The 522,773-nt window shown below is 40.1% G+C and overlaps 6 protein-coding genes across 9 annotated transcripts in view; 2 read left to right on the forward strand and 4 right to left on the reverse strand.

The window, feature by feature from the left end:
- plekhd1 (pleckstrin homology domain containing, family D (with coiled-coil domains) member 1) overlaps window positions 1-14,918 on the forward strand; it is an 84,596-nt gene extending 69,678 nt beyond the window's left edge. The window contains exons 10-13 of the mRNA XM_028822005.2: window positions 357-489; window positions 3,442-3,586; window positions 9,786-9,935; window positions 13,743-14,918. Of these exons, the coding sequence (XP_028677838.1) occupies window positions 357-489; window positions 3,442-3,586; window positions 9,786-9,935; window positions 13,743-13,903 (589 nt within the window). The 3' untranslated portion in view covers window positions 13,904-14,918. The remainder of the gene's footprint in view (window positions 1-356; window positions 490-3,441; window positions 3,587-9,785; window positions 9,936-13,742) is intronic.
- A 3,380-nt stretch (window positions 14,919-18,298) lies between these two features.
- Window positions 18,299-70,124, reverse strand: ccdc177 (coiled-coil domain containing 177). The gene is made up of 3 exons (XM_028821965.2): window positions 69,836-70,124; window positions 66,865-69,497; window positions 18,299-19,558 (listed from the first exon to the last, which is right to left on the reverse strand). The coding sequence occupies exon 2, from the start codon at window positions 69,489-69,491 to the stop codon at window positions 67,401-67,403; it is 2,091 nt and encodes a 696-aa protein (XP_028677798.1). The 5' UTR covers window positions 69,492-69,497; window positions 69,836-70,124; the 3' UTR covers window positions 18,299-19,558; window positions 66,865-67,400.
- A 35,523-nt stretch (window positions 70,125-105,647) lies between these two features.
- LOC127526021 (uncharacterized) lies at window positions 105,648-123,055 on the reverse strand. 3 transcript variants are annotated; one of them, XM_051919854.1, is made up of 7 exons: window positions 122,899-123,055; window positions 119,555-119,648; window positions 118,336-118,443; window positions 117,156-117,400; window positions 114,758-114,851; window positions 109,366-109,473; window positions 105,648-107,478 (listed from the first exon to the last, which is right to left on the reverse strand). In XM_051919854.1, the coding sequence occupies exons 1-7, from the start codon at window positions 122,937-122,939 to the stop codon at window positions 107,428-107,430; spliced, it is 741 nt and encodes a 246-aa protein (XP_051775814.1). In that variant the 5' UTR covers window positions 122,940-123,055; the 3' UTR covers window positions 105,648-107,427. The 3 variants fall into 3 exon arrangements, with proteins under 3 accessions (XP_051775814.1, XP_051775815.1, XP_051775816.1); XM_051919855.1 differs by lacking the exon at window positions 122,899-123,055 and adding an exon at window positions 120,393-120,454; XM_051919856.1 differs by lacking the exon at window positions 118,336-118,443 and having other exon boundaries at window positions 122,899-123,054.
- A 7,685-nt stretch (window positions 123,056-130,740) lies between these two features.
- On the forward strand, window positions 130,741-303,480 carry eif2ak4 (eukaryotic translation initiation factor 2 alpha kinase 4). The gene is made up of 39 exons (XM_028822333.2): window positions 130,741-131,095; window positions 144,984-145,099; window positions 147,169-147,271; window positions 150,564-150,737; window positions 155,125-155,205; window positions 171,718-171,863; window positions 172,204-172,319; window positions 178,101-178,258; window positions 180,495-181,030; window positions 185,281-185,396; window positions 186,500-186,654; window positions 190,045-190,460; window positions 191,542-191,614; window positions 196,701-196,793; window positions 199,809-199,931; window positions 207,063-207,161; window positions 208,872-208,932; window positions 210,066-210,145; window positions 211,189-211,290; window positions 213,260-213,310; window positions 217,673-217,909; window positions 219,121-219,196; window positions 228,499-228,620; window positions 239,729-239,778; window positions 241,373-241,541; window positions 242,337-242,453; window positions 251,873-251,938; window positions 252,705-252,875; window positions 253,689-253,823; window positions 254,049-254,156; window positions 256,553-256,681; window positions 277,624-277,710; window positions 280,684-280,796; window positions 286,650-286,708; window positions 293,702-293,799; window positions 295,359-295,418; window positions 298,864-298,908; window positions 301,988-302,106; window positions 303,111-303,480. The coding sequence occupies exons 1-39, from the start codon at window positions 130,967-130,969 to the stop codon at window positions 303,166-303,168; spliced, it is 4,947 nt and encodes a 1,648-aa protein (XP_028678166.1). The 5' UTR covers window positions 130,741-130,966; the 3' UTR covers window positions 303,169-303,480.
- Window positions 303,481-305,653: 2,173 nt separating this feature from the next.
- Window positions 305,654-486,589, reverse strand: LOC114666789 (cysteine-rich motor neuron 1 protein-like). 2 transcript variants are annotated; one of them, XM_028821788.2, is made up of 13 exons: window positions 485,856-486,589; window positions 387,666-387,908; window positions 359,009-359,188; window positions 356,392-356,595; window positions 352,731-352,859; window positions 340,875-341,028; window positions 337,400-337,521; window positions 334,601-334,822; window positions 331,315-331,530; window positions 330,710-330,931; window positions 325,303-325,428; window positions 323,559-323,737; window positions 305,654-313,152 (listed from the first exon to the last, which is right to left on the reverse strand). In XM_028821788.2, exons 1-13 carry the CDS (start codon window positions 486,157-486,159, stop codon window positions 312,982-312,984), a joined length of 2,472 nt encoding a protein of 823 aa, XP_028677621.1. In that variant the 5' UTR covers window positions 486,160-486,589; the 3' UTR covers window positions 305,654-312,981. The 2 variants fall into 2 exon arrangements, with proteins under 2 accessions (XP_028677621.1, XP_051775809.1); XM_051919849.1 differs by lacking the exon at window positions 352,731-352,859.
- A 25,531-nt stretch (window positions 486,590-512,120) lies between these two features.
- LOC114666658 (uncharacterized) lies at window positions 512,121-520,169 on the reverse strand. The gene is made up of 2 exons (XM_028821595.2): window positions 519,837-520,169; window positions 512,121-516,460 (listed from the first exon to the last, which is right to left on the reverse strand). Exons 1-2 carry the CDS (start codon window positions 520,119-520,121, stop codon window positions 514,997-514,999), a joined length of 1,749 nt encoding a protein of 582 aa, XP_028677428.1. The 5' UTR covers window positions 520,122-520,169; the 3' UTR covers window positions 512,121-514,996.
- Window positions 520,170-522,773: the final 2,604 nt, after the last annotated feature.

The raw sequence follows: 522,773 nt of genomic DNA on the forward strand, positions 1-522,773 counted from the left end.
GGATGGACAAGCTTGTTGGACTGAATGGCTTGATCTTGTCTCACTGTTCAAATACTCTCATGTTCTTGTCTCCAGTTTTCATCATTTTCCATTTAATTTGTTTGTTTCACATCCAATCCCTTTGTTATTTGTGTCTCTTTAAGATGAGGATACTGGCAGACAATTTATTTCTTTCAGTCCCAGCACCTGTCACACACCCCATTGTGTCTCTTGACCCTCACTGACAATGGAATGAGAGTGTTGGTGCTGTGACTATTGTCAAGCAGGTGATGCAAAATTAATTTTTGACCTTGCTTGCTTCCTCATATGGTCTCCATGTTTTTTTTTTCTTCATTAATGTTTCTTTCATTTTGCAGGCTAAAGGAAAACGAGGAGTGTGCCCGAGCTTTGCAGGCAGAGCGAGAGTTTTATTCCTCGCAGTCCCGAGCCCTGCAGCTCTCCTTATCTGAACTGACAGTAGAGAAGCGAAAGACTGAGGCAGAACTCAAGGTGGGTGAACGTCATTGGACTTTGGTGTCATCCTATGTGTGTGAGAGTCCAGATTATGGATGCCCTGCATTTGCAGTCAGTACTGCTCTTGTTGATACATTTTACAGGAAGCGAGAGGAAAAAAAACAACACGGCTGAAATGTTGTATGAAATCTTAAGGAGTCCACGGTATGCATGTCATGAGTGGTCGTTGTTTACCAGTTTGGCCTGCACTCTGTCTGCTCTCCCACTCTGTTCTTCTTTGACACAGCACTTGTCCTATCCTGAGTGGTCTGTGACTTTGCCACATCCAGATGATCCTGCCATCCTCAGCTCAAACACTTCTCATGCTACGCCATGGCCTCTGGCAGCACTTGGATCAGGACAACATATTCCTGAAAAAGTTTTTTTTTTGTTACTTTAAAAAATAAAAATACAAAAGAAATGAAAGTTAAATATGAACCAGAAGATACATACCTCATTTTTACGTACCTCATTTATAAATTGCCTTTAAATATTGTAAGAAATATTTTCATTTTATAAGTTTCAAATGTCTCTGAAGTGAAAATTTGCATCACTTCCCCGTATCCGAGTATCACTACATGAGCATTTCGAAGCCACATGTCAATAGCTCATATGGATGTTTATTTTCTGATTTTTTCAGATATCCATCCATCCATCCATTTTCCAACCCACTATATTCCTAACTACAGGGTCACGGGGGTCTGCTGGAGCCAATCCCCGGCAGGGTGCCAACCCACCGCAGGACACACACAAACACACCCACACACCAAGCACACACTAGGGCCAATGTAGAATGGCCAATCCACCTAAGGTGAGCTTTGCCTTCTGTCTACCGACTCTGAGTCACTGGAGGAGGCTGAACGGCTCACTTTTACGTCAGACCTGCGAGTATTTTGAGTAGTGGAGCGCAGCCTGACAGAAGCACTTCTGGGTCAGACAGGAGCCTCCTGAAACAGGGAGTCCCACTCCCTGCAGCACCCCCTGGTGGCACCCTAGGACCCCAGCAGGATTGTCCCTCAGAACTACAACTCCCATATGTCTCTCGGGGCGTCCATACCAGCAGAGCATTGCCGTCTATTAGACTGCGGGAGAAACAGCCCTGAATGCACCGACTCCTCCTCATTATCCATTAATTCATCCCTTTGTAAGGGATGTTGCCTCAGTCCCATCCTGGCCAGGAAAGGGTGCAATACATCATTCAATATATATATATATATATATATATATATATATATATATATATATATATATATATACAGTGATCCCTCGCTATATCGCGCTTCGCCTTTTGCGGCTTCACTCCATCGCGGATTTTATATGTAAGCATATTTAAATATATATCACGGATTTTTTGCTGGTTCGCGGATTTCTGCGGACAATGGGTCTTTTAATTTCTGGTACATGCTTCCTCAGTTGGTTTGCCCAGTTGATTTCATACAAGGGACGCTATTGGCAGATGGCTGAGAAGCTACCCAACTTACTTTTCTTTCTCTCTCTCTTGCGCTGACTATCTGTGATCCTGACGTAGGGGGTGTGAGCAGGGGGGCTGTTCGCACACCTAGACGATACGGACGCTCGTCTAAAAATGCTGAAAGATTATCTTCACGTTGCTACCTTCTGTGTGCAGCTTTTAAGTATGCTGCACGGTGCTTCGCATACTTAAAAGCTCAAAGGGCACGTATTGATTTTTGACTTTGTTTTTCTCTCTCTCTCTGCTCCTGACCGAGGGGGTGTGAGCTGCCGCCTTCAACAGCTTTGTGCCGCGGTGCTTCGCATACTTACAAGCCAAACAGCCCTATTGATTTGTTTGCTTCTTTGAAGAGGAAGATATGTTTGCATTCTTTTAATTGTGAGACAGAACTGTCATCTCTGTCTTGTCATGGAGCACAGTTTAAACTTTTGAAAAAGAGACAAATGTTTGTTTGCAGTGTTTGAATAACGTTCCTGTCTCTCTACAACCTCCTGTGTTTCTGCGCAAATCTGTGACCCAAGCATGACAATATAAAAATAACCATATAAACATATGGTTTCTACTTCGCGGATTTTTTTATTTCGCGGGTGGCTCTGGAAAGCAACCCCCGCGATGGAGGAGGGATTACTGTATATATATATATATATATATATATATATATATATATATATATATATATATATATATATATATATATATTTGTTTTTCTAATGTCATAAAGAGACTGCTGAATTCAACTAAACAAGCAGAATGTTCCAGGGAGATGGTTTAAGAAACTGGCTGATGTCATGTTCTTTCATGCACCTAGTAAGACTTGCTACTTGGCACATATACAGTTTACATAACAGAATAAGGGCTGAATTCAAGAGATATAATGGAGAACGACTTATTTTAGGCTGGTTGTGCTCCTCATGTCTTTTAACCAATCAGAGTATAATATGTAAGCATTTATTCAGCACTGTTATGCAAATTCAGTTGTCTCTAAATATAACCCTCTACCTGTACTGCATTTTAACAGACTGCTGTAAGAGATCATTAAAGACGCAATCGACAGCTTTTCTCATGCTTGGTTTCTGTCTCGAAGAGGTTTTATCAAACTTGTCCCAGTAGAGGATAAGTTTCTTTCTTTAATTATTATGTTTATTATGTTGATTAATCCACCTTATAACCACAAACAGTACTACCAGACCTCAATCCTTCTCAGTTTGCTGGAATAAGGATTTAAAGATCTCACAAGAATAAAAGACATCAGAGTGAAGCATGCCCCCTTGAGAAGCATTATGTGGATTGTGGTAATGAAACTCAAAAGCTTAGGGTTGGCATTGGGTTTGGCAATAGCTTTAGAAAGTAACAAGGGAAATGCCTTCCCACATTGTAACATGTTTTACTTCTCTGATAAGTTTTAAAGTGACTTTTGTTTTTTTTAAATCAATTGTAATTTGTAAGTTGCTTTCCTCATTACTTTTTATCTTCTTAAGGCAGAGATCGAGGCCCGTGTTAAACTTGAACAGAGGCTGAAGCAGGCAGAGGAAGCCCTCCAGAGTCTGGAACAAGGCCTGAACTCACACGAGAGATCTCAGGAGAAAGACGAGCAGATGAAAGGCGACGTGAGCCAGCTAAAAAGTGAGAGCAGAATACTGAATTGCCATTCAGTTAAATGTGGGTTGGAGAAAGCAGGCGAAGTAGGTGGATGGATGTCTGTGTTGTGTGCACTGACTTACCTCCGATAACAGTGTCTGTGGTTGGAAATATAAAAATGTGTCAGCTGGAGGCGCTAGTCATTGCAGGGAATGAACAAATTCCATCCATTTTCCAACCCGCTGAATCCGAGCACAGGGTCATGGGGGTCTGCTGGAGCCAATCCCAGCCAACACAGGACGTAAGGCAGGAACCAATCCTGGGCAGGGCGATGAACAAATTAAGACTCAAATATTTCAAAAGAAAAAATATTGAACTACCTTTTGGAAGTTTTTTAAGGCACTCTGCTGGGATTGCCTCCAGCCCCTGCGACCCTGTTTGGATTAATTAAGCAGGTCTGAGAATTGAGGGGTCACAATTTAAAGCCAAATATTTTATACATAAAAGTAGTTATATTTCAAAGAAGTGAGGTGTTAACTAATGGAGAATGTAAGATAACAATGAAAAGCAATGTCAAATGAAAATATAATGCACTAATAACAAATAAGACTGCAATTACAAATTGAGTGGCTGGTCCACATCCAAAGAACACTCTGTACTTACCTCTCGATTGTGCGTCTCCTTCTTGATAAACAGGCCTTCCTTCCTTGTTCCCACCACCTGAGCTCTTGCTGCTGATTCACTTCCCAGTTCAAAGATTAGTTGCTTTATGGTCAGAATGAACTTTTAAGCTTGGTCTAGTGATTACTTCCAGTACGACATGCTAACTACTTCTGCATTCCTGACAACTGTGGAGAGGCTCTAGGGCTGCGGTTTTTAAAGTTCCCTCTAGTGCAGCGGTTCTGAAAGTGTTTTGGACTGACGGCCACTTGTCAAAGTCAAGGATATGGAGGACCACCTATGGCCAAAGCTGCTTTTTAACTATAAAATTTTGTATGACAATAATCACATTCTTTTTTTCTACAGGTACTCATGTGAAAAATAATATAATAATCTGAGGGACAAAGAGTTAGCATACAAACTCAAATAATGAGTAAGTAGGCCTGAACAGGGACTTGTATTGGAAAGGGTCTCCATAGCTTAAGTACCTCCACTACTCCTGCTGTTATGCCCTTGGAATATACCCTAAGAAAGACAACAAAATACCTAGGCCAAACAGAACCCTCTTAAACTCACAGAGTGCTGACATTTACGTGATTATATGGACAATGTCTGATCTCCTGGTCCTTTTCTATTTAAATCTGCCCTCTGCTATTTATGGCAGGACATAATGAAATCAACAAGGCTTAAAGAACAATATTGATAGAAAACAAACAGCAGCTGACTTCAAAAGTAATAAAGGGAAGGTTCTGCACTAAGTAGGCAGGTGGCCAGTGTTAGGCTGAACTGGCACAAGGGCTGTAGAGCAGATAAGACGGTAAGACATTAACTAGCAATGTACGTATATTCAGTAAGTGAGTTTTTCTAGATTGAACAGTTCTTAGCGGTCAGGAAAGCAGAGCAGTTAAGAAGGCGACAGCATAAGGATTCATTAATACGCAGGAGTACAAACAGTGCGAGTGGTGAACTTCTAAGTAAGGATTAAGAGGAGAGCAAAGTCAGGAGAACAGAGAGAGACAAGTAAAGTTAAGTTACCCTCAAAGAAGCACAAACCGCAGGCAGTAGAGAGGGAGAAGATAACAGGAGTTTAAGGGGCCAGAAGATGTGAAATACTTGTAGCAGTTCTAAGTACTGAGAAAAGCGCTATATAAATGTAATGAATTATTATTATTATAATCTAATTTCTGTGGATAACATTTTTTCTTAAGTTAAATCATTTAATTTTAATAAAACATGAAGGTAGTTTTAGTAATCCTAACTCAAATTTTAATAATGAGGCCAGTGCAATGCAAGTCCTGTTGGATGTTGGACTTTTTAGATGATGGCCTGTAGTAGCCAGTCTTCTTATGAGGGCTACATCTGCAGGAGATTCCAGCTGATCCAACACCTAAAGCTCTGGGTTACTGAACTGGAGGAGGAGTTGTCTGGCCTGCATTGTAGTAAAGAATTTGGTGGACCTGGCCCAGGTGTCCTTTAGAGGGGCAGGGGGGATTCGCCCCCTGCTCAGTTCTCTTGTCAACTCCCAATCCCTATCCTCCCCCTCAGGCCTGTGCTATGCACCAGCCACTTTGCGTTTTTGCCGTTCGCGTTGTGAAGAGGGATGCTGAACGCACCACAAGGAGACGCAGTCGCTCCTCTGACACCCCCTCTATTAAACGTTGATACAATGGGAAACGCATACAGTTTTTTTTTTTACCTCCTCTTTGCTCGGTCAGCTGCTGGCTTGCTGCTGCTGCTGTGCTGCATGATCTGCATCTCACGCGGCATACTTCTGTCATATCACCTACTGTATGTCCATATATTCGATTGCTTTTTGCTTTTACCTTTTCATCAATGTCGCATTGAATTTTGATTCCGTGTTTGGAATTACATCGTGACAAAGCAACATATAACTGCCTGTGAATGAATATCGTTTCTTTCTCTCTACAAGAAATGTGTCTGACAATAGCATTCACACAACTGAGAAATGATTGAACCGTGTGCGTGGTTATGTTGGAAGGACTTTTCAAATCCCTTTGCATAAGCTCTTGTCTCACAGGGCTTCCGGCCCTGGGCGTGATTACATCTCTTGTGTGTCTCTGTGACAATCACGTCTCTTCTCCTTCCAAGATTTTTTTTTATAATAGAGAGATAGTGTGCACCCCTGAGGTGATGCTGGAGAGATAGTTGGATCATGGTCACAAGGTATAAGGTAAAGGGTGCACACTGTCCGGGGCATTAGCCACATAATTGGAAGATTCAAACCATTTTTAGGTCCATGCGGAGCTGGATGGTATCTGTGAAGATTCTTAGATGGTAGACAGTCATGAGGAGCCCCAACCGGCCACCTCAAAAACAATTCCCAAACAGAGAAAGACAGTGATAGTTGGGGGACTCAATCATTAGGTGTATTGAATTACAGGTTTGATCCAGAGACAGAGAATCTCGCATGGTGTGTTGCTTTTCTGGTGCACGGTGGGAGATCTCCCTGAAAGGGTGGACAGGCTCTTGGCCTTAGGGGGGTTAGATCCAGTTCTCATTGTCCATGTCCAAATGACATACATAAGGGTAATCTGTCAGTTCTGTGATCCAAATTCAGAGTTAGGTGCCAGGCTGATGAGCAGAACTGACAAGGTGGTCTTTTCTGAAATTCTGTCTGTGCCATGTGCCAGTCCATGTAAGACTGAGGAGATTAGAAGGCTTAACGCGTGGCTCAAATCTTGGTGCATGATAGAAGAGTATAGGTTTATAGGGCATTGGGTGTCCTTTTGGAACAGATGGGACCTATTCCACCTCAATGGGTTACATCAGAACTGAACACACCAATGTGTTGGAGAGGCATATGAGTAGGTTAGATGAGGATTATTGAAACTAGGGAATGGGGGACATGGAGTTTAGGAAAGGCTAGGCTTAGATCTGCACATGGAGGAACAAACAATAGTGTAAAAATAAAAATACATCCATCCATCCATTTTCCAACCCGCTGAATCCAAACACAGGGTCACGGGGGTCTGCTGGAGCCAATCCCAGCCAACACAGGGCACAAGGCAGGAACCAATCCCGGGCAGGGTGCCAACCCACCGCAGATAAAAATACACAGTAATGTAAATTCTAACCCAACATTTAAATGTAAACATAATAAGTAACACATTAAAAATAGCTTCCCTTAATGCTAGAAGTATCAAAAATAAAATAAGAGTTAGATTTGTAGGTAGAGGAGCATAATTATGATTTTATAGCAATAACAGAAACCTGGCTAAATAACAGTGATAGTGATGAGTGTAACATAGAGGGATACACATTTTTTAGGAAAGACAGACAGAACAGAAAAGGAGGTGGGGTTGCTGTTTATCATATTATTAGAGAACTAGCTGCGCTACTTCTCTTAAATGGGTTAAAATCCAAGTAAACAACGTAGACCTCCGTGTATTCAGTGTTAATGTTGGCAGCGCACCATCTAATGAAATTTATTTTGTAGTGCATGTAGTAATAAACTGCGGTGGGTTGGCACCCTGCCCAGGATTGGTTCCTGTCTTGTGCCCTGTGTTGGCTGGGATTGGCCCCAGCAGACCCCTGTGACCCTGTGTTCGGATTCAGCGGGTTGGAAAATGGCTGGATGGATGGATGGATGTAATAATAAAATGCATTACTGCAAAAGTTTTTGTTGTGCCATCTTTTGTAATGACAGAGACATTGCAACCAGACGGTACACAGAAATCTCTCCTTTTATTAAAGTGGATGTCATGATTTTTGCATTTGAAAATTATTTTTTACATTAATAGATTATAAGAAAGATAACTAAATTGAAGAGATTATCTAAAAGAATTTTCATATAAAAGTAATGGTCTGTTAACAAAGGCAAAAATAATCACTAACTATAAAAGGGAGAAGTAGAAGTCAAAATGAGACTGAAATTAAAACCAGAAGAATCTTTTAAAACTTGCCGAAGAGTGAATCTCTCTCCACCAACAATCTTGACTTTGCTGACGATGCTGTGATCTTCGCGGAATCAATGGAGGCTCTGATCGGGGCTCTGGAGAGACTGAGGGAGCAGTCTGAGTGTCTGGGCTTGTGAGTGTCCTGATGAAAACCAACAGCCAGGCCTTTAATGACCTCTTGACAGTGTGTCTGTCTGCGGAGAGAGTGTCGACTGCGTCGAGAGGTTTACTTACCTCGAATGGGACATTCATGTCTCTGGTGACTCTTCCGATGAAGTCAGTAGACGGATTGGGAGAGAAAGGGGGGGGTCACTGGAAAGAGATGCGTGACGCTCCTGACATCTGTGCAAAAGAATGAAGGTCTATGTACCAAGGCTCCTTTGGTACTGTGTCTCTTTGGGTACCGCTGGTTTGATTTTGTGTTGCTCATGGAGCCCTGAATGAAGCACATTACCCGCATTGTGAGGGAGTGTCAGTTACGGCACTATGGCCATGTGGCGCGATTCCCCGAGGGTGATCTGGCTGAGGACCCGAGCAGCTGGACCAGGCCAAGAGGACACCCACATAACACCTGGCTGCGGCAGATAGAGGGTCATTTCCGGATGGTGGGACTAGACCGTGTGTCTGCCTGGGGGGTTGCCAACCAGGACCCCAAGCTTGTTTCGTCGTGTGGTGGGTGCAGCAATGCATCGTAGCAGTGCATGCGCCTTAACCTTGTCAAAGAGTACCAAACAGACTTTTCTGTGAATTCACTCAACCCCTGTGACAGTCACATTCTCACACCATACCTGTTATATTATCGATGCCGTGATGGCAGGGCTCATTTGGCATGTGAACCATGCAGCAGTGTTGTAGCCAGGTAAGTTAGATGGCAGCACTCATGAAAAAGCAAACCATCAAAATGACTAAGTGATATTATCATAAAAATAAATGCCATATTGGCCATCATAACTATATGGAACAATAGACATTACTGGCTAAATGAGTCTGGAGTTGAATCCAGTGAAGTTTGCACCTTGCCCTGGCATCCTTCTGTTTTTCCTTTAGGCCTTCACATGCATCAGGGTAGCTGCCAGTGTGGACGTTGCCCTGTGAATGTATAAGGCCTCATAATGCCCATCTACGTTTGTCTTCTGCCACCAGGATATCACCAGGATAGACAAAGCCCCTACAATAAAGTATTACAGTTGTCCACCCCAGATTTTAAAATAATTAATAATTAGCCATGCTACCCACCTAAGATGGATTTAAATGTAAATTATCAATGTAGTTCTCAGCATTAACGTTTGCAGTACATCTTCTGTTGGAATGTATTTTGTAATGCATGTAGGACTATAATACACTGTACTGTATTTGTCATTCCAACAGATGGCATATCACAATCATTTATAGCAATAAAATGCATTACTACTGTACAAATGTTTGTGATGCACCATCTGTTGGAATAATTGAGACATGGTAACTGGATGGACACACAAACACTTATCCTTTTATTAAGTTGGACAGTCACAGCTTTTCTCTTAGGGTGGCATTGATCAAATGATGATTAATTTCAACAGTTTGTTCTTAATGCTAAATGACAACAGGCCATATTCAAATTTCTATTTATCTGAACTCTAAGATAAACCAACTTTCAAATTCTAATGCTGTGTTCTTCTGCTCTGCAGGTTTCTTTGAGGAGTGCATCAGAAGTGCTGAAATTGAAGCAAAGCTGCCTGTCATCATGAAAAACTCTGTGTACATCCATAAAGCAACTGCCCGCCGAATCAAGAGTTGTCGCATTCAGAGGAAAGCATCAGGCAGTAACTGGGGCCTTTGTAAGTCGGACATAAGAGTTCAATGTTCATTTCTGACCTTAATACTAAACAATTCTTCTTTGAAGGATCCTCGACTATCCCATGTGAGGACCTCAAGGTGTTCCCTGTGTTGTTTATGCATGATGTTGTGGTGTGAGGCTCATCTGAGTGTCCATTGTGTATGAAGGGCCCTCAAAGCTGAGAGGACGATTAGCAGATCTGACATTATGGTTGCTGAGTGACTTGGTGTCTACAGGTGAGGGGTGAACAGCAGCCCCAAGCCATGGAGTTCTGCTTCCTCAGTGTCTGATTTACATGTAGGTGAGGCCTGCTCATTGCTGCAATAATGGCAGAGCTGAGACCGTAGTGGTCAACACGCCAGACCCCTGATTTATTGCTCATCCTGCATCCTTAATGGATGTGTGGGTCTGAAACGAGGCTTCTACACAGGGCTGCTTCACTTACTCAGCCACAAGGTGAAGGGTGGATGAGACCTTGGATTAGAGCTCTTGCTGCTGCTCTGGTCTGAGAGAATGACTCTAGCTGAGATGCTTTAGCCATCTAGTGAGGGGGTCCCCAGTACCTCCTGTGGGTATGGTCATTAGGAGGAGACCTGTGGCGGAGCTGTGGTTGGGATTTGTTAAAATTCTGTTTCAGGTTTCCTGTTGGTCATTCTGGGACTTTTTGATTTTTTTCTGGTTTTTTTTAGATCTGAGACTGAATTTCTGTCATTTTATTTTGGTTTCAGAACTTTTGTTGTAAAATAGTTTCAATTATTTTTCATTCTTCTGCAGTGCCACATAGGCAGCACCATTTGTGTAAGCTGTTTTGTTTGCAGTTGTTGTGCAGGGATGCCGAGGAGTGTGAGATGCGAGATATTAATATTTTCACACTGTGTCAACATTATGCACTTCCTAGCTGTCCAAGGTTACGGATTCTCTGAAACCTTCTAGCATACTTTCAACTTTAATTTAGTGTTCTTGGTTTTTAATCTTTATTCTCTGAATAATGAGTATAGTTTAGTTTTGTTCTCTGGCTGAGTTGTATTGATTTAACAAACTTCCTGGTAACGAACTTTAGCCTGTTTTTTTTTTACCCTCTTTCGTCTCAGAGTGGTTACAACACAGTCATTTGAAAAAGTAAGTACGCTGAATGGAAACTGCTGACTGTTTCAACATATTTGAACAGGCAAACCTTAGATCCTCATGGAAACAGGGTCTATAGATAGAGCTGATAGACTTGAATAAGTTACCCATCAAACTGAGCTGGTGTATTCATTCTCGTCATCTAAATGAACAAAAATGCAGTTTTGTTACATGGAAAAGTAAGGGCACCTTTATATTTATCCACTATTCAAATCCACCACATCAGATATTAGGCGTTCCAGATTAGGTTCCATTAATCGGAACCTCCTTAGAGAGTTGGCGGGTGGACCCTTCTTATTTAAAGCGCAGATACCGAGGGTCTGGTGTTCTCTTTGCTATTGACGTGTGTGGTGTCATTCTGCCAAGATCTAAAGGGCTGTCTAAGGCCATCAGAAAGAAGTTTGCGGATGCCTGGAAATCTGGCAAGGGATTCAAAAAGATCAATAAAAATATTTGAAATCAAACATTCAACTTGTAAGGAAATCATCCACAAGCGACATGGACTTGAAATAATTGCTAATTTGTCGAGGACTGTCCAGCCCAGAAAATTCAGCCCAAGAGCTGACTGTTTGATACTAAAGGAAGTCTCCAAGAACCCCAGAATTTCACTTTGGGATACGCAGGTAGCTCTTGCAACAGCTGGTGTCAAAGTGCAGGCATCTGCAATCAGAAAGAGATTTGGTAATTTTAACAAGCATACACGGTGTACTAGCAAAAAGCCTTTGCTGTAAAAAAAAAGGGCATCAGAGCAAGACTACAGGCAAAGACCAGGCCTTCTGGAACATTGTGCTGTGGACAGACGGATCAAAGATAGAGTTGTATGGCCACAGTAACAGCAGACATGTTTGACAGCATTTCAGGAGAGGAACCTCATACCAACTGTGAAGCATAGTGGTGGAAAATGTGCTGGTTTGGGGTTGCTTTGCTGTCTCAGGGCCTGGGCAGCTTGCAGTCATCTAGTCCGCCCTGAATTCTGCATCACATCAAAATATGCTTGACGAGAATGTGAGGCCGTGCGTTTGAAAGCTGAAGTTGAACCAGAAATTGACCCTTTAACACAATAATGGACTAAAGCACATCCACCAAAGAATGGCTCAAAAAGAAGAAATGGAGGGATTTGGACAGGCCTAGTCAGAGCACTGATTTGAATCCCATCTGAAATGTTGTGGGGGGATTTGAAAAGGGCAGGACATGCAAGAAAACCCACCAATGTCTTGCCACTGAATGAGTTTAGCATAGAGGATTGCTTCAAACGGGCACAGAATCGATGTCAGTGACTGGTGGGCAGTTATGCAAATTGCTTACGAGAAATCATTTCTGCTAAAGAAGATAATACCTGCTTCTGAGGCCAAGGGTGGACTTACTGTTTCCCCAGTAGACCATTACATCTGCTGATATTTTGGTTGAAAAAATGATTGAAAAGGCAGATTTTCTTTGCGATTTTATTCAAGTTTATCACTTTTATCTGTTGGCACTGCTTGTCGTTTTAAATATGTTGAAAATGTCCACGGTTTCCAGGGGGTGTACTTATTTTTTCACAAGACTGTATATACGAGGACAATCCCAAAAGTAAGTTCTCCAAAGCGGTGGGGACGTCGAGAAACTGTTTGTACGGCTGTTGGCCACACTGTTGTGATTGGTGCTTCCTCCACTCCCAAACCTGCATGTGAGGCTTTGCTGGGATGCTCAATCTTGGCTTGGCAGCCCTTGAAAATGGAGCTCCCGTTGAACACTACTGCCAAGTGCAAAGTTCGCGCAGTTATTTGATTTTTGAACGCAAAAGGCGTTAAACCAGTTGAAATTCATCGCCAATTGATGGAAGTGTATGGACAGTCGTGCATGGATGTCAAAAACTTTCGCAAGTGGTGTAGAGAATTTACAGCCGGTCGTACTGAAATTCACGACGAACAAAGGAGTGGGAGACCGTCAATTTCCGACGAGACAGTCGCGAAGGTTGACAAAAACATGCGTAAAGATCGGCGGATCACGCTGGATGCTCTCTGCACCCAGTGACTACCACCTGTTCCCTAAGTTGAAAGAACATTTGTCCGGAAGGCGATTCTGCTCTGACGAAGAGGTGAAAGATGAGGTTCAACGCTTCCTGAAGGACATGGTAGCGAGCTGGTATGACATGGGCATTCTAAAACTACCACAGCGTCTACAAAAATGCATCGACCGAAATGGCGTTTATGTAGAAAAATAAATAATTCTTTAACCTTTAAAATGATGTAAATATTATAGAAAATAAACGGTTGTTTGTATTTCTAAAAAAATAGGAGACCTTACTTTTGGGATTGCCCTCGTATCTCTCAGATAGCTGAGAAGAGTTGAAGGCTTTTGGTCAGGTGACAGACCTGCTGTAGCCATCCTGCTGCTATTATCTGACTGGGTGCCCATCTGACGGTACCTTGAAGCTGCTCGTGTGCGTGGTAGCGGTCAGATTTGTCTCAAAGTGCTAAGAAGCTGCAGCTGAGCAAGTCTTTGTAAGTCAAACGTCACGAGTTCACCACCGATGAATGCTGAATTGGAACCTCTGTGTTATCACTGTGGCCTTCAGCAGAGTAGGTAGTTGTGATCAAGCAATTTGCCGCTCCTTCTTTACTTGGCAATGCTCTTGTGTTGTTACTTTCTGTGAAAGGTGTTACGTAATTAAAGGTCACTGACAAATTGCTTGTTATTGCAGTGAGACATTCACAGTCCTTCATCATTTCTCCCGGTGAAGATGACGGTCTACAGGACTTGAGGGAAACAGCTCGTCGACTGACTCACGATCACCTTTTCAGAGAAAGCGTTTATCAGATCATGTCACGTAAGGACTCTTCTCGCAGAGAGAAGCAGGACTGAGCCTAATCAGGTGAAGTCTGCAGAGGTAACTTTATTCTGAGATTTTCACAGCCCAAAGTCTGCTGTTGTCTAACGTTGCGGGTGTAGTCAGTGTTCTGCGGACTGGTCACCTGAGGGTCTGGTGAAGTTTTCTTCATTCTGTTTCAAACCACAGGCTCATCTAGCTTTGTGTGAAGCTTCAGTCTGTCTTAGAGATTGAGCCTGTGTCCTTACACTTCCAAGATCAGAGCACCTGCATAAATGTTCTTTTAAGGCATCAATTAGTTATCATTTATTCTCCTTTGTATAGCAGCTTCTATGAACTTACTTTGCAGAAAAAAAGACCAAACAACTTCCAGATGCTTTACACGACCGGACTCTCGGAAGGCCAGCAGCTTAATCTGTAAGCCTGTGGTTTTAGGAGCAGCTCGTCGCTCAATTGGCTATACTGACGTGCTGGACATTCATCAATGACAATCACTGGGCACAAAGAAGATACCAGTGGGCAAAAACCATGGCCTACGGGCCAGTTGTGACTGGACAGTGGCTTACACAGAATGACTGCTATCTTCTCACGCGAGGCACACACTTGTTCAGTGAGCGAGATAACAAAATACCCCACACACCATGGCTTGAACCCAAAAGGGACTGTGAAAGCACATGTGAGGCCTCCATCGGTGAGACCATGATGGATTATTTTTCTTTTGGAATGTTGGGGGGGTGCAATGGCTTTTGTTGTTTCCACCTCGTTGGCTCCGTACTTGTATGTGTGTACCGTATAAGTGAAATAAGCTTTGTTTTCTTTGACTTTTTTCAGAATATGCACAGGCAGCCATTCTTTTCATTTCCTTTTTCTCCTTCAAGGACTGCATCAGCAATACATGAGAAGAACAGGATCTACCACGGGTTTGCACTACTCGTTGTTCCCATCAGCCTATCTACTGGGTTGAAGCCTTGGTGTGTAAATATGCCACTGTTTAAGCCAGTAATGGTCGCAAAGTCACACTGTAAAATAAATATTGGAAACTGAAAATTGCTTTGACATGGCCTGTTGCTTTCTTTTGGGTGGATGAAAATTCATTCTTACTGCTTTGGTAGGTGGTGGCAGTACTCAATATCCAGACACAGAAAATGGTGCTTTTAATATACGAGTAAACTGTAGGGTGGTATAAACATATGGAAAAAAAACAGAACAAAACATAAAACACCTTCTGTTCATCTGTGCCTAAATGAATGTACCCTGTCTGCCCTATGGGGTCATTCACCACATTATTTGGCGACACAATATGTATGGATATGGATTATTGTGAATGTCAAAAGATCAGGAAATGAATTACAAATGGGAGAGCAAAGGGTCAAAACCAAGAAATCAAGAACATATCAACACATAGTCAGGAATCCAACGGCAGTACGATAATCTGGAGCTGAAGACACAGCGAATGTCGATAACCAGAACGAAATCCTAACACTTGGGCCTCCTTGAAAACTAAAACAAAAGATTCTTAAGATTGTTTTTATCCCCGAGCGATAGCGCACAATGCGATCACCACCATATTGATACTGTTGTTACAGTGATGACCTGAGGTCATGTGACGACTTCCAAACAGCATCGCATAAACAAACTAAAACACAATGATAACAAAAAACAACTTTGCTAATGCAATTCCAATCATGAAATACTTGTCAGAAATGGAATCCTCAAATATCAAACCCCAAAGCAGACAAAAATACACATACAAGACTAACACATTAGACCTCTACCTTGTAACCTCCTTTTTTGTCACTGTCTCTGGATGCCAGTATTTGAAAGTGACCCAGAAAGAAACACACAAATACAGGCAAGGGGTCAAAAACAGGAAAGATCAGAAAGTGCTGCGCATCAGCCCAAAATGAAAAACTATCTCAAGAGTCAAAATATTATAGCAGAGGTCGATACTCGAGAGATTTAACATTTTCTGTAGCGTGATTCGAAAACGGTTGTATCCACAGCTTGGATAGAGAAGGATCGTCCCAGAAGACCTTACTTGCCATCACTGCGAAAATTGGGTTCATGACCTTTTAAGGACACACCTACGTCAAATACATGGGTCCAATCGACGGGTGCCCAGAATGACATCAAACATACACAACCCTAATATGTGGTTAAAATGGCCTGAAAATAATAAATGATTACAAATATCAACATAAAATATCTGAACAATTATCAGAAGTAAGAATACTTCTAATGCCCAGCCTCTCTTCCTCCCACCAGTTGAGTGTGCCCCCCGTCTCCTCCTGATCACACTCAGTACACCTCTGGGCCTGAGTTTGCTTTAAACATCATGACGTCATGTCACTTCTGGGGTCATGGTGGATCTGCATTTTCTCCAGGGCGCTCTTGTGATCAGAATGCTTGTCTATTTTATTTAGGTGAAATATTTTAGTTGTAGATTCAAAGGGTCTTTTTATTTGTTTGCTTTGTGAGCATCACTATTTTGTATTTTGGCCTGGCTACAGTCAAGCTGTTGTTATAATTTAAGTTTGTAATTTAATACAAAACCATTTTATTTAAGTTGCGTTGTCTGTTGCTAAAGTAAATTACCATATATACTTGTGTTTAAGTTCTCCCACGGATAAGTCAGGACTTGATTTTACTGTATAATTTCTGGTATTTTATAATGTCGCTCATATAAGTCGAATGTGGAAAACTCCCGCTATTGGTCCAAGAGATTACGATATGCTAACACCCACCTGAGAGAGAAACCACGGAGCACACGGCCTTTATTTTCTATGTGGGTGAGGCAATGCACTGTGTCAGCGCGTGCTGCTAACTGCTCTCTCTGTCTCTCTATTGTGCCTACGTGACCACACGGTGATACCCAAACTATTCCGAAGCAACATTTGCACTGATTTATGTTCTTCGTATCTCACATCCTCATACACCTTTATCGTAAGAGCATCCCTTATCTACGATGGAGCGTTCGATCAGAAGAAAATATGAAGCTGGTTTTAAATTAAACGTCATTGAAGTAGTGAAAGAAATTGGTAACTGCGCTGCTGCAACAGAATTTGATGCATCTGAGAAACTGATGAGAGATTGGAGGAGGCAAGAAGATGTAAAAAAAACATTGGGGTTTGATTTTATGATCAATTTTTCGGGTTTCAAGACCTGACATATGTGAGTATATACGGTATTTATTGACTTTTGTTGCACTGCACGTTTTTGGACACTTGGATTTATGATTGATTTTAATGAAGCGCTAATCAGTTTGCTCCTACCCCTTGCTATGTTTCTGTGTTGTGTCCTCATCCACTGGCCTATCCCATGATTACATTACAGAGAGTGGCGAGTCAAGAGCCCCCCATTAAAGGACCTGGAAACGTGGGGCAGATCTGCACCGTCACATTTGGTGGCAGTGGTGGGATGAGCCAAGCCAAGGCGATGAGGAATGAAGACCTGAAGAGGAAGCAGCAAGCGGGTTAGGTGCCCACAAACTCAAGCCTGAGGAGGACATTTTACAATTTGAAAGTTTAATGTACTGATTATTTATTTATTAATGGTTTTAAAGTCTGTTTTTATTCATTCACATGTCCTGAGTTTAAGGAAAGGCTTGGGTTTTGTTTTAGAAATGGGGTTTTAGTGCTGTTTTTAGTGCAGTGGTAAGGCCAAGCCACAGACCTGGGCCACCGGTTGCACTGGGTTGATTGAGGCATGGAGCCTTCCCATGCCACTGGCAGCTTAAGGGGGGAGATATGTGGTGTAGTGGGTCCATGGCTTAACGATAAAGTGGCCCGTTTTTAAATAAAAAAGTTAATAGCCAGCTCGACCTCCGTGGGTGTGCACGCTTACACAGCTGCAGGAGGTTTGTGAGGTAATTGAGGTGAGTATTCGGTCCATGTTATTTTGGGTTGTCCATTTTCACTGAAAAGCTATTTATTTCTAAACTTAATGAGTTTCTGTTTCCATTTCCAGTTCCATAATTCCAGTTAATTTAAGGTTTAAACCCCTATGGCTGTGTTTTGTCAGAAGTTGACTATGTCAGAGGGTATCACGATTATCTTACGCCAGTCAAGACACACAAGGTGCCCATTGTTTGACTTTTTTTGACATGAATGGTGTGTGCACTTGCATTAATAATTGGCAAAAGACAAAAGGACAGACAGGATTAGCGAGGCAAGCGAATGTTTAAATTAGAGGAAGAGGTAGAAGAACATTCTGGGATGACCCCACCAGAACTGCTGGTGACTGATGTAAAATCTGACATTGTGGAAAATGAGGATAAACCGTAGTATGCCCAGATCCAAATCCCTTTATCGTGAATGAACGGCTCATCTCATTTGGTGTTCAACCAAACACGTTACACAAACTGGTTGTTATTGATTGTGGAGTAACGTCAAGCCTCAGCATGCACATGCAACCGTCACACGTGTCAACAATGAATTTCATTGCTTTTATTGTACATTCACTTTCTACAACAGGGCAGTTAAGGCAAGTTTTCTGAAAGGTCTCTCCAATTATTCTTTCAATCTGATTTCACTGCTCATGTGGGAAACAGAAAATAATTGTTTGTGAATCTCATTCCCTGTTGCCATCTTCTGTTAAAATCACTCAGATCCATAAGATGCAACCTGAATGACAGCCTTTAATGCAAACCCATGTCTTCAAGGCTTTATGGAGTTTACCACAGGATGACTAAGATAGATGCTGCTATCCAAGATTTACAAAAAAGGCAAAGTTACCAGATGAGGGCAAACGTGTTATGATCTACAATGTCGTGATGTCCCTTTTGAGGAAGATGTTCACCTAATTCCAGACGTTTTGCTCTGATTTCATCCAAACACATTTACTGCTGATTGGTTGATTGACTTCAGCTTAGAGCACAAAGCTTTGTCTCCCAGCAATATTGTACGAGAGCTTCAAGGTGGACAATTATTTTGCTAAAAATATGTCAAACTGGAAGACAGACACGGACATCAAGGCATCCTCCGGTTTACTGAAAACAGCCAACCGACTCCTTTTCAGCAGTTTCTTGACCCCTAGACTTGTGGAATGATTTGGGGGATGACAGATGGAGCAAACTTGTATGCTTGAACCTCAGCTGAGGGGCAGGAGAAGCGTCAACCATCATTTCTTTAGCACAAGTTCAGTGTGTATCATGTTGTCCTCTGAATTTAGACTGCGATCTTCAGAGGGTGGGTGATTGAGGTTTGGTCACAGAGACAGTATGGGGTATAGCTGGGCAAAGTTGAGGATTTGTGGATCCAGTCTCCTCTACACCTAGGCATGATTCTGTTCAGGGTGTTTTATCCAGTGACACAAGGCCGCTGTCTTCTTCTCCAAATGGAATGATAGACCAGTCCCAAGATGCCTAGTCAATTCAGGTACATGTCCAAACTATCTAGGTCATTCAGAAAAAGAGAATGCTTTGGCTTACACCCTGTTAGGACTGTTCTTTCTAGATGAAGCCTTCATTGGACACTAAACTTCTTGTTAAGGAACTTTCCCATCAATATCTTGTTGACTGCATTCCCTGATATTGCATGGCTTTCGATCTGTGCTTCACTTTGCCATCTTCAGATTGAATTCTTTACATTGTAATATGTTGTCTTCAGCAAATCATCTCACAAGAAACAGAGGCAGTGGGGCAGCAGGATTCTTCTGTGTAAGATCCAATGTCTTCTCCTTGAGGTAGTCCTCTGAAATAATAAAAAAAGAAAAATGTTACTTGGTAAAAGCTGGTCTGTCACATGAGGACAAGGAGAGGAAGATGAAACCTAAAGACAAGTAGCAGGGGTCCTGACTAGATGACTGACTAAACACGCGTCAAGCCCAATATGTAGTCAAGAAATCAGAGTCTCGGCAACCGCACCAGAAAATGGAAAGCCCAAAGAATTAACAATAAGCACATGCACACGTTTTTACTCCACTCGGTTGGCGATTCCCAATGCACTGCCAGTGCGTTTATGCCATCATATCGGGTGACCTTCAGGGTATGCCCCGACAACGGGACATCTTGTCATACCAATGATGGCACAAAATGGCATTGTGGATCATTTCAACGTATAACAAGGCAGAGAAAGGTATCTTGAGATTCTCTGAAGTAAAAAAAAAAAAAATAAATAAATATTGTCTGGAAAAACCTTATCCTTGGGAAGAAAAATGAAGACAACTGCAAACAAAGGCAGTAAACAGCATCCTATTCTTAGGATACGCAGGTCTTGGCTTCTTCTTTCTTATTATAGTAGATTTTTTCTAGTCATCTCGTCATTTTTTTCCAGATTTCCTAAATTATTCCGGATTTAGTTTCACTTTTGTTTTGAGTTTCATTTTGTTAATTAAATATATATTTGCCGTTATGTTTTTCTTATTATATGCTGCCATTTTGAATTCTTGCCCATGAAATGGTTTCCAGGATGCTGGTGCCCACCGTTGCCACCATTTTGTTTCCTGGAAGTTGTGACATGTGTCGCCAGTAGCACGACGCTGTTTAACCCTGCTGGGCCGATCATGCTTTTGCTTTTGTTTTATTTATGATATCTCCTCATCTCAAGGGTTTTAAAGGTCAAAGAATCTTGTGGTTACATTTCTTTTTGTGCCCAATTCATTTTAATGATGTCCAAAATGAACAGCATTCTCTAATGACGCCATGTAGTTTATCTTATGGGTGCCGTCATTCTGAAAGTTCCTTGTTGGCAGTTGCTATACCATTGCCAAGGAAGCTCAACTGGCATGTGACACCACCAAGTCGAAGAACCAGCAGTCCTGGTTGTCCAAGATATTAGATTCTCTCCCAAATGGCTGCTGCATTCATTTTTTGTTGTTTTTTGAATCGATTGGTACAAATATTTTTTCACTGCTTTTTACAATTTGGCCCTAGTTACATGTTCCCTTTTTTTTTGGATTATTAGACTTTTCCCCACCGTTTCCCGACTTGTTATTCTTGATACACGTCCTGTGCGCTGTTTGCTTAACTTTTTGTCTTTCTGGTTCTTACTCTGAGATTGAAAGTTTTGACTTGGCCACATCTCCTGATTTTACTTTGTAAGGGATGGCCGGTAGCTCATCCCTGCCGGGACGCCCAGACACTAGAAGGATGGGAGAAAGCAGCTACTTTGGGACACTGCCTCCCCCAAAACGCTAGATGGCAGCTTCCCTGGACTTTAGCGGTGACCTGGATTCCCGCAGGGCATCATGGGACATTGAGTTCGCTATCACAGCCCTCCTGGGTACCGTGGGTGCAACCAGGGGATGTTGTTGGAAGACTTTGGGAGACAAGTTTCTCACCTAGCCCAGAAGTACTAGCATATCACGAGGATGGAAGCCCTGAAGTATTTCTGGGCTGATCAATAACTTGAATTCTCCATCTGACCCAGAAGTGGACAGAAGAGCAGAAGCACTTCTGGGTCGGGGACTATATAAAGGACAGCTGAAAACACAGCAAGGGAGTCAGAGTTGGGTGGATGGTGGACGTAGGTGGGGGGTGCGGAGGGGAAAGAGAAAGAGAAAGAATTGTGTATATTGTGCTTTGTGCTTGTTTACTTGTCGGTTTATCTGTGGCCTTAGTGCTCAGAGGGCACTGTTTAAAGAAGGACTAGGACAGCATCTTTCCACTTAAAAAATATAGCAAAAGTTAGACCTCTTATAACATTGGAAGATGCTGAAAAATTAATCCACGCTTTTGTTTTCAGTCGACTACATTACTGTAATGCACTCCCCTCAGGACCTCCCAAAAAAGACATCAATCGATTGCAATGAGTGCAGAATGCAGCTGCTAGAATCTTAACTAGGAAAAGAAAATCCGAGCACATTTCTCCAGTTTTGATGTCACTACATTGGTTACCTGTGTCATTTAGAATTGACTTTAAAATACTGATTATGGTTTACAAAGCCTTAAATAATCTCACTCCATCTTATGTTTCGGAATGTCTTACACTTTACACTCCAAATCGTAACCTTAGATCTTCAAATGAGTGTCTACTTAGAATTCCAAGACCTAAACTTAAAAGAAGTGGTGAGGTGGCCTTCTACTGTTATGCACCTAAAATCTGGAATAGCTTACTGATAGAAATTCGCCAGGCTAATAGGGTGGAGCACTTTAAAACACTGCTGAAAACACATTACTTTAACATGGGTTTCTCATAACTTCATCTTAGTTTAATCCTGATACTCTGTATATTCAATTAATTATCGTTATCATTCCTGGTGGCTCTGCAATCCATACTAACCCCTACTTTCTCTTCTGTTCTTTTTCTGGTTTTTGTGGTGGCGATCTGCTTCAGTGCCACCTGATCAAAGCACCGTGATGTCCCCACATTGATGGATTAAAGGCCAGAGGTTCACATGACTGTCATCATCAAGTCCTTCCATGAGAACCCTGAATACAATGAGGACTGATTGAGGTCATTTATGTTAGGTAGAATGCCTACAGGGGGCTGGGTGGTCTCATGGCCAGGAACCCCTGCAGATTTTATTTTTTTCTCCAGCTGTCTGGAGTTTTTTTTGTTTTTTCTGTCCTTCCTGGCCATCGGACCATACTTTTATTCTATGTTAATTAGTGTTCCCTTATTTTAATTCTTACTTTGTCTTTTTTTCTCTTTCTTCATCATGTAAAGCACTTTGAGCTACATTATTTGTATGAAAACGTGCTATAGAAATACATGTTGTTGTTGCTTTTACTTTGTGTCCTGCGTATTTGTCTGTTGGGTTTAAGGGGCAACAGTGACCCCTAGCGTCCACAACTCCCACTCAAAACTACGCAACCAATACACCAGTGTCTAGGATTGGGGAAAACTCTCAAAATAGTTTTGGTAGATTATTAGTGACTTCTGTATCGATACCAGGCTGTGGATGTTACCACAAGTACCAAGACAATTCCTAAGCAAATAACAGATAACTCCAAACCCCCCTAACCCCCAACCACCATCTTACTCCTGTCTCCCTCGTGTGCTGCACAATTGCTTGGTTACAGAAATTTAAGCAACAATATTTTGGCTCTGTGTTTCTTTAGTGATTTGGCTGTGACGAAAAATGCCATTGGCTCAGGGTCTTGACCTTAGCTCGTTTTGTGACTTATGTTTCATCTCCTGATCTCAGTTAAAAAAACTAAGAAATAAAATTCATCAAACTTCTCCTCAGAAACAGCTACCATTTTGTGCTTTACATTAAGAAATCTGAATCTTGGCTTTAACTATTTTGCAATGGCTAACATGGTCCGGGATTCTTCAGGTAAGGAAGCAAGAAGTTTTAAGGTGAGATGGTCCTCTCCACTAATCAAAGCATTAGAATGTGATGACATGTTGGATGTGGATTACAACATACTAGTCGGAATTGCAGTGGACCCATGACCTTATTTATATACAGTAAAGGTACTGACTTATTTGCCAATTATAGGGTGAATTTCTTGTATGTCTTGTAGATTTCAGTCGGTCCTCGAGAGTGGAGACAGTAGCCAAATATTAACTCTGGTTTACCCAGACATTCGCCCTCTTCCATATACTGATCCCTAATCCCCTTCTCTGGCCAAATCACTCACTTTGTCTCTTCCTCCAGACTTCTTTCCTCCAACCAGTGGATCCAAACGGAGTGGATCCCCCAAACCTTTTTCCTCCTCTTGTCTTATATATATATATATATATATATATATATATATATATATATATATATATATATATATACACACACACACAGTGGACCCCTGCAAAGTCGAGGTTCAGAGGTCGCAGCCTCAGTTGTTCGCGGATTTTTCCTTCGAACCTAACTAATAATTGTTAGCGGAAAGCGCAAATATCCTCCTCAATTTTTTATGTCTTTTTTTCATGGCAGTACTGTACTGTAGAGAGAACACAAAGCAACCATCGTGGAAAACGTGGCTTGGGATGGTGAAAGTAGCCAATCCAAGAGCGTTATTCATTTCTCCTTGCTGCTGATTGGCTGCTGCCCTGCGACGCATCTCTGGCAGATGCAGCCCAGCATTCCCGTATCATAACAGTTTAGCTCGTGTAGCTACAGTACCTCGAATGTTTCACTGAGCATTCTCGTGTTTTTCGTTTTGTTCTTCTTAAAGCCCTAAGATGCCTCCCAAATGCCTTGCACCTTCTAAGGCTTCTGGCAATGAACCTAAGCGCCAGAAAAAGTTTAAAACACTCCAGGAGAAGGATGAACTACTGGATTTGCTCCTGGAACTAAAAAGTTATGCCGCAACTTCCCATCACAATGCTCCTCAAACCTATCAAGAAAAGCCAGAACGAAACCCCACCAGAAGAAGACCCGTCAGAAGATACGACTCCTCCTGAATTGCCTGAAGATGAGGCACCACCCTAGAAGCTGTAAATCCTCTGCTTTGCTGTGCAGTCATTATCTTCATTACATACCTTCATCGTACTGCACAGGTAATTCATCACCATCATCATCATCTTTAATCAATATCATTCATTATTGGTGAGTACCCGTACATTTTACTGTATTTTTATTAAATTAAATTATTACGTATTTACCATACTTATACCAAAGAAAACACGCTTGCATGAATTACAGTACATTTAGGGGTAACATAGGTATTTTACATTCTAGCACTGTGGGTGACATGTCAGTACAGTACTGTGCAGTAGACGGGTTTACCTTCACATTCTTTTTTTAGGGTAATGCATTAAGCTGAGTTTGAAATGAAATTAAAGTGTTTTGGGGGCATATTTAGGGTTTAAACTATAAAAATAAGCATTTATAGGCATTTTTTTGACCACATCCAAAATTTGCGGTTTTTCACAATTTACGGGTGCTCTAGGAACGTAACCCCCATGAATTCCAGGGGTCGTCTGTATACTGTACACACAAACACTGATCAGCCACAACATTCAAACCACCTGCCTAATATAGTGTAGGCCCCCTCATGCCAGCCAAAACAACTTTGACCCATCAAGGCGTGGACTTCACAAGACCTTAGAAGGTGTCCTGTGGTATCTGCACCGAGACGTTGGCACCAAAGTCCTGTAAATAATAAGGTGGGACCTCTATGGATCGGATGTGTTTTTCCAGCACATCCCACAGATACTCAATCTGGGGAATTTGGAGGCCTAGTCGACACCTTGAACTCTGCCATGTTCCTGAACAACTTTTGTAGAGTGCAGAGTATTATCCTGCTGAAAGAGGCCAGAGCCATCAGGGCATACCACTGTCAAATACGGCAAGTATAAAAGCGGACAGGAGGCAAACAATGCACCATGTAGTGACAAGAACCTAAGAAGTGGGCTTTATTGGAATGTGTCACAGAGGGGGCGCTAATAAAGAGAGGGGCTACACAGACGAGGGTAGGCACTGAAGGTACACATAGGGCAAGAGTTATCAAATAATTTAAAATGCATTCTATTACCTCTCTTCAATGTGTGTGTGTATATACAGTATATACGGTGGATCCTCCCTACATAGTAGTGAAACAAGACAAACTTTAAAAATCAATAATAAAAATGTAATTCTGGTCAAGCGGAAGGAAGGTGCTCCCTAACATCAAACGCTGGCACTGTATGTGAGCGTGTTCAGCTCTGACGGGAGAGCGTCCCCCGTGTGGAGAGAAAAGCACATGGCTGTGATATCTCTGGCAATCGGCAGCTATCCTCTAAAACACACGGAGCTCTGATCTCTCTCTCAAAAACATCAGACGTTACTCCTTATCAATCTGTACATGATAATATCTGCTGAACAAACAGGTATCGCTAGCTAAGCGCAGGCAACACGTGGCGAGAGGTTGAGTGACTCGAACGGAGGCTGGCATGTGTGTGAGTGAGGAGGCACATGCCTGACTCCCCACTCCTGACATCACGCATCCCCCTCCCCTCGGGCTGCAGCCTGTATCTCGGATTCACATGAATAAATCTGTGCAGCAAGCGAACTATCTTATGATACTTACCGAGATGAGAGAAGTCGCAAAATCAACCGGAATGTTCAAGTAAATTATAGAAAAAACCCAATCTAAATCTGTGAAGTAGTTCTATTGTGAAAAGTGGACAGACAGACAGACGTTGGATTTTATATGTACAGATGCCAGTAACGGTGCACATCATGATAACATGCAGTGAATACACTTGACTTGAGCATTCCTAGTTTTCCTCCTCTTTCTCTGTACGTTTTGCATTCGTTTGCTCAAAGGTTGATGTGCTTGCTGCTTCCAGAGCAGCTCTTCTGTTCTCCACCCTAGCGTTCTGCACCTTCTCTTCTTTCGTCTGCATCTTTTCGTGTTAAAACTGATTAAGTCAGTGTTTGTGTTACAATTACTTAGTATGTTTTTCTTAATTTTTCACTTAAGCTGGCACTTAAGTCTTCAATCTGCCTCAAGAATGATTTAAGATATGAAGAGGTAGGGGAAGTGACGGCGAAGGTGGTAGGGATGAGAACGGCGCTAGTATGCATGCGCCACACAGCCACCCTGCAATCCGCTGCCGAGAATTGATTCCACAATAAAATAAAAATAAAAAGAGCAATAAAAATCATCACCCCAAAAGTGGACAGTAGATGTCACGTAGTATATGTGTACCAAATTTCAGGTCAATCGTTCAAACGGTTTGTGAGCTGCAGGTGATTTAAAATCCTGGCCAGACAAATGGACGGCCATGGTAGCGTATTATATATAAAGATATATAGTGAGCACAAGAGGGTGCCAGAGAACCCCAAACTACAGACACAGTAATACAGCACACACTATACAAATAAATATAAAGGAGTTTTATTCTCTTCAGACACTTCTTTATACACCTCACACCAATAATCAGCCACAATAATACAATAAAGCACAATAAACCAACAATTCTTCATTCTCCACCTCCGCTGAGTTTTGCCACACATGGACAAGTCAGAGTCGGGAGGCAGCAGGCTTCGTTTTATGCTGGACCCTGGAATGCTTCCGCTGCCATTCTGTCTCCTCTAGGAAGCACTTCCAGGCCATAGATAAAGTAGGGTGCACCCCCCTCCCCCCACCTTCCCCCCCTCCCCGATCCTGAGGGACCCCTACAGGGCTGCACATCCGGACTCCATCTCCCTAGGACCTGCAGGTGACTCGACTGGGTTGTCATACCTTCCACTGTTCCTCTTGGGCCTCCTGTCCAGGTAATACTCCATACTCCTCCCTGGCCGAGATGCCCGTTCTCCTCCTACAATATATATGTATGTGTGTGTTTCCCCTGCCTTTGATGATGGAGGTAAAGTCATTGCAGCATCTAATCTTGAAGTGAATTAATTTATTAAATTGGTGTAGTACTAGGGTGTTGTACCGTGTTAGCCATTATGAATGTAGAGAAAAGCCAAGCAAAATGACACCTTTTATTGGCTAACTAGAAAGATTACAATATGCAAGCTTTCGAGGCAACTCAGGCCCCTTCTTCAGGCAAGATGTAATACAGAAACTGAAGTTTCCTATGTTTATATACACACTCTAGGACAAGAAACAGCATTGGTAAATCTTTAAATGAGAGATTTTGTATGTAAAAAATTAATAGATTCATTCAGGCTAGGGTTAATTTAGCAAGAGAGAAAAGAACAATGTATTGTCAAGATCTCTGGATAAGATAACTGTCCAACAAAGTCTTTTGAAGTTTGTAATGAGTTTTTCAAAACAATGTGGGTCTGTAGACAGGTTGTCTGTCATTCTGAGAGATGTAAACAATCCTCATATCTGGCCATAAAACTCTTGTCTTTATTCAATCCATGTTGTAAACTATTAAATTTTAGCATGAGTTTAACTTCCCATTCTTTTCTCTCTTGCTGTGTTTTGAAGTTGCCCATAAGCACTGTGACCTTAAAGTCCTTCTCACAGTGTCCATGGCTGTTGAAGTGGGCCGCCACAGGAACATCTGTGTTGCCATGTTTAATGTGGAACCTGTGTAAGTTCATTCTCTGGCGGAGTGTTTGTCCAGTTTCTCCCACATAGAGTGCAGTGTCAGGACATTTCATGCAGAAAATTAGGTAGACTACATTAGATGATCTGCAGGAAAATGATCCCTTGATGTGATGTTCGAGTCGGCAGTGTGGTATAACTATACGGTCTGTATCATAGATGTGGGCACATGTTTTGCATCTTTTCTGTAGGCATGGAGATGTGCCATTTTCTGTTGGTTCACTTAGGGAGCCTCGGACAATTAATTGTTGAAGGTTTGGTGGTTGTCTGTATGCCAGGAGGGGAGGTTCAGGAAATACATTTTTCAGTGTTTGGTCATTGTTTAGTATTGGCTGAAGTTCTTTTATAATTTTTCGAAGTGTTTCAAGATGTGGGTTGTAGGTGACAACAAGGGGGATGCGATCCTTGTTGTCTTTGTTTTTATATTCCAGAAGGTTGTCTCTGGGTATGGCAGTAGCTCTTCTTATTTGAGTGTCTGTTGTTTTCGGGGTGTAACCTTGTTTGATGAAATCTTGTCTGAGCTCCTGCAGTTGTTGATCCCGGTCTGTTGGGTCTGAGCAAATACGATTGTACCGTATTGCTTGGCTGAAAATAATGGAGCGCCTTATATGCTTGGGGTGGAAGCTATCATTTTTCAGGTAGGTCCGTCTGTCTGTCGGTTTGTGAAAAATAGAAGTTACAAGGGTGTTGTCTTTCAGTTGAACGGTGGTGTCAAGGAAGCTGACTTCTGTTTTTGAGTAATTCAGCTTCAGCTTTATGTTGGGGTGAAAACAATTATATTCATTATGAAAATGGAGGAGGTCCTTTTCACTGGCAGTCCAGATTATGAAGATGTCATCTATGTAACGGAGATACAACATTGGTTTTACGATGCACATTGACATGAAATCTTCCTCCAATTTTGCCATAAACTCCTTATTGTTAACAAAAAGAAAAAGCTGCATAGACTACGAGAGAAAGCTGGACACTTAATAGCAAAAAACAAAGAGCAACAGACCTGCATTGTTAATCTCTCCTCATACACACCAAATGAAGCAGAGATGTCGGTACTTACAAAGGGACTCTCATATTGTCCTGCAAAGCCCATTGACAACATCAGACTCTGCAGTGATATGGAAGAATTCTTCAGAAAACTCAGACTAAAAGAATTTTTCCACAAGAAAGAAAACAGTAACACACAGGAACCAACAACAAGCAGTTACAACAACCCCACCAATAAATCCACATGGACACCAGAAGCTGGCAGAAACTCTACCCTGGATAATTATATAGACTGCTTCCGACAGAGAGTGAAAACAGGAATCTTAAACAGGCAACAAAATCGGATAGAAAACATTACTAGGGATGAGCGGAGAGCCATACATTCACTAAGGGAAAATACAGAAATCATTATCAAACCAGCAGACAAAGGAGGTGCTTTAGTCATCATGAACACGTCAGATTACATACAGGAGGCACAAAGACAATTGTCCAATACTATGCATTATCACAAACTGCAAGAAGACCCAACAGATCTCTACAAAAAGGAACTAAAAAAAATAGTAAGTAGCTTTCCTCTTGACATCAGGGATCATGTAAACAGTTTAATTCCTGAGAACCCCAAAATGGGTTACTTCTACATGCTTCCTAAAATCCACAAAGAAGGGAACCCAGGAAGACCTATAATCTCAGGAATTGGCTCCCTTACAGAAAATGTTTCAGGTTGGGTGGAGCACATCCTTAAACCCCTCACCCGTAACACAACCAGCTACATCCAGGACACCACTGACTTCTTAAAAAAACTGTCTGCTTTAGGCCCCTTACCTGAGGGAACCTTACTGGCCACAATGGATGTTGAGGCACTTTACACTAACATCCCCCATGATGATGGCATATTGGCATGTGAAATGTACCTCAAACAACATGATTTACCCACAAAGTCAGTAATAGAAATGATAAAATTCACTCTGACACATAATCTATTCTCTTTTGGACAGGATTGCTACTTACAACAAATGGGGACTGCAATGGGATGTCGGTTTGCACCTCACTATGCAAATCTTTTTATGGCAAAATTGGAGGAAGATTTCATGTCAATGTGCATCGTAAAACCAATGTTGTATCTCCGTTACATAGATGACATCTTCATAATCTGGACTGCCAGTGAAAAGGACCTCCTCCATTTTCATAATGAATATAATTGTTTTCACCCCAACATAAAGCTGAAGCTGAATTACTCAAAAACAGAAGTCAGCTTCCTTGACACCACCGTTCAACTGAAAGACAACACCCTTGTAACTTCTATTTTTCACAAACCGACAGACAGACGGACCTACCTGAAAAATGATAGCTTCCACCCCAAGCATATAAGGCGCTCCATTATTTTCAGCCAAGCAATACGGTACAATCGTATTTGCTCAGACCCAACAGACCGGGATCAACAACTGCAGGAGCTCAGACAAGATTTCATCAAACAAGGTTACACCCCGAAAACAACAGACACTCAAATAAGAAGAGCTACTGCCATACCCAGAGACAACCTTCTGGAATATAAAAACAAAGACAACAAGGATCGCATCCCCCTTGTTGTCACCTACAACCCACATCTTGAAACACTTCGAAAAATTATAAAAGAACTTCAGCCAATACTAAACAATGACCAAACACTGAAAAATGTATTTCCTGAACCTCCCCTCCTGGCATACAGACAACCACCAAACCTTCAACAATTAATTGTCCGAGGCTCCCTAAGTGAACCAACAGAAAATGGCACATCTCCATGCCTACAGAAAAGATGCAAAACATGTGCCCACATCTATGATACAGACCGTATAGTTATACCACACTGCCGACTCGAACATCACATCAAGGGATCATTTTCCTGCAGATCATCTAATGTAGTCTACCTAATTTTCTGCATGAAATGTCCTGACACTGCACTCTATGTGGGAGAAACTGGACAAACACTCCGCCAGAGAATGAACTTACACAGGTTCCACATTAAACATGGCAACACAGATGTTCCTGTGGCGGCCCACTTCAACAGCCATGGACACTGTGAGAAGGACTTTAAGGTCACAGTGCTTATGGGCAACTTCAAAACACAGCAAGAGAGAAAAGAATGGGAAGTTAAACTCATGCTAAAATTTAATAGTTTACAACATGGATTGAATAAAGACAAGAGTTTTATGGCCAGATATGAGGATTGTTTACATCTCTCAGAATGACAGACAACCTGTCTACAGACCCACATTGTTTTGAAAAACTCATTACAAACTTCAAAAGACTTTGTTGGACAGTTATCTTATCCAGAGATCTTGACAATACATTGTTCTTTTCTCTCTTGCTAAATTAACCCTAGCCTGAATGAATCTATTAATTTTTTACATACAAAATCTCTCATTTAAAGATTTACCAATGCTGTTTCTTGTCCTAGAGTGTGTATATAAACATAGGAAACTTCAGTTTCTGTATTACATCTTGCCTGAAGAAGGGGCCTGAGTTGCCTCGAAAGCTTGCATATTGTAATCTTTCTAGTTAGCCAATAAAAGGTGTCATTTTGCTTGGCTTTTCTTTAAATTGGTGTGAAATTTCAAGCAGGGCACATTACAGCTGATTTGTTACACTTTGTTTACTTTCTCACAGGGTTCCTGCTTCCTGTTTCATCAGGAAGTTTCATAGTTTTTTTACATGTGTGACGGAGTGTGTGACTTTCAATCAGTTTGCAGACTCTGAGACCATCTTGTAATAAGGCACACAATCTGTGATGAGAGCTCCAGCACCTGAAGAGTGGCAGGATTTGAGCAACTGCAGTCTTTAAATGTGACCTTCCTGACGTGTAAAACTCATTGCAGGTTGTTTTGAAATGTAAATCTGATACGGCGTTTAGGTAGTAATGTCATCGCCACCTCCTCCTCAGTTCAAAATGCATTTCAGCAATTCTGACAGCCTTCAATAATTTAACTAAGTATAATACAAAGCCAACAACAGCGTTGTGACCTTCTACCTATTGCCACAAGCTAGAAAATGGAATTCTGCTAAAAATGTTTACACTCTTGTTTGAGGGTACCTTTTGTGAATGTCATTCGTGTGTTTTTTTTCACGCTTTGCCCCTCAGGGCCACCGTACCTTTGCATTATTTATTGGCAGACCTTCGTGACCCTGTGTTATGATATAGCGGGTTGGACAGTGCCTGACTGACTGACTCTCTCATCTTGGTAAACATCTAAGTCTACCCACAATTCTCCATCTCAGTTCTACCACTGATCCTTGATATTTAAATGTGCCAACTGTACTCAGTGGCTCCCCCTGCAGGCTAACGTCTGAATTCTGATCATCATTACACCGCCTATCTTCTGTCATCTCTTCCTGTTTATCTTCAATCTTCCGTCTTCCAAGTCCCTTCTCCATTCACACAACTTCCTCTCTTCCTCCCTTCTAGTGTCACACAACACAAATTGATTAATTTCTCTAAGTATTATTGGTAGGTAGGCTAGTATGTTGGCACGCCACTGTCCTAAACCCGCACGGATGCCAGGGTAACCAATAGGGTCCTGGTTGCTTGGTTATAATTTTGTTTTTTTATACATCCTTTTCTTTGCCTATCATTGTTTAATATGTGTATCATTCATGTTTTGGTAACAACAGTCTTGCTGTCTTAGCTGTTAATTTGCGCCTTCACACGTTAAGTCTTAGGCTATTGCTTTGTTAAGGCTTTTCAGCTTCATTTAATTTAAAACGTCTATTGTATTGTTCACTTCCTTATGTTTTTCTTTATTCTTTGTTCAAAATATTAGTATATCCATGTTATACAGTTTTGAATGTACAAAGTATTCAATTAAATTCATTTTTGGGAAAAAAAGTTAAGTCTAGGTTTACGTTGTTGCTGGCGCAAATCTACCTGTGAAATGTGGTCTTTGCGTCACTTGTGACTTGGACGCGGTGAAGTTACTTGTCCTCGTGTCAACTGGGAATTGTAGTTTTTATGACGAAGATGAGCTATGCGCAGGCGTGATGCGTTTGGTCGGCAGGTGTCTATGGGTGTCCGTGAGTGAGTGGAGGTTCGTGTTGCTTTGTTTTTCCCACGTAGCATCGGCTTCTTCTATCAAAGGTGTGTGTCATTATTTTGTTTTTGATAAAATTATTGTTAAGGAATGTTTTTTCGACTATAAACTATGTAGGGTTGCATTAATAATGCTTGTTATTTCAAATTTTTAACTTTGCCTCGCATACTCCGAGATTTGAGGAGGCGTGGTGTTTACTTAACTTTTAATGCCAGTTTGGTGCTTTTCAAAATGTCGTCGAAACTCTGGTTATCAAATATGTGGTAGCCATTAATATAGATATATATGTGTGTGTGTGCATGTGTATATATTTATATAAAGGTTTTTCTGTCAAACAGTTAGTGTCTTGTTAACATCCGAGCTCTGTCGCCACAGTTTCCAAACTGCATCAGATTAATTTGACACCACTGGCAGGATATTTCAATGAAATTAAACTTCACTCTCGTCGAAGCTTAGCAGGACGTGTTGGTCGCTCGTTGTGGGTTTTTGGTAATTGCAGGCATCTGGCTGGGGAGTTAATTGGAGTGTCGGGCGTACGGTGCCCCCCGACGGCCTGCCACTCTGGATACGCCTCGACGCGGTTTAATGCCAGCTTGTCCAAGTTCGTTTATTGCACATTAAAATGTTCGAGTGTTGGGCTCTCAATAATAAAGCTGGTTTGTATTTAACGTTGCACGGCTGCACTTGGGTCCTGATTTGGGATTCTGAGGTGGTCCGTTGTGTTGTGTGTGCGGCAGTGTGCTGTGTAAGGGCTCATTTATACTTCATGCTCAGAATGCGTACGTGCCCGTATCATAGCCGCCACGTGTTCTGAGCGTTCATTTGATGTGTCCTCTGAGCAGGTCCTCAGAAATTAGCGCGCCGCCTGCGCGAGTTGCAGTACCAGCAAAAAGTCGGGGGGCGCAGTGTGCTAAAAGTTGGAATGTGACGTCAGAGTCTCTGTTTACTATCTACATGTGACAGAAAGCCGCTTTGCGGATCCTACGAGATCGGTGTGCGCGCTTCAATATTTGATAAATGGTTCGATGTGGTGAAGCAAAATGCCGATATACAGATGTATTCATGGTGCTTTTATATTCAAGCGTCACATATTCCCGATCGTAATGACACAATAAGTTTTAAAATTCTCACATACCGTCTTCTGTGCCATCTTTTTTTCTAGGGCTTGCTCTGCTCCTGACAGCAGCGAATTGCCAGCAATAGATCGCCACACTGAGCACATTAAATGTATGATATTCCAACTCTCTGCACATTTAGAATCCTTAGATTTATACTTGATATCACTTTCATGATGAAAAGCATTATATGTATATTACATTTTACAGATAAATCGGTAATTTCGTTTAAATAATGAATACTGTTAATAATTACACACATGGGGTGACACAGTGGCGGAGCGTTAGCGCTGCTGTCTTGCAGGGAGTCACATCGCTGATATTCCCTGCCTGGAGCTTACATGTTTTCCAGCTGGGTTTCCTCAGTGTGCTTCAGTTTCCTTCCAAAGATATGCAGATTTGGAGATTTGGTGCCGCTAAAATGATGCTAGTGTAGGTGTGTGCTTGTATTCACCTTGCGATGAGCCGTGGCCTCGTCCAGGGATTGTTTCTCACTCGTGCCCAATGCTTGCTGGAATGGACACATCCCTGGATTTAATCAATAAACATCCTTTTCAGAGATATTGCGGTAAGGTGTCATCGGAATTTAATGGGTGTTCTACGCAATTCACAACACAGAGAAGCCGAACATGTTCTCACCGTGATAATATCTCGCACTGCCACCTGGCGGATTCCTCCAGATTTACGTAAAGTACGCGCGCAAGTATAAACACTTCAATGCTTGTGTAGCAGGAGCGTCCGCTGCAGCATGCGTCGCATCGCGTGAAGTATAACTCCGGCCTTAGTGTCTGCTCCCGACTTGGGTACAGTATTTAACAGAGACGTGTTAACCTTGATGCCAGGACGTCAGCCACATCATTTGATAATGTAAGTATTAAGCAGAAGTGTTTTCAGCGTCATCTTCATTTTTATAGTTGAATAACACAGTTTTGTGTGCAGTTGTTTTGGATGATTGTATTTGATGTTAAATTGCGCTAAAGATGTCAGCCATGTAGAAATATAAAGCATCACAATGCATCTCACTGCCGTCTGCAGCCAAGTTAGTAAAAAAGGTAGAAACTGCAAAAAGTGTTCAGTGAGTAGTGTGTGTTTCAGTACAAAACAGTGTGGGCACGTACTTGCTGTAACCAGATAAACCAGTTCCACTTCACTGTCCAGAGCACATTAATTGGAAACTGAGATGAGAGTTGGAACACCTATAGTGTGTGCTCCGCAGCGCCACGTTCTTCTTTTGGCTTCCATCACTCTTGATGGTCTTTTCTTTTCGAACCTACTTATTAAAATCAATTAAATTGTCTTGGCTAAGAAACTGTGGCAGCCTGATTTCCTTTTCTGTAATACATCCCATGGTGTCAAGGCTGTATTTTCAGAATATCCCTTGCTACTTTAGTGCTTTTAATTTTCAGTATGCCTGGTTTTAATTTATGCAGCTGTCACAAAAAAGGACATTGCTAAGCCCATTTTGCAGTATTTGAACACACAAGGTTGTTGGTTCTTTCTGCACTTATTTATTTATATGTACTGTATATGTATATATAATTATATTTGTGTGTGTGTGTATATATAATTTTTTTTTTAACTTAGCTACCAGGTACAGATGAGACACCACCCAAATCAAAGGGTGTAATGCATTCACTCATACAAGATCAGGAGGTCAGTGCAGACTTAAGTCAGTTAACTGAGGGGCATCGGGGTACTGTGTCGATTTGACAGATTATCTTAACTTGAACTTCTTTGGTATGTTGGGAGAATACTCAGAAAAAAATTCGGACAATTCAGTTCAGTTATTTAATTATCTGTTGAGGGGTCCAATGTCTTACATGTACTTGATGATCAAGGTAGTCAGAACAAGGGAGGATATCAAAATAATATCAGGGCTCCAGACTGCAACAAAAAGTCATAATTTATGAAAATAATTTAAAGATTAGACACCATTACCCACTGACATCACGACTTTCTCTTCTGGTTTGTTTTTTTTTTTTAGTCATATTTTATCTGCTGTTATTTAACTCAGTAATCCCTTTACTTCTATTCCCTTGTACCACTAGTTGCAGCACAGAGTTCATTCCTCTTGGAGGTATGGCACACATCATACCCAGTTTTTTGTCACTTTCTGAACAACAGCAGTTTTATTGGTTGATAGGTGACTATTAGAGCAGCATTTGCAGCCATGGGGAGTACAAAGCAATTTAACATGTGATAGCGGCAGTGAAATAGATTCTATTTGTAGTGATGCTGAAGAATACAGTGCACACAAAGGTGGCAATAGTGCTCAGATTGTAGGCTTATGCGGCTACCTCTGAATGTATGTGCTGTGAAAAGTGTTTCTGATGTTCAGAGTCTCCAGGGAGCAAAGCAGATTTACTGGATTCACCGGATCCCTTACAGTATTTTAAATTCATATGGTAGTCTACTGGGCTACCACCAGCTTCATCTATAGAGTGGAGAGTTATCTGCAACTTTTTATAGCAGTGTTTAGTTTTAAAAGTATTTTTGTATGAGTGCATAAAATTCCACCTTCTACCTCAATACAAACACAATCTGTATCTTGGAAGAGAACATTCCAGTAAATGTGTGGTCATTTCCAATGTAGTCAAGTTTTTAATTAATATTTGAAAAACTGCATTAATGTATTCTCAAATTTTGTTCTCAGGCTTCCCCACCATCTCTGTCAAAAGCATCATCAATTTGACTTTTAGGGTTATTCTGAGGTGGACTATGTGTTACACAGTTTAGTTGACCCCAGTCAGTAATCACTACATACAGCTGCATAAAAATTTGGCACACTTGGAATATTAAACAGGTACTCATGTTAGTAAAGATGAAGTTTAGGCCCTGAAAAAGCATGTTTACACTCTGTAGTGTTTGGGCTAATAGTGAGGAGCATTTTCACAATCTCCAGTAAGGAGCACAGACTACATATTAGTTTACAGTAAACATCTGTTGTTTTTTGAGATTCTCCTCTGCGACCACTTAACTATAGATTTGCTTCTAATGGAGTATAGGCCTCTGATTTCCAAAGGTTAATGTCCATTCCCTAAGGCTGAACACTTGAAAGTTTCTGGTGGGAGCATTGCTGGAACAATCAAGCCATCACACGTGTGATCAACAAACTGCTGAATGTGGTACAAAGCCTTGTCAGTTGAAAATACTTGCTTGCGGCATCAGTGTACATTTTTGTTTTTAAGTTGTACACTTCATGAAATGACTCAGCACTGCATCAGCGTTAGATCTTGCAGGCTGATCAATGAACTTTCTCACTTTTTCAAATCAAAAATGAGTTTGTCCTTAAAAGATCTCTGTGTCTGGAGTTTCTTGATGCCCTCAACATACAGTGTTCATTTATTAGTGCTCATAATTGGCGACTCCATAGTGTGGAATGTTAGAATTCCAAACTATGTTAAACCAGCAGTCAATGTTAAATGCCTCGCAGGGGCCAAGATTTCTGGGATAGAGTCCGCATTGGAACGTGTCGCCGACGATGAAGTATCTACCTTATTGCTGCATGTCTGCACTAATGATATTTATTCACAGCAATCTGAGGTATTAAAGAGGAACTTCATCTCTCTATGCATCAAAGCTAAAAGAAAATGTCAGAATTTAGTTGTATCTGGCCCCTTACCAAGATTATATACAGGGGATGTGATTTATACACATAGTATAAAATAGTGCTGATTGCATTCCCTTCACTGCTGGCTAGAAAGCTGGTGTGCAAACAAAAGCATAGCGTTTGTGAACATTTGGGATGATTTTTGAGAAAGGACTGGATTTTTCAAAAGAGATGGTCTTCATCCTAACTGGAGGGGATCTTATGTATTATTCCAAAATATGGCAGAAAAACTGCCTTGTTGACTGATTAGAGCACCATTCAGGCTGTAGTCATGTGATCTTAAATCACAGGCTGTTGTTTATCCCACCTGTTACTTTTCTGAAGATGTTACCCAAAATCCTTGTCGTGGGGCATCCAGTAAATTTGGTCTTGATACAAACCTTAAATTAATTGATAACAAAAAAATAAGGTGTATAATTAGACCAAGGGATAAAACCAGACCCTCCACCAGGGGCATCTGTAATAGAAATTTACTTCAAATTAAAACAAAAAATATATCACCAGTTCAGAAAGAACCATGCAGTTTTATATGCTGCTTATTGAACATTCGCCCTCTTGGCACTAAAGCTTTTTTGGTAAATGATATTATATTAAGTACAAAATCTGATCTGTGTCTCTCACTGAAACCTGGATTAGTAAATGTGACACTGTCCCCCTAGCTGAGGCATCACCAGATGGCTACTCGTTCCTTCATAAGTCTAGAGATTCTGGTCGAGGAGGAGGACTTGGAATAATTCACTGTAGCAAAATGCAAATCACTTCTAAAAATTTAGGCAACTTTAAATCCTTTGAGGCATTCATTTTAAATATTATAACAGATTTCCAACACGATTATAGTGCTAGTCTACAGACCACCAGGGCCATATTCATTGTTCATGACTGAATTTAGCAACCTTCTATCTGATTTGGCTATAAATTATGATCACATAGTACTGATGGGAGATTTTAATGTACACATTGATGTGGAAACTGACACTTTTAGCAAATGTTTTACTTATTTGTTAAATTCAGTAGGATTTTGTCAGATTGTCAAAGGTCCAACTCATAATCATAACCACACATTAGATTTAATTATAACTTAAACAAAGTTGAAATTCAAAATTTAAATATTACTCCATTAAATGAAGTTATTTCCAATTACTACTTAATTACATTTGATTTAGTCCTGCCCTTACCAACACACTCCCAGATTAAAACAAAGACAGTGCGACATCTAGATTGTAATTCTGCTTCAAAATTTATGGATACTTTGAGTAAGTCGAGTGTAATTGTGGAAAACCATTTAGATCAGTTAACATCAAATGTAAACGTGGAAAACAATTTAGATCAGCTAACATCACATTATAATGTTACCTTGAGAAATGCTCTGGACACAGTGGCTCCCCTTAAAACAAAAGTGATCAAAGCACATAGAAACTCTCCCTGGTTTAATGAAAACACTTGAGTTCTTAAATTAGAGTGTTGAAAACTGGAGCGCAGATGGAGAACAACAAAGCTACATGTCTTTCAAATTGCATGGACAGAGAGTGTTAATAAATATAAAAAAGCCCTCTTTAAAGCTCGCTCAGAATACTATTCTACAATAATAGATAGATAGAATAGATAGCAATAATAAAAATCCTCGGGTACTGTTTAGAACAGTGGCTAAATTAACAAATGGAAATTCAGATCAATAGTGCAAAATACCAACAGATATTAGCAGTACAGACTTTATCAACTTCTTCAATGAGAAAATTAAAAATATAAGATCCCAGATCTCTGCATCACAGTACAAACCAAATACTAGCTTAGCAGACCCTGTCTCACATTGCATTCAGCACTTTAATAATTTTAATCCTGTAACTGAGCAGGAAGTCTTACCTTTAATTTCTAAAATGAAGCCCACTACTTGTTCCCTAGATCCAGTGCCAACAAAACTAGTAAAAAGTGCAATGGATGTTCTTGCAGCGCCTATTCTAAACATTATCAATAGTTCATTATTGCATGGCACAGTACCTGATGCACTAAAAGTGTCAGTCATTAAACCATTACTTAAAAAGTCAGACCTAGACCCACACATACTAAATAATTATAGGCCTATTTCAAATTGACCATTTCTCTCTAAAATACTAGAAAATGTAGTCACCAGTCAGCTTCAGTCACACCTTACGCATTACAATTTATTTGAGAAATTCCAGTCTGGTTTTTGCACTGGTCATAGTACAGAAACGGCACTAACACGGGTTGTAAACGACATTCTTATATACTTTGATGAAGGAAACTCCACTGTAATTATGTTGTTGGACTTAAGTGCAGCATTTGACACCATCAACCATTCTATTTTACTGCACATGCTAGAAAATGATGTTGGGCTTACAGGCACCGTGCTCGCTTGGTTTAGTTCTTATTTATCAAATCAATTCCAATATGTACAGAAATGTGCTGACAGTACTCCATCATTATACACAGAAGTTCAATATGGTGTCCTGCAGGGCTCAGTACTGGGACCTTTATTGTTTTCACTTTATGTGCTTCCACTGGGATCTCTCATTAGGAAATATAATGTTAATTTTCACTCATATGCAGATGACACCCAGTTATACCTTTCATTTAAATCAAATGAAATTTTAACCAATGTTGTATTTAATTAGTTGTGTTAGTGAATTAAAGGAGTGGATGAATGAGAACTACTTGTCTTTAAACACAGATAAAACAGAGATACTAATTGTTGGAGGGAATGACGCTGATCATAACAATATTTTGTCATCATTTAACTCAGTTGGAATCCCCATTAATTTTACTGAATCAGCCCACAATCTAGGAGTTATCTTTGACACTAGCATGTCATCCATCCATCCATCCATTTTCCAACCCGCTGAATCCGAACACAGGGTCACGGGGGTCTGCTGGAGCCAATCCCGGCCAACACAGGGCACAAGGCAGGAACCAATCCCAGGCAGGGTGCCAACCCACCGCAGACTAGCATGTCATTTAAAGCGCATATTACAAAGTTGTCCAAAACATGTTTCTTCCATCTTAAAAATGTTATGAAATTAAGGCGCTTTCTAAATAAACAGGATTCTGAGAAAATAATTCATGCATTTATCTCTAGTAGGATTGACTACTGCAATGTGGTGTTCACTGGATGTTCAAACTGTTCTCTATACAGCCTCCAGTTAATCAAAAATGCGGCTGCAAGAATTATTACAAGAACAAGAAAATACGAACACATAACTCCAGTTCTTAAATCCTTGCACTGGCTCCCGGTTAAGTTTAGGGCAGATTTCAAAATCCTCCTTTTAACATATAAAGCATTAAATGGCCAAGGTCCGGCTTACTTGTCGGAACTTATCATGACTTACAAACCAGAGCGCACATTAAGATCTCAAGATGCCGGTCTGCTTATGATTATAAGGATTAATAAAATAACAGTGGGAGGTCGAGCTTTTAGTAACAGGGCCCCTAAACTGTGGAATGGTCTGCCAGCTACTATAAGAGATGCCCCTTCGGTCTCAGCTTTTAAATCCTGGCTGAAGACTCACTACTTCAGTTTAGCATATCCTGACTAGAGCCGCTGATTAACTGTACATACTGCATCTCTGTTGTTAGTCATTAGCACTAAAACATAAGTAACATGATAGTTAGAATTGGATACTAACCCTCACCTATTCTGTTTCTCTTCTCGGTACTCAAATGTGGCACTTGGTGCCACGGCCCACATGTCAAGTTGTTTTGCCCGCCTAAGTTAAAGTCATCCCTGATGGAGGATCGCAGGAATCGTGGGAAGGAGGGGTCCTTTCATCGGATTGGCTGGCCCAGCGCTGTTTCAGCCATGGAATGGCCAAATGGGGGAAGCAGCTTGATGGATGAGGTCTCCAGGACTCTAAATATATCCAAATCTTCTTATGTGATATCATCTACTGTTAAATTCTGCTCTGTACTTCTAAAATTTTTATTTTTATATTGTATTGAGGATTTGTTCTGTTCTGTGTATTGTATTGTATTGACCCCCTTCTTTTACACCCACTGCATACCCAACCTACCTGGAAAGGGGTCTCTCTTTGAACTGCCTTTCCCAAGGTTTCTTCCATTTTTCCCTACAAGGGTTTTTTTTTTGGGAGTTTTTCCTTGTCTTCTTAGAGAGTCAAGGCTGGGGGGCTGTCAAGAGGCAGGGCCTGTTAAAGCCCATTGCGGAACTTCTTGTGTGATTTTGGGCTATACAAAAATAAACTGTATTGTAAAAATTGTATACAGCACAGTACATTTTCTGACATACCTGTAGTTGTGATGCTGTTCCCTCCTTGCAATTATCACTACTGTGGAATATCCTCCAGTATTTGAAAAAATATTTTTTCATTTATTTTTGTTACAGTGCTACCTGTAATTACAATTCTTTTCATTTGTAATGAGTATTGAAGCAGTAGTAGAAAAGTTAATTTTGCTATCTTTTTTTTTTTAATCCAAAGCAAAGTATGAGTTAATTGCCTTATTTTATGTTGTGATAAACGAGGAGAGGGTACAATTAACTTTTGCTATTCTTGCCCTCCCTGCCCCAGTTGCTTTACAGCTAATGCTATTATTTCTGTTGCTTTCTTTCTAGACTTGCGGCACAATTCCACTGTATTGATGGCTACTGTCTGACATGTTCATAACTAACGACGTTAGATGCAAAATTAACAGACGCTGAAACACCCAATTGCAAGTTGAATACAGTGATGGATGCCAGTCGTAATAAGCTGCTGTTTTTTACATGTATCACATATTTTGGCATGATTAATAACATTAAAAGTATTTTTTCTTGGATAGATAAAAAGAAAATATTATGGTATTATGGTTTTACCTATGGTAAAGTGGTTAAAGTGCAAATGCCTTCATCACTGCATGTGACAGGGACTATTGGCAAATAAATCAAGTTTGGAGGCAACACATTATATAGTAGAGGTTTCTGTAAACCTTTTAAGCACTAGCTGATGCATAACGGCTAAGAGTATCATCTCCTAGTAGTCTTTTGCTACTGTTATTAATTCTCAAAATTCACTTACAATTGAATGTGAGTATTGAAAGCAGTTCATCTAGACAACCATCTAAATAAAGTGATTAAATTAAAGATGGTATTGCGACTTTTGTTGTAAAGCTAACCAAGAGATTTAATGGAAAAGTTGAGTTTTTCAAGGAGACAAATTATTTCATAAAGGAAACTGTAAATAAAAAAAAAAATATGGAGCCACAAGCGTAACAACGCTTAGGACTGTGTAATTGTAAAGTTTGTCCCCAAGGAGACACCTTTTGTCCAGGCTTTATCTCTCCAGTGAAAAATACAGAGAAGAATGACTTTAAAGAACTGAAAATGTATATTGCCTTACATGATCACGTGCAAGGAATTACAAAATATATGTTAAATTGTAATTGTAATGTGCTGAATTTATTGGGTTTATTGCAGACAAGCTTAAAGTGCCAATGTGGTGGGGGTGCAAAGAGCGATGACATCTTGATCATTATAAGCTGTGGCACTGATGTGTCGGGTGGAATAATGGGATTGTACACTGCTAGCAGACTTCTTCTGGTGAACGGTCCTGTTGTATTTGCTGAGCTTAAACATGGCCTTGCACAGGAATACTAAACACAATAAAATCTACTGTATATTTAATAATGCAGACATGCCTAACTGTTAGCAAGATAAACCTGTGCAATTTGGGGTAGATGGAGCCAGCATTAACTTGGGTGCATCATGTGGAATAGTGCACTCCTAACAGGAGAGATAGGAGTTTCATTTACCTTTGTGATGTAGAAGTTGTACAAATTAAGTAGAGTGCTCAAATTGTTCATCAGTGGCCAGTTTGAAGACATGTCAAAGTAGTTTGTGGCGGGGTCATCCTGACAAAAGGGCTTTACCGTACTGATTTCAGGTATGTTTTGTATTTAGTTTAGAAGATCCTTGTGCTACCCTTAGCAGCTGTGCAGTGTGAACAAGGCTTTTTTGCACAAAATGGCTCAAATCACAGTTAATGTGTTGTCTCGGGGTAGGAGGTTTTTTTCAGGATCACAACAGAAAGCTCTTCAATTAAACAGTTTGTTACAGTAAATTGTGTATGTGGCACTGGCTCAGCTCAACAAGAGAAAGACAAGGTCTTCATATACATACATGAGATGTCTCAGAATCTGAAAAATAGTCACTTAATTTGTGACTGTATATAGTTTTGATATTCTAACAAAGTACATATTTTAAAGATTGAGCAAAAGGCCAATCAGTTGTTAAAGGATCGCTCCCATGTAGTAGTGCAAGAATCAGGCAATGAAAGAAGCAAACACACCTATAGACACAATGCACATTTTGTATGTTAATATGAATTACTTTGTTTCTGTAATTTGGCTCCCAAATATTGAAATTTTGGAACTGTTTGCTCCCAAGTTTTGTTTTGTTTTGTTTTTTTTTTTTAGTCTGGAGCCCTGTATGTTCTTCGATAGCAAATTATTTTTATATCAGAGCAGAAGGACATTCCTTAATCTTTGAAATTGGTGTATCGCAACCTTGCATTTCCTAGCTAAAACTGGTGGCTGTTCAAGATTAAATACATAATAAAAGCTGTTAGATGGCAAGTTGGTGATAGCAGGTTGGCACTTTCTGACAGCTTTAATGGTTTTGAAAATAGTGCTTTTACAAGAGCATCAAATTTAAAGACACTTGCAGTGCTTATATCCAAACGCTTTAGCAGCTGTACTTTCAAACAAAAAAAATATCAAACTTCCATACAATACTAAGAAAACTTTATAATTTCAATGCCATTTTTGATACCCAAAACAGTATATGATGTAACTCAATACATATGTATTTAAATAAGTTGCATTTCTTTATGCATTAAAATCTTAAAATTTATGAAAACAAATAATATAAATTGTGTTTATTAAATGCAAATAATTGAAATAGGTGCAGTCTTTTGTACTGTTTAAGAGTAAAGTACACTGCTCAAGAAAATTAAGGGAACACTTAATCTTCAAATTCTAGCACCAAGTCAGTTAAGCTAAAAGGGGTATCAGTCTTGTCTTCTGGTGTCTCCTCATGCTCTTGACACTATGCTTGAAGACGCAGCACACCTTCTTGCGATGGCACGTGTGGATGTGTCATCCTGGTGGAGCTGGACTACTTGTGTAAACTGAATCGGCTGCAGGTACCGCTTGGTGATACCAGTAGGGACATGGACACTAGCAAAACTAGAGACGAAATAGTCGGGAAGGATAAGGAGAGAGCAATTGTCTGTGGCCACCACCTGCACAACTGTTCCCTTTTTGAGGGGTGTCTTTGCTGTTGCATCTCCAGTGCCTCTATCGTCACTTTCATTCGCACCAAAGCAGGTGAAGTTGATTCACAATCGCTTATGATTTCTATTTTGGATAAACTGATATCCCTGAAGCTTGGTGTTAGACTGGGCTGATTAAGTGCTCCCTTAATTTTTTTGAACAGTGTGTTTGTGTGTATATTTTTACATTGATGAAAATAAAAAACTTTCTTGAGGTAGAATGATAAAATGTTTACTAAGTATGTATTGTAACGTTTAGTAAACAATTTACATAAAATATAAAAAAATCAACATTAAATAAACATTTAATTAAATGAACTATTTTTTTTGTTGTCTGAACAATTGTTCAGAAAAGTAACACACAAACATATCACTAACACACTTGCATAAATGCCAACAGTGCACATTGCACTTCTGTTTAAGTAAACTACGATGTCTTTGAAGTTTTTTGCAAGAAAGGCCGTCATGTTGACATGCTCTTCTGTGAAGTGTGCTTTTGTTGTGTTGCAAATGAACCCTTCTGTACTAAACACACACTCTAAAGTAGTGAGGGCGGAATGACCAAAATTCCATATCACAGTATTTTTCAAAATTATACCTGTTCAACGGTATGTTTTTCCCATGCATGAGTGGATGTTAAGCACATTTTCCACTGTAATTACTGCAGTAGTCAGGCTAAGAATAACGTATTCCACTGTCATGAGAATTGTACATTGTACAAAAAATTTTAATGTGCGCACAAGTATTAATACAGGTTTGCATGGCCCCATAAAGTGATAGTTTTCAAAGGGGTGGCACTAGTAAAGAGAAGGAATCACATTGCATGACAGTTCAGTCAAAATATAGAACCTTTTTAGTGAACAAATTTTGCAAACAACTTAAACTATAATTTTGACAACATATTTTCAACCATCCAAAGAAGCATTTAGACTTAGTAAAATATCCAGAGGTGCTTGTCAAAAGTTGCATTGCACTGAACCTGTCTTAGAAAAGGAATAAATAGTCAATATTTTTTGGTAAACCAACTACACTTTCTGTTAATGTTAACAATCTCTGACCACTGACACATTAAAGTGACTTTTTAAACAACTTTACCATCATTAAACTGCATAATATTTAAACTAATAAATAATAACAATAATATACATAATAGTGCAACTTCCAGTAATAATACTATTACTTCAAGCCCAGATACATTACACAGTATTCACCAAATAAAAATAAAATAAAACAAGTGCAACTTGGTTATGACATCTTTACCAAATGATCCATCATATTGCAAATTGCATTAATATGGACCTTGCTTCAAGCTAAGCTATATACATAATAAAACTGCAACTTGCATTTATAATGCTATTTGTGGTATAGCGGTCCGCGGCTTCAAAAAAAAAATATGGCCAGCTTTTAAATCCATAAAGCTGTCTCCGTGGATGTGATTGCATGATCGCGGGGAGTTGAAGAGGTAATTGGGGCGAGTCGCACCTGCACGTGCGGGTGCGTTCATTCTCAATTGCTTCATCGGCTTCCTAAGGCGTGTGATTAAGGCCTATATTTATGGGCCGGCAGGATAGGGGGAAGGAAAAAAGAAAAGATGTTCAAGAAGGGAAAAGGCAGTCATGGGAGATGAACCAGCCACCAGGAAGGAGAAGGCAGCACGAGCTGAGGCGCTCTAGGGGTTGGTTCGCCCCACTGACTAAGATTGTAGAGTGGGGCGAGTGAGATGTAAGGCAATAATAATAATAATAATAATTCATTTTATTTATAAGGCACTTTACATTAATAGTAAATCTCAAAGTGCTACATAAAAATATTTAACAAAGACAAAACAAGATAAAAACAGAGATAAAACAACAACAAATAGTGGCATTCTTGTTAATATGCTTTCCTAAATAAAAAAAAAAGTTTTCAGCTGTTTTTTTAAAACAGCCCACAATCTTCTGTGTTCTCAAGTTCTCTGGTAGGGCATTCCAGAGCCATGGAGCAGTGACTGCAAAGGCCTCCCAATGGATCCGAGGAGCGACTGAGTGAGCGCAAATGAAGACGGGAGGTGTACCAACCTCGGACAATCTGGCCGCGCAGTGAGGCGGAAGCCAAGCTGGGGGTCGGCAGAAAGGAGTTTGAGCTGCAGAGGCTCTGCCAGCAACACCAGTGATGGGTGAGCCGGGGAGAGAGAAGGTGGTGGGCTGCGATCGGGTGAGGAGAGAAACTGCATTTTAATGTCTATTTTAATGGATTTACTTATTATGGATTTTATCCCCACGTTTCACTGGTTTTATGGATTTGCTATTTATTTGGGTACTGTATTTTTTAACACTGCACAATGGACACTTGGTTTTACTTTTGACTGTTTTTAATAAAAGCACTTGAGCACTTTCCACCATCCCCTGGCTTCAATGAGATTTGTCCGCTCATCTCGGTCATAACTATCGACGGTGCTGGTTCAACAGACTCCCATGTGGGAACAGGGAGTCTGTAGGGGACTGGCATCGTCACACTATTACACAGAATTTGGGGGTGGGCTGTGTAGTGCTACTTGGCTTGTAGTATAGGAACAGCAGTCACACATTTTAAAATAATAATGGTCCACATCCGACCTTTTAAAACCAAAGTATCTCCAGACAACAGACATGACTTCCTTTTTCTGCAAAAGTTCTTCTGTGTCATCATGTTCAACTTTATTGTCTGCTACAGCTTCAGTTTCAGAATGTTCTTTGTCTATTTTCCCAATGCAATATCTCCACTAACAGATGTACTCCGCTGCATGCGTGTTTAGCGGTCCAGCAGTGAAAAAGGTCCCCACTTAAACAGTTTCCCACTGCACCACGTTCCGAATGTTGTTTAGGCTATTTAAACCAGTGCTGCGGTATAAGAAAAATCTATATCATAACAAAAATAAAAAAATGGTATACCGCCCAGCACTACTCTAAAGCACGGCTGAAAGTGTATGAGCACATGTTGGAGTAACACTACTGTTTATGCATTAAGCACTGAATAAAATTAAAGTGCCTTGCATTTAGGGCTGCAACGATTAGTCGATGTAATCGTCAATGCGGATTTTTTATTGTCGACGCGTCATAAACAGAACCTTCAATAGAGGCTCCAGTCACAAAGAACCACATTGGTTTTTGTAACTGCAATGCACTACATGAACGTCTGGGGGCAGTATCATTTGTTATTGTTTGTCAAGACTGCACACAGTCCTACCAACGAAGAAGAAACGTCTGAGGAGAAAAAGAATGTGGTTACAATGGCAAGTTGGATAGAGATGGAAAAAAATTGAAACAGAAACTTTTTAAAGAGAGGCAACACTTCACCGAAAAAGAAAAATAAGTTGAATGCAGATTATGTAAAGCAGAGCTTTCTTTTCATGGCAGCACCACCATGATGCATGAGCATCTGAAACGAAAGCATCCTGGAGATGTGATGCCGCCGTCTCTTGAGAATTTATGCTGGCGCTGTTAGTGTCAGATCAGGAGGGGAGGGAGAGCGTGAACGAGACTGAGAAAATAAAAGTAAAAAAAAGCTAACTTTTACAAGTAACAAATTTACACCTGATCTGTTCGTTTTCAAATAATATTGAATTAGTGCGATGATGTTTTCTGATTGGTACTACTCAGGTCATACAACGATTTCTTCAAAATGTCACATATATTTGTCTCTCATACACCCCCCCCCCCCGGTGCTGCGCGTGGACACCAGAAGGCGGTCCTGTGCAGACTGGGCAAGATGGGGGGGGGGGGAGGGGGGAGGAAACACGGTAATTGATTACAACCGCAAGAAGGTACGCGAATGAATATGAATACTGTTGCATCCGTGCCATAATGTTTTCCGAAATGTACTATAAGGTCATAAAATGAATAATTCCAAATATCATATATACCTATGTCTCTGTTTTTTTTTGTCATTGCGGCTTTGACATCACGGGTCTTAAGGCGCATACTAATTCAGCGTAAGCAGGAACACTCAATAAAATTGAATAAAAAAAATCAAGTGACAATGAGATACCAGTAAGGCAGATTTGCCATTGTCTGCGTGTCAGCTTTTCTCCATCCAGATCAGAGAATTTCCAGTTCGATTGTCTCAAAACACCACTCACATTTACAGTTATTCCCAGTTGCAGATAAAAAGTAACAGCGTCAGATCACTGGGGGGGCGGTAGTATGTATCGTGATCGTGACTGAGAGAATAAAAGTGGAAAAAAAAGATAACTTTTACAAGTACTATACATTTAATACAGCGGCTGTTACAGACACAAATCAAATGCATGTGTTTATTGTATAATATTAACAATAAGAGCAACTCACTACTCAAAATGGTAAATATACGAGGCAGTCAGGATCGAACCGGGGACTCTTGATTATAAGTCAGCAATTCCTACCGCTGCACCATGGAAGCTATTGTATCATCCTTGAACCTTTTGTGAAAGTGTTTATTTGATCTTTGCACTTCAGGCTTTACACATTATATAGTTTATGTCTACATTTTGTCATTTATTACTAAAATATAAAAATGTTTCAGTTTTAACAGTGTAGGGTGGCACAGTGGGTAGCGCTGCTGCCTCGCAGTTGGGAGACCCGGGTTCGCTTCCCGGGTCCTCCCTGCATGGAGTTTGCATGTTCTCCCCGTGTCTGCGTGGGTTTCCTCCCACACTCCACAGACATGCAGGTTAGGTGGATTGGCGATTCTAAATTGGCCCTAGTGTGTGCTTGGTGTGTGGGTGTGTGTCCTGTGGTGGGTTGGTACCCTGCCCGGGATTGGTTCCTGCCTTGTGCCCTGTGTTGGCTGGGATTGGCTCCAGCAGACCCCTGTGACCCTGTGTTCGGATTCAGCGGGTTGGAAAATGGATGGATGGATGGATTTAACAGTGTATTTTTTGGTTAAAATTGCACTTTTAACTTAAACTAGCCAACCCGCGGCGTAGCATACGGCGCATAATTATGTATTGATGGGTGACCACTTCCTGAACGACACAGTTGTCAGTACTTGTAGTCACAGTTGAGAAACACTTTTTTAATGTCTTTTAAGCACAGGGGAAACAATGTACATGTGAAACATCCGTAATGTAATAAGCCACCAAGAAAAGTAACATGCTATGCTATGCTATGCACAGAAGTGAAAACAAATTCAAGCCCGGTGAATTTTTTAACTGCCTTGTGGGGCTGTAGTAGTGTTGTTGGTTTGCAGTAAGGAGACTCTGGAAGATTGTGTGTTCGCTTCCCAGTTCTTTCCTGTGTGGATAGCGCTTTGAATACTGACAATCAGTATCGGTATATCAATGTAACGAAGTATTATTATTCCTATGTGTCTCTCTCTCCCACGTGCCTATATGTGTGTGTGTGTCACACGCTGTCGCTGTCTCTCTCGCTCGCTCGCTGCACGTGGTCCTACAGGCAAACGCCGCAAAAATAATATATTGATTGCTGAACACTTCCGGAAAGACACAGTTGTCTAAAAGGAGGGAAAAAAATGAACATTTGAAAAATCCGTAACGCTCCTTTCAGTAAGTATAATGCACACGCTTTTGTCGGCCAGTTTTTGCCAGCTGACCGTCGTCGCACGGCCATTCAGTGATTCAGTTCCGCGACAAACATGCCTCTTCTTACCTGGTCCTCCCCCCTCGTTCTCTAAGCTTACACATTCCCTGGTCATGTGCCCGCTCGCAAGAGCAACTCACGGAGCCCCGGCCACCAACTTTAAGACCATTGGATGAAGCAGGTGAGACGCTAATGAAACAGAGGCACAGGGCTTATTGATTTTTAAAGACTGCTTCATTCATTGTGTTTTGAGAGGGAAACATACAATTGTCCGTGACTTACAATTAGAGGACAGCCGACGCTAATGAAACAGAGGCACAGGGCGTATTGGTTTTTAAAGACTGCTTACTTCATTGTGTTTTAACCTCAGTTGTAAAGGATTGTTTTAAGGATCACATGGGATACCCCTCGCAAACCGTTTTACACGCTGCATATGGCGATTCACCTCCGCGAGAAACATGCCTCTATGAACAGTCAACGTGGCTCGGAGGTGCATGTGGCCTCTACGACAAACGAATAGAAATGACGCCGTTTTTTCTGTGTCGTCGCGTCCGAGTTGGTGGGCGTGGCTCTGCGAGTTGTCGTCGCATCCAATAGTCTTAGAGTTGGTGGGCGTGGCTCCTTCCTGCGTGCGCCATGGGTGTCTTACTTGTCGGCGGCTTAGTGAATCCACGCCCCTTCCGGCGTGCTTTCCATGGTTGGCTACTTGTCTTCTGGCTTAGTGAATTATATATATAGATGTTTTGGTTTAAATGACACTTTTTTTGTTTAAAGATTATGTACACTTTAGTTTGTATTGTTTAATGTATTTCTTTTTTATTGTGATGGTCACACTAATATAAAACCATCTGATTATTTTCAAATTCATATGTTTCACTGGTTATTTTAATTTGATTATTATTCATTTTAATCGTGTTAATGCAGACATACCAGGGTGACATTCACAGGTGGACAGACGTGAGCAGATGAGGTAAGACATGCACTGGAGCCCAGAACAGGATGTGCAACCACAGGTCGCAGGCATCAAAATAGTCAGGCATGAAATAATCGTGACTAATCAAAAAAAAAATTGAACGATTAGTCGACTACCAAAATAATCATTAGTTACAACCCTAGCAGATAGGCAGCATCATATCCTCCATGCTGATCCTCAACACAGACACTGCACAGACTTGTGTGCTGAGCCCCCTGCTTTGACTGTGTGACCAACCACAGCACCAGCTCTATCACTGAATATACGGATGATATCATAGAGCTGTTCATCAACAATGACGAGACAATGTAACAGAGAATAGTCTACCTGCTGACTCAATGGTGCCACACAACAATCTGATTCTTAATGTCTGCTAAACCAAAAAGCTGGCATAGAAGTCTGAAAGTAGAAGACAGACCACACTGTCACCTGCTGCATCAGAAGAGACGCAGTTAAGACTGAGTAGCTTTGACATTTATTGAAGTGTCCATCACTGGTAAACAGATGTGGGCACCAAAGGACCCTCCAGCGTCTCTACTTCCTCAGACATCTGAGGGCAGCTCCATCTGTTTTTACTAGCTTCTACAAGTATGTGGTGCAGTCCATCCTCACCATCACATCGTGGTATGGCACATGCATGGCAGAAGGTTATGAAGTTGTCACAGTGCATGACAATCACTGAACCACCTTCTGTTAAGGACAAGTACAAGGAAAAGACCAACAGGATTATTGAAGAGGTTGGCTATCTACACAGTTATTTTTCTCACTTCTATCTTATGGCCATTGGTACTTGAAGCAGTAGATTCATGGACAGTGTCTACCCATAGGATTTAAGGTTACTGAACAGCTAAAAGTAAGAAGTAAAATACTGTAACATAACCAACAGTGTGGATATGCATATCACAAATCTACTATCTGCTGTATGTCATGTACAATTGTGCCTGTGAGTATTTGCATGGTGTATTTTTATCCATTTTGTGTGTTTGTTGCTTTCGTTAGAATGTCATTGTATTGGGGAAACGTCAATGGTAAAGCTGAACTGGTCACAATGCATCTCCTTCTAGTTATGATTACCCACTGAGATCTTTAATGACAAGATTGCTACAGAAGTGCAGTGAAGGCCCCTCCACTCCTAGGGTGATTTTGGACTGCTGAGTACCGTAAAAATAAATTTATATAGCACCTTTCCCCTGCTCAAAGCATCAATAAGCAGGATAGCCCGATGGGTCACTCTCCTTGTGTTCATGTTACAAACATCTACTTTATTTCAGGTTCTGCTTGGTACCTCTCAAAGATGAGCAGATTAGACTAAATTGTGAATGTAAATCGGCCCAGCATTAGTTTGGCCTGCCACGTTCATTGCTATTTGGTACCCACTTTTGCTGGCACCAGCTCCGGCATCATATTTATATATGAAATTAATTTCCTTGGTGTTTTTAACAGATATAATATTTTGCCACTCCACAAGTGGTTTAATCAACAGTCCAGGTTTACTGAGGCTATGTCCACACTACTACATTTTCATTCAGAAATGTTGTTTTTAAATGAAAATGATCCTCATCCACACTAGGATTTTTATATTGTTTGTGAATGTATTTTGTCCAGACTAAAATGACTGAAAACGCAGATGAAGAAGTTAGTTAATGCTGGTCTTGTGTACAGCATAGATGCCTTAAACTGGGCATACATTGTGCGATTTGTGGCACAACTCTAAGCCCGTTTTGCCATTGCTGAATGAATTTTTTTTTTTGAATTTCCACGTAATAGGCTGCCATTTCATGTGCAGTATGTGAGGGGTTGTGGCATCATACGATTGGGCCGTTGCACGATCAGAGCAATTTCTGTCATGTTAGATTTTTCAGTCTCACAAGCTGATTTTCTGATGTTGCCTTCATATTTTATTATGGGTGACCACAGTGAGTGTCCATTGTGCACGTATAGTCTCTAAACCCACATCATGGCATGTCAGTCGGACTGAATGTGCTGTTGTGTGGACTGAGCACATGTACGAATGGCAAGTCCAGCATGCAGTGAGTGGTCCCTTGACCACAATATCTAAAAATTGCACAAAATGCAATTTAGATGCATACAAGCAAGCAGCATCACAAGCACCATGGCAGGCAACTCCTCTGTGTCCAGCATGTTGAAATGTGGTTTTCTTCCTCTAGGGGTGACCAGCCAGGGAATGAGACGATGTAATGAGCAGGATGCAGTCAGGGAAGGCCCTTGTAATATGCATTTTTTCTGAAATCTTTATTTTTGCCTGTCCACAATGAAATGCTGTGCCAGTGTTTAACAGTATCTGGCACTTGGAGAGTGTTTTCAGAAGTATTTTATGGGTTAAAAAGCCTTTTTTTAATCGAGAACATAATTGTATGAATGGAGCTTTGAGACTGAAACCCATGGGCAGGTCAATATGTGGACATGTTCATTAGTGGTGGTGTTTATTGCACACACACTTGAGTTCTGTTGGATTTGTCACATGTGCCGTTCCCTATGATAACACTTGGTGAGTTTGTTGTGGTGAACACTGCAGGAGCAGTAGGGTGACAGCAGTGTGTTGGAAGGGATGAGCCTGGAGGGCTTTAGTCCACTGTACATGGGTCCCTGACTACCTCATTTGCCTGCCTGCTCTTTTTCCTTTCACACCATCAGACTAAGATGAGGTTGGCAGTCTTGGCGACTTTCAGTGTCTGCAAATAATAATGTCAGTCATTTAGAATCATGAAGACATTTTGGTGCATGTTATTCTTCAGTTATTTTAGGGGCTTGTGTGGTGTCTGAAGAGAGACATGTTTGAGGAAGCAGTGGCTGTGACTCAGCAGGTCCTGATCAAACCATAGTGGACTTGTTTAAAAATGTAGCACAGCTTGCACAATATACGATGCCAGGAATTAGAAAGTGACATCCGAGTCTATGGAAGGCATCTGTTGTATTGGGAATTTGGTTAATCCGCCCAGCATTTTTAGAAAAAGCTAAACTGTAGGAAATGGGAAAAGATGATGGGGACAAACAGACGGCCATTGTTGGTGTCCCAATTATTTTCTTACTAGGGGGCTCCGCCCCCTGCTCGCTTCGCTCGCCAACCCCTGGTGTTGGGAATGACAAAGAGCGTGATGTATGAATGAGATATAGAATAGTGTGACGGTGTAGATGATGCAAATAGAAAGCAAACAATAAAGTGTGTGGCACAGTGTAAAGGTTTATTGGAAAATTTCTTTGTACACGCCGTTTAAGTGTAAAAGGTAATTCCAGGTCAGAACTTGTAAGGTCAATGAAGATGGTCATTATCGTGATCAGAGTCAACTTTGTCAGAGCTTAGAAAGAGTTGTGTCTCTCCAGGAAGTAATGGAATGACTTGGGTATTTATGTTTTCCACATTAATATTTTTTGGACATAATATAGTGCGTTGTGTTAAAAGGGGCATTTGGTCTAATGAGATTGCTGTTCCAAATCTCTCTGGAACTAAGTCGTCGCAGATAAAGGCTTGAGGAATTGTAATAATATGTGGCTGAAGTCCAGCTGTATTGGTGAGTGTACCATCTCTCAGTTGTAATAAGCAATTGTTATGATCTGGTTCTGGACATCGTATCTTTTTTACTAACTGTATCTTTTGAAAGCAATGCCAATTGTCTGCGTATTTTAAGGTGCACTGAACAATAGCTGAGTGCATGGCATCTGGAAGAATAGCTAATCACTGTTTAAAATCTCCTCCTAATAAAAGTACCTTTCCTCCAAATCGAATATTATTATTCATAAACGTTTGTAGAAGTTTATGAATGGTGTTGAGTAAGTGACTTCATGCCATTGTACATTCATCAATAAACAACATTTTTTGAAGACGGATGTCACGTGCAGTGCCACCGTTAATGTTCATAGTGGATACCGATTTGTAGGATCTAATGTAGTTGATAAAGATTTCACTTTCAGGTACATCGTCAGTTAGAATCTTCTGTAGATATTCAGTATATGAATGTAAAGAAGGCAGTCTAATTTGACCCTTTTGACAACAACGTGTAAATGTATTACTTGTATTGCCAGTTGTTTCTTCAGGGAAGTGAACTGAATGACAATGATTGCAAATGACATTTATTAATCCGAATGAATTTTCCCGGTGTATGTTTTGCTTGTGCCGTTTGAGAGGCGCGTTGTTGCATATGTAGTATTTGGGACGTGTTGTTTTGGAGCTGTAATCGATTTGCCTGTGCTGTGTGAGACGCCCGTTGTAGCCTTCCTTGCCGTTAACGTATGTCTGAGACGGGAGGTGTTTCGTTTTGAATCCGTGCCTGTTGCGATGCAGCACTTTGATTGATAGTTTGCGTCATGTGGATCCAGGATGTAGATTTGTGCATATTTGCGTTGTTGATTTGTTTCAGGGTGCACTGTTCCAATGCGATGCAGTATTTGTGCACATATGGGAAAGCAGTATGGGCCATTGCCTTTTGGTGGCCTGATATTTACTAAAAGCAAATGAACTATTGTAGGATCTAACGCAGTTCATAAAGTTTTTACTTTTAGGTACATCGTTAGTTAGAAGCTTTAGTTGAGGTTTGCGTTTTTGGAGTCGAGACATTTTTTCTTTTAGAAATATGGATAAGTAATAAGGAGTATTGCACTCACTGTTAATATGGAGACTTTTCTGCGGTTGAACGGTTAATAGTGTCTTATTGTAATGAGATCCACCTATGCTGCATAGCCGTCTATTTTGTTGTTTCTTTCGTGTTCGCGTGTTTGTTCCTGTTATCCTTTCCTTTTCGTTTTGTACCCGTGACCGTGTATTCATGACTTGTTTCTTTCTCAGCATCCGAAATATGGATAAGTGATAAGGAGGGTCGCAGTCACTGTTAATATGTTTCCTTTTCTGCAGTTGAAAGGTTAATAGTGCTTTATTGTAAGGAGATCCACCAATGCTGACACCTATAAGATTGGTGACAGCTGCATCATGTGCCAAGGTGAGTGCCCTTTCCAGGTTACCATCTGTGAATCTACACATCTTTGTGTCTAGTACACAGAGTCAGAAAGTTTAGGGCTGGTGGGCCCCAGTCAACGCTTGTTCAATGCACTGAGGCTGGCACATACAAAATGAACATGTGGGTGTGTGCTAATCTAGTTATTGTCTGCCAGTGGTACCATCTGCACCAATGAGTACACTGTGTATTTTACTGAAACATTTACAGGTAGCATGGATGGAAATGACTGAGTACATTTGTCCATATGCTGTCCCTGTAATGCTGGACGTTTGTGCTCAGCCATTTTGGCCAGGTCCATGCATGTACTCGCTCCCCTTTGTTTTTCCTTTTGCAGGACTGTGGACTGTCCTCAATGATCATCATAGTGACAGTTGGCACATTGACCCTTAGGATCAAGACAGAGTCAAAGTATTTACAGTATGTGCAAACTGAGACTATTAATGAAACTGGAGGTCTTGGTGTTTGTGTTTGACTTCTGCTATGTTGTAATACAACCGTTTCAGGGAGGGTGTGGGTAACAACCGAGGATAAGGATGGCCATCTGAAGGGAAGGGACACGATAGGAAAGGCAATGGAGAGAGTGGACCACCACTCATAGATGGAGAGAGAAGGGCAACTGTGTGTGCTGTCTGTCATGAACTGGAGGACACATTGCAAGTCTCAGTAATGAATGATAATTTGAGTTAAAGGTACACTAGGGAATAGTTGGTGATGTAACATTCTGTGTTTGTGTTGTTTTTTTTTTTATTCACTTTTTTTATTTTTCAGCAGACTGAAGGCTTTTGGCACATCATTGGACGAGTTAAAGCCCAGAGTTGGCAGGTGGGTTCACTTCTCAGTTGCTGATATCCACATTGTGGTTTGTCACATTTCACTCGTTTCTAAAGCCATCTCAGGTCCCTGAGTCTGAATGTCGTACTGTCCATGTAGAGAGTAGGTCTTACCTGCAAGTGTCACCGACAGGCAATGCGTTTCCCTTCACCAGCATCAACTGAATGAAAGGAACACCTGACAGGCCAAAGAGTCAGAAGCCTATCAAGTCGTACTTGAGTTGACATTTTTGTCTTCCACTTTACGTTTAGCTGTCACTGGCAGTCACTCCTTGTCTTGTTCTTTTTATGTCCTCAGACCAAGAGGTCCCTCACCGTTTTCTATGCCAGATCTGGGAGGGCACTGAACAACATTGCGGCCTCGCTCTGCTCACAGCTCCTGCCAAACTTGGTGCTTACCGCACATTGTTAAAACATTGTGTTTCTTTCACCGTCTTTCTTTCGTTTTATCCGTCACTGTTGGTACAGTTGAGCCCTCTGTAACTTTTTTGTTTTAATTTTTTGACCCTCCTCTTCTGTTTATTCTTCTGGCGCTACACCCTGACTTTCTCCTGCTCTGTGCCCAGTTCGGCTGGGTTAAGCTTCATGCCTCAGTGACCCTGAACTGGATTTAGTTTGTCATCAGTCTTCATAGTGCAGGCTCTCCATCGGTTTAAAAGTTGTACATTTGAGGAGGTGACCATTTGGATTTCGACAACAGTCCAGACAAGATTTAAAAGTTATTTGAAACGATTCCATATTTTCATCGGTTATGCTGTTTGCTGAAGCCTTCCGAGAATAGAAATGACACCTCCTGTAGCTATAGAACGTTAAATATGCTGTCTGTGAATGAAATGGTTGACGTCAGCCATTTGTTTCATGATGGTTTCCCACTTTCCAGTAGCAGTGACGTGTTAGGTGTGCTTGATGTGCGCCCCTGTAAGAGCAGACCCCCTGACCGAGCTCCAGCCCGTTCTGTATTGGTTTGCAGAATGATAGGAAAAGATTGCCGGGTTTGACATTTCTCTAACAAACACACAGTTCTGAAAGTTTCTTAAGTGGCATGAAGTCTAAGTAAGAAATGAAAATGTGATGGTGACCCATCCAGAGCTTGCAAGCTGAGTGTCTGCCACTTGTCCTGCTGGGTTTAGGCTGAGAAACAAGCGACACATTGTGCTGGATTGACAGACTTCCAGTACCTCACTGGTTAGGGTGGCTACAGAGAGCCAAGTTCAATTCCTCTGTGGATGGGGAGTAGCCTGTGACCACACGTCCTTTAGTGGAGTTGACCTCCTTTGTGAATGGGTTTAATCTGAAATTGGGTCTGGTGCATGTGCAATAATGTAGTTGTCTCAATGTTTTAAAACTGGCTACGAGTGGTGCCATCTGAGCTCAGGCCCAGGCTTCAGATGGAGTTGTGTGGATGTGTATGATTGGCTCACACTGTGCCAGTTTTGCAGCACCACTTGTAGCTTCAGCTTTGCTGTCCCTTGGTCTTGTTGGTGGGTGAAGCCAACTGTTTCTTTAAATGCTGCTGTCAGTCTGTAGCTGGACCTCCATCAGTACTTACTGGGCCCTTTGTTTTGTTTGCAGGCAGATGGGATCCCTCCATACGGGTTTACAGTGTATTTTGAAATGATTAATAAACATCAAGTTGTGTGTGCACTTTTACTGAGTTCTGCACAGCTGAAGCTATCTATCTTTATGGCTGATGGGCTCAGTCCACTGTTGTGCTCACTGCTCCCCCCTTTTTTTTTTGGTAACACTGCACAGTCCTGCAGAGTCTCAATGCTAGAAGATGACAGAAGCAGTTGGCCCAAAGACTGGTTGGACGAGGAGAGGAAAAAAAGGATGTAGTTCTGTGGAAACAGATTGTTAATAAAGAATACAAGTGGTCTCAGTGTTTGTATTTGGGTGGGGGCAGAGCTGGAGACACATGAGGGAGGTGAGCTTTTATGAACTTGGCTCTCACTGTGCCAAGGGGGACAAGTTATAAGTCCAAACAAGAAGGAGAAAGTCGAGACTTTGTGAATTTTTGGCACTCATACGGCCAGGGTTATAATTGGGCAAAAGTTGAGACTTGAATGAAATTACATTGACCATTTATTAAAAGAAGCAAAAAAGTTGAGCCAGCAAACACACTAAAGTCTGAACTTATTTGTTTTGCTTTCAGCATCCCGCAAAGACAAAAAAAAAATAACCTGGACCTCTACCAAACTGAATAAGCCACAGAGCTGAGCCTTTAACGCCTCTGTTGGTTAAGAAAAAATTCAACAAAAGCCGCAACGTCCTAACATCAGAAACACGCGAACGTCCAAGTCCACGATACCGCAACAAAAATACGGAAAACTCGCCACAGAGTAACGGACAAGCCGCTAGCCCGTTTAACAAGAGCAGATTCCCATTCTAGAAAAGCCCCAAGCATTCCACAAGCCAACATGGCAAACGCACTGACACTGAACCTTCAAACTCCAAAACTAGCCAGAGGAACGCACAGCTCCTGTAACCTGCGAGGAATTAGAAACCCAAGTGCTGTTTAAAATATCAAAATGTAGCCGAGCCTCACACCACCGCACTAACATTGCAAAAAAAAAAAGCGTCGAACAAAAACTACGACGCAACCAACCGCTAAAACGAAATTACAGAAAAAACTGCTTCTCTTCGCGGTCTACCGCCTCCACTTAAAGACAAGTCAGTCAGCACGGCCAGCTGCTCACTTCGACGCCAAACCCCAATCACGAAAAAGAAAGAGCGAAAAGAGACGAGCAGCTCAACGGTAAAAACTCAAATAAAAAACCAGAAGGGCCACCGCGTGGCCTTAAGTGCGAAACGCCTCCAGCACACCTGACACAGGTGTGCACTGATTGTTGGAAACGTCAGCGGGGGAGGAGCAGGAGGACACGCCTCCACAATGACTAACCAATACAATTCAGAGTCGGAAAGATGAACCCACCTCTTGTTTTAAAAAAAGGAACTGGTAAACAAACAGGAGCTGTCAAAATTAGATCTGCAAAGACAAAAGACGTATGAGGCGTTACCGGGGGGGGGGGGAGTTAGGGGACCGACTAGAAAAGGAAAATGGTAACGTACGCCCGAGAGCACCTCCAACTCAATAATCTATATATATATATATATATATATATATAATTCTCTAAGCCGCCGCCAGAGCGGGCAAGACACCCATGAAAGCACGCAGGTAGGAGCCACGCCCACCAACTCTAAGACCATTGGATTCGACGAAAACTCGCAGAGCCACACCCACCAACTCGAACGCGACGCCTCGGAAAACACACCGTCATTTCTGTTTGTGCTACAGTCCACATGCAGCTCTGAACCATGTTGACTTTTCAGTTACGACACACGACCGCGTGCCACATCACAAACTGTTTTACAAGCTACATACAGCAATTCGCATACACGACAAACATGCGTCTTCTTAGATGGTCCTGCAGGAACATGGAAAATGTTTCCCCGCCCACCAACACTCCTTATTCCCCGGCCCGCGTCCACTCTCGCTCTCTAGGCATTCCCACTGCCTGCTCATGTGCCCGGATGCAACAACTCACCGACCACCCCGTAAGTCACTTTCGTCTGTGCTAGGAGTTCACATGCACCTCTGAGCCACGTTGACTTTTCATTATTCTTTTCGGTTTTGACGCACGCACCACCATCGCAAACCGTTTTACACGCCATGGTCTTAGAGTTGGTGGGCGGGTCTCCGTGAGTTGCTCTTGCTAGCGGGAACATGACCAGGCGGTGTGTATACTTTGAGAACGAGGGTGGACGTGGCAGGACCATGTAAGAAGAGGCATGTTTGTCGCGGATGTGAATTGCTGAATGCAGCGTCTAAAACAGTTTGCAAGGGGTATCCCATGGGATCCTTAAAACAATCCTTTAAAACTGAGGTTAAAACACAATGAAGGAAGCAGTCTTTAAAAACCAATAAGCCCTGTGCCTCTGTTTCATTAGCGTCTCACCTGCTTCACCGATGCCGGCCCTGCAACAGTCGAGGCGCTCTCTCAGCAGCTGACCTTCTCTGTGCCTGACTCCACTATAAGCTGCAACAAAATTATGAAAGTACGGGCGCATTTGTTTCACACAAGCTGTGTGTGTGGGTGGGTTGGTGTTAGTTAGTTAATTAGTTACTCAAAGGATTTCAAGATTTAATATGCACAAGCGGTAACACTGCAAAAGCAGCCCAAACCAGAAAACACGGCTGGCAAAAAGTGGCCGACAAATTAAACGCATGTGCATTGTACTTACTGAAGGCAGCGTTACGGATTTTGCAAATGTGCATTTTTTTTCCCTCTGCTTAAAAAACATTTAAAAAGTGCCGAGATTATGCGGCGTATACTACACTGCGAGTTGGTATGCAGCATGTAAAACAGTTTGTTTGTCGTGGATAATTTGCCTTTTACTATTACACGAAGACAATTTCCTATTAATACTTCGTTACATTGATATAGTGGTGTTCTCAGTATTCAAAGCGCTATCCACACAGGGAGGAACCCGGGAAGCGAACCCACAATCTTCCACAGTCTCCTTACTGCAAAGCAGCAGCACTACTACAGCGCCACAAGGCAGTTAAAGAATACACCGGGCTTGATTTTGTTTTCACTTCTCTTTACAGCGATCGGGTCGTAGATAGCATTGTTGCAATGTTACTTTCTTGGTGGCTTATTACATTACGGATGTTTCACATGTTCATTTTTTCCCCTGTGCTTAAAAGACATTAAAAAAGTGTTTCTCAACTGTGACTCCGGAACATCTCAGTACGCAAGCTATATTAAGCGTCAACAACGTAGATTAAGGTGTAGCGAGTCTTCAAGTACCGACACTTATCCCTACCGACGAAGTAACTTTCACCAGCGTGGCCTTCTTCGACACAGACGAACCCGCTTTCAGTCAGGGACAATTGTATGTTGCTCTCTCCAGAGGTCTATCTTTTTATTCACTCACAGTGGTATCCACAAACCCACCCCATTTGGACAACTGAGTCGTTCAGAAAGTGTTCACCCATCAATACATAATTATGCGGCGTAGCGGGTTGGCTAATACAACAAAATAAAACGCCAACAAGTAACCTGACTACTTACTGTATGCAAACTGGAGAAATCGTCAGTGACCACCTGAAATTCGCAGTCCCGTTATGTTTCCTGACTAATGAAACCTCTCTGCACTTCTGGCCGCACCTGTCATTCGGCTTTTACAAGTCAAGCTCATTCCCCTTCCCCACGAATACCGAATCTTTACTAAGAGCCACAGAAGCGCCGAGGAAATGTGGGCCCCCTACCCACCCACCGGTTCAGCATCGGCTACGCGCTGCTGTCTCTTTGGGCAGCACGATGGTTCGGCGGGAAGCGTCGAGGCCACACGGCCCCGGGCGCTATGGGATAGAATCCAGCGCGCGACCCCCGTGCGAAGTCAGCATGTTCCTCCCCGTGATTGCGTGGGGTTTCCTTCGGATAGTCCGGTCCCCCCACCCACAAGCCCAAAGCCATGCGGTCTGGTCAATTGAAGACGCTAAAGTGACACCCCCCCCCGGTCCGTGTGTGATCTCAAATGAACAAGACCGCACCTCGAACGAATTCCGGCCTTGTGCTAATAAGTGTAATCCCCACTTATTGGCATAAGTCAGGAAGTGACCCGACATCTGGAGAGAAATCCCCCCCTCTGCTCAAAGAGAGCGGCTTTTACAGCAGATGACAGGCGCGTTCACCAGAGGACTGATTAACATTAATTAACACACGATTTATTGTCAGTTTTGCACGATCACAATAAAGCCTTTTAAAAGTACCCGTTTTACTTTAAATCGGCATGCAGTCGGAAAAACGCCGTCGTCCTGCACATCATTTTTAGACTTCAATCAACACCAACAGAAACGACAACTGGCCATGAACGCCCAAAACAGAAAACTCACCTAAAAGCAGAGTCATGCCGGCTCAGACATTTTCAGTCCCTGCTGTTTTGGTGTATTTAATCAAAGGAAAAACCGACAATGGCGAACTAACCCTACAGCTCTGTCCGGCGCTCCATGCTGAAAAGGCGCGTGTGCCGCAGGTGACGACACTCAACAACGATTACCAAACACGTCCAATCGGAGCGAAGTATTGGAGATGAAGTCGGAGCAGTAACGCCCTTTTCCTCGAGTATCTCCATTAGGAGATAAGAAACTCGTACATAGAACCATCCCTAAACTCGCCGCCGCTGAGTTATCAGGTTACTCATTCATATAGACGTAAAATGACAGACAACGGTGGTAACAACGGGAGATCGTGGACGTCTTGCATTATGAAGTGCATCTGTCATTCTACGATCCCGTCAAACTGCCTCACGCAGACGACAGAATCGCACATTAGGTGTTATAATACGTGACACCTAAACCAGCAGCCGACTGTGGCACAGTATGATGCACAGGTGCGTTTCACCCTAACCCCGGTGGTTTCGAGCCCAAGCAGGACTCGATATAACTTCACCTGCGTACTTGCAACACATTAAGACAAGAATGTCACTTAGTCACCGGTGAAGATGAAAGAAAAGACCGATGTCGTCTGGAGAGGCTCTTTAAGGCTTTTCGATTGTCGATATTCCGCGAACTGCTCAATGATTACATAACGGGTTTAGCCGCATGCCACCACCGAATACGAAGCTCCTGTGTACGTCACACTGCCTTACACTTCATTCTTTGGAATATTGAAAATTTCAAAGGAAAGCATCTGAATGCAATGAACGAATAAGTCATCTAGCCAATCCATCTTTCAAAAAGAAAAAAGCTGTAATGAAGTGAATCTACCGCCGCGTTAAGCAGCAAGAATTTTTGCCTCCAAGAAAGAGGTCAGTCGCTATAAAGAGCAATAACGAGTCAGGTTTAGGTCACAAGCCTTAGATTGTTATGTTCAGTTACATTCATCTAAACCTTCAAATAAAAGAAACATGCCTAACCTAAATTGAAACGAAGACTTCGGCTCTTTAGTACTGGGAAAAAAAATCTCCTTCAGAGAGGAAATTACCCGCAGTTCAAATTATTGACAGTAGAGGGCCGCGATTCTTGGACACGTAAAAGAAACAAGGCGTTATAATGAGCAAGCCGTGTCATGCAAGCGCACTATTATTAGACCGATATGTATTTGTTTCCAGGGGGAAATTTGACTAATTACAGAAGTTAAATACATACATAAAATAAATAAAATATGATATTCGGACAAAGAGCGGAGCCCTTTCACTTCACATTGACTAATACGAATGAAAACGTCTGGCTTGGCAGTCACAGTGAGGCGTTACAAAGACCAGTGGCTGTTGGTATAAAAGAGCCCCACTGGCGTTTCTCGACACTCTTCTACTGTATTTGATAAGTTCAACCCAAATGTCACTTTATATCTCACTGCAGCTTACCACATTATCAATGGCACTTAAACCGCTTTCGTTTGCAATCTTTTAAAGGGTAACATGAGATGCATCAACACAGCAAACAGCGCGGACAGACTGGTGTGGTGGTTAGGGCTTTAATCTGCCAGTCTCGAGGATGTAGGTTCCAATTCCCCGTGTGACCGTGAAAAGAAGTGGAAACAACTGTACCTCAAGATATCACACCTGTTCCTGCTGCTTTTATTTCATCCCAACGTTTAACTGCACCACAATTGTTAGTGTACATTACACACAATAAAACTGTCGATGTGCCTAAGTGCTTAGCTACATAATGAGGGTTTTTTGTACAGTGTGTGATTGTTGAATTGACATTTAAATGCATTTATTATATATAATGTATCAAGCTCAGGGCCTGGACCCGCCAGGATCACGCTCCAAAAGCAACCCGTGAATCGCCGCTGAGAGGGGCTCGCCAAAAATGGTTGTTGTCATTGGAGAAATTGAGAAGAATTCCTCACAGATTTAAAAAAAATAAAGGCATGAGAGAGGCATTGCCTCGGTCCTCCAGGAGAGACGAAAGGCTCCAGTGCAGGTAAAGGGGGGTTGGGGGTCGCAGATGAGACCCTAAGTGCTCCCAGTACCAGCGAGGCACTGAGCACGGGAGTTTGCACCCTGCTTGGGTACGATGAGGTCACTTCAGTCAGGTCAAGTGCGACAAGGAGAGGTGACAAGTTGGGCTCAGGTGCTCCGCCATCAAAGATGCAGAAATCGGAAGGTCATATCCCAGTCCAGTAACTGATCGTATGTGGTGCCCCTTCAACCGAATAAAACTAAACTGCAAATCCAGAAAAAAAACAAGTCATGGCAACAGCTTGGCCCTCCCGTAATTATGATGTCAAGTCGCAGACTACATACGAGCTCAGCAAGTCTGTTTATCCCGTTTTCGTTGTCCAACGCCGCTCACCAACACTTCAGTAAACCACCTGGTGGTGGCATTGGGCTCTGACGGGGACACTCCCTGGATGAGAAGACATGAGTGATGCGACACACCGAGTCTGTCACCCCGGAGCAGCGGAAGCACAAGGCAGCCTGTCCAGACTTCATTTTAAAATGAACTAACTGTTCGGAGGAGGCGCAAGACAGGAACCCACCCTAGACTGGTACTGATGCTCTGTGTAAGAAAGGACAGAGCCGGTTATACTACCTTAGAAGGCTGGCGTCCTTCAACATCTGCAATAAGATGCTGCAGATGTTCTATCAGACAGTTGTGGCGAGCGCCCTCTTCTACGCAGTGGTGTGCTGGGGAGGCAGCATTAAGAGGAAAGACGCCTCACGCCTGGACAAACTGGTGAGGAAGGCAGGCTCTATTGTTGGCATGGAGTTGGACAGTTTAACATCTGTGGCAGAGCGAAGGGCGCTCAGCAGGCTCCTATCAATTATGGAGAATCCACTGCATCCACTAAATAGTATCATCTCCAGACAGAGGAGCAGCTTCAGCGACAGACTGCTGTCACTGTCCTGCTCCACAGACAGATTGAGGAGATCGTTCCTCCCCCAAACTATGCGACTCTTTAATTCCATCCGAGGGGGTAAACGTTAACATTTAACATTATACAAAGTTATTGTCCGTTTTTCACCTGCATTATTATCATTCTTTAATATTATTTATTGTATCAGTATGCTGCTGCTGAAGAATGTGAATTTCCCATTGGGATTAATAAAGTATCTATCTATCTATCTATCTATCTATCTATCTATCTATCTATCTATCTATCTATCTATCTAGACGGGATGCCAGCCTTTCATGGTGCGTTTCAAATTCGATATCAGCCTGTCTTCAGATAGTTAACATAAAGAAATCAAACCCAAAAACTTGCGGCAAAATAAAAAAGACAGAGAGCAAAGGAGAAACAAACAGGCTGGAATTCAAACTGTACAGCACACACACATTTACAGCTGGACTTGGACCCAGGTCAGTTGAACAGCTAACCACTGCGCCACCCAGTAACAACAAAAGTAAGAAAAACAAAAGCTCCAGTCCAATAGATAGGACACTTGGCACTGCCATTAAGTTGGTTATAAGGACTGGAGGGTCTCGATTTCCCTTCAAGTCTTCATTAGCTGCAGGAAGTGAAAACCACAAATACAACACCGTGGCCAGCAGGGGGCAGCACTGCCTACCAATTCTGCTTATTCGTCATTATGGTGTTAGCGTCTCAATGGGTCACCTGAAAATAACTGCAACTAAATAAACTGGACATGAGCCCTGAGAGGTGGCACACTAATCTGGGGTGCCCCTTGATCAGACCCTGCAGCACTCATGCACATAGTGGCACATCTCTGAAAAAGCTCAGCCAGGGTGAGGGTGCGGGCACATCCTAAACCAACCCAATACCCATAATGATAAGAATGTTAGTGAAATGGCACCAACCTCATATCAGTCGCGCCAGTGAATCCTCCCAAGGGTCAGTAATCCACTACCTGTCAATGTGGCTCAAAGGAAGACATGAGATGCAAGCAGTCGGTCTCCAGAAGCCCCGTGCCACTCGCTGACGGTGATGAGCCACTCTAGATTTAAGAAGCCCTCATCCCCCTCCTTCTCCCCTGTCCACATCCGTCTGATGGCCAGGATGAGTGTGGCTTGTGACCCCTTAAAGCCAACTCCAGTCTGCGGTGCTTTGGCATAGTGGCTGGTGGTCCTTTGCAAGTCTGTCAAGCCGTCTGGCATCAAAAAACTGTGGAAGACGAGTGTTGTACCCTGGTGTGAAGGAACTGCAGCTGTCGGCTTGAGGAATTTTAAGAGTAGACCTCCGAGTGGAAGAACGGCAATCATTGTCCAAGTGCAGCTCATACCAGAAGACAAGACTACTGCTAAGTGGGGTTTGTTATTGTATGGTGCTTTCTGCCAACTTCACCTGACAGAGAAGAGGCATTTGGGCTTGAGCACTCTGCTGAAAAGTCGTCATTTTACTTTTCATCTAGGCTGGCTTGTAATTGGGCCTCCAGCACCATTTTATCGAAGGTCCGCACGTTGGTTTCTTCTCGCACCTTGTCTCTCACATGGAAAGAGGCGCGGGCCACGGAGCGTGCACTCTCCAGTATGGCTCGCTTCTCCCGAAAAATCTGCTCGCTCTTCTCCAACTTCTTTTCAATGGACAAGAGCAGCTCCTGGCGCCGCTGATGCTCCTCCATTTCCACCTTCTGCCTGTTCAGCTTCAGGATCTTCTCCTTCTCCAGACGGCTTTGCACCACTTTGAGGGCCTTCTGTTGGGCCTTCTCCTCGGCCAGCTGAGCTGCCTGCTGTGCCCTCTGCTCGGTCCTCTGTGCCAGGGCCTCCAGATAATCTCTCTGCTCCTTCTCCTTTATTTCGGCTGACTTGCGCGCCTTCTGGATCTGCTGCTCTTCTTTCTTGGACTTCTCCTTCAGCTCCTGGTTTCTTCGCTCCTGGATCTGCTCGTAATTCTCTGTGGAGCGGCTCAGCTTCTGTTCCATGAGACGCCGGGCGAGCTTCTTCTCCTCGGACTGTCTGCGCGCAATCTCATGGAGCAGAGCTTTGTGCCTCAGCTTTTCAGCCTTGTTGAGACCCCGCCGCTCTTTCTGTATTTGGTGCTCCTTCTCCTGCCTCTTCAGTTCGGCCATGCTGAGCTTTTCATGAAGGAGCTGCTGCTCTTGCTCCAGCATGGTCTGCCGCTCCTCTTCGATGGACCTGAGGTTCTTCTCCTGGTGAATCTTCTTCTGCTTCTCTTCCAGGGCCACCTGCCTCAGCCTCTCCTGCCTGGCACGCTCTTGCTTCTCAGCGAGCTCCTTCCAGTGCTCCTCACTCTCCGACGCCTGCCTCTGCCTGAGGGTGGCACTGTCCTTCTGCTCCTGGCTGAGACGCTGCTGCCGACTGCTCATCTGGCTGTGCCACATCTTCTGGCACTCCAGGATGGCCCTTTGTTTCTCCCTCTCTTCCCTTCCCCTGCGCATTTCCTCCAGGCGTCTCTCGCTGTCCCACTGCATGTGGGCCACCAGGCGTGTCTGACGGTTGATGTGCTCTTCCTGGTGTTTGGCCAGCATCAGCGCTGCTATCTTGCGATCTCTCTCGGGCACTTCTCTCATTCCTCTCCGTTTGACCTCTGTCACAATTTTTTCAACCTTTTTGGTGGTCTGTGGAGAGTGGCTAAGGTCACCAAGACTCAAGCTGCGGCCCATCAGGGAATTCAGAGTAGCCACTGTCCGAGCCTGGGGACTGCCTGCCTTGGGTGCACCCCAGCTGTAGGATGAGGATGCTCCAGACTCGGAGGAGGGATGATTGGTTGTGGTGGACACCTCATGCTTTTTCTGTAAGGATTCCAGGGAGTGGCTTTTGCCTTTCCCCTTGGTCTCAGACACATCGCCACCTGTCTTCTCATCTGGAACTGGCGATGTGGAACTCTTGACACTTGGGGCTGCTGTGACACCATTATGTGATGTTTGTCTCCGTGCTGGCGGTCCAGCAGCCAAGGGTTTGGCAGTGGAAGTTACCCTTCCTGAAGAAGGTGGCTTTGAGGCACGGTCAGACGTCCCATTGACAGAGGATGTCCTGCTTGCTGGGGAGGAGGATACGCTACTGGACGTGCCATTAAGAGTGGTGGAGACCCGACTGCTGACCACATTAAACGGGCACCGCTTTTCCTCACGGACGATCCTTTCCCGTTCGTCTCGGCAATGCTTCAGCTTCAGCAGCCTTTCTCGCTCGTAGATTTCAAAAAGGCCATCGGCCACCCTCATGGAGTGACCGGGGGCCTCCTTCACAAATTCATTAATGGAACGTGGCAACAGCTCCACGGGTTTGACGCCGCAGCGAGCGCAGGCCTCGAGAGATCGGGGGCTGGTGAGCACATAACGGCTGCCGTCCGCCTCTGGGGAGTCGAAATTGTAAAGGTCCAGATGCAGCTTGGGCGACTGCTCCCTCTGCCGGCAAGGGGCGGTAGTGTCGGTGCCAGGGAGACTCGAGCCGCCTGTGGCTCCGGCAGGTACCTCGGGCCCTCCATCGCCGCCTTGGCTGTCACTCGTACCTTCTGAGGGATCCACCATGACACACTGGAAACGACACGTAGGAGATTTAATTAAAAAGGGGGGCATACAAGGCTTGATAAGAAGGCCACTTATTCATCTGAATCGCGCCCATTGTGACCCAAACGACAAATCAACGGCGCGTCACACGACCCGAACCGGCTAGTAAGACCCTTAAACAGGACATGCACGCCCATCTAATCACTGATTTCACGCGCTTGGGCGCTACGACTGGCATAGCTCCTTAAAGCCCCAGTCGGCTTGGCTATTGATTATAATAACAATAAATAAGGCGGCTGTCACACGTACCATGACACAGCAACCGATGTCAGCGTTCTCGGGGGCAAAAGGCATCGTATACTCACCTTGCTGGTGGGCTGGCTTCAGCATCTGGCTTTGTTACACGTCTGTCGCCGTCTGCTGTCACCGCTGCCTCCCTGCACCTCACACAGGACTTGGAGCGGGGGCGCGCGCTCACGAGGTGACTTCTTCAGCACGGACCCGCAGTGAAGGAGGCGCGCTTCCATGGTATGAAACCCAAGGTCCGCTGCTGCGTCATTCTCGTGTCCCCACCAACCTCACCAACAGAGGAGCTGCACATCGCTCCGTACGGCGCTGCGCGCTCTCGCTCTGATCCATTCCGCTCGGGTGCTGCAGTGCTCCTGCTATGTATCGGCTATTCCGTTAGAGGCTGCGCAGTGCCGATGTGACCCCCAGGGCGCCCCCATTTTGCGTGGCGATGGTGACGCACCGTAAACGCTGGAAGACACGAGACCCCTTCGTCGCCCACCTGCCAGTCCTTTTATATTGTCTCCTCTATCTATTTGCTTCCCCGAGTGCCGGACGGGACACTTCTTTCTGTCGCTACAACTCCAATAGCGGACTCCGCTGTGAACAGTTACGTAACGAATCGGACCCCGCCAGATGTGCGGCTGCTTGCGACTCAAGCCTGTTAAGTCTGTTGGTGCCGAAGGTCAACAAATCCTTCGAGATTTCTTTTTTTTCTGTCCGACAGCTGTGTGTTTTAAATTCCTGCCGTTCGGCGCAGTTTAAGGGTCCGAGTGCCATAAGGGCAGGCTGAGCGGTTTACATCCCATTGTACTACTGGGCGTCTTCATATTGCAGATTTATTTGTTATTTTAAAGGCATAACCGTCAGACAACATTTAAGAATCACACAAACGATGTTGAGACGAAGAGAAGGACCTACTGGCCAGCTGGAGCTACTGCGGCCTACCCACACCCCAGTGATGGCTTAACAGTTGGCTGTTTGTGGCCACTGCCTTCCTGTCCAAAGTTGGGTCACACCTTCTGCTGAGGAAACAGGGATACAAGCTCCTGGTCTAGATGTTGTCACCACTATGATCTCTTCTGAATTCTTAATTGCTGTGCACAGCTGCTTTCCGTGTTCTCTCTTTCTGGTTTTATCGCTCATCTTTCTGTTTTTGTGTTCTACCTGATAATGCTGACCCTGCCTGCCGTTACAATTGCTGTCAATCTGTGTTGTCCATTCACCTGTTTAGCGGTTCTTGCCCACTGCCCAGTCATATTTGTACTAAGATAACCTGCAGCGGAACCAGGAGCCAACCCTGACACTCATTCACAAAATGCCAGTTTACAGTTGCCTACAATACAAATCTTTTAAAGACACCCAATAACTTGGGGAAACCCAAGCAGAGAGACTGCAAACTGGAAAGTGAACATGAAAGGCCTTGAACCCAAGTCCTGGATGTAGAAACAGCAGTGCTCAGTATTGTGACACTTCATTTCCCAAATTCACATATATTAAAAAACACATCATTTACAAACCCATACCATCATCTAGGCCTGACTAATCCTGAGCAGGGTCACTGGGGATGGAGCCTATCCCAGCAGGCACAGGGTGCAAGGCAGGAACGATATCTAGACATGGAACCAGTCCATCGTTTGTTCACCCACATACAAATTTTGATTCTGATTTAACACCAGAATATACAAGAGTCTCACTTTGACTCGAGTCTTTGCTTTGATTCATGTGTGCCACATCATTGATGCCCCAATAATCTGTAAAGCTTCCTGGGTTTGGTGTTACTGAAACAAGGAGCTATACAGTGCATACTGTATGTATTATATGTGTTTATACAGTATAAGCCAGTTGGACTGGTGAGCATTGTTAGGCTGAGTGGCCTGTTCTTGTCTACATTTTTTTTTAATGTTCACATGTGCTGTGTGTATATGTATATTATATATATTTATATATTAAACACACACACATACACACCTTGTTTAGCATGTGCCTTCAAAGTCAGAGATAAGGAACTCGTTTGAAGAACCCGAGGTTGCTTGGTTGTTTACATCTTCTCTGCTTTCCTCCATAGAGAAAATGATGAGGAACAGGAGGAACAGAAGCCAACCCAATAATATCAAGAGTCAAACCTGGAAGGAGGACTGGCTCTGGAGGGGACAAGAACCATCACCTCTGTTTGCTCTCTGGTTTATTACAACTTCTTTTTGTGGAAGTAATGAAATGAAGTGCCTAGGGGACCCCCACTCTTATCCTGTTCTTCATTTCCCCTTTCACAATATAAGAGTGGTTTCAGAAACTGTTTAGCCTCTTCACTTTCTGCACACTTTAATATGTTGTAGATTTAATTTTAAACAGATGAATCTGCCATTTTTGCACATTTACACTCAATAACTCATAACAACAACAAAGTGAAGACGTGTTTTCAGAAAGGATATCAAATTTATTGAAAACCAAAAACTGAAATCTTTCATTCCTTGAAGTATTCAGACCCTTTGCTGTGGTGCCCAAATTGTGCTCAGGTTTATCCTGTTCACTTTACTTCTTCTTGAGATGTGCACAGAACTTGAGTGGAGGCCAACTGTGACAAACTCAGCTGATTGGACAGTTTAGTAAGGCACACTTGTGCCTGCGTATAGAAGGTCTCACAAATCAGACTGCATGTCAGGACAAACACCAAGCCATGAAGTCCAAAGAACTCTCTGTAGATAATGAGGCACAGATCAGGACAATGGGAGTAGCTATTTGCAAAGCTTCAAGTGTTCCCAGGAGCAAAGTGGCCTCAAATAACTGTTAAAGGAAGGAGGAAGTTTGGAACTACCAGGACTCTTCCTAGGGTTGGCTATCTGGCTAAACTGAGTAACAAGGCAAGAATGGCCTTATTCAAGAAGACCAAGAACTCAATGGTCACTCTAACAGGATAAACATGTTGGAAGGACAACCACCTCAGCAGCACTTCATCAATTAGGTGTTCATGGCAGAGTGGATAACCAGAAACCACTTTCAAATAAAAGGCATAGGACACTTTAAAGGACTCAGAGCACAAGGAGAAAGTCTCTGTGATCTTAGGAGCAAAGAATCGAAGTCTTTGGGCAAAACTCCAAGCACTGTGTCTGGCAAAGTCCTGCCTCATGTCTGCTCATCACCTGCCTCATACCAACCCTTTGGTGAAGCATGGTGGTGGCAGCATCATGTTATCAGAGTGCAGGGAGAGGGAGACTGGTCAGAATTGAGTGTAGGATGAAGAACACAAAATACAGAGAGGCCCTTAAAGAAAACCTGTTCCATAGCTTCAGACTGGGACGACAGTTCAAAGACCCAAAGCATACAGCCAAGGCAGCAGTAAGCAGAGTGGCCCGCCAAAGGCCAGAGTTTAACCCTAAAGAACATGTGTTAGAGGCCTGAAGATGGCCATTCATCAATGCTTCCTATCCAATGTAATGGAACTTGAGAGGATCTGCCAGGAAGAATGGGATAAACAGCCCAAACCCAGGTGTGCAAAGCTTGTAGAGACCTCCCAAAAAAGACTCAGAACTGGAATTGGTGCCAAAGGGACTTTTAAAAATGACCAAATTAAGGGTCGGAATGCTTCTAGGAATGAGAGATTTCAATTTTTGATTTTTAAAATATTTTCAAAGCTTCATGAAAACATGTCTTCACTTTGGCTTTATGAATTATTGAGTGTAGACTGATGGGTAGAAATGTCAGATTTATCATGTAAAATTAAATCTATAACACAATACAGTGTGCAGAAAGTTATGAAGTCTGAATATGTTCTCAATCTTTTATATATTTACAGTATATGGTGTGTATATATAAGCCTATATGTACACACCCATTTAGTATAAATAAATAAATTAAATAAATATACATGTATACATCATACACAGCATATTTATATAATATATACTAAATATATTTATATCTATATATACTGACATACAAGATTCAGTATACTGTAAATATAAATACTGTATTATTGCACATAGTTACTCTTATACAGTATATATTAAATATTTCCTTACAGTCCTATTACTTCTTTTTACAGGGCATATTCGTATGGGGATAGTTTGGAATATATCAAATAGTAAAATAAAATCTAAACAATAAAAATGTCACATACTGTATAAAACGAACTTGATTGCTTACCAAATCTCCTGGACTTTCCCATTTCGATTGTCCAGTGACATGTACAATATTTACAAATGAACTACAAGATGGGCGCCACTCACCGACGACTGTAAAGGACTGAATGTTCCACATGGGCACTGCTGTACTGCGATTTCCTTGCACATCTCAAACCACACAGGTAGACGGACAGGCCGCAGTGTGAGTGAGTGTGCCCTATGTTGTGCCGAGACATCTTGAACTGGAAGGAAATTATGCAGGTTTGTACAAAATATTCTAATGAATGATTGGATGGATAGATGTTAGTACATTTTTGTCTTCATTTTAAGAATTGTAATGACTTGGAAGTGGGATAGATGGAGGAATGGACTTTGCACAAATCTGGTGGCCCCAGATCTTGCCAGGTGCTCCTCAACCCCAATTATGTCTTCTGCTGCTCCACGCTCTCCTGACCACTGTGTCTTGGTGCCTGTGTACTTTGACCTTTTCAACTGGCAGACCACATGTCTAGCTAAACAGGGGTGCAGCACATTCTGGGGAAGCTGAAAGGCAAAGAAGGAGTTAAAAGTATGTTGTGTAGTTAGGAAGTGCAGGTTTTGACCCAAACAGGAATCAGTCTTGACTTTGTGACGATGCTATTGTAACATACTGTGTGTTTTGAGAAACTGTAAGCGTAAGAACAAGTGCAGCATTTTTTTTGTGTGCGAGAATGGAGGAGGAGAGCGGTTGCCATTTTAATAGACATTTTTCAAAAACAGCTTTCTCAGTTGGTGGTTGTTGCAAAAATGAAGGTTTCTCTCAATTCATTTGATGCTTTTCTGACACTTTCGTAAAGAGTTCAACTTCATTGCTGTTAGGTACAAAAATGGATACCTGCAAGGAGCCTTCCTCTAATTGAAATGAACACATAAATGGAGTTTTGTGTTGTAGCTGCTGGGCGCTTAGAGAAGAGTGCTCTCTGTCTCTCTCTAGTAAGAAAACTGCTTCTTTGCAATCTTCGATTAAAGATATGTAGCTTGCAACTAAAGTAAAGAAGCCACCTGGGATTGCACCCAGGTTTGCTGCTATTGATTATAAGGCAAATAAATTATGATGCAAAGAAAAAGTTTAAAAGGTGGGTCATACTTTATCTAACTGCAGTCCCATGAGGGCTCACAAGGATGAGACGCTGATCAGAAGTACTCTATTAGTGGGAAACTGGCTTGAAGTGAAGGTTTAGAAGTAAAGCCAATCCTATTCAGCGAGCAGCCTGTCATTTGAGGTGGCAAGGGTTGAATATGTGGGGTACAAGACAGACTGTCAGACATGGAAGAAGTTACCGGTAAGTTGTGTAGCTGGTTTTCATGTTTCTAGTAGCTGGCACTTTTTGTGTTAGGTGATCTGATAACACAATAACACAGCCCACATATTCATGCCACCAGTCGCACTTTATTCTGCTCACACAGTGCCAGAGCAAACCCGTTTGCCACACTTTCCTGCAGGGTCCAAACCTCAGGCTCTCTGGCGACCACATACCCAGTCTAATAGACCTTAGCACGAGGAGAAGCGTTCTAAGTGTTTCTCTATGTGTCCTGTTTGCACCCTTCCTCTTTAAACCTCACAGGAGATGTTTTTTGTGGATGTCTTCTCCAAGTCACCCTGCATCTTTTGAAAGTTCTTAGCCACCTGAGGAGCATGTCCCTCTCAGGTCTGGAGCCAGGATGTTACATCTTCTCTATGGCACTTTGTTATAGAGCCCATTCACAGAGGCACTACATAAAATAAAGGGCTGCTGACCTGCAATGGACCAACTGATGCCCCATTCAGCATTGTGCCATGGCCTGCACCTTATACAGTTGCCATGTGCGACCCAGGGCTGGCTTAAAAAGATTTCAAAATGAATGGATGGATGATTTCTTTTAAATCTCTAATCAGAAGGTCATTTCCATCAAATGCTTTTCCATCAATCAAATGTAAGTTCAAGAAATTTTTAAAATAACCAGTCTATGACAAGAGGATTTCAGAAAACCCACCGATACCCCAAGAAAGCCTCCACAAACTTTGGTGTGATGGGGTTTTCATTTTTTAGTTTAAGCTTGAGAATTGACAAAGTCACACACAAAGGAAGCACTTCCTAAAACTTTGTTATCAATCCTGGCCACGATGTGCCGAGTGTCAGAAACAGTCAGAGGAATTTGACAACACAAGATGTGGTGTTCTAATGTTCTGTGGGAAACCAAAGTAACAACAAACAAAAAATGGACTTAACCTGAACAGGAGGTCATCAGGGTTTTCACAAATGGACACTTCATTTTTGTTGCGACAATGAAAAAAGATAAATGTCAGGCCACAAGTGGAAGAATAAGACCAGAACTAGACCAGTGGGGGATTTGCTTTGGTGGGGAGGGTACACTGAAAATCAGAGTGCTGCTGGGAATAGCAGGCTGGGTGAGAGCCAGAAACACTGGATGAGTTGTGGGAAGTCAAGAAGGGCGCGGAGTTTACTGCCCCTAATGTATATTGGCACAAGTCCCACAACTTGTCTAAAATAAGTCGCTTACATTTTTCACCTCTTTTGTTGGATGAATGTTCTTGTTGTCGGCTGTCACCACGAGAGACTGCCCTGTTTTATTTCAGAGGATTGTTTTGCCATCCTTTGGTGGTCATGGAGAGTACAGAGGATCAGTGGAGCTGCATTTCTGCCTTTACCATACATGGAAGGACTAAATAACAGAAATATTCGCTCAGTGAAACATTCCGTGAAGGTGTTGAGACGAGATCTGGCCTCCACATTGTAAAAAATCAGCTGCCCTTCATCATGGTACAAGAGCAGCCCCACTACACAGGGCCTCACCCTCAGCTGTATGATAGTAGGGGGATTTGTTAGTGCCGTGTACACACTCCCATTCCAAAGCCCCATAGCCACACTGGGGGGTCCTTGCTACCTCCACTTTCACGTCAAAAGACTCCCTAGTGATCCCTAAATTCTAGAAAGTCCCATTTCCACCTCCCAGTAGCATCTTCCTGATGTGAAGCTCTCTTTAATCAGCACATTAATGTAGTTCTGGAGACCTGTGGGGGTTATCTGGAACATTCAACCAAGTCTTATTGTATCGCATCTGTTTTCAGTCTTCAGTCACCACGAGCCACAGGGTCTGGGTCCAGTGTCAAGTCAGCTGAATGGGCGAGACAACAAGAAATATTTAAATGGCACACGGCCCACTCAGCCTCCCACCACCAGGCATACAGCATATCTAGAATGTGAGTTTCTCAACGAAACTGAAGCTTTAAGAAGGAAAACAAAACAGATGAGGATGGGCTATGGATATCCTCTAAAGACTCGACCTGACATAAAATAAGTGAGGTCACAAAGGAGTCTGGGCATGTTTATCATAAAGACATGAATCTGTTACAAATCTCAGGAGGGCTACACCCTCCACCATGATGGGCATGATGGTTGTGTTGTACTGGAGATTATATACAGCAGGGGAAATGGGAAAGGCCAATAAGAGGAGATATGGTCAACAAACAAAGCTTAGCCATAACTGTAAGAAAATTAAAGATAACTGATGCTGAAACCAAAATGTGAATCAGAAAACTGAAGGCAAAGAAACCAACAAACTTAAAGATAATTACTCAGGAAAGAATACAATGGAGAGTTTAGGTTCTTATCCACAACGTTGGCTAGAGAAGAGACGACAGTGCTGACGTTTTCATCTTTTGTGTCAATGATGTTACATGCTGCACTTGTTTAATCTGCTTTCTTGGAAACATTAACATAACTGCTCAATCTGTAGTGCACACAGAAAAACAAAACGGCACCAAAAATGGTACAAATTAAATTTAATATAATTAAATACATTTTTAATCTACAAATCACCACAAAATTAGAATTTTCCATGAGTGAAATGGGTGTAAAAATCCACAACAAAAAACTCTGAAAAATTTGTAATTAACCAGATCCTAAAGTTTGTGACTTAATTTTATTTACAATAAAAGCTGACTAATAGTCAATGTAATCAGATGTAGAAGAGAAAGAAAAGAATATCAGGACAAGCCTCACAAGTTCACTTTTGACATTCTCTCCTTTTTTAACTCTACATTAATATTTTTGTTTCTTGTTATGTACAGCTCCTTGATCAGAGATTCTATAATAAATTAGATTTACACGGACAAAAAACTCTTCAGTATGATATAAACGCCATGTGTGTAAAATGTAGCACGGCACTGTATCCCGAAATGCATTTCAATCTTCTCATCACATCCCTCACACTCCTGCAAAAATGAGGAAGTCTTTGTACAAAAAAGCGAATTCAATGAATTTTAATTGTCATAGAGTGTAAGATAGCCAATTACAAAATATAAAAGTATTTCATTGATTGCCAAGTGCATTTTCTTGCACTAAGGAGGGAGAAACCCAGAGACACGGGTGTACCGATGGTGTCACACAATGGACACTGCTGGACGCAGCCCTGCAATCACAAGATCGTTTACACACTCCATTTGAGTGGTTACGTCTGTTATATTTTTAATGACCAAGTTATCTATTTTTATTAAGAACTCTTTGTAAACTAAAGGCCTTTTCTCGCTGGTTTGTATGTTTGAAATACTGCTGATGTCAGTCATGTCATTTGCTTCAGTTCACATTCAGTGTTATTGGTTACTTTTGGCAGAATGCATATTTTAAAACAAAAACAGTTAAATGTATTTTTAGTAAGGTGAACGTTAAGCAGATGAGACAAAGCCTCATTACGATAAGTTGAGATAAGTATGGAATCAGCTGAGAAGATGTGGAGCAGATTTAATTTTACATTTGATGCTGGACAAGTTCATCTCAAAATTTGGAAGCAGCAAGAAATGAAATGAAACAGTGATATGAATAAATAATGAGTTTAAAAGAAAATTACAAAGGAAAACACAGATGTATAAGGAGCATAAGACTAATCCAGTGCCAACGGTAGGGCATATGAGAGCAACTGTTACAAAGGATATTGAGAAAACTAAAAGACAATGATAGAGAAATATTACAGAAATAGTGAAAGATAACCCAAAAAGAATCTTTCAATACTTTAGTAGAAAAAGAACAGCCAAGGAGGAGGTAAAGCTTATTATGAATGGTAAAGGTCAGCTAGAATATACAGACAGTGAAATAATAAATGATTTGAACTTACAATTTATTATAATTTATAAATTTGAACAGCAGATAACATCCCAAAAGTAACAGGGACTATTAAGGAGGTACTTAGTGACTTTATTATTATAAAGGAAGTAGCATTGTTTGGATTAAATAGGCTGAAATCAAACACATCACCAGGACAAGACAACAATTATTAAAAAGTGTGGAAGGAAGTTAACGAGTACACATATAAACTCTCGGCACGTTTTTTTGAAAAATCACTCTCCACTGGGGAAATGAATAAAGACTGGAGTCTAGCAAATATTATTCATATTGAAATGAATTAGTAATTATTACATTAATGGAAGCAATTACTGAGGAAAAGATTGAGTAACATATCTAGAACAGGAGTGTTAGTGAGCAGTCAGCATGGTTTCAGCCAAGAAAGGTCATGTTTCACTAATATGTTGGAATTCTTTAAGTAAGCAATAAAAGCAGACAATCAGAGAGATGCATATGCTATTATTTATCTTGATTTTCAGAAGGTTTTGGACAAGGTATCACATGAAAAGAAGTGGGAATATTGGGCAGGGACTGTAGGTAGGTGCAAAATTGTCTCAAACACAGGAGGCAAAGGGTTTTTGTGAAAGGAACTTTTTCAGTACTAGGTGAAGTTAAAAGTGTTGTCCAGCAGGGGTCAGTCCTCTGGGCCCACTGTTCTTTTTAATATAATGATCTGGACGGGAATATAGTCAATAAACTGACTAAGCTTACAGATGATGCAGGATTAGCAAAATTGTTACAGAGAGACTTTGACAGCATACAGAACTGAGCAGATTTGTGGTAGATGAAATTTGATGTAAGTAAAAGTAAAGTATTACATGCAAGAGTAAAAATGTTCGATCTGAATACATAATGGTAGGTCTGAACCTTGAAAGTACACATTAGGAGGAGGACCAAGGAGTCATAGTGGACTGATCACTATTAACCTCTGGGCAGCATACAGAAGGGACCAAGAAAGCTAATTGAATGTTAAATGTTGTGAGTATATATCAAGGGAGATTACGTTTAAGTTATACAACACACTAGTGAGTCAGCCTTACCTGAAGTGCTGTGTTCAGTTTTGGTCTCCATGTTACAAAAAGACAAAGCAGCACCACAGAAAGTCTAGAGAAGAGAGGCTATGTTGGTTTCAGGACTAAGAGTTATAAGCTGTGAGGAGAGACTGAAATACTCAAACCTTTCATTTTAAGCAAATGCAGGTTAGGAGGTGACATGACTGAAGTGTTTAAAAATATGAAAAATATGAAAGGAATTAGTAGAGTTATTTTCCACACAAATAACCATAGCTACGTGGACTAAATCACAAAGTAGTGTAGTGGAGAACAGGGACCTTCAAATCCTGACTTGATGTCATTTTGGACAATCGAATGAATAGAATGGATGAGGTTGTTGGACTGAATGGCCTGTTCTCGTCACAATTTAATGATGTCCTGATGTTCAAATTCCCTTCTTATTACAATAACGTGTGTTGTCCTTGGATTGTCCAGTTGGTAGTTGTACAGGCAGTAATGGCATGAGTGTAGAGAGAAATGTAAATGTAAACTAGTAAAGTAATTAATTTTTACAGGAAGCAATGAGTAAAATAATCCTTCTACAATATGAGATAGAATTAGTAGTTTGTAATGAATTATTTTCTTTAGGTAACAACCCCAACTCTGATAAGTAGAGTGTCCTAACTTACCTTGTGCTGTATGTGAGGATGGCCAACACCCCCTTTTGCATTCTTCTTCTCTTGGGGATACAGTAATGTGTGCCCACCCTCTTAGCATCTCTGTAACGAGGGCTGACCAGCCTCATGCTATATAAGATGAGTTTTGGGTGCCACATGCTACCACCCCTTTGACTGCTTACTGACCTGCACTTTCTTGCACAGAGTGGCAGTGAATAATCTCACCCACTTATATTAGGGGTACTGTCCACCATGCACTGTTCTCCTCAGTTGTGTAAACCCATAAGTGTGTGTTCACTATCCAGGTCTCGATATAAAATATTTAGCAAGTGACCAGTGCCATTCTGAATGTGATTGGTATTGACTACCATGCTTGATTTACCTCTGTCGCATATACCCATGTGCTCTGTCTGTACACTGAGTAACCAACCTGATGACTTAACAAAACATTTCCTGAAGGCGTATATGCTTTATTATTGTTAACTGTGGGGGTGCCAGGAAGACAGTGATATCCACCCCACAGAGTCCACCCCTGTGAGGTGAACAGTGGCAACAGGTTTGTGTTTCTGTGCAGTGTAATGTGAGATCATGTAAATCTGAAATCTTACCAATTTCCTTGTGAGGACAGTAGAAAGGAAGGATCCTCACTGAAGATAAAAAGAAAAACCTTTTTTTTAGTGCAAACTAAAGTCTTTAATAAAAGCACACAGTATGTTACGTTCTGTAGGACTGGACAGAGTTTAGTGGACTCTGATGACTAATCATGATAACATTTTACAGAAAATTTAGTCTAATGCAATGGTACACCAAGTGTTTTGGACCAAGGACCACTTTTCTGAAGTCAAATCTAACAAAGGACTACTTAAATCTGACTGACACCTGTTAGCATAATTCCATGTTACATTTCTCAAATTTAGTTTAGGAGTTATTGTGAAAAATACTAAGATGTAAATAAATATGCATTTCAAAGTTCCAGAATATAGGCAGTGATCCAAAATAACCCCTTAGCCATGAAGATCGACTAAAAGCAGCAAGCCTGTCAGCCCTGATGAGCATGTCACCGGCAACATGAAATTAAAGGACAGCCTTGAACATCAAAATGAGTTTAGAAGAAAAACCTGTACTGTGACCGAGATCGGCTAAATGGAAGACAGAGAGATTAAGGCTTAAAAAATGTTTAATGTAAGAGAGGGAGAACGCAAAAGACTGCAGCAAGTAACAGGAGTGGACCAGGAAGGTGTGTAACTAAAGCAAAAGTTGTTATCATCAAGCAAGAATGTTAGTCATTTTCGAGCCATTTGTCATGAATCTAATTGTATTGATTAAGTATGACCAATGTCAGCTAGCAACCTCGATTGTTAGATATTGTGATGGACACCAGACCGTCAGCACGCCCCAAACCCCCAAACGCAATCACACACAGTGTCCTGGATTTAAATAAAGGATAGTTTGTAGCAGTGCTACTATTAGTTAGAACTGCATCTCCCAGCAGTCCCTGCAGGGGCTGTTGGGGTCAAAGGTGATCAGAGGAGTTTAAAAGGAGGGCAGATGGCCAAGGGAAAGAAAAAGTGTTTTTTGTTGTTGTATTTTCTGTTGACTTTACCTGTCGGACTGCCTTCTGTTAAGCCATATTTAGTCGCTGTGTCCTGGATTGTATTCGTTGTTGGGGTCTAGATTGTGTGTCTACACAGTAGTGCCGTATGTAGCACCATTGTCCAGGGTTTGGTTGCTGTCTGTGTGCAGCTTGAATATTCTCAGTGTGTCTAAATGCGTTCTTCGTTGCCTTGTGCACTTTTCCTCCCACATGTCTGAAGAGACACTGGTTAGGTTAATGTTGCTCTCCATCACAAACAAGATTAAACTCTGTATGAGACCCAGTAACAAAAGTGAAGTAATAATCTAAGGAGTCACCCTATGCAAGGAGAGGAATGGCAGACAAAAATGCCAGTCTGCTGAATTGTGGAAGTGGAAGAAATGGTACCCCACTAACAGAGACGTGTCTTAATTAGAAATGAGAGGAGCTGCTTTAATGTGTTAAGACCTCTCAATTTTGCACTTGAATTAAAAAGAAAATAAAAAGGGTACTCCATGCACAAGTGTGGACAGGAGAGTAGAGGAATTAGGAGTGGAACCAACTGTCCAGACCTACACAGGAGGTCAGTTGAATTGAGCTCAGTTTATTTTTGTATAGTGTCCTTCAACTGAGTGCAGGCGGAGAGAACTGTGACAACCTTACAGGTAGATGGAAATCAGTACACAGAAAGACACAAAGTTTTTTAAATAGACTAAAAAACTTTTGAAACTGATTAACATAAATGGAGCTCAGCAATGTCCATTAATTAATGAACTATGGAGAAACCTGGGTGGTACTGTGGTAGTGGTGCTGTGTTGCAATGAGAAAATTAGGCTTCAACTCCCAGGTACTCCCTGTATGGAGTGTACATATTCTCCTCTGGTGTTTCTGGTTTCCTCCCATAGTCCATAGACATGCTGGTTAGGTAGACTGTCACTGATGAACTGGCCTGTCTGTGTGTCCACCCCGTGACAGGCTGGTGCACTGTGTCCAGAGCTTCTTCCCGTCTTGTGTCCATTGCTCATTTTGATAGGTTCCAGCTGCTCTGCGACCCAGCCATGGATAAACATTTTAAGAAATGGATAGATAGAGGAATGGAATAAGTGATTTTAGAACCTATGCAAATTAGACTACTGCCAAAAACCTTTGTAAAAATATTTAATTTTTGTTCAACTTTAACACTGCTTGCCAATTCATTTCCTTTAATAGTTTTATATTTTCTGAACCTCCAATCCTTCACATCTTCAGGGTCATAGGAAACCTAAGCATGGAACTTCATACAGTAAATCGATTGATTAACTTAATTAATGTGCTTATTTCAGTATGGTGTCACAGGGAGCCAGGGTCTTCTATGTCACAGTTATAAGGTATACCATATCTGTCTATCTACTTATCTATCTCTTATATAGTCTTTTCCTATGTATAATCTCTCTTATAAACAGTGTGGGAGCCACAATTAAGGTGAATTAGGCATTTTCCAAAGGCGCAGATCATAAGGGTGGGGGGAACCCAGCCGCATAGGTTAGCTACAAAACAGTCAGTTGGTTCACTAATAAGCTTCATCTAGGGCGCAAAATAACTTAGCACTGGCATCGCTTATAAAGTAACTTTCCTATCTATCTATCTATCTATCTATCTATCTATCTATCTATCTATCTATCTATCTATCTATCTATCTATCTATCTATCTATCTATCTATCTATCTATCTATCTATCTATCTATCTATCTATCTATCTATCACTTCCTGCTTGTTAGAGTGATTCCCTTCAGACCAGCTTGTTAATCTGTGTGCATTATGATCTTTCAGAAACTCTTAAATTTTAGTCGATTTTAAAATAACCTGTTTTTGAATGTTACCATTAGAGCAAATGTATTACACTGTCAAACAGAGAATGGAACTCAATGACCACTAATGTGCTATTGATGTTTCCTGATCGCTACCTTTGAATGAGCTCAACTTACAATGAATCACTCAAACAAGTACAACTTGATGTTACATTTGTTGCTTGGACAGACAATATCAATATACAAGCCAAGTATCAGTGACATAATAATCAAACTTTAATTTAATCTTTACAAAGTCAAAAATGCAGGCATGAGACAAAAACCAGTACGGACTTTTAAGAATGTGAAAATTCTTTGAAAAGAAACTAAAAGCAAAGGGTTTTGACTTCGCAGGTTTGGAAAGGCAAGTGATCTCAGGGATGACTTTTTGATCCTGCTCCTAATAGTGTAAGGGCTACCCTAGCGACAGAAAGGTGAACATTGAGTAGAATTTACGTTACTGTGCATATTTATTTCTACACTATTGTTAGTCCCTTCATCTACAAATCTAAACCATAGCCTATCCTAAATTCCCTGACCTCCCATTTTCTAGTTTAAACAATCCTCAACTAACCTACTCATACGCCTCCCCAACATATTGGTGCCCCTCCTGGGGAGAACATGTCCCATCTGTTCCAGGAGAAGTCCCAATGCCCCATAAACTATCCTGCACCAAGATTTGAGCTGCACATTAAGCCTTCTAATCTCCGCAGTCTTACCTGGAATAGCGTGTAGCATATACAGAACTTGTCTTATACATAAGGGCAGGCTGTCAGTTCTGCTCCTCAGTCTGTAACCTAACTCTTTAAATGTGAATTGAAGAACTGACAGCCTGCCCTTATGTATATCATGTTTTACTACATGGACAATGCCAACTGGATAAGCCCCTGCTCTGGCCAAGAGCCTATCATCCCTTTCAGGGAGGTCTCCTGCCTGTGTACCCGGAAGGCAATATACCATCAGAGATTCTGTGTTTCTGGAGCAAACTTGTGCTTTAATTCCCCTAATGATTGAGTCCCCCACTATCATAACCTCTCTCTTTCTGGGGACTGATTTTGAGCAGGAATGCCTACCACCTTACAATCTTCAGAGACATCATCCAGCTCTGCAAGGACCTGAAAATGCTTTGGCACTTCCAGTTCTGGGGTTGATGCCCCTGGACAGTGTGCATCCTTTGCCTTTCACCTTGTGACCGTGACCCACTTAGCTCTACCTGCCTGGTCTGGAGTCTCTTCCTGCACCACCTCAGGTGTGCACAATACCTACTGAAAGTCACCTGGGCCAGGTTTCTACCAAAACACAGGCCAGACAAGTCCTCCTCCAGTTCAGTGACCCTGATCTTGAGGTGCTGGGCCAGCTGGCATCTCCTGCAGATGTAGTCTTCAAGGAAGACCGGCTCCTCTAAGCCGTCCTTCAGAAAGTCCAACACTCAACATCAAACATGTGAGAAGTTTTTCACCGGGCTTTTTTGAGAGTTTTGGTATCCACAGATCAGAATAGGAAGCCACTTCCCAGCTGCCCTTTTATCCAGTCGCACTGACTGAGCAAAGGTCATGAGCTAACAGACCTAACAACAGGAATATAAAAAGATTGTGGACCAAAAAATGATGTCCAAGATGTTGCAAAACAAAACACATCTGAATGACTGCAAAATTCAGGCAAATAATAAAAGTAACAGAATCCTCAACCTCAATGACCCTTAAATACGAGTACTAAAGTATACTAAATAAATTACCCAATTATGATAGGTGTAGTGACTGCAAAAGAGGCAGACAGTCCAAAAAGGAAGAAAACAAGACCATAAGAGAAAACAAAGACATCAAAGCCGAAATCCAGGAGACCCTTTTTCTGGTGAGAGGTCTTAGTTCTGTATGTTTTTCCTGACAGCTCTCACACGTGCACCTACACTCACAACAAGTGCATAATTTGATTTTTCAAACAACTAAACATTCATCTTTGGGATAGGAAGGAAAAACCTACTTAAGGTCATGAAAACACTAAGAGCAAAAGAAAAGTTAAAACAGAAAAAAAGATGCTGAATTATTATTTACAAAGCCCACTGAGCACAACACATGGGAATTGTCAAACAGACTACAGCACAGAACTGACCTTAGACAATGAGCTTTACAGGAGCCATTTTAGCCCACTGGTTAGATCCGACGAAACAGGTGTACTCACCATCATCAGCGAGCCCCACAGTTTCTTTGTGTAGAGACAGGTTGCCTCTGTCAATCTCTTTTTGAAATAGCTTTGTTCGATTTCAGAGGGGTGCCAACTGCCTATGTTTCTGCTCCTTTCTTTCTGAGGGTGGTCTCTCACCAGGCCACATTTCTAGGGCCGGAAGAGAAAGAGTCGGTGAGGTTAAAGAATGTAATCTGCACAGCTAAGCATTCTGTATAATCAAAATTGCAGTGATGTATTGTTTGAAAATGTTATCTGTTTCTTGAGTGAATTTGAATTTGCTAACTTCCTTCATTTTTAAATCTCGATGCCTTTTGGCAATTTTTGCACATAGAAACGATAGAGAGTAAGCTTCTCAACATGACAAAAGCAAAATGGTGCCATGTGAGACCATAACTAATTTTCAACATTAAGAAAAAAAAAAACATAATGAAGGATAAAATAAATGTGACCACTGGATTCGCTGGTCTCTAAAACCCTGCATTAATACATTTTTAGATACCAAGAACATATGTGAAAATTAAAAACGCAGGCTAGATGTTATGAAGTGAATGTTTAGTCAATTGTTACTAATTTTTTGTTGTGGACTTGTGTATCTTGAAACTCCACTACGGTTTTTTGACATTTATTCATTGATACAACCTGTAGTTTAGGTTTTGCAATTTTTTTTCAGGCCGTTTCAGCTGTCATTTTGCACACCTGTCGCTAAGATGCTGTTGTGGTTTCCAGGTACGGAGTCATGCGGGGTTAGGCCCTTAAAGCTAACTAAGCAACAGTTAAAGGGTCTTACCATCGACACACTTTTTTATTTAAATTTGCAGATATATACCAACATTTACAGGCTTCTTCTATTAGAATCTTTAACCCATTTAAGGTTTTGACTAAGATTTTTGGTTTTGTCACTAGTTTTTCAGTCACCTTGTATTGACATTGATTTTTCTTTGACAGAGTCTCTTCTCATGATCTGTCTCAAAAAATACCTCTTAACTATTCTCAATGGCATAACACCAGATCATGCCACAGTGGACACTGGCCACACTGGAACATCCCAGCTGCTGACCTGGTCAACCCTGGACCTTTTGAATTGTGGCCTTCCTTAACCTTCCACCCTCCCCACTCCTGCATTTTTTGACAGCATCTGGAGAAGTCCAGGGCCAGAGCAGCTCAGCTAACTGCCGTGATCATCTCTGTTACGTTTTATCAGCAGTCTCCCAACAGTGCCCAAATGTGTATTTGTATCCCAAGTATAAACTTGTTTATGTCATGATTGATTTACATTATTTTGCTCATTTTACGGCTGAGGCGGCACTGCAACCAGAATGGCTTTTCCAAAGAGTGACTTCTTGGAGCTAACACTCCCTTCTATTCCTGATCAATGTTAATTCCACATATTGAAGTTTTCATATTATTCTTATTATTTGAAATGAATAAAGTTTATTTAGAACATATTATTAAACAAAGTGCTCTTTAATTGTTTTATTTTCTTGGCAGACCAAGTAATAGACAGTGACCTCATGTTTCTCCTAAAAAAACCAACCAGAAATTCACATGAATGCACTAGAGTGGGAAACTGTTCAAAATAGGCTGTAAAAACTCAGAAATTGTGAATGCAGCAATATAGTCAGAAGCAAAGATGGAAGATGGATGTCATAAATTTTACAGTGGACTCCCAGAAACAAGAAACAACTAAGAAAGCATCCAAATGGAAGATGAGTGGATGAGAAAAAAGCATTTGAAGGTATGATTGGTGTGACACAGTCGTTAAATTCCTTATCCTTCTGTAAACCTAGAGTGGAGAAAGACAACTAGGAGGACCCCAGAAATCATTTCCTCTGGGACTCCAGATGTCCCACTCCTTCTGCTATTTGAGAAACAAATGGACTGTAAGTTGGTGTTCATTTAGGGAGCAGCAACTGAAAGAGGTGGTTCCTCACTCCCAGTGGCTTCTTTTGTGGACTAGAAAAGCCACTAGATGGACCAGGTGGTCACGTTATTGGTTATTTATACAATTAAATATATCATTGATTAAATTGGGAATCATCAGTGAACCCACAAACTCTTCATCTGTGTGCCTTTCTATTTTTACAACATACACATATAAAGTATATAGACCTAAATATTTGCTGTTCTTCAATGTCTTAACTAGTATAAAAAGTGTTATAAAATAGCCACAAAAAACATAGTAAAAAGGGTGCAGGCCTCAAAATACCACAAACCAGATCAGTACTCCCCTGATCTGAAAACTCACATCAGGCCTCACTCCAGGCAGCTGTAATGAACTAGAAGATCCCAAAGCAAAAGGTTGCAAAAATATTCCACTGCCCACTGGGTGGGGAAATTCTGTCAAAACCCTGGCAGTAACACAGAAAGAGCAACATAGAATCTATATAATGTGGCCACCTGGGGGCGAACCTGTGCCCCAAAAACCAAACACAACAGACACAGGGCACAAGACCAGCACAACACCTGTTTGCTTTGTCTCTTCTCTTTCTCTCTTCTCTCTCTGTTCTCTCTGTCTGTGTCCTTCTGCCTGCACTCCTCCTCCAGCAAGCTTTGTCCTCTTCCTCCTCACTGAGGCGGCCCCTTTTTATTCTGCACCAGGGAGCACTTCAGGTGTTCCATCATCATTATCTGGAAGTACTCCCAGGCTCTGCAGCTCCCCCTGGCAGCCCCCATGGAAGCCAACAGGGCTGTGCCAAACTCCAACTCCCATGGAGCCCGGCAGGAATCCGAGGCACTGCTGCAACCCAGGGGGGCTGCCATCTAGTGCTCTGGGGGAGGCAGTGTCCTGTGCACATCTGCTCCCCTGGTCCTTCCAGTATATCGGCCTGCTAGCTGGGAAGGGGTCCCATAAGTCACAATAAATAAAAAAATATTTAATAAAAAATGCTCTGTAAAAAAATAATGCTCCAAAGAGCACAAGACGCAAAAGAGGCCACCTGAAAAGGCAAAGACAACCCAAGGCAAACAACTCCCAATCATAAGTCCAGCAAACAAAGTCAAAACAGAAAGCATAGGTCACAAAATACATCCATCCATCCATCCATTTTCCAACCCGTTGAAACCGAACACAGGGTCACGGGGGTCTGCTGGAGCCAATCCCAGCCAACACAGGGCACAACGCAGGAACCAATCCTGGGTAGGGTGCCAACCCACAGCAGGACACACACAAACACACCAAGCACACACTAGGGACAATTTAGAATTGCCAGTCCACCTAACCTGCATGTCTTTGGACTGTGGGAGGAAACCGGAGCGCCCGGAGGAAACCCACGCAGACACGGGGAGAACATGCAAACTCCATGCAGGGAGGACCCGGGAAGTGAACCCAGGTCCTCAGGTCTCCCAACTGCGAGGCAGCAGCGCTACCCACTGCGCCACCATGCCGCCCTCACAAAATACAGTGAATCACAAAATAATAAAATAGCAAAATAAGCAAGTGAACTCAACACAAGTGCATTCAGAAATAAACACATGGCAGATAATAAAGGACAGTTAAAAATAAAGAAACTAAATAATCACCAATCTAAACATAACACACAGACACAACTCCTTATGTAACCCCATTTCCAAATGTCCCTGTGGTTAGATTTTTGTATATTAAGTTCCACAGTTCCACAATTGACTGGACTGCACACAGAATTCAGACTCCATCTCTAAAGGTGCAAGTACAGTAAATGAAGCAGGTGTGTCTACCTGAGAGGATCCCGCACACCTCCATGAGGAACATCACAAAAGCAGGCTTGCATCGCTCTGAATGATGGATCTTCATTTCTGCTAACAAAAATCCAAAGAATCAGTGCAGCTACACCACACAGTTGACTCTAAGAATTTGTTTGACCTAACAACATACTCTTAATATTACATAACTGTGATTTTAATAAACCAGAACATTCAGTCACTTAGCTGCTTTCTGTGTTCCTTCGCTGCTGCCTAATGTCTCCTGATACAGAAGGTACACTATATACAGGTAACAATCAGATGGTTGCCCTTAACAAGCCCATTGTGGATGCCTTGAGAAATTCATGGCAGTAGACTGAGCTCACATAATAGAACTGTTGAACAGACGGCACTGAATCTGCAAAGAGCACACTGTGATGATGCTAACTGTTGTTTGTCTGGGGTATACGGCTCTCCCAGGTCTAAAGGTGAACACTTGTACTACACGTTTACTTTAGTTCTCCAACTGCCCACTTTTCAAATGGACGTGACCAGATTTTTACAGGCCTGCTCACCTTCACTATTGTAAGACTTCAATGAAAACACAATGGAAAACGTTGAACAAAACAAAAGGAAAATAAATACAATAAATTAATTTCACTTTCCCTTTTTTGCAGCCATCAAATACACTGAACACACCTTGGACCATGATTTAGCACTTGAAGTACATGGGCCTGACAGAAAACAAGTACTTGGATCAAGATGGAGCCAACCAGGCTGGCTGCCAAGTATTGATGAAACTAAAAGAGCCGAAGGCCAATTAAAGCCTGGAAATGATCCACCATATCCTGCTGCAGGGCAAACTTACTGTACAGCAGAGTAACAGGGCTGTGGAAATTTATAAACCAGTCAGACAATCTCAATTGATCATCAGCTTACATTAAAACATATCCATAGGATGTGACTTGCCAAAGTTATAACATAACATTTTCTAAGTCCACTTACTCCTGAGCAGGGTCATGTGGAGATGGAGCCTGACACAGCAAGCACAGGGCCCAAGGCCAGAATATCGCAGTTTATTCAAATAAAGAGCACCTATGGCTGTTTAATGCTAACATCTAACAGTGTGTTGTTTCTTGTCATCACGCTCTTGTCAGAGCAGCAGTTAATAAAATTTGACATCTTACTGTGAAATGGATCCTAGGATGAACTTGAAGACTCATTTTAAATACATTGTACACCACTGGGAGAGGGCACCGCCTAAAGGGGAGTCTGTGCTGGAACCTGGCACTGTGGAGGTAAACTTCAATTACAGTATGACGAAATGTTGGAATTAATCCAAGTTGTATCAAGTTCTCAGTGAAGTTATTTGAACAAAACCTTGATTAGCTTTGGGACCTGGGTGAGACCTCCAAAGACTAGCAACTCACCCACTACAGTCTTTACTGGTTTGGAGAGAAGCATGTCAAGGTACTTCAGTTTAAATGTACCGATCTGATACATCTGACTGGTCACAGGTTCGGTCTCCACACTGAAACCCTGTACGACCCGTGGCAGTGATATCACTGATGAAATACACAAACAGCCATAACATGTAAAGTGCTTTCAAGAAAAAAGGCACTATATAAAATCACATTCCTGCCAATGACTCGATGAGGCACATCACCTGTTAGGCCTCACGTGCTGAAATATACAATTCACTGCCTCATTATAATTTGCTCACCTAAGTAAAAATAATTCAATTATGCTTTTTATTAAAAGAATGAATAATTTCATGAGACAATAGTGTGCCTTCATTTTGTGTGCTTGCTTAAATCCAGTTTTCATATTGTGAAGAGCCGCTGCTAGCAGTATGCACTTAGAATCCCGGCTGTGAGCAAAGTACCAGTCCATCACAGGGCAGAGTCACAGAGAATCATTAGAGAGACGCCACCCTGCCTTAAGTGTTGGCACCACTGATGCTTCATTTATCCACATTTTCCTGCTACTGGTCGTTTATGAAGCAGCACCCATTTTTTCTGAATCAGGCACACAGCAAGAACCAATAAATGATCTGCACACGGCCACAATGGAGCAGTTTAGAGCCAGCAGCAAAAGTAAACTGACACCTTAGTAATTTTTAAAATTATTATTTGTATATTTGCATGAGTTGTGAATTGTCCATGCAACAAATGTAATGTTTATCAGTTGCAAAGGCGGCTCCTTATGACACAGTGCATGACATTCGAAGTGGAAGCCTGCTGAATTGTACAACAGCACATTTGAAGGGTCAAAAATGAAGCTGCAGTGACACCTAGTGAAGATTTATAATATTGCACCTATCTAAAGGTAGGCATCAGATAGGCACAGCAGCTGGTGGTCTCCACATTGGCCGAGGGCTTCCCATATGCATCCTGCTGGGAGAAAAGCCTGAGGCAGGCATTGGCCATATTGGAAGAAATCTCTCCAATGCATGCCTGAGAATCATAGAAAAAGTAGCAGGTTGTTGTGCATAATCTAGTTTGCGCTCGGCTACTTAGCTTGAATGAAGGCACAAATTTTGGGAATTTACTTTGCTGCCATGTTCATTGACAGGCCTATGTGCTTACACATTTAAGTACAAATGCACTGTTCTAGTCTTGACATTTTCATATTCTTTCATGAATTTTCCTTACTTACACAAGTAAGTTAGTCAACCTTAATACTTTCAGTTTCTAAATACAAGTGTGGAAAGATCTAGAAAGGCCTAAAAACAAGATTAAGAGATTCACAAAAGCTTAAAGCACGTATTGAGTTGTCACATCAGCCTGTCTCCTAATCTCATTCATCCATCTAGTTTGAAATGGTGTGAATTTAATCTTAAGGCTGAAAAGAGTCAAATCTACCGAGGCAGGAACCAATGCAGGGGGGAATAAGAGACCAAATTACAGGGTAGACAATTGGACTTAAGGGGTCTTTAAAGCTTGACTTGATACAATTTTGGATTAGCCAGCTTGTTGGGCTGAATAGCCTGTTCTCACCTGTGCTCATCATGGCAGCGTCACCGTTTGCCCTAACCTGCACAAACCAGAATATCTGGAGGAAATTGTGGAGTACAGGCAAACACAACACCATCAACAAGCAGGTCTAGACAAGAACCAAGTGTTAGGCAGAAGCTCCAGTCTCCTACACTTTCTTCACACATATACATTATGCTTATACACTCAATGACCACTTGATTGAGTCCACCTGTTCCTCCAAACAGTCAATCAATTGAGGATAAATGACAACTCGGTATATGTAGCACACAATCACTGTTACTGTTGTTTGTCCAAACATTAGAAAGAGCAACAACGTGTAAGCCACTCTCTGTCATTGAGTCTGTTGGCTTTACACAGAAGGGGGCCAAATCATTGACCAGAGGTCAGAAACAAATGAACAGACTCCTTTCTAGTTAACACACTTGGGCATAGAGAATGGTATCTCTAAACACGCCACAAATCAGACATTGAAAAGGACAGAATACAGCAGCAGAGGACCATGTCAGCAGAATGCCTGTCAATCAGGCTAAAGTGTGTATGTAGTCCACAAACATTGAAAAAACTTTGAAAAATGTCATCTTATCTGATGAATCTCAATTTCTGCCACACCATGAAAATAGTGGGGTCAGCATTTGGTGCAAACTTCATCAATCCATGGGCTCATCCAGTCTTGTGTCAATAGTGCTGGCAGAATATTGTAGCATGAATGTTTTCTGAGCACACATTAGGCTTCTTAATCCCAACTGAGTGTCATTTGAATGTCACAATGTCCCTACTTTAGTGCCAGAGAATGGAGCTTAGCAAGTCACTTGGGCAATGTGTCATGAACGTGGGAGTACCCTAGCATCAATGTCCTGAAAACTGCAGCAAAAACAGACAAAGAGGAAGGGGCCATCAACCTTTAGTTTATAACAGAGGGGGAACAAAAAATCTTTATACATAAAATAAGAGCTCGCCTAGAACCACCAAGTGCATTCAAATGAACTGCAAGGGGCAGCTTTTTTTTTTCATCCTTTATAGGGTTGAGTGCAGTCCCTTGGTGGTCATACACAGGTGGTCCCAACTCTAGAAGAACTACCCACAAAATACAAGAAACAGCAGAACAAACATAGACACACAGAAACAAAATGAGCAACAATAATAATACATTTTATTTATATAGCGCCTTTCCCATGCTCAAGGCACTTGACAATAGTGACAAACAATACATAATCTCTCTATTATAAAAAAAAAACACTTGGAATGAGACTGCGACGAGATGTGATCATTTGAAGAGAGACATTTTCACGTCCCACGAGACGGGCAGGTCATATCATGCTTACAACCTTTGGAAGCAAGTCCCGTGATGCACATGCAGAGCAGGTTAGAGATAATAGAAGTAGGAAAATTCGAAAGTCTCAAAAAAATGAGGGTAAAGGTCACATTAGCCCAAACAAATGAGTAAAATATTACTTGGTGAAATAACGGAACAGCGAAAAGAGATTGAATGGTGTTTGAGGATGTTTGGGGGAGAAGAGAGACAAGGCAGTGACTTTAAAACGTTCGAAGTACTGCACGAAATGCAGATCACGCAGCATGGGAGCAGCAGCAAGCCAGCATCTTATCGAGCAAAGAGGAGGTTAAAAAATAAAAAAAAAGGAATTTGTTTCCCATTGTATCACCGTTTAAGAGGGGTGTCAAGTTAAGCGGCCGTGTCTTCTTGGGGTGCGTTAAACCCCCCTCTTCACAATGGTGTGTAGCGCTTGGCGGGGGGGGGGGGGGGGGGGTGAAAGGGGTTGGCAAGCGAAGCGAGCAGGGGGTAAAGTCCCTAGTTACATACAATAAACATGCACGACAATATTAACATAAACAAAAGAATCAAAAATGAACAAAAAAGACAATAAATAGATAGATAGATAGATAGATAGATAGATAGATAGATAGATAGATAGATAGATAGATAGATAGATAGATAGATAGATAGATAGATAAATAAACCCCAGCCAGTGGAACCCTGGATGAAACATAACACAATGGAAACTGCAGACCAGGAGATGAATGTTATTCAGGATATGGACAACAGTCAAAACCAGCAGGAAACATCTTTAACATTGAGACCAAAACACCAGTGAAATGCCAAAATCAAAATACATGTGTTAATCAATAGTTCACACAATAAAGAAGTACGCAGAATCACAAAAGCTGTTTGTAAATGGTGATGGCATTTAAAGTGCAATGGCTATAACATCACACACATGACTTCTGGGAACATACGCTTAGCAATCGACTATCACGTCACAGCAACTGAGCCACAAAATGGTCATACCCTCTAAAAACAAAATGTTGATTTGGCAAACATTAAGTTAACAAAAAAGTAACTTTGTGCCAGAGACTTTACACAAAGGGAATAACTGTCAGGTTGGATTCCCTGAGGCCCACAGGCCCTAGAAAACAATTTTAGAAAGTTAGGAGTACCTAGGGTGTCATACCGTGTTAGCCATTATGAATGTAGTGAAAAGTCAAGCAAAATGACACCTTTTATTGGCTAACTAAAAAAGATTACAATATGCAATCTTTCGGGGCAACTCAGACCCCTTCTTCAGGCAAGATGTAATCAAAGAAAAGTTAGGAAAGTTAGGAAAAATTTGATGAAGGCAGAAAAAAATTTCAAAGTAAGCAAGTCACAGCATATTGTTGTTGACCATCTCCTGATAGTCACAATCTTCCCTTTTTGAAATGGCTAATGTGCCTTTGCCGTGTTCAGGACCTTGACAGCTGCTCCAGTAACTCCAATGGGCTGCACAGTCCTCAGATCTCAATCCAACAGAATGACATTGGGATGAGTTGCAAACAGGGGCATAACCTATATTAACCATATTGAGACAAATCAATAAAGCATGTTTACAATACTTCATCATATCTAGGGTGAAGAAGAAAAGTGAAAAAGTCCAAGACTAGCGTACCTAATTGAATATAACATTGATGGGGAAAAAACTATAAGAAGTGATAAAAAGCAAACTAAGGAACTTTAGACAATTTTGCAAGAAAGCAGAACCCTTATCAATGAGTACCGTTAGCACACTTACATGTCATTGTAGCTTAGTAGGTTGTTCTAACAGTGGCTCTAAAGTGCGGCCCAGAGATATACACTAATCTATTGGCTAGACCCAACTGAAACAACAACGTATTGCAGTTATCTAATATGAATTAAAGCCCGAAAGATATCATACACACATGACCTTTACAGGTATTTACAAAGACTGGAACTGCACTCTGTGCTTGTATAGTGCCTCACTGTGATTATAACTGACAAGTTACAAGATTTCTTCCTCGTTAGTCATTTTGGTGTAATTTGAGAGGGATTTGTTGCTATTATTTATGTATTACTGGGCTTCTGAAAAAAGGCAAATTTACACCAGGGGAAAAAACAAAGTTCTATTTGTGTATCTATTTAAAATTCAGTATGTCTCAGGTTAGAGTATCAAATTAAAAGAAGCAAACATGGATCATCTGTGGTGGGCTGGCGCCCTGCCCGTGGTTTGTTTCCTGCCTTGCGCCCTGTGTTGGCTGGGATTGGCTCCAGCAGACCCCTGTGACCCTGTAGTTAGGATATAGCGGGTTGGATAATGGATGGATGGATGGAAACATGGATCATTTAGAGTTTCTTTTTATGTCAGCACTAGTAGCAGCTACTGTATTACAGGCTGATGGGTACAACTCTGACAAGACTTTAGAAAGGAGCACTAAAGTGATAATTTCAGTGTGGTGTTCCTTTTCTGGCAATCACATCACATGTATAAACTGTATTATAAAATTACTTGTTTATTAAAGTTTCTTGTTTTTTTTCCAAAGATTTAATTATCTTGGATTTCAAATAAAAGGTTTTTGAGGTGAAAGAATTCACATTAGATTTGGGAATCATTTTGGCCTGTTTTTGCAGTCGTTTATTATGATCGCTGCCATTTTATTTCAAATTTTTGTTAGGGGGCATGTCCTCAGAGGTTGTGAATGAATTGTTAAGGCACAATGGGTTAAAAGGTCAGCTTTTAGTTGTTATTTCCTTATTCGATATTGAGGAATTCCAAAACCCTTTTTTCCTTATGCCTCTTTCATATAAACAAAACAGTTTGGCTGTTACTCAAGCTTGTTTTTTATTTGATTGCAATTCTTGGTTTTGTTTTAACAACATATCTCTAGTTCTTTGTTTTGATGTTGGCTCTCGCTTTGTTTATGTCTCTTCTCCCAATTCTTCTCATTCCCTCCTGCTACTTCTTGCAGCACAAAGTATAGTAGATCTACTACATGATAAAACACTAAGGTGTGTGTGTCCATTACCTCTGAGCAGTCTGATTGGTCAGTTTGGCAAAGGTGATTTGTTGAAAGAGGAAGTGCAAGTGTGAGATACACATGGAGGAGAAACGGCTTGGGAGGAATGTGGAGAGTAACCTTCAAAGACAACAAGTATAAAAGGAGGCAAGCAAGGCATCTTGAAAATAAAGACAATGTGTCTGTAACATGTGTGAAGTATGTGAAGAAATGTTAACACTTCTTCTTTCGGCTGCTCCCGTTAGGAGTTGCCACAGCGGATCATCTTCTTCCATATCTTTCTGTCCTCTACATCTTGTTCTGTTACACCCATCACCTGCATGTCCTCTCCCACCACATCCATAAACCTTCGCTTAGGCCTTCCTATTTTCCTCTTCCCTGGCAGCTCTATCCTTAGCATCCCTCTCCCAATATACTCAGCATCTCTCCTCTGCACATGTCCAAACCAACGCAATCTCGCCTCTCTGACTTTGTCTCCCAAACGTCCAACTTGAGCTGACCCTCTAATGTCCTCATTTCTAATCCTATCCATCCTCGTCACACCCAGTGCAAATCTTAGCATCTTTAACTCTGCTACCTCCAGCTCTGTCTCCTGCTTTCTGGTCAGTGCCACCGTCTCCAACCCATACAACATAGCTGGTCTCACTACCGTCCTGTAGAATTCCCTTTCACTCTTGCTGATACCCGTCTGTCACAAATTACTCCTGACTCTCTTCTCCACCCATTCCACCCTGCCTACACTCTTTTTCTCCTCTCTTACACAATCCCCATTACTCTGTACTGTTGATCCCAAATATATAAACTCATCCACCTTCGCCAACTCTACTCCCTGCATCCTCACCATTCCACTGACCTTCCTCTCATTTACACACATGTATTCTGTCTTGTTCCTACTGACCTTCATTCCTCTCCTCTCTACAGCATATCTCCACCTCTCCAGGGTCTCCTCAACCTGCTCCCTAATATCGCTACAGATCACAATGTCATCAGCAAACAACATAGTCCATGGGGACTCCTGTCTAATCTCGTCTGTCAACCTGTCCATCACCATTGCAAATAAGAAAGGGCTCGGAGCCGATCCCTGATATAATCCCACCTCCACCTTGAATGCATTCGTCACTCCTACCGCAGACCTCACCACTGTCACACTTCCCTCGTACATATCCTGTACAACTCTTACGTACTTCAATGCCACTCCTCACTTCTTCATACAATATCACAGCTCCTCTCGAGGCACCCTCTCATATGCTTTCTCCAGGTCCACAAAGACGCAATGCAACTCCTTCTGGCCTTCTCTATACTTCTCCATCAACACCCTCAGAGCAAACATCGCATCTGTGGTGCTCTTTCTTGGCATGAAACCATATTGCTGCCCACTAATCATCACCTCACTTCTTAACCTAGCTTCCACTACTCTTTCCCATAACTTCATGCTGTGGCTCATCAATTTTATTCCCCTGTAGTTACTGCAGTCCTGCACATCCCCCGTATTCTTAAATATCGGCACCAGTACTCTTCTTCTCCACTCCTCAGGCATCTTCTCACTTTCCAAGATTCCATTAAACAATCTGGTTAAAAACTCCACTGCCATCTCTCCTAAACACCTCCATGCTTCCATAGGTATGTCATCTGGACCAACGGCCTTTCCATTCTTCATTCTCTTCATAGCTGTCCTTACGTCCTCCTTGCTAATCAGTTGCACTTCCCGATTCACTATCTCCACATCATCCAACCTCTTCTCTCTCTCGTTCTCTTCATTCATCAGCCTCTCAACGTACTCTTTTCATCTGCTCAACACACTCTCCTCGTTTGTGAGTACGTTTCCATCTTTATCCTTTATCACCCTAACCTGCTGCACATCTTTCCCAGCTCGGTCCATCTGTCTAGCCAATCAGTACAGGTCCTTTTCTCCCTCCTTAGTGTCCAACCTCTCATACAACTCATCATATGCTTTTTTTTTAGCCTTCACCACCTCTCTCTTCACCTTGTGCCTTATCTCCTTGTACTCTTGACTACTTTCTGCATCTCTCTGACTATCCCACTTCTTCTTTGCCATCCTCTCCCTCTGTATACTCTCCTGTATTTCCTCATTCCACACCAGGTTTCCTTTTCCTCCTTCCACTTTCCAGATGTCACACCAAGCACCCTTCTTGCTGTCACCCTTACTACATCTGCTGTAGTTTTCCCAGCTGTCTGGTAACTCTTCACTGCCACCCAGTGCCTGTCTCACCTCCTCCCTAAACTCAACCTTGCAGTCTTCCTTTTTCAACTTCCACCATTTGATCCTTGGCTCTGCCTTCACTCTCTTCCTTTTCTTGATCTCCAACGTCATCCTACCATCCTATCACCATCCTAGGCTGCTTAACTAAACTTTCCCCTGCCACCACTTTGCAGTCTTCAATCTCCTTCAGATCAACTCTTCTGCATAGGATGTAATCTACCTGTGTGCATCTTCTTCCACTCTTGTACGTAACCCAATGTTCCTCCCTCTTCTTAAAATACGTACTCACCACAGCCATGTCCATCCTTTTGGCAAAATCCACTATCCTCTGACCTTCTTCATTCCTCTCCTTGACACCATACCTACCCATCACCTCCTCATCTTCCCTGTTCCCTTCACCAACATGCCCATTGAAATCCACTTCAATCACCACTTTCTGTCTCTTGGGTACACTGTTCAACACTTCATCCAACTCACTCCAAAAATCTTCTTTCTCACCCATTGCACACCTAACTTGCGGTGCATATGCACTAACAACATTCATCATCACACCTCCAATTTCCAGCTTCATAATCATTACTCTGCCTGACACTCTTTTCACCTCCAAAACACTCTGGACATACTGTTCCTTCAGAATAACTCCTACCCCATTTCTCCTCCCATCCACACCATGATAGAACAATTTGAATCCACCTCCAATCCACCTGGCCTTACTCCCCTTCCATTTAGTCTCTTGCACGCACAATATATCAACCTTCCTTCTCTCCATCATATCTTCTAACTCTCTCCCCTTACCAGTCATACTGCCAACATTCAAAGTTCCTACCCTCAGTTCCACTCTCTTTACTTTCCTCCTCTCCTCCTGCCTCCGGACACGTCTCCCCCCTCTTCTTCTCCTTCGGCCAACAGTAGCTCAATTTCCGCCAGCACCCTGGTGGCGGTCGTTGTTAACCCGGGGCTCGACCGGTCCGGTATGGAAATTTGTATTTTTGTCCGCATATTGATTTGGCAAAATTTTACACCGGATGCCCTTCCTGATGTAACCCTTTCTATTTATCCGGGCTTGGGACCGGCACAAAGAAACACACTGGTTTGTGCATCCATCCATCCATCCATTTTCCAACCCACTGAATCCGAACACAGGGTCACGGGGGTCTGCTGGAGCCAATCCCAGCCAACACAGGGTACAAGGCAGGAACCAATCCCGGGCAGGGTGCCAACCCACCGCAGGACACACACAAACACACCCACACACCAAGCACACACTAGGGCCAATTTAGAATCGCCAATCCACCTAACCAGCATGTCTTTGGACTGTGGGAGGAAACCGGAGTGCCCGGAGGAAACCCACGCAGACACGGGGAGAACATGCAAACTCCACGCAGGGAGGACCCGGGAAGCGAACCCGGGTCCCCAGGTCTCCCAACTGCGAGGCAGCAGCGCTACCCACTGCGCCACCGTGCCGCCGGTTTGTGCATCCACATGCAAATATTGAGAAAAGGCGCTGAAGGTAAATGTAGGGCAAAAGATTGCAAATATTTGTTCTATTACCTGTCTTTGACAGGTAGCATAGCTAGTGTATCTAATAATTGCCATAGTATTGTGCCTCTTGGTACCTAGAATAATGTCATTAAACTTCAAAACCACAAAAATAACATATTTAACCCAGACACACATTAAAGAAGGCTAAGATTACAGGGAAAACACAGATTAGTAAATAGCAAATGGAATGACTAAACAAGAAAAACCTATTGCCCCACTGGGCCTTACTAAGCAGGCATCGTACTGATGTCACACAAGCGGGACTTTTCCACTCCCCCACCTTACAAAATCACAATAAAGCCCTCACACCTTCTGCCTCTCCCTTGTTCTTTGTTTTCAGGTTGTAATTTCTCTTACCATTATGATCATAAAATTTTTTGTTTTTTGTGGACTTAACAAACCTTTGTTTGTAACTTCATTTTTGAGTGCTTCAAAAGCAGTTTAAAATAGTTTTTATCATATTGTAGTTGCAGGATGTATCCTCCATAAAAGTATAACACATGCACTCTCTTTTTTGTTTACTGGCTAGATTGAAATGACACCTTTTATCAGCTAACTAAAAAGATTACAATATGCAAACTTTCGAGGCAACTCAGGCCCCTTCTTCTGGCAAGATGCAACAAATTGAACATGTATTGGGATGCCGCACAAAAATCAGTCTGCTTGACAAGCGAACAGTGCAGTGCACAATACCTACGCAATCATGATGAACACTGTCCCCCTTTCGTGGTTGCACTGCCATGTGCCACACTCTGTCTAGTAGAAATTGTTGAAGTTTTGAGTTATGTAGTCTGAGGTTTTGTGTCATGCCATCTTTAATTTTATTCTCCTTTTATTCTGAGGCTGTGTATTTCATTTTAATGTTACATTTGTTGTTACAGTATGACTATTCTACACTGATACCAACATTTTTTTACACTTAAGACTAACAAAGCAGAAGAGAGACATCATTTATTTTGCTTAATTTACAATGGCAGCATCTGCCACCTGTTGGGTCAAAGACTTCAAAAGAATTTCAGTATTGGCAGTTCCTAAAAAGATTTAGACAATTATAGTTGATTTTGCCCTTTTCCAGGATCTCCCATTTTTTTCTTTTTCTCACATTAATTATTGGTCATTTAAAACATTGTCCAGAAGATTTGCTCCCTGCTTATGAGCCTTTTGCTCAATTCACCTTCTAACTCTATACCCAAGTTGTCACTGACAACTGCAGCATTTCAACTTGTGCCAAAAAGACAAAATTGCAATGTTCTTACTGTGGATATTTTGTTGAAAAATCTCAGCAGACTGTGCTGCAAGGTGTTCAGACAATCTTCAGTGAGGGTGTTTTGAGCTGTAGACCAGGGGTCCTCAATCATAGTCCTGGAGGGCTGCAGTGGCTGCAGGTTTTTGTTCTAACCCGGTTGCTTAATTAGAAAGCAATTCTTGCCAATAATTTAATTTCATAGCTTGTTAGTGCTTTAACACTGCTATGTCAGGTAATTCTCATACCTTAGATTTTCTTCCCCTTTCTAAGGATATCATCCAAATGATTTGAAGGCTCAAATGGATGAGTAATTCTCAGTCCTTCACTTTCCTTCCAAGTATTTAATTAAACCCAATAATGCATGATAAATACACACAGGTGTAAATGGTAACAAGTTATATGGAGAAATGCTGGTCATTTGCATGTTATTGCTAATTAGGAGCCATTAAAAACCAAGAAAACAGCCGTTTAAGACTAAAATAAGCAATAAGGATTCAAAATCTTAATGAGAAAGACAACTAAAGTGAAGCAGAATTGTTACTTGAACAATAAGTGCTTCTTATTAAACAATTGGGTTGGAGCAAAAACCTGCAGCCACTGCGGCCCTCCAGGACTGTGATTGAGGACCCCTGCTATAGACCATTTAAGAAGAAAAGGTCTACAGCTCAAAATCAGTTTACTGAAGCTTGTCTTAACAGCTTTCTGTGTAAAGTTCAGACATATTTTCTTTTTGTCTCATAGTATAATGCATTATAATCTTGGGTGAGTATGACTAGCTAGTTTGTAAATCAGAAGCTCCAAACATGGTGAAAGGCCTCCACAATGAACCACAAAAGCAGGATATAACCTTCACTGATCTTCTTCTTGACAAGCAATCCCCAAACAGATACCTGCAGGCTGCATCCTAAGACGACTTAATAATGGGGAGCTTTAAAAGTTCAAAAATGCAACCAAGTCCTAGATGAGGACAGTAAAACTCTTGCTTGCTAACAAAAGGCAACAATTGAAAGTTTATTACCAAGACAAGAGAGAAATAGAAAAATTTTCAAAATATCAAAAAGGATGCGTCTAAAAGGCAATCCATGGCAAGCAAATTCCAAAATCACAATCCAAAAAGCAGCATCCAAAGACAGAAGCAATTAAACCCAAAAAACCAGAGACATCAAGAAAAAAAAAACTGCTTGCTAGAGACTCCTTTCCACAGTCAAAGAACCACTTCAGGATCCTTCTTTCTGAGCAACGTTTAAAGCCAGAAGGAGGGGCCAGCAGCAGTGATGTCAGGGTGCACCCGGCTCTAGGGGTTCTATCAGTGCTGAAATGTTTGTACTCTGGGTCTTGTATGTGTGTGTGCATGACTTTAGCTTAAAGGTGCATAAGAGTAAATCAGTCCATGAATCTACTGACCCCCCCCCCCGCCCCCCTTACCCCACAGTAATACACAATTCCACCCAGGGCTGCTTCATAGCTGGGTCACCATGTTACACCATCCTCTAGATGCGTTTGGTGACTTTTCTTCCCTGAAAGGCCTTTGAAATGAACAGTATGTAGCAAATTTCTGGACACCTATCAGTTTGGGAATACTGTATGCTGTTCTCCAGTCATTCCAGTTTCTTGTTTAGAGGGTCAGGCACCATTAGCTTGAGGTGGGTGGCATGCTCTAAACTGTGCTGAAGGAACTTTGCAGTCTTCCTGCTATTGTCTCACACTTGGGACACACAGTGGATTTAATACACGGGGCCATTTGCAGTAACAAGGTACACCACTCAGTGTTGGCTACTGCCATGCACACTTGTGTGCACAGGGTATCTCAGTGTTATGGTATGGATTTCTCTTTCTCAGTGAGGACATTGACAGGCTTAACCCCCGTCTTTGCCTCTGATGCTTCTGCTCTGGACAACAACATAAAACATGAAATTACCATACTACAGTGGACATTGGAATTAATAAAACCACAGTATCTGACACCCTGCCAAATACTTTTACTTTATTCTCGACACATCTAATCTTCAGATATTTGACGGATTTACACACACACAGAGAATTCGGAAAATAACTTTATTATTCACAATGTAATATACAAACAAAAAGACAAAAACTCAACTGACAGGTCAGTTATGGGGCCCCAATATGACCCTGAAATTCAATTCATGCAGATGCATAGCTTAATCTAAGAAAGATTCTCTGATGGTTCAGTATTTGAAATCTGACAGGTACACAGTCAAACACGTACACAGCATTTTTAAAAGATTCAGTGATTTATGTCTGTACTTAAGAAGAAATAATGCTGGAAAAATGTTCCGTTTTCGACAGCACACACTGAGGACAGCAGGTCTTTCAATAGTGACATCCAGTGACTGGCCAGCTCTTACCAATCACATCCACACATGACACCTGACTGTCAAAAAATCAAGTAGGCTGTTTTCAGACAGGTGCCCTCCAAATGGAAAATGGAGTTGCAATGGTGTTAGCAGACAGTAGGCAAAGCAGCAAACTCACTGAGGTAATTATATGATGTACCTCAGTAAATCAATCTCAAAAGCAACACAAACAGTACATGTTGCAAGAGCCAATCTTAGAAAGTTAATGTTAATTTTAAATTCATTTAAGTATTACCTTGATTTGAATAGTATCAAGGTTTAGCATAGCTAAAAATTCAAGTTTATTCTCTGTAAGCTAACTTGTCAATGGAATATTCTTAATACTCTGCTATATTTCTGGTGTGTCAATAGAATGATCTCAGATTGTTAGAAAGACAGTTAGATTGGAAGATGAAGTGTTGGACAGATTAGATTTACAGTTATAGAGGCATATAAGTTTCTGACTGTATGTCCTGTGTGGCGGACGGCTGGGGCTCATGCCCAGTTGGGGCACCTGGAAGATAGAAGGACCAGGAGAGGAGCAGTACCTCCCATGGAACACGAGAAGGCAGCCACCCTGGTGGGTGTTAGGGCCACAGGAACAGCACTTGGAAGCTCAACCTTTTGGGGACCCAAGACCAAGACCAGGGGGTGCCTGGATGGCTCAGAAGTCATGGTATGCAGCACTTCCGCCACACCAGGAGTGCTTCCAGGTGCCCAGGCAGCACTTCCGCCACACCAGGAATTGCTGCAGTAAGGTCATCAGGGAGCACCTGGAGCACATCCGGGTGCATTATAAAAGGGGCCACCTCACTGAGTCGGGTGGAAGAGGACGGAGCTTGCAAAGAGTGGAGTAGAGGCGGCAATAAAGAGAAAAAGAGAAAGGACTGTGAGTTATTTGTGGTGATTTGTGCATGGTGTGTGAAGTGCAAAGGACTGTAATGAACTGAAAATAAAAAGTGTGAATTCGTGTAAGTGTGTCTGTCTGTGCTGGGTTAAGCGCTGGTATAGCGTCATCTACTGTCACACCTGATATATGTCATAATGTATATTTGGTACACTATATTAATGATAACATAAAGAAACTTAAGGAGAAGTAATTAAGATACTCAATCCTTAAACAGAAACATCATAGACAATGATTTTTTTGTGTGCATTATCAATTTTTGTATTAATGGTTTGCTTTGATTTTCACTAACACCTTTAAAACAAAGACACTTAAGACCATGTGACTTTTTTTGTATACATGTCCCACTAAATTCACAACACTTTCTATTAGCTGCCTTTGGAACTATTTTGGAAACCCTTAACAAACACAGCTACACACATATACACACTTACTTGAGCAAATAACACCGTTAACGGAAGTCCAGTTTATAAACCAATCGCCTAAAAGTTGGTGCTTTTTGAATTTTTTCTTGCTTACAAAAAAAGGGCATAACATGTAAACCAGATGAATTCAAAATTAGGAAAATTAATCGCAATGGACAGGACAGTGCCAGTGCTTGTCTCTGGGGATGGGTAAACGTGGTAGACTCTTTATCAGTGACCAATTTCTAGAATAGACCAGTTTTACAGGAAAACACCAGAGAGGACGTCTTGACTGAACAGAGCAAGAAAGGAAATTGTTTTTACTGTTTAGACTCTTTTATTAAAGTGGGCTCTAGGTTGCTCTCTCAAAGTTATAGGATACAATTTCAAGACGTCATTGCTGGAACTTTCATGAATTCAGTCCTGAGCCATAACATACCAATGATTATCTCCAGTCAAGGTGCTCACTAAACATCCTCCTGGTGGGCTATTGCTTGTGTCCTCTCAGGTTCCAACAAGTTTGTAACTTCTGTAAGTTTACATGCTGCCTCCCAATATGAGTCAGCTGACCAGTTGTATGATCCCCTTTAGAGGTAAGTGGTTCATATATTAATGCGTATTTCCTGAGCATCGCTAGTTGAAAATAAACTCTTGAGCAGATCTGACCTTGCTTGATTCCAGTGCTTCGTCATCGGTACCAGCCCAAGAGACTAACGAACACGTTCAATTCAGTACCCCTCTTGTGACCTCTTACTGGTTACACTGACTCTGGGAGGTTTTTTTATTCTAACATCTCTCTAATCGCAGCATTCCTCCACAGGATTATAATTCCTTATTGATTAGTCCACAGATGTTTGCATTCTCCAAAAGGTAATTAGCATGCAAAGCACAACACTTTTAAAAAGGAACCATGCTCCTCTAATGTTAACAACCCCAAGATGTCATCTAGCATTATGAAATCTCCTCTTGTATACATACAGTGGGATTTTTTTCTGCAATTAATTGACAAAAGACACATACAGGTTTTCAGCCTTGGTACTTGTTATGCCTTGTGAAACTGCCAATCTACTATGCCAATATATAAATTGCCAATATAAAATTTAATAAACACTTTGTAGGTTTCACTTCAGCTCTATTATGCAAAAAAGACACTTTTAATAAATATGTAAATCACAGTGCCCTTAAATTCAGAGGTCAAATTGTCTGCTATTTGAATATTATGTCTAGTCCTGAATTAGTCTGTGTAAGTATTGTCTCAGTAATTCTTATTACTGCATGTTCACCAATCATACGGTTTATATCAGCAATCACATGGCTAGTGAAAGTCTTCCAATGAGTGGAAAGACCCTGAAATGTGCAGGCCCCTCCAGGAGAACCAATGCCACAACTGAGGTGTTTCATATTCATAGTAAGTGTCCTCATTTGAGAAGTGGACGAATGAGTGAAAGTCAAGCATGCACGGTAATTGGAACAGAAGCACAAGGGCAGCTCCATCTTCTTCAGTCAGAAATGTTCGCATTGCTTGACTCAGGATCTTCTCCATCTCTTTCCTAGTGAAAACAGTTAAGACTGTTAGAGAATAATAAAAACTTTAATAGAAAGGTAGGGGTCATACCACATTTTATTTTATGCTGAGCCAAAAGATTATATTAACTTAGAGCTTGTTATTTATCTAATTATGGCACATAATCCTGTTATTTAAAGAAAGAAAGTATCCATACAGTATGTGTTTTTCTCATTTCAAAATCTGTTGAAGACACGCAGAATTTGAAGCAGATGTGGGTTCTCTAGAAACTATATGTAGTTTACATTTGATTAAATAATATCTGAGTCAGAATTTGAAATTGAAAAATCATGGTTTGAATATAGCAAAACCTGGAATTAAAAGTATTCAAGATGAGAGGTTCAAATCCTTCTGCTTCATCACTTGACCTGCATGTGCTGTTGAATTGTATAGATCATGTACACTTAGCATTACAATGAAGTCATACTTGACTGATAAGCTTCTATATAAAAAGGAGGTGGAGGAGGTGGTTGGGAACATGCAGACTGTTCCAAAATGCCACTCCTAAAAAATGAATTGCTGTTTGCACTTCATTATTTTACACTTTGTATTTTTTATAAGATTGTAATTTAATTTTACATTTTATTGTTAAGATGCATATAATCAGGGTGGAATTATGTCATAATGGTAAGAAATGCTTCTTCAATTACTGAATGCGACAAACAGTATGGACTGAAGCATATTTTTCAAAATCCCTTTGGCATAATTGTAATAGACCGGGCTTTTGGAACCCAAACGCTTTTTAAGTTTCTAATTGCATGTCACTTTTCAATTTACAACTAATTTTCCAGCATGAAGTTTATCTTAAAAAGATGTAATTAAGCAAGACATCATCTTCCTTTGCATGTTGTTTTGGTTCTGATTTCTGTTATTAAATTATAAATAGTATTTAAATTAAAAATCTAAAATCACAAATTCGGGTTTCTGTTCCTTTAATACTTTTTTTTTTAAACTTGATTTTTCCCATTACCAGGTGCCATGAAGCCAGAATCAATTTTGACAACTTTAGGCAGACTGAACTTGTTTTGTATTTTTGTATAGAACAATTTTAGGCCTCATTAAACCAAGTTCTGAACTAAACAATATTCTGCTAGTGGACACTGTCATGATTTGCTTAAGTTAATTACATTTTTGGTCAAATTATTGAAGTTTCTCTTAGGGATTAACAAAGTATTTCTAAATCTAATCTAAATTTGACAAATGAGAGGAGACCATTAGGTCCATTTGTTGCTCATTTGTTCAGCTAAAAGTTGTCCCAATATTTTATCTAGATTCTTCTTAAAGGTTGTCAATGTTTCTGCTTCAACTTCATGCCTCAGTTGTTTGTTTCAGATTCCCTCAATTATGTATAAAGAAGTGCTTCTCGGCTTCAGTCCTAAATGCACTTCCCCTTAATTTCTATTGATGTCCTCCAGTATGTGATTCCCCCTTAAGCTGAATGAATTCTGCTGGCTCTAATTTATCAACTTCTTTGAGGATTTTGAAGATCTGGAATAGATCTCCATGCAGCAACCTCTACTCAGGACTAAACACGTTTAATTTTCTGAGAATCTCGGACTGCAACATGTCCTTAAGTCCAGGGGGTGTATCTGGAACATATATGTTCATGTACAGTATGTAGACAATATGATTGAACTTCTTCTATTGCTGTTTCAGAACTTGTTCTATATAAAAATAAATTAGTTAAAAACTATGACGGTCACTGCAGACACAAAACCCCTAATACACCCTTTTGTTGTATAGATCAATGTTCATTGCCAAGTATTGTGAATTAACTTACACATTTGAAAATGAAACCAGTAAATACATTACAATAAAATGTATTGAGTGCACCATTAAGCCTGTGAATAATGCCACTTTATTTGCCACTTACGTCCCTTCCCGTTTGCTGATCCTTCTTTAACAGAGTGTGAAATTCCTCTTGGATACATTCTGTGAGATGTTTTAATCTGTGAAATTCTCTCTCCCGCTTTTTCTTTTCCTTATAAAAAGAAAACACACAAAGTAACTTGTTCACTACCTGCATTGCTTCTTAAAAGGCTGGATCAAATCATGCTTTTCATTTTTTATTTTTGACTAAAATCACATCCACAAAAAAAAAATATTTACAGTTGACAGTCTGGTGGGAAAAATTATCAAAAGGAAATCATATAAAGTCACAACAGCAGATGCTAATATCAATGTGTAAATATGCACCTTACTCTATAATACACCAAAGCTACAAGAGGAACAAATATTTGATGGAGTTTCAACAAAACTAAAGCTGAGAGGAACGTGGATGGAAAACTCACTTAAAGCAAAATACACCTTCACAAATCAGTCACTGTTACTTTTTAAACAGTACATCAGATGTCATAAAGCAGCAGATGGCCAGAGGAAGTTCAGATAAAATGAAATTAGTAAAACAGTGAAAACATAAGCTGTAGGGTGGCAACATGATGTATATTGATTAGCACATATGAGTAAGAATTTCATTGTACTTTATCCATGTAACAATAATAATAAACAAGTATACAAAACTCATCTTTCAATAACAAATCAAACAGACAACTCCCCAAGTGCATGTGAGGTCTAATGGAGACCTTTGTTTCAAATTAAATTAATCATATAAAGTGCATATCAATTATCCTCTGCTTGTTTCAGATGGACAACACAACAAAGATAAACAATTCATAAAAACGCAAGTGTAAATCATCTTAATGTACTGTATGCTTATTGATTTGAAAGGAAGATTGCAGTGGAGCTCAGCAAGACTTGGCATTATGTTTCTTTTCTCCTCGAGTTTGTTTATTTCTAGTTCTATCACACACTGAGTATCAATGCAGCAAAATGTTACATAAATACAAATACACACATATATTGAGAAAATTCACATATACCAAACAACATTACAAGCTGTTGAACTTTGAGAAGGAACTTGATTTTTCAAATGTATAGCTTTAAAGCACAGACAGGCTTAATATTTTAAGACTCTTTGGGGACTGGGGAAGACTGACAAACCAGGCCACAAGGATACTTTGTTACCTAGTGATCCTTGGACTTTGCAGCTCCTCTCAATACTGCTAATTCTGCATCCCATACTCATAATCAATAAGGTGACATTATTACTACTAATACCTCTCTGCTCTGTGGTGTTCTTCACTTTGCTGTATTTTATAGCAAAAAACAATGGATACATTCTAATGAAGGAATGATTTTAAGTTTGTCCCTGTGAATTTACAGTACGTAATATATAACCCGCTTAATTCAATTTAAGGTACATTTTAGAAACTTTTGTCATGCTTCTGATATGTTTTTTTTTTAAATGCTAGAAATTTTTTCTTGTGGTCGGTTAATATTTTATTATGATTTTTAATAACAGAGGACTCAAATATATTGTGTTCTTTAACATTTTTGTTTGAGCTTTGCTGATTTTACTATCGCTATATTTTGAATTTCACATCAATTTTTTTTTATTAAAGCTGTTATTTTGCCACAATATAATGTAATGATAGATAGATCAAACTTTATTTGTCCAGAGGGGAAAGTCTAGTTATGTGTTGATGTGTTGCTAGCTATTGTGGTCACCAGAAGTGATGGCTGGTGATGTTATTAACTCAATAATATAAAGGTCAGAATGGCATGTGGCACACTGTCCAAGAGTGTGGATAAAAAATTTCAGTTAGTCAGTGATTTATTGACTGTTTCTCTGATAAATCTGATTACATACATTTCAACTCTCTTTTTCCAACTATCAATATTGAATTTTGTAGAGGACTTTATTTAAGAGAGATCCTCTGGCTTTCAGCACATACTTGCTCTTGGTTTTGGTTGCATATGCATCTCCTGGTTCCTAATAACTTCTAAAAAAATTGCTGCATTGTTTTATATCTAAACACTTTTCAAATGACAGAAAAAAAAACTAAGGAAAATAAGAATCAGGCAGTGCTTCCCAAACTCGGTCCTGAGGACCCCCTGTGGCTGCAGGTTTTTGTTCCAACCTGCTTATTTTTTTAATTGAACTCCTAGACTAATTAAGTGAACTGATATTTCCCAAGTTCTGTGTTTAGGGAAAAATATAGAAATTGGAAAACTAAGTTTGCTATATATATATATATATATATATATATATATATATATATATATATATATATATATATATATATATATATATATATAAAAATGTAAAAAGCAGCTTTATAGGAATAATGTATTTTTTTTCTTTTGAACAGTATTTTCATCTTGATTTTCATTTTACTTTTCTAGGTCTTCTAATTGTTTAATTAATCCATTATTTACTAATTAGTAGGTCTGACTCTAAAGTAGTTGCAGCCTTTGATTATTGAGTGTTGTTTGCCAGCGTGTCTGATCTGCTCATTTTAAATTGTCATTATTAAGATACAACGAAGGGGGAAAAATTGCACAGAGAAAGGGCAAAGTATAATGAAATCAACAAAACAGATTTAAGCATTTAAATCTATAGCAAAAGAAGAAATATTTCTAAATGTCCTATAAAAGTAAAAATCACGCTGCTATGCTTTTCTGAATGTCGAATAAAAGAAAGAAAAAAACCAGCTAATTAAATGAGATCAGTGCTGTCAGGTGTTGTCACTGATTAGGAATCTGGTTAGAACAAAAACCTGCAGACACAGGGGGTCCCCTAGGACCGTGTTTGGGAAACACTGGTTTATACTATTAAGTTTGATTAGTTTGACCCCAAAAATAAAAACACATTTTTATTTAAGTTTCAGTTATAGTGTTTATCTCTGTTTATCACTAATATCCAGGGAATAAACATTTTGTTTAATACTGCTTTTTTCATTGTGTGTGGTCTCCTTTTAAGCAATGTAATTAACTTGTGTATATTTAATGCAGTGTAACAGTATTTTTATTCAGGATACTCAGTGATGTTTGACAGATGATGACATCCTAATATTTATTTAAGAAACTAGGGGGCTTTGCCCCCTGCTCACTTCGCTCACCAACCCCCGTGTTTGGTTTTCTGGATACAAACTTCTAAGATTTTTTTTTTTTTCTTTGAATTGTTGCTATTTCATTAGTTTCACTTTTATTTCAGAACTTCTGTAAAAACAATATTTGTAATCTTGTGAGTCCCAATATGCTGAATCTTTTTAATGAGGTCAGGACAGGTTTCTCTGTTTGGAATTTCAGCACAGACAAAACGATCTACATCATCAGCAGTTAATAATTTTTTTTTACAAAGTAAAAAAGTAAGTAGAGTTCTGCATTGGACTCCTGTCTGTAAAGTTGTGCTATTTTCCTCTCACAGTTCCAAAAGTACATGGGGTTACCAAGGTGATACCCCAGCTTTTGTCTAGGTTTTTGTACAAGGGCTAGACAGAACGTTTTTGACTCCTGGGGTAAATGTAGCTTTTTAAATAAGCAGACAGATAAATATATATACATGAACAAAGTAACCAATAAATGCATGTGCGGTAAACTCTGTTTTTTTTTTAAATTCTCAAGATTCTTTATTTGCCACATGCATAGTTATACAGACGGATAAGCGGAAGACGATGGATGGATGGATGGATAGTTATACAGAACATCCATCCATCCATTTTCCAACCCGCTGAATACGAACACAGGGTCACGGGGGTCTGCTGGAGCCAATCCCAGCCAACATAGGGCACAAGGCAGGGAACCAATCCCGGGCAGGGTGCCAACCCACCGCAGGACACACACAAACACACCCACACACCAAGCACACACTAGGGCCAATTTAGAATCACCAATCCACCTAACCTGCATGTCTTTGGACTGTGGGAGGAAACCGGACAACACACCGTGAAATGCATCCTGATCCGCTTATCAAAAACTGTGCAAAGTTAGAAGAATATCAGTTAGATTAACAAAAAGTCATAGATTGAAAGGTAATAGTATAGTAGAACATAATAAATAAGTACAATTATGTGAATAAAGTAGAATTAAGTGTTAAGGTGCAATAATAGTAATTATTGTGCAAAACCAAAGTTAGACTGGTAGATAGATAGATAGATAGATAGATAGATAGATACTTGCATAGTTAAATGAGGCAGTTTGTTTGTTTGCGCTACTGCGATCTTTACTTTCTTTTTTTATATTTTCTAATTTTCCTACTTTCATATCCTTTAACTTTCTCCACATGTGTATAGCGCCGTTTTTTTTTTTTTTTGAGCCTTTCTAACTTCCCTGGTTTCATAGTCTCTGACCTGCTCTGCATGTGTTTAGCGCCAACGTTTGTAAACGTCTTTAAAAGTTCTACTTTCTTTTACTTATTGTCTTTTAATTCTGACCCGGATTGGACGTGCTTTTTTTTAATTCCACTTGTTCCGGGCTGATAATTACTTTCCTTATTTTCTGAATTTGCACCTCGATCATTCTTTTTTGCTCTTTTTTCTGTCCAACACATTTGAGTCTCTTTTCTACGCGCTGCTCTCTTCTTCGTTTAGATGTCGACATTTAATTTATAACGTACTGCCCTTATACGCTTTATATGTGTTGAGGGCCCTGGATCTGTGTGTGCTCAAATCCTTCACAAGACTGAATGTTTTGCTGCCTATTGTCCTATTTGATAGATTGTAAGTAGGGCGTGTCTTTGCTCTCGCGGGTCTTTAAAATGTCTTACGAGATTATCACGTATCGTAGCCTTGCATTTGCTTTCCATTCCAGGATTTTCTTTTATATATAGAGAGACAAAAATGTGCACCGAATATAAACTTTCTCATAACCTGAACATTCACAATTCAGTGTCTAAAGAAATGAATGCAGACTGCAGACAAAAGCAAAATCATATATATTTGTACTTTCAGTCAGTGCCGAAGAAAGCAGCGACAACAGAAGCAATAGAGCAATATCTACCGACTGCAGAATGTCGGTTGGCTGAAAGAGTCCAGAACTTCTGCAATGCTTTACCAGATAGCCCTATCCATTAATAAGAGTTTCAGGTTTGAAAGTGAAGAGCTAGGCTTCAGGATCAAATGTGATATTTTATGAAGTGTTAGAGTGAGAGAGAACAGAATTGCACATTTCATAAAAAGTCAGAAAGCAATGACAGGCTGGGAATTGCTAACTAAGCTGTGATTGCCATTTAAAGTGCATTGAAAAATCCATGTGGAGGCATTGTTTATTTTGCATTAAAAAGGACCTGAGAGCAAAGAAATTAAAAATTAGCTCATTCTTTGAGTTGAAAACAATAAGAACAAAGAAGCTGTTAAACAAAATTGGAAAATCAGCCTAAATCAAAAGCTGTTTTTTATTAACATTTTGGTGTAAGAGAGACTTACCAATGTTATCACCTCCAGTTCTTCATTAAGGTCCCTTATCACATTGCCCTGTTTAAGAACTTGATGCTTTAAGTTGACATAAATGTCATCAAGCCTGACAAAAAATGAAAATTACAGAAATCAATATAATTAGTTCCCACTCAGTTCCCGCCACGTAAAAGTATACTTAACATGTTTTTCATATCAATTCTAAGTGTGTGTTTTTTCTCCCTTATATATGATGCCATTTTTGCAAATGTATTGCCTTATGTTTTCAGATCTTTTTTGGTTTTATACAACAAATGCTGTACATACAAGAAAATATGTACATATTAGATTGCCTAGAACTTAGAAAATTATTTATCTATTTATTTAAGTTAGCCACTGAAGAAAGCTTTGTCACTGCACTAAGAAATACACAAGCTTGAAAAAAAGGCAATATAAAGTAGGTAGTGATCAAAAATGATCAGCAAAAAGAAAACACATGCTATATAATACTTAAAGAACACATTTGTCTAGATCACTTTATTGCATTTTGAGAAAATGACTTTGATAAGCAGAGTTCAGGATGACTATGAAAGTTTAACACAACTAAATACACATTTACTGAGTTCATTTGGTGTTTCAAGCTTCAGAAGATGACTAATACTTTGCCCTCTTGTGTCTTATTTCTTAATGCAGGTGATAAGTCCTTTGACACAGTCCCTGGCATATCTCATGCTGGTGCTAGTGGAAAGACTTTCAGAAAATGAAAAAAGAATGGAGCAAAGAGGCAATGCTAAAGTTCATTTTTGGGATGTAATTGGTCAAGTAACTGATGTTCATTGGAGAAATATGCAGTAATGATATAACTCAAGTTTTATATAGACAATTTACTGCAGCATTATTTTTTGATAAAACGTTTATCTTTTGGATTAAAATGACTGAACATAAGGTGTTTCTTGAATTCATTAACACGGTTTCAATAATAATACACTTTTATCAAATACTCATTTTTGTAGTCTGAAAAGAACACTTCATTGCCTGTTCTATGGCCTTCTTGGGATGCAAAACTAACTCTCGGGTATCTCAGTCTCTCGTATGTCAGTTCCAATGTCACTAAGACTTTGGGAAGAGAAACTGTCTTCAAAAACATAAAACATGTGATTCTCATCTTATCTTATGCTTTGACTGATGTTAGGCAACCAGAAGCCACATTAGATTCATATTGTAAAAGAAAGCAACAAAATTTTAAAAGCGGTTTCTAGCACCACCAACCTATTTTCTGCACAGATCTTAAGACTATAGAGCCGTTAGGAAGGAGTGCTAACTACTGTGCTATTGCCAGCACCAAAAAGCTCTTCTATTTCTACCATTTGTTGCATGTCTGCCTAACATTCTGTATGCCAAGAACCATGCAGAAATGTCTCCTCCTTTCTGTGATTTTCCTGCCAATTAACTTTGGGTTCTGACTACATAATGGGAAATGTGGACTATAAAAAAATGAATGGATGGCCTTAAGAGTATATTGCCAGTCTTATACTCTGTAATGTCATCTCACTGGAGAGTGGCACCATTATGGATGTTGGCCCCACATTCAAGTAAGAACTCCAGTGTATTGTGCATGCATGACAATGCTACTACTACTACAAAAATACTTGTTTTGTCTTTGATTAGCACGCACTCAGAATTCTAAATCTGCTGCTTCAAGAAAAGTTTAGTGAATTTAAGTTTACATTTCAACTCTGGGGCGGCACGGTGGCGAAGTGGTAGCGCTGCTGCCTCACAGTAAAGAGACCTGGGTTCGCATCCCGGGTCCTCCCTGTGTAGAGTTTGCATGTTCTCCCCGTGTTTGCGTGGGTTTTCCCTGGGTGCTCAGATTTCCGCCCACAGTCCAAAGGCATGCAGGTTAGGTGCATTGGCGATCCTAAAATTGTCCTTGGTGTGTGTGTGTGTGTGTGACCTGCGGTGGGCTGGCGCCCTGCCCAGGGATTTGTTCCTGCCTTGCGCCATGTGCTGGCTGGGATTGGATCCGGCAGACCCCCGTGACCCTGTGTTAGGATATAGTGGGTTGGAGACTGACTGATTTCAGCTCTGAATGAGCCCACTGTATGCTGTCTGTTCAGTTTTACACAAAGGGTGTTCAGCCATTCTAATTAAAAAAAGAATGAAGGGGAAAGCACTTTAGGACAATAACTATAAAATACTGATGAGTTGTTCTGAAACCGAGTAAATGAATATTAATAAATGACTACACTAAGCTTATTCAATTACTGAACATAAAGAAACAAAAAAAAAAAACATGTCAAACAAGTTGTCAGAATCAGAAACGAAATAAAAACCTGCAGTCCCTGATTCTGCAGTTTGCCTTAACATGACATGTGCTAAATCTGCATTTTCTGTGCAGGATTCAAAACAAAAGTAGAAATAAATAACATACAGTATGGCCTCATCCATTTTTTGCTGCAGTATAATTTTCATTTGCTCCAGACTCATATTCTCATAGATGGCCTCTTGCATATTCACATTCTTCTGTTCACTTAGCCTTTCACACTGTTTTCTAGAGCTTGATTCTGTGAAAGAATGCTGCTCGAGATGCTCAGCCTGGCCACTTGAACCAACTTGCTCATTGCCTGCCTGTTTGCTTTGGCTTTCTTCCAGTAGCCTGTCAGGGTCAGCTGACTCCTACAACAGAGTGTTTGTTCAATTTCAAAAATTTACCTGAATGTAACAATTAAATTAAAACTAATGGTACGAGATCCTTTTAACACAAGTACATGTAAAATTATAAAGAACAAAACTGTCACTCTCTATATTTATATAACAGTTACATCCTTTGAACAACAGTACATTTCATCAAATTTGAAACTAGATCAAGTTTTTAAATCTTTTAAATTATCTACCATAGAGGTTATACTTTACAGTTATGATAAAGATATAGGGAGTATTAACAGACTCCCAGTTTTTAGAAATGTATTTTACATAATCTGAGACAGCACTGGAAGCAAGAACTTTCTGTTAGAGGGTGAATAGAAGCCAGCTCTACATAAAATATTCTCTCTCAATCTCTCAGACACATGGTCTAATTTAACTCATAAATGTGTATATCGCATTCATCTCTTGACTCAGGGGAATGCACTGAGAGCCACATAGAGTTCGACTATTTTCACTTTCATCCTTGATCAAGAAGACTGCAGCCAATAAAGGAAACTGTGAGGTCTCCTCAGCCCTACCTCCTCACTAGCCTCTTTTAGTCCACCCACTACATTAATGGTCTAGCATTAGCCATTTGTCATCAGCTGTTGACCAGCCCAGAGACCAGGAGCATCCCAGTTGTCACTGCCTGCTCTATTCTTTCTAAACCATACCGAACATCAATAAATTAGGTAGCCTGTGGCACCCCAAACCTACTCAACATTGTCTTGGTTTGCTTCCCAGATATATACAGCCTTTATTTAAAGAGCACTTTTCTATATAAAACTTTACATGTACAGAATGCGCTGTCATTTTCTTCCTTGAAGGTCATACAGTGTGTCAGACATAGGCACAGATGTTGCTGCTTAGCATAGTGAATGAATATCCTTTTAAAAAAATGAAGATCCATTAGGTGGCTTGCTTACTTCATTTTCCATTTCCTGACGTTTCTGTACCAGATCTGGAAATTCTTCGAGGATGCACTCTGTGAGGTGTTTTAAGTTTTGAGTTTTCATTTCTAACATTCTTGTTTCCTGATCAAAAACAAGGACACACACAGCAACACATGTAGTGAGTTATTTAGATCTTCTGTCTGTTCCCTAAAATTCACGAACCATAAAAACATTTTAGCATTGCATTACTTACCTCCTCACATGAAAAAATTATTTTTGTTCAGTTGTCTTTGTATCTATTATATCTAACAGGTTTATCAAACCATAATAATTTCAATATTTCTTCTCCTAGGCTATATACATTTCTCTGCATTGGTTTACTACCACAGAATATAAAGTTTGGCGATTTCCCGCAAATAGCAACACTCAGGTAAAGCCTTCAATGCCACATGCATTCCCTTTCAATACTCACACTCAGGCGTGCTTATGATTGTGCTTGGGGTTTGCCATTTTGGTGTTATCTGAAGCTTTACTAAGCTATAATAAATTCCAACCTTAATACACTCTTGGATTTCCAGTAGTGATTAGTAACTAAGCCAGCCAACTTTGTCCTCTAGTTTGTAGTTTTTACTTGAATCTTTGTCATGCCATTTTTGCTCTGGTTTGCTACAGTCATATTTAGGCACTTTATATGTAACTGTGTGATTGCTTGTTCTTATTTTTGTTTTTTTAAGCATTTGGTCACTATTTTTACAGCCATATTGCCTTATCCTCCATCTTAGTCCGACAGCAAAAATTCATCTGATGGCATTGTCTTTATTTTAGAGTGCAGAAAGGTGATAAACATCTGTCAGGGAGCAGGCTAGGTATGTGCCAACAAGACACTTCCAACTTCCAGACATTTCCAAAGCAGCATATAAAAGATATTACGGAACAAGTAAGTGGTGTGAGGTACAGGAAAGGTCAAAACACTGATGCCTACAAATCTGTAACTATAGTGGAGAAAACAATGATGGTCACGTAACCACTGAGAATTTAAACAGACCAAAGGAATTACAACATATTAGGTTGACTTGTAGGATAAGCAAAATCTCACATTCAGGTAACTGCAACGAACTTGAAGTGAGATGTTGCATAGAGCACAGCAAAAGTTCAAATGGGAAATTACTTCTAAGCAAACAGCAAATTCACATACACATTCAATTGAGAATTACACATTTAAAGAAATCAGTATAAAGTGTAAGAATTCTACCTCCATATTCCTTGATATTGTGTCTCTGAGTTGCTTCATTTCCTTCTCCTGCTTACTGAGTTCAGACTCGATACAAACATATGAGTCCTGAAGTCTGTAAAGAACAGAGAGAATAAGGAAGTTGATCATCACCAGGACATTCACATTTGAATATACAATCCTGCTCTGCTTTCTTTGATTTATGTTTATTTTTGCTCTAATGTAATATCTCTGTCATAATGTGGTTAATGTAACAGGCATTCGTGTTTGTGCACTCCCAATATGTTGTGCAATGGTTACCACAGCCCTTATAGCATGGGCATATTTATTTGGTCATCTCTTGAGGTATGAAACTGTACTCCTGACCTGTGATTTCAAAATTTTGCTGCTCCCTCTGCCTATTCAGTACCCTAGGTCAGTGATTAAATACTTTTTTTAATCTATATTTTTTTTTACTTGAAAGGTATACAAAAGTATCAATTGTTGAAAGACATAAAAGAAGTAACAGGATTTAGAAAGAGATAAACCAGATAAACAGAATTATAACCTGCCAGCGCCCTCCCATCTCTTCTCCTTCCGTCTGACCTTTTACCATACCAAATTGGAACAAAACTAAAAGGTAACATAAGGCATCACTGTGCCTCCCTGTTAAAGCACCCTCGCTCCAGAAAACAGACAGAAGAACAAAATACAAGAATATCAGAGGGCACCCAGCAGGTATTATAGCTTTATACCAATGAAGCAATATACTCCCAATGTAAGAGGGTCTTATCAAAACAACCATTTATGTGTGCTGCTAACAGCTCTAGCATACTTAAATTGATAAAGGGAGACTACTAAGCATTAAACGTGGACCTACCTTGATTCTTCCACCTAGACACCAGCAAGATTTGGCAGCAACTTAACATAAAGTATCTATCTATCTATCTATCTATCTATCTATCTATCTATCTATCTATCTATCTATCTATCTATCTATCTATCTATCTATCTATCTATCTATCTATCTATCTAAAGTAATAACTTGCTGATGAAAAATAGGCAAAAAGAGGGCAGAGAAAAGTAAAAAAAAAAAAAAAAACAACAAAAAAAAAACAACAGTGGCAGCATAAAAGGAGAACAATTACTGGAGACCAACTACAGGAAGACAGTCCCAGGACGTGTGGAAGAAAGTTCCCAAAGTGTTAAGAGAACAAAGTTTACAGAGCGGGTCAGAATCTAGGCCAAGTAAAGAACATAATCTAGGAATAAAATAAGAATTGTGAATAAAATGCTTATTTTATTAAAAAAATAGAGTTGGGGTAGTACATCTGCACAAAGAATCAGATGAAGGAAGCTTAAAAGCCCATTTCAACATTATAGGGACCGCACAAAGCCGGTACCATGCAGAAAGACATTCATAGAAGAAACTGACTTAACAGGACAGACCGAAGAGGCAGGAAAGTTGTACAGAGGATGCACAGGTAACAGAGAAAAAAGACAAATTTCCAAACGTCCTGAGGACAAATCTGAGCTGTAGATAAAAGACAAATGAGAAAGATGAAATGAAAAATTTTAAGCAAAGAAACTGGAATGTAATAAACCCAGACTCATCATACATGTCCCTCAACATTTGAATTCCCAGGGAGATGCAGCTCAGAGACAACACTGGATGACCTCCAAAAAGTGGTGCTTTATTAAAAAATATCAGCACGCTGAAATACTAACATGGAGCTGTCCAAATTCATTTTTCAGTACTCCAAAATATCTGAAGGGCATATGAAACTATCGGGCCAAATATATTCAGTAATGAAATACTTTATAATCATGATGTCTGCTTTTTAATTACTTCTCCTGGAAACCAAGCTGTACTGCTGCTGAAAGAATTCTAATCAAGTCACACAACATGCTTAATAAATAGACTGTATGGACACAGTTTATGTCTGTCTATCTATCACAGAATATAACCAGTCAGGTAATGTCTAGAATTTACATTATATGTCCAAAATTATTCAGACACCTGTTTGTCCAACATTACTAGTAAAAGCAAAGGTAGTAACAATATTTCCTTAGTCAAACTCTTTGCAACTGTAAAAACTTCTAGGAAAACTTTCCACTATTGGAACATTGCTGCAATGATTTAATTCCATTCAGCCCCAAGAGCATTTAGTGAGGCCAAGCACTAATGTTGGGCACTTAAGTCTGGCTCACAAGCAGCACTTCACTTCATCCCATGGGTGTTTCCAATTCACACTTACCAAACAATTTCTGCATGGTCCTTACTTTTGCACAGTGCATTATCATGCTACCACAGTAAAAGACATTCAGTCAGTCATTGTCCAAACCGCTATATCATAACACAGGGTCACGGGGGTCTGCTGGAGCCAATCATTCCCACAAATTTTTGCTACAAAGTAGGAAACACAGAATTGTCTGGAATGTTCTTGTATGGTTTAGTGTTACATTTTGACACCACTAGAACAAGCGGGCCTAGCCTTAACCAATACAATCATCCCCAGACTATGCTGCCTCCTCCACCATACTTTACAGCTGACATTAGGCATTGAGATATTTGCCGTTCTCCAGGCTTTTTGCCAAATCCAGGCTCACCCATAAGATGACCAACAAATAAAGCATGTTCCATCACTCCAGACCACGCATTTTCACTACTCCAGTGTACAACAGTGGTGAGCTTTACACCACTCTACCAAAGCTTGGCATTGTGCATGGCAATGTTAAGCTTGACTATAGCTGTTTGGCCATGGAAACCAATGCTATTTAAATCAAGATGAACAGCTTTTGTGCTGACGTTGCTTTCCGATGCAGTTGTGAGTTCCATAGTGATGAATTGCACACCCAAACAGGCCCGTCACTTTGAGGATGAGCTGTTACAGCTCCCAAACATGTTTGCTTCACAAAAATGTCACTTACATTTGATAGGGTATCTGTAGCAGTGCCATGCCATGTTGAAAGTGAATCGAGCCCTTCATAATGACCTTGTCTACTGCTAGTATTGTTATGCTGTGGTAAATACACAGTTGTGCATGCAACTCAACACTTGTGCCAGCAGAAGGTGTTCTTTATATTACTAAATACAGATGGTTTTGGCAATATAGTGTAGTCAATCTCTATTACAGGAGGCTGTAAGACATTTTTTTTTGACATTTCAAAAAAATGTATAATTGGTTGCATTTCAGTAATTTTATTTGTAAATGATGTTATTTTCAGGGCACATTCTATTGAAATAATGATTGTTTTGGACTGCTTTGGCGTTGCTACCAGTTTTGGTTCCAGCTAGAATATGGAGCATGTTCTCCCCATTTTCAGGGTATTTCATTTTGTACACACTCACAAAAACACAGTTCTAGGATAAACAGATTACATACATTAAATTGTTTTCATCTGCTGCTGCAAGTAAAATCCTCATCTCCTCTATGCTCTGGTGGCAACTCACATCTTCCGCTTGGGTGTTCTCATGCTCATTCTATTCAAATGAAAAACATATTTTGGAAAAATTGAGAACATAAAATTGAAGCAGAGTAATCTACAAACATTTTTTTTCGAAACATTCTAAATTCAATTAAATTCTAATTCAAAGATTCACATTTTACTCCATTGCTCCAAAAGCTGAAAACATATCTAATGTTTGGAACTAACCCAGAGTAGAAACAGGCCTCACACATTTTTTCAAGAATATTCTAGTGAAAGCCTGCTACATGGAGACCATGGACTGTGTAAAGCCCAAAAACAGACTTGCAGACCTCACTGTAAGGAAATGTATGGGTCAACCATGAGGCCTGACGATCCTTAGCCTATCCCAGAAATGTCAGTCACATAGCAGTTTATGACTCAGAACCTCTCACACATAACAAGCTAGTCACCACATCATTGGGATAGAAAAGGGTAACCTGACTATGTGGAAACAAACTGTGCAGAAACACAGGAGATATGAAGACTGTACACAGAGGAATGAAAAATTTAGGGGTTGGCTTTTAATATAATGAAAAAATTATTCACCGATGATGCCATGCCAGTTAGCACAAAATGTAGTGTTTTTGCCTAGTCATGCATTCAGTTTCTTCAGATTGTCTAGGAACTCCTTACGAATAGCAGACACTTGTGAAAAGCACCTTGTTTATTTGGAGAAACTATATGAGACTGGGTAGGTACCACTTGAGCAACCAAGGGTTCAGACAGGCATCTTTCCAAATTGTCTGCCCAGGCCTAATCCACTTAATATTTTTCCTTAAATATTTATGACATAAAATAAATTTTAATTGAAAAGTATATTATTTCTTGGCCTTCCATTACATATTTGTAATATTAAAGTGGATATATTTTAAATTCACCCACTGCATTAGAAACTAATGCCAAGAACCTTTGGTCATGATAATCCTGTTAACTCTTTTATAACTGCAGGATATCAACATAATAAAATGTGATGAAGATGGTTGATTGTTTATGTGTGAACATAAACAGGCACCAGATGCCTTGCAACCCTGTTCAGGATAAATGGGTCTGGAAAATGGATGGAAAGCATGAAAAAGATGCAACACTGAGCCACTACTGACATGGAAGTTCTCTGAAAGAACACCTTAAAACTCATCATACCATTGTCAAGAAGGCAGAATCCAGTGCCCCATGCCATATTTCAGAAAGATCTCCAAAACGCTTTCTCTCTAGCACCATGATTAGAAAGTAGAACTAACTGACCTCAAAACTTCTGTCTTACTTACCTGCAAAATCCCAAAACACACTTGTAGCAACTTAGCAGCATTGCAAAACCCAGTCCAATTCCTCAAACACTTAAAATATGTCTGGCTTTTAAGTATATTAGCGTACCAACATGAAGGTACAGCTGACAAATGTGCAGAAATTGTGTGATGCTTGTTATGTTTGCAATATGTACATTTTACGACAGTGTGTTCTTGTTGGCCGTAAAGTGTTTGAGGTTAGAGGGTGAGTGTCTAATGGGGTTGGTGGATCGGAAATAAACGCCTTTCTGAGACAAAATGCACCTGTACGCTCTCGCATTGTATGCAGCATTTTGGCGACGAGGATGGCTGAATTTTCACTTCTGCCACCTTATCCATTCCTTTCCCTGCCTGGAGAGCCTCCAGTGCCTTGGTCCCGCTGGCTGGAGTCTTTTGAAACTTACCTCTTGGCTCTTGATTTGCAAAATGTAAGTGATGCGCGCAAAAGAGCTTTGCTCCTACACTGTCTAAGAACGGAGGGACAGCGAATGTTTAAGACTTTGGGGAACGCAGCCACATACTCCGCTGCTCTGACTCTCCTGGAGACGCACTTCTCCTGCTCGCAAAGTGTTATCCTCCGCCGAATCCTATTTCGTAAACGGCGACAGCAGGCAGGCGAATCGGTTCACCAATACGTGGCCAACTTAAGGGGTTTAGCCAGTTTATGCAAGTTCGGAGACATGCAAGATGAATTTATTAGGGATCAATTGGCTGAGCACACTAACAATCCAAAAGTCCGTGAAAAGCTCTTGCTAGAATCAGATGATTTAAGTCTATCACGGGCAATCCACATTGCATTTCAGATCGAGTCTGCCACGGAGTTCGCCACCAAACTCAACACATCTTCTGCTTCCTCAGCAGTGACAGGAGACGCGGCTCAAGCGCTGCAATGCACAGAAGACTCGGACAACGGCAACGAGAATCCCAGCGTGCAGCTTACGCGACAGCTTCCTTCAAGACCCCAACATTTTTGCGGAAATTGTGGCTCTAAATCACACTCTACAAGAGCGCAGAGCTGCCCTGCCAGGGGTCAGATATGCCAGCGCTGCAATAAAACCAATCACTTCGCGAAAGTTTGCCGTTCCACTCCGGCATCGTCAAAGATAGTGTCAACAAGGGTAAAACCAAGGCTGTTAAAAATATCCAGGCCCAAGAGGTTGGCACCACGGCGGGAGACATGGAATGTGAATTGAGGAAGAAATTTAGAACCATAGCCTACTGACAGCTCAACTGAACCCACAATGTCAATCTTAGAGCTGGCATAGCCACAGAGAGTGGTGACTGGAGCAGATAGCTGGAGATCTGGGAAAAACTGCTTCTTAGTCTTTAGATTTAACAGAGACACTGTTGCCCCTGTATCTAGCAAAAGCGGAAGGCATATGTTGTCTAGTTCTACTGTGCAGGTTTTAAAAGATGTATGCCTAGATGTCACATTATGAATTGTCTAGTGGATCTGCAATTCTTAATGTCTGCTCCCCTTGGCAACAGAAGTGGGCATCACTTTTCGATGGACTTGGCTGTCTCTCTGCCTTTCATCACCAGCCTTTGCTAGATCCCACTGTGCCTCCTGTGATCCAGCCACCACGCTGCATCCCACTGGCTTTCCATGACTGGGTATCTGCTGAGCTGCAATGCCTCCTAGAGGCTGGAATTATAGAACCAATTAATGCTGCCCTATGGATTTCCAATTTGGTTGTTGCAAAAAAAAAAAGTCAGGGGAACTACGAATCTGTGTCGATCTAAGAGCAGTAAACAAGGCAGTCATTCCTGACAAATACCCTCTGCCAACATCAGAGAAGCTAACTACATAATTTTATGGATCTCATTTCTTTTATAGATCTCCATCAAGGATATCTGCAGATGGTTTAACTCCACTCCAGTCTAACACGGAGGCAATTCAGAGAATTCCAGAGCCAACATCAGTAGCACAAGTTGCTTCATTTTTGGGTATGACTGCATACTATCTACGTTTTCTGCCGCAATACTCCTCCACTACTGCACCCTTACGTCAACTTTTGAAGAAAGATGTTCCCTGGGCATGGACTTACTTCAGCCTGCACAGAGGTGTTTCAGTTACTAAACACTCAGCTTGTTTCACCGCCTGTGCTGGCACACTTTGACCTCAATAGTCCCACCTTAGTCACTTGTGATGCATCTGGAGCTGCTCTTGGGGCAGTACTGTCTCAGATTCAGGAGGGGACTGAGAAACCTGTTGCATTTGCTTCTAGAGCTCTTAGTCCAGGTGAACAGAAATACTCAGTCAGTGAGGGAGAAGCACTGGCATGTATCTGGGCTTGAAAACGGTGGCACATGTATCTGTATGGCCGTGCATTTACACTCCAAACTGACCACCAAGCTCTCACTGCACTGCTTTCTATGTCTGGTTCTGGTCACAGGCCGCTAAGACTGCACCGCTGGTCAGAGTGTCTCCAGCAGTAAAATTTTAAACTTCAGTATACTCCCGGGCGCCACAATGTGGTGGCTGACCTACTGTCTCAGTTTTCAGCTCATCCAGCCATGACTCCCTGCCCTGATTCTGCTGAGCCTGAACTTGTTCAGCTTCTTCACACACCTCTAGAGGCCACGGTGCCACTCCAGGAGCTGCAGCAGGCCTCAGAGCAAGACCCTTAGCTCACTCAGCTTCGTACTTTTATCAGGCAGGGGTGGCCTACTCAAGTACCGGCTGAGGTGACACTATTCCATCGTATCAAGTGTAGAAAAGGCGCTATATAGGCGCCTGACCCGGCACAGAACGACACAGAGGCACGTATAAAACACAAGGGCTTTTATTTTTCTTCACCTGTGGGAGCATGTCTTCCCCGTGACCCACAGGCAATACACAGTCCCAAAAGCACTCCTTTTCTACACAACAACAATAGCACAATTCTCTTTCTCTCTCCCACCACTCCTCCACAAGCGTAGTCCTCCTGCTCCCGACCCTGGCTCCTCGAGTGGTGGTGGCTGGCCCTTTTTATACCCCACCCGGAAGCGTTCCAGGTGCTTGACCACCTGGTCCTAATTGCATTTCCGGGTGGTGCTGAAGATTCGACCAGCCAGGCTGCAAACTCCATGCAGCTCCCCCTAGCGGCCATCCGAGCCCCCAACCAGGCTGTGGAGGACTCCATCTCCCATGGAGCCATGCGCCAGGTTGGGGAATCATCGTCCGCCAGGGAGGCTGCCACCAAGCGTCCCGGGGGAGGTATTGAAGTGTCCATGGCTGCTCCCCCGGAACAGATGCAGCAGGGGTGTCCCTGCCGGGCATGGGACCCGGCTGTCCTTTACACAAGGATGAACTCACTTACTGGAATGAAAGCTGTGTTGCTTGTGGTCTCTGCACAGTAGTTCCAAGGTCTCTCCAAGCACGTGTCCTGGCTATGGCACGTGAGGGCCATTTGGGTATTGTCCGTGTTAAGCAACGATGTCGCAACCTTGTGTGGTGGCAAGGGATTGATGCTGATATTGAAGCTCTGGTCAAGGAATGCCCTGCTTACCTTGTTAGCGGTAAAATGGGTCCTCCACCCACACCCCCATTGCAGCCAGTTCAGTGGCCTGTTAAGACTTGGGAACACATACAGCTAGACATCTGCGGCGAGTTACATGGCGTTCCACATCATCAGCATTTTCTTATTGTGGCATACGACCTACACTCTAAGTGGCCAGAAGTAGCCTCAGTTGGATCAGTTACAACCAGAGTTGTGATCGAGTTTTTGGAGTCCATTTTTGCTCGCTGGGGGTTGCCAGTGGCTGTTTCAACAGATAATGGTCCACAATTTACTTCTGTTGAATTTACAAGCTTTTTGATGAGCAAAGGAATTCGACACCACCGCACAGTATTCTACCACCCTCAGGCCAATGGGGATTGGGGTAGAGCGTCTAAATAAAACTTTAAAGAATGGCATTAGAGCATATTTGGCAGATGGATGCACATTTCTTCCAGCACTTCTCCAGACACTTCATCACTACAGAGCTGCACAGCACTCAATCACTGGCAGCTCTTATGATTAGTCGTGAACTTTAGCTTCCACTGGATCATCTGCGTGCCCAACCAGCTTTGCCCACTGCAATGCATACACACAACAATGTGTCCAAGAGCCAGAATAAAATGAAGCAATATTTTGACAGGTCACACTGGGTGAAAATGCCAGACATAACTGTATCAGATTGGGTCAGGGTCTGGAGGCCACATCGAGAACAAAAGTTGAAATCTTTTTGGTCTTCTCCTTTAAAAGTAATAAGCCAACTAGGACCTGCCACATTTTGTCTGGCTGATGGTTCCTGATGGCATGCAAGCCGCCTCCGCAAGGTACCTGCACCACCAGTGCCAAACTGTGACTCTTCAGGTTTTTGAGCAGAGTGGCTCGATTCAGCTGCAAGATCATCGGTCCCTATGCAGACTGAGGATCCTGAGGTGTTGCAATCTCTGACTGAAACCATCTCCAGACCTGAACGCGTCAGAACTCGGCCAGCCAGATTCAAAGATTTCCTTACTGATCTTCACAGTTAGGCAGACTTTAGCATGACATTTGGGTTTTGGAAGAAGGACACAAAAGAGAAAAAAAAAAAGACTTCAGTACAATTTCAAAAAGCATTATGCTATGTTTTTCTGGGAGTCACTGTATTTGGTGGGGGAGGTGGGAAATGTTATATTTGCAATATGTACATTTTACGACAGTGTGTTCTTGTTGGCCGTAAAGTGTTTGAGGTTGGAGGGTGAGTGTCTGGCAGGATTGGGGGTTCGGAAATAAACGCCTTTCTGAGACAAACTGCACCTGTACGCTCTCGCATTGTATGCAACAATGCTATCATGTAAATGTGGACCAGAATCTCAAAGGAACGTTTCCAACATCTTGTGGATTCCATGCCACAAAGAACAGGCTGTTTTGAGAACAAAAATAGGCCTGACTCAGTATTAGTAGAGTGGGCCCAAAATTTGCTCAATGAGTGTATATATGCACACAGGGGCACAGACTGCACCACAAGATCAAATGTCGTGCAGCTTGCATATAGTGGCCATACCTTACAACATCTGTTTTACATAGAGTATCGTGTGATCATTTAACCTGTCATATTCTTTTAAGAAATTACCAAAGCAAAGATGTTTTGACTGCGGTGGGTTGGCACCCTGCCCGGGATTGGTTCCTGCCTTGCGCCCTGTGTTGGCTGGGATGGGCTCCAGGAGACCCCCGTGACCCTGTGTTCGGAATCAGCGGGTTGGAAAATGGATGGATGGATGGAAGATGTTTTGAATTATCTCCCACACAACAGAATTCAATTACATAATTGTGCTAAAAGTATACTTTGTTTATTCATATGTGGCATAAATTTAATTAAAATGAAAAATTCATAAATGCTCTGAATAGCGCCCCACTTTGTCGCTCAACAACGCTTTAACTAGACGCTTCTTATAATGGAAACGGGGGGGGGGGGGGGGGGGGGGGCTTTAGAGTTTGAAAATCACAATGAAATGGCAGTTTGCTGTGGCAACAAAATCAGCGTTTTAAAAGTCTAAACCAAACACTTGGGGTTAAACCAAGGTATTTTTCACAGGATTAAATAAATAGGCTTGAGACATCAAATCTTTGAAGCGACTTTGCACTTTCAATACCCTTTGTGTCTCGTTACAAGTGATTGTTGCTCTTTGACGGTCAAGTGCACCCACATGTCCATAGCCTTCACACCTGCTTCTTCCTGTGACCTTCTTGTATAGAAATGCCATCTCACCGTCACTTTGGCAGGGAGTAATGGAATGGTCCATAAAATCAATTCTTTTATGTGTAAATGGACATTACTGGAATAAAACAGTGTAGCGTCGGCGCTAAACGCCACAATGGATGGATTCTCTGCTCTTTACATGGCTCTTTGAAGTGATTCGCTATTCTTAAAAGGACTGCTTGCCTTTTGCCGCACTAGTTGGAAAATGTATGTGCGACTGTGATGGGCTGCCGTTTTTATAAGCTCTGCTGCTATAGATGATGTAGTGCCAATTCGCATTCTTTTGGTGATTCATCCCTGGCTGATATAACTTGTCCAGCGCCACTGCAATATAACTTCATGCATAGCTAAAATGATCATAAAACTGAAATTCATGATCCACCAATACATCCTTTTCCAACCCACATAACAATTATCATTTTTGTGCTGCTATCCTAATTGCACACATGCATTCCACCTGCTTTCGGTACCATAACGCCCAACACAAGTTGACGACATTCCTTTTCAGTGCCATCCTGTCACCAGAATGTGTTTTGTTAATAATCGTTAAATTCTTTGCCTGACAAATAAGTGCTATCCGGCAAATGGGCTCAATTTGGCACTACCACTGATCTCCTGGATCTCTACTAAAGCTGTAATAATAGTCAATAAAAATACAGATATACTCATCGCCTCTCTATGGAACACCGTTTAGACCAAAAAGGTCTCGCTGTAGGCTGCGGTCACGTGACGTCACGCAGACACGTTTACATTGCGACCGAGTGATGTGATGAAATGCGCCAACGCAGCTCGAATGTTTGGCTGCGCATGCTGCAGTCCCCCAGTAACTTTGCACATTTCTTGGGTGGAGTTTATTTTTTGTGCATTATAAAAATCTTAGATTGGGCTGCGTTCATGGAAAACAATTGCCGATTAACAGCTCCTTATAGCTGTGAAATTTTCTCATTGCAATCGAGCTTGTAGTCCTGTAATGAGCGCTTAGCATAACATGAGCTCCGGTAGAAGCGACGCCGATCCACTCGATGACTACCGGGACCGACAGGAGAATGAAGTGGAGGCGTTGGCGTCCATCTACGGGGATGATTTTACGGATCTCAGGCAGAATCACCCTTGGAAGGTAGGAATCATCAGGGTCTTCGTTGAAAGAAAGATAGTTTTCTGTTTAACGATCGCCGTAAAAGCAAAAGATTGGGGAATTTTTAAACGTCAATGCCTACCCGGCGAGCACTGGAACAATATTTATTACTCGAGTGTCTTCCTTGAGGTTTGAAGTGATCTACTTAGAGTCCTGATTGGCGTACACTGGGGTACAATAACCTAAGGGGTCCTGATTTTTTTTTCATCCCCGAGGCTGCTTTAGTTTAAGTATTGCCTTAACCAATAGCACATCATCTTACTGTTATTTAATACTGTGTAATCGCATCTATATGGAAATGCCGATTTTGGAATTCAGTTTTGCACTCGGATGCCACAATTACTGTCTGCATTTTAAAAATATTTTGTTATTATTTAGTTGTTGGGTTGACGTCTTTAACCCAATTACTGCTTAGGAGATCAATTTGGTTACATTTCTTTTTGTCAGTGTCCGTAGCAGGATTTGAACCCACAACCTTAGTGTTTGAAGTTCAAAGCCTTAACCACGACGTCATACTGCCTGTATATTTCATACAGAAGTGAATCGTTTTTGTCCACTTTACATGCTAAAATTCCTATAACAAAGTTTTAAACACGTATGTTTAATAAATAAGTAAATATATTTTGACGTGAAAATAAGCCAATAAAACATAATGATATGTGAGCATGAATAATTAAATATTTGATGAGTTATATCTTTGTATTTATTTCAGTAATCCCGCATGTGGTATGAAATACATCTTCAAATTAAAACTAATTTTCACTGGTCAAAGTCGTGAGGGTGGGCTGTAGCGAGTGTAATTTTTTGACAGGTGAATCATTAGTTAAGAGCACGCTCAAAGTTGTGACTGTGCAAGTCTGTGACGGATATGACTGCAAAAAAGTGCACCAGAGTTACTGTGTGAAATCACGTCTTTAATTGAAGGAGTCTGTATCAGAAAGCTGTGCTTTAAATGTGGCACTTGATAGCTAAAGGTTTACATCCTTCCTACCGAAGGTTCACCAATCAAAATACAACACTGGCTAGAGCCCACTTTCTTGACTTTGATGCGTGAAAATGACAGTTCACTGAAATAATCGAATAAATTATATAAAGAAATAAGGAACAAAACTCACTATTTAATGACACATTTAAATATTTATGCTCACATATCATTCTGCTTTTATCTATGATTACATTTCACAATACATTTATTTGCATGTTTATTTGTTTCATTTTATCCACAATATTCCTCTATAAAATAAGGCTGGAATATACAAATACCATGCACTGCAGTGGCTAAAAAATAACATCCCAGCCTTAAAGTATCTCATTTGGTTCGATAGTCTGAGCAACTGATATGCATTTTGATTGCTAATAAATTGGTGGTAGTGTTAGAGAGAGGTTAGCATTTTTTTCTATGGTTAACCAAGCAGATGCTGCGCTTCTTTTTTTCCATCTAATTTCTTCAAATGTCTTAAGTTTCAAATTTTTGTGAACTAGTAGTAAAAGTGCAAGTTAGGTAATGCCATCACACCCTGTTATTGAGAACTTTGCAGAGTTCTCTCTTTAATTTGTGACCTTTCTTCAATTTCATCTGAATAAAATTACAGTTTGATTAAACTTTTTTAACATGGTTTATTAAAATTCCCTAATGGAAAAATGACACACAATGTTTTCTAGAATGAAAAAACAAATAGTTTTAGCGTAATATACTTTTACTAAAAGCTAGCAATACATTTTTACCCCCCCGACCAGAAATTTGCTTATGCAGTGAGGCATTGAAGCTCATCAAACACATGAAAGTTTGGTAAGTACACTTTGACTCAATGAGTTTCTGGTGGATGTAGGCCTGATCAGGTCTCCTAGGGTCACAGCCAGACAAAGCCATGTATTCCCTAATCCCTCAAATGTCAGCACAGCACAGGGAACTGATAATGTTTGGAGTCTTCTACATGTATTAGATGTTGCCCCATCTCTGTTCTATCTGGCTGAGCCTTTGGCTTTGGATGCAGAAAAGCCCTTCAACTAGATGTACTGTGGATTTCTGTGGCAGGTAATGCACTCAGTGGGATTATGCAGGGATGCCCCCTTTTCCCATTGAACTTTAATCTTTCCTTCAAGCCCTTATCAAGTGCCTTGAGAACTCATCAGTTAATTACCCCAATTTCAATGAATGACTTCAACCATAAAATATCACTGTATGCAGATAATATTCTTCTTGTCTACTCCTAGTAATCTTTCACATATTCTAATATCATTTCATTCCGACATGTCTTTCAGGTTACAAGATAAACTTTTACCTGTAAATTTGCTTTGTAAAGTTGCATTCCCTGTACATCCTTACAGCCACCTTAATTAGGTACTTAGGCACAGACTTCTTCCTTTTGCTGCAAGACACCACAACCCTTACTCAATAATGTGAGAGTCTCTGACTTTATGGTTATCCATGCCCTTATCTTTGAGGTCTAGTTCTGCTATTATTACATTGTCAATATAATTCCCTACATGCTGTGCTTCCACCTCCTCTGCCTCATTAAGTACTGGTCCAGTGTAAGGTCAACTTCTATCGACCTTCCCGTGGAACATAACAAGACCGGTCATTAAACATCTATACTGATTCAAGGCAGTCATAATGGTGACATTTATTTGTAGGATCTTGAGTTACGCTACTGGGCTTTTACAGTGTACCCAGTCTAGTAATGAACATCTTCCTCTGCTGAGCCTTCCTCATGGCTACTCATAAAGTCGAATAGGTTATCTCCAAGTTGCATTCCTAACCTTCCCTTCTATGGTGATAAACACATGGTCTGATCTTCAAAGATGGGTCATGTCACTTATGCTCCAGGAATATGATGTAACATGGAGAGGCATCTTGGCCATTGTCTTGATTGGCACGCGCACACACACACACACTAAAACCTGGCCCTTCTTATTAGAGGTGGTCCCATTGCGTTCCAACCTAGGTGTTCATGCACTGGGTGATATATTTGGTGATTAGGCCTTCAAACATTCCAGCCTCTAAAATATTCCTCTTATATCCCCTCACTTTCAATTTCTTTTAATTACAGCTAAGATCTAGATCAGTGTTTCCCAACCTGTGGTCCCCCTGTGGCTGCCGGTGTTTGTTCGAACCAGCTTCTGTTTATAATTGTACTCCTGGGCTAATTAAGTGATGTGTTATTTCCCAAATTCTGTGTTTAAGGAACAATAAAGAAATTAGAAAACTAAGTTTGGTTAAAAAAAAAAAAAAAAAAAAAAAAAAAATATATATATATATATGTATATATATATATATATATATATATATATATATATATAATATACACACTGTATATACACACACATACATACATACAGGGTGGTCCAGATCTAATTATGCAATTATTGCATTGCATTAAAAGTTGCATAGTTAGATGTGGACCACCCTGTATGTGTGTATTATATATATTATATACAATATACAGTGCATCCAGAAAGTATTCACAGCGCATCACTTTTTCCACCTTTTGTTATGTTACAGCCTTATTCCAAAATGGATTAAATTCATTTTTTTCCTCAGCATTCTGCACACAACACCCCATAATGACAACGTGAAAAAAGTTTACTTGAGGTTTTTGCAAATTTATTAAAAATAAAAAAACTGAAAAAATCACATGTACATAAGTATTCACAGCCTTTGCTCAATACTTTGTCGATGCATCTTTGGCAGCAATTACAGCCTCAAGTCTTTTTGAATATGATGCCACAAGCTTGGCACACCGATCCTTGGCCAGTTTCGCCCATTCCTCTTTGCAGCACCTCTCAAGCTCCATCAGGTTGGATGTGAAGCGTCGGTGCACGCAGCAATTACAGCCTCAAGTCTTTTTGAATATGATGCCACAAGCTTGGCACACCGATCCTTGGCCAGTTTCGCCCATTCCTCTTTGCAGCACCTCTCAAGCTCTATCAGGTTGGATGTGAAGCGTCGGTGCACAGCCATTTTAAGATCTCTCCAGAGATGTTCAATCGGATTCAAGTCTGGGCTCTGGCTGGTCCACTCAAGGACATTCACAGAGTTGTCCTGAAGCCACTCCTTTGATATCTTGGCTGTGTGCTTAGGGTCATTGTCCTGCTGAAAGATGAACCGTCACCTCAGTCTGAGGTCAAGAGCGCTCTGGAGCAGGTTTTCATCCAGGATGTCTCTGTACATTACTGCAGTCATCTTTCCCTTTATCCTGACTAGTCTCCCAGTCCCTGCTGCTGAAAAACATCCCCACAGCATGATGCTGCCACCACCATGCTTTACTGTAGGGATGGTGCCAGGTTTCCTCCAAATGTGACGCCTGGCATTCACACCAAAGAGTTCAATCTTTGTCTCATCAGACCAGAGAATTTTCTCTCTCATGGTCTGAGAGTCCTTCAGGTGCCTTTTGGCAAACTCCAGCCGGGCTGCCATGTGCCTTTTACTAAGGAGTGGCTTCCGTCTGGCCACTCTACCATACAGGCCTGATTGGTGGATTGCTGCAGAGATGGTTGTCCTTCTGGAAGGTTCTCCTCTCTCCACAGAGGACCTCTGGAGCTTTGACAGAGTGACCATCGGGTTCTTGGTCACCTCCCTGACTAAGGCCCGTCTCCCCTGATCGCTCAGTTTAGATGGCCGGCCAGCTCTAGGAAGAGTCCTGGTGGTTTCGAACTTCTTCCACTTACGGATGATGGAGGCCACTGTGCTCATTGGGACCTTCAAAGCAGCAGAAATTTTTCTGTAACCTTCCCCAGATATGTGCCTCGAGACAATTCCTTTGACTTCATGCTTGGTTTGTGCTCTGACATGAACTGTCAACTGTGGGACCTTATATAGACAGGTGTGTGCCTTTCCAAATCATGTCTAATCAACTGAATTTACCACAGGTGGACTCCAATTAAGCTGCAGAAACATCACAAGGATGATCAGGGGAAACAGGATGCACCTGAGCTCAATTTTGAACTTCATGGCAAAGGCTGTGAATACTTATGTACATGTGCTTTCTCAATTTTTTTTATTTTTAATAAATTTGCAAAAACCTCAAAGTAAACTTTTTTCATGTTGTCATTATGGGGTGTTGTGTGTAGAATTCTGAGGGAAAAAAATGAATTTAATCCATTTTGGAATAAGGCTGTAACATAACAAAATGTGGAAAAAGTGAATACTTTCCGGATGCACTGTATAAATTTACCAAGCAGTTATAAGGGAATAATGTATTTTTTTTTTTTTTTTTTACAATATTTTCATCTTGATTTTCATTCTACTTTTCTAGGTGTTCTAATTGTTTAATTCATCCATTATTTACTAATTAGTGGTTCTAATGCTAAAGTACTTGCAGCCTTTGATTATATTCAGTGTTGTTTGCCAGTGTGTCTGCTCTGCTCGTTTTTAATTGACATTAATAAGATACAACAAAGGGGAAATACTGCACAGAGAAAGGGCAAAATATAATGTAATTAACAAAAGAGAGTTAATCATTTAAATCTATAGCAAAAGCAGAAATATTTCTAAATGTCTTATAAATGTAAAAATCATGCTGCTGTGCTTTTCTGAATGTACAATATAAGAAAAATAATACCAGCTAATTAAATGAGATCAGGTGTTGTCACCGATTTAGGAATCTGGTTGAAACAAAAACCAGCAGCCACAGGGGGGCCACGGGACAGAGGTTGGGAAACACTGCTCTAGATATCTTTAAAGCTCGAGTGGTTCTAATCTCTTCTGCCCTTAACTTCCCTTTCTTTGTATAGTTTCTCACCTACTCTTCAGTGATATTTCAGTTCTGATATTAATTGTAGTTTTAGTTTTGTTTTTATTTTATAAAATTAAATTTTATTTTTATTTCGTTCTAGTTTTCAGTGGAGTCAACAATTTTTATTTTTATTTAGTTTTGTGTTTAAAATTTTAGTTTTTATTTTATTTAGTTCTGGCTTTTTAACATAATATTAGTACAATTTTAGTTTTTTTTCTGTTGCAAGAGCACAAATGCTGGCCTACACATATTTCAATGCCAGTTATGCTTCAGTCAACAAAATACACTCACAGTTCATAATGCCATTAAACACTGCTTGACTATCAATGATCAAACAGATTAAGTGGCCTAATGAGTACAGTCAGCAAGATCAAATGTTTCAACCCAAGAAACCAGTCTGTGCAAGCACGTTACTGGTAAGCTGTAAACAAGCACACATTTCGAGAGATTTTTTCATGTTGCAACGACGTCCATTGCGCAGATAGCCACACAGTGAAAATATTCGCTTGACAAGCGTCTCTAATGTAGGTGCACAGACAAGGTCCTCTGCCATTGGTGCCAGCAGATTGTAAGTTGACGGTTTCTGCTGCCAGTACTGAAGCACTGACGTGCGGTGACGTTCATGGCTGGTGAGGCACGGACTCCTTCAGAGTCAGATTTACAAATATATGAACCCAAAAGAGTAGCTTATTAACTATTCAGTTGGCAGCCAGCATGCACATTGACTACTGGTTATGTTTCATATCTCATCAGCATTCTTTACACACACATAGGTAAGGTACATATTTGGCTAAGAAAGAACGTTACATTGAGAGCAGCATGCCTCTGCACCCTCCATGTGTTCTAAATTTGTTGTTGCAATTTCACAATTCAAACTCATTCGATACAAGTGAAAGTATAGAGTGATGTGCAAAAATTGAATTTCAATTTTGACCTTGACATTTTAAAGTTTTTTTAATCAATTTTAATGCAGACTGTTCAACAAAAGGAAGAGGTTAGGAGCACGCACTGATACAGTGCATTGCTGCACCCACCACACAACAAACCAACTCAGGATCCAGATTAGAATCCGAGTACAGCCATGCAATGGGTGGATAACAAGAAAAACAAAAGAATATTTTATTTAAGGTCAAACTTTTTAGTTTTTAAATATTGGATTTTTTTTCTTAGTCTGATCCCATTTTTTATAAAATTGAAAACCATTTATGGTCGTACCTTTATTTGTAAATGAAGACCATGCACCTATCCGTCTCCACGAAAATCTCCGTCACTTTTTTGTAAAAGTCCTCCTTATTTTCCTTTAGTTTTAAAAGTTTTAATCTTCCATTTTGGCAGTCAGTCAAAGTAAAAAATAAACGGACTGCTGCAGTGCACTTGACTTGCTGATATCGCTAACTTATTGGCGCAGAGAGTCTCTGCGTTGAACAGTAGCAACAAGCACCTTTTGGGCTTCAGTGTGGCACAGTATTGTCTGTCTCAACTTGTGCATTTTCACTATGGTTTTATGTCCTATCAACAAGACTAAATATGTCACACACATTCATTAAAGGTATTAGCCAGACTGTGGAAAGTCAGGTGTATAATAAATGTGTGTGCAAACATTATATTGCCAACATACAGAGAGACGGCAACAGGCACGCGGTAATTGCATGCATCAACCCAGCATTGAGGGATAGCGCTGTCCGAGATGAGGCTCGGCTTGTCTCGTTGCTGCTGTACCTTGCATTTCTTCTCTGTATTTGATCAAGAAATGCGCAAATTCAACGATTTTGACTATAAACATCATCATAATTATTAGAATCAAACAGCCCAGTGGACAAATTTATTTTATGTTATCATTATTAGTTTTTTTTTTTTTTTTTTTTTTTTTTTTACTTTCCATGATGACAGGTGTGACCACACACCCCTGTATGAAGTGCAGTCATGGCACCAGAGAAGTGCCAGACTTCCACTAAGCACTGATCCAGCTGGCCCTGCACTGAAATGCAGAGACTCTTTTCTTCTTCTCGCGCGCTACATTTGCTTTTATTATCATCTGCGCTGTAATTAAATTATTTCCACATGTTACTTTTTTGCTTTCTACCCACAAACACTTGTGCAAATCTCGCCATCGTCACCCACAATTGCTTACTCCTTCAAGCCAATGAACCAAATGAGCGCAAGAAACAAACAACAGTCTTTTACGGAAGTTGCGCCACGTGACTATAGTAAGCCTAAGGTACAAGATCACCGCATAGTGAACAGCGCAACGTAACTGAAGCCTCAAGACAACCTACAAACAACCCCTCTGCAAGACTGAACTGGATTGAACGAAAATGCTATCGCTATTTTTTTCGTTTTACTCCATTTTTGTTCTCATTTTAGTTCGTTCACATATCACTAATTTTTATTTAGTTTTAGTGTCTCTACTTGCCTTAATTTCAGTTCTCGTTCTTGTTTTTGTTATGAAAATATCACTGCTACTCTTTTCCCTTGCTGCAAACCAATACCAGATTTATGTGCAATGCTTATTAAGGCATCGCATTGCTCTTAATCAATTAAATCTTTTTGGCACTGACAACTTTCCACTACTCCTATTTCATGGAATTTACTTTTAAAAATGTCTCTTTGGTATCCTGGAATCCCAACTATCAATAAACCCAATTTAAATTTCTTATTTCTTTGATTATATTCCACTACCTTTGAACGATACGCCTGAGGACTGTCCTCTGACCCCAGCTTTCACTTCTGTGTTCATCTTTTGGTCTGGTATCTTTGATCTTCTTACTTCATTTCTCACTACTAACATTCCTTTGCTTTCTCACATTTATCTACTTTAAATTCTTCTCTGTTTCATTTATCTGATATTAAGGGGTCGTGATTGCTTAGCATTGGGTTTTAATTTTAATTCTTGTTAAAATGGCTGCGTGCTTAGTCCATAAGCTGCGTGCTTCGCAATTTCGTTTATCTGTATACTTGTATATGGTTGAGATGACAATAAAGTTCACTTTGACTTTGTTTTTCTCAGTTTTTTTTCCTAAATACAGGATAAAAAGGAAGGGAGAGGACTACTAACACACTGCAGGCAGGCATTACTAGACATTACATTCTAAGATGCATTGCCTTGTCCCCACTGTGGGCTAGGCTTCAGCAGAATAGATAACCGTCAAAGATCAGTTCATTCCTTTGTGACTACACCAGCGCAGGACCTACACATCTAACTGGTCCACCTGAGAGACAAATTCAGTTCTACCACTCAAACTTCTGCTGAACCTTCCTGCAGAAACAGTGAATGACATGTTCTACACTGCAACCATTAAGAGGCTTTCTACTCACACCTCCTACATAGCTGATCCTACAGCAGGACACTGCTTTGGCCTGCCTTCTCTCCTGATCTTAACCCCACACAGCACTTTTGGGATGCTCAGTTGGGTTCACTGGTCACACTGAAAGTTTCTTTTTTGTATGTGGCTTGCTTGTGTAACGTACCCTAGATGAGCATAATGATCAACGAAATTATATTTGATAATTGATTGATAGCTAGTGCCACTAGCTATCAATCTGTGAAAAGACACTGTGATATAATATAAAGTGTACACACTTAGGACAGTGGGACTACATAAATAGTAACTATCTGCTTTTGCTAACTGAAATTATTTTGTCCGGTAATTCACACAAGGGATTTCTGTACAACACTAATACTCTTTCGCACGAAAGAGAACAATCTGCAAAATATTCAAGTAAATAATCAATTGGAAATCTCCACAAGATATGACTTGTTGCATGTGGGAAACAAAACAGAGTTAGGACTGCTAATGCTTGTTTCTCATTAAAATAAGAAACGCATTTATGAAACAGTTTATAGGACATACTGAGAGTGGCACCAGCATCCACTCAGGCTACCTCTGTAAAACAATTTAAGATGAACTCATAAATTCTGTAAGTGAGAAGGTAATTGAGCATATAGTGAGTGACATCAAGCAGTCTAAATATTACTCCGATGTATTATTCTGAATTGCACACCTGATGTTAACCATAAGGAGAAAACAATTCTAATTATAAAAATTGTCACACTGGAGGAAGTATCCATGATTAAAGAGAACTTTATGGGATTCCTGTGAGCAAGCCTGTATTTATAGTAGAAAGAAGAAGCTGTCAGGTATGCTATTCAAGTTTAACTGAATTTTTTGAAGCAAAAATAAGGAAAGTAAGTCATGAAGGATGTATAGGAGAGAGTGGTGAATAAAATAAAATGGTCTCTGTGAGAAACAATAAGAAAACTTTTTTTTTTTTTTCCTTGAAACAAAGTTTAGCTTACAGAGCACACAAGCCAACTTCTTCATTCTGCTAGAACTACAGGTCTTCTGGAATGCCCGCCTATAGAGGACTCCCTTCCTCCAAGTGTGCTCTGATAGTCCTCTGACTGCCCCTTTATAGACCGCGCACTTGCTCTTCTTACCCACCATAGTCTAGCCCAGGCCTGGAGTGCCGCAGTGGCTACAGGTTTTCATTCTAACCCTTTTCCTAATCAGTGACCAGTTTTCACTGCTAATTAACTTTTTCCCCATCACTTTAACATCCCTGTTAGAAGAGTTCAGCCCTCTGAATTGATTCCTTTCTTCATTAAATGACAGCCAAGCAGAAATGAGATATGAAATGAGCTAACAGATGACCAGCTAAACTGGGGCTTCAAACTCCAACCAATTTCACTCCAATCACTTTCTTAATGAGAAGTCAATTCTTGCTCTTAATTAAACCCATTATTTAATTCCATGGCTTGTTGCTGCTCTCATTCTGCCACAGCACACATTTCGAATACTGTTGTTTTTCTGTTCTTTCTAAGAGCACCGTCAAAATGTTTTGGTGACCTGAGAGATCAACCTTACCAAGACCATCACCTCTCTTTAATTTCAGATATTGTGTAATGGGCACAGGGGAGCTGGTTATGTGGTGGCTTGTTTTGTGTCTCATTATTGTTTGGCTGCTAATTAAAGAAAAAGAACCAACTATGGGGCCTGAGTCAAGTTAATTAAAAGAAGTAATCAGCAGCCAAAACTGGTCTCTAATTAAGAAGATGGTAAGAATGAAAACCTGCAGCCACTGTGGCACTCGAGGCCTAGAGTTCGCCACCCTTGGTCTTGCCCTTGTTACAGGGTAGGAAGGTGTGATGGACAGGTCCGGCATATTCCTCCCTGGTCCAAGCAAGGCCCGCACGGCTCTTAAAGTAATCGTACTGTCTCATGGGATATCAAACAGGGAGTGCACCTTGTGTGGTCCATGCTGAAGCAGGGCAAAGAACACTGCAGAGCTGTCAGGTTGTGGGCAGGCTTTATCTTTGTCCCATGTTTTTTCGCATCTGTTCCATTCTGCTGTTTCTGTATTAAGTGCTGAAATAAATTGAATGTGCTGACATTTTTAACTGCCACTGTATTTTTGCATTTCACTTCAGTTTGTTCAACATCCAGTATTTCATATCTAAACCAATTTCAGACAACTGACTTAATGTTACAGAATTTCTCTGGAACGAGCTCACTTGTGAGAGGAGCACTGTTCATCCTATTCTTAGCATTAATATTGTATTGCCCCTTCTTGGGCGAAAGGAGCAAAACCGCACTGACACTTTGCTGTGCAGAAATCATATAGGTTTATTTCTATCAATAAAAACACTCAAAACAATAATGCAATCAGTAGCTATTTACAACTCTTCCATTGTTAAGTCTAATGTGAGACACCATCACTTCAGCCCTTACCCTTACCCTTATTTTTTATTTTTTAAAACAACTTACACTTTCAGCCTCCTGTTTCAAAGTTATGACTGCCTGCCTGAACATTAGGTGTTGATATTTCACGAGGTCCCGTTCAGCTCTAGCACAGAGAGAAAGAAGTTGGGAGAGCATGCGCTGATAGCGTGTTGCTGCATCCACCACACGACACAGACAAATTTATCATCTCTCACATAGCCGAGCTTATGGCACTATCGCCATCCAAACTGAGAAGTGCACCAGGTACCCATGGTGCCTCTTTTTCATCTCTAAATTCCGTCCCTTGGCACTATGGTTGCTGCTTTCAACACATCTCTGAGCCAGTCATCAGTCCCAGCATGCTTCAAGTCGACCACCATCATACCAGTGCCGAAGAAGTCATCAGTGACATGCCTGAATGACTACCGACCAGTTGCACTCACGCCAATCATAATGAAGTGCTTCGAAAGGTTAGTCATGTCACACATAAAGACTAATCTCCCTGCCTCCCTTGACCGTCTTCAGTTTGTCTACCGCTCAAACAGTTCAACTGAGGATGCCATATGCTCTGCTCTTCACCTCTCCCTGACACATCTGGATAAAAAAGACACATACAGTATGTCAGGATGCTATTCATAGATTTTAGCTCCGCCTTCAACACAATCATCCCTCAAAAGCTGGTTGTAAAACTGAGCAGGTTGGGCCTGAACACCACCCTCTGCAATTGGAACCTGGACTTCTTGACAGAGAGGCCCCAGTCAGTTCGGATAGACTGCAACACTTCCAGCATCATCACACTGAGCACTGGAGCGCTGCAGGGCTGCGTGCTTAGTCCACTGCTGTTCACCCTGCTGACTCACGACTGCACAGCCACGCACAACACCAACCACATCATCAAGTTTGCGGATGATACAACGGTGCTGGGACTGATAAGAAGGGACGATGAAACAGCGTACAGAGATGCGGTGGAATGGCTGTCTGCATGGTGTGAAGACGACTATCTCTCAATGTCGACAAGACAAAAGAGATAATCGTGGACTTCAGGAAATCACGTCCTGCCCACATCCCACTCAGCATCAACGGTTTAGATGTGGAGACTGTTAGGAGTACCAAAGTTCCTCGGTGTGCACATAACTGAGGAACTTATGTGGACACATAACACCTCATCACTAATCAAGAAAGCCCGGCAGAGACTACACTTCCTGAGGCGACTGAAGCGAGCAAGTCTTTCCCCTTCCATCCTCACCATGTTCTACAGAGGCACCATTGAGAGTGTTCTGACCAGCTGCATCACGGTCTGGTATGGCAACTGCAACATATCCGACCGCAAGCGCCTGCAAAGGATAGTGAAGACAGCAGAGAACATTATTGGGGTGCCTCTCCCTTCACTACAGGACATATTTTACAAATGCAGTGTCCGCAAGGCCTGCAGCATTGTGCAGGACCCCTTACACCCCTCACACTTCTGCCATCCAAGAGAAGATACTGTAGCATCAAAGCCAGATCTGCCATGTTGCAGGAGAGTTTTTACCCCCAAGCTGTTAGACTCCTTAACACCAGGCTGCCCCCTGGGATCTTCCACACGGCCTCAACCACCTCTAAAAACAGAATTTTTATACATGCGAGCCACTTTCCTGCAAAGACGAGTGTGCAGGTAGAAAAGAACTGAAAATCTCATACTGACCTTTAAGTATTTTGGCACTCTTGTTATCCTTCTGCTGTGAAACATTCTGACCTGTCATTGTTTACACACGTCTTAAACAACTATTATCATACACTGATAATTTCTGTATTATCTATATCTATTATTTTTTATTTATTATATTACATATCTTACACATCAATATTGCTGCTACTTCTTTGTCTTGTCTTTGCACAAGGTATTGTCTTGTTAGTGTTTTAATTTTAAATTTAAATTTTAATACTATTTTTAATTTATTATTTGCACGTCATGTTGTTACACTGTGGACCCTGAGCTTCACAATTTCGTCTATCTGTATACTTGTATATGGCTGAGATGACAATAAAGTTCACTTTGACTTTGCTTTGCATTGAGACTGGGTTGATAGATCTCCTCTGTGTCTGCCACCTCCATGGTGCACTCAGTAGCCTTATTTGCATGCCCCTTGTCAGAACTCGTCTCGACGCACCCTGCTTCATAGAGATTTTTGACCAGATTGTTACAATATGTTTTGACTGTACATATGTGAACAGTTTATTAAACTAAGGTGTTAACTAGACTGTTTAATTGTACCATTTAGTAATAAAATTGCAACTTTCGTGTTTGAATATTGCTTTAAAACATTTATTTGATTTAAACGATTTAATAAAAAAAAAATCACTCAGTCCTACCTTGAACTAAATTTGTCTTGTTTTGCACAATTGATTTTCTTATTATGCTTTTTCAATGAACAGGTCAAACGTCCACCCGAGTTTGTTTTGACTTTGAGACCACAAGGTTTAACTAGCCAACAGGAGATCTATGTCCTAGTGGATCTAGGAGTAAGGTGCCCTCCTACATATCCAGATGTGTAAGTACAGTTCCAGTTATCTCTGTGCATAAATGTTTTTAGAAGGTTGTGGTAATAGAAAGGAAGTATGACTGAATATATGCTAACAAGGAGTATATGTAAGACACCATATTAGCTTGGTTTAGTACATTAATATTGTTCTCGTCATGGTCCACATGAGGGGAATATATATATATATATATATATATATATATATATATATATATATATAAAGAAACAAATAACGATCAATAAACAAGCGGGCAGGCAAAATCAGGCAAGAGAATAGAAAAAAATCCAGATATATCAACAAACAAATAATAAATGAAGTTAAAATTGACAAGAATCTGTGGAAAAATGGCATAGTCGTGCCCTTTTCTATTTTTTCAGCCTTACTGTTATATGACAGCTACAAAGATTGTGTTTCCTAACAATGGAAATTGAAGGTCAGAGATGACATGACGAGCAGCATGTAAATGCCAGGATAATATCGTATCTGGCACACAAAATGTTAAAAACTGTAGTGTATGTTTTAAAATCACACAGGATAATCACTGCTGGCTTTGCAAACTAATCATAACCATCCTGTCAGGCAGATTAACTTACTACTTTTAAATTTCCACATAACAAGAACTTAAATATATATTCATGTGGACCATGGCAAGAACAACATTAATATACTAAACCTTCTGTTGCTGCTCTGTGGAAAGCATATTTGCCTGTGGCATGCTGGTATGGTATGCTGGCTTCTCTGTGGCTGACCAGAAGGCTTTTCAGAGAGTCATCAAAACAGCACAAAAAATTACCAACATCCAATTACCTTCACTAGAGAACATATACAGAACACAATATTTATAAAGGGACAAAAAAATCATTAGGGACCCTTCTCACCCAGGCCACCACCTTTTTAATCTGCTACCTTCTGGAAGGAGTTAGAGTTCTATTTAGACACACTCTCCCAGACTACTGAAAAGCTTCTACCTGAGTACTATTAGAGAAGTACATTTTTGTTAAATAACTGTTTACTGCTTCTAAGTGCTTTTGATCTTCTGTCTTTCACTGTCACCCATGAAATCAATGGGACAAGAGTGCAATATCTCAGAGACTCAGTGTAATCACTGTAAAATGGAACTACTCCACTATTTACTATTTATATTTTTCCACCTTCAATGTTTTATCAGTTGCTATTAATGCCCATTTGTAGTTTAAAATATGGAGCATATGCTGAATCTGTTCTGTTCTGTACTGTACAGAATCTGTTCTGTACTATTCATGCACCAAAATGTTGTTGTACATCTGTGCAATGGCAATTAAAGGCATTCTGTTCTATTCTACTTGTGACAAACCATGTACTGCTAATACTGGTCCAGAACATCTCTCTGTGTGGCCAGTGTGTATAAAATAAAAAAAAAAGGATTTTAGGGCATTAAAAAAATAACCTGTAAATTCAGACAAAAATTATTTCCAAGTTTAGTTTTTACTTGTTCCCAGTGCTGCTGAGATGGGCACCTGCTCTCTGTGAATTGGATGCTGTTCAGGCATGTAGCTAAGAATTTCATTGTACTTTATACATGAGAATATTTTAACTTCTACTACTGCAAACCAGTTAAAAGATGGATTATTGTTGAATATACATACAAGTGTAGACTTGTGCAATACATTTGGAGAGTGATTGTGAATTTATTTATTGTTTGTATCATCTCTAGCTTCCTCATTCAAATGCATGACGCAACAATTAAAATGCCTTTAACTTACTGCTGGCTGGTCACATCATGAATGCATAGACAAATCATATATTTTTATTTATTTATGATCTAAATATATATATAAATGGCCATAACAAGTCATTTTTTGTTTAAAATAATATGCAGCATTTTTAAATAATAGACACAAAAATCGCATGCAGAAATTCTAGCCTTGGTTTGACTTTTGAAATTTAAACAGATTTTGATGTAGTCTGCGTGACTCTGTTTTGTACATTTTTCTTGATTTTTTTTCAAGATGAGGTCTGATTTTGAGTAACACTTGTCTAAACAAAAGTTGTTGCTTTTTTGTAAACTTGAATTTATTTATTTTATTTTCTATGGCAGGCCTGCAGAACTTCAGCTGAAAAATGCCAAAGGACTTTCCAATGACAGTCTTCGACAGTTGCAGTCTGACCTAGAAAGGTTTGCTGCTGAATTGTGTGGAGAGGTAATTTCAGAATCTGTTTGTGAGAATTTAAATAAGTAGAAGTAGCTGGAATGACATCCATCCACCCCTTAATCCATGGATAGGGTTGTGTGGGCCAGAGTTTATCATGATAGCATGGGGCACAAGATAGTATTAAACTTGTACTGGACACAATTCATTGGAGGTCACAATGTCACACACAAATGTTAGGCTTAATGTGCTATCCATTTTGGATGCAGAAACAAACTGCACTACCGACAAAAGCATGTTGACCCACCCAGAGAATCTCATAAGACAAAGTTTAAATTGGAGGTTTGGGGCAGTAGAAGAAATGGTTCTTCTTACTGTACTGAAAGCTTACAAAATATTTTTGGCATTCTTTTCTGGATTTGACACAAAGCTGGCTTGAGGGCAACATAGTGGATTTGCATCTTTTCAGGCAGCAAGGGTAACACTGAAGGAAATCACTTTCTTTAATATTCCACTTATCAATTACTAATGTTTTAAATTTGAGGCATACTGAGGGATTTACTTAAGTTTTTGGTTTTATAGACGTATCTAAAATATTTAGTTTAAAAATTTATATAAAAAATATATATTATAAAAAACAACAATAAATGTAATTTGTTTCCAAAGAGACTCAGTATTATTAAATCATTAACTTTTTAATCCAATGCTAGTTACATGAAATAAGCAGTCAAGTTTTCCATAACAAACCAAACTACCAATTTTACAATTTCATAATTATAATGCATGTTAGTGGTTATCTGCAACAGTTGAGAAGCAATAACACAATTAGGGCAGGATGATAGCAAGGCACAGTGATCAAGAGCACAGATCCACAATGCTGAGATCAAATGCCATCCAACTGGTATCTGAGCTCAGTTTACACATTTCCTAAGTGTGTGTTAGTTTTTCTCCTGGTACCTTGATTTTTCTGCTCACACACTTAAGCCGAATATGTCAGGTAAATACAGTGATACATTTTTTCTTTCATTTTGAAGGGGACACACACTGTGTGAAGACAGGTTATTAAATTCCATGCCTAATGCTACCACAAAAACACAAGGCACAAAACCACAGCAGTTTGTAGAAACTTTTTATCATGTAATTTAAATATTGCTTACATTTGCCCAATAATCAGTACATTCCAAATATGCCATTTCTCCCAAAGCTTTCCACCTAAAACCAGAAATTTTGATAATGTATACCAGGTATTCAGTTGTAATATTTTTTTGTAATTGTTTATATTTCAAAAGGCATTCTGCTGCAGCTCATATAGTGTGTCACATTGCTGACACACTTTAAAATACTTTTATATGTGTAACTGAATTCAGGCTAAACCTATTTGGTAAAAAAGGAAATATAGCCAACAAAATCACATAAATCTGCCTAACTATGGAAAGCAGAAATTTATAGTGTCATATCATTTTTTAATTATACTGGCTAAAAATGGTATTAATGGAAATGAGCATACCTGATTTTTACTAGAGCACGTGGTACATAGATGTTTTGATGGATTTAATTTACATTGTTAATGACAAATGTGTTCTGCAAGAGAGACTGAGGTTCCGAGATAAGGTAATTCTCATTATTCATGATGATGGAGAGTTGGGACATGTTACATGTTGATTTACATATGCAAACAAGAATTTCACTGTATGCATGGCAATAAGCATCCTATAAACTTAGTTGCTGCACATTATAGGCCCACAGAGGAAGTGTGAATGTGTGCTTCTTTGTCCCTTGAATAAAACGGCACTCTGTCCATCTCTGCTTTCTGTTTTTTGGATAATTACGTTGAGATGCTGACCAACACCCCTGGCACACTGAATGAGTTGCTAAAGAAGGGACTAGATTATCAACTTTGAGTATAATCAACTGCATTTGCCACCTTGTTGGATTAAAAATGTATGGCTAAAATTATACAAAAAGTATGAGTGATCTGGATTGAGTATGACTGGAATTCTATTCTTTAGGCCATGTTTCATTACTCTGCTCCCTAGTTGATTTGTTGGTGTCATTTGAAGATGGCAATATTTGAAAGCTGCCGTACCCCACTAGAAAACATTTGCAAGTGGTTATGCTTCTCTGTCACAAGTGTTGTATGGTATCTTATGTTAGCGATTGTTAAGCAGGCTTTTTCTCTTCCTCTAATGACCTCTCACATGAACTGGTTCTTTTCAGTAGACTCCACATTTATTTTCTGTGCCATTTTCTTTATACACTTTGTCTTCATGCTTATATCCAAGACTTATCAATCATGTTCTGTTGCTAGTCACTTAGATTGAATTGTTTGCGTCTTTACCAGAATAGGTTAATGGACTATGTCCAGCAATTTCTCTACAGGATTTGTATAATTTGACTGTCATTGTCCATTTTATTGGCTTAACAGTTAAATGTCTCTTTTTATGTTATGTAATATTGTTTCTTAGTTTGCTTACTTGTTGGTCTACTGTTATGCATGGATTAATCATTTTAAAGTGCATCTTACTTAGAGCTCTGTTTTAAACTGGGAAAAGTGGAGGGAGGAAGTCAAATAGGATTTAATATTTAGGGACACTTTGTCCATTGCTCTTTAGAAGGTAGATTATTATCCTAGCTTGTAAAAATAGTTATTTTCTTTTGAGTGATCTAGTGTCTTTCTGCCTGAGTTTGCTTTATTTTAAGAGTAAAAAGGTACGAGTTTCCAGCTTATTCACTAGAGCATTTTACGTAGCACAACATCACAAGACACCGAGTTATACAGCTTAAGGAACAATCTAACAAATAAAAATACAAAATAGCACCCTTTATGATCTTGTATAAAAACCTCTAATGTAGATGGAACATCATTTGGAGAGCAAACGGCTACCTAGTTAATGTAGATAAAAGCCCTTCAGTGACAAGAAAACATAAGAAATTTGACAAACGAGTGAAGACCATCCACTCAGTCCATCAATGCTGTTTGTTTAGCTAATAGCTAAGCTGTCCTGATATCTTATTCAGATTCTTCTTAAAGGTTGTCAAGGTTTCTGATTTAACCCCATGTCTAAGTTGTTTGCTCCAGAGTCCCACATCTCTTTGCATAAAGGAGTGCCTCCTAGCTTCAGTCTTAAATATACTTCCTCTTAATTTCCACTGTTGTCCTTGAGTATGTGATTCACCCTTAAGTTGAAAGAACTTTGATGGAAAAAGCCATGGGGACAGTTATAAGGATATGATTATCACAGAATATTTTCTTTCATAAATATGTATTTGGAATAAATGCAGAACTTGTAAATATTAAGTGGATACATCAAAAACATTTTCTTTGTTCATCATTTTTTGATAGGTAATGATTTTTCAGCTTGCTGAACATGTACAATCTTTTTTGAGCGAACGCAACATTCCACCACCAAAGTCTTTTCATGAGGAAATGCTGAAGAACCAGCGAAGACAGCAGGAAAGGATAGCACAAGAGGAGCAGCAGAGAATTGACCAACAAAAGAAACATGAGGCACAAATGGTAAAATCTCACTGTTTCAGTTCTAACTGCAGTGCGACACAGAAAGTATGACTGCAACAGAGCCCGAGTGGGCAGTTTCTGACAGATACTCTGGCATTGAAAGGTTTTTCTATTGTTTGAAGTTTCTTTTGATTTCATTGATTTTGTAATTGTACCTTCTTATTTTTGATTAAGTGAAATCAGCTGTGGATTTCCTTTGGGTCTCCTTAGATCACATTCTTTACTACACATTGCTTTAACTCTTTGAGGGCTGAATATTTTTTCCAAAAAGCAATGGTTTCACTCAGAAGTCAACATTAAACGTCTGTTGCTGCATGCTGTGGCTGTCAGTTTGCCAAGAATGTGCGGCTTGCTTGCTACCAGGCTGTCTTTGCATGGCTGGGACATGGTGGCAGTGCATTACAATCTGGTTTCTACCTCTTATCATTGTTAAGTGGCAGTCCTCCCTGGCGAACATTCTGTACCATGACTAGCTGGGGACCGATCAGCTGAAGCTGGAACCTCACATTCATCTTCAATCGCTTGTATCAAAAACTTGAGTCCTACAAGTCATAGTTCAGTTCAGAGATAATAGGCAACAACGTCATCCACGGAGTATTTTGATTTACACATTCGCTTTGACCTCTCGCCAGATGTCAGTGCCATTTTTGCCATTGTGTGCACCTTGCTACTCACAAGAGTGCAGGGAATCTCGGTCAAACCAATGAATCTAACTTTCCTTCTAGCCACGAGAGTCCAGCTAAAATGTAATGGTGGGTTTTGTCACAGTTTACAGTTGATACCATCGTCAGCTCCTACTTTTGACAAAAGTCAACATCAGCCCTGAAAGAGTTAAAGTTGATTTTCTTTTTGGCATGACATTTGTTGTTCTAGTCCTTTGAGTATAAATGTATCAATCCCTGTGCTTTCTTGTATCCTCATTTCTTTCTACATCATACATCCAATTAGATTATTACATCATGGTGGACATCTGTTGAGTCAGTCACCCTGCATAACAGGCACTTTTCCTTTATAACCTAATCCATGTAGAGCTCTCCGCAGCAAGAGTACACAGGATACTTTGATCAACACTAGGAAAGAGGCACTTTGGAAGGGGGTTTGTCACCTTGCCATTCTAATGCTACTAAATTTTTAGGGAGCTTCATTCAGTCTGATTTATTTTCAAGTTTTATTGTTTGCTTGCTGTTATCTTATAACATGACAGAAAATATGTTCAATAGTTAAAATGACTGCATTCACAATATATACAGTTAGGTCCATAAATATTTGGACGAGACAACTTTTTTCTAATTTTGGTTCTGTACATTACCACAATGAATTTTAAATGAAACAACTCAGATGCAGTTGAAGTGCAGACTTTCAGCTTTAATTCAGTGGGGTGAACAAAACGATTGCATTAAAATGTAAGGCAACTAAAGCATTTTTTTAACACATTTTTATGCAATCGTTTTGTTCACCCCACTGAATTAAAGCTGAAAGTCTGCACTTCAACTGCATCTGAGTTGTTTCATTTAAAATTCATTGTGGTGACAACACGCAATCTAATGCATTTCTGGATAATTTACAAATACCACAAATAGATGCTTTAAGTGCTGAGGAACTGGATAAACCTCTAACGCTAACAGAATTACTAGACGCTATAAAGTCACTACAAAGCGGGAAATCATCAGGCCCTGATGGTTACCCCGTAGAGTTTTATAAGAAATTCTCCACTCAGCTAGCTCCACTCTTATTGGTAACATTTACAGAAGCTAAAGACCACCAAATACTACCTCAAACATTTCGACAAGCATTAATCACCGTCTTTCCTAAACAAAATAAGGACTTGTTACAATGCGCATCATATAGACCAATTTCACTCCTGAATAATGATGTTAAGATACTCTCAAAAATCCTAGCTAGAAGGATGGAGAAAGTGCTGCCCTCGGTAATATCACAAGATCAAACTGGATTTATTAAAGGCCGACATCTATCTTCAAATCTCCGACGCTTGTTTAATGTTATATATTCACCAGCAAAATCAAACACCCCAGAGATATTACTATCATTAGACGCAGAAAAGGCATTTGACATGATCGAATGGAATTACCTTTTCACTGCACTGGAGAAATTTGGGTTTGGCCCGAATATTTGTGCTTGGATCAAACTACTGTATAACCAGTCCAGAAGCTTCAGTTTGTATTAATAAAATTTGCTCAGACTACTTTAAACTAGAACGTGGTACCAGACAAGGATGTCCCTTGTCGCCACTGTTGTTTGCAATCGCTATTGAACCACTGGCGGTCTGCTGCCGAAATTCTTATCAGATAAAGGGGATTGTCAGAGAAGGACTGGAACAGAAAATTTCTCTATATGCAGATGATATGGTCTTATATATATCGGACCCAGAAAACACTGTCCCTGCTGTTTTAACAGCACTAACAGAATTTCAAAAGATATCTGGTCTTAGAATTAATCTGAATAAAAGTATACTCTTTCCAGTGAACTCACAAGCATATAATATTAGATTAGACACCCTACCTTTTACCATAGCAGATCAGTTTAAATACCTAGGGGTAAATATCACAAGTAAACATAAAGCTCTTTATCAACAAAATTTTGGCGTCTGTATGGAAAAAATTAAGCAAGACTTGCATAGATGGTCAACCCTTCATCTCACTCTAGCCGGAAGAATTAACATTGTTAAGATGAATATCCTTCCTAAACTTCTCTTTTTATTTCAAAACATTTCAATATATATCAATAAATCGTTTTTTAAACAGTTAGATTCAATAATAACCTCATTCATTTGGAACTCAAAACACCCACGTATCCGAAGAGCGACCCTACAAAGACCTCAGGCAGAAGGTGGCATGGCTTTACCTAATTTTCAGTTTTATTACTGGGCAGCAAACATACAAGCCATAAAAACCTGGACACAAATAAATGCACATACCCAGGCTTGGTCTGCAATAGAAGTAAAATCCTGTAGTACTTCTTTATATTCCCTGCTCTGCTCTCCAATAAATGAAAGTTATCGCAAATATACTAATAACCCAATTGTGCTTTACTCACTCAGAACATGGAACCAAATTAGGAAGCATTTTAAGATGGAAAATCTTTTATCAGTGGCACCTCTGCAAGGGAACCACCTCTTTCAACCTTCGCAAGTATATCCAGTTTTTAATACCTGGAAAAGTTTTGGGATTAAAATGCTCAGAGATCTTTATATAGACAACATATTTACATCTTTTGAACAATTACGTTCAAAATTTAACCTCCCAGCTACACATTTCTTTTACTATCTTCAAATTAGAAATTTTGTTAAACAGAAATTGCCCGATTTCCCCCACCTTGCACCCTCCACAATGCTGGAAAAAATACTGCTCAATTCCGAGGAAACAAACACTATTTCCGCAATATATAAAATCTTATTAGAGTCCCTACCTTTCAAAGACCCAAGAGGACATTGGGAAGAAGATCTCTTAATCAATATATCAGAAAAGGAGTGGAAGGTAGCAAAGCAGAGAATTCACTCGAGTTCTATATGCGCAAAGCATAGAATTATTCAACTAAAAATTATATATCGAGCTCATCTGTCTCGCTTAAAACTGTCCAAAATGTTTCCAGGCCAGGATCCAACCTGCGAGCGCTGCAACCAAGCTCCTGCCTCACTGGGTCACATGTTCTGGGCCTGCACCAAACTAACATCATTTTGGACAAAAATTTTTAAGTGCCTCTCTGACAGCCTTAGTATCACAATCCCTCCTAACCCACTAACAGCTGTGTTTGGTGTCCTTCCAGATGGACTGGAATTGGAGAAGGACAAGCAAACGGTGATTGCATTCACTACACTCTTGGCACGCAGACTTATTTTGTTAAATTGGAAGAATCCTAACTCTCCTCTGATAAGTCAGTGGGAAACCGATGTTTTATATTATTTGAAATTGGAAAAAATCAAATTTTCAGTTAGAGGATCTGTACAAAATTTTTTCAAAACATGGCAGGATTTAATCAATATTATTTTAGAATAAGAGAAATAACTATTATTGCATTTAACTCCCTTCTCCATCTCTTATTTATATTGATATTTACTTCTCCCCTTCTTTTGTCTAATGTTGCCTTATTAAAAAGCTTAAAGAAATTTTCCTTTAGCTAAGCTCTCCTTCTCAGGGGTGGGGTTTGATTTGTTTTCAAATTTGTTGGGTTATAAATTGATCAGTTTGTATGGAATGATTACAATGAAAATTAATAAAATAAAAATATTAAAAAAAAAAAAAAAAAAAAAAAATTTCATTGTGGTAATGTACAGAACCAAAATTAGAAAAAAGTTGTCTTTGTCCAAATATTTATGGACCTAACTGTACCTGTACCAGCCATCATCATTGTTATTTATTTTTTCATATAGGAAAAGGAAATTTTGGCAGCAATACAGAAGAGAGAGGAAGAAAAGAGAGAAGAGAAGAAAAGGAAAGAAATTGCAAAGCAGGTATTGGTGCTAACTGGTCCTTACTTATTTGAAAGTGAATTTTGACAAACGCTAATCTAAAGCAATTTTTGATATTTGTCCAATATTTGCATTTAAATGTATACACATCGCAGGGCGGCACGGTGGCGCAGTGGTAGCGCTGCTGCCTCGCAGTTAGGAGACCTGGGTTCGCTTCCCGGGTCCACCCTGCGTGGAGTTTGCATGTTCTCCCCGTGTCTGCGTGGGTTTCCTCCGGGCGCTCCGGTTTCCTCCCACAGTCCAAAGACATGCAGGTTAGGTGGATTGGTGGTTCTAAATTGGCCCTAGTGTGTGCTGGGTGTGTTTGTGTGTGTCCTGCGGTGGGTTGGCACCCTGCCCAGGATTGGTTCCCTGCCTTGTGCCCTGTGTTGGCTGGGATTGGCTCCAGCAGACCCCCGTGACCCTGTGTTCGGATTCAGCGGGTTGGAAAATGGATGGATGGATGTATACACATCTCTTTTATCGTGAAAGTGTCCACAAAAGACACTTGGAAGGCAAAAGGTTATTTTTTTATTGCTTTGCTAGACAAGTTAATCCTGGAAATGTCTAAATTTTTAACCTTGTTTTACTTGTACACCCTGAGTACTTGTCTCTGGAATCATTAATGGCTGGATACATCTTTAAAGAATTCAACACTAAACCTCTAAAATACCTTCACAATGGTTCAGACCCACCATGTTCTCACTTCTCCCAATTGCAAAGGTTGGACCTCTGAATACTGTAGCAAAGGGCAGGAGCCTGTTTCCGTCAGGGCCACAGATCACAGCCTGCTCCCAGTTTGCTACCTGTGAAAGGATTTAACTTGGATACGCACAGCTTCTTCTTTTAACACTTATGACTTTGGTTAAATTTGGTAGTGTCAGTGAACAACCATACAGTTCCAGTGAGGTAATATCCAGACATTATTTCAATCTACACTTAGACTTACATGCAGAGAAATCAGGCATATCAAGTTTGGGAAGCAAAACAATGGATGAAAACAAACAACCTGAGCGATTCAAATTAATGTCCACAAATCAAGTATAACATCCATAAAGCAAAAAAAAAAATGAATGTACAGTATTGTGCAAAAGTTTTAGGCAGGTGTGAAAAAATGCTGTAAACAAAGAATGCTTTCAGAAATATAAATAATGATTGTTTATTGTTGTCAATTTACAAAATGCAAAGTTAGCGAACAAAAGAAAAATCTAAATCAAATCAATATTTGGTGTTACTACCTTTTGCCTTCAAACCAGCATCAATTCTTATAGGTACATTTGCACAAAGTCAGGGATTTTGTAGGATTCTAGTCAGGTGTATGACCAACCAATTATACCAAAGAGGTGCTAATGATCATCAATGTCACACGTAGGTTGAAACATAGTCATTAACTGAAACAGAAACAGCTGTGTAGGAGGCTTAAAACTGGGTGAGGAACAGCCAAACTCTGCTACCAAGGTGAGGTTGTGGAAGACAGTTTCATGTCATGGCAAGATTGTGCACAGCAACAAGACACAAGGTAGTTATACTGCATCAGCACGGTCTCTCCCAGACAAAGATTTCAAAGCAGACTGGGGTTTCAAGATGTGTTGTTCAAGCTCTTTTGATGAAGCACAAAGAAACGGGCAACGTTGAGGATCGTAGACGCAGTGGTCGACCAAGGAAACTTAGTGCAGCAGATGAAAGACACATCAAGCTTATTACCCTTCGAAATCGGAAGATGTCCAGCAGTGCCATCAGCTCAGAACTGGCAGAAACCAGTGCGACCCAGGTACACCCATCTACTGTCCGGAGAAGTCTGGCCAGAAGTGGTCTTCATGGAAGAGTTGCAGCCAAAAAGCCATATCTCCGACATGGAAACAAGGCCAAGCGACTCAAGTATGCATGAAAACATAGGAACTGAGGTGCAGAAAAATGGCAGCAGATGCTCTGGACTGATGAGTCAAAATTTGAAATATTTGGCTGTAGCAGAAGGCAGTTTGTTCATCGAAGGGCTAGAGAGCAGTACAATAATGAGTGTCTGCAGGCAACAGTGAAGCATGGTGGAGGTTTCTTGAACGTTTGGGGATACATTTCTGCAAATGGAGTTGGAGATTTGGTCAGGATTAATGGTGTTCTCAATGCTGAGAAATACAGGCAGATACATATCCATCATGCAATACCATCAGGGAGGCGTATGATTGGCCCCAAATTTATTCTGCAGCAGGACAACGACCCCAAACACACAGCCAAAGTCATTAAGAACTATCTTCAGCGTAAAGAAGAGCAAGAAGTCCGAGAAGTGATGGTATGGCCCCCACAGTGGCGTGATCTCAACATCATCGAGTGTGTCTGAGATTACATGAAGAGATGGAAGGATGTGAGGAAACCTACATCCACAGAAGATCTGTGGTTAGTTCTCCAAGATGTTTGGAACAACCTACCAGCCGAGTTCCTTCAAAAACTGTGTGCATGTGTACCTAGAAGAATTGATGCTGTTTTGAAGGCAAAGGGAGGTCACACCAAATATTGATTTGATTTAGATTTCTATTTTGTTCATTCACTGCATTTTGTTGATTGATGTAAATGAATGATTAACACTTCTATTTTTGAAAGAGTTCTTTGTTTACAGCATTTTTTCACACCTGCCTAAAACTTTTGCACAGTACTGTATATATACTGTATATATAAATTGAGAGCTCTTAGTCCTTTCTTATTAATCAAGGTAACACGGTCTTTTAAAAAAACACATCATTGTGCATTCACTTAATACTTTGTCTCACTTACCAAACAATGTTTTGTAATGTATGCTCAGGTAGCTGATTATGTAAGATTTTGTGTAGTTACAGCAGTCGAAATTGGACAGCTGATAATTTCCCATGTTTTTGTTACATGACAGTTAGGTTAGTTTTACCTAAACATGAGAACATGTTAACTGCAAAGTTCCTAGCACCTATTTCACATCTTCTTACAAGCATTTACACACTGGTTTGTTTAGCTGTGTTTAAATTTATACATTCTATTAGTAATAACACTTTCTTAGTATTTGCTTTTACATTTGCAAAATGTCCACTATTCATCCATCCATCCATTTTCCAACCCGCTGAATCCGAACACAGGGCCACGGGGGTCTGCTGGAGCCAATCCCAGCCAACACAGGGCACAAGGCAGGAAACAATCCTGGGCAGGGTGCCAACCCACTGCAGCCCACTATTCATATTCTTAAATTTATTTGCATGCATCCCAGTATTCTTTTGTCTCTGTTATCATGCAAGTCACTTATATGTTATCAGCCTGCTTAACTCCTGTTTAAATACATTACTATCAGAAATAATGTTCGCTCTCCCACTGTATTCAGTTTAAAAGCTACCTATTTACCTATATAATCCTATATTAATAATCCTAATATCCACAACAAAATAAATATTACGAATCTTATTTAATAAACTGTAAAAATCACAATATTTTTCAACTCATTACACCATCTTTGTTCTCAACGCACCTACAGGTCAGGTGGCAATTTCTTTTTGGTTTTGGATTCTCTGAAGTTCTATGAATTATCCATAAAGCAAGCACAGGCTTCACAAACGGAGAGCAGGCAATTCATAAATGCTAACCATTTGCAAATTCAATGTATCGGTATGAACCCACTTTTTGGTTTGTAGTTTGGTTCATATCCTTCATTGAATGGAAGAGAACTGTTTACATTTCAAATTACAACTAGTAAATCAGGACAATACTGTGGGGAAAATGCTAAAAACTACCTGCATTTATAATTTATTTTAACAAGAAAATGGTATTTCTTTCTTGACATTTATAAACTGATTATTTTTGTGGTACATTGAAAGTGATTATAATTAATAAAAAAAAAATGGGAATATTATCATTATTTTTAGTTTATATTAAGATTTTACTATGGTCTTTAGCTACAATATCAGGATGGGTGGAGATTGTTCCCATTGAAATCAAAACACATTGACAAAGGCTTTGTGATTCCATACTGTAATACAATACAATGGGAAAAGGAGCTATATAGGCTGATTGCATTTCACTTGCATTTGTCCACTGATGTATATGTAGTAGTTTCTTAGTACTTGCTGAAGCAGTTTTAAAAATAGTTTTTTCAGTGTATAAAGCTATTGCCAATTTAAAAAAAATCATGTAGTTTTAAAAGTCAGTCAGTCAGTCATTATCCAACCTGCTATATCCTAACACAGGGTCACGGGGGTCTGTTGGAGCCAATCCCAGCCAGCACAGGGCACAAGGCAGGAACAAATCCCCGGGCAGGGCGCCAGCCCACCGCAGGTAGTCTTTAAAAGTCTAAAACATAAATAGCAAGTTAAACTTTTATTTATTTATTTTTTAAAAACACCTACTGTATGTTCATTCATTAATTTTAGAATTATACAATCCACCAGTGGCCACTGTAACTGTAGTCTGCATATGAGTGGTCAGTCTTGTAAAAGGAAAAGTGCAAAGACTACTGGGGCCATCAGAGAACCCCGTTTACATCGGGCATGAACATGCTGTCTGTATCTGGACTGTATCCAGATATCATTTGGCTTATGTAAATTTACACCTTGCATTAAAGTGAGTCTCCTGTGTCTGCAAAGAGGTTGACTGGTGAGAACATGTCTTTCCTTACACATGATGCAAATCCTATTTATCTGTGAAGCACAACACACCGCAACTACTAACCTTGGCTTAGCATGGAAGCCAGCAGCCTGTAGCGACCCAGCCAAAAAAAAAAAAAAAAAAAGTGAAAAGAGTACCTGCCACAGAGAATTGCAGTGTTTTCTCATGGTGCCAAAGAGATGTCAGATTCTTGAAGCCATCACTTGGTAGAGGCATATAATTATTATAGAATTAATAATTGACAATTACTGTATTTGATGTTATAATTGAGAAAATTCATTTAAATTAACAGTACAGTCAAATGTGCATATTGTCTTCTCAACTGTATATGTTGTGTTCTGTTTACACACAGTACAGTAGAACCTCTATTTTACAGGGAACAACTTAAAAAGTTAATATGAAATTGTAAAATTCTGGATAAGTTGAAAAATTAAAACAAAAAAAACAGTTGAATGATTTTTTTTTTACAATAATAATATAGTACATTATTAGAAAATTTGTGTCAGTTTTTAAATACATTAAATACCACTAGATTACTGATATACATATCTCTCTATTATGTAAAAAAATATTGGGGCGAGACAAGACGTGACTTTAACAGAAAGACACTTTTATGTCCCGCAAGATGAGACTTTGTGCCAAGAGATTTAACTAGGCCCAGGGCCAGAAAAAGACAAAGAGTAGATGACAAAAATTCAAAATTCGTAAAAATTAAAAAATGTCGGTGTGATATACATGCAGAGCAGATTAGAGATAATGCAACAATAGGCTAAAATGCAATAGCTCATGGGGAATTTTGAAATTAAGATTAAAACTGCCTCACTACCAGTTAAGACTATAAAATGACATTAAAAACTCAGAATCAATGTCTCCATGATGGGACAGTTAACTTTGTGAGCTGGAATGTTAAAGGCCTGAATCACGAATTAAAGAGAAAGAAAGTATGCTCTCACCTAACAGGCTTAAACGCTAAAATAGTATTTTTATAGGCGACCCACTTACTAAGCAAGGATCAGTTCAGGCTACAAAAAGACTGGACTGGCCAAATGTTCCATTCTAGATTTATAAAGAAAACGAGGGGTGGGAATTCTCATACACAGAACAGTTCCATTTGTAGCATCAGATGTAGTATCGGACCCTGAAGGGAGATATGTGATGGTCATGGGCAACTTATTTAATAGTAAAATGATTTTGATAAATGTTTATGCACCCAATGTCGATGATAAGGAATTCATGCAAAATCTATTTGCATCCATTCCCAATGTGAACACTCATAAAATTATAATGGCTGGGGACTTTAATTGTGTTTTAAATCCACTCTTAGGTAGGACTCCTGTGACAGGGGGGACGACATCTAACACTGCAAAGACAATTACACAGTTTTTAAATGACCACAACTTATCAGACCCCTGGAGGTTTCTTAACCCAAACTCAAGAACATATTCGTTCTACTCACCAGTGCATTATAGCTACTCAAGAATTGATTATTTTTTTATAGATAATAATTTCCTGCCTACGATTAAATCGTGCAAATATGACACAATTGTTATCTCCGACCATACCCCTCTAGTCTTGGAGCTAAAATCATTAAGCCCCTCACACTCACCTTGCAGATGGCGTCTTAACCCTCTTTTATTGGCAGACGAGAACTGCACAGAATTTATATCTAAACAAATCAGCTTCTTCCTAGAGACAAACACGCCCACAGAAGTTTCTGCAGGAACACTGTGGGAAACTCTAAAGGCCTTCTTAAGAGGACAGATTATTTCATATCTTTCCCACAGAAATAAATTAGAAACCAAGAAAGTGTCAGAGCTAAGAAGCGAAATTACTAGAATAGTTGAAGAACAAGCTAGGTGTCCAAGTGAAGCTCTTCACAGGAAAAGGCAGGCCCTGCATACAGAACTTAACATCTTAACAACTAAAGAAACTGAACAACTTATTTATAAGTCAAGACATCATTACTATGAACACGGAGAAAAAGCTAATAAGCTTTTAGCTCAACAAATTCACAAACAAGAAGTTCGCAATGCAATACCAGTAATCACCAACACGAATGGAGAAGAAATCATTGACCATAAAAATATAATGCACGCATTTAGAGATTATTATAAATCCTTATATTCTGCTGAGCTCAAAGAAGACAACACACAATCTAATGCATTTCTGGATACATTACAGACACCCCAAATAGAAGCTTTAAGTGCTGAGGAACTGGATAAACCTCTGACGCTAACAGAATTACTAGATGCTATAAAGTCACTTCAAAGCGGGAAATCAGCAGGCCCTGATGGCTACCCCGTAGAATTTTATAAGAAATTCTCCACTCGGCTAGCACCCCTCTTATTGGCAACATTTTCAGAAGCTAGAGACAACCAAATACTACCTCAAACATTTCATCAAGCTTTAATCACCGTCTTTCCTAAACAAAATAAGGACTTGTTACAATGTGCATCATACAGACCAATTTCACTCCTGAATAATGATGTTAAGATACTCTCAAAAATTCTAGCTAGAAGGATGGAGAAAGTGCTGCCCTCGGTAATATCACAGGATCAAACTGGATTTATTAAAGGCCGACACCTATCTTCCAATCTCTGACGCTTGTTTAATGTTATATATTCACCAGCAAAATCAAACACTCCAGAAATATTACTATCATTAGACGCAGAAAAAGCATTTGATATGATTGAATGGAACTACCTTTTCACTGCACTGGAGAAATTTGGGTTTGGCCTGAATATTTGTGCATGGATCAAACTACTGTATACCAATCCAGAAGCTTCAGTTTGTATTAACAACATTTGTTCAGACTACTTTAAGCTAGAACGTGGTACCAGACAAGGATGTCCCTTGTCACCACTGCTGTTTGCAATCGCCATTGAACCACTGGCAGTTCACTGTCGAAATTCTTATCAGATTAAGGGGATTATCAGAGAAGGACTGGAACAGAAAATTTCTCTATATGCAGATGATATGGTTTTATATATATATCAGACCCAGAAAACACTGTGCCTGCAGTTTTAACATCAGTAACAGAATTTCAAAAGATATCTGGTCTTAGAATTAATCTGAATAAAAGTATACTCTTTCCAGTGAATTCATAAGCATATAATATTAGATTAGACACCCTACCTTTTACCATAGCAGATCAGTTTAAATACCTAGGGGTAAATATCACAAGTAAACATAAAGCTCTTTATCAACAAAATTTTGGCGTCTGTATGGCAAAAATTAAGCAAGACTTGCATAGATGGTCAACACTTCATCTCACTCTAGCCGGAAGAATTAACGTTGTTAAGATGAATATCCTTCCTAAATTTCTTTTTTTATTTCAAAACATTCCAATATATATTAATAAATCATTTTTTAAGCATTTAGATTCAACAATAACCTCATTCATTTGGAACTCAAAACACCCACATATCCGAAGAGTGACCCCACAAAGACCTCAAGCAGAAGGTGGCATGGCTTTACCTAATTTTCAGTTTTATTACTGGACAACAAACATACAAGCCATAAAAACCTGGACACAAAAAAATGAACATACACAGGCTTGGCTCGCAATAGAAGTAAAATCCTGTAGTACTTCTTTATACTCCCTGCTCTGCGCTCCAATAAATGCAAGTTATCGCAAATATACTAATAACCCAATTGTGCTTTACTCACTCAGAATATGGAACCAACTTAGAAAGCATTTTAAGATGGAAAATCTTTTATCCGCGACACCTCTGCAAGAGAACCACCTCTTTCAACCCTCGCAAACATATCCAGTTTTTAATACCTGGAAAAGTTTTGGGATTAAAATGCTCAGAGATCTTTATATAGACAACATATTTGCATCTTTTGAACAATTACGTTCCAAATTCAACCTCCCAGCTACACATTTCTTTCACTATCTTCAAATTAGAAATTTTGTTAAACAGAAACTGCCCGATTTTCCTCACCTCGTACCCTCCACCATGCTGGAAAAAATACTGCTCAGTTTCGAGGAATTAAACACCATTTCCGCATTATATAAAATCTTATTAGAGTCCCTACCTTTCAAAGACCCAAGATGACATTGGGAAGAAATCTCTTAATCAATATATTAGAAAAGGAGTGGAAGGTAGCAAAGCAGAGATTTCACTCAAGCTCCATATGCGCAAAGCATAGAATTATTCAACTAAAAGTTATAGATCGAGCTCATCTGTCTCGCTTAAAACTGTCCAAAATGTTTCCAGGGCAAGATCCAACCTGCGAACGCTGCAACCAAGCTCCTGCCTCACTGGGTCACATGTTTTGGGCCTGCACCAAACTAACATCATTTTGGACCAAAATTTTTAAGCGCCTTTCAGACAGCCTTGGGGTCACAATCCCTCCTAACCCATTAACAGCTGTGTTTGGTGTTCTTCCAGACGGACTTGAAGTGGAGAAGGACAAGCAAACGGTGATTGCATTCACTACACTTTTGGCACGCAGACTTATTTTGTTAAATTGGAAGAATCCTAATTCTCCTCTGATAAGTCAGTGGGAAACCGATGTTTTATATTATTTGAAATTGGAAAAAATCAAATTCTCAGTTAGAGGATCTGTACAGAATTTTTTCAAAACCTGACAGGATCTAATCAATATTATTTTAGAATAAGAGAAATAACTATTACCGCATTTATTTCCCTTCTCCATTTTTTATTTACCTACAGTGCATCCGGAAAGTATTCACAGCGCATCACTTTTTCCACATTTTGTTATGTTACAGCCTTATTCCAAAATGGATTAAATTCATTTTTTTCCTCAGAATTCTACACACAACACCCCATAATGACAAGGTGAAAAAAGTTTACTTGAGATTTTTGCAAATTTATTAAAAATAAAAAAATTGAGAAAGCACATGTACATAAGTATTCGCATCCTTTGCCATGAAGCTCAAAATTGAGCTCAGGTGCATCCTGTTTCCCCTCTTCATCCTTGAGATGTTTCTGCAGCTTCATTGGAGTCCACCTGTGGTAAATTCAGTTGACTGGACATAATTTGGAAAGGCACACACCTGTCTATATAAGGTCCCAAAGTTGACAGTTCATGTCAGAGCACAAACCAAGCATAAAGTCAAAGGAATTGTCTGTAGACCTCCGAGACAGGATTGTCTCTAGGCACAAATCTGGGGAAGGTTACAGAAAAATGTCCACTGCTTTGAAGGTCCCAATGAGCACAGTTGCCTCCATCATCCGTAAGTGGAAGAAGTTCAAATCCACCAAGACTCTTCCTAGAGCTGGCCGGCCATCTAAACTGAGCGATCGGGGGAGAAGGGCCTTAGTCAGGGAGGTGACCAAGAACCCGATGGTCACTCTGTCAGAGCTCCAGAGGTCCTCTGTGGAGAGAGTAGAACCTTCTAGAAGGACAACCATCTCTATAGCAATCCACCAATCAGGCCTGTATGGTAGAGTGGCCAGACGGAAGCCACTCCTTAGTAAAAGGCACATGGCAGCCAGCCTGGAGTTTGCCAAAAGGCACCTGAAGGACTCTCAGACCACGAGAAAGAAAATTCTCTGGTCTGATGAGACAAAGATTGAACTCTTTGGTGTGAATGCCAGGTGTCATGTTTGGAGGAAACCAGGCACCGCTCATCACCAGGCCAATACCATCCCTACAGTGAAGCATGGTGGTGGCAGCATTATGCTGTGGGGATGTTTTTCAGCGGCAGGAACTGGGAGACTAATCAGGATAAAGGGAAAGATGACTGCAGCAATGTACAGAGACATCCTGGATGAAAACCTGCTCCAGAGCGCTCTCAGTTTTTTTATTTTTAATAAATTTGCAAAAATCTCAAGTAAACTTTGTTCACGTTGTCATTATGGGGTGTTGTGTGTAGTATTCTGAGGAAAAAAATGAATTTAATCCATTTTGGAATAAGGCTGTAACATAACAAAATGTGGAAAAAGTGATGCTTTGTGAATACTTTCTGGATGCACTGTATATATATTTCTTCCTTTCTTTTGTTTATTGTTGCCTTATTAAAAAGCCCTAAGCAATTCTCCTTTGGCTTAGCTCTTCTTCTCAGGGGTGGGGTTTGATTTGTCTTCAATTTATTTGTCTATTTGTATGGAATGATTACAATAAAATTAATAAATAAAATAAAAAAAAAAGATTAGAGATAATGGAAGTAGGAAAATTCAAAAGTCTCAAAAAAAAAATGATAGTAATGATCGCATTAGCGCAAACAAACGGAAATTATTACTTGGTGAAATAACTGAACAGCAAAAAGAGATTGAATATATTGTTCGGATTTAAATTTTAAGTTGGAGACTTATAGATCATGTAATTCGTGTTGCCATCAAGGAAAAGTAGTGTTTCTTCCCAATGAAGAGGCTTATCCGTGAGAATTAAAAGTCTCTTTCAGGAGTGAATTGAACTCTTTGTGTAGCCAGAGGGTACAGTTCCGTCTCTCAATTAAAAGAATAGAAAGTCTTCCTCTTCATAGGGTCGCGCCTCGAGAGCGGGACCCCCAACAGGAGCAGAGGATGTCTGGGGAAGAAGAGAGACAAGGCAGTGAGACAAAAGGACAGCTGCTGTACAGGCATTTAAATGTTCAAAGTGCTGCACGAGATGCAGATCACCTGGCACAGCAGCAGCAACAAGCCAACAGCTGATCGAGCAAAGAGGAGGTTAAAAAAAAAAAAAAAAAAACTATTTCCCATTGTATTACCATGTAAGAGGGCGTTTTGGAGAAACGACTGTGTCTCCTTGGGGTGTGTTCAGCCCTCCTCTTCACAATGCAAGCGGCAGAGACGTGAATTGGCTGGCGCGTAGCACAGGCCCGGGTGGGGATTGGCGAGCGAAGCGAGCAGGGGTCAAAGCCCTATAGTTTATAAAATAAAATTTAAGTATAACACAAATATTCATCCTTTTTTTAATGGTACTTCAAAAATATTAAACATGGGGAAATTTTAAAATGGGGTTCTGCTGTACTAAGGAAGAAAATGCTGCTTGTGAATACAAAATCAAAGCAGGTAATAAGATCTTAAATGACAGTAATGTGATTAAGAACTTATTGTAATATAAACACAGCCTGGTAGTTCTGGAATACATGTACTGTATGTAAATGCATTAAATGCAACAATGTGAATACATAGCAAGCTGCAGAAGTATTTAGATAGTAACACATTATTACATGCTGCTACCAGACTCTTTACACAGGTATTGTAACGAAAGGCACACTTATTTAAAGAAACAGAATTGCATACATGTGCTTTTTAGAGTATACATTAATATGATGAACCATTATGCTCAGGCATGCTTCATTAATTCTGTTCAACTATGAATCTATCATAACTACATCAAGTGCCACTTGTTTCAGATTAATTTTAATCTTTTTACGACATTTGGAATACAGTAAAACAATTTAACTAGAGACGAATCTTTCAGGAGGGAATGACTTCTTTTACCCTGAGTGGACATTTTCTAAAACCTTCATTGCACAATATTTTAACTGGAGCCTTGTCTTTTTATAAAGAAAACTTGATGATTGTTTTTACCTGATTTTGCTTTCTATGGGCTGCTGTATATGGGCTTATATTAGTGTTAAACAGATAATGGTTATCCTTGTCGATGACCTAACATTACTGGAACTTACTGCTGCTTGCTTAACTTTCATGCGTTCTTAATACTGGACTATGAGTTTGAATTTATAATGGCTGCAATAATGTGCAGTGCTTTATTAATTTGCATAGTACACTTCACAATCACAGACGATTTTCTTCATTTTGGTTGTTAAACATGTAAGTTTCATGTGATTTATTTTCAATAGTAATTATACTTCAGTTTTTCTGGTGTATATTTATTTAGACTTTAAAAGATGTTATTTGGGATTAGACCCCTAATAATGTGTTTATCACCTAGTGCATAGTTAGTCCTATGATGTGAATGCTTGTTATTCACCAGTGCACTCGTGTTAACGTGTCTGTGATTGATTACAACACTCATTTGTTGTTTTGAGCAGTATAACTGGGAAACCTTGATTACTTACAGAGCGGGAGTACTAATGTATAATGGAGTAATCGAGTACTAATGTATAATGGAGTAATCGTCACTTTCCATGATTAGTCCATCAAGGTAGTCATAATTGTTGTTGGGATTAATACATTATTACTTGTGCAGCCCTACTACTTGGCACACTTTTCAAACCTGCACCTGTCAGCGCTGGCTGCCCATCCACAACTCACCTGTCTGCTGTCACCTCTCCATGCAATTCCTTTATTTGTATGCTGATAGATAACAGATTTGCAATTCAAGATGTGTTAAATCTGGTTGCTAACAGTTTCTGACTACCTCCAAATGCAGTCTGAATAATCCAATTATAAGTAAATGAATGTCTGGTTTTTCATAGTTATCAATTCATCTCCAAAAATGCAAGCTTGTGCCAAATGTAAATGATTGACTTTTCTGTGGAACATTTATTAGGTTAAGCCAGCCTTTTATAAGATGACTACAGCTATGCATAGTCATTTGAAAGCATGACCTCCAGTAGAAGTCTCTCCTTCTTCTAGTTGTTAGCAATGCCATCACATCACATGTAATGGCAGCATTTATCACAGAGGTGACTGTGAAAGACACACTGCACGCTTTTAATTAACTTCAACATCATGTGAACTAGAAGTGTAGATTATTTGGCTCGGGAAGTATGAGGCATCCTATAAGACTTAATTCATTCTTAACAGTACACACACTTTATACTGGAACTTGTTCTTGCTGTAATGAAATGTTTACACCATGTACCGAAAGCCATTCATTATATAGTGAGATATTATATGATGAAATGCATACAAGGTTTCTCTTCATAACCCAATTTGTTCATTGTTACTTTTCAGATGGATTCCATGAAATAAATTGACTTACATTCCATTGTTTTTCCATTTAATTCCATTCTCAAAATGGGGAAAAAAGAATGGGTGGAGGCGCAACCTGTCATGATAGTACTGGGTACAAGGCAAGGCAAGGCAGGAATTTACATAAGCATTCCTTGAAAACACATTCATTTAATTTCACTCTGCTTGCATTTAGTATGAATGACATATGCTCCAAGATGGAGTGTTTCATTATGCACTGCATACCTTTCACTTTCATCTTGCATTTTAGCATATGGGTTTTCTGTTTGAGAGTTTAAGAATAAATTGTAAAATCTTCACTATACAGTGTGAGAATTTTAGTATACAGTGCATGTGTGTCACTACAGAGTGTATTAATATAAAGTGTATGTGTCTCAGTATATAGTGTATGAGTTTCAGTGTACAGTGTAAACGTTATACTATACATTGTATGCATTTCTAAACAGAGTGTGTGTGCAGGTAAGAATAACCCCTCATAGAGAAGAGGTTGTTGTTTTATTCAGTCCAGTCACTGCCAATATTTTATAGTGGGTGAAGTAATTGCAGAGTGTAATTAGTTTTATTGACATAAATCACTGACGTTTTTATCTTGTGTAACATCAGCTGTAGCATGTTAGTCATGCATATTCAATTAAATAGTTCTTACTTTTATTACCATGTGGTCTTTTAACACTTTGTCAAACAAAAAAAGATTAAATGTCATAGTCATGTTGGGTGAGGTGGAGTGGTGAATGTTTTTTAAATATTGTCTTGAAATCTATATATATAAAATCCCTGTGTGCGTCCAGGTGTCTGTGTGTGGGTGTCTACTGGTGAAGTGCACATGCGCGGGGCACGGTGCGATGCGCGATATTACTGTCAGAGAAAGTTAGAGGCGTTTTACGGAAATACAAACCAGTAATACTGCGAGAGGAAATTAAAGGTACACAATACAGTGATGCATATTACAGCCACATACAAGCCAGTCTTCCTGTCAGAGGAGATTAAAGGCATATTACCGACACGCATGCCTGTATTACCGCCAGAGAAAATTAAAGGTATATTACGGACATACAAGCCAGCGGACGTACAAGACGGTATCCTTCAATAAGGGCGCGCACAGGCATCGTTCAATAAGGGCGCGCACAAAAAGGCGAGCCTCAAAAGGGCGACCTCAATTGGGCGCAGCGAATAAAGGTGCGCGTAAATAAAGATTTGCACCTTTGTTGCTCTTCACATATTCCAGAGCCATTTGAACTAAATTATCTACGAACGCCTTTATTTGCCGCGCTCAATTGAGGTCGCCCTTTTGAAGCTCGCCTTTTTGTGCGCGCCCTTATTGAATAGAGCCATACAAGACAGTATTACTGTCACAGAAAATTAAAGACACACAGTACATGGCGGCAGCCCATGAAGAACAGTCAGCTCAGCAAGTAAACATCAACAAAAGAAAGGCTGAAAGAAAGAAAAATACGACCAGCAAAAAGAATGAGGTCAAAGTCCCTTGCCATTTAATATAGACTGTTCCTACTAATGTTTATGCACTACTGTTCTAGCGCCCGTTATTGTAACGGGCTAAATGACTAGTTTTTAATAATTGGATAATTATGATATTGAAGGATATTCTACAAATGCGGTGTTCTTATGTTAATTTCAATTTATCCACCTATGGCATTCCTGCACATTTGCCTGCAATTACAATATATTAACTGGATAGTCATTTTTAGTGAATATACAACAAACATATTCTTTAAAAGATGATGGACATATTGGAAAGCTGACAGTATGGTTCTTTGTATGCTCTGCAGCTCAGACAAATATCTCTTAATTGTAATAAAACTAACAGCATTATTTTATTTAGCTAAATTATTTTCAAAGCATATGACTGTAGATAAGTGTGCCTTGGAGACATTCCTGAACCCAGCATGAATGCCAAGGAGGTTTGTTTATATGTGTGTATAATATCTATGTACTGTATATCTATATACTATATTCAGCATATGATGTGTGTATGTGTATATAAATAATAAAAGGGAATTAACACAAGGATAATACTCAAACCCCTGTGGTGGGCTGGCGCCATGCCCGGGGTTTGTTCCTGCCTTGCGCCCTGTGCTGTCTGGGATTGGCTCCAGCAGACCCCTGAGACCCTGTGTTAGGATATAGCGGGTTGGGTAATGGATGGATGGATAATACTCAAAAGGGAAAGCAACAACTCCTAATGCCCTACTGGCCTTCCTAATGGTAGATCCTTTTCTCTGTCTGTGTTTTGGTCTGGCTGCTCCACTTATGATTCAACCTAAAACAGATGGTGCCTTGCATTAAGTGCATCAACTTGACCTGAGTTCACTCACTTCACAATGTGTACCTGTACATGAAAGGTTACAAACATAAATTGATTTTTTGCTTTATTCACTGTAAGGTAATATGATAATACAAGGATATCTCCACAGCATATTGTAAGGCAAGATTAAGTCCAGGACAGGCTCTCTGTCCACTTAGTATTCTCTGTTGCACACACTTCTGTGTGTTTACATGAGAGATACATTTAAAGTCACCATTAAATTAAGACCCTTGTCTTTGGGATATAAGAAGGAACCAAAGCAACTACCCAGACATGGGTAGAAATGTCACGTAAAAGTGGTGGCAAGAATGCATATAATACAAAAGATACATTTTGTTACTCTGAAGGTACTAGAAAAATAAAAAGTTATGGAAAGTTGTATGCTTGTTGTTGCTGGAATTAAGCAGTATGCCAGCCCCCAAACACTACAAGCTGAAAACCAGTGTGTTTAGTAAATAGATGGATTGTACAGGATCAAAAGTCCACGCCAGCCCAAGCCTAAATGTCATATGGTAGGTGTATATTGAGTTACTGCTGGAGTTTGTCATTAGAGGGTCAGATTTTAGGACATTTTACAAAATTACTCTTACACCAACAATAAAGACATCTAAGTTTGTATTAATAAGGTAGATAGAACTTTATTTGTCCACATAGGAAAATTTGGCAAGGATTTGTCTTTTTTTATTTTCATTTTTTTTTTTAACCCTTCTTTTTTAGGAACGTTTGGATAATGTTATCTCCACCAGCCCTGATAACACAGTTTTGGGGAAACATCTGTTCTTTAAAGGGAATGTAAGTGACCAGCAAGAGCCCAAAAAAGGAGGGACCAGTCGAAGGCGAACTCAGTCCAATGGACGCACTAGGTGTGAATTTATATTTGACCTATTTTTAATTCTATTATGAGGCAAATTAAGTATAAGAATGTACAGTAGTAATGAACATTTTTATATGATCAACAGTGCAAGTACAATACGTCACATATGTGATTATCAGAAGACTTTCCAGTGCACCCGTCATTATGGCTACTCAGCAAAATGGAGGCATCTCTGGATTTTTTTTTTTTTAATACACATACATTCTATAATTTATTTCAGTTATGCAATATTTGACATGCTTCCCTAAGCTTGTTTAATCGGCTTTTCCATTATACAGAGAAATTTTACAGCTGTAAAAGATAATTAGTGCTTTTTTTATGGTTTACAGGCGAGATCGACATTATTCAGTGTCCAGTAATGATGAAAGCTTTAAACCACTTGAAGTTTTACGCTTTTCTGCAGGATGTCAGGGTGACATTGTGGTTCATCGTGGAAAATGCATTGGTAAGATAAAGGCTCAAATTTTTACAAATACCCTTTCTTTAAATATAAAAAATTAAGCCTTTAAGAGTGTAAATGAGAAAAAGCCCCAAGAAACTGATACTATTTATTGTGACGTTTCATATAATGTGTAATCATCTTATGATTTGCAAGTCCTGACTAACCTTATTGAATATAACTTTGTGACATTATTACTAACTTTATAACTGAGTGTAAATGAATCAAAAAATTCCTTATGTTGTTTTAAAAAATGTTTGACTATGATGGTGAGACATGGAAATTGGCCTTGCTATACTGCAATATATGCGACATCCGGCCATGGGCCGTGGAAGCAAAAGACGTACTGCGCAGGCGCCCCAAGAAATACATACTGCGCAGGCGCCCCAAGAAATGAGGCGCCGCGACCACAGAAAAAAGGAGTCAGCACAGAAAAAAGGAGTCAAACGCCAGCGACGCACACAGCGCCGCACGAAACCCATTGCACACGAAACTAGCACACAAAAAAAAGAAGCCGCTCACGCCCCACAAATCCCACACCCACCTCCAAGCACCCCCCCCCCCCCCCCACAAGCAACGGACGGGACACACACAAAGAGGAGGATTCAACAAGCCCCTGGTACACAAAAAAAAAGAAGCCGCTCGCGCCCCACCAATCCCACCACCCCCCCCAAGCAACCTCCCCCCCCCCCCCAGACGCCGGCAAAGCACACAGCGCCGCACGAATCCCATTGCACACGAAACAGGATGCACACAAAGAGGAGAATTCAACAAGCTCCTAGCACACCAAAAAAAAGAAGCCGTAACCGCCACACAAAGCCCATTAGACACGAAACGGGACAGACTACGGACATTGCACACGAAACGTTCACAGAAACAACGATTCAGACCCACAAACACACTAACATCAATAAGAAGTGACACCCAAAGCCCCATTTCTGAAGGAACCGTCTGTATTAAACATACGTCATCTCAACACCTTCACACTATGCAGCATAGGTGGATCTCCTTACACTGAAGCACTATTAACCGTTCAACTGCAGAAAAGGCTCCATATTAACAGTGAGTGCGATCCTCCTTATTACTTATCCATATTTCTCACGCTGAAGAACAAACAAGTCATGAATACACGATCACAGGTACAAAACGATACGGCTCGGATAACGGGACCAAACACACGAACCCGCATGAAAAAACAAAATACACGGCGGCGCATACAACGCGCTTCTGAACCTCCGGAAGAAAAAATGTCTCGGCTCCAAAAACGCAAAGGTCAACTAACACATTAATAGAAACGCGCGCATATGGACAGACACAATGAACGTACACGCATACAGCACGCGTCTCAAAGTGCTGCATCGAAACAGGCACGGATTCAAAACGAAACACCTCCCGTCTCAGACATACAGAAACAGCAGCGAAGGGACAAAATAAATAAACGCAGACGTCTACACCGCGCATCTGGAATGCCGAAAAACAAGCAGGCAAGTCTCCAAAAAGAGAAAGCTCAACTGACCGACATACAAAAACGAGCAACACTCAATACAAACAATGCACGCAGTAGACTACAACGGGCTTCTCACACAGCACAGGGAAATCGATTACAGCTCAAAAACAACACGTCCCAAGTACTACACATACAACAACGCACCTCTCAAACGGCACAAGCAAAAGATACACGTCACGGACATCAACGACAGACACCTGCTAAACACTTGCGCCAGTTAGCTGACAACGCGTTCAATAATGAGTCCACTATTCAGGAAAATTCATTGGGATTAATGAATGTCATTTGCAATCATTGTCATTCACTTAACTTCCCTGAAGAAACAACTGACAATACAAGTAATGAATTTACACGTTGTTGTCAAAAGGGTCAAATTAGACTGCCTCCTTTACATTCATATCCTGCATATCTACAGAACCTTCTAACTAACGATGTACCTGAAAGTGAAAACTTTATGAACTGCATTACATCCTACAAATCGGTATCCACTATGAACATGAACAGTGGCACTGCACATGACATCCGTCTTGCAAAACTGTTAATTATTGATGAATGTACAATGGCATCCAGTTACTTACTCAACACCATTCATAAACTTCTACAAACGTTGATGAATAATAATATTCCCTTTGGAGGTAAGGTACTTTTATTAGGAGGAGATTTTAGACAGTGCTTAGCTATTGTTCCACATGCCATGCGCTCAGCTATTGTTCAGTGCACCTTAAAATACGCAGACAATTGATATTGCTTTCAAAAGATACAGTTAGTACAAAACATGCGATGTCCAGATCCAGATCATAACAATTGGTTATTACATCTGGGAGATGGTACACTCACCAATACAGATAGACTTCACCCAGATATTAGTACAATTCCTCAAGCCTTTATCTGCGACGACTTAGTTACAGAGATATTTGGAACAGCAATCTCATTAGACCAAATGCCCCTTTTAACACAACACGCTATATTATGTCCAAACAATATTAATGTAGAAAACATAAATACCCAAGTCATTGCATTACTTCCTGGAGAGACACAACTCTTTCTAAGCTCTGACAAAGTTGACTCTGATCACGACAATAACCATCTTCATTGACATTACAAGTTCTGACCTGAAATTACCTTTTACAGTTAAAAGGCGTGTACAAAGAAATTTTCCAATAACCCTTTACACTGTGCCACACACTTTATTTTTGCTTTCTATTTGCATCATCTACACTTTCACACTATTCTATATCTCATTCATACATCACGCTCTTTGTCATTTCCCAACACCAGGGGTTGGCGAGCGAAGCGAGCAGGGGGCGGAGCCCCCTAGTATATGCAGAAACATGTGGATATTTTTTATTGCATTTTATTTTTATGTTGATGTGCATTTCTAGTTTCTGAAATGCAGAATACTACATTTCATCACTTCTGCAATTTAAAATATTATCATCCATTTTCCCATTTTGCTATTCCCATTTATTATCCGTCCCCTTCCCTCCAATAATTGACAACAGGGGGAATGCTCCGGACTGGACTCCATTCACCAAATGTGTCATCTAATTGCAGGTTTCAAGTTTTAGATTTAGATTTCAAGTTAAAGTCCCAGGTCCCATACATTCAGCGACCAGGAATATCTTACGTGTACTAGAGAAGCTATTGTTCTGTCCTTTCTCTCTGAATTCCCTGAAACATTGTGGCACTGCATAAGTAGTAGCAGTGCCAAAAAACAAAACCAAAAGAGCACATCCAGGCTACGATAATTTGCCTATTCTTATCTTAAAGACTATGACACTGAGTAAAAAAAATATCAGTAATAGTAGTAGTATTATTTTCTATGACACTACTCACATCTAAGCATTTTAGGTGTGCAGTTTTAAAAAAATTCCTGTATGCAGCACTGTTTGAGAGTTTTCAGCCAAACACATGCTCCATTGAAATCAATGGTAATACTCGTAATATGCTGGTAAAAGAAAACAAAACAACATATTGGAAGCGTTTTTACACGAAGTCCATGCCTCTTTCTGGATTAAACAGCTCACTGAAAGTAGTAAAATAAAAAAAAAAAAAAAGTGTTGATGTCATCATGGGCCTACATCGGTCTTCTAGTGACGAACATTGAGGGACAGGTTAAGGTCTGTAGCTTGCATACAAGAATTAAACAAAGTTACAGATATGCATTTAGTTTTAATCAAGTTAAACTTTAGAACAGAGGTTTTAACAAATGTGCAGAGTGGTAATGCAAAACTGGCATTCTGTCCTTACAGCTCATTATGGTATTTGGATGTGCCCAGTTTAAAACTGAATTAAAAATAGACAATTAATATGTTTCTGTTGCTAGATTGCACACAGCACACTCTTTTCTGCTTGGCTATACAACTGAGCCCTGAAAATGATCGGTGCACCATCTAACATGGGTGCTTTTTGCTTTCCACCCAGTGCTGCTGTAATAATCACTGGCTGTCAGTGACCATAACCTGGATATATTAAATTTAGGCCTCTGCTCATGCATTATTATGAATGTATATGAATACAACATATGATGTCAATCAAGTTTCCCTGCAAAATGCTTCTTTGAAAATGTTGGAAAAATTCTTGATAACCAACTGCCTGAAGAAGAGACCTGAGCTGCCTTGAAAGATTGCATATTGTAATCTTTTTAGTTAGCCAATAAAAGGTGACATTTTGCTTGACTTCTCATTGCATCCATAATGGCTAACACAGTGCAACACCTTATCACTAAAGAATGCTTGAAAAACCACTGAAAACTGCCCAAAAACCACGAAAAAAGCTTAAAAAAAGTTGCAAAACAACATTAAAGCACTTGAAAAAAGCCAAACATGCTGGAAATGTACAATATTCAAGTGTGAATCGGCTTTAAAGAATAGGAATAGTCCTGCTCTGGGTGTGTTGTGAAAAAGAGGAATGTATTGCCAACTGTATTGTTTTTTTCCCCTTTTAATTTTTGTTATTTTAAGAGTCTGTTTAGGCTGCTATTCCCAGTTCAAGAGGGGGAATAAGGATGCGGTTAGAACCAGGATGGAAGTTTTTGCAGAAACAGGAGTGACCAGGTGGAAACAAGATAGAATTTTGTCAGAAGCAGAATCAATAAATCAGTACTACAGAGATCTCTGTGTGGAACAACTTCATTTCCAATATACTTTGTTTATCAAAATGATTATTCTCCTACATGGTCATTTATAGTTAGTTTTCCAAACTATAATAGGATTTTCAAATGAGTGAACTGCTAGAAAATGGCAATAGAACCTTTTAGATAACATTTTGCATAATAAGTAGAAGACAATCCCTAATAAAAGATTCCTTTATTCATTCAATTTCTTCAAAACAAGATCTAATTTAGCTTTTCTGTGTATATTACATGCATTTTTCTTCAATTAAACTTTCCAAAATATATCCACATCAAGTCCCCATTTGAGAGTAATTTCACTATGAACCTGCTTTACAGGGTTAATTGTTCTATGAAGGTTCCAAGTTTAGACTTTTTTGGAATTAAATATGTATTTATTTGTCAGACGTTTGTTATCTTGGGAGCAAAATAATCATTTGTTTACTGTTTGGAGTGTTGACTGCTTATTGAACAATCTATCTCCACACAAGTAGCATTCCGTCTTATTTTACTCAATGAGAAGAATATGTTAATTCTCTGTGATCACGCAATAGTGAACATTTACATAGTGTTTGTCTTTAGCTGATTGAACTCGTTGAACTGTATACATGAGTAAACACAATATTTTCTTTCCCTTCTGCATGGTGCTTTATAATGAAACTGTGCAGTTATTAATATAAAACCATTCAAGTAGAAATTAAAGAAGGTGAAAAATATATGCTGTTATCTGGCAAAAAAAATACCCACTAACTTTATCAGTACTATGTAACGCATATTTAGAAAGTACTTGGAAACCTCAGTCTAGGCTGGTCTCCCTTTGAGCAGGGATCTGTCTTGGTATTTTAGTAAGTATTTCTATTTGTTTACTCATTTTTAATTTTTTTCTTAAATGTTTTCTTCCAGCCAGTTTATTTAATAGTGCCACACCTCTGTAATAGACTCGACCTCCCTGTTGCTTGCTACTAAACATCCAAAGTTTAGTTGATTTACTGAAGTTTTAGACTCTCTGGAAGCCTGAGCTTATGCTTGCAACTTTGGGGTCTACTTACGTAACAGCACACTTCTGAACATACCAAAGCTCTCTGATATTTTGGTATATTTACAGTCATGGAACAGGCTCTTAAAAATGTTTGTTTTTCTAAAATTCTGATTATTTACTTCATCACAGGAGAAAGTGAAAGGCTCGGTCGCAGTGTCTACAATGCTTTAGATGCATCTTCAGGAGACTTTATGATTGTCTATCAATGGATATTGCACTGGAATAAGAAAATTGGGAAGTTTTTCACAAGCCAAGAAAAAGAGAAAATTGAAAAATGTAAAAAGCAGGTAAATGTGAGCTATAATGAAATATTACTTCATATTTTTAATTTTATTTGTAAATTTTATTCTTGGCTTTTTTGTCTTTTATAGCTTTGCAAATTTAGAGATTCTACTTTATTTTGTGCTTGTTATTGATCATAAGCAGAAGTGTACTTAGTAAGACTAATTTATTTTTTTAAACCTTCAAGCCCTTTTTTTTAATCACAAACTAAGGAATACAACTAAGAAGACATAATGTAGCACCCTGTGTTCTGTCAGACACCTTCGTAGTGGCCAGAAATGTTGTAAAAATTAAAAAGTAATTTACATATTTACTAGTGATAAGTCCGTGATTTGCACAAAACAACACCTGGTACATTCTTCCATTGCGACTGTAGCATGCATATTATCAGCCTTCTCTGCAGGAAATGAGAAACATGAACAGGTAACGGCAAAGTGCAGATTCCTGTGTAGTGCATTTTCACCTAGAGAAAACACAGCAAGGTGAACCTGTCTGCAGGCATGTCCTTTCCCCACAAGATTTCAAAATGCACATAAAGGGAACATTTTACAAGATATTATCACTGATGCTAAAAGCTTATAAATTAGTTGCAATTCAAAATTGGTTTTCATTATTTCTTTTAAAACTATTGTCTGCTGCCTCACAGTTAGGAGACCCGGGTTCGCTTCTCGGATCCTCCCTGGGTGGAGTTTGCATGTTCTCCCCGTGTCTGCGTGGATTTACTCCGGGTACTCCGGTTTCCTCCCACAGTCCAAAGACATGCAGGTTAGGTGCATTGGCGATTCTAAATTGTCCCTAGTGTGTGCTTGTTGTGTGTGTGTGTGTGTGTGTGTGTGTCTGTGTCTGTGTGCCTTGTGGTGGGCTGGCGCCCTGCCCGGGGTTTGTTTCCTGCCTTGCTCCCTGTGTTAGCTGGGATTGGCTCCAGCAGACCCCTGTGACCCTGTAGTTAGGATAAAGCGGGTTTGATAATGGATGAATGGATGGATGAAAACCATTGTGATTAAATATTTTGAATTACATGATACTTTTCAATAGTATTTAGGAGACAAATAATACAGGTCTCCAAGTGAGGTATATTTCAAGGATGTTATGCTCTGTAAGAAAAACAATGGTAAAACCCCGGGTGATATCAAAGTAAAATACCAAAAACTGTGGATATAATATGTATAATCTGTGGAACTCTCTGACAACACTTTGGACACATCAGTGCTCTTTGTTTGATTGCAGCCGTAAAGTGGGTGACTAACCGCTACATATGTTGAGATGTGTGCTTAGTATTTCCATCCTCAGCTCAGAAGACAATTGCAACTTTGCTTTAGATTCCATTTAGTATCATGACATTTTAATGTAAAAAAATTAGCAAACATAATATAATGTTCTTATGATTGTTTCAGATGAACCAATGTGGAAGTGTCCTGTGTAACACTGTTAAGTTCTTGTATGCAGGACACAATAGTTTTGCAGCTTTATTTATACATAAGCATGCCTGATACATTCCAATAAATTATGCTGTCAAACCGAGAAATGGCTACTTCAAGGTATCCAGTATATGCTCCATGGATTTCTTTTCCTGTATTGTATTAAGCATTTTTTTCAGGAAGTTCCTGGAATAACATGTGTAAAACATTACATAATGACTGATCCCAGGGACATGGTTTGAAATACTTTATTTTCTTTTATGTTATGGTTTTATAAGCCGAAATAATTCCTTACCTTTAAAATTCTCTCACCTTTTTATAATGATCAGTTTTATTTGGGAGTTGCAATCTGCATTCAAGATGTATTTCATTAGATTTGTTTCATATTTACACATAGTTGTACAACCATCAAGAGAAACCAAACCAACCTGTCAGATATTTAGTTTAAAAAAAAAATAATAAGGGTGGCGGATGTGTCATGTTAAAACAGCTGACCAAGGTAAAACCAATACTTACGAAGTTTCACTTTTTAATATGTATATCATCATATATTTATGGCATACTGTTATTCTGAATATTTTAAAGAAAACATCTTTTTTTTAAGATATGTATTAATATAATGATTGAGCAATAGTTCTGTTTAAAATATAACGTGAATTAACAGCTTAAAAATATTATTGAAATGTTTTTTTGATTTACACTGTTTCATATATATTTACTAAAAATTAATCTCTGGAGTAATTTCAAGGATTTAGGTTTGGTTTTGAAAAAAAATATACCTTTTAAAATGTATTATTTTTTTGTTTTTTTTGCAACCCACTAGATCCAAGGGGCTGAGAGTGAAGTAAACTCTTTGCTAAAACTGGAACATCCCAATCTTGTCCATTATGCTGGAGCAAGTAACAGAGAGCAGGAGGATTCTCTGATTGTTGATTTATTAGCCGAACATATCAATGGATCAAGCCTCTCAAGTGGTCTCAGTAAGGGCGCCACCTTACCTTTGGAAAGGATACGTCATTATGCTTTGCAACTTCTCAATGCCCTTGACTACCTCCACAACAATTCCGTAGTTCACAAAATGCTGTCTGCTTCAAGTGTTTTGGTGGACAGCGAGGGCACAATCAAACTGACCGATTACAGTATTTCTAAACGCTTGGCTGACATTTGTAAAGAAGATGTTTTTGAGCAAACCAGAGTGAGATTTTGTGAAGACTCTCTTCCAAATAAGACAGGCAAAAAAGGAGATGTGTGGAACTTGGGCCTCCTGCTCCTTGCACTTAGCCAGGGCAGAGAAGTGAAAGAGTATCCAGTTGTTATCCCAACAGGGCTGCCAAGTGAGTTCCAAGATTTCTTAAATAGGTATGTGCTGTTTATCTGTTTTCCATATTAAATATGAACAAAACCAAAGAATTTGATTGTTTGTTACATATTTCCCATCATCAGTACAAACTGGCAGTGATGTAACGATACCAGAATATTTATATTCAATAACAATACTAGTAAAACTTTACTATACTTGATATCCTTCTATACCACAGCAAAAGCAGAAATCCCAATTAACTGCTTTTTATTAAATGTACCTCCATTACTGAAGTGAATGTTAATGTGCCCTTTTTCTGTAATGCAATATGAAATATATAAATACTAACATTGTAAAGAGCTGTAAAGTACTGGTATACTCAATAAGTAGTTGCCTAACTATCATTTAAGTAAACAAGCATTGTCATTCATAAATAGGTGAGGATCACCTCAGCGGAACAACAAATGGGAGTGGTGGTTTGTAATCTTAGGGGGATTTCAGCATAGTGTTCATAAAGAGTGATATATCATGAACTACCTGATTTATCTTGGCCTGTGTACATTTTACATTTTATTCTCTGACTGACTGATTTTCTGTCCAGTAATTGAAGTATACCGCTTAAAACTCATAACACAAAAAATTCAATCATTATTGAATTGTCCCTGTGGGACACCCTGAGGGTTCGCGGGATCCCCTCAAGGTTGCTGGATATCATGGCCAGCCTGTACACTGGTATTCCAAGTACTCTGCAGAGTGAAGCCTCTGTGTTTTTCCCAGTTGATTCTGGGGTTCGTCAGAGGTGTGTTCTTGCTCCTACTCTGTTCAATGCTTGTATGGACTGGGTGTTTGGAAAGGTTGTGGGGTCCAGTGGCTGTGGGGCATTTGTTGGTGAAGAAAGGTTCACAGATCTTGACTTTGCTGATGATGCTGTGATCTTCACAAAGTCAGTGGAGGCTCTGATCGGGGCACTGGGGAGACTGAGCGAGGAGTCTGAGTGTCTGGGCTTGTGAATGTCCTGGATGAAAACCAAGATCCAGGCCTTTAATGACCAATTGGGCACAGCCATCACCAGTGTGTCTGTCTGCGGAGAGAGTGTCGACCTTGTTGAAAGGTTTACTTATTTTGGCAGTGACATTCATGTCTCTGGTGACTCTTCCTATGAAGTCAGTAGACTGATTGGGAGAGCATGGGGGTCATGAGGTCACTGGAAAGAGGTGTGTGGCTCTCCCGATATCTCTGCACAAGGATGAAGGTCCAAGTCTTTAGGGTCCTGGTGCTATATGGTTGCAAGACATGGACGCTATCCAGTGACCTGAGACGAAGACTGGACTCCTTTGGTACTGTGTCTCTCCGGAAAATCCTTGGGTACCGTTGGTTCGACTTTGTGTCGAATGAGCAGTTGCTAATGGAGTCCCGAATAAGGCATATTACCTGCATTGTGAGGTAGAGTCAGTTACGGCACTACAGCCATGTGGCGCGTTTCCCTGATGGTGATCCAGATCGTAAGATCCTCATTGTTGGGGTCCTGAGTGGGTGGAACAGGCAAAGGGGTCGCCCACGAAACACCTGGCTGCGGCAGATAGAGGGTCGCTTCTGGAGGGTGGGACTGGACCACGTGTCTGCCTGGGGTGTTGCCAACCGGGATCCCGAGTTGTTTCGTCGTGTGGTGGGTGTGGCAACACACTGTACCAGTGCATGCTTCCCGACTTTACTTGAATCAATATTACAAATGTACTGTTGAATGCATGAATTTCAAGATCATTCAGGATATTTCCATTTAAACAAACTCTTTAAAGCTGTTTTTTGTAACAACATGCTTTTAAAGTCTGATTTGTCTGTTAAGTTGGTAACATTTACTATTGTAGGATTTTATATTGTCATCATTAGCTGGTTAAAAAATATTACTAGAAAGTAATATTTAAAAGAGAAGTCAAATTCATTCAAATTTCAAATGTCAAAAAGCCAGGCTACTTCAATTGTCCAAATCTGTCCCTCCTTTTTTGTTTTAAGTTTTCCCAACTCTTCCTGTGTAGAACCAAACTTGTCATTTTTGCATAAATTATTTCAAAACTCCTGTTACACATCGTTTGTCTTGCTCTTTTCAAGGTTTATGTGAGTGATCACATTTTTTTTAATGGCTTACGCCTGTGTACAAATCCGGAATTAGAAAATAACTTTGGGTGTCATTAACTGTACAGAAAAAAATGCATAACGGAGTCAGCATTACCTTCTTTAACATACCATTCAAATATACAGTATAACATGCTTTCACTTATGGGTTTGAACGGTAGGTTGCCTTCAAAAGCCAAATGAATGACACAAATTCAGTGTTTTTAGATTCGAATTTAATAATGAAGTATGTTGTTTTATCAGTCCAACTAGCTGTGTGTTTCAGCGATTACAAATCTTTGTTAACATGGTACACTGTATTACCCTAAGTTCTTGTCTATAAGCCGCGGCTTATCTAAGGAAAAAAGTTGTGAAAATGAAAAAATAGAATATCGGCTTATACATAAGTCCGGCTTATACAGTAATCCCTCCTCCATCGCGGGGGTTGCGTTCCAGAGCCACCCGCGAAATAAGAAAATCCGCGAAGTAGAAACCATATGTTTATATGGTTATTTTAATATTGTCATGCTTGGGTCACAGATTTGCGCAGAAACACTGGAGGTTGTAGAGAGACAGGAACGTTATTCAAACACTGCAAACAAACATTTGTCTCTTTTTCAAAAGTTTAAACTGTGCTCCATGACAAGACAGAGATGACAGTTCTGTCTCACAATTAAAAGAATGCAAACATATCTTCCTCTTCAAAGGAGTGCGTGTCAGGAGCACAGAATGTCACATAGATAGAGAAAACAATCTCTAGCAAACAAATCAATGGTGCTGTTTGGCTTTTAAGTATGCGAAGCACCGCGGCACAAAGCTGTTGAAGGCAGCAGCTCACACCCCCTCCGTCAGGAGCAGGGAGAGAGAGAGAGACAGAGACAGAGTTTGTTTTTCAGTCAAAAATCAATACGTGCCCTTCGAGCTTTCAAGTATGCGAAGCACTGTGCAGCATGTCGTTTCAGGAAGCAGCTGCACAAAAGAATAGCAACGTGAAGATAATCTTTCAGCATTTTTAGACGAGCGTCCGTATCGTCTAGGTGTGCGAACAGCCCCCCTGCTCAATCCCCATACGTCAGGATCACAGATAGTCAGCACAAGAGAGAGAGAAAAGTAAGCAATCTAGCTTCTCGGCCATCTGGGGAGTGAGAGAGACGCCAATATCTCACACTCTCTCCCCCCTTAAAGAAATTAAATGGGTGCGAGTGAGACCACTGACCTCCCTCCCTTCTATTAGTTATAGGTTATAGTACGTTCGGCTTATCCATGAGTCCGGCTTATCTATGATAAGATTTTATTTTAAAAATTCGTATGATTTTTGGTCTCCGGCTTATACATGAGTCCGGCTTATAGACAAGAACCTAGGGTAATAGGGAGATATTTCAATGCTTCAAGGGGCAAGGGATAAATAAGTTTTATTTTAGTATTAACTAATGGAGCAACTTGTGCCATCACCAGTGTAGACAAGCAAAATATCCATTTTGTCTTAATCATGCCTCAATGTTTACTGCAGTCCTCCACATGTAACTGTGGATGCATGTGAGGTCTACCTTTCAATCCATAACATTGAACTGCATGCAGATTGGTCAGATGTTTAGGCTGATGGACGTCTGTGACAGTGCTCATTACAGTAAGAGAATGAATGCAAAGCTCCTGTTCATTTATAGAGGCTGTGTGGGACACTGTTAAAAGCAATTAATCTCCTTATCTTTTCACGTCCTCTTATAAATGCTTGACAATACAAGTTAAACGATTATGCCTCATTTGATGTCGGTAATGTCGTTTCGCCTTCAAATCACACACAGATATGTTTCTGAACTAATTCCATAATGGAGTAATAGAGTCAATAATGCAAGCCTTTGTGTGTTTTGCTCTTTTTTTTTTCTTTTTTTTTTATAACACTCCCATGCTAAAATTTTACTGTGCAAATACAAAACATTTTCAGATATATTTTTCTTTTTTGACATGTGTGGATGCAATGTTTAGCCTCACCATTGTGATCCATGTTTATATGTAGTTTTTATTCATGTATTTCTCATGTATTATGGTGCCTTCCAAACAGATCTGTTTACTTGCAATCACGATTGAATAAATTGTTTCCAAAATATGAAATCTGTATCATTTAATTATTACTAGCTCAGTTGTAATGTGTTTTTTTTTTTTGTTTATTTCACATTTCTAATTTACTGTCTTTGGACATAAGGTGTGTCTGTCTGGGTGATTTGGAGCGCTGGACCACTCAGCAACTGCTTGGTCATTCCTTCATCAATCCTCCTGTGTTGAAAAGTCCACTGCAGGGCAATGAGGACAGTCCTGAAGGTAAGTTTTGTTGTGTTTAAATGTAATATTCTAACATTAGTTTGCTTAACTTTTTAATTAATTAAACAACTACAAATCAGTAAAGAACTAAAGCAACTTTAAGCAATATTATTTTAAGCAATATAAGATAAACAGTAAGCATATTTTGTACTGTGCTATCGTTCAAAGAAACTTAAGAACAGATGCATCACTGGATTACATGATTCCCTCCTACGTCAGACTACTGTACCAAAAGGTAAAAGGCCTCAGTATATGCCGTGAATGTAATTACCCCGATCTACATGCTGTCAAATAAACGAACCACACGCCGTGGCGCAACGTTAGGGGCTTCGCCTCTAGCGCTGACGTCCGAGGTTCGATTCCCCGAGAGGGGGGTGCAGTGAGTGTGTACGCCTGATGAGCCCAGAATTAGGGCAAAACACGTGTCGCATACTCTTTGCATTATTTGACAGTAAACTATTTCAACCATTCTATGATCTGCTTCTCGCAACTGAAAGAGGGCATCGTGGCGGATGTTAGCCGACTTGCTGACCAACCACAAGCGTTACCTGGTAGGTAACCACCCATACAATCAGATTGTGATTCAGACTACGAATGCCATGAATATATATATATATATATATATATATATATATATATATATATATATATATATATATATATATATATATATATATATTTAGGTGCTTACATGGCTTACTGTAGTTGAAGATACATTAAACCTCTCCATGAGACTGTACTGTGTCCCATATTCATTTCTGGATGTGACTGTGCTATAATATGTGATCTCTCATCAAATAAACTTAATATGTTTAAGTTTATTATAACTTTTGGATTAATTTACATTGTTTACAAGATGACTAAATTATATTGGGCAGTATTGGCTCAATGACAATGGCATTAGAAATCACAAGGTCCTTGAAATAATTCCTGCTTCTGCTTGACTTCGTGACCCTGATCAAGTCAATGATTGTCTCTGCTCCAACTGTAAAATATATTTGTATTTAAATATAATATATTTGTTCTGTAAACCACTTTGGGTAAAGTTATCTGCCAAATACAAAATAATGATATTCATGGAAAGTATTTTATTGTTCCTAAAGACACTGGAGTGGACTTTGTAACTACTGTCATACCCCACGGCCACATGATGAATGCATCATTCAGTACTGTAATACCAAAGCAGTTTTCACGTTACTACAATGAGTTTGAAGAGTTGCAGCTTTTGGGGAAAGGTGCATTTGGAGCAGTAATTAAGGTGAGTCATAAGGAATTTGTAATCTGTGCCTTCAAATTCTGTAAACACTCTTCATATTTTCCCTGTTGTGCTTTATGTTACATACTGTATTTGCTAATATATTTTTTGCATTATGTGTGTTGTTAGTGTGTAAATGTGTCTTGCCTGTGTTGATTCCTGTCTTATACTATGAGGATGGGTGCCCTGAACAAAGTGGATATACATAAAGGGCATAGAAGAAAGACCAAATATAGAATAGACTCTATAGAAATGCACAGAAAGGTGATGAATGAGAGCTGGGAATGACTCTATAGCACATGCAGAATTACTCCTTTTTGTTGAGTGGTTTTCTTTTCTTACTCTGTTTCAGCTTAAAACAACTTCTGGACATGCTATATAGTGCATTGAGGCTTGTTAAAAAGCATTGTTATATTAAAAAATTGTCAAATATAAGTAAGTTCTTTTATTTTCAAAGACTGATTCAAATGCATTTATGGGTCCTTTATTGGCTTATTCTTATTCAGACCCCTCACTTTTTTTTTGTTATGCTGTGTCCTTATGCTAAAATTAGAGCAGCAGTTTTCTGTAGCCTTTCTGAGATCTGTGCTTCGACACAATCCTGTCTCTAATTTCTGCAAGCAATTCCTTTATTCTCATGGCTTGGTTTATTCTCATCTTTGGAACCTTGTTCCTAATCAGTTCAGTCAATTGAATTAACCCTATGTGGACTCCAAACAAGGTACAGAAACACCTCATTGATGAGCAATAGAACACGATGTGTCTGAGACACGATTCAAGTGTCATAGCAAAGGGTCTGAATACTTGTGTCAAATGGATATTACAGTTTTTTAATTTAAATAAGTCTGCAAAATTTTATGAAGTCCTTTTTCTGCTTTGTCTTTCATTCTTGGGGTACTAAGTGTTGTTTGATGAGAAAAAAATCTATACATTATTTTAGCACAAGTCTGCGATATACAAAAATGTATAAAAAGTGAAAGGGTCTGAATACTTTCTGAAGTACTGTATTTACTTACATTAAATGAAAAGAAGTACAGTGGGAAAATAGGCTTTTTATTGTGCCATACAAAAAACAGTTGAGAAACTGAGTTTTATATCACCAGCACCATTGGCTATCAGAGCTTTAAAATAAGAATTCTGCAGTTTGTAATTGTGCCGACTCTGTGACTGACCTCTCCTTTATGGTGAAAGCATAGTACAAAACAGAAATCTTTTATGTGTTGACATTCCAAAATGCATTTTTGACTTGAAGTACTCACACAGCCTATTTATATCGCTCATTTTATCTATCTTGGTTATTTATTAATAAAATTTCTACTTTACCATTGTTAAGAGACTGCCTCAATGTCATCTAGATATAATGGACAATACTTAAAATAAAAAAAAAAATGTATTAAACAACAGACCAGAATAGTATAAAATGGTATCATTCAAATTAGCAAATCAGTCAGCAAAAAGAAACAAAGCATAGCTAAACAGGGTCGAGCCCCTTTCTACCCTTTGGTTTGCATCATCCACTTACCCACTAACACTAGGACCACGAAAGCTAAATCACTGTCCTACCTGTATATCCCTTTCTCAAACGTTTACCACACTACCTCACCGGTGTAACATGCTTACCAACTCGAAGGTACCTTTATACCGGACTGAGGCTGCTTTGAGAGCAATCCCCTGAACCATTCCCACTGTCTCCCCAAATTTCCTCTTTGTGACTCTATGTACTTTTGCATTTCTAATCCTTTACCTTCTCACTGCAAATATTAGCATCATACCTTTACTTTAGGCTGCTGGTCCGTGAAGACATTCTTGTCGTTGCACTTATCCTCCATAAACGCTGTATACTCAGGCATTGTTTACTTTTTTGTTGATATTTAAGCTTACAGTAAATGTAGACATTTACCAGCTGTGCACTCACTTGTGGCCTCTTCAGACACTGCATTCAGGACTAAGACATCCTAGTGGTGGTCAGTACATCTTTCTGCAACCATGGGTCCTCATATTAAGATGCAAACTATCCCTGCACGCCTTGTTGTCATTTCTTCTTCTTTTCTTTTTTTTTTTCCCATTACATTTATATGGCACTTTTCTAACTACTCAAAGCACTTTGCTTAGTGAGTGGGGAGCCACTTCAACAACAACTAATGTGTAACATCCACCTAGATGATGAGACTTCACCCATTTTTGCGCCAGTATGCTCACCACACATTATTAGGTGGTAGAATGGTGAGATAGTTAGCCAGTTAAAGAAAGGGGATGATTAGGGGGCCAGAATGACTAAGCTGAGGTGGGCAATTTAGCCAGGACTTGGGGATAAATCCTACTCTTTACGAAGCATGCCCAGAGATCTTTTATGACCACAGAGTGTCAGAACCTTGATTTTACGTCTCATCCAAAGGATGGTGCCATTTTTACAGCATTTATAGCATTTTAGCCTCTGTTCACCCTGAATCTTCCTTACTCAAGTGCCACCTTGTCAAACATACAAATAATTACTTTTTAATAATTGTGATAATTATCAGTCATTTGAAAGCACATCCTTTTGTATAAACATCACAGATAAGAAATTAGGATATTTCTTTAGCATCTTGAACAGAAAAATACTAATTTAATTCGAAATTAATGTTTACCAAACAGTACCACAATCATCAATTTGTTTGCATTAAGTGCTACTTTGCAACTTGTACTGGACTGAAAGGAGTCCTAATGAACATTAACAGTTGCTTCATTGTTAAGAGTGCTTAGGGGGCTAATGTCTTTCTTGTCCTTCCTTCTTGCCATGCACCTACTTGAACTACCAGGTGACCAAATTCAACAGCTGGCATCCGTTTCACTATCCATGTTAACATCTAATGACCAATTCATACAGCTTCTGGTTTACACACCATTGTGTTTTTGTTGAAGGCTCCACCCCACTCATGAATTTTAATGAATCACCATCGAGTGGCAAAATGCATAAAGATATTCATGAGTTCTTTACAGCAGAATGTCATTTTATCCACTAGATAGCAGCAGAATGTTGTCCCCACGGTTATTTGGGTTTAACATGCTATGTTGGACTATTAACAGCTTAATCCCGAGAGACATTCAGGGTTAACTGTATATAATTTCAAGCCTGAGAGAATCTCAGGGTTAACACCTAATAGATTAAACATACAGTAAAACAAAACAGTTCTAAACTTATTAACATATATAGCTCTTAACAAAATGTATATTATTGTTACCAAAGAGCTATTATCAGTTGCCAACAGAGGAGATCATCATCTTTTTATGTTGACTGCCAGCCACCCACTTATTTTTGAATATATCATAAACTTTCCTTCCCAATGAATTGATAAGTTGTAAAATTAAGAAAATGTTGGGTGATACTTATTTTATTTGATTTTGTATTTGCAGGTCCAGAATAAACTGGATGGTTGTTGTTATGCTGTCAAACGCATTCAGGTGAATCCCACAAGTAAGCAGTTCCGTCGTATAAAGGGTGAAGTTACTTTACTTTCTCGCCTGAACCATGAAAATATTGTTCGGTACTACAATGCATGGATTGAAAGGCATGAGATTCCCTCAACTGGGGTACTCAGCTCTGAGAGTTCAGAACAAAACAATCTTCCAGCTAAGACGCTAGAGGACAAAATGAATGAGCTGGGCTTGGTGGATGATGTGGAGGATAATGCGCCTCCTCCGGCTTTGGCAAGCTCCGTGGAGTGGAGCACATCTATAGAAAAATCATCAAGTGCCAAATGTAATGCTGGAGACCAAGAATCCAGTGATGAAGATGATGATGAAGAAGATGTGTTCTGCTTGTCATTCATGTAAGTGCCCCTTATAAAACTCAAAACATTTGTATTTATGTACCCTTTTACAGTAAATACTTTTAACCTGCTATTTAACAAACCATTACGAAAAGATTTACAAACAGGTGAGATCACTAACACGCAACACATTAATCATTTTTCCTACTTTATAAATAATGTGTGGGTCATATCCAGTAGAGAAAAGTGACACTGCCTTGACATTTGTGTTGTTGTGAGACATAATTGCTGTGAAAGGAGAACTGTTTAATACTGTCTTCTTCTTCACTCTTCAGGCTGTCCTAATTCCTGGTAATATACAAGCAGTGTGTTTTCTTTTGGCATTGAGAAATTTCAAATTGTTGCTATGAATAATATCACTGACAAAATAATAAGTAAGGTTTCTGGACCATTTGTAATTTTTTATGCAATAGAGAGTCAAGCATGGATCAAGTCATTTATATCAAACACTTGCTATAACCAGTGGGGTGGGTGAGGGGGACTTTTCATTTTGAGATTAACAGCTTCAAGTTAAAATACTGAATCTCTTGTATTGAGATCATTAACTGAAAAGTCTCCAGTATCCATCTTTCATATGTCTGTTTAGTTAGAAAAACACCTTTGCTCCACTGACCAAGTCACTTGAACATTTTCAGCATGTTAATACATCTAATAGGGAAAGAGGCACATATGAACACACCCAGGCACCCCTAAGCATGAGTTGGGATATATTCCTGTCTGTAAAGGTACTTTGAAAACATTTGTAACAAGTGAGTTCACTCTGAGTCAGATTAACAGGATTCCACAGTCAAATTGAGTTTAATTTGATTTAAACACATTACCTCGGATATCTGTACATGCTAGGTTTCTATCAAACTGAGATATTCTGGGAGCAGTACATAGATGTGTAGTGGATAATCAAAAAGATTAAGACATCTATTTATAAAAATTAGTCTAAAATAAAAATAAATTGCATTTTACCTTCTGATCTGCTTGGCTCATGTCTTTACTATTTTGATGCTCACTAGGATAGCCAAAGGGAAAATGAGAATAAATAAGTTTCTTGGCTGTTCTCAAAGTATCACCTTATCTTTTATTTCAGTGCACCAAAGAGTGATTCAGAAAGTGATATAATATTTGAAAATGGGGAAGGAAGTGAAGACAGTCTGTCACAGGTATGTGTCCTGATTAAAATATTTTAGAGTTTAATGCCTCAGTTAAAATCATACATAAGTGGAATGTCCTGTAATATGGTTAGAAAATAGGGTGACAGATAAATGAGTGCTACCAAGTATATTGATTTAGGTCATGTAAAAACTCCCAGATTTATTATACAGGGCAAGTTTTGTTTAAATAATTACATAACAGATGTTCAATAATAGACATATATTGTTGGATTCTATTTATTTTGAATCAGTTTTTACCTTGTACTCAGTGTGTTTTAGCAATTAGTACAATCAATAATTGTATTTTACCCCTCCTTTAACCGTCACCTTATCGTGGTGGAAGGATTTGCGTGTCCCAATGATCCTAGGAGCTCTGTTGTCCGGGGCTTTATGCCCCTGGTAGGGCCACCCAAGGCAATCTGGTCCTAGGTGAGGGATGAGACAAAGAGCGGTTAAACAAACCTCCTATGAAGAAAAACAATTTTGGACGGCGTTTTCCCTTGCCCGGACGCGGGTCACCGGGGCCCCACTCTGGAGCCAGGCCTGGAGGTGGGGCTCGATGGCGAGCGCCTGGTGGCCGGGCCTGCACCCATGGGGCTCGGCCGGGCACAGCCCGAAGAGGCAACGTGGGTCCCCCTTCCCATGGGCTCACCACCTATGGGAGGGGCCAAGGAGGTCGGGTGCAGTGTGAGTTGGGTGGTGGCCGAAGGCGGGGACCTTGGCGGTCCGATCCTCGGCTACAGAAACTGGCTCTTGGGACGTGGAATGTCACCTCTCTGAAGGGGAAGGAGCCTGAGCTAGTGCGCGAAGTTGAGAGGTTCCGGCTAGATATAGTCGGACTCACCTCGACGCACAGCTTGGACTCTGGAACCAATCTCCTTGAGAGGGGCTGGACTCTCTACCACTCTGGAGTTGCCCCCGGTGAGAGGCGCCGAGCAGGTGTGGGTATACTTATTGCCCCCCAACTTGGAGCCTGTACATTGGGGTTTACCCCGGTGGACGAGAGGGTAGCCTCCCTCCGCCTTCGGGTGGGGGGACGGGTCCTAACTGTTGTTTGTGCGTATGCAGTTCGGAGTACTCACCCTTTTTGGAGTCCCTGGAGGGAGTGCTAGAGGGCATACCTTCTGGGGACTCCCTCGTTCTGCTGGGAGACTTCAATGCTCACGTGGGCAATGACAGTGAGACCTGGGAGGGCGTGATTGGAAGGAATGGCCCCCCTGATCTGAACCCGAGCGGTGTTTTGTTATTGGACTTATGTGCTCGTCACGGATTGTCCATAATGAACACCATGTTCAAGCATAGGGGTGTTCATATGTGCACTTGGCACTAGGACACCCTAGGCCTCAGTTCGATGAGCGACTTTGTGGTCGTGTCGTCGGACTTGCGGCCACATGTCTTGGACACTCGGGTGAAGAGAGGGGCGGAGCTGTCAACTGATCACCACCTGGTGGTGAGTTGGCTTCGATGGTGGGGGAGGGTGCCGGTCAGGCGTGGTAGGCCCAAACGTGTTGTGAGGGTCTGCTGGGAACGTCTGGCAGAGCCCCCTGTCAGAAGTAGCTTCAACTCCCACCTCCGGCAGAACTTCGACCACATCCCGAGGGAGGTGGGGGACATTGAGTCTGAATGGGCCATGTTCCGTGCCTCTATTGTTGAGGCAGCTGACCGGAGCTGTGGCCGTAAGGTGGTCGGTGCCTGTCGTGGCGGCAATCCCCGAACCCGCTGGTGGACACCGGCGGTGAAGGATGCCGTCAAGCTGAAGAAGGAGTCCTACAGGACCCTTTTGTCCTGTGGGACCCCGGAGGCAGCTGATAGGTACTGGCAGGCCAAGCGGAATGCGGCTTTGGTGGTTGCTGAGGCAAAAACTCGGGCGTGGGAGGAGTTTGGGGAGGCCATGGAGAATGACTTTCGGACGGCTTCGAGGAGATTCTGGTCCACCATCCGGCGTCTCAGGAAGGGGAAGCAGTGCAGTGTCAACACTGTATATGGTGGGGATGGTGCGCTGCTGACCTCGACTCGGGACGTTGTGGGTCGGTGGGGGGAATACTTCGAAGACCTCCTCAATCCCATTAACATGCCTTCCAATGAGGAAGCAGAGCCTGGGGACTCAGAGGTGGGCTCCCCCATCTCTGGGACTGAGGTCACCGAGGTGGTCAAAAAACTCCTTGGTGGCAGGGCCCCGGGGGTGGATGAGATACGCCCGGAGTTCCTCAAGGCTCTGGATGTTGTAGGACTGTCTTGGCTGACACGCCTCTGCAACATCGCATGGACATCAGGGACAGTGCCTCTGGATTGGCAGACCGGGGTGGTGGTCCCCCTCTTTAAGAAGGGGGATCGGAGGGTGTGTTCCAACTACAGAGGGATCACACTCCTCAGCCTCCCTGGAAAAGTCTATTCAGGGGTCCTGGAGAGGAGGGTCCGTCGGATAGTCGAGCCTCGGATTCAGGAGGAACAGTGTGGTTTTCGTCCTGGTCGCGGAACAGTGGACCAGCTCTATACCCTTAGCAGGGTCCTGGAGGGTGCATGGGAGTTTGCCCAACCAGTCTACATGTGTTTTGTGGACTTAGAAAAGGCATTCGACCGTGTCCCTCGGGGAATCCTGTGGGGGGTACTCCGAGAGTATGGGGTACCGGCCCCCCTGATAAGGGCTGTTCAGTCCCTGTACGATCGGTGCCAGAGCTTGGTCCGCATTGCCGGCAGTAAGTCGAACCCGTTTCCAGTGAGAGTTGGACTCCGCCAGGGCTGCCCTTTGTCACCGATTCTGTTCATAACTTTTATGGACAGAATTTCTAGGCGCAGCCAGGGTGTTGAGGGGGTCCGGTTTGGTGGGCTCAGGATTGGGTCACTGCTTTTTGCAGATGATGTTGTCCTGTTTGCTTCATCAAGCCGTGATCTTCAGCTCTCTCTGGATCGGTTCGCAGCCGAGTGTGAAGCGGCTGGGATGAGAATCAGCACCTCCAAATCCGAGACCATGGTCCTCAGCCGGAAAAGGGTGGAGTGCCCTCTCAGGGTTGGTAGCGAGATCCTGCCCCAAGTGGAGGAGTTCAAGTATCTCGGGGTCTTGTTCACGAATGAGGGAAGAATGGAACGTGAGATCGACAGGCGGATCGGTGCGGCATCCGCAGTAATGCGGGCATTGCATCGGTCTGTCGTGGTGAAAAAGGAGCTGAGCCGCAAGGCGAAGCTCTCAATTTACCAGTTGATCTATGTTCCTACCCTCACCTATGGTCATGAGCTATGGGTAGTGACCGAAAGAACGAGATCGCGAATACAAGCGGCTGAAATGAGTTTCCTCCGCAGGGTGTCTGGGCTTTCCCTTAAAGATAGGGTGAGAAGCTCAGTCATCCGGGAGGGGCTCAGAGTAGAGCCGCTGCTCCTCCGCATCGAGAGGAGTCAGATGAGGTGGCTCGGGCATCTGATCAGGATGCCTCCTGGACGCCTCCCTGGTGAGGTGTTCCGGGCACGTCCAACCGGGAGGAGGCCCCGGGGAAGACCCAGGACACGCTGGAGGGACTATGTCTCTCGACTGGCCTGGGAACGCCTTGGGATTCTCCCGGAAGAGCTAGAAGAAGTGGCCGGGGAGAGGGAAGTCTGGGCATCTCTGCTCAAGCTGCTGCCCCCGCGACCCGACCTCGGATAAGCGGGAGACAATGGATGGATGGATGGAATAATTGTATTTTAACTGAGAATTGCTCACAGCATTTTACTCCTGTACTTTATGAAGAGCACTATGCAAAAATTAGTTGTACTGTGTTGTGTTATATTACAGCAGTAATGTTATAGGGATAGCTTAACTCTTTGAGGGCTGAATATTTCTTCCAAAAAACTCAGTTTTCTGAAAAGCACACAATCCACTGGTTTCATACATAAATCAACATAAAATGTCTGCTGCTACATGCTGTGGCTGCTGTTGGCACCTGTTTGGCATCTCTGACAGCAGTGGCTCTGCAGGGGCGGCTCGATGGCCAGCAGTAATGCACGGCGGGCCGGCTACCTCTCTCTCTTTGCACAGCAGGTGGGCAATGGTGGCAGTTGCAGTGTGACACAATATGGTTTGTTTTCTCAGTTTACAGCCGATTACCGTCCTCTACCCATGAATTTTGACAAAAGTCAACATCAGCCGTTAAAGAGTTAAAGATACACAGATCACATGATTATATTGTTTTGTGATCTCATTTTCAGTTTGCAATATAGCATAACAGGTTATTTATTTGAGTTCCTTTTTATTTACACCATGTGCTTCTTGTTGGCACTGCACAACTAGTCAGGTACAAATCACTGCTGAGATAACTATTCAATAAAAAGTGAAACAGAAAATAATTATTTTGCCAGATATGTGCAGTTAATATCTGAGACAAGAAAGTGCCTGCAGGAGACACTCCACCTTGCAATAATTTCACAACAAGATATGTTCCTTACAGTTTACAAGCTCGGGGTGATTACAGGGACACCACAAAAATAGCCAAAACAAAAATTTGGCCAGAGTAAATGTTCCTGTTAAGCTTTGGGTTCCTAACATTCTCACTACCATTTTTTTTATTCTTTCCCTCTAATTCCTGGGCTTTTTTCCTTCCTTCATTGCCTTTGTAGTATTCTAGAGGCTATAACCCTGACTCAAAGACAATTGACATTGCAAAAGGAAGGTCATATGATAAGCTCATGGGAGAAGTGTAACACCATGCCCTTAGTAGGCTCTGTATATGACAGGTGTATGCCAAGATTGCCAGCTGTTTGTCTTGAAAGACCTGCCTTGAAAGCCCTGCCTGATTTGAGTATTTGTTCTATATATCTTGAGTCACAGAGGAGCAACAATTAGCTTTGTCTGTGATATGTAAGCTGTGAGATCCCAAATGGTTTACAGTGAGAGGAAACCTATAGGAGACCAATTTTCTTCAGAGAGGGAACAAAAAAACAATGCTATGATGACTGAAGAAGGTGGTGTCTTTATAATATAGTCACTTATAACGTCATCAACCATATCCAAATGGATTATCTTCTCTTGGAAAAAGTTTAATATATACTCTGACAGTTTTGTGTGTGTGTGTGTCTCTCTTCATCCTAGTAAACCACTAATCATTATGGTGATTTTTTTCCATAGGAGGAAGCAAGGAAAAGAAATGTCCCTGAGCCTCCAGAAAGCAGTGAGGAGGAGAGAACAGACACGTTAATTGCACATTATCTGTATATTCAGGTGAAGACAACAATAATTCATAGATTCTTACTGGCTGTACTAATACTAAGTCAGGACATAAGCCAGGCATACAATATTGTTGCATTCTATTCTGTTTCTGTGCAGCCTCAGTGGTTGGAAGGACACTGAATGTGAAACATTTCTCCTTGTTGGGCTGTGTTTGTCCAATTTTATGTTGCTTTAATACTTTAACAGGGTGGAGTGGTAGCTTTATCTGCCCTGGTATTTGAAAGGTGGCTGGTTCAAATCATGTTACTGCCAGAAGTGATCATGCTCCATTGGGCCTTAGAACAAGGCCCTTAATCTGAAAATTGCTCCATGGACACTGAACAATGGTTGGCCCTGTGCTCTGACCTCTAAAGGTTATGTGAAAAGACGGTTTCCCCTCAGGGATTAATAAAGTATATCAAATCAAAATATAAAAGAAAAACAAAAATCAAAAGCTGCATTGGCATGTTCTTCACTTATAGTCCCCTTCATCTATTAAAACTCTGCACCACAAAAATTCAATCAAAAGCTTCAGGACCCAGGACCTTTTATGGTTAACTTGTGTGCACCATTTGCTAATGTTCACTCCACTTGTGTTTCAAAATTGGCATTTTCATAAAATAAAGCGTGGCAGAGTTTAGATCATTAGCTGCAATAAACTATATATGATGAAATCAATGGGAAGTTTTTTAACTGTGACATTCTCTTGTTTAACACTGGAAGGTAATGTAATGTTTCTGAAATTTCAACTTATCCTTCTCCACAGTGTTTGTTACTTGTATTACACATGAGTATTCTGATGAATTAACTAGGTTTGTACATAACCATAAGCACTTGTAGTGAACAGTGTGACTTTATTGCTGTCCCTCGCCAAAAAAAATTCTGTCCCTGTTCGAGTGACTTAAAATATTTTCCAGGTGTTTTCATCAACTTCCCTTTCATTTTTGTGTTTTTTGTTTTTGTTTCATTTAGTTTAGGGTAGTGGGAATGACCTGGAAAATAGTATAATCACAAGATTGAAAGTGTACACTAAGGATGCAGTGAGGGCCATTCACATCACATCTTTCTCCGTCTGTCTCTTGGTATTTCAGTCTTACATTTTGTGGCCCACTTACACAGCAGTTCAGAGAGTTGTAGTGTTTACATTTTCATTCTCTATGTAAATTGTCACAGGAGGTATTGATTGTTCACTAGGCACGTTTGTACTACTGCAGCCTATTTTTGGCTTTAATGGCTTCTGAGTGGCCAGACTGCAATGGCATATGAATACGGAATGTTGTACTATTAATGAAAAAAATGTGTTCAATTTATTTTTATATATATATATATATAATATATATATATATATATATATATATACACAGTCATATGAAAACGTTTGGGAACCCCTCTCAGCATGCATAATAATTTACTTTCAACAAAAAAGATAACAGTGGTATGTCTTTAATTTCCTAGGAACATCTGAGTACTGGGGTGTTTTTCAAACAAAGATTTTTAGCGAAGCAGTATTTAGTTGTATGAAATTAAATCAAATGTGAAAAACTGGCTGTGCAAAAATGTGGGTCCCCTTGTAATTTTGCTGATTTGAATGCATGTAACTGCTCAATACTGATTACTTACAACAACAAATTGGTTGGATTAGCTCGTTAAGCCTTGAACTTCATAGACAGGTGTGTCCAATCATGAGAAAAGGTATTTAAGGTGGGCAATTGCAAGTTGTGCTTCCCTTTGACTCTCTTCTGAAGAGTGACAGCATAGGATCCTCAAAGCAACTCTCAAAAGATCTGAAAACAAAGATTGTTCAGTATCATGGTTTAGGGGAAGGCTACAAAAAGCTATCTCAGAGGTTTATACTGTCAGTTTCAACTGTAAGGAATGTAATCAGGAAATGGAAGGCCACAGGCACAGTTGCTGTTAAACCCAGGTCTGGCAGGCCAAGAAAAATACAGGAGCGGCATATGCACAGGATTGTGAGAATGGTTACATCTTGCTGCAGATGGTGTATCTGTACATCGTTCTACAATTCAGCGCAATTTGCACAAAGAACATTTATATGGCAGGGTGATGAGAAAGAAGCCCTTTCTGCTCTCACACCACAAACATAGTCTCTTGTTGTATGCAAATGCTCATTTAGGCAAGCCAGATTCATTTTGGAAGAAAGTGCTTTGGACTCATGAGACAAAAATTGAGTTATTTGGTCATAACAAAAAGTGTTTTGCATGGCGGAAGAACACCTGCTACCTACTGTGAAATTTGGTGGAGGTTCCATCATGCTGTGGGGCTGTGTGGCTAGTTCAGGGACTGGGGCTCTTGTTAAAGTCGAGGGTCAGATGAATTCAACCCAATATCAATAAATTCTTCAGGATAATGTTCAAGCATCAGTCACAAAGTTGAAGTTACGCCAGGGCTGGATATTCCAACAAGACAATGACCCAAAACACAGTTCAAAATCTACAAAGGCATTCATGCAGAGGGAGAAGTACAATGTTCTGGAATGGCCATCACAGTCCCCTGACTGACTATGGAATGATTTAAAGCAGCCTGTCCATGCTTGGCAGCCATCAAATTTAACTGAACTGGAGAGATTTTGTATGGAAGAATGGTCAAAAATACCTCCATCCAAAATCCAGACACTCCTCAAAGGCTATATAGGAGGCATCTAGAGGCTGTTATATTTTCAAAAGGAGGCTCAACTAAGTATTGATGTAATATCTCTGTTGGGGTGCCAAAATTTATGAACCTGTGTAATTTTGTTATGATGCATATTACATATTTTCTGTTAATCCAATAAACTTAATGTCACTGCTGAAATACTGCTGTTTCCATAAGGCATGTCATATATTAAAAGGAAGTTGCTACTTTGAAAGAAAGCTCAGCCAATGATAAACAAAAATCCAAAGAATTAAGAGGGGTTCCCAAACTTTTTCATATGACTGTATATATAATGAGCAATCTGTATTAGTAATTAAAAATATAGTAATTTCAGATTAATTAAATGTTTCACAATTTTTATTTTAACTGTTATAGATGGAATACTGTGAAAAAAGCACTTTAAGAGACACTATTGACCAAGGTTTATACAAAGATGTGAACCGTTTATGGAGACTCTTTAGGGAAATCCTTGATGGCTTGGCCTATATCCATGAAAAGGTCAGTAAGTGATCCAGTTAAATGCAGTTGTGGTTTTTTTTTTTCTTTGCTAAACCAAGTTCCTACTTTAACATACCCAGGATACACTAAAAGTAACGCATATCTAACTCATAGTTTAGTGATGATTGTTTTTCCCATTACTTGTTATAATGTACTCCATAGCTAATGTAAATTGCTTGGCCAACAGCTGAGGTTAGTCTCAGGAGAGAGCGAGAAAAGAATGACAAGATGAAAAAGTTTAAAGTCAATAAATATGACTATGATAATAGATAAAGTCGAGGCATAAATTAATTGTAATTTTAAAAAGAGATCTAAATAAGATTTGAATATAAATATGAAGATAAAGACATTACTTATCCACAGCAGCAGCATCATGGTGTGTTATGTTGAGGTAAGTTGTCTTGTTTGTTCTTTAAAATACTGTGATACAGTATAAGAGTCATCAGTCACAGTTCATTGACAAACTGATGAAGGCTCTAAAGCTCTTGTTACTAAAGTTCTTCTTTACCGTTACTATTAAGATTCTGAAATGGCTAGAAGATTGTATGGCAGCAGAGCTGATAGTTCTAAGCCACTATCCTGATTTAAGTCATATTTAGAGCCTGTTCTTTGTGTGTTCTTGTGCATTCCCTCGCTCAGTTGTAGGACAAAGTATGCATTGTCCATTCTGCTGTGCTTTTGTGGTCCACCAGGCCTGTTAAGAAAGCAGATTTAACAGAGGTTCAGGCATGCCATTTGCACAAAACCCCCACTAGCATTCTAAACTAAGTAACTGAACTCCAGCTTGTACCAGAATCTGCCTGGACTTCCTCTGATAATAAAGTGTAAATCAGAGTTGTACTGACATCTCTCCAGAAAGCGCAAAATGGACTCAAGCAAGGACAAAGCTCTATAATTCAAGGAATGACAACTCAGATGGACAGAAGAACCCACCTATTAGAAGACTGTTTTTTAACTGGAAGTGACTTTAATCCAATCAGGAGAAGGTCCGACCATCCTTTAAAACTGTCTGCACCATCCAAAAGAAGAGTCTCTGTGTCTCTGTAGGATATTTGCTGGGCAATCATTGAATTCCCTGGGGATTCTCTTAAGGAGGGGTAACTCTCCAAAATGACTGAAAACATCTGAATTTGATCTCTGAACCAAACAATTATTAGCCTCTTGCTTGGGGGGCTGAATTTGACAAACTCTTATGTTGACCAGAAGCTGAGACACAGTCTGTCAAGCCAAAGCTGAGTGCCAGTAGTCTGAAGGCTGAGAAGCAGATGTTTTCAAGAAGGGAACTATAGTATGTACATTCTTGTGCCAGAAATAGTAATTATTTTCACTGAGATGCAGATGGCACAGCAAAGGTCCTAACAACAGAAAGCAAGCTGAGGAAGTAGCAGTGCAGCACTGACAAGGATCATGCAGCAAAGAGAAAGAGTGCATCCAATGCATGAAGAATCTTCTACTTGAACCAAGAGCAACAACACCTTACATCATCAGACATCCTCCATAAAGACTTGGAATCGTAAATATGTTTATCTATGCCAAGATAAAGTAGAACTCTAAATAAAAGTAAACAGTCAGCCTATATGTTATTTGTTTGTCTGTCTAGTCTGTCTGCGCCCAGTCTTTTATTTATATAATATAATATAATATAATATCTCTCTATTATAAAAAGAAATCCTGTCCCCTGTCCCGATAGTCTACGATACGTGATCTTCTCGAAAGATAATTTAAAGACCCGTGAGACAAAAGAGACCTGCCACGGTGTGTCTCACGGGAACATAGAATGAGCGTCTTGCAAGACACACCCTACTTACAAACAATATCAAAAAAAACAAATCAGTAGTGTAAAGGCAGTCACGCAGCACACACAGCTCCAGGGCTCTCAGTGCATATAAAGTGTATAGGGTCAATACGGTAGAAATGAATAGGGTAGAAATAAAACGTTGATGATTAAACGAAGAAGAAAGAAAAGCACGGAGAACAGAGACCCAAAAGCAATGGAGAGAAAAAAATGCTAAAAAGAAGAACAATAATCTAGGTGCAAATTTAGAAAATAAGGAACGTGATGATCAGCCTGGAACAAGTCAAATGGAAAAAAAAGCATGTCCAATCGGGCGCGGAGAAAAGAGACTCAAATGCGTTGGACAGAAAAAAGAGCAAAAAAGAATAATCGAGGTGCAAATTCAGAAAATAAGGAAAGTAATTATCAGCCCGGAACAAGTGGAATTGAAAAAAAGCATGTCCAATCCGGCTCAGAATTAAAAGACAATGAGTAAAAGAAAGTGGAACTTCATAAAGACGTTTACAAACGTTGACGCTAAACACGTGCAGAGCAGGTTAGAGACTATGAAACCAGGGAAATTAGAAAGGCTCAAAAAAAAAACCAAAAAAAAAAACGGCGCTACCCCAACTGAACGCAAGCAGCGTTATACATCCTGCAAGAAAGAATTCAAACACGCCCATGGCCAGAAATAAAAGACAGGTATTGCTTTTACAACGTCTTGCGAGACCAGGCAGTGAGCTATCATTTAAAACAAGTCAACAGACCTCTATGCTAGCAGTTGTTGGATTGCTTTTGGCAGGCAAACATCGTGTGCTCGGAGCTCTTAAAACAACGACATGCGACAGGCAGAAGAGGCAGCTAGCAAGCAGCAAAAAGACAGTAGATGATCGAAAGGCATATCCTTAGCGTTCGTTCAGCCGCAACACCCTTCACAACACGAGCAGTATTATACGTCCCGGAAGAAAGAGATGTATCCTCGCGCAGGGCTTGAAAGGAACAAGTATTTTTTTTACAAAAGTTTTTAAAGTAAAAGTGAAAATAATGCATATGTAACAATTCACAAGAAAATAACAATCTCTTTAAATTGTAGATTGCCTGCCTAAGTTAAAGTCATCCCTGATGAATGGGGACGTGGGAATGAGGGGTCCTTTCATCGGATTAGCGCTATTTCAGATGTGGAATGGCAAAATGGGGGAGGCAGCTTGATGAATAAGGTCTCCAGGATTTAAAACAAATCCAAATCATATTTTGTGATATCATCTAATGTGAAATTCTACTCCGTACTTCTAGAATTTTTATTTTTATACTGTATTGAGGATTTATTCTGTTCTATGTATTGTACTGTACGGCTCAGAATTAAAAGACAATGAGTAAAATGACAAAGTAGAACTTCATAATGATGTTTATAAACGTTGGCGCTAAACACATGCAGAGCAGGTTAGAGACTATGAAACCAGTGAAATTAGAAAGGCTCAAAAAAAAAAACGGCGCTATACACATGTGGAGAAAATTAAAGGATATGAAAGTAGGAAAATTAGAAAATATAAAAAAAGAAAGTAAAGATCGCAGTGGCACAAACAAACAAACTGCCTCATTTAACTATGCACCAGTCTACCTTTGGTTTTGCACAATAATTACTACACTATTGCACCTTAACAATTAATTCTACATTACTCACATAATTTTACTTATTTATTATGTTCTACTATACTGTTATCTTTCAATCTATGACTTTTGGTTAATTTAACTGATATTCTTCTAACTTTGCACAGTTTTTGATAAGCAGATCAGGATGCATTTCACTGTGTGTTGTCCTGTATAACTACGCATGTGACAAATAAAGAATCTTGAGAATTTTAAAAACGGAGTTTACCGCACATGCATTTATTGGTTACTTTGTTAGTGTATATATATTTATCTTTTGCTTATTTAAAAAGCTACATTTACTCTAGGAATCAAAAACGTTCTGTCTAGCCCTTGTACAAAAACCTAGACAAAAGCTGGGGTATCACCTTGGTAACCCCATGTACTTTTGAAACTGAGAGGAAAATAGCACGACTTTACAGACAGGAGTCCAATGCAGAACTCTACTTACTTTTTTACTTTGTAAAAAAAAATTATTAACTGCTGATGATGTAGATCGTTTTGTCTGCGCTGAAATTCCAAACAGAGAAACCTATCCTGACCTCATTAAAAAGATACAGCATATTGGGACTCGCAAGATTACAAATATTGTTTTTACAGAAGTTCTGAAATAAAAGTGAAACTAATGAAATAGCAACAATTCAAAGAAAACAAAATCTTAAAAGTGTATATATTGGAAAACCAAACATTGGGGTTGGCGAGCGAAGCGAGCAGGGGGCGAAGCCCCCTAGTGTGTATATATATATATGTATGTATATATATATATGTATGTATATATATATATATATATGTATGTATATATATATATGTATATATATATATATATATATATATATATGTATGTATATATATATGTATATATATATATATATATATATATATATGTATGTATATATATATATATGTATATATATATATATATATATGTATGTATATATATATGTATGTATATATATATGTATGTATATATATATGTATGTATATATATATGTATATATATATATGTATGTATGTATATATATATGTATGTATATATATATGTATGTATATATATATGTATGTATATATATATGTATGTATATATATATGTATATATATATATATATATATATGTATGTATATATATATGTATATATATATATATATGTATGTATGTATATATATATGTATATGTATATATATGTATGTATATATATATGTATATGTATATATATGTATGTATATATATATGTATATATATATATATGTATATATATATATATGTATATATATATATATGTATGTATATATATATGTATATGTATATATATGTATGTATATATATATATGTATATGTATATATATGTATGTATATATATATATGTATATATATGTATGTATATATATATGTATATGTATATATATGTATGTATATATATATGTATATGTATATATATGTATGTATATATATATGTATATGTATATATATGTATGTATATATATGTATGTATATATATATGTATATGTATGTATATGTATGTATGTATATATATATGTATATGTATGTATATGTATGTATGTATATATGTATGTATATGTATGTATATGTATGTATGTATATATATATATGTATATGTATGTATATGTATGTATGTATATATATATATGTATATGTATGTATATGTATGTATGTATATATATATGTATATGTATGTATATGTATGTATGTATATATATATGTATATGTATGTATATGTATGTATGTATATATATATGTATATGTATGTATATGTATGTATGTATATGTATGTATATGTATGTATGTATATGTATGTATATGTATGTATATGTATGTATGTATATATATATGTATATGTATGTATATGTATGTATGTATATATATATGTATATGTATGTATATGTATGTATGTATATATATATATGTATATGTATATATATATATATATATATATATATATATATATATATATATATATATATATACACACAGTGGAACCTCGAGATACGATCACCTCTGTATACGAGAAATTCAAGATACGAGGAAAGTATGAGCGAAAAATTCAGATCTAAATACGAGCATTGGCTCGCGTAACGAGCCATGAGCCAGGCTGTGGGTATAGCTCGCGGCTTAGCGAGGGGACGTGGTAGCTGTAGCGAGCCGCAGGGCGATCTGCAGTGTGGTCATTTCTCACCTAAGTGCACAGGTGGGAAACTGCCCACATCCATGATTGTTCCTGTGGCTGATGGGCTGCAGCTGCCATGTCCTCCCCGCATATATAGAGAAGTGCGAGCCGGTTAAGGGGGAGAAGAAGTAAAAGAAAAGAAAAGAGAGGAGAGAGAACGGAGGTTGCAGGAGGAGGCAGGAAGCAGCAGCAGCAGTAGCAAGTCGGTGCGGGAGAGCGAGCGAGTGCAGGCTCACGTGTAGCTGAACAGGCGAGCCAAACAGCTGAAGCAGGACGGTGTAGAGAAGGTCAACTGCATTAAGAGTGTCTCGCCTGTTGCAGAGCCCGCATGGGAGAAGCAGGTGAGACGCTGACGCTAACAGAGAAGAAGCACCGGGGATTGTCATCTGTTTTTTAAAGACTGCTTCCTGTTGACGTTTTAACCTCGTGTTAAAGGATTATTATTCTTGTGTATTTTAAACCTCCACTTCACAACTGTTTTAAGGATTATTTATTTAAAGATTTATTGAATGCTCTACTGCACTTTGGACACCTGTTTTGATTCTTTTAATAATCAGTTATATTATTTACCAGTGTTATTTATTAAAGGTAGACTGCAGTATATATTATTTATCAGTGTTATTTGTTAGGAAAATTGATTTTATGTTAATATTTTTGGGGTGCGGAATGGATTAACTGGATATCCATTATTTTCAATGGGGAAGTTTGTGCTAGATACGAGAAATTCGCTATACAAGCTCACTGCTGGAACGAATTAAAGTCGTATCTAGAGGTTCCACTGTGTGTATATATATATATATATATATATATATATATATATATATATATATATATATATATATATATATATATATATATATATGATTATATCTTGCCCGAAGAAGGGGCCTGAGTTGCCTCGAAAGTTTGCATATTGTAATCTTTTTAGTTAGCCAGTAAAAGGTGTCATTTTTCTTGGTTTTTATATATATATATATATATATATATATATATATATATATATATATATAATATAATATGTAGTTATCATACTTCTATACTCCTTATGTTTATCAATAAATTGCATTGTTCTGTGTCTTAAAATGAGTGTGCCTCAATTAACTTGATACAAGTCTAAGGAGCCTTGCCAAATTATTGGATTAATCTCACATTATTATGGCATCCTCCTGTGTGCCCGTCTTATTGATCAGTAATCAATCTAAATTCCTATACAGTCCAAACATGTACAGTTAGGGTTGCTCATTTGTGCACCAAAATGAGTGGCAGTCCTTACCAGACCTGGTTATTGTTTTGTCTCCATTAGTATTTCAATTTCTATCAAATGTAAGGAATACATGGACCTGGATTACTAATTAAAACCAGCATAGTTATGGTTCCACATATCCAGGCCTCATTTGAGTTTTTTTATATAAACCAAAATCTTTTAAATTGTTTAATTAAGTAAAATCATTTTTATTTTAAGATGGCCATACTATTCTTTATGTTAAAAATGAGATTTAGCCACTGTTCTTTCCTTTCATCTCCTAGGGCATGATTCACAGAGACTTGAAGCCTGTTAATATTTTCTTGGACTCTAAAGACCACGTGAAAATAGGGGACTTTGGCTTGGCTACAGATCACCCAGTGGTGAGTGGCTACATTTCTTTCACCTAATGTTGTCTGCTAGTGTATGTGAGGATGAAGAGAGCTCCATATCTGAAAGTCACATTAAGATTTAAATGTGTGGTATTTACTTTGATTATGTAAAATTGGGACTAAAATGCAATTTATTAAGTTAAAAATTAATTAAATAAATGGTCCAATACCCAATGGGGTTACTTTTTGTTGAATGTTAACTGAAAACCTGAAACTAAACATATAGTATCAATTCAGGTGACTGTTGTTAACACTGAACAACAGGCTGATTTTACAAGAATTCTGGACCTGATACTTGAGTATCTGCATTTAGCCACATTTACAGGACTCCCAAAGACCCAACTGACCTTGACAGGGAAAAAGCAGTTTGCTTCCCAATGTAACATGGGCGTAACTCTAATTTCAATTTTTGGGAGTAGTGTTGCAGGGTATAAATGGTACTGGAAGGATACAGAAAAACCCAAGTGAAATTACTCTCCAGCATTACACTAATTCTGTTACTGGACGTAAAAGCTATTTTACATGCTCCTCATACTCGTTTATCATTGTGTTTGGAACTCCAAGGGGACACCCATCCAGACTAATCTCCCACCCCTCTCTTTGAATAAAAAAAAAAAAATTATTTCATTGGGCTTGAACCACAAAGTGGGACCCCTAAACTGTTCGGTATAATATGCATATTTTAACAGGCTTGAAACACCAAGAGGGGGACTGCCTTTGCAATGTTAAGCAATTTGTGTTGGAACAAGGCGGCGCGCATGTGTGCGGGCTGGGGGAAACAAACACAGCCGCTGGGAAAGGAAGGAGGAGTTATCTTTTATTAGCTTAAGTATCATTTTGTTACCAGTATTGAGGTGTGAAATCTGGTATCAGTACCCAAGTCAAAAGTTTTAGTATCAATCCAACGTTATTGGGGAGTGAAACCAATATGACTTTGGTTTTTGGAGAGAATAAAATGGTGAATTCTGCTGATTAAATACTCATTGTTTGTTTTTAACAGAAAACTGGACATGACCAAAGAACATGGTAATGATATTGGCCTATGGAAATGAATGTCTTTGTGCTAACTAGCATTACTCACAACTAAAAAAAAAAAAAAAAAAAAAAAAAAAACAAGGCCTTGCTACAATTTTCTTTTATGTAATATAAAATGTAAATTGACTGTTTAGTGTTATTGTATCCACATGAACGTCAACTTCTTTCTCTAAGTTTAGAGTCCTAACTGAAATTTGGAAATGCTAAGTACAAATATGTCTGATACCAGAAGGAAAGCTGAAGTAAAGGGTATTGTGTGTTTGTAAAAAGGGATGAAGAAAAACAGTTAATCATGGGGAGAGCAAGTCTCACGCTGACATTCACTTGAATTGCATTCTAGTAATGATGATGACGACAACTGACTGAATTTTTGTTGAGCCTGCTTTAGCTACTAAGCTGAACAGCTAACATTTTAATTTAAGGTAAATTGGCTGGGGACTGTCCAGTAGATGAATTGAATTATCTGCAGCTATCTTTCTGAGTATGTTACTTCATTTTTTGTAGCCATCAGTATTGTCAGTGGATATTCATCCATTGCAAATCACCTTTTTAATTCTGCTGGAATTGTAATGCTAAATAAACTAAAAGACAAAAGAACATGGAAGTTGCATGGCACAAAACTGGCCAGCATTTCTTTGACATCTGTTTGTGTATTTCTTCATGCAGACAGACAAGCTTGAAGTAGAAGATGGAGGCTCTGCACCCACGAACAAACAGGATCCAACAGGTTCTTCACATACTTATTCTAAAATTAGTAACGACTTTAAACACATGCATAGTGGAAATAAAGGGATACGACTTGTAGATGTTAATATCTGCAATGATGTAGACTTTATCAAAACTCTGTCTCTGCTACATGTTATACACCCACAAGTCTGCTTATTTGGGCCCTGCTTCTCTTATGTATTGAAAATCCTTTCTACTGCTAACACACCTATTATTTGTTTGCCCCCAATGCAATCTGCAGGCACAATTTGGAAAACTTTTGTTCTCTGTTTTAAGGGATGAATGCCCAACACGGCTAGAAAGCAGCTTCTTGTGCCATTATTGCTGTAGTTTATTTTTACCTTAAAGGATAAATACAGTATTTGTTCAGTCATGGTATATATAAATTTGCCACATGAAGTTGCATTCTAAAGTAAAACCTATTTTATAAATTAAAACGATAAAATAAAACTAGCCTGCTCTTGTGTTTTATAAGGGAGCTGGGGGGGGGGGGGGGTGCATTAAAAAATTTCTGAATACTTTAGTGTGCACTTTCGTTTAGCAAACCAATATACAGTATACCATGATTCTGAAGAAATAATTTTGACTTGACAAATACAGAATTATTCTTTAACATGGGTGTTAACCAGAACACCGAAAATTGACCCATAACCTGTAGACACTAGGGCTGTGTGGTATACAGTTACTGGAAAAGATACAGAAAAAAACTTATTTTTAAAAAGTATGGTACCAGCATCTTTGGATTTTTTGGTAAAAAAAGTAAACATCATACTTTACGCTCAACCCAACCGAGACTTCACGGGGAAACAACTCCCAAATCCCCCTGTTGCATTGATGTGATCGAGGCATTATGGGAGACAACTGCGTAATGCTTCAACGCACATTTTATGCTGTCAAAAGGAAACCGAAGTAAGATGGGGGGTGGGTTTGGAGTTTTCTGTTATTTGCTTTGAAACTTTTTGGTACTGAGGTCCTAACGCTGGTATTGATACCAGCAGTACCGATCCAACATTAGTAGACACTGAGTAAAGGAAGAATGGTTTCAGTTAACAATTATACCTTTATCATTAACCTTTGGAATTTAAATGTTTTTCTGCAAATTGTTTTTCATCATTTTTTTTATTTTTTTATCAGATAATATGACTGGGATGGTTGGAACTGCTCTGTATGTGAGTCCAGAAGTTCAAAGAAACACCAAAGCTACATACAATCAGGTATTACATGTTTAGGTTTGAAAAACTAAAGAACTGACTAACCACTGAAATGATAAATTCATATCTTAAGATTGTTTGCGTTTTGAACAAATACAATTGATTTCTGTAACACTGCAACAGACATAAATATACACAAAACATTTTAATTGGAATGTGTGTATTTAATATGTTACACTCTATAACAGTGTTTTTCTACCACTGGGTCGCGACCCACTTTAGGGTCGCTGGCTGCCACACTTGATTGTCGTGCTGAAATTGGCGCTCAATTCACCAGAGACACCAAATTGGCAGGTTGTGTATACATTTACATGGGGAAAAAGTGGTTTGTGACACTAGAAAGATTGAGAAACAGTATTGATCATATGCTTAATCATTGGGTTGTCATAAAGCCTAAAAGACCAATTTCTTTTTTCCTTTTCAGCTCTTAAATGCTTGCATGCACAATATGTTTTGCTTCAGCAGTACAGCAACAATAGCAACAAACACCTGTTGTGGATGCTATTAGTAAGTGTGCTCAGGTTGGCAGTGCCTCCTGAGTCCCCTACATCACTTCAGCATCACTAATTTTGTATGTAATGGAGGAGAGTGTTAAGTGTAACAAATCATTTCTGATATGAAGAAATATGAGCCACTTACTATGGATTCTACTTTATTTATATTTAGTGGAATTTTTAAAAATCATAACATTTCATAAAAATAGATGTCAAAAATAACATTTTACCTTTGAACAGGTTACTGTAAAATTCTGTAATTATGTTTAGGTATTTATTATAGAGATATGTTCTAATAACTGTAAAAATGGCACCACTTCTCTTATCATTGGGTTTTACAGAAGCACCTTAGAAATAAATGACTAAGACAATGATCATTTCTTGGGACTTTCCCTTCCTTTATGCCATGAACTGTGAGAGACTGCTTTAAAAATAACCTTAAAGAGGCTAGATTGCCTGGGAAACACAGTATCTCATTTGTTTCTACCTGAATGACCCAAAACAGATTTTCCTTATATCAAGCAGACTTGTCTGTTGCTTTTTCCCCTTTAGAAAGTGGACTTGTACAGTCTGGGCATAATATTTTTTGAAATGTGTTACCGACCTATGGACACTGCTTCAGAGAGGATATCTGTTCTCATGAAGCTGCGTCAGGTAAGTATATTCAGAATAATGAGTAGCTACCTTTTAATTAGTTTTATTTGTAGCACTGAATTAGCATTATAAACAAGATTAATATTATTTTAGGTTAGTATATTGTTGTAGTGGATAGAAATGCTGCCAAACATGCTTCCAAATCTCAGCCCTGGCAGTACTTGTATAGAGTTTACATGTTTGTGTTTGATTTTTCTTCCCATATCCCAAAGATGTGAGTGTTAGTTTAATTTGAGACTCGAAATTGGCCCAATATCAGCTATTCTTGTGGTATGTATGCAAATGAGCCCTTCAGTGGACTAGAACCCAGTGCAGGATTGTTTTCCACTTTACACTCAGTTTAGATAGATATTCTCCTGACATGCTTCATGTTCATGAACTAAGTTGACTGTGTTATATAATACACATATAGCATTATAATTCATCCTTACTTGCTCTGAAAAAAATCACAGCTGAGTCAAGTGGAGGGAAAGAAAAAACAAAAACTATAACCATAGTGAGTGTGCTCAGGCCTCGCTGCCCAGGGTAGTCTCAAGCCTGGAGTATAAAAATGAATTAAGTGGTGCTTACTTCTATCGTAACACCTGCATCTTTAGGCAAACTATTAAAAAATGATCCTGAAAAGTGAAAGTTTGTCATGTAGCATGAATATATAATAGGAATGTCTGATTTAAATTTCAATTCCAAACTTCATATCAGTCAATCAATATTTTATGTAGCTCCATTTATGATATTCATAATTTCAGCTCTTCTTATAGAGCAAATAAAACTAAATCATCACATTGTGCAATTCATGAGTTGACAACATATATTCTGTTTCAAATGTGACTCGTACAGAATATATGCAGACAGATCATTGCTCAGGAAAGATAAACCAAATAATTTTTGTCCGCTTTGATGAGCTGAAGTTAAAAACTCTATAAAGGTAACTTGAACATAATTATGGTAGAAAAACATTAATCATTTTGTGTGTTTTTTTTTTTTTTGTTCATTCCAGTGCACTTTCAAAACTAATCTTTTCATGTTTCATTTCACCATGTCTGTTATGCACTCAGCTCTTCTTCTACTTTTATATACTGCTATATGCAGGTTTGTATCCCCTAAAGAGATTCACTGTAACTGGGTGCCAGATTTCCACTACTCACTCATGTTGTGCTTCACCCGTCTGACTGTTAATGTGTATAGTGTCGTTATAATGCATTTGGCACAGATCTCCCTTGCTGAAATGTAATTCCCATTAATATAAGATACCTATCCAGGAGAAATTTAGGCTAGTGCACTCCCTTTGCATCTTTCTCTGATCCATGGTGATTTATGATCAGTTTTTATCATATGTGACAGATAGAGGCTTTGTCCACCTCTTGAACCCTCAGGTACCACTCTGATGACCAGGTGAAAGTATAAATATTCTTTATTTTATAAAAATACCATGCACAAAGCACTCTCCACACCACACTCATAAACACAATAATTATCAATAATCCAATCCTCCTCGCCCAGACACTTTGCCACCTTTCCTCCCAGCTCAGCTCAGTGTACTGGGCTTCCCAGAGTCCTTTTATACACCCTGACCTGGAGGTGTTCCCATTCAACAGTCCACAGTTCCTTTTCCCTTCCGGGTCAGGGTAAACAGTCCTTTTCTTCAACCCGGGAGCACATCGTTTCTTCCTGTCACGTGACCGTGACGTACTCCCGGGTTATAGGGCACATGCGAGCCTATGAGCCCCCCTACAGCGACGCCTGGTGGCCCCCAAAGTATCCAGCAGGGCTGTGTATAAAAACTACATAGTCCATGAGGCCCTGCTGGAACTCTGGGCATGTCCACGCTGCTGGGAGAGCTCCTCCTGGCGGCCTGGGGGTGAGGGCCGGAGAAAGAAGCCGGCAATCCACCACACATAATATAGTTAATAATAATGTTACACACTTAGTGTATGTGTGGTTATTTGTTTTTTTTTTCCTTTCCTTTCAGCTTTCAATCGTATTTCCTGAAGACTTTGAGGACATTAATCATGGAAGCCAGGTAATTATATACAAAAATAATGCCCAAGTTACACAGCTGACATCTTACGGTAGGCAAATTATAGTACAATTATTATGTATGTATTTGGGTAAGTGGGGAGCACCATGTATAGGCAGACTAGAAGAAACCTCAAAAATATTATGTGCATCTAACACCTGATAGCATAGTTGCTTATAAAAACCCTTTTAAGAGCACGAACAGTGGAGTACACAGAATTGGAGAAATAAGCTGAGCTCCCTATACATAGATGAATTGGGATATCTTTTGCTGACATAATCTCAGAAGACAAGGGGGATGTGATATGGAGACTTTATCTTTAAGAATGTTCATAGAGTTTTAGTTTTCAACAGTATTGACACTAACAATACTAGACATTCTGTGCAATTTGCATTTGTTTTGGATCCCAGTAATTTAGGTATGACCTTTGACATGAAGGTGTGGGACAACAGACTTACATAAATCATTTCAAATGCAAGAAGACCTTGTACCTCTTGCATATGGCAGCTCAATCCAGGATTAATACTGTACATCTGCCCATCCATTCATTATCAGATTTACAAATTAAAAAATATTTCAGCTACTTCCACTTCTCTTTATCAGCTACAAAATACAGTAACTTTGCAAGATTCATATTCTGTTTTTCTGAATTGTAAAAATCATTTTAAGATTAATACTCAGTACAAAAAAAGGTAAGGAAAACAGAGGTTTTAAGGTAAAGTAGTATAGTTATGCGGTGATTTACGGCTGACTGAAATGAGGTAATTCGTACTTATGGCCGAGGGCCATAGGAAAACAATAGGGTCATAATGTTCTAAAAATTGCCAAAACCAACTGTTAGAGGCCATAGGCCTTTTGTTTTTCACATACTTGTGGCAATGCTACCAGTCATTGAATGATACTCTTCCCAGAAGCAGTAACAGAAGCTATGGTGGAGATGCAGAGGTAGCAGTCTCTTAGATAGATAGATAGATACTTTATTAATCCCAAGGGGAAATTCACATACTCCAACAGCAACATACTGATACAAAAAACAATATTAAATTAAAGAGTAATAAAAATGCAGGTAAAAACAAGACAATAACTTTGAATAATGTTAACGTTTACCCCTCCGGGTGGAATTGAAGAGTCGCTTAGTTTGGGGGAGGAACGATCTCCTCAGTCTGTCAGTGGAGCAGGACAGTAACAGCAGTCTGTCGCTGAAGCTGCTCCTCTGTCTGGAGATGATACTGTTTAGTGGATGCAGTGGATTCTCCGTAATTGATAGGAGCCTGCTGAGCGCCCGTCGCTCCGACACAGATGTCAAACTGTCCAGCTCCATGCCTACAATAGAGCCTGCCTTCCTCACCAGTTTGTCCAGGCGTGAGGCGTCCTTCTTAATGCTGCCTTCCCAGCACACCACCACGTAGAAGAGGGCGCTCGCCACAACCGTCTGATAGAACATCAGCAGCATCTTATTGCAGATGTTGAAGGATGCCAGTCTTCTAAGGAAGTATAGCCAGCTCTGTCCTCTCTTGCACAGAAAATCAGTGTTGGCAGTCCAGTCTAATTTATCATCCAGCTGCACTCCCAGGTATTTATAGGTCTGCACCCTCTGCACACAGTCAGCTCTGATGATCACGGGGTCCATGAGGGGTCTGGGCCTCCTAAAATCCACCACCAGCTCCTTGGTTTTGCTGGTGTTCAGGTGTAGGTGATTTGAGTAGCACCATTTTACAAAGTCCTTGATGAGGATCCTATACTCCTCCTCCTGCCCACTCCTGATGCAGCCCACGATAGCAGTGTCGTCAGCAAACTTTTGCACATGGCAGGACTCCGAGTTGTATTAGAAGTCCAATGTATATAGGCTGAATAGGACCGGAGAAAGTACAGTCCCCTGCGGCGCTCCTGTGTTGCTGACCACAATGTCAGACCTGCAGTTCCCGAGACGCACATACTGAGGTCTGTTGTAAGATAGTCCACGATCCATGCCACTAGGTATGAATCTACCCCCATCTCTGTCAGCTTGTCCCTAAGGAGCAGAGGTTGGATGGTGTTGAAGGCTTGGCTTCATATGTTATGAATATTATGATGAATATTCTTGGCTGCCTTTCTTCCTGTACTGATGCAGTAACCAACAAATGGCCACAAACTAGCAATAAGTAAAATAAAATATTAATAAACTAATAAAAATATTGTGCTCCATGAGTTTCAGTCTTTGGAGCTGTGATTGAAGTCACTCTTCACATAGCTAGCACATGATTTTTTGTTTCCCATCTGTACAGGTACTTCAAATTTTTTTCTTCCTTTAAGAAGATAGAAATGCCTTGTAAATAGTAATCAACTTTTTGTTATGAGACCTTGTGTAATGCCCTTTAAGGTTTGTTTAGATCAACACTGCTTCATGTGGATAACTTTTATGTATTCTGTATACTGGTGACCCATTCCTGACTCACAGAGCCTCAGTTGCAGTGACCTGTACACTTTGTAACCAACATATAACATTTGAACATTTGACAATACACCCTATAAAAGAAATGTTTAATTAAACAACAATAAATTGTTAATTTCTTTCCTCAAGATGTCTCTTTTTCTGTGTGAGGCTGTACTTAGCTTTTTATTTTGCAGATTGACCTTGAAAGATCTGTAAATTTGCAGATTGATTGTGGTACTGTACCACTAATCTACTTGTGTCCAGGGAGCTATTGTATGTTAGGAAAATGCACCATATACTGCTTTACCTACTCTGCCAAGCGACAATGCATGACTGATCAATGGAGACATGGAGATTACCATATATTGGTTGTACCAGCAACATGGTTTGCTAGGAGCGCAAATTCATTAGACAAGGCAATGATTTTTGAGTCCTCCAACAACCAGTATCATTTTAAACTTGCCTTCTTTTTTGCTGAAGGAAGTGGACCAGATTTTTGGTTGATTGAGCAATGTATACTATTACTGCTTTGGTATGACATGTTGTGTGCTTTAATTTTACATATTTCAGTACAGCTACTGAGGTTCAGCTGTCAGTAAAGATAGCTCATTTGTTTCATTGGGAAGCCCCCTTTCTTAATGATCAGTTTCTAATTACCATCACAACATTAATGTTTTTTGTATAGTGTCCTATTCTCAGTATATCTGTCACCCTGTCATGTGAGAACACCCAGCAGAGTTTTGTTTGTAGTAAACTTATTATGGTGGGTGCAGTTCCCATGGATATGGTGGGTTCAAAATTATGTAAACTTTTAGCCTTACACACACATCTAACACATCTAACACCATAAGGTGCACACTAATTCAGCATGAGCAGGAACACTCAATAAAACTGAATAAAAATAAATCAAGTGACGGTGAGATACGAATCAGGTAGATTCACCAGTGTTTGTGTGTCAGCTTTTATCCCTCCAGATGAGAGAATGTCCAGTTCCATTGTCTCAAAACACCACTCACATGTCCAGTTATTCCGTTTCAAATAAAAAATAAAAGCATCAGATCCCTGGGGTTTGGGAGGTAGTATGTATCGTGATCGTGATTTAGAGAGAATAAAAGTAAAAAAAAAAAAACGGTAACTTTTACAAGTCCTATAAATGCACACCGTGTATTACAGATGCAAGCCAAATGTATGTGTGTACTGTATAATATTAACAAAAGGAGCAGCTCACTACTGAAAATGGCAAATATAGGAGTGAGTGGGGATTGAACCGGGGACTCTTGATTATAAGTCAGCAAATCTTACCACTACGCCACGGAAGCTGTTGTATTGCTCTTGAACCTTTTGTGAAAGTGTTTACTTGATCTTTGGAATTCAGGCTTCATACATTATATAGTTTATGCCTACATTTTGTCATTTACTACTAAAATATGAAAAACGTTTCGGTTTTAAAAATGTGTTTACACAGATTACTGTAGAAACGGAACACACATGAACTACATGTGTTCCAAATAGCAATCTATTATTTCCACTCTAAAACTCCAGCACTTCAGTCACTCCCAGATAATCAAACAAGGCATGAGCTGGGAAAACTTAATGAACATTCTGTGGCGGTGGGGGATGGAATAGCCGGCTGCTTGCTGCTCGTGTTAATGGGCACATTTAGAAGACAAAAGAGAAGTGAGAACGGTTTTAAGGTGGGCCGGATCTACGAGTTTTTTTGTAGACTCTGGTAATTCTAGTGTTAAAAAAAAGAGGACACACAAGGTGTCAAAACAGTCTGATATTTCAAGCAAGAAAGGACAGCAAGGAAATAATTACTGTAATTGAATTTGTACCGTAAATGTAAAATGTGTGATGAAAAGTAGCTAAATAATTTTTAGCAAATAAATGTCAGTTTAAGTTTACTTAATAATGGAGGTCTAAATTTAATACCATTTTAACATTTTTGACAGAGACTTGTTATTAGCTGGCTTTTAAATCACGACCCTGCTTTAAGGCCCACTGCCCTGGAGGTGTTAAAGAGTGAGCACCTGCCACCCTCTCAGATGGAAGAGTCAGAACTGCACGGCGTTTTACATCATACCTTGGCTAACATTGATGGCAAGGCTTACCGTACCATGGTCAACCAACTCCACTCGCAAAGCATCTCTCCTGTGATGGACTTTACTTATGACATTGACCTTTATAAGGTAATATACCAAGTGTTTGAAAAGAAAACAAATCAGTCTGTTTCTTATTACCTCTGTTTATTAGAGGTGGAGCTGAGCCATATGGGCAAAAAAAAAAACCTCAGCTTTTTATGTTTATGGATGATTTATGATTTATTTATATATTTTAACGCAGAAATCACATTAAACTAATAAAAATAAACACAATACCAGAAGGTTGTCCTGATTTTGAAAACTGAAAATACAACTGCATTATTCCTAGAAATGCAAAAACACATATTTCTATTGTCAATGAGAAAAAGTGCAAAATAAGAAAATTTATTTTTTTTGTAATTTGTTGCAGCCTTTATTCTCTCCTGTGTCCTCAATATTCCTTTCACGTCACTTATTGGGATATTTCCTTACATTTTCTGCAGTTTTCTTTAGTTTCTCTTTTTTTAGTAGCGCTTTCTACTCTTCCCTATACCTACCTTTACCACAGGTGACTTTTTTCTTTTTTTGTTCTTTCCTTAAACAAGCAGTTTAGCTTGTAGAAGATACCAGTTACCTTCTTTCCTCTACTCTAACTACTGGTCTCCAAAGTGCCTGGCTATGGAGGAGTCTTTCCCTCCAAATGCTCTCTGATAGCCCTCGGACCACCCATTCCAGGCCATTTTCTCATTCTTGCCCATTGTAGCCTAGCCACCATTGCACGTTAAGAAGGTGTGATGGACAACTCTGGTATTTTCTTCCCCCGGCCACAGACAAGGCACATTCTACTCCTAATGTAATCATGTTTTCTAATGGAAAATATAATGGGGAGCATGCCTTGTGTGATCCATGCTGAAGCACGGTGAAGAATACTTGGGAGTTGTACATACAATATATAGTTTTGAAGATCAATAACTGGTAAGTTTTACACTGTGGAGCTAGAAGTTTAAATTATCAACATTTCTCCAGGTAATATGTAATAATGATAATATTTTCCTATAAAGCTTTAAAATTTGATTTAAATGACAAATGTTTGCAGTCTGTGTGCCGTCACATTGAATGATTCTCTACAGAATACATGCAGATTAATACAAGTAATACCTTCTCAAAATACAGTCTAGAAATATTTATTGTAGTTTCTTCTGTAAATTGCTCAAACAACAGTTACTTTACCTCCGAGTTACCATAAAGATTTCTGTTGTCTTATATTTAAGTATATCTGATTTATTCATCCTACCTGTTCCATTTTTTCTCTTGAACAGGGAAATTTCTCAGCCAGCAGTGCCAGATTACATCAACATGTATATGAAGTTGTACGCTGGGTCTTTAAAAAACATGGTGAGTAGTTATATGTGATTATATTTCTTTGAAATAAATGTCTCATCAATTATTAAACCAGGCAATTTTTTACTTTGAACCCCATCATCATGATAGAGTGGAAATGAGCGCTATTGAGAAGTGGCCACATGGGCATGCTGTGTGCTAGGATGCTGTGTGATGATCTCATTCCTTCCATACACCAGACACTCGGTACACACAAATCCTAAACTGTGGTGGGCTAGATTGAAATTATCCACTTGGTGGACCAGTGGGAACTTGTTTGATCAGTTAAATGCCTGTGATGAAATGTCTTGACCCTTATTATTAGACAGAAACTAACTGTACTTGTTAACATCAAAAAACAGAATTATCACATTATGGCTCAGGTCATAGTAGGACACAAAGTACAGAACATACATCACTTTAATATTTCTACAAAAAATGTAAAGCCTGTTGCATCATAGTCTTCCACTTAATTAATGTACTGCTATTGAATGTAATACAGGCATTTTGCCTTTAAATCTTAAAAACAAATTAGTGTCCACAGTTGATATCAAGAATAGAAATCATCAGCAGAGGAGAGCATTCTCTTATAATTATAACTACCAACGTAACAATAGGCTGCATGGCAATAACTCATGGGGAAATAGGAAATTAAGGTTAACGCTGTCTTACTTCCAGTTAAGACTATAAAGTGACATCAAAAACTCAGAATCAATATCTCCATGATGGGACAGTTAACTTTATGAGCTGGAATGTTAAAGGCCTGAATCACGAATTAAAGAGAAAGAAAGTACTCTCTCACCTAACAGGTTTAAACGATAAAATAGTATTTTTACAGGAGACCCACTTACTAAACAAGGATCAGTTCCATCTGCAAAAGGACTGGGCTGGCCAAATGTTCCATTCTAGCGATACAAAGAAAACTAGAGGTGTGGGAATTCTCAAACATAAAACAGTCTCATTTGTAGCATCAGATGTAGTATCTGATCGGGAAGGGAGATATGTGATGGTCATGGGCAACTTATTTAACTGTAAAATGATTTTGATAAATGTTTATGCACCCAATGTCGATGATAAGGAATTCATACAAAACGTATTTGCATCCATTCCCATTGTGAACACTCATAAAATTATAATGGCCGGGGACTTTAATTGTGTTTTAAATCCACTCTTAGATAGGACTCCTGTCACAGGGGGGATGACATCTAACACTGCAAAGATAATTACACAGTTTGTAACTGACCATAACTTATCAGACCCCTGGAGGTTTCTAAACCAAAACTCAAGAACATATTCTTTCTACTCACCAGTACATCATTGCTACTCAAGAACAGATTATTTCTTTATAGATAATAATTTCTTGCCTACGATTAAATCTTGCAAGTACGATGCTATTGTTATTTCCGACCATGCACCCCTGATCTTGGAGCTAAAGTCACTATGCCCCACACACTCATCTCGTAGATGGCGTCTTAACCCGCTTCTATTAGCAGACGAGAACTGTACAGAATTTATATCCAAAGAAATCAGTTTCTTCCTAGAGACAAATACTTCCTCAGAGGTTTCTGCAGGAATACTCTGGGAAACCCTAAAGGCCTTAAGAGGACAGATTATTTCATATCTTTCCCACAGGAATAAATTAGAAACCAAGAAAGTATCAGAACTAAAAAGCAAAATTACTGAATAGATGAAGAACATGCCAGGCTTCCAAGTGAGGCTCTACATAGGAAAAGGCAGGCTCTGCATTCAGAACTTAACCTCTTGACAACTACAGAAACTGAACAACTAATTTATAATCCAGACATCATTACAGTGAACAGGAAGAGAAAGCTAATAAGCTTTTATCTCAACAAAATCACAAGCAAGAATTTCGCAATGCAATCCCAGTAATCACCAACATGAACGGAGACGAAATCATTGACCATAAAAATATAATGCACACATTTAGAGACTACTATAAATCCTTATATTCTACTGAGTTTAAAGAAGACAATGCACTTTTGGATACATTACAGTTACCACAAATAGATTCTTTTAGTGCGGAGGAACTGGATAAACCTCTGGCGCTATCAGAATTACTAGATGCTATAAAGTCACTTCAAGGCGGGAAAGCAGCAGGCCCTGATGGCTACCCTGCAAAATTTTATAAGAAATTCTCCGCTCAGCCAGCTCCCCTCCTATTAGCAACGTTTACAGAAGCTAGAGACAATCAAATTCTACCGCAAACTTTTCGCCAAGCATTAATCACCGTCTTTCCTAAACAAAATAAGGACTTTTACAATGTGCATCATACAGACCAATTTCACTTCTGACTAATGATGTTAAGATACTCTCAAAAATCATAGCTAGAAGGATGGAGAAAGTGCTGCCTTTGGTAATATCACAAGATCAAACTGTATTTATCAAGGGTTGACACTTATCCTCCAATCTCCGACGCCTGTTTAATGTAATATACTCACCAACAAAGTCAAACACCCCAGAAATATTATTATCATTGGATGCAGAAAAAGCATTTGACATGATTGAATGGAAATACCTTTTCACTACATTAGAGAAATTTGGGTTTGGCCCGAACATTTGTGCATGGATCAAACTACTGTATACCAATCCAGAAGCTTCAGTTTGTATTAACAACATTTGTTCAGACTACTTTAAACTAGAACCAAACAAGGATGCCCCTTGTCACCACTGCTATTTGCAATCGCCATTGAACCACTGGCGGTTCACTGTTGAAATGCTGATCAGATAAATGGGATTATCAGAGAAGGACTGGAACAGAAAATTTCTCTATATGCAGATGATATGGTACTGTATATATCAGACCCACAAAAATCTGTGCCTGCAGTCTTAACGGCACTTACAGAATTTCAAAAAATCTCTGGTCTCAGAATTAATCTGAATAAAAATGTACTCTTTCCAGTGAATTCTCAAGCATAAAATATCATATTGGACACCTTTCCTTTTATTATTGCAGATCAGTTTAAATACCAAGGGGTAAACATCACAAGTAAACATAAAGCTGTTTATCAACAAAATTTCGCCGTCTGTATGGAAAAAATTAAGCAAGACTTGCATAGATGGTCAACCCTTCATCTCACTCTAGCTGGAAGAATTAACATTGTTAAGATGAATATTCTTCCTAAGCTTCTTTTTTTATTTCTAAACATTCCAATATACATCAATAAATCATTTTTTAAGCAATTAGATTAAAAAATAACCTAATTTATTTGGAACTCAAAACATCCATGTATCCAAAGAGCGACCCTACAAAGACCTAAGGCAGAAGGTGACATGGCTCTACCTAACTTTCAGTTTTATTACTGGGCAGCAAACATACAAGCTATAAAAACCTGGACACATATAGATGAACATACACAGGCCTGGTCCGCAATAGAAGTAAAATCCTGCAGTACTTCTTTATATTCCCTGCTTTGTGCCCCAATAAATGCAAGGTATCGGCAATATACTAATAACCCAATTGTGCTTCACTCACTCAGAATATGGAACCAATGTAGAAAGCGTTTTAAGATGGAGAATCTTTTATTTGTGGCACCTCTGCAAGAGAACCACCTCTTTCAACCCTCGCAAACATATGCAGTTTTTAATATCTGGAAAACATTTGGGATTAAATTGCTCAGAGATCTTTATATAGACAACATCTGCATCCTATGAACAATTACATTCCAAATTTAACTTTACAGCTACACATTTCTTTCACTATCTTCAAATTAGGAAATTTGTTAAACAGAGCATGCCTGATTTTCCTAATCTTGCATCCTCGTCCATGCTGGAAAAAATATTGCTCAATTTCAAGGAGTTAGACACCATCTCTGCAATATATAAAATTATTTTACAGTCCCTCCCTTTCAAAGATCCAAGAGGACAATGGGAAAAAGATATATCACTCAATATATCAGAAAGGGAGTGGAAAGTAGCAATGCAGAGAATTCACTTAAGTTCCATATGCTCAAGGCATGCAATTATTCAACTCAAAATTATATATTGAGCACATCTGTCTCGCCTAAAACTGTCCAAAATGTTTCCAGGGCAAGATCCAACCTGCCAACGCTGCAATCAAGTCCCAGCCTCACTGGGTCACATGTTTTGGGCCTGCACCAAATTAACATCATTTTGGACCAGAATTTTTAAATGCCTTTCAGACAGCCTTGGTGTCACAATACCTCCTAATCCATTAACAGCTGTGTTTAGTGTTCTTCCAGATGGGCTTAAATTAGAGAAGGACAACTGTGATTGCATCCACTACACTTTTGGCACGTAGACTTATTTTGCTAAACTGGAAGAATCCTAACTCTCCTGTTTTAAGTCAGTGGGTAACTGATGTTTTATAGTATTTGAAATTGGAAAAAATCAAATATTCAGTTATAGGATCTGTACAGAATTTTTTAAAAACCTGGTAGGATATAATCAATAAAATTTTAGAATAAGCTCTTAAAGCACCGAGGAAGTAATTATCTCCGCATTTCTTTTTCCTCTCCATTCATCTCTACTGGCCTATTAAACTCATCAATTTAGGTATGTTTACAAGCCTTAAGTTTTACCCCGTTGGCCGTGCTGTCTCTCTCAGGGGTGGGGGTTGACTTGTTTTTCAATCCTATTTTTTGTAAAAATTGATAGATTTGTATGAATGATTACAATAAAATTAATAAAATAAAAATAAATAAATCTTAAAAACAAATTAGTGTCCATAGTTGATATCAAGAATAGAAATCATCAGCAGAGGAGAGCATTCTCTTTGATTCGTTTATTTTTGTCCTTTTCACTATTCTTTCAGTTTTCCACTGTCCTCACAGTAATGTTTGGTTAGGGAGTGCCAGCTTCTCTGGCTTATGGAGCCTTATACCTGTGGCCAAGTCATCTGTAAACAGGCTAAAGGTGGAGATTGTGTATACAGTCCTCTAAGTGAAGATGATGCTTTTGTTTAGTACTGTGCAGACTGAGAAAAGCTTTATTGTCATTTAATGATTTCTTTGCATTTTGAATTTGCTCGTGTAAATGATTAATTCATCTGCACACACAATGAAACTGCAAATTCAAATGTTATGGCTGTGGGGAATTATAGCCTATTACCACAGCACTGGGTAAAAGTGAGGAGCATCCAAACTGTGCCAGCCTTCCACAGGATTTACTCACTCACCAATTAAGAAAGCCTGCTTGTTTTTGAGATATGGGATGAACACTTGAGTGTCTAGTGAAAGGAAAAATTAGCTAAATGTTAATTAAAAGTGATTGTGACTAATCTTCTAGAGCAGTGTTTCCCAAACTCGGTCCTGGGGACCCTGTGTGGCTGCAGGTTTTTGTTCCAACCAGCTTTTGTTTTTAATTGGACTCCTGGGCTAATTAAGTGATGTGTTATTTCCCATGTTCTGTATTTTGGGAACAATATGGAAATTAGAAAACTAAGTTTGGTTAAAAAAAAAAAATATATCTCTTTATTATAAAAAAAATCCTGGGAGAGATAGACTAGGGAGACAAGACATGATGCTTCACGTGAAGATCACGGAAGACACTTAAAAGACCCATGAGACGAAAGAGATTGGCCATGGTGCGTCTCGTGGAGACCTTAAACATGAGACTTTGTGCCAAGAGATTGACCCAGGACCGTCTCGTGGGGACGTAGAACATGGGATTCTTGCAAGACTCGCCTTACTTACAACCAATATCAAATAAGACCATGGGCAGCAAAACACTTGGTCGTGTCAAGGCTTTGAGCACACACAGATCCAGGGCTCTCCGCACATATAAAGTGTATAAGGACAATACATTATAGATAAAATGTTGACGACTAAGTGAAGAAGAAAGAGCAGCACGAAGAAAAGAGACTCAAAAGCGTTGCAGAGAAAAAAATGCAAAAAAGAAAAAGAATAATCTAGGTGCAAATTCAGAAAATAAGGAAAGTAATAATCAGCCCGGAACAAGTGGAATTGAGAAGAAAAGCATGTCCAATCAGGCTCAGAATTAAAAGACAAAGAGTAAAAGACAAAGTAGAACTTCATAAAGACGTTCAAAAACGTTGGCACTATACACATGCAGAGAAAGGTAAAGAATATGAAAGCAGTAAAATTCGAAAGTATTGTAATGTCCCTTCCAGGTTGAAGCCTTTTTTTTTTGGAGTGACTGTTAGGTTCGATTGAGGGAGGGCGTAATACAGCACAGAAGACTGACAGCGGGGTATTGATTGATGCGGTAAGGGGTTCTGGGACAGAAATAGGGGGTTGGAGAGGGTGCTAGAAGGTTGTGTTTGGGGTTACGAAGTCGGCGTTCTTTTTCTTGATTGTTCAAGTAAAACTTTTGTGAGACTTTACTACGTCTGTCTGTCTTTTTTTTTTTTTTTTTTTTTTTACTACTTCACTTTTCGAGCTGGACACGGAGGTCGCTACAGTATCAAAAAAAGGTAGTAAAGATCGCATTAGCACAAACAAAAGGAAATTATTACTCGAAAAAAGTTAAAATAATCATCACGGATAAGGTGTAATTGAAAAAATAGCAGGACAAATCGAGGTCAGAAATAGAAGACAAAGAGTAGAAAACAAGGTAAAACGTCATAAAGAGATTAAAAAACAAGGGGGCCAAACACATGCAGAGCAGGTTATAGATAATGAAAACAGTGGAATTCAAAAGACTCTGAGCAAGATACAGAATATGAAAGCAGAAAAAAACGAAAGTGTCAAAATAAAGAAAGTAAACATCACATTAGTGCAAACAAAGAGAAATTATTACTCGGAGAAATAACGAAAAGGCGAATAGAGATCGAATACATGGACATAGGTGATATGTCTGAAGTATGTAAATATTGTAAGGCTTTGAAGTTTAAGTCAGAGAATTTCAAAAATGGGGTTTACCTCACATGCATTTATTGGTTACTTTGCAAAAACGATTATTAATTGCTGATGATGTAGACCGCTTTGTCTGTACTGAAATTCCAAACAGAGAAACCTATCCTGAATTATGGTACAAAGTCATTAAACACATGTATCATGGACCTCATTTAAAAGATTCAGCATGTTGGGACTCGAAAGATTCCAAATATTGTTTTTACCAAAGTTCTGAAATAAAAGTGAAACTAATGAAATAGCAACAATTCAAAGAAAAAAAAAATCTTAAAAGTGTGCATCTGGAAAACCAAACACGGGGGTTGGCGAGCGAAGTGAGCAGGGGGCGAAGCCCCCTAGTATATATTAAAATGTACCAAGCAGTTATATAGGAATGTATTTTTTTCTTTTTAACAATATTTTCATCTTGATTTTTATCTACTTTTCAAGACGTTCTAATTGTTTAATTAATCCATTATTTACTAATCAGTGGGTCTAACGCTAAAGTAGCAGCATTTGATTATTCAGTGTTGTTTGCCTGCATGTCTGCTCTGCTAGTTTTTAATTGTTGTTAATAAGATACAACAAAGGGATAAAACTGCACAGAGAAAGGGAAAAATATAATGAAATCAACAAAAGAGAGTTAAGCATTTAAATCTATAGAAAAAGCAGAAATATTTTTAAATGTCTTATAAATGTAAAAATCACACTGCTGTGCTATTCTGAATGTAGAATAAGAGAAAAAAAATACCAGCTAATTAAATGAGATCAATGCTATCAGGTGTCAGTGATTAAGAATCTGGTTGGAACAAAAACCTGCAGCCACAGGGGGTCCCTAGGACCGAGTTTAGGAAACACTGTTCTAGAGACTTCAAGAAGTTTGACCAGTCACTGTACTCTCTGTACTTTGAAGAGTTAGTGAAATATAAACGATGTGTACAAAAATGTGGGACAAATCATGTCACTTATTTATTCAATACTGTATGCAGCATTTTATGTTCCAGTATGGAACGATTATGTATTATAAGGGATGGGTAGCAACTCTACTAATGTGTGTGAATGAAATTCATTATCAAGAAATAACACAGGACACGACCAAGCGGAGGCAACCCACTACTACTCTTAACAGATTTGAATTCACATTTGATACTGCTTCATTAAGTGTGAAGTGTGGTCAAGTTGACCAGATTAAATTAGTGCATTTAGGGGTTGCGTTAAACAATATAATCGCAGAAATTTTTAAATTGTTAATCACACACTTAACGACAATCAGCAGCTCAAATATATCCATCTATCTATCCATCCACCCATCTAAAAAGCCTCTGTAAAGAAAAACAGATTTCCTGTTTCACTGGTAAAGTTCAACTGTTTATTAGTCTAATTGGGAACATGTTGGTAAAGCCAGGAAAACTTGTATGGCCTGAAAGGTACTGGCATGGGAAAGGTTTTAATTGTTAAAATGTATAATATAGTTGACAAGTGAACATAAAATGCTTTAGTTCATGATCAAAAATTTTGAATAGTATAAGGAGTACTTTATCACAAATGAATGTATTTCAAAATCTGTGCTACTGATGTCCATACAAAAAAAAAATAATTCTTAAAAGTTCTTGGTATTGACGAAGAAAGAGGGAAGTTTCAAGAGATGAAATCTCCATTTGCAACTCAGCATTCCTATTTCTAGAAATTTAATAGAAACACTGAAATACCAGCTACAATAAAGGAATTAAGTATTCTAAAAGCATGTAACACACTGATGTAAGATGTAATGGTTTAAGACTTTAAAAATCACCTCAAGAGTATCACTGGACTATTTTGCTATTTCATAAACTGACAAATCAGTCATGTGCCAAAAGTTTCTATTTTCACGAAAAGTGATTTTTCCTGACATGAACAGTTATCAGAAATGGCTGCATTGAAGTGCCACTGCAAGAGTTTGCATATGCAATAGATGGGCTCACAAAAATGGCCTATGGTACTCAGACATGTTGAAATGAGTATCGGCAAAGTACACATTTGCTCAGTGTCACCAGAATTATGCAGAGCTTTTGTCAATATAATGCAATTAAAAATGTTTGAGTGGCAGAAATATACTCATATAGTTTAAAGAGAGAAAAAACACTTCAAAAACTAGGCTAAAAGGAAGTAATTGGCCATCTGGTAGTTGTATTCAGAACTGCAAGGTCCATAAAAAAACTATTTAAAAACTAAGACCACAATCACTTTGTGGCATTATGGTAAGATGCAGCAAGAAGCAACAGAATTGCGGTGGGGAGGTGTAACTTTCTTATGTACGTATCACGCACACTGAGGGTTTACAAATAAGATTCAGTTACACTAATTACAGCTAATTACTATGAAAAGTGATTAGCATAACTGTAAACTGTTTTGCTTTGTATGGTTATCAAATTATCTTTGCATTTCATAAAGTCCAGCTATGACAGACAGCTCTGTCTGTGGTTTAATTTAATTAAATTTTTTTTTCAGGAGCAGTGAGGCTTCAGACACCTCTTTTAATGCCAAAAAACAAAAAGCTCTATGAGGGAAATGACATTGCTTGTTTTATGGATCATAGTGGAATGTTGGTGAATCTGCCTTATGATCTCAGGGTAAGTTCATGTAAATAAAATTGCTCTGCAAAGTTTTGGATTTAGATTCAGGAGGTTATATTAAGTATGTTAGCCAGGTGCCTTATTGTAAGATAGTGTAATGTAGTTATATGCCCAAAACCAATAATTCAAATGGAAAAAAAATTCTCGAATAGTTTGATGTAAAACCTTCACAAACAAAATTCAATAACATCAACTGCATTAAACAACTTGCCACATTATGTTGTTGTGTGTCACCAAGTGTAGACCTCTTACTCAAATATAGTTTTATATAGATTTTGAGGCCTCGAATACAGCTTATGAAGTCATAAGTTTTGAAATAAACGGTACATTTATTTAACAAACAGTAAAGCAGTTAGTTCCAAAAATAAAATAAACCAATGTTTACTAAAATATCTAAACATATTTGAGTCTCTAATGCCAAAAAGAAAGAAACCAACAGTATTTTTTTTTTCTTTAATTTGCTAGTGATTTTGACTCTGAGCCTTGTTTTGGGCAAATACATTTCCCAGCTTCTTATAAAAGCTGAGAAGCACTGCTAAATGTGACAAAAAATTCTCTCAGATTATCCTCTTTTCTACTTATGTGAGACAAGTTACCTTTCATAAATTGGTCAGAATTAATGGCCAAACTTTTGTTCATTAACACCAGGGAATGGTCATTAGATGAATTATGACTTACCAAGGTAACCTACCACATGTCTTTGGGATGTGGAGCAAAATCCATTTAGAAACGTGGAAAATGTGGAAGCTCCACACAGATAATGACTGGGCCAACAATGAACTTCGTTCTATAAACCACTGTGCCACCAGTGCCCAGTATTTGAATCAATTGGTTTAGAAAGTAAACATGTAATTGAATGAACTGTTGCCTGATATACCTAATGCAAATGAACCATAGTACAAAAACTCTGTTTTGCAATCGATGTTCTGTCAACAGCAGGATAATAACCCCTGTCCCTCCATTAACACTAGAATTACCAGAGCCAACAAAAAAAACTCATAAATCTGGCCCACCCTAAATCCCTTCGCACCTCTCCGTCAGCCTCTTTTGTCTTCTAAATGTGTTGATAAGCCCATGCAGCAAGCAGCCTGCTATACCATCCCCCCACTGCCTCAGAACAGGCAGAAAGTTCTCCCAGTTCCTGCCTTGATTGATTTATCTGGGAGTGAGCTTCCCAGAATTGTAATGGGAAATAATTTGATGTGTGTTTTGTGTCTACAATCTATGTAAACACATCATTAAAACAGAAACGTTTTTTCACGTTTTAGCAATAACTAACAAAATGTAGACATGAACTGCATAGTGTGTGAAGGCTGATGGCCAAATATCAAATAAACACTTTCACAAAAGGTGCAAGTACAATACGACAGCTTCTGTGGTGCAGTGGTTAGAACTGCTGACTTCTAAACCTAAGGTCGTGAGTTCGAAACCATCTACCCCACAAATTTACTGTTTTCAGTAGTGAGCTGCTCTTATTGTTAATATTATACAATAAAAACATACATTTGATTTGTGTCTGTAACAGCCGGTGTAAATTTATAGGACTTGTAAATTTTAGCGTTTTTTTTTTCACTTTTATTCTCTCGGTCACGATCACGATACAACAAGCACCCCAATGCCCAAAAGATCTGATGCGGTTACTTTTTATCTGAAACTGGGAATTACTGTAGATGTGAGTGGTGTTTTGAAACAATGGAACTAGAAATTCTCTGATCTGGAGGGATAAAAGCTGACACACAAACACTGGTGAATCTGCCTTCTTCGTATCTCACCGTCATTTGAATTTTTTTATCCAGTTTTATTGAGTGTTCCTGCTCACGTTGAATTAGTATGCACCTTATGGTCCATAATCTCAAAGCCGCACTGACAAAATACAGTCATAGGTATCTATACTAATAAAAGGCAAAGCCCTCACTGACTCACTCACTCACTGACTGACTGACTCACTCACTCACTCACTCATCACTAATTCTCCAACTTCCCGTGTAGGTGGAAGGCTGAAATTTGGCAGGCTCATTCCTTACAGCTTACTTACAAAAGTTAGGCAGGTTTCATTTCGAAATTCTACGCGTAATGGTCATAACTGGAACCTATTTTTTGTCCATATACTATAATGGACTGTAGCTCGCTGGCCGTGGGAGGCGGGGTTGCGTATCGCGTCATCACACCTCCCACGTAATCATGTGAACTGACTGTGAAGGAGAAAGGACGGCCTTATATAGCGTTCGTTTATAAAACAGCGGCTTCACAAAAAAACAGATCCTTAACAAATTGTTATTAGTATATTTTCCCTCAATTTAAAAAGGTTTTCTTTTCTTCTTAATTAAAATTTAAAACCAATACTTAGAGATTACTATAAGTCTTTATATTCCACTGAGCCCAAAGAAGACAACACACAATCTAATGCATTTCTGGATACTTCACAGATACCACAAATAGATGCTTTAAGTGCTGAGGAACTGAATAAACCTCTAACGCTAACAGAATTACTAGACGCTATAAAGTCACTACAAAGCGGGAAATCATCAGGCCCTGATGGTTACCCCGTAGAATTTTATAAGAAATTCTCCACTCAGCTAGCTCCCCTCTTATTGGTAACATTTACAGAAGCTAAAGACCACCAAATACTACCTCAAACATTTCGACAAGCATTAATTACCGTCTTTCCTAAACAAAATAAGGACTTGTTACAATGTGCATCATATAGACCAATTTCACTCCTGAATAATGATGTTAAGATACTCTCAAAAATCCTAGCTAGAAGGATGGAGAAAGTGCTGCCCTCGGTAATATCACAAGATCAAACTGGATTTATTAAAGGCCGACATCTATCTTCAAATCTCCGACGCTTGTTTAATGTTATATATTCACCAGCAAAATCAAACACCCCAGAGATATTACTATCATTAGACGCAGAAAAGGCATTTGACATGATCGAATGGAATTACCTTTTCACTGCATTGGAGAAATTTGGGTTTGGCCCGAATATTTGTGCTTGGATCAAACTACTGTATACCAGTCCAGAAGCTTCAGTTTGTATTAATAAAATTTGCTCAGACTACTTTAAACTAGAACGTTGTACCAGACAAGGATGTCCCTTGTCGCCACTGTTGTTTGCAATCGCTATTGAACCACTGGCGGTTCACTGCCGAAATTCTTATCAGATAAAGGGGATTGTCAGAGAAGGACTGGAACAGAAAATTTCTCTATATGCAGATGATATGGTCTTATATATATCGGACCCAGAAAACACTGTCCCTGCTGTTTTAACAGCACTAACAGAATTTCAAAAGATATCTGGTCTTAGAATTAATCTGAATAAAAGTATACTCTTTCCAGTGAACTCACAAGCATATAATATTAAATTAGACACCCTACCTTTTAACATAGCAGATCAGTTTAAATACCTAGGGGTAAATATCACAAGTAAACATAAAGCTCTTTATCAACAAAATTTTGGCGTCTGTATGGAAAAAATTAAGCAAGACTTGCATAGATGGTCAACCCTTCATCTCACTCTAGCCGGAAGAATTAACACTGTTAAGATGAATATCCTTCCTAAACTTCTCTTTTTATTTCAAAACATTTCAATATATATCAATAAATCGTTTTTTAAACAGTTAGATTCAATAATAACCTCATTCATTTGGAACTCAAAACACCCACGTATCTGAAGAGCGACCCTACAAAGACCTCAGGCAGAAGGTGGCATGGCTTTACCTAATTTTCAGTTTTATTACTGGGCAGCAAACATACAAGCCATAAAAACCTGGACACAAATAAATGCACATACACAGGCTTGGTCTGCAATAGAAGTAAAATCCTGTAGTACTTCTTTATATTCCCTGCTCTGCTCTCCAATAAATGAAAGTTATCGCAAATATACTAATAACCCAATTGTGCTTTACTCACTCAGAATATGGAACCAAATTAGGAAGCATTTTAAGATGGAAAATCTTTTATCAGTGGCACCTCTGCAAGGGAACCACCTCTTTCAACCTTCGCAAGTATATCCAGTTTTTAATACCTGGAAAAGTTTTGGGATTAAAATGCTCAGAGATCTTTATATAGACAACATATTTACATCTTTTGAACAATTATGTTCAAAATTTAACCTCCCAGCTACACATTTCTTTTACTATCTTCAAATTAGAAATTTTGTTAAACAGAAATTGCCCGATTTCCCCCACCTTGCACCCTCCACAATGCTGGAAAAAATACTGCTCAATTCCGAGGAAACAAACACTATTTCCGCAATATATAAAATCTTATTAGAGTCCCTACCTTTCAAAGACCCAAGAGGACATTGGGAAGAAGATCTCTTAATCAATATATCAGAAAAGGAGTGGAAGGTAGCAAAGCAGAGAATTCACTCGAGTTCTATATGCGCAAAGCATAGAATTATTCAACTAAAAATTATATATCGAGCTCATCTGTCTCGCTTAAAACTGTCCAAAATGTTTCCAGGCCAGGATCCAACCTGCGAGCGCTGCAACCAAGCTCCTGCCTCACTGGGTCACATGTTCTGGGCCTGCACCAAACTAACATCATTTTGGACAAAAATTTTTAAGTGCCTCTCAGACAGCCTTAGTATCACAATCCCTCCTAACCCACTAACAGCTGTGTTTGGTGTCCTTCCAGATGGACTGGAATTGGAGAAGGACAAGCAAACGGTGATTGCATTCACTACACTCTTGGCACACAGACTTATTTTGTTAAATTGGAAGAATCCTAATTCTCCTCTTATAAGTCAGTGGGAAACCGATGTTTTATATTATTTGAAATTGGAAAAAATCAAATTTTCAGTTAGAGGATCTGTACAAAATTTTTTCAAAACATGGCAGGATTTAATCAACATTATTTCAGAATAAGAGAAATAACTATTATTGCATTTAACTCCCTTCTCCATCTCTTATTTATATTGATATTTACTTCTCCCCTTCTTTTGTCTAATGTTGCCTTATTAAAAAGCTTAAAGAAATTTTCCTTTAGCTAAGCTCTCCTTCTCAGGGGTGGGGTTTGATTTGTTTTCAAATTTGTTGGGTTATAAATTGATCTGTTTGTATGGAATGATTACAATGAAAATTAATAAAATAAAAATATTAAAAAAAAAACAAAAAAAAAAAAACAATACTTCACCGCTGCGAAGCCCCTCTAGCACTGACGTCCGAGGTTCGATTCCCGTAAGCGAGTCAGTGAGTGTGTACGCCTAATGAGCCAAGAATTAGGGCAAAACACGTGTCGCGTACTCTTTGCATTATTTGACAGTAAACTATTTTCAACCATTCTGTGATCTGCTTCTCACAACTGAAGGCACCGTGGCTGATGTTAGCTGACTTGCTGGCCAACCATAAGCGTTACCTGGTAGGTAACCACCCATACAATCAGATTGTGATTCAGACTACAAATGCCGTGAATGTAATTACCCCGATCTACATGCTGTCAAATAAATGAACCACACGCCGTGGCGCAATGTTAGGGGCTTCGCCTCTACCGCCGAGGTTCGATTCCCGTAAGGGAGTGCAGTGAGTGGGTGGTTACCTACCAGGTAACGCTTATGGTTGGCCAGCTAACATCAGCCACGGTGCCTTCATTTGTGAGAAGCAGATCATACGACCCAAACATACATTATGAGTCTGACAAAACAGTACACATTGGATCCATGGATGTTCACTGTGACTATTGTCAAGCTCAGAAGTGGAAATGCGAGTCTCCTGGTTTGTGCTGTAACGGTGGTAAAGTCTCTGTCACTCTTTTACGTAAGCTTCCTGGCCTAATTACGTTCACTTAAAAGATGCTATTGACAAAAACAACACTGATTTAATAGAACTTGGTCAAGCTGTGATATTACCATCTTCCTTCACTGGAGGATCTCGCTATATGCACGACCGTACACGAGACACAATGACATACGTACGTCATTATGGCCACCCTGACTTATTCATCACATTTACTTGCAATCCTAAATGGCCTGACATCACTGAAATTCTCCTTCCACGTCAAAAACCTCACGATCGCCACGACCTTATCAGTCGTGTATTTCATCTCAAGATTCGGTAAATGATAGACTTGCTCACGAAGAGTAACATTTTCGGCTGTACAAATTGCTACATGTACACCATAGAGTGGCAAAAGCGAGGTATTCCCCATGCACACATTCTATTGTGGCTAAAGGATAGGATTAAACCAGCTCTCATCGATCAAGTCATCCGTGTGGAAATTCCTGATCCACAGACTGACCCTGCCCTACACAAGATAGTAAAATCCACCATGATATTCGTTTGTTCAAAACCTTAAATCTCCGAAAGTTCTTCACCGATTGCTTTGAAATTTTGACACAACGTTGCATTCGAATACGCGCGTGTTTTTATATACATATTATATAGATGTCACACCTGTGACAGGTAAAAACATGCTTTTTTAAAAAATCACAGCGCCATCTGTTGGACGTAAAGGCAACACACGCCATACTAAATATTTTACGATTCTATTTCAATGTTTCGATCAAATACATTTGTAAGTACGTGAATAAAGGCAGCGACATGGCAGTTTTTGGCGTGCAACCAGAAAGAAATGATAGGAATGCGGTCATACATATCGATTAAATCGCACAGTATTAGGCTGGAAGATACATAAGCAGCAATGAAGCTGTATGGCGAATTCTTTCATTTCCCATACATGAACGAAGTCCAGATGTTGTTCACTTAGCAGTACATTTAGAAAATGGACAACGCGTTTATTTCACAGCTGCAAATGTGCAACAAATAGCCCTGAATCCACCGGCTACAATGTTAACTGCTTTCTTTACGTTATGTCAAAATGACGCGTTTGCGAAAACACTGCTGTATTCGGAAGTGCCTACGTATTACACATGGAATGCGAGTAGAAAATCATTTGAACAACGCAAACAAGGAGAGCGAGTCAACGGACAACCTGGCATATTCAAAGAAACTACGATAAGCAGACTGTACACTGTGCATCCCAATCAAGATGAATGCTTCTTTGTTCACATGCTGTTGGTAAATGTGCCCGGTCCAACGTCTTTCCAGCAATTGAGAATTGTCAACGGCGTTACACATGCCACTTTCCGAAGTAAATGTCAAGCTCTGAATTTATTGGAGAACCACCGATACTGGAATGTATACATTAATGACGCGTGCAACACGTCACATCCAAATCAAATTCCTGCGTTGTTTGCAATCATATTGACCGCCTGCTCTCATTCTCCAATGCAGTTATGGGAGAAATATAAATCGCACATAGCTGAAGATATTTTCCGTCGAATACGCAAGTAAAATTCAAATATTAACATGGATGTCACAGCAGACATCTACAACTAAGCGTTGATAATGATTGAAGATTTGTGCTTAGAAATCGCGAACAAAGTTCTCAATCAATTGGGAATGCCATCACCGAATCGATCTGCTGCTGCTTCGTACAATGTAGAATTGCGTCGTGGACAAAATTACAACACGGGTGATCTTTTGTCGTATGTGCAATCAAATATTCCTAAGCTAACGCTTCAGCAAAAAGGCATTTATAGTCAAATAATGCAAACTGTCAATAACGGGGTTGGAGAAATCTGGAAATTGGGAACGGAAAGGTGCCGGTTGATCTGACCTCAGGACGAATTTCATTGCCTCATAACTTCTGCAATTTAGTGATGTCAAAAGAAGAATTGGTTGAAAAAGTATTTCCCAATATTCAAACCAATTATAAGAATCACGATTGGCTGAGTGAACGAGCTATTCTTGCGGCCAAAAACAAAGACGTCTATGAACTTAACAATATTATTCAGTGTAACATTCTGCACAGACAATGGAACAACAAAAAATATTGTATACCCACAAGCATTGTGAAATTAAGCATATTAGAAACGTGCGCTTTCTGTTTTCTTTCTTTTCCATTTAACCAGACTGAGCCACAACAACGTGTGGCCGGGTACAGCTATATATATAATATATATCTCATATCATATCATATCATATCCATACACACATAAACAGTATACATATACATATATATACATACACACATAAACAGTATACATATACATATACATATATATACATACACACATAAACAGTATACATATACATATACATATATATATATATATATATATACATACACACACACACACGTAAACAGTATACATATACATATACATATACATATATATACATACACACACACACATAAACAGTATAACATATACATATAAAAAGCGGCTCATATGAAAACAACATGTTTGGCTCAAAAAAGCCGATTGTGGATTTGCGTACAGCCACAGAAACTTTGTAACGGCACGAGACTTCAGGTCACATCTCTGCAAAAGAACCTAATTGAGGCATCTATTTTTACTGGCAGTGGCTCAGGGGAGAGAGTTTTTATTCCTCGCATCCCCGTTATACCCTCTGATCTCAATTTCAATTTTTGATGTCTTGATTTCAATTCAAACGCCTCAAATTTCCAGTAAGGCTCTGCTTCACAATGGCAATTAATAAGTCTCAGGGACAGACCCTACAAAAGGTTGGCATTGATTTGAGGCAAGATTGCTTTTCACATGGCCAACTATACGTTGCATGCTCAAGAGTAAGCTCAGCGCACAGCTTGGTCATATTACAACCGGAGGGCCGAACTGACAACGTGGTATACAAACAGATCCTTAACAAATAATTATTTGTATATTTTCCCTCAGTTTAAAAATGTTTACTTTTCTTCTTAATAACAATTTTAAGGCAGTACTTCGCCGCTGCGAAGCGCGGGTATTTTGCTAGTATATGATATTTGGAATTATTCATTTTATGACCTGTATAGTACATTGCGGCATGGATGCAACATTATTCATATTCTTTCACATGCCTTCTTGCGCTTGTAATAAGTGACCGTGTTTTTTTTTTTTTTTCAATCTTGCCCATGCAGTCTCCACATTTTGGTGAACAGTGCGGTTTCTTTTGGACTCGAGGACATGCAGAGAAAAGAATAGTACAGAGAGGCCAGTTACGCGCTATATGCAATCATCAGATTCAAACAGTTCACACACACCCATGGACCGTCCTTTCTATATTTACGACATGTGCACCTGTTGCAGTGTACACACTTCTCCCTGTGCTGTGTTACTATTACAATGAAGGGGCTGGGAAAGTGGCGGTTTTGAAACAGAAGCTTATCGATGTTGCATCCTTCTATGTTTTATCCATCGCCTTTTCTTGTAAGAAGCGACGAAGAAGCTCCTCTGCAAGGTGAGCCATGAACACTCTTCTTTTCTCAGTGGACCCCGTGCATGCCTTGTACAGTACATGCGTGTTGATCGCCGCCAAGTCAAGCTTGTTATAGTACAAGCAACCAGTCACCTGCGTGCTCCTTCTCGCACTAAGCTCACGTCTTCTGGTGCATGATGTCAATGCAGCACCAGGCAAAAAAGAAAGAGACAAATATATGTGACATTTTGAAGAAATCATTTTATGACCTGAATAGTACCAATCAGAAAACATCGTCGCACTAATGCAATATTATTTGAAAACGAACAGAGTCAGATCGGGTGTGAATTTATACTGGCGCTGTTAGTTAGAGTCAGATCAGTAGGGGCAGGGGGGTTTGGGGGGCGAGGGAGAGCGTCAACGTAAAACTGAAAAAAGCTAACTTTTACAAATACCATACATTTACAGCTGATCTGACGCTGTTCGTTTTCAAATAATATTGCATTAGTGCGATGATGTTTTCTGATTGGTACTATTCAGGTTATAATATGATTTCTTCAAAATGTCACGTATCTTGTCTCTTTCTTTCAGGTATGTAATAGAAACCACAGCATAGAGAGAAGTGTGTACATTGCAATAGATACACATGTCGTTAATGTAGGAAGGACGGTCCTTGCGTGTGTGTGAACTGTTAACATTTGAATTTGATGATTGCATATAGCACAGAACTGACCTCTCTGTACTATTCTTTCCTCTGCGTGTCCTGGAGTACAAAAAAGAAACACCACCATACAGCAATATGTGGGGACTGGCAAGATCGGGGGGAAAAAAAAAACACGCAGTCACTTTAAACAAATGCAAGATGTTATGCAAATGAATATGAATAATATGAATAATGTTGCATCAATGCCACAATGTTTTCCAAAATGTACTATACAGGTCATGAAATGAATAATTCTAAATATCATATATACCTATGTCTCTGTTTTGTTTTGTTTTTTTTGTCAGTGCAGCTTTGACATCATGGACCATAAGGTGCATACTAATTCAGCGTGAGCAGGAACACTCAATAAAACAGCTACAGTTATTCCCAGTTTCAAATAAAAACTAACATCGTCAGACCCCTGGGGTGGGGTAGTATGTATCATGATTGTGACTGAAAGAATAAAAGTGAAGAAAAAAAAAAAACCGCTAACTTTTACAAGTACTATAAATGTACACTGGCTGTTACAGATGCAGACCAAATGTATATGTTTACTGTGTAATATTAACAATAAGAGCAGCTCACTACTGAAAACGGTAAATACAGGAGGCAGTCAGGATCGAACTGGGGGACTTTTGATTACAAGTCAGCAATTCTTACCGCTACGCCACGGAAGCTGTTGTATCATCCTTGAACCTTTTTGAAAGTGTTTATTTGATCTTTGGTCTTCAGGCTTCACACATTATATAGTTTATGCCTACATTTTGTCATTTATTACTAGAATATGAAAAATGTTTGTTTTAACAATGTGTTTACACAGATTATTGTAGAAACGGAAAATTCATGAAATGCATGTGTTCCAAATAACGATCTATTATTTCCACTCTAAAACTCCAGCACTTCACTCCCAGATACTCAAGGCATGAGCTGGGAGAGCTTTGTGCATGTTCTGGGGGGATGGAATAGTAGGCTGCTTGCCTTGATTGGCACATTTACAGGACAAAAGACACTGACGGAGAGGTGTGACGGGATTTAAGGTGGGCCAGATTTACAAGTTTTTTCGTAGGCTTTGGTAATTCTAGTGTTAATGTTATTGATATTGAGCTGGTTGTCTGTGTTCCTCGTGGCGGCCCCTGCTGTTCACTATGTTTCATTTTTTGCAGTTTTCATCCTATACAATATTGATGTCTTTATTTCAGATCCCTTTTGCAAGATTTGTTGCAAGAAATCATATTACAAACATCAAGAGGTACTGCCTTCTCTTGTCTTTTAAGTCTTACACTGGGGAAGCTACAGTGTATATTGCTTTATAAAAGGTTTTACATTTGTGAATTCAGGCATTCGTACAGTTATCATAGTATGTTGTGCAGAAACACAGAGAATAGTGAGAATGTTTTTTTGGTCATAGTGTTTCCTTGAACATTCAGGTCTAAGTCATTTAGGCCAGACCTGTCATGACGATCGTGCAGCAGATTCCTGGGGTCTGCTGTTGATGTCTGAGAGGGAAACATTTTTCTGAAACGTGTTCGTCTAAAGTAATGTTTGTACAACACACATTACATATTTTTAATGTAATTGGGTTAATACTTGAACTTAGCAGACAGGTCTATTAGGAGTTTCAGAAGATGTAAACTCCCAGAAATATATATATTTTTTCCTTCAGTCTCACAGACTGCTAATTGCTTTGCTGCAAGCTTTTCATACACAGCCTTCTCAAAACTGGCAATGGAAGAACTCTTGGATAAGAGAGAAGACGACTCATGTAAATGTGAACATGGGCAGGTCACTTATCTTTGGCTGAGCTCTTGATTCTTTAGCTCTATCCAGGTGACTTGATGTAGAGAAAAGGAAAAAGAAGGGCAGATAGTTTGATGAATTCCAACAAGACAACATTGAGAAGTTAACCACTTTAGTATACAGACAGTCATGTATGGTAGCTGCTGTTTTTATCACCATCACCTTTAAAAGTTATACAAAGATTATAATCAATGAGCCAGTTACTGCAAGCACCTATTATTTTCCTTTCTTCCTGGGACTAGAAAATTCTTGCAAGTTCTTGGTTTTTATAAAATAATCTTGTACCTGATCTTGCTCTTTATCTCTTGAAAAGGTCATTGACTTACAGCTTAAACATCATTCTCATATAGAATTTGCCTTTAGTATGATTTTTATATCAAAACCTCATTACTTTCATATGTGGACATAATTCTGAGTATACAGTGAAAACATAGCATTTACTACCAATATGTGCCCGCAAAGCCACTTAAAGCATAAATCACAGGGACATGCCGATTACTCATTATCTCATTATATTTACTGCTTAGTACATGGATTATGTGTTTAACTTGTTAAGTTACTGCATAGTATTAATTATAATAATTTATTTGAGATCTACCAATCTGGCTTTAGGCGTGTCTATGTGACCACACGGTAATACCCAAAAAAAAACATTTTTGAATGGGCATATGAGTCGGCGTCTGATTTTATGATCGATTTTTCGGGTTTCAAGACCCGACTTATACGTGAATATACAGTATACTGAAGTTTTCATAGGCAGGAGTCATTTGTAAGTTTGCTTTGTATAATAAGACACATGAGAGAACCTTTCCAAGTTTGTGTTATTTTTCTTTTTGATTTGTTATTGTGTGCAAATATTTGTAGACAGTAAGGACTAAAATCCTTAATTTGTTTATTACATCACAAAGTATGTTCCATTCTGCTGAATATACTGCCACATAAGCACCAACTTTGACTAAATTTAAGTTTATTGCAGTGGCTGATTTTTAACAGGCTGTATTTAATCTTTTTCTGCTTTGATTCAACTTTAATGTTTTCCTCAACAGATACTGTATAGAGAGAGTGTTCCGTCCAAGAAAGATAGACCGCTCTCACCCCAGAGAACTACTGGAATGTGCCTTTGATATTGTTACATCAACCACAAACAGCCTTCTACCAGACGCAGAGACAATATATACCATTTCAGAAATCATTCAGGAGTTTCCTATACTACAGGTAGTAAACAATTTAATTTAACTAGCTGTGCTACCCGTCTGAGACAGGTTGAACTCTAGGTAATCAACATAGATGTTGGCATTAATGTTTGCAGTGCACCATGCAATGAACATGTCTCTGTTAGATGCCATTTGGTATGGGATTTGTGAAAGCAGTGTTAATGTCAGTGATGCACCATTTATTGAAATGACAGATACATATCAACTGGGGGGGGGGCGGGGGGCACAGAAAGATGCACAAATACTTATCCTTTTATTAAGGAAGACACCATAACATAGTTTTTAAGTAAATGGTTTAATTGCCTTATCTTATCAAATTTTTATAAAAAGAGTAGCTCATTCAAATTTTGAATGTATCCACACTAAATTATTTTTCTCTTATTTTCCAGGCTAATAATGTCTCTCTTAGATTAGGACATAATACTCCTAGGTTAGCATGCTGAAACCTGGTAGTGAGCTATTTATAAATGTAATTGACTAGTTTTACAAATTTAAATAAATGTGGCAGTTGACACTCCTTTGAATTAGAAAATACTTTTGTGCTGCTGTTATTCCTTGAGTGGCATCACTAGCCTAAAAAGAGGATTAGATGTCTAAAAAACACACACACAGTGCTCTTCAGGAAAATCAAATTTGTGTATTTGAGGAAACATCCTGCACACAGAAAAGCAACTGTTCTAAGGGTCATCTTAATAGAATTTGATTTGTTAAATCTTCACAAACCATAAAAATTAAGTAGTTTCTTTAGTATTTCCAAAGCCGATGTCTACTTCACTAATGTATCTTGTTTTACCAGGAAAGAAACTACAGTATTTACCTGAACCACACTAGCTTGCTTAAAGCTATAATGCTGCACAGTGGAATCCCTGAAGACAAACTAGGCCAGTCTTCAACCATTCTTTGTGATGCCATGGTATGGATTCTTTTTACTTCCTAGTTTCTTAAGGGTTTTCTCATAGAGCAAATTAATGTATCTAGTTATGTTCATGGCATATTTTCTACTTCTAAAACAGCATTAATTTTTTTAATTATACAAGGAGTTGAAAAAAAGCAATTTCTATAGTTCATAATGACTCTTCATTAAGCGAGAGATGTAATCCATCTCGTCAATACATTGTTCTCCATAATTGTCCGTTTTGTTATGCTTATACTGTACTGTTGTATGGTATATGGTACCATATACCATACCATGTTGTACTGTTGTATGGTATGAATGACAATAAAGTTCACTTACTTACTTACAAAAGTGAACCAAAGCAGGATAACCTGTGATAAATTGACATTGAATCGCTTAGGGAGAGATGGGTAGCTCATCTGGTCCAATCCCACAGAAAAGGTACTGTAGCCCAAATTGCTGACTATGACAGAAAAGTTGTTGGAACACACAGTGCATTGTGGCTTTCTGCGTAGCCGCAGATTGGTCAGAGTGCCCATCAATTTCCATCGCTGAAAGCATCTACAGTGGGCATGTGAACCTCAGAATTGGACCATGAAGCAATGGAAGAAGGTGGGCTGGTCTGATGAATTATATTTTCTTTTAGATAATGTGAATGTTCAAATGCATATGTGTCATTTATCTGGGAAAGAGATGGCAGCAGGATGCACTATGTGAAAAAGGCAAGCCGGCTGAAGGCAAGATGATGCTCTAAGCCATGGACACCCCTCAATGGTAACAGTATTCTCTGATGGCAGTGGCCTCCCTAATTCCCCAGATCTCAATCCAGTTGAGCATCTGTGGGATGTGCTAAAAAAAAATTCCAATCCAGGACTTAAAGGGTCTGCTGCTAATGTCCTAGTGCCAGATGCTACAGGACCTCATCAAAGGTCTTTTGGAGTTCATGCCGTGACGAGTCAGCTGTTTTGGCAGCATGAGGAGGACCTACACAATATGAGGCAGGTGGTTTTAATGTTGTGTCTGATCAGTGTGTTTACTGAAATCTTATTCTAAATCGTAAGAAATTTTGTCAGTGGTGACGGCCAGTTGTTACCCACATGATAGTAACACAATGCCTTATCCACGACGTTTGAGTTGAGTCCTGTGGAATCCCTGTCCTGATACAAACACTTTAAACACAACTTTATTCACACAACTTCATTCACTAGCACTGTCATTCACTGTATGCTATACAATTTGAGATGAGTGTGTACATTGTGATTTATATTTGTGTACATTAATAATTATCAAGCAATAAGAACAATAATGCCTCCTATAAAAGTTATGGTTTAAACAATGGGGTCTCAGTCAGTGTCACACTTTTATATGCTGTCTGTATTCAGAATGTTGGAAGATTTTTTTTTCAGTTACTTCAACAATCCCTTATATGTAGCAAACATTTAAATATAAAAAATACTCTATAAATATAATTTCAGTTAGAATGAAAGCCACTTGTGAAAGATGGTCACATTTATTGGAAAGAAATTATTTTTTTACAAAAATGATGCAAATGAAACAGAAAATGTGGCAGAACAAAGCATGTAATGCAGGGAGAAAAGCTAAATGGAGAGAAAACACAAAACCATGTAAATAAAAGGGCAACTTTACTGTGCAATTTATTGGGCCACATTATGTGCAATCCCCCAGAAAATGTCTAAATGTGGCATCCTTCTACACGTTGGTATTGCAGGCGGCAATTAAGGTGGACATTTCTTAATCTGTTTGCCTGTAGTTTGGGAGGGAAAGTGTCAGAAAGTCCTTTGTCAGGTTGAATTTGAACCTCTAATGGCAGAATATTAAAAATCACTTGTGGCGCCTTTCCTACATATTTCCGGGTGAAAGTTCATGCTTCGCACGTCTTTCGTCCCTTTGTTTGCTTGCTGCACGTTGTGGGAATAGTTTGTCCTTTTCTCTTATCACTTGAGCCATGCTGTGCGTCCTTGCGGAAAAACCACAGCCACAGGAATTAAAGTACTTTCAGACTTCAGATTGTGCTTGCAATTAATCTTTACCTCGATATTGGAAAGGGGAGTTTACAAACAAAGTTGTACCACCGTGGAGTTAATAGCGACACCTCCCGTGACCAGACATCTGATCGTGTCTAAGGTCGTTTGGACTTTATCTCACCCGCATCTATTACACCAGCCTGTTGTACCGAGATCAGTTCTCATTTTTATGGTCCTTCGAGCCGGATTTTTCTTTACAAGGATAAAGTTCAAAGGCAAATGGATAAAGAGCAAAACGCTGATGAGCTGAGCCCAGCTCTTCAAAGTAACACTTCAGATAAAGCTGACCTGATTAATACGGCAGGAAATGTTAACCCTTCAGTAGCTGGTCAGGTCAGTCCTTCTGTTTTATGTACTGAGACGAGTTACCCTCCTGAATGCACAGTGAGCACAACTTGCCAAACAAGTTCTGCCGCAGATGCACGCAGTCAGCAGTCAGTTCACCTCCACCGGGAGACTCGCGCTCCACCCCAGCTAGAAGCCTATGAGGTGGGATATTACCCATCAAGACAAAAGGCACGCTCTGTTACAAGCTGCTCAATATCCCAACCGACTATTCCTCAGACGGCTTTGGGTTCCCATGTAGGTCACAGCGAGCGGTCACATCGCACTGTAAGTTCACAGCATAGTAATGTTACGCATTTGTCATTAAGCGATTCACAGTCTGCCTTTCTTAGAGAAAAAAGGAAACTTGTGGAACTGCAAGAACTCAGAAAACAAATAGAGGAAGACCTTAAAATAGATGAGCAATGTAGACTACTAGACACTCAGGCTAGAGAAGCATTGAAGGAAAGAGAGGCTATAGCCCAGCAGTTGTCCCAGCAGCGACGTCTCCGAAGGGCTGAGCAGGACTTAGAAGAAGCACAAATGATTTCTTCATTTGTTATGGAAAATGAACGCAAAGGGATTGTGACCCCTACTGTTTCCCAGATCCCAAAGCACTTCTCAAATCTGTCAGCACCAACTAAAGATTTGCTTAATGTGAATGCAGAGCCCTTCACCATGTCCTATCCATTAGACCTGAGTGGCAGAAATAAGGATGACAGTGCCAGGGTCCCTACTGCAACAATAATGTCCCAAGACCACCAGGATTTTAGTTTTCCTATAATCAATACACCAATCCAACATGTAACAAATAATATGCAGAGTGGAAACGCCAGGCACCAACTGCCTGGGGGTCCACGACTTGTACATCAGCCTTTCCAGCTGGTGAATGTCCCTCCTACGATTTCTAACATGCCTACAGAATCACCCTTCCTGTCAAAGCCATCTGCCTATGCCCCTTCAGTACAAGTCGCACCCGATATGATGGACTTGCTTATTGCTTCATCATGTGGGATTCCTAAGCCGAAACTGCCATGCTTTGAGAGTGGCAAAGAGAGTGAATTTGCTCTCTTCAAAATGGGACTAGACAGTCTTTTAAATGGCCATCCCCATCTCACTGAACAGTACAAATACCAAGTGCTGCTTGGATGTTTGAAATTTCCTGGTGCACACAAATTGGCCAAAGCATATATGCATTGCCCAAATCCATATTCGATTTCCCTGCAAGCGCTGAAAGAGAAATATGGTCAACCAAGGCAGCTAGTACAGAGTGAAATAGGAACAATACTTAATGCTTCACCTATAAAATTTGGGGATGCTGAAGCATTTGAGGACTTTGCCCTTTCAGTACATGCATTGGTTGGTATGCTTCAGGCTTTGGAAGGAGAAGGTGGTTACGAATTGAGGTGTGGATCACATGTGGATCGGCTTTTGAGCAAGTTGCCCCCTAGTTATCGTGATGGATTTGTGGAATATTGCTTTGCTCAAGGAATATTACAGTCCAATGCAGACTGTACCTACACACTGCAGGACCTTTCAGTCTGGCTACAAACCAAGTCCCGTGCTAAACGCATTTCGGAGCAAGCTGCTGCCCTGTATCGGGGGGAGACATTGAAGCATGGCAGAAAGGAAAATACAATTTCAGTCCGGAGAACAGAGCCAACCAACACAATTTACTATAATGCTGAGCCAGTTGCATTTCAACCGAATCCTCACTCCTCTCCTTCACTTAAAACGTCCAATGAAAAGCTCAAACCTTATTGCCCATTCTGCAATAACAAGGAGCACTATCTGAATGCCTGCACAGACTTTAAGAAATTAAGTGCTGAACAGGTTGCCAACTGGATAAGAGATAACGAGCGTTGTTGGAAATGTGGCCGTACACACACCCCTGACTCGTGTACGTTGAAGAAGCCATGCAACACATGCAAGGAGCTCCACCTTACAATTCTGCATGATACTGTTATGCAGAGAAGAGGGCAGAGTGTACTCATGACCGTAGTCAAGTCTGATGCCATATACATTGACCGGAACAGACGTCCACATCAAGTGTTACTTAAAGTTGTGAAGATTCTAGTACACTATGCTGGGCGTTCAGTTGAGACCTTTGCTGTCCTAGATGATGGATCGGAAAGGACCATTATCATGACTGCGGCAGTCAGCACACTAAAGTTACCCCAAACCCCAGAGGTAATGACTCTTAGAACAGTCCGACAGGATATTGTCCGGATTCCTGGTAATGCGGTGAACTTTGAAGTCTCTTCGGTGAATGAACCCAACAAGAAATATACCATTCAACGGGCCTTCTCTGCAAACAGTCTGTGCTTGTCAGAATACTCATACCCTATTAATGAGTTAAAGAAGCGTTACCTGCATCTACGCAATGTACCATTACCTCAGATAGACCGGGCCTGTCCTTTGCTTCTGATAGGCTCAGATTTTCCCCAACTGGTGATGCCGATTCAACCAGTAAATTTTGGTCCACCGAATGCACCTGTTGCAGTCCACACTGCTTTGGGATGGACACTACAAGGGCCTGCAGGTCTAATCCAAGGACAGGGACAAGATGAAAGATGTATACTGATGAATGTCTCATCCCCCTCAACTGAACTAATAAGAAATGTAGAGCGGCTTTGGCAGACCGACACTTTACCCTATCTGAACCTGCAGCAGGTGACCCAGTCCAAGCAAGACCAACAAGCCCTGGACTTGCTTGAAACAAGGACTGTGAGAGTTGAGGTCCATGGGGTCAAAAGATATGCCACCCCATTATTGAGACGTTCCAGAAGTCCATGCTTCCTTGCTTCTCCAGAAGCTATGCTTCCCCACCTTAGACGTGTAGAAAGGTGTCTTATGAAAGATCAATATTTGGCTGACTTACATACACTGCACATCCAGAAGCTTGTGGATGCAGGCCATGTCAGAATTCTGACTGAAAAGGAAATAAAATCACATGAAGAGGCTTGGTATATACCACATCATATGGTGCAGCATAATGGTAAATACAGGCTTGTATTCAACTGCTCCTATCAGAGGGACGGACTTGCCTTAAATGATCATTTGTTTGCAGGTCCAACTTTGGGACCCTCATTACTGGGTGTTCTTCTTCGATTTCACCAGCATATAGTTGCCATATCTGGTGACATCAAGGCTATGTTTCATCAAATACGTTTGCTACCTTCTGACAGGTCAATACTGAGGTTTATATGGAGGAATATGGACCGTGATAAGTTACCAAGTGTTTATGAATGGCAAGTCTTACCTTTCGGCACAACCTGTAGCCCTTGTTGTGCAACATATGCATTGAGAAAACATGCTCAGGACAATCAGGAAGGCTTTGAAGAGGTGTGGAATTGTGTTAATAAAGCTTTTTATGTGGATAACTGTCTGTATAGCTTACCGTGTATAGAAAGTGCCAAGCAGCTAGTAGATAAATTGTGTCAACATCTTTCTGAAGGTGGCTTTGAAATTAGGCAGTGGGCCAGCAATTTCACATCAGTCATTCAACATCTCCCAGATGAGGCCAGATCAGAGAATTCTGTATTGTGGCTTTCACAGCATGGCGAAGAGCCACTAGAGCCAACACTAGGTCTCCACTGGAACTGTACCATGGACAGTCTTGGTTACAGATGTTGCCCAATTGAATGCATTGAGCCAACTAAGCGGAACATTTATAAGGTACTTGCCAGCCAGTATGACCCACTGGGGTTTCTCACTCCCTTTACAGCACGAGCCAAGGTTCTGGTACAAGACCTTTGGAAGACTGAAAGTGGTTGGGATGATCACATTACCCCTGACACCCTTGTGCAACGATGGCTTACCTGGGTAGAGGAGCTAGGCAGTATAAAGCATGTAATCTTGCCTCGCTGCTACATCCCACCATGTGCTGATACTCCCGGGGCTAAGAGAGACTTGCATGTATTCTGTGATGCCTCCGAGCGATTATATGGGTCTGTTGCTTATCTACGTACTGAAGATGAAAAGGGGGGAATACATGTTAGCTTTGTGATGGCTAGGTCCAGGGTAGCCCCCAAACGGCAAATCTCAATGCCTCGTCTAGAGCTTTGTGCTGCTTTAACTGGTGCTCAGTTAGCGCATCTACTTACCACAGAGCTGAGCTTGCCTATAGGGCAGGTACTCTTGTGGAGTGATTCCACTACAGTCTTGACCTGGCTGAAATCCGAATCCTGTCGGTATAAAGTGTTTGTAGGCACCAGAGTAGCGGAAATACAGAACTTAACCAATTTAGACAACTGGAATTACATAGCAACCAAAGATAATCCAGCTGATGACATTACCCGGGGAAAGACCCTAAAGGAGCTTAGTGAGTTAAACAGATGGAGGAATGGACCTTCCTTTCTCAAACAGCCTATTAACGAATGGCCATGTTCCTTGATTACTGGCCCACCTGAGGACTCCACTGAAATGAAGAATGCTACCTTTTGTGGAAGTCTTGTAATGGAGCAGCACACTAGATATCCAGATCCCAGTCTTTTCCAGTCTTGGAATGATTTAGTTAAGGCTACCATTCAGGATCTTCATGGGGCGGCTGATGGGAATTCAAGTGCTTATTCCTCAGCAGAAACCTGGAGGGAGACGGAAGTTGAACTCCTAAGAAGAGCTCAACAGAGCAGTTTCCCTGTAGAAGTCAAGAATCTTCAATCAGGAGTGGAAATACCTCTAAGTAGTCGCTTGAGGACATTATCACCAGAATTTGACCATACTGTGGGTCTCATTCGAGTCGGTGGCCGACTAAGAAGAATAGAGGGTTTTAATGAGGAAGGCATCCATCCTATTGTACTGGACCCATGTCACCCAATAACTAAACTGCTCATTCAGAACTATGATGAAAAACTTCTGCACCCAGGCCCAGAGCGTGTGTTTGCAGAGGTAAGAAGAAAATATTGGATATTAAGGGGTCGTGAGGCTATCAGACGACATCAGCACCAATGTAGGGAATGCCAGCATTGGCGTGCCACCACTCGGGCTCCAAAGATGGCGGATCTACCTCCAGCACGACTACGGCTATTTAAGCCACCCTTTTGGTCCACAGGGGTTGATTGCTTTGGTCCCTTTACGGTAAAAATTGGCCGGAGGACGGAAAAACGTTGGGGAATTATATTCAAATGTATGACTACTCGTTGTGTTCATTTAGATTTAATTGAAAATTTAGATACTGATGCATTTCTCATGGCTTTCCGTCGGTTTGTGTCAAGAAGAGGCCAGCCTTCTGAACTTCTGTCTGACAGAGGTACAAATTTCCGAGGAGGAGAAGCTGAGTTAAAGGAAGCTATTACTGCCATGACACCTTCCTTGCAGGAGCAACTCGCTAAGCAGCAAGTGAAATTTCAGTTCAACCCACCAAGTAGTCCACATTTTGGAGGGACCTGGGAACGGGAAATCAGGTCAGTGAAGAGTGCCTTACGAGTAGTTCTTGGAACCAATGTTGTGACTGAGGCCGTATTAGCTACCGTTCTTATAGAAGTTGAAGGTATTTTGAACTCCAAACCCCTGGGATATGTATCCTCAGATGTGGCAGATCCTGACCCGATAACTCCGAATCTGTTGCTCATGGGGCGGCGAGATGCTTCACTACCACAGGTAGTTTACCCTCCAGATGATTTGCTGGGACGACGGCGATGGCGTCACAGTCAGATTTTAGCTGATCATTTTTGGAGTAATTTTGTCAAGAATTACTTACCTGGTCTCCAGCTCCGTCAGAAATGGCAGACTGACTGTGATGAGTTGAAGGTTGGAGAGGTAGTCATGATTATTGATGCGCAACTCCCAAGAGCATCATGGCCAAGCGGTAAAATCATTGAAACCTACCCAGGACCTGATGGTCGCATACGCACAGTGAAGATTCAGGTAAAGGATCGAGTGTATATCCGACCCACAGTCAAATTAGTCAGGCTTCCAGCTGTTGAAGACTGTGATGGATATAGACCAGATGGGTGATGAGGACTTTCTTCTTGAAGTACAAATTTGTGCTAACAAATTTGGGGGCGGCTATGTCAGAAAGTCCTTTGTCAGGTTGAATTTGAACCTCTAATGGCAGAATATTAAAAATCACTTGTGGCGCCTTTCCTACATATTTCCGGGTGAAAGTTCATGCTTCGCACGTCTTTCGTCCCTTTGTTTGCTTGCTGCACGTTGTGGGAATAGTTTGTCCTTTTCTCTTATCACTTGAGCCATGCTGTGCGTCCTTGCGGAAAAACCACAGCCACAGGAATTAAAGTACTTTCAGACTTCAGATTGTGCTTGCAATTAATCTTTACCTCGATATTGGAAAGGGGAGTTTACAAACAAAGTTGTACCACCGTGGAGTTAATAGCGACACCTCCCGTGACCAGACATCTGATCGTGTCTAAGGTCGTTTGGACTTTATCTCACCCGCATCTATTACACCAGCCTGTTGTACCGAGATCAGTTCTCATTTTTAGAAAGCGTGTACAAGCTCTTATGTGGTGCAAAAATTAAAGCTAATAATATTTTAAAATGCACTGTTTTCAACTCTTTCATAAGAATCCACCAAATTAACTTTAATTAGCTGCATGCATTAGCCACCTTGCTTATTTTTCCTGTGTATAACTGTTTCCACACCATGTTGTCCCATTTTGTTGGTGCACCAAAAGATTAGAATCAGATCAGCAAGTTTACAAAATATGAAAGCCTGTTTTTTTTTGTCTTCCAGCAACCTCAGACTGTAAATTTTATATTGTGTAATAATAAATGCTATTGTATTACATTCAAATTCCATAAAAGATTACAAGAATGAAAAGAATATAAAGAAAGAACAGAACAGAACTTTCAAAAAAGCAGACATGACTCAAGAGCTTATCAGGAGGCATTAGTAAAATGCTGTCTAATGGAAAGAATAAAAAAACTAGAGAAATGGAAACCCACCCCACTTGTTTCCGTAAAACATTCTTCCTGTAAACAGCCATTTATAAGACAGGTTTGTCATTAAAAGATAGAGATGGTTTGGATCACCAAAATGGTCTACTGTTGCATTTCTTACATGTGATTTTTCAGTTGCTAACACTACATCTATCTGTCTATCTGCAGAGTGAGAAGCTGACAAGACAAGAAGTGGAAGCCAAATTTTACAACTTGTCACTTTCAACAAGAAGTGTAAGTTTTCATCCATGCTATAATGGTTTTAATTTAGGTTATGTCTGTGGTTTGTTATTTTCTAAGCTTTTGTTGGTGTCCCCAGGCTCTTGCTGTTTACCCGCCTCAGTGCAGCTGTCTTAAATGTTATTTGCTACTTTTCTTTAATTTGTATGATTAAAAAAAAATCTATGGCATTATGAAAAATTGCCTTGTTATATTAAGTCATGTTTTGCCTCTTAAATACTGCATTGGGCAACAGATTCTCATGGAGTTGTAAGAAAGTAAATATAAGAATATTCATATTAAAGAATATAAATAATCACCCTTTAGGTGTTTAAGATCCAAAAATAATTCCTATCCTGTCAGTGGTGTTTCCCAGCATTTTCAAATAAAGCTCGCTGTCTTGCCCCAAACATGGCATCATTACACGCCTAACAGTCTATAAGGATGCTACCCTCAGTATTACAAGTTGTGATAATTTAAACTTTGGGTGTCCACATCCTTTTCTGAAGTGCTTGCCCTAACTTAAACTATACTCGCCACCCTAAATCACTTACTTTCTTGGATAATAGTGATACCCAGTGAAAAGTATAAGGACCCTGCAGACCCCTGGGACAGAAGTAGTACTATGAAGGTGGTACAAGGATGGCAAAAAGTCATGGACCTGGAAGAATCTACTATGGAAATAAACAGAGATCAGCTTCTATTTATTCCAGAAATTCTTACTAGTTGATTTAGATGTGCTGGACTCTTTCAGCGTGCTCATTAACATGTGATGTTTCAGTTGCAGACACTGTACAAATACATAGAACAGAAAGGGGATCTCCAGGAGCTAAGCCCCTTAATAAACACCTTAACAAAACAGAAGACTGCTGTTTCTCAACTGGCAAAGCAGGGCCTCAAAGATCTAGAAGAGCTCACAGGACTTCTGAAAAAACTGGGCATAAAGCAGCAGGTTGTTAAAAACTTTTTCTTGATTCTTCTTTACATTGCTGTTGTACATGTATTTAGATCATTCAACTTTTTTTAAACGTTTAATAGATGATTAGTAAAAAAAATAATACCATTAATTTACAATTATAAAGCAAATTTTAATTATCTTAATTAAGATACAATGGCACTTGGAATTAACACTGCATACTGGTATTATAATTAACTTTATTTTTTTTAGGACATTTCCTTATCATGTGGTACTGTACATTCCACATGGACAACTTCTTGTCTTGATGTCTAGCAATGCCTGGAGTAATCGTTTATCACACTGCATTGTCATGTATTTGTAATACCAATAACCAAAGCAGTGATTTCAACAAAGCATATAAGGGTTGGCCATTCACTGCTTCATGAAACATATTTCTTATAGTTATCTGATGAAAATATAATTAATAATATATGTTCTGTGACATCTAAAAACCACAGTTTGAAAATTCTACTGCTTAATCATTAGTATTTGAAACATGTTGTTTTAATACTCCTTTTTGTGATAATATTTAGAGATTGACGCCAGTCACCTTTTGTATTCATACCATGATGGACAAACCTTTTTCTTCATATCAGGCTTTGTAAAGGAAATACTGACCACTGTCCCAATGGAGTATTGACAGCACAGACTTTTAGTTAAGGTGCATGAATGCATAACTGACTTGGTACCTGTCTATAACATTTACAAAAAAAAAAAAAAAACACGCACCCCTGTCCTGCAATGAAATCATGAATTAGAGGGGAATGCGTTTAGCCATTGCCTTACACTTTTATTTTGCCCTTGCAGGTGGTCATTAATCTTGGTCTGGTCTACAAAGTACAGCATCACTGTGGGGTGATCTTTCAATTTGTAGCTTTTGTCAAGCGAAGACACAGGATTGTACCAGATATTGTGGCAGCTGGAGGAAGATATGACCATTTGGTAATCTTCTTTATAAATTGCATATGACCAAATTTAGAGTGTTGAATAAGTTTTTAAAGTACATTATTTTTTCACTTAGCTGACAACATACTTTTTTTGACAATTTGTACTTATAATGTGAATCTTTCCATGTTACTTGGTTAGGAGAGTCTAATGATTGTTTGTTTTGTTTTTTTTTTTTAGTAAGGTCATTCATTAATGTATATGTCATATGACTTTTCTAAGCTTTTGCAGTTCAGAGGACCTGAGGCACCAGGACCAATTCCTTCGGCTGTCGGAGCAAGCCTGGCTCTAGATAAGATCTGTGCTGCTGTTGCCTGTATGGAGGAATCAGTAAGATCTTTTTAAAGTTCACCCTTCCTTAGTTTTGGTATTTTTTCAGAAGGTGGTAACACTATCTTCTGAAAAAACTTTCTGAAGCATTTGAATGCTAAAGTAAAAATTACTATTTTATTTTATTAAAAAAAGCATTTTGAATTTTAAATTAACAATAAGCAAGCATACAGAATGCCATCTGGTTTTTGGGTATTTGAAAGAATAATATTTATTGTCAAATACATTGCATGGAATATAATTGAAACACATAATTGCAGTCATGAAATTGTGAGCTGTTAAAATGACCACATACCTTACTGGTCAGTGTCAGTAATATTTAAATGAAAAGCGACGTCAAAGAAAAAGCTGCACAAGCGTAAAAGAGGGAAAAGAAAAAACACTTGGCTTAGGAAACATCAGGAAGCTGGCAAAGCTCTTTTAAGTTTGGACTGTTTACAGAAGCAGTGGCACCGTGTTACAAAGTAATCACTGTTTTTATAAATTCCATGCTATATATACAGTAGTAAGTATATGTTGATATTCAATAACTTCTTTCATCACATAATGTAAACTTTTAACCCCAGAACACCACACTAAACCCCCAGTAAGTATTGCCTCTTACCGTCTATGTTGTTGCGCTAGGGCTAACGTTTGTCCTGAACACCATTCAAGTTCACAGCTAAAGCCTGCATAGCAATCTCACAGCTGGTGAATGGGATCTTAATGCTACTTTGATTTCTGCACCTAAATAAAAGTTAAATGAACACTGTCAAAAGATTTATGTTTACACTTGTAATGATTTTTTCCACTACACTTCACTAAGTTTACACTGAAAAATTATACTGATGATTGCAGGTCAACCTCAAACTGCCTTCAACCCCTTCCCACAGCGCCGAAAGATGATTTATAATAATAAAAGCGATATTAACTAAAGCTCACAGAGAAAAAAAATGCAACAACAAAAAAACTATAATTAATACATTTTTACAACACCCCCACTTCCAATATATATAATGAACGCAAAGCATAAAATTATATATCCAAGAATTTTCCCCTCCGTCCTTTCGATTTAGTCTTTTTTCCATTTTCCTATTTCCCCATAGTTCAGTTCCTTAGACATGCCAATCCCAGAATAAAAGATTTATGGCTCACACTGCTTTCGATCCCTTTCACGGTAACCTCAGCATATCCGGAATCTTCGAGGTGGCCACACCAGACTGCGATGGACTTGTGGAGCTCCCCAAAAACCAATCTTTCTCCTGGACTCAGATGGGTCGTGTCCTATCCTCCTTCACCATAAAAACTTGGGCTGTCTTTTCTTCCTTCTCTTCCTGCCTTTTCGCGCCCCTGGCACTCCTGGAAATCGCAATGACAGCCCTGTACCTCCCAAAACGTCCTCTCTATCCTACCCGCCTATCTTATCTTCCGTATTTTTAAATGACAATGTGATTTTACATAGAGAGGAAAAAAAAACATATACATTTTTATGTGGCAATGCTACACACATTTTGTAAATGTTTAAAAATAACAGCCTAAGGCTGAACAGAACAAAAAACAGTATAAATTCTGGCTTTGTTTTACCTTGAATTAGAATTAAAAGTGCCAGATGTTTTCAGGTAGCAGAACAGAAATCTAAAAAGGGCTGAGGGTACACTGTAAATGGTTAACCCTGGGTATAGTGTTTGTGCATGTGTATCAACCCCGCTATAAAGACCTATTCAAGAGGTGCAGAACACTCAAGAATCTGTCACTCACTTCATACTAGTACAAAAATAAGAAATCAATCTATTTGTAATTAATTATAGGCAGAAGGCACTGTTTAGGAGTAACTGAACTCTCAGACGAAGCTCATGAGAGTATTAATACTTAGATCATTCCTGCTCGTATATGAGAGTTAATTTCTTGTTGGTGGCATCAGTGTGGCCAAGTTGAAGATATAAGCTTAAAGTATAGTAAAAGTTTAAGTGGCACTGTAGTGAGCATGTTTCCCTGTCCCAAATATTAAATGGTTACAGTACTTGATGTTTTCACACAAGAGAAATCAGGAAGATCAGAACATTTAATGATTAGTGTAAAAATAATAAACATTCATCTGCAAGTGACTTGAATCACCTGTCTTTACACCTCTACCTGTCACCTCTCTTTTGTCTTTTTTTATGATTATTTTTTTTTTTTTAAAGTGCGGTCCCTTAAACAAATGATAATTTGACATGTTTTTTAAACTGCAGATGTTTAGGTTACATTGCACCTGAAAGGTAGTTGTGTGTAAGATGCAGAGGTATTTTGTTTTGTTGTTGTTGTTTACTGCCTTATGTTCAAAGTGAAATACATTTTTGATGGTGTACTTGTGAGCCATATGGCATTGTGTTTTGGGTTAAGTGTTGAATAATTTAGTTTTTATATTTTTTCCTCAGCCTTCAGGGAATTGCTGTGATATCTTGGTGGTGGCAGTGGGCTACTCATCAATGGGAAGAGCCACTAGCATCATCCAAAAATTATGGACAATAGGCGTGTCAGCTGAAATAATGTATGATGCGTCACAGGTAAGTCATTGGTAATAACTGCTCTTCCATGTCAACAAATCATGATGATGTACTGTAGTTTTAAAAGAAAGCAAAGTAATTAAGATTCTGCATGTTCCGCTGCATACCTTAGCACCTCTACATTGGCTGCTCTGTCTTTATAGTCCTGTATGTCTAATTCTCTATCAAATTTAATAATAATTTTTTAAATTAAACAAATTGAACTGGTATTGTGAAATTGGCGTGTGTGTGTGTGTGTGTGTGTGTGTGTTGGTGTGCGTGAGTGTGTGTGTGTGGGGGTGTGTGTGTGTGTGGTGGGGTGGGGGTGGGGGCAGAGTGTTCACTCTGTAATGGACTGGTGCCCTGTCTATGGGTGATTCCTGGGATGGGCTCCAGCTGCACTGTGACAATGCCCTGGATAAGTGAATCATAAAGATGGATGGATTTATACATGTAATGTTTATTTTCTGTTTTCTGCACAATGCATAGGTCCTTTGGCTTGATAATTCTGTGATATAAGGCCTTATTAATTACTTTAGTTTAACATGTCAATGATCTGCAAGTTATACCACAAATGGAAGGAAAAGGTGGCAAGTATAGTATACATTCCTTCTTTCTGCACACTACTTGTATTAGATACCAATACATTCATTTAAATTACTTTTCTTTTTATTTATGGCACTTGCCAAAGCGTACGTTTTGACTGCTGCAAATACTTATAATGTCATGTCAGTCATTGTCCAACCTGCTATATGCTAACACAGGGTCACGGGGGGTCTGCTGGAGCCAATCCCAGCCAACACAGGACCCAAGGCAAGAACAAACCCCGGGCAGGGCACCAGCCCACCGCAGGGCACACACACACACACACGCACACACACACGCACACACACGCACACACACACACACACACACACACACACACCAAGCCTTTCCACCATCCAGAGTTGGCTCTTGGTGTGCACATAATGCTGCAGGGATGGGCTTCAGATCCTTTAACCGTGGATTGGGTTGAGAGGTTCAAATAATGAATGGTTGGCTCAGTTTTTCTGGATCTTATTGCTCCTAAAGGTATCGAGATAAAAACAGGAACACAAATAGTGCTTTTGATACACATCCTACATAAAATCAACCTCTGTGAAGCTGCTGTCCTAGAGAAAAGGTACAGAAAAAAGCAAAGCATTATGCTTCAGGGTGGTGATCACAACTGTGGTGGAATAATATGATGATGGTATGACTTAGGGGTCTGTCATTTATTGGGTAAGAAAAGATCATAATGGAATATGTACAAGATGTAAATGCCTGGTTTGAAATACTAGGACTGGGGATATCTTGGGATATTTTTCTTGTATGGGCTGGTAGATCATTTGAGATCCTGGGAAAGCTGTAGATAAAGACTCTGCCTCTAGCAGAACTTTGAACTTTAAAAAGAAGTACATTGTATGAGTGTGATACACAGTAACACGTGTAGACTTAATATATTTTGTTACGCCATTTACCCATGTCAAAAGGTGGATTTTAAAATCAGATAAAAGATAATTGGAATGGTATGGTTATGCTTATCCTTGCTGCTAGCTGCTGAATTAACTGTCAGGTGGAAAAAAAATGATTTTACCAGTCTGATAGGAAAGGCAAACGAATAAACAATTTTTTTAGCTTTTTGCAAATTCCTACATTTCAAGGATGGACTTTTGTGCTGCAGTGCACAACCATAAAGACTGATCAGTGTTGAGAGTTTAAAATTAGATTCTGAGTGAATATAGCAAATCTGAATTTCAAGCACTTGGAGTGAACAATATTAGTCCTGCTATATGCAGATTTTCCGTTCTTTTAACATGTGGTCATCCATCAAACTGGCCCAACAACCAAGGACTAATGACAAGCAATTTTTCACAGATTGACCGTTTTAAAGCACTTGATTAATAATGACTGAGTAGGAGGAAACAGAAAATGAATGGTATGTTTGCATACGACAATTATAATAGCACTGGTGGCAGCACTGGAGTCTGAAGGACACCATATCTAAATGCAGACAAGAATGCTGGAACACTGTCATGAGACACTATGGACAACATGTTAAACTGACAGCCCAACGTAACTCTTAAGGCTGTGGTCACTTATGTCAAAAGGAGTGGTTAACTCAACAGCAGAGAGTAAAACCACATTACTCATAGCCATTATGAGCTCTGCAGATACTGTGTGTTATTTTCAAACTGTCCATAGGGCAGTGGATTTAAGGGACATGTGTTTTATTTTATTTAATAAACTTGAGGTACAATGTTTTGCTCATTTATGAATTTAGTGTAGTTAATTATGTAACAAGTGTAACAGGAACCTGCTATCCACAAATATATGTCTCACTTAGAGATTATCTAAACTTTCACCAACTAATGTATGCCTTTCTTTTTAAAACCATTTTCTCTTTTCTGTTACAAAGTCATGTACCACAGAAAAACTACAACCTGACAGTGAGATGGGAGTTTCATACACTCCATGCTTATGGTGCTGTAAAAAACAAAAAACAACCTGTAACATTCATCTAGATATCTAAGCTACCCCTTATAATGACATGTAAAAAATGCTTCTTTATTTTTTAACATACTGTATGGGGATATATCAAGATTTGGTCTACATTTATACAGTATCTTTAGATATGGGTGATATAACTGGCAAAAACAACAATGAAAACCTGACTCTGCAATAATTATATCAATGAAAAATGAATAGATACGCCATTTACAGTGGGGCAAAAAAGTATTTAGTCAGCCACCAATTGTGCAAGTTCTCCCACTTAAAAAGATGAGAGAGGCCTGTAATTTTCATCATAGGTATACCTCAACTATGAGAGACAAAATGAGAAAAAAAATCCAGAAAATCACATTGTCTGATTTTTGAAGAATTTATTTGCAAATTATGGTGGAAAAAAAGTATTTGGTCAATAACACAAGTTTATCTCAATACTTTGTTATATACCCTTTGTTGGCAATGACAGAGGTCAAACGTTTTCTGTAAGTCTTCACAAGGTTTTCACACACTGTTGCTGGTATTTTGGCCCATTCCTCCATGCAGATCTCCTCTGGAGCAGTGATGTTTTGGGGCTGTCGCTGGGCAACACTGACTTTCAACTCCCTCCAAAGATTTTCTATGGGGTTGAGATCTGGAGACTGGCTAGGCCACTCCAGGACCTTGAAATGCTTCTTACGAAGCCACTCCTTCGTTACCTGGGCGGTGTCTTTGGGATCATTGTCATGCTGAAAGACCCAGCCATGTTTCATCTTCAATGCCCTTGCTGATGGAAGGAGGTTTTCACTCAAAATCTGACGATACATGGCCCCATTCATTCTTTCCTTTACTCGGATCAGTCGTCCTGGTCCCTTTGCAGAAAAACAGCCCCAAAGCATGATGTTTCCACCCCCATGCTTTACAGTAGGTATGGTGTTCTTTGGATGCAACTCAGCATTCTTTCTCCTCCAAACACGACGAGTAGAGTTTTTACCAAAAAGTTCTATTTTGGTTTCATTCCTCTTCTGGATCATCCAAATGCTCTCTAGCAAACTTCAGACGGGCCTGCACATGTACTGGCTTAAGCAGGGGGACACGTCTGGCACTGCAGGATTTGAGTCCCTGGCGGCGTAGTGTGTTACTGATGGTAGCCTTTGTTACTTTGGTCCCAGCTCTCTGCAGGTCATTCACTAGGTCCCCCGTGTGATTCAGGGATTTTTGCTCACGGTTCTTGTGATCATTTTGAACCCACGGGGTGAGATCTTGCGTGGAGCCCCAGATCGAGGGAGATTATCAGTGGTCTTGTATGTCTTCCATTTTCTAATAATTGCTCCCACAGTTGATTTCTTCACACCAAGCTGCTTACCTATTGCAGATTCAGTCTTCCCAGCCTGGTGCAGGTCTACAATTTTGTTTCTGGTGTCCTTTGACAGCTCTTTGGTCTTGGCCATAGTGGAGTTTGGAGTGTGACTGTTTGAGGTTGTGGACAGGTGTCTTTTATATTGATAACGAGTTCAAACAGGTGCCATTAATACAGGTAACAAGTGGAGGACAGAGGAGCCTCTTACAGAAGAAGTTACAGGTCTGTGAGAGCCAGAAATCTTGCTTGTTTGTAGGTGACCAAATACTTATTTTCCACCATAATTTGCAAATAAATTCTTTAAAAATTAGACAATGTGATTTTCTGGATTTTTTTTTTCTCATTTTGTCTCTCATAGTTGAGGTATACCTATGATGAAAATTACAGGCCTCTCTCATCTTTTTAAGTGGGAGAACTTGCACAATTGGTGGCTGACTAAATACTTTTTTGCCCCACTGTATGTCTGAGGAAAAACTAAGCACCCCCTTAGCTCAAATTGCTGGTATTGCCCCCTCAAGTCAACATTCCCTAGAACTGTTTAGCAGTTTGACATTTACTGGGTGAAAATGTTTCCCACTCCTCCATACAGAATTCTTCCAGCTATGTGATGTTTGAGGGGTGTCCTGCATGCACAGCCCATTTCAAGTCCACCTATAGTATCTCAATGGGATTAGGATCTGAGCTTTGATTTAGCCATTCCAGAGCCATCCATTTCTTTCTTTTCAGCCATTCCTTTGTGGGTTTACATGTGTGTTTAGGGTCATTGTCATGTTGAGCTTCAATCTTTACATTATCCTTCAACCTTCACATTATCCTCAAGCATTATTTTGTACAATGAAGAATTCCTAGAGGTTTATTGGATGGTGAACTGTACAGGCCCCGATGCAGCAAATCATATCATTTACACCACCATGCTTGACAGCTAATATCAGATTTCTCTGGTCAAGTGCTGTCTTTGGGTTTTGCCAAATATGTCTTCTGATTCAGTGGCCAACCAACTCTATCTATGCCTTGACTGCCCACAGCACATTGTTCCAGAGGTCCTGGGGCCTCATGTATAAATGGTGTGAGTTTCCACGCTCACTTCAAGATGTATAAAAACTAAACTTGCTGTAAACTATGCACATTTTCACGGCAGGGTCCCCCATTGCAAATGCACGTTTCTGCTCAGTTTTGCAAACTGCTGACACCCAGCGTCAAAGTAGTGCTACTGTTTCTGTGTCATTTACCGTTCTTTTTCATATTTGCATCCATGACATGGATTTTATCAAATACACTGAAATTAGTTGTATATAGTTTACAAATTTAATTCACTTGATTATAATCAATCTGTAACAATATAATGGTGCATGTAATGGCCAAACTATTCCAATTACCATAACTGTTTTAGCATTGCAAGTGGAAGAATTAGAAGAGACTGCATATTTATAGATGATGATGATGACTGGCTTCTAAGTCGATTTTGATTTCCAAGAGTTCTCCACTTAGAGCTGTGTGCTGAACTGGTTCCAGCTTTACAAAGGCAGACTTTAAGGAATTGTGCTCTACCTGCTCCTTTGCAAGTTCTGTTGTTTTTAGACGCAGAAGCTTTACAATGTGAACTTGCTGACTGATCGGGTATTTCACAAACTTCACCGAGTCACACCATGCCAGCTGTATAGGGTGGTATTATCCGCTTGTCATCCAGATAGATAAGATATCCTTTCACTGTGGTTGAACCGGAAAGCATGAAAACGCAATTCACAGCAACATCCAGTTTTCCAAATGTAATTGGAGTGGTCAGCTGCACGCACATTGGTTTTGTAACAGCCGGACAAGTTACATCAGCCTGGGATGAATCACCAAAAGAATGACCTGGCATTACATCATCTATAGCTGGAGAGGCTATAAAAACTACAGCTCTGCAGAGTTGCAGGTGCTTTTTCTGACTAGTGTGGTAAAAGGCAAACAGTACTTTTAAGGATAGCGAGTCACCTCAAAGTAAAGAGCAGAGAATCATTCCTTTGTGGCACTCATTGCCATCGCTACTCGATAAAGGAACCTTCAGAGAATTAATTTGCTTATGTAAATAGAAAGCATTTCCACTCTATTAATGTGCTGCTCTGTAGTGCTCAAAAAGTGTGTTGCATTGTACAATCATGTAGCGTGCTGCATATGTAATATGGCACACAATCGTAGCTTGCCATTAGCTGAAGGGATGCGGTATGATGAACCTGACCCACCACATATTCAGCCAAATCGGACAGTGTTACAACTTTATTTGAATGTAATTAGCAGAATATAAAAACAGGTAATCAGATGCAACATTTATTTTTTAACCAGTTCATTTAATATGAGGTCAGTATCACTTAGTACAGCCCTTATATTCCTAAGTTCATTGGCCACATCTCTTACAGCATCACTATTGCATTTTGTGACTCCAGAACAGTCTGTCAGCACACAGCCACATGGCCTCCCAGCGGTTTCCAAGGCAGAGGTGTGTGTGCTGCCAGTGCCTGAAGACAAGCTTGGCACAGCAGCACCATCATGTCATTGGCACGGGGATCAGCTTTTGCAATATTGTCTGAAACAGAAAAAACTGACGGTGGGCTGCAACTCGCTTTTCACATCCGACTACTTCTTTTTTTTATTTCGACACTGTGCGACTTTCTGAACTTGAACTTTCGGGCGTCTCCACCACACTTTTGTTGCTTGTGCCACTGAGTAAGCAAACAAAGAGCATGTTTTTCCTTGCCTAAACTTTGCATTCGCTGAAATTCTTCTATTATCTCCTTTAACTATAAATACTATTTAAATAAAGATCAAATATTTATGTCCACATATTGTTAAAAAAGAAAAAAAAAACATTTCATGGGATGCACTTTCTTTTTTACTTTACTATTCATGGTGTGCACATGGGATAGAGCCATTGTAAAATAATAATGAATTCATATTACTAAAAATAACCTTAAAGTACCTGAAATTAAAGAACCATTCTTGTATGAAACGTTGCCCCTCAATGAAATATCACAAAATGTCTGGAAACAGTTATCACGCAACTAAGATAAAGGTGCGTCTTTGCAAACGCTTCTGGAAGCGGACTTTTTATTTTAGTGATTTTTTTTTTTATCTGTTTTGTACATACTTTGATCTACTTTTTCAATAGCACATAATGAAGATAATAAAATAAATAAACAGGAACCTTACTGCAGTGCATTCATGTTTCCTCCTTCTCTGCATGCACTGTTGGCTTGGTAAGCAATGTTGAGGCAGTAAATCTGTATCCAGCAGGCAGACATGACTTTAATCAGTGCCTCCTTGTTTATTATAACCAAAAGACTTTCTCCGTTTCTGAGAACCTTTATGATTCATACTGTTCAGCAAATACTCCTGTAATAAATCTAGCTGATCTGAATCAATAAAAATCTTAACTGAACATTTGATACCAACACACGTGTTGCTAAGGCTTTATGCTTTAATGACCTGATTATGTTGCGTCATAGTAGAATTAATTTTTTAGCAAAACATGTTTTAAATGAACTATTTTTGCATTAACTAACAGAGTAATGAAATCTGTATAACATCACATTTGCCATTTAAATATTCACCAGGATGGGAGTGGTGAATAATTGAATGTTCAGAGTCCATAGTAATTTAAACAATAAATAATTAAAATGTGCAATCCTCATCTATCATCATTGTCAGATCGATTACTTCTGTAAAGTCTGTGGCTCTGTTTCTCGTTGCCGAGTTACTAATTTTTAATCAGTTGACATCCCCAGAAATGTAAATCCTTCTCATTTGTGTGCAAGTTAACTGATTGTCCCAAATATCCTGAAGAAGTTTTAAATCCATGTGGTTTGTCACTGAACACGTTAACACCTAAAACCAGCAACTTGGGAATTAGAACATAGTAAAACACCTGGACTCAATACTACTTTAAAGCCGAAGCATTTTCCAAACTAAATGATTCTAATAGGCTCAAATTGTGACACCAGGGCTTACATTATATGAGGCAGTCATTAAAGATACAACACTTGTCCAGTCAGGGTTACTTTAGAGATACCACTTCATTTGATGCAGGGCCAGACACTACAAAGAGATGGAAATTAAAGGCATCTACCCTAATCTTTTCACATGGCCTACGTTTTCTCAAGCCTTCTCAATTGTTATAATGAACATTAGAGAAGAAACACAGTAACAGATCTGTACCGGTTTACATTTGATGGAAAATAAGTTATTAGGTTGGATGAGTGTAGTGGAAAAAGAAGAATGTGATGCATCTAAAATGAGATTATTTCACTGCCCAATGATATGTCAGAAATAAAAGGAAAAAAAAAAAGTCTTGATATTCAACATAAGTGATGAGTACCTGTGGCAATGTTCAGTTAATGGTGGATACAGATTCACCAAGTCATACAAATGATTAAAAATTAGATGAGGTGTTAGTGTAATCAAACAATATTCAATAGGACATAAATTACATATGCTGTACTCTTTTTCATTTCAATTATGGTTCTCCCTCCAGCACCTTACGTACTTCTTTTGACACACGCACCCATTATTACACGTATAGGACACCAACCTGCTGTTATACATGTTGTTTTGTTCTACAATATTCATTTATGACATAGCCTAAAATGGTACAAAATATAAATCTCATCAATTTACTGTTCTATGAACAGCATATACAATGTACACATTACATTTACTTTTTAAAGTCAACTTTAATACATATAAAAAATAAACTTCTTACAACTACAAATATATCTTTCTGCACTCATTTATTTTCTGGTTATTTCAGACATTTTGAAATATAACCAACTAGTAGGGCATAACACTCATGTAGTAAAACTATTTATGAAGGATACATCTCAGTTCTTTCTTGCCTATGGCTGCCACTAATCTGGCATTGCACTCGGCCCTCAATCTTCATTTTGGCTGACTGTGGTGAAGAGGGGATTGCTGTCTCCAGTTGATGGGTGTGTGTGTGAACTGCCCTTAGTAGACAAGAGAAAGTATCTTGAGTTCTTGTTCAAAAGTGATGGAAGAAATGGTTTGGAGTGGCCTTATTTGTTGTGTGGGCTTTGTACTGGTCCCTGGTGGAAAAGTAGTGGTGGAACCTGAAGACAAAGCTCTTGGTTTACCAGTTGACCTACATCCCTATCCTCACTTAAGGTCTTACATTGTGGGTAATGACCAGAAGAAAGAGATCATGAGTACAAGCAGCAGAAATGCAGTTTTCTTTGCTGGGACACTGGGCTGACGCTCACTGATAATGTGAAAAGCCTGGCATTTTAGGAGAGACTCAGAATAGAGTCATTGCTACTCCAGATAGAGAGGAGACAGTTGAGGTGGCTTGTGCATTTCATAATTGTGCAAGGCATGTCCCATAGGGTGGAAACTTTGGAGCACACCCAGGACATGTTGGAGGAATTATATTTCTTGATTGGCTTTAGAAGGCCTGGAAATTCCATAGGAAGCTGGGAATTGTAAAGTCTGGGCTGACCTGCTGCCACAACTATTACCAGGAAAAGCAGTGTGAGAAGATGAGGTAAAATGCCAATTCTTTATAAATTGAATAATAGGGCTAGCTTTATGTTATCAGCTCTGTATTGAAAATCAACATGTAAAACCTTTACAAACACACTCAATACCTGCTCACTGCCTGCTAGGCCCCTTAATTGAAAGTGAGGATGGGTGTACACATGCACTGTGTATTTGTTTTCAATCCTAGGTTGTGACTATTTCAATTGCACACATGAATCTGATACACAGTGCATGTTACTTGTCAAGTATACTGCCCTGTAATATTAAGTGTGTCATTATGCAGCCTCAACTAAACCCATTTCTGAATCACTCTCTATACATATATTAAAAAAAGACCTGTACCGCATTGTGTACTCAATCTGTCTGATGCAAATCATAAAATAAGGCACAACACAATACTGTAGGTACCATAATGTTCCTTTAAAAGGAGCTTAACAAGCAACCAATATGTTCATGTTATGTTTGTTGGTCTAAACTCCCTTTAACGTTGTGCATTATGTCAAGGTATTATGGAGCAATTATGGTTACTTATAGATGTGTAACATCTGTGCAGAATTTGGGTTTCTCTTCATCTTCAGATTTATTTCTTCTGATGGAGAACATCCTGCTTTCTCTAACTACACCACATTGTGGGTACAGCACACTTCCACTAACTGTGCCTGCTGTTACAAATTTTTCTTTATGTCTATTTGACTTATCATTAGATTAAGGGAATATGAAAGTGGATGCATGCATTTCAAAGCTTTGAGCAGCCCAACTTAAACCATCCTAAAAGAAATACTGTATCCGAGCTGACCATGATCTACTGACGTTGTAGGTGTTTAAGACTGTTTGGACTTGGGCCAGATTGTGCCGTAGTAAAGCAGTTAGTATTTGGTTTGCTAATGTTTAGTCAAAATTAAAGACCATCTTTACAGGGGCCAGTATTAAATATTTTTGTGATTTATTGCTCTTACACAAACATTCACTAAAACAAAATAAATTGAAATTCTACTAGTTATTTAATAATGAAAATAAATCATTTTTATTGCCAAATCTGATTATTGTTAATGCTGAAACCTGATTGTCTACATAGATGTACGAGTCAGGAGCACTGCAGTTTAGCTAACTTAACGTAATGAAAGGTTGTATCACATGATGCAACTCCACTCCAAATTTTTTTTTTTTTTATTCTGACATGGGCACAATATGAAAATGGTGCCAAATATTGAAAGCCCACTATATTGGTGGTTAACATTCATCCATGTCACTCGCCAGCAGATGGCAGCAGTTCATTATTGACAGTCACTGAATTACTGCACACAGATAACCGGCCTGGCCCATCTCCAGTCCAGAAAGGGTCATTTCTGACCTGGTGCTAATGTCTATAGTTCTGCACTGGTTTGCCTTATTACCAGATGCAACTGGTAAATTGTACCTAAAGGAAAATTATTGATTTGATGCCTTTAATGACTAAATTCAATAGCTTAAACATCACAGCATCATTCCAATACTGAGTCAAAGGGGGCGAGAGCCTATCCTGGTAGCCTCAAGCACAAGACAGAAACCAATCTTGGATGGAGCTAATGCTTTGTAATTTCCTGTATCAATTTTCTATTCATGTACAGTATGTATACTAAATAATACAAAATCAACTTATGTTGCCATACAGTAACAATACTTATGATATTCTAAGAGGCCGATGGGAATACACAAATGTCTAACCTGTCTGTGAGCAGCACACAAACAACAAAGTTCACACAGTGTTTAGCCTTGGCTTACAGCAGCTAACATTTTGCCTATTCCAAAGAGTCCAAGTTCATGTTCACCAGCACAAATTTGTAGCAGCAGCTTTGTGAGTCGGTGAAGTTATGGTGCAGCAACATCATCGCTGGCTGGCAGTGAAGTTATGATGAGGTGGTGAGTGTGTTTCAGGCAATGTGAAGATGAAAGGGTATGGAATTTGTGGGAGGTGATGATTGCTACGAGATGAACAGAGATAACAGTAGGGTGTATTCAGTCTGAATCACCCCAAGATGCTACTTAGAATAGGGGCTTTGCTGGGGTCTCAACACACATCTAATAAATTGTCCACACTAATGTCCTCCAGAAGCACCGTTTTAAGTTTCCTTTTTCGCCAGATATAAAGACTTACTTGTCAGTTTTAGAATTTTACAAAAGTAGCCTTATTCATTGAAAAGCTGCACTCTTTTTAAGACTTTAGAAATGCAAGTCAGCCTTTATTTACTGCATTCATTGTTTTTCATAAAGATTACTTGGAAAGAAATTACTGTATATACTTGCGTTTAAGTTCTCCCACGGATAAGTCGGGACTTGATTTTGCCTTATAATTTCCTGGATTTTATAATGTCAGTTGTATAAATTGAACGTGTAAAACTCCCGCTATTGGTTCAAGAGATTATGATATACTAACACCCACCTGAGTGAGTAACCACAGAGCACACTGCCTTTTTTTTTCTATTTATTATGCCTACGTGACCACACAGTAATACCCAAACTATTCCGAAGCGATGTTTGCACTGATTTGTGTTTTTTGTATCTCACACCCTCATACACCTTTATCGTAAGAGCATCCCTTACCTACGATGGAGCATTCGATCAGAAGAAAATATGAAGCTGGTTTTATATTAAAAGTCGTTGAAGTGGCTAAAGAAATTGTAACTTCACTGCTGCAACAAAATTCGAGGTGTCTGAGAAACTGATATGAGATTGGAGGAAGCAAGAAGATGTAAAAAATAAAATAAAAATTAAGTGTCATATTTTTGAACTGGCATGCAAGTTGTGGTCTGATTTTATGATTGATTTTTCGGGTTTCAAGATTACGGTAAATCATTTAGAAACACAGTAGCCTTCCTGTCATTTTTAAATGATACTGTTGTTGTTCTGTGTATGACAAGAAACTATTTTTCCCGTCTAATTGATTTATGAAATGAAACAGACTCACCCATCACTTACAAACTGATTCCAGACGAGCTGCTCTATGCGTACCTGTCCTTTTAATTGATGGGGGTGTGTGAGGCTGCTTTCTTTTAAATAATGGCTCACCTCTCAAAACCTTTATTTAATATCAAGTCCCTGCATGGAGCTGTCATGAAATCCAGATGTTATTCATGTTTTCCAGAAATACTACAGATACTGTGGTGCCCATGTGCAACATGGCTCTCTTATTTCTGGCCCCTTTGCTCAATGCCTTCTCTAAATTGGCAAGAATCCCACACTACTTAGGGGACGCCTTAACCTTCAGATCTCCAGCGACTACCAGTGAATAATAGTAGTCAAGGCATGAAAGAACAAAAAAATGATTGCTAAAAGTTACACGGTTTAATTTTCCACATGTGCCTTTAATTAAAGCTGCTGCCTGTGGAGGTACAGTTGTGTATAATTTATAATTAGCATGCTCTACCTACTGAATGAGTTCTGTGATTTATTTCCTGCTTGTGCTGGACTACCCATTATAATAAGTGAGACCATATAAGATGAAATGCAAGTCGCAGAGAATATCAGGAAAAATGGTGATAACTCAAGCTTATGGTGTCCGTCCAACCTGTTGACCTGGTGCTTGATGTAAATATGAGCTTACAGGTCCCTTTTGATTGGCTTCCTTCCACATTACAAAGATGTTTGTGTAAGGCTGACTGGTGACTTTATACTGTCACGCTATTAATGATTGTAGGTTTGCATGTGTGCTTCTTCCTGCCTTGTTATGATTACTGCTAGGGTAGGCTATAGATCCCTTAACAAGTGAATTTACAAGCTGTGTTTAAACTGGGGTGCTAACAAGTATCCTGTGATCTGTGTGACTTACTAGCACATACACAGCTATTCTAAGCAGACCAAGGCAAGGCCTAGACATTAAAGGTAATAAATGTCATTTTCCAATCTCTAGTGTTAACAGTCCATGCTTTGATCTCCCTGAGCTTTTCGAATGTGATGAACAGACTGTAGTACAATTTGAGATTACTGTCAATAACTACCTAAAGAATCATCACTTTGAGAAGATGAGAGCAAAAAGTCATCTTTCAACTTCTTGTTGTGTCACAAAGCTACAGAGGTGTGTTTTGTATGTGTATTTGAGGACAGATCAGGGTGAAAAATGATGAAGTCATACTCATGGTTTGGTCATTTATCACACACATTTTTTCCAGTGGAATAATAAGCTGTGTTTTAAAAAGGACTAAGCAGTAGGAGACTGTATGTCATTCTGGGTTGTAACCCCTAGCAGCACACTAAGCCACCTGTCTATGGCTACTTAGCTGTACAATTTCTGAATTTCATTTCATCACAGATGATGACAAGTGCAAGAGATGACCACACAGCCCTATTATTTCATGTGCCAACAGCCAGTTTATTATGTATTCCCCTTTATAACCTTTTCCTGTCGTACCTTTTTATTCAGGCACCATCAATGCTGGGAAGAGTCTGATAATTTATTCCAACTATAATGGCTTTGATTCACTTAAGTGAATAAAATGTAGCATTATTAGTTCTTGCCTTGCCAATGACTGAGTCTCTGTTTAGAAAATGCTAAAGCATTACATTCACACAGCAGAGCTGTTTCTTAAATCAGTGTTATGCACAATGCAATTTAAAGGATAACACTGCTTTCATAGAGCTGTTAGTGCAATAAGTCATGTTGTTTTTTTTTTTTTAAGTATCAAGGAAGCAGCTGAGTTAATCGCTAACCAACATGTCTGCCTAAGAACACCTGACCAAAATGAGTCCTTTCTTTTAGACTCCTGCCACAAATGTGACATAATACGAGGCAGTACTTCCCCACAAAACAAGACCACTATCATTAACTGTCAAAAGTAGCTAAAAGCTTCACTTGGATATTTGCTCTTTTATCAAAGTACATTTAGTTTCAAGTGGCCGTCTGAAATGATTAATAAAAGTAGTCAGTCAAGTCTTACTCTGTTAATAGTTGTTTATTTGCTCATAATCCTATCTCTGCATATAAGGCCTGACAACTAAGAGCTGCCTTTATCATTACCATCTGCCTGCACATTTTGTGTCCTATAACATAGTCAGTCAGTGAGGCTGAAAGTGGCTTTACCTTTTGTTCTTTTGGATGGTGGCCAGTTCAGATGGCACGATTACAGTGTTCCTCAGTGCACACTCAATAAGAGGCACAGGCCTAGTGAGGTTTCAGTGCCGTACCTTAACTGAGGCACACAGTGGGTGCCCCACAGAAGGCTTCCTTGTTGGCATATTTGTTTTATATTCCAAAGCCAACACTCCTAGGGAGCAGAGAGGCACAAACCCATGTTGTCATTAGTTAAAGATTAATTATTTAAATATTATCAGATGCTGTCTGCTAACATTTTTCTTAAACCATTTCACTCTAAGAATGTTAACTCGTTTGTTTGTTTGTTTGGTTCACATACAACACACAGAGTTTGGTATGCTCACAGAATTTTAACTCAACGTGTATAGAAATCATTAACCAAAAATCAGAGGCTCATATTCCAGAGTATTTCAGGTAATTGTCTTACTTTTTTAAATAATAAGAAAATATCTTACACAATTGTCTAATTGTCATTTATTGTTAAATTATGTATCTTGAGGATGTAAGTGATGAAAAGCTTGAAATAACACATCTGGAAAGGAAACTTGAGCAAGAATATGGTATGATTGCCCATAATTTAAGAATTCAAAGAAATCAAATTGGGTGTGACGAGGATGGACAGGATTAGAAATGAGGACGTTAGAGGGTCGGCTCAGGTTGGACGGTTGGGAGACAAAGTCAGAGAGGTGAGATTGTGTTGGTTTGGACATATGCAGAGGAAAGATGCCGAGTATATTGGGAGAAAGATGTTAAGGATAGAGCTGCCAGGCAAGAGGAAAAGAGGAAGGCCTAAGAGGAGGTTTATGGATGTGGTGAGAGAGGACATGCAGGCGATGGGTGTAACAGAACAAAATGCAGAGGTCAGAAAGAGATGGAAGAAGATGATCTGCTGTGGTGACTCCTAACGGGAGCAGCCAAAAGAAGAAGAAAGAAATCAAATTACTGGGGCATGAATACAGAGCATCAGGACACTGCTGCTTGTAAGATGTATCCGCAGTAGTAATCTATGAATGGGCATTTTCAGCAGAATACCACACCATGCCTTAAGGGTACAGAAGCCCTGGCATGAATCCAGGAACCTATCTGTCTATTCAGCTTTATGTGGTGACCTCCACAGCCAGCAGACCTTAATCCAATGTGTATGTATCAGATGAGTTGGACTGAGTTACTTGAATTGGAAATCCACCAACATCTAATTTGCACCATCATCAATTTTCACCATGACAGCTAAATGAGTACAATGCCAAGTAACAAGATACATTTTATTGAAGAATCATTCAATACTTAATAAATGAGAAGACAAAGTTTGAGGAGTCTAAACCAACATTAAGTGGTAATATATTAATAATATGAAGGGACTACAAAAGAATTAAGTATAGTTAGTAATGCAGTGAAGAGCCAGTCAGAGAATAAAGTTGTAGATGTCACCAGATAAAATGTAGCAAAGGAACAGAACAATGAGTTATAATTTGAGTGAAATTGCTGATAAAGCTTCACATGACAGGCCAAAGAAGAATACTGCACTGAGTTTGAGCCGTAAACCTTCATGACTGTTCTCCAAGGCCAGCCAATGAGAGTCATAAATTAGCGTTTAGAACTGTAAGAAGGCTGCCATGAGAAAACCTTGGCGGACTGGCAAGGAGCAATGACTGGTAATCGGGGTGCTGGAGGTTACAGCTTTGTAAGTGAGTGGCAGAGTTTTAAAGATAATCTAATAATGTGCAGAAAGCCAGCTGAAGTTTGTCTGTACGCTAAGTTCGTGACAGAATTCCAGCAGTATGCATTTTGAATTTTGGTAATCCGTTAAGAACATGATGCTTATCTGTATCTCAAATATGTAAAGGAGTAATCCTGGGCTAGAGTGCTAGAAGGGGATGTAGTGAAAGCTAACGTCCTGAACCAGTTTTTTTTAACAGATTTTCCCTGTCATACCCACACCATCCCTACATCATCAACAACTCTTAAAACATAAACTGGAATGGCCAGTGCCGAGTCCGTCTCTGACCATCAATGTGGATTGTCCATTACTGAAGAATAAGTGAGAAGACAACAGAGGAAGCTACACATAGGAAAAGCTGTGGGACCAGATGGAGTCAGTCCTCGAATTCTTAAGGCCTCTGCTAACCAACCTTGTGGTGGCCTCTGTTACCTGTTCAGTCTGTCCCTAAGGCTCCAGAAAGTGATACTGTTTTGGAAACCATCCTGCATTGTTCCTGATCCAAAGAAGGCAGGCGCCTCATCGCCTAATGACTACAGACCAGTGGCACTTACGTCTTACATCATGAAGATCTTTGAGAGGCTGGTCCTGGACTATACGAGTCCACTTGAGGTTGATCACCTGGACCCACGGCCTATCAGACAAAGACTGGAGTGGAGGATACAATTGTTTGTCTGCTCTACAAGGCTTACTCTCACCTGGACAAAGAGGGCAGCACTATGAAGACTATGTTTTTTGATTTCTCTAGTGCCTTCAATATCATCCAGCCATCCCTATTAAGGGGTAAACTCAAGAGATATGCAGGCAGATGAGCCTTTGGTGTCCTGGAAATTGGATCATCTGTGGGGCAGACTGCAGCGTACGAGTCTCAAGGACTGTGTGAGCAACATTGGAGCACCACAATGAATAGGCCTGTCTCATTCTCTCATCACTGTGTCAACCTCAGACTATAAATATAACAGCAGGACATGTAACTTGAATACATTCTAGATGATTCTGCACTTATGGGGTGTATTTCTAAAAGAAATGAGACGGATGAGAGAGGTCAGGTGGAGAATGGTGTTTCTTGGTGCAAAGAGTCTTTATGCCCAGCCACTATTCAAGGAGTGGATGTGGAGGTGATCCACTCCTACAAGTACTTGGGGGTCCACATCAATGACAGGTTGGACTGGTTTCGTACGACATTGGAACTGTAGAAAAAAGGACAGCGCAGGCTCTTTTTCCTTCGGAGACTGTGGCCCTTTAATGTGGGTTGTGACATCCTTCACATCTTCTGCACCTCTGTGATGGCCAGTGCAATTTTCTATACCGTGGTGTGCTGGGCTAGTAACATCACTGCAAGAGAGGCCCACCAAATCAACAAGTTGATTAGAAGGTTAAGCTCAGTTATATGACCCACTGTGGACTCCCTGCAGGTCATAGTAAAGGAGAGAGTTAAATCCAAACTGAGTACCATTATGAGCAAAGCTGCACATCCTCTTTCTAACACACTAAGGGCTTGTTTATACTTCACGCTCAGAACACATACACACATGCATCATGACTGCCATGCGTTCACAGCATTCATTTGACACGTCCTCTGAGCAGGCCCTCAAAAATTAACGTGACGCGTGTGCAAGTTGTAGTAACAGCAAAAAGTCGGGGGGCGCAGTGTGATAAAAATTGGAATGTGACGTCAGAGTCTCTGTTTACTATCTACATGTGACAGAAAGCTGCTTTTAGGATCCTACGGGATCGATGTGTGCGCTTCGATGTTTAATGAACGGTTCGATGTGATGAAGCAAAATGCTGACATACAAATGCATTGGTGGTGCTTTTATATTCAAGCGTCGCATATTCCCGATCATAATGACACGATACATTTTAAAAGTCTCACATACCATCTTTTGTGCCGTCTTTTTTTTCTGGGGCTTCCTCCTGACCTGACAGCAGCGGCAAACAGCAATGGATCGCCACACAGAACACATTAAATGTATGATATTCCAGCTCTCTGCACATTTAGAATCCTTAGATTTATACTTGATATCACTTTCACTTCAATGCATTAAAGAATGTAAGTTACATTTTACAGATAAATCGTTAATTTCGTTTAAATAATGAATACTGTTAATAATTACACACATGGCGATGACACGGTGGTGGAGCGGTAGCACTGCTGTCTCGCAGGGAGTCACATCGCTGGTATTTCCTGCTTGGAGTTTACACGTTTTCCTGCTGGGTTTCCACAGTGTGCTCCGGTTTCCTTCCAAAGATATGCAGATTTGGTGACACTAAAATGATGCCAGTGTATGTGAGTGCTTGTATTCACCTTGCAATGAGCTGATGCCCCATCTAGGGATTGTTTCAGCCTAGTGCCTAATGCTTGCTGGAATGGGCACGTCCCTGGATTGATGGATTTAATAATTAAACATCCTTTTCAGAGACATTGCAGTAAGGTGTCATCGGAATTTAATGGCTGTTCCAGGCAATTCACAACACAGCGAAGCCAAACCTTCTCTACAGTGATAATATCTCGCACTGCCACCTGGTGGATTCTTCCAGATTTACATAAAGTACGCACGGAAGTATAAACAGTACGATTGCATAGCGGGAGCGTCTGCTGGAGCAGGCGTCACGTCGTGTATAAACCTGGCCTTAAACTGAAGTCTTTCAGCCAATTAATTATTCAGTACAAGTATGTCAGGAAACACAACAGGGGCTCCTCTTTATACCAAAATGAATAATGCCCCACCAGGACTGTGATATCCAAGGCAGAAATTTTCTTTCTTTTTAATTTTTAATTTATTTTGGTGTTCAGACCATAAGTGTATGTATAGTTATCCATCTATCTTATCAGTTGTTCATTTATTTATTCATTTAATTAAAGAACTTCTGCTAAAATGCCAGATTTCCCCTGGGGACAATAAAGTTCCATTTATCTATGACTGATCTTTAAAACAGAACTGAACACTTTCAAAAATGTATTACTCAGTAGTAAGGTATCATATTAGCAATCAGTCTAAACCGATTTGTGTACAAACTCCTTAATTTTACAAATACTCAGTATGCACCATTTGTGCAGTACAGCACACAACAATCCTGTATGCTGGCACCCCAGATGCCTTGCAACAAATTACAGCCGCCACAATATGTTCCTTCATTTTCTGAAGTACTAAAATATACATAAACTTTAACTTTAACTAACCTATTGGATCCAAACTTCATGCTCATATGATATTTAGCTACTGAATAAAACATTTTTGAAAGCGTTTATTTCCTTTTGAATCGCTCCATGTCATCAGGACTTGGCAAATAATGAGATGGAGTTAACAGAACCGATGTGAACCAAGCACTGAAAAGAGGCCATGGAGAAAGCTTGATTCATTACAACAGACTGCATGTGATCAAACTGGACAACTTAAGGTTAATAAAGGTCAGCAATCTTATGCTACACATTCAACTGCCTTACAGTTCACCTCCTGACAAATTTAGGATGCTTAGATGGGACAAAAAGTTGTTCTGTGGCACATATACCTATTCAAGTGGACACCCATTATATAGAGTATAAAATATTCTATATTATACTATATATAGTGTAGAATAGTATATACTATTCTCTTAGTGTACATCCCAATTGAAGTGCTGCCTCCTGTTTAACTCTTTTTCCCCTGAAACAGTGTGGTAGGGGTGGGTAGAATTTGGTCATAAGGACATTAGTGAGTTAACTTATGTCTACTGGACTGTTCTGTGTGGGGTATAATTTATGCTTAACAAAATTTCAATAAATATTTGATCACAAAAAGTGCAGCATTGATTGATAAACACTCCTGAAAATATAATGATAGATTGCATTGCATGTATTTTGTTTGCTTATAAAAATAAGAGCCTGCACAGTAATTATCATCTTCAAGAAGAAAAAAAACAAAAAAACAAATGCCTTATTCATCCAGTGAGAAGACTGGAGCCTACACAGGACGTGACCTTGGAGCATTTGAGCCTCCTGCTGAGGACTCTCTTGCCAGAAGCCTGTTTGGAAATGTGACGTCTCTTCATGTGTATCCCAGACCAAGATAAGATGGGATTTCCAGATTGCTAGCATGTGAAATATAAAAGTACTGGGATGTTTGTGTACAATGGAGACCTTATGAGGTACACTGTTTTAGTACAATATTAGAATGACTTAGTGAGTTATATTTTTGTGCTTCATATTGCTAAATTAAGGGTTTCTGTCCTGATGAGACGTAACATGTTATGACATACTGTTACATATGTTTAATTTGTATGTGACAACTAAAATTTTGCTTTGTTGAAAATTAAGTAGGACCTGGAACTTGAGTGATTTTTGCTTTGTGCTAAAGCAGTTACGTTCAGTTTTCTGTATGAATTGAAGAAACTGACTTACTTGAGCCACTGAAGGTAAAGTTTGCAGCACAGGGTGGGCTACACCAGAAAGACAATGAATGAATCCTGTGAGTGACCCGGAGCTTCTCTTTACTGCAAAGCAGGATAGTCATTTGGTACTTAGCAAGTGCTCTCTGTAAGTTCACTGAGTATCATATCGTGTGTCTTTGCTGAAAATAACATGATTCATTCATCAACAGTCAAGTAGGAATCTCTTCCATTCAAAAGAAGCAGTCCCAATACTTTAAATTGTATTCAGAGCTCTGTGCACAACTACAAATATAGTTAAACATAAACAACATTCAGTTTTAATTTGGAGATAGTGATTAGATTCATAGTGCTGAGTTGTACCTTAAAATGAGTGAATCTGAATTTAACAAACACTTTTCAATGCTGTTCTCTTTTTTCAGTCTCAGGAAGCTCTGCAAGAGCACTGCAAACAAGCTGGCATCACCTTTTTAGCACTGGTCTCTGATAAAGAAGGCAATTACATTAAGGTAAATATTCTATCTTATTGTTGGATAACGGAGTGGCTCAGCACTACTGCCTCAACATCCTGCGTCCTACGTTGTAACCTCATGTGAGTGAGGACACTGCAGTGGACTGGAACCTTTTCCAGGGCTGATTCCTGCATTATACCCAGCGCTGTTGCCTTTTTTTCCATCCACCCACGATCATGAATTATTAAGCAGATCTGAAAATGTTACGGCACTGTTATTTTTACCTTAGTTTTAAGTGCCATTAATTGATGGTCTGATTCTTACATTTTATCATGCATCATATATATTGCCGGCCCTCATCCAGAAGATTGTTAGTCACTGTTAGATAGATTTTCTGAAAAAATAAAAACAAAAAATACAGAAATTACATTCATGGTGGTTCTGCAAAATTATGATATGTGAAAGCACCTGCTAATTTTGATAGTTCTGTTTAAAAACATTCACAATCACATGTGTCTTTATTAGAGATAACAATATTAAAGTATTATTGTGTAAAAATCACAAGTAATGCAGGATTAACACTTTCGGGGCATTCAGATTTGATGAATTTCTTACAAAGTAACATAAACCTTTTTGACAGAGGTAACTGTTGCTGCTCAACAGATTTGCAAACAGCTGAATTAACACAAACACTCTTGGACATATTTGTTGAGTTGTTGTCTTGATTGACCAGAACTGTTCTCCTGATAAACAAACCGCAAACAGAGGTTGGGCGGGCCGTGACAGGTGACTTTACGTTCCTGTGTGAAAGAGCAGAGGGAAGCCACAGTAAGGAGGTGAGGACCAGAGGTTTTAGAAGTGGCACAGACTACTCTCTCTAGCTGCTCTTTGTCTTTGGCAGACAGCTCATCACACCAACCATTTAACTTAGGTCTGTTCTTAAAACATCCTTGTGGGAGAAAGGGAAGTGTGTTCAATAATCACTTGTTAGATTTGTTTGCATATAATGCAAGAGTCATCTGTTGTGATAGCCATATCTGTTTGTCTGTTGGTGTGTCCACTTGAAACAATTCAGCTCCCAGTAGACCGGTTTTGCTGACATATGATGCACTTACTCTTTAAGGACATTTGTCGAGACAGTTCCATTTTAACTGAGATATCTTCACTACAGCACGCCGTACACATTTTTCAAATTTCAAAATCAACCATTGAAATGCATTAGTCAATTTGTAAACTCATCTGTTAAAACAGACAAATATTTGGTACAACTTCCGCTGCAAATTAGTTTACTTTTCACATTTTACCTTCAGCTTGTCTATTTATTTTTTATATATTTTCTTTTACTGGTACGACAGCCACTCCTGACAGCAAAACACTGAAACACACGCAGTTGTACGCAGTGAAGCAAGGAAACCTCGCTGCTGGGCACAGGATGGGGTGGACTCATATTGTAGGTGGTGTTGGATGAATGAATATAATAATTGAAGAAAGGTACAATGTTAGATATGCATTTATTTATTCAATTTCCTAATAATGATATTCCTTATTTATTGAATATAGTATCAATGATATTTTTTATTTATTCATCTACTTCCCTTACTGTATCAAAATGCAGTGATAGCTTTCATTACATGCTAACAGTTGGCTTCAGCCTCCGCTCAATCCCGCAGTCATCTCTGTGGCTGTTAGCGGCATGAATAAAATCAGAAAATTAAATGGAAAATTAACACCGAAAAAGAGGTGCTTTTCCTTTACTGTGTCACTGATGTTTGTCCCCCCTGTGGTCCTAATGTGCTTCTGTACCATGTTATATAGAGCAGAGCAGATCAATATTTCTCAGACATCCACTATTGTCTTTTCAAATGTTTTATTGAAAGAGATTCTGTATGATGGATAGGTAAAAATAGGATCAGCCTATTACAGCAGCCTGTTTGCAGACCCTAAATAGGGTACAAGTGCACTGTGCCAAACTACACTTGCCAATTAACCGAATCCTCATGGTGTTAGCATGTGGTACAGAAAGCCAAAGGCCCCAGACTGGGATTCAAATGCACAAGTCTGCTCTCGGTTGCATATACTGTATGTCACTTGTAGGGTTGTGAGGTATGCCAGTGCTGGAAAAGTACCAAAAAACTCAAATATTAAAATGGTACAGTACCAACATTTCATGATTTTCAGTACCCAAAGTAAATGTCAGCCGTCCTCTTAATCCTCCACCACCACCAGCATCCCATCCCTAGAAAAATCGCCATTGCAGTTGTTGAAAAACATTTGTTTTGTGACTTCATAAAACTAAACTGGATGCTTTGACTCAATCAGAACTTTATGGTTAAAACCCCATGTTCCTCCTTTTTACTTTGAAATGATCAGTACATAATGAGGGGACATCCTTTATTGCTTTGACGCAATGTGGATTTCACAGGTATCAAGAGGCAAGCAATGCGTCGTGCAACGTGACGGTGCTATGCACTAAGGGAGGCTGGAGTACAACATGTTTTTTTTGTAATTAGCCATTATTAGCTTTGTAACAGTTTTCTGACCGGTACTGAGGTTCAAAAGCTGGTGTTGATACCAAAGTCAAAATTTTAGTACCGATTCAGCACTAGTCAGTAGGCGTTTCCTCTATTTTACCTCACTGATGTCCACGCCTCACATTTCTTATACCATACGCACCATCTCCATTGAGAATGTGGTACAGAGGGGTGTACAGGCTCAGTTTGGTCAAAGCAGTCTTAGCCTGGTTAGTTCCAGTCCTTCACAAGTTCTGTGTGAGAGACAGTATTTTTTGGTAAACTAGAAGTCATTTTAAAAACTTAAAAATAAATAAATCAGTAGATTATTAAAACTTTTCAAAGTAATATCTGATTTTGAAAATTTTCAAGTGATTTCTGTTTCTGTACTATGCCTAGACCTTGTAACGTATTGTATGAAGTGAACTAATGTGAAGGTAGAGCTTAGTAGGTACTTTTAACAAGCATTTTCTTTGTTACCAAAAGAAGTTTAACTTGCTCTTTTTTGTTTATTTCTTAGGTTAAGTGCTTTGAAAAAGATCGCCAGTCAGAAAAACGTATACTGGAATCTGATTTGGTAGATCATCTGTTCCAGAGGTCTAGAGCCAGAGTTCATGAAGACAGAAACGTCAGGCAAGTAAAGACGTTTGCAAGCTCAGTCATATTTAGGAGAATCTTTGGCCTTTTCAATTTTAGCTTGGAATATTTAGAAACTATGTGAATTTAACCTTAACCTGTATAAGCAGATAATGTTAAAACAATCATTTAAACAATTCCATTGTATGCATGTTATAGCACACATGACTCCACATTGGTTATATGAGGCTTCTTAACTTTGAGCAGGTATGGCATTATCAATAGGAAACAGTTGTTTACCAGAGACTATGACTAAGCAAGTTTTCTTTTATACAGTTAGCCCCCTACATTATGCATTATAAAACACTTGATATGAGACAGGCACATAGTTTATTGTAGTTTGCCAGACACTTTGAGAGTCTAAGGTGTCAGGGGACAGTAACAAGATGTGTGCATCGTCACTGTGAGAAATGAACTGCGATTGCAAACATATTTCTTGTTCCAGGAAAATCCAGTTTCTTTTATTTTTTAATAGACAGAATGCTTATTGGGCCCAATTTGATTCATGCTGGGTGCAAAATTCAAATCTATTCTGCAATCATATACATGGGGTGAATATTATGAATAAACAGATTTACAGCACCTAAGTGTGGATTATAAAATACATACTTGGACAGACCCATGCAAGGTACACTTCTTGTAATATGGACACAGCTTTGGTTTTCTTAAATGATAAATTAATCTAATTCTGTTGATTTCCCCCAAACACCCCGGAAAAAAAATCTACAAGATTTATTTGTATTCCTAAATAGTTAATTATGTGCAAGTCATACTTGTATTCCTAAACTAATCCCAGATTAATAAAATCAAAACCAGCAGCTGCCACATCCTCCAAGGACCGGGTTTCACCACCTGAAATTGACGTCAGTTAGTCCAGCCATGCAAGATAGGTAACTTAATATGCACACTCCTCCGCTAACAGCAGAAGCCCTGTAATCCTTTAGTACTGTCATTGTAGTTGACACTTCTTGAAGTCTGGATTCATTTGTGGGAGGCAGTCAGTTTTGTAATGTTTCCAAGTTCCAGTTTGGCCATTCTAGTTATATAGTTGGATTCATGCAGAGCAAAACAAGTAGAATTTTAGAGCCTGTTGTATTTTTTTTTTCAGATGTCATAATACTAATTTCATATCCATATGTTTAAGATGACATAAGGAAGCGGCACATCCCTTTGGGGATTATGAAGTATATCAAACCAAAATCAAATCAAAATTGTGTTGCAGTGCTCACTCCTGTTGTAGTGTAGTGTCTTTGGAGGTACAAACTATATACAATGCCATTCATACTAGTTGAAGAGTGAACGTCTCATACAGAGTAACCAGAGTCAGCTGAAGGAAAAAAAAAGACGACAATACTAGCGTCACTTGTGAATGTGAGATGTTGTTTGTGGCTGCCCAAATCCATTCTGATGGATCACATTTTAATAAAAGCAGTAATGCTGCATACTTTCTAACAGTGGGAAAACATCTGGTGACACAGCTTGTGCCAATTATAAAGCAATCCCTGAAGTTTCCTCTCATATCTTATTAAAACAATAGAAGTCATTTATTTGTGCTGGGCTATTACGTAATAACAGCTATAGAAGCTCTGAATGCCTCACTCTCACTACCCTGTACTTTACTATTAAGCTTATTTTTTTCAACCATTCACAACTTTTTAAAAATATTCTATTTAGTACACAGTTTCAAGGAGCTAAAGCCTTTCCTTTGACAATGTACTAGTTACATGTATTAATCACAGACTGGGCACATTACAGGGTAGGTGTTTGCACATGAGCACGGGAGAGTGTGCCACACAGTAGTTTTACATTTCATCAGTTACTTATAAGACAGGTCTGCACAGAGCTGCTGTCTCATTAATGCTTAACTGTAGCCTTGCATTTATGTTAGGGGAATACAATAAAGCACCTGGTTTAACAACCTTCATAAGTGGCCTGGAAGGTTAGAGTTTTTTATTTACCTATTCAATACATATTGTATACTCTTAGGCTCTACTGACTATTTTGACTTTTTCCCTTTGTCTACACAAGAACTCTAAATAAATAGGACTAGCAAGATGTTGAAATAAAAAACAACTCTACACTGTCAGCAGATAGTAGTGCTGGGCGGTATACCGGTTCATACCAAAAAACTTTTTTTTGATTTTTATTATGATATGGATTTTTCTTATACCGCAACACCAATTTAAATAGCCTAAACAACATTCAGAACGTGGCACAGCGGGAAACTGTTTAAGGGGGGACCTTTTTCACTGCTGGACCACTAAACACGCATGCAACGGAGTACATGCGTGAGTGGAGGTATTGAACGGTGAAAATAAACAGAGAACATTCCAAAACTGAAGCTGTAGCAGACGATAAAGTTGAACATGATGACACAGAAGAACTTTTGCCAAAAAAGGGAGCCAGGTCTGTTGTCTGGAGATACTTTGGTTTTAAAAGGTCGGATGTGGACCATTATGTTCAGATGTGTGAATACTGTTTCTATACTACTGGATAATACTGCAAGCCAAGTTGTACTTGTTTTATTTTTTTTCAATACTGTGTAATGTACCTGGGTACTGTGTAATAGTGTGACGACATGCTGACTTTATTCTCAACATTTCCACTTTAATCTCGACGCTTATGAGGAGAATAAAGTCGACATGTTGACTTTTTTCTCGTAATTCGTCATTAAAGTAGAACATCGTAAACTAAACTTCATCTTAAAATGAATATTTCATTTACTAGATTTTTTCAAACCCGTCATAAGTTATGTAGCATATTAAATGCTTTGTGTTAAGTGTTCCCTGAGCCATGTTAATCGCTACGTGCTTCTTAAACTGACTTCCTCTTGCACTACGAGGAGACGCAGCCAGCAATCACCACACAGAATACATTAATTTCATGATATTCCTGCTCCCTGAACATTTAGAATGCTAAGATAAATACTTGACATAATTTTCATGATGAAATGCATTAAAGCATGTATTAATCATGAGGGGTCACGGTGGCATGGAGATTGCACTGCTGCTGCATAGCAAGGAGGTCCCGGTTGTTCCCTGCCTTGAATTTGCATGTTTTTCTGGTGGGTTTACTCAGTGTGCTTCAGTTTCCTTTCAAAGTCATGTAGGATGTGGGGTTTTGTTATACAATATTGACCCTGCTAGTGTATGAATTGCTTGTTTTCCCCCCTTAAACAACATAAACATCGAGATTAAAGTGGAAATGTAGAGAATAAAGTCAACATGTTGACTTTATTCTAGACATATACTTTTTTTTTTTTCCTTCACTGTGTCCGTATTTTTTTTTTCTTCACCGTGGCCCTAATACGCTTCCACAGGGCTATACCACAAATAGCATTATAAATGTAAGTTCCATCCATCCATTTTCCAACCCGCTGAATCCGAACACAGGGTCACGGGGGTCTGCAGGGCACAAGGCAGGAACCAATCCTGGGCAGGGTGCCAACCCACCGCAGGATAAATGTAAGTTGCAGTTTTATTATTTATGTATATAGCTTAGCTTGAAGCAAGGTCCATATTAATGCAATTTGCCTTAATGATGGTTCAGTTGGTAAAGATGTCATCACCAAGTTGCACTTGTTTTATTTCATTTTTATTTGGTGAGTAATGCACCTGGGCTTGAAGTAATAGTATTACTACTGGAAGTTGCACTATTATTTATTTTATTGTTATTATTTATTAGTTTAAATATTATGCAGTTTAATGATGGTAAAGTTGTTTAAAGTCACTTTAATGTGTCAGTGGACAGAGATTGTTAACATTAACAGAAAGTGTAGTTGGTTTACAAAAAATATTTACTATTTATTCCTTTTCTAAGACATGTTCAGTGCAATACAACTTTTGACAAGCACCTCTGGATATTTTACTAAGTCTAAATTCCTCTTTGGATGGTTGAAAATATGTTGTCAAAATTTTAGTTTAAGTTGTTTACAAAATTTGTTCAATAAAAAGGTTCTATATTTTGACTGTAACTGTCATGCAATGTGATTGCTTCTCTTCATTATTGCCACCCCTTTGTATTTTGTATTAATTTTAGCACCATGTTACTCCAGACACACTGTACTGCAGTAATTTTTTTTTGTATGTGTGTTGCACATCACTTAGTAATCCGTGTTTTATTCATGTGTAGCCTCCTTAATATTAAATGTGCCCCAGAGTCAAAATAGTACAACAATAAAAAATGTTACTATGTGTAACAGAAACATGTAAGTACCAAAACATCAACATAATCACAGTAGGAAAGATATGTCTATCCAGTGTCTACTGCTGTAGTGATGCAGATTTAGTACACATCCTTTATGTGACATGTTTCGAGACCGTCACCAATGCACAGCCCGATGTTGCAGTCTGGACAATATTAGTGACTTTCGTTGCACACATTTCTTAAAATATTTTTTGTGTTGCTTGAGCATAAGAGAGTAGAATGTCAGTTCTTGCTCCTCACGATCGACACACACCTTGTGTTATTGTAGGCTACCACAGCAGGACTAGTTTACATTGTCATCACTATCGCTTGATTCAACTAATGTTTCATTGTCAGTTTGCTCTAAACTGGCTTTACAGTTTCTCATTTACATGCCATTGTGTTTTTGTTGAAGTGCTGCTCCACTCTTGAATGTTGATGAGTTATGTTAGAGTGGCAGAATGAATAGAAACGTTCATGATTTTTTGCAGAATATTCCCATTGAGAGTTATTTGGGCTAAACACTCAGATCATCATCACCCAGGTCTGATCTGAATAACCGTAATTGCATAGAATTCAGAGTCCGCGTCGCATACATTGTGTACACCTAGGAGGTTAATTGTTGGTTTGTATCGCCATTTAGAAAACAAACAGATTTTCTTACTGCACTGCTCTGCTTTTTGGTTACCGTATATTAAGAACATTTTTTAAAAACGTCTCCAGTGCTCTAAAAGTATTGTTTTGGTTCTGTACTTGTTCCATTTCTCTCTTGAACCTGAGATCCCTGATTTGCTGTTGTTTTATATTAAAACCATTAAGCAGTCTCATGAGAGATTGTGTACCGTTCACATATATGCATTCTGGGTATGTGAAGTGTCCTGGTTCTAACCTGGTTATGTATGTGCAGTACTGACAGCAAATATGTTCATTGGCAAACTAAAAAGAAAGCCTCATTTCAGTACATTTTTCATCCCATTTGACAAGGTTATTTCAGGGTTAGGATATTCAACAGGTCCTTTTTTGTATTAATATATTGAGCTAGTCTGAAGTTTAAAATGTGTTTGACAGCATCCATAGCAAGTAATGTAAACCTTCAATCAATTTTCATTTGCCTTACAAATTTAATTTTGTGTTGTGCTTGAAATGGTAGGCGACATGCTGGCAAACAGAGTAGCAGCTTTTCAACTGCTCACTGTTTACTTCAGGATTTTAGAAACTAGGAGGAAGTGCATTTTAGACTAAACAGGAAGTACTTGTTTACAGACGTGGGTAGTTGAAGTCAGTGACAGACTGCCCAGTCCTTATGCTGAAGTGAAAAGACAGCCTCTATTTTATTTAAGAGATGACGGGATGACATAATTGGATCAATAAGTGACCAGCTGACCAAGGCTTTGGCAGGCTAACTTCTGGTCTCTGAAGGCCTGCAGCAAACAGTTTTCATTTGTCATTACACAGTGCTCTTATCTAGTCTTTTCCCAGTAATATCTGTAGTTGATTAAAGGTCCTGGCAGCAATTTCAAAACTGTGGCTATACTGATCAGAGCATAAATGAATGTACAAGCTGAAATGGGCCAGACATTATGAGGAGTCTACCGTGCTCAAATCTAATTTATTTAAAAATATGTATATATTTAAAGTTCTTTGTGATTTCTTTGGTCTTTGCAGGGAAATCCCAGAAAGCTTTGCACTTCAAAACCCTAAAGGATCACTTGTTGTGACTTCTGGTAAGTGAAATGTTCTCTGGTAAACCACAATTGAAAGGTTGCATTGACTTGTGATACCATTTCTGTTAGCCTAAGGATGTTTTCCACTGATGTGGCCTGTTTGTGATTTTTAGATGATCACGACAGACATTTTAGGAACTCGGATGTTACATTTTAATGTCTACAATATGTGTTCCATGTTGGCTGCCTCTAAATCAAGGTGTCAGTTTGACTTTTGTGACTGGGAAAGTTGGAAGATGAACCACAGAAGCAATTTATATGGTTTGCATAACATGCTCTGCCGATTCAGTGTGAAATTACAAGAATTCAAAAGCCCAAAGATGCTAAAAGGATCTTGACTGCACAATTCTTCCAGGCCCTCCACTCTGTTGTTAATGAAAGACTCTTTGTCAGTATCAGTGTTGAGGGCATATTTTGGTTATGTGTATGAATGTTGTGCCCTGCTTGATGGTTAAATGGACATCAAAATTCTGAATTGCATTTGAGCTGTATAAAAATAACACCATTAACACAACATAATGAAAATGATTCAAGTGTGCTCAGCATAGAGTACAGCATATACAAGACAACCACCTCTATCTGGATGGCTGGCAAGATCTCCTGACCAAAAGGTGGTAGCATGATGTCATAAGCTTGGGAAGAAAAGGCCAGGTTAACAAATTCAATTATGAGTTCAGCTGGGGCACATCTTAGGATTGTCCCTTTAAAAGAACAAAATGACAGCTTCCCAAAAGACCTGACGCTATAAAGGGAACTGAAGGAATGTAGGGACACTAGGAGCCATTAGGAGTTTGAGCTTGTAGGCTCTGAAGCAAAATAGAGCCACCTGTAACCCAGAACTAACTGCAGTGTAGGGGGTTTAAAGCCACTTTGAGAAAGTCGTAGCGTTCAGTCCTGAATCAAGAAGAGCTTTGGGGCAAAGGCCTGGATATTTTGGTATATTTCTTGTGTTGGTAAGCCTATGCTAATGAAGAACACCACAGTGAACAGAGAGCACAGCAAGTGTTATGTGCTTATGGTTTGTGCCTTGTCCCTTTGAGGAGAGGTGTGAATTTGAAAAACTGCAGTCTGACCAATCTGCCTACCATAGAAGTTCTTGAAAACAAACTTTGCCAAAGAAATGTTTGGACTCCTCAGTCCCTTCTTCCTCTCCCCTCTTGTTGAATCAATCACCTGCCAAGCACCTGTCACTTGTTCATCTGCTAGCTTTTATCCAGCCTTGGCACTAACCGTAGTGGTCTACTTGAACGTTGCGTGGTCTGCCATCACTTAACTGGCTTCAACTTTGTGCTGATCCGATGATCACTCAAATGTATGTAATACACTTTGATTCTCTGCTGAGTCAGCTTGGCTAAAGGCCTCTGCTCAAAAATAATAAGGAATCATTCAGTAACCATTACAGTGTTTAATACTTAAAACTGTATTAATGTGAAATGTAAAAACCCACAGTGTCCTAGCTGATATGAGAAACTGGCAGTCACGATCATTGTTCTAATGTCTGCATACAGTGTTTGATCAATAGTGACCAGTTACACCAGTTTTATTTCTGCAAAAAATTACCATTTTTGAACTGTGCCTGGCAGGCAGGATGAGATGTGCAGTACAGCATGAAGTGTGATCTTGGGCAACGGTGTAGACACGTCTTCTAGCCTCATAATGGCAGCTCGTAAGAAGTGCCTCTCATCAGCAGCAATGATGAAGTGAATGTGTCTTAAGTTATGAAATTAAAACGGTCAGTGAAACCGAAAGTGAGTCTGGGAATCCAAAAGTGACACTCGTGTCAGTCGCACATGTGCAGTGTCCTGTTCATATTATCATCATTATTTCTGACTTTGTACTTTTATTGTTTTGCACATTTTACAGTAGAAAGATGAGCTTTAATGAAAATGTAATTTTTCAATTTTTTTTGAAAAAAAAATGTAACACTAAGGAGGTTAAACAAAGTGCAGACTATTGCAGAGTATTCAGCTCAGCCTTTTTAACATGCATGCCAAACATGTGACCGTGCCCCTCGACACTACATGTATGTAGAATGACCCCCAAAAATGACATTATAGTAACCAAATATGCTTAAGTATGTAAATAACATGCAACTAAAAAAATTAATAAAACGTAACAAACAAAAGAAGAAAACATTTACAGCCCACCACTCCCTCGACACTCTGCCTCCCTTCAAAGCTTTATTCATCACTATTTTTAAGATGTAATATCCAGGGAGAGGCACTTGGTATTTTTATGTTTATATATTTAAAAATAAAAAATATATCCCCATAGTTCCCACCACTGTAAAAATAAGTATATGTTCTTTTTATTTAAAGTAGTTGGTATCTTTTAAAACTTTGTTTACATTTATACAAAAATATTCCACAGCATAGGAAATAAAGTCTTATAAAAACATCAGATCAAACTTTGGAATAATTAAAGTAAACAGCTTTGTGATGCTTCATGAATGGGTTATTCTGGGTGCCTGATGTTATCTTGCACGCATTTCACTCAAAGGCAAACAACAATATCCTCTACTGAAAAATCCTGCTTTCACCCCCTGGAAATCACCTTTGACACAGCAGTTGACTTCAGCAGCAGAGGAGATGCCATCTACCTTTTAAAGGACACCTTGCGTTCTCCAGAGTTTTGGGTTATGAAGTGCCTGAGTAAACTCAAACCAAGACACAATTTTCAAAAGCAACAACGTAACATCAGTCTATTGAAGGTGCTTGAATCATGATAGAAAAAGAACAAATAAAATGACAACACCATCTGTACTAGCAGCCTTATTTGAGGTTATCCTATGAGAGAAAAAACAAACAGAAAATAAAGCACAAAGATTCCTCCTTGTAATCTGTTCTGTAGTATATGATGCTAAGATGCCAGGTGTAAAGTCAGTGTGTTTAACGCCCAGTGCACTGGACTTAATAGCACCTGGCACACAGCCACTTCAGTTCCCACCTTTGACTCTTTGTGTTCCCTGAGCAAGCCACTTAAAATGTTTGTGTTTATATATATATATATATATATATATATATATATATATATATATATATATATATATAAAAAAGGACACACATTGTCCTGTACCCTGATCTTATAAGTCAAAGTGAAACCCAAAAATAAGTGTTTTTGGAAAAGGAAGGAAAGCTTTGATTTTCAGTTTAAAGGAGGTTGAGGCAACAAGCAAGTGCCACCCTGCTGCTCTGTGACTACTATAAATGATTCTTTATTATTGAAGGTCTAGCCTTGTGGAAGCTGTGTGAGGAGCTTTATGGGATGGAGGCTTAGGAGGTGTAGGCAAGGAGATAAAAACAATGAGAATGATGCTGAGGACACTTGCAGAGCTTTCCTGGAGTTAAGTGCTTGGCAGATCTTTTTCCTCCCCAATACATTTCAGATATTTACAACTTGCAGTTGAGACCATAAGTTTACATAACACCTTGGCTAAAAATGCTTAAACTCAAAATTCCCAAACTGTACATACATTACCAAACCATTCATATGTTAGGTCAATTAGTGTATCTAAATAATTTCCATTAGAGGTTTCCTCTAAAATAAAGATTAAGAGACAGATTTATTTGAGCTTTTAAAATCTACGTCAGATTTTCATTGTGTAAAAAGTTTTAATAGACCAAGTTGACTGTCTTTTTAAACAGCATAGATGACTCCAGGAATTGATGTCTTTACTTTGGACAGTTTGTGAGCTGCTAATTTACATGAGTAGTTAGTTAGGAAACCTGTGACTGCAAATAAGGACCTACTGGTAAAAGCCATTGATCAAGTCAAAGGGAAGATCAAAACAACGGAGCCAAGACTTAGCAGGAAAACAATGAATATTCACAAGTCAAATTCCTCCTTAGGAAACATCCCTAAAATGTTCAAAGTAGCCCGTGCAACTGTACAGTCAATTGTATTAAAATATACAAATCTAGGACCATACAGAATTTACATCATTCAGGAAGGAGGCACAAATTGACTCCCAGGGATGTTTTTTTCTAAATGTTCAACGTAACTCCTAGATAACAACTAAGAAACTGGTGAAGGAGTTGGAGGCATCAGGAACAAAAGTGTCATCACCCACCATTAAAAGAGCACGTCAGCGTCATGACCTGAAAGGTGGACACAGAGGATGAAGTCATTAGTTCAAAATCAACATGAAGTGCAGAGTGCAGCTGCTTACCAGGACAAAGATGTAGCCTTCTGGAGGAACGTATTCTCTGCTCAAATGAAACAAAATTTGAACTGTTTGCCGATTACGATCACCAGCATGTATGGAGCCTTGATCTAAAGAACATCATACTAATAGTGACGCACAGGGAAGGCAGCATCAGAGTTGTGAAGATGTTTTAATGGTAAAGGGACTGATGCACTTCAGAAAGTAGCTGGCATCATGAAGAAGGAGCATAATCTAGAGATTCTGAGGAAACACCTCAAGACATCCGCTAGAAAGCTAAAGCTTGGGTGCAGGTGGGTCTTCCAACAGGACAGTAATCCCAAGCGGGTCTTCCAAAGTGGCTTGCAGACAACAATATGACAGTATTGGAGTGGCCATCACAAAGCCCTGACCTGAATCCCATGGAAAATCTGTGGGTTGACCTGAAGAAGCAGGTCCGGGCAAGGAGACCCATGAACTTGACTCAATTACACCACTTCTTCCAGGAGTTAGAATTCCAGCAAAATATTGTAAGAAAACGTGGAAGGTGACTCAAAGTGTTTGCTTTGGATTAAGCAATCTAAAGGCAACATCACCAAATAACAACTAGCAAAATATAAATAAGTGTGACCTTACGGTCATGTTAGGCCCCCCTAATAGTTTGACAAAATTAATCAATGGTACTTACATATTTACTTAAATAATTATTAAGGAAAAAAAAAGTTTTTGGCTGGAGTGACATGTGAGTGTGGGAAGTGGACCTGAATTTGGGAAACACTTGCATTACTTTTTTCAGATATATTAGGGTGTACACCCAGGTGACGCCGATGGTAGAGCCACCATTGAGCTGCAGAGAGAAAGTTTAGCTTCCCACAAGATTCTGCTAATGTTTACCTTAATTGCTATATACTTTTCATAGACTTCACAGCCTTTTCAGGCACTTATCGTGAATAACATTTACAATAACAAGAGCGACACTCATTGCAATCAAATGTAGCTTAAAGATTACAATTATTTTTATTAAGTTTATGTGAAGATATACTTTTTCCCTGTGCTCTGTCTCCTTAAATTGAGAGGAATGCGTAGCAGCACCTCGTTAATTGTGAGAGGTTGAGACGTTAATTGCCAGCGCCTCGCCATTAAAAGGCAATTAGATGTCCTGCTGAGCAAACCGAAGAGAACTACAAAACAAACAAGAGACTAGCTCGGAATTATTTAAACTTGGTATTGATCTTGTTCCACTGCAACAGCACTTAGACCATGAGGGTCGTCTTTTCTGAGTACCAAACTGCGTAGTCTGGCCTTCATCTGTAGCCACTACAGTTCTCTCTCATGTACACTGCAACTGACCCATTAAGTTCAAAGTTACACCATCTGTCCCCCTTGTCTTGGATCTAAAATCCACTTCCACCTCTATTCCTCTCTCCCTGTCTTTTTTGCTTCTAGCAAAACAGCACCGTGTCTGGCATCAGCACTTGCACCTTATAGTGCTTTCTATCTATCTATCTATCTATCTATCTATCTATCTATCTATCTATCTATCTATCTATCTATCTATCTATCTATCTATCTATCTATCTGTCTGTCTGTCTGTCTGTCTGTCTGTCTGTCTGTCTGTCTGTCTGTCTGTCTGTCTGTCTGTCTGTCTGTCTAACAAAGGATTTCTTCCATCCTCACCTCAAAGATGACATTGGTTTGATCATGTGACAAGTTGTTTACCTTAAGCTTCCGACTTTTTTTATTAAGTGGTCCTAGCTGTTAATTCTTCTCCATGTCTGTATAAGCTTAGTCTTGTCAGAGTGGCTCAAGTCACATTTCACTTGCACTTTACCGTAGATGTATTGAATTAATACTTATGGAATCGTTAACTGGGACTCTTTAGAACATTTATGGAAAAGAATTTCACCACACTACTTACAGTGACAATAACTTGTTTGCATTTGCCTAGTCTATTTTGAATGTTACAGTTTTGTTTTAATTAACAAAAAAAAATAATTTTATATATGGACTGGAGAAAGCAGTAATACAAGCCAGCCAGTACTGTGCTGCTGTAAATGTGTGTACAAACCAGCAGACATCTTTCATGCATTGAGCTAAATGCCTCATAGGGTCATAGTCAGGCACAATTTTTGTAAGGCATGAACCGGTAACGGGCAGGAACCAGCCATGGACAAGACAGCAGGGCACTCTCATGCACACATGCCATCCCTCATTCAAGTTTCTTGTTGACTTAATATGCATCTTGGTGATGTTGGAGGAAAGCAGAGCACACTGAGTCAACCCACACTGACAGGATACAGATAGTGACCAGGCCAAGAACCAGACTCTGAATCATGGTTTTACCCTTCACGTGTCTTACATTCAAACTACACAGTAACTGTCAATGTGTCACCATTTTGTCCACCAGTGGGTGACATGAATTGCTTAAATATTACAGTTACATCTTGCCTGAAGAAGGGGCCTGAATTGCCTCGAAAGCTTGCATAATGTAATCTTTTTAGTTGGCCAATAAAAGGTGTCATTTTGCTTGACTTTTCACTATATTCATAATGGTTAACACGGTACAACACCCTAGTACTTTAAATATTACAGAGAGCCTTTTTGCCTTCTACCCATTATGTAGGCATTGTGGTGTAGTGGTGAAGGCTTTGGACTTTAGGTTGTGGGTTCAAATCCTCTTACTGACACTCTGTGACCCTGAGCAAGTCACTTGACCTGCCTGTGCTCCAATTGGAAAACCAAAAGAAATGTAACCAACTGTATAATAAATGTTAGGTCACCTTGGATGAAGGCATCAGCCAAATAAGTAAATGTTTGCAACTGATTTTTGGTTATAACTGCATTTCCTCCAGGGTTGTCAGAGCCTCATGGGAGTAATATACTGCCCAATGTTAACGTCATCCCTCCTGAGAAGGTATCTGCTAGCACAAGACGAAGATATGAGACTCAGGTAACTGTTTTAATTTCCTTCACAACCCATGAGCTGCTCCTGATAGACATGAGCTGTAAAACACTCCGACTGGTGCTCAATAAATGTATACAGTCTACACCTGGCCCGAGACTGGGTCAGACTTGATTAGATGCAAATAAACTAAAAAGTGTGACAATGATATCTCAGTCTGTGCATTTATAAACTACAAGTGTACAAGAGAATTACAGCATGGAAGCAACTGAACACTGAAGCTACAGAGTACAGAGGCCTTCAACACTGGAGTCGAGCAGACCAAACACTAAGTCCTAGTCTGTTTTATTTTAACAAATAAGGAGGAAGCTTGATCACACTGTGTTTAGGTCTGTCTTGAAATAAAAGTGAGAATCTCTCAGTAGCATGTAAAAGAAAAGCAACAGCTTTTTTGCAGGATTTCTAATACAGCCATGCCATTAACTAACACCGTTTTCAGCCGGCCTATCCCAGGAGCATCAGGTGCAGGAGTAGGACAGAATTAAGTTAATAAATTAATTCTGCAGGACAGAAGAAGCCTGGGTACTTAGCCCACAACAGGACATGATCACATTTTTCTGTTGCCTATTAAACACAAACAGCACATTTATGAGCTATAATAGAATACCCTCACAGATCGAGGGAGAAGAAAACAATAACTGAGATAGGGCAGGGAACTGAACCCAGGTCTGTGGGCTTTGACACGGCAGTGCTAGCACCGTCATAACAACTTTACCCACATTTCTCAGTATAACTTAAGATTCTCCTACTTATTTAATCCATCTTGATTACAAGCTTTCTTATTTTAGGCAGCGTGATGGACGAGGTCTCCAGGACTCTGAACAAATAGGAATCCTATTATGTGATATCATCTACTGTTGAATTCTGCTCTGTACTTGTAATGTTTCTATTGCACTATAGTATTGTATTGAGGAGTACTTGTGTTCTGTTCTGCGTATTGTATTGACTCCCTTTTTTGACACCCACTGCATGCCCATCCTACCTGGAAAGGGGTCTTTCTTTGAACGGCCTTTCCCAAGATTTCTTCCATTTTTCCCCTACAAGGATTTTTCTTGTCTTCTTAGAGAGTCAAGGCTGGGGGGCTGTCTAAAAATGTGGCCCATTGCTGCACTCCTTGTGTGCTTTTGGGGTATACAAAAATAAACTATGTTGTATTATTATCCATGAACTGCTATTAGAAACCATGGATGTGTTTGGTCAAGTGTGACACTGAGACCAGCTCCAAGTCCCACCAGGTGTGTACTGTGCATGACTGCTTTCTCCTTGGAGCCTCTTCAAGTAGTTTGTAGTTAAGCACATCATGACATAGGTAGGAAAAATATAGTGTTATCAAAACACGTCCTGCTGACTCCAGACTGATGCCCATCAGCCCACTGCTCTGCTGCTAGGCCACCTCCACACAGATGAGGTACTTACTGCAGATGAATGTGTCATATTGAGGATGCCCACTTGTTAACATGTTGATATCTGGGATGTGTTAGATGAACAGGATTTCATAATTGATGGCCTGCTTATCTGAAGCTTTCTTGTTTATCTTCTACTTGTAGATTCAATCCAGACTGCAAAATCTGGCATCTCATTTACAAAACAACATTGAAGTTTTAGCGGTGAGTGCTTTTTTTTTTTTTTTTTTTAAATAAAGTCAAATAATTTGGTTGAGAAATTAAAGTCCTGTACTGTACCCATAAAATGCTTTGGCCTGCCGTTCATCATATCAGGGGCATTTATAAGTAAAAAAAAAGGTTTACTTGAGAAAGTCTGGGGAAACTGAGGAGCCGATTTCTGATTACAGGGCACTTGTTTAGATCTGTTACTAACGTTCTGGCGTTTATTCATTTACTTAGTATAATAATTGTACCATGGATATTGAAATGCTCCTGCATTTTATGATAATTATAAATGTTGGGGAGGTAAGGAAGAAACCTATTTGCCAAATTCCTGAAAAGTGCAATTAGAAATGAAAATGCTTTGAACAAATGTTACTAGACATTTTGCAGGAGAGCTATAAGCTCATCTAATTTTGAGGACTCCAGTTGTAGTAGAGTGCGAAGAACAGCAAAGAAATAAATTCTAAGAATTTACCACAAAGGGCAGAGGGCAATGCCTTCCTGGCAGCCGTTGACATGACACACATATACACCGCAAAAGCACATTTTTGTAAGCGTGTCAAAATCTGGTACACTGAAATGGTGGAGAGGGTGGGTTTCCCTGTGTGAAGCTGCAAGTGGGTGTAGTGTAACAGTACTTCACCGATACATTAAGAGGCTGAAACTGGAAGAGCACACTGCTCAGGTAACTAACATGGCGAGAACGTGCAGCAGGCAGAGTCCAGGTATGATAATTGAACCCACGTAACGCCGCAACACCATAAAGTTACACTGAGCAGTAATTACTAACCAAACACATTCCGCAAACCCAGTGTTCTCAGATGCTTTTTGTTTTTGATCTTTTATTGAATTTATTAAAAACATATAACATTCTATACACTCTCAATAAATTCAGGACTGAGAGTGAAGGTCTTCATATTCTATATCACTTTTATTTTGTAACTTTTCTACAACTTCCACAACCAAATATTTTCTTTTATTATTTTTTTTTATTAAGAGGGCATTTCCTTAGTACAAACTTCAAGTCTTGTTTTGCATCAACCAAACAGTCCCCTTACACTCTCACAGAAGCTTGGGCATAAAGATGTGTAATGTTGAGCTGCAGCATCCACAATTTATTTCCTAGCTTTAAAATAAATGTGCAGTCTGCATGACCAGTCACAGAGAGCCGTGCATCATTTAATGGTAGTGAGCCCTTCACTGTGTGTGCCTCAGTGCAGGAAGGATATCTGATCAAAGCAGGTACACTCAGCTGAGACGCACTGCTAGCTTCAGCATATACGTATGCTCATTATATACTGTACTAAACAAAGAAAGCAGGAAACAGGGAGGCTTATGGTTTATTTGAAAGGAGGGTATATAAAAGTACCACTGCTGCTTTGGATTGACTTGTGGGCTTATTACAACTTATGCAAACAACTTTGAAATATGGTGGTGTCCTGCCGACAGAACACCTTGTGCGGAACTGGTTAAAAAGGTAAAACTGGGTCCCAAAGCCATAAAGGGTGAGAAACACTGGTTTAGTCAATGAGAAAGTCGTGTCAACATAAACCCCTAAATCCTTTTTCAAACGCTGCTTCCTGCAGCTCAGTGTCTCCCATCTTGGATTTATAATTAATGTTCCTATTGCCCACATGAAGCACTTTGCACGTTTCTACATTAAACTCCATTTTCCAAGTGTTCATCCAGTTCTGAAGCTTCTACAAGTCTTTCTGAGCTGTTTTTGCTGCTTCCTTAGGATCTGCCATTCCTCCAATTTTATTGTCATCTACAAATTTCACAAGCCTCCTAGCTACACCAGAATCCATGTCATTAATACTGTATAAATCAGAAAAAAGTAGCAGTCCTTACCCGTACTCTTTATCTCTTGCCAATTAACCAGTTTGGCAAGTCACATTTAAAACAAAAGTCATATTACGTGACTTCTAGTTGTGGTGCACATCAGACTTGCCGACTGCCGTTTCTGATTGCATCGCCAGGCAACATCAGTTTACATGGCTTTGTGGGACCTGTCAAATTTAGTGACTGCATGCCAACCTTCAGCCGTGCTCACCCTTTTTTGTGACAGCTAATAGCATGCTGCCTGAAGGATGCTGATGCAGTGAGTTCAACAGCAATCTCTGCACTTATTTTCATTCCGATTTTGATAAAAAAAAAAAAACAACAACAACTTCCACTGAAAATAAAAAATCCATTTTTTTTTTTTTTGGGTGCACGGAGCATTTCTATACAGCACTGGGCACAACACAGCCAAGAACCATTTGTACCACTAATGATGCTTTCTATGGCAGATACTTGGAACCAAAATGTTTTAATTGACGGAGCAAATTGGCACATTTTCACCAAATCCCCACCAAATAACTTGAGTGTATAAAGGGCACCTGCTGCAGGTCAGTCCATGCCTGAGCTTGAACCGAGACCCTTGTAACTTTCAGGCCTTTTTTCAATCCCAAGCCTACATTTATAACCTTCACAGCATTACTGCTGCATTACACACAATTAATTTTATTTTTTTAACTAAGAAAGAATAAAATAACGGCAGAACAGAGAGGAAACCCAGAGAGCCGCCAAGTCACTTAACATGCTGTAATTGTGTGATTTGCCACTTCTCTTGAAGGCTGGTTTATGTTTCAGACAAAAAGGAAGAAAGTTTTTGCCTGGTTTCTGAGCTGCTGATTCGCTGTTTCTTTAAATAGGAAAGACAATCAGCTGCCTGTTCTACTTGGCTATTTTTGCCTGACTAAATGTGTTTAGCTTGGCTTTCCTTTCTTTGTTTACGGAACAAATTACAGCTCAGCAACGAACAAAATGCAGAATCTAATTGTTATCATGACAGTCACTGAATGATGTGCTGAAGAATGAGTGTTTCCACAGTCTGTGCCATTTTTCCATTGCAAGAGTATTTTATGGATTTTAGAAATCAACCGAAGAGCAGTTTTTGGCATCTTCAAGCCAAGTAGACTCATTTAGTGAGGACTCAATGACTGAAATGATGAATGGAGGCTCGCTCGTCTGATCAAACAGCCAATCGAATTGCTGCTTGCTTACTTTTAAATGTTATGTGATCTTGTGCATGGCACAGCTTTTATGACTCTCTGTCTTACCGTGATACAGAAGTGACACCTGAGCACCTTCACTTACAGTGCAAATCCTGAGCAGCTGAACTACACTTCACTCCACATTCCAGAGGTTTTGATGAAAGGGGTCTGTGTGCCCAGCCATGTAGTGTCCTGGTGCAGGCAAGGCGTTTGTGTTTGACCCCTGCCAACAGTACCATCATGGCATTAAGTCGGGCTTTCATTTACATAATGCATGTCATACAGTGCCCTTCACTTTACAGAAGAAAACCACCAGTCCACCTCAATGTGAAATGTGTGTCTTAATTAAAGGGGAAAATGTGTGCGGGACCTGATTCACTAAGTACCTCTCTGTTGTCACTTTGCAGGTTGATTTACCAAAGGAATTGTTAATAAACTTCTTTTCTCTTGAGGTAAGATACCTAATTTGCTCAAAGCTAATGTATAAATTGATTAAATTCAACAATATGATAAAAGTGTACACAGTCGCCCGGTTTACCACAATGCTGAATTTGTGCACAATCCCCTATAGTTGGATTTGTATTTTTGTACATCCATGCAGTGTACAGCGGCAATCAAGAAATCTAACAGGCTGTTGGGTTGTATAGCGCCTTGATCCGTGAAGTGTAAGTCAAGGGAGGGGATGCTAGGAAGGCCACATCTGGGTTACTGTGTGCACTTTGGGTCTTCATATTACAATAGAGACACAGCAGCACCAGAGAAAGTCCAGAGGAGAGCAAGCAGGCTGATCAGGACTGAGAAGTCTGAGCCAAGAGGGGCAATGGAGGAGCTGAACCCCTCAGTTTAGGCAAGTGGAGATTAAGAGGTAGCATGACTGAACAGTTTAAAGTTATGCAAGGGATTGTAAACCCCAGATGTTACTTTAAAGTAAACTCTGCAAAAAGAACACTGGGACACAGTTAGAAACGTCTTCAGGGCACAACTGGTTAGCCAGTTCTTCTTCGCACAAAGAGAGCCACAGATGCATGGACTAAGTGACCACATGCTGTGCTGGACTGCAGAACCTTAGGGACCTTCAGATCTCAACTTCAGGTTATTTTGGACCATCAAGGTGAACAGGATGGTTGAGCTTATTGGGCTGAATGGTCTAATTCTAATGTTCAGAAGTCTTCTGCCAGTGCTGAAGTCAATGTGGCCAATTCACTGAATAACAAAATGGGGCAAATGAGAAAAGCAGTGGACAAATTAACTTGAGGTAGCCATTTATTTGGTAACGGCACGCTTTCCAAGTTCTATCCCGGGAGTCTCCGCCACAAGCAAGTACAGAGTGGATACCAGCCAATTTAGACATGCCAGGTATCTTAAAAAGCAGCAGGCACTTCGATGGTGTTATAGAAAAGAGAAAATTAAGTGCCATATGTTTTTGTTTGTAGATATTTAGTAAAGTGCTCTGCCCCATTGAGAAGGGGCTTTACACAAACGACGGACACAACAGGCAAACAGCACTACTAACAAATTGGCTGGACAGTTTAGTGAAGAAAAGGAGTGACCTGGACAGGAAAAAAGAGACGGGATCACGTTAGATATAGGCAGCCAGGTGTGAAATGGGAGTTTGGTGAAGGTCAGCGGTTAGGAAGTGCGCCGTAAACCCTGAGTGTAGGTGTTGCTTCAATAGAAGGGAGTGAGAGGAGCAGAGGCAGATGTAGTGCCCTCCACTCCAAGACAAGCCTGGACAGTTTAGTGACTCAGCCCCTCAACTTTTTCTACATTATATACATGATCAATAGCAGTAGGCTCCTCATCTTTTTGTCCATCATATACAAAATAGCCCTTGATTAATGTAATACCATTACCATATATACATGACAATATAAAAATAACCATATAAACATATGGTTTCTACTTCGCGGATTTTCTTATTTCGCGGGTGGCTCTGGAACGCAACCCCCACGATGGAGGAGGGATTACTGTATGTGTATATATATATATATATATATATATATATATATATATATATATATATATATATACAGTCAATGTGTGTGTGTGTATGTTCCAAACGGAGTGATTTTCATGAAACTTGGTACACGTTTCTCATTGGTCGACTAAAAATACTGTAGGGTCAAATCAACCGTAACCCACCCCCTTCTGGGTAGGGTGGGTCGTTGAAATGGATTGATGAATGAACAAATGAAAATCGGCCATGAACAAACCTTGGTGACATTTTCAGTTTATCAGTGAATGCGATAGTCTGCTTTTCGGTTGCGACTTGCAAGTTTAGTAACATTTTTGTTTGTATTTGTCTGTTTTCATAAGGTAAGTGTTTGATAAAGTGTTTAGTTCTTTATTACTTTATTTTAGCTATTTGTATACTGCACTATTTTAATTAAGTGTTTCATTTGTTTTGATAAGAAAAAGACTGGGCAATGCCGGATACTCAGCTATTTTTGATATTTCTAATCTAGCCATCTGAGGACCTCCACCAGAGAGTGCAAAATAAGAAATTTCTATTACAATAAAAAATATTTAGACTTCAATCATTTAAATTGCAAAACACATTTTTATATGTCAAATACAACACAAGTACTCTTCTTTATTATGTACTTCTACTTCATGAAGTAAATCATTAAGTTTTTTACGAACAGCTGGAATGAGGGCAGCTTATGCAAGTTCAGCCTTTTTGTTAAAGTGATTGACAGATTTAAAATTCCCTAGAGGCGTATGTGTGTCATAATTTAATGCCTGACGTGCTATGATGTTATGTTTCCACTGCATGTTACCCCCTGTATATTACTATTTTATATTTAAGCTGTTCTTTTTAGTTCTGCTTCTCTCTTTGCTCTCTTTTTCATAATTGGAGCAAATGGTGAAGCAGCTGGATGCTTCACTGCACGTTTGTCGTGTCTAACTGTGTTGGTGACCAATAAAGGAGCCCTGAATCGTATTTACTGCATTGTGCCGAGTGAGGGCCTTGGCAGGGGTTTGACTGCAGAAAGGCGGCAGGTTGCTTTAATCTTTATATACATGTGTTTTTGTTGTTCTTTGGGTACCACGGGGGTTTTTGGGGGCAACAGAAACACCACCCTCCTCAGAGCTCAAGGAGACGTGGAAGGGAAAAGGGGAGCGGTGGTCTGGCTTAGTGTCCAATCAGTTGTCAGTCATCCAGCCTTTTCTGAGATCGTTTTAGAAGAAGTGGGCTGAGCGCCACACACTGAGCTACACAGATTCAGGGCACACAGGCGCCACTGCTGTTTCGACCCCAATTGTTCTTACGAGATGTAAATGATACGTGGTGCGCTTTGTATCTGTAAAGTTGGAGCAGCACTGGCAGATAAACTACTGTGCTCTGTAAGAAGCCTGCATCTAAAGTGGAGGCCATCCAGGCCTGCTGTGATGTTCATTTCATCCGACATCTTGAGAGGCAGCCCACCCATCCGTCCCTATGAGCCAATTACACAGAACAGTGAAGTAGTTAGTCGTGTGGCGCGTGTTTCAAGTGCTAACCTGTCCGTCTCTCTCTCTGTGTTTCAGTTTGATGGAGATGATCAGTTATTCCACGCAAGTGTTAAACATCTGCTGTCTCGACTGCCAAAGCAACGGTACTTAAAAACCATTTGTGACGAAATTTACGATTTCAAAATGGTGAAGAGGTAAGCCATCAGACTGCGGAGGTCTGCCTCTGCCAATTCTATGATTAATAGTTGAATTATTAATATGATGCTCCTGCTGTGCCAAATGCCAGGCAGTCTGGTTTTGTTATGCCCATAGACCTTTTTTTTTGACATTTCAAGTCTTGGCACAACCTGTTAATTTTTTTTGGCTATTATTAAAATCCATTAAATTGAAAGAAAATGTTTAGGTTGGAAAGGCATTAGGGATGTCACAATACCAGAATTTTTGTCTTCCGCACCAATACCAGTGAAATTTCGTGATACTCGACATCACAAAGGGAAGTCCAAAAAAGTGGCAATAATGAAAGTGTGTGTTTGGCCTTTTTTAAAATAATAGCAATAAGCACAATTCCTGCAATCGTACACTGAAATTCTCCTGCTTCGAACGCCAAGCGTTTCCAGACATGACTTCTAATGTTCACACCGTGTTGCATTCATCACCAACCATGAGCCATTTTCGTATGTAATGTTTGCTGATATTATTGTTGCTTTGCGGAGTCACATACAAGTTCAGTATGGACTCTCATGCGGTGCTAACGACTCTCTAAAAAGAGCTGGCACTGTTACGTTTACCAAACTTTGGCACTGATTTAGTGTGCAAGTGTCTGTTCTTGTGACATTCCTAATGGGCATTTTATAAAGATAAAGCTGACAATCAGTATGTTTGACATTTGCACTTTGACTCGTTTTAACACCCCAATGATATCTGCGGCGGGTGACTTTGATAGGCCAGCAGGTCTGGATTGGGTATCTGCTTTATCTCCGCTGCTTCGTGAGTTGCCGCAGAAGATTCAATGGCACCGTTTGTTCTTGTGATGTTCAGTAGTCCAGATCGAGGTCATAACAGCCTCAGTCATGGACACGGCCTCATCCCGGCTGTCTTCTGCCTCCTAGGCTCCTTGTATTTCAGGACAGCAGTGGAAGCACTGAAGATGTTTCAGCAGGTTGACGTTGCACTTATTGTCCCTTTTTGTCCCCTACAGAGTGGCAGTCCTGGTGTTATACAGCTACAGAGAAGACTACTACAAGATCCTTTTCTAATGGCCTCTGCGTGGCCGCTATGCAAACTAGGGATTCTGCTCCCATTTTAGAAACATTCTAAGAAGTTCTGTAAAAGTGTAAAGACAATGCGAAACAATTCAAGGAGTGTAAAGTGAGTGTTGAGCACTAAGGCCTGGCCAGGGTCCGAGTGCTCATCCTTCTGCAAGAGCTCTTACATACTGTAAGTGTTACAAATCAGTCTTACTGTAAAATTTTTATATGACTCATGCCAGTCATTAATCTCTCGAAGGAGAGACAAAGATGTCCTGATGAAGGAAGTGTTTTTTTTTAAATAAATACATTTAAAACAAACATTTGTCATTATTTAATAGGAAATTTATTTATTAATTGTTTGAATGGAACATGTTTCTGATAACTGGTTGAGAATCGAGGCATGGGGGTGTTGTGATGGTGGGTTACACGCATTACTTTAGAAAACTGGCACCTTCAAGTGAACGGTTGTACTGAAAAAAATAAAACGGGCCAAATAATACCAGCATCCTGGTCATTTCAGTGCCAGAAGTAAACGGTCGTTTCCTAGCACCATGCGCCAAAGTCATTTCTTATGATTCACCCCCAAGAGCACTGGGATGTATGTTTTATCTCGTTTCACCTAGGGGGACCAATTCCCCAAAGGGGTTTGAATTATATATATATACTGCTCAAAAAATGAAAGGAACTCTTTTTAATGAGAGTATAGCATCAAGTCAGTGAAACTTGTGGGCTATTGATCTGGTCAGTTAAGTAGCAGAGGGGCTTGTTAATCAGTTTCAGCTGCTTTGGTGCACTAGAGGGGCAACAATGAGACGACCCCTAAAACAGGAATGAATGGTTTAACTGGTGGAGGAGGTCACTGACATTTTTCCCTCCTCATCTGTTTTTTCACTGGTTTTGCATTTGGCTACGGTCAGTGTCACTATGGGTAGCATGAGGCCATACCTGGACCCTACAGAGGTGGCACAGGTAGTCCAACTTCTCCAGGATGGCAGGCACATCAATACGTGTGTTTTCAAAGTGTTCCTTTAATTTGTTTGAGCTGTTTATGTAAACTAGGGGGCTCTGCCCCCTGCTCACTAACCTCCGTGCGGGCCCTACGTGCTAGTCGTTTCCCAGATCTGCTGCTTGCACCGAATCGTGCTGAGCTTTTGGATAAACACGGATATCAACTCTGTCTTTGATATCTCCGTGTTTCGAAACTATTATCGCTGACAATTCGTCACATGTTGGTTTATTATATATGCGAGCATGATCTTTCGGATTCATACAGAAATCCAAGGAAAATTCTTTGTCCGTGTTTTTCAGATAAATTTAATGTAAAGTGCGATACTTTTGGACGTATGGATTCGTATCCATTATTGGCTGTAGAATTTATAATATGTCTGATCGTTTAACTAACTCTTTTGATTCTATGTTGCATCGCTTCTCCGTGATCATAAATATAAACCTGACCGAACTGTGGCTTCTTTGAAATTAAACTTGTAGCTTTAATTGTTGCGGGACCACAGATTCTCATAGCATATGGTCCTGAATTGTGTAAATCTACGTTTTGAGCATTGAATGATGTGAATGCAAACAGATTATTGTAAATTCGGATATTTTGACTGTAGTGTTTGTGGATTTCACTTTTACCAAATAACAAATCTTTTAATTTTTGTTGAATATGCCTCTTCATTGGGAAGAAACACTACTTTGAGTAGCCCATTGCCTTCTCCATGCACGTGCCTGTACCCTACGACACAACATGACCACATTTAAAGCAGTTACAATTCAATGTTTTCATGTTCCAGTATTTAATGATCCTACCTCTTAATGTTCAGGAGACCAGGCGCAGCTCACCGATGAAGGTTTTTTAGTATCCGTCCGGTGGACATCTGATTCTTCTTTAATGGCTTTTGTTCAGCTGCCTCCTTCGGCCTTCTTCTCTATCAAAAAAGCAAAGGGATAGAGAAGAGCAGCCCATGTCTGGGTCACCCACTTGGTCACAGCCACACTGAGGTGCTTGTGTTCAGTCATAGAAACGCATCCATTGACTCTGAACCTGCTGTCACAGCGTCTGATGCCATTCTTAAATGTAGCTTTTTCCATTACAGCACTCTGACCCACTAATTAACTCATTTTTGTAATCTTCTCCCATGAACACCTTTCTCCTGGACTATGGCTTAACCTCCTTTAAACTCTGCCCTCATTTTTCCTGTTTCCGTAGTTAACTATTTCAGTGTGCCATTCCCAAAACTGCCACCACACATCACAACACAAGCATCAACTGATTTGAAATACGCCAACAGCTTCAGGTTTCCTAAATTTGTTTTAAATAAACTTTACTTCACTTCCAAGTTTACTACACAAATTCCAATCCGATTCCCAACCCAAGTCTGCCTGAAGGCCTCATCAGTGGTGTTTCATTGTAATAAATCACCATGCAGAGACAGTTTTATTCACAATAAGTGTTTATTTCCCCCAAAAAACTAAAAAAAGTAAGCATTGCAAACATCAATGAAACATTTATTTACATATTTAGCAGGTGAGAAAATAAATAAGCTCATATACACGTTCAGAAGTCTATAGGTGATAGAAAAAAAATAAAAGACTACAAATGTACAGCAAGTTTGGCTCAATGGCATTAACATTTGTTCACTATGGCCAAATCCACTAATAAAAATGGCAGTCTTAATGTTAATAAATAGTATAAGTATGTGGAGAAAAATAAATAAAAAGCTCTGTATTTGAGGCCGCCCGTTTCTTCATCAGAGTTCCTTAAAGCATTCGGGTGCAGCGGGGGGGCAGTGCGAGTAGCAATCGTGTGCCTCGTTCCACTTCATCACATACAGTGGGCTTGTGCCACATTACGTAACACAGGAGATGGGACGCCTTTTATGGAAAACCACTCGTACAAAATGAAATGCAGTGCAACGTTGGGGTGAACTATTATTGAAACGCCATGCATATGCAGGAGCGCATTTCACTTCGGCAAATTAAAAACAACAACTAAAGGATTGTTTTGGTGTTAACAGCAGCTCGACATTTTGTATCTGTTTTAGATGCAATACAAACGTTAAGGACTGAATGACAAGCGGACGTTTTGCATTTCGGTTAGCGGCTGCTCCGAGTGTATTGCATTTTGCTTCAAGACCAGCCATTAAGCAGTCGAAACTTGAGTCTAGTCAAATGACCAATCAGGGAGAAGGGGTGGAGCACTCACACGCTCCGTGATGAGCTGATCTTTTTTATTTTTCCCTTCTTTCCACACGTCATTTACATCGGTGGTGAATCCCCTGCCTTATCAGCTCCTCATTTCCCATCTTCAGTGCCGGGTGAACACACTCATGGCAGTTGACACCCCTTGCCCCACCTCTTATTGCTGATTGGTCATTTGACTCCATTCAGTTTTGCCGTCATTAATGTGTGGTCTTGAATCAAAATCCATTACTTTCAGAGAAGCCACTAAGCCAAATGCAACACGTCTGCTTTTCTTTTACTAATGGCTTGCAATCTATGGACAAGAATTAAAGTACAATCCTCTTTTAAACTGACACAAAACATCATGTGCTATAGTGAAAGGCAACTGATCGATCGGTTTAATATGTTTTTAATTAGGACACAATACTGTTGCTAACATGAAATGCACTGCATGCTTATTTATATCATTGCAAAGGAGTGAACACATTAGACTGACATTTATTTTGGCACACATCATCTTCCATCGCCTTGGGGGCTGCCAAGGAAACAATACCCATGACCGTGGAGTTCATTTCAGATGCTTTTCACTGACCACTCTTGATTTTGAGGTTATGACTTATTTAGCACATTGTAACAAAGCCAATCCTAGAGGCAGTAAAATGGACAATGAGCAGTAAGTGGTACCTAAAATGAGAGAGCAAGAGCTAAGGAAAAAGACGTTTCCCAATCCCTAACCCTATGGCTCTCTTCTGGGGTGGCCTGCCCACCACAATACAGTGCCCCCTGTCTCCCTACCCTATCTCCCCCTTTTCAGCTCTTTCTTTGCTGGTCTGCAGCAGAGTGTACATTTTTGAAGCCCACTCTGGAGCTGCTTTGAGATGTTCCAAGCATCACATCCCGGCCTGGGGTGGGCCTGTGAACTCTTAAGTCAAACTTCTCTGGCTTGTCCACAATAATCACTGAGAATGTGTTTGATGGACATTATCATTTTTTTTTTCGTTTTTCTTCTCATTTCAGGAGTGTGCTGTCCTTCATTCATCTCCTGTGTCTCAAAAGTCCTCTAACAACTCCAGGACCAAAACACTGAAAAACGGAACAAACTGCCTGAAGGTGAAGCCACACAAGCATCTGCGACTGGCCTGACGTGGGAGGACAGGCCAGTAGAGTTCACAAGCCTTCATGTTAGCCTCATCCTCCTCAGTTTTATCGACGTACAAGACTGGAGCAGAACATTCAACAAGGGTTTGACAACTGAAAACATTAATCCGCTTAGACACGGTCAAATGGCCTCCCCTCTCCTGGGCTTGTGGACCCTTTAGAAGCAGAACGGCTGGGATAATTCTGCAGTCACCCAAAAAAGTCTACCACCCCATATTCTCATAGAAGGAATTTGGGGTAAGAAAATTTTTTGAGCTGAACAAGGGGGGCATCTCAGAAAAGGCCCACCAAAAAAATGAACACAAGGTGCTGAGCAGTGTTGGATCTTGACTACAATTTTGACTTCTGTCCATACTAGCTTTTGGACCTCAGTATTTGTACCAAAACAATACAGAAGTAAATACCATTTAACTTGACCCCCATAGCTACTTTGTACCCCCAGTCAACAAAGATGCAAGACTCCGTGGTCCACCTCCCTGCTACTCTAGAAATTGTTAAGAAAAGGTGGGTCTCCTTGGAGTCTCTAGTGCATTTATATATGCAAAAAGCGGGGGCACCCCTTGATGTAAATCGAGGAAGTGGGCACCTTGGAGTTCAGATCATGTGCAACTGCCATTTACTTCCATTACCAAAACAACAAAACCAAATTGCTGGTACTGTACCATTCTAAAAATGGGGGGGTTTCGATCCTTTTTAAGGACCACTATACCACATGTCGATTAAAATGCATGAGTATCATCCATCATCTAAACTGGCTACTTTTACACTTCTGTTTAACAACATCTCAGACACGAGTGGCTCATGTGAATGTCCACTGGCACACTTGGCACACTGAACACAAGGCTCGCTTGAGCTCCATCTATGAAAACACAAAAGATTTTTAATACCAAACAACATCGACCTTATGAGCAAAGCTACCTCCATCAAGGAAAAATGAAAAAGTAAAGTCTAAGAGTTCACCTGAAGCTCTTGGGGGCCAAAGTGCAGATTTCCAAATAATGACCAGCTGAAGATGCATCATAGCCAAACAGTTTCCAGTGACCATCTCAACATGCCACCATTTTATAAAACTCTTTTTTTTTTTTTTTTTTTTTCCAAACAACGCTGCCGTCGGGATATCTGAGCGACTTGAGATAAGCTGCATGCTTGCTGCTTCGCTGCCCGGAGTGTGTCGTGTGAAGGGCGCTCGGGACATCCTGATATCACCTCTAGGTGACTGACTTGTGGTCATCTAAATGAATTAGCCGTGTCCATGTCACACTAAGCAGTGATGTTAGTGTTCCAACTCCCAAAGACAGTGCAGAAGACAGCATTAGCAATCCTGCAGAAAACGGAATTTTCTGGAAGTGCATTGGTGTGGCACATTCCCAGACGCTCTTCAAATGCTACTTGTCTGTAAGCCATGTCCCCTCTCACAGCACTCCCCACAGAAACTGCCAGCTTGTTGCACACCTTTTCCAGTACGCCTGTGAAGCTTAACCCCTCTGGCGGCCCAGAATGGGATTAAACAGGTCTGAGGATGTGGTGTTTACATTCACTCGAGTCCTTAGCTATCTCACTACATCTGTTAATTAAATGGCCAGCTTCGGTCGGTGCAAGGCCATTCTATGCCAGAGACACCCTTACCCACTGCAGAGCTCAGTTTAAAGTCACCAATTATCATAAAATGTATGTTTTTTGGAAGTTGGAGGTAAAAATGAATGTCTAGAGGAAACCTACATAGGGCGGTGACCAGGCTGGAGCTGTGCCAGAATATCAGAAAACCGCTAAACCACCAAGGTGCAGCTCAGCCATGTCACCTCTCCTATTCTGTGCTGCCATTGGTGAAGCTGAGGATACCGGACGATTTTTCCCGTTTATTGTTGACACTGAGACTCGGTCGCTGTGAACAGTCCTGAGAGCTTCACTTGAAAGTTCAACTCGCACAGCAGTTCACTGGTATCCAGTAATGACTGGGGTACTCGCCAAAAATCTTCCCTTCAAACTGTGGTGTGCTGTGATCATAAACATTCATAACTCTGACCCAGGGAGTCAAGGAGTTTAACTTTAAAAACCTTTTATTGTCCTCTATGTCTTCTTTTCATCCACAGCCTTTTCTTCTGTCATCATGCACGTGCAATGCGAGAGTGTGTTGGGGGCCCAAATCAGGAGAACATAACGGGGATGGGTTATGCTGAAGCACATCTACCAGCTTGAGAATGGAGGAGGAGGAGGAGGAGGTGCCCTTGAAGGAACAGTGGCCTCATTACACCCCGCCCCTACTGAAGCCCCACCCCTATATAAACATCACGATGGCTGGACGTTGGTGCTCATTCTCAGACCCGTGACTGCTTGGAGGCACATCAGCCCACAGAAGCACTGCCTTTGAAAAAGCCTGGAAAGACAAACAAGTTCCACATCTCCCTTTTTTTTTTTGTCGCCTTATTTTTATTAGCATTGCTTCTAATAAATGGGCATTGCAAGGTGACCCCAGCACTTTATCACGTCTTGTTCCATTTTTCCCCACATTGTGTATAAACACATGGCACACACTTTTTGTGAATTTAATTAGCAACACCACAGTGGCAAAGCTCAATTTTGCTTATCATAGGCCACCTTCTCTCTATTCCCCAACATTGACAGCAAAACGTTGTTAGCCCTGTCACATTTTTAAGACCCATACCCCATTTATTTTCATTTGCACCCATTTTTACAGAACTGTTTGGAATCTAAAGGGGTGCAAGGTGTTTATGGGATGCTTTATTGAGCACCTCCATAAACCTATAACAAAAAATGAATAATGAGTTTTAGTTTCAATTTTGTAAAACATATTTCAAAACTGAACCATCTGTTTTGCACAACACTAGTTGTGTCCATCATTTCACTTCTCCTAACGTCTTCTGGGAAAGTCCTGCATCAACTCCATCCAATCTTTTAACACCTAACCGACAGACACTGAAGATGTCATTGTCACATAAATCGCCTCATTCTGAATAAGACTTTGGTCTCAAGAGTGGAGTCAGGCTACTAGAATTGGACTGAGGTTCTGAGGCTATGGATCTGCGCCAGTAATCAGAAGGTTGCCAGGTGAAATACCGTAAACGCCAAAAGTGACTCTACTCCATTGGGCCCTTGAGCAAGGCCCTTAACCTGAAATTGCTCTGTCCTGGGTATGATGTTAATCTACATCCAGCCCTGCATGTAGGCCCTCCAACCTGCACAAAAATGTAGATGAAACATGGCCTAAAGTCTTGCAAAGATTGAAACCATAAAGTCTAAAGTGACCTGTCATCAAGCCTACTGAAGGCGTTGGAAATCGAAAGAAAATAAATCCCTAAAGCCGATGTCACGTGTGCAAACTTTCAAGCACAGTCATACTGTGGAGCCAGTGCTGTGCCAAGATTACTAGGTACGCCAAGTTCAGCTGCAATCCCGACACCTGTTTTTCTTTTCCCATTATTTTGAAGTACATCAAACATGAGACATCAGACAGACGAGCTTCTCTTCTGTTTGTGAGGTCCAAAACGCCCACATTCCTTATTCCTTGTTGTTGTATTATATACCTCCAGATGAGCATTCATTGCTTGTCAGCTCTCGTCAACACACAGAGCCCACCCACGATCGAAGTGTGCCATCGATTGTCTCCTCCTAGCTAAATTATGACAATTAAATATAAAACTGAAAGTCACGTAATGTAACAGAGCCTGAAGTCGTCCCTAAAAGACTGACAAACAAAATGCACTTGCTGCTAAAGATTTTCATCCAGAATTTGGATGACCACAAAGTCTTAGAGCTGAACTTCATACCCTCTAACCCGTTGGGAACTCTGGTTGCCCCACATAGCAACGTAGCTAGCAGCAGTCCATAAAGTAAACCTAAAGTAATGGCGCCTACAGAAAACAAAATGGTGTTATGGAAAGAAGTTAACATATTTTACCATCTTTAATAAAACATTTTTACAAATAAAATGTGGTCAAAATAAGATTTAGCAAACCTTAAATGTATCAAAAATGTCCAAGAAAAAATTTAAAAAAATAAACTTATAATGAAATCGCATCATAACAAAAATGTCCATGAAAGAACCTCATTACTTGACATGTCAGGTATCCAGTCATATGCTCACCATATCACAAACACAAATATTTTAACGGAAATATTGTTAAATTAACCAGTTTTGTAAAAGCACCTTGGGAAGTGTGGCGATACAAGATGGAACTTTTCAACTGAAGATCAGCAAGTAACCGATAAACAAGCAATCGTTTTTGGGTGAAGCAGGCACGATGTTACGGCTCTGCAGGTTCTGCTCATATGGCACCACCACTGGGGCTGCACTTGATGACTAATTGGGTGTGGGATGTGAAGAGCAAATCTGAATGGAAGAGGTAGGGGATCACACCCTGGTCAATAAATGGAGCCCACCCAAGGCTCACACCTGCTCTGCTCCAATTGCTCAAATGAAGATGAAGAATATGAATTATATTGTTGCTTTCCAGGTCCTTTAACTGTATTCTTACTTTTTACAGGCTTTGACACTATGAACAAGCCTCTAACCAACCTCAACTATGAACAGTTAAACCAAATAAGACATTTAGGACTAACATTCTCAATCCAGTCAAGGGTGCAGTCTAGCCTGGCAGCCCCCAATAGGATGCCAGTCCAAAGGCAAAGTTCACAGAGACTTTCATTTTCTTCATGGGGTTTTTAAAACTGAGAGGGCAGGAAGGACGACGGTGCTGTAGAATCCATGGCCTTGTTTGTTAGCCTACAGCTTATCTTTTGTTGCACTTGTTTTCTTGGCCTTTTCAATCCTTAAAGAAATAAACCAACTCACTTAAACAATCCAAAAGTTCACAGCATTTTAAAGTGACAGAAGAACTTCATTCAGAAGAGAGAGAAATTAGATATGATAGGTCATTGCTCTCGGTGAACACAGGGGGTGCTCTAGTTGTTAATAAAGCCCTCACCTACTACATTAAGCCCGAAGTGAGCAGTCTATACATTTCATGTTAAGTTTAAGAGCTCTTCAACATCGAGCCACATCTGTTATGAAGCAGCAAACAGAACATTTCACAGATTTAGAACAGTTGTACTAAGAACAGCCAAAAGCACACTTTAAACAATAAAAAAATGAAACATAAAAAATAAACCTTATAATATTTTTTCTGTGTAAATCTCACTTTAAGACTGTCCGGCTATACAGAGTATTGGCTCAGCATCACCTTGAAACTTGTCTGACATAGCAGCCCTGGCTTCTTCATCCCAACTGCTGCAGCCTTCGCTCTGATGGTACCTTTACCCAGCTGCCAAACACTGTGGGCACATCCTTTGTGCTACTTCAAATGATTCTCCCCACAAGGCACTTGGAAATACAGAATATGGCGGGAGCAGCCACCAGCAAGAAGGCTCTCCCAAAACCTTTTACCAAAAGTTTGATGGAAAGACAGTGTGTGTTTAGTGGACAGAGGACAATGCAGATTGTGCTATAGGCCCAACGCCACTCTAATCCAGAGGGGTGTTTTGCTTGCTGCCGTACCTATCCCTGCCAGGAGAGCTGAGGTCTTTGGCCAAGCCGAGCGTGTATCCGTTTCGAATACTCTGGAAGGCATCTTCATTGGAAGGCTCCATATAGACCACCGAGTTCTTGTTGACGTGTTTTTTCAGTATTACTGTCTGAGGAAACACAAACATACACACAATTAGAAGATGAGGTGGTGCATTTGATTGATTCCACTTTCTGGCTGCTTTGTTAGCTCAAGTGTGGTCTTAACTCACATGACACCTTACACTCCACCCAGTATCCATCTTGTCAGGGACACAAAGCACAGAACAAGCACCATAGTCCTCCAGACATTCTCTTGTTTCAGGGTCTAAAAGGTTTTGTGTTGCCAATGCTGAGAGCACCAACTGCAAACTTAGTTTAAAGGAAATCAATAAATGAGACGACTCAAAACCAGCACCGAACACAATCCTGTAGAGAGCTTGGCAAAGTGCAACCGTCTTCAGCAGGGATGTGCACAAAGGCTCCTGCCCCTTTACTCCAATTTTACTAGCTTAAAGAGGGACAGTTTATATTCTTATGAAAAGATACACAAAGTCAAAAAACTAGCTGAGGTCAAGACCGAACGTCATCAGATATATCACTGAAGGCAAGACGAGAACAAAAAATGAAACTAGGAAATCAAAGATAAACGTTGCAAAAAAACAGAGGTTTATTATCTATAGACAAAATGAGTTCTTACTGCTATAATGTGCTATCTTATATAATTTGTGTTGCCTTCCTTGAGGGCTGAACACATGACTCTCTGTTATATAAAAAAATCCTGGGACGAGACAAGACTTTTTCAAGGAGACACTTTCATGTCCCGCAAGGGGCCGGAAATAAAAGACAAAGAGTAGAAGACAAAGTATAACGTCCTAAAGAGATTCAAAAACATTGGCGTGATACCCATGCAGAGCAGGTTAGAGATTATGAAAGTACTAAAATTTGAAAGTCTCAAAAAATTGATAGTAAAGATCCCATTAGTGCTAACAAATGGAAATTATTACTCAGTGAAATAACTGAACAGCAAAAAGAGATTGAATATATGGACAGGTGATATGACAGAAGTATGTAGATATTGTGTGGCTTTAAACTTTAAGTCAGAGACCTGTAGATCGTCTAATTCGTGTTGCCATCAGAGAAAAGTTCTGTTTCATGCCAATGAAGAGGCGTATCCACGAGAATTAAAAAATTTGCTGTTTGGTGAAAGTGAAATCCATATATGTGAGCGGCAGAGATGTGAAGTGGCTGGCACGTAGCACAGGCAGGGGGGTTGGTGAGTGAAGCAAGCAGGGGGCAAAGCCCCCTAGTCATACATAAAATACGAGTTTTGCAACCCAAAGTTTATGATTTTTAGTAGTGTGTTGCCACAGTGATTTTTCCCAGAATCATCTGGGAGTGTGCGATTTGTGTTGACGTTAGAAGCGTCGGTATATAGACCAGCATTTTCTTCTGGAGCATCTGATATTAGGATTCCAATTTTGATGTGTGTTGTTTTATTTCCATGTGTCCACTCCTGTGCACAAACTAATATTTTTCTGGTTAAAAGATTTTTTGTTTAGTGTTTTGAACTTCAAGACTGTTCGATATTTGTCTTCTTGACTACGTCTCCTGATACTTTTTCATTAAAACATTTTACTGTCTCATCTTGAGTCAGTGCACTCATCAACTGACCCCTTGAAGTTGTGACCGAACAGGTCACTTCCTTAGCAACCAGGATCAGCATCATGACGATGGAGTCCACAAAATGGCAGAACCCAAGGAAAAACAAAATGGTGTCCTGGCAAAATGATAATAACCTACAAGTTCCTCAAAAGTGCAGTAAACCTGAAACCTGACTTCAGAATCCACATCATTGAATTTCGAAACGAGTTTTGACAAGCGATGTGCCTTGTTAAAACTCTCCTTTATTAGCCCATAATGAACTAAAGTGTGGTCTTTAACAGGAGGGTCACTACGCATATTCTTAACAAAAGCACCACAAGTGGAATTTTCAGCCCAGAAGTGAAGCTGCGACTTGTCCACAGTACATGCACATTGAATGAACTCAGATTCAGTGGATTCAGTGGACATGTTTTTCATCTCCTGGTTGCATTTCTATCTCATGATACTCCTTGGTCACACTCACTCACTTTAACAAATTCTGTATGTATAAAAATCCAAAATGACATTGAGAGATACGGGTATAGAAACGTGTAAATACTAGAGGGTTTTATTTTCAGTGTATTATATTTACAGTGCTCAGGGTCTGTCTAACGAGACACCAACTGTTCACAAAAACAGAACTACAAGGCCTGCTACGGCAGACACGGTTGCCCTTCTCTGAATTTCCTGACATCCCCTGACCCGAGTTTCATTCATATTAATGTGACAAGCTGTGTCACCAGAGACAGAAACTCTCCTACAGGCCACACAGATTTTTTAATCTTTATGTTCTAATCCAATAAAATATCGACTTGGTTTAAGGGTCCCGATACTGAAAGTACAAACCCCAAAACTCTTTTTCACTGAAACTCCCTACTTGTGGTGATGCAATCCAGATGTGGATGGACGTGCACAAGGTTTTCATTATTTGCCAGCCTGCTGACATTTTCAGGTACTGCTTGGAAATCGAAACATGCTGTGCTGGGCAGGGGACAATTTACAAAAATGCTGCTTTTAATAAATCACTTGGACTTATTTATTCCATCGGTCACTTTGTTGCTAAGTTTATAAATTTGCCTTCCAGTCAACACCACAAAATAAAGCCCTTCATGTGTTCTTCTGACGGTAACAGCTTTGCTTTATGTATTTGTTTTGCACCCTGACTCCACACACGTGTCATCCCACAAATATCAGGGTAAGGCTGCTCGGCGAATACCTCGATGAGTGCAAACCTTTTAACAATGGCAATCACTTGATTAAAAAAAAACTCATTACTTGCTTTAGACTCTACCTTTTGATGCAAGACCAAGAAGGTACAATAAAACATTGAAAAGTTGAATCGTTTATCACTTTTTAGAATCTTTTAATACAGGAGAGGCTTGGAGGGAGCCAGGGCATTTCCTGACAGCACTGCATGCAAGGAAAGAACCAACCCTTGAAAGAAAAACAATGCTGGGTGCATTCATGCGTGGTCACCTATACTTACACGAGACCAATGTATAAATATCAGTCAAGCTAACATCACTTCTTTGGATGGTGAGATGCAAGCAGAGGTCGTTGAGGACAAATACACTGCTTATATATATATTTTTTATTCATTGCATTCGTAGTCTGAGTCCCGACCTGAATTATATCGGAGGTTACCTACCAGGTAACGCTTGTGGTTGGTGTGCCACTCGGCAAACATCCGCCACGGTGCCCTCTTCACTTGCGAGAAGCAGATCATGGAATGTTGCATAGTTTACTGTCAAATAATGCAAAGAGTAAGTGACACATGTTTCACCCTCATTTGGGCTCAGTAGAGTGTGTACGCCTGATGAGCCCAAATGAGGGCGAAACACGTGTCGTGTACTCTTTGTATTATTTGACAGTAAACTATGCAATATATATATATTATATATATATATATACATATTGTAATAAAAAAAATCTTGGGTTGAGACATAATCTTCTCGGAAAGACACTTTAACATCCCGCAGTGAGACAAAAGGACAGCAGACTGCACAGGCTTTTAAATGATTGATTGATGCGCAGCGCGACAAGCAGAACACACAGCTCTGCAGCAGCAGCAAGATAGCAGCTGATCTGACTGCATCTCCTAAGCGTGCGTTCAGCCCCCTTTCCCTTCACAACGTGAGCCGCAGAAATGCTAAATGGCCCTGGGGGGGAAGGGGGTGGGCAAAGCAATCGCAGTCTCCCAGCGCTCTAGCAGTTCGCTGTAAAAGCGAATCCGAAAAGATCGCGGACATGCTATAAGCGCCTGCCGTCAATGGGTGATACAAGGAACAAGGAACATTATAAATGCGCAGGGCACAGTACTACTTGGCCACGGCCCTGCCTGACTGCTGTGTCTGTGTATAGGAGAGTGGCAGATCCCGCTACAATAAATAACCGCGCTGTTGCTGTTTCAAGCTGAATAAAGCTGGTGTTGTTAAAGTACTGAGACTCAGCTTCATGTTTTGGGGTGCAAGACGGGGACTCGCACGTCACAGCGCACACAGACACAGTCATAATGCTGTAGTAAACAGTATACGCTCATACGGATGTTGACTATATGAGTGAGGCACGTCGACTCAGATGGAGAGTAGGAGACGATTGTCCACAATCCCGCAGCGAGAGAGAGAGAGAAGAACCATCAGCTCAGTTGTGATTACATGACACTCAGCTGACAAAGTGTATACATACTACTTGTATTGCAAGACCTCGCTCGTTTATCAAGTCAAAATTTATTACAAATTTTAGCTCATCTTGCAAAACACTTGTAAACCAAGTTCCTCGCAAACCGAAGTTCCACTGTATATACATCCGTACGAGCGTATAGTGTTTACTACAGCATTAGCATTGTGACTGTGTGCGCGCGCGCGCGTGTGTGTGTGCACACGCGCGCTCGTGTGTGTGTGTGTGCACACGCGCGCTCGTGTGTGTGTGTGTGTATGTGTGCTCGCGCACGCTCGTGCGACTCAAACCACCTACACCTGAACACCAGCAAAACCAAAGAGCTGGTGGTGGATTTTAGGAGGACCAGACCCCTCATAGACCCAGTGATCATCAAAGGTGACTGTGTGCAGATGGTGCAGACCTATAAATATCTGGGAGTGCAGCTGGATGATAAATTAGACTGGACTGCCAATGCTGATGCGCTGTGCAAGAAAGGACAGAGCCGGTTATACTACCTTAGAAGGCTGGCGTCCTTCAACATCTGCAATAAGATGCTGCAGATGTTCTATCAGACAGTTGTGGCGAGCGCCCTCTTCTACGTGGTGGTGTGCTGGGGAGGCAGCATTAAGAGGAAAGACGCCTCACGCCTGGACAAACTGGTGAGGAAGGCAAGCTCTATTGTTGGCATGGAGCTGGACAGTTTAACATCTGTGGCAGAGCGAAGGGTGCTCAGCAGGCTCCTATCAATTATGGAGAATCCACTGCATCCACTAAATAGTATCATCTCCAGACAGAAGAGCAGCTTCAGCGACAGACTGCTGTCACTGTCCTGCTCCACTGACAGATTGAGGAGATCGTTCCTCCCCCAAACTATGCGACTCTTTAATTCCATCCGGGGGGGTAAACGTTAACATTTAACATTATACATAATTATTGTCTGTTTTTCACCTGCATTATTATCATTCTTTAATTTAATATTATTTATTGTATCAGTATGCTGCTGCTGAAGAATGTGAATTTCCCATTGGGATTAATAAAGTATCTATCTATCTATCTATCTATCTATCTATCTGTCTATCTATCTATCTATCTATCTATCTATCTATCTATCTATCTATCTATCTATCTATCTATCTATCTATCTATCTATCTATCTATCTATATTGTGATGGATGGCCGGCCAAATATTCCGGCCCACACCTCCAGGCCGCCAGATGGAGCCCTCCCAGCAGCATGGAACTTCCCCGAATTCCAGCAGGGCCTTATGGACCTTGTAGTTTTTATAAACAGCCCTGCTGGATACCATGGGGACCACCAGGAGCCGCTGTAGGGAGGCTTGCAGAGTGCTACGTGCCCTATAACCCGGAAGTGCGTCCTGATCACATGACCGGAAGGAACAACGTGCTTCCAGGATGAAGAACAGGACTTTTTAACTGACCCAGAAGTGATAGTGAATCATGGACTGTAGGGTTGGAACCACTTCTTGGTCAGGGGATATAAAAGGACTGTGGGAAAGCTCAGATACTGAGCTGAACTGGGAGGAAGGGTGGCTAAGTGTCTGGGAGAGGAGTTGGTGATTGATTATTGTGTATTGATTATTGAGTGTTGTATGAGTAGTGTGGAGTGGAGGGTGCTTAGTGCACGTATTTATAATAAAAATAAGAAAAGTTATACTTTTACCTGGTATTTGGCGTGGTACCTGAGGGTTCAAGGGAGCAATAGCGCCCCCTACTGCTACAAAATATATATATATATATATATATATATGGGCGGCACGGTGGCGCAGTGGGTAGCGCTGCTGCCTCGCAGTTGGGAGATCTGGGGACCTGGGTTCGATTCCCGGGTCCTCCCTGCGTGGAGTTTGCATGTTCTCCCCGTGTCTGCGTGGGTTTCCTCTGGGCGCTCTGGTTTCCTCCCACAGTCCAAAGACATGCAGGTTAGGTGGATTGGTGATTCTAAATTGGCCCTAGTGTGTGCTTGGTGTGTGGGTGTATTTGTGTGTGTCCTGCGGTGGGTTGGCACCCTGCCCGGGATTGGTTCCTGCCTTGTGCCCTGTGTTGGCTGGGATTGGCTCCAGCAGACCCCCGTGACCCTGTGTTCGGATTCAGCGGGTTGGAAAATGGATGGATGGATGGATGGATGGATATATATATATATCTATACTAATAAAAGGCAAAGCCCTCACTGACTGACTCATCACTAATTCTCCAACTTCCCGTGTAGGTAGAAGGCTGAAATTTGGCAGGCTCATTCCTTACAGCTTACTTACAAAAGTTAGGCAGGTTTCAGTTCGAAATTCTACGTGTAATGGTCATAACTGGAACCTGTTTTTTGTCCATATACTCTAATGGAGGAGGCGGAGTCACGTATCGCGTCATCACGCCTTCTACATAATCACGTGAACTAAAAACAAGGAAGAGATTTACAGCACGAGTCAAACGTGGGAACGAAGGTAAATGACGTTAATTTTTGAGTGTCTTTTAATACTGTGTAAGCATACATATTAACACATGTGCAATTAAACGTGTGCATTTACGGGGTGATTTCTCAGGCATAAAAGCTCGCCTTTTATTAAAGAGGTAAATGCAAACTGTTTTCATTCTGAAGGGCACAAACCACATTAGATTTCATGCTCAAGAGTAAACTCAGCACACAGCTTGGTCATATTACAACCGGTTCATTTTCCTCAGTTTAAAAAGGTTTACTTTTCTTCTTAATAAAATTTTTAAAGCAGTACTTCGCCGCTGCGAAGCGCGGGTATTTTGATATATATCAAAATATATCGCGTCATCGCGCCTCCCACGTAAGCACGTGAACTGACCCGCTGCCGTTTGCAATGCCATATTCGCGAGATACAAGTTTAATGAGAAGACACGAGGTATAAACGACAGTTTGGATCATTTTGTAATAGAGTTAAAATTGCTGTAGCGAGAAACTTTTAACTGCTGGGTCATTAAATAAACCCGTGGACATCGCAACCTCACACAAGACAGCGGCTCACGTGAAGTGACTGAACGCAGCAGGAGTGATCACTTCGATGAATCAAACCTGTTCAAAAAACACATTACACAATTGATAAGGTATGAAAACAATATGAAACCGATTGTGGATTTGCGTACAGCCACTGAAACTTTGTGACGGCACGAGACTTCAGGTCACGTGTCTGCAAAACAACCTCATTGAGGCAACTATTTTTACCGGCGGTGGCTCAGGGGAGAGAGTTTTTATTCCTCGCATCCCCGTTATACCCTCTGATCTCCCATTTCAATTCAAACGCCTCCAATTTCCACTAAGGCTCTGCTTCGCAATGACAATTAATAAGTCTCAGGGACAGACCCTACAAAAGGTTGGCATTGATTTGAGGCAAGACTGATTTTCACATAGCAAACTGTATGTTGCATGCTCAACAGTAAGCTCAGCACACAGCTTGGTCATATTACAACCAGAGGGGCGAACTGACACCGTGATATACAAAGAGATCCTTAACAAATAATTATTGATTCATTTTCCCTCAGTTTAAAAAGGTTTACTTTTCTTCTTAATAAAAATTTTAAAGCAGTACTTCGCCACTGCGAAGCGCAGCTATTTTGATATATATATGTAGATATGTAGATATGTATATATATATATATGTAGATATGTAGATATGTATATATATATATATATATGTAGATATGTAGATATGTATATATATATATATATATGTAGATATGTATATATCTATAATAATAAAAGGCAAAGCCCTCACTGACTGACTCACTCACTGACTGACTGACTCATCACTAATTCTCCAACTTCCCGTGTAGGTGGAAGGCTGAAATTTGGCAGGCTCGTTCCTTACAGCTTACTTACAAAAGTTAGGCAGGTTTCATTTCGAAATTCAAAGCGTAATGGTCATAACTGGAACATATTTTTTGTCCATACACTGTAATGGAGGAGGCGGAGTCACGTATCGCGTCATCACGCCTCCTACGTAATCACGTGAACTAAAAACAAGGAAGACATTTACAGCACGAGTCACACGCGGGAACAAAGGTAAATGACGTTAATTTTTGACTGTCTTTTAATACTGTGTAAGCATACATATTAACACATGTGCAATTAAACGTGTGCATTTACGGGGTGATTTCTCAGGCTTAAAAGCTCACCTTTTATCAAACGCGGGAACAAAGGTAACTGACGTTGTTCACTGTCTTTTAATACTGTGTAACCATACATATTAACACATGTGCAATTAAACGTGTGCATTTACGGGGCGATTTCTCAGGCTTAAAAGCTCGCCTTTTACTAAAAAGGTAAATGCAAAACTATTTTCAATCAGTTTATTGAAACGCTCCCGTTAAGGATTGCAATAACATATTCGCGAGATAAAAGAACGAAGTAGGGGGAAATGGAGGAACAGCCGCAAACAGCGAAGAGCAAAAAATTAATTAAACAATTGAGAACGGAGCGAGTGAAGCATACAAGCATGTTCATAAGGGAAACAAAGCACGGTGTAAAACGTAAGTTTAAATTAAGTTTATAGAAACGCTCCCGCTGCGGATTGCAATAACATATTCGCGAGATAAAAGTTTAATGAGAAGACACGAGGTATAAACGAACCACACGCCGTGGCGCAACGTTAGGGGCAACAGTTTCAACCATTCTATGATCTGCTTCTCGCAACTGAAAGACGGCACATGGCGGATGTTAGCCGACTTGCTGACCGCAACGTTAGGGGCTTCAACTATGGCGCTGACGCCACATCTCAGTGCCAACACTTTGCAGACTGTACTTAAAAGACACGCTCTCCTCACTGGACAGTTAAAAACACCAATCAAACTAACGATGACATCAAGTATTACCCAATCAAAAGTAGGAAAGGAGGCATCTTCATAAAATGCGTGTGGGATGATTTGCATGAGACGCTGCTTTAAAAAAAAAATGATAAAAAAAATACGGGATAAATCCCGTCCAGTATTGATTCAAAACGGGACGCGCAATTTCATTCTCAAACGCGGCACCATTCCGTATTTTAAAGGACGGGTGGCAACCCTACAGTGCCAGGTAACCACCCATACAATCAGATTGTGATTCAGACTAGGAATGCAATGAATGTAATTACCCCGATCTACATACAAGGCGAAAGTCTTGCAACATTCAAAGATGATGGTTTTGGATAAGTACACCATACAACATAAAAGAGCTTATGAAGCCTTGAACCGAAAAAAGCAACATCTCAGAGATCGTAAAAAAAAAAAATAGGAGGTAATGTCGTTTTACTCGCTGTAGATTTTAGTCAAACATTACCAGTTATTCCACGAGGGAGACCAACAGATGAACTCAACGCGTGTTTAAAATCCATGCTTCTCCCACGCTCGGTTATATGTCGCGTGTTCTCGGGTAGGTGCACCAAAAAATGTATACATTTAAGCATGTAATGGGCAAACAAAAAATGAGGTATACCCGAAGGCACTGCAGTAGTACTTAATGTAACTTTACTTCTTAAATGTTAATGTTTTACTGTTTAATAATTTATACGCTTCTTATATGTTGTTCAAATTCTTTTATCAAAATACCACTGACAGCGCAATGCACGATAACATGGAGTGAATACACCATACGCATCCGCCCACGGCTGCCCTGCTGTGCGCAGATAGGAGTTGATTCTACAATAAAATAAAATAAACATAAAAAGAGTAAAACAATCATTACCCATAAAGCGTGTGTGTGTGTATATATGTGTATATATATATGTTGATATGTGGATGTGTATATGTATATATATATATATATATATATATGTAGATATGTATATATATGTGTATATGTATATGTATATATATGTTTATATGTGTGTGTGTGTATTTTATATATATAAAACACAGCAACACTCATAACAATGACAACACAATTACATTGACAATCATGTTACGTTATTTTTAAAATGTTTCCTTTTCTTTTTCATAACCTCTTTAACACACTACTTCTCCGCTGCTAAGCGCGGGTATTTTGCTAGTATGTATATATATATATATATATATATATATATATATATATATATAAAATATAAAACAGCTTAGTCCATGAGGAGACTCTGCAGATACAGTATGTGCTAAGTAACAACGAAAGATGTTGTGTGGAACTCATCTTACCTAATACTCGGATCACAGAGGTCCACTTATTTACATGTAAAACATCTCCACCACAACTTACTACACAACTTAAAGGTACTTCTCAGACCAACGTGCCCCACCTTTTTGGGTGCGCCATAGCATGGCATTTGAATCCCGTTCTTCTTTTTGTTCATCAGAATGGCTGAACTGAGGAATATGACAATCGCCAGTAATATCCCGGCCAAAACCCACGCAGCTGACTGGTAAATCAAAGCCATTTCTGTCTGGATGGGATAGTCTTCATGAAGAATCTTCATGTCTAAAATGAAAAGCATAAAATTGCAAAGAAATATTAGAAACCAAATGTTTAATTCACTAGTGGTCCCCAGTGTTTAATATTTATTTTCAGGTTTTTAAAAGCCCCCATCTCTAGTCTGGTCATTGTGTCTATTTAGCAGCTTCTGACTCTGGCTGACCCCCAACTAAGCGCTGTGCTCAGTGACAAGGCCTAGCATTTCAGATTTCTTCATAGTGATAGTCATTGATCTCATCTTCTCTCTTTTGGTTTTTAATTTTCCCAGTTAATCAGTGGCCTTTCTAAAATATTTAAGGATTAGTCTGAATAGAGATGATCCCAGGGTGAAGTTAGATTTAATGACAATAATAATAAACAAATGATGAACTGTGTGTATCGACATCCTCCTCCTTTTTAAGCTTGCTGATGATCTGGAGTGCCACACGGAGGCTGTTACATGTCATCATAAACCACACATTTTTTAATATTGGAATTCATCTGTGAAATAACTACCTCCTCTTCACCACTACTGTTCTGCCTATGATGGAATTAGATGAGAATTAACCAAGGAAATAGGACCAGGAAATGGACATGACAAAACCTTAGTGCTGCGGTGGGTTGGCACCCTGCCCGGAATTGGTTCCTGCCTTGCGCCCTGTGTTGGCTGGGATTGGCTCCAGCAGACCCCCGTGACCCTGTGTTCGGATTCAGCGGGTTGGAAAATGGATGGATGGCTGAAAACCTTAGTGTCAGAGGGGCAGACAGAAAATACCAACTAGCAAAGCCAAATGCAGAAAGAAAAATCAGTGTCAGGACAAAGAGCAAAATTCTAAGCCCAGAAAATTCATTTTTTCGTTCAATCCTACACAATGCAAAAATGTTGTGTTTTTATCCACAATCTGGGACAACCAGGAAATGAGCAACACTGACCTTTATTACGTTGACCCACTGATGTTACAAGTCACACAAAGTAGCAACACCCTTAGCAACAGCAAACAAAGTGTAATTTGAAATGGCAGCAGTGAAACAGTTCAAAAAAAGGGCAAACATGGCAAAAGGCAAAAAAGTATTCCAAATCTGTGATCTCATGAGCTGAAAATGATTATAGAGTGAAGAATCCACACATCCAGAAAGACCAAATGAAAAGCAATACCTGCACAACTCCAAGACAATCTCAATGATACACTGCTGGTCTCCCCTCTCTGACTCAAAATAAAGGCAAAGGGTGGACCCAGCAGCAGTGACGTCAGGGTGGCTCCATCTCGTGGGGGCTCAACCCACAAAACGCAAGGAACATCGAAATATTTAAAGAGACACAAAAAATGTATTACATAATAAAATAACAAAACTAATGCAGTAACATCAAGAATAATGAACTAAACTCACAAAAACAACAATAAAACAACAGATCTGTGCAAACCCTGGCTGACACCTAACAATACTCTTGGCTTTTTTTGGGTCACTTTGTCAAATATAATAATTGATTACATCAATGCTGACCATTCAGGATTTTCTCCATTTTATAAAACAAATATTTCACTTGGAAAGCAAAACCCTAAAAGATACGATCAAGGCGGCACCTCTCTTACCTGTACTGGAAACTGTGGTGTGAGGTTCAGTAGTAGGCAGCCTCTGGGTTTGTTCGTCAGCATAGGATGTCTGAAGGGTCGAGGACCGCGTGGAGAGTATCACTGGGATGACTGTGGTGGTGCCATCTTCAGGAAAGAATGAGACAAACCTCAAGATTAGTGTGCTCAGCATAATGATTTAAAGTCCCTTATTTTGTATAATGGAGTCAAATGTAAAGGAATAAGCTGCAATCAGGATTAGGAGCAACACCCACCATGCAACATTGGAGGTTATTAGGAAATGGGGGAGCGACTACAGGACAGTGAATTCCCATGAATGTCACGCATAGTGAGAAGTACAAGGCTGTGGTTTATATGGATATTTGGAGTTTTTTTGGGTTTATCTTGCACTGGCAATGACAAATATGGTTGGAGATTTTTCAGGTGAGGAAAAACTTTGAGGTCAGTTAGTTCTACTCAGTGGCAGAGAGTGGTGATGTGCGGGATGATGATTAGCAACATAAGGAAGAGTTTCACTGTAATAATACGGAAACAAAGACTCCTGCTCTGATCCACTGTGCCACTTCACTGCTTGTCTGTCAATTACAAAGGCAACTTAACTTATGTAAAAATGTTTGAAACATAACTCTGTGACACTTTGGGCTTCAGTGACTAAATGTATTTCAAAACAACAAGCAGAGCTATTCAATTACAATTTTAGTTGGGCCAGATTTTCAATCCAAGAAATTTAGCTGGGCCAGACATTTTCAGCAGCCGATAAGCAGCAGGTAATGACAAATTTTGAATCAACACAAATGAATGTATTTAAAAACCAATAATGTTTATTCACTGTTTCCCTTTTACATTTAGTCACATCTGACACAGACACATGAAATATGTATAAAAAAACAACAAAAAAGCGATAAATGAACAGAATCAGAGGTGGTAGCAATACTTTTTTCCACTTTTGAAATAAAAAAATAAACATTTTGCTCAAATCTGACCCAGACACATCTCAAAGTGCATAAAATCAAAAAAAGTACACAATATTAGCAATAACTTTGGTTTCCCTTTTGAAATATGAGATCCTCCCCCAATTTAAAGGGGTGGTCATGACAGGCAGGGGATTTGTTTTTTCATAGAACTTAAACTCATTCACACAGTTTTAATCACTCAGAGGTTAAATTTGAGTTCCACAGCAACGCCTTTCCAGAAAAAAAACTACCTTAGTAAATGTTTAACAGCAATGCACTACGTATGGTGTGATAGTGGATATTAGTACATTTACTTTAATGATTTGTCTTTAAAATGTCAATGTACAGAGTTCTTGGGTGTCATGTAATGAATTATCTATATATATAATTCACTAAGCAGCTGACCATGACACGCAAGACGTACGCAAGGCAGAGACCATGGGATACACACGACAGAGCCACGCCCGCCAACTCTAACCCTCCTCCCATGTATTGGGATACGCACAACCGCGTCCACCCTCGCAAACTGTTTTACACGCTGCATACAGAGATTCCCATCCACGACAAACATGCTTCTTCTTAGATGGTCCTGCAGGAACAGGGAAAACCTTTGTCTACAAAAACCTGATTCATACCAATTCATACTAAGAGCATAGTGTTTTTGTTGGCTTGCCCAACTGTCCACCCGCCCGCCTGACTGTTACCAGCATTCACCGTAATGTACTAGAGAGTAAAACTATCGCAGCTGCTACCTCACAAACTGTCTTTATTCCCCGGATTTCCCTGAACCCCATCAGATTCAAATTTGCCTTTTACTTTTACATGCAGACAATTTCCTGTTAGATTGGCCTTTGCAATGACAATTAATAAGGCACAGGGCCAAACTTTCAAAAAGATATGCCTGTATCTGCCAACTCTAAGACCATGGGATATGCACGACAGAGCCCCGCCCGCCAACTTTAACCCTCCTCCTGCGTCCACCCTCGCTCTCGAGGCATGAGCAGGCAGTGCGCATGGGGTACGCACGACTGAGCGTTGTTCTTAGTCACGGAAGCATAGTCATACTGTCTGCTCAACAATACGCTGACTACATGAATACTTCCGGAGTTTATGGTGGCAAGGCAGAAATTGTGGCAATGTCCCAAATGCTTCCAGCTACTATCACCATTCACTTCCAGGATATCCCTGACCCCATCAGATTCAAATTTGCCTTTTACTTTAACACGAAGACAATTTCCTGTTAGATTGGCCTTTGCGATGACAATTAATAAGGCACAGGGCCAAACTTTCAAAAAGATATGCCTGTATCTGCCAAAACCAGTTTTCAGTCATGGACAATTGTATGTTGCTCTCTCCAGAGTTCCATCTTTTCATTCACTCACAGTCGTATCCTCAAACCCACCCTATTTCGGCAACTGTGTCTTTCAGGAAGTGTTCACCCATCAATAAATAATTATGCCCGTGGGTTGGCTAGTTGACTATAATTATTACTATTTTTTTTTTACTAAATCTTATTTTCCATGTTGATGAGCTCCTGTTGAAGAATTTACTGGTAACAGAACATGTAGTGCGCACGCCAAAACGACTGAAGTAACAATACCATTTTAACAAAGTCTACTGTCCTCCATCAATCACAGAGCAGCCTAGTAAAGCGACAGTAATACACCTGCAACCTTAAAACGCAGACTTCATCACATCGCTGTGTGTGACGAAACATCGGGCAGGCGACTGCTCCTACATGTCTACTGACGGAAAGGCCAGCATTTTGCACGGAGTATGAGTTAAATCAGAAGAGAAATGGCATGCAAACACAAGGAGACTGGTGACAATCACACCTTAGTGTGAAATCAGAAGAGACAGCTGAATTCCACAGGGCACATATATCTTCATAACAGGGGACCTTTATGATGGGCAGAGGAATTTCAAATGTTTTGCAGGCCTACATTTTGTTTTGATGACCAGTTGCTCATTACTCTGACACAAATGTAACCTGCCTCTCGTTGAAATTCATGGCCATCCCGTCAGCCGCGCCGTGTACTTAGAAATATTTTCCCACACGTGTCTCCAAGTCTGATGTCATTTTTGCTGCGTCTCCCTCGCACCCAGTGAGGGATATAAACTGGCCTTTATGCGACTCAGGGATATACAAGGGGGGGTCCACACCGACACCTATGTTAAAGGCAAATCCGCTTTACAAAAAAAATGGCCTTTTGCATCTGTTACAATATAATAGTGTAAAGTTTCAATGATTTCATTCGCCACTGGCAAACTAAGTAGAAATGATAACCGCCAAAGCCGATTTTTGGTTGCATTTAAGACCATTTTAGTTGCAGTCTGGAGTCCTGGTGGGACCACGGACTGGACCACTCAGAGTTTGCCTCTGGGCTGCATGTGGCCTTCGGCCTGCCATTTGAATAGGGCTGATCTAAAGATTACAGTGATTCAGGAATTCTCTGGCACTGTAAATTATTGGCACAGTGCCGCCATGATCTGCTATCTGTGATGTGTTTAAATTTGGCCAACAACTTCAGCTTGAGACTTCAGCACCAATTTTAAGTTCCTATTGGGTACTTTTTGGAAAATATTATGTTCAAGAAAAAGCCAGAGACCATCGACATCCAGCAACTAACAACAGCTTGGGAGTCTTTACATCACTTGAGATGGAATTTGCTGCTTGTGAAAGCCACAAGATACTGTAAAACGGTATTAAAAAAAACATATTTTAGACACACTACTAATACATCAAACTCCAGTCTATTATCACTGTTATTTTGGAATATGACACAGTGTTACAAACATCTCTTTGATCATGTGACTAGAAAATAGAAAAATGCTCCAACTTTCAAACCAGCTAACCAAGTCTCCGAACGCACCTCAATGTTACGCTATGCATACATTTTTGTACTTGCTTGATCTTAATAACATTAAAAATAAATATCACCAAAATACCCCCTAAAGCCATGCGAAGCAGTAAATGTTAATCAAAAAAAACCCAAGTAGAGGGTGGCAGAAGTTGGCCAGCAAATAGAGCAGACTGAAGGACAATGACAAAGAGAGAGGAAACACCATGATGGAGCAACCCCAAGCTAAGTCCTGATCATCTGCACTAAGCCATCTTGGAATTGTAGAACTGGGTGGGCTGTTGATCTGTAACGCATCAAGTTCTGAGATAGTGTCATGGACAACATGGGTTGACTGGTGTCCCAGCTGAGATTTGTGGTCCCTTACCTGGTTGGGATGCTTTTATAATGGAGGGAACATGGATGGGTGGAATTGTTGCCCAAAGATTTGAGGGGCTACAATGCAAGCCATTAAGGATGCCATTTTTCTAAAGTGTTTATCTTGTTAGTGATGGAATTGTTCTGCTCTAGACTCCTGGTAGTTATGATAGCCTTCCCTTAACTATTTTTCAATGGGACAATATGGCTTTGAAATGCATGACATTTTAATCCTGATCCATATACAGTAGTGATCTCTTTATGGGATTGACATATGTGTCCTGGCCTCCTAAATCTGAAATTGGAAGAGTTTTAGGATATCCAGTAGACTATGTGACATTCTGCTATTCAGATGGAGAAGTTTTACGATCATTCTCCAAACAACAATGGTTATATGTTTGAAAAACTGAAATCTCTCCTTTATAGAAATGTTCATACCCTTCCTTGGCAGTGGCACTTCAGATTGTGCTCAGGTCTGTTCTGTTTGCTTTAATTCTCCTTCAGAGTCCAACTGTGGTAAATTCAACTAACTGGACGTGGCTTAGAAAGGCACACATGTACCTGTGTATAGACACACTGCATGTGAGGACAAAAACCAAGCCATGAAGTCCAAGGAACTCTCTGTAGCCCTCCATAATCAAACCATTTCTAAGACTCTGAGTGTTCCCTGGAGGACACTGGCCTCAAGAAGTTTGAAGTTGAACAGTAAATTGAACCAGGACTCTTTCCAGGTGTGGCTTTCCATCCAAACTGAGTAACCAGGGCACACATTTGTCTTTCCAAACGAGGTCCAATCAATTCAATTTACCAAAGGTGGGCTCCAATCAAGTCGTAGACACATCTCAAGGATGGTTAAAGCAAACAGGAGGAACTGCACCTGAGCACAATTTGGAAGGGTCTGAATACTTCTATGAAGGGGAGATTTCAGTTGGTGGCTTTTAATAAACTTACAAATCATTCTGAAAACACTTTTTCACTTTTAATTATGGATTATCAAGTGTAGACTGATGGACACAAATGGCAAATGTATCCATTTAAAATGAAATCTTCAACACAATAAAGTGTGCAGAAAGTGAAGGAGATGTTCTGAATCTATAGCACATTCTCAGAGTGTATTCACGCTTTTCTGAAAGGAGTTACAAAATAAAAAACTGAGGAGGACTGAATGGGATTTGCATCCTTCACGCTATGCGAGCTTTAATCCTGTGCCAACTGTAATGAGATGAAGCGGCTTACCTAAGCACTGAGGACAACACTGTCCTTTCCTCAAGACAGGGACGCGGCAGAATGCTGGAGGGCATCCTTGTGAGAAGCACCTGATGGTTCCTTTATTGCAGATGCAGCTTGTGCATGGATTCTCTTTCCATGACTCTCCAGCCAATGAGATCTCCCCATTAGAGGACATGCAGAAATCCTGCTGGCTGGCGTTGATGGGTAACAGCGGCTTCAGTTGGTCATCTGTTGGAAGAGAGTTCATTTTCTGCTGTTAAATTAAGGCTCTGCACAATGCTGGTTTCACGTTTTTAATTTGTTTCAGTGCCTCTTCCCTAAAACACATTCTGCTTTTTCTTCATAACTGGATTGGCCCCACAAGGATTATAATACGTATTTACAACTAAAGATGCAATTCAACTCAAAACAATAGCTGCTCTGTTTTTTCCCCACATAGCTGATGTCACACACTAATATCCTGTTACAGTTCATGGAAGCAATAAAAGTTACATTAATTGTTATTTGTGATTTTTTTCCCCTCTCAAAACTGATTATGAAAAACGCCAGCTGGCATCTCCATGGACTTGGTGGATGCCACAATAATGACACACACATGGCACATGGCGTACCTGGGCAGGCATAACAACATGCAGTCTGAGCTTTGAAAGGTGAGTGACACAACACCGGCGGGCACACCTCAGTGTCACACAGAACCCGACCCTGGCGGCACGTGCAGCGAGTGCAAGTGTCCAACTGCCAAGTCTCTCCTTCCACGTACAGCTCCCCACCAGGTGCTCTACACACCACCAGATCAGGGGTTTCAGGGTGCCCACTTCCAGAGTCATCTGAAAAACACAACATTGAAAAAATGGATACCTCCTGCTGCTTTCAGTCAAATTACCAAACAGAAATACCTGTGGGCAGAATTATAGCAGTGCACAGGATGGATTTGCGTGTTTGTCATTTGTCACTGGAGATGACACTAAACCTTAAGTCCTGGGGGTCCTCTCCCATGATTCTCTTATATGATGGTTAATGTTGAATGCTGGAAGCCTTTTGAAGTAATGCCAGCTGTAATGATTTAGGGTGTTAAAAATTCTTTATGCCGTTGCATTTAGCTCCCTTCTCAATTTTGAGTCGGATTATTAAAAATATAAAACTGAAATCTTTCACTGATAGAAATATTCAGAATCTTTGGTGTGGCACTTCGAATTGTGCTCAGGTTCATCTTGTTTTCTTTAACTGTCCTTGAGCTGTGTGTAGACCCTGACTGGAGTACACTAGTGGCACATTAAACTGAAAGGCACACATGTACCTGTGTATAGAAGGTCCTGCAATTCACCATTCAAAGCCATGAAGTCCAAGAAGCTCTGTGTAGACCTCCGCCATCAAATTGTGATGAGACACAGATCAGGTCAAGGGGATCAAACCATTTCTAAAGCTTTGAGCTTTCCCAGCAGCACAGAGGCCTCAACAATTGTGAAATGGAAGAATTTGGAACAACCAGGACTCTTCTTAGAGTTGGCTCTCCAACCAAACTGAGTAACCAGGCAAAAAAAGAATTGGTCAGGGAGGTGGCCAAGAATCCAATTGTCACTCTAACATGACTTCTGATGTCCTATGTTGAGATGGGAGAACCTGTCAGTAGGACAAACTTCTCCACAGCATTCCAGCAATCAGGTGTTTTTGGTAGAGCAGCTAAACAGAAGCCAGTCTTGAGTTAAAGGCATAGGCTAGATTAAAGGACTCTAAGAGCGCAAGTAAAAAGATCTTTGGTCTGATGAGACAAGATTTCAACTCATTGAGCAGAACTCCTGGAATTATGTCTGGTGAAGACCAGGCACTGCTCACCACCTGCCCAATACCATCTCTGTGGTGAGTCATGGTAGTGGCAGCATCATGCTAGGGGGACAGGAAGAATGGTCAGAATTAAGGGAATGATGAATGCAAGCAAACACAGAGAGGTCCTTGAAGAAAATCCAAGGCCTACAGCCAAGGCAACGCTGGAGTGGATTTAGGACTAGTCCCAGAGTCTCCTTGAGTGATCCAGCCAAAGCCCAGACTCCTGCTCCAGAGTGTACATGATATAGACTGGGGCAACAGTTCACCTTTCAGCATGACCCAAAGCATATAGCTAAGACAATGCTGCAGTGGCTTTGGCGTGACTCTGTGACTGTCCTGGAGTTGCCCAGCCCTAGGCTCCTCAGTACCTCCCCTGGGATGCTTGGTGGCAGCCTCTCTGGGTGACGTTGGTGTGTCAGTTTCTTGCAGGGCTCCATGGGAGATGGAGTTCTCCACAACCCTGTGGGGATCTGGGGTGGCCACCAGGGGGTGCTGCATGGATCCTGGAGCCAACCTGGACACTTCTACAGCCCCGCCCGGAAGTGCAATTAGCAACAGGTGATCAAGCACCTGGAGCACTTCCGGTTGAGCTATAAAAAGGACCAGCATCCACCACTCAGGAGCCAGAATCGGGAAGAAGAGGATGAGGTTGCCTGGGAGGAGTGGTGGTGCCAGAGGAAGGATTGGATTGGTCTTGAGTGCTTTATTTTATTTGTGAATTTCCCCTTGGGATTAATAAAGTATCTATCTATCTATCTATCTATCTATCTATCTATCTATCTATCTATCTATCTATCTGGGACTGTGTTGTGGCTGGAGGGATTATGGGGAAGATATGCCCTCCAGATGAAGAAAAATAAAAGTGGTTGTGTGTTTTTACACGTGCCTCTGTGTCAGTCTGTGCCAGGTCAGGCACTATATAGCGCCTTTTACACTATATATAAAATTTAATGTCTTTCTGTCCGCTTTTCACGAGAGGACTACTTAACGGATTTAGATCGTTTTTTTTTTCTATAATTTGCTTCAACATTCCGGTTGATTTTGAGACTTCTCTCATCGCGCTAAGTATCATAGTTCACATGCAGGGGTGATTTATTCGCGCAAATCTGAGACAGAGGCTGCGGGCCGAGGGGAGGTGGAAGCGTGACGTCAGCAGTGGGGCCCGGCCAGGCCCTCCTCACTCAGTCACGCACCAGCCTCCGTTTGAGTCACTGGACCTCTCGCCACATTCTAGAGCGCACCTTGCCTCTGCTTAGCTAGCGCTACTTGTTTGCTTATTGATTTTTAAAGTTTGTCCTGTTTCACTACTATGCAGGCGGAGCCACAGGGTTACGGCTAGTATTTAATATTTCAAAGTGCCACATGGACGTATGGTAAATGAACAGAGGGAGTAAATAAGTAACTGTATCATGAATACTGGGTTTGTCCAATGGGTTCTGGTTTCTTACTTTGTTTCAATTTAGTGAAGAAAAGTCAATATGTAGCCCATGCTATTAAATGTACGTAAAACTGAGCATAGGAATAAATGATATGATGTAATCAAGTGAAGCTGTGAAAAGAGTAATGGAGACCTTGCTGTGGATTATCACGTTCTACATTCTGTCCGTTGACAGACGCTGTTAATAAAGCAAAGCATGGCGGGTGGTTGAGCAGCTGTGTGCTGCACAGTCCTGCTCTAAAAGATAATTGCATTCAGATGCCTACAAACACATCCTGTAAACGCATAAGGTAAAGTCCTGGAGAAGAGTTTGTCACTGTGTCATGTAAATCATGAATTGGACTTTCAAATTCTGCAAGAAGCCAAATATTAAAAGTGAATTTCTTCACCACAGCAACTAAGAAAAATATCTATCTGAAGACAGTGTAATGTGCCTGAGCTTTCCTTTGCATGGTTTTGGTGTATTTTATCTTACCTAAGCCATATGCAGCAAATAGTGGTGCTTTCTCTGCATTAAATGAATGTTTTTTGGTTAAGAAGAAGCAGCACTGAACTGACAGGTTGGCCTGCTGGGGTGTTGTTTTCTTCTTCTTCAACTACACTGCATGGAATTTGCACAAACCACAGGCACTTACCTTCACAGCTTGGACAGCACTGTTCTTCTCGAACCATGGGATGAGAGCAGTTTGGGACCAGACAGGTAATCAGTACACACATCTCATGACCAGCGTGGCAGTAGCAGTCCCGGCAGCCGTCATGCCAGCTCTCTCCTTCTTTGTAGCGATGGCCTGATGTAGTGAGGCAGTAGCTGATCTTTGGAGCTAATGGTGGTGTTGTTGTTAGGATTTCACCAGTCTCTGACAAAAGAAAAGATGAAGGAACAATCAGAGAGAAGTGTCTCTTCAGTAAAAGGCGCATAGAAGCTCACTAGGAGTTTACAAAAAGACACCTAAAGGATTCTCAGAATGTGAGAAACAAGATTCCCTTAGTCTAATGAAACCAAGACTGAACTTTCTGGGCTCAGTTCTCAGCGTCATGTATGGAGGAAACCAGGCAGCACTCATCACCTGTGCAGTACTACTACTAAAATGGTGAAGTATGGCGGTGGTAGCATCAGGAGACTTGGTTAGGTTAGGTTAGGTTTCTTTATTTAGTCATGTTTACACAGGAAAACATGAAATTTGCCTTCTCAGTTGCATCTAATAACAGGTAACAGACAGAATGAAATAAAACAGACAAATAGAAATAAGAAAGGTTAAGGTAAGGCAGTTAGATAAAACATATTTATACCAAAAAAAAAAAAAGGTAACAGGATATATATCAAAACCTTAAACATTATCTCCGATATTTCCTATTGAAAAGTCATATGGCACTAGGAAGAAAGGAGTTTCTGGAGCGATTTGTGTGGGGACTAGACAGGGTTGAGGGAAAGCTGTATGGAGCAAAGTGCAGAGATATTCTTAATGAAAGCCCTGGACCTTAGAGTGGGCTGAAGGTTCACACAGGAATGTTCTTGAGTTGCCCAGCTAGAGCTCAGACTTGAACACAACTGAACATCTCTGGAGAGACCTGACAATACATATTCACTGATGTTCTTCATCCATCCTGCCGGAGCTGGAGAGATCTGAGAAGAAGAATGGCAGAAACTTCCCACACAAGTCTCCAGGATGGAGTCTCCAGGATGCAGCTACTGTTAAAGGGGCTTCAAAAAAGTGCTGAGTACAGAGTCTGAATATTTGTGTTAATGTGAGATTTTAGTTTTTCATTTTTAATAAATCTGCAAAAATTCCTGAAATCCTGTTTTTGCTTTGTCATGCTGGGGTACTGAGTGTTTCTGGATGAGGGAAAACTGAACTGCAGCATAACAGCATCTGTAGAAGTAAAGGGTCTGAAGACTTTGTGAAGGTGTTATGCATCTTTAGTGAAGTTAAAACAATTAATAGTAAGAGCGGTCCTATGTCTAAAGAAATCAATTCCTCATACAGCTACTGTAAAGCTTCTTAAAAATTCACAAAAATGTGCTTAACTGAGAAAAATAATTAACAATACATTTCATATCACTCTTAACAGAGAAGAATGGAGTTTTCTGCACCGTTTGATAAATTAGAAGTATAAACATGTAAGGGAAAAAGTGCTTGGAACTGCCTGGCTGTGACATTCTGACATCATTTGTACCAACACAATTAAATTACAGAGCGAGTTTAAATACAACATTTTAACTTTATATTTTTGTTTTCTAACAACAATTTACATATAAGAAGTCTTTTTTCAACGAATCAGATGTTTACTCAAGACTTTTAATATGTTTCACTAATTTAGGACTTTATACTTAATATAATAATTAATATATTAATACTTAATGACATCAGGATGTTTGTGGAAAATACCATTTATCTTTGTGCTGAGTGGTGTAGAGCAGGGGTCTCCAACTCCAGTCCTGGAGAGCTACTGTGGCTGCAGGTTTTCATTCTAACTCTTTTCTTAATTAGGGACCAGCTTTTGCTGCTAATTAACTATTTCCCTTTATTTTAATTGACTTTTCTTGAGTCTCTGACCACTAAATTGATTCTTTTTTCCTTAAACGGCACCTAAACATAAATTTGATGTGAAGTGAGCCAACAGATGAGCAACTAAGTTGGGGCCTCAAACTCCAACCTTCATTCAGTTTCTTAACTTGAAGCCAATTCTCGTTGCTAATTACACCCGTTATTTAATTCCATTGTGCTCATTCTGCCATGGCAGACATTTCTAAAACTGTTGTTTTTCTTTTTGAAGAGCGCTGTCAAAATGTTTTGTGGACCTGAGCAGATCAACGTTACTGAGGCCTTCACCTTTCTTTATTTTCACTTATTGTGCGATGGACACAGGTTGTTGTTGTTTATGTGTTGGTTCATTTTGTGTCTTAATATTGTTTGGTTGCTAATTAAGGAAAAAAGAAATAATTAAGGGGCCTGAGTCTTAAGTTGTGCATTAATTAAAATTAAGGCAAAGAGTTAATTAGCAGCAAAATCTGGTCACTAATTAAGAAAAGAGTTAGAATGAAAACCTGTAGCCACAGTAGCTCTCCAGGACTGGAGTTGGAGACCCCTGGTGTAGATTAACATATATTTAAATATGTTATGCAAATTAACCTAAACAATAAGACACTGAATAATATTAATAATTTATATTTATATAGCGGCTTTCCCATGCTGAAGGTGCTTATAGCACAAGGACGATCCAACAATCTGTGTAACAAAAAGATGTCTATCTTGAATTTTATTTTTTTTACAATGACTCTAGACTTTTTTGATTTATTAAGTAATTTTCCCTAACAAAATGTAATAAATGAATCTCCCAAGACTTTATCAAAGATCTAATAATGAGTTTGCTGAGGACTCCAGCTCATTGTAAACTCTAATGCAGTGTGTGACACCTTTAAGAAGCACACCTACCTTTACAGGCACAGACAGAGCAGCCTTTTCTGTTCTGCTTGTAGCCCTCTGGACATTCCTTGCCGCAGGTAAACGGAGGACATTTCACACAACGGCACATCTCACAGCCGTGTTTGTTCTTTCTGTTCAGAGTAAAACACACCAGGTGTTACACTAGAGGTACTAGCGTGAGGTGAATTTAAAAGAGTATCCCTCCCAAAAACAATATTTTGCTTAAATGTTACTTACCCCATGTGCTTTATAGCAATGGCCAATACAAATTTTACTTCTGGTGTTTTCAGGCATAAAGGAGGTAAGATGGTTGCAATAGGGGGTCCAATGCAGCACAACAGCAAACAATATCAAAATATCCATGAAAAAAAACGTGTCTTACTTATGCCACATAATCCACATGCAAAGTCAACCAGTCAATTACTCACAGGATCCAAAACATGTATTTCCACTAATTTCTTTGTTTGTTAAAACAAATTGTTCTTTGTCACTTCAATAAAGGCTTCTCACAAATGAGGAAGGAACACACGAACGCACACATGCCAACGAGCTCTTGATGTTGTGCTGAAGTGATTGATATCTGGCATAGAAGATCGTAAATATTCTGTATGTCTTTATTTGTAGAATTAGCATATTACTTATTATAATGTTTAAAGAGTAAGAAAAATAGACAAACCATTATTTTCTCTACCTCAGACTTTATGAATTCTGGTTATTATGACTGAATTGCTGGCTAGCTCTGCCAGAGAGGTTATAGTTTAATTGCTTAATGACTGGCATTTACTTTTTTTTTTGGTTGTTTGTTTGAAGGATTCTAAGAAGAAAAATGACTTGAATTTGAGGGCTGAGTCAGAGCTATTCCACTGGTGAGTGGCCCAGTAAGATGTGTTCGTCAGGAGTTACACGGGAGCAATAAAGAAAGAGGACTGCAATGGTTTGCTCTCTCTTCCATGTTGCATCCTGACAAGCGCAGACCAGATGATGACCTGAAGAAAGCAGGCTGCCTGCACACGTGGGGATGATGAGATGACCAGCAAGAATCAAATGCAACTGCAGGGTGTGGTGCCACCTGAAATGACACATCTAGCAATATCAGGTTGTATGGTTTTTGATGTATAAAACCACATTCTGTTTGCTTGTATAGTTATAATAAAATAAATTAATACATAGTTAAAAGTGCAGCTCGTTCTTCTGCTTGTTCTTTTATTCTGTCTAATTGCCTGAGTTTATAGATAAAGAAGGGAAGGGGAGAGGAAGTGCTGAAATGAAGTAGTGTATCTGACTACAGAGTGGTAAATGTGTTTGAGACATTTGGTTAAGTCTACACAATAAAGAATATAAAGGGGAATATAGGGTCATCATAGGACCCTACACGACAAAACAGACACACCTGCCCCCTCTTCATTGGCTGCCCAGAAGCTTCCTGCGCTGTGTCCATGCGTATGTTCCTTCCTCGTTCATGAGAGAGCTTTCCAGAAGCAGTTTGTTTAAAAATATTTTGGTGAAAATCCATGTTTTAGACATTGTGAGTAAGCGACTGCGTGACTCTGTATGTGGATTTTACATGAGATTCTTTACATGATTTTCCCGATTTGTGTTCGGAACCCTAAATGTAGTCTCCTGCTCAGATGAGTTCTCAGGTGTTCACAAAAGTGTGAGCTGTCAGCTCAAGATAAAATGTGATCTAGAGTGGAACCCAAATAATTCACATTTCTGTCCATTTCTGACCGCCAATGCCTATTAAGGATGATCTCTTTTCTTACATCCTCACTGTAGCTGTGGGTGTGTAAGGTTTAGTTCAAGAATGGGTAAAACGCATGCCGAAAGAAATCTCTCAGTCCTAAAGTTAATTTTAAAATATTTAGTGAAAATTCAAAGCAAATAGTCCACACAAGAATAAAAAAAAATGTCATTACACACGTAGAATAAAAGGCAAAACATTAGAAAAAATGTCTCTTCTCTAAACTTAGCTTTTCTTGTCAAACTTTAGTTGTTTCTATACTTAAAGATACTTTACTTCTTCGTCAGTACGCTTTAAACGTACAGCGCTGCACATTCAATAGAGCGCGTTGTCTTTCATGTTACTTGACACATAAGGCACGGTTTAAAACCATGTGCCCTCAACGCCTTACACATGGCAAGGCAGGCCACTAATTGAATATAATGTATAGTCCGAGAAGCGAGAAATAGAATATACCAATTCAATTCAACTTATGGGGGTTGTAGGAAACTCCCATGACTATGCAGTAATATTTAGGCAAACATTTATATAACTTAAATAACTAGCAAATGGCTCTTACATTCACACTGACATCACCTTGACCATCTGTTATGGTGTGAAATTTTGCATATAAGTTGATAAATACTTTGTATGTCTTTACTTGTAACTTATAACACTAATGTCCATCATTGATAAGAACAACAATGGTTAGATGGGTAAAAACTAGTCCTTTGTAATTTTACGACAGGGTTGGGAGAAGTTCATCAAACCAGTTTGGCAAGTGATCCTCTTTAGGACTTTCTCAGTCAACCCCCACAGGAAAGCCAGACTACCTAGCTAGCAAGCATCAGCTCAACAAATGGTTTTGGGGGGTGGCAGGTGTGAAGATGTTTTCTGTTCCCTCATTGGTCTGAAGTATGGCTGTTTGGAACTGGCTTGTATCAGAAGCCTTTAAGTACCATGACGTCCTATTGGCTCTAGGAGTTGGACAGAAAAACCTTTAAATTTGCTGGCTTTACCTCCTTCTCTCTCTCTCTCTCTGACCAAACTGATGAAGGAGTATCTCACACACCATGAACTGAAAAGGACAACACAATGAAGAGGACAGCTCGGCAGCCATATTGAGACAGGCATGCAGCATGTTCTGAAGAAAGCTGACCACAAACAATGCCTTAACTAGAGACGTTTTAAGTAACTAACAAATCTGTGTGCCGCCTGAAACTACACATCAGCATTTATCAGGTTGTATGGTTTCCAGTATTCACTTGTACTTTGCATATTGTTATTATTTATGAATATTATCAATAACACATTATTTAAAGTGTAACTTAACTCCTGCTTGCCTTTTACTATACCTTATTGCCTGAGGTTATAGATGTAGAAGGGAAGGTGGGCGAGATGTTATATGGTACAATACCTTATAAACAGCGGCAAGTCTGTGAGATCTGAGGCATTCTGACAAAGGCTACATATTAATAATACAAAATGGGAAAGGAGAGTAATATATTAATTTAGTATTAGTATAGTACTATTAATATAGTAATATAGTAATAAATTACTCTACCAAGACAAAACATCGTTCCTCATAAGACATCACCAAGCTGACGTGTTTCTGCCATTCTCCAAAGTCCTGAGGTGTCATCTTTTGTATATAAAACCCAGAGCTGAACTGTTTCCACCTTTGCAGCTATAACACAATGTGTTTGGCCCCCAGAATATTAAGAACAAAAAAAAAAGAGGAGAGGCACCTTAACAGTTACTTACACATATCCATGAGGGCAGGTTTTACCACAAGAGACTGGGCGGCACTTCAGGATCTGCGATACACATTCACAAACTTGACAGCCATAGTCGTCCACCTCATAGCCAGTGGGGCACTGAAGCGAGCAGTAGGTAGTCAAATCAGGACAAGAGTCATCTGAAAGGGAAATGCAAACAAATCAGCATGAGTCCTTGAGCTCTGGCATTGTGTGCAAATTTAGAAGAGGACATTCTGGGAGAACGGACAGATATAACTGAGAAGAAGCATCACAGCACTCCAAGGACACACTTGAGCAAAAGGATGTTTTGAGAGAGAAAAAATAATGGAGAACACCTTAAGTTCTCAGTTTATGACAAAGGGTGAAGAAGAGCCTCAGATTATGGGAAGTCTGGTAGATATGGAATATGGTGACTGGTCACTTGTGGTGGTGGATAACCAGCTCAGGGACCTCTTTGGTACAGGACGTTGGTAACACGGACCTGCTCAGAAACATGATGAGAACAGCAGTAAACTTTAGGGGAGCGTGAACAGTGGGATGGTGGCATGTAGACACTGGGGAGCTCTGGGACGACGGCTCAAAGGTTGAATGTATGCAGCAAAACCCACAGGGGTCTTAAAGTTTGACATGCTTATCAGAACTTGGCCAATGGTAAGTTAAAACATGCAGAAGCTAGTCATCATGACAGACTGATTTGTCATTAGTTTCTAGGTTAGATTTTGTGGTTTTATTTTGAACTATTTATGCCGCCATTTTGTATATCACAGGTGTTGCTATATTGGTGGGCAGACCTATGGATGTCACAACACTAAAAATAATTAGTGATGCAGCACTTTACTGTCCGAGTTCGTATATAAACCTTACATGCCTTTACACTAAACTACCAAATCCATTTTGTTTGCTTTGGATGTTTGCAATTCTTATTGATCCCTTTTTACCCCAACAGCTGTAAGTGCCAACATAATACAGTAGGCTCCTTAGCCACAATACCTGGCAACAATATGAAATCAAGGTTTATGCTATTGTATGAAAGAACATACTACCTTTACTTAAGTTTACAAAATGTTCACAAAAGTTCAGAAGCAGTGTCTCTCTCACCAAACAGTGAATTTTATGAGCTGGAATTTCAAATGTCTCAATGATGATCAAAAGAGAAAAAAAGTATTTTCTCACGTAACAGGTCTAAATGCCAAGACAGTATTTTTACTGGAGACTCACTTAAAAAGTAAGGACCAGTTTTGGTTGCAAAGAGATTGGATTGGCCAAATGTGTCACTCTAGCTACTGTATACAAAGAAAACTATAGGTGTTGAAATCCTTATGCACGAAACAATCTCACTGGTACCACCATGCTGATCCCGAAGGGTGATATATCATGGTAATGGGTAATCTATTTTAATTTAAAGTAATAACCTGGGAATTACGTTAATCTGCATCCAGCCCTACAAGCAGGTCCTCCAACTTGCAGGGAAAACCTGGGGGTTGGTGGACGGATTGGCACACCAGCCAACATAAAAAAGCTCATCTTGTCCCAGTGTGGTGCTGATCTCAATCCAGCGCCATGCTCCCAACCTCTCTCTCTCTCTCTCTAAAGTAATTTTGATAAATATCTACACACCTAATGTGGATGAGAGAGATTTCGTTCAAAATGTATTTGATAAACACTCATTAAATTATAATGGCCAGACTTTAATTGTATCTTATAGATCCAGACCTGGACAGGTCTGTAGCTACAATGATGATAACATCTAACACTGCAAAAATAATCACACAGTTTGTAATGGATCATAATTGATCAAACCCATGGAGATTTTTAAATCCAAACTCAAGAACATATTCCTCTCTCTCATCAGTACATTACAGTTACTCAAGAATTCCCTGGCAGGGAGAAAATTCTTTGTTAGTTGTGGTAATTATAACTCAAAGACACATGATATTCTATATGGTGTTCCACAAGGCTCTATCCTGGGTCCGCTGCTCTTCTCAATCTACATGCTTCCATTAGGTCAGATTATCTCGGGACATAACGTGAGCTACCACAGCTATGCTGATGACACACAGCTGTATTTATCAATAGCACCTGATGACCCCAAATCTCTTGATTCGCTAACACAATGTCTAACCTGTATCTCAGAATGGATGAATAGTAACTTTCTCAAATTAAATAAAGAAAAAACCGAAATCTTAGTGATTGGCAATAATGGATACAATGAGGCTATTAGAAATAAACTGGATGCATTAGGATTAAAAGTCAAATCGGAGGTAAAAAGCTTAGGGGTAACCGTTGATTGTAATGTGAATTTTAAATCGCATATTAATAAAATCACTAGGACAGCATTTTTTCACCTAAGGAACATAGCAAAAGTTAGACCTCTTATATCATCGAAAGATGCAGAGAAATTAGTTCATGCGTTTGTCTTTAGTCGGCTAGATTACTGTAATGCACTCCTCTCTGGACTACCCAAAAAAGACATCAATCGTTTGCAGTTAGTGCAGAATGCAGCTGCTAGAATCCTTACCAGGAAAAGAAAATCCGAACACATTTCTCCAGTTTTGATGTCACTACACTGGTTACCTGTGTCATTCAGAATTGACTTTAAAATTCTGCTTATGGTTTATAAAGCTTTAAATAATCTCGCCCCGTCTTATATATCGGAATGTCTGACACCTTATATTCCAAATCGCAACCTCAGATCCTCAACTGAGTGTCTCCTTAGAATTCCAAGAGCAAAACTTAAAAGAAGTGGTGAGGCGGCCTTCTGCTGTTATGCACCTAAAATCTGGAATAGCCTGCCAGTAGGAATTCGCCAGGCTAATACAGTGGAGCACTTTAAAAAACTACTGAAAACACATTACTACAAAGAGGACTATTTCATTTATGTTAGGTAGAATGCCCAAAGGGGACTGGGCGGTCTCGTGGCCTGGAACCCCTACAGATTTTATTTTTTTCTCCAGCCTTCTGGAGTTTTTTTTTGTTTTTTCTGTCCACCCTGGCCATCGGACCTTACTCCTTTCTATGTTAACTAATGTTGTCTTATTTTAATTTCTTATTTGTCTTTTATTCTTCTTTTCTTCATTATGTAAAGCACTTTGAGCTACTTTTTGTATGAAAATGTGCTATATAAATAAATGTTGTTGTTGTTGTTGTTGATTATTTCTTTATAGATAACAATTTCTTGCCTACGATTAAATCTTGTAAGTACGACACTATTGTTATCTCTGACCATACCCATCTGATCATTGAGCTCAAATGACTGTGCCCTACACGATCATTTCAAAGCTGGCATCTTAACCACCTGTCATTCGTTGATGAGAACTGTACAGAATTCATCTAAGAGAAAACTGGTTATTTTTTTAGAGACAAATGCATCCTCAGAGGTCTCTGCAGGAAAACTCTGAAAGCTTTTTAAGAGGACAGAGAATTTCATATCTTTTCCACAAAAATAAATTGGAAACCAAGAAGGCATCAGAGTTGACCAGTGAAATTACCAGAATAGATGAAAAATATGCCAGGTCTCCAAATGAGGCACTTTATAGGAAAAGACAGGTTTTGCAATCAGAATTTAACCTTTTGACAACAAAAGAAATAGAACAGCTCATGTTTAAATCGCGACATCATTACTATGAACATGGAGAGAAGGCTAATAAGATCTAATCTCAACAAATCCACAAGCAGGAAGTTCGTAATGCAATAACAGAAATTAACAAGACAGAAGGAGATAAAATCATTGACCATTAAAATATAACCCACGCATTTAAAGAGTACACTAAGTCTTCTTCGTATATTAGAGACGATAAGACACAATCTGATTTTTTTTATGTCATACAAATACCACAGCTAGATATTCTTAGTGCAGTGGAACTGGATCAACCTCTGACACTCTCAGAATTACTAGATGTTATAAACTCACTCCAGAGTGGGAAAGCAGCCAGTCCTGATGGTTACCATTGGAATTTTATAAAAAAAATTCAAATAAGTTAGCTCCACTATTATTCGCAACATTTACAGAAGGTAAAGACAACAAAATTCTACCTCAAACTTTTTGTCATGCATTAATTACTGTCTTTCCAAAGAAAAATAAGGAATTATTACAATGTGCATCATATAGACCAATTTCACTTCTGAATAATGATATTATGCTGCTCTCCAAAGTTCTAGCTGGAAAGACTGAGAAAGTGCATCCTTCTATAATACCACAAGATCAAACCAGATTTATTATAGGCAGATACTTAGCTTCTAACCTTTGATGTTTGTTTAATGTAATATACTCACACATGAAATCTAACACACCAGGGATCTTATTATTTTTGGACACAGAAAAAGCATTCCACATGGTAGAATGAAACTACTTATTGACCACATGGCACAAATTTGGGTTCTGCCTAAACATTTCTATATGGATCAAACTACTTTATACCAGTCCAGAAGCCTCAGTTTGTATTAACAACATTATTTTCAACTACTTCAAACTGGAATGTGGCACTTGAGAAGGATGCCCCTATCACCATTGCAATCACCATTGAGCCACTGGCCATTCACTTTCGAAATGTAGGAGAGATAAAGGGGATTACCAGAGAAAGATGTGAACAGAAAACTATATGCAGATGACATGATACTGTATGTATCAGACCCACAAACATCCGTACCAGCAGTCCTCAATGCACATAATTTCAAAAGATATCTGGACTCAAAATTAATCTGAATAAAAGTGTGATTTTTTCAAAGAATTCTGTAGCACACAATATTAGACTGGGCACATTCTCATGTATTTTATAAGGAGAATATAATACTTAGTGGTAAACATCACAAGTAAATATAAATTTTTCTATCTGCATGGAAAAAATTAAACAAGATGTGAGCAGATAGTCCACCCTCCATCTCACATTAGCAGGGAGAATCAGTACTGTCAAGATGAATATCAGTCACAAGCATCTTTTTCTATTTCAGAGATTCCCCATAAACCTTAACAAATCATTCTTTAAGAAATTAGATTCAATTATAACCTCATTTATTTGGAATTCGAAACTTCCCTGCATCCAAAAGATGACTCTACAATGACCTAAAGCAGAAGGTGGCATGGCACTACCTAACTTTCAGTTTTATTACTGGGTGGCTAATGTACAAGCTATAAAGACATGGACATTCACATTGATGAAAACACACAAGCCTGGTCTGCAATAGATAAAAAACAAAACTTGCTGTACTTCATTATATGCCCTACTTTGTACCCCAATAAACACAAATTACCATCAGTATACCAATAATCCAATTGTTTATCAATCACTCAGAATATGGAACCAATGCAGGAAGCATTTTTAAGACAGAGAAGCTTATATTTGTTGCACCTTTACAAGATAATACACAGTATTTAATGTTTGGAAAACATCTGGGATTATTTAAACGAATTGTATATAGATAATGTTGTTGCATCTTATAAACAATTACACTTCAAATTTAATTTCCCATCAACACAATTTTGCCACTACTTTCAAATCAGAAACTTTGCTAAAAGGAACCTGCCCAATTTTCCTCACCTCCTGCCATTTTAATTCCAAAGGCAATACTGATTAAACATTCAAATATCATCTCAATAATACATAAAAACATTTTAAAATCTCCTCCTTTCAAAAATTCTAGGGTACTGCAGGGAAAGGATCTTTTACTTAACATCTCTGAAGAGAAGTGGAAGGCAGTCATGCATAGAAAACACTCCAGCTCCATATGCGCAAAGCATTCAATCATTCAACTTAAAATCTTTTATCAAGCTCATTTATCTTGTTTAAAAGTGTTATCTAGGGCCAGATTCAACATGTGAATGTGGCAATTTAGTTTCATCCTCACTGGGAGTCCACCAAATTAACAAAATATCTGAATGCCTATCAGACAGCCTTGGTGTCACAATCACTCCTAACCCACTAACAGTTGCGTTTGGCTTGGTGATATGCCCAGTGGTGGCTGGGTGGTCTCATGGCCTCAGAACCCCTGCTGATTTTGTTTTTTTTTTCTCCGGCCCTCTGAAGTTTTTTTTTGTTTTTTCTGTCCTCCCTGGCCATCGGACCTTACTTTATTCTTTGCTACTTAGTATTGCCTAATCATATTTTTATATATTTATTTCTTTTCTCTTTCTTCATCTTGTAAAGCAGTTTGAGCTTCAGCATTTGTATGAAAACATGCTATAGAAATAAATGTTGTTGTTGCTGGGGTATGCCCTGATGGTCTTCAAGTGAAGAAAGACAACTAATTTGTATCTGCTTCTACACCACTGACAGCACGTTGACTGGAAAACCCCAGCACACCTGTTATAAGTCAGTGGGTAACTGATGTTCTATACTATTTGAAACTTGAAACTGGAAAAAATAAATTCTCACTTACAGGATCTGTTCAAAACTTTTTGTAAAATATGGCAAGATCTAATTAACCATACCTTAGAGTAGCATTTATATCAGGGAAAAGGACATTCTCCCTTCTTTGCTGTTTTTAAAGATTTGCTTGTGCTGTTGGCGGGGGTTGAATTCTGGTTTGTTAAGTTTGACTTGCTTGTATGAAATGTTGGTTTCTTCAAATTAAATCAATAAACAAATAAAAAAACAAAGAAAGGACACTTGTACCTAATGATTCCAGTGCTCCATTATCTGAGACATTTCCATAGGCAGGCGAACAACTTGGCAGTAGAGCAATGGCAGCAAGTGCCACATGTGAGTACCAAGAAGAAAAATAGAGTAAGCAAGCATCAGATACAGATCAGGTCAGGTTCGGCAGCATGAACTGGCACAGCTCGCTGCTGTACCCCACCACACGACGAAACAGCTTGGGATCCTGGTTGGCAACCCCCAAGGCAGACGTCCGGTCCAGTCCAACCCAACGGAAATAACCCTCTGTCTGCTACTACCAGGTGTTATGTGGGCGTCCCCTTGGCCTGGTACTGCTGTTCGGGTCCACAGCAATGGGGATCTTATGTGTCGGATCACCCTCAGGTAATCGTGCCACATGACTGTAGTGCCGTAGCTGACGCTTCTTCACAAAGCAGGTAATGTGGTTCATTTGGGACTCCATGAGCAACCTCTCATTCAACACAAAGTCAAACCAGTGGTACCCAAGGATTTTCCGAAGAGACAATACCAAAGGATTCCAGTCTTCGTCTCAGGTCACTGGATAGCGTCCATGTCTCGCAAACATATATCAACACAGGAAGCACCAGGACTCTAAAGACTTGGACCTTCGTCCTTTTGCATAGATATCAGGAGCTCCACACACCCCTTTCCAGAGACCTCATGACCCCCATACTCTCCCAATCCGTCTACTGACTTCATAGGAAGAGTCACCAGAGACATGGATGTCACTGCTGATCGTATTACTTATATTTTAGTACTAATGACTAACCACAAAGATGCAGTGTGCACAGCTAAACAGCAGCTCTACTCAGGATTTAATCTTTGAATTTTCAACTCTTGGCTTTGTTGCCTGTATAAACAATCTCCTAGCTTTTTGATTTTTTCACTACGTCCTGACCTCGTCTTTTCTCCTGACCAGCCTTAATAAAACAACATTATATTTACCAAAAAGTAGAACAGCTGCAGGCTGTGATGAGCTCTAAGCAGCTTTAGTCAACAAGGTCTGATACGAAGTAACAAACTGCCTATTGTGTACTTGCGGAAAGGATTTTCAGGGAGTCTGTGCTGAAAAGGGTCCACTGCAACTAAGTGGGATTTCATTGGCATCCCTGGCACTGCGGCTGCCCTCCTGGGAGTTCAACTTTGAGTTAGGCGAAACTGTGAATCTGAAAGAAGTACTGATGTCAATTCATGATCTGTTTGATGCTCTGAATTGATGTAGTTTAAAAATAAGACAACCGTTCGTTTTCTACATTTTTAAAAAGAGATATTCAAAAGGGATGCCTTTGTCAGTGTGCCCTGATGAAGATCTGAATGCTCTTGATTCAGTGATGCGCTTGCCAAGGTGGAAAACAAGTATCGTGTGCAGAAATGCTTGCTCATCACAGTCTTTGTTAATCACAGCCTGTCCCAAATTCCTAACTGGGGCACATAACTTGGCTCACAGAAACATAGCAGCAGGCATTTTAATTGCAGGGAAACTGCTGTGTAAGAAATAGGGAGCTTTATCCTCAGGCCATGCGCGGCACTCAGGGCACAGATCAGCTGGCCCACGACGTGATGAAATACAAAGCCAGTGTTTGAAGACCTGAAAGCTGTGCTATGAAATGGAATCTGTTGGCAGATGGACCTCATTCAGGGTTTAAAAATCAAAGTCAAAACCCATAGCTGCCATGGCTTGGACATACTTTACTGGTGACAAGTTTATCAAAGGTGAAATGCCAAGCATTGTGTTAATGCAAATACAATGAGAATGATGAATGTCTATGGATGTCTTCTGCATTGCAGAATGCACTGAGTGTCTCTCTGTCCCATTTAAATCTAATTATAATTTTAGATTAGCCCGCGCTCGTTCACCTTAACTGCTGTGCTGGGGGTTCTGATTTGAAAAGTAAGAGCCGAATAATTAAATGTACAGCTGGGGTGCCCTCTGTGTGAAGGTTTTCTGCCTTTCCTACAGTTGACCAAAATTCTGTCAGGTTAACTGGAGAATTCAAACTGGCCTGGAAGAAGTGAGTTTAGGTGTAACATAATGTGTGCTCTGTGATGGACTGGCACCACTTTTGAAGTTGGATCCTGCCTTCCCAATAGGCTTAGAAAACTGACGCATTCTACAGTGGATTCAGAAAGTTGTCAGACCCCTTCACTTCCGGCAAACTTTATTGTGCTGTAGATGTAATTGGAAATGGCTACATTTGCTATTTCTGCCCATCAATCTAAACTTAATTACCCATAATGACAAAGTGAGAACAGGTTCTGAGAAAGGTTTGCAAATGTATTAAAAATCAAAAACTTGCATTTGGGGCCAGGATGCCTGGGGTGAGATCTGTTTCTGAGACTCAGACTCGATGACGTCCTGGTGTCGCCTGCATTATTTGGAGGCTTTATTCCTCTTTACTGTGTTCGCCAATTTGTGCTGCATCTTCACTACGACATTACTTCATTAATTCCAAACCAGTGGAAGCTGGCAGTGCCAAATCTCCCAAACTAATGCGCCGGCTCATATCTCTGTATTATATAAAAAAATCCTGGGATGAGACAAGACTTTTTAGCCTGGGACGAGATGTGACTTTTTCAGAGAAATACTTTCACGTCCCGCGAGACGAGACTGTGCCAAGAGATTTAACAATGCCTGGGGCCGGAGATAAAAGACAAAGAGTAAATGACAAAGTAGAATGTCGTAAAGAGGTTCAAAAACGTTGGCGCAGTACACATGCAGAGCAGTGTAGAGATAATGGAAGTAGTAAAATTCGAAAGTCTCAAAAAAATGATAGTAATGATCGCATTGGCACAAACAAACAGAAATTATTACTCGGTAAAATAATAGAACAGCGAAAAGAGATTGAATATCCATCCATCCATTTTCCAACCCGCTGAATCCGAACACAGGGTCACGGGGGTCTGCTGGAGCCAATCCCAGCCAACACAGGGCACAAGGCAGGAACCAATCCTGGGCAGGGTGCCAACCCACCGCAGGACACACACAAACACACACTAGGGCCAATTTAGAATCGCCAATCCACCTAACCTGCATGTCTTTGGACTGTGGGAGGAAACCCATGTAGACACGGGGAGAACATGCAAACTCCACGCAGGGAGGACCCGGGAAGCAAACTCAGGTCTCCTAACTGCGAGGCAGCAGCGCTACCACTGCGCCACCGTGCCGTCCGAGATTGAATATATTGTTCGGATTTAAACTTTAAGTCGGAGACCTGTAGATCATCTAATTCATGTTGCCAGGGAAAAGTAGTGTTTCTTCCCAGTGAAGAGGCGTATCCGCAAGAATTAAAAGATTTGTTGTTTGCTGAAAGTGAAATCCACATATGCGAGCAGCAAAGACGCAAAGTGGCTGGCGTGTAGCGCAGGCCGGGGGGGTTGGCGAGCAAAGCGAGCAGGGGGAGCCCCCCTAGTCCTTTTAAAAATTTTATATATGCCCACTGCAGTCCCCAACCAAGCTTCTCACCTCACCATCAGTCTTTGGTGCAATAGCCCAAACTCTCGAGGTGTTTTCTGCCTGCCGTCATAGCTGTGTCCCTTCTTTTCAGAATTCTCCATTCTTGGCTTCAGTCACCAATTCTGTACAAAGCAATGGCTGATTGTTAGGCTACTGGTGTCAGGGACTCCTATTTTGAATATTGTTTGCTTCTGTGGGGAGGTTTTATACCCTTAAGTGCCCATTGAGTTCATTTGTGTTTGAAATATAGTTATAGTTTCAATTTTGATTTGAGAATCAGGCCGTTATATCAACAGCAAATTGATGGTGCAATTGTTCATCCCTATTGCTAGGACTATCCCAAAGTGGGCATGTTCATAGAAGTTTTGGTCTGTAAAACTCGATGCAGCAGGATAAAAGGTCATCCAGGAGATTTGCTTCCACCTCTGACTACATGGATTCCAAAACCCATTTTAAAAAAAAAATCTTCTTTGATTTGTTTCTCTGGTTTTTAAACTCTTCCGAGTTCAATTTTGTCTTGTGACTCTTGGCTTAGATCATTGAGAGTTCTAGTCCTGGTTCTGAACCTCACTACATTTTTTGACCATGCCCTTGTCTCCCAGTCACCCTTAGAAGTCCTATGCCTACTGGGCACAATAACTGGCACCACTGAAGGCTATTGAAGGAGCGGGCCTGTAGACTTGAGTAGAATTAATTGTGGTTTTTGTGCGTAGTATTTGTGTCACTGAGGGAGTCTTAGGGGTGTGGGCTTATTTCTCGTCTGATTCTCATCAGGCTCCTCATGTGCTTTGTTTTGAATTTTGTAATTACACATTAACTTTATTAAACCCACTTAATCCTATTCTGGGCTATGAGAGGCCAAGGTAGGAATCAGGCCAGGACAGGGTGCCAGTCCATCATGCAGCCTACTCACACACACTTGCTTCACGATTTCCATAATTCAATAATTAAATCTTGCTTTTGTGTCTTCCAAAAAATATGACCAAAATAATTATCACAAACATCACAATTAATGTAAGAGAGAATCACCAAGTGTTTGTTCAAACAGATCTGGCAGAGGTTGGATGAGCGAGGGCTACTGCTGCCAGTCCTTTTTACTGTTTTCAGCCACTGGACTCCTGCCCAGTGTGTTCGACTGTGTTCAGGACACAAAGTCTCTCAGTTCACTGACTTTTTGTCATCTGTCTACACTGACACTCTCAGCTTGACTAAACTGGTTGAGTCTAAAGAAGTGTGGCTTTACCTGGTGTGCTCGAGTTGTCGATCAAGAACCTGAAAGCTAGTGTTGCTCATGGTTAATGTATAAGGAGGAGGATGAAACAATTACAGGCATTCCAAGTTTTGCCTTAGGAGTTTTCTGTTCTCTCAATTTTTTGCATAACACATTAGCCACAGACACTCATATAATGATGGTTTGGATATTGAGTCCCCTGTGATGCCCCTTTTTTACCATTACTGTCTGTAGGGAATCAAGTTCTTCAGCTGCAAAATGCTGGTTTAATAGCATGTGAATAAATGTGATGTGGACCAAGATGAGGAGGTAGAAAGACTGAGGCTCCTTAATATCTCAAGTGGAAACAAGTCAAGGGACTACTCTCATTATGGGCACTGAAAGTAAGGAGACATTTGGAAAAGGACAGCTAAAGGGGAAATAAGAAATGTGAGATCATGCATGGGGTGAAAAGCAAAATGACTAAAATCAACTAGAGTGTTACTGTGGGCTGAAAATTAGAAACGAATTATGACATGGACCTAAGAGGTCCCAGTAATGGGAAAAATGTATGTGAACACTCACTTGATAGACAGTGGCACAGAAGACAACCATTTCTGTCCTGAACAAAACCAAATGGGCAGTCTTTTTCAGAAAGAGAGCAGTTCTCCAATTTCGGACATAGGACTGGACTGACCGTTTGATACGTAGGCTCTGTAAAGGAAAAGTGTCAGACCAGACAATATTAGTAGAGCGGCATCAAGCACTGGGCGTTGGTCAGCCATAGAGGGTCTTGGGGACTGCAGATCAAAGTTATGGTGGCCAGTCCCCAAGATCAATGAGTCTAATCTTTATTAAAACAGTAACAGCAAAAAAAAAAAATCAAAATGAGCACCTCTGCATGGACCAGACTTTTCAGGATGGCTTAGTGACGTATCAAACATTGTGACACAAGAACAGCATCAACATTCAGTGCACCCACTGATGGTTTCATAACTCTATTTTTAAACTTCTTACTGCAGTGACATGTTCTGCTTATTTTACCACAAAAGTATCAGGAAAAAGTAATTGGTGAGCATCTACTTATCTTCAAATCAATCAATAATGTGAACTTAACATTTAAAAAGTATGACAAAGATATGCTGATCAAAGCGCTAGCCTATCACAGGCACACATCATAGGCAATATTTAGAGTTGCAAATTTAATTTGGGTAGAGATGGGGTGAAGAGATGAAACTGGGCATAAAGTAGCTGGACCTCCAAGGCAGCATTGCCCACCGATTCTGAACCATGCTGCCCCCAGACTATTGTCCTCTACTTAATGACAGCCCCACCCATGTTGCTCTTCCTATCAATTTTTAAACTGTTCACAGTTCATAATTCAGTACCTTGATGGTAGCAAACAGAACATTGTTACCTTCAGAAGTTTAAAAATCATGTAGTTTAACTGGAGATGGATATTGCATTGCCTGTCAGAACTACTAAGGTAACTAGAAACAAGAAGGACCATTGGGTTGGAGGCCTCTGGCAATAATGGTTAGCTTGACTGTTTCTATTTGCAGTGAATGAGATGCTGTGTGACATCTTCACACCAGCTCCATGGCCTTCATAACCTGAAGTGCTTTTTAAAGATTTTGGTCGGATGTTTTGTTTCTTTGGTTAGTTGGCAAAAATTACAGAAGTTGCCAGTTTTGCAGACAAGAGGGTGGACACCGTCTGAGCATCTATTCAAAACAACCCAATCATGAAAGAACAGATGCAAGCAGGGGCGCATCTAGGGTGGGGAGGTCTTCCCCTAGCTATTGTAATCGCTGGGTGCATCTAGAATACATTGCATGTTGGGAAATCGTCACTTTTTTTATTTGTGAAGATGCATCATTTGCCTTCAAAAATGTTAAAGGGGCAGCCAGCCTCCTCATCATAAAGCAGCATATAAATAAGAGAAAAGGAGAAATTAGCTTACCTCCATAACTACTTCATCTCAAGAAGGTTCAAAAGGGAATGCACTGTGCGTTCAAAATCTAAACCTTACAAAGATGAATGTGTGAGCTACTTCAAACTAAGACACATGTCATTTGAAAACAAATCTGCACGTACTTCTTGCATGTTGTATTCAAAGTGAATGGGTTAACCACATCCTGTGTGTGTGTCTCACCCCCAAGTTCTTCAAGGCCCTATGCATCTGTCCGGATTCCGGCTTTTGAACACTGGATTATTATGCATTTGTAATAAACTGCTAAAGGCACAGAGGCGAGTGTATTGTAGGGTACGTGCATGACCAGACACCCTCTCGACCACAGGAAGACAATTTAAAGAGGCTCCAGCTGCCCTGCGGCCTGGCCCTGGATAAGCAGGTTAAGGAAATATAAAGAACTAATCTATGTAAATGCTATCACGATCAAACAGCACCTGCATAAAATATGTAGACCCCTTTCAGTTTGTTCACATTTTGTTATGTTACAGTCTTAATACTGAAATATATATTTTTTTTCCATCATTAACATTTAGGATTTTAGAATTTTTTTTCAAATGTATTAAAAGTAGTAAACTGAAAACTCACATTGACACAAAGTATTCAGACCCTTGACTTTTTTGCTGAAGCCCATTTGTCTGCAATTCCAGCCTGGCACTGATGTGACAAGCTTCTCACCCCTGGATTTGGGGATTCTCTGCCATTCTTCTCTGTAGATCCTCTCAAGCTTTGTCAGGTTGGATGGAGACCATCAGTGGACAGCTGTTTTCAGATATTTCCTGAGACGTTCGATTGAGTTTAAGTCCTGACTCTGGCTGAGCCACTTAAGAAAATTCCCAGAGTTGTCCTTTAGCCACTTCTGTGTTGTCTTTGCTTTTTTGGACGGTGACCTTTCAATCCCAGTCTGAGGTCCAGAGTCCTCTAAGCAGGTTTTCATTAAGGATATCTCTGCCATTTGCTCTGTTCAGCATTTCCTCAACACTGACTAGTTTCCCAGTGCCAGATGCTGCCATTACCATGCTTCACTGTTGGAATGGTATTGCATAGATGATGAGCGGTACCCGGTTTCCTCCAGACATGAAGCTTAGAACAGAGGCCAAACAGTTCAATCTTGGTTTCATCACACCAAATAATCTTGTGTCTCACAGTCTGAGAGTCCTACAGGTGCCTTCTTTTTTTCAAACATCAAGCAGGCTTCCATGTGTTGTCTGACCAATCTGTCATAAAGCCCAGATTACTGGAGTGGTGCAGTGCTAGTCGTATTTCTGGAAGCCTCTTCTATCTGCACACAGGTTCGCTAGAGCTCGGCCAAAATGACCATCATGTTCTTGTTCATTTTGAGTGGGTGGTCAGCTCTAGGAAGAGTCGTGGTTGTTCCAAACTTCTTCCATTTAACAATTATAGAATTATTTCTTGTATAGCCCAGAATCACACAAGGGATATTGCAATGGGCAGTAACAGGCCCTGTTTTTTGACAGACCCCAGATATTTTTTGTATCCTTCCTCTAATCAGCACCTCGACTCAATCCTGCCTTTTGAGCTCTGTAGGCAGCTCCTTTGACCTCATGGCTTTCTTTCCGGTCACAAGGTGGACCTTCTAGAGACAGGTGTGTGCCTTTAATAATTAGTCCAATCAACTGAACTGACCACAGGAGGACTCCAAACAAGGTGTAGAAACATCTCAGTGATGAGCAATAGAATGAGATGCACCTGAGCCACTTTCAAGTGTCATAGCAAAGGACCTGAATACTTGGGTCAATGTGAGATTTCCGTTTTTTTATTTTTTATGAATTTACAAAAAATTCTGAAATCCTGTTATTGATTTGTCTTTCTGGGGTATTGCGTGTTGTTCAATAAGGGAACAATTAATTGAAATTATTTTAGCACAAGGCTGCAACATAAAAAAATCTGTAAAAAGTGAAGGGTCTCAACAGGTACTGAATTTTGCATCAACTAGGTGTAGTTACTGCAGGTAAGGCTAACAATTAAATGGACCACAAGACTACATCTACTAACTGCCTTGTGCCAAATGGACTGAAAATCCAGATTAGTCTTGTAATTTCTCTCAATAAAAATGGCAGAGATAAATAAGGTCCATAAACCAAGTAAAAATCCCAAGCTTTAAGTACACAGGTTTTCATTTATTTTTATGTATGTGATAAGTCTCTCTAATAAGTGTGCAGAAGAATGGAAGCTCAGTGGCAGCTGGTGTCAAAGACTAAGTATAGTTCAGAGAGCAGGACCGGCATCATACTGAAGCTCCAGCAGAGTTACCTTCACAGAAAGGGCAGCATTCTCCAGGAATCTTCACCGGATTCTGGCAGCTCTGTTTGCAGGACATGGCAGTACAGTGGGGGTCACCACTGACACACTGGCAGAAGGTACAATCATCCTCCTTCCACTGCTCTTCATGCTGTCGGAGGGTGTTGCCTGCCCAGCAACTGGCACCTCCACTGCCAAGATGAAGGAGTTCTATATCTGAAAGACAATAGACATGCTCATCACAGGCACACACAAGCAGGAACTGCTTATTTTTGATGGGCAGTACAAATCTTTGGCAATGGTTGAAGTGTTAGGTACACACAGAGTGAAGACTGAACTGCAACTCCAGCTCAGCAAGTTGCAAGGATGAAATTGTAAACTGAACACCTTACACACGGTACATGAATCCTGGTATATGTGAAGTGCAATCAGGACAGAGATATGTTGGATGAATGAACAATACAAAACTGGCCACTTTGAGGAAATCATTGATTGTAATGCTTATGCTGGCCGGCTGCAGCTTTAAACCATGCAGATACCTTGCTAAATGAGACAAAATCAAATATGCTAATGTTGCAAGTTACGAACATGGCAAAAAGGTGTTGAGGCTTCCAAAAAAGACCCATAAGGCAGGCCAGTACCTTCACTAGCCAGCTCAGAAGAGATGCCTGCCTGTCCAGCTTGCCCCAGACAATTACTTGCTGGCTTAGACCTGGCTAGGCCCAAAGTGAGTAAAAGCGACTTAATAATTCAAAATATAAAGAAATGTCCCAAAATGTATCAAAATGTCATATATGGGGAGGGAGGGAGGGAATAACAGCAAACCCCTGGCTTGTAAATAAGGGGCAATAAAGAATCTTTATAAAGGAAGAATGTATTTAGCAAAATAAAAAAAACAGAGCAAAAAGGGTTTGACTAAAAGGCAAGCCAAGAGTAACTAAATGAACAGGCAAAGAAATCTACAAATTTAGCAAAGTAAGAAATATTACCTTACACACTTGCGTATAAGTCAGGTCTTGAAACCTGAAAAATCGATAATAAAATCAGACCCCGACTTATACGCCCCTTCAAAAATACGACACATTTTTTACGGTAATTCTTTCCATAAGCTCAAGTCTTATCTGTAATGAAGTACAGGTTTGGAGCATGTACTGTACTTACTTCCCAGTTGGGAGGCCCCCTAGAATGTTTATGTGTATTTTCACATTTCATATGCAGAAGATGTATTTTCTTCCACAGGTGAATACATAAGAAACATCAGAGACCATTCGGTCCATTTGTCGCTCGTTTGTTTAGCTAATTGCTGAGCGGTCCTCATATCTCATCCAGATCCTCCTTTAAGGTTCGCAAGGTTTCTGCTTCCACTCCTTGGCTCAGTAAGGTAGTTGTCGACTTACGACCACTTTCGGTTTTGACGTGCCAGTTGTAAGTCGACCTGGACGTAAGGCAGACTGCTTTATGCAGTCAAACCTGACCGTATGTATAGTACTGTATAATAAGTCCCTTAAGTCATATTGTTTGATTTACATCCTTTTTATCATCATTCTTAGCACATTGTGTAGATTTACTATATTTTGTTTATGTAAATTGTAAATTGTTTGTGAATTTCCCATCGGGATTAATAAAGTATCTATCTATCTATCTATCTATCTATCTATCTATCTATCTATCTATCTATCTATCTATCTATCTATCTATCTATCTATCTATCTATCTATCTATCTATCTATCTATCTATCTATCTATCTAAATAATTATTTTATTTCATCATTTTGTTTCATTATTACTGTTGCTCACATAGGTGCCGAACCTTTAACAGCCTCACGAATCCTTTCTTTGTCAGTGTTACGTTATGTCATCAGTGTGAGCCTCTCCCAGTGTTCATTGTGTTGACTGTGAGAAGAGGACCTGTACCAGCAGAGTTTGAGCACTCAGATGTTTTCTGTTTTAACATTTCAGCCTGTTAATAATAAACATTAAAAGATAAAGGAGTTCAGTGTGGTCTCATTATCCCTTTGTGAGTGGCACATCGTGAGTCACAACACAGCAGCTTCGGAGGTTAACCGGATTCAAAGTCACAGCAGAAGCAGTACAGCACGTGTGGCAAATAAAGCTTAGTTACACTGGGATAACTTAAATTCACATGTGATTGCATTTGCTTTCCTTCCTCCCTCATACTGCTCGATCACCTTCATTTTTGTGTCGAGATAAATTGCATTTTTTTCCTGTAATTGTTAAGACAAACATAACTGAATGTAGTCGAAACCGCAGCAGGTAATAAACTGAGATCGAGATGAATGAGTCACAGCATACAGAGCTGGTGTGGCAAAAACTGTCCTTTGCCTGTGAAGACGCGTTACTGGTCGTAAGTCGAATGGTCGTAAGATGCATAGGTCGTAATTAGACGACTACCTATAGTTGTTTGGAGATTCCCACAACTCTTTGAATAAAGAAGTGCTTTCTGGCTTCAGTCCTAAATGATTGTGAATGATTGTGTAGTCTAGAATGCTCTCGTGACTAGCTTGACTCTGACCAAATAAAAGTGGGTATAGACCAGGGGTGGTCATTTTTAGGCTATGACTGGCAAACTGTGAGGCAGCAGTTGCATTATTTATTAAGAAAAGAGTACCTTTACAGACTGGACAACACTCTCCATCTGGGATGTAGAAGCTGTCACACTCCAACTCTGCACACTCCACCTTGGAGCAGAACGATATTCCCTGTCGACACTGGCACAACCAGCATGTGTCCATTCGGTATACTTCCCTGTCTCCATATACTTTCCCATCATGAAAACACTTGGTGGATACTATAATAAAAAAAAAGCAAGTTTATAGACAATACTGGATATAATCAGATCCCTCAGCACATTATCTTTCAGACTCTTGACTCGGATGCCCCAGTTTGATTCATTTTATTATTTTTTCTCTTGCTGTGTTTCATAATTGCACCTTGTCTGACACTTGCCTCATGGCTCTTGCTGCCTTTTTACTCAATTGAGTGCTTAGCATCCCATTTTACTTCCCCTTCTCTGTCCTTGCCTCTTAAAAAGGACAACTGTAGTATGTCAGCAAACTGACAAAGTTCTGGAAGAAAACCAAGAGAAGGACGAAACGACCACAAAAAGGGAGGTCAAAAAGACAAGATTGACAAGTCAAACGAGAGACAATATTCAATGCCAAAAAAAAAATATGTTAGGAATAAAAGTTAGAACCAGAAGACCCAAACAAATAAAAATTTCAGCAAAGGGAAACATAGCAAAAGGGGTTTGAATCCACAACTTGGAAGAAGTGAACTTTCAGCCAACCTTTTAACCTGTCACGAGTCAAATCCTTTGAGGTCTTGCCCCTGGTAACGTGGGATGCTATTCTGATAACAGGTGGCCAAAATAGCGGCGATCATTAAACATACAAAATGGTGGCCAAATGACCCACAAAAGTCAACAACTATAAAAGAAGATGGTTAAATCAAATATAAACATCAGAATTAAGTTATGTGACCTCAGAAATCCCTTCAATGAGAGCCAAATCACTTAAAATGACTGAAATAAACACATTAAAAATATTAAGAGATTACAAGCCATAGGAAACAGACATTACACATACAAATACTGTAAATAGCACTGCAGCCAGTAAGTATGAAACAGTGCCCTGGGAGACCAAGGAAACTGGACTGGGAAGCTGAATTTGTCAGTTTGTTGTTTCAGTGACAGAATGAGTGTGGGAGTGAAAAAATCAGAGGAAGCAATGTGTCCTGGGTATTCACAGATATAAAGAATTCACAACATTAATGGCCATAAATAAAGATACAGTATGTGTAATAAAGTGGAATGACAGAGAAAAAGTATTGAACATGCTTATTTAATACTTAGTGGAGAAGCCTTTGTTTGTAATGACAGCGTCAAAAATGATGACATGTTCAATACTTATTCCCCCTAAGGTACTTATACATAAACTATAAGCAGAACATATCAGATCAGAGACTCTATCTACTGACCATCAGAGCTTCGTAGTGGTCAACAAAGGCTAGAAGACCAAGGGAAAAGGGGTCCATAGATGAAAGCTAGCTCAGAATAAACCAGAATTATAAATCAGATGGGCAACAATAGTGTGTAAACCAAGACTGTAAAAAACAAGGTTAAAAAAGAGCCAGAATGATGTTAATAAAAACGGTATCTCTTAAACTTTCTGATGTCACAGCCCACTTTTCCTATATAAGTCTCTTCATGACCCAGCAAGGTTGAGGGTGATCCCCCTAGGTGAATTGACCCCAATTAATAGAGCAAGGGGGAAAAATCAAGCACAATGCTCGGACTGGCAACCCACTGCAACACACTACCATTATAAAGACAAGCAATTTGCAACCAACTAGTGGCCGTGATTGAGAAACAGTGAATTAAAGCAGTTGTGAAATGTGTTTACATCGTATTCATAAAACTGGACAATGCTGGCTTAAATAGTGGTGCATTGAAGACAACATTTAATGGGACGTTTGGGAGTGGGCCCCTAGCAACAGAAGCCCATGCCTTAGTCATAGAAACACAAAATGGTATTGAAGGAGATGAAAAATATCACACTAAAAATAAACTCTAGGACCCAGAACAACACTGAAGAGCAAAATGAAAGTAAAACTACAAAAACTTAGATAAATAAATATAAGTTAAGACCAAAAAATATTAAAAAGGTAAAAAGAATCATAAGTGATATAAACAAGATAATGATTGGTTATAAAAATAGCCAGTCTCATTTGGGTGATCTGGTCCTATAATGGCCTGGCACTCTTTCAGAATTGGATGAAACACATTTCAGAATGTTGTGCTTATGTTACTTTTACTTGTTTTGCCTCTTGGCTGGTTTGCAGGTTCTTTAAGCCTTTCGTGTTTGCTGTTCCGGTTGTTTGCGTATCTCTGGAGTTCCTGCTTTTTGACTTTTACTCTGCTTCTGACTTCTGCCTCATGGTATTGTGTCTGCTTATGACCTCATTTGTTCTGTGACGGATGGCCAGGACGCCCCTTCACCATATATACCAGTGGGGCAAGGGTGGGAAACCCAGTATCTCCCCCTGGACGCTAGATGGCAGCCTCCCTGGGTTGCAGTGGTGCCTCGGACCCCCACAGGGCTTCATGGGGTTTGGAGTTCTGTGCAGCTCTGTTGGGTTCCACAGTCGCCGCCAGGGGGTGCTGAAGTAGGAGCTGCTGGCCCCTTTTGGGCACTGGTCTCGCCATACCCGGAAGTGCCCAATAAAGGGAGCCAGTGACCACCACTCAGCAGCCAGAATCAGGAGGAGAAGGACAATGGTGGAGGAAGAGAATGTGCTTTGTGTTATTTTATGTGTTTATACTTGGGACTCTGTTATGCCTGTGGGGTTCATGGGGAAGACGTGCCCCACAGATGAAGAAAAATAAATATTTATTTTATTTTACATGTGCCTCCGTGTGAATCTGTGTCGGGTCGGGCACATATATAGCTCCTTTCTTACACTGCCTCCTGAGCCTGTCTTGCTTTGCATCCTTTTTTTAACTGAACTTACTTTCAGATTGCTGACTCCTATTTACTCCTGAGACCTAAGAACTACAAAGTCAGATCTGCACTTCAACGTTAAGCCAGCCAGTGTTCCTGCTGCAAGTTCATCTCATCCTGCTTACATAGTTCTCAAATAGGTTGCTCTCTAAGTAGTGGTCATTGGAGAAAAGAAATGCAGACATGGTCCGAATGGACAAATGAGTAACTAAACAATCAAAAGACATAACTGGTGATGGAGACTAAACCCTCCATCCCAGGGTGAAACACAGGTGCACAGTACAAATACACAGCCATTTGACAACCCAGAAACTGTGGCTGTGGTGTCCCACTGCTGCCATTCAATTCTACAATGAAGTACAAGACACACAGAAAGAAGGAAAGGTAAAAGCAGCACAGCGCGATGGCAGACATGATCCACCCATTCAAGTGCAGGAGTCATTAAATGGGCATAGCTGCAGATGTCAGGCAACAACTATAACCATTTCACTGATCAAATTTTTAAATATAATTTTAATAGACCTCACATTGCACAGACTAAATTATTTGCCATTTACAGTATGTCCATCAGTCTATTCTCAATAGCCTATAATGACAAATCAAAAAAATGTTTCCTGAAATGTTTTTAAAAAATCAAAAACTGAAATCTCATATTCTTAGAAGTAGTCAGACTCTTGGCTGTGGCAATCCAAATTGTGTTCAGGTGCATTCTGTTTGCTTGTTCCCCTTGAAATGTGTCTAGAACTTGAGTGGAGGCCACCTGTGGCAAAATGAATTGACAGGACATTGTTTAGAAAGACACGTGGGTATCTGTGTATAGAAGGTCCAGCAATTCACACTGCATGGCAGGACAAACACCAAATCATTAAGTCCAAGAAATTCCCTGTAGACCTCCGCATAGACCAAACAGTGGTGAGGCACGGATAAAACCATTTCTAAAGCTTTGAGTGTTTCCAGGAGCACAGTGGCCTCAACAATTGTGAAATAGAAGAAGTTTGGAACCACCAGGAATCTTCCTAGACTTGGACATCTGGCCAAACTGAGTAACTAGGCAAGAAGGAACTTGGTCACGGAGGTGACCAAGAACTCAACCTTCAGTCTATCAATTTCAGAAGTCTTCTGATAAGGAGGTGATTAATCCTGATACTCTGTATATCCAATTAATTATAATAACTATTCATGGTGGCTCTAAAATCTGTACTAACCCCTACTCTCTCTTCTGTTTCCTTTTCCAGTGTCCTTTTGGTGGTGGCTTGCGCCACCACCATCTACTCAAAGCACCGTGATGTTCCAACAGTGATGGATTAAAAGCCAGAAGTCTGCATGACCATCATCATCAAGTCCTTCCATGAGCACCCTAAATACAAAGATGATTATTTCATTTATGTTAGGTAGAATGCCCAGAGGGGACTGGGTGGTCTCGTGGCCTGGAACCCCTGCAGATTTTATTTTTTTCTCCAGCCGTCTGGAGTTTTTTTTTGTTTTTTCTGCCCCCCCTGGCCATCAGACTTACTCTTTTTTTTTTGTTAACTAATGTTGTCTTATTTTAATTTCTTATTTTGTCTTTTATTTTTCTTTTCTTTTCTTCATTATGTAAAGCACTTTGAGCTACTTTTTTGTATAAAAATATGCTGTATAAATAGATGTTGTTGATGTTGTGGGAGACCTGTTGGAAGGATGACCATCTCAGCAGCACTCCATCAACCAAGTGTTTATGGTAGAGTGGCCAGATGGAAGCCAATCCTCAGTAAAAGGCAGTTTAAAGCACTATAAGAACTGGTGAAGAAAGACTCTCTGGTCTGATGAGACAAAACCTGAATTCTTTGGGCAGAACATCAAGCACTATGTCTGGAGAAGATCAGGTGCTGCTCATCATCTGCCTTATACCAACAAGATACAGGAACAAAGGGATTGGTCAAAATTGAAGGAAGGAGGGATGATGCAACGGAACACAGAGAAGTCCTTAAACCTGTTTCAGAGTGCACATACTGTAGCTTCAGACTGGGGCGATGGTTCAGTGACCCAAATCATGCAACCAGGACAATGGTGGAGTGCCTTCAGGATTAGTCTCTGAGTGTTTCTGTGTGGCTGTGGTATAGCGGGACCACAACTCCAAAAGAATTGCTGGGTTTTAAATAATCCATTGGCCGTGTCAGTCTCTGTGAGCACACTCGCGCAGCTGTGGAGAGTTGATGAAGTAATTGGGGCGAGTCACACCTGCATGTGAGGGGCCGATTGTTCTCAATTGTATTATCTGATTCCTGCGTTGTGTGATTGAGATGGTGCACCCATGGAACCGTAAAAGAACAGACCAGTGGGGAAACGAAAAGGGGACGAAGGAGGAAACGAAAGGCAGGCAGAGCGAGAGTGGGGCAGTGAACGAGGACGAGCCAGCCAGCTGACGTGAGAGGTCAGCGCGGTCAGAGCCAGGGATCAGCGCTCCAGGGACGCATCATACTCACTGATTGTGTAGAGGAGTGGGTATGATCGAGGTGGCACCCTCTCCTGGAATCCGAGGACAACCGACCGTGAGCGGTCTGGCAGACGCCGATGGAGGTAACCAAGATGGGGTTTAGTAGTGAGAGGACCGCGGCGGCTGAAGTCTCTCCAGTTGAGTGAGCCATGGGTGAGCTGGGAGACCCGGAAGGAGTTGTGCTCGGCTCGTTTGGCCCAATGACTGTTGTTGGTTTTTAGTCTCGCTTTAGTCTGGTTTGAAATGTTTGGATTTACATGGTGTTTATGGATTATTTGTTTATTTATTAACTTTGAATTACTGCACTTTATTTGGACCCTGCTTAGATTTTATTTATTTATTTTTTAAATAAAAGCACTTGCACACTTTACACCTTCCCCTTGCTCTTTTCCTCATCTGCCAGTTAATTCGGTTACATTACCGATGGTGTTGGATTTGAGAGGATCCCAGAAGAGAAGAGGGAGCATGGAGCAGGACCCGCACCCTCACAGTGGCCTGGCCAAAGTCCAGACTTAAACGCCATAGAACATATGACAGGGACCTGAAGATGCCCGCCGTTCACAGACACTTCCCGTCCAATCTAACAGAGCTTGAGAGGATTTGCCAAGAAGAATGAGATGAACAGCCCAGGTGTGCTAAGCTTGTAAAGACTTAGCAAGAAGACTCAAAGCTGGAAGTGCTGCCAAAATGGTCTTCTGGAAAGTACTCAATTATTGTATGAGTCTGAATACTTCAAGGAATGAGAGTTTTCAGCTGGTGATTTTTAAAAATTTACAAACTTTTCTGATTTTCCCATTATGGATTGCTGAGTGTAGACTGATGGGCATAAATGGCAAATTTATCAATTTAAATCAACACCAGGATAAAGTGAACAGAAAGGGAAGGTGTCTGAATGCTCTGTATATTCCTGGAGCGAGTCCTTGTTTTCTTATGTTTATATTCCTTTGCATGAGTAATTTCCCTCATATTTGGCTGAAAAGCATATTTTAATCCAGCCCTGGGACGTGGTGCTGTTCAGGTACATTTATTTTTCTCTTTATAATGGTGTCAGCTCGACATACAGTAAAACGTGAAGGAGATCTGCTGGCCTCCCCAGCCCAGTCTCCCAGATTCATGTGTCTGATGGCCCACTGTGTGCCCCCTCTCTCTGCCTCCAAGCATGCCAGTCTCTTCACACATCCCAAATACGCGTGGCTTAGGCTAAGAGGACACCTGCAAATGGCCTGTTAAGAGTGTGAGGGAGGGAGACCCAGTAATGGACTGGTGTCCTGCCCTGCCTTCAGCCCATTTTGAAATAGCAATTCAAAAATAATTATGATTCAATCAGCCAATGTGGAATAAAAATGCAACTAAATATTTCAAAGGAATTTCATTTATATTTGGAGTACAGTGCTGACTGGCACCTACCACACACCTTTAGGCTATACGCAAGTTTTACGGTTTTTATACCAAAAACCAAAATTGACCATTTCAGAATATAATGAAGAAGTTATTCAAACAATGACTGCCTTTAATATCACAACTGTGCAATTTTATTCTGTACAATTTCCTAAGGATTTCTCTGGCTGTAACACAAACACTATTATTTTTAAATTGTGTTCATGCGTCCCCCGCGGGAGCAGCAGTTAGGTCATCTTGTGGAGAAAAGGCTTTCTTTCTCGCACACCACTGACTCATCAAGCAGCCTGCCAAGATCAGCGCAAATCTCCAAGGTTCTGTTTTCAAACTTTAAAGCCGGGACTTTTTTAATTTTAGCTTGTATTTTTTTATTATTCTGCAGTCGGGATGGCTGTCGTAAAAAAGAAAGACTGTGACTAAGTGGCTCTCTTTTGAGGAAATCAGCCACACTGTAAAGTTCCATTTTTAAACTTTTTTGTAATCTTGTTATGTTCTGTCTGGAGTGCCCACATGGACTGTACTGCTCGTGCGGCGCCAATTCCCAGCACTTTATCTGATATCAAAAAATTCCCTTTTAAAGTGTTTTCTTTTTTTTTTTAACAGGACAAACATGCCATTGGAAAAGAAAACTAAAATATGGCAACACTATCTTGGATGCCAAACGAGCACCACTATATTTTGTGTTGTTTGCGTCTCCGGTATTCATGGGAACATCCCAGCATTCAGCAGGAGACGCAGCACCGCTGATGTGTGAATTGGTGACAGGATTAAAGATCGTCTAAAAATAATCATCTGGTTTTAGGGACCCAAAACTCTTTGTTTGCCTTTTTCCTCGCAATTTATTAATTTCCGATCTCTCTGTTTTTGATTGTGTGCTCTCATTTCTTGTTTCTGATTCCCATCTTGTGTTCTGTCTTTTGTTGATTTAGTTGGTCCATTTACCTGTTTTCTGAATATGTACTTCTCCCAGTCATTTTTCTTCTCTCTGCCCTTGCTGGCTGGACACCCATGGGGTACAGGCTGCCATTATGTGCTAAAATGTGAAATGCTCATGTAGAGACAACAGGCGAAGGGCTGACTCCTGCCTCGCACCTTACACTGCCTGGTTAGGCCTCGGCTTTCTATGAACCTGAACTGTTTGAGGGTGAATTACTTGCATTCAGAAAACAGTTAAATATGTGTAAGAAGTGTGAAGTCTCAACCAAGGCTGCACTGACTACTTTGACCAAGAGGTGATATTGCAATTGAAGAGTAGAAATTAATGGGAGTCACTGAAGCGTCTAACAGAATCAGGCTATTAAATAAACTAGGAAACACGCAGACCTCTGGTCCTCAAGTAAAGGTGGTTCATATAAAGCAAGCTGAACATTGATATTTTGGCCAAACATTCTTTTGTTTCCAATATTAAGAAATACTGCTTGACGGTGAGTAGTGCTCTTCAATCAGACACTGAAGTAAAAGCAATGTTTTCATATGGGTGGAAAATGTGAGTTTTTGACAATCTCCTCGTTTGACAGCATACAACAACAACAACAACGATATTTAATCCTAGAGAACATTTTCATACAAATGCTCAAAGTGCTTTACAGGATGAAGAAAGAGAAAAAAGACAAAACATAAAAATAAAATTAGGCAATACTAATTAACAAAGAATAAAAGTAAGGTCTGATGGCCAGGGAGGACAGAAAAAACAAAAAAAAAACTCCAGACGGCTGGAGAAAAAAATAAAATCTGCAGGGGTTCAGAGGCCACGAGACCACCCAGCCCCCTCTAGGCATTCTACCTAACGTAAATACGTTTACTTGTCATTCTTACATTCTGCATCGTGGACTATGTCTGGCAGGTTGATGAGCCACAGTATTAGCCAGTCACTCACTGGCTCCATACTCAGGCTTACCTCTCATCAGTCTTCATCACTGAAGTGCCTTCTGAGTTTGACTCTATGCTCAGGAGAGAGATGTCACTGCTGGCGTTCTGTGCAACGCTGTATTTTGTGACTATAACAATCATTTTGGTGTGAGGACAGGAGCACAGGTCAGTCGTATATCATGTCCTAAGCTTTCAATTAAGACCAAGATGAAGGTCCTAGCTCCAGGGATATCTGAGTTATCACAGACACAACCTTTAGCATTTTATATCGATTCTGCCAGGAGCGTATTGGACACTCATCTGGGTTTTGCTAGCAAGATAACACAAATCAACTTCTTAGCTACAGATGAACAGGAGTACAGTGAAAAAGCTACAAGTGCAAAAAAGTGTGAAGAACAGGGAATACAAAACATCAGAAGTGAACAAGAGAGGTGGAAGTGGAGGACCATAAAGTTGGTGTTTTTGGAATTTTTGGTATTTGTTTTTATATATTTATTAGTTATTGTTGGAAATTTGATTAATTCTTTTCCAAATTCTCCTAGCCCTTTGGGCACAAATGTGCAGTTTATTTGGATGATTTCTACCCCTGGGAATTTGATAATTATATAGTTTTTTCGCTTCTGAGCCTTGTTTTTTATGTTGTGAAATAGAAATCAACATGTTTTCTTGACTGCGGTGGGTTGGCACCCTGCCCAGGAATTGGTTCCCTGCCTTGTGCCCTGTGTTGGCTGGGATTGGCTCCAGCAGACCCCCGTGACCCTGTGTTTGGATTCAGCGGGTTGGAAAATGGATGGATGGATGGATGTTTTCTTGAAAGGACCCTCAGTGTGAGGCTTGCACAAAGAACAGAATGTTTGTTTAGATGGTCATGGCATTTTTTTTTTTTGTTTTTATTTTTTAAACAACAAATCTGTGAATTTCCCATTGGGATTAATAAAGTATCTATCTATCTATCTATCTATCTATCTATCTATCTATCTATCTATCTATCTATCTATCTATCTATCTATCTATCTATCTATCTATCTATCTATCTATCTATCTATCTATCTATCTATCTATCTATCTATCTATCTATCTAAATCTTTATTAAAAAATGAAGCACTGAACAAACAGGAATGAAGACACTTTATTACAATCAATAAGAAAAAACACCTGTTTGTGTAATTTGTAATTAAAAATACCTCTCCTGCTTATATGAACAACTTTCTAAATAAAATTGCTAAGTTTTCAAATTGTAATAAAGTTAGCAAGCTTCCTGATGCTGTCTAGAGGAGGTGAACTCTTTACATTTGCTTTACTTAAATTATTTCACTGACACCTTTGCCCAACATTTGAGATTCAATTGCTTGCGTTTCTTTGATGTTTTTTCTTCCAGTTGAAGCACAGGCAGGTAAAGTAACTTCCTTGTGGTCACATAGTGTCAATGGTGGGATTTGAACCTACCACCAAAGTCCAAAGCCTTAATCATTATACCACACTGCCTGCACTTTATAGTGAGGGGACAGGGAAGTGACCACAAAGAGAAGTTCCAGTTACAAACCACACGCCCAAAAATGCGACACAACTGGGCATACGGCAGAGAAGGTGGGCTCACAGATAATGAGGGCCACTGTTGTCATCCCCCTTCTAGTTGTCTGTCATTTGCAATTTCTGCTCTGGGTATTAGAAGAAGCACTTCTGAGACAAAACTGACACCCAGATTACAAGAGGCTCATGAGCCATTACATATAGCACACTGTTAGAGGAATGGCTGACGCAAAGGATTTGTGACTGAGGGTCAGTAACACTCAGGGTCTGCTCAGGTGGAGTTAGACACAGACTGAGAACTCTCCATCTATGGTCAAGTTTCTGCAAATAAACCATCCACATTTTTTACAAATTCTAGCTCATCATAGGTTTCCTAAGCTATGAAATGATTTTAAACACTTCTTGTTTTGAAAAATATATTTGGAGCAAAAAACTGGGGAAGTGGAATAGAACATGATGATCAGAAATGCAGCATGTCTCCACCTCAAAGACAGTACAGACAACCCTGCCAATCAAAAATGTGTCACTGTGGTCTGTGCATTTAATGTGTTTTCAATTTGTATTAACAGCCTGGTTAAGAAATCTTATTGTTTCATATGCAATTGGTATGGATATATACATATTATTATCACAAAGTGCTATTACCATATATACTCGTGTATAAGTTCTCCCACGGATAAGTCGGGACTTGATTTTACCGTATAATCTCCAGTATTTGATAATGTCAGTCGTATAAGTTGAATGTGGAAAACTCGCACTATTGGTCTAAGAGATTACGATATCCCACCTGAGAGAGTAACCACAGAGCACACAGCCTTTTTTTTTCTGTGTATTGTGCCTACGTGACCACACAGTAATACTCAAACTATTCCGAAGTGACGTTTGCACTGATTTGTGTTTTTTGTATCTCACACCCTCATTCACCTTTATGGTAAGAGCATCCCTTATCTATGATGGAGCGTTCAATCAGAAGAAAATATGAAGCTGGTTTTAAATTAAAAGTTGAAGTGGTGAAAAAAATTGGTAAGTGCGCTGCTGCAACAAAATTCAATGCGTTTGAGAAACTGGTGCGAGATTGGAGGAGGCAAGAAGATGTAAAAAAAATAAATATGTAAGTGTCGCATTTTTGAATGGGCGTGTAAGTCGGGTCTGATTTTATGACCGATTTTTCGGGTTTGAAGACCCGACTTGTACACGATTATATACGGTACTTGCTTTTCCTTTTAATTACACATTCTTTCTTTTTTTCAGCATTCTGCTATAGAAGACTTTGAGATAGCAGCACATTATACCCAGAAATTTCTAGGAAAAGAGGACAAGGCTTCCAACTTCTACCCTGATTGGTTTGTGGTATAAAAACAACATAAGCTTAAAGATATAAAATGTGTTAACACACCCTGGCATATGAGAACCTCATCCACTGACATGCTGGAGCACCACAACTGCTGCCCTGAGATTTCCTTATCCGTCCACTCTCCACCTTTCAGCCCGCTCTGGCAGCACCAGGTGAAGACAACGGCCCACACATCAGGAGAGAATCAGGCCTGCTATAAAAAGCATTCAGGCTTTCCATTTTTATCACATTTTGTTATGTTACAGCCTTGTGCTAAAATCATTTACATTCATTTTTTTCCTCATCAAGAAACACTCAATAACTCCTGAATGAGAAAGTAAAAATGGGATTTTATGAATTGTTGCAAATTTACTAAAAATAAAAAAACTGAACTCTCCGATTGACTAAGTATTCAGACCCTTTTCTCTGTCTCAGGTGCACCCTGTTCTATTGGTCATCACTGAGATGTTTCTGCACCTTGTGTGGATTCCACCCGTTGTCAGTTTAATTGATTGGACTCACTGGGTAAGGCACACATGTGTCTATAGAAGGTCCGCCAGCAGACAAAAACCAAGCAGTGAGGGTGAAGGACCTGCCTGCAGAGCTCAGTGATGGGATTGTATTGAGGCAGACATCTGGGGAAGACTGAAAAAAATATGTCTGCAGCATTGAAGGTTCCCAAGAGCAGGGCAGCCTCCATAATTCTTAAATGGAGGAGGTCTCAAGATGAATGTTTGGTTTTGAAGAGTGCTGCTCTGTCAAAGGTTTGCCCACCTGTGCTGCCCTTGTTGAAATGATGCTGTTCTTCTTGTTAGACATTCTTTTATTGTGGCTGAGGTGAAAGAGGTAGCGTCAGGGAGGAAGGGAAGTGATGGCAGAACATCATCTGCTTTGGGTACGAGAATGGAGGAAGTTACTATAGATGGTGTAATCCACTCTCCAATCCACCAGTGCACAGTTACATCAGTCCCTGTAAGACACTCATGAAGCTCAAGTGTCTCAAAGACACCTTCCTTTTTTTTGTTGAATATTATATTGGTCACCAGCGTCTTTAAAATGACTGCATATTCAAAATGCCATTGCGCAATTCGACAACATGCTCAAATTACAATGTGCCAAGCTAAAGTGGAGCCAACATTAGGAGTGAGAGAGCAGGTAGTGCTGGTGGACGCCATCTGCATCACTTCTTCATGTTCACATGTTTACACCAAAGCCATCCATCCTCACATATTGGGTTTGTGATCTCTTGGTAAACACCTGACATTAAACATGTCATCACTACACTGCAAACAAATACAAATTACAAACTTAGCTTCCAAATGCCTCCACAAAGTTGGCCATTTATTTGACTTTTTCAAGTTTAAAGATATTTTTCATGTCTCAGGAAACATCTACTGTCACATTGCTAGATTTCTTTTTTAACTGCATCATTAACCTTACTAAATCTACCACTTAGCAAAAGCATGTAGTAAGCCCTTCAAATAATGGAAATGTTGTTTAAGCCTCAATAATTTGCTAGCTTTACATCTGAGATTTTCACATATTCTCAAACAAATGTTTAAATAGCTTGTCATTTTCTAATTTAACTAGCTGTGCTACCCTTCTAAGATGGGCTAAAGTCTAAGTATTGAACATAGACTTCAGCATGTTCAGAGTTAACGTTTGCACTACACCATCTATTAGAATGTATTATGTAACGCATGTAGTAGTACAATGCATTGCACTTGTCATTCCAACAGTTGGCACATCACAAATGCTAGCACTGCTTTTACAAATTAAGTGCCAAATGGCATAATACAGAGACAATAGCGACCAGACAGAAACACAGCACACACAGACATTTGTCCTTTTATTAATGTGGTGTCACACACGTGCATATCGGAGACAGCAGCAGGATCTAGTTATTGTTGAGACTGATTATGAGCACTAATACCTTCTCTCATTCTTTGCAGGAACAATTAAGAACAACTCCACTTCCTATTTCAGCATTAGACCGCCCCTGGGATGACGTCATTTCCCATTGATGACCCGCCTCTTCCTCCCTCTCCACCATATTAACCTGACAATCCTCCTGTTCATCAGTGTGATATACTACTCAGTCCGAAACGATTACTTTCTTTGCTAATCAAAGATATTTTGCCTTACAGCAATCCGGACAATATATGGGGTGGATCCCCCCAAACCTTTATCTTGTTCCCTTTGTTTTCCTACAGTGGATATTTTTCTTTTTAATGGCTATTATTTCTGCCCAGTATTCTGTAACAACAAAAATTTACCTGACTTGCCTTTTTATTTGTTGCTTTCATTTTTTAATAACTGTCAGCTCAGGTTTAAATGTATTGTTTGATTCCACAGGTTCACAAATGCAGGGACAGTCTGTACATACAAGACAACACATTAAATATAAAGTCAGGCGAACAAAACAAGAGGCCCTCACCGGGTCATCCCGAGTGGTGGACTGCATGAGCCAAGGTCAGTCAGAGCGGCGGTGCACAGAAACTCTCTCTGAATCCACCTGATGTGAACGCTCAGGGCCTTTATGAAACCAAACTCTTTTTTCCTACGTTCAGTTTTTTCCTATTTTTGGTTTTCTTTGAATTATTCTTGTATTTGGATTTTTACCCATATTTACCATAAAAACAAATTGAACATACACATGCATTTAGTAACAGCAATACATTTGGGCATAAATGAAATTCACCAATGAATGACCAGAATTAGAGCTTGACTGAAAATGTGTAAAACACAAAATCACCACCAGACGCTTCTCCTGTATCTGATATGAGGCGGTTGGCATTAATCGCTCTCCTCCTTCTTAAGGACATTTTCTTCCATTCTTCCCTTCTCCAGGATAGAGTTTTGAGGTCCAGACTGTGAGCGTTTCACCAAGTTTTCAAGGCTCACCCCCCTTTATCTCTGGTGTTTTGTTGATGAGCCTGTGACACCTCAGACGAGACTCGACAGTAGAGCCAGCATCCTGGATCTTCACCTCGGCCCCTACAGTCCACTGCCTCTACTTGCTAGCTGATGTCATCCACTGGCTTCCTTTTAGCTGGATCTCCAAACCTAAGGATTTCCAGTTTACTCCAAACTGATTTCCCTGGGAAAACCCTGCAGTTGACTTGCACTGGGCAGTTCCAGGCACTCCATCCTCGATGCTTGCACTTTGAAGATGACGGGTTCCAGGAGAACCATGACTGGACCACAGGACAATTTCTCGTTGCAGGCTTGTGCCAATCAATTCCCTGAGCAATATGAACTGCCTCCTCAGGACCACCTCCACCTCACAGTCAACTGTTGTGGCCAGGATTTCTGTGCTCCTTGCCCCTTTGCCCACTGTCTCTCCCAGCCAGATAAAGCTGATGAACCAAGGCCCTGAGGCCTGTACCTTGGTGTTCTGTTGCTTTTTCTGATTCTTCAATCACAAAGCCAATTGCGCCAGCTCTTGGTCATGCTGCCAACTGGATGTTCCATCCAAGAGGCTCACTTGGCAGGATGAGATGTGTTTCAGGCGGGTAGGTCTCCCATACAGCATGCACTTCAGGTTTTCTGTTAATCTTCAACAATGCAAGTTTGTTGGAGGTGGGGAAAAATGTCATAGACAGAGCAAAGTAAGAACTTAATCCTGTGCTTCTCCATGTTACACGAGTCCTTCCAGCCCAGATGCTTCCTCGTGTACAGTCTGAATGACTGCAGTTGCACTGTTGTGTTATGGGCACTGCTTTAGAACACCTGCACTCCTCCTCCTCTGAGGCCCAGATCTCCCTTGGCACAATGGCCCAAAGATTCTATGATTTAGCACCCTTCCATCTTGACCAAGCGACAAGGCCTGGCCCCAACCTCGCTGGGTTCAAAGTTCCCACGATGTCTGTCTTCTCTTCCGTCTCCCTCACAGCCCTGCTAGCCATCCATTTATGTCCAGCCTGGGTGCTGACTCCTGCCCGCTTGACCATTTCAATCTCACTGTGTCACAGCATCTGAGCACACCAGACCTCTGTCACCTTAAACTCTTTCACAAGTGAGCTGCCCATATAAAAATCTTGCTGCCTGAGCTGTACATGCCAACGCAGCAGACAACTTTAAGAACTGACAGCCACCTCCTCGAGAAGCTGCTGAAGATCCTCTGCAATGTTGCTACAGTGGACAGGGGGACTTCGTAAACACGTAGTGGTCACAGGAGTCTGGGGAGAACTCTATGCAAAGAGCCAGGTGCCTAATACTTTTCCAGCAGAACATTCTCGCCCATCTGCTTGCACAAACATCTTGATCAGCTCTGTATCAATAACATCTCAATCGGCGCTGTATCAATTACATCTCGATCAGCATTGTATCAACATCTCAATCAGCACTGTATCAATAACATCTCGATCAGCATTGTATCAATAACATCTCGATTGGCGCTGTATCAATAACATCTCGATCAGCGTTGTATCAACATCTCAATCAGCACTGTATCAATAACATCTCGATCAGCGTTGTATCAACATCTCAATCAGCACTGTATCAATAACATCTCGATCAGCGTTGTATCAATAACATCTCGATCAGCGTTGTATCAACATCTCAATCAGCACTGTATCAATAACATCTTGATCAGCGTTGTATCAATAACATCTCAATCAGCGCTGTATCATTTCCCAAGGCTGTTCACAGGGTTCTCACTGATGGTGGGAATGATTCTCTGCGCCAATCTTAAAGCAAAACCTCTCCTGGGCACAGCCTCTCTTTAAGATAAGGCTTCTGTATTTAGAGGACTTGAACTCCATCCTGTTTGCTTTACAAAAATACATGCACTTCAACTGTAAGTGCACTTTGCACCATACAGTCCTTCCATTCAAATGCCCTCCTTTTTCTTGCTTTAACTTTGGCTCACCCCTGTCTTCCTGGAGCCTGTGACTCTGAGGCACTTGCTGTTTCTCTCACTCGGAGACTCTCTTGTCTTTATGACAGAGAATTAAATGAAGGGGAACGCTGTCTACGCAGCCCATGGATGTGTACTTTTCCCATAATCTACAGTACAAGACTAGACCTTTATATGAGACAAAGCACAAGAAAATTCCGCAAAGAATAGCATTCAAGGAAAGAAAAGCAAACAACCATATTATGGAGTCATTACAGGGTAGTGCTGGATTAATACTAACATTCTGACTTTGGTTTTGATGCCAGCTTTCAGCCCTGAGGACTCAAACCCAAACAATTCCAAACAAATAACAGAAAACTCCAAAACCCTCCATCTTGCTCCTGCCTCGTAAGTGCACTGCACGATTGCTCTCCACCCTGGTGCACTGTCAACTGCGCCACACCACGCCCCACCTCTCTCTTAGCAGCTGTGCAGTCCTGATCGTGTCGAGGTAATGAGGGGAGAGGTTTCCCCTTGAAGCTCCGATTGTGTCAAACGCCTGTAATTTCATTTTGTGAAGTCAACAAAACTGGAATTTTTCCATAATTGCAATGGCGAGGGAAGGAGAGAAAATCTGATATTTACAATGTACTTCTGCTAATAAAAATCCCCCAAAGTTGGTACTGCATTGTTTAAAAATGTATTTTTTTCGATACTTTTTCAGTACCATTTATACAGTGCCTCCCTAATAAGGTCACTCTTATCAAGTGTACACAGTCCAGTGAAATTCTCACTTGCCTGCCCTAAGCAACATACAACACATCGCCAATCTCTGGGGCCATGATTAGTGAGAAGAACAACCTGACCTCGAAAAGTCTGTCTTCCTTACTTGAAAACAGTCAAAGCACAACGATGAAGGCCATGCTTTTCTTTTGAGTGATTCTTGTGTGTATTTGTTATAATATTTATTAATTTATTTATTTTGACACACACAAATAAATGTGAGCTACTGGAGTATGTTGGAGGACATCAGGTGAATTCGGGGATAGCTTTGGGTGAAACGCTTTGCTAACCACTTTTCCTCTTCTAGGCCTAGAGTGGAGGAGGAGGAGGAGGCTGCTGAAGAGCAGTGATGTCACCTCCTGTTTTCCTGGAAGCCCCTGCCCCTTCTGGTCAGAATGCTATAAATGTTACCAGACATCCCACCGCATCTGCTGGAGTCAGGCTACCCGCATAAGCATTAAAACCTGATCAATCAAACAGTCCTAGTGTGTTTTCCTTTGCATTTTTTAAAATTTTTTACTTGTGTTTAATTCGCATTGTTACTATCAAACAGGGTCTTCATGACGATCTCAGAACTTCCATTTTCACATTTTATAAATGTATTTATTTATTGAGCTTCTGTAAAAAGCCAAATTTCCCCATTCAGACAAATAAAGTAAGTAAGTAAGTTAGCTAGTGACATATTTCTGCCATGGGTTCCTCCCTTGGCTGGGGTTCAAATTCTCTTTTTATGTCTTTTTGGTATATTGTTGAGTTTTTGATTTATGTTAGCTATTTCTGTTTATAATCTGATTTATTCCTTATGCTTGTGTTATGTGTTTTGTTGGTGATTCCCAAAGAGGTGAGGCCACATGCCCATCACCACAAGAGACCATCCTCAGCCCCCAGACATACACACTGCACTACAAGGTTAATGCTAGATACATACAACAGAGAGAGTAACTGCTGGACGGACAGAAGTCACCTTATCCTGACTGTTATATGACATTTAGCATGTGATTCGTGAAAGCTGTGCTAATGTTTGTGATGCACCATCTGTTACAATGACAATGCAATGCACATGTCTCTGTTATATGACATTTGGTATGGAATTCACAAAAGCAGTGTAAATATTTGTGATTTGCCATCTGTTGAAATGAAAAATGCAATGCATTTTATCACTACAAATAATGTGATATGCCACCTATTAGAATGACAAGTAAAATGCATTTTATTAGGACAAATATATGTGATGTGCCACCTGTTAGAATGACAAAATGTAATGTATTTTATTTCTAGAAATATTCGTAATATGCCATTTGTTGGAATGACAAATGCAATGCATTTTATTACTACATAAATTACAAAATACATTCCAATAGAAAGTGCACTGCAAACATTAACGCTGAGGTCTCTGTTAGCCACTTAGATTTCATCCCATCTTATATGGGCAGCACAGGTAGTAACAAATCTAAATGTTTTGGCACATTTTTGAGTTTTGCCAATAAGCGGTTACAGTGCCAGTTTCTTACATTACCATTATTTAAAAGAAAGAAGTGAAAGCAGACATTAATACAAATATCAATAAATCTATTATCAGCAAAACTAACAGAGAAGGACGACCCGCTCACACTGTGGACCATGTGCTCTGTTTCACAAATTTATGAGTATGGTGTGGAGATTTGATTTCAGTTCTGTAAAAACATGAAACCAGCTGCTGACAAAGCAGTTACATTCAATTTGTTTGTATGATTTTATTGCTTCGGCCCCCAGTGGCCTTATGTAAATGTAACCTTAACATTTTGGTCTCAGCCGACGCTTTGGACAGGATTTGAAAGTTCATCCCTTTCTCACTGTAGCCTGTCTTTGATGTAATGGCATTCATTGGCTCTTTATAGTCAGAACAATAGCAGTCAAGCTCTGCTGGAAAAGAGCAGGCGACGTTTGTTATCAAAGTCTGATCCCCTTTCCTCCAAACACAATGAAGTCAGTGCCACATATGTAATTGAATTATAGTCCATCTATCAGAAGGAAAAACACCGACAGCATTCCCAGCGCTAAACTGCTGAACGTCTTTGTTGTTGATGTGTGTTTTTGGAGTCCACCATTGTGTTTAGGCAAAGTGATGTGCTAAGCAGTCTTCTTCTAAGTATAAGCGTTTAAACTCACATAAAAGAAAACAGCAAACTGACATACATGAAGATTTAAGTTATGGTGCAAAGGTATGCAGAGAGAGGAAGTCAAAATGAGAGATAAGGGCTCAAGGCCCAGGCACAAGGGCTTAGCTTATAAAAAAGCACCCCACCTCAAAGGCAGTACTATATTATACGAAGGGCTACAGAAAAGAGTACAAAAATGCTGTGATATAAGTGGACAACTGTAGAAATTGGTCATGGGCAATTTGCTCAATGGCACAAAGCTAACTAGCAGGAGAATTCAACCCTGAAGCCCACTGGCCTACTGACTAGGGCACAATGGCTCCCATGTGACACTTGAGGAATTTTGGGGATCGTAAGGACCATTAGTTCCTGTTCACCCTCACTTAGCATGTTCAGCCAACACATTTAACACAAAGCTGAGTTCTACTTCATAGAGCCAAAGTGGATCACTCTGCTTGGCAGAGGTGCAAATGGAAGAACACATGAAAACATTGTGATTTACCACAAAAGTTAGTCTGTATACTACAGGGTGGCATACTGGTACAGCGGTAGCGCAGCACCTCAGTAAGGACACCAGGGTTTGCGTCCCGGGTCCTCCCTGTGTGAAGTCTGCATGTTCTCACCGTGTCTGCCTCGTTTCCCCTCATAGTCTAAAAACAAGCAGGTTAGGTAGATTAGTAATGCTAAACTGGCCGTAGTCTGTGTGTGATGTGTGTGATGTGTGTGTTTGGATTGGTGTGTTCCCTGCTGTCCTGATCAGAGACTGTTCCTGCACTGCTCCCTATGCTTTCTGGGTTAGGCTTCAACCCCCATGCAACGAGGATTAAGTGGAGTTAGAAAATGGTATGGTGTGCTGTGGTACTCTGTATGGAAAAGATGATTCAACATCCTTGCAAGAACTTTCTGATTTAAAGTATTTCACTAAATAATGAAAATAATTTATTATATAAAATATAAATACACCAACCTTTGGTTGAGCATTACATGAGACCCTCTGAGAGAGTGCCCAGCTTGTCAGAGTCTTTCAGGGGCACCATGGGGATGGCATAGGCAGGAAAGCTCCCGACAGACGTCCAGGCACATAATAGCAGCACAAATGCTCCAGAAAAACTGGGGTGAGAAGGCAGATAGCCTGCCATATGTCCAGTAAGTCTCCTTGTCTCTCCTCCCCCAGAGCACGATGCTGCCACCACCACACTTCATCAAAGTGATCGTATTAAGCAGATAACGAGCACTGCCTGATCTTCTTCAGACATTGTGCTTGGAGTTCTGCTCATAAAGTTTCATTTGTGTCTCATGGGGCCAGAGGATCTTTCTCCTCATGCTGACAGAGTCCTTTAAACTGTTTTAAGCCTTTTCTAGCCACTCCACCATAGATGTCTGACTGATGAAGTGCTGCCGAGATGGTTGTTCTTCCAATAGGTCCTCCCATCATAGCAGAGGACCTCTGAAGCTCTTATAGAATGACCATTGAGTCGTCCCCCAACTTCTTAACCAGGGCCCTTCTTGCCAGGTTACTCAGTTTGACTGTATGGTCAATTCTAGGATGAGACGTAAAACATCTGGGCATCCTTCACAAGTCCTAGCTAAATTGCCCACCACGGCCTAGTCATTCTGTACCCCTACTCATCCCATCATGTCTAATTGGTTAACTATCTCTTACTCCTTCTCCACCTAACAGTTATTGTGTGGTGAGCATAATGGCACAAAAATAGCTGCTGTCACATCATCCAGGTGACTGCTGCACATTAGTGGTGGTTGAAGTGGCTCCCCACTCACTGTGTAAAAGTGCTCTTTAATTATTTATTATTAGGAAAAGTCCTGGTGGTTCCAACCTTCTTCCATTTCACAATTTCTGAGACCCCTGAGCACCTGGGAACACTCAAAGCTTTACAAATGGTTTGATCCCCTTGCCCTGACCTCTGCCAGACTACACTTTGATCACAGAGGTCAACAGAGAGTTCCTTGGGCTTCATAACTTGGTTGTTCTCCTCACATGCAGTGGGAACTGTAGGACTGTCTATACAACGATGGACTTGTGCACTTCTCAACAATGTCTAGTCAATTCAGTTTGCCACAGATTGCCTCAAATCAAGTTGTAGACATATCTCAAGGAAGAAATAAAGCAAACAAAATGCACCTGAGAACAATTTGGAGGGCCACAGCAAAGGATCTGACTACATCTAGGAAGGAGAAATTTCAGTTTTTGATTTTTAACAAATTCACAAACCTTTCTGAAAACAGGTTTTCAGTTTGTCATCGTGGGTTACTGAATGTACAATCGTGGCCAAAGGTTTTGAGAATGACCCAAGTGTTGGTTTTCACAAAGTATGCTGCTTTACTGTTTTTAGATCTTTTTATCAGATGTTTCTATGGTAGACTGAAGTAGAATTACAAAATATCCTGCAAGAGAAACTTCTCCCAACCATCCAAGAATAGTTTGGTGACCAACATTGAACAATCCAGCATGATGGACCAGAAGGCAAAAGTGAATACCAAGGGGTTTGGGGAACAAAACATCGAAATTTGGGGTCCATGGCTAGGAAACTCCCCAGACCTTAATCCCACTGAGAACTTGTGGTCAATCCTCAAGAGGCGGATGGACAAACAAAAACCCACCAATTCTGACAAACTCCAAGCATTTATTCTACAAGAAGGTGCTGCCATCAGTCAGCATTTGGCCCAGAAGTTGATTGCCAGTATGCCAGGGTGAATCGCAGAGGTCTTGAAAAAGAAAGAAGGGCCAATGCTGCAAATATTGACTCTGCGCATAAACGTAACGTCATTGTCAATAAAAGCCTTTGAAACTTATGAAATTCTTGTAATTCTAATTCAGTACACCATAGAAACATCTGACAAAAAGATCTAAAAACACTGAAGCAGCAAACTTGATGAAAATCAATCCTTATGTCATTCTCAAAACATTTGGCCATGACTGTAGATTAACAGGCAAAACTGTATTTTTATCCATTTAAAATGAAATCTACAACCAATGAAGTGGAGAAAGTGAAGGGGGATGACGACATTTTGAATTAACTGTGCATGACAGAACACCCTAAACTTTACAAGCTCCTGGCTCATCTTTGTGCTCAGTGATGTTGTTCTGCAGATGGTGGACAATGCTGTGGGGACAGATTCCTGCTATCCAACTGAAAGCGAGTGACATGAGCCCACCTACTAGTAGGGGCTGTGGCGAGAAGCCATGACACACCTGGGAGGTTTTAGGACCTAGTGCATTGTGGAAGTTACAGAACCATGACTTCATTTTTGAGCACAATGGAGCATCGCACTTCAAAAGAGCGTGCTGCACCAAAGCGTGTGCCATGTGGTAGTGTGTGTATAGCCAAGTGATTGTGCCATTGTTTATACAATTTTCAATAAAGCGGCCCTGCATTTTGTGTTTGCACTTTGTTTTGGCTAACTGAAGGACAAACACTGCATTCTTGCACATATACTGTACTTACTAAAAAGCAAAAAAAATCTGAAGTTCATGGAATCTTTTTAAAAAATGGAAATTATTATTTTAAAAAGATCAAGTGGTATATAGACTATGAGTTTGTTTAGTGTTCTGGAAGGTTCAACTCTGCCACTTGGGAGGAAAAAATACTTGGGACATGAATCAACGGTCACATTCCACCATACGCCTCCTTGAATGCTAACAGAAGCTTGGCAAAGGACATCTTGAACAATGGCATGTGACCTCCCTGGAAATAGAAACTGCGTATCTTGTGAAGTATTACAGGAAACAAAATTGCTTGAATAATTAGAAATTATACGCCTGATTTAAATGTTGTGTGCAGAGACCTTTGTCATATGTCACCCAAACACATCCCATGTGTTGTGCTCCGTTTCATTTTTTTAATCCAAAGCTGCCAGTAGAGCCACAGAGCAAAAAACTCCAGTGTGTGTCACAACAGATTATCCACTCTTGTGGGGCTTGTTTTTCTAATTATGGGGCTCTAAGATTTAAAGACTTCAAGATTCAAATTTATTCCCCTTTCCCTCAGATAATCAGGCAGGTACTGGAAGGAAGACTATGGCATGAAGCCTAATATGTCCTTTATTATGAGGCATGGGGCAGACAGACTGTTGCTTTGCATTTAAACCTATGAAGAAGTTGATATGTTGCACAGCAGGTGGCATGCTGGACCAGTAGTATTGCTGTTATGTCGCAGTAAGGAAACCAGGGTTCACATCCCAGATGTTCCTGTGGAGTTTTCATGTTCTCCCTGTTTCTTGTGGATTTCCTCTGGGTGCTTCGATTTCCACCCACACTGCAAAGACATGCAGGTTAGGTGGATTGCTTATACTAAACTGGATCCTCACAAGTGTGCGTGTTGACCCTCTGATAGACTGGGACCTTGTTCATGGGCTGTTGCTGCTTTGCACAGCATGATTGCTTGGGTAGGCTCCAGCTGCCCTACAACCCTGCTCAGGATATAGAGATAGAAAGAACAGGCACTATATGATACATAGATTGAGAGAGAGATAGAGATAGATAGATACTGTATGAAAGGCACTATATGATAGATAGATAGATATGAAAGGCACTATACAATAGATAGATAGATAGATAGATAGATAGATAGATAGATAGATAGATAGATAGATAGATAGATATGAAAGGCACTATACAATAGATAGATAGATAGATAGATAGATAGATAGATAGATAGATAGATAGATAGATAGATAGATAGATAGATATGAAAGGCACTATATAATAGATAGATAGATAGATAGATAGATAGATAGATAGATAGATAGATAGATAGATAGATAGATAGATAGATAGATAGATAGATAGATAGATAGATATGAAAGGCACTATATAATAGATAGATAGATAGATAGATAGATAGATAGATAGATAGATAGATAGATAGATAGATAGATAGATAGATACTATATAACAGAGCCGGAAAAATGATAAGGCCAGAAAATGAAACAAATGGTCAAAACTGGAGATCAAAGAAGAAAATGACCAAACCAGACATGCTAATCCAAAAATCAAAGTCTAAAGTTCAAAGCAATGGTCAATCCCAAACAATTCCCAAAGTAAAGCGCATAGTTCACAAATAAGGAACATAATCTCAGATAATGCTAGGGCTGCTCAAGAGTATCGTTATATGGTGGTGCTGATTATGCCACCATCACGTAAACCTTGTGCATCATGGAAGGATTCGCATGACAACGGGTGACATGTAAACCTCAACAAAGTGGCACACAACTATAAACTTCAAAGCAAAGACTCCAAATTAAAAAATGATGCCAGAAAACAATCCCCTGATTCAAAAAATGTATAGCTTATTTAATAGCTGACAAGCATTAACAGCAAGTAGGAATTATAAAATATTGTTTTTCTTGAAGTTTCCATGTTTCATTATTTCAGCGTTTTGTTTTCTTTTTATGAAATAATGTTTTTCTTTTATTATATGTTCTTTAAATATTTAATTTTTAAATACTGCATTTCCATGTTGTGGCACGTGGCTGGGGGTGGTACCCAGCCGAGACGCCCAGAAGGACAGAAGGAGGGCTTATGCCTCCTCCGGACCGCCAGGGGGTGTCCTTATGCCTGGAGGACTTGGGACCCCGACACTTCCGCCACACCAGGAAGTGCTGGGAGGAAGAAGAAAATGAGACACCCGGAGTGCTTCCGGAAAGACAGCCAGCACTTCCGCCACACAGGGGCGTGTCAGGGGAAGATTGCCGGGAACCACCTGGAGCACATCCGGGTGATTATAAAAGGGGCCGCCTCCCTTCATTCAGGGCTGGAGTCGGGTGGAAGAGGACGAGGTCTCAGAGTGAGAGTGAGAGTGAGAGTGAGAGTGAGAGTGAGAGTGAGAGTGAGAGTGAGAGTGAGAGTGAGAGTGAGAGTGAGAGGAGAGAAGGAGGCGGCCTGAAGGTATTGTGGACTGGCCTGGACTATTGGGGTGATTGGTGCTGTAGCACTGGGTTGTGCATACTTGGACTGTGTGCATTGTGTAAATAAACGTGTGTTGGGACTTTAAAATGAAGTCTGTCTGTCTGTGTCCGGGCTATTTCCGACAATGTGTAATATTATGTTCTCTCATGTCCCTTGTATTTTGTGTGTGCGGGGCCACCCTGACATCACCACTCCTAGCCCACTCTCTAGTTGCTTAGGTCAGAGCAGAGGAAGCTCAGAAGTTTTCTGTAGTGATGATAAGTTTTGTGTTTTCTCTGATTTGAACTATCGGCATCCATCAGCTTATGTCTGGGTTATATTCTGGCATTGGCATATCTCAATAGTTATGAGGGAGAGGTCTAATAAACTCATTCAGAACCTGATTTTCATTAAGCACTTTAAACAAACTTAGTGCTTTTGCTGTGATCTCCATGGTGTTTGTGGGATATGGTTCTGTTTCTGGTCGTCAATCCATGCTGCAACCAGCTTCTTCATATCAGCTATAGGTCTCTTCTGCTGCTTCATTGAAGCTGCAGTGACTCACTGATGTATGTAAGCCAGGAGATGTGTTTGAAGGGTTTTCTAACTACTGCATCTGCGTTTCTCCCAACGCTAATCACAGAGCTGCTTTTATGCCAGCTTCTCCAGGTAGTCCTGCTTTCTGGGACTGATCTTTGCCACCTGAGGAGCAAGTCCTTCACGGGTGTAGACTCAAGGGTGCTACACTGTTATGGATTTCATTGGTGCAGATCCTTTACCAGCCGCACTAATCTTGTCCTTGTTATTCAAAATTGTCATTATCATAGAGCGGGACAAGCCAAAGTCACGTGCGATAACATTCACAGCTATGTCACTTTTGGATTATTTGATAACTTTTACCTTAGTTTCCGAACTAATGACACCTCTTTTCTTCTTGGATTCCTTAATAAACTTGTCATGATTATGCACACAACTTCAAGAAAATATAGAAGCTATGAAATGCACACAGAGCTCGTGCCTGATATGCTACGAGACTGCAACAAAATGTTGCAACAATACAGTGTTCTTTTTTCTTAGTAAATAAAGAAAGTACACATTAACATATAACAATAAGGAGTAAATACATACCGTATATACTTGTGAATAAGTTCTCCCGCAGATAAGTCAGGGCTTGATTTTACCGTATAATTTCTGGTATTTTATAATGTCGGTCATATGAGTCGAATGCGGAAAACTCACTCTATTGGACCAAGAGATAATGATATGCTAACACCCACCCGAGGGAGTAACCACGGAGCCCACGGCCTTTTTTCTATGTATTGTGTCTACGTGACCACACGGTAATACCTGAACTATTCTGAAGTGACATTTGCACTGTTTTGTGTTTTTTGTATCTCACACCCTCATACACCTTTATCGTAAGAGCTTCCCTTATCTACGATGGAGCATTCGATCAGAAGAAAATATGAAGCTGGTTTAAATTTAAAAGTCCTTGAAGTGGCTGCTGCAACAAAATTTGATGCGTCTGAGAAATTGATGTGAGATTGGAGGAGGCAAGAAAATGTAAAAAAAAAAATGTGTCACATTTTGAACGAGTGTATACGTTGGGGTCTGATTTTATGATCGATTCTGCTTATGCATTGTGTTTTTAGGTGCTGTTTGCTTTAGAATTGCCCTGGACACAACTCCTTTTGCTCCTCATTTATAAAGATAATTTTGTGCATGGTCAAAACTTTTATCTATCATTGTTCCCTTTCTCTTGAGATGCACTCTGAATTTGAGGGTCAGTTAGATTATTTTAACAAGTTAACTACTTTCAGGCTTGCGTAGGCTGGGGCAGGCCATTAAGTTTGCGATTAAGCCATTTGGCCTGTCTTATGGAGCCTTTAGAAGGCCCCAAACTCTCTCTAGCTCTCTTCTGACTTCAGACCTGAACATTAACTCTAATCAAAAATAAAAAAAAAGAATGCAAGAAAGAAGTTTGATAACGGGGGATTTCAAATAGCATAATTAGTACTTTAAAATGACACAAAGTATGGTGTTATCTCTGCAAGTTCAGATCCCTTGGAATTGTCCAGGTTGTCCTTTACATTGTTGTCTAGTGATGCATCAATACTAAAACTTTGACTTTGGTATCAATACCAGCTTTTGGACCTCAGTACCTGTACTAAAACAGTTCAGAAATAAATAACAGATAAGTCCACAACGCCATGTCTTACTCCAGCCTCCCTGGTGCAACACAGAATTGTGAGCCGCCTGTTTGTGCTGACCTACGCATCACTTCTCTCTCAAAGCCATGAAGGCCAGCTTGTAATAAATGGGGTAGGAGTTTCAGGGGGTTTGTCCCAGTGAAGTCTCAGCTGCAATAAATAGTCAGGGAGGTTTATCCTAGTGAAATTCTGATCATTTTATAAATATAAATGTTTAAAAAGTAGGGAAAGAGTCCTTGGGGACATTTACGATTTACCTGGTCACATAAAACCTTTTTTTTGTGGAAGTGCTGCTCAGGAGTGCAGGGATACTTTACATTTTAGGAGTCATCCCCCTCCCAGAAGTAAGCTTGGAGGATGAGAGACAGGTTTTAGATTTATGAGCCCAGCAACTGTGTCTGGGACAGGCCATTAAGAAAGAAAGTTATTTAAAGTCAGACAATGAAGAGACAAGAGCAGACCAGGTAATGACCTGAAGAGAACAGATCAGAGATGAGCTGACCAGAAAGAATTGAGTGTAAAAACAAGTTTATGTGCCACCTGCAACTACACATCTAGCATTATCAGGTTGCATGCTTTGCAAAGCCACATTCTGCTTGCTTTTGCTTATGGCACTAATTTTAATGTTAAAGATTAAAATTTACTATCTATAATGCACAAATATATGTGTAATCTTTTCTGCACATTCTGGTACTCTGTCTAATTGCCTGGGGTTACAGATATACAAGGAAGGGTGAAATTTTGAACTACAATAGCAGTCAAACGTGACAGTGTGTTGAGAGTATGGGCTTTGAGAAATTCTGTTAACATCTACATGATAAATAATATAAAAGGGAGAACAGGGTCACCTTAGCACCCTAACACAGTGATCACACATTCCTGGGATTATCTGGGAGAGAATAACAAGACAACAGTCAAGACAAATATTACAAAACGGCAGCACCCATAAACAATACAAAATGGCATTATGGGAAAATCTTAAAAAAAATGTAAAGTTTTCTCAGGAAGGAAGAGAGCGAAAAGTAAATATATCTAAACAAATTCTTTGACTTAAAAAGCCCAGTTTAGCAGCAAAAATGTTCAAAAAACTCCCTACAATAGGTACGAAAAATTAACAAAATACGGAACAGTGGTTACCTGTACTAATAAAAATACAATGCAGACAGATGATTGCTGCTTGATGTCAACATCTGAAAATCTCTCCCAAAGAGGACCTTTACTTGTGAGCTCTATGTCTGCCACGGCCACAATGGACATGTAGAAACCCAAGCAAAGCATTTCTTCTTACCTCTCTGACACTCGTAAACATCGCAGCATTCTCCAGGTGTTCCTTTGCCCTCAGACATCAGAATCAAAAGGAATCCTTCCGGACAGGTCTTCTTCACGCATGCTTCTTGGTCACACACACATTGCTGAGAGGCTGTTGGGCAGCAGCTGTTCTCTGAGACTAAATCCTGCCTAAGAATAGAGTCTGCTGGGCAGTCAGCTTTTAGCTGATCAGGACACTTGACATCAGAACACTTCAGCTTACCTGAAAATACACCAAAATTAACATGATTCAAAATGAGACAAAAGGTCAGTATAGCACAAAGATACAAAACCTCAGGCCACTGTAAAAAACAGAAGAAGCCACACAGTCAGTAACACAGGCAGTCGCAAGCAACAATAGTCATGAGGAAATAGATCACTGCCTACAAGTTTTAACTAACTGTTTAAGAAACAGCACATAATATCAGAACAAAACCCAATCAAATGAAAATAACCAAGTAAGTAGCATGCCCCAAACACAATCCAGCAAACCTTTACAGAAAAGAAGTACTATTCAAAGTTATTTTTACTTTAGAGAAAGGTTAAAAACCTATTTGTGATACTTTGACATATTTGGGATTGGCTTTGAAATAATGTTAATACCTTGATGTTGAGGGTCGTCTCCAATGTATCTCTCATTCTGGTTTACAGAAACTGTGTCTCAATGTCAACAGGTCACAAAGCCTCCAGCAATAAAGATACTGCTTGGTCACCCGACTTACTAACCCAATTGTTACATTGATGAGAAAATCACTTCTTAGACACGCATGATGTGAAACTCGAAATCTTCGTTATAAATGAAGCTTTACCATCAGGAGTCGCCACACAGTTGAATAGTAAAGTTAGATGAGTTCATTCAGTTCGGTAGTGGGTGATACACATGCCTGCTTCTTCTTATTCTTCTGACTGATCCCATTAGGGATTGCCACAGAGGATCATCTTACTCCATGTCTTCCTGTCCTCATCATCTTGTTCTGTTACACCCATCATCTGCATGTCCTCTCTCGCCACATCCATAAATCTTCTCTTAGGCCTTCCTCTTTTCCTCTTCCCTAGCAGCTCTATATTTAACATCCTTCTCCCAATATACCCAGCATCTCTCCTGAGCACCTGTCCAAACCAACGCAATCTCGCCTCTCTGACTTTTTGTCTCCAAAACATCCAACCTGAGCTGACCCTCTAATGTCCTCATTTCTAATCCTATCCATCCTTGTCACACCCAGTGCAAATCTTAGCATCTTTAACTCTGCTACCTCCAGATCTGTCTCCTACCTTCTGGTTAATGTCACCGTCTCCAACTCATATAACATAGCTGGTCTCACTACCATCCTGTAGACCTTCCCTTTCACTCTTGCTGATACCCGTCTGTCGCAAATTACTCCTGACACTCTTTTCCACCCATTCCACCCTGCCTGTACTCTCTTTTTCACCTCTCCTCCACAATCCCTCTTACTCTATACTGTTGATCCCAAGTATAGAAACTCATCCACCTTCACCAACTTTACTCCCTGCGTCTTCACCATTCCACTGACCTTCTTCTCATTCACACACATGTATTCTGTCTTGTTTCTACTGACCTTCATTCCTCTCCTCTCCAGAGCATATCTCCATCTCTCCAGGGTCTCCTCAACCTGCTCCCTACTTTCGCTACAGATCACAATGTTATCAGCAAACATCATAGTCCATGGGGACTCCTGTCTAATCTCGTCTGTCAACCTGTCCATCACCATTGCAAATAAGAAAGGGCTCAGCCGATCCCTGATGTAATCCTACCTCCACATTGAATGCATTCCGTCACTCCTACCACAGACCTCACCACTTCCCTCGTACATATCCTGTACAACTTTTACGTACTTCTCTGCCACTCCCGACTTCCTCATACAATACCACAGCTCCTCTTGAGGCACTGTGTCACATGCTTTCTCCAGGTCCACAAAGATGCAATGCAACTATAAAAATTGCCATTGGCGTACCACAGAGAGCTTTCATTTCTATGGTACAAAAACATAACATATCTTCCCTATGACGATGTGGAAAAAAATAAGCCACATCATTAATTAGTAAAAAGGCTGTTTTTATGACATCAATAGATTCAGGACTGTTATTGGATTTGTAAATGCCTTATGTGATCCATTCACAGTATATTAAGAGCCACCTCAAATCTATCCCCTCTTATTTGACTTACACCGTACATGGCTATAGGTCATTTTTGATAACAGCACAAATTTCACTGCATAGGACAATGAACAAAGGTAGGATAAGAGACAGATGGTACTGTTATGTGTCTAACAATTACTATTTGTTTTGGTAATTAGCAAAATTATTAATTAGCCTTCATTTGTCTTTCAAACTTCCTGAAATGCATGATCAGAGTTGCCAAAAGGACAAAAACTAGCCTGCCTCTTACATCATGGCTATTGTCTTAAAATATACATGAAAGAAAATACATATTTCTTAAGTTAATATTTCCTACAGAAGTCAGCACATTTTGCGGTAGAAACAAATTAATAGAACTGAACAACAATATCTCTCCATTAACCTTTAAGGTGGTGAAACAAAATCGATGGAATTGCATAAGGGTGTGATGACTGTGAGGATGTTGTACGTTAAATGCAGTTTTAGCCGCCATGGACAATCGATGGGTGCCTAATCAACTGTTTGCCATTTTCAACATATATTGACCCAATGCTGCAAGAGAGGTGCACAGAAGATTGTGTACTTCATTTAATGTGCCTTCACAGAGGAAGAATTTCTTCTCTAGTGGTTTGAGAAATTTCAGTCTATTGATATTGCGAAAGACGTTTGTTTGAGTCACTGAGAACTTCAAAAATAGCAGAAAATACCAAAATGGTGACACAGCCCATAGAGTGAAACTCTCAGCATTTAACAAAACATCACTTAGTGGCGTTAAACATTTCAGACTGGATAAGTCTTTTTCAAAAAAGAAATACCCAGGGCTGGATTAAGGGTACATTTCACCCCTAGGCAGACTCCAAAATAGAGTTGCTGTTTTAGATTTGTACGGTCGAAAACGAAACTGACATCGACCAGCTCCCCCTTGGAGGTCAGCGCCCTCACGATCGTATATAAAACAACTACGTGGCACCCTCTTGGCTTATGTGTAGAGTTGGCGCTAGAAATACCACTTAAACTTTTTTTTTAGAAATAACTTAGCTACTTAACTCAACATTTTTATTTATCTTATTGTAAATTTATTTAGAAAATTATATTGTTAATAGCTGCACTTGCTTGAAAAAAACATTATTATTATAAAAACAATGTTATTTAAGGTAAGGTAAAGAAACTGCGTTGATAAATTCATTTTTTTATTTCTTTATTTCTGATATGCCAGGTTGTCCATAACCATAAGTTAAGCGTTCATCCATACTACTCTTTCAAAAATCACCTCATCCTCGCATCACAACTTTTATGATGTACAGGTTATTTCTCTCTTATAGTAAGCATTTACTCTAGCAGTGATAAACCTCAGGAATCTGCCTCTCTGTTTTGAATGATACTTATTATTTTATTACTAATATGTTTGCTTTGCATTTTTCTTTTTAGCAGTATTCATGTGAGAAACAGTGCTTAAATGAAAACAAAATCTTCTTGTGTTTTTTCATATAAGCCATTGCTATTTGTCTGTTTATGGCTCTGCCTCTATCATGGTAATAAATCCTCTTCTTGGGTTCAGTATGGCACTTATTTTATTTGATTCCTCAGACAGAAATGTTTAAGAACCCCTAGCTAATGTATGACTTCATCAATTATGTGGTCTAATACTGTACTTCTTCATCTCATTCTTTTGAATTAACACTACACTAGTTTTCAAAAACCAATTAGCTTTGACCCCTCAGGAACTCCAGTCTTAGGGTCTAATTTTTCTACATGGCTCCTGATAATATGCCATCCCATTTCTGTAAAGTCACAGTCCCTGCAAACCATATTGTCTGTCACCCGGTGGACAATGTTGTTTTTCTGCTACATCTCTTAAAGGGTAACACAGTCCAACTCCATCCACTATTGCACTGTGTTCTCCTAAACTACAGACTGCTGGGTAAAGTCACCTTCTATCAATTCTAATGTTTAAAAAGAGCAATATGGTGCAAGTTCTCTCAACCTAGTGCCATTTGCTATCCTCTCTTGGCAACAATGTGTCTTGACCTCCTACCAGCCAGGTGAGGCCTCTTTCTGCTATTCAGAAGCTGGGAGTCTTCTTGTGTCTGAAGCAACAATTTTCATACAGTGGATTTTCTGCCATTCTTCTCTACAGATCCACACAGGTTCTGTCAGGTTGGATGGAGACCATCAGAGGAGAGCTATTTTTTGATCTCTCTAGAGATGTTCAATTGGGATCAAATGAACACTCTGGCAGGGTCATTCAAGAACTCTCATAGAGTTAACTCTAACCAATTCTTGTGTCATTTTTGCCTAATCCTATTGGAATGTGAACCATTAGCCTTTTCTAAATTCCACAACACTGTACTTTGCATCAGCACTTCTCCGTTTTGCCCTTATGAGTACCTGGTACTTACTGCACGTGTACCCATGAAAGCCACTAGTTCAGGACACAGCCAACCTGTATTTAGAACTCTGTAATGTCACCAAGCTTTTGCATATCCAAGGGGGGCCCTATGTATCAGCAGACTATTAGTATGGCTGTTTAAATGTTATTCTGTGATAAGAATAATTGAAATCTGACAGATTGTGTAGTCACTGTATGGAAAAAGAAATCCCAGTACACCATGAGGAAGAGAAGGAGCAGACAATATAAGGACCTGAGGGGTAAAGACTTGGCTGATGCCTTGTTCTTTGTTGTTGGTTCTGACACTGGACTGTGGGCATCTAATAAGAACATGAATATAAAAACCATGGCTTCTATAATATAAACTACACCCAAGTTACAAACTCCAGCACGTTAAATGGTGGCTTGTTTGGTTACTTTGTTTAAGGATGTGTAAAAGCAGAATACCAATTATAAAAGCAGAACTGCTGAATAATCTAAAAAAACTATTTGAGTCCTGGGCTTTTGTTTGCACGGCTGTTTATTAGTTTCCAAGTACCTGTTCTGCTGCCCAGGCTGACTTTCAGATGATTCAAGCTGCAGCTCATCTGCAGGCTAATTCTGCAGTGCAATATGAACTTGAGAGAGGACATATTTGTAAGCTCTGACATTTGGATTTCCGTAAGATGATACGGATAAGTTTTGAAGCAGATGAGGAAAACTTTATAGTTGTGCTAACTGGTGCTTCACACACAGAGTTCAAAATCTGCTCCCTCAAAGATCAAGTTATTTATTATTTTTAGTTATACTAATCCATACAGCAAGGCATTTCAGTTAGGTGTCTGTTCCAGGGCGCAGATCTTACAGTAGGATATTAGCGAAGCCTGAAGCTGTCTGCCCACTGGAGGATATCAGCTTTCAAAATCATGTAGGTTTGGTATCCTTTATTTATTGAAGAAATTGATAAAGTCTGGCATCCATTATCAGATTAACTCTTGTCAAGACAGCAGAGAATACAGCCATCACTACTCTCTTGATAATAAAACCAGTGAGGGTTTACTTTCACTTTCGAACCAAAACACACAGGGAACAGGTGTCAGATTACAAGATCGAGTTACACTTATGTAGTCTGCTTGAGCAGCTCAGCTTTACAAACAATGAGTGCATTGTCACAGCTCTCCTTATGAGCAGATACAACAACAGCTTACACTCAAAGCTTCTTGTTTGCATGTGGGCCCAATTGGCTGCTATTTCAGCTCCATCTTTTGGGCTCATTTACACTTCACGGTCAGAACACGTACTCACACGTATCATGGCTGCCACGCATTCCCAGTGTTCATCTGACGCGTCCTCTGAGCACGTCCTCAGAAATTAATGTGACGCATGCGGGAGTTGCAGTACCAGCAAAAAGTCGTGTGGCGCAGTGTGATCAAGTCGGAACGTGACGTCAAAGTCTCTGTTTACCGTCTACATGTGACAGCAAGCCACTTTGAGGATCCTCCGGTAATGATGTGCGCGCTTCCATGTTTGATGAATGGTTCAATGTGGTGAAGCAAAATGCCAACATACAAATGCACTGGTGGTGCTTTTATATTCCCCATCATAATGACACGATACATTTTCAAAGTCTCACATACCATCTTCTTTTTTTTTTGCACTTTCACAGCAGCATCAGAATGTATGGCAGAGTATTTGAGCCACTGAGAAAAAAATGAAGGACATGGTGAAAAGGTGTATTTTGCGATTAAAGTGGATATTTCGGGATAAATCTTGAAATGTCCACTTTAACCTTGTAGTTTAGTTTATCATTAAAGTAGACCATTGTAAATGTCATCTTAAAACTGACCCAGTTGTTAATCGCTATGTGCTTCTGGGGCTTCCTCCTGACCTGACCTGACAGCAGCAGCAGGCAGCAATCGCCACACAGAACACATTACATTTATGATATTCCAGCTCTCTGCACATTTAGAATCCTTAGATTTATACTTGATATCATGTATCATTTTAATGAAAAGCATTAAAGTATGTAGTTACATTTCACAGATAAGTCGTTAACTTCATTTAAATAATGAATACTGATAATTGCACATGTTGTGGCAGCACGGTCTGCCTTGCAGGGAGTCACGTCAGTGGTGTTCCCTGCCTGGAGTTTGCATGTTTTCCTGGTCGGTATCCACAGTATGTTTTGCTTCGAAAAACATGACATTTTGAGGGATTTGGTGACATTAAAATGATGCTAGTTGTATATGTATGCTTGCGATGAGCTGATGCCCCATTCTGGGATTTTGTTTCTGTCTCGTGCCTGATGTTTGCAGGAATGGGTGCATCTCCAGATTGATGGATGTAATCATTAAACATCCATCCTTTTCAGAGATATTGCGGAAAGGTGTCCTCGGAATTTAATGGGTGTTTCAGGCAATTCACAACACAGTGAAGCTGAACCAGTTCTCACTGTGATGATATCTCACACTGCCACCTGGTGGAGTCTTCCAGATTTACATAAAGTACGTGTGCAAGTATAAACAGTACAAAGCTTGCATAGCAGTGGCGTCCACAGGTGCAGGTGTCACGTCGCATGAAGTATACACCCGGCCTTAGTGTTCAGCAGTTATTACACTGAGACCTTTGAGGCCCCGCACATTGAGTGTCAAACCAACTTAATCCAAATCAGGGTGGGGATGGGGTCTACCTTGGCTGCAATGGATGCAAGATTGTGGCCAGTTTAGAGTCACCAGTTCACTTACTTTGAACATTTTTGGGGATGTTAATGAAAACCGGGATACCCAGGAGAGAAAAACAAACAAAAAAATATCACAAAGACACTGAATGTATGAAGGGCAAAGACCGAGTGTGGTACGCAGCAACACTAAACACTGTGCCAACATGCTGCCCCATATTATACTTATAGGTACTGATTCACTGTAAAGCTGTTACAACTATCAGACATGAGCGACTTCAGAAAGCATTCATAGTGATGTGCACCAGTCCATCATTCATCTATAAATACATTTAAACTTTACGGATGTGTTCTTTTTTAATTTGGTAGAATGCCTTTATAGGTGCATCCACCCATGCCTTTCCTGAATCTTCTTAAGGTCTTCGTTTGGGTGCTTACCCCAGCAGTACAGGCCTCAACATAGGAGTATACACCACCTTCCAAAAGTCTTCAGATGCTTCCACATTTTAACATTTTGTTATGTTTCAGTTTTGTCTTAAAATCATTTAAATTTACTTTGTTTTCTTACCAAGCAACACTCAACACCCTAGAATGATAAAGCAAAAACAGATTTCTGGAATTTTGGCAAGTTTTAAATTGACACTCATATTGAGACCCTTTACTTTGGCTCGAGTACATAACATTCATTTTGCTCCTCATTGGGATGGTTCTACACCTTGTTTGGAGTCCGCCTGTGCTCAGTTCAATCGATTAGACTGATAAGGAAAGGCACACGCCTGTCTTGAGAAGGCTCCACAGATAACCAAAACCAAGCCATGAGGTTGATGAAACTTTCTGCAGAGCTTGGAGAAAGCATTGTGTCGAGAAAGAGTTCTGTGGAAGCCTACAAAAAATTCCGGCAGCACTGAAGCCTCTCAAGAGCACGGTCAACTCCATAATTTTTAAGTGGAAGAAGTTTGCTGCAAATGTAACTCTTCCTAAAGATAGCTGCCCAGCTGAACTGAACAACCATGGGAGAAGGACCGAGGTAAGAGGTGGCCAAGAACCCAGTGGTCTCTCAGGCTGAAATCCAGAGAACCTGTGTGGAGATGGGAGAAAATTCCAAGGAGGACAACCATCACTGCCACATTCCACCAATATGGGTTTTATGACACAGTGGGTAGACAGAACCACCTCCTCAGTAAAAGACACATGGAAGCCCACTTGGATTTTGCAAAAACGCACCTAAATAACTTTCAACAACTAGATTCTCTGGCTTAATGAAACCAAGGTGAGTGTCATGTGTGGAGGAAACCAGGTACCACTCATCACCTGTGCAACAGTCAAGCATGGAGGTGGCAGCATCAGGGACTAGGAAACTAGACAGGGTTGGGGGAGAAAACCAAATGAAGTAAAGAAGAGAGAAATCCTTAATGAAAACCTGTTGCAGAGCGCTCTGGTCTTGAGACTGGGACCAAGGTTCACAGAGCCAAGGCAGGATTGACATAGGGACATCTCTGTGAATGTCCTTGAGTGGTCCAGCCAGAGCCCAGACTCGAACTCAGCCAAACATATCTGGAGAGAACTGAAAATAGCAGTCCATCGATGAACCTGACAGAGCCTGAGAGGATCTGCAGAGAAGAATGTGAAAAATCCCAGGTGTGCGACGCTTGTCATGTGAGACCCAAGGAGACTCCAGGCCACAGTCACCGCCAGGGAGTCTTCAGTGGAGTGCTGAGTAAATACTTATGTCAATGGTATGTTTCAGTTTTGTAATTTTAATAAATTTGAAAAAAAAATCCTAAACTGCTGTGTTCATTTTGTTATTCTGGGGAACTGAGGGTCAGTTGAGTAGGGAAAAAAATTAATAATTTAAATGATTTTAGCACAAACTTGAAACTGAACAAAATGTGTAAATGTGAACACTGTCTGAATCCACTGTACCTGCCTGGCAGCTTTCTCTGCTTACACCATACAATTCATACCTCTAAAACATCGGTTAATTGCTAAAATATAGAACTTCATTTCATTATATTATCACACCACACTCTAAATATAGAATGCAGTTTCAGTTTTAGGAGTGCATTGCAGGTCGTTGGCTGATGTCTGTCTATGATGTTCTGTGTTACGTCAGATAATATAACAACATCAAGCTGGCCACGTGAGAACACCTGTGCAAGAATGAATGAATTTGCATTTCATACATGGTACAGGACCGTGTATGGATGATAAAATATGTCTCTTGTTTCGAGTTTAAATATCGTACAGGGGTCAAACTAAAAGCAATATATAATCTTTAGTTTTTGTTAGTTTCTAATTCAACACAATGCCAATGTAATTTTCTAATAGTTACCCCAATAAATAGTGATGTACTACTGGCTAAAAGGGTTTAATAATTGAGCCACAAAAATTCTATACAGCCAAGAGACTACAAAAAGAGCAAATGCGTCATAGAGCTATACTGACGGACTGCAAATCAACAAGTCTTTGTGAAAACTCTGGTACCTCATAAGCAATGTGTGCAGGTCCATAATTTACCCTAAAATACATCTCACAGATAAACCTATACTTTGCAAATGTGTTCTTATGCAGTTTGGCAGAATGCCTTTAGAGCTGCGCCAGCCCCTGCCTTTTCAGGATCTTCTCAGGATCTTTAACCCTTTGCAGTCGTATTTAATTTTCAACGTCACGCTACATTAGTCATAATTAATTATTGAAAAAACGCCAATAATTACAGCAGTTATTTTTTTCAAGCACGTAGGAATAACACAGGCCACTTTTCTCGACCAGTGACTGTGCAAATCGGTCAGAAACTTGCAGGGCCACCAGCGCACTATAGCGCACTTTTTACTAAGGCCAGTTTTCTGGCCTAACGACCACAAAGGGTTAAGAGCCTATGCCAGCAACACTGGCCTCCAGTTAACCTTGTTTGGCAAGTTTAATTCCAGTTACCGTATATACTCACGTATAAGTCGGGTCTTGATACTTGAAAAATCGATCATAAAATCAGACCCCGACTTATATGCCCGTTCAAAAAAGCGACACTTACATTTTTTTTTTACATCTTCTTGCCTCCTCCAATCTCGCATCAGTTTCTCAGACGCATCAAATTTTGCTGCAGTACCGCAGTTACCAATTTCTTTCTCTACTTCAACGACATTTAATTTAAAACCAGCTTCATATTTTCTTCTGTTTGAACACTTCATCGTAGATAAGGGATACTCTTACGATAAAGGTGTATGAGGGTGTGAGATACAAAAAACACAAATCATTGCAAACGTCGCTTCGGAATAGCTCGGGTATTACTGTGTGGTCACGTAGGCACAATACATAGAAAAAAAAGGCAGTGTGCTCTGTGGTTACTCTCTCAGGTGGGATAGCATAATCTCTTGGACCAATAGCGGGAGTTTTCCACATTCGACTTATACGACCGACATTATAAAATACTGGAAATTATATGATAAAATCAAGTCCCGACTTATCTGTGAGTATATACGGTAATCACAGTGGGACATCTAACCTGTGCATAATTCAGATTCTGGTGGAAGATACACATACAGACAAGAGCTGCGCTTAGCGAGGTGTTTGGAATATGCCATATTATCAGAAAGTGCACAAAACATATCACAAATGAAACTCTTAATTTGACTACATCAGATACAAGTAAATGTGTGTGTCACGGCTTCACACCATACAGAATCACAGAGAATCAAACCGTGTCAGAGCAGCCATGTACACGAGGCTGGCAGTTAACAGCAGTAGCTGCTGCATCGTTCGTGATCATATGACAGCTCAGTAACTCTAAGCCTCCTGATTTGTCGAGTTCTGTAAACTATACTGAAAACTTTTGTGTGGATGCAACTCACAGAAATAACATGAAACACATTGGGGTCTTGAAATTAACAGCAGAACGTAAAACAAATAATGTGTATTTTATGACAACAGTCAGTCAGTCATTCTCTAACCCACTATATCCTAACACAGGGTCACAGGGGTCTGCTGGAGCCAATCCCAGCCAACACAGGGCGCAAGGCAGGAACAAATCCCTGGGCAGGGCGCCAACCCACCACAGATTTTATGACAACAGCAAGACCTTATTTATGGTATTCATTTGAAAGGATCACAGTTTGCTCAAAACCATAAACATTATTCACTGGAGAACGAAAAAAGGATTACACTTCTGGAAGGTCAAATATTTTATTATCATCTTATGAATTTATAAGCAGATGGATTATACCACATTAGGACCAGTGAACCTAACAGACATGGAGGCTCCTTCTCAAGGCTAACAAGTGTATGTGTACAGCAACAGCAGAAAGAGAGACAAAACAAAACTGCAAAAAATGCAGGAGCCGAAGGGGGGGGGGCAGCTGAGAGTCGCCTGCACAAATGAGTTAAGATGAGCAAGAGTGGCAGAGATGCCACCGCAGAACGGCTAGTGAAGTAACAACTATGGACGCACGCAGACCTCTGAGGCCAAGGCTTGGGGGAAATCAGAACAGAGGGCCCACAATATCCTAAAGGTGACCTTAGAACATTGGGAGATGTCAATTCCAGGAACAAATTCAAGTAACAATGCTGACCTATTGAAGAAACGACCACTGGTTTGTGACATTCACAGTGTGATACTCATTTTGAATTGACAGCACTCACCAGGCTATGCACCTTCTGACTTGTAGCTCTACTGAGTCTTTTTGTAATTAACGTAAGCGTTTAAAAATAAGTATTTAAGCAAACTGTTTTTATATACCCACAACTCTAGTCAGTATGAGGAACAAAGCTGCTTGACATAAAGTCGTTCATAATTTGACAATAAGCATACTCTTAATAGAACACATACAGTAATTCTTATCTGAAATACACATTTCGATGCAGGTTTTTTACTCCCATTCTCTTTCCCATATGTGTTAAGTTTCTCCTAAAATGTGTGCCCTTCACTCATAATAAAGGGCCATCATGTTTCCCTGCTGGTATGCCCTTCTTGTTAAACTTCGTTTAGACAGCATCCATCTACTCAAACACCTGCTGGACTGACTTCTATATGCCAGGGGCGTATATACAGGTATATGCCTAAGCCCCCCCTATTCAGGAGCCCACATGCTTCTATTTGACTTATGTGAACTGTCAATCGTTTTAGCCTCTTGCCTCCAAGGAGACCCCCACCACTCACCTTTCACTGATCGTGACTGAATAGAGACTTGTGACCTTTGATCAATCATCAATGAATCTAGCCTCTGATTGGCCAGTTGCCTTAACTGAGTTAAGTGGGTGTGATTGGATAAAGAGCCTACCTACCTTTAGAGCCAGTGCCTTTGTTGCCTTTGGAAAAATCCAAGCAACTCAACCAAGACTTTAGAATATAAAACTGTGGACCTCCACAAATCCAGTTCCTCCTTAGGAGCAATTTCTAAACAATTGAAGGAAACACAAGCTTTTGTACAAAGAACTACACACAAATACAACTATCTAATTACTAGAAAGGCACTTCATCATTGAGGAAGGAGGCAAAAATGAACTCCAAGGGATGAACAAACTGAATGAACAAAGGAACCTGGCACCAAAATATCTACATCCACCTTTAAGAGAGTCCATTACTGTCATGGCCTGAGTGGTTGTTGTGCAATAAAGAAACCCCAACCCCAAGAATGACCTATAAAAAGCAAGGCTGAAGTCTGCAGCTGATCAGCAGGAGTGTTCTGTGGTCAAATGAAAGAAAAATGGAATTGTTTGAACATACATAATGATCATGGAAGAAGAAGGGGTGCTTTTAAGCCAAAAAAGACTATCCCAATTATGTAGCATGGCAGTTACAACTTCGTAATGTGGGGGTTAAAGGCACAGGGGCACTTCAGAAAATAAATGGCATCATGAGAAAGGAAGGAAATTCTGGAGCAACATCTCAAGACATCAGTTAGAAAGTTCAAACATGGTCAAACATTTGCATTTCAGCAAGACAATGATGCTAAGCATACCTCCAAAGTTGTAGAAAAATGGCTCAAAGACAACAAGGTGAAAGTATTGGAGTGGCCACCACATAGCCCTGATGTGAATCCCAAAGAAACGGAAAAATCGTTGTCAACCAAAGAGACTCACATGAGGTCTGCGAGAAGGGATGGCTAAGAGGTCCTGCCCTGCATTGTGAGAAGCTGCTGTGAATGTATTTTATTTTTAGCATTGCTATTCTGTTGTTCAACGCATATCAAGATGCTAGCCCTGGTTGCTAGCCCTGGAGTGATTTTGCATAGTATGATGTCAATAGTGCGACACTTTATATGCCGGCACAATGCACATCTTATACTCCGTGAAGTGTGTTAGACTAGTTTAGTCTGATTTTCCGGTTTTGATATTCTTGTGTGCCCTTTTAATGATTCCAGCTTGATCATTTTCAACCTCTCTATCCTCCCGACAATGATGTTTGCTTTGATCTTCACCCTGTTTTCATTTCCTGGTTTCAAACCTCTCTTCACTTTCCTTGTTTGACTCAGCCATAACAGAAGCTTGTGGAAGGCGACCTAAATTGTCAATGCCGGCCAAAAACTAATAAAGTATATAGAGACCTGCTGAACATCTGATCCAGTAAGGCTGAAATCAATTTGTCTCATAGCTATTACTATGACATGACCAATTACAGAAATAAGAGACCCTAATAGACTTAACATGGGGAATGTATGGGAACATCTGGGAAACACGGAGTTTGGAAGCCTTTAGCCAAGGTGGACGGAAACTTCTGGCCTCAGCAGTAAACACACGGACAAGCAGGCTGCTCCATCAGAGCCTAATTATTGTGTAGTACTGGAAAGCTGGAATCGCTACTGCGTAACAAAAACCTTCAGGCGGATTACAGGAGTATAATGGGATTCTTGCAGAATCCAGAAATCAACAATAAAATTATAATGAGTCATGCAAACACAATCAAGTTATGTCCCACCCAACAGCATCAGTCTGAACTTGAGGATTAGGCAAAAAAAGCGGACAGCTGGCATGATTCTGTCATTTTTTCTTAAATCTCCCAATCCATGGTGTCTATGAATGAAATAGGAACACTGCAGGTGATGGAAAATAACTTTAGTCAAAGCTAAAGCTCACAAAACCCTTGCTTATTATTACAAAGATATCTTATTTAAATCCACCAATTCAGTCTGCTTCTTCTACTACCGCTTATCAGAGTAGCTTTGGGTTCACCACAGGGCACGCGTGCACACTCACTGTCACAAGACCACTTGTAGTTTCCAGCTACTTTTAATTACAGGTTATCTGGATGTGGGTCCTGTGGACAAGAAGAGTATGCACAAAACTCCACACTGGCACTGCTGTGCTGGGAATCGAGCCCCAAGCTGTGGAGCCGAAATGCAGCAAATCAAACATTGTGGCCCGTCGCCTGTCTCATTCACAAAACCACCCAGTATATGTTTTACATAGCACACATTCTGTGGACAGTGCTAGCATTCGTGCTTGACATTTTTTTTTTCAGAAACATTAGTATCCTGGAATAAAAAAAAAGTCCTAAACATTATCCCAACAGCAGTCAATGTTTCCAAGGATTTACATCTGAAAGTTTTTGAAAAATATTTACGTAAACTTCAGAAACTAACAAGCGTCACACTTTTCTGTGAACTGAGGTTCTGTGAATGAACTGAATTGTCCTTGGTCAGTGTACATTAAGACTGTTTAAATTCCTGTCCCTCACAAATAAATTCAGGTCGGAATACACTGAAAAGGCCCGTCCTTCATAGACTCAAAAGGAAGGCTTGAGGCCTGTACAGGCCCCAAAAATGTGCCTTTTAAAGTTCAAAATCTCTGAACATTCACAAAAGGATGGAAGGGAAACTGTAGAAAAATCTCTGTGTTGTGATCTCAAGAGTCCATAAGCACACAGTCCTGAAAATACTCAAAATGCCCACTAGAGGGAGAAAAACTGTCAAACCCCAGTCTCTTAACGTGGAAAGACAAAAGAGATGACTGTTGACTTCAGGAAGGCCCATGCAGTCCACACCCCTCTGCACATGATGGAACTGGTCAAGACCACCAAATTCCTTAGTGTGCATCTGTTACAGCATTGAAGGTTCCCAAGTGCACAGCTGTGTCCATAATTCTTAAATGGAAGACATTTTGGAACAACCACGACTCCTGCTAGAGCTGATCACCCATTCAAAGTGAGCAATTGGGGGGAGATGGGCCTTGGTAAGAGAGATGCCCAAGAACCCGACAGTCATACTAGCTGAGCAACTCAGGACCTGTGTGGAGATGGCTGGAACTTGCAGAAGGACAACCATCGCTCAACACTCCACCAATTTGGGCTTTATGACAGACTGGCCAGGCAGAAACCTTTTGTTGGTAAAAGATACATGAAAGCTTGCTAAGACCTTGCAAAAAAGCTCCTAAAGGTTGCTCAGACTGTGAGAAGCAAGGTTCTCTGGCCTGATGAAACCAACATTAAACTGTTTGTCTTCAGTTCTAAGCATCACATCTGCAGAAACCCAAGCACTGCTCAACAGCAAAGCAAGGTGATGGCAACATCAGGGACTGGGAGACTAGATGGGGTCAAAATGGGTCAAAAGTTCACCTTCCAACAGGACAAAGCAAACACAACAGAGAAGTGGCTTAGGGGCAACTCTGTGAATATCCTTGAGGGGCTGGCCTAGCCCACTTGAACCCAATCGAACATTTCTAGAGAGACCTGATAACAGCTGTCCACTGATAGTCTTCATTCAATCTGACGGGGTTTGAGAGGACCTGCAGGGAAGCAGGGCAGAAAATCACAAAACGTGTGCGAAGCCTGGAGATTAGACAGGGTGGAGGGGAAGCTGAATGGAGCAAAGTAGAACAATACCCCAAAACACAAAAGACACCATCCCACAATGTCACATGTGCAATTTGAAGCAGACAATGGGAACTCACGTTGAATTGTAATCTTACACATTTTCTTGAGTTCCTTTGTTACTCTGTTACGAGTTTTGAGTTGCTGAATTCAATTCCGGCATTTGTTTTGAGCTAAGACTCTGTTTGAAGATACTTGACATTATATTGTCTCCCCCAATGTCATTTTGTTAACTTTACGGTGCTGCCATTTTGAGAGGTAGTGGCTACAGTGTGTGACAGTTGATGGCGCTATGCCAGAGCTTAACCCGACACAGACAGATGCGGAGGGGCACTCTTGTAAAAACCACAAGCTTTTCATTTTTCTTCGCTTGTTTGGAATGTCTTCCCCGTCCCCACAACACAGTCCAAGCACTAAACACAATCACAATACTTTACTTATTCTCTTTTCTTATTCTTTCTCTTCCACTCCTCTCCGGCAAGCTTTGTCTCCCTCCTCCCGACTCTGGTTCCTTTTATAACACCCCCGGAAGTGCTTCAGGTGCTCGTTGACCAGCACCCCCTGGCGGCACCTCTGGATCCCAACAGGGCTGTAAATAATTCCAACTCCCATGAAGCCCTGCGGGAATCAGAGGCACCACTGCAACCCATGAGGGCTGCCATCTAACGTCCCGGGGGAGGTACTATTCTGCCCAGGTACTGTTCTCCGTGAAGAGGCGTCCTAGGCCGGACAAGGATCCCGGCCGTCTGTGACAATTGTTTCTAGGGAAAACTACCAGAAGTGTGCGGCGCTGGTGTCATAGATGTCATCTTATAAAGGTCAGCATCGGGTGCTTTCTGGTCATCCGAGTTTGCGGATAGAAACAAAGGAAAACTTCCTATGGTTGCAGCGTTGCAGTTCATCTGCTCAGTAGTTAGACTTAGGACGTCTTTTTAACAACTACAATTTTCGGTCAGTGTTAAGGAATTGGTGCTGCTGGCAGCACTCATTTTTATAAATGTATTTTATAAATGCAGTCGTCCCTCGCCATATCGCGGTTCACCTATTGCGGCTTCACTGCATCGCGGGTTTTTTAAATACAAGTAATCGCCCGCCTATCGCGGAAGTTATGTTCCAGACCCATCAGCGATAGGTGAAAATCCTTTAAGCCTTAAAATACCCATCCCACACGCTTGAAACACATGTAAACTTATAAAACACACTTTGTTAACACATATGATATGTTGATGTCGGGCTAAGGATATGAGTAACATCTCTCTATTATAAAACATTTTAACTTCACGCAAGACAAGGCAGTGAGACAGGAAAACAGCTGCTGTACAGGCTTTTAAATTATTGACACGCAGATCGACAAGCAGCACAAAGTCCACGTCTCCTTAGCGTGCATTCAGCTCTACCCAAATGCGTTTAAAACGCAAAGTGGCAGGACCGTACCGTGCCTCTGGGGACGGGAAGGGGGGTTTGAGCGAACGTGCGTTCAGCCCTCACACAACCCCCCCCCCAGTCATCCTCCTTTTCCTTCAGAAGGCGCAGAGCCACAAGCAGAAATTTTGGCAGAAGCAGCACAAAGTCCACTTCTGCTTAGCGTTCGTTCAGCTGCCCCCCTTCACAAAGCGATTGGCAGACACATCGACGTCTGATCGCTATGCGCATAATGTTGCTCTGCGGTGTTTAAGAGCGTAGAAAGTGTTAAAGAGCATAGGAAGTGTTTATAAGGATGTGGGAAAGGTTAATAAGAGAGTGGGAAATGTTTATAAGAGTGTGGGAAAGGTTTATAAAGCCTTAAAATATATATAAATAATAAAATAAATATAGGTCGCTACTTCGCGGATTTTCTACTTCACTTTGGGAGGTGGGGGGCTCTGGAACGTAACCCCCGCGATAGGTGAGGGATGACTGTATACATTTTCTAGACTCAGGCCTGGCTAGCCATTTATTGAACACACTCAGATTCCAAATTTAACATCCATTTTGATGTATATTGCTTTGTTACAAAGCCCACAATTGATTTTCATTTCGCTTGTTTCTGTGGTGGACACCACTATTTTAGGCTAACATATTAACCATTGCATTAGGAACAAAATCATAGACTTCCTGGGGCATGCTCCTTTGTGACATCACTGAGGTGACGATGTTAAGGTTGCTTCAGACAGTAACAGGGTATTCAGGTTTGATGGATAACACTTAAATCGTGCAACAGACTTTATCTTTTTGAATTTACCGGGCCGATAAACTTCAGCCTGCTTTTTTACACTGAAAGTTTTTGATCACATTCTGGTTTTGGTGAAAGATCTTTTTGACTCTTGGTATCATATCTTGGTCCACTCTTGACCTACGCATCTACTAGTCATTTTAATCTTTTTCTTTGCTTTCTCTATTGGGTCAGTGGACAGTCAATAGGACAGAATTTTGGTTTTCGATTTTCTGGCTTGTCTTCTTGATGTTTTCTCTCCTGGTCTCCTCTATAATATCTTTCTGCCTTTCTCATTGTTAGGCACAAGGGGGCTCTGCCCCCTTCTCGCTTCGCTCACCAAACCCCGTGCGGGCGCTACGCACTAGCCTCTTTGCGGTTCTGCCGCTTGCATATGGTAAAGCAGATGTACAATTTAAACAGATTATTATTTTCATGGGAATTATTACATATGCATAATAGACCTAAATATGTAACATTACAGCAAGTAATTAACCATAGTAAAAAATAGTAAAATGTAATAAATTGAAAGAAAATTATGTTTCATGTTGCGTTAGAGGTATTCATTGTGTTATACGTTTTTGTTCTGTTTGGCTTTGAAATTAATACGCAAATACTTTTTAAACTTATACTTATACTGTAAAACTTCAGTAAAAACAATATTTGGAATTAAGTTGTTGTCAATATCGCATTGAATTTTGATTCTGTGTTTGGACTTACATTGTGACAACGCAACGTATAACTGCCCGTGAGTGAATATCGTTTCTTTCTCTCTATTAATGTTTGTCCTTGTGATTTGTTAATTGTCATAGCAAAAGCTATTCTAATGGGAAACTGTAAATGTTTTAATACAAATGACATATCAAGATCTCCTTTGGTGTCTAATGTTATCTGTGAAAGATGTACTACATTACCTTTCTTGTAGCCTGTTAAAATTTTACATGTCAGAATTGTTTGACCAATTTTGAATACAACTAATTTTGTCCTATTGCATAGCCCATCACTCAGACATAAATTACGCAGTAACATTACGATACATCCTTCTTTCAACAGTAATTCAGCCGGTGGAAGACCAGACGGTGTTTAATGGTTGTAGATATTTTATGGGATATTGTAAATTGATGTTTTCATCTTCTGCACCATCACCACCAACTGTTTCAGCATTGTCTATTGATACGCATTTAACCAATTTGCCATGTAACCGATCGACAATTTTCGTGTTAATTTGTTTGACTTAATCGTTTCTCGGTGCTAGGATTGCCTGTGTACTCATTTCTTCTCTTGATAACCTTTGTGATGAAAGTCTTCAATAAGATTTGGACATAATAAGTCTTCTTTTATTGGGAAATTAAAGCGAGGGAAATGTAAAAATGTATAAGAGCTGAGAGTGCAGAAACTGTGTCTGACAAAAGTATTCATACCAATGAGAGGTTAGAGGACTGTGGCTGTGGGCCGTTAACTTGAAATGGTTGAGAGGAGGACGGGACTTGAAAAAAATCTCTTGGCAATACTCTTGTCTCAAGATTTTCTTTTATAATAGAGAGATAACACAGACATCATTAATTGATTACTGATGGATTAATAATTTAAAACCACACCTAACAGCTTCTGCCTCCAGTAATAGATAAATCAGTTTAAAATGAACAGTTGTTAATGTATTCCCATTTGTTTAAGAAATAAAAAGCCTCATTTATATTAAGTTAATTGTGCATGTCTGGCTGTTGACAACAAAAAGAGCTGTTGGAATAAAGGCACAAAGAAAATCCTAAAAAAAAATAAATAATAAGTTGAATTGATTAAGGAAATGGCAATTACTGTGAGCATCACATGGTGGTGACTTTTTTTTTTAAATGAAAATTAAGAGCAAAGAAAACCTGTGAATACGAGCCACCCGGAGCTCTGCTTCACTTTCTGGTACTGCGTGTGCTCTTGTAGGCTCAACAAGTCGTGTTGACAGCCTGAAGTTTACTCACGGAAAAATTATACAATATAGGTTCTGTTCTCAGAGTGACTTTGGAATCCAGTCAGAGAAGAACAAAGCTGTCTCAGTGCTGCTGGGCCCTATGTGGTTTTGGGAGGTCGTCAGGTTTTATATAGTAAGTACGCAAAAGGATAACAGGCCTGTTTCCTCACGTAATCGGTGCCGCTTTGGATGTGTGCCACCAGCCGTTCAGAGAACTTAGCATTGTTCAGTGTGTGAGCATAAAGTCCATAAAGAAGCATTGAGATCAGAGCTTTCCTCACAGGAAGCAGAACCATAAAGCTAAATATCAGATACCGCGCCAATCAAACGAGCTCCTTCAACACCCACCCGGCAGCCCCGTTTATGTGCTGAATGAAAACGTTCATGCTTGCTCACTGAGCTGGCACCACAGGCAGACATGTAAAGCAAATCTGAGCCAAAAAAGGGATGGCTCATGTCCCAGATACAGAGCAGCCATCCTGCCTTTGTGCATTTGCACTCAAGTCAAATGTGATCTCTCGCGCTCTTTCATTTTTGTCCCAGGCATGACTGTGCAATTTAACGAGGCTAGGACCCCAACATCAAACTGGCATTCCAGTCAGCTCTGTTATGATGGTCTATTCACCATTTTCCACTGGTCCATCCTGGCCTCACTAAAGATATACAACTGGGAGGAGAGGATTTGCAGTGTCGTACCCCACTTACTAAGGTAGTATCGTTAAAATGTGGATTAATGACTGAGAATATCAATAATCATTAGTAGCACAGCACTACTTACATTAAATTAGTCTGGTTAATTCCACATGTTACCTGTAGTTAATGAAGTTAGCTTCTGTATAAATTTACTATAAAAAAGGTAATATATATATATATATATATATATATATATATATATATATATATATATATATATATATATATATATATATATACATACATACATACAATATATATATATATGTGGCCATGTGTGGTACTGGATAAACTCCGGTGGTCTACAATCCTCATCAGCAAGACATGGGCAGTGAAAATGGATGGATGACGACCATCAACATATTCATGTAAAATGAAACTTAAGAAACAATAAAATCACAGAAAGGGTTCTTATTGTGAAAGCCACAGGGTAGTCATGGGTGCAGATTCCAGAGTGCCACAAGGCATCAGGTGAAATGCCCAGGTTGCTGCCAGTTGCACCTCACAATAAGCTGATCTGTTTGCCTCTTCCCTGTACTTCTGTGTCCGTTCAGTACACCATTCCCTCCTCTGCGCAAGAGGTTTTCCATCCAATAATAAGATGTACAGGTACTAAAGTGACTTTAATGTAACAAATACAAATCAGACAGTTTGAACAGTTTATAACTCTTTCTAACATGTCAGCTAGAATTCTCTAAACTTTGCTTACAGAAGGATGCTATGACTGATTTGTAGTTCATCTGTTGTAAAAATTACAATGAATACCACATACTCGTATATGATAAACTTTACACTTATTCATAGTGGCAGATTTGAATCTTTACAGAACACAACAGTCCAAATTCATCTTAATGAAAGGATAATTGTCTGCATATCCATCCAGTTGTTATATCTCTGTTATTCCAACAGATGCCACATCACAAACATTAACACTGCTTTCACAAATCCTATACCAAATAGCATATAACAGAGAAATATGTATTGCTTTTGTTATTTTAACAGATGGCACATCAAAAAATTTGCAGTAATGCATGTTATTACTACAACTGCTTGTGGTATGCCATCTGTTGGAATGACAAATGTTCAGGGTGATGTTTTTAGAAGGGTGCAGAATTGGCTCAGACACAGGAAGCAGAAGGTGATGGTGTGAGGAACTTCATCAGAATTGTCTGATGTTAAGAGTGGTGTTCTACAGGGGTCAATGCTAGGGTCGCTGCTATTTTTAATATATACAAATGATTTAGATAGGAATATAAGTAACACGCTGGTTAAGTTTGCAGATGATACCAAGATAGGTGGATTGGCAGATCATTTGGAATCCGTTATATCATTACAGAAGGACTTGGATAGCAGACAGGCTTGGGCAGATTTGTGGCAAATGAAATTTAATGTCAGTAAATGTAAAGTATTACACATAGGAAGTAAAAATATTAGGTTTGAATACACAATGGGTGGTTGGAAAATCGAGAGTACACCTTATGAGAAGGATTTAGGAGTCATAGTGAACTCTAAGCTATCGACTTCCTGACTGTTCAGAAGCCATTAAGAAGAATAACAGAATGTTAGGTTATATAGCGCCTTGATGTGTGGAGCACAAGTCACAGGAGGTTCTGCTCCAGCTTTATAACACACTGGTGAGGCCTCATCTGGAGTACTGGGTGCAATTTTGGTCTCCAGGCTACAAAAAGGAAACAGCAGCACTAGAAAAGGTCCAGAGAAAAGCAACTACGCTGATTCCAGGGCTACATGGGATGAATTATGAGGAAAGATTAAAAGAGTTGAGCCTTTACAGTTTAAGCAAAAGAAGATTAAGAGGAGACCTGACTGAAGTGTTTAAAATTATGAAGGGAATTAGTCCAGTGGATTGAAACTGTTATTTTAAAATGAGTTCATCAAGAACACAGGGACACAGTTGAAAACTTGTTAAGGGTAAATTTCACACAAACATTTGGAAGTTTTTCTTTGCACAAAGAATGATGGACACTTGGAATAAGCTACCAAGTAGTGTGGTAGACAGTAAGACTTTGAGGACTTTCAAAACTTGACTTGATGCTCTTTTGGAAGAAATAAATGGATAGGAATGGCGAGCTTTGTTGGGCTGAATGGCCTGTTCTCATCTAGAGTGTTCTATTGTTCATGTGAGCATAGACAAATAAATACATCATGAAATGTTAACATAAAAAATGTGTCACAAAATACTTTTTTTTTTGCTTTTTTATTTAATTTGTTCATAATATTCCTCCAAACGCATCATGAACTATGGCTTGAAATAAAACTGTCACATTCACTCATCAAAGATGAGAGGGTGGGCCCTAGAGCACACTCTCTTTTGATTGGTGAATTGTATTGTATAGATTGCTCATGCCTAATGCAATACATCAGATCCAGAGATAGAGATAAAAGTAATTAGAAAAATGCTTACTACTGCTGATGAAATGGATTTGGCCGAAGTTATCACATATTTCAGAGAGGAAAACTGAAGATTTTTCAGAAGAAATTACAATGTTGGCTGCACTTTTACAGTACAATATCGATGAAACTATTTTTGAAAATATTGAAGAACTGGTACAATGGACTAGACAACATGCCAGTTCAGGTGATGAAGTTACCTGCCCAGGATGCCCAACCTTTGACATTCTAGCTGAGTCAATAGACACAGTACTGAAGGAGTCCAGTCTTCGTCTCAGGTCACTGGATAGCGTCCATGGACTCTAAAGACTTGGACCTTCATACTTTTGTTTAGATATCGAGAGCGCCACACACCCCCTTCAAGCGACCTCATGGACCCCCATGCTGTCCCAATCCGTCTACTGACTTCATAGGAAGAGTCTCCAGAGGTTTGAATGCCACTGCCAAGGTAAGTAAACCTCTCGATGAGGTCGACACTTTCTCCGCAGACAGACACACTGCTGATGGCTGTGCCCAAGAGGTCATTAAAGGCCTGGATCTTGGTTTTTATCCAGGACACTCGCAAGCCCAGACACTCAGACTCCTCACTCAGTCTCTCGAGTGCCCTGATCAGAGCCTCCATTAACTCCACGAAGATCACAGCATTGTCAGCAAAGTCCAAATCAGTGAATCTTTCTTCACCAACAGATGCCCCACAGCAGCTGGACCCCACGACCTTGCCCAATACCCAGTCTATGCACGCATTGAACAGAGTAGGAGCAGAACACACCCCTGACAAACCCCAGAATCAACTGGGAAAAACGCAGAGGTCCTGCCTCCATTCTGCACAGCACTTAGTATCAGTGTACAGGTGGGCAGCTCATCAAATGAGTGAAATGCTTTATGAAAACCAACAAAGGCTGCAAAGAAACTCTGCCGATATTTGTATTTGTGCTCCATGAGAACCCTCAGTGCTAGGATGTGGTCGATGGTAGACTTCTTAGACATTAAACCAGACTGCTCTGGTTGCTGGCAGGTAAGCAAGTGACTCTAGCAAGGACCTTACCCGGCACCGAGAGCAGGGTTATCCCCCGTAGTTGCCGCAATCCAGGCAATCGCCCTTCCCTTTCCAGATAAGACGACAAGTCCTGTTTTCCAGTCAGTTGGGATGATGCCAGTCTCCCAAATGGAAGCAAAGATTGCTTGCAATGCCAGAAGGACAGCCTTACCACCAGCCTGAAGAAGTTCACCCCGGATACCACAGATCCCTGCAGCCTTCCCTACCCTCAGCTGGTTCACCACCTGTGCAATCTCAGTGAGACTGGGGGGTTCACAGTTAACTGAAGGATCAGCCTCAAGAACCGTGGAGCCAGAGATGTCCAATGTCCTAGCCGGAGGATCACTTATAAACAGCTGCTCAAAGTAGCCAGCCCAGTGGGTCACAACTGCAGTGTCATCTGTGAGGCCTTTTATTTATTTATGCACTAGGGGGCTTTGCCCCTTGCTTGCTTCGCTCACCAATCCCCCGGCCTGTGCTATGCGCCAGTCACTTCACGTCTCTGCCGCTCGCATATGTGGATTTCACTTTCACCAAACAAATCTTTGAATTCTTGCGGATACGCCTCTTCATTGGGAAGAAACACTACTTTCCCGGATGGCAGCACAAATTAGACGATCTACAAGTCTCCGACTTAAAGTTTCAATACAAACAATATATTCAATCTCTTTTTGCTGTTCCGTTATTTCACCAAGTAATAATTTCCATTTGTTTGCACTAATGCGATCTTTACCTTTCATTTTTTTGAGACTTTCAAATTTTCGTACTTTCATTATCTTTAACCTGCTCTGCATGAGTATTGCGGCAATATTTTTTAATTCTTAATAACGTTCTACTTTGTCATCTGCTCTTTGTCTTTTATTTCCGGTCCCGGGTATAGTTAAATCTTTTGGCACAAAGTCCTGTCTCGCGGGACATGAAAGTGTCTCACTGAGAAAGTCACGTCTCGTTCCAGGATAAAAAGTCTCATCTCGTCCCAGGATTTTTTTTATTATAATAGAGAGATTGATTAGTTTAATTTTGTCCGAAATATTCCTCCATAGGGTAGCAAAAATAGTCCATCTTAATCTTTCTATATAATACGCTACCGTGGCTGTTCGCTTTTCTGTCCAGGATTTTAAATCACCTGTAGCTCACAAACCATTTGACCTTTGGCCTGAAATTTGGTACACATACGAGGGGCACCCAAAAATAACTGGAATTTTGTTGTTGTTAGGTTGGTACTTGTAGTACGTGGTTGGGCCGCTAGGGCGATCTAGTTACACTCCTCACAAGTCAGTCTGCCAAGTGCCATCAGTCTGGAAGGTTGTGGTTGTGTTCAGTGAATTTTTTTGTAAAAGTAGTTTTGTGCAAGCGTCATTTTTTTACGATGGCTGATTATCGTGAGCAACGCGCGGCAGTGAAATTTAGTTTTCTTCTTGAAAAAAGTGTTGCAGAAACTATTGTTATTGAAATGGTATGACAACCCTGAACCACCCACCCTACTCACCGGATTTAGCTCCATGTGATTTCTTTTTGTTCCCTCGAATGAAAAAAGACTTGAAAGGAAGGCATTTTGCTGATGTCAAAGAGGTAAAACAAGAAACGACCAGAGCATTAATGGGCATTACTTCAGACGAATTTAAAAAATGTTTCGAACAATGGAACAAACGGTTAGATAAGTGTATTTCCGACAATGGAGAGTACTTTGAAGGAGACTAATTGTAGTTTGTACACAAAAATTAAATTAAACACGTTTTAAAAATATTTCCGGTTATTTTTGGGTCCCCCCTCATATACTACGTGACGTCTACTATCCGCTTTCAGAGTGATGATTGACCTCCAAGGTTATTCCTCTTTTCATTTTTATTTTATTTTATTGTAGAATCACTTCTCGGCAGTGGCCAGCAGGGCGGCCGTGCGGCACATGCGTACCAGCGCCGTTCTCATCCCTACCACCTTCGCCGTCACTTCCCCTACCTCTTCATATCTTAAATCATTCTTGAGGCAGATTGAAGACAGGTTCACCTCACAGGCGCAGCATATTTAGTGTCAACCTTGAATGGTTTTCTGCCCACTGAAAACTCAGTGAAAATGTTTTTAGCTGAATTTGGAAATCAGTTGCCCTACCTGCCGATCCAAATGCCTCCCCCCAGGATGACACCCTGGTAATGCCACTGGTGTTTTGTGTTATTCCTGCTCTCCATTGTGAATCTTCTGCTTATAAAAATGTACTAATCTCCAAGTCTCGGGTATGCCTGACGACTTGAATATGGCCACATTTTCATTTACTCTGATTCTCCATCTTATATCCTAAATAAGAACTCCCATATCTTGGCTCATATGTAAGACATGTCCTGAGCAATCTGAATAAAGTGCACAATATGGAAGGGTTTCTGTACCTTGCTAACAACATTTATTTCCTGTTCAAAAGATTTCATAAGAAATGTTGAAAGGGATATGGAAATGAGCAGCAAACAGAGGACTAACACAGGGCCGAGCCATAAATGTGCAGATTTAGGAGTTCAGTTGGCGCAGGAGCCATCGCTGCTAGCTTTACTTCTGCATACTGGAGGAGTATAACAGCTGAGTGGCAATTTAATCTCATTTCTTGAGACTTCTCCTTCCTGGGTGTCATGTACGTTCTGTCTGCAATTTTAAAATAAATTACTTAAATGAGGGGTTTCTTTGAAGAAATAAAAAAAATGTTTCCAATTCCTCTGCCAAGACAACTTAAGATTAAAGCGTTCCAGATTCAGCACTCAGATTTAAGTTAATTAAAAAAGTGGTTTCTATCGGGCCGCTGTGGAGAGTCTGCAGCTTAGCACAGGTGTTCTCAACAGTGTGGCAGTGCAGTGTCTGGCATTGCTTCTTCACGGATCCTGTTTTACGACTTCTTTCATGGTCTCACACTTGGTGTTGTTGCTCTTCAGAGTATTTTTCTTTTCCATTCTCATCTTCAAACAGCTGCAGATTAATTAACTAGCGCATTGTAAACGAGTGGGCCCTGCAGAGGACTGGCACCCTGTCTTGGACTGATTTTTGTCTTACACACCCCCAGTGCGGCCAGAACAGGCTCTGAACCCCCATGACCCAGCAGTGGATTAAGAGGATTTGAGAATATTGGAACCTACTGAATGGCATCCAACCGAATATTTATTGTTAACAGTGGCCATCGTCATGCATCACAGCTCTAGGGAATGGAGTTCTATTGAACTTGAACTTTACTTTCAGGTGACATGCTGTTGTTACTAGGAATATTCCTTAGTATTGAATCCATAACTGATAAAATAAATGAAAATAATAACATGATATATGATAAAGCAACTTCAGACAGTATTCAGACTCCTTCACTTTTTACACATTTTGTTTTGTTGCAGCCCAGTGCTAAAATCATATAAATTATTTTTTTCCTTCATCAAGCGACATTCAATACACCATGATGACAAAGCAAAAACAATATTTTAGGAATTTTCGCAAATGAATTAAAAACACAAAAACTGAAATATCCCATTGACACAACAATTGAGACCCTTTGCTATGACAATTGGGATGTGATTGGTCATTGAGATGTTTCCACACCTTGCTTGGAGTCCACCTGTGGTCAATTAAATTGATTGGACTGATTTGGAAAGGCACACACCTGTTGATAAAAGGTTCACCACGTGAGCAGAAGCCAAACCAAGAGCTGAGAGACAGGGCTGTGCTGACGCACAGAAATGGGGAAGACTACAAAAAAATCCTAAAGGTTAGGGTTAGGGGTAAAGGTTCCCAAGAGCAGAATGGCCGTCATAATTCTTAAAAGGAGGAATTTTGGAGTAATCACTGCACTTAATAGAGCAGGTCACTTAGTCAAAATGAGCCATCATAGGAGAAGGGCCATGATAAGAGAGGTGACCTGATGTTCAGTCTGACTGAGTTCTTGTGTGGAGATGAACGAAACCTCCAGAAGGACAACCATCACTGCTACACACAACAGATTTGGGCTTTATGGCAGAGTGGGCAGACAGAGGCCTATCCTCAGTAAAAGACACATGGTAGCCTGCTTGGAGTTAAAAAAAATCACCTATAGAACTCTCACAAAGAGAGAAACAATAATCTGAATGAAACCAAGATGAGTGTCATGTGTGGAGGAAACCAGGCACCGCTCATCACCTGCGCAACGCCTTTCTGGTGGTGAAGCTAGGTGGTGTCAGCAGCAGGGAATGGGAGACTAGTCAGATCTGAGGAAAAATGCGACAGAACAATATACAAAAATATCCTTCATAAAAACTAGGGGGCTCTGCCAATCCCCCGGGAGGGCACTACCTGTTAGCCACTTCGCGGCTTTGCCACTCGCGTATGGGGAAGTGGATGTACAATTTAAACAGATTGTTATTTTCATTGGAATTGTTACATATGCATAATAGAACTAACTATTTTACATTACAGCGAGTAATTAACCATATTAAAAAATAGTAAAATGTAATAAATTGAAAGAAAATTATGTTTCATGTTGTGTTAGAGCAGGGGTCCTCAATCACAGTCCTGGAGGGCCACAGTGGCTGCAGGTTTTTGCTCCAACCCAATTGCTTAATAAGAAGCACTTATTGCTCCAGTAACACTTCTGTTTCACTTTAGTTGTCTCGCTCGTAAAGATTTTGAACCCTTATTGCTTATTTTAGTCTTAAACAGCCATATTCTTGGCTTTTAATTGCTCCTAATTAGCAATAACATGCAAATGACAAAAGAGACCAGCATTTCTCCATTTAACTTGCTACCATTTACACCTGTGTAAATGCACTATTGGGTTAAATTAAATACTTGGAAGGAAATTGAAGAGGAAAACGTGAAGGACTGAGAATTACTCATCCATTTTAGCCTTCAAATCATTTGGATGGTTTCCTTAGAAAGGGAAAGAAAATCCAGGATATAAGAATTACCTGACATAGCAGAGTTAAAGCACTAACAAGCCATGAAATTAAATAATTGGCAAGAATTGCTTTCTAATTAAGCAACCAGGTTAGAACAAAAATCTGCAGCCACCGCAGCCCTCCAGGACTGTGATTGAGGACCCCTGCGTTAGAGGTATTCGTTGTGTTATACGATTTCATTCTGTTTGGCTTTGAAATGAACACACAAAAACTTTTTAAACTTTTTTGAATTATCTTTTCATCGATATCGCATTGAATTTTGATTCCGAAAGTTTGGACTTACAAAGTGACAATGCAACGTATAACTGCCCGTGAGTGAATATCGTTTCTTTCTCTCTTTCGAATGTTTGTCCCTGTGATTTGTTAATTATCATAGCAAATGCTATTCTAACGGGAAACTGTAAACATTTTAACACGAATGGCATATCAAGATCTCCTTTGGTGTCTAATGTTTTCTACGGAAGATGTACTGCATTACCTTTCTTCCATCCATCCATTTTCCAACCCACTGAATCTGAACACTGGGTCACGGGGGTCTGCTGGAGCCAATCCCAACCAACACTGGGCACATGGCAGGAACCAACCCACCGCAGGACACACACAAACACCAAGCACACACTAGGGCCAATTTAGAATCGCCAATCCACCTACCCAGCATGTCTATGGACTGTGGGAGGAAACCGGAGCGCCCGGAGGAAACCCATGCAGACATGGGGAGAACATGCAAACTCCACGCAGGGAGGACCCGGGAAGCGAACCCAGGTCCCCAGGTCTCCCAACTGCGAGGCAGCAGTGCTACCCACCGTGCCGCCCATTACCTTTCTTGTCACCTGTTAAAATTTTACACGTCAGAATTGTTTGACTAATATTGTCCTATTGCATAGCCCATCACTCAGACATAAATTACGCAGTAACATTACGACACATCCTTCTTTCAACAGTAATTAGGCCGGTGGAAGACCAGACGGTGTTAACGTTTGTAGATTTTCTACGGGATACTGTAAGTTGATGTTTTCATCTTCTGCACCATCACCACCAACTGCTTCAGCATAGTCTATTGATACGCATTTAACCAATTTGCTGTGTAACTGATCGACAATTTTCACGTTAATTCATTTGTCTTCATCGTTTCTTGGTGCTAGGATTGCCCATGTACTCATTTTTACTGTTGATAACCCTTCAGGATGAAATTCTTCAATAAGATTTGGACAAGTCTTCTTATATTGGGGAACTTAAAGTGAGGAAAATGTAAAAATCTATAAGAGCTGAGAGCGCAGGAACTGTGTGTGACAAAAGCATTCACACGAATGACAGGTGAGAGGACCATGTGCGTGGGCTGTTAGCCATAAATGGTTGAGAGGAGAGCAGGACTTGAAAAAATCTCTTGGCAATAAACTCGTCTCAAGATTTTCTTTTATAATAGAAACACCTGCTCAGTACACTCCAAACCTAAGACAGGGCTAAAGGGTCACAAAGCAAAGACAACACAGGAGTGGCTACAGGAAAAAATCTGGCAGTGTCCGTGAGTAGCTCAGCCAGATGGTCTCCATCCAACTTGACAGAGCTTGAGAGGATCTTCAGAGAAGAAAGGCAGAAATTTCCCAAATCAATTGGATATTTCAGTTTTCTTATTTACTATATAATAACACGCTAAGGTCTGTGTGTGTGCTCGGCCCCGTAGAACAGTCTTACTGGTCAGTCTGGCTTTGGTGATGCAAATGAAAGATGAAATGTGAGTATGAGACACAAAAGCAGTAGAAAGGGTTCAGGACAAATGCTGAGAGTCGCATTCAAACTCTGAAATTAAAAGTAGACAGGAGGCAATGTAGGGCAATTATTTTAAAATTTACTCTATTACCTGCCATGGTAACGTGGCTAGTTGTTAATGAATTTGCAAAACATTCTAAAATTCTGTTTTTGCTTTGTCAATCTGGAGTTTAGAGTGTTGCTTGACGAGGTTCAAAATGAGTTGAAATGATTTTATCATAAGACTCTGACACGATAAAATGAAGGGGTTTGAAGACTTTCTGAAGGCCCTGCATATAACACTACCACAACTCTATCATGTACAGCACATGTACATAATAAATAAAACAACAAGACAATGCAGAATTTTTCTTATGCCCACACATGTATACAGCAGTCTTGATAGAAGTGTTTGGAAACCTGAGGGAGACAGAGAAGAACCACAGGCTGTGTTTTATGCAGAGGGATTTCAGCAATTCGGAATGTGCTGGATGTACCATACCATACCATACCATACCATACCATACCATACCATACCATACCATACCATACCATACCATACCATACCATACCATTTTCCAGGCCCAGTTAATCCTGAGCAGGGTCACAAGGTGTGCTGCATGTCTGGCTCAAAAATGACTCTGTGTTTAAGAAGTTTACACATTCTCACCATGTCTATATGGGGATTTCTTCAGATTCTCCAGGTGTCGGACTCATTTCAAAGGTGAACAGTTGAACGTCTGATGGGCAGAATTACAGGAGCTGAGAAGTAACAACTGCTTCATGCTGGGATTCATGTTAGTTAGAAAACCTGTGCAGTAAAACCTGAGTGAAGTAGCTAGAGCCTTATGTTTTTATGGTTCCTCAGTTTAGCTCTACATTAAAGTATTCGGTATCTTTTTCTGCATTTGGATTCTTGATCAGTGACTTCAGACGCTGTGTGACTCTTGCAAGAGAGTTTATATTGAACTTATGGATCTGTGCCAGACAGAAATGGGAGAGGGGGATGTAATGTGTGGCTGACAGGATTAACACTACAATTGTTTAACCTGTTTACTTATTTTCAAATCCAGTTTTATGTATAGGTGGTGCCTGAAGTGGCGACAAATAAGTGGCAGGACTCCGTGTTTCTCTAGCAGTAATATATGCCCACTTTAGATCAGAGAACAGTAGGGAGTTTCGAGTGCGACATATATTTAAGATTGGATTGGAAGGCGGGTGGTTCCTCCTTGGAGTTTTAAATATGACCGTACACATACATACATTTTAATAAAGATTGGAGTTTAGGAGCTCATGCTGAATTGTGCATGTTTGTACGCACCAAACACTGATGGTATGCAGCTAAGAAAAATGGAGAAATACCAGTACTTTTCACTGCCGTGTAATGGCCTGTTTTAATCCCAGTTTGTAGGATTTAAGGATGGTTCAGATCTTTCTTACTTTCAGCCTCCTCAATCATTTACCAAGTCTGTTTTACTCCTAAATCACCTCAGCATAATGATGATTGCAAAATGTTACTAAAATGTCACCTAGAATAGCACAGACACTCCAAAATGGCATCTACAGATTGGGCACTGTAATGAATAAGCTTAGAAAAGCACAGGGGACATAAAGTAACAGCTACACTGGGGTATGTGAATCTGTTTAAGACAACAGAATACCTTGTTTTGTCACAGCTTCTTCCTAAATGAGTGACTTAAGTAGAACACCTCAGGCTGGCATAGCCATGCGGCTCATCGAGGGTATAAAAGACTGCAGATCTCTCATGTTTATTTTTTTAAAACTTATGCTTCCTAAGTTACTTTGTAATGGGTTGTGTGTAGTCAGACCTGGAAACGCCTGCAGCAGCAATGCAGGGGCCAACCTCAGAGAGGACACAAATACAAGAGGGGTTTAGATGTGCCAATCCACCATCTATATGTTTGATGCTGTCAACAATTTAAAAACCTGAGGTTATAGGGTCATTATCATCACATGTACAGAGACAGTGAACTTCACCTGAACATAAGAACAGGCCATGAAGAGAACAACAACATTTATTTCTATAGCACATTTTCATACAAATGATGTAGCTCAAAGTGCTTTACAAGATAAAGAAAGAAAAAAGAAAAATATAAAAATAGGATTAGGCAATACTAAGTAACAAAGAATAAAGTAAGGGTCGATGGCCAGGAGGGCAGAATAAACAAAAAAGAGGGCTGGAAAAAAAAATCTGCAAGGGTTCAGAGGCCAGGAGACCACCCAGCCCCCCTAACATAAATGATCTCAATCAGTCCTCATGGTTTTTAGTCTTCACGTGGAAGAATTAGACAATGATGGTCATGTGGACCTCTGGCCTTCAATCTGTCAATTTAAGAACTGCCAGGAGGAAATATCTGAATTGTGTTCATAGGAAGTCTTTCTGAACGCTTTCAAATCACTTCAGTTTTTATTTGTCCAGCACCTTCTAACTTACTGGTACATGAAATCCCCCACATATCTCTCTGACCAAACTTATTATTGTGATTGGTGCTATTTATTAATTTTTCTTTTTGCGCTTTCCTGAGAAACTATTTGAGACTCCTGGGTGGCTTTATGAGGTTTCTGAGGCTGAGAAATATGACCTGCCATTCATTTTGCCCCATCTTTGTTCCTGATTAAGACATACTTTTTTAACCTCTCACCAACACGGCGTTTTGAATATTGACGGGCAGCGCCATCTTGGTGATTTCGGCATCTACTGTTGCCTCGGCAACCCCCCAGAAGTCCCCCACAGCATGTGCACAGCTCATATTATGTGTCATTTTGACATCTGTGTTTGCATAAAATTAAAGACTTAATGTGCGCTTCTCAGTATTGCTGTTTTCAGAGTTCCTACTTACTTTATGGCTTACAATACAGATTCTTGTATCCCTTTTCTGGATTGGTGAAAAAATGGTTTGTCTCATTGGTTTTTACTTCGGAATTTACTTAGTTTTGTTACTCTTCCATCCTTTGATCCCAAAATAAAAGTCATTCTATCATAATTTTGGGACACCCATGGTGCTCCAACTCTTAATCTGCTTAACTCATCCCTTTATACAACTGGTACAGTAATACAGCGTTTTTACCTGTTATTTTTTACCTTTTTTATATATTTAGAATGTGTGCTGTAGAGTATACCTTAGAACCATTTCTGGTAGAGAAAAGGCCAATTTATTGTGATTTCTGCTGTCATTCATGTACCCCTGGAGATCATCTTTATGGCTCTGTTGACTCAATGCTGTACCATCCTGGGACAAGAGGGGCCTGCAGTCACTAACACTGTCTTCTTTTTCACCTTCAGTTCTGAAAGGCAGTACCTGAGCCACCTCTACTCATTCCAGTAGGGACACAATAAAAACAGGCAGTCCCCAGAAGATGGCAGCTCCTTCTTCATCCAACCAACAATGGAGACGGAGCTTCCATTGATGGACCTTGTTTTTGTTGTTTGACTTTTGCAGCTAAAGGACGCCTAGTTCTTGTGCCTAGTGTACCAATTGCATTTTTGCTTTCTGTTTCTTTGGCTCAACACTTTACAATTAAATGGGCTAACTTGGCTGGAGCCCCAACTATTCTCCTAGCTCCTTGCAGTCTGTCCACCAGTCACACCACACAAAAGTGAGACTGCACACAATCTGTGCAAAACCTGGAAATAGGTCATAGAGTTATTACTGTATTGTTGTTAAGAGATACATAGTGATAAAGATTATTATGAGAGATCGAAAAGACTGGGTAATGGTTTAAAAGACAGTGATATACTGTAATTGGGATTCACATAAATTTAAGAACCTCTCCTTCCATTTTCAAATCCAAGTATTCAGAGTCACAGCTTTAGGATTTAAGGATGGTTCAGGTCTTTTATCTGTTCCAATTTCCACCAAATTTACCATCACACCAAATCTTACACGGTGGGCCTCATTTAATAAAAGTTTCATTTAGTCCTCAATCTCCTGACCATGATGATTGAAAAATCACAAAGTCATAACTAGAATAAGACAGACACTCATTCCAAAATACCATCTATGGACATTAATGAATGAGCCTAGAAAAGCACAGGGAGACAAAAAAAGGAACAAACTAGAGTGGGATCAGGACCACCAGGAATCAAGGAGCAAGATGTCTCTCTATTATACAAGAAAATCTTGAGATGAGATGAGACTTTGGCCATGAGATTTTTTCAAGTCCCGCCCTCCTCTCAACCATTTTCAACATCGCTCACGGTCCTCTCACCTCTCATTCATGTGAATGCTTTAGTCAGACACAGTTCCTGTTCTCTCAGTTCTTATGAATTTTTTCATTTTCCTTAACTTAAGTTCCCAATAAAAGAAGACATATTATGTCCAAATCTTAATGAAGAATTTCATCCTGAAGGGTTATCAACAGAAGAAATGAGTACACGGGCAATCCTAGCACTGAGAAACGATGAAGTCAAACAAATTAATGCGAAAATTGTCGATCGGTTACACGGCAATTATAAGTAAAATTTAAAAGGCGACAAGAAAGGCAATGTAGTACATCTTTCATGGATAACATTAGACACCAAAGGAGATATTGATATGCCATTCGTATTAAAACGTTTCCAGGTTAGAATAGCTTTTGCTATGACAATTAACAAATCACAGGGACAAACATTCGAAAAAGTCGCGATTTAAGTCCAAACACGGAATCAAAATTCAATGAGACATTGACAAAAAGTTAATTCAAAAAATCCTTTTTTACTGAAGTTTTACAGTAAAAGTGTAAGTTTAAAAATCATTTGTATGTTAATTTCAAAGCCAAACTTAACGAAAACGTATAACCAATGAATACCTCTAACGCAACATGAAACATATTCTCTTTCAATTTATTACGTTTTACTATTTTTTACCTTGGTTAAGTACTCACTGTAAAGTACAATAGTTAGTTCTATTATGCATATGTAACAATTCCCATGAATATAACAATCTGTTTAAATTGTACATACGCTTCCCTATACGTGAGTGGCAGATCCACGAAGTGGCTAGTATGTAGTGCCTGCCCGGGGGTTGGCGAGCGAAGCGAGCAGGTGGCAGAGCCCCCTAGTTAATCAGAAAAACAAAAGTTAAAAAGCACAAGCAAACCTACTGCTTGGACCTCCTTGAAAAATCAGATGCTATGCTGAATGAAATGAGATGTTGTTAATCCACCGAGAGACAACACAGGCTGACACTGGCCAGAATTTATAACGTAATGATGTCACCAGCCTGAAGGAGAAGTCACATGGCACAAGACAATAGTGTCAATTAAACAAATCAAAAATGGATTATTAGACTAAAGTTGTTACAATTTAATCAGAATTAAAGTTAAACATCAAAAACAGAAAGACAGTGTGAAAAAACTGTATAATAAATGAAAATACACGTACAAAATGTGCCCATTATTACAAGTGTTACATATATAGAGTCCTGTGAAATTCTTACTTTCCTGATTTGAGCTTCAAGCCAAAGTGTGGCACATGTATGGCAAAGAGCACTCTCTTCAAGGAGCACTGTAAATGGCTGACCGAGGGCTCGATACCTGCACTGATGTTGCTCAAGTAAATCCCGAAGAGCAGCATCTTACATCACTAAATCCCTGCAAACGTGTAGTCTCTGCCATGTTCTTTGCTTTTCTTGCTTTTCTCAAATTCTCAAGTTACTTTTCAATTTAATGTAACACCGTTGTGTTTCAAGATCTTCTCCTGTCACTTATTATGCTGTTTCAATATATGCATACATTTTGAAGAAGAGCCAATGTGGGTAGGAGGTATGAAGAATCACCGCTTGGTTTGCTCTCTTACATGGGGCTTAGCATTCCTGTCTTGGGAAAAATTTTCCAGGAAATGGACTATAGATTATGTTACTCCATCAAAAGGAAAAAGTATTATGATATAAGTGGAGTGGAGAGAAGCGCAACTTCCAGAGTAACACATTTCAGTCAGGCACACTATAGATCTCTGATATAAAAAAAAATAGCCTTTTGTGATTAAAAGGGTTAACAGTTTATCTGGGAAAGGAGGCATAATGTAGAGAAGGTTCGTTAGACTTGAGCTTGTACCACTGCTATCAATCACAACATTAAACTCAAATTATATTACTAAATGAAATGCAGACCTCTTGCCTCTGTGTAGTTCCTACACTCCTCAGAAGTGCCTTGTAATCCAATTCCCGACATAAAGCCAACTGCTCATTCAGTGGCTTCACAGAAACACTGACTGACTCCCTCAGGCTCTGATTTTTCTTTAATCTCATAATTATAGGCACCCCCTGCATGATACTGATGGCTGTTTTCTTTAAAACCTGTCACAACACAAAGTTTCCTTATATGAGCAATTGGAAACTAATACTGTAGGAGGTATTAAAGTTGCCTATGAAATCTGGGCTGAAGATGTTTGCAAGCTGCTATTGACAGAAGTGACTTCAGGTAATGCTGTACGAAGGACCAAGCAATTGGAAAACTTCACAATCATTGAACAGCATCCTATGAAATTTTGCATTAGCAAAAAAAAAACCTGAAGGAGAAGTCACATTAAATTAAAAAAGTTATTAATTACATAAAATACTACAGTTGTTTGTTTGTCAAAAACTAAACAGACATGTCATCTACAAAAAAAGTGCTGTTGAAGATGGTGAAAGAGCCCTTCGTGGCCAAGCTTTGATGAGATTCCATCATCATCTTCACTGATCTGCCATGGCGTCCTATGCTGTCTTTACAAGCCACAAGTTAATCTGCAATTTTCTGCTGCTGAATGACCACAAGAATCATGGTGTGCACCCTAATCAGTCCTGGCAGTTCTGTACATTTCTTTATGGGAATACAATTGCAATTATATAGCTGCTAAATCAGTCCCCTATAACTCACTTCTTTAAGATTAATTTTGCCACAATTTGCCCCGGGATAAATGATAGATGAGCCTTGCTTGGTTGAATAGCAGCTGCACGACTCAATGTCCAAAACTCACAAGGAGTGGAATCGCCGAGTTCAGGTAAATACAGCAAAACAAAGTCTTCTACCAAAGTTTGATCGCAGCTTGTCATGCATGGTGCTTCTGCATCAAAACCACAGTTCTCATGAGTAAGCCCATCTGCAAAAACACAGTAAATCATTTCAGGAAATTTTCCCAAAGCCAGTACCTCAGACCCTGCTGTGAGCACTGCCTGTAATTTCCACTGCAACTGAACTTGAACCTTGAAAAACACATGAAGAGTTCTGAACTGGGATGACTGTTAGAATCAACTGACTGACTTTGTACGTCTATGTAGGTGTTTGATGTTCATTTTTGCATTTAAAGTAAATTGAATAAGTTTTATATATATATATTAGTGCTGGGCAACGATTAAAAATTTTAATCGCGATTAATTGCATGACAATCACAACAATCACATTGCTATGCGCAAAATTCAATAAAGAACTTAAAAGTACAGTAGTGTGTTGCGTGTATTTGGTTTGCAAACACTTTAAACAAATAAGGAGCTTTTTAACAACAGTATTCTCTTTACATAGTAGCAGTTAAAATATTTCTTGTAAATCTCAACATAAACATTAATGTAATAAAATCAAATATAAAACCAAAGCTATTTGCCACTGCCAGGGCGTTAACGTTTTATCTAGTTTGTTATACAGTAGAAAAACACGTTACCCTCAGAGTCCAGAGCCATTATCATAACATTATAACAGGCACCTTCTGAGCAACAGCAAGTTAACATTTCTAAATCCGTTTTCTTTTTTATCTGAGATACCAGCAGAAACATTTTCTTTTATCAGGGAGCAGTGTAAACAGTTGATGTTCAGTAGCAACTCTTTGAGGGTTAATATTTTCCAAAAAACTCAGTTTTGTGAAAAGCACACAAAGCAATAGTTTCACAAATAAATCAACATTAAACGTCTGTCGGCGCCTGTTTGCAGCAGCAGCGGCTCGACGGCCAGCAGGAATGCATGGTGGGCTGGCTGCCCATTGTGCCCATTGTCATTGTGAGACAGGTGTGCGGGGGTGGCAGTTACAGTGAGATGCAATATGGTTTGTACCTCCTGTCATTGTAAGTGTCTGTCCTCCCAGGCGAACGCTGCCATCGGTGCATCAGCTACACGAACGTATTCAGCACCACAATCAGCTGGGGACCAATCAGCTGATGCTGGTACCTCACTTTCATTTTCGACCTACATCTCCAGATCACTTGCATCAAAATCGGAGTCCGACAAATCAGCGATAATACGAAAAAAGTTTTGCTTTGAGCATTCACTTTGGTGTCTCTCCACATGCCATTTTAGAAGCTGTTTGCTCTTCGCTGCTCATGCACATGCAGGGAATTGAGGTCAAATCAACAAAGCTAACTTTCCTTCTAGCAAAAGCGTATCAAAAAGCGCTGTAACAACAAGATCACTGATCTCTGTCAATTGCTAGCGAGACTGAGGCTTTCAAAATAATAATAATAATAACAAAAACTACATTGATGCTCAATAATAATTGTTGGTGTTAATTAATTAATGTGTTAACGTGATAATAACTCCTTAACATGCCCAGCCCTGATATATATATATCTATCAGGGATGAGACAAGACTTTTTCAGAGAGATAATTTCATGTCCAATGAGGCAAGACTTTGTGCCAAGAGATTTAACCATGCCCAGGGTCGGAAATAAAAGACAAAGAGTAGAAGACAAAGTAGAATGTTGCAAACAGGTTCAAAAATGTTGGCACAATACACATGCAGAACAGGTCAGAGATAATAAAAGTACTAAAATTCAAAAGTCTCAAAAAACTGATAGTAAAGATCGCATTAGTGCAAAGAAATGGAAATTATTACTCGATGAAATAACGGAACAGTGAAAAGAGATTGAATATATGGACATAGGTGATATGACAGAAATACGTAGATATTGTTTGGCTTTAAACTTTAAGTCAGAGACTTGTACATCGTTTAATTCGTGTTGCCATCAGGGAAAAGTAGTGTTTCTTCTCAATGAAGAAGCCTATCTGCGAGAATTAAAAGATTTGTTATTTGGTGAAAGTGAAATCCATATAGTGAGCGGCAGAGACACAAAGTGCCTGGCACGAAGCGTAGGCCGCGGGGTTGGAGAGCGAAGCGAGCGGGGGGCAAAACCCCCTAGTACTATATATATATATATATATATATATATATATTGCCTCTTGATGCCACACTTTCTTTTATTTTCTGCCATGATGTGGGTCCTGGTTGGCTGGGGTGTAGTCACAAAGGTCACAACCTCTGGAGTTCAAAGGTCACCTCTGATAGCTCCTAAATGTATTTTGTGGATAAAATTTTTCCTGTATACTTTACTAAAAGCTTTTTTTATTTATTCACTGAAATGCACGGGCATCCAGTCCAGAACTGGTTCCTGCTGCACAGGAGGATGCAGATGGCTGGGTTAGTTATCGGTACTTGTCCCAGCTGAAAGGCTGTTATAGTGTGTAGCACACATGTGTATAGGGGACATTCTCAGAAGTGATGTATTGTTTGCAATTCCTCATTCATCTGCAGACCCGAGGCTCCTAATGTCCAGGATCCCTACCTCTTCTGCTGCAGACTCCATATAAAGACTTACATCTCTATTCATTACCAGCCTAAATGATGGACTTGCATCTGGAAAAGACATGGCTTTGAACTGTGAACTGTTGCACCAACTTGTGTTGTTTCTTATATCCTTAAGGTTGGAAGCATAGGCTGATACAGCGCGTTGTATCTGAGACCACAAAAATGCTCAGGTGATGACAAATTCATGAAAGAAAATTGCAAAAAGCACTAGACAGAACAACAAAGTATGTAATTAAACATAGAAAACACAAACACTCCAGTTGCTCCTTTTTTACCTCTTAAAGTCAGTAATAGCAGACATAACTCTTCTTCAATCAGCAGAGTCTAATCAAGCGTAGCCATCTTTCGCTGAGCAGTCCTCTAAACGTTGTATTTCAGCTGCTCTGAAATGGTTAGGCATGTGAGACCTCATTGACTAGGAGAACATTGACGCTCTGATTGGACAGACCACTACAACCAGAATTGTGTTTTGATCACTGACAGCAGGTAAGCTTAACGTGCGAAATACAAATAGGGCTCAAGTGTTCTGTAATGGTGCCCTTTCACAGCTGTCTGCTATGTTGTGTTCAGTTATTTCAAGTGTTACTTCTACCAAAGTGAACTTTGAATAAAAACTGAAAGGAGGAATTTAGATTTATGTTTTCTTTTTCAACACTTTCATACACACCTGGCAACATACAAATCAAAGAAATTAAAGTAGTCTAATTGTGAAGTTAAAAGCTGCAAATTAAACGTACACTGCTGCCCAGCAGCAGCTTGTGCAGCCAATTCGCTGTTCTTCACTTAAGTGAAGCCCAAAGCAATAAATATGTTTGTATCTGCACCAGAATATATGAAGCTTATGCTGACAGTTTCAAGTCGGCAATGAGCAAAGAACTGGAACGCTGTCTTTGACACCACGCTATTCATTTTCCCAGTGTGCTGATTACAAGCCGACATTGACAAACGCAAAGAAGTGTGGACACACAGAGAGCGAAAGCCGACTAATGACTTGCAGATGGGCCATAACATAAAAAAGAACTTTTTACTAGCGTTACAGAAAACAGCTCTTCAATAATGATCGGGGCTCCTCTGAGCACAACTTAATGAGCAGGAGGCCCTTGAAGCTCAAACCAGGAGATTCCACATCAGATCGTGCAACGTAGAGGCTTAGGGCAGACCTCTCCTGTTCTTTGTCATTGGCTGCTGGCAGTCTCACATCTGAGCGCACAACCATGTTCTGTAAGAATAGGATTTAGAAAGTTCACCTCTTGTTACGCAACTCCAGAAAGTAATTCTCCTCTCAGCATGAGTCTTAGCGAGTGAAAAGACTAAAACGACCCCAGGACGGATTTGCCTGCCCCCTTGCAGATGTCGTGAAATTTGTCAAAGTGAAGCTTGGCTTTTTTCTGACTGATACCTCACCTTCTACCCAGAGCATACAGCATTTATCGCAAGTTAATTTCCAAAGGCAAGTCAGTAACATCGTATACAGCAACACAAAATAGTGTGACAATTATAAAACACAAAACTATTACAAATGCTTCACTTGACATTACAGAGAGTGATGAAAACGTTTTATGCATTGCTCTGAATGTGACTGCAGATAAACTGAAGAAAACAGAAGTAACCCTCATCTACTCCTCTACTGCTGTGCAAGACCCCAACAAATAAACTTTTTTAGTAACCAGATTCATGTCATGAGATGTCCACAGTTATCTCACAAAATTTGAACTGTGCTCTTTAGGGAGGTGAATAAATCCCATTTAAATGTTTAGTCAATTTGAAGATAAAAACTGTTTAGGACATCTAAGCCCCACCTTCTGTACAATGCCCTGATAGAGAACTGGCAGGGAAACTTTTTAAGCAGAACCCTGAAATGCACATTGAAAAGTAAAAAAAAAGGATGAAGCCAGAAAAAAAAAATACAAACTGAACCCAAAACATCAGGCTGAAGAAACAAGCAAGAGGTCAAAACCAAAAGCAACACACAAGGAAACTTGGAACAAAGGCTTTTGATAGAGCGTTAGTATCCACATATCAGATAAGGAAAATAACCTCTAGCTGTCCTTTGATGCCATCACATCAGTTCTAAACAGGTCACAGACTCTGATGTCACACATCTCTAGAAATATGGGGAAAGCGGACCTAATGACAAGTGTACACAACAGTAGAGATTAAGGGCCTAATATGGCATCAAAGATGTTACAGAAATAAAACACAGTGCCTAAAACATTAAGAGTTTGGAGCAATTAATGACATAAACGCAATCCTCAACCTCAAAAAACCCAAATTCAAGTACAAGATAAAGGCTACAGAATCAGCAGCAAAACCAAATCATGTCACTACCCAACCACAACATGTATTACTGAGAAAACAGGATTTCAAAAAAGCTTCCTTGTCAAAATGCAAATCGATACCATAATTCAAAATGCACATCTGAATCAAGTATAAATAGTTAAATGTTGTTAAAAATAAATGCTGCAACAAGAACACAGGGACACAGTTGGAAAATTGCTAAGGGCAGATTTTCACAAATATTTTTAAGTTTTCCTTTATGCAAAGAACCATAGACACATGGAATAAGTGACCAAGTATTGTGGTTGACAATTGAGGAGAACACAAAAGATTAACTCATTGGACAGAATGGCGTGTTCTCTTCACAAATTTTTTTTCAGCAATCTAATGTTCTTAAGCAACTTGTGTTGGGTAAAATGGGTTGAGGAATCCTTCCATGTCAATCCACCTCATTTCACTTCATGCAATGAGAACTTCTAAACGCAGTGTTTGTTCACTGAGCCCTTTTATAACACAGGTATACAAATAATAGTGCGGATATAGTTGGACAGCCAGAAAACAAAATGGAGAGAAAGCTTGAGACTGAGACAGTGGAGTACGCAGTGTGGGCACACTGAGAAAATAAGTGCATTCAGGACACAATATGGTGAGTATAATATGGCATGTGTATCATCACATATAGCCGTTGTCAAGGTCAGTGAACTCTTGCGGCTTTAATAATTTAAACAAATGATGGCTTGGCTGGCAGTTAGGTTGGTGGTGCACAGAGTCACATGTTGATCTCTCTTTACTCATTTCAAAGTAAAATTATGAATTTTTAATTGTTGCATTTAAAACTGAAGCATTTGTTATCTTACTGGTTTCACGCTCTCCTAATGGAGTTGTGACAGTCACATTTCTTGGACTGTAAGTTTCCAAGAGCCCATTAGTGCTTTTCATGTACAGACAGACAGATAGATAGATCTTTATTTATAATATACACAGTATTTGAATTACTTTAATTTTATTATATAGAACAATGTGAATTTGCACTTAACGTACACTCATTTTGCATGCTCTCAAAACCTGTGCAATACTGGCATTTAAAGGACACTGTTGTTGCGCTTTGGGTAGTGATCTGCTGAAGGATATTAAGCGAGTCACTTCTTTTCATAGACTGAGTTGTAGCGGACTGTGCATTTTTTGTGCCTGTGGATTTACTTTGGAGTAATAAATATTTGTTGAGTGTAGCTGTCCCTTACACAGGGCACTTACATTTTAATGTTTGCTCTAATGGGAAATTAGTGCATGTGTGTGTGTTCACTAAAAACTGATGCACTGCATAAATAGTACTCATCTAGCTTAATAGAGTTTACCCCAAACCACTGTTTAAATTCATTTTCCCTTTATTCCCATATTAACATGGCAGAATCCATAAGCAGCTTGCATGGGATTTACAAGCGAGCTACAAGTCATCCTATTCACACTTGCTTTATTGCTGCTTTTGGCATGGAACAAGCGAGTAAGCAAGAGAAAGACAGCGAATGCGAGAACAGGAGAAAGAGAAAGGCGTTCCAATAACAAAAGTAAAATGCATGCTGCACATATGAAGCTTCACCTCACAAAATGTAAGTATCAGCCAGCTACACAATCATAAAACACATAGTGACTAGCAGAGCCTTTTGGTGCTCAAGTATAATATGCAAATATATATATATATATATATATATACAAATTTTAAGCTGCTGAAATATGACATTAAGTTCAGGATTATGTGTACACACGTCTAAGACTTTATATTAAATGTTTACCAAATGTCATGGATTTTAATATACCTAGGTTTTATCTACCTCATCTTAGTCATTTTAATTTTATGGTAGGAAATAACAACTTTAATTTGTAAAATGAAACCTATTATTACCCATCTCTTAGACCCAAAACCTAAAAAACTAGTGAAGAGCTCAATCACTGCTCTGGCAGCACCCACTCGTGACATTATCAATAGCATTATTGACTGATACAGTCCCTAACATACTAAAAGTGCCAGTGTTCAGAGCATTATTGAACAAAATGTCACAGATAGAAGCAATTTTTCTCAATAGTTGTAAACCTGTTTCAGTTGTACCTTTTCTCATTACAGTTTACTTGAGACATTCCAGTCTGTCTTTCATATCGATCACAGAAGACGGGGCACTCAGTCCTGTCACAAAGGAAATTTTAATACCTTCTGATGATGGAAATGCTACTGTAATTATGTTGTTAGACTTAGGCAAACATTCAACACCACTGATCACTAATTTGTTACATAAGTTTAATTGAATACTAAACCCAAAAATGTGTTTTTTCACTGGCTGGCACCCTGCCCAGGTTTGTTTCCTGCCTTGCGCCCTGTGTTGGCTGGGATTGGCTCCAGCAGGCTCCCGTGACCCTGTAGTTAGGATATAGCGGGTTGGATAATGGATGGATGGATGTGTTTTTTCATATGTTACTTACGTATGTAGTTTGTTGAGATTACAAAAAACAAAATTTGTATCTCTTTTTCAAAATATTAAAGTTTATGATTGAATAGCCATATATGGTGACTAATGCTGAACAACAGCAAGTGATATCAAACACATCAATAAAAAAAACTCACTTTGCATTATTCACATGTCAAGTCACCCAGGTGTAAGCTCACAAAGTCCCAAACGTGAATTTTTAAAAAAACATTGTTAAATAAATCACTTCTGGAAGAACACCCTTGTGAACTAAAATTAAACATTTTCAAATGTGTGTAGAGATGGGGGAAGGATGTGAAGGTCCAAAGAGCAAAGAACTCAAAAGTCTTGTGTCATTTCCACTTTACATCTGGTAAGAAATCAGCGTCTGGCAAAACCTGTAAAATTGAGTGCACTCAGTACAAGAACACAACTGCAAGCACATCTGTGCAATGGTGATGCCTCTGTACCTCACACTTTAAAATAATCCATCAGCACTGTAAACTGTTAGCTTCTTACAGCAGCTTGAAATTGCTATGTGACAGTGTAGTCATCAACAATATGCACAACTTCTTTTACAAAATATTTCTTTTGATGACAGCAACAACCAGTGTTTGAAAGAAAAAGGAGGCATTATATGGGTAACCCTCTGTTCATCTTGTGTTGTCCGCTGCCATTTAGTGGAGGAGATCAAACAATACACTTCAGATGACGTCCGTCAACTCTTAACAACTGTGTCAGCCTTTTGCCTCTTGACACCTTCAAAGTAATACGACTTGTTTCTACGCCAAATTTTGGAAAACAAAATTTCAGAGCATTCTTGCACTATTGTTATGAAAGAGAATCTTGTGCAAGGAATAGAGCTTTCATTTTTGAAAGAAAATGCTTGCATGTTTGTGCAAATATTGTATTTTTAATAACAGATGAATTGACATACTAGTTGATAGCTGAAGCCGTGCTAGAGCTGAATTTTGAAAAGAAGAAACCACAGTCTGCGGTGGGCTGGCACCTTGCCCAGGGTTTGTTTCCTGTCTTGCACCCTGTGTTGGCTGGGATTGGCTCCAGCAGACCCCTGTGATCCTGTAGTTAGGATATAGCGGGTTGGATAATGGATGGATGGATAGAGAAACCACAGTAGAAACTATGTATCAAGAAAAATGACTGTGCTGCAAAAAAACAATAGGGCAATGGATTTATACAATTTAAAAGAGGAATACCAAAAAATATACAGCAATGAATAGCTTAACAAACTGGGAGATGATTCTCTCCATCTTGTCATTAACATATACAATCCCTGATGTTTGAATTTAATGTGTGATGGATAGAGGATTTCACATCATATAATAAAAGCTGGGTGGATTTCAATATGTTTTAGACAGAATTATGGTTTTACTTGGTTTACATAATTTAACTTAACATGTACACATATTAAGCGTATTCATTGACATTTAGTCTTTAGTATTGATAGACACATGCACTTTGAAATCATTTTTGGGGCTTTATGAAGATGAGCAATACCACCCTGAACCAAGAGGGAGCACCATCATGAATATTATCTCAACCGCTGTCCAAAGTTCAGAGGCTTCCCAACTAAGTAAGCCAAGAGATCACTTCCACTTCCGCATCCACAGCCTGCCTGTTCCCGTCTCACCAAATAAAAGAACCAACACCACTGGAAGCTGGGAGTCCATTCAAGACCATAAGACCCTCCTGAGCAATAGGACCATTCTTCTTTAATTTTGGCAGCTTAGGCTGTGTTTTGCACCCTTGTGGGCCTTTTCTTTTTCTGTTTTCCAACCAATCATCATTAAACGGTGTTGTCATTTGATGCCCCAGCTCTCTGAGGCTGTCAAACCCTTATTCTTTATCCTACAGTATCTTCAGTTTAACCAATAATAGTGTCAGAAAGACATGTCTAACTCCTAGTCAGGTCTTGAAACCCAAAAAATCGATCATAAAATCAGACCCCAACTTATACACCCATTCAGAAATGCAACACTTAATTTTTAATTTTTTTACATCATCTTGCCTCCTCCAATCAGTTTCTCAGATGCATCGAATTTTGTTGCAGCAGCACAGTTACAAATTTCTTTCGCTGCTTCAGTGACGTTTAATTTAAAACCAGCTTCATATTTACTTCTGATCCATCATAGATAAGGGATGCTCTCACGATAAAGGTGTATGAGGGTGTGAGATACAAAAAACACAAATCAGTGCAAATGTCGCTTCAGAATAGTTTGGGTATTACCGTGTGGTCATGTAGGCACAATACATAGAAAAAACTCTCTCAGTGGGTGTTAGCATATCATAATCTCTTGGACCAATAGTGTGAGTTTTCTGGATTCGACTTATACAAGCGACATTATAAAATACCAGAAATTATACTGTAAAGTCAAGTCCCGACTTATCCACAGAAGAACTTATCCGCGAGTATATATGGTACTTGATGCTATCATGTCAATATGGACCAGAATCCCTGAGGAATGTTTCCTGCATCTGAGACATGAAGAATTACAGCAGTTCTGAAGACAAAAGGGGGTCCAACGAGGTATTAATAAAGGGACCAGTGAGTTTGTCACATGTGAGAGCTTGGGAGACAGTTTAAGGGCTCATATAATAGTAATTCTCCACCAATCCAGGTGGTGGAGCTGTATGATAACACTCTCTCTTTTTCTCCCTCTGTAGACTGGAACACTGATGACACTCCACCAATGACGTTACTTCTGGTGTCCATCCACCTGGACCCACCTCTTTCTACCTAACAGCCATATGAATGGAAGATCCACCATCTTCAGGAGTCTGACTAAGGAAAACCGGAAGACTCAATACTTTGCACATCACATGTTTTCTTTCACGATTCTTGTGTGCATTTAATAGAGGAGTTGGCCTTAAAGGTGCCCCAAATCATTTTCTTTGTTCTGTGCTTTTCTTACAATGTATGTATGTTGTGGCAGACGGCTGGCATCCATGCCCAGCTGGGACGCCCCTGCACACTATAGTCAGGTGGAGCAGCCCTGGAAAGTGCAATACCTCCCTCTGGACGCTAGATGGCCACCCCCCTGGGCTGGAGTAGTGTCTGAGTTTCCCACATGACTCCCTGGGAATTGGAGTTGGGGGCAGCCCTGTTGGGTCCCGCAGGTACTGCCAGGGGTGCTGTGTTTGGGACTCCTGAGCCCGTGTGGGCAACAGATTCGTCACACCTGGAAGTGTCGCTGGAACTCGGTGATCAAACACCTGGAGCACTTCCAGGTGACTTATAAAAGGACCAGAGTCGGGTGGAGGACGACAAGGTTGCTAAGGAGGAGTGGTGGTGCCAAGGAGAAGAAAGTGTTTGTGCTTGTGCTGTACTGGTGATGACTAGTGCTTGGGACTGTGTTGTGGCTGGGGGGATTACGAGGAAGACGTGCCTTCCAGCTGAAGATAAATAAAAGTCCTCGTATTTCACACGTGCCTCCTGTGTCCAATCTGTGTCGGGTCAGGCACTATATAGCGTCCTCTTACAATGTATATATATTTAAATACTTATATACATATCTATTCTGTAATCAGCTGCCAATTACAAGAGCAGCAGTAATCTCAGGAATGGATTCATCCCACTTTAGATACAGTCAGGCCATCAGTGGCCACAATCACACACGTACCCACACAAACATCACGTTCTGAGATTCCTATTTACATGCTAGTTTTCATTAAACTAACAACATAATTAACTTAAAATGTTAGAAAAGTGTATGCAGCCAGACTTCCTTTAAATCTCAAACAAGCCATTTCAGAGCCAATTGTGCCAGATGGGACTGTTTAAAAGAGGGAAGGGTGGCTTTGTGGCCTTTGACAGGCAAGCCCCATGGCATTCAGCAAATGCCAGACTGCTCATTCTGTGTGTCTTCGTGTGATCTGCACTCTCTCACAGTTTCCATTTCAAAACAGTGTTGCATTTTGAAAGCTTAAAGTTCAATCATCAATTTTATAGCACATCTTCCAAAGGATACAAGCGAGGGCTTTTCTTCTGTCTATTTCCATGTGCAGTTAACACCATCAGTGTGGCCTCTACCAACATACAGATTATGACTTGTATACATAGAAATATTCAGATTTAATAATACTATGAATTGGGTACTGAATATTTCATATTTTAAATGATAAATACTGTTTTTTGTTATAAATTATCATTGCACATGGACTGGCCAACAGCATGTCACAGAAAATAACAAAATGAGGCACATTAACAACTGAGTACGCCTACTGCATATCCTGGTATGCTTCCTTTGAGGAGATGTGAGCCTTCTATCTGCCTTGAGTTGTTTCTCTCGCAGCACTCACTCCTATTCCTCTCTAAACAGTTAAACAACAAGGTTTTTTTTCTTGTTGAAATGCCTGTATAACTTTTATAAGTTACTGAAATACAAAATTCTAAGTGCTTGCTAGAAACGTTTGCACTTTCCTGTCCAGTGGTATACATCGCATGCATTATCTCTACACCTGTAGGACCTCAGCACTGACTTTTTCTAAACCCAGTAACACCCACAAGACGTGAGGCAATTCTTTATCTGTACCCTGTGGGCTGCAAACAGCTTCTTAACTGAGTAGAAAAGAGCACCATGCATGAAGGCAGGCTGCACTTGCACCTGCCCAAAAAACATAATCAAGACGCCAATGTGTCCTTATTTCTTTTGCTCATGGAGATGATGAGGCATTTGCAAGGTGGTTTGCTCTTTAGGAAATATTTCATCCAGAGATGCTTAATACTTATCACTGCCATAGCATTCCACATGCCAGCTTATATTATCCTGCCCAGGTAACCATACTTTTCAGAGTTGCCCTGCACTTCCAGATTTCTTGCCCATGTTAATTTCCACAGCCTCACCATATTTACTAAATGTTCTTTTGTGTTTGAACTTGCACTAGCATTAGATAATATCAGAAATATTGTTAAGTCTTTTATTTCAGTGTTTGTCATAAAAGAGCAAAAGACCCACTTTGACACAAAATGCTGATAATGACACGGCTGTTAAAGCCACGTCCAAGTAGTGTGAGGTATGTGCTTTATTTACATGTTATATTGCATTGTGGGGCACCAATGCTTCTGGAGTGTTTGCTTGTGCACCTCTACTATAACGATGTCTAATTAAACTGCATAAACACAACACTAATACGATTACTTACTATAAACTATGACATTAAATGTTCATTACCTCTTATAGAAATGTGCAGCATCTCCAGAAAGTCTTCAGCCCCTTCATTTCTTTCACATTTTGTTATGTTGCAGCAACTGTCCCTCATCAAACAACACTCAATGCCCCAGAATGACAAAGCAAAAACAGGGTTCTAGAAGTTTTTGCAAAAGTCTTTCTATTATAAAAGAAAATCTTGAGACGAGACGAGACTATTGCCAAGAAATTTTTTCAAGTTGGTAGAGGGGGTCCTGCCCTCCTCTCAACCATTTCCGGTTAATGGCCCACTCACACGGTCCTCTCACCTCTCATTCGTATGAATGCTTTTGTCAGACACAGTTCTTGTGCTCTTAGCTCTTATACATTTCATTTTTACGTTTTCCTCACTTTAAGTTCCTAATAAAATAAGACGTATTATGTCCAAATCATATTGAAGAATTTCATCCTGAAGGGTTATCAACAGAAAATATGAGTACACGGGCAATCCTAGCACCGAGAAACGAAGAAGTCAAACGAATTAATGCGAAAATTGTCGATCAGTTACACGGCAAATTGGTTAAATGTGTATCAATAGACTATGCTGAAACAGTTGGTGGTGATGGTGTGGAAGACGAAAACATCAACTTAGAATATCCCGTAGAATATCTATAACCGTTAACACCGTCTGGCCTTCCATGGCCTGAATTACTGTTGAAAGAAGGACGTGTCGTAATGTTACTGCGTAATTTATGTCTGAGTGATGGGCTATGCAATAGGACAAGATTAGTTGTATTCAAACTTGGTCGAACAATTCTGTCATGTAAAATTTTAACAGGCAACAAGAAAGGTAATGTAGTACATCTTCAGGGAATAACATTAGACACCAAAGGAGATCTTGATATGCCATTCGTATTAAAATGTTTACAGTTTTCCGTTAGAATAGTTTTTGCTATGACAATTAACAAATCACAAGGACAAACATTTGAAAAAGTCGGTTTATGTATTAAAAAGAAACGATATTCACTCACAGGCAGTTATACGTTGCGTTGTCACGATGTAAGTCCAAACACACTACTGTGTGGTCTTTACTTTATCTCTTTGCTGTTGGAAGTGAACCCTCAGTCCAGTCTGAGTTCTGGAGCACTTGTGTTTTTATTAACACCATCTCTGGAATTTTCTCTGTCCAGCTTTCCCTCAACCCTGACTAGTGTCCCAGCCTCTGATGATACCTTCAGTAGGCTTCACTATTGCATGGTATTATGCAGGTGATGAGCGGTGCCTGGTTTTCTCCAGACATGATGCTTGGAATTGAGGCCAAACTGTTCAATTTCAGTTTCATCAGACATGAGAATTTTGTTTTTCATAGTCAGAATGTCCTTTAGGTGCTTTTTTGTAAATTCCAACTAGGCTTTCGTGTGTTGTCTGACGTAAAGGCCAGATTATTGGATTGTTGCAGTGATGATTGTCCTTCTAGAGGAATCTCCTACATCCACAAAGGTTCTCTGGAGCTCAGACAGAGTGATCACAGAGTTCTTGGCTACCTCTTGTACCCAGACCCTTCTCCCATGATCGCTCAGTTTGGCCAGGCAGCCAGCTCTTGAAAGAGTTGTGGTTGTTCCAGACTTCTTCTGTCAAAAAATTACTCTTTGGACCTTCCTGCGCTGCTGCCTTCCCAGATCTGTGCCGTCTCTAAGCTCTGCAGACAATTCCTTCTAACTCGTGGCTTGGTTTTTGCTCACCTCTATACCTTCTAGGGTCAGGTGTGTGCCTTTCCTAATCGGTCCAATTGATTTAACTGACCACAGGTGGATTTCAAACATCTCAGCAATGACCAATAGAATGGGATGCCAAAGGCTATGAATACTTGTGACAATATGATAGGTCAGTTTTTTACTTTTAATAAATTTGCAAACAATTTGCAGTTGCCAAATATTCTGTTTTTGCTTTGTCATTTTGAGGTATTGAGTTTTGTTTGATGAGGGAAAAAATGAATTTAAACTGTTTTAGTACAAGGCGCAAATTAACAAAATGTGAAAAAAGTAAAGGGGTCTGAATACTCTCAGAAGGTGTCGTATATCTGTATGATAGTGCTACAAACTATTCCACTACTGAATTAAAAAATAAGGCCACCTTTAATTCAGTTCCGGGGTCATTATTTCTATTTATTCAAATATCATGATATTTGATTTTGCACCTTTTTTGGGAGATTCTAAATTAATTTTTTGTCTGCTTGGGCCTCTTCTATTGATTTCCTAATTACAGGGAGAAAGCTTCCAACTAGAATTGGCTTAGAAAACACTCCGCCATAACTTTACTTTTTTGGCTGCGGCTATCAAAGCATTTTCCTGAAAAATGATAATCATCAATTGCGTTAATCCTCGTTTCACATAGCCGTCTGGTATGAAGCACAAGATGGGCCTGCCACAGTGCGAAAATCAGCATCTGCTTTCTGTTATGAACACCAACGTTGAGATAGAAGTCAAAGTGCTTACTCCCCAATTGGACTGTCAATTCTCACGTTATGTCATCCAGAAAAAATGGCGATTATTCTTGTTCCTTTTCTGCATCACTTGAGTTTGGTGCAGATCTCAATATTATTTTAACATGCCCTGCTCAATTAGTCACTTCCTCATTTCAATTTCAGTTGTCTGCTGAGGGGTCTTCATTTACCAAATGTGGTGTGCTGGAATTTAAAACACTGCAGTCGTCATCTGTTCATCAGGGTATTCCAGGTCTCGTAAAATGAAAGGACAGCTGGCCAGGTTTGTCTAATGTCTCCTTTACTTGTCACTAAGAAAGGAAGCGAGAAATCAGTTGATTGCTGACACCATGACAGCCCTCGAAGCTCACACAGAGAGACTCGGCTTGGATTTCTAGTTACCACCTTACAATTTAAAGCCAAGTGCCTTCAGTTTCAAGGTGCTTGCTTTGTCTTTCTTTTCTGTATGTAGATGGTGTCTCGATTTTTACAATTAAAATGAATGCACTAAGAATACTTAGTTTATCCCTAATAATTTATTCTAATGTAGGGTCACAACAAGATAGACTGGGTGCAAAGTGACACAAGTCAGCTGGCGCTCCTGGATATTAGCACCAATAAAGAGAAACAAAATAACCGGCATATGGTGCAAAAAGGGAAAAATACTTTAATAATTGTCTGAAAAAAAAGAGCTGCACAAAGGCAACTTGGTCTGCTGACAACAAAACAATGCAAAAACACACAGAACTGGGAGTACAGTGTGACATCAAGGGAATCCACTCTGGGTTAGTGCCATTTGCTCTAAAGTATGCCAGTTTAGATCTGCAAATCAACCTCAACAAAATTTCTTTCATACTGTGGACCTGATCATGCCAAGAAAATAGATGGCCAAACATGAAGAACGACCGGCTCCAGCTCAAGACTTGATTCCTGGTCTCTGGAGATGTTGGGCGGGAATACGGATCATTGTGCTACCCTTCTTTAAAAGCAATTTTAATAAGTCATGACCAAGACAATTTAAGTGTGAGTTGATAAATTAGGTGTTACAATTGAGAACACAAAAGGTTAATTTGGAAATATTACAATTAATATCATGCAATATTTACATTTTTCTTAACCTGTTGTTGCACATGAGTGAATTGGGAGCATCCTCACAGCTTTATGGAGGTAAGGATGCATGTGACAGCAACTGGGGAAGCTTCTTTCACCAAAAGCCTGGAAGATGAAGCCCACTAATATCACTTTCTTCTTGACCCTGAAGGTCTTGCTTCTTCTGCCCCATGGGCTACTAAAAGAATTGTGTCGCCGGAAGTCAACATTCATTGCAAACCAGAGAGTGAAAAGTATTGAGCTCCACAGAAAACAGGCAAACCCCACAGCTCAAGAACAGAGGCACTCAAGGAGGCACAGCGACCACCCTCGATAATACCAATGGAACTTTTACATTCATTCTCCCCTGTTTAGTTTCATATTAAATGGCTCGTCCCCAGCACTTTCTGATTTCCTTCCTGTCCTTTTCATCACATTGTGCTCACTCAAAGAGTGATATTAAGAATTTTAATGCATAGGTTAAGGAGAGGAGATGTACTCAAAAAAATTGAGCGTAAGAAGTTTAAAAATTAAACAAAGCTGTCATCAAGATTAAAAAGCTAATCAAATATCAAGGACCTTAATATCAAAACAAGGTGATTAATTTAAGAAAAAGACTTAGTCACTAATAATCACACATCAGCTCCATTTCTACCCTAATTTGGGACACACCAGAAATGCCTGTGCCAACCTTTATACCATCACTCCAGTGACGTCATGCACTGCATATTCCTGGGCGGCTCTTGGTAAAACAGCCATGGCAACAGCCAACAAAAAGGTGGCACCCACAGCAAAATAAAAAGCTGCCACTAAAAAAAATGATAAAAATGTACAGCTTTATAAATATTAATTCTAGGCTAAAATCAAATTCCTTAGGTTAAAAAAACCCAAACTCTATACATTCAAGTCTTCCAAACTTCACAGGGAAGGCAAAAAATGACAGAATAATGCAAAGTCCATAGTAAATCTGTTGATGAACAAGTACTCAATATTACATCATTTACATAATGTCATTTTTGTTTGTTTGTGCCTTTTCTGTATGTTGGGTTAAAACTGCTGTATCTAAAGATTAGACTAGCTTGTTCTAGAATTTAAGAACAAGGTGACCTGATCATTTGTTTTCTAAAAGGTCATGCTACATTTCATGACTTTTCTATTGATTTTCATTGGCAGATTTCATTTATATTACCTTAGAGAGCTCGAGGCAGTTTGCAGCACAATCCCATGACCACCAGTCCTGTAGTTTAAAACACCCAGCAACAAACCAACCAGTCCACAACTCACCCCATTAGTGCTGACAACCAAGGAGTGCTCAGATTGAAGTACAAGGCATGGAAGGCAGAGAGAGAGACAAGGAATAAGGAGCAAGTGTGTTGTGCACCCGACAAACAGAGGACAACCTTGTCGTCATGTGTCAGGCTGCATCTTTTGCAAACCGCAAGTGAATGGAAAAAAAAACCCCAAAAAAACAGAAAAAGGGCCCAGACCACCGTGCCTGAAAAGCATTCATACAGCCACAGCTCTGTCAGGCGGCGCAGAAAAAGAGGCAAGCACAACTGAGCTGGAGAGTCGCCATGTAGTCATGTAATTGGTTATCCCGTGTGATTACTACTGATGTAACCTGACATCTCCGGCAACTGCAACCGACACACCTGATAGCCCCCTATGGCTATTTTTCTCAGCCAATATTTTAATTTTTTGGCTGAATTTGCTTAATTACCTACTTAAACATGTTTTGCAGAAAATGAAAGAACACTATTGACATTTACTTTTAGTACAGCATCTTCTTATATAATACTCTAGTGTGGCTGACCGTTTGTCTGTCCAGGATTTTAAATTACCTGTAGCTCACAAACCATTTAAACTATTGACCTGAAATTTGGTACACATATACTATGTGATTTCTACTATCTGCTTTCAGAGTGATGATTGACCTCCAAGGTTATTCCTCTCATTTTATTTTATTGTAGAATCAGCTCACAACAGCGGGCAGCAGGGCGGCGCATGTGTACTGGCGCTGTTCTCATCCTTACCACCTTTGCCGTCACTTACCTTACCCTTCATACATATCTTAAATCATTCTTGAGGCAGATTGAAGACTTAAGTGCCAGCTTAAGTGAAAAATTAAGGAAAACATACTAAGTAATTGCAACACAAACACTGACTTAATCAGTTTTAACACGAAAAGATGCTGACAAAAGAAGAGAAGAAGTGGGCTGCTAGGGTGGAGAAAAGAAGAGCTGCTCAGGAAGCAACAAGCGCATCAACCTCTGAGCACACGAATGCTAAACATACAGTCAAGTGTATTCACTGCACGTTATCATGCAGTCCGCTGTTACTGGTATTAATATCCATCCATCCATTTTCCAACCCGCTGAATCCGAACACAGGGTCACGGGGGTCTGCTGGAGCCAATCCCAGCCAACACAGGGCACAAGGCAGGAACCAATCCCGGGCAGGGTGCCAACCCACCACAGGACAAACACAAACACACCCAGCACACACTAGGGACAATGTAGAATCGCCAAACCACCTAACCTGCATGTCTTTGGAATGCGGGAGGAAACCCACGCAGACATGGGGAGAACATGCAAACTCCACGCAGGGTGGACCCGGGAATCGAACCCAGGTCCCCAGATCTCCCAACTGCGAGGCAGCAGCGCTACCCACTGCGCCACCGTGCCGCCCTGGTATTAATATATTTTACTTAATGAGGAAATGCAATTTTAAAACCTACCATAAAGGAAGAGCCCAGCACTGTGCAGGACCGTTTCAGTGTAGCAGCCACAGATGACAGGTATACCTGAACACTGCAAGGACCTAAAACAGTAATGCATTTCTGCAGGAGCACAGGGCCTCAAGTGGTCATCGGGTGTTGATCAAAGTCGTGCTTAATGACAGGCCGAATACAGCTTACAATGTAAAGTGTTTTCGTGGATCACGCAACGTCATATTTATAGCCTGCTCGGAATGTGAAGAAGTAATAAAATGTGGTGCAAGTCTAGAGGATGCTAACTTTGGAAGCCCTAGCACTGAGTCACCCAATGATTTTTAATCCTGTGTATGTAGTGGCAGACCAGGGGCTCCCATCAAACGTCCCTCACGTTTCTGCACATCAGATGTCTGCCAAGAATTACCTGCACACGGCCATGTCAGCAGGCTAAACTTGGCTTTAACAGACTGTGTTAACAGCGTTGATGACAGCTTCATTTCTTGGAAACTGCAAAAGTTAGCCTATTGCTTTTTCTGGATCTGCTGTCTGCCACCTTTATACAAAAATAGTGTGCTTAAAGGGAGCTTCTGCTATTTGCCTACAGAACTGACCAGATGCACTACGCCGATACCAACCACTCTGGAATAAGGAGACATCTGCCCCTGCCACTTCTTCAAGTAGAGTGTGAACAACGGCATCGGCCAAATTCACAGATGGAAATCTCATTCTACACCTCTTGATATCTGTGGGTCTCTCCTGACGCTAAAATGAGTGCCTCATCGGTTACAGCATGTTGGGCTCTGAGATCAGTTTGGGACACTCAGAGAAGTAAAAAGGTAGACATGGAGAGGCTTCTAGGGTTGTTAATGTCAGACACTCAGAGTATACTGAAAATCTTACTTACATGTTCAAATGAGTGTGTAATACGTCTCTATTTTCTGACTCCAATACAGAACGTGAACCCAGGCTGCAAAATCCAGCGAGCCAAAATATACATTTTTGGAAAAAAAAAAAATGACACAATTTGTTATGTTCTGAAATCTAAAATCTTTGTTTTAAATCCTATGAGTGGGGGAAAAGACAAGATAAATGATAAGCTAGGCCATTTAGGGAAATGTTTAATAAAGTTTGCATTTATTTATTTGGCTGCACGGTGGTGCAGTGGTAGCACTGCTGCCTCAGAGTTAGGAGACCTGGGTTCGCTTCCCGGGTCCAGACCTGTGTAGAGTTTGCATGTTCTCCCCGTGTCTGTGTAGGCTTGCTCTGGTTTACTCCCACAGTCCAAAGACATGCAGGTTAGGTGCATTGGCGATCCTAAATTGTCCCTAGTGTGTGCATGTGCCCTGCGGTGGGCTGGCGCCCTGCCCAGGGTTTGTTTCCTGCCTTGTGCCCTGTGTTGGCTGGGATTGGCTACAGCAGACCCCCGTGACCATGTAGTTAGGATATAGCGGGTTGAATAATGGATGGATTTATTTATTTTTGGTCATTACATCTCAATTAATCTGTCCATTCCCAAACCTTACAAGGAGGTTTCTATCAACGTGTTTCAGTATCTGTAATGCTACCCGTTATCTCCATTTCCTCATTTTTACATCGCCTTAAAACGTTGAAATGTTCAGAGAAGCAGCCTGGCTGCGTTAGCATTCAGATTATACCACAAGTAATTTGGATTTAAGGAATGGGAATAAAGTGAAAAAATCTGAAAAAGCATCCATAGTTTAGAATTCAGGTGTGCTCATAGACTTTAACTGCTTTAATTGAAGTAGCAGCATTTCATATTTCTTTAGTGACTTCATCAAAGAGTCAGTCATCAGTTTTTATGCTGTGAGTCCTCTTGTCAATTGTTGGTCGTGGAGGGTCTTCGGCTAATTACAGTTCATATTTTTGAAAGAAGTACACGATGGAGAGTTAAAGTCTGTACCGAAGCCACAAGCAAAAACTTCTGGCTGCATTGGACTGCGATGTCATTTTGGCCCTTTGAAGATAAACTGTGGTATCAAAAACTTACTGAACCATTATAGTCGTCAGATAATACACACACAATGTGTAAATGATGAGTGCTTGTTTATTAACTGCACACAAAACGAATCACAGAGCAACAATGACAGCACTTGTTTCTTCTTCCATTCATGTCTGCATCAGTTATGGCGATCGCACTTTTCACTTTTTGCAGTCGCCATGATTTCAAGCAGGTGCAAAAGTGAGCTGTTGAGGCTTGAGGGTCACACAAGCTGCTGCCATCACTTGTAAAAGTAAAATCAGGCATAAGCTTCTGCATCACACACGGCTCTGACAGCATTTCACTGTTTTATCATCATGAACAGCTGTCAGACAAGCACAAGAGAAATATATAAAATAAATATACAAGTTGAAGCGACACCTGTCAAGGTAATTTTCAAACAAGTGTACCACAGATCAAAATACCTCGGGAGGATGTGCGTAATATGTAATGTAGTTATACCATACCAACTTGTAAGCCCTCCTAATCATGAGTAGGATTGTGGGGGCTGCTAGGCAGGAACAACACCTGGACAGGGTGCCAGTCCATCGCAGGGCAAACACACACACACACCACACACTAGGGACAATGCAGTAACACCAAACTACCTTACCAGCACATCTTTAGACTGTGAGAAACCTGAGCACCCAAAGAAACCCACACAGACATGGGGAGAACATGCAAACTTCATGTGGGGTGGACCTGGGACGTGAACCCTGGTCTTCTTACTTCAAGGAAGCAGCGCTACCACTGTGACTCCATGCCACCCTACTTTGCTGTATTTGTTTTAGGGCAGAGGCCAAATAGAAATAGCTTGGTTTTTAACACACACACACATAAACTCTGTATAGATACACAAAAAAGACAATAAAATGTAGTAACAGAAGGGTTACTCAAACATTATTGGAAACTAACAATACAATAATCAGACACCCCATTAATCACGTAAAGTCTATATATCGCACCAGTTCCTGGTAAAGCTTAGAAAGTATGCAGTGTCCAGTACTTTGTAGGCTCAAGATGAACAGTCCTTAAAATTGATTAGACAGTTCCGACCACTAGATTTAGACCACAGTGAACTTCAGAGCCATACTTCATCTTCAAGGGCCTCTTTAGTATAATAACCCTCCAGTTGAAATGGCACCTCTAGCTTTCTACTGTATCTTCCCCACACCAGATAGATAGATAGATAGATAGATAGATAGATAGATAGATAGATAGATAGATAGATAGATAGATAGATAGATAGATAGATAGATAGATAGATAGATAGATAGATAGATAGATAGATAGATAGATAGATAGATAGATAGATAGATAGATAGATACTTTATTAATCCCCAAGGGGAAATTCAGATACTCCAGCAGCAGCATACTGATAAAAACAATATTAATTAAAGAGCAATAAAAACGCAGCGCAAGTTAAAAAAGCTTTCACAAGATGTCCAACACGTTTTTTTTCTTTTTCTTTAAACCCTTTAAATGTGGTCATTAAGGCTTGAAGGCTCAATTCTGATACACACATAAACACACAGAGTGTACCATGCATACACTATTTACACATTACACAGATGTAGTGCACTTTGCACAGTAAACTAATCTGTAATTGAAACTGCACAGAATGTATCCCTATTTAAAGAGAGTTTCAAAAATCCACAATGCTTTTCAATGGGAGCTTTTGAAATTTCAAGTCTTTGTGCAGTACCCCCTAATTGAAGTATCTCAACAAAAACTGAACTTACGTGACACAATTTCCATGTCAAATGTCTAGAAAACAAGCCCGATGGGAGCTGAGTAGTTTCTCGCAGACAGACAGGCAGAGACATGACAATGACATCCAAACACATTTAAGAAGGACAGTATGGAAACTGTCCAGACGTGCAGCATTCAGCAGTTTAATGCTCAAAAGGCCTGTTTGTCTTATGTTCTGGTCAACAGAGCCACAAGACCGGGCCTTGGTGAATGTGCATGAGAGCTGACCGATGGAGGGAGCAGCAGGAGCCTCGGTCAGTGCGTGTACAGTACATGAACACACATAATCAGCTTAAAGTGAATAACCCAGTTAAGGCAGAAACCTTTAAAAATCCACGTTCACATGAGTAAGTAATCTTTTGGAGTTTACCTTTGTCAAAACTCTACAACGTTATTAAAAACATTTAAAGGTCATCATCAGCCACCTTGACTCTGAAAATAAGCACGACACCTGTGATCATTTTCTTGTGTTTGAGAAATACTAACAAGTGCGAGAGCATAGGGCATGTCTCGTGGTGGTCAGGTTTACTAGATGCGGTGGGTTGGCACCCTACCTAGGATTGGTTCCCTGCCTTGTGCCCTGTGTTGGCTGGGATTGGCTCCAGCAGACTCCCGTGACCCTGTGTTTGGATTCAGCGGGTTGGAAAATGGATGGATGGATTTGAATGAGACACAGTGACTAACTGCTTGCCTTAGGATGGAGGATAACCATCTGAAGGAGTGATGACATCACTTCCACCAAAAACTACGGCCTCCCCACCCACAGGAAGTGATCATTTGAGACTAGACTTTCGTCTGAGACACTTTGACACTTTGACTGAAAGCTCTTTAACCTTCTGGAATATGGCAAACAAAAAAACACCATCTTTTCTTTATTTTGCTGTCCCTCGTCAAAGAACATTAAAAACGGTACCTGCTTCTGCCCCAAATCTTCCCATTTTTTCTATGTGTATTTTTACAATACATTTTTAAAAAAAGGTTTCTGTTACCATATTGCACACAGATTGCCAAGGACATGCGCAGACTACAGAATCCTTAACAGTAACCTGGTTAAGGGTTTACACAGCAGCATAATTGAGGTATTTGAGGAGAAATCAATGTGTGTTAACCTGGTTTCTCAGAGGCCAATAGCCCAGTTTCTAAAACCAAAATACAGTCATGTCTGCGGGTCACGAACGCCCCTGTTCACGCCCAAAAATTTTGTAAAAAAATTGCCGTTGTTGACGAACAAAATCCCCGCTAGCCAAGCATCCTGTCCACTCTCTCCCAGTCTTCGGTTGCGGTCAGATGAACGCGCAGTACTGTACGTACTTACTGTACATTAATGAAAAACAGATGACTGGTGATAGCATTAGTGAGGCAATGATTTGCGAGAATGCAGTGATTTGAAGGATAAAACCCCCAGTATGAGTGTTGAACTTGAAGAGCTTAAAGCAAGTTGGGCATGGCTTGAAAATTTGAAACATAGAATTGGCATTCATAGTGTGGCAAGGCCTGGTGAGGCTGCGAGTTCAGAGAAAGCAGCTGCGGAAGCGTTCATGAAAAGGTTTATGGATGAGGAAGGGTACCTTCCAAATCAAGTGTTTAATTGTGACGAGACAGGCTTGTTTTGGAAAAAGATGCCGAAGAGGACATGTATCACGCAGGAGGAGAAGGCATTATCGGGCCACAAGCCAATGAAGGACAGACTCACCCTTTTGATGTGCGCGAGCCGATGCTCATCTATCACTCTGAAAACCCACGCATGTGTTTATTTTTATTTTAGTATTTATTATAATTTAATGTCTTTTTTTTTACAGATTTTTTACTATAAAAAATCAAAAAATAATAAAAAATAGAGTTAGGTGGGCTTGGGAACAAATTAATTTCATCTCAATACATTCTTATGGGAGAAATTGCTCTGGACTACGAACAAATTGGTTCGTGAACAGACTTCAGGAACGGATTGAGCTTGTGAACCACAGGCACCACTGTAAGGGATTAAAATGGCATTTTGGAAACCGGATTTCTGTATACATGTAACCATGCCTGATGGAGGGGATGAACATCAAGGCAAAAATATGAGGGACAGACTCTGGTCTGACAGGCATGATGCTGGATCACATTATACGTAAACACATCTAAAAATTCTAGCACACAGTACAAAAATATAGTCTGTGATTTTTATTACCTACCGAAATACCTGACAGAGCAGGTGAATAGACAGACAGGAAAAGAATTTCAGACTAAGTGAAGTTCAATCCTGCATGCTTAGGTTTTGCTGCTAAGAAAATTAATCGAGCCAGCAATTCTAATTACTTTAGGGAGGCCATTCTAAAGTCTGGGTTCAATGAAGCTGCAGCTTCTATCAGCCATTGATTACAGGTTAGTTTGGGGAACACGACAAAATGGCTAGCATCACCATATCAGAGTCGACAAACAGAGAAACGGGATGAGGTAACTCATGTCATCTGGTGCTTAAAGTCAAATCAAGTCAAGTCGGGTTTTTTTGCAGGTGTTCTCAGTACAATGAAATTCATACCTGTATGTCCTCCTCAGAACAACTGACAAACATACAAAAAGTAAAATAAAAATCATACTTAGTATGGAACATTTAATGTATATAAAGATGCTAAGGATAGAGCTGACAGGTAAGGGGAAAAGAGGAAGGCCTAAGTGAAGGTTTATGGATGTGGTAAGAGAGGACATGCAGGTGATGGGTGTAACAGAGCAAGATGCAGAGGACAGAAAGATATGGAAGAAGACGATCCACTGTGGCAACCCCTAACGGGAGCAGCCAAAAGAAGTAGAAGAAGAAGAAAGTCACATGTTATATACAAAATACACATTTTTGAAAGTACTATACATTTAAACACATTGTTATGGTACGATATTTGAATTTTTACAATTGAGTGTTCAGCATCCTTGTGGGTACAAAGTGTCCTGAACCTACCGGTGTGCGTGCCAATTAGGAGGAGTGAGGAGACTGATGATGCCAGAGTGCTGAGATTTTCATTCATGCGGTTTGCCTTTCTAAGGCAGTGAGTGTAGGGCACATCTTGAAGATAAGGCACAGCTAGTTTTATATTCAGCCTTACAAGAGACAGAGTGCTAGTAAATGTGACCGAGAACAGGCGTTACATGCTCAGTACAGCGTGTCCAAGTGAAGAGTATGGCAGCAGACTTTTAAACCACCTGGACTTCCAGTAACAGATTACAAAAGGGATGTGCCTTAACAGAGATACAGAATTCAGGGTGGGCTGTAGTGAAAGCAGCACCAAGCATCTAAGTATCAGAAAAACTAAGGAATGAATACACATGAGATATGTCATCATTTATAGTTACAATAGTCCAGGGGGCTGTTTAGGAACAAGCATTACTGGACTAGCATTAGAAAATTGATCATCACAAGATATTGTATAAGTGAATTACACTTCCTAGGTGAAAAAACCTAACAGCAAATATCAGCTAAACAGAAATTCACAAAACAAAAGAGTCTTCAGGCAGTTTTTAAACACATTCAGGGAGTCAACATTTGGAATGGAGATGGGCAACTCGTTCCACCAGCTAAGAGCTACACATGAAGAGAGTCTGGACTGCTATATGATGCAAAATGAGGTGGCATCACCGCAGGGATTTCATTAGTACAGCTGACAGGTCAAGATAGAGTGCTGGACCTCACATAGGTGCTGACCCACTGACTACTCTGTACACAAGCATTGAGGATTTGAACTTAATACGTGCTGCTACAAGGAGTCAATATAATGATCTAAAGAAGAGGTAGGCAAAGTCGGTCCTGGAGGGCTGCACTGGCTGCAGGTTTTCGTTCCAAACCAGTTGCTTCATTAGAAACCAATGATTGCCAATCTCAGACCCTATTTAATTTTATGGCTTGTTAGTCTACAATGTTTGGTTCTTATTTTGTAGATTTTTTCCTTTCCAAGGGTATCATCCAAATGATTTGAAGCCTAAAACGGATCACTTTCAGTCTGTCACATTTTCTATTAAGTGTTTCATTAAATCAAATAATGCATGTTGAACACACATGGAAGCAAGCTAGATGGAAAACTGCTGGCCGCTTTGTCATTTACATCTTATTGCTAACTAGCAAAATACCCGCGCTTCGCAGCGGAGAAGTAGTGTGTTAAAGAGGTTATGAAAAGAAAAGGAAACATTTTAAAAATAACGTAACATGATTGTCAATGTAATTGTGTTGTCATTGTTATAACTGTTGCTGTCTTTTATATATATATATATATATATATATATATATATATATATATATATATATTATATATATAATATACACACACACATAAACATTTATATACATATACATATATATACATATGTACATATACACATCTACATATATATGCACACATACATAAACACACACATAAGACTTACTGAGTGAAACGGGCTTTCATTGACAATCATGTTACGTTATTTTTAAAATGTTTCCTTTTTTTTTCATAACCTCTTTAACACACTACTTCTCCGCTGCGAAGCGCGGGTATTTTGCTAGTATATATATATATATATATACATATACACACATACATGCAGTTTTAATAACACAGAAATCAATATAAACATTAACATCATTATCATATGAGAATATGAAATAATATATAAGAAGCACATTTCATATAAATATAAATTATTAAACAGTAAAATCTTCTTCTGTAATTTGCTACCGTGGCAATTTGTGTGTCTGTCCAGGATTTTAAATGACCTGTAGCTCGCAAACCGTTTCACCTATACACTTGAAATGTGGTACACATATAGTACGTCACGTCTACTATCCGCTTTATGGGTGATGATTGTTTTAGTCTTTTTATCTTTATTTTATTTTATTGTACAATCAAGTCCTATCTGCGCACAGCAGGGCAGCCGTGGGCGGATGCGTATGGTGTATTCACTCGATGTTATCGTGCATTGCGCTGTCAGTGGTATTTTGATAAAAGAATTTGAACAACATATAAGAAGCGTATAAATTATTAAACAGTAAAACATTAACATTTAAGAAGTAAAGTTACATTAAGTACTACTGCAGTGCCTTCGGGTATACCTCATTTTTTGTTTGCCCATTACATGCTTAAATGTATACATTTTTTGGTGCACCTACCCGAGAACACGCGACATATAACCGAGCGTGGGAGAAGCATGGATTTTAAACACGCGTTGAGTTCATCTGCTGGTCTCCCTCGTGGAATAACTGTTAATGTTTGACTAAAATGTACAGCGAGTAAAACGACATTACCTCCTATTTTTTTTTTTTTACGATCTCTGAGATCTTGCTTTTTTCGGTTCAAGGCTTCATAAGCTCTTTTATGTTGTATGGTGTACTTATCCCAAACCATCATCTTTGAATGTTGCAAGAATTTCGCCTTCTATGTAGATCGGGGTAATTACATTCATTGCATTCCTAGTCTGAATCACAATGTGATTGTATGGGTGGTTACCTGGCACTGTAGGGTTGCCACCCGTCCTTTAAAATACGGAATGGTGCCGCGTTTGAGAATGAAATTGCACGTCCCGTTTTGAATCAATACTGGACGGGATTTATCCCGTATTTTTTTTATAATTTTTTTTTTAAAGCAGCGTCTCATGCAAATCATCCCACACGCATTTTATGAAGATGCCTCCTTTCCTACTTTTGATTGGGTAATACTTGATGTCATCGTTACTTTGATTGGTCTTTTTAACTGTCCAGTCAGGAGGGCGTGTCTTTTAAGTAGAGTCTGCAAAGTGTTGGCACTGAGATGTGGCGTCAGCGCCATAGTTGAAGCCCCTAATGTTGCGGTCAGCAAGTCGGCTAACATCCGCCATGTGCCGTCTTTCAGTTGCGAGAAGCAGATCATAGAATGGTTGAAACTGTTGCCCCTAACGTTGCGCCACGGCGTGTGGTTCGTTTATACCTCGTGTCTTCTCATTAAAGTTTTATCTCGCGAATATGTTATTGCAATCCGCAGCGGGAGCGTTTCTATAAACTTAATTTAAACTTACGTTTTACACCGTGCTTTGTTTCCCTTATGAACATGCTTGTATGCTTAAGTCGCTCCGTTCTCAATTGTTTAATTAATTTTTTGCTGTTCGCTGTTTGCGGCTCTTCCTCCATTTCCCCCTACTTCGTTCTTTTATCTCGCGAATATGTTATTGCAATCCTTAACGGGAGCATTTCAATAAACTGATTGAAAATAGTTTTGCATTTACCTTTTTAGTAAAAGGCGAGCTTTTAAGCCTGAGAAATCACCCCGTAAATGCACATGTTTAATTGCACATGTGTTAATATGTATGGTTACACAGTATTAAAAGACAGCGAACAACGTCAGTTACCTTTGTTCCCGCGTTTGATAAAAGGTGAGCTTTTAAGCCTGAGAAATCACCCCGTAAATGCACACGTTTAATTGCACATGTGTTAATATGTATGCTTACACAGTATTAAAAGACAGTCAAAAATTAACGTCATTTACCTTCGTTCCCGCGTGTGACTCGTGCTGTAAATCTCTTCCTTGTTTTTAGTTCACGTGATTACGTAGGAGGCGTGATGACGCGATACGTGACTCCGCCTCCTCCATTACAGTGTATGGACAAAAAATATGTTCCAGATATGACCATTACGCTTTGAATTTCGAAATGAAACCTGCCTAACTTTTGTAAGTAAGCTGTAAGGAATGAGTCTGCCAAATTTCAGCCTTCCACCTACACGGGAAGTTGGAGAATTAGTGATGAGTCAGTCAGTGAGTGAGTGAGTCAGTCAGTCAGTCAGTCAGTGAGGGCTTTGCCTTTTATTATTATAGATAAGGAGCCATTAAAACACTGAATGCAGCAGTTTAAGATTGAAATAAGCAATTAAGGGAAGGGAAACTTAACAAGCGAGACCACTAAAATGAAGCATCAAACAATCACTTAAGCAATATGTGTGTCATCATCAATAATTGACTGCTCATTAAGAAAGTGGGTTGGAACAAAAACCTGCAGCCACTGCGGCTCTCCAGGACAGACATTGCTCACCCCTAATGTAAAGAGAGGAGTGACATGTGCCTGTCTCAACTGGTTGAACACCAGACGTGATCCTACTTTTTAAATCATCTGCAGCGGTTTGGTGACACGTGCCAGTGCTCCTGTCAATGAAGAGGTGCAGCAGTCCAGCCATGACAAAAACCAAAGACTGGACCAGGAGCTGTGCTACATACTCTGTCAGATGTGTAAAGTGAATCTGAAAGATTGAGAAACAGTTCAGTGTGGTCAGTGAAGGACAGCTGGTTATTGATCACCACCCCACGCATGCGTACTGACTTGGTTAGTGATAATGAGCTGAGCTGAACAGAGATGAGGTGCTGAATAGACAGACAGATGTTGGGATAACAAGAAGCTCCATCTTTGTCAGGTTGAGCAGGAGGTGGTGGTGTACTTTCATCCAGGTTGCAATATCAATGACATATGCAGAGATACTAGCTGACACTGTGTGGTCCTCTGTAGGAAACAACAGGTACAGCTGTGTCTCATCAGCAAACCACTACTAAGCAAAGACATGGGACTGGATGATAGGGTCTAGAGAGGAGGTGTATAGAGAGGAGATAGTACAGGAGGGCCCATTGACAACACAAGAACCTGGAGAGAAGAGGGTTGGGGTTAGATTGTGAGTTGAATAAGAAAGGGACATTCTATTCTTCAAAGAAGAAGAAGGTATTGAAGATAGCCACCTAGAGCAATGTTTCTCAACTTTATTTGGTCTCACAACCCAGTTTTCCCTTCTTCAATTTATTCATGACACCCTAGTGGATGTCCCCCATGGTGAAATGAGTGTGAATGTCAGACTGGAGCTTACCCCATGGTGAAATGAGCAAAAATGTCAAATTTGGGGGCTAGCACAAGCACAGATACAAACAGGGAAAAATACTGCACGGTCGATGAGTCATACACCCAACGGATGGTAGCCCACGAACCACCAGTAGTAACCCAATGCAGTGCTTGAGAAACAAAGACCTAGGGTAAATAAAAAGGAGGTCATTTTGCTAAAGTGCTCTGATTAATTGTAGAGTTGTGTTCCTTCCATAGTTTAATTTCCCCAAGGCAGTAGTGGGCCAAGAGAATACTGGTGAGCTTTCACCTTCAATACTGAAATAAATCCAAATATCATTCACATAAAAATGATAACCCAACCCAAAAGCTAGAGCTAACAGGCCAAAGGGGAGCTGGTAAATATAAGAAAGCAAAGAGCTGAAGACAGAACCTTGTGTGACTGGCACAAAGATGGACCTGCTTTTCCTAAGACTGACAAACTCTGTCCTGCCAGTCAGGTAGAGCAGTGCCAGAGATACCCAGGATGCTCTCCATTCTGGACAGTAGAAAACTGTGATTGACAGTGGCACATGCTGTACAAACAGAACTAACATACTGATTTGCCCAGCGTATACTGCCACTTGCTGCCATTAGTAAGTCATTAGCTACTTGGAGCCTTTTGCCAGTTGTGCTGTACCCTGATGCCACACTGAAATAGTCACATCAGTTTATTAGAAGAAACTGGTGAGTTGGGAAGGCACACAACTCTGAAGATCTTTAGATTGAAAATGTATCTGTCATTCAGACTGACAGCACCGTGGCCCAAATTGCTGATATTCTGCAGTGGAAGAACTAGTAATAAAGTGTGGTTGAAGGCTTAAGTCACTTGTTAGCCATGAGATCAAAATCCTTAGGTTAACATGGATATTGTCTATCACTTTGCCATAAAATGCTTTCTTAACTACCTTTAATGTCACTGTGTAAGCACCTTGATAGTCAGTGAATGTCAGGGAGGTTGGCACAGTGAGGCCAGTTTTTCATCACATAGTCATAGATCGTGGTGCAGATGTTTTAGCTAAAGCAGAGTTACAACTGTCAAAAAGATTACCTGCTACAGCAATCCAGCAGGGACAGAAATTCATCGATAAGTGTACATTTAGGAATTACGAAAATTACCAAGAACAATGACTGTCTGGGAAAGAGAGCTTAACCAAATTAGTAGGTCAGATCATTTAAAGATCTCCCTTGCATTTTGGAAGAAGATAAAGAATTATGAGCAACCATCAGTTTTAAAGTCATACATTTAAAGGACAATAGGCATTCAATGGTAATTTTTTTCAATGTAACAATCTTATTAAGAACAGAACATTCTTCACAAGAAGTCTATCCTCTTTACCACAAGATTGTCCAAACTACCATCATGTTCAGTTTTGAAGGATGATAAAGTCTTACTGTCCAACACACTATTTGGTTGCTTATTTCAAGTGTCTGTGGTTCTTTGTGTAAAGAGAAACTTCCTAATGTTTGTGCAAAATTTACCCTTCACAAGTTTCCAACTGTGTCCCCATGTTCATGATGAACTCATTTTAAAGTCACTGTCTTGATCCACTGGACCAATGCCTCTTGAAAATTTAAACCACTTCAGTCAGGTTTCCTCTTACATTGTGTGGCATGCAGCTGGGGGTGGTTTTACCCAGCCAGGATGCCCAAAAGGACTGGAGGAGCGCTTACGCCTCCTCCAGACCACGAGGGGGTGACCTCCCTGGTGGCTTTGGGGACCATGGGTACAGAGCTTTGAAGCTCAACCCTGTAGGGGCCCGTGCTCACCGCCAGGGGGCGCCCCAATGCCAGAGGAGCCCTGGCCCTCAGCACTTCCACAACACCCGGAAGTGGTGGGGGGAAGAAGACCAGGGACACCCGGAGTGCTTCCGGGTGCACAGCCGGCACTTCCGCCACACTGGGGAGTGCCGGCGGAAGATTGTCGGGAAACACCTGGAGCACCTCCGTTCGATGGCTGGAGTCGGGAGTGAAGGAAGACAAAGTCTTGGAGGAGGAAAGGAGGCGGCCTGAAGAGTCAGGCATTTGGATAGGCCTGGACTTTGGGGGAGTTTTGGGAGGTTGTGTGTGCACTTTATTGTATATATTTGTAAAATAAACGTGTTGTGGGTGAACCAACGATGTCCGCCTGTCTGTGTCTAGGCCATGCACCACAACTGTTTGGTTAAAAAGAAAACGTTCAGTTCTTACAGTCTCTCCTCATAGCTCATACTGGGGCTGGATGAAATGACAAACAAATAAAATCTCAGTTTTAAAATATTCATGGACGGTTGACAATTTTTTAAAATATTTCAACATAGACATCACTTTCAACTATTCTTGAGAACACTAAATAAATCAAAAATAAAAAGGTTGTCCAAATTTCTGTAAACTGAAAATACAACTGCATCTTTCTTAGAAACACAAAAAAAAATATACAGTAAATATATATCTTTTTTTTTATAATTTATTGTTACGTTTGCAGCCCTCGTTCCTCCTTCCTATGTCCTCCACACTTCTTCCTTAACACTTGAATGAAAATCATCTTAAACTCTGCAGTTTTCTTTACAGCATTGCCTTTTTTGGCCCCCTCACCACTCTTTCCTGTAGTTTAGACAAATCTTCTGCTACTACCACAATCAATTTTCTTTATTTTTTCAGTTTAGTGTGCAGAGCACACCCACCAGCTTCTTCAGTCTATGATAGCTACAGATCTCCAGAGTGACCTGCTTATGGAGAAGTCTCTTGAGCCAAGTACACTCCGATAGCCCTACGACGGCCTGCTATGGACAGCCTGCTCATTGTTCTCCATCACCGTAGCCTAAATACCAATGTGGGCTAAGAGGGAATGATGAACAGCACCAGTGTATCTTTTCACCGGCCACTGGAAATGGAATGTTCTCCACCTAACATAAACAGGTTGTTTAACGGGATAGAGAACAGGGAGCGTGCCTGGTGCAGTGCATGCAGAAGCAGTATGAAGAATACACTGAGGCTGTTGGTTGTGGACAAGGCTTATCTTCATCCTGCAGTTTCTCGCATTCGCTCCATTCCACTGGGTATTTCAGTTTAAAGAGGTGAAATAATCTAGACATGCTACACTGTTATCGTCATTTAGCAAACTTTATGTTTTATTTTCGTTTGTTCGATATCTGATCTTTCATATCCCAACCAAATGCAGACAACTGAATTCAAGTTACAGCCTTTCTTTACAACAACCTCATTCATTAGAGAGATGCCACTCATCTCCATCTTTGCATTCCAGCAGACCCTTGATTATCCGAGGTAATGTGGAATGATGCTAGCTTGGCTAACTGCAATCTCATAAAAAACGGATGGTTGAGGCCATTTTGGACTAAAAATTACAGATATAAATAATTTTTGCCAATTTATATGATACAGTATCACTTGACGCCTCTTTTTATACCTTAGTGAATGTAATATATCCTGCTTCATCTACAGTTACTGACTATCAATCTGAGATTTATTTTTGGAGTTACTGTTCACTTCAATGGTAATAAAATATATTAGACTGTTTAATCATCATTTTTTTTAATGTCTCCATGATCCCGTATTAACCCCTACTTTTCTCTGCTGTTCTTTTTCCAGTTTTCTGTGATGTTGATCTGCACCCCCAGCACCTGATCAGGGCACTGTGATGTCCCTACTTTGATGGATCGAAGGCCAGAGGTTCACATGACCATCATCATCTTCTTCTTCTATGTGAAGTCTGAAAACCTGAGGACTGATTGAGATCATTTATGTTAGGGGGGCTGGGTGGTCTCGTGGCCTCAGAATCTTTTGCCGATTTTGTTTCGTTTCTCCAGCTATCTGGAGTTTGTTTTTGTTTTTTCTGTCCTCCCTGGCCATCGGACCTTACTTTTATTCTTTGTTAATTAGTATTGCCTAATTTTTATATTTTTTTCTTTCTTCACCTTGTAAAGCACTTTGAGCTACATCATTTGTAGGAAAACATGCCATAAAAATACATGTTGTTGTTTTAGCCTCCATTTTGGTCTCGTGTCATTAGGGCAGCCTCACTCAGGGTTACAGGGCTGTATTCAGAGGCTGTGATCGTGCGTATAAAAACACATCGGGTTAAACGGTCATCCAGGATTTCACTTTCTCACCTGAGTTGCTGAATCAAGGCTCCCTTTCAAATCGTTCTTTTTCAAAGAACTTTCAGTTCTAAACATTGGTTTATGGCTTTCTACTTTTGCATTGTTTGACAACGAATTTTGTTACTCATTTTGGTTTTGGTGCTTGTGTTATTGGAATTTTCTTGCCTGAACATCTGTCTCCTAATTGTCCCTCAAAAAATGGTCAGTGCACTGACATAGCAATCGCACTCTATAACATTACATCCTGTTAGCCTTTTTGATTGCTTCTAAACACCATCTTGAAGTTGATAGCATAGAGTCCACTATGACCCCTAAATCTTTCTCATAAGGAGGACTCTTGATTTTCAGACTGCCCATTGGATATTCAAACCTAACCTTTTTACTTCCTATGTGTAATACTTTACATTTACTGACATTAAATTTCATCTGCCACAAATCTGGCCAAGCTTGTATTACTATCCAAGTCCTTCTGTAATGATATAACGGATTCCAAATTATCTGCTTGCTAATCCACTTGTCTTGGTATCATCTGCAAACTCAACCAGCTTGTTTATTTCACATCTAACAGTCAGAGTTAACTGCCTCCCTGACTGGAGCTGCAATTCATTGCATAGTAAACAGATGCAAAATTCTATCAGAGATGCAAAATTGGAAGGTTTTTGCTATTTTCAGTCAGGCATAACATATTAAGATTACAGTTCAAAATGAAATCTGACAGGACCAACACTTTACAATTGGCAGACAGGCAATGTTAGCAGATCCACACACGGCACTGAGTTTATCTCATTGTGGCACAGATTTCAGACAATGACTCCATAAGCAGGAGAAATCCCCTGTAAAGAACACTTCAGACGTTGCATTACACACACATTTTTAAGAGCGTTAGACAGAGTTTGGGTAATGGTGTATGAATACAGTATTATGTGTTCTGAATAGCCATAAAGTAAAGGTTGTATTGCCTGTTCTGATCAATAAACACAAAAGAACAGATTACAGATTGTGTGGAAATTGTAGATACGTTTGTACTGTTAGCTCATAAATGTTTTCATTGCTGTCCACTTTAATGTATGCATATAAATTATGTATAATATGTTAAATACTGCAAGCCCCCAAGGAACTGTTGACCGTTGCCCTGTTAGAGGGGCCATGTGAAGACATTGTGCCCTTTGTAGGAGTACGAAATGTGGAACACTGCAGAGAGACAGACTCTCCTGCCCAGACCAAAGACCTGCTGGACGGATTACGTCTGATAGCTGGTCAGCATGTTCCCAGTGAGCCATCAGAAGAAGCTTGAGAGAGCTGCTGGGTAAAGAAAAATCTCATCATATAATCAGATTAAAAAACGGAGCGAAAGAGTTGAAAGTGAAGTTGTCCAGGAAGTGGATTTTGAATCAAATCATTTTAACGTCACTCTTTATGGTTTACACATCTGGTTTGGTTTCAAGAGTACAGCTGGACATATATATTATATATGAAAAGCTTCATACTCTGGCCTAATTCTAATTTCCTGGATCAGTATTAACCAACCATATGGAAGACCTCTTTTTAAAATGACAATGTAATATTATTAGTACATTAAGCAGCCTTGAAAATATGATTAATTTAGCCAATCCTTTTAGCTTTAAATTTTACCAGAAAATGCTCTCTTGCACAGAGGAGTCGAAATTCAGCAGTCAAAGCTAACTGATTACAGACTTCATTTTTCTACAAACTAAACAGTAGGACTTTATCATTCACAGCTTTCACAGGATTACAGAATATACACAGCCAGAGGTTGTTGACAGATGTAAAGGCCGAAGCGGCTGCTTTAGACCGTACACTGGCTGTTCTCACAAACATTTTAGAGCCTAATGCCCGTGACTTGTACTTAAAGCGTTCCATCAACTGAACTGAACCAGAGTGCTTCAAAAATCTGGAAGTTCTGCAGTCATCATAGGTTCCCATAGGCAGTAAGTTACAGGGATAAAGTACAGCTACTGAAGATTATCATACATCACTGGGCTCTTCAGACCTCAAGTACTCAGAGGTCTGCATACAGTGGATTCAGAACGTATTCAGACTCCTTCACTTTCAGCACACTTTACTGTGTTGTAGATTCAATCTGAAAGTGCCAATTTTGCCTATCAGTCTATGCTACATAACCCATAATGACAAATTGAACACGTTTTCAGTAAGGTTTGAAATTTTATTACAAATCAAAAGATAAAATGTTTCATTCATAGAAGTATTAAGACCCTTAACTCAATATTTTGTAGAGGCCTCTTTGGCAGTCTTCTTGGTAACACTTTGCAAGCTTTGCATACCTGGATTTGGGCAGTTTAACCCATTCTTCCTGGCAGATCCTCTCAAGCTCCATTCGATTGGACAGGAAACGTCCACAGATGCGCTTTAGGGATTAAATCTGGGCATTTCAAGGATACTTGGAGACTTGTCCTGAATCCACTTGCCTGTATGCTATAGGTCACTGAACCATCGTCCAAGTCTGAGGTGCACTCTGGAGCAGGATCTCTCTGTATTTAACTGCATTCATCCTTCCCTCAGTTCTGATCAGTCTTCCTGTCCCCATAGAGTGCTACTGCCACTGCCATGCTTCACTGTAGGAATGTTATTAGGCAGGAGGTGAGCAGTGACATTTTCACCAGACATACGGCTTGGAGATCTCTTCAAAGAATTCTAATTTTTTCACATCAGACTAGGGAATCTTTTTCCCCATGGTCTCAGAGTTTAACTACTGGCCGGCAAACTATAAACTGAAGTCAGCCACTCACTGATGGAGTACGGCCAAGATGGTCACCTTTCTTGCAGGTTCTCTCATCTCAGCAGAGGACTTCTGAAGCTCTGTTAGAGTGATCATCTCCCTGACCAAGGCCCTTCTTGCCTGGTTACTCAGTTTGGCCAGATAGCTAACTCTGGTTATGGTACAGTGACTTGGAATTTGGCAAACAGTAGGGCTTCCAATTCTTAAATGGAAGAAGTTTGGAACATCTACAACCCTTCCTAGAGCTGGCTGTCCAGTCAAACTGAGCAATTGTGGAAGAACAGCCTAGGTAAGAGTCGTGACCAAGCACCCAATAATCACTCTGGCTGAGATAATTAGAACCTGACAACCATCACTCTAGAACTACACCTAAAGACACCTAAAGAACTTTCACACTGTGAGAAACAAGTTTCTTTGGTCTAATGAAACATCATTAGCATCACATGTACAGGCATCGCTCATCCCCTGTGCAATACCATTCCAACAGTGAAGCACGGATGACAACTTCATGCTGTGGTGTTGTTTTTCAGCAGCAGGGACTGGGAGAACAGACACAATGTTGAGGGAGAGCTGAATGGGGCAAAGTGCAGAGAAATATTTAATGTTCAGGACTTGAACCCAATTGAACATCTCTGGAGAGACCGGGCAGAGCTCCACATCAAATACAGAGGACAATGGCAGAAAATCTGCATATACACGTTTGTGCATCTTGTCACATCAGACCCAAAACCAACGCAATCCATAATTAGTGACAAAAGGGCTCTGATTAAGTTTTGGGTAAAGGGTCTGAATTCTTGTGCCAATGGGATATTTCAGTTTTTTATTTTTAATATTTATTTGCAAAAATGTCTAAAATCTGTTTTCACTTTGTCCTTTTAAAAAAATGAGTGTTAATTAATCAAGGCCAAAAATGAACTGAAATGATTTTGGGACAAGGCAACAACATAACAAAATGTGTAATAACATGAAGGGTATGAAAACTTTTTAGAAGGCGCTGGACATCTAAGAACCAAACTGGCATATCTGATGACAACAATTCAAATAAAGTGGTAAAGAGAAGCTACAAATAAACAGACACCACAAATCACATATTGTTTAGATTAATACAAATAACAAGTAGAAACCCGTGAAATGCCATCTTTATAAAAATAAAAAAAGGAAATCAATATATCCCCCTTGTCCAAAGAAATCTCTAACAAAGACGCATATTTGGGTAACATGGCCAAAATGTCTAATGAATTTTCATTAAAAGCCAATGAAGAAGCCATCTGTTAGTTATTAATAACTATCGTCATTGAGTAGCAGAAAGAATAATGCATTTGAGACGAATGCTTTTAACTGGGTACTTAATGAGACTTGCATAATTATCATATTTATAAAAGTAACACAAAGCTGCCATGATTTCTTGCCAAGCCTCAGAATAATAGTCATTGGGGGCAATTCCAGATGTGTACTGTACGCTTAAACACCTAAAAACACAAAAGCTAACATATGAGGCCTGCATGTGCCCATACCAGAGCAAAAAACAAATGGCTTACCTTCTGCAATTTGGCACTCGCTCTCGTTTTGATAGGAGAAATGGCCATGGCAGCTCTGTGATTCACACACACAGCCGTGATCCGTCAAATTGCACCCTGAAAATGTGCACACTGGACTCTGGGGGCTGGTGGACTTCAGCTTTGAGATCTTGTTTTCTTTTCCCTGAAGCCTCCTCTCTAAAACAATACAAATGACAGCAATTAGGAAAAAGTAAAGCAGTACTTTGATAGCAGCCTGATGGGGGTCATCTGTTTGAATTTATGTGCTGTTGTGTGTGCCCATCTGGATTCAAGGCCTCCTTAACATTTATACTATTTACTAAATTCTGTTCTACTAGACACGGTCCTGAAAATCAGACTCCTTAAAACAGTGCAAGAAGGTAACAGAAACCAGAGACTTTACTAAAGCCAGTAACTCACAAACTGCACAAAAACAGATGATCTCTGACCCCTGAGCCTTCCTGGCAGACTTACATAGCCATTGGGAGCGGCTCTGAAGTGGTGATGTCAGGGTGGCCCTGCCTCCAGTGGCTCCACCCACAAAGAACATAAGCACATTTAAAGTGACCGAAGATAAATTCTGAAACAATAATTCAAAAGTATGAATAAAACATATGACTGCATGCTAATTCATAGAAGGTACTGGGATTAAGCAAGTTAAATTATACAAATTATACAATAGGAATGTAGCCACACTTATTCTGCAAATAGATATAGATAGATAGATAGATAGATAGATAGATAGATAGATAGATAGATAGATAGATAGATAGATAGATAGATAGATAGATAGATAGATAGATAGATAGATAGATAGATAGATAGATAGATAGATAGATAGATAGATAGTGTGCCGGCTGGCCGGAATCCTTACCACCTGGTCAGGACGTCGAAGGTGTGGAAGGACCAGGGGAGAGAGTATTATCAGGACAGTTTCTCCCTAGGCTGATAGAAGACGGACCCCTTGGTTTCCACTGGAGCCACGGGTTATGAACACGGGAGCTCAACCTTGTTGGAACCCATGGCCACCACCAGGGTGCGCATGGACCTTTCCAGGGCCTTATTTGGTCACGCCTCCGCCATACCTGAAAGATTGGCCGGAAGAAGCTCATTAGGCACCTGGAGTCTGTCCAGGTGCCATATAAAAAGGAGCCGCCTCACTCCATAAGTGGGCCATAGTTGGGAGGAAGGAGCAGACAAAGCCTGAGTAGGAGTGGAGGGAGAAGGACTGGCGGAAAGAAGGGACTGAATGGTATTGATGTGTTGTGTTGACTGGTATTTTGGGCACTTCAAATTGCAAATAAATGTGTGTACTGTGGCAAAACCTGCCTGTTTGTGTCTGGGTTAGGGTGGTGGTACGCCCCGCTAGTGGCTCACAATAGATAGATAGATAGATAGATAGATAGATAGATAGATAGATAGATAGATAGATAGATAGATAGATAGATAGATAGATAGATAGATAGATAGATAGATAGATAGATAGATAGATAGATAGATAGATCGAAAACAAATTCAAATTAGGGCATTTTAAGCATAAAAATGAATGTAAAACATAAAAAATCAATCAGTATAAACTTAAAAAAATAGATATATAATTAGTAGATTGGTAGAGTCCTTATACAGTATATTGTACTAGCTGTGCTAGCCATCTAAGACAGGTTGAAATCTAAGTAATGAATGTAGACCTTAGCTTTAATGTCTGCAGTGCTCCATCTATTAGAATGCATGTTGTAATAAAATACACTGCATTTGTCATTCCAACAGATGGCATATCTCAAAGATTTGTAGTGATAAAATGCATTACTACAAATGTTTGAGATGCACAATTTGCCAGAATGATAAATGCAATGCATTTCAGTACTGCAAATGTTTGTGATGCATCGTCTGATGGAATGACAGAGCTGCAGCAACCGGACAGGCACAAAAATACCCAGACACCTATACTTTTAATAATGTGAATAATTTTTTAGGTCTGTAAAGATGAGTTTGATGACAAGGTCAGGTGGCTAGTGAGGACAGAAAAATAAAAAATAAAACTCTCAAGACAAGCTGGACAAAAAAAAACCAACCCCAAAAGACTACACAGTCCCCAATGGGCACTGTACCTAACAGAAATGAACTATATTTGTTCCTTACTATTTTTAGTGCCATAGTTCTAATAGTAAATAGTACAGGAGAAATAATAAAATAACTGTGATAAGAATGTAAGGCAGAATGTTAATGTTTAAGGTAAGGGTCATCCATCTGTCTAATAATGCAGACGTGTGCAGCGTCTGTCTTCATCAGCATCATGAGCAGCCGACTGGGAGCAGTGGTACAATACATCACTACAGAGAACCAGATAAAAGGAAAGAGAGGGAAAATGAAAACAGATTAGCCACTGATTAAATGAAACTAAAACAAAATATTGAACTGCTACTTTCCATATATTAAAGTGTGCAGGCAGTATATAATAGACTAAGCAAAGATCAAAGGTTTTTAGAAATTTTTAAAAAAGATCTCCACAGAGCCAGCCTGGCATATCTCTAGCGACAGATCATTGTACAATTTATGTTTTATGCTTTGTTCTCATAGACGATCCACAGGATTTTAAAATCAATCCTAAACAATATTGGAAGCCAGTGTCATGAAGCTAAAATGTGTGCACTAGGCCCCTGGCAGAGCAGTTCAGAATTCTTTTCACCTTGCTATTACTCTCATGCCAGCTCGTCCTCCTCTCCGTCTTCTAGCAGTAAAGTGGAACTAAGCTGCTTAGGTGCTTGCAATTGCAGGGCAAGTAGCTGATTACGAGAGTATTTAATACAACCTCCTTTGATTTTCTCAGTGTAGCTTCTGTTTCTGTGTGTTGTGGACATAAGGCGGCCTTCAGATCCCCTAAAGTTCAGAGCAATCAAGAGGAGCCAGTGTCTGTAGATCATTGTTAAATTTTAAATTAATTTAAAATCTATGTTTGTGATTTCTAGCGACTACTATGATCAACCATAAAGAATCTAATCTTTATAAATACTAGTACCTAATAGAACAGGTTCAGAAACAAAAACAAAAACAAAGAGAAGATGGAGCTTCTTGCACAGCATCCAGAAATCTGATACATCTGATTGGGTAACTGGTTTTTATCTGAGCATTTAGTTTGTATTGATACTTCTTAATAAATTCTGGCCTAACCATCAACAGGTTTGTTTTGTGTTTTCATCTACAAGTTTTAACTTCCATTTCCAACACCTTTGCTGTTTCTGTGGTCTTTATTTGTAATCAAAGGCAAAGTACTAACCTGGTGGCATTAGGAGTAAAGCAGGAGCTGGTGTCCATTCATTACAAGGCCTTCTCAATCACGTTTTCTAATAATGGGTGTTAATGTGTGAAACAAAGCCAACATGAACGGTGACAAAATAAGACACCACCATGCCACTGTACATGAAATCTACAGCTATTTAATCTGACAGGAGTTGGTTCAGCTGGTGCTTCTCCAAATGCAATGCACAGCTGGGCATTTCTCCCATCATGCACTACTCGGCCTTGACTTGGCCAGACGACGTGCTCCTCAGGGCGTCCCTAAGTACTTATATCGATGACATATAATAGCTTTCCATTAAGTTCTCAGTGGTCCTAACTGGTGTTTCTGCTTGAAATATGCATCATTGCTTCATTCTTATCTATGCTGTTTTTGTACTCTGACATCTCCATGATGTGACAGGGTATCTGTAAAGTGACTTGGCCCTTGGTGGAATTCCAAATGGTGACATTGGGGCACTACAGTTCAGCCTCCCTTGACATTTTCATTTATCACCTTATGCTGCTCACATAGGAACTAGAATACATTGAGTGGTCAGGTGGAGAACACGTAGTGGGGCTGTGAGCTTGCCCTTTGTTATCAGGGCCCTGTCATGCCTTTTGCGGCTTTTTAAGCCTTGACCCCACAGTAACTGAGGAACTTCAACAGATGGCATCACTTCCTAGCTTCAAGGAAAAGACTAAACGCCCACCTCTTCATAAGGAGACAAGTCAATAGGTCATGAATCTAATTGCTCCTCGTTGTAACTTCCGAGTGCTTGCCATATTGCATTTCCTGCTTAGAAGGCTAATTAAGGTGATGGTAAGCTGCTCTGGATTTGACTGCCTGCTACATACAGTCACGCTGTAAATCACGGGGGTAAAAAGTAACCAGTCAGAGAGCTCAATGAGCTCAAAAGAAATTGTAATGAGCTACAGCAGTTTAAAGGTAGACAGAAGATTACATAAGAAACAAGGTCATTAATTAAAGAGAAATAAATGATTTAGACAGGTGCAAACTGTTAAACCAAACCCTTTCAAAACAATCAGCAGACAGTTATGCTTTTTGTTCCAAACCGTATAGGACCCCAGTGAGCTTACCCACGCTGCTCTTAGGAGTCTTCTCACTTTTTGCTGCTGCAGACCAGTTTCGCTACCTTTTGACAATGCTAAGCTTGTTTTCTTGTAATGATTACATTTCCATTGCAGCCATGCTACAGCTGGTTTTTGTTTGAGCACCACTACTTTCACATTTCCTGAAGCCCTCCTTTTCACTGCAGATGACCCATTTCTTCCCTTTATAACCTCAAGCGGAATTGGCCGGTCGAGTCAAATATCACCGCAGAGCTTTTGCAACTTTTAATGAGGCCTTTAATCAACTGCTGCCCTCCTCTTAGGAAAAAAGTACGAGCCACTGACCCTTAATGGTTAGGTCAAAGCCTGGCAAGAAACTAGGTGGGACTTTGACAAGGATGAATACATTCAACATAAGGAAGTAAGAATTATCACTGAAAATAAATCTGTGTTAGACCATGTCACACACGTGTGCATGAGAAGCAGTCTAAGGGCTTGATTTGATCTGGGGTTGATTTATTGCACTAATGCCTTTCCTCCCTCGTCAACAGACCTCCAAAAGGAAAGCTCGCCTAAAACTCCTCCCTCTTCCAGCGGCAGTTCCCACCACCCTACTGAGTCCATTTCTGCCTGAGGACCCACCTCTTCTTGCCCTCCAGCTATAAAACCCAATCATTCCTCTCCTTTAGTCATTCTTTGTTAGGACTCGGACTTGGATGATTACTTGTTCGAATTTCTTTTTGCTTGAAACCTACAGCATACGGGGTGGAAGCCCCAAACCTTTATCTTGTTTTTGTCTTATTTACACCAATAATCCATCAAAGTCAAGCTTATATAGTTCTGCTCTTGAGAATCATCTACCTTGCCTTCAAAAATATTCAGACCCCTTTACTTTCTTACACATTTTGTTATACTGCAGCTTTGTGCTAAAATCATTTACATTTATTTTTCCCTCTTCAAGCAACACACAATACCCTAGAATAGCAAAGCAAAAACAGGATTTTTAGAATATTTAAAAATAAAAAACTAAGAAAAAAACAATCATACAACAATTTAGACCTTTCACTTTGGCTCAGGTGTATCCCATTGTATAGATCATCATTGGAATGTTTCTACACCTTGTGTTCAATTCAGTTGGACTGATTAGGAAAGATGCACATGTGTCTATAGAAGTGTCACAGGTGAGAAAAACTAAGCCACAAGGTCAAAGGAACTTCCTGCATATATTAAAGACAGGTGTCACACACGTGCGATTGGGAGACAGCTGAAGGTCCTAAATGATAGTAATTCCACGCCAGACCAAGGGGTGACAGGGTGCGCTTACTGTCTCTCTTAGTCTCTTGCAGACCACCCACGGGAAATCCCGCTGGGTACCGACGCCAACGATGATGTTACTTCTGGTCCCAACAATGTCACTTCTGGTTCTAGGCCCGATGATTACCTCACTTCCAGTCCTAGCCCGATGACGTCATTTCCTTTACTGGCCTTTAAAGCCGCCATTTTACCTCAATGCAATCAGTTCTATTGTGGACTTGAATCTGTGAACATCTCTGTTCATAATAACTCATTTTGCAGCTGTGGAACAATATACAGGTGGCTGCCCCAAACCTTCATGATGTCGAAGTCTCATTCTTGTGACACAGGATTGTAGCAAATATATGGGAAAAGCTGAGCAATCATGGGAGAACCTGTGTGGAAATGGGAGAATCCTCCAAAAGAACAACCAACACTACAGCAATCTAATCTTTAGGGCACAGTGGCCAGACAACACATGAAAACCGGCTGGAGTTTGCAAAAAGGCACCTTAAATGTCTCCAACTATAAGAAAGTTTGGTCTGATGACACCAACATTGAACTGTTTGGCATCAGTTCCTTAGAAACCAAGCACCGTTCCTCACCTATGCAATACCAATCCAACAGTGAAGCACGGTGGAGGCATCATCCGAGACTAGGAGGCTAGTCAAGGTTGAGGAAAACCTGAATGGAGCAAACATTAGCATGTGAGGTATCGTCTTGGACTGTTTTAAGGTCAGTGATTACAAATACAATGTTACTTTTGATTCTTTATTAGCAATCTAGCCCTCTATGGATCTCCATGAGAGGGTGGAAAAACATCAAATTTCTATTACAATCTAGGACATTTGGGCTTTAAACGTTTAATATTTCAGATATCTCACGCTACTATTCTTGTTTATGATGTACTTCTACCTCATGAAGTCTATTATTATATTTCTTATAAACACCCTAATTCAATGTTTTTAAATTGATTTCTGTTTACCATGGCTTCAGAAAGTTGTGATTTCATCTTATTGGTAATAAATGCAAGAATAATTTCACTGTATCCGTGACAGGACAACTACTACTACATAAACATAACATCTGGAAACCAATTTAATCCAATTTAGTGTCACCAGGGGGTGAGGCAGTAATGAACCCTGGACAAGATGACAGTCCACTCACACACACACACACACACACACACACACCAACACTCACACAGAGCCAGTTCAGAGCCACCAATTAACAAAACACGCACATCTTTGTGGACATGAAAGGAAACACTTTTAAAAAGTGTCCACGGAAATTAAGCTGACAGCAAATCCTAAATTGCTCACTCAATAAACAGGAAACCACAGGCGTTCCAACGGTAATAAAGGGAATATTCTTCATTAAAGACGACCGTTTTAAAACAGACTGCTTGTACATACCCGTGCTTAATGAATGCAAATGGCACTGGTTACAGATATGAGTGACTGCTGCAGGCTGTATTCTTACTGCCTGCTTTGCCTCTTTGCTTAAAGTCTCTGTTAAATAAAAAACAATCTAAAAAATTCCTTAGTCGTTTTATACACCTACAAGAGTTGATTTTGGTATCCCAATGTCTTTGGCACATTCCAAATAATGCAAGCACCTCTTGTTGGCTTCTTTTGTCTCCTGGTGTTCTTCCCCTTGCTATTTTTCACAGTTTTTAAAGAATATTTCTTGCATACTAAACTGCATCTGACTGAGGTGTAGGATAAGGCAAAAATTTTCAAAATAAACCTTATTTTACATTAAAACATAGGAGCTTATTGCATCTATATACAGTGCCATCAGAAAGTATTCAGACACCCGCAGCCTTTTTTGAAAAGTATTTAAATTATTTTTTTTTCCATCATCAAACATTCAATACCCCTGAATGAAAAACCAGAAACAGTATTTTAGGAATTTCTGGAATTAACTCTCACACTGACACAAGTATTCGAACCCTTTGCTTTGACTCAGGCGGATCCCATACTACTGATCATCACTGAGATGTTCAGAGTCCACCTGTGGTCCATTCAGTTGACTAGAATGATTAGGAAACACACACCTGTCCATAGAAGGTCCCAAAGATGAGCAAAAACTAAGCCGTGAGGTCGAAAGAATTGCCTGCAGGACTCTAAGAGAGGACTGTGTCGAGGCACACATCTGGGGAGCGATGCAGCATTCAAAGTTCCCAAAAGCAAAGTGCCTTCCATAATTCTTAAATGAATAAGTCTGGACTCTTTCTAAAAATGGCTGCCCAGCCAAACGGGGGAATTATGAGAGAATGGCCATGGTAAGTGTGATGACCAAGAACCCAATGGTCACTCAGGCTTAGCTCAAGAGAACCTGTGTGGAAATGGGTGAAACTTCCAGAAGAACAACCACCACTGCAAGACTTAACTAATCTGGGCGGCCAGACAGACACCTCTCCTCAGTAAAAGACACATGAAAGCCCACTTGGATTTTGCAAAAAGGCACCTAAAGACTCTCAGAAAATGAGAAACAAGATTCTCTGAAACCGATGAAGCCAAAATAAGTATCATGTCTGGAAGAAAGCAGGCTCTGTCCATCACATGTGCAAAATTATTCCAACAGCAAAGCATGGTAGTGGCAGGAGCAGGAATTGGGAGACTAGACAAGGTTGAGGGAAAACGGAATGGAGCAAAGTACAGAGATATGCTTAATGAAAACCTGCTGTGAACCTCAGAATGGGCCGAAGGTTTACCTTCCAGCAGCAAAGACAACACAGGAAAAGCTTACAACTCTGAATCCAACAGAACATCTCTGGAGGGACCTAAACATAGCTTTCACCAATGGTCTACATCCAACATGACAGAGGATCTGCAGGGACTCAGTATAATCACTTATTTCCACAATCAAATACTCTCAAATGGCAGTGTTACACATTTATCTGTAGTAAATGGGAACTGGTGAGCACCAAGTAAGGTTTACAATAAGCACACATAAGAGCGTGAGTGGAGAATGTGATCTGCTCTGTCACTGCTAGACACGGCCAATGCAGGTCAAACCACTTGAGGATTACTATGCATTAACATTTAGCGTCATGTTTCAGACTGTGGGGGACCAGTCAAAAATACCCAAAGACAAGTTCAGAAACACGAGGGTAGAACACGTGGACTCTGCATTAGGGTGATGGGCCGTGATTTACACCTAGGATGCCAGCACTACAAAGATAGAACTGTATTCAGTGCAAATATGACTAATTGAATTGTTCTTGACATTAATATTACACAATACAGACAAAAATGATATTGTACAACATCAACTTATCTGGCCCCGGCATATTGATCATGTAAAGGTGAATCAAAACCATGCACTGCTGATTTCACTCGCTTTGATGTGACTTTTGTATTTGATGTTTTCTACGGCTTTGTGCTGCCACATCTGCTCCAAGCACCTAGCGCCGCACCGATGACCTCACTTACTTACACTTCACTGTTTTTACTATTGTCTCTGTTCTTAATTCTCTTCTAACTACCTCTTGTGCTCCCAGTGCACTGTTGCAGTATCTGCTTTCACAATGTCAGCTGACTTGTGTCTCCATTCTCATCATATTTTTATATGTTGACTGACCTGTACAAATTGAGAGCTCATGGTCTACACATACACAATATGGAAGGACAGATTAATTCTGTTGCTGGAGTCCTGAGACACACGTTGCAATTAGAAAAACAGCCATCTGTCTGTCTATAAAGTGCTTTTTTTATAAGCCCTTTTCAAATCCTATCGCCTATCTTTTATTTCAATACATTAATTTTCTTCAAAAGAGATTACCAAGGAGAGCTGAAGAGATTAGCAGAAGTCAAATAGCTTCAAAGTAAATGAAACCTTGCAGAAAATAAATATTCCCACTTTTACAGTTCACTTCCTTCAAACTTACAAAAGCTGGCGGCCCAAAGCAGAAGAAAACTCAGTCACAGTAACAGGATGGATAAAACTACACAATTTCCGCTATCAGGCAGTGAACTGAAACAGTGCAATGAGAAAGGGGAACCCCTGGACGTCTGGGTCGATATGTGTGTATTGTTTATGATGCTTATGTTCAGCCTCTTTTTTCACCAACTGTAATTTAAAAGATCAAGTGGGATCAAGTGGGGCATTTAAACACACGGCTCACTTTTACCATCACCAAGGCCACCGTCAGCTCTGCAGCTGCCTCAAACGCTCTCTGGATGTCATGTGCTGCATGTTGTGGCCTTCAGTGCCAAGACTGTCGTCCTCCGCTCACCACACACTTAACAAACCAAAAGTGGGCCAAGAATGCCTTAGTGCTGATTTACAATGAAACCTGAATAGATCAGAATTTAAGGAATTGGGTTAGTTTTAAACTACATACTTTATGATACAGTTTCAGACAACTTGCCCCTCAAATACAAATTTAAGAAAACATGCAACACGTTTTCACATAAAACAGCTGACACTCTGATCTCATACTTCAGTTCATCTACACATTTACTAGAAACCGATAATGTCTAGTTCATAAAATGTAATCCAGATGAACTGCAAATACTAACATAACCATACCTCAGTGAAAAGCCCCAGCACTTGTCATGGATAATGAGGGTAATCATCTCAAAATGCTGGTGGAAGGAGGGCCGGACCAAACCCCAACTCATCCTGTCACCAAATTTCAATCCCTGTAATCTTTCTAAATCTTCCTCTCTTTGAGACTGAAATTGTGAATTTGCTTTATCACTAAACTGTGTGAACGTGATTTGTGACCTTGCTGGGAAATGCTCTGGTTCTGTGTGAACTGAGAATGAAAAAAGGTGGGCTGGAGAGACAGATAGAGAGGCCACTGGGTCTTCTCACAACTCTAGCTTTGATTTTCTTTCATTATCAGTTCGCATCATGCATGATCTTCTTATATAATACGCTACCATGGCTGTCTGTTTGTCTGTCCAAGATTTTAAATTGCCTATAGCTTGCAAACCATTTGAACTATTGACCTGAAATTTAGTACACATATACTATGTGACGTCTACTGTCCACTTTTGGGGTGATGATTTTTATTAATCTTTTTATTTTTATTTTATTTTATTGTAGAATCAACTCTCTGCAGCAGCCAGCAGGGCGGTGCATGCGTACCGGTGCCATTCTCATCCATACCACCTTTGCAATCACTTCCCCTATCTCTTCATATCTTAAATCATTCTTGAGGCAGACTGAAGACTTAAGTGCCAGCTTAAGTGAAAAATTAAGAAAAAGTACTAAGTAATTGCAACACAAACACTGACTTAATCAGTTTTAACACAAAAAGATGCCAACGAAAGAAGAGAAGGTGCGGGCCGCTAGGGTGGGGAAAAGAAGAGCTGCTCATGAAGTAGCAAGCGCATCAACCTCTGAGCAAACAAATGGTAAACGTACAAAGAAAGAGGATGAAAATCTATAAGTCAAGTGTATTCACTGCATGTTAGCGTGCGGTGCGCCGTTACTGGTAAGTTTATAATTTATGTTCTATAAGATTTCTGTGTCTTATTATTTAGATATCCTCCCTGAGGTGCCCTTAACCTTATCAGCACCTACACTGGATATGCTGTGCCAATACTCTATACAAATGTATTCATGTCACTCTCTGCTTGTGTACTTTGACACTGAGTGAACTGACAGGCACACACAAAACTGGATTAAGGTGATGTAACCCAGGAAAGGCAGACAGCAGGTATCCTAATAAAACCCATTTACATGCTCGAGCCCACCTATGGAGCTTTCTTTTGACAAAAAGCTCTGATGTCATTAAACAAAAACAAAACAAAAGTTAAATGTCCTCGTCAGACCCCATAAATCCGAAAACAAGCATGGAACCCGTGTTTAGTTGCATTATTCATTACTTACAAAAAAGTAATTAAATATATTATATAGTAACATATTGTAAAATGTAATACATTTCAAACAGTGTGCGTTATGCCTTCTTCTTTTGTATTTTGACTGGTTAGCATTCATTATTAAATCCTAAACACATATGAAAACCTGACCAGACACACAGCCAAACGTGATAAGGTTCTTGTGTTTCATAAATACATTTAGTCCTTTGTGTGCTTTGATGTAAATCACCTCCACCTTCTGTTCACATCCTCAACCTGAGCCCTGGTGATTCACAGTATGAACAATGGCTGCTGTATCACCCGATCACAGAGTTTCAACACATCTATAGCAAAGAGCTGGATGAAAACTAAACTGACACTTTATTACTCAAGTTTCTGTTGCCATATTTCATTCAAAACACACTCTCTTTTTCTGGCTGTGCGACTGAGTCCTGCAAAGGAGTGTCACAGTGGTACACCCAGTGCTGCCGAGATAATAACACTGATATATTTACTTCAATAAAAGTACCGTATATACTCACGTATAAGGCGGGTCTGGAAACCCAAAAAATCGATCATAAAAATCAGACCCCGACTTATACTCCCGTTCAAAAATCCATCCATCCATCCATCGTCCAACCTGCTATATCCTAACTACAGGGTCACGGGGGTCTGCTGGAGCCAATCCCAGCCAACACAGGGCACAAGGCAGGAAACAAACCCTGGGAAGGGCGCCAGCCCACCGCTGGGCACACGCACACACTCACACACACCAAGCACACACTAGGGACAATTTAGGATTGCCAATGCACCTAACTTGCATGTCTTTAGACTGTGGGAGGAAACCAGAGCACCCAGAGGAAACCCACGAAGACCCCCGGAGAACATGCAAACTCCACACAGGGAGAACTCGGGAAGCGAACCCAAGTCTCCTTACCGCGAGGCAGCAGCGCTACTCACTGCGCTGTTCAAAAATACGACACTTAATTTTTTTTTCTCGCATCAGTTTCTCAGACACATCGAATTTTGTTGCAGCAGCGCAGGTACCAATTTCTTTTGCCACTTCAACGACTTTTAATTTAAAACCAGCTTCATATTTTCTCCTGTTCGAACGCTCCATCGTAGATAAGGGATGCTCTTACAATAAAGGTGTATGAGGGTGTAAGATACAAAAAACGCAAATCAGTGCAAATGTCGCTTCAGAATAGTTCGGGTATTACTTTGTGGTCACGTAGGCACAACACATAGAACAAAAAAAGGCAGTGTGCTCTGTGGTTTCTCTCTCAGGTGGGTGTTAGCATATCATAAACTCTTGGTCCAATTGTGTGAGTTTTCCGCATTCGACTTATACGACCGACATTATAAAATACCGGAAATTATTGTGGCACCCGGCTGGGTCCAGGAAGACTGGAGGAGGGCTTGTGCCTCCTCCAGACCACGAGGCGGTGACTGCCCTGGTTCCTTTGGGGGCCATGGGTACGGAGCTGGGAAGCTCGACCCTGTAGGGGCCCGTGGTCACCGCCAGGGGGTGCCCCGATGCCTTGGCAGCCCTGGACCTCAGTACTTCTGCCACACCAGGAAGTGCTGGGGGGAAGAAAAGCAGGGACACCCGGAGTGCTTCCGGGTATGCAGCCGGCACTGGAAGATTGCTGGGGAGCACCTGGAGCACATCCGAGTGCATATAAAAGGGGCCGCCTCCCTTCACAGAGGGGCGAGAGTCGGGAGTGGAGAAGGACGGAGCTCAGGAGGAGAAACAAGGAGACAGCCTGAAGAGATAAGGCATTGTGTTGGCCAGGACTTTGGGGACTTTTGGGGGTTTTGTGGTGCACTTTTGACTTTGTAAATAATGTCTAATAAACGTGCTGTGGGTGACTTGAACGTGTCCGCCTGTCTGTGTCCAGGCTGGCTTCCACATTATACAGTAAAATCAAGTCCTTAATTATCAGCAGGAGAACTTAAATACGAGTATATACGGTAAGTATTGCGTTTGGTTATTTGTTACTTTAAAAAGTAATTTGACTGCTTAACGCATGTTACTTTTCAGGAGTTACCTGCAACTCTGTTCAAGAAATTGTGCTGCTGTGTTTAGTGCTTGTACATTCAGCTCATCAACGTGAATTTAGCAATTTCTGAAATTTTGAGACAGGTTATTTCAACCAGGAGATGGAATAATGTGATAGCCCAGGCATTTGCTTCAGGAATTTATCTTTGTGGAGTCTTCCAGTAGTTTCTACCTGTGGCTGCTGGATGCATGTGCAATGGACACGTACAGAGTACAGGATCCTCAGGTGTAACCTGGTTTACTTCACTAAGGTATGTATTGAAATAGTACTTGTTGCTTTAAAAGGTAATCTGACTACATAATGCACATTACTACCCTACTGCTGTCGAGATTGTGTTGCTGAGCCAACCACTGCCGGTTCAGTGAATCAACATAAATTTAACAATTTCTGAATTATTGAGATAGATTATTTAAGCAGTGAGAAGGAATAATGCAATCACCCGAATATTTGCCTCTGATAATTTATTTTGTGGACACTTCTACCTGTGGTTGCTGAAAGTGTATGCAATGCAAATACTTCTGCAGGTGAACACAGTGCACAATGGACATGGGCAAACTACAAAATCCTTAGCAACTAAAACAGTTTATTTCTTGTGTAGCCCAAAGTCACACAAGCAATGCCACAATGACCCTGTTTTTTGACAGCCAAGAAAAAAACCCTTCTAGGAAAAAAATGGAAGAAATCAGCAACCTGGCTGAGGGCTTACACCTGGTTCACCTGGGGCCTCATGTATAACGCCGTGTGTAGAACTCACACTATAACATGGTGTAAGCACAAAAGCGGGAATGTGCGTACGCACAGAAAAATCCAGATGCACGAATCTGTACGTACGCAAACTTTCATGTTCTTCCGCTACATAAATCCCGATCAGCGTGAAAAGTAACGCACGTGCACGCGCCTTCTGTCCCGCCTCAACTCCTCCCAAAATTACGCCTCTTTGAATATGCAAATCGATATAAATAGCCTTCTGAGAAAAGACAATGGGAAAAGCACGGGGGAAAATATAAGAATTTCAGCGAATACCAAGTGGAGGCAAAGGAAAAACGTACTATTTGTTGGTTTAAACAGTGGTATAATCAACAAAAGGAAGTTGATCGAGTGACAGATTGTCGGAGAAACTCGAAGGCTCAACTTCACAAAGTCGCACAGTGCCCGAAATAAAAAGAAATCACATATCAAAGTCGCCGTGAAAAGGCAAGTCGTAGCCCACCGTCTGAGTGTCGTATGAAAGCTTATTAGGGTACAGAGAAAAAAAAATAGGCACACAGTGGGGAAAAAAGCACGAAATGTCAACTTTAATCTCGAAATTTCCACTTTAATCACGTAGTTTATTTTGCCATTAAAGTAGAACATCATAAACTTCATCTTAAAATCGTTTAATTTACTAGTTTCTCAAATCCCATTGTAACTAAAGTAGCACATTAAATGTTTTGTTCTGTATTTGATCTTCTATGTGCTCTATGTGTGTGAATTACTACCTGCTTCTTAAATGGGCTTTCTCTTTCTCTGACAGAACACATAATCCATTACATTCATGATATTACAGCTCTCTGAATAATTAAAATACTGAGATGTATACGTGATATCTTTTTCATGGTGATAGGAATGAAAGCATGTTATTAAACATGGGAACACGGTGGCGCAGTGCTTGTTCATATCTCACGCAAGACGCTTGCTGCGCCATGCGCGACCTTCAATGACATAATTTATCACAGCAGTACTGTCTCTTTCAAACGTACTAACCTCCAATTCCTGTCCTTACTTTTCTTTCCCCAAATACCCAATCGCCACACAATCAGCTCTGTAATAGACGTGAAGCCATTTGTAAGCTTAGAATGCCGATTCTTCAAAACTTTTAAGGAACATTGAAATATCTTCGTAGTACATGTTTAATTATTCTATCCGTCTATCTTTCCAGTGTTGCGTCAGTGCAAGAATACAACGCAATGCAGGAACAATCCCTGAACTAGCTAGCGCTGCGGCACCGTGTCCTCACATGTTTAATTATTAACAATACAGATTATTTAAATGAAGTTAAAGTTTTATCTGTATAATATAATCAACATATTTTGCTGCAATTCATCTTAAAAATGAATACTGTCATCATATGTAAATACGTGCTTTATAAAGTGGCGCAGGTTGTGCAATATTATAACTGTAGTGCAAGTTTACAGTGAGGTAATTGTACTTATAAGTAAACAGTTCTACAAGGAGCACTTGATGGACTGATTGAGTGCGTTTAGAGTTCTTGGGATGAAACTTTTTCTAAACCGCGAAGTCCATACTGGGAAGTCTGTAAAGTGTTTTGCCGTGGCTGAGACAGCGTCTGCTTCATGCTGTATACAGATAATTCTCTTTCCGATCAGCTGCTACTGTGATTCCCCACTCAGATACAGTGATATAAATACTCCGAGTGGTGCTGTGAGAGTAATATGGAAAAAGATGATCTGCTGTGGCAACCCTTAACAGGAGCAGCTGAAAGAAGAAAAAGATGCAGTGAGCGTAACAACGCTAAAGCAGTTCTGGTATTTGGAATACTATGGCTATTTCCTGGCTTATTATATTGCTGCAGGTTAATTACAATCAGATGCATTACACTAATAAACAATATGCAGTTAGTTTCAGTGTATTTATAAAGCAGCGTCAGGAATGTGGATCTAAGAAACAAAGGGTGACCACACAGGAACAGTAGCACTGCTTTGACGCTGGGTGCCGCCAGTCTGCAAAACCGAGCGGAGAAATTGCGTATGCCAAGGTATGAGGTACCGTGGAAATGTGCGTGACTTTACGCCAAGTTTAGGTTTTATACATCGCAATTTGAGTATGGAAACGTTCTTACGCAACATTTCTGTGCGTACGCACCATTTATACATGAGGCCCCTGGTGTCTCAGAGACCAATAACTGAGTTTGTCCAACCAGAACAAAGGTATACATGGCATTATCAAAGCCAGGCTTCTGTGAATAACTAGGCTGCTAAAGCTCGTGAACATGGACGAATCTCAAAGCCTCTTGTTGTATCACACCTTGTAACTCTATTGAGAACATAAATCATTTTAAGTGTTACTTTCAGCAGTTCTCACTGAAGCACATGAAGATGTTTAGCCATCCTTGGATAAGAAACCCATCACAAATTCACAATTGTGTGCCAATTCGACATTTGCTTTGCTCACCAGAATGACAAAAAAAACCTCTCACAGCTTCACTGGAAAAACTGCTGCAATTTTACAGGTATTTTTCACAGTGAAAGTATTTTACTGTTAAGCACAATGCATTCCAGAAAAAAAAACTTCATGTTAATCATGTTTACAGTAAATTACTGTCTATGGGGAGAAAATGCAGTGAATCCTGGGAGGTCTAACATTTAGCTGAAATTAAATGAGCTTGGAATGAAATCTGCTATACACCCGACACCACAAAGGCAGGCCCAGCTTCTCCTCGAGACAACATGGCTTTAACATTTAATCTGGTTTAACTATTTTTCCTAAAGCACTGTTGTATTAAGTTCATAAAACTTAAAATGAACTGACTTGCACCCCTGAATAATTATTTTTGAAGAATATGCACATGAGGAAAAATTTGTTTGTATGGATAGGGTTTAAGTCAGGAAGGGCACGCGGCTGTAAAACTTAAAGCCTTAAAGAGTAGAAGAGGTTGTGAGGTAGGGTGACAAGAAGGAGACCAACTGGGCCAAAGAGCCATGGTGGTGGAGCAGGGAGGTGCAGGACGTGACAAGGGCTAAGAATGTGGCAAAGTAGACATCAGGGAGAGAGGGAGGAAGATCAAGAAATGTACTAGCAGACAAACAAGAAGGCGAAGAGGACAGTGGCAAAAACCAAGGCACGGACTTTGGTGGAGATGAATGAAAAACTGCAGACCAAAGAGGGAGAGAGAATAGTGAAAGCTGGAAGCAAGGCTAGGAAAGATGTTAGATGAAGCAGGTGAAAGATGGTGTGGTTTTGAGTGAGCATGAGAACGTCAAAAACAGATGGAAGGGGTACTCTGAAAAGATCTTCAATGAGGAAAATCCAAAAGATTTGCCATATACTGTTGTAAACTTGGAGTCAAGCATGCAGGTACTGAATAGTTCCAAAAATGCACACCAGAGAGGGAAATCCTGTTAAAAAACCCTGGCTAGTAACAGAGGACCACTAATATCTTTATAAAATAAAAGATTTATTTTCACAAAAATGCTATTTAACAAAAGAAAGCTCTTTACAGCACAACTGGGAATAGAAACGTCCTAAAGCAATAAGGTACTTCAGTGCAAGCAATGTCCCAATCCGAAATCCAAGGAGAGGGGTTGAAAAATCGAGCGGCAAGGTCAAAATCCAGAAATATCACAGTAAGCAACATCACTCCCTAACGCATTCAAACAAACCGCCAGGAACTGTGGGAGACCCTCTGGATTTATAGTCTGGAGGGCAGTTCCTGGAGGTGACTGTCTGCTGGCTCTGCCTCTTTGAGGACCACCCACAAAACCCACAGGCAAGAGAAAGCAGCAGGTAATTAACAGAAGTAAAATCAAACCCCAGCTCAAAAATAACATGTGTAGTAGCAGGCAATTTCTCAGAACTTTCCTACATTTGCTGCTGTCATTTTTTCGGCAGAGAAATCTATTACTGTATCTGAATAAAGATGAACAATCTGCATATGGAAAAGCCCCCTTTGGGTTAACAGTGCAAATAGTTCTCGTCACCCCCACAACTTTGGTCAGGAGGAAAGAAAGTTAAAGGTAGTTAAGATAACTATCCCCCAAATGAGTGCTGCAGGTTATGTGCGATAGTGCGAGCTGCTTTATGACGGGTTGCACAGCAAGCAGGACAAAAGCGTGCACCTAATTATGAAAGCCTTTCTTAATTGTTGAATATCTTTGTATTTTACTTGTGTTTTATTTGTGTGAGTGTGTACAGTATATTAATAAAATGAAAAATGATAGGCTTTTCATTATTACTGTATTTATTTTTCCAGAAGGAAAAACTCCAAACTACTGCAATATGTTTTATCTCGTGAGTGGATTTTAAGTTGTTTTTTTTTTTTTAAACTAGGGGGCTTTGCTTCCCAACCCCCCGGCCTGCACTACGTGCCAACCACTTGCGTCTCTGCCGCTCACTATGTGGATTTCACTTTCACCAAACAACAAATCTTTAAATTCTTGCAGATATGCCTCTTCATTGGGAAGAAACACTACTTTTCCCTGATGGCAACACGAATTAGACGATCTACAAGTCTCCGACTTAAAGTTTAAATCCTAACAACATATTCAATCTCTTTTCGCTGTTCCGTTATTTCACAGAGTAATAATTTGCATTTGTTTGCACTAATGCGATCTTTACTATCATTTTTTGAGACATTCAAATTTTAGTACTTTCATTATCTCTAACCTGCTCTGCATGTGTATCGCGCCAACGTTTTGAATTCTTTATGATGTTCTACTTTGTCATCTACTCTTTGTCTTTTATTTCTGGCCCTGAACGTGGTTAAATCTCTTGGCACAAAGTCTCGTCTCGCAGGATGTGAAAGTATTTCTGAAAAAGTCACATCTCGTCCCAGGATTTTTTTTTATTATAACAGAGAGTCAATAAATGACAGGCACAATACCTTTGTCCACAGAAATATACTGTACTCGCATTACAGTAATTACTCTTATTTTCATGCAATTTCTTACTGCAATATTTATAGTACTAACTGGCATCTTGACAACTAGTAATTTAATGGTAAATCTACAGTGATTGCTCATTAACTCATAAACTGTATTTGCTTGAAGGATGCAAATATTTATAAAAATATAATAAGAAATCTACATGCAATCATAAACAGTTAAATCGTAAAAACACCTCCCAAGAGCCAAAAGCAATTTTAATTTGAGAACAACATGAAAAATCAATGGACTGTTTATTTCTTTGAAATAGCAAACTTGAACACATACTTTTTATTTCACATACCCTCTTAAAAATGTAACTGTCAAAGTGGTTGTTCTGAAAGATGCCATACGGGAACCATTTTTGTTTTCAAAAGAACAACCCACAACAAATGTTCAAGAAAGAACCTTTTATTTAATTATATTTGTAACAGGCACCTTAAACAACCGTAATTAGATTGAAATACAACTGGGTTTCTGGATTCTTGTTGCGTACAATAACACAGGCTCTTGTTTTGAAAGTTTTCTGCAAGGTCACCTACACTGAAAAAATCGCTGTGAATGTTCCAGTGTAAAACTGTTAAATAGCGAAGGGAAACAACTGTAAAATGTAAAACGGTGAAGCGCTGCGTCAGTAACACCGTCGTTACGATATTTGCATAAGGACACGCCCCCTTTTACCGTATGGTTCCTGGTGATCCGCATACCTTTGCACAATTGGGAAAAAAACTTCAAAAAAGTTAGCAGACTTATTTATCCCTGCGTTTTTTTTTTTTTTGAGGTTATGGAAGCTGATTTATGGTGGGTTGGTGGTTGGTGGCAGAACTGGCACACCAGCCACCATAAAAAACCTTCCACTGTTCCATGTGGTGCTGAGGTGTCACCCATTGCATGGCTGCACTCGGGTCCTAATCTGGGATCCTGAGTTAGTTTGTCATGTGGTGGGTGCGGCAATGCGCTGTATCAGCGTGTGTTCCTTACCCCCCTCTCTGTATTCGATAAGCTGGCAAACATGTAGGTCACTAGACACCACAAAAGCAAACGTCACTTCTCCACCAGACAGTGGGCCATAACTTCCTTAAACATTCAACTCTATTCATTGCATATAATTAAATGATACAAGATGTTTGCTGTTGGTTGTTGTTATTTTCCTGATGCAGACTGTGTACTGGTGTTTGATCCTGACGACATTTTCTAATGGTTCTAATCGGCGTATTTATTACAGTGCCTGAATTTCAGGTTACGGTTAAACATTCATTCTAGTGTAATGTGTTGTAAGCACAATTATACCGCGGACCTAAAAATATTGTCACCTTCATTTTTATGGTAAAATTCTGGCAACCACAGCTGCCAGTACTTTACCGTATAACATTATTTTTTGCAGTTCTGTTTTGTGAACATGTTAGGAACCTTTTTAAATTTCAAATTACCAACTTCACACGCAAAGATGTCTTCCCAGAATAAAATGTTTCTTTGACAAGCAATGAAGCTGCCCAGTAAAAAGCTATTTTAGAAAAAAATATTTTTAAGGGTGCAATTAATTTTCTATTAAAATCCATGTTCATAAAGAACATGACTCTCCGGGCATAATTTTGGGACTGGCACGGTGGGGTAGGTATTCTGTTCTGGATGCGTCACCTGTCATCAGCATCATCTCAAAGTGCACTCCACGCAGACACACTGGGCGCAGAGACAGTAATGGACGAAGTCAGTCGCATGTCAGACAGCACCTGTCACAGTGAGCACAATCTCAGATTATTTAACTTTACAAATATTACATATATCAAACCTCAAGCTGTGTATCTTCTCACAATGGCAAGGTGAAGAAGTAGCATACAGTGTGGCAATGTGGTTAAGGCTCTGGACCTCAAACCCTGAGGTTATGGATTCAAAGCAATGAATTTCACCTGCCTGTGTTCCAAATGAAAAAAACAAACAAAAGAAATGGAAACAATTGAATCTCTAGTGTTCTAAGTCACTTTGGATAAAGATGCCAGCCCGATAATAAACAGTCGTTACTTACACCTCTGGAGCCACAAAAATTATATCACTAGACCCGATGACAAATCAAACCAGTGCCCACTTACTCCGTCTTGCTAATATTGACCCCGTTTAACGGTTTGCCAGGGCAATGGCCTCTCTTATAACACCCACATTATCCTAGTGCTTTAAGTACGTCTTTAAGCTTCTCTTTCATATCCACCTTTAGTTTACCGTAGGTGACACTACTCGTCACTTAACCTGATGAAGTGGCCACCTGCAATATGCAAAGCCAAAGTCCATCTATTGAAGATAACTGTATGAGCAACTCTCCGTTTAAGTTTACAACTTTAACGCATTAATATCTGAGTTGCTCATGTGGCGAATTAGGACGAGTCGCTACAATCAGGTTATCAATTTTGAGTCAATTTACCTTTGCACAGTCCTCGATCAGGCGGCTTCACCGGTCCCGTCCCATCAGCCGTTTCACAGTTCAGTCCCTCCTCGCAAATCCCGACCTCCCAGTCCTTGCCTCCGCACGACTCCCCCTGCAGCCCGGCGCAGCGCTCGCAGCATCCGCACGGGTCCCGTGCCAAGGAGCGACCAGCCAGGCAGCCAAGCGAAGTTAGCGGAGGGCACGTCCGGGTTTCACAAGGTGAGCATTCGTGTGCCAGGAGGACACGAGCCAGGAGTGTCGCTAAGCCGAGGAGAACAACGATCGGGTATGGGCGGCACATGTCCACAGATGAATCAACCTTCACCGAGCCCGTGGGTTACGTTGATGCTCACATTCAACTGATAAACGGCTTCCGCAACAAAAACCTTCCAAGAAATACAACTTCACCGCTGTACTTGTCCTTTGAAGAAAAGAAAAAAAAAGGCTAATATAAAAGGTGTATCGGGATTTACTTGCGCTGCATCTTCTATTTCGTCACAGCACTGAAACCCCTGTCTCCAATATTTAGGGGGCTTCTTTTTGTTCGGATCCGTTATAGTCCTGTCAGGCGGGAGCTCATTCTGGTATCTGAGCTCATATGAAGGATAACTAAAAGCTAACAAGAAGAAGAAGAAGACGAGGAGGAGACACACGCAGTCCTATTAGTGTCACGGGGCTCTCAAACTCCTCCGCTCGCGAGCTCGCGCGCGCACTTACACACATACGTGCACGCGCAATACAACCACCCCCCCCACACCCCCGCGCCCCCCCCCCCCCCCCCCCCCCCCCCCCCACCAAAGGCGCAGTGGCAAAACCTGAATTGCTAACACCGCGTGGAAGCGATAAACAATTACATTACTGCTAATTCAGTATCGGGGTAAAAAAATTTCACAAAACGAGATCGTCGCAGTAGCTTTGACAGATCGGCGTGAACAACAAGTGGCCATCGCTCTCTTAAGAGCTCTCGTTCGCATTTGCTGTCAATGCCCAGCCAGCACCCACGTGAACCCCGACGACCGCATTAACTTAAATACAGGCGATCGCAAAGCTAAAGGTTACAGTGCCCGGTTATTCATTGACACTGACAGAACAGATGTGCGGATTGAGCGGATGTCGGGGCGACTCACCTCCAGGTCTGCGGCCACACGTGTGCAGCACATGGAGAGGGACGAGCTTGCGGGTCGCAAAGACACACGTGCTGGTAGTCAAAGGAGAAGAAAAGAGAAGAAAGGAGTTAAGGAAGAGAAAAGCACAGAGAAAAAAATGAAGGGACCCAACCTCGGAAACTTGACTTCTACAGTTTATTCCAGAAATTACCTGCATTTGCAATCCCTGCGCGGTGCACCAAATAATGGGCATTTCCCATTGCAGAACCCAATGTGCAGCTGTGGACTTGAAAGCATCTCGGGAAGGGGACGCATGATTACACGAAGGCTTTCTCGAAATGTGCCTTTGTATGGGCTTGCCTTTTTTGTAATTAATTGGCCGTCTTTTTTAAACGTTCACAAGACCACAGTAAAGTGCCTTCTTGAAAGCCAGAGTCTTTTGGATTGTTCATTCACGTATATATCACAAGAGCTTTATACGTACAGTAAGTGAATGTGAAGAAAGTCTTTCCATGAGGTACAACTTCCTGCCCTAAAAGTAGATGAGTGTACTGCATGGATGCTTATCTTCTCTTTAATTACCTGCCACACACGTGTGCGCGACTCATTTATGACAAATGTTTATACATGAAATGATGCATGAAATGATGGTAAAGAACTGTGCAAAACGCAATCCTCTTCAAGTGTCTTTAATGAACTTTCTGCTTCCCTCAAATTAGAGTAGTAGGTTACGCTAAGATGGATGTTTTTGGCTTGTGGAATGACACCCACCTGAACGCATGCAGATCGATAAAACTCCCCACACAGAGTGGTCAGGAGTGGATCGGAGGTCAACTTCTGATTACCTGCATTTAGAATATACAAAATACAAAATAGGAATGTGGCCGCACTTATTCTGCAAATATTATGATAGATAGATAGATAGATAGATAGATAGATAGATAGATAGATAGATAGATAGATAGATAGATAGATAGATAGATAGAAAAAGAAAAAGAAATTCAAATTAGATACATAAAAGTGAAGGTTAAAAACAAATCACTTAGAATAGACTTAAAAAATGGATATATTATCAGTAGATTTAAAATATCCAAATTATACAATAGGAATATGGCCATACTTATTCTGCAGATAGATAGATAGATAGATAGATAGATAGATAGATAGATAGATAGATAGATAGATAAAAAGGTATTACATAATAGACACATATACAGATTAACATAAAAGGCACTGTGACTGATAGGTAGACATAGATATGAAAGGCACTAAATGATAGAACAATCGCTAGATAGATCAGAATTTCCATAATTAAGTATTATTATAACAATATAATGAATATATACATCTCTCATTATTACAGTTATTTCCACTATATATATATTTTTCAAGAAATATTTTTTTTACAATAAGTAAAAACTGCTCAAAGCAATCAATTTCAAACAATATACTAACATCATAATATCTGGTACTGCTAAGCGCCCAACTAAAAAAGTGTGGTTGATAAAAATCCCAGATTATTGTATCACAGTTACAGTAATGAGGTTTTTATAAAACATTATAAAGGATGGCTCTGCTGATTCAGAACTGTACATGTGTGGGTTGTTAATTCAGAGTAAAACCACCATGACTGGTGAAACAAGCATCACACTGGAAAGGCGCTGACAATCAGCATCAGCCGGGTATCAGCGATGAATCACCAGTCGTATGAGCTGGCATTCCATCATTCAAATAAGCAGCTTCAATACCAGCTGTAGAGGATCATCTGAAAAAGGAAAGCCTACCAAAGCTGCATGGAATCCAGCTAGTGTGGACACAGCAATCCATCCATCTAATGACAGTAAGCTAACTAAAAAAGCCACATCAAAAGCAAGAGTCCAGTGGGGTGACTCCATGTAGATCTATAATACCATGGAATCTTCATAGCAATTTTTGGCATATTCAACCAAATGCCAGCTCTGGGATGAAAAATGTACAGCAGACTGACTTTGGTGTCCAGAATCTCCTAAACTGGGCAAGGTTGCTAATATTTAAGTTGTCCCTGTTGTGAGACAGAAGCTTTGTGAAGTAAGGACATTGCTCTTTTGCAGAATAACATAAAGCAGGCCTGCTTCACAAAGATATACGAGGGGTGACAAGAGCTCCAAGATGTACAGTGTCCACAAAATTTCTGAAAAAGTTAAAAATGTTTCAAAAATATAAATGAACATTTCGCTGTATGCAATTTAATGTACAGTAAAAAGTACATTTGAAGTTTTAACTGACATACGTTTTGTGTATTTCAGATAAATGAGTGGTATATCAGCCAGTAACTGAGAATGGCTACTCCTTAAGAAAAAGCACTGTGTGCATCCTGATGCCTGATATGCAAGTTCAGAGAAATTAAAGACTACATAAGAATAAAATCCAGCATCATGTTTGACTAGTGACAAATGGCACAAAAAGTTGATGGAGACAAGGAGTGTGTTGGAAGTGCCGAGGTCTGGTCAAAACAGAACATGTCATTTTTTGAGGAGTGGCCATTTTCAATTACCTTGTGACGCACCGCTCCTTTGACTCAAACAGACAAAAATGTGTCAATTAAAACTTTCAAACTTACTTTTTATTATACAACTAGAGAGAGTCCAGTGATGAACAACTAGGCTGATTCTGGAGCTAAAAGGTCTAAGCTATGAGGAAAGACTGAAGGAGTTGAACCTTTTCAGTTTCAGCAAAATGGAGATTAAGAGGTGACATGATTAAAGTGTTTAAAGTTATTAAAGAAATGATTACAGTGGATCTCGGGTGTTATGCAACAAGAGCACCAGGGACATGGCTGAAAACGTATTAAGAGCAGATTTCACACAGTTGTTAGAAGTTTTCTTTACACAAAGTGTGATAGACAGTGGAACTTTACGGACCTTCAAATCTCGACTCGATGTTTTTTTGGGTGAAATGAAATGGATAGGACTGGTGAGCTTTGTTGGGCTGAATGGCCTGTTCTCATCACAATATCTCTTATGTTCGAACAGAATGTACATTTCCATCTCTTCGTTTGTGTTTTTAATAAAAGTACAGTGGTCTGTAAAAGTATTTAATCCCCTTGAAAGTGCTCATAATTTTCAGCATGACAAAATGTTTGTCCACATATTTATTATTTAACTAGTTCATGTTGGCATAAATATTTCAGGTCTAATCTTCCATGCTGTAGTTCATGTAACTTGGTCATGGTTCAGGTACAACTTTATTTTGTAGCTTCAGAAAAACATTAAAAATGGAAATTTATGTATGTAGCAAAAAACAGTAAGTACAGACTAAATATAACAAGTTTAACCAAGGCACAAGGTGAGCAGTGATGAGGACAATGCAGAGCCACACGACTGAGCGTCACACACAACTCCACTTCAGTCCAGACCCAAACTCTTCCTACCTGTGACTTGTTACACAATGAGGGGCATTACATGAGAATGACAGCTTTGAGGGCAATAACGAAGAACACAAAGTGCTATACATTGGCTTACAGGCACCTTAGTATTTTTATGTGCAGAGTCCATTTACTAATCAAAATGTTGTCACCCTCTGGCTCCATCTTTAGTGAATAGAACTACATTATATTAACATGTCTGTTTCCCTTACCTGAAAAATCTTGTCATTAACAGGCAAACACAATAAGGAAATGTACATTTTCCATATAGGTGGCACAGTGGTTAGCAATGTCTTGCAATTCCAGATATCTGAGTTCAAATCCTAGCCCAACTTCATGGTCCTTGCATGATCTTATTTGTGCTTTAAGAACTCAAGTTAAGGATGATGTGCTGATCCTTACATTTACTCCAAGTCTAAATCCAATTTCAAGTCTGTCAAAACTAAATTCAGTTAAATCATCACTTAAGAATTTACAACAGTAATTAAACATTGTAAAGAGGAATATTATTAATGAAGAAATTAAGAACAAATAAAGGAAGATTAGGAATTCCTTGAGGTCTTGATGCTTCCCTGTCATATTCATTAAACATGGAAGCAGCATTTCAAATGTTTTGACTGTAAATTACTAGCTAAATACGGCATGCCAGTCTGCTTCAGGAATCTTCTCTGTGATTTGTGATAGTGCCACATGAGAAAAAGGCCCGATTTATACATCTGATATTTACGTCTGAGTATGCTTCATAACATCCCTTTCACAAGTCATTATTAATTTAAGAGCAAAGGCCAGGCATTTCATACAATGTCCAATCCAATTCAGGGTCATGGGAGGACAAAGCTTGGATGGACAGCACAGAGCAGGCCCTAGCCAGGGTGACACTCCATTTTATGGCATACACACTGTAGAAAAGTGAAACACACCAGAAGAAGGTTTGGTTCTTCTTCCACAACTGAACACCAACTTCCAGCACCATTGATCTTTATATCTCAGACGATGAGGAGGAAACAGAACATAAAAGTGTGTTCTGATTTGAGTACCCTGATATAGCAAAGAGGGTGTGAGGCCTCCTAAAGGTTCCTCAAGCCAGATCAGGCCTTCCCAGTTTGTCCAGAATTCTCCTCACCACAAGTAGTTTGATCTCCCCACTCCAGAGGGAGGATTTGGCCTACTTGGCTTAAAATAAGCAACTGATTTAAAAGTTCAAAATGGAATCTATAATGTCCAAAAATCAATAAAACACACAAATATGAGGTGAGACACAAAAATAACTGGACTGGGCTTGGGGCTTTCCTGGAAAACCGTCTGGAGGTCAGCCGGACGTGAATCATAGAACTTTATCCCCTCCTACACTCCCTCTCAAACCGCCGACCAGCTAGGTATATCCTGTGAATAGCCCAGTCAGTATTTGCACAACAATCGCTATACGAGTTGCCAGGATAACGTTGGGTGAAAAAAAATCGAACAGTGAATCAACATCAAATTTCGCACGAAATTGAACAAAAGGGCCACAGAAACTTATGAAATGATAAAAACGGTGTACGGTGATAACATTTTGTCTCACACACAAGTTTCTGTGTGGCACAAAAATTTCAAGGAAGGACAAGAAAATGTGGAAGACGTTGAACGCCCAGGTCGCCCACGCTTGTATCAGACAGATGAAAACATCAAAACGGTGAATGTTCGATATGATCATCGCCTAGGTGTTTGAGCTGTCTCAGAGTTGGCTGGTATTGACAGGGAATCAGTGACACACAATTTGCACAAAGAACTTCACATGACAAAAGTTTGTGCAAAACTGGTACCAAAAATTCTTTCACCCAAACAAAAACAGTGCTGAAAAAACATCTGTGCTGACATTTTGAACATGATTGAAGAGCAGCCTGACTTTTTGGAAAATGTTATCACATGTGATGAGACATGGATTTTCCAATATGACCCTGAAACCAAAAGACAGTCCATGCACTGGAAAACCCAGACGTCACCAAAAATGAAAACGGCAAAAAAGACAAAGTCCAAATTCAAGGCAATGCTGATTGTCTTTTTTGACATTCGTGGTATCGTCCACCAACAGTGGGTTCCTGAAGGGCAAACTGTCAATCAATCATACTATTTGGAGGTCCTAAAAACTTAAAGGCTTATTATTTGGAGGTCCTAAAGTCTCTTGAGAGAGAGTAAGGAAGAAGAGGCCTGATTTGTGGAGGAGAGTGGGGTGGGTGCTTCACCAAGAAAACACTCCCGTGCACATAGCTTTTTCCGAAAAGCAGTTTTTGACTGACAAAAACATTCCTGTCTTCAATCATCCTGCCTATTCGCCCAATTTAGCTTCCTGTGATTTTTAGTTGTTCCTGAAAATCAAAAGTGACCTGAAGGGAACACATTTTTCCTCAATGGATGAAGTGAAGACAGAAATGGCAGGCCTGTTGAAGATCCTCAAGCAAGAAGACTTCTGGCACTGTTTCAATCAATGGAAGATACGTTTGGAGAGGTGTAGAGATTGAGCGGGGAGTATATAGAAGGTCACAATGTTTAGAATACTGTAATTCATCAATACATATATACATATGTTTTTACCAATCTGGTTATTGGTGTGTCTCACCTTATATGCCTTTCTAGGGAAAGAAACCATAAGACCCCTGGTTAGAAAGGATATGTTGCAGAGCAGAATCTTAAAAAATGAGAATTTTTATTAGGAAAATCTTAAAAAGAACAAAATAAAGGCAAAAAGGAGTTGCATAAAAGGAAATCCAAATACAGAAATCCCAATATCAAAAACTAATAACGGAAGTAAAATTCCAATAAATTAGAAAATCCAATACTGACTAAAATGGTCCACTGAAGTATGTTCTCTCAGTCTTTGTCCTTCAGGGGTTACATCAGGGGGGCCCTGCCTCTTGGGGCTCCATCCACAACATACAAGGAACATAACAGAAAATGTGTACATATATGCAATCTTAGATCAGAAGGATAAAGACTGAAAGTCAATTATATACAGTACTAAAAGTGAAAAAGCTACAAACACAACACTACTGTTGAGCCTTCACCGCCTGGGCAGTCTTAACACATTGGCACGCTGGGCAGTTGCCCAGAGGCCCCATGCTAATCTCTGTATGTTGTGACTTGCTGAGAGGTTGTGTAGGCAGGGGGCCCAGTGCACTACTTTGCCCGGGGGCCTATAAATGCTGTTAAGATGGCCCTGTTCACTGCACTGCTCTATAAGACACGGTATAAAGACCACGTAGACACTGTCTTCCTGACAACGTCAGAGTCATGATGGAGTCAGAAACATGTTAACATCTCAAATCACACACATTATAATTGTTTTAGCAGTGTGGGTAGGCATTATCATGCAAATACAGATCACTTTGGCAGTTACTCTCCAATGACAATTTTGGCTTGCCACCCTGCATCTCTCTAGGTTGTGTGCGGTTCATTTTCTCAGATTGTGCACTCCATCACTCTTAGCTGCCTTGATCCGACTCTGCTCATCCTTTTGCGTGGCTCGACAACAACACTTACAATCCAACAAGAAACCCGATAAGAACTGTGGGGTAATGACACATGAGCTCTCTCCAGTGTGTGTGCTCCAGGATTATTATGAGTAAGAATTGAGCAGATGATGAACATAAGGCATGAGATCGTGGTCGAAAGCAACCAGAAATTGAAGGGTTAAACAAAAATCATAGCTCAAGAGTAGAAGAGGTCAAACCTGAAACTCCAAATATACACTAATGTTATACTGAATGAATTATTAATTTTTGCACTTTGGTTTATGTTCATTTAGATTTAGCACTAATTTTTCTTATTGTTGTAGCTCTAGAATTAAAACTTAACACCAGTTTTTGTTTCAAAGCTTACTTTTGCTTTCTGTTAAATATTTTGTGCCATTTTGGCCGCCATCTGTTCCTTCTGTCACTAGGACAGCACCCGTGTTATTATGTCTGCAGGCAGATAAGATTTGGAGTCACCAGGAGAAGGACGTGAAATCAAAACTGGGAGATCAAAGAAAACCAAGGCCAAAGCAAAGAGCAAGAAACACATTCAAGGATGCATCAAAAGGTCAAAACACAAACCAGCAAAGCTTAACAATTTTTAGCAAGTGACAGAATTATTTATCTTTTTTTATTTGCAGCTCAGATAGGGAAACATTGCGCCGGAAGGCCTTTTATATCTATACTGTGTCACAGTAATCATATTGTGACCTCCTTGAACATGCCCTGAACAGCCATCATGTGTCCTAAAAATGGGTGCCCAACAGTGTGGTGAAATGGGAAAGTGCCTGCGACAGAATAATTCCTATTACTATGTTGTTAGGGACGTGTCATCAGAGGTTGTGACCTGCAGTTAGTGATGAGACAGGTCCAAGTTGACAGATTCAAAACCTTTCCTCAACATTCTTTTTTTCAATTCTATTTGCAACATACTTTTTTGACTTTTTCACTCGTGCCTGAACTTTTGACCTTGATTGTTGTCTCGCATTTAGGCTTTGGTATTAACAGTGGTAGGTTTCTGGTTTGGAACATTTTTTTTTTGTTTTAAATCTTGCCCTGTGTCTCCTGTTTTTTTATTAAAATTATTCCTAGTTTGCTAGCATAACTGCTGAGGCCTACTTGGGCGGAGTGGTGGCTCTGAGGCTAAGGATCTGCGCTGGTATCCCGAAGGTTGCTGGTTCGAATCCCCGTCACTGCCAAAAGAGATCCTACTCTGCTGGGCCCTTGAGCAAGGCCCTTAACCTGTAATTGCTCCAGGGGCACTGTACAATGGCTGACCCTGTGCTCTGACCCCAAGGGGTATGCGAAAAAACTAACAAATACTGTTGTAAGTCGCTCTGGCTAAGAGCGTCTGCTAAATGATGTAAATGTAAATAAAGCTAACCAACACTAAAGGTAACATGATATTTTTGTGTCCACTGACGCAAAATATATCATAGCTACCTGTCATGATATAAGCACGACAATTGTGGGCACGTGATCATTTCCAAAGGGGTCGCATAAATAAGGAAAATCAAGACAGTAATGAAAAATGACTCTTCAATTTCAAAACAAATCACAAAACTAATCTAAGAAACAGATTCGACTCATCCAAAAAACAAATAAACAGAAATGTATATATACTGCAGCCTTTCAGTCCCACAAAAGTCCTTTGGATTTACAGTAATCCCTCCTCGATCGCGGGGGTTGCGTTCCAGAGCCACCCGCGAAATAAGAAAATCCGCAAAGTAGAAACCATATGTTTATATGGTTATTTTTATATTGTCATGCTTGGGTCACAGATTTGCGCAGAAACACAGGAGGTTGTAGAGAGACAGGAACGTTATTCAAACACTGCAAACAAACATTTGTCTCTTTTTCAAAAGTTTAAACTGTGCTCCATGACAAGACAGAGATGACAGTTCTGTCTCACAATTAAAAGAATGCAAACATATCTTCCTCTTCAAAGGAGTGCTTGTCAGGAGCAGAGACTGTCATAAAGACAGAGAAAGCAAACAAATCAATAGGGCTGTATGCGAAGCACCGGGCACAAAGCTGTTGAAGGCGGCAGCTCACACCCCCTCCGTCAGGAGCAAAGAGAGAGAGAGAGAGAGACAGAGAAAAACAAGCATGCAAAAATCAATACGTGCCCATCGAGCTTTTAAGTATGCAAAGCTTCACTAAGCAGCTGCACACAGAAGGTAGCAACGTGAAGATAATCTTTCAGCATTTTTAGACGAGCGTCCGTATCGTTTAGGTGTGCGAACAGCCCCCCTGCTCACACCCCCTACGTCAGGATCAGAGAAAGCGCAAGAGAGAGAAAGAGAAAAGTAAGTTGGGTAGCTTCTCAGCCATCTGCCAATAGCGTCCCTTGTATGAAATCAACTGGGCAAACCAACTGAGGAAGCATGTACCAGAAATTAAAAGACCCATTGTCCTCAGAAATCCGTGAACCAGCAAAAAATCCGCGATATATATTTAAATATGCTTACATATAAAATCCACGATAGAGTTAAGCCGCGAAAGGCGAAGCGCGATATAGTGAGGGATCACTGTATAGCAAATCTGCTCTTCAATGGATTCTTCATTACGTTGAATGATATCTCCATGAGGTCAAATGTTATGCATCTTCTTTTCACTGCCTGCCAGTGCTCTTAATGGCCAGTTTACTCCTTATCCATTCCTCCATTCACAGATTCTTTAAAAGCTACCTGTTATAATTCCTCACCAGATCCATTTTGTTATATGTGTGTGTACACTCTCACTGCATACATTCACCTGACTACTAGCTGGATCTGTTTAGGTTAAACAGTTTTGTAGCGCCATCTTGACCAGCTGGAAGACCCGTGACACGCCACAATAAAGGGAGCAGCTGGTTTCGAAAACCAAATGGTGAAAACATGTTAATGGCTAATACAAAAGATTTGTGGATTATGGTAATGTGCGCAATCTGGAATTTTAGAACATGACCATTATCCACTTTGAATAGCAGAGACTCACTCTCATGGACCAAAGTGTACACTAGGCTTGGAATATCAAGGACAGATTCAGGTTCATCTTGAATAAAGCTCTGCCAGTTTCTTCTACTGTTCTTTTATTGTTTGGTATTTGGTATTTTTGGTATTGGGTACACTGTATTATATACCACAGTCTAGTGCTGGGCAATTAATTGGAAATTAATGTTATCAAATATGAACAGTGCATGGTGTAAAACAAACAGAGAGACTGACAAGAGCCCAGCAACAAGTTCCTCCAAGATGCAGCTGTCAATAACACAAGCATTTACGAATGCTACATAATATGAAAAGGATTCAAGATGGTGTCACACACGTGTGCTCACGAGGCAGTCAACAAGCCCTGAGGTGAATGAAACATCATGAGATAAAAGGTTGATTTATGGTACTAACATATCTCTCTCTTTCCCACCAGACCAAAATAAGAAAAATAATTCCATTTACTCACCACTCAAACTTCTGGATTCACAAGATGGCCACTCAACGTCACTTCCACTTCTGACAATGACGTCACCTCTGTTGCAACCATGATGACAGCATTTCCGGTCTCCCGATGATGACGTCGTCACTTCCGTCCACCCATTCTGATGTCATCTCCTGCCACATCACTTCTGTCAGCCATATTTTGTATAAATAACGCCATGTTCCAGTTGTATATTGTCAACTGCTTTGGTTTTTGATCACTTTTCAAAGTGTATTCTTTGCTATGTCCGCTGGACATTATACAAGGTCATTCCCCAACTCTTTTTATTTTGTGGTAACCCTTTATTTACAACAATGGAAAGAAATAACTGACACAATTTCCTACTACATTGCAAAGGATATGGCTCCCATAGCTACAGCGGAGCACACCTCATTAAAACCCTTGACAGAAGATACACTGTGCCATCACGAAAATATTTTTTCCAAACTACAGTGACCAACATGTACAAAACATGCTGTAAAAAGATAGTTTCTGAACTAAAAATCTGTTCAGCACTTTGCAGCCACAAAACACCAGCAAATGCATCAATAGAAGGGTTATGGAATGGCAAGTCAAAGCTCAAATCGGAATCCAATCGAGATGCTGTAGGTGGATGGATGTGTACTTACTTTTATAACAGATGGAAATGGCATCAGTAATAAATTATTGCAAGGTCCTATTCTTCTATTGATACTTGTTTCAGTGAGGACTGAATCTTGAAATGACCATGTTTGTTAGAAAACACATGGGGTGCGCTTAGTTTTTCAAAAGTGTTTTAATGCTAACAGCAGGCTCCTCAAGACTTTCAGTCACTGAGGATGTGCACATGCAGGTCCAGTGGTATCCAGCCTGGCCAAGCAGCTAAGGCACTGGTGCTTCAGTTTCAAGAACATGGGTTCAGTTCCTGATCTGACTCACTAAGCAGACCTGCACACCAGTTGTACAAAAACATGAGCCAACAAATGTCCTTACACATGTAAACCATCTGGGAATGGGTTCTCCCTATAGAAAGGTGCTATATAACAAGACAACAATCTCCCATAGAGATACTCCATACAAGGTACTGTATATAAGAGGAATGCAATCCAGCGTAATAAAGACTTGCTGCCATATATTTCAATCTAGTTGTGGTACAGATTCAGAAATAAAAATTGACTAAATAAAATAATACTAGGAGCAGTGCAAGTCTTGTAAAGTCAGAAAGTGAAGACTATTTCACGTTAAAAATCTTTTCCATTGATTTTCAGTTGCAGCTGTCATTTAGATCATTTACATAATCTTAGGAAGTTGGGTGAAGTTGGCAGTGCTCTCCTGTGAAGGCTAACAACTTGGTGATTTTTGTCTTTGGTAACAGAATGGGCATGAGAGCAGACAGCCAAAGAAAGCTGATCTTGAAATACAAACAGTATAATGCATAGAATACAATTATGAGGAATAAGGAACACGCAAGTTTTTGACTTCACAAACAGAAGAGAAGTTCATCTGTCTGATAACTTTTGATTTAAGTACCATGACAGAATGAAAAAAAAGTGGCAGAGATTATGGATAACTTTTAACTCCTCATACAGCACCAGCTCCATTAGGCAGAATGCTTCTCTCTGTCAGGAAAAGGGAACGGGCACGACTGTGTTGGGAAATTGTCACACAGTCGAAAAATGTGACATAGGCTGTAATTTTCAGTCATGAGAAGTGACATGGTCCGGTGATGAGATCAGCAACTGCAGTTGGCAAGTCTAACATACCCATCGACTAGAAGTCAGCTTAATAGATCAGGCTCATTTCCTACGTTAGGCCAACAAGTTCCAGATGTTCACAAGTCTCTACATGAAGGCATTCTGTTATTTCTCTGTGTTGTGTTCGTACTTCCACTGCAGCATTCACTTTTATAAGATTAGAGGCAATATGCATTTTCATAAGAGAATTACATCTGACTGTAAAGACAGTCTGTGTGACCAGTGGTAGGAAATCGGAACGAAGCAGCAAGAATTGTTGGGGTACCAACTCAGTAGACTAATTTAATTATAGCAGCAAAACAAAAAAATAATAAAGGGTACACAAAGGCGCAACAAAAAAAAGGCTGACCAGAAAACCAGCCCACACAGAGATCTCTGTGTCATATTAGTGGGTCAAACGCCATACTTTGGGGCAGTCCCTTTTTTATGGTATCCTGACCAGAATCATTTACATTCATTTTTTTACCTCATCAAATGAAAGGCAAATAAAGACTTTAAGAATATATTGAAAGTTTATTAAAAATAAAAAAACTGAAATATCACACTGTCACAAGTATTCAGGGCCTTTACTTTGGCTCAGGTGCATCTCATTCTATTGATCATCAAGATGTTTGGAGTCTACCTCTCAGGAGATGGCACACACCTGTCTATAAAAGGTTCACAGGTGAGGAAAAACCAAGCCATGAGTTCAAATGAATCACTTTGCTGAGCTTAGAGACAGGATTGTGTTGAGGCACAAATCTGGAGAAGATTGCAGCAATGAATGTTTCCAAAAGCAAAGCGGTCTTCATAATTCTTAAATGCAAGAGGTTTTGAACAACCCCAGCTATTCCTGAAGCTAACCCTCTGGCCAATCTGAGCAATAGTGGGAGAAAGGTCTTGTAAGTGAGGTGATCAAAAACCCGATGATCACTCTGGCTGAGCTCCAGAGAACCTGTGTGTAGATAAGAGAAATTACCAGAAGGACAACCATCACTGCAATATTGATCTGGGCTCTATGACACAATAGCCTAAACAGATGCCTCTCCTCAGTAAAAGATGCATGGACATCTAGTGGGAGTTTGTAAGAAAGGCACCTAAAAACTCTCAGATTGTGAAAAACAAGATTCTCCGGTCTTACAAAACTAAGATTTGTATCACATCTGAAGGACACCAGGCATCAATCATCAACTGTGCGATACCATTCCAATGGTGAAGCATGGTGGTAGCAGCATTAGGGACTATGAGACTAGACTGGGTTATGGGAAAGCTGAATGGAGCAAAGTCCAGAGGTATCCTTAATGAAAACCTACTCAGATACTCAGAGTACGCTGGATCTCACACTGGGCCTAAGGTTCACCTCCAACAGAACAGAGCAAATACAATACAGCAGTGGTTGAGGGACAGCTTTAACAATATAGCTGATGTGTCCAGACAGAGCCCAGACTTGAACCTAATCCAATGTCTCTGCTTCCTCATCTTTCCTCCAGTTTCTCACTTGTTTTTCATTTACTTCAAAGTGTGATCCAGCTGCACGATTGCCATTTTCTTTTGCGAAAGCAACGACCTGGAGCTTAAATTCTGCAGCGTAGGACTTGCTTTGCGGCATGATATCAGTAAGTGCAAAATTTTATCAATTTAATTGTTCACGCTCAACTATAATGTCACTATAGAGTTGAAAATGCCTACAGGGGCGTGCCAAATTAGATGCTTTTACTTCAGATTGGTAAATTCAGAAATGCCACGGCTAATAACATGGGGCGGCTTTTCTTAGAGTTTTAAAATATAAATGACCATTTTCTGTTGCTTACAGAATGGGGCAGCCTCCAATGTGGGGCGGCTTTTCATTGGGGATTTATGGTAGCTGTCCACTGACGGTCTCCATCCAACCTGACAGAGCTTGAGATGATCTCCAGAGAAGAAGGGCAGAACATCCCCAAATCAAGGAGTGAAGCTTGTCATGTCAGACACAAGAAGGCTCCAGGCTGGAATCACTGCCCAAGATCCTTCAACAAAGTACTGAGTAACGTGAATATTTATGTCAATGGGATACTTCAGCCTTTTATTTTTATTATGTTTGCAAAATTCTGGGGCACCGAGTGTTGTCTGATGAAGGAAAAAATGAATGTAAACAATTTTATTTTAGCACAAGGCAGCAACATAACAAAATGTGAACACATTGAAGGGGTCTGAATACTTTCTAAAGGCGCTATATATCCTCTGCACACTTCCCACCACATAGACATTGTCCACCCACTGTTCAACAGAAAAATAAAAAGCACTTAACAAGGGGTGAATGACGAGCACTGCTGAGAACAAGAGACAGAGAAGAAAAGATTAGCAATGAGTGAAAGGGGAAAAAATAGTAGATATAATCACAGCGCACTTATGTTGAGAGATGATGTGAACAAACTCTCTGCTATTTTCTAATGTCACCGTTACCTGAATGTCACCCACTTCAACAACACCTCCCCTTTGGTTATGGACACAGATCTGATTCAAGGATTGAATGTGGTTTGGCTGTTCCAATTTTCTTCCTCACCTCAAAGACCTTCAGGTTAAGAATGGTAACTTATTTCACTACAGTCATGTAAAAGTGCTGCCAGGGTGCTGCTGTTCTATTTGTCCATTTTAACAAAGTTAAATGTTAAATGTGGTTGACATTTAATTTAAATTAAAAATATAAAAGGTCAGCTGTTATGGGTGGAAATTATGTGATCTTGTGCACTATTTACATTGTGATACTCTGGGGATTTAGGGTCAAATCAGGAAATGACAGCAAAATCAATCCGTGTACACTGGAATAGGAAAATACTAAAGTGGGAACAACATGGATTATTGCTGGTGGAAGAGTGCCCCCTGGCAGCCATCTCATGCATTCACAGCTGAAAAGCTGTTAAGAGCACAATGGGAGGATTTTATTACTGATCATTGTTACCTGATCTGAATCACCTCCTCTCGCTTCTGTAAGTTATGACAAAAAAAGAACAGCTCATGTGGCAACCTCTTAACTTGTTTATATGATGTGAGTTTACAAAATGTATACAAGATGCAGGAACACGTTTATTTATCACAAAATCAGTCTAATTTAAAGATGAATCTATTACAACTTTAACTGATATTTTATTTATGTTATTAAAATGTATGACGTTAATCTGCATCTAGCCCTGCATGTAAGCCCTCCAACCTGCTGGGAAAATCCTGGGAGTTGGTGGCAGAATTGGTGCTCCGGCCACCATTAAAAACCTCCCACTGTTCAGTGTGGTGCCAAGGTGTCACATGTTGCATGGCTGCACTCGGGTCCTTATATGGGATCCTGAGTTGGTTCATCATGTGGTGGGTGCAGCAATGTGCTGTTTCAGTGCCTGCTCCTAACCTCAACCTATTAAAATGTGAAATATCTGCCTTTAAACGTTTGTGGCCTAAATCTGAATAATGAATGAGGTTTCCACAAATTTGTTTCTTTAATTTAAGTGGTTAAAAAGTTAGTCAAGATAAAGGAGAAATGTGCACCTTCTGGCGGGTAACCTCAACTCCAACTGCAAGTTTCGAGTTCAAAATTCAAAGTAAGCACCTGCCGCAAACAGACATCCTCATCCACACAGTTCATATACAGAACTCATTTGCTATTTCCTGTTTAGTTAAAAAGCTGAAATTGGGCAGGATGGTACATCTAGGGCCGAAGGTATCTGCTAAGAATAGACATTGCCATATATAAATATTTAAGGTTAAACACACCCCACAAAAGAAAAACTAAATACCCTATAATCTCAAAAATGTCTTTACAGAAAAAAGAAAATTAGCCTACCTGTGTTTTTTACATGTCAATAACTTTTTGTATTTGTTGATATTTATTATTACGTGAATAGCACTATTAACCAATAGGGTGGACTGATGAGTGAAAAAGAGGCATTGTCCTAGATATGAAAAAAGAGACATGATCATGTTTGGTGTCAACAGTTAGGTATCAAGTGGAAGGAGAAAACTGGCCAAAGCTCAATGGTTAGCAAACACGCTGTAAACTTCAAATGCCAGTGCTGTGGCTGTGAGCACAGTACCAGAGGCAAGAAAGGAGGGAGACAGAAGAAGAGGTGGAGGTGGTGTCTTCCGATCCAAGACAATCCAGGGCCGATGGTCTCAGTTTAAATTTAACAAGTCCCCCACACGCTTCTCCACTGTAATATACTTTCACTTCCATGGACATTGAAAGAGAACCCCCACCCTGCTCTCTGTAATCATTTACATTTACATGCACATCTACTTGCTTGGAATGGGGGGGATGCCCCCTTGCCCCCTCCTTTCTCTACAAAATTCTTCACAAATAAAGTTGTATCTGTAGACTTTAAAGGGGACCACATATAACTGACGAAAAACACAAAAAGAAATACCTGAGTGAAAAAAGTAAACAAATGAAAATCATAAATATAGTAATAATGCCTGCTAAAAACTCACAGTATTCTTGCTAATTAATTTTCAATTCAAGAGAATTCACTTTAATGTAAAATTGCGTTTGGCAATAACCATCAAAAAAAAAGCCAAGTCACTTGGAAAAGCATGAATTGATCTAATTCAGAAACGTTTTTCTCATGTACAATTGTGTAAAGCATGTTCAAGAGTAAGAAGCTTCAGCAACCTCATAATATTTGTATTACTTACTATTTGACTGATGCCTTTATTCAAGGTGTCTTAAAATATTTGAGATACAACTGGTTCCTTTTCTTTGGTTTTTCCAGCTGGAGCCCAGGCAGGTGAAGTGACTTGCTCAGGGTCACACAGTGTCAGTACCAGGATTTGAACCCACAATTTCTCAGTCTGAAATCCAAAGGCTTCCACTATGCCACACTACCTGCCAATAATACTGGCCCGTGGTAACAAAAAAACTACAAATATGGAGTACAGGAAAGCACTTGCTAGTTACACAGTACTTCTGACAGACCTGATTAACGGATGCCTATTGTCCTGTAAAATGTCTTGGGCAAATAATTTAATAAATACGCAATCTCAAGGCTTTTTGTATTGAGTTTAGCTACTGTGACTACTGCATTTTAAAATTTGGAACATTAAAAGTTCAAAGCTCAAGCTTTGGAAAGAAGTTAGAATTTGTTGTTTAAATTCTTAAATTAGTCTGGCAAATTTTGTGAATTTTTGAGCATTGGTTCAGGTGTTGTTGGTATCATCTTTAACAAAACTTGATCTCTTAAAGCTTAAAGGTGAATGGATGGAATTCACCCAAATCCTAATCAGCTCTAATCAGCTCTTAAGACTAACAAATGCAGGTTCTCCACTAAATTTCACAAGAATTGGTACATTTGTTCTTAAGTTCCACAGCATAAAAAATAAAGTAAGTATAGAAAACAATCTCTTCCATGTATTTGGCATGCTCTGGTCACTTCTAACTGATTTCTGGCTCCTTTTTCCGACAGCCGCTAACCTGATCATGTCATTTTTAGTTTGGGGCTCGTCCTGAATGTCCAGAGGTGGAAATGTGAAGCTGCCACCTACAAGACAAGACAAGAAAAGCTGAATGTCAAGTTTTAACAGCTGCATCTCTGCCGGAACTGCACGTCCTTTGTTAAGTAACTAGAAACTCCTCCTGCACATAAGCAGTAGTTACAAGACAATTGTGATTTATGCTTTGTGCAGAAGATTACCATATTAACACAGATAAAAAGTAAACATAAGCTTGTAAAAGCACCTTTTAGACACATCATTTTTAAGCTGCAAGATAAGACTACAGTATATTCAAGTGTAAACACCCAAAGACTAACTACACAGTAGGACAGAAGTGACACTCGAGAACTAGACTGTTACTGGACTGTTCTGGTCATAGCTACAAGCAGGTTCAAGAAGGTTAGCATTCAGAGCAGTTGAACTTTTTCATTGTTGGACTTGTTCTTGTAAACAGCAACAATTTATTTCTTGTTAACCCCAAAATCATGCCTCAATAGGCTTTGTCTGGTCCTGTTTTGACATCTCCCCAGACTTGATTTCCTAAGGTGACAAGAACAAAAAATAAACCCTGTAGAGAAAAAATATAAGAAGTCTTGGGAAAGGCAATTCAGAGAAAGACCCCCTTTCCAGGTAGGTTGGACATGTAATGGGTGTCAAAAAATAACTAAATAATTAAAAATCCATTTCCAGTTTCTACTATCCACGTTGGAACAGGGGACATTGCATGCAGCCTCTGAAAGCCTTTTCTACATACCAAGATAACTAGGCACAGCAGAAGAGCCAAATATCTGGCATTTGAATTTGCCCACTTCCCTGCTTTTGCTGTTGGACTAAAGATTCTTGTATTCATACTAAGTATGTGCTCTTTATCTCCAAAGCTGTTTTTATGTATAAAGGTAAACCAGTACAGAATAATTAAACAAAGTACTTTTTTAACTATAATGCTTAAGTGTTTTGTCATTCACTGCATGTTTTAAAGCTTGAGTGAGACAACTGTGCTTAAATAGCTGCTGCATCCTCTCCTCCATATGATACAAATGTAGTTGTCCTGAAAAGAGCATGTGATTGTATGTGCATATCAATGACTTACATATAATAAGCATATCCCACATGAGCTACCCCAATTCATGATAAAACTGAGGTAACACACTTTTTAAGCAAAGAAAGTTATCTTCAGCCTTATGTGCTGCAATTAAGCCCTTTTTGTAAAACCTGAAATTTAACAGGCATTCCAAATATACCTTGCTACAGCTTGCAGAACGAAGCACAGATGGACGTTGATGTATAGGGTGCAAAAAAATGAGTCTCAACACATTGCAAAGTTTTGGGGCAGCCACCCATATACTGTCCTTGGCTGCAAAAGGTTTAAAGACAACACAAGGATGTTCTCAGGTTGAGTTCCCAGAATAAACTGAACTGGTCTGGAAAGAGGGAGGTTTTATATGTTGTAGACCGGAAGTGACGGGTGCCGGAACAGGAAGTGACGTCCGTCTGGGTGCCGGAACAGGAAGTGATATTAAACCAGGCAGGTTTTCCTGTATTTGGTCTGCAGAGATAACAGAAAAAGGTTTAGAGAACCCCGCCACCCTCTGCCCTGGCGGGTAATCATCTCTACTTGGTCCACTCAGCTCACTCCTAGTCGCACATGTGTGAGACGGCCCCTCCCCCTCAGCCCAGACCCATCGGGTCGGGCGTACCTGTCCATGAAGTCGTGGCACCAGAAAAGGGCATCAGCATTGGCCTGCAGTAGACCTCAATGATAAATGACCGAAAACTTGCAAGGCTGTAGGACTAAAAACCACCTTGTGACTCGCGGATTTGAATCCCTGTGTAAGGTCATCCACTGTAAAGGTGCATGGTCAGTCACCAGGGTAAACTCATGTCCCAAGAGGTAGTACCTCAGCTGAGTAATCGCCCATTTAATCGCCAAAGCCTCCAACTCCACTGCCACATACTGGGTTTCTCGGTCCAACAGTTTCCGACTCAGGTACATAATGGGGAGTTCCACTCTATCGATGCTTTGGCTCAGCACGGCACCAAGACCTGTGTCCGAAGTGTCCGTCTGGAGAATGAAAGGCAAGAAAAAATCAGGTGCTTTCAAAATAGGAGCTGACTTAAGGGCCTGCTTAAGGTCACTAAATGCAACATCTGTAGCATCATCCCAAACCATGTGGTTAGGTTTCCCCTTCTTTGTCAGGTTTGTTAAGGGCATTGCTCACTCAGAAAACCGGGGTACAAACCGACAATAGTAACCCGTTAAGCTGAGAAATGCCTGTACTTGCCGCTTGGTAATCGGACAGGGCCAATTCACTATGACATCTATTTTGGAGCATTGTGGTTTGACCATACCCCGGCCCACTAGGTAACCTAAATATTTGGCTTCAGCCAATCCAAAATAGTATTTTTTCGGATTTATATGAAGACCGGCATTCACTAGTGTCCATAATACAGCCTTAACCTGCTGTAGGTGTTCCTTCCAGGTGCAGGAATAGATGACAACGTCATCAAAGTAGGCAGCACTACAGTGCATCCGGAAAGTATTCACAGCGCATCACTTTGTCCACATTTTGTTATGTTACAGCCTCATTCCAAAATGGATTCAATTCCTTTTTTTCTTCAGAATTCTACACACAACAACCCATAATGACAACATGAAAAAAGTTTACTTGAGATTTCTGCAAATTTATTAAAAATAAAAAAACTGAGAAAGCACATGTACGTAAGTATTCACAGCCTTTGCCATGAAGCTCAAAATTGAGCTCAGGTGCATCCTGTTTCCCTTGATCATCCTTGAGATGTTTCTGCAGCTTAATTGGAGTCCACCTGTGGTAAATTCAGTTGATTGGACATGATTTGGAAAGGCACACACCTGTCTATAGAAGGTCCCACAGTTGACAGTTCATGTCAGAGCACAAACCAAGCATGAAGTCAAAGGAATTGTCTGTAGACCTCCGAGACAGGATTGTCTCAAGGCACATATCTGAGGAAGGTTACAGAAAAATTTCTGCTGCTTTGAAGGTCCCAATGAGCACAGTGGCCTCCATCATCCGTAAGTGGAAGAAGTTCGAAACCACCAGGACTCTTCCTAGAGCTGGCCGGCCATCTAAACTGAGTGATCGGGGGAGAAGGGCCTTATTCAGGGAGGTGACCAAGAACCCGATGGTCACTCTGTCAGAGCTCCAGAGGTCCTCTGTGGAGAGAGGAGAACCTTCCAGAAGGACAACCATCTCTGCAGCAATCCACCAATCAGGCCTGTATGGTAGAGTGGCCAGACGGAAGCCACTCCTTAGTAAAAGGCACATGGCAGCCCACCTGGAGTTTGCCAAAAGGCACCTGAAGGACTCTGAGACCATGAGAAAGAAAATTCTCTGGTCTGATGAGATAAGATTGAACTCTTTGGTGTGAATGCCAGGCGTCATGTTTGGAGGAAACCAGGCACCGCTCATCACCAAGCCAATACCATCCCTACAGTGAAGCATGGTGGTGGCAGCATCATGCTGTGGGGAAATGGGAGACTAGTCAAGATAAAGGGAAAGATGACTGCAGCAATGTACAGAGACATCCTGAACGAAAACCTGCTCCAGAGCGCTCTTGACCTCAGACTGGGGCGATGGTTCATCTTTCAGCAGGACAATCAAAGGAATGGCTTCAGGACAACTCTGTGAATGTCCTTGAGTGGCCCAGCCAGAGCCCAGACTTGAATCCAATTGAACATCTCTGGAGAGATCTTAAAATGGCTGTGCACCGACGCTTCCCATCCAACCTGATGGAGCTTGAGAGGTGCTGCAAAGAGGAATGGGTGAAACTGGCCAAGTATTGAGCAAAGGCTGTGAATACTTATGTACATGGGATTTCTCAGTTTTTTTATTTTTAATAAATTTGCAAAAATCTCAAGTAAACTTTTTTCATGTTGTCATTATGGGGTGTTGTGTGTAGAATTCTGAGGAAAAAAATGAATTTAATCCATTTTGGAATAAGGCTGTAACATAACAAAATGTGGAAAAAGTGATGCGCTGTGAATACTTTCCAGATGCACTGTATATGAATTATGGGGTTGGAGCATTTTGTCCACCAGACGTTGGAAGGTAGTGGGAGCCCCATGTAATCCAAATGGAAGTACACAATACTGCCAATGTCCTCTAGGGGTGCTAAACGCAGTCTTTTCCTTTGCGGAGTCCATTAAGGGAACTTGCCATTACCCCTTCATCATATGAAGAGTAGTCAAAAATTTAGCATGTACTAGCCACTCAAGGTGGTCATCCACTTTTGGCACAGGACATGGTTAAGCCAACGGAAGTCACTGCAAAACCTTCAACTTCCATCTGGCTATTTGACCAATACGATGGGACTGGACCAGGGACTATATTTTTCCTCTATCACACCTAGATCCAGCATTCGTTTGATCTCCAACTCCACTTCTGGATTTTTTGCTTTTGGAATCCGATATGGGTGTTCTCTGACTATAACCCCTGGTTTTGTCTCTATGTCATACTCAACCACGGAGGTTCATCCAGGCTTTTTGCTTACGACCTCTGGGAAAGATAGGATAACTGCTTTGAGCTCCTGTTGCTGTAAATGAGTCAAATCATCACCAAAGTTAAGGTGCAATTTATGAGTGAAGAGTGAGCAGGGCTGTCCGGAGAAGGGATCGGGATCCCTTTCCTTCCACAGTTTCAGCAAATTGACGTGATAAATCCACTCTCTAGGACAACGATTAGGTTGGAAAACTAAATAATAGACCAGACCCTTCCTCTCGTTAACTTTATATGGGCCTTGCCAATGTGCCACCAATTTGGAGTGCGAGGGTAGGAACCAATAAAATGACTCGATCCCCCGGGCCGAACTCCCGAAGGGACATGCCACGGTTATAACAATGAGCCTGGGCTGCTTGCTCCCTCTCCATGTGAGAAGTAGTGTAGCATCTGTTTGAAAGTTTGGTTGAACCTCTCGACTAGACCATCGGTTTGAGGATGATATACAGAGGTCTTTGAATGTTTTATTTTCAGTAACTTAGCTGTCTCCCTGAACGTCTCAGAGGTGAAAGGCATACCTTGATCCATCAGGATTTCTTTAGGGATGCCTACTCGCGCAAAGACCCCTACCAACTCCCATGTGATAGCTTTGGAAGTGGCTGAGTGTAATGGAACAGCTTCAGGATATCAGGTGGCATAATCCACAAGGACCGTTATATATTTATGACCCCTAGCTGAAGGCTCTAGGGGTCCCACCAGGTCGCCCCTGATACGTTCAAAAGGGACATCAGTCAGGGGTAAAGGGATTAAAGGAGCACGATCCCTCCTAGGAATCTGACTTAATTGACATTCTGGACAGGACATGCAAAAGTGTCGGATCTCCTTATTAATCCCAGGCCAAAAAAAACGGGCTCTAAAGTTTTGTCGGGGCCCAGATGGGCTCCCAGGAGGTGGGTATGAGCCAGTTCACAGACTTGTCGCCGGTAAGTCCGTGGGACTAAGAGGATTGACCTTACCTCTCCTTCATGTTATGCCACCCGATACAAAAGGTCATTATTTAATACAAAGTGGGGCATAGGATGTGTTGTGCGCTGGCCATCTATTAAGAACCACTGCATTTTTTGCAAATTTAAGGGAGTCATTGTTCCATTGCTCCCTTTTAAATGAAGCTGAGGTCAGCCTAAACTGAAACTGCAGACGACTGAGGGGATCAGACTCGACCTCAAAGTGCGTGGTTTCAGTCTGAGCCGGCGCAGCGCTTGATGATGACGCATCACTCAATTTCCCTTTGGAATTAATAAAGTATCTATCTATCTATCTATCTATCTATCTATCTATCTATCTATCTATCTATCTATCTATCTATCTATCTATCTATCTATCTATCTATCTATCTATCTATCTATCTATCTATCTATCTATCACTCTGCGATGGCCCAGCTGTTTCCATGTCATTCTCCAAGGCCACATTCTGCTTCCCTACCGGCTGTGCACACGGTGTGGAGGTAGCTTAGGACATGGTGTCGGCGTCCATAACAAGACCTAGTGTCTTTGTAGGGATAGCAAGTGTTATGCGACAGATTTTATATGACCAATCTCTACCAAATATCACAGGGAATGGAGGATTGTGGTGTACCACCACCGTCATTTTCCTTACGATGCTGTCTTGGCAGATGTAACAGCAGGCGGACTCGTACAATTGGACATTCCCGTGAATACAGGTTAGACGGGTCTTTACTTTTAACCATTGTCGCGGCAACACTAAATGGTGAGCAACAATGGTAATGTTACTGTTAGAGTCAAATAAAGATGCTACTTTATGGCCATTGACTAACGCTTCTCCCATATGCGAAAAGGCCAGAGGATTAGCAAGAGCACTCTGAACCCCCCCCCCCCCCCCCCCACATTGCTCCGCAGATCCTCCTGTCACCTCATGAAGCCCTCCGCCATGTATCTGAGTTCCCTAAAACATGCTCTGCAATGTAAGAGTAGGACTCTGAATCAGGGACACAACTCCATCTGGGTTCACAGGGATCCCGTTCTGGTTCTCCCAAGAAGGTTTCCTCTCACAAGGTGTTAAGGATTCCCACGAGGGAGTCCAATTTAGTGTATGAATGTCCCCAGGTCAGCTGGGCGAGCTTAGCAGGAAGGCCATTTATTACTATGGCACAGATCACCTTTTACAAAAATCTTTTGGGCATTTTTATTATATGGCTATAGCCAACACCCTACTTTCTGCCATAGTGTCATGGCCTGTTTTTGGAGGGACTCCTCTGGGTTATACTCCCATTTCATTGTATCCCTCACCTGCCGACCCGAGGTGCCCCCACCTTTCTCAAAGGATTTTTCTCTTGTGGGGATCTTTGGGTCAGTCCCCATCCTCAGGAGCCCATAATAGGTCTCCACTGTGTTCCTTTCAGAACCTGGCCCTCGTCTGCAGGTCCTCTGCCTACGGTCCCAGGTTCTCTTCAGGGAGAACTGGGTCAGAACATGCTCCAGATCCCCCCGACACACACTGTCAGACCTCAGCTCGGCAACACGAGAACGGTATTCTCCTACCTGATAGGTCTTCAGTTATTTGGGATGATAGTGTGTTGAGACATTGTTTTAGTTTGGCTTCTGGTTCCACAAAGAGGCCATCCTGCCGGCTACGCCACTGTAAAAGAATGAGTCTCAACACACTGGAAAGGTTTGGGGCAGCCACCCGTATATTGTCCCTGGCTGCAAAAGGTTTAAAGACAACACAAGGATGTCCTCAGGTTGAGTTCCCAGAATGAACTAAACTGGTCTGAAAAGAGGGAGGTTTTATATGTTGTAGACTGGAGTGATGTTAGTCTGGGTGTCGGAACAGGAAGTGACGTTAAACGAGGAAGGTTTTCCCGTATTTGGTCTGCAGAGATAACAGAAAAAGGTTTAGAGCACCCTGCCACCCCCTGGCCTGGTGGGTAATCATCTCTACTTGGTCCACTCAGCTACATGTGTGACAAGGGGTACCCACATTTCTTTTTTCTGCCTTACTGCAACATGTCAAACATACATCACAACATCTAACACACACAATCACAGTCTATTTTGAGTCATGAAACTATCATAATGAAAGCAAGAGATGAAGAAGACTTCTCAACTGTAGACGATCATATCACTACAGAAAAACTGTGACTCACAGGAATAACATTATCATGCTTAAAACAATGTTTATTTTGAAATCCACAGCTTATTATAATATAGTGAAGCACCACTTAGCTGTGCAGGATAATGAAACCTTTAAAATACATATGTCATCATGTTTAATATATATTATTTAGTTAATACAGAAAGCATTTCAATATTGCATTACTTAAATTTCTACTAAATCACACACAGATATAACTATACAACTATGCACTATTTCTTCAGAAAGCATTCAGACGGCTTCATTTGTAAAATTTTGTTTTATGACAGCCTTGTGCTAAAATCATGTCAATTCATTTTTTTCCCTCAATCAACACTTAAAAATCGAGAATGACAAAGCGAAAAAAGGAATTTAGAAAAATTTGCCAATTTGCCCAGGCCGGGTGGGAGAGGGTGAGTTAGGTTACTTTGTATGCTTTGTCCATTTATTCATATATCTTGTCAATTCATCTTTAGTTATTAAAAAGTTAATCAAAAAAAAAAAATAACTGAAATCTCACACTGACACAAATATTCAGACCCTTTGCAATGACACTTCAAATTTGACTCAAGTGCATCCCATTCTACTGATCATCATTGAGATGTTTCTACACGTTGTTTGGTGTCCATATAATGTCAATTAAGTTGTTTGAACTGATTAGGAATGGCACATGCCTGTCTATAGAAGGTCAACCATTGAACAAAAACCAAGCCTTGAGATTGAAGATATTTCTGCAGAGCTTACAGACAGGGCAAGCTGCAAAAGAACTTAACTGCAGCATTGAAAGCTCCCAAGAAATTATTATTTCTTTTATTACTTCTCGACATACCTTAATTTAGTATTTTAATGTAGTTTTATTTAAATTGTAAAATTTATTATTCTTTCAATGTTGATGTTGTTTTATTTTAATTTCTAATTTTATTTCCTTACTTTATATCTTGTCCTGTGCATTCTTGTCATTTGTACAGTGTATTGGCACCAAGCTGCATGGTGATTATGCACTTTAAATAAAGCTGATTGACTGAATGAACAGCACGGTGACTTCCAATAGAACAACCACAACTCTTTCTAAAGTTGGATGCCCAGCCAAACTGAGAAATTGTGGGAGAAGAGCAATAAAAAGAGAAGTGAATTAGAACTCAGTAGTCACACTGTCTGAAGTCCAGAGAACCTGAGCAAAGGTAGGAGAAACCTCCCGAAGGACAACCACCACTGCAATACTCCACTAATCTGGGCTTTATGGCAGAGTGGTCAATCGACACATGAAAGCCCACTTGGAGTTTGGAAAATGGCACTTAAAGGGTTTTCTGACTATGAGAATAAACATTCTCTATTCTGATGACTTGAACATTGAACTGTTTGTCCACAATTCTAAGTGTTATGTGTGGAGGAAACCGGGCCCTGCTTATCTTGCCCAATAACATTCCAACGGCTAAGCATGGTAATGGCAGCATCAGGGACTGGAAGACTAGACAGGGTTGAGCAAAAGCCGAATGGAGCAAAGTGCAGAGATATCCTTTATGAAAACCTATTCAGAGTACACTGAATGCCAGACTGGGCCAAAAGGTCACCTTCCAACAGGACATATTTAAAACAACACAGTTGTGGCTTAGAGACAAACATCTCTGGAGAGACCTGGAAGCAGTTGTCCACCAACAGTCTCCATCCATCCTGACAGAGCTTCAGAGGAATTTGCAGAAATAAAGGGCAGAACATCCCCAAATCCAGGTGTGTGAAACTTGTCATGTCAAACACAAGACGACAGCAGGCTGGAATTGCTACCCAAGCAGCTTCAACAACAACAACATTTATTTCTATAGCACATTTTCATACAAATGGTGTAGCTCAAAGTTCTTTACAATATGAAGAAAAAAAACTCCAGATGGACTGGAGGAAAAAAAATCTGCAGGAGTTCCAAGGCCATGAGACCACCCTGCCCGCACTGGGAATTCTACCAAGCATAAAGGATCTAAATCAGTCTTCATGGTTTTCAGGACTTCACATTTCGGGATTCAACTAAGTAAAAGGTCTGAAAAGTTGTGCCAATGGATTATTTCAGTTTTTTATTTTTAATAAATCTACAAAAATTCCCAATACCCTGTTTTTGCTTTATCATTCTGGGATGTTGAGTGTTGTTTAATGAGAGAAAAATGAATTTAAATGATTTTAGCACAAGGCTGCAACATAAAAAAAATGAAAACTGTGAAAAGCCTAAAGACTTTCTGAATCTACTGTATATTAGATATATGCTGTTTAATTAAATTAAAAAGCCTTTTATAATCACATATTTATGAGACAATATGATGCTTATCTATTTCCATGGTTCCCCTAGCTACATTTATGGCAAGGAAGCCAAGGAGCGTGCATTGTGGAATACATGTCACCCTCAGCCATTTCTTTTCTTCTCTGCCAATAGTGTGAAGATCTCCAAAACCCCAGAAAGTAGCCTGAGACTCCAAGGTCAAAATGTCCATCTGAACCTGAGCTGGAACTAAAAACCTGAAGGCCTTTGCAATAATGGCAGGCAAAAAAAGGTATGCTACCAAATGCTATGTAATGAAGATAAAATTGGCCCCATGTGTTAAAACAAAATGTTTTTGAATTTCTGACCAAAGCTAGTGTCCACCATATCTAAAGTCCGTGGACTTGCCTTCTGCCACATCCATTATCTATTATATTAAGTGTGAAACATTTTGTATTGAAAATATATACCGTATGCTATGTGTAAAGCATGCCTACTAAAATTATTGCAGCTAATTTATTAGATGTATGCATACACTGGTAAAGAAATCCTGATTAGTAGCTCTATTAGCCATACATACTAAATTATATTTTGCATGTATCTTCTTCTTACACTTACTTCAATTCTTTAGGATAAGGTTTTAGAACACTAAATTAACTAAATTTGTGGGATGCAACAGTAGTCCCAGCTGTTGTCCAGACCAGTGTAACACCAGTTGTAATCTTTGCCATAGGTGCCACACTTATGATCAGAACGACACATCTTGCCATTGATGGCCACATTTGGAAGATTTGATAAGCAACAGTAATCCCAGTTGCTCTTCGTATCAATGAAACACCAAGTGTATTTTTTTCCATAGGTGCCACACACAGTCCCACTGAGGCATTCCACGCCTTTTATTGTAATGCCTGTGACTGTTGGGGGAATGCAGTAATCCCATGACCCATCTTGTGTGAAACACCAGTAGTAGCTTTTTCCATAGGTGGCACATTCCTGATTAGTGACACACGGTTTGTTAGAAATGGTTACAGTGGAATATTGAGGTGAACAGAAAATTGTTTGCTCCAAAGACTTGCAGAAAAATGCCATTTGATTAGAGTTGTAGAGACATGGACTTGAGCAGCAAGGCTTGATTCCACTTTTAGTCCTGCACTCTCTTCTCCCATCTTTTACGTCACAATAATCTCCCGCTATGCATGGGGTGCCATCAGCAGTAACTGTCGCCCACGGCGTTGACTTCTCTGAGCTCAGGCTGCAGATGAGATTGGACTCTTCCACTTGCTGCTTTCCCTCAAACGTTAGTGTGCCATTGCTTTGTAATAAGCAGGTCTGTTTATTATTTGCCTTCAGTTTCTCATTGCTTTGAAACCAGTCATTCCAACTCTTGTATTCCATTTTAACACTAATGTCCTCAACCAAAATATGTTCCATGTGAAAGTTAAAAGTGTTTTGCAAACCTTTAAATAAAATTGTCTCCAATGTCCTTCTTGCATTTGGGCTGAAATTTTCCTTGGCAACTTGTTTGAAAAGTTCTGGCACAAAGACTTGTGTACTCAAACGAATGAACATTTCATTATCTTTTTCATGGGAACAGCCATCAAAGATTTGAAAATCTGTTTGGTTGTATTGTTGTTTAAGGATATGCTCTAGGTGTTTCACTGTGACGGGTTTCATAACAGCACCACGCTTGTTATTTCCCATAAAGGCTAAGGAGAACGAGTCTTGGGGGTCTGCTGCCTCGAAACACAATGCTCTCCAGATAAAGCAAGGGACGGTGGTTGTGGTCACCTTGTCTGTTGCAGAGTAGAATGGGCAAAGGCTTTTTACTGTGGGTAGCTGGTCCGAAGGTACCAAACCTGTAATTACATAAACTGTTCCATTTGTTAATGATGTACCTAAAATGACTCTCACTGCTTCCTCAAACATTTTCCACTGAAATTCGTAGAAGGTGGCTTCCAGAACAACAATGTCAGACCCACCGATGTGATCCATGGGCACCTGGCCACATTCATGACTGTTCAGAATCCTGTTGCTGCAGTAGACGTTACTTGACGTATAAAAACTATTTACTTCTTTTGCTGCATCATAGTTGCTTTTATTGATCTTTTGGTCTGGTGGACACTAAGATGATAAAGAAAGAAATTAGCACTGTATCCATATAATAATTCATGTAATAATAGTTCTTAACACCCATTTTAAACAGACATCATTCTACTGTTTTCACAAGAAAGTTATGTCATTTGGGAAGCAAAGCATAAGAAATGTAATCTGCCCCTGTAGTGAAGAACATACACCAGAACCGTAAAATGGCTGGTGAAAACTTAAAGTACATCAAGGATTAAAACTACTGTATTACTATTACATTAACACAAAGAGCAAGAAGACAACACTACCAGGAGTCAGAACCAAGACGATGCTTAACTCTAGACATCTCCATGACATGTCATCACAGACTTGCTGAGACACTTCTAGGCAGATGCGAGTTATGAGCACTTAAACAATTAAGAAAAAGTGACAAAGAGAGCTAATCACAGACTCGTCAATTGTATTCCATAGATTTCAAGGTCATCATCTGCAGGGGTTATTACAGGTTTATGAAAAGTTGAAAAACAAGAGAAGATGCTGTATAAATAGAAATAGACAAGATAGTTTGACAGACAAGAACATAAAGCAATAATGAAAAAAAAAGGTTTGATACTACACTGTAAAAAAACAAGAGGGACAGCAGAAAAGGGGAAATCAGAATCTGTCAAAATGAAGTGTGAGACATGCATTTAATGAGGCATTGGGGGGATGATTATGAAGAAAGAGTATCAAGTGAGCTCTGGAGCATTGTTTAAGCGTCTCATACTGTGTCTGATGCCATGCAGCACCAATTATACTGGAAACATAAATTTTGAGGTGCAAGGGAAAAAAAAACAGTGAAAGCCCAGTTGTTACACAACCCTTCAATGTGATGCCTAACTAGAGTTTGACGTTACGCAGGTTCCTCACATGCAGATGCAGCCTTAGGGGTGTGCGGGGGGTCCTAGGGCTGACCAACCCCACACGGGGCCGGTTACATCAAACGCTGTTACCAGTATGTGTGGACTGTATAAACTTGAGCGTGAATTTAATAAAAATTATGTTAACATACACCGGCATTTTCTCATTACACTATTCAGCTAAATTTTTGCAACGTAACACATGGACTTTATCAAAATATAACTGGAAAATATAACTTGACAAATCCACTCGAACAGGACACACGGAACTCAAAAACGGAGCCCCCATAGGCACGGAGCCTGGAGAGGTCGCCCCACTTGTCACCCCCAAACGCCACTCTTGCTCACATGTATAATGGCCATATAGATTCTACAAGTCCTTCATCTCTTTACCATAATATTTGTTTAATATTAATTGTGGTTGTGAATTTCCCCTTGGGATTAACTTTTATTACTAAATGTTTGAAGTTTCTAGACTGCCAGATTGTTCTAAAGGAGGCTCAATGGGTACAAAATATCATTTTTGAAGGTTCCCAGTCATTAATAATGCTCATGATGCTGGACATCTGCTATACTTAATCAACTCTGCTAAACTGAAGTTTCAGCTCAGTGTACTTTTTATTTCACTCACCTTTGGTGGCTCTTGATGTGATAAACAATTTCATTATCTTCCCACTACGAAGACCTCCTCATTCACATTGAGTTGCTTGCTGCAGGGATTTTATTAAGTATATTGTTAAACAAGTTCACCTTCAAGTTCAAATTGTGGCTCAACTACTGATTGATTTTCCTTCAGAAGACTGACTTACTAATGAACTTTGTTGCTGCCTAGGATCTGCTTTTAAGTTCTGTCTTTTATCTCATTTACAGAATGTGGCATATTTTAGTTGTAAGCTTCGTTTACATGGAGCTGTGATTAACCGAGGACTTGCGTGATGCTCACTAGTTTGCTGGGTACTGGAGTTGGAGAAGAGAGATCCTTACAGCATCTACTGTATCACTTTGAATTGCCAAGTGCCACGTTTAATCTTTCTCCTCTGTTTTTCTGCTCTTTGCTGTTTACTGAATTGACACATCTCGTTTACTTTTGTAAGCCTTAGTTAATGGTGCCCCCAGCGATGCAGCAGAAACCTGGACTTTTGCTCACTTCTCTAAATCCTGGTTTGCTGAAGCCCCTCAATAGCGTTTTCTGTTAATGATTACCTTTTCACTTTGCTGGTGCCTATTCTATGGTGGCTGGATTATCCTGTAATGTCTTTCCCTTGGCTCCCGTTGAGATCAAGTAGGCTGTGTTGTTCCACCTTATATTTCCTGTTATCCGGTTTTGTATTTAATAATTAAAATAAAAAACTCTTTTCTCTAGCAATGCACCTTGTGCCTTAGAAAGTTCTGCAGCCCAGGCAAGTCTCTCCCAATTGATTATTCATAAACCTTTAATATTTAGCATTTGGATCTCTGGACTGCCTTAGGGCTTAGTTCAAATACAACTCGATAATTTTCAGATGACTACGCAAGTGTAGTGGTGGACTCAGTGGAAGGCCTATAAAGAATATTAAAAGGAGTTGGGATTGAACCCAAATAGTATTATATGAAAATGTATGTAAAGATGACAAATGTAACTATAGTGTCTCCTTAAAAGAAGAAGGAACTGGGCATCAAGCTGTAAGCTGACAAGCTTCAGGATGCCTGTTTCTCCGCACAAAGTGTCTTCATCACTGTTGCTCCCCTTCATCAGTGGTTCATTTGGACCAGAGGACTGATATTGGCTGATGGTTTGTGGGTGCTGGTCAATTTCTAATGAACCTGTAACACTGCTGTGCGTAAAAAACCCAGCAGCTTGACAGTTCATCGGGCACCTTTGTGTTTAACCAAAATAATAATCAACCAACAAACTGAATGATATACAATAAACTAAGTAAATACACTTTTAGAAAATATGCAGTTACTATTATTACTAAAAATGACTGTATTAAATAGAACGAAAAGTAAAATAGGAAACAAACGCTAATGCTGTTTATGGTACTGTGCTTATGGAACAAGCAAATAAATGGTAAACATATGAAACATTAAAACTGTAAATATAACAGACACCAAGAAAAGAACAGGTAGATGAATATTTTTCATATAGTACTTTAAAATACTTCAGTCAATTTAATCTTCCACATAATTTTGGTATCTTGTCTACAAAGAAGGTAAAACTATACTTAATATGCCTAAATTTTAAGTTCTCTCTTTATAAGGCAAATGACTATTCATCTAATGTCTGAGTCCATTGTATCTGTTACTCACTCTCAAGAAGTTGAGGACAAGGCACAAACCAACCCTGGATGAGATAGCAGGACACAATCACACAGTACTGCACAATCATACATACCAGACTGCTTCAGGATCTTCAATTAATGGAGCATGCAGATCTTTTGAATGCATGCTAAAGAGAAGAGTCAGATCTTTGAAGCTGGGAGACACACCATGCCCACTGAAATTTATGAATTCATGACACAGACAGATCTTACCTCTGAATCCACCCATTCTGAGGCCAAGTTGATGCTGCTTTCACATCCGTCTGAATTCAAAATGAATGCGCTGTAAAGAGGACTTGTGTTGTCCTCGTTGTAAAGTGTGGCAAAAACATGAGTATCATTTTGGATGTGACATACTTTTTTATACGTGCCATCAAAACCTTTCACTTCTTGCTTGTTGTAAAACAAATGTTTGCATTTTTCAAAATCTGTGACATTTTCAGCTTGGACAAAGACACAACAAAATAAAAAAATCCAGTGGACAAGCAGTCTGACCATATCTGCCAGAGGGTTTGTATGTGTGTGCGGCACCAGCTAAAGACGAACCAGCTTATAGTCGCAGTAAGTTAAACATTACACAATTTTGATCAGGTTTATTTAAACATATTTGTGCCAAGTGTTTAATTGGGCAACAGAGAAGATAAATCAAAGTCCACATTGATGTTCCATGGAACAAAATGGTCACAGTGACCTGCTGTTTGCAAGAAGTCTTTAGAATTTTTGCTTAAAAAAATAAACATGAGTGGCATTCTCAGCTTTCAACAAGTGTCAGTGTTTGTTTCACATAAAGGCTTCACATTAAAAACTATTTCAGTCAAATATGTCACTCAGTACAAAATGTAAACAACCCTCAACTTACATTGACAATGACAGATGAAAAAAGCTCATGGCAAAGTCACACAACTGGCACAGGTTACGTCTAGCCTACTGCAACTCTCCATAGGCAGGGAGTATTGGCGGCTTGTGTCACCAAGCCACTACAGATGATTCAAAATGCAGTGGCATATCTACCAGCCAAAGTGGGCTCATGTCACTTCTCTCTTTGGATCAATACATCAGCTCCATGTAGCAGCACACATTACGTTCAAATCCTTGATGTTGGCCTTCACAGTAGTCAATAGGTCAGCACCTACATATAAAAGACACTCATGAGGTTTTATGCTCCTTCTCGCCCACTCAGGTTTGCCAAAGATCAAATCTGAATCCAGGCTCTTTGCATGTGGAATGAGATGCCCTCTTCCTTTTGAACATCTCACTCCCTCAATGTGTCTAAGAGGCATTTGAAGACTTTCTGTTTTGGTGAATTTCTGTCTCACTGTTGATGGGTTTGTGAGGTTCCTATAACCTAAGAATTGTAATTATCTTGTATTTTGCTCTGAGATCTTCACTTATGATAATCAATTTTGTACCCTTGTCCTGTCACACTTGTTCTCAGACAGTCTCCTGCACTGATGAGAACAGTACTACTGGATTATTCCTAAGTGTGTGAGTGAGACATGGGATCACCATTACAAAAATGCAGTTTTATTTTAGGTGCTCCCACATCATGGTTGTCCTCTCATATGGAGTGAACTCATCCTGAAAGACGTGGATTTCTTATATGATATGAAGATGAAATGACTCCATAATTGTGAATTCTTAGCTCTTTGAGCCATCAATATATTTACATCTTCTGTCTTATCTTTACCTCTAAATGTCATTTACTTACTGTTGGTCAGTGAAGTAAATGTGTTGTGTAACAAGGTAACTTATTAATCACAAAATTCATTGTAAGCTATTATAATTGATTACTATTGGTGACCTTAATTAATTGTTGCAGCCCTAAAGTAAATTAGTGCATTTAGGGACATTTCTCTGTCTGGCATACATTATGGCTGTTACATAGTTTTAGTCATAGCTGCCATTGTGGGACAGTAATTAATACATTATCCCTGTGTCTCCTTGGGGTCTTCTGAGTACTAAAGTCATATTGGTGACTTTAAATTAGGTTATTAATGAGTGTGTCCTGTACCTAAGGCCCAGACCACTGAAGGTTTCTGTTTCCACTAAATGCTGATGTTACAGATTACATATACAGTTATCCCTCGGTATTTATGGGTGATTGGTTAACGAAGGTGGCGTAGCATTTACAAATAACCTTTGTTGAGGGATCTATGAAATGGAGGGAGGCTACAGTAGGGTATGCCTCTTGATCACTTCAATTGCATGAATGCAGCGTTGTGCCTACTATATGGCAAATTCAAATTTTACTTTTTGGAGTTATCTTTTCCAAAGTTGCAGTTGGTTGAATCTGTGGATGCAGAGTCTGCGGATACAGAGGGTCAACTGTATGTGGTTCTGACCCTTTATGTACCTGAACCAGATGAAGCAAGTCTAAGGTGGGTCTGTTTTATAGATTTATGCGTACATATAACACACATATAAACACAAATACTGTGTCTCTCTGTGACCATTACAGGGATTTGAAGAGTCATGTCCAGATAAAAAAAATCCTAAGAAACCCATCTTTACATATATATATATATATATATATATATATATATATATATATATATATATATATATATATATACTGCGGTGGGTTGGCACCCTGCCCGGGATTGGTCCTTGCCTTGTGCCCTGTGTTGGCTGGGATTGGCTCCAGCAGACCCCCGTGACCCTGTGTTCGGATTCAGCGGGTTGGAGGATGGATGGATGGATATATATATATATATATACTGTATATATATACTAATAAAAGGCAAAGCCCTCACTGACTGACTCACTGACTGACTGACTGACTGACTCATCACTAATTGTCCAACTTCCTGTGTAGGTGGAAGGCTGAAATTTGGCAGGCTCATTCCTTACAGCTTACTTACAAAAGTTACGCAGGTTTCATTTCGAAATTCTACGCGTAATGGTCATAACTGGAACCTCTTTTTTGTCCATATACTGTAATGGAAGGCAGCAAGATGGCCGTAGGAGACGGAGTTGCGTGTCGCGTCATCACGCCTCCCACGTAATCACGTGAACTGACTGTGAACTCAGTACGTAGAAAAGTATGTACGCCTGATGAGCCCACAATTACGGCGAAACAAGTGTCGCGTACTATGCATCTTCAAAGCACGGTGTAAACCGTAAGTTTAAATTGAGTTTATAGAAACGCTC

The sequence above is a fragment of the Erpetoichthys calabaricus genome, chromosome 16 (assembly GCF_900747795.2).
Source record: "Erpetoichthys calabaricus chromosome 16, fErpCal1.3, whole genome shotgun sequence".
NCBI lineage: Eukaryota > Metazoa > Chordata > Cladistia > Polypteriformes > Polypteridae > Erpetoichthys > Erpetoichthys calabaricus.

Excerpts from the sequence above, each read along its gene's own strand:
- ccdc177 (XM_028821965.2), bottom strand. The coding sequence starts at position 69,491 with ATGGTGGATCCCTCAGAAGGTACGAGTGACAGCCAAGGCGGCGATGGA.
- LOC127526021 (XM_051919854.1), bottom strand. The coding sequence starts at position 122,939 with ATGAGGATTTTACTTGCAGCAGCAGATGAAAACAATTTAAT. Across the intron at positions 114,852-117,155 it reads AAAATGGATGAGGCCATACT|GCTTGATGACATTTATGTCA; the intron begins GTATGTTATTTA and ends ATTTTTTGTCAG. Across the intron at positions 109,474-114,757 it reads AACTGGAGGTGATAACATTG|GAAAAGAAAAAGCGGGAGAG; the intron begins GTAAGTCTCTCT and ends TCTTTTTATAAG.
- eif2ak4 (XM_028822333.2), top strand. The coding sequence starts at position 130,967 with ATGAGCTCCGGTAGAAGCGACGCCGATCCACTCGATGACTACCGGGAC. Across the intron at positions 239,779-241,372 it reads CATATTACAAACATCAAGAG|ATACTGTATAGAGAGAGTGT; the intron begins GTACTGCCTTCT and ends TTTCCTCAACAG. Across the intron at positions 256,682-277,623 it reads TAATGTATGATGCGTCACAG|TCTCAGGAAGCTCTGCAAGA; the intron begins GTAAGTCATTGG and ends CTCTTTTTTCAG.
- LOC114666658 (XM_028821595.2), bottom strand. The coding sequence starts at position 520,121 with ATGGTCAGACTGCTTGTCCACTGGATTTTTTTATTTTGTTGTGTCTTT. Across the intron at positions 516,461-519,836 it reads CAGAATGGGTGGATTCAGAG|TGTCCACCAGACCAAAAGAT; the intron begins GTAAGATCTGTC and ends TTATCATCTTAG.
- LOC114666789 (XM_028821788.2), bottom strand. The coding sequence starts at position 486,159 with ATGTGCCGCCCATACCCGATCGTTGTTCTCCTCGGCTTAGCGACACTC. Across the intron at positions 325,429-330,709 it reads GTGTTGTCCTCAGTGCTTAG|ATGGCACCACCACAGTCATC; the intron begins GTAAGCCGCTTC and ends TCTTTCCTGAAG. Across the intron at positions 313,153-323,558 it reads GCTATGGCGCACCCAAAAAG|ACAGTAATACTGAAAAAACA; the intron begins GTGGGGCACGTT and ends GTGTTTCCTCAG.